The sequence below is a fragment of the Sorex fumeus genome, unplaced genomic scaffold, assembly GCF_029834395.1.
Source record: "Sorex fumeus unplaced genomic scaffold, SorFum_2.1 ptg000032l, whole genome shotgun sequence".
Classification (NCBI taxonomy): Eukaryota; Metazoa; Chordata; class Mammalia; order Eulipotyphla; family Soricidae; genus Sorex; species Sorex fumeus.
Window position 1 is genome coordinate 5,074,117 of NW_026606089.1, and position 576,716 is coordinate 5,650,832.

The window sequence follows — 576,716 nt, forward strand, 5'->3', positions numbered from 1 at the left end:
TAAAACAGTATTTGCCTGCATTAAACTTTTTAATTAAATGTTTTATTAGAAATGATTTTTAATCATTAAGAATGTTTTTTTTTACTCTAAGTTTAGTTTAGATTACTGAAAACTAGGTCTAAAGTGAAGTTTATTTGGATTGGTAGAAATAGAGTACGGAGGACTACAGATGGAATTAGAGATTATAGGTTACCACATTCAATTCCTAATAAAACAAGTAAAGGACAGTGTCTCTGAAAGACTTTTGAAAAGATATCTCTATTTAACCTGTAAATTCAGCATTTTCTATATTAAATTAAAAGTGAATTAATTTTCCTATATTTGGTCTTTTAAAGACATTCCAGTTTGGTTAAGGAAACAAACACTGCTTATGAAATCATAACAACTCAATCATAAAAACCTGATTATTACTTCCATTTCCAAGAATGTCAATGCTAGGAATTATTTCCCTTGGTATCACTAGTGTACATGATAGTCATATGAATACATCTGTGAGGATATATCATTGTTATCTAATTCAGAGATTAGATATGTAGAGATTAGATCACATAGCTGAGTGTGATCTCAACTTTCCTAGACACTCCCCTGCCCCAAATACCCAAAGACTTGTACTGATCTTTAAGGATCCATGACTTTTTCCCATCCCATCTCCCAGAATCTTTTAAAATTTCTTTTCAAATACTAATGTAACGACTTTAGAAAATATTGAGTTAACCTTAATTGTTGTACTTTAGCTTTTATATATAGAACCAAGAAAATTTTTTAAAGGGTATTTTTTAAATTCTTTGCAAAATTGTAATAAAACATTATCATTGAGTCCCTCAATATACTTTATATAAAGCTGATTATACCTATTAAAATTAATATAACTTTAAATAATGTTTAGAAATGAAGTTGATGAATTTTAAGTCTATAGAAAGATATTGACAATATATCAAGGATATTTGAGGAGCAAGAACACATGGCTGTTATCGTTTCTTAAGGTTATTTTTGTTGCTTTTATAGAATATGTTTTCCCTGAGTTTTTGTTAATAGCTTCAGTTTCTTAGAAAACATTGTAATAAATTATATTATTTTAAAAAAATTATAAAAAGTGTGTTTGTAAGTGGATTCTGTATGTATGGAACCTGGAAACCTACATTAAACATGATGTTTATAACAGAAATACCATCTGCACTTCTATGTTTATTGTAGTACTATTCACAATAGCCAGAAGAAACTATGATATAACTGCACAATGGAATACTATGCAGTTGTTAGTAAACTGAAGTCAGGAAATTTGCTTATAAATGGATGTACAAGGAAGAATATCATGCTGAATGAAATCAGACATAAGGAAAGGGATATACTGATTGGACTACCCCTTTTATGGGGTTATAAAAAACCAGAGTATGAGACTAATACCCAAGAATAACAGAAACACAGGCCAGGAGAATTGGTCAATGGTTGGACACTTGCCACAAGTGCTGAAGGCAGGCATTTGGAATAAAGAAAGGACCGCTATGACAATGATATTTGCAAGTGATTAATCTGGATGAGAACTGAGACCTGAAAGTAGGTAAAGGAACAAAGGTGATAATCTCTCAGTATCTGAATTACAATCCATAATGCCCAAAAGTTGAGAGAGAGAGAGAGAGAGAGAGGGAGAGAGAGAGAGAGAGAGGTGCCTGTCATAGTGTAGAGACAGCAGGCTGTCAGGTGGGGTTTGGGGTTGGGAGAGGGAGTGGTGGGAGAGAAACTGGGGACAGTAGCAATGAAACTGTATACTAGAGGAGGTTGGGTGTTAAAATATCCTATGATTGAAACTGAATCCTGAAAAGGTTTGTAATTTGTGTCTCGTGCTGATTCAATACAAAAAACATGATATTTAGGTTCTACTACCATGCTTAACCTATGAATTAGCTGAAATTTCTTTTTATCACCTTGGCTGGGCACATTACATGGGTTTCTGTGTGGTAAAACTTTTTTTGTTTTATGGGAACTTAAAAGACAAAACTAATAGGGTTGGGACTTCTGGTGGAAGGAGAAAAGAGCACAAAATCCCCTAGTGACCACAGCTCAGTAGGGTCAGCTAACTTGCGTTATGACTGACCTCCTTCCCTGATTTTCTCTTTTGTAATGTGGAAAAGTAAAATGACTTTGCAGGCTGCCAGGGAATTGTCCCCTACAGTTCACACTATTTTCTTTTCGATCAAAATTGTTTAAAGATTATTTAAAAAATTTGGAGCTTAACATGCAAAAAATGGGCTTAGAACTCTGCCTAACACCATGTACAAAAGTAAGATCAAAATGGATTAAAGACCTCAACATCAGACCATTCAGCATAAGGTGCATTGAAGACAAAGTTGGCAAAACCCTCCATGACATTGAGGCTAATGGTATTTTCAAAGATGCCACACCACTGGCCTAGCAAGTGAAAACAGAGATAGATAAATCCCATAACAATAATGAAAGTGAAAACAGAGATAGACAAAATCCCATAACAATAATCTCTCTCAATGTCAATGGGCTAAACGCACCAATTAAAAGACATAGAGTGGCAGGATGGATTAGAAAATTGAACCCAACATTCTGCTGCCTGCAAGAAACGCATCTCAATAGTCAAAGCAAACACAGACTCAGAGTCAAAGGCTGGAAAACAATCCTACAGGCAAACAGATCCCATAAAAAAGCTGGGGTAGCCATCCTTATATCAGACCACATCGATTTCAGAGTGAGGAAGGTCATAAGAGACAGTGAAGGCCATTTCTTATTGATCAGAGGATCTGTACAACAGGAAGAACTTACAATAATAAATGTATATGCACCTAATGAGAGACCAGCAAAGTACTTAAAACAACTACTCATAGATTTGGAAAAAGACATCAATAGCAACACAATACTAGTGGGAGACTTCAACACTGCTTTGTCACCTCTTGATAGATCAACCAGACTCAAGCTTAGCAAGGACATACTTCATTTGAGGGAAACAATGGAAGAAAGGGACTTAGTAGATATATACAGGACACTTCATCCACAAAAAGCTGAATACACATTCTTCTCAAGCGTACATGTAACATTCTGCAAGATAGACCACATGCTGAGCCACAAAACATGCCTCCATAAAATTAAGAAGGTAGAGATTGTATCAACAATCTTCTCAGACCATAATGCGCTGAAATTAGAAGTAAATCACACACAAAAACAGAAAACTAAATCAAACACCTGGAAATTAAACAGTGCACTATTGAACAACGAGTGGATTAGACAGGAAATCAAAGAGGAAATCAAAAGATTCCTAGAAACGAATGAAAATGAGAACACGAGTTACCAAAACTTATGATACACAGCAAAGGCTGTGTTAAGAGGAAAGTTTATAGCTCTACAAGCATTCCTCAGGAAGGAGGAGCGAGCACACATAAGTAACCTAACGTCACAGCTTAAGAGCTTGGAGAAGGACCAAAAAAAGGAGCACAAACCGAACAGGAGAAAGGAAATAATAAATCTCAGAGCAGAGATTAACGAGATGGAAACCCAAAAAACAATCCGAAAGATCAATGAAACCAAAAGCTGGTTCTTCGAGAAAATTAACAAGATCGATTAGCCTCTAGCAAAACTCACAAAGAAAGGGAGAGAGAAAATCCTAATAAACCGAATCAGAAATGAAAAGGGGGTCATTACAACAGAAACCACAGAAATTCAGAGGATCCTCAGGGAGTACTTTGAGAAGCTTTATGCCACGGAACATCAAAACCTCGAGGAAATGGATAAATTCCTAGACTCCTACGGACTCCCAAGGCTGAACCAAGAAGACCTGGAATACCTGAACAGACCTATCACCATCAAGGAAATTGAAATGGTAATAAAAAGTCTCCCCAAGCACAAAAGTCCTGGCCCGGATGGATTCACTAGTGAATTCTTCCAAATCTTTAAAGAGGACTTACTCCCGATGCTCTTTAAGCTTTTCCACGAAATTGAAATATCAAAAACACTTCCGAACAGTTTCTACGAAGCAAATATCACACTGATACCAAAAGCAGAGAGAGATACCACAAAGAAAGAGAATTACAGGCCGATATCCCTGATGAACACAGATGCAAAGATCCTCAACAAACTACTAGCAAATAGAATCCAACTACTCATCAAAAAGATCATACACCATGACCAAGTAGGATTCATCCCAGGGATGCAAGGATGGTTTAACATTCGGAAATCAATCAACATAATCCACCATATCAACAAAAGAAAAGATAAAAAGCATATTATCATATCAATAGATGCAGAGAAAGCATTTGATAAGATCCAGCACCCCTTTATGATGAAAACCCTAGCCAAAATGGGTATAGAGGGGACCTTCCTCAACATAATTAAAGCCATCTACCACAAGCCTACAGCAAGCATCATCCTCAATGGGGAAAAACTGAGAGCCTTCCCTCTAAGATCAGGGACGAGACAGGGATGCCCACTCTCTCCAATGCTTTTCAATATAGTACTGGAAGTACTTGCAATAGCGATTAGGCAGGAAAAAGATATTAAGGGCATTCAGGGAGGAAAGGAAGAAATCAAGCTCTCACTATTCGCAGATGATATGATACTCTACTTAGAGAACCCAATAACTTCCACCAAAAAACTCCTAGAAACAATAGACTCGTATAGAAAAGTTGCAGGTTATAAAATCAATACCCAAAAGCCCATGGCTTTCCTATACGCAAACAGTGAGAGAGAAGAAAGAAACATGAAAAAAACAATCCCATTCACAATTGTGCCCCAGAAAATCAAGTACCTAGGAATCAGCTTAACTAAGGAAATAAAGAACCTGTACAAAGAAAACTACAAAACGCTACTTCAGGAAATAAAAGAGGACATGAGGAAATGGAAAGATATCCCCTGCTCATGGATCGGGAGACTTAACTTTGTCAAAATGGCAATACTACCGAAAGCATTGTATAAATTCAATGCAATCCCTATAAGGATACCCATGACATTCTTCAAAGAAATGGAGCAAACACTCTTGAAATTTATATGGAACAATAAGCCCCCACGAATAGCTAAAGCAATTCTTGGGAAAAAGAAAATGGGAGGAATCAACCTCCCGAACTTCAAACTGTACTACAAAGCAGTAATAATTAAAACAGCATGGTACTGGAACAAAGGCAGAACTGCAGACCAATGGAACAGGGTTGAATACACTGACATCTCTCCTCAATCATATGCTCATCTAATCTTTGATAAAGGTGCAATTAATGTGAAGTGGAGTAAGGAAAGCCTCTTTAATAAATTGTGTTGGCATCACTGGAAGGCTCCATGCAAAAAAATAGGCTCATAACTCTGCCTAACACCATGTACAAAAGTAAGATCAAAATGGATTAAAGACCTCAACATCAGACCAGAAACCATAAGGTACATTGAAGATAAAGTTGGCAAAACCCTCCATGACATTGAAGCTAATGGTATCTTCAAAGATGCCACGCCACTGCCCGAGCAAGTGAAAACAGACATAGATAAATGGGACTATCTTAAACTAAGAAGCTTCTGCACCTCCAAAGAAACAGTGACCAAAATACAAAGACAGTCTACAGAATGGGAAAGGATATTCACCGAATACACATCTGACAAGGGGTTGATATCCAGGATATACAAAATACTGGTTAAACTCCACAAGAAGAAAACATCCAACCCCATCCAAAAATGGGGCAATGAAATGAACAGAAACTTTCTCAAAGAAGAAATCCGAATGGCAAAAAAGCACATGAGAAAATGCTCTACATCATTAATCATCAGGGAGATGCAGATCAAAACCACAATGAGATACCATCTCACACCTCAGACATTGGCCCACATTCAAAAGAACAAAAGCAACCAATGCTGGCGTGGATGTGGCGAGAAAGGGACACTCCTTCACTGTTGGTGGGAATGTCCACTGGTTCAGCCCTTCTGGAAAACAGTATGGACGATTCTCAAAAAATTAGAAATTGAGCTCCCATTTGACCCAGCAATACCACTCCTGGGAATATATCCCAGAGAGGCAAAAATGTATAGTCGAAGTGACATCTGCACTTGTTTGTTCATTGCAGCACTCTTTACAATAGCCAGAAACTGGAAGAAACCTGAATGCCCAAGAACAGATGACTGGTTAAAGAAACTTTGGTACATCTACACAATGGAGTACTATGTAGCTCTTAGAAAAGGTGAAGTCATGAAATTTACATACAAGTGGTACAATATGGAAAGTATCATGCTAAGCGAAATGAGTCAGAAAGAGAGGGATAGACATAGAAAGATTGCATCCAGCTGGGGGATATAAAGTAACAAAGTATGAGATTAATACCCAAGAATAGCTGAGATCAGCACCAGGAGGATTACTCCATAACTTAGAGGCCAGCCGGGTATCCTAGAGGAAAGGGCAGTTCAGATAGAGAAGGGAGCACCAAATAAAGGATGTTTGGAGGATCCTCCATGACGGGAGATGCATGTCGAATGTAGACTATGGACTGAACATGTTTGCCACTCAATGCCTCTTTTGCAAACCACAACACCCAAAAGGAGAGAGAGAACACAGGGGATTGCCCTGCCACAGAGACAGGGGGGATGGGGGGATGGGGGTGGGGGGATATTATCCATGGTGGTGGAAAATGGGCACTGGTGGAGGGATGGGCATCTGATCATTGTATAATTGAAACCAAAGCACAAAAAATTGTAAATCTACAACTTTAAAAAAAATAAAATAAAATAAAGGGAAAAAGAAAACAAAACAAAATTTAAAAAAAAGATACTGAATCCTGAAAAGGTTTGTAATTTGTGTCTCGTGCTGATTCAATACAAAAAACATGATATTTAGGTTCTACTACCATGCTTAACCTATGTATTAGCTGAAATTTCTTTTTATCACCTTGGCTGGGCACATTACATGGGTTTCTGTGTGGTAAAACTTTTTTTGTTTTATGGGAACTTAAAAGACAAAACTAATAGGGTTGGGACTTCTGGTGGAAGGAGAAAAGAGCACAAAATCCCCTAGTGACCACAGCTCAGTAGGGTCAGCTAACTTGCGTTATGACTGACCTCCTTCCCTGATTTCCTCTTTTGTAATGTGGAAAAGTAAAATGACTTTGCAGGCTGCCAGGGAATTGTCCCCTACAGTTCACACTATTTTCTTTTCGATCAAAATTGTTTAAAGATTATTTAAAAAATTTGGAGCTTAACATGCAAAAAATGGGCTTAGAACTCTGCCTAACACCATGTACAAAAGTAAGATCAAAATGGATTAAAGACCTCAACATCAGACCATTCAGCATAAGGTGCATTGAAGACAAAGTTGGCAAAACCCTCCATGACATTGAGGCTAATGGTATTTTCAAAGATGCCACACCACTGGCCGAGCAAGTGAAAACAGAGATAGATAAATGGGACTATCTTAAACTAAGAAGCTTCTGCACCTCCAAAGAAACCGTGACCCAAATACAAAAACAGTCTATAGAATGGGAAAGGATATTCGCTGAACACACATGTGACAAGGTGTTGATATCAAGGATATACAAATTACTGGTTGAACTCCACAAGAAGAAAACATCCAACCACATCAAAAAAATGGGGCAATAAAATGAACAGAAACTTTCTCAAAGAAGAAATCCGAATGGCAAAAAAGCACATGAGAAAATGCGCTACATAATCATCAGGGAGATACATATCAAAATGAGATACCACAATGAGATACCATCTCACACCTCAGAGACTGGCCCACATTCAAAAGAACAAAAGCAACCAATGCTGGCGCAGATGTGGCAAGAAAGGGACACTCCTTCACTGTTGGAGGGAATGCCGACTGATTCAGTCCTTCTGGAAAACAGTATGTACAATTCTCAAAAAATTAGAACTTGAACTCCCATTTGACCCAGCAATACCACTCCTGGGAATATATCCCAGAGAGGCAAAAATGTATAGTCGAAGTGACATCTGCACTTGTTTGTTCATTACAGCACTCTTTACAATAGCCAGAAACTGGAAGAAACCTGAATGCCCAAGAACAGATGACTGGTTAAAGAAACTTTGGTACATCTATACAATGGAGTATTATGTAGCTGTTAGAAAAGATGAAGTCATAAAATTTACATACAAGTGGTACAATATGGAAAGTATAATGCTAAGCGATATGAGTTAGAAAGAGAGGGATAGACATAGAAATATTGCATTCATCTGGGGGATGTAAAGTAACAAAATACGAGATTAATACCCAAGATTAGCTGAGATCAGCACCAGGAGCATTACTCCATAGCTTAGAGGCCAGCCGGGCATTCTAGGGGAAAGGGCAGCTCAGATAGAGAAGGAGCACCAAATAAAGTGTGTTTGAAGGATCCACCAAGGAGGGGAGATGCATGTTGAAAGTAGACTATGGACTAAACATGTTTGCCACTCAATGTCTCTTTTGCAGAACACAACACCCAAAAGGAGAGAGAGAACAAAAGGGAATGCCCTGCCACAGAGGCAGGGTGGGATGGGGTGGGGGTGCAGGTGGGAGGGATATTATCCACGGTTGCAGAAAATGGGCACTGGTGGAGGGATGGGTATTTGATCATTGTATAATAGAAACCCAAGCACAAAATTTGTAAATCTACAACTGTACTTCATGGTGTTTCACTAATAAAAAGAAAAAAAAAAGGAAAAAAATGGAGCTTAATGATTTGTTCTCATATATTTTCCCTACATGGTGTAATTTGGCATTGATCTAGGAAGGCCAGCATGAAAAAGTTGAGGTGTATATCTTAACCACCAATGCCAAAACCACTGTAAGTATGGAACCCAAAGTCAATAGTTAACCTTCAAAATGTGTTCGTCAAGGAAATCGGTGGGAATGCAGGGCGAAATGGGTCGTTTGTTGGTTGAGGGATGAAGACACTGGTGGTGTGATTAGAATTGGAATATTGTATGACAAAACTCCATTATAAATGACTTTGTAAATCAAAACTGCCTAAATGTTAAAAAAAGAGAAGTCAACTCATATCTATATTTCAAGAAAGCTTGTCTTAGCAAATTTTGGCATGGAGAGCATAGTTGGTAGAGAGATGGAGAAAGAAAGGGAGAGTTGAAGGTTGGGAAGAGAATCCTGGATATCATGGAAGAGATGAAAGTTGATCTTAGAAGATTTGGAGCCATCAGAGTTTAGAGAGTTAAATGGTGAGACCATAGCAGTTTAGGTAGTTAAATAGTGAGATTGGTTTAAGTCATCAGCAGTGTATACATAGAGTTCAAAGACCTCACAGATATTCGGGCTATATCAACTAACAAGGGGACCGTTTTTTTTCCTGAAGCTCTATTTAAGTATAATATATTGCCAGAAAGAATGATAAGAAGCTGGTTCTCTTTTTCACAGATTAGTACAATAGAGATGAAAACTTTTATACAAAGGAATCTATCACCTTGTCCTGTTGCTCTGCTTTCTTTTCATCATTTCATTCTCCTCCATGTCCCTACCTAATCAGGGCTCTCCACATTTCTCAGCAGCGTCACCACATAGACTCAGAGCATGTATTAACTGCCAGTAGCTCACAGTTCTCTTGTTTTACCCACACCCAGGCCAGAGCTATCCTTCTGCAAATGAAGATGTCTGCTAAAGTCCCATTCTTCCTTGAAGTGGCAGTCATGGTGTACCTCTTATTAATCATTGTGTTTACAAATTTCGATGAATGTCACTATACTAGTGACAGGGATTTTCCAAACTAAGGGAAGAATAAACATTTTCCATTACCCCAAGAATTTTGGGCAGTTATTTTCTATCCACTGCAAATAATATATGATAATTAGTCAAAGGAACTGAAATAAAAACAGGGACATTTGTCAATTTGGTGCCATGACTAGTCAGTCTTAGTATAAATATATATTTCTAGAAAAAAAAGCAGAAGAAAACGAGTTGGTTGCTAGCAAAGAATGCCAAATCTCTGCCAAGAAATCCCTTGAAAATAAAAATTGTGACTATGTACAGAACATGATTGCCACTCAATGCCTCTTTTGCAGACCAAAACACCCAAAAGGAGAGAGAGAACAAAAGGGAATGCCCTGCCATAGAGGCATGGTGGGATGGGTGGATGTGTGTGGGAGGGATACTGGAATCCATGGTGGTGGAAAATGGGCAATGAGGGAGGGATGGGCATTTGATCATTGTATAATCGAAACCCAAGGAAAAAAATTGGTAAATCTACAACTGTACCTCATGGTGTTTCACTAATAAAAATTAAAAAAAAATAAAATAAAAATTGTTTTGTCTGCCAGAGATCAATAGATGGGAACCTGAGTGAAGGCAAAAGATTAAGTTGGTTGACTTTTATTTTTCCTTGAGTATATAAATTTGATTTTGGAATCAATTTATTTGACAGTTTATCAAGACAGAGAAATTTTCATCACTTCTCTTATTTAAAAGTATATTGATACACAAAATAAGTGGGGAACCTTTATTGCAGATGCTTGTTTAAATTGTTTGGCATGGAACCAGAGACACCAGCTTTCATTCAAAAAGTGGCCAGTGAGATTAATACCAGGAGTTTTGCTCCATGGTTTGGAATCCAGCCACACATTCTAGGGGGAAAGGGAGCTCATATAGAGTAAGGAGCACCAAATAAAGGGTGTTTGGAGGATCCTCCCAGGATTGGTGAAGCATTCTGAAAGTAGAGTATAGACCAACATGATTGCCAGTCAATGCCTCTTTTGCAAACCACAACACCCAAAAGGAGAGAGAGAACAAAAGGGAATGCCCTGCCACAAAGGCATGGTGGGATGGGGGGATAAGGGGTGGGAGGGACACTGGGACCCGTGGTGGTGGAAAATGGGCACTGGTGGAGGGATGGGTATTTGATCATTGTACAATTGAAACCCAAGCACAGAAATTTGTAAATCTATAACTGTACCTCAAGGTGTTTCACTAACAAAAATTAAAAAAAATGTAAATGACAGAGAATGGGCACTGATTGAGGGATGGGTACTGGATCATTGTATAACTGAAACCCAAGCACAAAAATTTGTAAGTCTACAACTGTACCTCATGGTGTTTCAGTAATAAGCATTAAAAGAATAAAAAGTGAGGCAATGCATAAAAAAAAGTGGTCAGGTACCATCAATGCTGCTGCCCACACCCACACCGGGAGTGACAATGCTATGAGCAAGGGTTTCCATACTTGGATTCTCAAGATAGTGCCCCAGGAAATACTGACACGCAGCAGCATTTTGGACCCAACCTATTATAAAACTTGTTAGAGGTTGATACCAAACAAGAAAATTCAGGACTCTTGTGTAGCTTCTTTGATAATTTATTTTTCTCTAGTAGCTTGTAGATATTAGGGGTGGCAGTGGTATATTCTATAATAAACAGTATTGCGTTTTTAAAATGTTGAAGGCCTAAGGTACATAAAAGAGGCAAAATAAAATGAGTAAATCTGTACACACATGAACACTTTTGTTGTTTCTTTAGCAATGGCTTGGATGAAAACTGTAGATGGGTAGAATGTATTTAAGTAGCTAGAGATAGGGATCAGGGGTGGTGCGGACTGCAGGGGAGGGTGGAAAGATGGGAAGAGATTATAAGTGTGTGTGTTTATGAGTGCTATTGTGTGAGAATGTTGAGTTTATAAGAATTCATGCATGAATGTGTGAGTAAGAGAGAGAGAGAGAGAGAGAGAGAGAGAGAGAATGAGTGTGTGTGCATGTATCCGTGTGTGTGTGTTTTCTTAGAAAAATCCTATATTTCACCTGAACTACTGTACCAAGTGATGCTGTCATTCATTTTGAGAATGTAATAAATAATTTTTATTAAATTCAGGTGGTGAAATATGTTGGCCTTTAAGCCCTTCCCCTCCTCCAATTCATCAAATTCTTCCTATAATTTTCATTTACTCGCTGACCTCTTCAGGACTCAATTGGATTCAATGTGCCACATCCAAATTTATCTCTTTTAGAAAAAGTAATTAGATTAAAATATAAATCACACTATTGTTAACATTCAAGTGGGTTCTAATGATAATAAATAATTTCTATTCATAGAAGTACTTATTCAGGCCACACAATAAGGAAAAATTCAGAATATTGGACAGAAGTCAATTATTTCTCAAGCAGAACTAGCTATATTATAGCCATTCTAAAGATGTTAGAAATTTGCAGTCCAAACATTAGAGGTTCATGCTATAAGTAAAAGATTTCTTGTTTTCTCACCTGGATCCTATTCTCCATAATAATAATTGAATATATGAATAAGTGACAGAAATAATTGAATGTTGTTTTCTTCACTTGAAGGTTTTATTCACAGATCTTGTCTCATAAAAATTATTCAGAAAACATTATATTAAACAAACATTCCATGGTGATTAATCAGAATTCTTATGTTTGAAAGTGACAAACTCATACCACACTCATTTTAAACTAAGAATATACTTGATTCATGTGCCTATAAAGCTGGAGTGCCCTCTAGGTATGGTTGGGCCCAAAGAGTTGATTTTTATTTATTTACTTATTGATTGATTGAGTGATTGACTGAATCACCATAAGTGGTTGACTGAATCACCATTGAGTGATTGACTGAATCACTAGGACATAAAGAGATACAAAGCTGTTCATGAGTAGGTTTCAGTCATACAGTGTTCCAAGACCCATTGCTCCACCAGTGAACATTTCCCACCTACAGTGTCCCCAGTTTTCCCCCGGAAATCCTTTATCTCCCTCTCTCTCTCCTCACCCCCGCCCCCTGTCTCTCCCTTTCTTCTACCTATCTACCTATCTACCGATCTCTCCCTTTTGAGGCATCATGGTTTACAACACAGGAACTCATAGGTTTCCATGTTTTTTCCTTTACCTATTTTCACTTCACCGTTCTTTTCCAGCATGATCATTTCCAACTATCTTTGTCATAGTGGTCTCTTCTCGATCCCAACTGCCATCTCCCCCAGCCCATAAGGTAGGCTTCTAAGAGTGGACCAATCATCCTGGCCCTTATTTCTACTATCCTAAGGTATTAATCTAAAGTTATGTTTTTTCATATCCCACAAATGAATGTAATCCTATATCTGTCTGTCTCCTTCTGACTAATCACACTCAGCATGATACTCTTCATGTACATCCATTTATAAGCATACTTGATAACTTCATTTTCACTAACAGCTGCATAGTACTCCATTGTTTAGATATACCATAGTTTCTCTAACTAATCATTGAGAATTCTTGGGCATACAAGTTGTTTCCAGATTCTCACTATTGTGAATAGTGCTGCAATGAACATAGAAGTGCAGATAGCATTACTGCTGTGTGTTTTGGGGCCTGGGAGTATATTGACAAAAGTGGTATTGCTGGATTCATGGAAGCTCAATTTGTAACTTTCTGAGAAATGCCCATTTTGTTTTCCGAAAAGGCTGAACCAATCGGCATCCCCACCAACAGTGAAGAAGAGACCCTTTCTCCCCACTTCCATGCTGACATTGGTTGCTCTTGTTCTTTTTGATGTGTGTCAATCTCTGTGGTGTGAGATATTTCATTGCTGTTTTGATTTGAATCTCCCTGATGATTCATGATGTAGAACATTTTACCTCTGTTTTTTGGTCATTTGTATTTATTCTTTGAGGAAGTTTCTGTTCATTTCTTCTCCTCATGTTTTGGTGGGGTTGGATGTCTTTTTCTCATAAAGTTCTAACAGTGCCATATATATCTTGGGTTATATACAATAAGGGGTTAATTATATGGGTATTGCATAAATAATTTTCCCCCATTATGAGGGCTGTCTTTTTATCATGGTCACCATTTTTTCTGAGTTGCAGAAACTTCTTGGTTTAATGTAGTCTCATTTGGTTTTCTTCACTTCCTCTTCCTTGGTCAGTGGTGCATCATTCTAGAAGTTTCCATTAGCTTTAATGTCATGGAAGGATCTTCCCACATTTTTCTCCATACATCTTAAGAATTCAGGTATGATATTGAGGTCTTTAATTCATTTGATCTGACTTTGTGCCTGGCACTATAAAGAGGTCTGAGTTAAACTTTTTTTGCATGTTGCTGACCAGTTTTCCCAGCAGCACTTGTTGAAGAGACTTCCTTGCTCAACTTCATATTTATTGAACCTTTATGATACATTAGGTAATAATAATCTGAGGGCCAGCGTCAGGATATTTCACATATTCCATTGATCTGAGGCCTGTCTTTATCTGAATATCATGCTAATTTGATTACTACGACTTTGTAGTAGGGTTTGAAGTTGGGGAAGCTGTTCCCTTCTTCTTTTTACCAAAGATTGCTTTAGCTCATCATGGGAGTTTATTGTTGTGTATGAGTTTCAAGAGGGTTTAATCTATTTCTTTGAAAAATGTTATGGGTATCCTTATAGAAAGTGCATTAAATCTTTATAGCGCTGTGGGGTGTATTGCCATTTTGACAGTGATAATCCTCTCAATCAATGAGCATGGGATGTGATTCCATTTCCTCATATCCTCTTTTATTTCATGAAGTAGTGTTTTGTAGAGTGTTTTTGGTATAAATAATTTTCCCCCATTATGAGGGCTGTCTTTTTATCATGGTCACCATTTTTTCTGAGTTGCAGAAACTTCTTGGTTTAATGTAGTCTCATTTGGTTTTCTTCACTTCCTCTTCCTTGGTCAGTGGTGCATCATTCTAGAAGTTTCCCTTACCTTTAATGTCATGGAGGGATCTTCCCACATTTTTCTCCATATATCTTAAGAATTCAGGTATGATATTGAGGTCTCTAATTCATTTGATCTGACTTTGTGCCTGGCACTATAAAGAGGTCTGAGTTAAACTTTTTTTTTTTTTTTTTTTTTTTTTGCTTTTTGGGTCACACCCGGCGATGCTCAGGGGCTACTCCTGGCTCCTGCACTCAGGAATTGCTCCTGGCGGTGCTCGGGGGACCATATGGGATGCTGGGAATCGAACCTGTGTCGGCCATGTTGGCTGCGTGCAAGGCAAACGCCCTACCCGCTGTGCTATTCCTCCAGCCCTGAGTTAAACTTTTTTTGCATGTTGCTGACCAATTTTCCCAGCAGCACTTGTTGAAGAGACTTCCTTGCTCAACTTCATATTTATTGAGCCTTTATGATACATTAGGTAATAATAATCTGAGGGCCAGCGTCAGGATATTTGACTATATTCCATTGACCTGAGGACTCTCTTTATCTGAATATCATGCTAATTTGATTACTACGACTTTGTAGTAGGGTTTGAAGTTGGGGAAGGTGTTCCCTTCTTCTTTTTACCAAAGATTGCTTTAGCTCATCATGGGAGTTTATTGTTGTGTATGAGTTTCAAGAGGGTTTAATCTATTTCTTTGAAAAATGTTATGGGTATCCTTATAGAAAGTGCATTAAATCTTTATAGCGCTTTGGGGTGTATTGCCATTTTGACAGTGTTAATCCTCTCAATCAATGAGCATGGGATGTGATTCCATTTCCTCATATCCTCTTTTATTTCATGAAGTAGTGTTTTGTAGAGTGTTTTTGGTATAGGTCCTTAACCTTTTTAGTTGATTCTAGTATACTTGATTTTCTGAGGTTATTGTGAATGGGTTTGTTTTTTGCCTATCTCTTTTTTCTCTTTCATTAATAGTATTTGGGAAAGCCATGGACTATTGGATATTGATTTTGTAATATGCTACTTTAGTAAACAAACCTATTCTTCCCAGGAGCTTTTTGGTAGATTTTTTGGGATTTTCTAAGAATACTATCATGTCATCTCCAAATAGTAAAAGCTTGAGTTCTTCCTTTTTTTATCTGGATGCCCTTGATATCTTTTTCTTACCAAAATCATATGGCAAATACTTCAAGTACTATGTTGAATAGGAGTGGTGAGAGTGGGTAACTTGTTTTGTGCCTGATTGTATTTTGGGAATCTAGCTCATTGATTTTTCTCCAAGCCTTTAGTTTTTCCCCATTGAGAATAATGCTTGGTGTGGGTTTGTAGTAGTTTGCTTTGACTAGATGGAGGAAAGTACTTTCGACTCCCATTTTGTTGAGAGTTTTTCATCATGAATGGGTGCTGGATCTCATCAAATGCTTTATCTACATCTATTGATATTATCCTATGATTTTTATCTTTATTTTATTGAGATGGTGTATTCTGTTGATTGACTTGAGAATGTTAAGCCATCCTTGCATCCCCAAGATAAACCTACTTGGTCATAGAGTGTGACCTTTTGTTGAGTTTCTGATTTCTATTTGCTGGTATAATCTTGAGGATCTTTGCATCTGTATTTATCAAAGAAATAGGTCTGTAATTTTCTTTTTTGTGGTTTCTCTGTCTGATTTGAATATCAGGGTGATCTTTGTCTCATAGAAATTGTTTGGGAGTATTTCTGTTTCTTCAATTTCCTGGAAAATCTTAAAAAATGTTGGCAGTAGGTCCTCTTGAAAGGTTTGAAATACTTCATTAGTTAATCCATTTGGGCCTGGGCTCCTGTTTTGGGGGATACTTTTGATTATCATTTCAATTTCCTTGTAGTGATGGGTTCGAGTTTTCAAAATATTCTTGGTTCAGCCTTGGGAGGTAATTGGAATCCAGTAATTTATCAATTTATTCAAGATTCTCTCATTTCCTGCTTTAAAGATTCTCAAAATAATCTCTGATGATCCTATGGATTTTGTAGTTTCTATTATGATGTCCCCCTTTGCATTTCTGATTCGGTTTATTAGGATTCTTTCTCTTTTCTTCTTTGTGAGTCTTGCTAGTAGTTTATTAATCTTATTTATTTTCTCAAAGAACCATGTCTTGCTTTTGTTGGTCTTCTGAATTGTATTTTGGGATTATATCTCATTGATTTCTTCTCCAGGTTTTATTATTTCTTTCCTCCTGGCTAGTTTGGACTCATTTTCTTGGTCATTTTCCAAAATCTTGAGCTGTAAGTTATTTTTGTAGGCCCTTTCTTTCTTCCAGTTGAATTCTGGCGGAGCTATAAACTTTCCTCTTAGAACTGCTTTTGCTCTGTCCCACAAGTTCTGGTAGTTCCTCGTTGTCATTTTTTCTGGAATCTTTTTATTTCCTCTTTGATTTCTTCTCTAAGCCAATGGTTGTTCATTACTTCCCTCAAATAAAATATTTTCTTGCCGAGTTTTTGTCTGTTTGATCTATTGAGAAGTGAGAAAGTACTGTTGAAATCTCCATCTAGTATTGTGTTGCTATCAATGTTTTTCTTTAAGTCTATTAGAAGTTGTTTTTACGTATTTTGCTGGTCTGTCATTAGGAGCATCTACATTGAGGAGGGTGATTTCTTTCTGATGTACATATCCCATGATCATTAAGAAATGACCTTCACTGTCTCTTATAACCTTTAGCCTGAAGTTTATGTGGTCCGATACTAGTATTGCCACTGCAGCTTTTTGGAGGTGTTCTTTTCTTGAAGAATTGTTTTCCAGCCTTTTACTTTTAGCCCATGGATGCTTTGATTGCTCAGATGTATTTCTTGCAGGCAGCAGAATGTTGGGTTCAGTTTTCTATTTCATCCTGCCGTCCTGTGCCTCTGAATTGGTGTATTTAGTCCACTGACATTGAGAGAGATCATTGTGATAGGGATTTTTGCTATCTTTATGTTCAAATTTGGAGTACTTTTGGGGCTTGTCTTAGCTTAAAGTAGCCCTGTTAATTCTTAATGCAACAAAAATATGGAACACTTTACAAGTTGGCCTGTCATCTCTGTGTAAGGATCATGCTAATCTCTTTATCATTTCAATTTTAGTATATGTGTTGCCAAACTGAGTATAAGAGTTGATTTTTTTCCCTATTTTTCTCTTCTGATTTCTTTGAGTGTTGCCTTACTCACTCCTATGGCAGACAGTGATTCCCAATCTAGGAAGGTATTTCAAAGCAGCTTGAAGTGATAAATTTAGAACATTAATGTCCCAGAAGGAAAAGTATGGTTTTTACAATATTATCTTTTACCATACCCAGGGCATCAGTTTTGCAAAATAATTCTTTTGGAAGATGGAGAATCAGTGTTGTTTAATGCTCTTCCCTGAAATCTTCATTAAGAAAATTAAACTGGAGCCTTTTGCTATTCTCACCTCGGTCCCGTGTACATCTCCAGAAAACGGTGGATGGCGTTGTCCGCACTTTGACCACCTTGAAAGTAAGTAGGATTTTTCTCCTGAAGGAAGAGGTGAGAAGCATATTGATGATTTCATTCCACTTTATTACAAGTTCAACTTGAAGGGAATGTGAGAGTCATGAGGCTCCTGTAAAGGACAGAAAAAGGGTCTCAATGTAATTTAATGGCCCAGACACATTAACAACACAGATGACTCAAAGTAACCTGTGTGCATCTTTGTGTGTATAGTGAGTTTTATATCTACTCATAGTGATTCTCAGTCATTCAACATGGGCAAAACAGACCTGTAATTAAAAATCTAGTTCTCTGAGCAGAATGGGCTTTCTTAGGTGATTGAACATGTGTGTAATATTTTATTACTAAGCACATACAACTGTTTGAATGATGTGTACTTTTCGATCAAAATTTAAGTCCAAATATCTCTGAAATGGCAGTCTCCTGATGCCGCACCTGGCTTTCCTCACTGGGGCCCCTTGGAGGGGGTGGGTTGAGTTTCCCTCACCACCCCGAGCAGAGACCTGGCAGCTGAAGACCTCTGCAACCAGCCATAGTTATGCTTAAGACCACTCTCACCACACTTGAAGGAGCCTCATGCATGAAGGAACTGGCAGAGGAACCCAGGTGTGCGGGACCCAGGGCTGAGATATTCAAGACTGCTCGGACCATAAATGGGCCTCCTCCATCCAGATCCCCCATCTTCCAGTAGCTAAGTGGTACACCCACGGACTGCCTCTGGAGCCATGTAATCCCGTCAATGGCCAAGATCCAGATACTGGATCTTGTTGATAAGATAACAACTCATATTGTCCAGTTCTCTTTCTCGGAGAACATGGCAGGTTACCAAGCGTATCTTGCCTACATGGCAGAGACTGGCAAGTTACCTGTGGTGTGTTCTATATGCCAAAACCCAGTAACAATGAAGTATCTCATTTCCCTGACCGTGAAAAAACCTCCAATGTGGCACTTGCTAAAATCTCAGGGCTAGGACGAATGGAGATGTAACTGGTGCATGATACCAGTATTCCTCCCACCATGCCCCCAAACATGCCTTTGTGGCAGGGCATTCTCTTTTGTTCTCTGGGGCCATGGCATGCCAGAGAGCCACTCGTGGTGGGCAACTCATGGTCTTGGCTGGCAGGACGAATGGGCTGGTTTTACCCCTCACCCCCAATCCCACGAGGCTTTAGTTGCCCTGTCACCCTAGCTCATACCTGGCTGTCCAATAATCTCTGAGGTGGTGGGCATCGTGCCGCCAGTGGGGAGAAAGGCAGAAGCGACAAATACCCTTTCCCACCTGAGGGAGAATGGTGCCGTAGCTTAATGCATAGTTTAGTCACTTTTCTGCCAAAAGCCTCTGGGTTCCGAATTGGATCCATGTGCCTCTGGGGTTGTGGTCGTGCTGGATAGCCTCTTGTGGGGGTCAAATCGTGATCTTGGTGGGGCAGAAAGAATGGCTCTATGGCCTACTTTTGGCATGCATCTCCCACCCAGAGCGGGTCCTCCAAATACCCTTTAGTTGGTGTTCTGGCCTCTATCTGAGCTGCCTTTCCCCCCAGCATGTGATGTCTGCTTCCAAGGCCTGGAGCAAACCTCCTAGTCCTTATCACTCTATTCTTGGGTATTAGTCTCTTATTCTGTTACTTTATATTCCACAGATGAGTACAATCTTTCGATGTCTGTCCATATCTTTCTGACTCATTTCACTTTCTATGTTGATCCACTTTATGCAAATTTCATGACTTCTTATTTTCTAACAGCTGCATAGAATTCCACTGTGTAGATGAAACAAAGTGTCATTAACAAATCATCTGTTCTTGGGCACTAGGGTTTTTTTTTTCCCCAGATTTTGGCTATTGTGAACAGTGCAGCAATGAACATACAAGTGCATATGTCATTTCGGCTGTACTTTTTTGCCTCTCCAGGCTATATTCCCAGGAGTGATATTGCTGGGTCAAATGGGAGCTCAATTTCTAGTATTCGGAGAACCGTTCATACTGTTTTCCAAAACGGCTGAACCTGTCCGCATTTCCACCAGCAGTGAAGGAGAGTCCCTTTTTCCCCACATCCACGGCAACACTTTTGTTCTTTTGGATGTGGGTCAGTTTCAGTGATGTGACGTGATATCACTTTGTTGGTTGTACCTGCATTTCCCTGATGATTAGTGATGAAGAGCATTTTTCATGTGCCTTTTGGCCATTTGGTATCTTCTTTGAGAAAGTTACTGTTCATTTCATCATCCCATTTTCTGATGGGGTTGCATGATTTCTTCTTGTAGAGTTCAACCAGAGCCTTGTATATTGTTGATATCAACCCCTTATTACATAGGCATTGGGTGAATATCCTTTCCCATTCTGTAGATTGTCTTTGTATTCTGGTCACTGTTTCCTTTGAGGTGCAGAAGCTACTTAATTTAAGATAGTCCCCTTTGTTCATCTCTGTTTTCACTTTTTTGGCCAGTGGCATGTTATCTTTGAAGATACCTTTAGCTTCAATGTCGTGGAGGGTTTTGCCCACCTTGTCTTCAATGTACCTGATGAATTCTGTTCTGATGTTGAGGTCTTTGACCCATTTTCATCTGACTTTTGTGCTTGCTGTTAGGTAGAGGTTTGAGCCCATTTTATTGCATGTCGCTGTCCAGTTTTTCCAGCACCGTTTGTTAAAGAAGTCTTTCTTGCTCCACTTCACATTTCTTGCTCCCTTATCAAAGATTAGATGAACATATATTTGAAGGTGTGTGTCAGTATATTCAATGATGTTCCATTGGTCGGTGGCTCTGCCTTTGTTCCAGTACCATGCTGTTTTAATTATTATTGCTTTGTAGTAGAGTTTGAGGTTGGGGAAGGTGAGGCCTCCCATCGTCTTTGTCCCAAGAATTGCTTTAGCTATTCGTGGGCGTTTGTTGTTCCATATGAATTTCAGGAGTGATTGATGAACTTCTTTGAAGAATATTATGGGTATCTTTATAGGGATCACATTGAATTTGTACAATGCTTTGGGGAGTATTGTCATTTTGACAATGTTAATTCTCTCAATACATAAGCAGGAGATATGTTTCCATTTCTTCGTGTCCTCTTATTTTCTGTTGTATAGGTCCTTCACTTCCTTAGTTAAGGTGATTCTGAGATACTTGATTTTCTGAGGCATGATTGTGAATGGGTTGCTTTCTTCATGTCACTTTCTTCTCTCTCATTATTTGCATACAGAAAACCATAGACTTTTGGGTATTCATTTTATAGCCTGCAACTTTACCATATAAATCTATTGTTTCTAGGAGTTTTTTGGTAGAGGTTGTAGAATTCTCTAAATATAGTATCACATATTCTGTGAATAGTGAGAGCCTGATTTCTACTTTTCCTACATGACTGCCCTTAATATCTTTTTTTATATAACTCCTATTGCAAGTACTTCCAGTACTATATTCAACAGAAGTGCCAAAATGAATTTTTTTCTTTTTGGGTCACACCCTGTGATGCTCAGGAGTTATTCCTTGTTCATGCACTCAGAAATTATTCCTGGCAGTACTCGAGGTACCGTATGGGATGCTGGGAATCGAACTTAGTTTGGTTGCATGCAAGGCAAACGTCCTACCCCTGTGCTATTGCTCCAGCCCCCAAAATGAAATTTTACTAAACACTTTCTATCTGTAAATTTCTATGCTAAGAACAGTGGTATAAACGGTGATATCTGAGTAATTTACAAGTAGATTATGAAGACAGATAATATAAAGTATTTCTTTGTATGAATTTCCAAAATGTGTAGCTTTTATTAAATATGTTAAGAATGAACCGGAGGTCTTGATTATACCATGAAAATGATTTCCCTGTTAGAAGTTACCCTTCTAAAATGCAATAAAGTGACACATTTTGAAAATGTTGATTATTCGTTCATTAATTCAATGAATATTTGTTAGTCTGGGGGTGCAGTGCCTCCAGGAAGTCAACCTGCACCCTCGAGGTGAGTGCATCTACAGTCTAATAGTGCCATCATGCTGCCTGATAACCCCAGATTTCCACTGTGCCTCTGGCTGGATCCCAACACCTCAGGACTAAGTTTCCCAAGAAATTAAACTCCCAAAAAGGTATGTGGGAGTCATGTTCACAAACCACCCCTGGCTCAGCTATACAAGCTAATGTATTGGTCTTGCTTAAGTGACCCATAAATAAATCTTGAAAGAGATCAAAAGTCACAGTTAACCTTGGACCTTCACACGGCAGAACATACTAAGGTAAATCGGAGGGAGGCAGGTTAGTTTGTTGCCCACGCAACCAGAACTCAGGGCAGCCACTTGCTCCCACAAACCAAAATCTCCACCATGCCCTAGTCTCATTACATCGTCTCAGGATGGATTTCACTGAAATACAACAGCTGAAATTTCGGATATGCGGGTTTTGTGACTGAAATCTCTAGGCTTTCTCTGAGTCAGGATGGGCAGCCCACCCTCACTGCCCTGTACTTATGGAAGCCGCAGCAGTCATGTCCATACCTCAAAGCAACTCCAGCCTTACCTTCCTGATAAAAATACTAAATTCCGGGGCTGAAGCGATAGCACAGTGGGTAGGATGTTTGCCTTACATGCGGCCGACCCGGGTTCGAATATCAGCATCCCATATGGTTCCCTGAGCTCCGCCAGGAGTAATTCCTGAGAGCAGAGCCAGGAATAACTCCTGAGCATCGCCGGATGTGACTCCCCCAATAAAAATACTAAGTTCCTTGAACAAACATGATGACCTCTTAGTACCTGTATGAGAACAATAATGCACAAAATTAAAAGGAGAGAGAAAGAATTTAAAGAGCCTGCCATAGAGACAGGCTGGGGGTGGGGTAGGGTGTTGGGGGATGTTGTAGGGAACCAGGGACATTGGTGGTGGGAAATTTACACTAGTGGAGAGAAGCATGTTGGATCGTTGTATGACTGGAAGCAAATTATGAATAGTTTGTAATGGTCTATCTCACAGATATTCAATAAAAATTTAAAATATATATCCTTAATTGGTAGCTCAGACTACTGATAGAACTTTGAAAATCAGCATATCTATTTTTGTGTTCTCAGTAGGAAAAAAAAATATTACTCACCTGTGTGCCAATAGCTTGAAGAATGCTAAACCGAAAGATACATCAATGCTTGTCTCTGGCATGAATACTGTAATTGCAGGTATGTTATGTTTTAGAATCAGTTCATGGACAAGAAGGCAAGAGAAGCAGTGGCAAAGAGCAACAATATTGAATGGATAATGTTTGAGGAGCTTGCAAGGGAGAGTAAAGATTTGGCATGAGAAGAGGGAAAAAACCGAAGAGTTAAGTATTAATAAGTATCATGACAAAAATGCAAGGGAGGACATTTTTTGGCAATCGTCACACTCTGTTGAGCTTTTGGTGAGGATAAGTATTAGAAAGTATCTTTCCCATTTAGTGGTAAAAAGGTAACTTTGATGGGTGCATTTAAAAAAATTACTTTAATAATTAGAATCACCGAGAGATACACAGTTACAAGGTTGCTCATAATTGAGTTTCAGTCATATAATGTTCTAGCACCCTTCCAGTAAAATGGGGGTGTTTTTGAAGGAATATCCCTGGTGCGAAGACTAGGGCATCTGAATCTTAACACATTTCACCAAATATATGATCTGTACTCACATGATTTACACTGTCTCCAGTGATCTTTGATTTACGTTTTCACGCAATATTTCCTTGTGAAACTCAACAAAAGCGAGGGTACCTATTTAAGACAAGTACATGTTTCTCTGACATTATATATTTTTTGGTTGCTGAGAGAGTCTCTAAAGCAATGCTCAGGAGGTGTGGGGGCCCCACCGGCAATTCTCAGAAAACGTGTCCATGGTGCTAGGGGTCCTCTGAGGCTATACAGTCTTTGATACTCTGGCAATCAGGTGGTGCTGGGAGTCAAATTGAGAGCATGTGAGACAATTTCCATAAGCACTACATTATTTCCTGAGGCCCTGGGTATTAAATTGATGTCAGCATTCTGAGGTCCTCCCTTTTGTCAGAAAGCAGAGACTTGTGCAGGAGAAATTGGAAGAGACCTTAGGGTTTAGCTAGGTTGACTGAGTAGACGGTGATACCATTAAGATTGGAACATAAAGTAAAAATAAAACAAGAGAAAGATCTAACAATTATAAACAGGGCTATAGTACTCAGCAGAAGTACTGGTAGATGCGGCAGAAGCCGGGAAAAGTATTCGTAACGTCCGCCTGTCCTTTGCCAACTATAAGACCAAGATGACTGCCCTCCGACGTCCTGATGGATCCATCACATCCTCCAGAATGGCAATGGAGAAGATTATCCATGACTTCTACTCAAATCTCTTCGATAGCCATGTCCACTTGCCGACATACCAAATTCCACAGGATGGGTATGTCGTTCCTAACGTTCTCCCTTCCGAAATCCGACACGCCATTTCGTTGGTAAAGAAGCAAACAGCACCCGGCCCAGACAAGGTCAGACCTGAACACCTGAAGAACCTGCGTCAGTACTCATCAATACACTGGCTCGACTCTTCACTCGCTACCTGTCTGAATGCAAGGTTCCGTCCCAATGGAAAACCAGCAGGACCGTACTACTGTTCAAGAAGGGAGACATCCATGACATTGGCAACTATTGCCCGATCTGCCTATTGTCTGTCATCTACAAGCTGTTCACTCGAGTCATCCTGAATAGGATTGGCAGAACACTAGATGAAGGACAACCATGCGAGCAAGCAGGGTTCCGCAAAGGATTCAGCACCATCGACCATATCCACACGGTAACCAAGCTCATTGAGGTTTCTCGGGAGTTCAAGATGCCCCTCTGCTTAACTTTCATTGATTTAAAGAAGGCCTTTGATTCTGTTGAGACGGAAGCGGTCATTGAAGCCCTAGCCAATCAGGGCATTCAAGCCCAATACATCAGGATCCTCCGTGAGCTGTATTGCGGATTCACTACCAGGATCTCACCATTCTACAAAGAAGTGATCGTTGATGTCAAGAGAGGGGTGCGGCAGGGTGATACCATTTCACCGAAACTCTTCAGTGCCACCCTCGAGAACATCATGCGACGACTGGAATGGGAAGGAATGGGAGTGAAGATAGATAGTCGGCAACTACACCACCTCCGCTTTGCGGATGACATTGTTTTAATAACACCAAACATCAGCCAAGCGGCACAAATGCTGGCCGACTTCGACCGTGAGTGTGGAAAGGTAGGACTACAGCTGAATCTTACGAAGACAATGTTTATGAGAAACAGCCTTGTTCCTGACGCCCCATTCGCTCTCAATGGAACGACCATCTCCGAATGCAACAGCTATGTGTACCTAGGTCGAGAGGTCAACATGAGAAATGACCTGGCACCCGAGCTGCGCAGGAGGAAGAGAGCGGCTTGGAATGCCTTCAAGAACGTCGAAGAAATAGCTAAGAGGACGAAGAACCTCCGGCTCCGGGCACATCTCTTTGATTCCACTGTTCTTCCTGCATTAACATATGCCTCAGAGACCTGGGCCCTACGCAAACAAGATGAGAACGCCATTCAGGTCTCCCAAAGAAGAATAGAAAGAGCTATGCTTGGAATATCACGTTTCACTCAAATGAGAGAACGAATCCGGAGTTCTGACATCCGTTGACGATCAAGGATCAGGGATGCTGTCTCATATGCCAAGGTGTCGAAAATCAGATGGGCTGGTCACGTAATGAGATTTAAAGACGACCGTTGGACTAGAGCTGTTACTGATTGGATTCCACGGGATGTCAAGAGACCGCGTGGCCGCCCACCTACCAGATGGTCAGACTTCTTTGTCAAGATCATGAACGATCGGTTTGAGGCCCTCCATGTTCCCGGAGCGAAGAGATGCCATTGGGCTACACTAGCACGCAACAGGGACAAATGGAGACGTTACTGGCGCCCGCTCGAGCAAATCGACGACTAACGGGAAGTTAAGTGATTATCACTTAAGTGAAGTGATAGTACTCAAAAAGTTTAGAAACAGGCACATTGGCAAGTAGTTTTAAAAAGCATCCAGGAGAGAATATAGTATTGTGAGTGAACGAATCTACTCTATGGATTCATCTCATCCTTGAAATGGAAAAGGACAATGTGTTACAGTTACAAATTTACAAATAAGATATATACCATCATATATTTCATCATATATTTCTGCTGTGTTCCTATGCTTTACCAAGTATTATTCTAATTTTTAAATTTACTTTAATCATTAAAAGAGTATTTCTCTACATTAATCTTTTTAATGAAATATTTCATTAAAAATGTTTTTTAAAAAATTTATTTAAAATGTTTTATTAACATGTTATTTAAAAAGAAACATATGGGCCACATAGTTAGTGCAATTTGTAGAGGGTTTGTATGCAGCGAATCTGAGTTCAATCCCCAGAATCCTGAGCCTTCCAGAAGTGATCTCTGCATACAGAGTCAAAAGTGAGCCCGGAGCACATCTGGGTGTGCTCCCTTCGCCACAAAAAAGGAAGAAAAGAAAAACATTTAACTGATACTTGAGTAACATAGAGGTTAAGGGTGCTAATTCCTGTATAATTTTTGAAAGCCCCCAAAATTATTAGATAGTTTGCTATTGACCAAGAAGATGGTTTTTTAATAGTATTTACTTACATTGTCTAAGTAGTGATATGTGTGGTATAGAAATCTGTACATTGTGATACATTTTAAAAAATTATAATGCATTTTATAATGGACTTTATAATACATTTGTATTTTATAGTAATAAGTGATAAATTATATTTCTGTTTTTGTGGGGTATTTGGGCCATAGTATGTGGTGCTTGGGACTTCTGACTCTGTGCTCAAGGGTCATTCTTGGTGGAGCCAGCCAATAATTTGTGTTGACTGTGTGCATGGTAAATGCTTTAATCCCTATACTAAGTCTGGGGTCCAATCAAATAAATTATCTGCATATATTTTATACATTCATGGCATACTTTTTCTTAGATTCTTTGATATATCTAGGATATATTGATCATCTTTAGGAAAAGATATTACCTGATTTTTAAATATTTGTAATTTGGGGGGACATTTTAATTTCTCATTTTAATTTGTGCTCTTTGTCTACTAGTGAGCTTGAAAATTGCTCTTGTGTGGTACTACATGGAAAATAGTATGCTAAGCGAAATGAGTCAGAAAGAGAGGGACAGACATAGAAAGGTTGCATTCATCTGGGTAACATAAAGTATCAAAATAAGAGACTAACAACCAAGAACTGCTGTGATAAATATCAGGTTGTTCACTCCATGGCTTAGAGGCCAACTTCATTCTCTAGGGGTAAAGGCAGCGCAGATAGAGAAGGGAGCACCCAATAAAGGGTGCTGGGAAGATCTGCCCAGGAAGGGAGATGCCTGCTGAAAGTAGTCTAAGGACCGAACAGGATTGCTACCCAATGTCTCTTCTGCAGACCACAGCACCCAAAGGTAGAGACAGAACAAAAGGGAGTGCCCTACCAAAGAGGCAGGGTGGGATGGGGATGGGGGTTGGGAGGGATACTGGGATGGGCACTGGTGCTGGGATGGGTACCCGATCATTGTATTACTGAAACCCAAGCACAACAACTTGTAAGTCTACAGCTGTACCTCATGGTGTTTCACTAATGAAACAAAAAAAAATTAAAAAAAGGAAATTGCTCTTGTGTTTACTAGTCATCTAGTCATTTACACTTCTTCCAATAGAGATTATATGATCATGGTTTATGCTTATTTTTTCTATACAAGTTTACTAGCTAAATACTGATTTATTTCACAGCACTAATTTATTAAAAACTTTCATACTTTGCCTATCATAATAATTGCCAGAATTTGTTGGTTTTACTTGTTTTTTGATCACGTAATTTGAATTTTAAATTTTTCTTTCAAATTCTAAAATTTTGACACAAATGAGCATATGTTTTTCTTTATCTTCTACAGTTTTAAACTGAGAACAACTGTTTGTTTTGTACAAATAAGATACCTGTGCATTTACAAGCGGTAGGGCGTTCGCCTTAAAAGCGGCCAACATGGCCGACCCGAGTTCGATTCCTCCGCCCCTCTCGGAGAGCCTGGCAAGCTACTTAGAGTATTCGAAATGCCAAACACAGTAACAACAAAGTCTCCAATGGAGACGTTACTGGGCCCGCTCGAGCAAATCGACGATCAACGGGAGGGACTTTACCTTTACCTTTACCTTTATATTTACATTTTTTCCCCTTTATTTTATTTTATTTTTTTTACAGTTGTAGTTTTACAATTTTTTGTGCTTTGGTTTCAATTATACAATGACTGGATACCCATCCCTCCACCAGTGCCCATTTTCTACTACCATGGATAATATCCCTCCCACCCCCATCCCCCCATCCCCCCTGTCTCTGTGGCAGGGCAATCCCCTGTGTTCTCTCTCTCCTTTTGGGTGTTGTGGTCTGCAAAAGAGACATTGAGTGGCAAACATGTTCAGTCCATAGTCTACTTTCGACATGCATCTCCCCTCCTGGGAGGATCCTCCAAACATCCTTTATTTAGTGCTCCCTTCTCTATCTGAACTGCCCTTTCCTCTAGGATACCCGGCTGGCCTCTAAGTTATGGAGTAATCCTCCTGGTGCTGATCTCAGCTATTCTTGGGTATTAATCTCATACTTTGTTACTTTATATCCCCCAGAATAATGCAATCTTTCTATGTCTATCCTTCTCTTTCCGACTCATTTCGCTCAGCATGATACTTTCCATATTGTACCACTTGTATGTAAATTTCGTGACTTCATCTTTTCTAACAACTACATAGTACTCCATTGTGTAGATGTACCAAAGTTTCTTTAACCAGTCATCTGTTCTTGGGCATTCAGGTTTCTTCCAGTTTCTGGCTATTGTAAAGAGTGCTGCAATGAACAAACAAGTGCAGATGTCACTTCGACTATACATTTTTGCCTCTCTGGGATATATTCCCAGGAGTGGTATTGCTGGGTCAAATGGGAGCTCAATTTCTAATTTTTTGAGAATCCTCCATACTGTTTTCTAGAAGGGCTGAACCAGTGGACATTCCCACCAACAGTGAAGGAGTGTCCCTTTCTCGCCACATCCGCGCCAGCATTGGTTGCTTTTGTTCTTAGAATGTGAGCCAGTCTCTGAGGTGTGAGACGGTATCTCATTGTGGTTTTGATCTGCATCTCCCTGATGATTAATGATGTAGAGCCTTTTCTCATGTGCTTTTTTGCCATTCGGATATCTTCTTTGAGAAAGTTTCTGTTCATTTCATTGCCCAATTTTTTGATGGGGTTGGATGTTTTCTTCTTGTGGAGTTTAACCAGTATTTTGTATATCCTGGATATCAACCCCTTGTCAGATGTGTATTTGGTGAATATCCTTTCCCATTCTGTAGACTGTCTTTGTATTTAGGTCACTGTTTCTTTGGAGGTGCAGAAGCTTCTTAGTTTAAGATAGTCCCATTTATCTATCTCTGTTTTCACTTGCTCGGCCAGTGGCGTGGCATCTTTGAAGATACCATTAGCTTCAATGTCATGGAGGGTTTTGCCAACTTTATCTTCAATGTACCTTATGGTTTCTGGTCTGATGTTGAGGTCTTTAATCCATTTTGATCTTACTTTTGTACATGTTGTTAGGCAGAGTTCTGAGCCTATTTTTTGAATGTAGCCGTCCCGTGATGCCAACACAATTTATTAAAGAGGATTTCCTTACTCCACTTCACATTACTTGCACCTTTATCAAAGATTAGATGAGCATATGATTGAGGGGATATGTCAGTGTATTCAATCCTGTTCCATTGGTCTGCATTTCTGCCTTTTTTCCAGTACCATGCAGTTTTAATTATTGCTGCTTTGTAGTACAGTTTGAAGTTAGGGAGGTTGATTCCTCCCATTTTCTTTTTCCCAAGAATTGCTTTAGCTATTCGTGGGGCCTTATTGTTCCATATAAATTTCAGGAGTGTTTGCTCCATTTCTTTGAAGAATGTCGTGTGTATCCTTATAGGGATTGCATTGAATTTATACAATGCTTTCGGTAGTATTGCAATTTTGACAATGTTAAGTCTCCCGACCCATGAGCAGGGGATATCTTTCCATTTCCTCATGTCCTCTTTTGTTTCCTGAAGTAGCGTTTTGTAGTTTTCTTTGTACAGGTCCTTTACTTCCTTAGTTAAGCTGATTCCTAGGTACTTGATTTTCTGGGGCACAATTGTGAACGGGATTGTTTTTTTCATGTTGCTTTCTTCTCTCTCACTGTGCGTATAGTAAAGCCGTGGACTTTTGGGTATTGATTTTATAACCTGCAACTTTACTATACGAGTCTATTGTTTCAAGGAGTTTTTTGGTGGAGGTTATTGGGTTCTCTAAGTAGAGTATCATATCATCTGCGAATAGTGAGAGCTTGATTTCTTCCTTTCCTACCTGAATGCCCTTAACATATTTTTCCTGCCTAATCGCTATTGCAAGTACTTCCAGTACTATATTGAACAGCACTGGAGCGAGTGGGCATCCCTGTCTCATCCCTGATCTTAGAGGGAAGGCTCTCAGTTTTTCCCCATTGAGGATGATGCGTGCTGTAGGCTTGTGGTAGATGGCTTTAATTATATTGAGGAAGGTCCCCTCTATACCCATTTTGGCTAGGGTTTTCATCATAAAGGGGTGCTGGATCTTATCAAATGCTTTCTCTGCATCTATTGATATGATCATATGCTTTTTATCTTTTCTTTTGTTGATATGGTGGATTATGTTGATTGATTTCCGAATGTTAAACCATCCTTGCATCCCTGGGATGAATCTTACTTGGTCATGGTGTATGATCTTTTTGATGAGTAGTTGGATTCTATTTGCTAGTAGTTTGTTGAGGATCTTTGCATCTGTGTTCATCAGGGATATCGGTCTGTAATTCTCTCTCTTTGTGGTATCTCTGTCTTCTTTTGGTATCACTGTGATATTTGCTTCGTAGAAACTGTTCGGAAGTGTTTTTGATATTTCAATTCGTGGAAAAGATTAAAGAGCATTGGGAGTAAGTCCTCTTTAAAGATTTGGAAGAATTCACTAGTGAATCCATCCGGACCAGGACTTTTATTAGTGTTTTCTCTCTCCCTTTCTTTGTGAGTTTTGCTAGAGGCTTATCGATCTTGTTAATTTTCTCAAAGAACCAGCTTTTGGTTTCATTGATCTTTCGGATTGTTTTTTGGGTTTCCATCTCGTTAATCTCTGCTCTGAGATTTATTATTTCCTTTCTCCTGTTCGGTTTGTGCTCCTTTTTTTGGTCCTTCTCCAAGCTCTTAAGCTGTGACGTTAGGTTACTTATGTGTGCTCGCTCCTCCTTCCTGAGGAATGCTTGTAGAGTTATAAACTTTCCTCTTAACACAGCCTTTGCTGTGTCCCATAAGTTTTGGTAACTCGTGTTCTCATTTTCATTCGTTTCTAGGAATCTTTTGATTTCTTCTTTGATTTCCTGTCTAATCCACTCGTTGTTCAATAGTGCACTGTTTAATTTCCAGGTGTTTGATTTAGTTTTCTGTTTTTTTCTGTGAATTACTTCTAATTTCAGCGCATTATGGTCTGAGAAGATTGTTGATACAATCTCTACCTTCTTAATTTTATGGAGGCATGTTTTGTGGCTCAGCATGTGGTCTATCTTGCAGAATGTTACATGTAAGCTAGAGAAGAATGTGTATTCAGCTTTTTGTGGATGAAGTGCCCTGTATATATCTACTAAGTCCCTTTCTTCCATTGTTTCCCTCAAATGAAGTATGTCCTTGCTAAGCTTGAGTCTGGTTGATCTATCAAGAGGTGACAAAGCAGTGTTGAAATCTCCCACTAGTATTGTGTTGCTATTGATATCTTTTTCCAAATCTATGAGTAGTTGTTTTAAGTACTTTGCTGGTCTCTCATTAGGTGCATATACATTTGTTATTGTAAGTTCTTCCTGTTGTACAGATGCTTTGATCAATAAGAAATGGCCTTCACTGTCTCTTATGACCTTCCTCACTCTGAAATCGATGTGCTCTGATATAAGGATGGTTACCCCAGCTTTTTTATGGGAGCTGTTTGCCTGTAGGATTGTTTTCCAGCCTTTGACTCTGAGTCTCTGTTTGCTTTGACTGTTGAGACGCGTTTCTTGCAGGCAGCAGAATGTTGGGTTCAATTTTCTAATCCATCCTGCCACTCTATGTCTTTTAATTGGTGCGTTTAGCCCATTGACATTGAGAGAGATTATTGTTATGGGATTTTGTCCCACTGTTCTGTTAAAATTTGGTGTATTTGAGGGGCCTTTCGTGCATTAAAGTAGCCCATTTAGTTGTACTTGTAACCATGTTTTTGAGTCTATGAAGTTCCTGAGCTGTTGTTTGTCTGTGAAACTGTGTGTTGTTCCTTCTATTATGAATGAGAGTCTTGCTGGGAAAAGTATTTTGGGGGAGGCATTTATTTCATTGAGTTTTTTTACTATGTCCCACCACTGTTTTCGGGCCATGAGGGTTTCATCAGAAAAATCAGCTGTGAATTTTAAGGATGCTCCTTTGTAAAAGATTTGTTTCTTCGATCTTGCTGCTTTCAGAATTTTGTCTCTGTCTAAGGTTTTGGTCATTTTGATCAGAATGTGTCTTGGGGTATTTTTATTCGGATTTCTTTTAGCTGGTACCCTTTGGGCCTCCTGAATGTGGTCACAAGTTTTCTTCATACCTGGAAATGTTGTAGCAATGATTTATTTGACAGTTTCTTCTTCATCGAGGTTTTCTTCCTGTACCTCTGGGACTCCAATAATTCTTATGTTACCCCTCTTGGCTTCATCACGATCTTCTCTTGCCATCTGTTCCCGAATTGTGAGTCTCTTTTCCATTTTCTGCTCTTTTCTGGAGAGTCTCTGAACTTCATCTTCGAGCTCACTGATTCTGTTCTCAGCCACTCTTACTCTGCTGCTGAGGCCTTCCACTGAGCTTTTCAATTCGCCTACGAGATTTTTCAGGTCTGACATTTCTGATTGCATTTTCCTCATTTCTGCCTTCAGATCCTCTTGTCTTCTATTGGCATTGCTTTCCATTGTTTCTTTTAATTCCCTAAGCATCCTAAGTAGCTCCCTTCTGAATTCCTTGTCAGAGAGGTTGTCTAACACTACAATACTGTTGGTGTAATCTGGGCTAGACTTTTCAATATGAAAGTTTGGTGGGCTTTTTCGTTGCTTTACCATTGTGAGAGGTGTGGTTTAGTCCTTCACGTTCACTGTTACTATTCTGCTTGATATGCAGTGTGAGTTGAGATAGGCTTATGAGTTATTGGCTACTGTGTTTCTAGTGGCTGAGCTAAAATAGAGAAGTTTCCATCTAAGAAGTTAGCTTATGGTTCCTATGGCATACGTAGTGGGAAAATATTTTGCGGCGGTGACAGCGGCCGCGGCTCCTGAAAGAGTCCCTGGCACTGGCGAGGAGTTGGGAACGTCTCCTGTTTGGAATAGTAATACCAAATGTTGTTTCTTTAACAGTGCAATAAAAACGATTATAAAGTAATTTTCTTGATTAATGAAATAGCTAAGCAATTGAGTATAATGGGAGTATTTTTCTAACAGAAGAGTCTGACGAAGGTGAAACTGTTATAACTGTCTTGTAGGATTCCATCTCCCTAGCCTGCTTCATTTTACCTCTCTCTCTATCCAATCCGGTCTTCTTCTTGGGAATCTGACCTCCTGATTGGCTAGCCTCTACCTTTCAACTGCCTACTTTATGACATCATTCTCCCACCCATCCAACTACCAACTTGTAGAATCTGGGGTCCCCATGCAATTGTTTGTAAACAAATTTGAATCATCATGGCAAGTGACCAGTGACCAATGACCAATCACCAGTGACCAGTCATCTGTACTGGACACTTGTGGTCTTAAGCCGCTTCAGTGTTCAGACATACTCTCGTACCGTCTCCTCTTCTCGTATACCTTTCATCGGTATTTCCTCTTCTCTGACCATGGCAGGTAAAGAATAATACATTTCAACGCTTTTTATTAGATATATCATCCCTAAACTTAGCAGTCAAGTAAAAACAACATGTAGTAATGAAAGAAAGTATTCAAGTAGAATTTTATAAGCCTCATTTTAGCTTGACTTGGACATTTGCTGTGTGATTTTTGACATTGGCTTTCGTTCTCTCATATACAAAGTGCTTTTCCTCATTGATTCCATTATATTTTAGAAATGTTTACAAGCTCAAATACACATATATATGTATGAGTGTTGATTCTCTGTGTTTCTTTTTGTTTTTAATAGAGAATTTTACATGATATCCATTGAATAAATATAAATCAGAGACAGTATTTTGACAGAAACAGAAAATGTAGATGCTGTGGAAAACTGTTAATATATACTAGCAAGTTTTCTCTGTAATGGTCTCTCCACTTGTATTTATACTTCAGTATTTTAAATATAGTGCTATTACACAGTAATAATCATTTATCTTTGAGTTTTCTATTTAAACCAGGTAATAAGAAAATATGGGGCATGGGGAAAGTGTGGAGTGCTGAGTGGTAGAGAGGCAAGCCCTCAAAGTTAAGAAAGTTTGGGATCACTTTCTTCAAACATTGACCAATAAAACCAAGACGATATGAGGGAGAATAAAATAGGAAAGAAAAAAAGAAAGAACATGGACGGCGATTATCAAGGAAGGGGAAAACGTTTGGACAGAATGTTGAAGAGAACCAAAGATTTAAAATCAAAAAAGAAAGAATATATATTAAATATGCTGAGATAAATACACTAAGAACAAGTCAAAGCAATTTACTTCAAAAAATGCCAGGACTAGAAAGTATACTATGCCTTGATTAGGGTACCAGTAGGAAAACCAGTTTATCAGAAAGCCATCCTTGCTGGCTTTTTTCCTTATTATCTCTTACAACACAGTACTTGGTACTTGACAATTTGCAATATAAACACGCTTTAGAGATGATGCTTCCCATATATAGCTAATAGTGGTTATCGAGGGGGGTTGAAGACAATAAATCTTCAATGTTTTAATTACGTTCTGGTTTTTAAGTACACGTACAGGCAGCCTGTTAAAATTTTTAAAAAATGGTTTATTCTAACTTGAATCAGGAGAATTGATTCATTTGTGTCGTAAGTAGGTTCCAGGTTAAAGCTGCTTGTCATCTTTACAAATGTTATTTCATGTGATTTTTTCTTCCAAATATGAGAGTATTTTGATAATAGTCAACATCTGTTTTTAGATCCTAAGAAGACATAGAAAAATCAAGTCTCACAGGTCTAATTACATATTTTTGTCATATTTGTGAATTCTGAGTTTTCCTACATTAAAGATATTTTATTGGATTTTGGTGCTCATTTATTAAACATTGAGAAGAACGTTTTCCTGTTTGATAAATATAATTCTAATCTAGGTGTTGAAATTAAATTTGTAATATTTTATGATCACTTTTTAAATGGTCTTTTGTGTGTCTTGTGTGATAAAGTGAAATCCTATGCTATTTTAACAGGTGTTGTTTGCTGGTTAATATTCAAAGGTATTGATGAGAATAATTTTTTTGTACTTACGAAGTTTTTTCTGTATTTTACTCATTTAAAACATTTCTTGACTATGAAATACAATCACGTTTATTCCTATTTTCTTTTTGTTATGTAGTTACTGGTAAATCTTTTCTGTTTGATGGACTAGTACAGTGTGCACTCAAAAATCACCTTCTATTCCATTTTTTGGCTAGCATAGTTTTCTAAAATAGAATATACTTTTCATATTGTATATGTGGAACAAATTATTAATAACCTTATTGGACTGTTTCATTTGGTTTTGTTTGAGACCACATCCACTGTTATTCAGGGCTTACTCTTGGGTCTGCTCTCAATAATTTACTGTACTATGCTGCTTGCTACAGAGCCCAGATTTCATTGATATCTATATACTTCTTTTTCAGTTCTGTGATACATATTTTTCATTATGTTTTCTTTATACTTCCTCCTATGTAAACCGTATGAAATGTAAAAATTATATTCATGTATGCATTATTATTCTTAGAGTTATTAGTAACTACATTTTAGATAAACAACTTAAGTCACAGAGTTTCAATAAAGTTTTCCTTCCAAAAACATTTCTTGGGAAAAACTCAAGTAGCCATTTTTGAAGTGGATCAAAACTCAGGGTAACCTTCTATGCATCAACAAGCTTAAGTCATAAGTGAACCGTAAGTAACAGATATTCATTGCAGAAGTCAAATGGAAACCTGATGATTACAATGGTAATAGTTGTAAAGACACCAAATGCCTATATTAAAGTAAGGTATCTTCCTAACCGTTTCTGCAATGTAGAGGTCATGCAGAGTCCTGGAAAAAAGTCCACATGCTTAGGTTCCGTAACTTGGTAATTCATAAGGGACAGAGAGATAGTACTGGAGAGGGGATGAGGCACTTGCCTTGTACACAGCCAATCTAGTTGAATCTCTGTCACTGCATACACTCTTCTGAATGTTATAAGGGGTCACTCGAGAGTGTAGACCCAGAAAGAGCCCAAGATCACTGTCAGTTATTGGTCCAAAATCTACTCCTTACCGCGCCCAATAAAAATGATTGGAAGACATGAAGTCGCTTTGTCATTTCTGGCCCTCAGGTTTCTTCTTGTCCAGAGAATGTTACCCATTCTCTTAGACTTCCTAGTTTGGAAAAGCTTCCCTTATAGTAAATAACATATGGGTCAATAGGAGAGCAAGCTTCAGCCATTGCTAGGGTAAGGAGAAATTATCTGTAAGCAAGAAATCCATTTACAGACAAGATCACCTGGTTCTTCTACAGTTCTGTGTTTATTTGGGAGCACGATATCAAATATACAAAGTGCCAAAAGGTTCCAGGCTTTGAATCACACCAAATTGTTGGAATTTTGGAAACTCAATTGACTGTTGGTACTAGAAGCATCTCGATGGCTTAAATTTTAAGTTCATATTGTTCCTCTCAGCATTGAAGGAGATTCTTAGTCTCACAGATTTTTTTCATCACCTTATTGTTCCTTACAGAAAATTTTCAAAATCCATCTGTATTGGGAACTTCACATACTCGGCAGCATTCCCTTCCCGTGGTGAACGATGCAGCTTCCCTAACAGGAAGTGTCTGCAACTACTCCATAGAATCTGCTCCAGCTGGTAGTTCTGCTTGGCTCCTGCCCTCAGCCTCTGGCACCTCTTTCCAACCACTGATGGGTAGTGTCTAACTTTACCAAAATTTCAGCACGACAATGCTCTCTGGAGTGTTTAAAAAAGAGTCATATATCCACCTCAGCTTCTTCCTATACTAGTGTTTTGGAATGGGATAATTCAGGAAATGCTGAAGAGAAGTCTTCTATGGGAGACTTTTCTGTGACTGTCCTTGACCAAGACACCGCTGTCTCTTCCATGTCTAAGGCATCTCGCTATGAGAGAACCCTAGATACCCTCAACACGGTGTCTGTGTACCCATCACTTTCTGCCAGTCTTGTTGAGAGAACACCGTCTCGGTATCCATATCAGAGTCAAAGTCTGTCACTTCCCTCCAGGACCGAAGCCAGGCGTATTACAATCATCAATGAGATTGTGAGAAAAAGTGAGAAAAAGAATGAGTGAGAAAAAGAATGCCACCAGAAAAGCAAACTGGATGACCAGGGTTCATAAAAGCCAGGTGAAATGTGTTCACATGTATCCCAAGTGCAAAGATATGTTAACAGGAACATATATTTAACTAATTCTGCTTGGTACCAGTAACTACTTTGTTGAAAATGGGGGGGAAATGAAAGCAGTTTCTGACTGACCTGAGACTAACCAGTTCATAGATTTTCCCAGGAAATGGTAGTTGACTGGCTGGGAACAGAAAAACGTGAAAAGTGTTTTGCTACCTTAATGTATGGGTGGAGGGAATTGATCCCAGTAATCTCTTAAACTAACAAGCTTCAACTCTCTTAAAGGAATGCTGTATTCACTGAGGAAAAAATGTTGGGAGAAAAGTCTGAAATGTTGGGAAAAGAGACAATAAGTGTAAAAGGAGGGCTGGAAATTTGGGTTCCTCTGAAAACAAAGTTTGAAACAACAAGATCTGGTGGTAATATGATATACTGGGAATGGGAACTGAGCAGGAAAAGAGTGATATCAGGGATGTGAACAAGGGAAATCCAAGTTAAGGAAGACTTAGCTAGCTAACTATACCATGGGCAACATGGTTCCAAGACTACCAGAAATTAACAAGGAATTTACTTTAATTTTCTTTCTTTTATATGGTCAATTACAACATGTATTCTGTGCCTTCTTCAAACAGAATTTGGAGTATTCATTTCTTTCTCAATATTCTGTTCATTGGTGTAAGCATCTAAATAACTGCTGGATAACAGAATTATTTGATCAGACTTATTTTTTACTTTAATGTTTAGTTGAGATTACTGAAACCTTGGTCTAAAGTGAAGTGTGTCTTGATTGGTACAAATAGAGAAGGGAGGTCTAGGGATGGAATTAGAGATTATAGTGTACCACATTCAGTTCCTAATAAAACAAATAAAGGACGGTGTCCCAAATAGAATATTGAAAAAGATATTCATCTCCATTTAACCTGTAAATTCAGCATTTTCTATATTTAATTAAAAATGAAAGAATGATCCTATATTTGGTCTTTTAAAGACATTCCAGGTTGGTTAAGGAAACAAACACTGCCTGTGAAATCATAACAACTTAATCATAAAAACCAGATTAGTACATAAATTTCCAACAATGTCAGTGCTAAGAATTATTTCCCTGGATCTCACTAGTGTACATGATAGTCATATGAATACACCTGTGTGGATACATCGCTGGTATCTAATTTAGAGAATAGATATATAGAGATTAGATCATATAACTGAGTGTGATCTCAACTTTTCTAGTCACTGCCCTGCCCCCCCACACCCAAAGACTTGTACTAATCCTTATAGATCCATGACTTTTTCTCCTCCCCTCTCCCAGAGTCTTTTAAAATTTCTTTTCCAGTACTAATGTAATGCACTTTAGAAAATCTTGAGTTAACCTTAATTGTTGTCATTTATCTTTTATATAGAGAACCAAGAAAATCTTATTAAAAGTGTATTTTTGTATTCTTTGAAAATGGTAATAAGAACATTATCATTGAGTCCCTCAATATACATTATGTAAAGAATTTTCTGAGAAATTCCCTGTACAAATCAATACTCGAAGAAATAAATGACTTCTCTGAATGAGAATGAACTGGGACATTTCAAAGTATCAATCAGTGAATCAAAGATGAATCATAGCATCCTATAACTAAAAATTATCTTGATGTAATCTAGTCAACACCATTACATTTTTTCCTATACCAGCCGATAGCATTTTTAATTTTTTATATTATTATCGATTTATTTTTATTAGTGAAACACCATGAGGTACAGTTGCAGACTTACATACCTTTGTGCTTGGGTTTCAGTTATACAAGTATCAAGTACCCATCCCTCCACCAGTGTCCATTCTCCACCATCAAGGAACCCAGTGACCCTCCCATCCCCCATCTCCCCCACTCCGCCCTACCTCAGGGCATTCCCTTTTGCTTTTTCTTTGCTTTAGGGTGCTGTGGTTTGCAATGGAGGTCAATACCATTACATATTCAGAGAAGAACATAGGCCCCTATATGTTCAAGACACTACTACTGCCCTGCGGTTCTTTCCAGAATGTACCCTGCTCCAAGGCAGCCCTTTGGAAATATGCTGGGAAGGACAACTGGATGTTCCTTTCCTCACACTGACCTGGAAGACTCTGGCTGATTCTCATCCACATCAACTATTTCATTTGTTGCCTGATATCACCTCCTGTCCTTTATTTTTTAAAAAAAATATTTGATTTCTTTCTGGATTATAAAGAAAAAAAACTAAATGCACTAATAAAACAAAAGCAAAATCAAACCTTTACACTCTGACATCAAAATCGTCCTAATAGGAGGGGAAGTAAATGACTGAAATGCGTAGGGGAGGGTTGTTAGTTGGTTGTGGACAGTAGCTGGATATTTGACAGTGCATAGAGTATGAATACACAGATCCAGAGATGAGGAACTCTGTACTTGAAGCGAATACAGTTTGTAAACTAGTCATCACAATTATATGTCCATATGAAATTTATCTATATATTCTTTGTGCCTCCCTTGCATTTATGTGTTATGCATGCCTTTATCCTGGCCTCAGAAATGCATCTGAGGGCACTCGGAAAGTTAGTTGCGCGCGAAGTAGGGGGAGAGAAGTAGTAAATAATTGGAGGAGGAAGAAATATGAGTTGGAACTCACGAGATGTGTAAGAAGAACATATAGATATGTATGTGTGTGTAAATACACATATATATGTATAAATCTATATATGGGCTGGAGCGATAGCACAGTGGGTAAGACGTTTGCCTTGCACGTGGCCAACCTGGGCTCGATTCCTCTGCTCCTCTCGGAGAGCCCAGCATGCTACTGAGAGAAACCCTCCCGCATGGCAAAGCCTAGCAAGCTACATGTGACGTATTCGACATTCTAAGAACATTAACAACAATTCTCACCATAGAGATGTTTCTGGTGCCCGCTCAAGGAAATCAGTGAACTATGGGAGGACAGTGTTACAGTGCTATGGTTAATTCAAACATTGTTTATGCAAAATATGAAAGAAACAAATAAACATTCTATAAAGCTGATTACACCTATTAAATTAATATAACTTTAAATAGTGTTCAGAAATGAACTTGAAGAATTTTAAGGCTAGAGAAAGATATTGACAATATATCAAGAAACACATGGATCTTGGAGGAGCAAGAACACGTAGCTGTTTTCCTTCCTTAAGATTATTATTTTTTACTTTTATAGAATATGCTTACCCTGAGTTTTTTTTAATAGCTTCAGTTTTTTAGAAAGCATCATAATAAATTATATTATTTAAAAAATAAAAAAGTTGGGTTTGTAAGTGGATTCTCTATGTTTGGAACCTGGGAAGTATTTTCCTATGTAAGCTACATTAAACATGATATTTATAACAGAAATACCATCTGCAGTAGTATTCACAATAGCCAGAAGAAACTATGTTATACCTACACAATACAATACTACGCAGTTAGCAGGAAAATCACATCATGAAATTTGCTTATAAATGGATGTACAGGGAAGAATATCATGCTCAATGAAATCAGTCAGAAGGAAAGGTGTATACTGATTGGACTACACCTTTTTTTGGATATAAAAAAACAGAATATGAGACTAATACCCAAGGATAGCAGAAACACAGGCCAGGAGAATTGGTCAATGGTTGGATGCTTGCCACAAGTGCTGAAGGCGGGCATTTGGAATAAAGAAGGGACCGCTATGACAATGAGAGTTGGAAGTGATTACTCTGGGTGAGAACTGAGTGCTGAAAGTAGGTAAAGGAATAAACGTGATAACCTCTCAGTATCTGTATTACAATCCATAATGCCCAAAGGATGAGAGAGAGAGAGATAAAGAGAGAGAAAGAGGTGCCTGCCATAGTGTAGAGACAGCAGGCTGTCAGGTGGGGTTTGAGGTTGGGAGAGGGAGTGGTGGGAGAGAAACTGGGAACATTAGCAATGGAACTGTATAGTCATGGAGGTTGAAAGTTGAAATATCCTATGAATGAAACTGAATCATAAAAAGGTTTGTAATTTGTGTCTCCTGCAGATTCAATACAAAAACATGATATTTAGTTTCTACCACCATGAGTAACCTATGAGTTTTCTGAAATTTATTTTTATCACCTTGGCTGGTCTCATTGCATGGGTGCCTGTGTGGTAAAATTTTTTTATTTTATGCGGACTCAAGAGAAAAAACTAATGGGGTTGGGACTTATGGTGGAAGGGGAGAAGAGCACAAAACACTCTGTTGACCACAGCTCAGCAGGGTCAACTAACTTGCGTGATGCCAGACCTCCTTCACTGATTTCCTCTTTTTAATGTGGAAAAATGAAAAGACTTTTCAGGCTGCCAAGGGGTTGTCCCCTCCAGTTTACACTATTTTTTTTCGATCAGAATTGTTTAAAGATATTTGAAAAATTTGGAGCTTAATGATTTGTTCTCATATATTTCCCCTACATGGTGTCAGTGGGCATTGATCCAGGAAGGCCAGCAAGAAAAAGTTGAGGTGTATGTCTTAACCACCAATGCCAACACTACTGTAAGTATGGAACCCAAAGTACAATAGTTAAACTTCAAAATGTGTTTGTCAAGGAAATCGGTGGGAATGCAGGGAGAAATGGGTCATTGGTTGGTGGAGGGATGCAGACACTGGTGGTGTGATTGGAATTCAAATATTGAATGAAAAATCTCCATTATAAATGACTTTGAAAATCAAAATTGCCTAAATTAAAAAAAAGAGAAGTCAACTTAAGTCTATATTTCAAGAAATCTTGTCTTAGCAAATTTTGGCAGGGAGACCATAGTTGGTAGAGAGAGGGAGAAAGAAAGGGAGAGTTGACAGTTGGGAGGAGAAACCTGGATATCATGGAAGAGATGAAAGCTGATCTTAGAAGATTTGGAGCCATCAGAGTTTCGAGAGTTAAATGGTGAGACCATTGCAGTTTAAATAGTTAAATAGAGAGATTGGTTTCAGTCATCAGCAGTGTATACATAGAGAGAGTTCAAAGACCTCACAGATATTCACGCTATATTAACTAACAAGGGGAGCGATTTTTCCCTGAAGCACTGTGTAAGGATAATATATTGCCAGGAAGAATGATAAGAAGTTGGTTCTCTTTTTCACAGATTAATACATTAGAGATGAAAACTTTTGTACAAAGGAATCTATTATCTTGTCCTGTTGCTCTGTTTTCTTGTCATCATTCCTTTCTCCCCCATGATCCGACCTAATCAGGGCTCTCCACATTTTTCAGCATTGTCACCACATAGCCTCAGAGCATGTGTTAACTGCCAGTAGCTCACAGCTCTCATGTTTGCCCCCCATGCAAGCCAGAGCCATCCTTCTGAAAGCTAGGATATTTCTGAAAACCCGTTCTTCCTTGAAGTGGCAGTCATGGTTTACCTCTTCTTAATCATTGCGTTTACAAATTTAGATGAATATCCCTATACTAGTGACAGGGATTTTCCAAACTAAGAAAAGCATAAACATTTCCCTTTCCCCCAAGAAATTTGGGCTAGTTATTTTCTATCCACTGCTAATAATATGTGGTAATAAGGAAATAGAACTGAAGTAAAAACAAGTACATTTGTCAATTTGGTGCCATGACTAGTCAGTCTGAGTATAAGTATATATTTCTAGAAAAAAAAAAGCAGAAGAAAAGGAGTTGGTTGCTAGCAAAGAATAGCAAATCTCTGCCAAGAAATCCTTTGAAAATAAAAATTGTGAATGTGGACTGAACATAATTGCCACTCAATGCCTCTTTTGTAGACCACAACACCCAAAAGGATAGAGAGAACAAAAGGGAATGCCTTGCCACAGAGGGAGGGTGGGATGAGGGTATAGGTGTGGAAGGGATACTGGAATCTATGGTGGTGGAAAATGGGCACAGGGGGAGGGATGGGCATTTGATCATTGTATAATCAAAACCCAAGAACAAAAATTTGTAAATGTACAACTGTACCTCATGGTGTTTCAGTAATAAAAATTTAAAAAAATAATATAAAAATTGTTTTGTCTGCCAGAGATCAGCCGATGGGAACCTCTGTGAAGGCAAAAGATTAAATTGGTTGACCTTTATTTTTCCTTGAGTATATTAATTTGATTTTGGAGTCAATTTATATGACAGTTCATCAAGACACAGAAATTTTCAGCACTTCTCTTGTTTAAAAGTATAGTGATACACAGTATCTCTATCTCACATTATTTTTATTTCTGATAGTTTGACACAAAATATACGTCAAAATCATATATAAATGTAAGTTATTTAAATACTGTTTTGATTATTTAAAATTACATTATAGAATTACTAGAATTTCATAAATTTTAGGATTATGCAGAATCAACGTTCATGTATTATATTACACTCACTACTGAAAGGCCTACTCTGTCATTCACCATTGTTCAGTTTTTCCAATTTGATTACACCTTTCCATCTGGTAATTAAATAGTCTCATGGTTCTAAAGTTTGTTTTTATTGCTTTGAAAAGATCAAAACTATGCAATTTTCAACATTGGATGAAACTAGAGGATATCATGCATGTAAAAGTAGCCTTAAGGAAAGTAACAGATACAGAGAGATTTTTATCATATGTGGGATGTAAAGACACACAGCAAGGTAGCAACAAAGGTTCAAGGCCAATGTAAGGGGAAAACTGATCCACACAATTGAGTCAGGGGATTGGGAAGGAGGGATTCTGGGGGTTTGGGGGAGAGGGAGGGGTTATTTTTTGAGAGAATGAGGAGTGTCATGTTGGAATTATGTGTATGAGAAACCATTATTAATTGAATTATAAATTATAGAATATAAATATTGTTATAGACGTTTGTCTGTCTCATTTTATCCTTTTAATTTGTTTTCTCCATATACCACATATGCATGAACTTGTATGATGCCTATCTTTCTCTGCCTGGTTTATGTCACTAAATATAATATCCTCATGTGATCCAATTTTATACAGATAGTAAGATTTCACTTCATACAACTGAGTAGTATTCCATTGATTTACCCCCTTTCATTTTCAAAATTTGTGGTTTAAAAGATACAAATATTGGTTTAAACAATGCTCTGGTGGTTTAAAATTTTTAGTTTAGTGAAGCAAAATAGATTTTACTGAAAAACACTTAGAAACTTGTTAAACCGGTGTAGGGTGGAATGGAATATATGTTCAAGAGAGAACACTCGTTTAACAAAGCAAGCAAAGAGAGACATAGAGAAAGGAAGCACGGTATTTCTTCAAGGGAGAACACAAGCTTGAGGACCAAGCCGACTCTGGTAGTTTAGGAATAAAAACTTTGAGTGGTATGAAATTAACTTGTGCACTTTAGGGGATAACCTGAGTGAAACTATTAGAAGTATGTTCAGGAGCATGATAAACTGGAGTCTGCACTTGGAGTGAGGAGGGTAGAGAGATCTTTGGGGAGATCCGGACTATTGAGAACAGTAATATTATAACATTAATGATAGTATCTTACGGTGGGATTCCAAAAAAATCTTTCACAGTGGCGTCAGAAATGATAACATTCTTAGGTATTTGGATTTCCTGTGGAAACAACGGGAAAGCTGAGTTTATGCTCTGGATGCCTCCAACTGAAACAAGGTCAACAAGTCATGAATGAAAAATTACAAGTTAGATGGATCATGGATTCTGATCCCAGTGGAAGGCTAGCTTTCGGGTGAACAATTTCTACTGATGGCCTGATGTAGATTCTGATCCTGGGATACGTAACAGAAAGGAGGTAGTGACAGGTATTCTCAGAAGTGAAGCCTCTGAGACAGAATTCGTTCATGCCAACTTATAGGTTATCAATGTTTGCTCATGGCTTCTACCATTATAACATGCCACTCAAAGGTTTTATGGTTTCAATTTACTGTGTCAATGTAAAGATGAAGTTTCTAAATGGAAAGTAAAAATCTGAGGCCCTCAAGATGATGAATTATGGGGATGCGGGGGGGGGGAGCTTGATCTATAGTACAGTAGGTAGAGCATTTGCCTTGCACACGGCCTACCCAGGTTAGATTGCCAGCATCCTGTATGGTCCCCCCAAGCACCGTGAGGAGTAATTCCTGAGTGCAGAGCCAGGAATAACCCCTTTGCATCAGCAGGTGTGACCCAAAAACGCAAAAAAAAAAAAAAAAAAAAAAAAAGATGATGACTTACCTTTAGATATTTTGAAGTCAAGTAGAAACAGCCAGAAAGTTCCCCAGAAAAGAGTTCACCTGGGTCGAAAACATCATCTCCTCTAGCATGAGAGCATACAGAAAATAAGGTTTCCATTTTATGCCAAGTTAAAGCAAGCCAGACATGATCTTGGAAACTTTTTCCAAGGAAAACATGGCTATAGGAAGGATAAGGTGACAACTGAGTCTTAGAGGTCAAATATAGAAGAGAAACGAGGGTCAAAATGTAGGAGGTACATTGGCGACCAGGAATATTTAGAAAAGCATTTTTTAAAAAAGAAAATGCAATGAGACATCAATTAAGAACTTTTTAAATGTTTAAGAACAGGGATATAACTCAGTGAAAGAGCATTTGCCTTCCATTGTATGATGATCTGGGATTGATCCTTAGCATTGCAAACTGCATTATTTTTTAATTTTTAATTTCTTTCTTTCTTGCTTGCTTACTTGCTTGCTTTTTTGTTTTTTGGGTCGCACCTGGCTATGTATAGGGGTATTTTTAATTTGTAGAAAAACTCATAAATTTACCTTTTTACCTGTAGTTTAAAAGGAAATCTAAAATATTTTAGAGTAAATATATGTGAAGAAGAATAAAATTCACAGGAACTATTTAGCGTTCTTAATGATACAGCAGTCAGAATTTTGAGGTTAATTGTATGGGTATTGCATAAATAATTTTTCCCCATTATTTGGGCTCTCTTTTTATCATGGTCACCATTTTTTCTGAGTTGCAGAAACTTCTTAGTTTAATGTAGTCTCATTTGTTTATCTTCGCTTCCTCTTCCTTGGTCAGTGGTGTTTCATTCTAGAAGTTTCCCTTAGCTTTAATGTCATGCAGGAATCTTCCCACATTTTTCTCCATATATCTTAAGAATTCAGGTATGATATTGAGGTCTTTAATACATTTGATCTGACTTTGTGCCTGGCACTATAAAGAGGTCTGAGTTCATATTTTTTTTGCATGTTGCTGTCCAGTTTTCCCAGCACCAGTTGCTGAAGAGACTTCCTAGCTCAATTTCATATTTCTTGAGCCTTTATGAAGGTAAGGTAAAGGTAAAGGCCCTCCCATTGTTCGTCGATTTGCTCGAGCGGGCCCAGGAACGTCTCCATTGGAGACTTTGTTGTTACTGTATTTGGCATATGGAATACATCATGGGAGCTTGCCAGACTGTGCCATGCGGGTGAGATACTCTCGGTAGCTAGCCAGGCTCTCCGAGAGGGGCAGAGGAATCGAACTCGGGTCGGCCATGTTGGCTGCAATTTGCTTGAGCGGGCCCAGTAAAGTCTCTATCATGAGACTTGTTGTTACTGTGTTTGGTATATCGAATACATCTAATGGGCTGGAGCTATAGCATAGCGAGTAGGTTGTTTGCCTTGCACGCAGCCAACATGTCCGATGCGAGTTCGATTTCTCTGCCCCTCTTGGAGAGCCCGGCAAGCTTAGAGAGTATCTAGCCCTCACGGCAGAGCCTGGCAAGCTACATGTGATGTATTTGAGCTCTTTATGAAAGATTAGGTAATAATAATCTGAGGGCCAGCGTCAGGATATTTGACTATATTCCATTGATCTGAGGCCTGTCTTTATCTGAATATCATGGTATTTTGATTACTACAACTTTGTAGTTGGGTTTGAAGTTGGGGAAGGTGTTCCCTTCTTTTTACCAAAGATTGCTTTAGCTCTTCATGGGAGTTTATTGTTGTGTATGACTTTCAAGAGTGTTTAATCTATTTATTTGAAAAATGTTATGGGTATCCTTATAGAAAGTGCATTAAATCTTTATAGAGCTTTGGGGTGTATTGCCATTTTGACAGTGTTAAACCTCTCAATCCATGAGCATGGGATGTGATTGCATTTCCTCATATACTCTCTTATTTCGTAAAGTAGAGCTTTGTAAGTTTTTTTTTTTTTGGTATACATCCTTAACATTTTTAGGTGATTCTAATATACTCGATTTTCTGAGGTATTATTGTGAATGGGATTGTTTTTTCTCTATCTCTTTTTTCTCTTTCATTATTAATATATGGGAAAGCCATGGAGTACCAGATATTGATTTTGTAATATGCTACTTTACTAAACAAATCTATTGTTCCCAGGAGCTTTTTTTTTAGATTCTTTGGGATTTTCTAAGTATAGTATCATGTCATCTCCAAATAGTAAAAGCTTGAGTTCTTCCTTTTTTTATCTGTATGCCTTTGATATCTTTTTTTTTTACCGAAATCATATGGCAAATACTTCAAGTACTATGTTGAATAGGAGTGGTGAGAGTGGGTAACTTGTTTTGTGCCTGATTGTATTTTGGAATTCTAGTTCATTGATTTCTGCTCCAAGCCTTCAGTTTTTCCCCATTGAGAATACTGCTTGCTTTAGGTTTGTGGTAATTTGCTTTGACTATATTGAGGAAAGTACTTTCAACTCCCATTTTGTTGAGAGTTTTTCATCATGAATGGGTTCTGGATCTCATCAAATGCTTTATCTACATCAATTGATATGATTATATGACTTTTATCTTTATTTTATTGAGATGTTGTATTCTGTTGATTAACTAGAGAATGTTAAGCCATCCTTGCATCCCCAAGATAAACCTACTTGGTCATAGTGTGTGATCTTTTGTTGAGTTTCTGGATTCTCTTTGCTGGTATTTTCTTGAGAATCTGTGTATCTGTATTCATCAAGGAAATAAGTCTGTAATTTTCTTTTTTTGTGGTGTCTCTGTCTGATTTGAGTATTAGGGTGATCTTTGCTTCATAGAAACTATTTGGGAGTATTTATGATTCTTCAATTTCCTGGAAAATCTTGATAAATGTTGGCAGCATTTCCTCTTTAAAGGTTTGAAATATTTCACTATTGAATCCATCTGGGCCAGGGATTCTGTTTGGGGGGATACTTTTGACCATCCTTTCAATTTCCTTGGTAGTGATAGGTTCAAGTATTCCAAATCTTCTTGGTTCAGCCTTGGGAGGTAATTGGAATCCAAAAATTTATCAATTTATTCAAGATTCTCTCATTTCCTGCTGTAAAGATTCTCAATATAATCTCTGATGATCCTATGGATTTCTGTATTTTCTATTAGGATATGCCCCTTTGCATTTCTGATTCCATTTGTTAGAATTCTTTCTCTTTGTTTCTTTGAGAGGCTTCTTGTGGTTTATTGATCTTATTTATTTTCTCAAAGAACCAGCTTTTGCTCTTATTGGTCTTTTGGATTGTATTTTGGGATTCTAGCTCATTGATATCTGGTAAAAGTTTTATTATTTCCTTCCTCCAGCCTAGTTTGGACTACTTTTGTTGGTCATTTTCCAAAATCTTGAGCTCTAATTTATTCATGTAGGCCCTTTCTTTCTTCCTGATGAATTCTGGCAGAGCTATACTCTTTCCTCTTAACACTGCTTTTGCTGTGTCCAACAAGTTCTGGTAGCTCGTGTCCTCGTTCTCATTTGTTTCCTGAAACATTTTATTTCCCATTTGATGTCTTCTCTAAGCCAAAGGTTGTTCATTACTTCCCTTAAAAAATATTTCCTTGCTGAGCTTTAGTCTGTTTGATCTATTGAGAAGTGACAAAGTAGTGTTGAAATCTCCAACTAGTATTGTGTTGCTCTCAATGTTTTTCTTTAAGTCTTTTAGAAGTTATTTTTAAGAATTTTGCTGGTCTGTCATTAGGAGCACCTACAGTGAGGAGGGGGAGTTCTTTCTGATGTACAGATCCCATGATCATGAAGAAATGACCTTCACTCTCTCTTATAACCTATAGCCTGAAGTCCATATGGTCTGATACTAGTATGTCCACTCCAGCTTTGTGGAGGTGTTCTTTTCTTTCTTGAAGAATTGTTTTCCAGCCTTTGACTTTGAGCCCATGGTTGCTTTGATTGTTCAGAAGTGTTTCTTCAGGCAATTGAATGTTGGGTTCAGTTTTCTAATTCATCTTCCCATTCTGTGCCTCTGAATTGGCACATTTAGTCCAGTGACATTGAGGAGATTGTTGTGATGGGGATTTGTGCTATCTTTATGTAGAATTTTTGTACTTGTGTGGATTGTCTTAGCTTAAAGTCGCCCTTTTAATTCTTCTTGCAACAAAAATATGGATCACTTTACAAGTTTGCATGTCATCTCTGTGCAAGGACCATGCTAATCTCTGTATCATTTCAATTTTAGTATATATGTTACCAAACATTTTATGAGTTAATTTTTCCATATTTTTCTCTTCTTATTACTTTGAGTGTTGTCCTTACTCACTCCTGTGGCAGACAGTGATTCCAAATCAAGGAATGTGTCTCAAAGCAGCTTCAATAGATAGATTTAGAACTTTAATGTCCTAGAAAGAAAAATATGGTTTTTACCATATTATCTTTTACCATACCCAAGGCATCAGTTTTACAAAATAATTCTTTTGGAAGATGGTATATGAGTCTTCTTTAATGCCCTTCCCTGAAACCTTCATTAAGACCATTAAACTAGAGCCTTTTGCTGTTCTCACCTCAGTCCCGTGTACATCACCAGGAAAAGGTGGATGGTGTTCTCTGCAATTTGACCACCTTGAATGTAAGTAGGATTTTTCTCCTGAAGGAAGAGGTGAGGAGAATATTGATGATTTCATTCCACCTTATTACAAGTACAACTTGAATGGAAGGTGAGACTCATGAGGCTCCTGTAAAGGACAGAAAAAGGGGTCTCAGTGAAGTTTAATGGCTAACACACATTAACAACCCAGATGACTCCAAGTAGCCTGTGTGTATCTTTGTGTATAGTGAGTTTCATATCTACTGAGAGTGATTCTCAGTCATGACACACAGGCAAAACAGCCCTGTATTTAAAAATCTAGTTCTCTAAGCAGAGTGGGGTCTCTGAAGTGATTGAACAAGTGTATAGTAATTTATTACTAAGCACATAAGTACTTTTCGATCTAAAATTAATTCCAAATATGTCTAAAACGACAGTCCCCTGACCCCGCACCTGTCTTTCCTCACCAGGGCCCCTTGGACGGGGATGGGTGAATTTCCCTCACTGCCCTGAGTAGAGTCCCGGCAGCTGAGGACATCTGCAACCAGCCATAGGTACGCTTAAGACCACGCTGCCCAAGCTTGAAGGAGACTCATGCATGAAGGAAGTGGAAGCAGAACCTGTGTAAACACACAAAAAATAAAAGGCTGGCGGTCAGGCCATTTCACCACTCCACAGAGGTCGATGGCGATGGTCAGGAGATGGAAGGAAACGGGGGTCAGGCTGGTTGGTCGTGGAGCAGCAGGTTATTACATGGAAGAGATGTATGTCATAGAGGCCTCAGGAATTCTAAAGCAGGTGCGGGCACTGAGATCCAGGAAGATTCCCTTATATAGATCATAGAACCTCTAAGTAATAAGTAACCTTATTAATTTGAGTGTTGTCCTTACTCACTCCTATGGCAGACAGTGATTCCAAATCAAGGAATGTATTTCAAAGCAGCTTCAATAGATAGATTTAGAACTTTAATGTCCTAGAAAGAAAAATATGGTTTTTACCATATTATCTTTTACCATACCCAAGGCATCAGTTTGTCATTAAAAGGGGCATTAACAGTGATGTCATCAAAAGGAGTTACAGAAAGAACATTGAGGCAGCAAACCATATATTGATTCTTTACATCCACATTGTTTCCTTACATCAGCAGGCCAGTAGTAATACTGGCCTCAGGGAAGAAGATACAAAGCCAAACTGAAACCTTCCACAAGCACTTTCACAAGCTGCAACCACCTTGATTTGCATCCCAAAGATCAGCCTGGCTAGAGCTGGGAATCTACACCCCAATGATCAGTCCTGGCTAGCACCTGATATCTGCAGATCTAAGACCAGCTAGGTTTCTGAAAGAAAAGGAAAACTGTCTCAGTATACTGAAATCATTTACTGAAGGCAGTTTGAAGGGGAGAAAGCAGTTTCATCCAAGCTAGTCAGGACACACAGGAAAACAGCTTATAGGAGATCTTTCTCCTCTCCTTGTCCAACCAACATATTAGCATATATAATATTAATCATTTTGTATGGACACAGTAAGAAATACTTTGAGCTTGTAGAATTGCTCTCCTAGGGCCATCTCGATCTCAGACTGCAGTGCTCAGGCAAGATATCTTTCCTATTCCTAGCAGCAGGGCCCTAGTGTTGTCGTTACTTTTGGATCATGACATCATATGCCTATGATCAACCTCTTAACTTATAGTTAAGAATCGTGGCACCTTGGCCGGGCCCATCGTGATGCCAGGTTAGCACATAACTTACTGGCTTGTCCTGGTTCCATCCAGTCCCACGTTGGAACCCTGCCCTTGGGGTGCTAGGAAGTGAGGGCAACTGAGGCTTAAGTTGAGAAGGCAGAAGCCCAGGAGTGAATAATATTCAAAGCCAATCAATTCCTAAGTTACAAAGCATATTAATTAATTGTCTTCCTGTATCTATACAAAAGGACATTGCATTAAGGTAAACTGCTCAAAAGACATAAGAAGAGGAGGAAGGCAATAACTTACAGTATAGCTTCAGTGTCTAAGAAGGATGAGACCTTACAAATGGGTTGGGGCAGAGAGCATAGAAGTGGTTACAGACAGACAAAGTAATGGAAGTGACTCGGGAGCACTGTGATGGGTGCAATTGGATAAACCTAAGCCCCGTGTACTTCAACAGAACCCAGGTGTGTGGGACAGGGGGATGTGATCTCCAAGTCTGCTCAGATCAAGACTGGACCCCCGCCATCCAGATCCCCCATCTTCTAGTAGCTAAGTGTTACAACCACGAACAGCCCCTGGAGCCATGTAACGATGAACAGCCCCTGGAGCCAAGATCCAGAGACTGGATATTGTTGATAAGATAACAACTCTTATTGTCCAGCTCTCACTCTCAGAGAACCTGGTAGGCTTCTTCGAGTATCTTGCCCACATGGCAGAGTCTGTGCTTCTGGTCACTGTTTCTTTTGAAGTATAGAAGCTACTTAATTTAAGATAGTCCCCTTTGTTTATCTCTGTTTCCAGTTGCTTTGCAAGTGGAGTGTTATCTTTGAAGATACCTTTAACTTCAATGTCGTGGAGGGATTTGCCGACCTTGTCTTCAATGTACCTGATGGATTCTGGTCTGATTTTGAGGTCTTTGACCCATTTTTATCTGACTTTTGTGCATGGTGTTAGGTAAAGGTCTGAGCCATTTTTTTTTTACATGTAGCTGTCCAGTTTTTTTTGCACCGTTTGTTAAAGAGGACTTTCTTGCTCCACTTCACATTTCTTGCTACCTTATCAAAGATTAGATGATTATATATTTGTGGTTGTGTGTCAGTATATTCAATCCATTTCCAATGGTTTGCGGCTCTACCTTTGTTCCAGTACCATGCTGTTCTCATTATTATCACTTCATAGTAGAGTTTGAGGTTGGGGAAGGTGATGCATCCATCGTTTTTTCCCCAAGAATTGCTTTAGCTCTTAGTGGCTGTTTGTTGTTCCATTCGAATTTCAGGAGTGTTTGATCAAGTTCTTTGAAGAATGTCATGGGTATCTTTATAGGGATCACATTGAATTTGTACAATGCTTTGGGGAGCATTGCCATTTTGACAATGTTAATTCTCCCATTCCATAAGCAGGAGATATGTTTCCATTTCCTCGTGTCCTTTGTTATTTCCTGTTGTGTAGGTCCTTTACCTCCTTAGTTAAGCAGATTCCAAGGTTCTTGATTTTTCTGAGGCACGATTGTGAATAGAATTGCTTTTTCATTTCACTTTCTTCTCTCTCATAAGTTGCATATAAAAAAGCCATACACTTTTGGGTATTGGTTTTATAACCTCAATTTTACTATGAAAGTCTGTTGTATCTAGAAGCTTTTTTGGTAGAGGTTCTAGTATTCTTTAAATAGAGTATGATATCTGCTGTGAATAGTGAGAGCTTATTGCTACCTTTTATACATAAAAACCCTTAATATCTTTTTCTTACCTTATTTCTATTGCAAGTACTTCCAGTACCACCTTGAACAGAAGTGCCAAAATGAACTTTTACGTAGCACTTTCTGCGTGTAAATTTCTATGCTAAGAACAGTGGAATATACAGTGATATCTTAGTAATTTACAAGTAAATTATGAAGACAGATACTATAAAAAATTTCTTTGTATAAATTTCCAAAATGTGTAGCTTTTATTAAATATATTAAGAATAAATCGTATATCTTGATTATACCCTGAAGATTATTTCCTTGTTAGGAGTTACCCTTCTAAAATGCAATAAAGAGACAGATTTTAAAAATATTGATTATTTGCTCATTAATTCAATGAATCTTTGTTAGTCTGGTGGTGCAATGCCTCCAGGAAGTCAACCTGTACCCTCAGGTGAGTGCATCAACACTGTGATGGTGTCTTCATGCTTCCTGATAACCTCAAATTGCCACTGTGCCTCTGGCTGGATCCCAACACCTCAGGACTAAGTTTCCCGAGAAATTAAACTCCCTAAAGATATGTGGGAGCCATGTTCACAAACCACCCCTGGCTCAGCTATACAAGCTAATGGATTGGTCTTGTTTCAGAGACCCATAAACAAGTCTTGAAAGAGATCAAAAGCCACAGTTAACCTTGGACCTGCAAAAGGATGAACACACTAGGGTAAATCGAGGGAGGCAGGTTAGTTGGGTGTCCACCCAACCAGAACCCAGTGCAGCCACTTGCTCCCACAATCGAAAATCGTCTGGTTTCCAACTTCTCAGGATGGTTCTCACTGAAATATAACAGCTGAAAATTCGGATATGCGGGTTTTGTGACTGAAATCTCCAGGCATTCTCTGGGTCACAATGGGCATCCCATCCCCACTGCCCTGTACTTATGGAAGCCTCAGCAGTCATTTCCATACCTTAAAGCTACTCCAGCCTTAGCTTCCTGTAAAAAATACTAAAATCCTTGAACAAACATGATGACCTCTTAGTACATGTACGAGACCCATGATGCACAAAATAAATAGGAGACAGAGAGAAAGAATCAAAGATCCTGCCATAGAGACAGGCTGGTGATGGGGGTAGGGTGTTGGGGGATGGCTTTAGGGAACCAGGAACATTGGTGGTGGGAAATGTACACTAGTGGAGGGATGGATGTTGGATCGTTGTATGACTGGAAGCAAATTATGAATAGATTTGCAATGGTCTATCTCACAAATATTGGATAAAACATTAAAAATATATATCCTAAAATATATATCCTTCATTTGTATCTCAGAATACTGATGGAACTTTAAAAACCAGCATATGTATTTTTGTGTTCTCTGTAGGAAAAAAAAATGTTTCTCACCTGTGTGCCAATAGCTTGTAGAAAGCTAAACCCAAAGATATATCAATGACTGTCTTTGGCATGAATACTGTAATTGCAGCTATGTTATGTTTTAGAATCAGTTCATGCACAAGACCTCAAGAGGAGCAGTGGTTACGTGCAACAATGTTGAATGGATAATGTTTCAGGAGCTTTCAAGGGAGATGGGAAGATTTGGCATGAGTAAAGGGAAGAAACAGAAGAGTGAAGTACTAATAAGTATCATGAGAAAAATGCAAGGGCGGACATTTCCTGGCAAGTGTCACACTCTGTTGAGCTTCTGGTGAGGATAAGTATTAGAAAGTATCTTTCACATTTAGTGGTAAAAAGGTAAATTTGATGGGTGTATTTAAAATTTACTTTAACGATTAGAATTACCAAGAGATACAAAGTTACAAAGTGGCTCATAATTGAGTTTCAGTCATCTAATGTTCTAGAACCTTTACAGTATATTGGGACATTTTTGAAGGAATATCCCTGGTGCGAAGACTAGGGCATCTGAATCTTAACACATTTCACCAAATATATAATCTGTACTCATATGATTTACACTGTTTCCCCTGCTCTTTGATTTATGTTTTCATGCAATATTTCCTTGTGAACCTCACCTCAAGTGAGGCTCCCTATTTAAGACAAGTACATGTTTCTGGGGCACTACATATTTTTTGGTTGCTGGGAGAGTCTGTAAAGCAATGCTCAGGAGGTGTGGGGGCCCCACAGACAATTTTCAGAAAACGTGGCCATGGTGCTTGGGGTCCTCCTATGTTATACAGCCTTTGATACTCTGGCAATCAGGTGGTGCTGGGAGTCAAATTGAGTGCCTGTGAGACAAGTTCCATAAGCACTACATTATCTCCTATGGCCCTGGGTATTAGATTGATGTCAGCATTCAAGGTCCTCCCTTTTGTCAGAAAGCAGAAACTTGTGCAGGAGAAAGTGGAAGAGACCTTAGGGTTTAGCTAGGTTGACTGAGTAGATGGTGGTAGCATTAAGATTAGAACATAAAGTAAAAATAAAACCAGAGAAAGATCTTACAATAGTAAAGAGGGCTTTAGACGTTACTGGGCCTGCTCGAGCAAATCGATGATCAACGGGAGGGCCTTTACCTTTACCAATCTCCAAAAAAGTTTCAAAATATAATTATTGACAAAAAATCATACAGGAGTCCAAATTTTTATTGTTCATGGGATAACTATATTAAAAAGAGAAAAGAACCACAATAAACATACAAGTAAAATGAAGGTACATTTCTTTGGAGTCTTTCAATTATGTATTTATATTAGTATATATACAAGCATAATCTTTAAAAAATAAATTTCAGTTACTATAACATTTTATTGAGTTTTTTATAATTGTAATGTTTTACTGCTAAGATGATATTGTTGTGAACATTTATATCTATTTGTCTACTTTTCTGATTGTTTACTTAAGATCTGATATAAAAAGCTACCTTACTAGGGCTGGAACGATAGCACAGCTGGTAGGATGTTTACCTTGCAATTGGCCGACCTGGGTTCAATTCCCAGCATCCCATATGTTCGCCTGAGCATTACAAGGGGTAATTCCTGAGTGCAGAGCCAGGAGTAACCCCTGTGCATCGCCAGATGTGAACCAAAAAGAAAGAAAAGAGCTTACTTACTTATGACTGGGTATGTAGCTCAGGGCTAAAGCACTTGGCTTGCAAGTATGAAATTTTGGGTTCTATTCCTCACACTATAGAAACAAAACCAAAATATCTCACTGTGGTTGAAAATATATCTCAGTGGTAAAATATTTGCCTCACATTTGTGAGGTTATGGGTTTGATCCCTGAATTTCCATATACGCACACAAAAGCTAATTTACTTAAAGAATATTAAACTGCTTAAAGCTAAGTATATATTGCCATACTATTATACAGATTTAATTCTCAATAAAATAACTTGAAAAGGTCTATTTTTATCATCTTTGCTAGGAAAAGATGTTACCTGATTTTTAAATGTTTGTAATTTGGGACACATTTTAATTTGTCATTTTAATTTGTGCTCTTTGTCTACTACTGAGCTTGAAAATTGCTCCTGTGTTTACAAGTTATTTACACTTCTTTGAATATAGATTATATGATCATAATTTATGCTTATTTTTATATACAAGTTTAATAGCTAAATACTGATTTATTTCACAGCACTAATTTATTAAAAACATTCATCTTTTGCCTATCATATTAATTGACATTAGTTGTATGTTTTTATTGTTTTTTGATCACTTAATTTACTTTTTATCTTTTCTTTCAGATTGTAAGATTTTCACAGAAATGAGCATATGTTTTTCTTTATCTTCTACAGTTTTAAACTGAGAACAACTGTTTGTTTTGTACAAATAAGATACCTGTGCCTTTACTATTTCTTCTCATTTTATTTACATTATAAGACATCTCGATTCATCTACAATTTGTCCTAGTAAGTGTGGTCATACTGAAAGAAACGACCAATTTTTTCAATCATAGCACTGTAGCACTGTCCTCCCACGGTTCATCCATTTGCTCGAGCGGGAACCAGTAACATCTTACAACAAATTGTGAGACTTGTTGTCACTGGCTTTGGCCTATCGAATACGTCATGGGTATCTTGCCAGGCTCTTGCTATGTGGACGAGATACTCTGGGTAGCTTGCCGGGCAGAGGAATTGGAATCAGGGTTGGCCTCCTGCAAGGCAAATGCCCTACCCGCTGTGCTGTAAACGTTATCTAAAATATACTAGTAATACCAAATGTTGTTTCTTTAACAGTGCAATATAAACGATTATTTCGTAATTTTCTTGATGTGTTAATGAAATAGCTAATCTCTTGAATATCATGGGAGTATTTTTCTAACACAAGAGTCTGACGAAGGTGAAACTGTTATAACCGTCTTGTAGGATTCCATCGCTCTAGCCTGATTCATTCTACTCTGCTCTCTATCCAATCCGGTCTTCTTCTTGGGATTCTGACCTCCTGATTGGCTAGCCTCTACCTTTCAACTGCCTACTTTATGACATCATTCTCCCACCAAACCAACCACCAACTGGTAGAATCTTGGGGGTCCCATGTAGTTGTTTGTAAACAAACGTGAATCATCATGGCAAGTGACGAGTGACCAATGACCAATCACCAGTGAGCAGTCGTCTGTACTGGACACTTGTGGTCTTTATCCGCTTCAGTATTCAGACGTACTCTCCTACCGTCTCCTTTTCTCGTCTACCTTTCATCGGTATTTCCTCTTCTCTGACCATGTCAGGTAAGGTATAATACTTTTCAAAGCTTTTCATTAGATTTATCATCACTAAACTTAAAAGAAGTCTAGTAAAACCAGCACGTAGTAATGAAAGAAAGTGTTCAAGTAGAATTTTATAAGTCTCATTTTAGCTTGACTTTGATATTTCCTGTGTGATTTTAGACATAGGCTTTCTTTGTCTCACATACAAACTGTTTTTCCTCATTGATTACTTTATATTTTAGACGTATTTACGAGCTCAAATACAAACATATATATATATATATGTTGATTCTCTGTGTTTCTTTTTCCTTTTAATCGTGTATTTTATAAAATATCCATTGACAAAAGTAAATCAGATACAGTATTTTTACAGAAACAAAAAATGTAGATGCTGTGGAAACCTGTTAATATATACCCGCATGGTTTCTCTCTAATGGTCTCTCCTCTTGTATTTATACTTCAGTATTTTAAATATAGTTGTATTACACAGTAATAATCATTGATCTTTGAGTTTTCTATTTAAACCAGGTAATAAGAAAATTTGGGGCATGGGGAAGGTGTGGAGTGCTGAGCGATAGGGAGGCAAGCCGTCTGAGGTAAGAAAGTTTGGGATCACTTTCATCAAACATTGAAAAATCGAAACCAAGACTATATGAGGGAGAATAAAATAGGTAAGAAAGAAAGAAAGAATATGAATGGCAATTATCAAGGAAGGGGAAACCATCTGGATTGAATGTTGAGAAAACCAAGGATTTAAAATCAAAAAAGAAAGAATATATGTTAAATATGCTGAGGTAAATACACTGAGAACAAGTCAAAGCAATTTACTACAATAAATGCCAGGACTAGAAAGTATACAATTCCTTGAGTAGGGTACCAGTAGGAAAACCAGTATATCAGAAAGCCATCCTTGGTGACATTTTTCCTTATTAACTTTTAGAACACAATACTTGGTACATGACAATTTGGAATATGAACATGCTTCAGAAATGATGCATCCCATTAATAGCTAATAGTGGCTATCTAGGTGGGTGGAAAAAATAGAATCTTCAATGTTTTTTATGACGTTCTATTTTTTAAGTACATGTACGCGTTGCCTGTTGAAATTTTAAAAAATGGTATCTTCTAACTTGATTCAGGAGATTTGATTCATTTGTGTGGTAAGTAGGTTCCAGGTTAAAGCTGCTTGTCATCTTTACAAATATTATTTCATGTGATTTTTTCTTCCTAACATGAGAGTATTTTGATAATAGTCAATTTCCGTTTTTAGATCCTAAGAGGAAATAGGAAAATCAAGTCACACATGTCGAATTACACATTTTTGTCATATTTCTTAATTTTGATTGTTCCTACATTAAGAATATTTAATGGAATTTTGGTGCTCATTTATAAACATTGAGAAGAACGTTTTCCAGGTTAATAAAGATAATTCAACACTAGGTTTTGAAAGTAGTTTTCAATATTTTGTGATCATTTTATATGGTCTTTTCTATTTGTGTGATAAACTGAAATCATATGCTAAGTTTAACACGTGTTGTTTGCTGTTTAATATTCAGAGGTATTGATGAGAATAATTTTTTGTAATTACGAAGTTTCTCTATTTTACTCATTTGAAATATTTCTTACCTATGAAATACAATCAAGTTTATTCCTATTTTCTTTTTTTTATGTAGTTACTGGTAAATCTTTTCTGTTTAATGGACTGGTAAAGTGTGCTCTCAAAAATCACCTTCTATTCCATTTCTTGGCTAGCAGTTTTTTCTAAAACAGAATACACTATTCATATTGTATAAGTAAAAGGCCCTCCCGTAGATCATCGATTTGCTCGAGCGGGCCCAGTAACGTCTCCATTGGAGACTTTGTTGTTACTGTGTCTGGCATATCGAATACTCTCGGTAGCTTGCCGGGCTCTCCGACAGGGGCGGAGGAATCGATGTGGAACAATTTTTTAATAAACTTATTGGACTGTTTTATTTGGTTTTGTTTGAGACCCCATCCACAGTTATTAAGGGTTTACACTTGGGTCTGCTCTCCATAACTTACGTACTATACAGCTTGCTACATAGCCCAGATTTCACTGATATCTATATACTTCTTTTTCAGTTCTGTGATACATATTTTTCATGACGTTTTCTTTATACTTCCTCCTATGAAAACACATGAAGTGGAAAAATTATATTTGTGTATGCATTATTATTCTTAGATTTATTTATAAACAACTTAAGACACAGAATTTAAATAAATTTTTCCTTTCAAAAACATTTCTTGGGAAAAACTCAAGTAGTCATTTTTGAAGTGGATCAAAAATCAGGGTAACTTTCAATGCATCAACAAGATTAAGTCGTAAGTGAACCGTACTAGCACATATTCATTGCACAAGTCAAATGGAAACCTGATGATTACAATGGTAATAGTTGTAAAGACCCCAAATGCCTATATTAATGTAAGGTATATTCCTAACCATTTCTTCATTGTAGTGATCATGCAGAGTCCTGGAAAAAATCCACATGCTTAGGTTCCGTAACTTGGAAATTCATAAGGGACAGAGAGAGAGTACTGGAGGAGATAAGGCACTTGCCTTCTACACAGCCAATCTGGTTGGACCTCTGTCACTTCATACACTCTTCTGAATGTTACAAGGGGTCACTCAGAGTGCAGAGCCAGAAAGAGCCCAAGAACACTGTAAGTTATTGGTCCAAACTATACTTCTTAACATGACCAATAAAAATTATTGGAAAACATGAAGTCTCTTTGTCATTTCTGGCCCTCAGGTTTCTTCTTGTCCAAAGAATGTTACCCATTCTCTTAGACTTCCTAGTTTGGAAAAGCTTCCCTTATAGGAAATAACATATGAATCAATAGGAGAGCAAGCTACAGGCATTGCTAGGGTAAGGAAAAACTATCTGTAACCAAGAAATCCAGGTACAGAGAAGATCACCTGGTGGCTCTACAGTTCTGTGTTCATTTGGGAGCACGATACCAAATACACAAAGTGCCAAAAGGTTCCAGACTTTGAATCACCCCAAATTGTTTGAATTTTGGAAACTCAATTGACTGTTGGTACTAGAAGCATCTTAATGGCTTAAATTTTAAGTTCATATTGTTCCTCTCAGCGTTGAAGGAGATTATTAGTCTCACAGATTTTTTTCATCACCCTCTTGTTCCTTACAGAAAATTTTCAAAATCCATCTGTATTGGGAACTGCACATACTCTGCAGCATTCCCTTCCCGTGGTGAATGATGCAGCTTCCCTAACAGGAAGTGTCTGCAAGTACTCCAGAGTATCTACTCCAGCTGGTAGTTCTGCTTGGCTCCTGGCCTCAACTTCTGGCACCTCTTTCCAACCACTGATGTGTAGTCCCTATCTTTACCAACATTTCAGCACAACAATGCTATCTGGAGTGTTTAACCAGAGTCATATATCCACCTCAGCTTCTTCCTGTACTAGTGTTTTGGAATGGGATAATTCAGAAAGTACTGAAGAGAAGTCTTCTATGGGAGACTTTTCTGTGACTGTCCTTGACCAAGTCACCGCTGTCTCTTCCATGTCTATGGCAGCTTGCTATGAGAGAACCCTAGATACCAACAACACGGTGTCTGTGTACCCATCACTTTCTGCCAGTCTTGTTGAGAGAACACCGTCTCGGTATCCATATCAGAGTCAAAGTCTGTCACTTCCCTACCAGGACCGAAGCCAGGTGTATTACAATCATCAAGGAGGTCTGGGAACTCGCCTTTCTGGCCTGCAGTCCTATGACTCCATTTCATACACAGGACAAAATGGCTCTGCTCCCCAAGCTTACAGGAACTCACCTAGAGAAATGGTTATTGTGCTGAAGGAGGTCCTGCCCCCAAATAACCAACCTCCAGCCACCTCCTCTGGAATCCACTTCTCTGTGTCTGCTCAACCCATCACAGAATCGAGTTATCAAGGTGAGTAAAACGGAGAGAAGGGAAAGAAAACTCAAAAATTGGGGTTAAAGAAGAGGAAAACTTTCCATAGACAGGTGGTATTTAAATACACTGAAATTTTTAAGTTTATGAAATGAAGTTAACTAAACTCAGTTCATGTTTACTCCCCTCACATATTTTATAGCATATTATTTTCACACTCAGCATAAGAGCTCCTAATGCACATTGGAAGGTATGATAGTATAATGGACAACTAGTTTTCTTATAATGAACTTCAGGAGCACACAAAAGAATGCCACATTTTTTCCCAAGTTATTTCATTTATTTTTTAATTTTTATTAGTTAAACATCATGAGGGACACTTGTAGACTTACAAATTATTGTGCTTGCATTTCATTTATACAATGATGGAGAACCTATCCCTCCACCAGTGCCCATTCTCCACCACCACGGTTACTAGTATTCCTGCCACCACCCATACCCTCCATCCCACTCAGCTTCTGTGGCAGAGAATGCCACATTTTTCACTGTTCTAGTTCAGCAGTCCTCCAGAATTACCACACTAAAAGTAAAATACATGTCTTAAACTAGTATTTTGTTAGTTTCGTAAGAAGTTTCAGAACTCTTATTGTAATGGTACCACGTTAACTTTTCCTTCCATTAATGAGCAGCAAGGTTCTGAATACACTTGTGGTTTAGAGATTCTGTCTCAAATCATGAAACCTAGAATCTGTACTTCAGCACAAATATCATGCTGAAGTAGTGCTTCATTCATACTATTATTCTATGATATTCATTCATTCATCATCCTGTTAATCGTCGATTGCCTCGAGCAGGCCCCAGTAACGTCTCTTTATTCCTAGCCCTGAGATTATATTCAAGGCTTTTTAGGAGAATGAGACCCATCATTGTTACTGGTATTTGGCATATTTGGTGCGCCACGGGGATTTTGCCAGACTCTGCCCTGTGGGCAGACTATATTCGATAGCCTGCAAGTTTGTCCAGAGTAGGAATGAGATAATGAGATATCATAAAAAGATGTTTTGATAAGATGTCGCGCGGCCGCGAATCCGGCCCCGCGGTTCCGGGAGCTGCATTTTGTAGTCTCTGAGTCTTGGCCGCTGATGGGATTACACGGCGCCAGGGGACCAGGTGGTGGGTGTGACCCCCGCCTACTGGAATTTGGAGGATCTGGGTGGAGGATGCTCGACTCCAATTCGAGTAGGCTTGGAGATCTCGGCCCCGGAACCTGCGTGGCTTTGTCCCTCTGCCAGTACCTTCATGTGTGCGGAGAGTGGTCTCAGCATTCTATGATATTAACGTCCTTTTATTTTTCTATGAAAGTGAATAAATTGAGAGTAAAATACATTACAATGCTAAGCTCTGTATGGCACTTATTAGTTTGAAAATCTCTATTTTTTTTTAAAAAAAGCTTTTTTTGGAGGATGTAGAATCTGTGTCATAGCCCGAAGTGCTCAGGATTTACTCCTGGGTCTGTGCTAGGGATCACTGCTGAAGATGCTTAGGAGATAATACATGATACAAAAGATCAAACTGAGGTCAGCTGTGCGTAGGGCCAGTGCCTTACCAAATGTACTATCCCTCTGTCCAAGTCTCTTATTTTTTAAGTTAGTTTACACAGAAACTCTTTCAAATACAAAGAAAACCAAAAATCAACAGCATCACATGACAAACAGTAAGAACTATAACAGTTACCTCCAATCTTCTAGCACAGGGCCTTGTCCATCATCCGTAGAATACTCAGTAACAATGCTTTCCCTATGGCTGGTTGGTGCACAGTTGTTGCAGCACTAGGCTTGTGGAGGGAATATCTCATTTTGCAGGGACTGAATTCTTCCTTGGTTCCTTTTTTGAGATGAATTTCCTGGGGATGGAGACTTCCCTGCCATCGCAACCTTCAGGTCAGACATTTGGTCTGACACAAATTTCCGAATTGCCCACATTTGCAGTAGCAGGATTCAAAGACCTGAGAGTAATCCACCACCTGAGATTGGGAAAGTTCCCATAATATCTCCAGCCCAAAGTAACCTGGTGCTGACCCCTACTCCAACTCAGGAACAAAAAGGTATAAATTTTGATCAGATGAACCATGGGCTTTCAAAAGCTCTGGAGACCTACCAGATCCCAGTAGACCTAGAACAATGAAAAGACCTGCAGGTAATGAACACCACTGACACCATCACTCTGAAGCAGGTGCAAGAAAATTCAAGTGGCACCAAGGGGACCTCCCATGCAAAACGGAAGAACAAAAAAGAGGCTTCTGAGCCTCTTGAGGGAGAACCCAGCCAAAATCCAGCCAAAAGTCCAAGATTGCTTGCTAGGGGGAGTGGGGATTGTTCATAATGCTGCAGTCAGTGATAGGTGTCCTGTGACTATTGCCAAAACTAACAGCAAACCTCACAAAGCTGCATGCAGCAGGATCAGCAAGACAAAGAGCCATGGCCAGGAGAAGATAAAAAACACCAGAGAAAAATCTAAGAAAGCTAACGAGTGTAAGCAGCCAGGGAACAAGGTCAAGGTAGAAGAAAAGCCCAACATTGGCAAGATGAAACACAAGAAAAGTCAACCTAATGCTTGCCAAGATGCTGTTAAAAAGCCCCGCCGCTACCTAGGCATACACATGCTGGATTCTGTCAAAGTTTTTCATGCTCTGGGAAGAAGAGTGATCCAAAACCTGGAATCTCTTCCTCAGAGGTCCTGAGTAGCTCAAAGAAGCCTACAGATATCAAGCCACCCACAGCTGTCAAGCCATTGCTAGGTGCTGCACAGGATGGAAAAGTCCTTGAGAAATCTCAGGTCAAAGCACAGAAACCAAATAGCAGTGCTGACAAACGTTCATCTCCAACCCAGTCTGAGCTGCCACCTCCTTGGATAGGTCAAATTGGTACCTTTGCCTTTTCTTAACATGGAGAGACTGCAAGCTCGACCTGTTCCTCGGAGGCGACAATCTGTGGCCTCACATCATCCGGCTGCAGCTGACCCTGCCAAGTCTGGCTCTACCAATGCAGCTCAGTCAACTGCTGCCAATTCTTCCCGTTCAACCACTGAATATTTGTCTGGTTCTGCCAAACCTGCTCAGTCCATTTCAACCAAACCATCTCGACCAGGTTTGCATAACCCCAGTAGCCAGCCTATTCGTCATCCTGCAGCTTCAATACCTGCTCCCTACAAGACAGCAGCTGGCACATTTCTGCAGTGGGAGGGTCCTCCTGTCTCTGTGAACAAGCGGCAGTCGCCACCCAAACGTCAGAGTCACTTTCTCCTCCATGACTTCCGTTTCCAACCGATTCCATGGAGAAAGCCCAATGTTCCCGAGCCAGTCATGTCAAAGCCCATCACCAAAGAGCAGAGAACAGAGCCTGAGGCTATGAAAAGGAAGGTTCAGCAGGAGCGTGAGAACGCTGCCAAGCACACCTCGTTGGGGGAAAGTGCAGTTCTTTATTGAGAGGGAAAAAGAGATGAACATCTCCCTCTACTATGGCTACGTAATGAGAGAGCTGGAATGGTAGGTTCCAAATTATGTACCAGATGGTTGCCCTAGGCAAACACTGAAATGCCATACACCTTTTATTTATTCTAATATATTTTTCAAATTAAATAGATGTAACATAGTTAATTGGTTCTTAATAAAAGTTCTGAATTTTGAGATGCAGTCCTCTCTGGTTGATTTGGGAGTGGCTGAGGATGGAAGGATTTGATGGGAAAGAATGGGAAGTTAGAGAGAGGAAAAAGGGGGAATAGGCAAGACTCCAAGAAATACAAACTTTGTCCAGGGTTATAAAGCCCATAAGAGGAGAAATTGCATGGACCTGAGGAAGAGTGGGGTAGTGTCAGAGGAAGAATATAGCTGACAGGGCATTTGCTTTGCAAGTAAGAAGGACTCAGTTCATTTCTTGCAATCTTTTATGGTCCCCAGAGACCCACCAGATGTGAAACTTTAGCACTGAGCCAGGAGTAAGGCCAGAGCACAGTCAAGTATGCCCCATCCCTGGTGTCCTCCAAAAAAAAAATGGGAGAAATGGCACGGTCTGCGGTTTTTGGTTAAAAAAATAAATTTGGAATAGGCTGAGGTAGGCAGATGAGTCTAATATGACCAGTAGAAAAGTTAAAATTCTTCCATGGAGGCTGTGTTTACGCCTCATGGCCACCGTTGGAAGATAACCAAATTTGAGACACATCACTAAAATGTTTGGGTGGTCTATCCATAAATGTTGGCTGGGGGATGCGAACACTTACACTGGGTAATCAACCTACCAGATGAGTGACCAACGCCCTCAGAGTCATTCAATGATGACTCTGAACAGTGACAAAGCCAAGAGAACAGTTGCAGCATGAAGCCTGAAGATCAGTTCCTGGGAGATACAAAGATAAATTACCATGTCCTCGGGCCCTCTGTTCAGCACCCATAGCTCCATCATTTCACTTATTCCCAACAATATTCATAGTTTCTATCACGGTGACACTTTACTAGCTAGTTTCAACAATGAGATCCAGTGCCGATTTAAGTCTTTGGATTTGTAAACTCCCCAAGGTAGCCAAGCCAGCTTTCAGGAAATTTCTGGTAGCGGGAGCTCAAATTATATTAGCTTCAGCGGGCTGGTCTTTGGTCTTCCATGGTCCCTGGTGCCTGTAGGTTTCTCTAAACATCGCTTTAAACTGTAGCTCACACAAGATCCAGCTTTATAAATGGCGTTGTGACTGTGTTGCGGTAGGTACCATACTAAAACATGTGTCCTAGGTCACCACTCCCAAAGCAGTTGGTACCGGTTGACCTTGAGCCTGGAAGGTGATGGTGGAAAGAGATCATCCTAGGAGAGTTAATGGGGTGATGGATGGATGGAAAGGAAACCAGGAAGGGTAGGGAAGTGGAAATCTGGTGATCATCATGGGATAGTTGGTGGATGTTTTTCAAATACGTTAAAATATTTTTTGTAAATGAGATTCAAGACAAAATACGAAAGTAAGATAGGTTCCAAAGAACAGGTTACATATAAGACCGAGAGAGCAGAAAGGGCTGGCATTCCTTCTGGGCTTTCAATCATACCATTTACTAAATATGTTATTTTCACATCACTTTAGCTGTGGAGAGGAATAGTGAGAAACAAAATGCCACCAGAAAAGCAAACGGGATGACCACCTTCAATAAAAGCCAGATGGAAGGCATTCCCATGGATCCCAAGTACAAATATATGTTAACAGGAACATATATTTAACTAACTCTGCTTGGTAGCAGTAACTACTTTGTTGAAAATGGGGGGAAATGAACACAGTTTCTGACTGACCAGATTCTATCCAGTTAATAGATATTCCCAGGAAATGATAGTTGACTGGCTGGGAACAAAAAAACGTGAAACGTGTTTTGCTACCTTAATGTATGGCTGGAGGGAATTGATCCCAGTAATCTCTCAAAACTAACAAGCTTCAACTCTCTTGAAGTAATTTTGTATTCACTAAGGAAAAAATGTTGGGAGAAAAGTCTGAAATAATGGGAAAAGGGACAATAAGTGCAAAAGGAAGGGCTTGAAATTGGGATTCCTCTGAAAACAAAGCTTGAAACAAGATCTGGTGGGAACATGGTTTACTGGAAATGGGATCTGAGGAGGAAAAGAGTGATATCAGGGATGTGAACAAGGAAAATCCAAGTTAAGGAAGACTTATCTAGCTGAATACCCCATGGGCAACATGGTTCCAAGACTACCAGAACTTACCAAGTAATTTACTTTAATTTTCATTCTTATATATGGTCAATTACAACATGTATTCTTAGCCTTCTTCAAACACAATTTGGAGTATTCATTTCTTTCTCAATATTCTGTTCATTTGTGTAAGCATTTTAAATAACTGCTCGATAACAGAATTATTTGATTAGACTTATTTTTTACTTTAATGTTTAGTTGAGATTACTGAAATCTAGGTCTAAAGTGAAGTTTGTCTTGATTGGTACAAGTAGAAATGGGAGGACTAGGAATGGAATTAGACATTATAGGGTACCACATTCAGTTCCTAATAATACTAGTAAAGGACATTGTCCCAAATAAACTATTGAAAAAGATATTCTTCACAATATAAACTGTAAATTCAGCATTTTCCATATTAAATTAAAAATGAATTAATATTCCTGTATTTGGTCTTTTAAAGACATTCCAGGTTGGTTAAGGAAACTAACACTGGCTATGAAATCATAACAACTTAATCATAAAAACCTGATTACTATTTAAGTTTCCATGAATGTCAGTTCTAAGAATTATTTCCCTGGATCTCACTAGTGTACATGATAGTCATATGAATACACCTGTGTGGATACATCGCTGGTATCTAATTTAGAGAATAGATATATAGAGATTAGATCACATAGCGGAGTGTGATCGGAACTTTTCTAGACATTCCCTGCACCACACACCCAAAGACTTGTACTGATCCTTATGGGTCCATAACTTTTCGTCCTCCCCACTCCCAGAGTCTTTTAAAATTTGGGGTTTGGGGTTGGGAGAGAGAGTGGTGGGAGAGAAACTCGGGACAGTAGCAATGGAACTGTATACTAGTGGAGGTTGGGTGTTAAAATATCCTATGATTAAATCTGAATCATGAAAAGGTTTGTAATATGTGTCTCTTGCAGATTTAATACAAAAACATCATATTTAGTATCTACCACCGTGACTCACATATGAGTTTGCTGAAATTTATTTTTATCACCTTGGCTCGGCTCATTACATAGTTGCCTGTGTGGTAAAACATTTTTCATTTTATGCAGACTTAAGAGGCAAAACTAAAAGGGTTGGGACTTCTGGTGGAAGGGGAGAAGAGCACAAAACACCCTGTTGACCACAGCTCAGCAGGGTCAACTAACATGCTTTATGACTGACCTCCTTCACTGATTTCCTCTTTTTAATGTGGAAAAATGAAAAGACTTTTCAGGCTGCCAGAGGGTTGTCCCGTCCAGTTCACACTATTTTCTTTTCGATCAGAATTGTTTAAAGATTATTTGATAAATTTGGAGCTAAATGATTTGTTCTCATATATTTCCCCTACATGGTGTCAGTGGGCATTGATCCAGGAAGGCCAGCATGAAAAAGATGAGGTGTATGTCTTAACCACCAATGCCAACACTACTGTAAGTATGGAACCCAAATTACAATAGTTAAACATCAAAATGGGTTTGTCAAGGAGATCGGTGGGAATGCAGGGAGAAATGGGTCATTTGTTGGTGGAGGGATGCAGACACTGGTGGTGTGATTAGAATTGGAATATTGTATGACAAAACTCCATTATAAATGACTTTGAAAATCAAAATTGCCTAAATTTAAAAAAAAAGAAGTCAATTTACGTCTATATTTCAGGAAATCTTGTCTTAGCAAATTTTGGCAGGGAGACCATAGTTGGTAGGTAGAGGGAGAAAGAAAGGGAGAGTTGACAGTTGGGAAGAGAAGCCTGGATATCATGGAAGAGATGAAATTTGATCTTAGAAGATTTGGAGCCATCAGCGTTTAAAGAGTTAAATGGTGAGAACATTGCAGTTTAGATAGTTAAATAGAAAGATTCGTTTAAGACATCAGCAGTGTATACATAGAGAGAGTTCAAAGACCTCACTGATATTCAGGCTATATTAACTAACAAGGGAAGCGTTTTTTTTTTCCTGATGCACTATGTAAGTATGATATATTGCCAGGAAGAATGATAAGAAGTTGGTTCTCTTTTTCACAGATTAATAAATTAGACATGAAAACGTTTGTACAAAGGAATCTATCATCTTGTCCTGTTGCTCTGTTTTCTTGTCATCATTCCATTCTCCCCCATGACCCTACCTAACCAGGGCTCTCTGTATTTCTCAGCAGTGTCACACCACCACCGAGGTATCTCGGGAGTTCAAGATGCCACTCTGTCTAACGTTCATTGATTTAAAGAAGGCCTTTGATTCTGTTGAAACGGAAGCGGTCATAGAAGCCCTAGCCAATCAGGGCGTACAAACTCAATACATCAGGATCCTTCGTGAGCTCTATTGCGGATTCACTACCAAGATCTCACCATTCTACAAAGAAGTAATCATCCATATCAAGAGAGGGGTTCGGCAGGGTGATACCATTTCACCAAAACTCTTCAGTGCCACCCTCGAGAACATCATGCGACGGCTGGAATGGGAAAACATGGGAGTGAAGATAGATGGTCGGCAACTACACCACCTCCGCTTTGCTGATGACATCGTTCTAATAACACCAAACATCAACCAAGCGGCACAAATGCTGAACGACTTTGACGGTGATTGTAGAAAGGTCGGACTACAGCTGAATCTTGCGAAGACAATGTTTATGAGAAACAGCCTTGTTCCTGACGCTCCATTCGCTCTCAACGGAACCACCATCTCCGAATGCAACAGTTATATATACCTTGGTCGAGAAATCAACATGATGAATGACCTGGCACCTGAGTTGCGCAGGAGGAAGAGAGTGGCTTGGAATGCCTTCAAGAGCATTGAAGAAATAACTAAAAGGACAAAGAACCTCCAGCTACGAGCACATCTCTTTGATTCCACTATTCTTCCTGCATTAACATATGCCTCAGAGACCTGGACCCTACGAAAACAGGATGAGAACACTATTTGGGTCTCTCAAAGAGGAATCAAAAGAACTATGCTTGGAATATCACGATTCACTCAAATGAGAGATAGAATCCGGAGTTCTGATCTTCGTCAACGCTCAAGAATCAGGGACGCTGTCTCATTTGCCAAGACATCAAAAATCAGATGGGCTGGACACGTAATGAGGTTTACAGACAACCGCTGGACTAGAGCCATTACTGATTGGATTCCACGAGACATCAAAAGATCACGTGGACGCCCACCTATAAGATGGTCAGACTTCTTCGTCAAGACCCTAAATGATCGGTTTGAGGCTCTACATGTTCCTAAAACGAACAGATACCATTGGGCTACGCTAGCACACAACCGGGATGAATGGAGACGTTACTGGCACCCGCTCGAATAAATCGATGAATAACGGGGATTAAGTGATTAATCACTTATCACTTAAGTGATAAGTGATTAAGTCACCACATAGCCTCAGAGCTGTGTTAACTGCCAGCAGCTCACAGCTCTCATGTTTTACCCACACCCAGGCCAGAGCCATCCTTCTGAAACCAAGGATATTTGCTGAAGGCCTGTTCTTCCTTGAATTGGCAGTCATGGTTTACCTCTTCTTAATCATTGCGTTTACAAATTTAGATGAAAGTCACTATACTAGTGACAGGGATTTTCCAAACTAAGGAAAGCATAAACATTTCCCTTTGCCCCAAGAATTTGGGGCTAGTTCTTATCTATCCACTGCTAATCGTATGTGATAATTAGGAAACAGAACTGAAGTCAAAACAGGGACATTTGTCAATTTGGTGCCATGACTAATCAGTCTTAGTATAAGTATATATTTCTAGGGAAAAAAAGCAGAAGAAAAGGAGTTGTTGCTATCAAAGAATGCCAAATCTCTGCCAAGAAATCCTTTTAAAATAAAAATTGTGACTATGGACTGTACATTATTGCCACTCAATGCCTTTTTTGCAGACCACAACACCCAAAAGGAGAGAGAGAACAAAAGGGAATCCCCTGCCACAGAGGCAGGGTGGGATGGGGGGGATAGGTGTGAGAGGGATACTGGAATCCATGGTGGTGGGAAATGGGCACTGGCAGAGGGATGGGCAATTTATCATTGTATAATCAAAACCCAAGAACAAAAATTTGTAAATGTACAACTGTACCTCATGGTATTTCACTAATAAAAGTTTTAAAAAATAAAATAAAATAAAATTTGTTTTGTCTGCCAGGGATCAGCAGATGGGAACCTGAGTGAAGGCAAAAGATTAAATTGGTTGAGTTTTATTTATCCTTGAGTATGTTAATTTGATTTTGGAGCCAATTTTATATGACAGATTATCAAGACACAGAAATTGTCAGCACTTCCCTTGTTTAAAAGTATAGTGGTACACCATATCTCTATCTCACATTCTTTTTATTTCTGATAGTTTGACACAAAAGATACGTCGAAGTCATAGATAAATGTAAATTATTTAAATACTTTTTTGATTATTTAAAATTACATTATAGAATTACATTACAAAGTTTCATAAATTTTAGGATTATGCAGAATCAATGTTCATGTATCATATTACAATCACTACTGAAAGGCCTACTCTGTCATTCACCACTGTTCATTTTTTCCACTTTGATTACACCTTTCCATCTGGTAACTAAATAGTCTTTTTTTTATAATTTATTGATTTATTGAATCACTGTGGGAAAAGTTACAGAGCTTTCGGGTTTAGGTCTCAGTCATGTAAATATCAAACACATTTCCCTTTACCAATACTCATTTTTAACCCCGAACCCCAACAGACCCACACCTCCCACCCCTCCCAATTCTTGTGAGGCAGATGAGTTCTAGTTAATACTCTATCTACTTTGACTAGATAGATTGTTTCGATAGAAGATGCACAATTATTGTTTAGAGTTTACGACCCACCCCCCACAATCAGACATGCTGAAACAGCATTGTGAAATGATTTGCTTTCTACAACTTGGTTTAAGAATAAAATGAATTTCTGCTATTTTACTTATTTTTTTTATTTTATTTTTTTTAAAGTTGTAGATTTACAATTTTTTGTGCTTTGGTTTCAATTATACAATGGTCAGATACCCATCCCTCCACCAGTGCCCATTTTCCACCACTATGGATAATATCCCTCCCACCCCCATCCCCCCATCCCCGCTGTCTCTGTGGCAGGGCAATCCCCTGTGTTCTCTCTCTCCTTTTGGGTGTTGTGGTCTGCAAAAGAGGCATTGAGTGGCAAACATGTTCAGTCCATAGTCTACTTTCGACATGCATCTCCCCTCCTGGGAGGATCCTCCAAACATCCTTTATTTGGTGCTCCCTTCTCTATCTGAACTGCCCTTTCCTCTAGGATACCCGGCTGGCCTCTAAGTTATGGAGTAATCCTCCTGGTGCTGATCTCAGCTATTCTTGGGTATTAATCTCATACTTTGTTACTTTATATCCCCCAGATGAATGCAATATTTATATGTCTATCCCTCTCTTTCTGACTCATTTCTCTTAGCATGATACTTTCCATATTGTACCACTTGTATGTAAATTTCATGACTTCATCTTTTCTAAGAGCTACATAGTACTCCATTGTGTAGATGTACCAAAGTTTCTTTAACCAGTCATCTGTTCTTGGGCATTCAGGTTTCTTCCAGTTTCTGGCTATTGTAAAGAGTGCTGCAATGAACAAACAAGTGCAGATGTCCCTTCGACTATACATTTTTGCCTCTCTGGGATATATTCCCAGGAGTGGTATTGCTGGGTCAAATGGGAGCTCAATTTCTAATTTTTTGAGAATCGTCCATACTGTTTTCCAGAAGGGCTGAACCAGTGGACATTCCCACCAACAGTGAAGGAGTGTCCCTTTCTCGCCACATCCACGCCACCATCGGTTGCTTTTGTTCTTTTGAATGTGGGCCAGTCTCTGAGGTGTGAGATGGTATCGCATTGTGGTTTTGATCTGCATCTCCCTGATGATTAATGATGTAGAGCATTTTCTCATGTGCTTTTTTGCCATTCGGATTTCTTCTTTGAGAAAGTTTCTGTTCATTTCATTGCCCCATTTTTGGATGGGGTTGGATGTTTTCTTCTTGTGGATTTTAACCAGTAATTTAACCAGTAATATCCTGGATATCAACCCCTTGTCAGATGTGTATTCGGTGAATATCCTTTCCCATTCTGTAGACTGTCTTTGTATTTTGGTCACTGTTTCTTTGGAGGTGCAGAAGCTTCTTAGTTTAAGATAGTCCCATTTATCTATCTCTGTTTTCACTTGCTCGGCCAGTGGCGTGGCATCTTTGAAGATACCATTAGCTTCAATGTCATGGAGGGTTTTTCCAACTTTATCTTCAATGTACCTTATTGTTTCTGGTCTGATGTTGAGGTCTTTAATCCATTTTGATCTTACTTTTGTACATGGTGTTAGGCAGAGTTCTGAGCCTATTTTTTTGCATGTAGCCGTCCAGTGATGCCAACACAATTTATTAAAGAGGCTTTCCTTACTCCACTTCACATTACTTGCACCTTTGTCAAAGATTAGATGAGCATATGATTGAGGGGAGATGTCAGTGTATTCAACCCTGTTCCATTGGTCTGCAGTTCTGCCTTTGTTCCAGTACCATGCTGTTTTAATTATTACTGCTCTGATATTTTACTTATTGACCCTAGAAGAATTTCTATTAAAAGTTAGATAGTTAAGAGATTGGTTTCTGTGCCTCCGGGGCCGTGGCCGTGCCGGAGAGCCGCTCGTGGGGGGCAGCTGGCGACCTCGGTGGGGCGTGGGGGACGGCCCACAAAGCCCCCCTTCCCATGAGGTCCCTGCCGCTCCCGCCAACCCTGGCTCAAACCTGCTGTCCACAAGGCTCCCTTGCGGCCGCCATCTTTCTTTTCCTAAATAGTCTTATAGTTCTAAAGTTTGTTTTTATTGCTTTGAAAAGATCAAAATTATGCAATTTTCAACATTGCATGAAACTGGAGGATATCATGCATGAAATGTTAGCCTTAAGGAAAGGAAAAGATACAGAGAGATTTTTCTCATATATGGGATGTAAAGAAACACAGCAAGGTAGCAACAAAGGTTCAAGGGCAATGTAAGGGGAGAACTGATCCACACAATTGAGTCAGGAGATTGGGAGTGAGGGATTCTGGGGGTTTGGGTGATAGGGAGGGTTTAGTTTTTGAAAGAATGAGGAGTGTCATGTTGGAATTATGTGTATGAGAAACCATTATTAATTGAATTATAAATCATAGAATATAAATAATGTTTTAGACGTTTGTCTGTCTCATTTTATTCTTTTAATTTGCTTTCTACATATGCTACTTATAAATGTACTTGTACGATGCCTATCTTTCTCTGCTTGGTTTATGTCACTAAACATAATATCCTCATGTTATCCATTTTTATACAAATAATAAGAAGATTTTACTTCATACAACTGATTAGTATTCCATTGCTTTACCACCTTTCATTTTCAAAATTTGTGGTTTAAAAGATATAAATATTGGTTTTAACAAGGCTCTGGTGTCTTAACAGATGTGATAAATACCAGGTTGTTCACTCTATGGCTTAGAGGCCAGCTGCACTCTCTAGGGGTAAAGGCAGAGCAGAGAGAGAAGGGAGCACCAAATAAATGGTGCTGGGAAGATCTGACCAGGATGGGAGATGCCTGCTGAAAGTAGTTTATGGACCGAACATGATTGCCACCCAATGTCTCTTCTGCAGACCACATCTCCCAAAAGGATAGATAGAACTAAAGGGAGTGCCCTACCAAAGAGGCAGGCTGGGATGGGGGATGGGGGCTGGGAGGAACACAGGGATTGGTGGGAGTGGAGATTGGGCACTGGAGGTGGGAGGGGTACTCGATCATTGTATAACTGAAACCCATGCACAACAACTTGTAAGTCTACAACTGTACCTCATGGTGTTTCACTAATAAAACAAAACAAGACAAAAAATTAAAAAAAAAAAGAGAATTGCTCTTGGGTTTACTAGTCACTTTACTAGTCATATACTAGTCATTACTAGTCATGGACATCTCTCTCTATTATGACTACCTAATGTGAGTAGCTGGAATGGTAGTTTTCACTTTAGGTACCAGAGGGTTGCCTTAGACAAACACTGAAATGCTATACACATTTTATTTATTCTAATATATTTTTCACAAATTGAGGAGATGCATCGTAGTTAATTGGTTGATAATAAATGTTATGAAGTTTGAGATGCTGTCAAATGTGGTTGTTTTGGGGAGGGGCTGGGGGTTGAAGGATGGCATGGGAAAGAGTGGGAAGTTATAGAGAGGACAAAGGGGGAATAGATAAGACTCTGAGAAAGAGAAACTTGGTCCAGGGTTATAAAGGCCATAAGAGGAGTAATTGCAAGGGCCTGGTGAAGAGTGGGGTAGGATCAGAGGAAGAGTATAGCTGATAGGGCATTTGCTCTGCAAGCAAGAAGGACCCAGTTCAATTCTTGCAATCTTTTATAGTCCCCAGAGACCCACCAAATGTGAAACTTGTGCGCAGAGCCAGGAGTAAGTCTAGAGCACAGTCAAGTATGCCCCATCCCTGGTGTCCTTCAAAAAAAAATGGGAGAAATGGCACGGTGGGGGGGTTTGGATTAAAAGAACAAGGTTTACACCTATGGGTATTATTTTTACACTTGATCACTTGACATCCCCTTACTCATTGATTTGCACGGGCAGGCACCAGTAACATCTCCATTTGTTCCTGTTGGTTGCTAGTGTAGCACAATGGCGTCTGCTCACTCCAGAAACACAAAGAGCCTCAAACCATTGTTCAGGGTCTTGATAAAAAAGTCTGACCATATCATATATTGGCGACCACATGATCTTTTGACTTCCCATGCAATCCAGTTGGTAATAACTCTAGTTCAGTGGTCATCTCCAAATCGCATTACATGTCCAGCCCATATGATTTTCAAAGCCTTAGCAAACGGGACAGTCTCCCTGATTCTCGATCACCGACCAACGACTGAACTTTGGATTCCTTCCCTCACTTGAGTGAAGCCTGATAGTCCAAGCATAGCTCTTTTGGTTCCTCTTTCCTTTTTCTTTTTTTTCTTTTGCTTTTGGGTCACACCCGGCGATGCACAGGGGCTTGCTCCTGGATCAGGCACTCAGGAATTACTCCTAGCTGTGCTCAGGGAATCATATGGGATGCTGGGAATCGAACCCAGGTTGGCTGCGTGCAAGGCAAATTCCCCCTGTGCTATTGCTCCAGCCCCTCAATACCTCTTTGGGAGACCCAAATACCGTTCTCACCCTGTTTCCATAGGGACCACGTGTCTAATGTATGTTAAGGCAGAAAGAATAGTGGAGTCAAAGAGATGCGCCCGGAGCTGGCGGTTCTTCATGCTCTTAGCTATTTCTTTGACACTCTTGATGGCATTCCAAGCTGTTCTCTTTCTCTTGCACAACTCAGGTGCCAGGTCGTTTGTCATGTTGAGTTCCCGACCTAGGTACATATAACTGCTACATTCAGAGATGTTCTTTTATTTGAGAGTGAATGGAATGTCAGGAACGAGTTCCTTTCTCATGAACATTGTCTTCGTGGGATTCAGCTGCAGTCTGACATTCCACACTTACGGACGAAGTCGGCCAGAATTTCTACCACTTGGCTAATATTTGGTATTATGAGAACGATGTCATCAGCGAAGTGGAGGTGGTGTAGTTGCCAAACTTCTTTCTTCACTCCTGTTCCTTCCCATTCTAGTCATCTCATGATGTATGTGAGTTTGAACGACCTGTTTTGCTAGGGCTTCTATGACTGCTTCCATCTCAACAGAATCAAAGGCCTTCTTCAAATCAGTAAATGTTAGACAGAGAGGCATCTTGAACTCCCGAGAAACCTCAAGGAGATCAGTTACTGTGTTGGTATGGTCGATCATGCTTATTCCTTTTCAGACTCCAGTTTGTCTCATGGTTGTCTTTCATCTATTGTTCTGCCAATCCTCTTCTGGATAACTCGAGTGAACAGCTTGTAGAGGATGGACTATAGGCAGATTGGGCAATAGTTGCCAAAGTCGTGGATGTCTCCCGTCTTGTACAGTAGAACAGTCCTGCTGGTTTTCCATTGGGTCAGAAACTTGCATTCAGACAAGTAGCGTGTGAAGAGCCGAGCCAGAGTATGGATGAGTACTGATGGCAGATTCTTCAGGTGTTTTGATCTTAGCTTGTGTGGTATGGGTCCTGTTTGCTTCTTTACTAACAAAATGTCCTGTCAGATTTCAGAAGGGAGAACATTGGAACCACATATCCTTCCTGTGGAATTTGGTATGTGGGCAGGTGGACATGGGTATTGAAGAGATCTGAGTAGAAGTCATGGATAATATTCTCCATTACCCTCACGGAAGATGTGATAGATCCATCAGGACTTCGGGGGGCAGTCATCTTGGTCTTGTAGTTGGCGAAGGACAGGCGGGTGTTATGACTACTTTTCTCGGCTTCTGCTGCATCAGCCAGCACTGCTGCTCTTCTCTCTTTGGGGTCTTCCTTTATTGCTTCTCTGCACTGCTTTGCGATCTTGAACATTAGCTTAGGGTTGCCTGAGGCTCCTGCCAAGCCACATTGGCAAATGGGTGCGCTCCCTTCCCGAAAAAAAGGAAGAAAAGAAAAACATATAACTGATTCTTGAGTAACATAGAGCTTAAGGGTGCTAATTCCTATATAATTTTTGAAAGCCCCAAATTTAATATATAGTCTGCCATTGACCAAGCCCCGCATCTTTTCCCGCTGAACTCGACACCCTCCACCTTCCCCAGACACCTAGAGCAGCTCCATCGGACTGTCCATCACCTAATCAGCCCCTCCCCTCCAGGTGGGTAGGGGGAGCATAAGCCAGCTTCACTGCTCCTCATCCTCAGCCCCGCGCATTTTCCTGCAGAACTGGACACCCGAAATCAGGGGACACCTGCAGCAGCTCCATGGGATTTTTCCATAGGTCCTCCAACATTCCAGGATCCTGGGTGGGAGTGACCCTGCGATGGGCCAGGGGCGTGGCCACCATGTACGGGGCGTGGCCTCTCAGAAGTGGGCGTGGCCACCTCCTGGATGGGCAGCCACAGTTATATTTCCCAATCTGGGCACTCAGGACTTTCATCACTCACTTTGTCGCCTAATACGACTAAGAATGTCTGACCACCTCTACTAGACTACAACAACATCCCACTCGCCTACTCCATTTCTAATAAAAGACCAGTATGAAATGTGCTGTACAAGCACAAATGTAAAAAGTACCTCCTCCAAAGCTTCACTCAATGTCGGTTTTAAAACAAAGAATAAGGCCTGATTGAGAAGAAGGTCGGAATATAGAAAGGGAGAATGTTGGCTACCATCGACAAACCTTATCCAAAATCCTTTCCCATGATAAGAGGGAACAGTACCTGTGATTTCAGGGGTCTACCTCTAGGTTACCATAACAACATGAAGAAAGAGAGCAAATCTCCACCACAAGGAGAATATGAAGAAAAGAATCCCGAATCCTCAAACGAGGTTGTCCACAATTGCGCTCTCTTTGATAAGGAATTCCAAGATAAAATGCAGAGGGTGTTCAAGGATCTACTCAAAGAATCAATGGAAGAGATATCCTAAGACTAAAAGAAGAAAGGAAAGAAACAGTAGAACAGATAGTCAAGAAAATACAGGAAGAAAAGAGAACAGAATTTAAAAAAAGCTACAAAAAGGAGAGTCACAAAGAAAGGATTCAGTGGATGAAATTAAAAAGTCAGTAAGTGCCCTAAACAATAGGATAAGTGCAGATGAAGAGAGGATCAGCGAGCTTGAAGATGAGGAAGAGAAATCCCATCGGGAACAACAAGCAATAGGAAAAGACCTGAAAATGACTCTAAGGAGAATCAAAGACCTAGCGGATGACGACAAGAGGAACAACATTAGAATCATTGCAGTACCAGAAGGACAGGGAGACAACCCCAATGAAAAAAGCTAGAATCAAAGAAACCATTGCTGAAAAGTTCCCAGAGTTAAGGAAAGCAGACATCCAGATCGAAGGAGCCAGAAGGGTACCAGCTTAAGGAGACCCCAGAAAAAACACTCCAAGGCATATCATAGTCAGAACGATGGATGCTGTGGACAGAGGCACAATATTACAAGCAGCAAGGTCAAAGAAGGAAATTACACACAAAGGAGCACCCCTTAGATTCACAGCTGACCTATCAGTGGAAACACTCCAAGCCCGAAGGCAATGGTGGGATATAGTGAAAAAATTCAATGAAATGAACGCCTCACCGAGAATACTCTATCCAGCTAAACTCTAACTCAAATTCGATGGAACAATACACCACTTTTTAGATAAACACAAGCTCAGGAACTTCATACACTCCAAACCAAATCTAAAAGTAGGACTAAAGGGGCTCCTGTAAGATAAGAAGGAAAACCCGTGTAAATCAACTCCTACAGAAAGATGGCACAAAACCCCATGACAATAATCTCCCTTAATGTCAATGGTCTAAATGCACCTACCAAGAGACACAGAGTGGCAAAATGGATCCAGAAACAGAAACCAACATTCTGCTGTCTACAAGAAACTCATCTGAACAATCAGAGCAAACACAGACTCAAAGTGAAAGGATGGAAAACAATCCTGCAAGCAAACAGCTCCCTCACAAAAGCTGGGGTGGCCACACTAGTATCCGACAACATTAATTTCAGGCTGAAAAAGATTAGAAGGGACAGCGAAGGCCACTTTCTCTTCATCAAGGGATACATACAACAGGAAGAAATCATACTCTTAAATGTATACGTACCTAATGAAGGAGCAGCTAGATACTTAAAACAACTGCTAACAGAATGTAAAGAGGACAGTGGTAGCAACACAATAGTAGATGAGACTTCAACAACGCCTTATCACCTCTGGATAGATCAACAAGAACAAAACTCAGCAAGGAAACATTGACTTAGAATGAAAAAATAGAAGAGAAAGGGCTTATAGACCTATACAGGGCTTTACACCCCACAAAAAAGAATACACATTCTTCTCCAGTGCCCATGGAACATTTTCCAAAACAGACTATGTGCTAGGCCACAAAACATACCTCAATAGAATCAGGAAGATAGAAAGAGTATCAACAATCTTTTCAGACCATGATGCACTGAGGATAGATGTGAATCACACACAGACACGGACACCTGAAAACTAAACAAGTCACTGCTGAACAATGAGTGGGTCAGGAAGCACGTCTAGGAAGAAATCAAAAGATAACTAGAAACAAATAAGAACGAAGACACGAACTACCAGAACTTATGGGGTGCAGCTAAATCCCTATTAAGGGATAATTTATAGCTCTTTAAGCATATCTAAGGACGAAAGAAAGGATGCACATAAGCAACTTGACTTCATAGCTCAAGATCTTAGAAAAGGATCAACAGAAGGAGCCTAAATCGGGCAGAAGGAAAGAGATCATAAAACTTAGAGGAGAAATCAACGACATGGAAACCTAAGAAACAATCCGAAAGATCAATGAAACGAAGAGCTGGCTCTTCGAGAAAATAAACAAGATAGATCAACCACTAGCAACACTCACAAAAAAAGAGAGAGAACACTAATAAACCGAACCAGAAATAAAAATGGAGATATCACAACAGAAACCAAAGAAAATCAAAAGATCATCAGAGACTACTTTGAAAGTCTGTATGCCAAGAAAAAAGAGAAATTAGAAGAAATGGATAAATTCCTGGATTCCTATAATCTCCCAAATCTGAGTCAAGAAGATATAGAATACCTGAATACACCTAGTCACATCAAGGAAATAGAAACTGTAATTAAAATTCTTCCCCAAAACAAAACCCCAGGTCCAGATGGATTCACTACCAAATTTTTCCAAACATCTTAAGAGGATCTACTGCCAGTCCTTCTCAAACTTTTCCAGGAAATTGAAAAAACAGAAACTCTTCCAAACAGTTTCTATGTAGCCCATATCTCTCTAATACCAAATGGAAACAAAGACACCACGAGAGAAGAAAACTACAGGCCGATATCACTGTTGAACACGGATGAGAAGATTCTGAACAAAATACTAGCAAATAGAATTGAACAACTCATCGAAAAGATCATACACTATGACCAAGTGGGATTCATCCCGGGGATGCAAGGATGGTTTAACAATCGGAAATCAATCAACATAATCCATCATATCAAGAAAACAAAAGATAAAAATCATATGATCATATCAATAGATGCAGAGAAAGCAATTGACAAGATCCAGCATTCGTTTATGATGAAATCCCTCGCCAAATTGGGGATAGAGGGAACTTTCCCAAATATAGTTTAAGCCAGCTACCACAAGCATACGGCAAGCATCATCCTCAATGGGGAAAAACTGAGAGCGTTCCCCCTAATATCAGGAACGAGATAAGGATTCCCACTCTCTCAAGTGCTGTTCAATATAGTACTGGAAATACTAGCAATAGCAAGTAGGCAAGAAAAAGAGATTAAGTCCATCCAAATAGGAAAGGAAGGAATCAAGTTCTCACTATTCGCAAATAATATGATACTATACTTAGAGTACCCTAAAAACTGTACCAAGAAACTTCTAGAAATGATACACTCGATAGTAAATTACAGGTATAAAATAAATACCCAAAAGTCCATGGCTTTACTATATACAAATAGTGAGAGAGAACAAAATGACAAGATGAAAACAATCCCATTACAATTGTATGCCAGAAAATCAACTACTTAGGCATTAGTTTAACTAAGGAAGTAAAGGAACTGTATAAAGAAAACTACAAAACGCTGCTTCTTTAAAATAAAAGAGGACGCGAGGAAAAGGAAATATATCCCCTAATAATGGATCGGGAGAATTAATATTGTCAAAATGACAATACATCCCCAAGCACTGTACAAATTCAATGTGATCCGTATTAGGATACCCATGACATACTTCAAAGAATTGGAGCAAACACTCCTGAAATTTATATGGAACAATAAGCCCCCACGAATAGCTAAAGCAATTCTTGGGAAAAAGAAAATGGGAGGAATTAACCTCCCGAACCTCAAGCTCTACTACAAGTAGTAATAATTAAAACAGCATGATCCTGGAACAAAGGTAGAGCTGCAGACCTATGGAACAGGGTTGAATATACTGACATCTCCCCTCAAACATATGATCATTTAATCTTTGAGAAAGGGGCAAGAAATGTGAAGTGGAGTACGGAAAGTCTTTTTAACAAATGGTGCTTGCAAAACTGGATGACTACATGCAAACTACTGGACTTCGATCTCTGCCTAACACAATGTACAAAAGTAAGATCAAAATGGATCAAAGACCTAAACATCAGACCGGAACCCATAAGGTACATTGAAGACAAAGTTGGCAAAACCCTCCATGACATTGAAGCTAATGGCATTTTCAAGGATGTCCCGTCACTGGCCAAGCAAGTGAAAACAGAGATAGACGAATGGGAATATCTTAAACTAACAAGCTTCTGCACCTCAAAAGAAACAATCACTAAAATACAGAGAGAGTCTACAGAATGAGGAAGGATATTCTCCAAATACACATCTGACAAGGGGGTGATATCAAGTATATACAAAGCACTGATTGAACTCCACAAGAAGAAAACATCCAACCCCATCAAAAAGTGGGGCAACGAAATGAACAGAGACTTTCTCAAACAAGAAATCCGAATGGATAAAAGGCACATGAGAAAATGCTCTACATCATTAATCATCAGGGAGATGCGGATCAAAACAACAATGAGATATCATTTCACACCACAGACACTGGCCCACATTTAAAAAAACAAAAGCAACCTGTGTTGGCATGATGTGGTGACAAAGGGACACTCCTTCACTGCTGGTGGTAATTCCGACTGGCTCAACTATTTCGGAAAACAGTATGGATGATTCTCAAAAAATTAGAAATTGAGCTCCCATCTGACCCAGCAATACAATCCTGGGAATATACCTCGGAGAAGCAAAAAATTAGAGTGAAGTGACACCTGCACTTATTTGTTCATTGGCGTACTATTTACAACAGGTAGAATATGGAAACAAAAACGATTGCCTGAGAACAGATGACTAGTTACAGAAAATTTGGTACATCTACACAATGGAGTACTATGTAGCAGTTCGAAAAAAATGAAGTCATGAAATTTACTTACAAGGGCTACTGCGTGGAAAATATTATGCTAAGCGAAATGAGTCAGAAAGAGAGGGACAGACATAGAAAGACTGCATTCAAATGGGTAACAAAAAGTAGCTAACTAAGAGAATAACAACAAGAACAGCTGTGATAAATATCAGGTTGTTCACTCCATGGCTTAGAGGCCATCGGCACACTCTAGGGGTAAAGGCAGCTCAGATAGGGAAGGGAGCACCAAATAAAGGGTTCTGAGAAGATCCACCCAGAATGAGAGACACATGCTGACAGCAGTTTATAGACAGAACATCATTGCCACCCAAAGTCTCTACTGCATATCACAGCACTGAAAAGGAGAGATAGAAGAAAAGGGACTGCGCTGACACAAAGGCAGGGCAGGATGGGGGATGGGGGGTTGTGAGGGATACTGGGAGTGGTAGGGGTGGAGAATGGACACTGGTGTTCGGGTGGGTACTCGATCATTGTATAACTGTAACGCAAGCACTCAACTTGTAAGTCCACAACTGTAACTCATGGTGTTTAACTACTAAAACAAAACAAAACAAAACAAAACAAAAAAATAAAACAAGAGAAATATCTAACAATAGCAAAGAGGACTGTAGTACTCAAAAAGTTTAGAAACAGGAACATTGGCAAGTATTTTTAAATAAGCATCCAGGAGAGAATATAGCATTGTGAGTGAACAAATCTAATCTATGGATTCATCTCATCCTCGAAATGGAAAATGACAATCTGTTACAGTTACAAATTTCGAAATAAGATATATACTATCCACTTTTTTGTTGTGTATCTATGCTTTGACAAGTATTATTTTAATTTTTAAATTTACTTTAATTATTAAAACAGTATTTCCCTGCATTAAACTATTTAATTAAATGTTTTATTAAAAACGTTTTTTTGAGCAATTATTTTTTTTATTAGTGAAACACCATGAGGTACAGTTGTAGATTTACAATTTTTTGTGCTTGGGTTTGATTATACAATGATCAGATACCCATCCCTCCATCAGTGCCCATTTTCCACCACCATGGATAATATCCCTCCCACCCCCATCCCCCCATTCCCCCTGTCTCTGTGGCAGGGCAATCCCCTGTGTTCTCTCTCTCCTTTTGGGTGTTGTGGTCTGCAAAAGAGGCATTGAGTGGCAAACATGTTCAGTCCATAGTCCACTTTCGACATGCATCTCCCCTCCTGGGAGGGTCCTCCAAACACCCTTTATTTGGTGCTCCCTTCTCTGTCTGAGCTGCCCTTTCCTCTAGAATGCCCGACTGGCCACTAAGCTATGGAGTAATCCTCCTGGTGCTGATCTCAGCTATTCTTGGGTATTAATCTCATATTTTGTTACTTTATATCCCCCAGATGAAAGCAATCTTTCTATGTCTATCACTCTCTTTCTGACTCATTTCGCTTAGCATGATACTTTCCATGTTGTACCACTTGTATGTAAATTTCATGACTTCATCTTTTCTAAGAGCTACATAGTACTCCATTATGTAGATGTACCAAAGTTTCTTTAACCAGTCATCTGTTCTTGGGCATTCAGGTTTCTTCCAGTTTCTGGCTATTGTAAAGAGTGCTGCAATGAACAAACAAGTGCAGATGTCCCTTCGACTATACATTTTTGCCTCTCTGGGATATATTCCCAGGAGTGGTATTGCTGGGTCAAATGGGAGCTCAATTTCTAATTTTTTGAGAATCGCCCATACTGTTTTCCAAAAGGGCTGAACAAGTCGACATTCCCACCAACAGTGAAGGAGTGTCCCTTTCTCACCACATCCACGCCAGCCATCTGTTGCTTTTGTTCTTTTGAATGTGGGCCAGTCTCTGAGGTGTGAGATGGTATCTCATTGTGGTCTAATAATTTATCCATTTACTCGAGATTTTGATGTTCCGTGGCATAAAGCTTCTCAAAGTACTCCCTGAGGATCCTTCGAATTTCTGTAGTTTCTGTTGTAATCACCCGCTTTTCATTTCTGATTCGGTTTATTAGGGTTTTCTCTCTCCCTTTCTTTGTGAGTTTTGCTAAAGGCTTATCAATCTTGTTAATTTTCTCCAAGAACCAGCTCTTGGTTTCATTGATCTTTCAGATTGCTTTTTGGGTTTCCATCTCGTTAATCTCTGCTCTGAGTTATATTATTTCCTTTCTCCTGTTCGGGTTGTGTTCCTTTTTTTGGTCCTTCTCCAAGCTCTTAAGCTGTGAGGTTAGGTTACTTATGTGTGCTCGCTCCTCCTTCCTGAGGAATGCTTGTAGAGCTATCAACTTTCCTCTTAACACAGCTTTTGCTGTGTCCCATAAGTTTTGGTACCTCGTATTCTCATTTTCATTCGTTTCTAGGAATCTTTTGATTTCCTTTATGATTTCCTGTCTAAGCCACTCGTTGTTCAATAGAGCACTGTTTAATTTCCAGGTATTTGATTTAGTTTTCTGTTTTTGTGTGTGATTTACTTCTAATTTCAACGCATTATGGTCTCAGAAGATTGTTGACACAATCTCTCTCTTCTTAATTTTATGGATGCATGTTTTGTGGCTCAGCATGTGGTCTATCTTGGAGAATTTTCCTTCAGCTTTTTGTGGATGAAGTGTCCTGTATATATCTAGTAAGTCCCTTTCTTCCATTGTTTCCCTCAGATGAAGTATGTCCTTGCTAAGCTTGAGTCTGGTTGATCTAGCAAGAGGTGACAAAGCGGTGTTGAAGTTTCCCACTACTATTGTGTTGCTATTGATGTCTTTTTCCAAATCTATGAGAAGGTGTTTTAAGTACTTTGCTGGTCTCTCATTTGGTGCATATACATTTATTATTGTAAATTCTTCCTGTTGTACAGATCCTTTGATCAATAAGAAATGACCTTCACTGTCTCTTCTGGCATTTTTCACTCTGAAATCGATGTGGTCTGATATTAGGATGGCTACCCCAGCTTTTCTACGGGAGCTATTTGCCTGAAGGATTGTTTTCCAGCCTTTGACTCTGAGTCTGTGTTTGCTTTGACTATTGAGATGTGTTTCTTGCAGGCAGCAGAATGTTGGTTTCAATTTTCTAATCCATCCTGCCACTCTATGTCTTTTAATTGGTGCGTTTAGCCCATTGACATTGAGAGAGATTATTGTTATGGGATTTTGTCCCTTTGTTCTGTTGAAATTTGGTGTATTTGAAGGGCCTGTCTTGCCTTAAAGTAGCCCATTTAGTTGTTCTTGTAACCATGGTTTTAGTTGTTCTTGTTAACCATGGTTGTTTTGTAACCATGATGTTCCTGAGCAGTTGTTTGTCTGTGAAACTGTGTGTTGTTCCTTCTATTATGAATGAGAGTATCGCTGGGTAAAGTATTTTTGGGGAGGCATTTATTTCACTGAGTTTTTTCACTATGTCCCACCACTACTTGCGGGCCATGAGAGTTTCATCAGAAAAATCAGCTGTGAATTTTAATGATGCTCCTTTGTAAGACATTTCTTTCTTCGATCTTGCTGCATTCAGAATTTTGTCTCTGTCTAAGGTTTTGGTCATTTTGATCAGAATGTGTCTTGGGGTATTTTTATTCGGATTTCTTCTAGCTGGTACCCTTCTGGCCTCCTGAATGTGGTCACAAGTTTTCTTCAGTTCTGGAAACTTTGGAGCAATGATGTCTTTGACAGTTTCTTCTTCATCAAGGTTTTAAATTCTTTTTTTAAAAGAAATATTGAGGCCAAAGAGCTAGTGCAGTGTGTAGAGGGTGTTTACCTTGTAGCAGCTAACCTGAGTTCAGTCCCCAGAACCCTGAGCCTGCCAGTTGTGATCTTTGGATACAGATTAAGAAGTGACCCCAGAGCACATCTAGGTGCACTACCTCCCCACATAAAAGAAAAAAAAGAAAAGAAAACATATAACTGATTCTTGAGTAACATAGAGATTAAGGGTGCTAACTCCTATATAACTTTTGAAAACCCCCAAATTTAATAGTCTGCTATTGACCAAGAAGATGGTTTATTATTTGTATTTACTTACATTGTCTGCAAGTGGTGCTATGTGTGGTCTGTAAATCTGTAAATTTGATACATTTAAAAAAATTAGAATGGATTTTATAATAGACTTTATAATACATTTGTATTTTATGTTTAATAAGTGATAAATTATATCTCTACTTTGTGGGTTATTTGGGCCATAGTATGTGGTGCTTGGGACTTCAGACTCTGTGCTCAAGGGTCATTCCTGGTGCTGCCAGCCATTAATTTGAGTTGACTGTGTGCAAGGTACGTGCTTTAACCCCTATACTAAATCTGGGGTCCAATCACATAAATTATTTGCATATATTTTATTCATGCATGGCATAACTTTTCTTAGATTTTTGATTTTTCTAGGATATATTGATCATCTTTAATTATTCCACATCAATACCAATGTCCAAAAATGTTTCAAAATATAATTATTGAAAAAAAATCATATAGACGTTCAAATTTGTGTTGTTCGTGGGATAACTATATTAAGAAGAAATAGAACCACAAGAAACATACAAGTAAAATGAAGGTACATTTCTTTGGAGTCTTTCAATTATGTATTTATACTAGCATATATACAAGTAAAATTCTTAAAATATAAATTTCAGTGACTATAAAATTTTTGAGTTTTTTATAATTGTAATGTTGTACTGCTAAGTCTATATTTATGTGAACATTTATATCTATTTGTCTAATTTTCTGATTGTTTACTTAAGATCAGTATTTAAAGCTAACTTACTGATGACTGGGTGTGTGGCTCAGGGCTAAAAAACTTGGCTTGCATGTATGAAACTTTGGGTTGGCCTCCTGCAAGGCAAATGCCCTACCCACTGTGCTGTAAACGTTATATAAAATATACTAATAATATGACCTAATGATGTTGGTGAACAGTGCAATATAAATGATTATTTAGTAATTTTCTTGATTTATTAATGAAATATGTGAGCTCTTGAGTATAATGGGAGTATTTTTCTAACATAAGAGTCTGACGAAGGTGAAACTGTTATAACTGTCTTGTAGGATTCCATGTCCCTATTCTGCTTCATTCTACCTCTCTCTCTATCCAATCCAGTCTTCTTGGGAATCTGACCTCCTGATTTGCTATTCTCTACCTTTCAACTGCCTACTTTATGACATCATTCTCCCACCCAACCAACCAACAACTGGTAGAATCTTGGGGTCCCCATGCATTTGTTTGTAAACAAAGTTGAATCATCATGACAAGTGACCAGTGACCAATAGCTGGAATGGTAGGTTCCAGATTATGTACAAGATGGTTACCTCAGAAAAACACTGAAATGCCATACACATTTTATTTATTCTAATATATTTTTAACAAATTGAAGAGATGCATCGTAGTTCATTGGTTGTTAAAAAAAGTTCTAAAAGGGAATGCACCGCCACAGAGGCAGGGTGGGAGGGGGTGGATGGCGGGGGATATTATCCATGGTGGTGGAAAATTGGCAATGGTGGAGGGATGGTATTTGATCATTGTATGACCGAAACCCAAGCGCAAAGATTTTTAAATCTACAACTATACCCCATGGTTCTTCACTAATAAAAATAATGATTAAAAAAAAGTTCTGAAGTTTGAGATGATGTGGTTGTTTTTCGGAGAGGCTGGTGGTTGAAGGATGTCATGGGAAAGAATGAGAAGTTATAAAGAGGACAAAGGAGAATAGACAAGACTCTAAGAAAGATAAACATGGTCCAGGGTTACAAAGCCCATCAGAGGAGAAATTGCATGGGCCTGATGAAGATTGCGGTAGAGTCAGAGGAAGAGTATAGCTGACAGGGCATTTGTTCTGCAAGCAAGAAGGACCCAGTTCAATTCTTGCAATCCTTTAGGGTCCCCAGAGACCCAGCAGACGTGAAACTTGAGCACAGAGCCAGGAGTAAGACCAGAGCACAGTCAAGTATGCCCCATCCCTGATGTCCTCCAAAAAAAAAAATGGGAGAAATGGCATGATCTGGGGGTTTGGATTAAAAGAATGAATTTGAAATAGTCTAAAGAAGGCAGATGAGTCTAAGGTGACCAGAAGAAAGTCAAAATTCTTTCATGGAGGCTGTGTTTATGCCTCATGGCCACCTTTGGAAAATAACGAAATTTGAGACACATCTCTAAAAGGTTTGGGTGGTCTATCCATAAATGATGGCTGGGGGATGCAAACAAATAAACTGGGGAATGAACCTTCCAGAGGAGTGGTCAACGCCATCAGAGTCATTCAAGGATGACTCTTAACAGGGTCCAAGCCAAGAGAACAGTTGCAGCATGAATCCCCAAGATAAGCGCCTGGGAAATGTAAAGATAAGACACTATGTCCTCGGGCCCTCTGTTCAGCACCCCTAGCTGCACCATTTCACTTATTCCCAACAATATTCAGAGTCGATTTCACGGTGACAATTTACTAGCTAGTTTCAACAATGAGGTCCATTGCCTCTGTAAGTCTTTGGATTTGTAAACTCCCCACGGTGGCCAACCCTGCTTTCAGGTAACGACATCTGGACATTTCTGGCGGGGCGAGCTCAAGTTATATTACCTTGAGGGGCTTCTCTGTGGTGTTCCTTGGTCTCTGGTGCCTGTAGCCTTCTCTAAACATCGCTATTAACTGTAGCTCACACAAGAACCAACGTTATCAATGGCTTTGGGGCTGTATTGCAGGATGTACTGGACTAAGACATGCGCATTAGGGCACCACTCCCAAAGCGGTTGGTACTGCTTGACCTTGAGCCTAGATGGTGGTGGTGGAAAGCGATGGTTTTAGGAGAGTTCATGGGCTGATGGATGGATGGATGGATGGAAAGGAAATCGTGAATGGTAGGGAACTGGACAGCTGGTGATCATTATAGGAGAGTTGGTAGATGTGTTTTAATTACATTAACATGTTCTTTGGAAATGATAAGCAAAACAAAAATATGAAAATAAGATAGGTTCCAAAGAACAGGTTACATATAAGACCGAGAGAGCTGAAAGGGCTGGCATTCCTTCTGGAACTTTCAATCATACCATTTACTAAAGATGGTATTTTCACATCACTTACCTGTGGAGAGAAATAGTGAGAAAGAGAATGCCACCGGAAAAGCAAACTGGATAACCACGGTTCATAAAAGCCAGGTGGAAGGTGTTCACATGGATCCCAAGTGCAAGTGGGTTAACAGGAACATATATTTCACTAAGTCTGCTTGGTACCAGTAACTACTTTGGTGGAAATGGAGGAACACGAATGCAGTTTCTGACAGACCTGAGACTAAACTGCTAACAAATTTTCCTCGGATAGGGTAGTTCACTGGCAGGGAAGAGAAAAACTTGAAAAGTGTTTTGCTACCTTTCATGTATGGCTAGAGGAAAATGCTCCCAATAAACTCTCAAAACTAACAAGCTTCAACTCCCCTGAAGGAAAGTTGTATTCACTGAGGAAAAAATGCTGGGAGAAAAGTCTGAAATGATGGGAAAAGAGACAATAAGTGCAAAAGGAGGGACTTGAAATTTAGCAAAAACAAAGCTTGAAACAACAAGATCTAGTGAGCACATGATTTACTGGGAATGGGATCTGAGGAGGAAAAGACCGATATCAGGGATGTGAACAAGGAACGTCCACGTGAAGGAAGACTTTTAGCTAGCTGATTACCCCATGGGCAACATGGTTCCAAGACTACCAGAACTTACCAAGGAGTTTACTTTAATTTTCTTTCTTTTATATTGTCTATTACAACATGTATTCTTTGCTTTCTTCAACGACAATTTGGAGTGTTCATTTCTTTCTCAATATTCTGTTCACTTGTGTAAGCATCTTAAACAACTGCTGGATAACAGAATCATTTGATCAGATGTATTATTTACTATAATATTTAGTTGAGATTACTGAAAACTAGGTCTAAAGTGAAGTTTGTTTTGATTGGTAGAAGTAGAGTAGCGAGGACTAGGGATGGAATTAGAGATTTTGGGGTACCACATTTAGTTCCTAATAAAACAAGTAAAGGACAGTGTCCCAAATAGTCTATTGAAAAAGACATCCATCTCTATTTAACATGGAAATTCAGCTTATTTTATATTAAATTACAAATGAATTTATATTCCTGTATTTGGTCTTTAAAAGACATTAAAGGTTGGTTCAGGAAACAAACACTGCCTATGAAATCATAACAACTTAATCATAAAAACCTGATAACTACTTCAGTTTCCAAGAATGTCAGTGCTAAGAATTATTTCCCTTGATATTACTAGAGCATATTATAGGCATATGAATACATCTGTGTTAATAAATAATTGGTATCTAATTTAGAGTCTCACCATACATGGTTGTGGGTATTGTGACATAGTTATATATATTTTCATAATTTTGCAATAAGACCTCTGGGTGTGAATCCTTGAATCATAAATACCTTTTAGTATATTCCAGCACCAACTCCTCCCACCTTAGCTAGCAGAAAAGGCAGCTCGGATAGAGAATGGAGCACCAAATAAAGGGGGTTGGGAGGATCCTCCCAGGATGGGAGAGCATGCTGAACATAGACTATAGACCAAACATGATTGTCACTCAATGCCTCTTTTGCAAACCACAACACCTAAAAGGAGAGAGAGAACAAAGGCGAATGCCCTGCCACAGAGTCAGGGTGGGATGAGGGGATGGGGAGTGGGAGGGATACTGGGATCCGTGATGGTGGGAAATGGGCACTGGTGGAGGGATGGGTATTTGATCATTGTATAATTGAAACCCAAGCAGAAAAATTTCAAAGTCTACAACTATACCTCATGGTGACTCGCTAATATAAATTTAAAAATTAAAAATAAAAAAAATTGGAACCTAATGTAAAAATAAAACAAGAGAAAGATCTAACAATAGCAAAAAGGACTATAGTATTCAAAACGTTGAGAAACAGGCACTTTGGCAAGTATTTTTAAATAAGCATCCAGGAGACAATATAGCATTTTGAGTGAACAAATCTACTCTATGAATTCCTCTCATCCTTGAAATGGCAAAGGACAATGTGTTACAGTTACCAATTTGCAAATAAGATATATACCACCTATTGCATGCTAGGTTTCTATGCTTTATCAAGTTTTATTCTAATTTTAAATTTACTTTAATAATTAAAACAGTATTTGCCTGCATGGAACTTTTTAATTAAACTTTTTATTAGAAATGATTTTTAATTATTAAAAATGCTTTATTCACATGTAATTTTCTAAAAGAAACATATAGGCCAAAGAGCTAGTGCAGCATGTAGAGGGTGTTTACCTTGTATGAAGCTAACCTGAGTTCAATTCCCAGAACCCTGAGCCCACCAGGGGTGATCTCTGGATACAGAGTCAGAAGTGAGCCCAGAGCTCATCTGGGTGCGCTCCCCTCCCCACATAAAAGTAAGAATAGAAAAGAAATACATATAACTGATTCTTGAGTAACACAGATCTTAAGGGTGCTAACTCCTCTATAACGTTTGAAAACCCCCAAATTTAATAGATAGTCTGCTATTGACCAAGAAGATGGTTTTCTAATAGTATTTAATTCCAGTGTCTGCAAGTAGTGATATGTGTGGCCTGTCAATCTGTGAATTTTGATAAATTTAAAAACTTATAATGAATTTTATAATAGACTTTATAATAAATTTGTATTTTATGGTAGTAAGTGATAATTTATAATTCTACTTTTGTGGGGTATTTGGGCCATAGTATGTGGTGCTTGGGACTTCAGACTCTGTGCTCAAGGGTCATTCCTGGTGGTGCCAGCCATAAATTTTGGTTGACTGTGTGCATGGTAAGTGCTTTAACTCCTATACTAAGTCTGGGGTCCAATCAAATAAACTATCTGCATATATTTTATATATGCATGGCATACTTTTTCTTAGATTTTTTTATAATTTTAGGATATATTGATCATCTTTAATTATTTCACATCCATACCAATGTATAAAAATTTTCAAAATATAATTATTGAAAAAAAACCTCACATAAGTCCAAATTTGTATTGTTCATGGGATAACTATATTAAGAAGAAAATAGAACCACAATAAACATATAAGTAAAATGGAGGTACATTTTTTGGAATCTTTCAATTATGTATTTATATTAGTCTATATATAAGTATGATTTTTAAATAAGCAATTTCAGTTACTATAAAATGTTTATTGAGATTTTATAATTGTAATGTTTTAATGCGAAGATAACACTGATGTGAACTCTATATCTATTTGTCTACTTTTGTAATTGTTTACTTAAGATCAATTCTTAAAAGCTAACTTACTTGTGACGTGATATGTAGCTCAGGACAAAAGAACTTGGCTTGCATGTATGAAACTTTGGTTTCTATTCTTCGCACTACAGAAACAACAGCAAAATCATTAACTGTGATTGGAAATATGCCTCGGTGGTAAAATTTTGCCTCACATTTCTGAGGTTATGGGTTTGATCCCTGAATTTCCATCTACACACACAAAAGCTAACTTACAACAAAGTCTCACACTGGAGACATTACTGGGCCCGCTCTAGAAAATCGATAAACAACGGGAGGACAGTGACAGTGACAGTGACTTAAAGAACTTTAAACTGCTTTAAACTATATAGTAAAAGTAAAAGTAAAGGCCCTCCCGTTGATCGTCGATTTGCTCGAGCGGGCCCAGTAACGTCGCCATTGGAGACTTTGTTGTTACTGTGTCTGGCATATCCAATACTCTCGGTAGCTTGCCGGGCTCTCTGAGAGGGGCGGAGGAATCGAAATCGGGTCGGCCATGTTGGCCACTTGTAAGGCGAATGCCCTACCCGCTGTGCTATAGCTCGCCGTGATCGTATAGTGGTTTAAACTATATATTGCCTAACTATTATACAGATTTAATTCTCAATAAAATAACTTTAAAAGGCCTATTTTCTAGCATCTTTGCTAGGGAAATATAGCACCTGATTTTTCAATATTTGTAATTTGGGGGGAAATTTTAATTTCTCATTTTAATTTGTTCTCTTTGTCTACTAGTGAGCTTGAAAATTGCTCTTGTGTGGTACTACATGGAAAATAGTATGCTATGGGAAATGAGTCTTAAAGAGAGGGACAGACTTAGAAAGATTGCATTCATCTGGGTAACATAAAGGAACAAAATAAGAGTCTAACACCCAAGAACAGCTGTGATAAATAACAGGTTATTCACTCCATAGCTTAGAGGCAAGCTGCAATGTCTAGGGGTAAAGGCAGCGCAGATAGAGAAGGGAGCACCCAATAAAGGGTGCTCGGAAGATCTGCCCAGGATGGGAGATGCCTGCTGAAAGTAGTCTAAGGACCGAACAGGATTGCCACCCAATGTCTCTTCTGCAGACCACAGCACCCGAAGGGAGAGATAGAACAAAAGGGAGTGCCCTACCAAAGAGGCAGGCTGGGATGGGGGATGGGGGGTGGGTGGGATACTGGGATTGGTGGGACTGGAGATTGGGCACTAGTGGTGTTGATGGGTACTTGATCACTGTATAACTGAAACACAAGCACAACAACTTGTAAGTCTATTACCGTACCTCATTGTTTTTCACTAATAGAACAAAACAAAACAAAAATTAAAAAAAAAGAAAATTGCTCTTGTGTTTACTAGTCATTTACACTTCTTTCAATAGAGATTATATGATCATGGTTTATGTTTATTTTTTCTATTCAAGTTTAATAGCTAAATACTGATTTATTTCACAGCACTAATTTATTAAAATCATTCATCCTTGGCCTACCATATTAATTGCCAGTATTTGTTGGTTTTGCTTGTGTTTTGATCACTTAATTTGGTTTTTGTCGTTTTCTTTCAGATTGTAAAATTTTGGGACAAATGAGCATATGTTTTTCTTTATCTTCGACAGTTTTAAACTGAGAACAACTGTTTGTTTTGAACAAATAAGATACCTGTGCATTTGCTATTTCTTCTCATTTTATTTACGTTTTAACACATCTGGATTCATCTACAACTTATCCTAGTAAGTGTTGTCATATTGAAAGAAACCACCATTTTTTTCAATCATAGCACTGTAGCACTGTCCTCCCGCGGTTCATCCATTTGCTCAAGCGGGAACCAGTAACATCTTACAACAAATTGTGAGACTTGTTGTCACTGGTTTTCGCCTATCGAATAGGTCATGGGTAGCTTGCCAGGCTTTTGCTATGTGGACAAGATACTCTGGGTAGCTTGCCGGACAGAGGAATCGGAATCAGGGTTGGCCTCTTGCAAGGCAAATGCCCTGCCCTCTGTGCTGTGAATGTTATCTAAAATATACTAGTAATACCAAATGGTGTTTCTTTAACAGTGAAATATAAACGATTATTTTGTAATTTTCTTGATTTGTTAATGAGATATGTAAGCTCTTGAGTATAATCGGAGTATTTTTCTAACACAAGAGTCTGAGGAAGGTGAAACTGTTATAACTCTCTTGTAGGATTCCATCTCCCTAGCATGCTTCATTCTACCCCGTTCTCTATCCAATCCGGTGGTCTTCTTGGGATTCTGAACTCCTGATTGGCTAGCCTCTGCCTTTCAACTGCCTACTTTATGACATTATTCTTTCACCAAACCAACCACCAACTGGTAGAATCTTGGGGGTCCCATGCAGTTGTTTGTAAACAAATGTGAATCATCATGGCAAGTGACGAGTGACCAATGACCTATCACCAGTGAGCAGTCGTCTGTACTGAACACTTGTGGTCTTAAGCCGCTTCAGTGTTCAGACGTACTCTCGTACCGTCTCCTCTTCTCGTCTACCTTTTATCGGTATTTCCTCTTCTCTGACCATGTCAGGTAAGGATTTATTATCCTTAAACTTAGCAGTCAAGTAAAAACAGCACGTAGTAATGAAAGAAAGTATTCAAGTAGAATTTTATAAGCCTCATTTGAGCTTGACTTTGACATTTGCTGTATGATTTTAAACATTGGCTTACTTTCTCTCACATACAAAGTGTTTTTCCTCATTGATTACATTATATTTTAGACATACTTAGGAGTTTAAATACACACATTCACACACACACACACATATATCTGAGTGTTGATTCTCTGTGTTTCTTTTTCCTTTTCATAGTGAATTTTACATGATATCCATTGAAAACAAGTAAATCAGAGACAATATTTTTACAGAAACAGAAAATATAGATGCTGTGGAAAACATATATACTCAATATATGTCAATATATACTCGCACGAGTTCTCTGTAATGGTCTCTCCACTTGTATTTATACTTCAGTATTTTAAATATAGTGTTATTACAAAGTAATAATCATTAACCTTTGAGTTTTCTATTTAAACCAGGTAATAAGAAAATATGGGGCATGGGGAAGGTGTGGAGTGCTGAGCGGTAGGGAGGCAAGCCCTCAAAGGTAAGAAAATTTGGGATTACTTTCATCAAACATTGACCTATCGAAACCAAGACGATATGAGGGACAATAAAATTGGAATGAAAGAAAGAAAGAAAGAAAGAAAGAAAGAAAGAAAGAAAGAAAGAAAGAAAGAAAGAAAGAATAGGGTCGTCAAGTATCAAGGAAGGGGAAAACGTTTGAAAAGAATGTTGAAGAGAACCAAAGATTTAAAATCAAAAAAGAAAGAATATATATTAAATATGCTGAGATAAATACACTGAGAGCAAGTCCAAGCAATTTACTTCAATAAATGCCCGGACTAGAAAGGATACTATGCCTTGAATAGGGTACCAGTAGGAAAAGCAGTTTCTCAGAAAGCCATCCTTGCTGGCTTTTTTCCTTATTATGTCTTAGAACACAGTACTTGGTACTTGACAATTTGAGTATAAAAATGCTTCAGAAATGATGCTTCCCATGAACAGATAATAGTGCTGATCTAGGGCGGTGGAAGACACAGAATCTTCAATGTTATTATTACGTTCTGGTTTTTAAGTACATGTACGTGCTGTCTGTTAAAATAAAAAAAATGGTATATTCTAACTTGAATCAGGAGATTTGATTCATTTGTGTGGTAAGTAGGTTCCAGGTTAAAGCTGCTTGTCATCTTTACAAATATTATTTCATGTGATTTTTTCTTCCTAACATCAGAGTATTTTGATAATAGTCAACATCTGTTTTTAGATCCTAAGAGGAAATAGAAAAATCAAGCCTCACATGTCTAATTACACATTTTTGTCATATTTGTGAATTTTGACTTTTCCTACATTAAAGATAATTTATTGGATTTTAGTGTTCATTTATTAAACATTGAGAAGAACGTTTTCCTGGTTGATAAATATAATTCTAATGTAAGGGTTGAAAGTAAATTTGCAATATTTTGTGATCACTTTTTAAATGGACTTTTCTGTTTCTTGTGTGATCAAGTGAAATCCTATGCTATGTTTAACACGTGTTGTTTTCTGGTTAATATTCAAATGTACTGATGAGAATAATTTTTTGTACTTTCGAAGTTTCTTTCTGTATTTTACTCATTTAAAACTATTCTTGTCTATGAAATACAATCTCGTTTACTCCAATTTTCTTTTTGTTATGTAGTTACTGGTAAATCCTTTCTCTTTAATCGAGTGGTAAAGTGTGCACTTAAAAATCACCTTCTATTCCATTTTTTGGTTAGCAGTTTTTTCTAAAATAGAATACTCTCTTCATATTGTATATGTGGAACAATTTATTAATAACCTTATTGTACTGTTTTATTTGGTTTTGTTTGGAATCACATGGACTGTTTGTTCAGGGCTTACTCTTGGGTCTTCCTAACATAACTTATTGTACTATGCTGCTTGCTACAGAGACCAGATTTCATTAATGTCTATATACTTATTTTTCAGTTCTGTGATACATATTTTTCATGATGTTTTCTTTACACTTCCTCCTATATAAATCACCTGATATAGAAAAATTATATTCATGTATGCATTATTATTCTCAGAATTATTAGTAACTACATTGTAGATAAACAACGTAAGGCACAGAGTTTAAATAAAGTTTTCCATCCAAAAACATTTCTTGGGAAATACTCAAGTAGTCATTTTTGAAGTGGATCAAAAATGAGGGTAACCTTCAGTGCATCAACAAGATTAAGTCGTATATGAACTGAAAGTAACAGGTACTCATGGCACAAGTCAAATGGAAACCTGATGATTACAATGGTAATAGTTGTAAAGACCCCAAATGCTGATATTAATGTAAGGTATCTTTCTTCTGGTTTCTGGCCTTGTAGTGATCATGCAGGGTTCTGGCCAAAAGAACACATGCTTTAGTTTGTGTAACCTGGAAATTCTTAAGGGACAGACAGAGATAGTACGGGAGGGGATAAGGCACTTGCCTTGTACACAACCAATCCAATTGATTCTCTTTCACGGCATGCACACTCCAGAATGTTCTAAGGGGTCACTCCAGAGTGCAGAGCCAGGACGAACCCAAGATCACTGTCAGTTATTGGTCCAAACTCTACACCACCCCACGCCCCGCCCAATAAAAATTATTGGAATATAGGAAATCTCTTTGCCATCTCTGGGCCTCAGGTTTCTTGTTGTCCAGAGAATGTTTCCCATTCTCTTAGACGTCCTAGTTTGAAAAAGCTTCCATTCTCGGAAATAGCATAGGAGTCAATAGGAGGCAAGCTACAGGCAATTCTAGGGTAAGGAGAAACTATGTGTAAGCAAGAAATCCAGGTACAGACACCATCACCTGGTTCTTCTACAGTTCTGTGTTCACTGTGGGAGCACGATACCAAATACACAAAGTGCCAAAAGGTTCCCATCTTTGAATCACCCCAAATTCTTGGAATTTTGGAAATTCAGTTGACTGTTGGTACTAGAAGCATCTCGATGGCTTGAAATTTAAGTTCATATTGTTCCTCTCAGCGTTGAAGGAGATTATTAGTCTCACAGATTTTTTTCATCACCCTGTTGTTCCTTACAGAAAATTTTCAAAATTCATCTGTATTGGGAACTGCACATACTCTGCAGCTTTCCCTTCCCATGGTGAATGTTGCAGCTTCCGTACTAGGAAGTGTCTGCAAATACTCCAGTGTATCTGCTCCAGCTGGTTGTTCTACTTGGCTCTTGCCCTCAGCCTCTGGCACCTCTTTCCAACCACTGATTGGTAGTGCCTATCTTTACCAACATTTCAACACAAAAATGCTATCTGGTGTGTTTCACCAGAGTCATATATCCACCTCAGCTACTTCCGACCAGAGTGTTTTGGAATGGGATATTGCAGGAAGTGCTGAAGAGAAGTCTTCGATGGGAGACTTTTCTGTGACTGTCCTTGACCAAGACACCGCTGTCTCTTCCATGTCTATTGCAGCTCGCTATGAGAAAATCCTAGATACCAACAACACGGTGCCTGTGTACCCATCACTTTCTGCCAGTCTTGTTGAGAGAACACCACCTCTGGTTCCACATCAGAGACGAAGCCTGTCACTTCCCTTCCAGGAACGAAGTCAGGTGTATTACAATCATCAAGGCACTCTGGTAACTCTCCTTTCTGGCCTACAGTCTTATGACACCATGTCATACATAGGTCAAAATGGCTCTGCCCCCCAAGCTTACAGCAACTCATCTAGAGAAATATTTATGGTACTGAAGGAAGTCCAGCCGCCAAATAACCAAATACCCGCCTCGTCCCCTGGAATCGACTTCTCTCTGTCTGCTCAACCCATCACAGAATCGAGTTATCAAGGTGAGTAGAACTGAGAGAAGGGAAAGAAAATTCAAAAATTGGGGTCAAAAAAGAGGAAAACTGTCCGTAGATAGGTGGTATTCATATACACTGAGATTTTTAAGTTTATAAAAAGAACATAAATAAACTCAGTTTATGTTTACTCCCCTCACTCATTTTACAGCATGTTATTTTCACACTCAACATAAGAGCTCCTAATGGAGATTGGAAGGTATGATAGTAAATGGACATCTAGGTTATATATAATGAAACTTCAGGAGCACACAAAAGAATGCCACATTTTTCCCTAGTTATTTCATTTATTTTTAAATTTTTATTAGTTAAACATCATGAGGGACAGTTGTAGACTTAAAATTATTGTGCTTGGTTTCATTTATACAATGATGGAGTACCTATCCCTCCACCAGTGCCCATTCTCCAGCACCACGGTTCCCAGTATTCCTCCCACCACCATAACCCCCATCCCACTCTGCCTCTGTGGCAGGGAATGCCACATTTTTCACTGTTCTATGTCAGCAGTCCTCAATAATTACCACAATAAAAGTAAAATACATGTCTTAAACTAGTATTTTGTTATTTTCTTAAGAAGTTTCAGAACTCTTATTGTAATGGTACCACTTTAACTTTCCCTTCCATTAAGAACAGCAAGGTTCTGAATACACTTGTGGTTCAGAGATTCTGACTCAAATCATGAAACCTAGAATCTGTACCTCAGCACAAATATCATGCTGAAGTAGTGCTTCATTCATACTCTTATTCTATCATATTAACGTCCTTTTATTTTTCCATGAAAGTGAATAAATTGAGAGTACAACACATTAAAATGCTACGCTCTGTATGGCATTTATTAGTTTGAAAATCTATAATTTTTTTTTTAAAAAACATTTTGTTTGGAGGACGTTGATTCTGTCTCATAGACCGAAGTGCTCAGGGATTACTCCTGGATCTGTGCTGGGGATCACTGCTGAAGATACTTAAGAGATCATAGGTGATACGAAAGATCAAACTGAGGTCAGCTGTGCACAGGGCCATTGCCTTACCAAATGTACTATCCCTCTGTCCCAAGTCTCTTATTTTTCAATTCAATTTACACAGAAACTCTCTCAAATACAAAGAAAACCAAAAATCAAGAGCACCACATGACAAACAGTAAGAACTACAACATTTACCTCCAATCTTCGAGCACAGGGCCTTGTCCATTTTCCTTAGAATAGCCAGTAACAATGCCTTGCCTATTGCGGGTAGGAGCACTGTTGTTGCACAACCAGTTTTGCGGAAAATGGGCACTGGTGGAGGGATGGGTATCTGATCATTGTATAATTGAAACCAAAGCACAAAAAATTATAAATTTACAACTGTAAAAAAAATAAAATAAAATAAAGGGAAAAAAAAGAAGAAAATAGAACCACAATAAACATACAATTAAAATGGACATACATTTCTTTGGAGTCTTTCAATTATGCATTTATATTAGTCTATATACAAGTATGATTTTTAAATAAACAATTTATGTTACTATAAAATGTTTATTGAGATTTTATAATTGTAATGTTTTCCAGCTAAGATGACATTGATGTGAACATTTATATCTATTTGTCTACTTTTCTAATTGTTTCCTTAATATCAATTCTTAAATGCTAACTTACTTATGACCCTATATGTAGCTCAGGACAAAAGAACTTGGCTTGCATGTATGAAATTTTGGTTTCTATTCTTCGCACTATAGAAGCAAAAGCAAAATCATTAACTGTGGTTGGAAATATGCCTCGGTGGTAAAATATTTGCCTCACATTTCTGAGGTTTGGGGTTTGATCCCTGAATTTCCATATACACACACAAAAGCTAACTTACAACAAAGTCTCACACTCGATACCTAACTGGACCCGCTCCAGAAATTCGATGAACAACGGGAGGACAGTGACAGTGACAGTGACTTAATGAACATAAAACTGCTTTAAGCTATATATTCCCTAAATATTATACAGATTTAATACTCAATAAAATAACTTGAAAAGATCTATTTTCTAGCATCTTTGCTAGGGAAAGATAGCACCTGATTTTTCAATATTTGTAATTTGGGGGAAATTTTAATTTCTCATTTTAATTTGTGCTCTTTGTCTACTAGTGAGCTTGAAAATTGCTCTTGTGTGGTACTACATGGAAAATATTATGCTCTGGGAAATGAGTCAGAAAGAGAGGGACAGACATAGAAAGGTTGCATTCATCTGGGTAACATAAAGGAACAAAATAAGAAACTAACACACAAGAACAGCTGTGATAAATACCAGGTTGTTCACTCCATGGCTTAGAGGTCAGCTGCACTGTCTAGGGGTAAAGGCAGCGCAGATAGAGAAGGGAGCACCCAATAAAGGGTGCTGGGAAGATCTGCCCAGGATGGGAGATGCCTGCTGGAAGTAGTCTAAGGACCGAACAGGATTGCCACCCAATGTCCCTTCTGCAGACCATAGCACCCAAAAGGAGAGAGAGAACAAAAGGTAGTGCCCTACTAAAGAGGCAGGTGAAATGGGGGATGGGGAGTAGGAGGGATAATTGGATTGGTGGGAGTGGAGATTGGTCACTGGTGGTGGAATGGGTACTCGATCACTGTATAACTCAAACTCAAGTGCAACAACTTGTAAGTCTAAAACTGTACCTCATGGTGTTTCACTAATAAAACTAAACAAAACAAAACAAAAATTCAAAAAAAAAGAAAATTGCTCTTGTGTTTACTAGTCATTTACACTTCTTTCAATAGAGATTATATGATCATGTTTGATGCTTATTTTTTCTATTCAAGTTTAATAGCAAAATACTGATTTATTTCACAGCACTAATTTTTTAAAACCTTTCATCCTTGGCCTATCATATTAATTGCCCCTATTTGTTGGTGTTGCTTGTTTTTTGATCACTTAATTTGGTTTTTGTCCTTTTCTTTCAGATTGTAAAATTTTGGACAAATGAGCATATGTTTTTCGTTATCTTCTACAGTTTTACACTGAGAACAACTGTTAGTTTTGTACAAATAAGATACCTGTGCATTTACTATTTCTTCTCATTTTATTTATTTTAACACATCTGGATTCATCTACAACTTATCCTAGTAAGTGTTGTCATATTGAAAGAAACCACAATTTTTTTCAATCATAGCACTGTAGCACTGTCCTCCCGCGGTTCATCCATTTGCTCGAGCGGGAACCAGTAACATCTTACAACAAATTGTGAGACTTCTTGTCACTGGTTTTGGCCTATTGAATAGGTCATGGGGAGCTTGCCAGGCTTTTGCTATGTGGATGAGATACACTGGGTAGTTTGCCAGGCAGAGGAATCAGAATCAGGGTTGGCCTCCTCCAAGGCAAATGCCCTACCTGCTGTGCTGTAAACGTTATCTAAAATATACTAGTAATACCAAATGTGGTTTCTTTAACAGTGTAATATAAACGATTATTTAGTGATTGTTTTGATTTGTTAATGAAATATGTAAGCTCTTGAGTATAATGAGAATATTTTTCTAACACAAGAGTCTGACGAAGGTGAAACGGTTATAACCGTCTTGTAGGATTCCATCTCCCTAGCCTGATTCACTCTACCATGCTCTCTATCCAATCCGGTGGTCTTCTTGGGATTCTGACTTCCTGAATGGCTAGCCTCTACCTTTCAACTGCCTACTTTATGACATCATTCTCCCACCAAAACAACCTCCAACTGGTAGAATCTTGGGGGTCCCATGTAGTAGTTTGTAAACAAATTTGAACCATCATGGCAAGTGACGAGTGACCAATGACCAATCACGTGGGAGCACTCATTTGTACTGAACACTTGTGGTCTTAAGCCGCTTCAGTGTTCAGACGTTCTCTCGTACCATCTCCTCTTCTCGTCTACCTTTCATCGGTATTTCCTCTTCTCTGACCATGTCAGGTAAGGAATAATACTTTTCAAAGCTTTTCATTAGATTTATCATCCATAAACTTAGCAGTCAAGTAAAAACAGCACGTAGTAATGAAAGAAAGTATTCAAGTAGAATTTTATAAGCCTCATTTGAGCTTGACTTTGATATTTGCTGTGTGATTTTAGACATTGGCTTACTTTCTCTCACATACAAAGTGTTTTTCCTCATTGATTACATTATATTTTAGACATACTTAGGAGTTCAAATACACACACATACTTAAATACATATATATATATATGAGTGTTGATTCTCTGTGTTTCTTTTTCCTTTTAATAGTGAATTTTTCATGATTTCCATTGAAAATAAGTAAATCAGAGACAGTATTTTTACAGAAACAGAAAATATGGATGCTGTGGAAAACTGTTAATATATACTAGCATGTTTTATCTGTAATGGTCTCTCCACTTGTATATATACTTCAGTATTTTAAATATAGTGATATTACAAAGTAATAATCATTGATCTTGAGATTTGATTTTAGCCAGGTAATAAAAAAATATGGGGCATGAGTAAGGTGTGGAGTGCTGAGGGTAGGGAGGCAAGCACTCAAAGTTAAGAAAGTTTAGGATCACTTTCATCAAACATTCACCAATCGAAACCTAAACGATATGAGGGAGAAATAAATAGAAAAGAAAGAACGAAAGAAAGAAAGAAAGAAAGAAAGAAAGAAAGAAAGCATAGAGACGTCAATTATCAAGGAAGGGGAAAACGTTTGTACAGAATGTTGAAGAGAACCAAAGATTTAAAATCAAAAAAGAAAGGTACCAGTAGGAAAAGCAGTTTATCAGAAAGCCATCCTAGCTGGATTTTTTCCTTATTATCTCTTAGAACATAGTACTTGGTACTTGACAATTTGAGTATAAACACACTTCAGAAATGATGCTCCCCATAAATAGCTAATAGTGCTGATCTAGGGCGGTGGAAGACACAGAATCTTCATGTTTTTATTACGTTCTGGTTTTTAAGTACATGTACGCGCTGCCTGTTAAATAAAAAAAATGGTATATTCTAACTTGAATCAGGAGATTTGATTCATTTGTGTGGTAAGTAGGTTCCAGGTTAAAGCTGCTTGTCATCTTTACAAATATTATTTCATATGATTTTTTCTTCCTAACATGAGAGTATTTAGATAATAGTCAACTTCTGTTTTAAATCCTAAGAGGAAATAGAAAAATCAAGTCTCACAGGTCTAATTACACATTTTCGTCATATTTGTGAATTATGATTTTTCCTACATAAAAGATATTTTATTGGATTTTAGTGCTCATTTATTAAACATTGAGAAGAATGTTTTCCAGGTTGATAAATATAATTCTAATGTAGGGGTTGAAAGTAAGTTTGCAATATTTTATGAGCACTTTTTAATGGTCTTTTCTGTTTCTTGTGTGATCAAGTGAAATCCACTGCTATGTTTAACACGTGTTGTTTGCTGGTTAATATTCAAAGGTACTGATGAGAATAATTTTTTGTACTTTCGAAATTTCTTTCTGTATTTTACTCATTTAAAACATTTCTTGTCTATGAAATAGAATCACGTTTACTTCTATTTTCTTTTTGTTATGTAGTTACTGGTAAATCCTTTCTCTTTAATGGAGTGGTAAAGTGTGCACTCAAAAATCTCATTCTATTCCATTTTTTGGCTAGCAGTTTTTTTCTAAATAGAATACTGTCTTCATATTGTATACGTGGAACAATTTATTAATAAACTTATTGGACTGTTTTATTTGGTTTTGCTTGGGCTCACATCCACTGTTACTCAAGGCCTACTCTTGCATCTGCTCTCCATAACTTACTGTACTATACTGCTTGCTACAGAGCCCAGATTTCATTAATATCTGTATTCTTCTTTTTCAGTTCTGTGATAAATATTTTTCATGATGTTTTCTTTACACTTCTTCCTATGAAAATCACATGAAATAGAAAAATATGGATTGTTTTTCTTAGAATTATTAGTAACTACATTGTAGATAAACAACTTAAGACATAGACTTTAAATAAAGTTTTCCTTCCAAAAACATTTCTTGGAAAAAAACCCAGTAGTCCTTTTTGAAGTGGATCAAAAATGAGGGTAAACTTCAATGCATCCACAAGATTAAGTCGTATGTGAACCATAAGTAACAGGTACTCAACTCACAAGTCAAATGGAAACCTGATGATTACAATGGTAATAGTTGTGAAGAACCCAAATGCCTAAATTAATGTAAGGTATCTTCCTTCTTGTTTCTGGCCTTGTAGTGATCATGCAGGATCCTGGCCAAAAAATCACATGCTTTAGTTTGTGTAACCTGGAAATTCTTAAGGGACAGATAGAGATAGTACTGGAGGGGATAAGGCACTTGCCTTGTACACAGCCAATCCAGTTGAATCTCTGTCACAGCATACACTCTCCCGAATGTTCTAAGGGGTCACTCCAGAGTGTAGAGCCAGGAAGAACCCAAGATCACTGTCAGTTGTTGGTCCAAACTCTACACCACCCCAAGCCCCACCCAATAAAAATTATTGGAATATAGGAAATCTCTTTGCCATCTCTGGGCCTCAGGTTTCTTCTTGTCCATTGAATGTTTCCCTTTCTCTTAGACTTCCTAGTTTGAAAAAGCTTCCATTCTACGAAATAGCATAGGACTCAATAGGAGGCAAGCTACAGGCATTTCTAGGGTAAGGAGAAATATCTGTAAGCAAGAAATCCAGGTACAGACACCATCACCTGGCTCTTCTACAGTTCTGTGTTCACTTTGGGAGCACGATACCAAATGCACTAAGTGCCAAAAAGTTCCAGGCTTTGAATCACCCCAAATTGTTGGAATTTTGGAAACTCAATTGACTGTTGGTACTAGAAGCATCTCGATGGCTTAAATTTTAAGTTCATATTGTTCCTCTCAGCGTTGAAGGAGATTATTAGTCTCACAGATTTTTTTCATCACCCTGTTGTTCCTTACAGAAAATTTTCAAAATCCATCTGTATTGGGAACTGCACATACTCTGCAGCTTTCCCTTCCCGTGGTGAACGATGCAGCTTCCCTAACAGGAAGTTTCTGCAACTACTCTAGAGAATCTGCTCCAGCTGGTAGTTCTGCTTGACTCCTGCCCTCAGCCTCTGGCACATCTTTCCAACCACTGATGGGTAGTGCCTATATTTACAACATTTCAGCACAACAATGCTATCTGGAGTGTCACCAGAGTCATATATCTACCTCAGCTGCTTCCTACACAAGTGTTTTCGAATGAGATATTGAAGGAAGTGCTGAAGTGATGTCTTCCATGGGAGACTTTTTTATGACTATTCTTGACCAAGACACCGCTGTCTCTTCCATGTCTATGGCAGTTCGCTATGAGAAAACACTAGTTACCAACAACACGGTGTCTGTGTACCCATCACTTTCTGCCAGTCTTGTTGAGAGAAGACCATCTCAGGTTCCATATCAGAGTCAAAGCCTGTCACTTCCCTACCAGGAACGAAGCCAGGTGTATTACTATCATCAAGGCACTCTGGGAACTCTCCTTTCCGGCCTGCAGTCCTATGACTCCATGTCATACACAGGGCTAAATGGCTCTGCCCCCCAAGCTTACAGCAACTCATCGCGAGAAATGGTTAAGGTTCTCAAGGAGGTCCAGCCCCCAAATAACCAAATACCAGCCTCCCAGTCTGGAATCGACTTCTCTCTGTCTGCTCAACCCATCACAGAATCGAGTTATCAAGGTGAGTAAAACGGAGAGAAGGGAAAGAAAATTAAAAAATTGGGGTCAAAAAAGAGGAAAACTGTTCGTCGACAGGTAGTATTCATATACACTGAGATTTTTAAATTAAAAAAAACTCAGTTCATGTTTTCTCCCCTCACTCATTTTACAGCATGTTATTTTCACACTCAGTATAAGACCTCCTAATGGAGATTGGAAGTTATGATAGTATAATGGACATCTATTTTTTTTTCCCTCCCGTTGATCGTCGATTTGCTCGAGCGGGCCCAGTAACGTCTCCATGGGAGACTTTATTGTTATTGTGTCTGGCATATGAAATACTCTCGGTAGCTTGCTGGGCTCTCTGAGAGGGGCAGAGGAATTGAACTTGGGTCGGCCATGTTGGCCGCTTGTAAGGCGAACGCCCTACCCGCTGTGCTATCGCTCCAGCCCTAAGTCTCTTATAATGAAACGTCAGGAACAGAGAAAAAAATAGCACATTTTTTCCCTGATTATTTCATTTTTTTAATTTTTATTATTTAAACGTCATGAGGGACAGTAGTAGACTTACAAATTGTTGTGATTCGATTTCATTTATACAATGATGGAGTACTTATCCCTCCACCAGTGCCCATTCTCCAGCACCACGGTTCCCAGTATTTCTCCCACGACCCATACACCCAATCCCACTAAGCCTCTGTGGCAGGGAATGCCACATTTTTCACTTTTCTATTTCAGCAGTCCTCCAGAATTACCACACTAAAAGTAAAATACATGTCTTAAAGTAGTATTTTGTTATTTTCTTATGAAGTTTCAGAACTCTAATTGTAATGGTACCACTTTAACTTTCCCTTCCAAAAATGAACAGCAAGGTTCTGAATACACTTGTGGTTCAGAGATTCTGACTCAAATCATGAAACCTAGAATCTGTACCTCAGCACAAATATCATAATGAAGTAGTGCTTCATTCATACTCTTATTCTATCATATTAACGCCCTTTTATTTTTCCATGAAAGTGAATAAATTAACAGTACAATACATTACAAAGCTAAGCTCTATATGCCACTTATTAGTTTGAAGATCTATAATTACTTTTTAAAAAAAACCTTTTGTTTGGAGGACATTGAATCTGTGTCATAGACCGAAGTGCTCAGGGATTACTCCTGGATCTGTGCTGGGGATCACTGCTGAAGATGCTTAGGAGATAATAAGTGATACTAAAGATCAAATTGAGGTCAGGTGTGCGCAGGGCCATTCCCTTAACAAATGTAATATTGCTCTTCCCAAGTCTCTTATTTTTCAAGTTAGTTTACACAGAAATTCTTTCAAATACAAAGAAAACCAAAAAACAAGAGCAACACATGACAAACAGTAAGAACTACAACATTTACCTCCAATCTTTGAGCACAGGACTTGTCCATTATCCGAAGAATACCCAGTAATAATCCATTGCCTATTTCTGGTAGGTGCACAGTTGTTGCACCACTAGTTTTGAGGACCGAATATCTCATTTTGCAGGCACTGATTTCTTCCTTGGTTCCTTTTTAGTGATGAATTTCCTGGGGATGGAGACTTTCCAGGAATCGCAACCTTCAGGGAAGACATTTGGTCTGACAGAAATTTCTGAATTGCCCACATCTTGCAGTAGCAGGATTCAAAGACCTGAGAGTAATCCACCACCTGAGCTTCGGGAAAGTTCCCATAATATCTCCAGCCCAAAGTAACCTGGCGCTGAACCCAACTCCAACTCAGGAACAAAAAGTTAAGAATTTTGATCAGATGAAAACTGGGCTTTCAAAACCTCTGGAGACCTACCAGATCCCAGTAGACTTAGATCAATGCAAAGATCTGCAGGTAATGAACACCACTGACACCATCACTCTGAAGCAGGTGCAAGAAAATTCAAGTGTCACCAAGGGGACCTCCGATGCAGAATGGAAGAACAAAAAGGAGGCTTCTGAAACTCTTTACGGAGAACCCAAGGCCAAAATCCAGCCAAACGTCCGAGAATGCTTGCTAGGGGGAGCGGGGATTGTTCGTAATGCTGCAGTCAGTGATAGGTGTCCTGTGACCACGGCCAAAACTAACAGCAAACTTCACAAAGCTGCCTCCAGCAGGATCAGCAAGAAAAAGAGGCATGGGCAGCAGAAGACAAAAACACCAGAGAAAACTCTAAGAAAGCTAACGAGTGTAAGCAGCCAGGGAAGAAGGTCAAGACAGAAGAAAAGCCAATCATTGTCAAGATGAAATGCAAGAAAAGTCAATCTGAGTTTTTCCAAGAGACCGTTAAAAAGCCCCGCCACTACCTAGGCATACACATGCTGGATTCTTTCCAAGTGTTTCATGCTCTGGGGAATAAGAGTGATCCAAAACCTGGAATCTCTTCACCCCAGGTCCTGAGTAGCTCAAAGAAGCCTAAAAATGTCAAGCCATCCTCAGCTGTCAAGCCATGGCTACGTGCTACAGGGGATGGAAAAGGCCTTGAGAAAACTCAGGTCAAAGCACACAAACCAAGTAGCAGTGCTGAAAAAAGCTCATGTCCATCCCAGTCTGAGCAGCCACCTCCTGGGAAGGTCAAATTTGTACCTTTGTCTTTTCTTAACATGGGGAGTCCCCAAGCTCGTCCTGTTCCTCAGAGATGACAATCTGTGGTCTCACATCGTCCTGCTGCAGCTTACCATGCCAAGCCTGGCTCTACCAATGCAGCTCAGCCAACTGCTGCCAATTCTTCCTGGTCTACCACTCCATTTTTGTCGATTCTCCCAAACTTGCTCAGTCCATTTCAACCAACCCATTTCGACCAGGTTTGCAGAACCCTACTAGCCGGCCTATTCGTCACCCCCCAGCTTCTAGACATCCTCCCTACAACAGCAGCTGGCACTTCCCTCCAACTGGAACCTCCTCCTCTCTTTGTGGACAAGCGGCAGTCGCCAACCAAACGTCAGAGTCAGTTTCTCCTCCAAGACCTCCGTTTCCAACTGATTCCATGGAGAAAGTCCAATGTTCCGGAGCCAGTCATGTCAAAGCCCAACACCAATGAGCAGAGACCAGAGCGTGAGACTAGGAAAAGGAAGGCTCAGCAGGAGATTGAGAACGCTGCCAAACACACCTCTTTTTATGAAAGTGCAGAACTTTATTGAGAGGGAAAAAGAGATGGACATCTCTTTCTACTATGGCTACGTAATGGGAGTAGCTGGAATGGTAGGTTGCACTCGAGGTACCAGATGGTTTTCCTAGGCAAACACTGACATGCCATACACCTTTTATTTATTCTAATATATTTTTTCAAATTAAAGAGAAGCATCATAGTTAATTGGTTGTTAATAAAAGTTATGAATTTTGAGATGCTGTCAACTGTGGTTGTTTTTGGGAGTGGCTGGGTGTTGAAGGATGGGATGGGAAAGAATGGGAAGTTAGAGATAGGAAAAAGGGTGAATAGACAAGACTCTACGAATTAAAAACTTGGTCCAGGGTTATAAAACCCATCAGATGAGAAATTGCATGGGCCTGATGAAGAGTGTGGTAGGGTCAGAGGAAGATTATAGCCTACAGGGCATTTGCTCTGCAACCAAGATGGACTCAGTTCATTTCTTGCAGTCTTTTATGGTCCCCAGAGACCCACCAGATCTGAAACATAAGCACAGAGTCAGGAGTAAGACCAGAGCACAATCAAGTATGCCCCATACCTGATTTCCTCCACAAGAAATTGGGAGAAATGGCACGGTCTGCAGTTTTTGGTTAAAAGAATAATTCTGGAATAGGCTGAGGAAGGCAGATGAGTCGAAGATGACCAGAAGAAAAGTAAAAATTCTTCCATGGAGGCTGTGTTTACGCCTCATGGCCACTTTTCAAAAATAACCAAATTTGAGACACATCACTAAAAGTTTTTTGTGGTCTATCCATAAATGATGCCTGGGGGATCCGAATGCATACACTGGGGAATAAACCTACAAGATGAGTGATCAATGCCCTCAGAGACATTCAAGGATGACTCTTAACAGGGACAAAACCAAGAGAACAATTGAAGCATGAAGCCAGAAGATCAGCTCCTGGGAGATGCAAGGATAAGTCCCCATGTCCTCGGGCCCTCTGTTCAGCACCCCTAGCTGCAACATTTCACTTATTCCCAGCAATATTCAGAGTTGCTGTTACGTTGACACTTCACTAGCGTGTTTTCACAATGCGGTCCATTGCCTCTGTTAGTCTTTGGATTTGTAAACTCACCAAGGTAGCGAAGTCAGTTATCAGGAAATTTCTGGTGGGGGGAGCTCAAATTATATTAGCTTGAGGGGCTTGTCCTTGGTCTTCCATGGTCCCTGGTTCCTGTAGCCTGCTCTAAACATCGCTGTTAACTGCAGCTCACACAAGAACCAACGTTATAAATGGCTTTGGGGCTGCGTTGCCGGAGGTACCGAACTAAGACATGCGCACTAGGTCACCACTTCCAAAGCAGTAGGTACCGGTTCTCCTTCAGCCTGGAAGGTGGTGGTGCAAAGAGATGGCCCTACGAGACTCAATGGGGTGATGGATGAATGGGAAGGAAACCGGGACGGGTAGAGAACTGGACAGCTGGTGATCATCATGGGATAGTTGGTGGATGTTTTTCAAATGAGTTAAAATATTATTTGTAAATAAGATTCAAAAGAAAAATACGAAAATAAGATAGGTTCCAAAGAACAAGTTACATATAAGACCGAGAGAGCTGAAAGGGCTGACATTCGTTCTGGAGCTTTGAATCATTCCATTTACTATATATGTTACTTTCACATCACTTAGCTGTGGAGAGGAATAGTGAGAAACAGAATTCCACCAGAAAAGCAAACTGGATGACCACCTTCAAAAAAATCCAGGTGGAAGGTGTTCACATGGATCCCAAGTGCAAATATATGTTAACAGGAACATATTTTTAACTAACTCTGTTTGGTACCAGTAACTACTTTGTTGAAAATGGGGGGAAATGAACGCTGTTCTGACTGACCTGACGCAAACCAGTCAATAGATTTTCCCAGGAAAGGGTAGTTGACTGGCTGGGAAAAGAAAAACGTGAAAAGTGTTTTGCTACCTTTAATGTATGGCTAGAGGAAAATGATCCCAATCAACTCTCAAAACTAACAAGCTTCAACTCCCTTGAAAGAAAGTTGTATTAACTGAGGAAAAAAATGCTGGGAGAAAAGTCTGAAATGATGGGAAAAGAGACAATAAGTGCAAAAGGAAGGACTTGAAATTTGGCGAAAACAAAGCTTGAAACAACAAGATCTGGTGGGAACATGATTTCCTGGGAATGGGATCTAGGAGGAGAAGAGTAATATCAGGGATGTGAACAAGGAAAATCCAAGTTAAGGAAGACTTAGCTAGCTGACTACTCCATGGGCAACATGGTTCCAAGAATACCAGAACTTACCAAGGAATTTACTTTAATTTTCTTTCTTTTATATGGTCAATTACAACATGTATTCTTTGCCTTCTTAAAACACAATTTGGAGTGTTCATTTCTTTCTCAATATTCTGTTCATTTGTGTAAGCATCTTAAACAACTGATGGATAACAGAATTATTTTCTCACACCTATTTTTTACTTTAATGTTTAGTTGAGATTACTGAAACCTAGGTCTAAAGTGAACTTTGTCTTGATTGGTACAAGTAGAGAAGAGAGGACTAGGGATGGAATTAGAGATTATAGGGTACCACATTTAGTTCCTAATAAAACAAATAAAGCACAGTGTCCCAAATAGACTATTGAAAAAAAATTCATGTCAATTTAACCTGTGAATTCAGCATTTTCTATATTAAATTAAAAATGAAAGAATGTTCCTATATTTGGTCTTTTAAAGGCATTCCAGGTTGGTTAAGGAAACAAACACTGCCTATGAAATCATAGCAACATAACCATAAAAACCTGATTACTACTTAAATTTCCAAGAATGTCAGTGCTAAGAATTATTTCCCTGGATTTCCTTAGTGTACATGATAGTCATATGAATACACCTGTGTGAATATATCGCTGGTATCTAATTTAGAGAATAGATATATAGAGATTAGATCACATAGTTGAGTGTGATCTCAACTTTTCTACACACTCCCATGCCCCACACACCCAAAGACTTGTACTAATCCTTATAGATCCATGACTTTTCCTCCTCCCCTCTCCCAGAGTCTTTTAAAATTTCTTTTCAAGTACTAATGTGATGCGCTTTAGAAAATGTTGAGTTAAATTTAATTGTTGTCATTTAGCTTTTAGATAGAGAACCAAGAAAATCTTATTAAAAGTGTATTTTTGTATTCTTTGAAAATGGTAATAAGAACATTATCCTTGAGTCACTCAATAGACATTATATAAAGAATTTTGTGAGGAATTCCCTGTACAAATCAATACTCGAAGAAATAAATGACTTCTCTGAATGAGGATGAACTGGGACATTTCAAAGTATCAATCAGTGAATCAACCTGAATCATAGCATCCTATAGCTAAAAATGATCTTGATTTAATCTAGTCAACACCATTACATTTTTTTCTTATACCAGCTGATAGCACTTTTAATTTTTTAGTTTTTGTTTATTTATTTTTATTAGTGAAACACCATGAGGTGCAGTTGTAGACTTACATACCTTTGTACTTGGGTTTCAGTTTTACAAGAATCAAGTACCCATCTCTCCACCAGTGCCCATTCTCCACCACCAAGGAACCCAGTGTCCCTCCCACCCCCCATCTCCCCCACTTTGCCCCAACTCAGGGCATTCACTTTTGCTTTTTCTTTGTTTTAGGGTGTTGTGGTTTGCAATGGAGGTCAATACCATTACATTTCCAAAGAAGAACATAGGCCCCTATATGTTCAAGACACTACTACTGTCCTGCGGTTCTTCCCACCATGTACCCTGCTCCAAGACAGCCCCTTGGAAATATGCTGGGAAGGACAACTGGATGTTCCTTTCCTCACACTGACCTGGAAGACTCTTGCTGATTCTCATCCACATCAACTATTTCATTTGTTGCCTGATATCACCTCCTGTCCTTTACTTTTTTAAAAAAATATTTGATTTGTTTCTGGAATATAAGAAAAAAATTAAATGGACTATTAAACAAAAGCAAAATCAAACCTTTACACTCTGACATCAAAATCGTCCTTATAGGAGGGGAAGTAAATGACTGAAATGGGTAGGGAAGTGTTGTTAGTTAGTTGTGGACAGTAGCTGGATATTTGGCAGTGCATGGAGTATGAATATACAGTTCCAGAGATCAGGAACTCTGTACTTGAAGCGAATACAGTTTTTAAACTAGTCATCACAATTATATGTCCATATGAAATTTATCTACGTATGCTTTGTGCCTTCCTTGCATGTATGTGTTATGCATTCCTTTATCATGGCCTCAGAAATGCATCTGAGGGGACTCGGAAAATTAGTTAAGCCCCAAGTATGGGGAGAGAAGTAGTAAATAATTGGAGGAGGAAGAATTATGAGTTGGAGCTTAAGAGCTGTGTAAGAGGAATATATAGATATGTATGTGTGTGTAAATACACATATATATGTATAAATATATATATGGGCTGGAGCCATAGCACAGTGGGTAAGACGTTTGCCTTACACGTGGCCAACCTGGGTTCGATTGCTCTCCTCCTCTCAGAGAGCCCGGCAAGCTACTGAGAGTAACCCTCCCTCATGGCAAAGCCTGGCAAGCTACCTGTGAAGTATTCGACATGCCAAGAACAGTAACAACAAGTCTCACCATAGGGACGTTTCTGGTGCCTGCTCGAGCAAATCAGTGAACATTGGGAGGACAGTGCTACAGTGCTATGGTTAATTCAAACGTTGTTTATGTAAAATATGAAAGAATCAAATAAATATTCTATAAAGCTGATTACAACTATTAAATTAATATAACTTTAAATAGTGTTTAGAAATGAAGTTGAAGAATTTTAAGGCTATAGAAAGATATTGACAATATATCAAGAAACACATGGATTTTTGAGGAGCAAGAACACGTACCTGTTGTCCTTTCTTAAGGTTATTATTTTTGGCATTTATAGAATATGCTTTCACTGAGTTTTTATTAATAGCTTCCGTTTTTTAGAAAGCATCATAATAAATCATATTTTTTAAAAAAATTTAAAAAAGTTCTGTTAGTGAGTGGATTCTGTATGTTTGGAACCTGGGAAGTATTTTCCTATAAAATTTACATTAAATATGATATTTATAACAGAAATACCATCTGCAGTACTATTCACAATAGCCAGAAGAAACTATGGTATACCTACACAATTGAATACTATGCAGTTGGCAAGAAACTGACATCATGAAATTTGCTTATAAATGGATGTACAGGGAAGAATATCATGCTCAATGAAATCAGTCAGAAGGAAAGGCGTATACTGATTGGACTACCCCATTTTTTGGTATAAAAAACCAGAATGTGAGACTAATACCCAAGGATAGCAGAAACACAGGCCATGATAATTGGTCAATGGTTGGACGCTTGCCACAAGTGCTGAAGGCGAGCATTTGGAATAAAGAAGGGACCGCTATGACAATGATAGTTGGAAGTGATTACTCTGGGTGAGAACTGAGTCCTGAAAGTAGGTAAAGGAATAAACGTGAGAACCTCTCCCTATCTGTATTACAATCCATAATGCCCAAAGGATGTGTGTGTGTGTGAGTGGGAGAGAGAGAGAGAGAGAGAGAGAGAGAGAGAGAGAGAGAGAGAGAGAGAGAGGTGCCTGCCATAGTGTAGAGACAGTAGGCTGTCAGGTGGGGTTTGGGGTTGGGAGAGGGAGTGGTGGGAGAGAAACTGGGGACATTAACAATGGAACTGTATACTAGTGGAGGTTAGGTGTTAAAATATCCTATGATTGAAAATGAATCATAAAAAGGTTTGTAATATGTGTCTCCTGCAGATTCAATACAAAAACATGATATTTAGATTCTACCACCTTAACTAACCTATGAATTTGCTGAAATTTATTTTTATCACCTTGGCTGGGCTCATTGCATGGATGTCTGTGTGGTAAAACTTTTTCATTTTATTCGGACTGAAGAGACAAAAATCATAGGGTTGGGACTTCTGGTGGAAGGAGAGAAGAGCACAAAACACCCTGTTGACCACACCTCAGCAGGGTCACCTAACTTGCATGATGACAGACCTCCTTCACTGATTCCTTCTTTTGTAATGTGAAAAAATGAAAAGACTTTGCAGGCTGACAAGGGATTGTCTCCTCCAGTTCTCACTATTTTCTTTTCGATCAGAATTGTTTAAAGATTATTTGAAAAATTTGGAGCTTAATGATTTGTTCTCATATATTTCCCCTACATGGTATCAGTGGGCATTGATCCAGGAAGGCCCGCATGAAAAAGTTGAGATGTATGTCTTAACCACCAATGCCAACACTACTATAAGTACGGAACCCAAAGTACAATAGTAAAACTTCAAAATGTGTTTGTCAAGGAAATCGGTGGGAATGCAGGGAGAAATGGGTAATTTGTTGGTGGAGGGATGCAGACACTGGTTGTGTGATTAGAATTGGAATATTGTATGACAAATCTCCAATATAAATGATTTTAAAAATCAAAATTGCCTAAATTTAAAAAAAAGGAGAAGTCGACTTATGTCTATATTTCAAGAAGGCTTGTCTTGGCAAATTTTGGCAGGGAGATCATAGTTGGTAGAGAGAGGGAGAAAGAAAGGGAGAGTTGACAGTTGGGAAGAGAAGCCTGAATATCATGGAAGACATGAAAGCTGATCTTAGAAATTTGGAGCCATCAGAGTTTAGAGAGTTAAATGGTGAGAACATTGCAGTTTAGATACTTAAATAGTGAGATTGGTTTCAGTCATCAGCACTGTATACATAGAAAGAGTTCAAAGACCTCACAGATATTCAGGCTATAATAACTAACAAGGGAAGCGTATTTTTCCTGAAGCACTATGTAAGGATAATATATTGCCAGGAAGAATGATAAGAAGTTGGTTCTCTTTTTCACAGATTAATACATTAGAGATGAAAACTTTTATACAAAGGAATCTATGATCTTGTCCTGTTGCTCTGTTTTCTTTCATCATTCCATTCTCCCCCATGACCCTACCTAATCAGAGCTCTCCACATTTCTCAGCAGTGTCACCACATAGCCTCAGAGCATGTGTTAACTGCAGGTAGCTCACAGCTCTCATGTTTGCCCCCCTTCCAAGCCAGAGCCATCCTTCTGAAATCAAGGATATTTGCTGAAGGCCCGTTCTTCCTTGAAGTGGCAGTCATGGTTTACCTCTTCTTAATCATTTTGTTTACAAATTTAGATGTATGTCACTATACTTGTGACAGGGATTTTCCAAACTATGGAAAGCATAAACATTTCCATTTCCCCCATGAATTTTGGGCTAGTTATATTCTATCCACTGCTAATAATTTGTGATAATTAGAAAACAGAACTGAAGTAAAAACAAGGACATTTGTCAATTTGGTCCCATGACTAATCAGTCTTAGTAAAAGTATGTATTTCTAGAAAAAAATGCAGAAGAAAATGAGTTGGTTGCTAGCAAAGAATGCCAAACCTCTGCCAAGAAATCCTTTGAAAATAAAAATTCTGACTAAGGACTGAACATGATTGCAATTTAATGTGTCTTTTTCAGACCACAACACCCAAAAGGAGAGAGAGAACAAAAGGGAATGCCCTGCCACAGAGGCAGGGTGGGATGGGGGGGATTGGTGTGGGAGGGATACTGGAATACATGGTGGTGGAAAATGGGCACTGGTGGAAGAATGGGCATTTGATCATTGTATAATCAAAACCCAAGCACAAAAATTTGTAAATGTACAAATGTACATCATGGTGTTTCACTAATAAAAATTTAAAAAAAGTAAAATAAAATAAAAATTGTTTCGTCTGCCAGAGATCAGCAGATGGGAACCTGAGTGAAGGCAAAAGATTAAATTGGTTGACTTTTATTTTTCCTTGAGTATATTAATTTGATTTTGGAGTCAATTTATATGAGAGTTCATAAAGACACAGAAATTTTTAGCGCTTCTCTTGTTTAAAAGTATAGTGATACACCATATCTCTATCTCACATTCTTTTTATTTCTGATAGCTTGACACAAATGATACGTCATAATCATAGATAAATGTAAATTATTTAAATACTTTTTTGATTATGTAAAATTACCTTATAGAATTACATTATAGAATTTCATAAATTTTAGGATTATGCAGAATCAACGTGCATGTATCATATTACACTCACTACTGAAAGGCCTACTCTGTCATTCACCATTGTTCAGTTTTTCCACTTTGATTACACCTTTCCATCTGGTAAGTAAATAGTCTCATAGTTCTAAAGTTTGTTTTTATTGCTTTGAAAAGATCAAAATTATGTAATTTTCAACATTGGATGAAACTAGAGGATATCATGCATGTAAAGTTAGCCTTAAGGAAAGGAACAGATACAGAGAGATTTTTCTCATATGTGGGATGTAAAGACACACAGCAAGGTAGCAATGTAAGGGGAGAACTGATCCACACAATTGGGTCAGGGGATTAGGAGGGAGGGATTCTGGGGGATTGGGAGAGAGGAAGGGTTTGTTCTTTGAGAGAATGTTGGAATTATGTGTATGAGAAACCATTGTTAATTGAATTATAAATCATAGAATATAAATAATGTTTTAGATGTTTGTCTGTCTCATTTTATTCTTTTAATTTGTTTTCTCCATATTCCACATATGCCTGAATTTGTAGGATGCCTATCTTTCTCTGCCTGGTTTTTGTCACTAAACATAATTTCCTCATGTTATACATTTTATATACAAATAATAAGAAGATTTCACTATATAAAACTAAGTAGTATTCCATTGTTTTACCACCTTTCATTTTCAAAATTTGTGGTTTAAAAGATACAAATATTTGTTTTAACAATGCTCTGGGGTTTTAAAATTTTTAGTTTAGTGAAACAAAATATATTTTATTGAAAAACCCTTAGAAACTTGTGAAACAGTTGTAGGGTGGAATGGAATATATGTTCACGCGAGAACAGTCATTTAACAAAACAAGCAAAGAGAGACATAGAGAAAGGAAGCACGGTATTTCTTCAAGGGAGAACACAAGCTTGAGGAACAAGCCCACTCTGGTAGTTTAGGAATAAGAACTTGGATTGGTATGAACTTAACTTGTGCACTTTAGGGGAGAACCTGAGTGAAACTATTATAAGTACGTTCAGGATCATGATACACTGGAGTCTGCACTTGGAGTGAGGAGGGTAGAGAGTTCTTTGGGGAGACCGGACTATAGAGAACAGTAATATTATAACACGAATCATAGTATCTTACCGTGGGATTCCAAAAAAATCTTTAAGAGTGGCGTCAGAAATGATAACATTCTTAGGTATTTGGGTTTCCTGTGGAAACAACGGGAAAGCTGAGTTTATGCTCTGGATGCCTCCGCCTGAAACAAGGTCAACAAGTCATGAATGAAAAATTTCAAGTTAGATAGATCAAGGATTCTGATCCCAGTGGAAGGCTAGTTTTCGGGTGGACAATTTCTACTGATGGCCTGATGTAGGTTCTCATCCTGGGATACGTAACAGAAAGGAGGTAGTGACAGGTATCCTCAGAAGTGAAGCCTCTGAGACAGAATTAATTCATGTCAACTTATGGGTTATCAATGTTTGCTCATGGCTGCTACCATTATAACATGCCATTCAATGGTTCTGTGGTTTCAATTTACTGTGTCAATGTAAAGATGAAGTTTCTAAATGGAAGGTAAAAATCTGAGGCCCTCAAGATGATGAATTATGGGGAGGGGGGGAGCTGGAGCTATAGTACAGCAGGTAGGGCATTTGCCTTGCACACGGCATACCCAGGTTAGATTCCCAGCATCCTGTATGGTTCCCCCAAGCACCGTGAGGAGTAATTCCTGAGTGCAGAGCCAGGAGTAACCACTGTGCATCGCCACTTGTGACCCAAAAACGCAAAGAATGATGATCTGGGGTTGATCCTTAGCATTGCAAACGGCATTATTTTTTAATTTTTAATTTTTCCTTGCTTGCTTGCTTGCTTGCTTTTTTATTTTTTGGGTCGCACCTGACTATGTATAGGGTTATTTTTTATTTTTAAAAAAACTTATAATTTTAACTTTTTACCTGTGGTTGAAAAGTAAATCTACCAATGGAACAGGGTTGAATACACTGACATCTCCCCTCAATCATATGCTCATCTAATCTTTGATAAAGTTGCAAGTAATGTGAAGTGGAGTAAGGAAAGCCTCTTTTTTTTTTTCCCCCTTTATTTTATTTTTATTTTTTTAAAGTTGTAGATTTACAATTTTTTGTGCTTTGGTTTCAATTATACAATGATCAGATACCCATCCCTCCACCAGTGCCCATTTTCCACCACCATGGATAATATCCCTCCCACCCCCATCCCCCCATCCCCCCTGTCTCTGTGGCAGGGCAATCCCCTGTGTTCTCTCTCTCCTTTTGGGTGTTGTGGTCTGCAAAAGAGGCATTGAGTGGCAAACATGTTCAGTCCATAGTCTACTTTCTACATGCATCTCCCCTCCTGGGAGGATCCTCCAAACATCCTTTATTTGGTGCTCCCTTCTCTATCTGAACAGCCCTTTCCTCTAGGATACCCGGCTGGCCTCTAAGTTATGGAGTAATCCTCCTGATGCTGATCTCAGCTATTCTTGGGTATTAATCTCATACTTTGTTACTTTATATCCCCCAGATGAATGCAATCTTTCTATGTCAATCCCTCTCTTTCTGACTCATTTCGCTTAGCATGATACTTTCCATATTGTACCACTTGTATGTAAATTTCATGACTTCATCTTTTCTAAGAGCTACATAGTACTCCATTGTGTAGATGTACCAAAGTTTCTTTAACCAGTCATCTGTTCTTGGGCATTCAGGTTTCTTCCAGTTTCTGGCTATTGTAAAGAGTGCTGCAATGAACAAACAAGTGCAGATGTCACTTCGACTATACATTTTTGCCTCTCTGGGATATATTCCCAGGAGTGGTATTGCTGGGTCAAATGGGAGCTCAATTTCTAATTTTTTGAGAATCGTCCATACTGTTTTCCAGAAGGGCTGAACCAGTGGACATTCCCACCAACAGTGAAGGAGTGTCCCTTTCTCGCCACATCCACGCCACCATCGGTTGCTTTTGTTCTTTTGAATGTGGGCCAGTCTCTGAGGTGTGAGATGGTATCTCATTGTGGTTTTGATCTGCATCTCCCTGATGATTAATGATGTAGAGCATTTTCTCATGTGCTTTTTTGCCATTCGGATTTCTTCTTTGAGAAAGTTTCTGTTCATTTCATTGCCCCATTTTTGGATGGGGTTGGATGTTTTCTTCTTGTGGAGTTTAACCAGTATTTTGTATATCCTGGATATCAACCCCTTGTCAGATGTGTATTCGGTGAATATCCTTTCCCATTCTGTAGACTGTCTTTGTATTTTGGTCACTGTTTCTTTGGAGGTGCAGAAGCTTCTTAGTTTAAGATAGTCCCATTTATCTATCTCTGTTTTCACTTGCTTGGCCAGTGGCATGGCATCTTTGAAGATACCATTAGCTTCAATGTCATGGAGGGTTTTGCCAACTTTATCTTCAATGTACCTTATGGTTTCTGGTCTGATGTTGAGGTCTTTAATCCATTTTGATCTTACTTTTGTACATGGTGTTAGGCAGAGTTCTGAGCCTATTTTTTTGCATGTAGCCGTCCAGTGATGCCAACACAATTTATTAAAGAGGCTTTCCTTACTCCACTTCACATTACTTGCACCTTTATCAAAGATTAGATGAGCATATGATTGAGGAGAGATGTCAGTGTATTCAACCCTGTTCCATTGGTCTGCAGTTCTGCCTTTGTTCCAGTACCATGCTGTTTTAATTATCACTGCTTTGTAGTACAGTTTGAAGTTCGGGAGGTTGATTCCTCCCATTTTCTTTTTCCCAAGAATTACTTTAGCTATTCGTGGGGGCTTATTGTTCCATATAAATTTCAAGAGTGTTTGCTCCATTTCTTTGAAGAATGTTATGGGTATCCTAATAGGCATTGCATTGAATTTATACAATGAAGGAAAGCCTCTTTAACAACTTGTGCTGGCCAGTATAACTCCACACTAAAATCATACTAAACTCACACTAAAATCATAAGTGAAGGTTCAGTACTCTGGAAGCATTTAAACAGCCTTGAGTTTGGTAGATTCTACATCTGCATATCTGCCTTTAGCTTTTTCCCTCTGGAATAGTACATTCATCATTTTCCACCCATTTCTTCTTTACAACTGGTCTATTTAAACTTTCTATCTCCACTAGAATTAAGTTTATTAGATCAATTTCAGTTTTCTATGAAATTATGTGTTTAATCCCAATAAAATTTGAAATCTGTTATTATTTGATTTGATTTCCTGCTTCAGTTGTTAGTCCCACTTCAATATTTCTAATTTTGATGTCTTTCAAAGTCAGAAGTTGATATTCTTTTCTTCTAATGCGTTATTTTCAATTTTGGCTAGCACAGAGGGTAGGGCGTTCGCCATACAAGTGGCCAACATGGCCGACCAGAGTTGGATTCCTCCGCCCCTCTCGGAGAGCCCGGCAAGCTACTGAGAGTATTCGATATGCCAGACACAGTAACAACAAAGTCTCCAATGGAGACGTTACTGTGCCCGCTCGAGCAAATCGACGTCTATTTCTAGTGTTAGCTTTAATATTCTTATAGCTTTGAAGCTGGATATTTATTTTATTTTCAATCTTTAGCTTTGCCAATAATTCTTTTTATATTTTTTCTGGAGTGGGCCATACCTGGCAATGCTCAGGGCTTCCTCCTGGCTCTACAGTCAGGGATCACTTACGGCGGGTGTCAAGAAACCATATGGGATGCCAGGGATGGAACACAGGTCAGGGGCCTACAAGGCAAGCACCCAACCTCTGTACTGTTGCTTCATCCCCTTGTCAATAAATTTTTATAGGGGCCATGCCCAGCAATTGTTAGGATAAGGGACCGCTCCTAGTAATACTTATAAGCTGCAGGCTGAAGTGTGACGCTTGAGTCCATCAGTATTTGGGGGCAACCTGGGCTACACCCAGTGGGGCTCAGTGAGGAGATCAGGCAGTACCTAGACAGAGCAGGGATCCTCACAAATAATAGACATGTGCTGTTGACCTCTTTTGGAAGATATTCCTACCTCCTGAAATAGCTCCCTCATAAGCTTCTCCAGGGACCTCATGAGATTCTCCAGGGGCCGTCAGGGGTCATGCAGAGCTTCCCACCGTGGATTGTTGGAGCACTAGCCTGCCTCTCGGCCCCCTCGGGGCGCTGGTCCTGGGAGAAGGCCCGGCTCACAGCGGGGGAGGCTGGCAGCTGCACCCCCGGGAGTCTCAGGGGGGGTGTTCCCAGATGGAAGGAGGGAATGGACGGGCAGTCTTGTCCCTGAGGTGGGCTCTGGCCTGCGGGAGGCTGGGCAGGGCAGACGGAGAGAAAGAACAGGACCAGCATATACAGGGCCGGGGCCGGGGGCCTGGCCGATGGCGTTGCCGGTGAACGGCCAGTGTATGCATGGACTACAAGTGCAGCCCTGTCGTGTTCTGGGTTTGGTGACTCCTTCCCATGCAGAGAGGGCAGAGCCTCGGGGAGCTGCTTCCACCCCCAAAGGACCACGATCTGGAGAGTTGCTGGGCGTATGACCCCCAACACGCCTACCCCCCGGAGGAGCAGCACCCTGACTCGGGTCGGGGCGTGGAGGCCACGGTCTGCACGGCGGTGTGGGGCCCATGGGCACAAGGGCACGCCGTGAGGCCTTGCAGGACACAGGGTCCCCAGGCTGATCTGGGCCGGGCTCTGCCTCATGCCCCCGACTCTTCGGCCGGCTCCTGCGAGGTGAGCCGGCAGCATAGAAACCTTAGGCACCGGAGGGCACCCTGCGCACCTGTTGCCCAAAAAGGAGCCAGGGTGGAGCAGTGTGTGCAGACCCTCCCACTGTGTCCGAGGTGGGCTCCGGTCTGTGGGAGGCTGGACGAGGGCCAGGGGTCTGGCAGATGTTGTTGAAGGTGTGGCTAGAGGCCGGGAATGGCCAGGAAGAAAAAAGCCACACGTGTCCCAGCAGACTCCCCGAAGTGCAGCCCAGGAGGAGAGAGTAGAGGCCCCTGCTGACATGGGTGGGAGAATCCCGGCACCCCCACAGCCTGAGCCCCTCCGCGTCCTCAGGTCCATGAGGTCACAGTAGCCTCTGCCCTCTCCCAGGGCCCCTCCCCCCCCGCCAATTTCTTGGCTCACTGCACTTTCCCCATGTGAGCACTCGGTCCTGAGGTTTCTGGGGAGGCTGGGGATAGTCACCTGGTCAGCTCAGGGCTCTCCCGCGGTGAAGATGGGCTCCTGCCAGGGAGGAGGGGCCGTCAGGGGTCATGCACAGCTTCCCAGCCAGCCCTGTCCGAGCCCCAAGACCTGCCCAGCCCGTGCCCGAGGCTCCCTGAGGCACCTGCTTCCGGGGAAAGGCCGGACGCACCAGCTCCGGGAACCCAGAGCCCAGTGTCCCTCAGGGACCTGCCGTCCACTCTCCTGGGAACCTTGGTCTGTCCTGTGTCCCCCGCCCACCTGGAGGGCAGTTCCACTGCTTCCCACCCTGGTGTGGTTCACTGGGACCCCCAAGGCCTCAGGCTCTGCCTGTCTCCCTCCCGACTCTCCTCCAGTGCAGTCACGGGGCCGCTTTCCACAGGGACATCTTCAACTTGTGGCCTGGCCCGGATCCAGGACAGGGAGTGTCCCCTAGCAGAGCCCAGGCGGGAAAGCCAACCCCCTCACCTCGGTGTGTGCAGTGCCTCTACTCCTCCAGGCAGCCTTCCAGTGCTGAGAAGAAAGGGGGAGTGAGGGCCTGGGCCTCTCAGAAACTCAAGGAGCCTCTCCGGGCCTGGACTCCTGCAGGGAACTGCAGGCTGGGCTCTGGCCTGATTCAGTCCCAGGGACGCTGAGCCCATTCTCAGTCCCTGTCAGGCCAGCACCCTGGTGCCAGCAGCACCCTGACCAGTCTGTGCACTGTGCTGCCTCACAGAGGCCCTGGGCCCCCTCTGAGTGTCTCTCAGGTCAACACTGTCCTGTTGGCCCCCGGGGAGGCCCCTGTGTGAGTGACCCCTGCCCCCGCAGGTCAGGGGGGAAGCGTGTACTCTCCCCGGAGCTGGGATCCCACAGGGACAGCTATTTCTCCCACAGTGCGGGAGTGGGTCTCCTACACAGACTCTGGCCCTGAGGTAACTGGATCCCCCGGAATACCTCGCCCTGTGACTCAAGTCTGCGCGAGCGAGGACTGATGCTCTCTCCTGGCCACACGCCCCGTCTGCTTCTTACAAACACACCTGCCGTCAGTCCCCCAGGACGTCTCCAGACTCTACCTGGTGCTGTTCCTTGAGCGCAAATGGGCAACACATTTTTTCAGCAAAATCCACAATAGAATCCCATTAAACCGCGAAAGGTAGGGATCCTCAATCCAGAGAACCAGCCATTCGGGTAGGTGTTCAGGAATAATAGGAGAATAAGTGTGAGAATCCATCTAGAAGATATCAGACAAGTATTCGCTTGCCTGTGGCAACTGAGCCAGAGAGCAGCAGGCCCGTTTATATACACTGCTGACATCACGGAACCCTGCGGAGTCACAAAGGGTCCCGGGCCGCGGAGGGGACCCCATGCATGGCTGCCACCAGCCCTGCCCCACTCAGGCCTGAGTGGTCTCTCTACCCGCCTAGGCCTTAGGTTGCCCTGCCCTCCCTTCCCGCCCCTTCCAAGCCCCGAGCCCTGCCTCCTGGGCCTGGCCTTGTTCTCTCAGGAACCCAATCACCCCCTGCGTATGCGCTTGCCGTCTGTCTGCCTCACCGAGCCTCTGACCCTGGCACGTTCCTCTCGGCAGTGTCCTTGTTTCACATCCTCTTTCCTCCAGACTCACCCAGCAAAGTTCCCACATGAACCTGGGCCCTGAGCATATAGCCCTCTCCCACTTCGTTGGAGCCTCAAAATCCCCCACATCAGTTTGGTCTTTGCTCAGCCTTTACCAAACATCTTTATTTTTTAAATAAAAACTCTTTCTTTGAAACAAACAAATGAAACAATTATTTTACTATTGTGTACATACACTTGACTCTCAAAGTGTAATTATTTGGCAATTGTTTTTTTTTTTTCTGTGGGGCCACACCTGGTGATGCCCAGGGCTTCTCTTGGCTCTGCATTCAGGAATTACTCCTTGTGGTACTTGAGGACCCATTGAAGATGCCAGGGATCGGAACCAGCTTCTCCACGGTACTATCTCTTAAGCTTTCGGCGTTTTTAAGGAATATAATCTGAATATCAATTTTTTAAAGATTTTTACACGTTTTATATTCCTAAAGTAGTTCACAGGACTTCATTACAAGTAACATTCAAACACCCATCCAGCCAGTGAGCATCTTCCCACCACAACAAGAGGGAAGTGTGTGAAGGTTGTTGAAATTCATTCTGGGGCTAAATGTCAATTTGTAAGACTTTTCTCTTTGGGAAAAGTCCAGATAGCGATCTACTTTCAATATATAGAACGTTCCTTGTTCCTTTCCTGTTTAAATTTTATTTCTTTTCTACTTCCATCATAGTTTTATCAGAACTTAATATATTATCATAATTTTTGCTTTAAAGGCTGTTATTGATTACCCCTCATACATTCCACCATAAATATGTGTAAGTAGAAGCTAATATCAAATTTTCTTTGTAGATTAACTCCTAATTACAAATCTCAGTAAAATGTACTTGATCAATATTTCCTGTTTTGAGTAATATTTTTAAATATTATTTAACAGGTTCACTATCCATTGTAGCACTCTCCTCCCATTTTTCATCAATCTGCTCGAGCGGGCACCAGTATTGTCTTCATTGTGAGACTTGTTGTTACTGTTTTTGACATATCAAATACACCACGAGGACCTTCCCAGGCTCTGCCGTGTGGACAGAAAACTCTTGGTAGCTTGCCGGGCTCTCCAAGAGGGATGGAGGAATCAGAACCGGGTCAGCTGCGTGCAAGGTAAACGCCCTACCCACTGTGCTATTGCCTCATGTACCCTTCATTAATTCATGTCTTTATGGAATATTACTGCAACATGTCTTTTTTTTTCTTTTTGGGTTACACCTTGCAATGCACAGGGGCTACCCCTGGCTCTGCATTCAGGAATTACTCCTGGCGGTGCTCGGGAGACCATCTAGGATGCTGGGAATTGAAACCGGGTCAGCCGCATGCAGTGCAAACGTCCTACCCGCTGTGCTATCTCTCGCACAGCGGGTAGGGCGTTTGCCTTACATGCAGCCGAGCCAGCCAACCCGAGTTTGATTCCTCGGCCCCTCTCAGAGAGCCCAGCAAGCTACCAGAGTATCTTGCCCGCACGGACAAGCTTGGCAAGCTACCCACGACGTATTCGCTATGCCAAACACAGTAACAACAAGTCACGATGGGGACGTTATTGGGCCCACTAGAGCGAATCGGGGAACAACGGAAGGACAGTGCTACAGTGCTACTGCTACATGAGACAGATTGTCTTAATTGAAAGCAGTATCCAAAACTGTGTTTTGAAATGTAAGTTGCTGTGTCTTTGTTCTTACTCTTTTGGTGGAGCGACACTAAAAGCAGAAAATGAACAAGAGTCATGTCTTTGTTTTGTGAAATGAGAGGGAAAAGAATTCACGTGAAGTATAGAACTCAAGAACACTCTCAGAAAGATCACTTTTAGAAAAGTGAAAGCTGAAGTTCTGCAAATTATGAGTGCTACTAGTGAATTTGAAAACCCTGAGTCTTATTTGTACAAGAGCAAATAAGTTTCTTTGAGGAAGTAGGAGAATGACTTTAGATGTTGGGGAACAGTTTTCTTCAAAGTACCCAGAGACGTTGCGCACCAGCTCCAGGCAGACGTGGGCCCAAGGATGACGGGCACTCAGAGAAACACCCTCCGGGAGCAGCTGATGGCTGTTCACTTTCTTGCCAAATACACACATATTTTATAGAAGGTCTCAGCTTACAAGAACGTGCAATCACATGAAGTTCAGCTTGATTGGCCTATCATCTTTTCTTCTCTGCTTTGCTCCAGTAGAATCCCAATTATGGCTAGGATGACCTGCTAAGCGTAGGTGGCAGTTTCTGTGTCTTTGGCGCATGTGACTAGGAGGTTGAGTGGGGCTCAAGGCTCAACAGCCCGTGCTGACACCCTGTTCTTGCCAAGTTTGCCGAATACTTGCTCTTGTGATGCTTCGCTTCTGGGCCGCTTTGCAAGGTAAGGTCTTATCTACTCCAGTGCCCGTCGCCATGACCCACATCTAGATAGTTCCACACTGTACAAAGTTCCCTCTTAACACTGCTTTTCGCTGTCCCCTATGGTCTGATAAATCCTATCTTTATTCTCCTTTATTTTCAGGAATCTTCTGATTTCTTCTCATTGACCAATAGTTCTATGCTGTTTTTGTCTTCCTGTTCTTTGGGGATTCTGGTGATTCTTATATTGTTCCTCTTCAACTCATCCTGTAGTTCTCTGGTGTGTTGTCTATCGCTTTTGGGATTTTCTTCCACCTTCTGTTGGTTTCTAGAAGATTCCTGCATCCCGTCTTGGAGCTCACCAATGATTTCCCCAGATATTGTTACTCCATTGAAATTTCTGCTTCACTTCCACACTCTTTGCTTCAATCGTTTCTGTTTGTACTTGTCTCAGTTCCACCTCATACGTTGCTGTGCTTTGCTGACTGATTGAGCCAGTGTTTCTCTGAGCTCAGTAAACATCACAGTGTCCCTAAAGTCTATATGTGAGAGTTTGCAGAGCTAGTTGATACCGATAGAACCTTCTCGGCTATTGTCTTCACTCCCTGGGCTCAGTGGGCTTTTGTGCTGCTTCTTGTTATCTCTGCGGGACGTACTGATGGCCCTCAGACAGGAGGTCTCCAAGGAGGTGCTGGCCATCAGCATGGAAGGGATGCTTCCACAGGGCATGCCAGGCAGGCCTGGTGCTGCTGAGAGTGCCGTGGTGGACTGAGCTGGGTGCCGTACCGGGCCAGCGGAGACGGTGCTGAACAAGGTCATGCAGCGCCAGTAGGCCGATTTGCCAGTAGGTCTGGAAAGCGTCCTGGAGTGTGGCGACGGCTGGGTAGTGGAGGTAGTGTCACTAAAATTTTCTCACTAAAATTGTTTAATATGTGGAGGAAGTGCTACCATTTTGATTTAATGTTTCACAAACTATTTTGGTAGTCTAATCTGATTGCCATCTGCTTAAGTACTTCCATTTTGAGGGAAGCTGGGAGGCTGTGCCTAGCTACGTCCCTGTAGACCATCTTCACCCTCTAAGACCCATATGGGGACATGCCCCAGGGACAGCTGGCCACTGTGTGGGACACTCACAGCAGCATGCGTAGGTGAAGCTGGAAGAAGGGGAGCTGTGGGGTGCATGAGGGAGACAAAGGCAGAGGCCAGGTGTCCTCGGTATTCATTTCTTGTGGCTCCCATCCCAACCTTCGCTCTCTCCCCTTGCATTGGGAGCCCCTGGGGTGCAGTGTCCCTGGCTCACCGTGACTCCCCAACACTGCTGCTCTAGACTGTGGATCTAAAGACAGTCCTGGGGAATGGGTCACCTCTCAGGGTGCGTTTCCAGGGCAACGCACAGTGTCCCATTGGAAAGGGGCCTTTGTGCATCCCATCCACGACCAGACGTTGACGCACACCCCGTGTCCACCTCTGCCCCTGTCTTCACATGCGGCTTCCGGGAGCATCTGCGCCTGGTTCTCCCCCGCACAGGCTCCAGGACACGGCGGGGGTGGGCTGGGACAGGGGGCTCTATGCTGTCGTGAGGGCAGCAGTGACCCAACCTTTTCAGGGGGAGGGTGGCACCGGATTTGTTTCCCAGGAGCTCCAGCTCCAGGAGACTGCTGGGGGTGGGGTGAAGGTCCCCCATCCCCCGCCCAACCCACACACAAGTTCGCCAGGGCCGCGCAGTCATGAGTTACTATTTTCTTGAACATTTATATTTATTTTATTTTATCTTTAATTTTGAAAAGTAAGACTCCAGGAGGTAGTGTTTCACGTGCTCTCCTGCAATCCCCAGCAGCAAAAGAGCCTCTGCAGCCTGCTCTGGCAGCTGTCATGCCGGGGCGGCTGTGCTGCACTGGAGGGGGTAGATGGACCCCTTGGACTCCGTCCCCGCCTGTGTCCAGCCCGAAATGGCCACCACCTTCTCCTCCTGTGTCCACGAGGCCCGTCCCGGCCACCGTGGATTGTTGGAGCACTAGCCTGCCTCTCGGCCCCCTCGGGGCGCAGGTCCTGGGGGAAGGCCCGGCTCACAGCGGGGTAGGCTGGCAGCTGCACCCCCGGGAGACTCATGGGGGGGGTGTTCCCACATGGAAGGAGGGAATTGACGGGCAGTCTTGTCCCTGAGGTGGGATTCAGCCTGCGGGAGGCTTGGCAGGGCAGACAGAGAGAAAGAACAGAACTGGCATATACAGGGCAGGGGCCGGGGGCCTGGCCGATGGCGTTGAACGGCCAGTGTCCGCATGAACTACAAGTGCAGCCCTGTCGTGTTCTTACAAACACACTTGCCCTCAGTCCCCCAGGACGTCTCCAGACTCTACCTGGTGCTGTTCCTTGACCGCAAACCGGCAACACATTTTTTCAGCAAAATCCAAAATAGAATCCCATTAAACCCCGAAAGGTAGGGGTCCTCAATCCAGAGAACCAGCCATTCGGGTAGATGTTCAGGAATAATAGGAGAATAAGTGTGAGAATCCATCTAGAAGAGATCAGACAAGTATTCGCTTGCCTGTGGCAACTGAGCCAGAGAGCAGCAGGCCCGTTTATATACACTCTGCTGACATCACGGAACCCTGCGGAGTCACAAAGGGTCCCGGGCCGCGGAGGGGACCCCATGCATGGCTGCCACCAGCCCTGCCCCACTCAGGCCTGAATGGTCTCTCTACCCGCCTAGGCCTTAGGTTGCCCTGCCCTCCCTTCCCGCCCCTTCCAAGCCCCGAGCCCTGCCTCCTGGGCCTGGCCTTGTTCTCTCAGGAACCCAGTCAGCCCCTGCGTATGCGCTTGCCATCTGTCTGCCTCACCGAGCCTCTGACCCTGGCACTTTCCTCTGGGCAGTGTCCATATTTCCCATCCTCTTTCCTCCAGACTCTCCCAGCAAAGTTCCCACATGAACCTGGGCCTTGAGCATCCAGCCCTCTCCCACTCCGTTGGAGCCTCAAAATCCCCCACATCAGTTTGGTCTTTGCTCAGCCTTTACCAAACATCTTTATTTTTTAAATAAGAACTCTTTCTTTGAAACAAACAAATGACACAATTATTTTACTATTGTGTACATACACTAGACTCTCAAAGTGTAATTATTTGGCATTTTTTTTTGTTTCTGGGGGGCCACACTTGGTGATGCCCAGGGCTTCTCTTGGCTCTGCATTCAGGAATTACTCCTTGTGGTACTTCAGGACCCATTGAGGATGCCCGGGATCGAAGCAGGCTTCTCCACGGTACTATCTCTTAAGCTTTCGGCGTTTTTAAGGAATATAATCTGAATATCAATTTTTTAATGATTTTTACACGTTTTATATTCATAAAGTAGTTCACTGGATTTCATTACAGGTAACATTCAAACACCCATCCAGCCAGTGAGCATCTTCCCACCACAACAAGAGGGAAGTGTGTGAAGGTTGTTGAAATTCATTCTGGGGCTAAATATCAATTTTTAAGAATTTTCTCTTTGGGAGAAGTCCAGATAGCGCTCTACTTTCAATATATAGAATTTTCCTTGTTCCTTTCCTCTTTAAATTTTATTTCTTTTCTACTTCCATCATAGTTTTATCAGAACTTAATATATTATCATAATTTTTGCTTTAAAGGCTGTTATTGATTACCCCTCATACATTCCACCATAAATATGTGTAAGTAGAAGCTAATATCAAATTTTCTTTGTAGATTAACTCCTAATTACAACTCTCAGTAAAATGTACTTGATCAATATTTCCTGTTTAGAGTAATATTTTTAAATATTATTTAACAGGTTCACTATCCATTGTAGCACTCTCCTCCCATTTTTCATCAATCCGCTCGAGCGGGCACCAGTAATGTCTTCATTGTGAGACTTGTTGTTATTGTTTTTGACATATCAAATACACCACGAGGACCTTGCCAGGCTCTGCCGTGTGGACAGGATACTCTCGGTAGCTTGCCGGGTTCTCCAAGAGGGATGGAGGAATCAGACCCGGGTCAGCTGCGTGCAAGGTAAACGCCCTACCCACTGTGCTACCGCCTCATGTCCCCTTCCTTAATTCATGTCTTTATAGAATATTACTGCTACATTTCTTTTTTTTTTCTTTTTGGGTTACACAGGAGAATGACTTACATCGCTACTTCTGTCAGTCCTACTGATAGAAGTGCCTTCCATCAGAGGCTGTTCCTGCAGGTTCAGAAGGATTACTAGCTCTTTCATCCCTGCTCTGACTGCAAACACAGTATGTAATTGCACCATTCTCAAACCTCTTTCACGCTCTTGAAAAATAATGTCCGCTAGAGAGATTGTATAAGGTAAGTCACATGTCTCACATGCTGCTGACCTGGGTTCGAGCTCCAAAAATGTATAGTTCTTCTGAGCACCACCAGGCATGATCCTTGAGTACAGAGCAGGATTAATATTGAGCACTGCTGAATATGCCTGCCACCCAATAAAAGATAAAGTTTTTGGTGCCCAACCAGCTCACAAAGGTGAGGAAGCAGAAGCAGGACCCCACTTTCAACTAAGTGGGTGAGTCTGAGTGGTCTGGAAAGGGCCAAACCGACACTCTGGGGCCAGCAAGCTCCGGCAGTACAAGAAACAGTCCTCCCCTTCTCACATACCTCAGACCTAGCTAACCTTTAGATGTAAACATCCTCCCCTGTTTATCACAGACCCTGGTCTGGCGAAGTCCCGCCCTACAGGATCCCAGTCCTTGACCTCCGGCCCGGAAATTGTAACAGACCATGTTTTCCTTCCTGTTTCTGACCATGTTTTCCTTCCTGTTTCTGGCCATGTTTTCCTTCCTAGAGACTGTAACTCTTTGCCTGGTAACCGGGGCCAAACAATGTATCCTTTAACGCTTGCTCTCCTGTGCCTCGGTTTTCTTGTTTTGATTCTTTCTGCTCAGTGGAATTTCCTGGAGGGGTTTACAAGAGGAGAGCGAATGAAGAGAGGCTGTGAAGGCTGCTGGGGCCACTGAGCCTGCCGGGGGCTTGGCCCGCCCTGCTTCTGCGTTCCTCTGCGCCTCTGACCGCTGGACTGTCTCTGTGCACTTTGGTACAACGAAAAGTAAGGCACCCTTGCAATTGAATAGCACTGCCTCTTGTTGACTTCCCATCTTTGACTTCACATCTTCTCAGCTTTCAGACAAGACAATTAAGAAAAATTTAAAATTTCTGAGATTTTTGTGTTACATAACTGATTACACCCACATCATTTGCCACCCCTTTAGGCTATTCCTTACATTTTTCTCCAGAGCTTTCCTTTCCTTCCAATTTTCAATGTTTATATTTTTAGGGTAGTCTTTGGGGCTGTCACTTTCCTTTTTTTTATGTAGGAGTACTACTATTTATGCAGCCACTGATTAGCTGATTGAATTGAGCATGAACTTCACCTTTTTTTTCATTATTTATTTTTTCTTTTATTTATTGAATCACTGTGGGAAAACTTACTAAGCTTTTGGGTTTAAGTCTTGGTCATACAATGATCAAACACCTTTCCCTTCACCAGTACTCATTTTTCACCACCAAGAATCCAAATATACCACCCTCCCAACCCTCCCAATGCCTGTGAAGCAGATGATTTCTACTTAACTCTGTTCTACATTGATTACATTCATTATTTCGACAAAAGATGCACCATTATTTAGAATCCCCCCCCAACAAACAGAATTACTGAAAATGCATTGTGAAATACTCTTTCCTAGAGTTGGTTATGAGAATCATATAACGTTGCGCAGCTGCAATAGTGGCTGCGTGATTTTGGATTTCTGCAAAGAGCCAGATAATTACGAGATTGTTTTCTGTGCGTCTGGTGTTATGGCTCTGCTGGAGAGCTGCTCCCGGGGGGCAACTCGTGACCTCGGTATGGCATGAAAGACGAGCCGGTTCCACCCCCCTTCCCATGCGACTGTATTTGCCCTGTCACCGCGGACTCATACTTGGCTTTCCTATAAGCGCTGAGGCAGCGGACACCCTGCTGCTGGGAGGGGGGGAGTTGGGGGGGAGAAGGCGAATGGGAGCAACACACTTTTGCTCCCGGGCAGGCGTGGTGCTGCATTTTAACGCATGGTCCATTCACTTTTCTGCTGCAAGCTCCCGGGCTCTGGACTAAGTCCTTTTGCCTCTGGAGCCATGGACATGCCAGAGAGCCGCTCCTGGGGGGTAACTCCTGACCTCGGTAGGGCGTGAAGGATGAGCTGGTCTCCCTTCTCATGAGACTGCAGTTGCCCCGTCATGGCCAGCTCATATCTGGATTCCAATAAGCTCTGAGGCAGCAGCCACCTTGCTGCTGGGAGTGGGGGGCGGGGGGGGGCAAGGCGGAAGGGATCAACACCCTTTCCTTCCCAGAGAGGCATGGTGCTGTAGTTTAATGCTTGGTCCATTCACTTTTCTGCTGCAAGCTGCCATACTCTGGATTAAGCCCTTTTTCCTCTAGAGCCATGGCCGTGCCATTGAGCCGCTCGTAGGGGGCAACTCGTGACCTAGGTGGGGCGTGAAGGAAGAGCCAGTACCGCCCCCTTCCCATGTGATTTCAGTTGTGGGGCTCTCACTTTCTTCTACACACTTTGGTTCATCTTCTCCAATCCTATGACCTTCATATGAGAAAGGATTCATCTGAAAAATCAGCATCACCTGCTTATATATCCGGACTGTATGTATACCCAGTAGCGTCTGACATACAGGAGGCATGCAAAGCCACCAGGGGTGTTACAGGAATAGAGTACTATATGTGTTTGATTTTGTTTCTCTCCTTATCTAAAAAATGAGAAAGATCCTATGCTTACAAATGTTTCCTGTAAGAGTCGTCAAAAGTGTTCTCAGTTTCTTTCTACTTGTGTTTCTGGATCACATTAAATGTTGTTAGGGTGCGGTGTCAGATCTCCTTGCAGCAACAAGGACCACGCAGAGAATGCAACCCGCAAACAGGTAGTTTATTGTTTCTGGCTCATCAGGGTCAAGCCGGTTACACAGACACACAGGTCCCTTAGGTCCAGGCCAGACCCCGACCCAGGGTAAGGGAGTAACTTATATGGGCCCTCACTGACCATTACAGCAAAGACCACCATTAGCATAACCAATAGATTTATAAGAATCCATTCTTAACCCATCCTATTTCTACTACTGAAAGTACATTGTTCCTTAGCCTAGGAGCTTGAAGGGTAACATTTGGAGAAGTGGTTACATTGGATGAGCAAGTGAGCATAGCTTGCAAGGAGTATGCAGTTACATTTAATGAAAAAGCAGGCTCAGAGCATATCCTGCAGGCACACTTAGTTACCGCTGTTACCTTGCAACCCACTTCCCTTGTCACCTGCCCCCATTTGCACATACCCTGGGGCACCTGTATCCAGGCAGCAGCCCCCGGGAAAATAGCAACTTGCCGGGCTCTCCAAGAGGGGCGAAGGAATCAAACCTGGCTCGTCCGGCTGGCTGCTGCGTACAAGGCAAACACCCTACCACCCTACCGCTGTGCTATCGCTCCTGGGATTTGTAATTGGAGGACACAATTTTTTGTACTTCTAGATGGTGTGGGAAGGAAGGCCTGAGCAACATTTAGCAGTGCTCAAAGCTGACTTCTAGCTCTGTGCTCAGGGGTCACTCCTGGTGGTGCTCTGGGACATGTGTGTTGCTGGAGATCAAACTTGGGTCAGCCACATACAAGACAAGCATCTTAACCCCTAAATCTCGGCCCCTAAAGAGAAAGTGTTTTTTAATTAGAAGACACGATTTCCAGTGATTGGCTTTGTAAGAGATATATTTTAAAAAGGTTAATCATAATTACCACCAAGTTCAAGATATTTCAAAATAATGAGAAAAGACTTTTTTGAAACAACTCTAGGAAATGAGAACTATGAAAACTGATATTGAGAACTAGTTCCATACTTAATAATATTTTATGGCCAAATGACCGTGATCATGTCAACATTTCCAGACTTCCATACTTACAAGCACCCTTTCAATTTGTATGTCTCAACACACAAACCAGCAGCAGCATTCCAGCTCTCCTCCTCCTAAAATGATGCCTCTCCTCACTATCTCCCAGCGTCTGTCTCTTTACTTCAGTCACCACCTTCTGTTTTCACAGTCAGAATTAATTTTGATTCGGCTGTGTTTATGACTTAGGTAACTCTCTCTTCTGGGGCCAGAGTGATAGCACGTCAGATAGGGCACTCACCCAACCCGGGTTTAATCCGTGGCATCCCCTGTGGTCCTCCAAGCACTGCCAGGAATGAATCCTGAGCACAGAGCCAGAAGGTGTTATGTCCTGGGAAGGTAATTTCGCTCACACATTGACCAGACCAGATGCCAATGCAAGGCCCCTTGATTGTTAGCTCGAGCTAGGGTCCAAGTCTCATACAACGCAGTGGAGACTTGATAAGGACCCCCAACTCCGAATTCTAAGCCATTGATATAGGATTGGGTTACATAGCAGCAGTTTTTGTAGGAACTGGCGATGTGGTTCCAATTTGGATCCCTGTCCAGTCCCGTGACTCCACTGCCTAGGCCCTCTCCACTTGGCTGGGGCCCACTGCCCATGGCCCCTCCTGATAGGCTGTTGCCACAGGGTGGTTTATCTGCCCAGGGTGGTATTTTTTTTTGGCAGTGGGACTTTGTGATGGGGAAAAGCGAGACTTAGGCCTGCTGAGTTTTGGTCTTAAAGTGGAGTCTGTCATGGCTCCACTTCGGCCTCACAAAGGAAATCCTTCTGAGCACTCCCTGGTGTGACCCCTACCCACCAACTAAAAGACTCTTCTAAATAACTTTCTAGGAAACTAATTTTTTTAGAATTATTAAAAATTATAGTCCGCGTATACTTTGTAGTTGACACTGAAAATAGGTATTTTTAGTTAGTACAGCCAATTAAGAATTTCTTTCCTTTTCAAGTATATCTTTCCACGAAAAATCATTAGGACATTAAAATAAATGGAAATCTCACATGCAGATTTTGAATCACTCTTTCACTCTATTAAAACAGAATTTCAAAATTTGACAAAATATTAACTAATAACATTTCTCACTTAATCACTTAATCACTTAACTTCCTGTTAGTCGACGAGTTGCTCAAGCAGGCGCCAGTAACGTCTCCATTTGTCCCACTCGCGTGCTAGTGGGCGGTCACGCGGTCTTTTGACATCCCGTGGAATCTAGTCAGTAACAGCTCTAGTCCAGCGGTCGTCTTTGAATCTCATTACGTAACCAGCCCATCTGATTTTTGACACCTTGGCAAATGAGACAGCGTCCCTGATTCTTGATCGTCGACAGATGTCAGAACTCCGGATTCTGTCTCTCATTTGAGTGAAACGTGATATTCCAAACATAGCTCTTTCTATTCTTCTTTGGGAGACCTGAATAGCTTTCTCATCCTGTTTGCGTAGGGCCCAGGTCTCTGAGGCATAGGTCAATGCAGGAAGAACAGTGGAATCAAAGAGATGTGCCCGGAGCCGGAGGTTCTTCGTCCTCTTAGCTATTTCTTCGACGTTCCTGAAGGCGTTCCAAGCTGCTCTCTTCCTCATGCACAGCTCGGGTGCCAGGTCATTTGTCATGTTGACTTCTCAACCTAGGTACACATAGCTGTTGCATTCGGAGATGGTCGTTCCGTTGAGAGTGAATGGGGCATCAGGAACGAGGCTGTTTCCCATAAACATTGTCTTCGTAAGATTCAGCTGTAGTCCTACCTTTCCACACTCACGGTCAAAGTCGGCCAGCATTTGTGCCGCTTGGCTGATGTTTGGTGTTATTAAAACAATGTCATCAGGAAAGAGGAGGTGGTGTAGTTGCCGACCATCTATCTTCACTCCCATTCCTTCCCATTCTAGTCCTCGCATGATTTTCTCGAGGGTGGCACTGAAGAGTTTCGGTGAAATGGTATCACCCTGCCAAACCCCTCTCTTGACATCAACGATCACTTCTTTGTAGAATGGTGAGATCCTGGTAGTGAATCCATAAAACAGCTCACGGAGGATCTTGATGTATTGGGCTTGAATGCCCTGATTGGCTAGGGCTTTAACGACCGCTTCCGTCTGAACAGAATCAAAGGCCTTCTTTAAATCAGTGAACGTTAAACAGAGTGGCATCTTGAACCCCCTAGAAATCTCCATGAGTTTGGTTATCGTGTGGATATGGTCGATGGTGCTGAATCCTTCGCAGAACCCAGCTTGCTCACATGGTTGTCCTTCATCTAGTGTTCTGCTAATCCTATTAAGGATGACTCGAGTGAACAACTTGTAGATGACAGAAAGTAGGCAGATCGGGCGATAGTTTCCAATGTCATGGATGTCTCCCTTCTTGAACAGTAGTACGGTCCTGCTGGTTTTCCATTGGGACGGAACCTTGCATTCAGACAGGTAGCGAGTGAAGAGCCGAGCCAGTGTATTGATGAGTACTGATGGCAGGTTCTTCAGGTGTTCAGGTATAATCTTGTCTGGGCCGGGTGCTGTTTGTTTCTTTACCAACGAAACGGCGTGTCAGATTTCGGGAGGGAGAACGTTGGGAATGACATATCCATCCTGTGGAATTTGGTATGTTGGCAAGTGGACATGGCTATCGAAAAGATTTGAGTAGAAGTCATGGATAATCTTCTCCATTGCCATTCTGGAGGATGTGGAGGATCCATCAGGACGTCGGAGGGCAGTCATCTTGGTCTTGTAGTTGGCGAAGGACAGGCGAGCGTAACGAATACCTTTCCCAGCTTCTGCCGCATCTACCAGTACTTCTGCTCTTCTCTCTTTGAGGTCTTCCTTGATCGCATCTCTGCACTGCTTTGCGAGCTCGACGTTACTTGCGGTTGCCTGGGGCATGCGCCAAACCACGCTGACGATTTTAGCTCAAGAGTTTTTGAAGACAGGCGTTTTTTTTTGTGGCTATCTCTCTCTTGGTGTTCCTCGCACAGTCATGGAGGTGCTGAACCAGTCGATCGTATTCCTCAGCAATGTTGTCAACAATGATATCTTCCCATGTTGCCGCAATAGTGCCAAAGAGTTCCCAGTTGGTGGTGGTTCTGGGAGTTCTCTTCTTGAACTTTGCAGCCCTTTCTCCCCGCTCTGTGAAGTAGAATTTTGCACGAAGGAGACGGTGGTCCGATCCCGTTTGGAATTTTGGGACAACAGCGACATCGGTCAGGCAAAACCCTCAATTGAATATGATGTGGTCTATTTCGTTGTGGAGTCGTCCACCGGGAGACTCCCATGTCCAACGTTTAGATTCTGCCTTCTGGAACTGTGAGTTACCATGGATGGTCTTGGTCGACATGATGAACTCAGACAGTCTCTCACCCTGTTCGTTCCATTCTAGGCCATGGGTCCCGATGTGAAGTTCTTCAGCTGATCTTCTCGGTCCTATCTTGGCATTAATATCACCCACAATGATCTTGTAGAAGGTGGGGTCTTCTTTGTAGAACTTCTCCAGCTCCATGTAGAATTTCTCGATTTCTCTTTCATCATAATGAGATGTTGGTGCGTAGACAACGAAGATAGAAACTGCAGGCAGTAAGCCACATCTATTCAAATGTAAACGTCCAATTCATGTTGTTAGGCATTCAGTGAATCAATACTCTTGGCCAAGTTTGTGTTGAAAAGGACACTGATGCCTCGGACACCTCTTTTATCGCATATTCCGAGGAAAAATTCTTCTCCAGTGTCAAAAACTGCATGGTGAGATTCGTGCCTTCTTGTCTCGGTCAGACCAATGATGGCATACTTGATCATTCATGCTTCTAACATCAGGTCCTCGATGGATGTATCTGATGCTAGCGTATTGCATTGAAAGTACAGATGATCATTTTTGTCTTCCTTCGTTGTGTTAGCCTAGTTTGGCCTTGAGATTTTGTCGGCCTCTCCTTTCTCATCCTTCTCAGTGCTGCCATGTCGGTGAAGGCTTCAGGGTCAGGTGAATGAGACCAGTGTTAGTTACTGGTTTTGGTATATCGAATACACAACGGATAGCTTGCCAGGCTCTTCCGTGCGGGAGGAATACCCTCGGTAGCTTGCCAGTCTTTCCGAGAGGGATAGAGGCTTTTGGAGCGACCTCTAATCACCCTTGTAGGTGTTACATATTTGAACCCTACAAATATGGTACGACAATTCCGAAAGATGGGTATTTAGTGTCTTATGATGTGTTGCGCGGCCCGAAGCGGCTGCACAGGTCAGGAAAGCGTCCTGGAGTGTGGCGAACGCTGGGTAGTGGAGGTAGTGTCACTAAAATTTTCTCACTAAAATTGTTTAATATTTGGAGGAAGTCATACAATTTTGATGTAATGTTTCAAAAACTATTTTTTGTAGTATAATCTGATTGCCATTTGCTTAAGTACTTCCATTTTGGGGGAATCTGGTGAGGCTGCGCCTAGCTACGTCCCTGTAGACCATTAATTCATGTCTTTATAGAATATTACTGTTACATTTCTTTTTTTTTCCTTTTTGGGTTACATCTGGTGATGCACAGGGGCTACCCCTGGCTCTGCATTCAGGAATTACTACTGTTGGTTTCTAGAAGTGTCCTGCATCCCGTCTGGGAGGTCACCAATGATTTCCCCAGATGTTGTTACTCCATTGAAATTTCTGCTTCAGCTGCCACACTCTTTGCTTCAATCGTTTCTGTTTGTACTTGTCTCAGTTCCACCTCATACTTTGCTGTGCTTTGCTGACTGATTGAGCCAGTGTTTCTCTGAGCTCAGTAGACATCACATCATCAGAAACTCAGTAGACATCACATCATCAGAAAGTCAAGGAGCCTCCCCAGGCCTGGGCTCCTGCAGGGAACTGCAGGCTGGGCTCTAGCCTGGTTCAGTCCCAGGGACGCTGACCCCATTCTCAGTCCCTGTCAGGTCTGCACCCAGGTGCCAGCAGCACCCTGAACAGTCTGTGCACTGTGCTGCCTCACAGAGGCGCTGGGCCCCCTCTGAGGGTCTCTCAGGTCACCACTGTCCTGGTGGCCCCCGTGGAGGCCCCTGTGTGAGTGACCCCTGCACCGTGGGGTCAGTGACCTCAGGTCAGTGGGGAAGCATGTACTCTCCCCGGACATGGGATGCCACAGGGACAGCCATTTCTCTCACAGTGTTGGAGGGGTTCTCCCTCACAGATTCTGGCCCTGAGGTAAACTGGGTCCCCCAGAACATCTCGCCCTGTCCCTCATGTCTGCGAGAGTGAGGACCGATGCTCTCTCCTGGTCAGACGCCCCGTCTGGTTCTTACAAACACACCTGCCCTCTCTCCCCCAGGAAGTCTCCAGACTCTACCTGGTGCTGTTCCTTGACTGCAAACGGGCAACAAATGTCTTGAGCAAAAGCCAAAAGAGGATTATTAAAACACTTGAAAAGTAGGGGTCCTCAAGGCAGAGAACCAGCCATTCAGGCAGATATTGAAGGATTATGGGAGAATAAGACTGAGACTCCATCTTCATGGGATCAGAGAACTAATGACTTGCCTGTGGCAACTGAGCCAGAGAGCAGTAGGCCCGTTTATATACACTCTGCTGACATCACGGAAGCCTGAGGAGTCACAGAGGGTCCCGGGCGGGGGAGGGGACCCCATGCATGGCTTCCATCGCCCTTGCCTCACCCAGGTCTGGGTGGTCTCTCCGCCCGCCTTGGTCTCCGGTTTCTCTGCCCTCCCTGTGTGGCCCTTTCCAGCCCGAGCCCTGCCCCCTGGCCCTGGCTTTGTTCTCTCAGCGACCCAGACACCCTGTGTCTGAGCTTTCCGTCTGTTTGCCTCACCGAAACTCTGACCTGACCACTTTCCTATCAGCAGCGTCCTTGTTTCACGTCCTCTTTCCTGCAGACCCTCCCAGCAAAGTTCCTGTGTGATTCTGGAGCTTGAGCTCCTGGCGCTGTCCCTCCTTGTTGGGTCTCGAAATCTTCCACATCAGGTTGGGCATGGTTCAGCCTTTACCAACTCTCCTCAGTGATGCTGGGTCCAATTGCATCTCTGACACCCACTGCACTCAAGGACCGATAAATAGGGCGTTCGCCTTACAAGCGGCCAACATGGCCCACCCGAGTTCGATTCCTCCGCCCCTCTCGGAGAGCCCGGCAAGCTACCGAGAGTATTCGATATGCCAGACACAGTAACAACAAAGTCTCCATTGGAGACGTTACTGGGCCCGCTCGAGCAAATCGACGATCAACGGGAGGGCCTTTACCTTTACCTTTACCTTTACCATCCAACCTCAGGCCATGGGGAGGGGCGTTGATGCCTCATTCTCTGTTGATGCTGAAGGTCATTGACACCATGATTAGGCGTTAATATGATCCTTTGACAAGCCAGGAAGTCGTTTTCATTGCAGATGTAAACAATCCCCATTTTTATGTTTCTTTGTGGCTGCTTTTTGGTGTCAGCCAGCTATGCTCAGGGCTTCCTCCTGCTCTGCATTCAGAAATCAGCCTTGTTTACAAGAAATTTTGAACTATTTTATTAATATGTTTTTTTTTATTTAACCACTGTGAGATGCGGGTGTGAGATAGTTCCAAAGTTTTTCATGCTTGATTTTCAGCCCTACAATGTTCCCATACCTGTGACCACCAGTGTACATTTACTAACACCAATATTTCCAGTTTCCCTCCACTGCCCCCCCAAAAGTCTTCTTTTATGAAGGTAATTCCTCCCACACACACACACCTTCTCTCTGTTTCTCTATTTGTCTCTTTCTGTTTCTGTGTCTTTCCCTGTATTTCTCTCTGTCTCCTCACTCTTCTTTCTTTCCTTTTTGGACATTATGGTTTGAAATACAGATCTCTCTCTCTCTCTTTGTATTTATATTTATATATACACACAGACACATACAGATAGATCATGTATTTGATAGTCAGTATCAGGATATTCATATCTGTTCCATTGGTCTGTGGGTCTCTCTTGGTTCCAATACCATGTTCTTTTAATTACTACCACTTCCTAGTAATTTGAAGGTGAGGACGGTGTTGTCTCCCATCTTCTAATCCCCAAGGATTGCTTTTAGCTATCTGTGGAGGTTTATTTTCCATATAATTTGCAGAATGTTTAATCTATTTGTTTGAAAAAAATCATGGGTATCATTACAGGGTATAGGATAACATTGGTTTCTCCTTTCTCCCTGGGTGCAGGGAGCTTAGGTTTATTGGGTTATACCTATCACACTGCTCCGGAGACACTCCCATTCCCTTGATTGTTGGAATATATCTCTAAAGAGTTTTCGGCTTAAAATTGGATGGTCCTTTCTCCCTGGACACAGGGAGTTTAGGTTTACTGCGTCATAATTATCACAGTTCTCCCAAGGTGCTCCCATTCCTCTTTGTTTATCTATAACCTCTTTCTTTGTGCTCTGCTTCCCCAATAGGTCAATCACCTGTATCCCCTAATCAGACTCTGTTAACTTGTAAGGTCAGATCCTTCTAAGGACACTGACAGGACTTGTGTTGGTAAGTAAAACATTGCCTTTCTCTTTTCTTTATGTCCTTTTCATAGTGACTTCAGAGCAATGTCCTTTTTGTACAGACACAGGAAGACAGTGAATGGTATGCTTTTGAAACTTGAGGGTTAACTGACTCCAGATATTTGCTCCTATTTCCTTGACTGAAGCCTTAGTTGTCCTTAGTTCCTAGCACCCCAGAAGGAAAGTCCCAACCAGAGACTGGACCGACCCAGGGCAGACACTGTGCTCCCCGGCATCAAAATGGTCCAGGCGAAGTGCCATTAATACTTCACTATAAGTCAAGAGCATGGTCATGGGCAAATTCTGTCTTGATTCAAAGAGTAACAACTGGATTAGGACCCTGCTGTGGTTAGGAAATGCATTTTTAGGAGCTTTTTTTGGTAGAGTAATTAGGATTTTCTCAGTATAGTATCATATCATCTGCAAATAGTGAGCACTTGACTTCTTGCTTTCCTATATAGATGCTTTTGCTATCTTTTTCTTGCCTAAGTACTATGGCAAACATTTCCCGTACTATATTGAACAGGAGTGGTGAGAATGGGCCACCTTGTCTTGTGCCTGATCTTAGAGGGAATGCTTTTAATTTTTCCCCATTAAGATTAATTATTGCTATGGGTTTTTCTATATTGAGGAATGTTCTTTCTAATCTCACTTTGTTGAGAGTTTTTGTCATGCTCTATCTTGTCGAATTCTTTCTCTGAATCTATCGGCATGCTTTTTCTTTTTTTGAGGGAGGTGTTGTTGTTTGTTTGGTTTTTTGCGTGTGTCTAACCAGTTTTCCCAGCAGCATTTGTTGGAACAGGCTCTCCTTACTCCATTTCATATACCTAGCCTGTGTTATGAATTAACTGCCCTTACATTAGAGGGTTTACCTCTGAGGTCTTAACTCTGTTCAGGTGATCTGCTTGTTCTAGTATCATGTGCTTTTGATCACTAAAGTTTTGGGAAAAGACAAGTTTGAGAGCAATCACTCCCATCATTTTCTCAACAATGCTTGGCTTTTCTGATAACTCTTTCCTTCTCCTTTTCTGTTTGTTTCTTGGGAGAGTGGTGTCTGTTGCACACTGGGCTGTCCACATGACTTATTTCTAGATCTTTGATAAGGGATGCCCCCTGAGATTTCCTGAAGGAGTTAAAAGATATAAGCAGTGCAGAGGATTGACTAGGTACTGACCCATGTGCCTGACAGGCCAGTGCCTTAACCCCTACACTGTCTTTCTGACCTCTGGTAGTTTTTTGGTTTTATAAGAATTTTAAAAGTATTTTGTATATGTCCAGAGAGATTGCCATAGACATTTAATTTGCGAATGCATTGTGTCTGTAGGTTGGTCATCTTAACGATGTTGATATTTCCAAGGTATGAACATGGAATATGTTACCATCTCCATGTTGTGTTCAATTTCTTTTATAAGTGAAATAAAAGTTTTATCAGATATTTCTTTGATTTGCTTCGTTTAACTGGTTCTGAGATACTTGGGTTTTTAAAGACACAATCATAAATGGGTTAAATTTTTTTTTATCTATATCATTACGTGTTTACATAGGAAGCAACTGTTTTAAGTTATTGTTGTTGTTTTGTTTTTTTCGACATGGACTGTGTAACCTGGTATTATACTGTATAGGCTTGTAGTTTCTTGGGGTTTTTATCTTTAGGTTTTTACACGTACAATATCATGTCATATGTCCACTGCAGCACTGTCCTCGCGATGTCCATTGATTTGCTCCAGCAGGCACCAGTAACGTCTCCATTGTGAGACTTGTTGTTACTGGTTGTTTTGCATATCGAATATGCCACAGAGAGCCTGCCGGGCTCTGCCACGCGGGCAGTATACTTTTGGTAACTTGGTGGACTCTCTGAGAGGGACACAGGACTCTAATCCGGGATGGCCATAGAAGCAAGGCAAAGCCCCACCACTGTGCTATTACTCCAGCAAGTCATATGTTATTAGTAAATTTTGAGTTTTTTTAAAATTTATATTAGTGAAACACCAATAGGAACAGTTGTAGACTTACAAATGTCTTCCTTATGTCTTTGAGTCTTCTTATTAGGTTCTCGTTCAGCTGGCATCCTTTGGGCTTCTTGGATCTGGATGCCTGCATTCTCAGCTCTGGGAACTTTTCATTTTGTCTTTTAAACAATTTTCGTAATGAATTAGTGTGAGGTACAGTTAAACTTACAAACTTTCATGCTTATGTTTTAGTCATACATTGATCGAGTACTCATCCCACCTCCAGTACTCATTCTCCACCACCAGTGTTCCATGTATCCCTCGCACCACCCCCACCCCATCCCCATCTCCCCTCTGTGACAGGCGCATTCCAATTTACTCTCTATTTCTCTCCTTGAGGGTGTTGTGTTTGCAATGCAGATATTAAGTGGCCATCATGCGCGCTCTATGGTCTACTTTCAGCACACATCTCCCATCCCTAGCGGGCCCTCCAAGCACCCTTTACTTGATGGTCCCTTCTCTACGTGAACTGCCTTTTCCCCCAGTATGCGGGGACTGCTTCCAAGACGTGGAACAATCCTCCTTGTCCTTATCTCTACTCTCCTTGGCTGTTAGTCTCCCATTGTGTTATTTTATATTTCACAAATGAGTGCAGTCTTTCTAGGTCTGTCCCAGTCTTTCTGACTCTTTTCACATACCATGAGACTTTCCATGTTGATCCACTTCGATGCAAGTTTCATGACTCCATTTTTTCTAACAGCTGTGTAGTATTACTTGTGAAGGTGTGCCCCCGTTTCTTTAACCAGTCATCTGTTCTCGGGCACTTGGGTTTTTTCTAGATCCTGGCTATTGTCAACGGTGCTGCAAAGAACTTACTGTTGCAGATGTCATTTCGACTATACTTTTTCTGCATCTCTGGGATATACTCCCAGAAGTGGTATTGCTGAGTTAAATGGGAGCTCAATTTCTCATTTTTTTTTTGAGAAATATTCATACTAGGGGTATGGTGCCGCCAGCAGGTCAAACTGTGCCTGTGAGTCGAGTGCATCAGCCACCTGATGGCGCCTTCAGATTTTCAGATACCCCACAATTGCTGCATGCCTTTGGCCAGACCTCAAAAACTTAGGGCAAAGTTTGCCAAGAAAGTTAATGGCTGAAAGTTAGGTGTGTGGGAGACACACCCACAAACTACCTCGGGCTCACCTATATAATTAGAGGATTGGCCTCTCTGGTTTCTGATCAAACTGCTTAACTGCTATGATCCCAGAGACTCAGAAACAAATCTCAAACACCAATGGCTTTTGGCTGAAGTGCGTCCAATCCCTGCTGTAGGTCACAGGCACTGGGCCACCAGGTGGAAATAGGTTTCGTGCTTTGGCCTGTTCCCCTGGCAGCCCAGTGGGCGCCATCCTTCAGATGTCCTGTGAAATAAATAAGAACAGTTATTATTAAATTTTAAAATATTTACATAATAAAAGATTGACAACAAATGAAGCTGCCTGTTCCTGTGTCTCAATGGGAACAAATTGCTGGGCTCTTACGGGACCTGTGAGTCAGATTCCCAGACCATCCTAGCCACTGCCGTCAAGGGCATTCTGGCCTTGGCAGAAGGTCTTGCAGCCTCAGCTCTCGCTGAAGGAGTGCTTATCCTAGCTGAGCCCCTGCAGGAGATAAGCTTCATGTTGAACTCGGTCCCTTTGCTACTCAATGGGCCTGTTTGCACCCTCCATCCTCCCATTTTTCCTGTTTCTTTCACAAGTGAATTTCCTGTATGCTAATAGCCGTCAGCCCACAGTAAGTTGCTATCCATCCAACACCACGTATGTTCCTTGGTTCAGGGTCTTTGCTGGTAAGGAAACACAGGGCAGCGAAATATGACTCAGTCTGTAATTTAAAGAAACATCATCTTCCTTCTTTTTTCTCTCCTTGGGTCTCTTGATCTTTTCAGGCGCACCTGACTTCCCTCTCTGGATGACAGAGCCCTAGTGAGGAAACACTGTCTAGACTGTTGAGAACAGGAAGGGGAAGGGGAAGGGGAAGGGGAAGGGGAAGGAGAAGGGGAAGGGAAAGGGAAGGGAAGGGAAGGGAAGGGAAGGGAAGGGAAGGGAAGGGAAGGGAAGGGAAGGGAAGGGAACGGACTGGAATCTGCCTCCCCGCCCAGAAGCAAGGTGGCCACTGCTTCAGAGATTATTGGAAAGCCAAGTATGAGCCAACGGTGATAGGGCACCTGCAGTCTCATGGGAAGGGGGACGGTACAGGTTCATCCTTCACACCCTCGGGGTCACGAGATGCCCCCACGAGCGCCTCTCCGGCACAGCCATAACACCAGATGCACAGAAACCAATCTCATAATTATCTGGCTCTTTGCAAAATCCAAAATCGCGCAGCCACTATAGCGGCCGCACAACATTATATGATTCTCGTAACTAGCTATAGAAAACAAAGGATTTCACGATGCCTTTTCAGCAATTCTGATTGTTGGTGGGAGGGAATTCTAAACAATAATGGTGCATCTTTTGTCAAAGTAATGAATGTAATCAATGTAGTGAAGAGGTAAGTAGAAATCATGTGCCTCACAGGCATTGTGTGGGGTGGGGGGTATATTGGGATTCTTGGTGTTGAAAAATGAGTTCTGGTGAAGGGAATGGTGTTTGATCATTGTATGACCAAGATTTAAACCTGAAAGCTTTGTAACTTTTCCCACAGCGATTCAATAAATAAATATAAGAAGAAAAAATAAGTAAAATTATGAAAAAAGTAAGGTGGAGTTCATATCCAATTCAATCCGTTAATAGGTGGCTTGATAAATAGCAGTGCTGCTAGATTAAAAAAGGAACAGAAGGGAAGGGAAAAGGAAAAGGAGAAAAGAAAAGAAAAGAAAAGAAAAGAAAAGAAAAGAATAGTTGGTGTTGGTATAAGGAGTCCTGTTATATTAGTAATGCTAATAGGGCAGAGCTGGGATCCTTGGAGACGCTCTATGGTTCAGAGGGCAGTAGGGCTGAGGTGAGTGAAGACATGACATCGCACTCTCACCAGGAGCCGTCTTGGCAGTCAATTCCTTGTGCATATGGTGACACTGTGACATTTCCTGTAACTCTTGTTGGCTTTCCAAGATCATAGGATCTGATCTGCTGCTCTAACCAAACAGCAGCATCTAGTCAGAGCACTGGCGGCTCAACTGAGAACGGGATGAGACTGAGTGTGAAAAGCAAGTGGTATCTGCAGTGGAACTGGGAATGGGAGGAGCAGTCTTCGGACCTTAAGATGTGCTGCCTGGGCTGTATGGTCAGGTTTCTAGTGAGTTCTTGCTTCTGCAGATAATCCCTCATGCTGGGAGAGACTGAACTGCATGAAAATTTGGGATGTTGAGAGTCCCAGAGCTTCATGACACCAATGTCAGTTTAGAAATGAGGTGCAGGGTGACAGACAACAGAAAAGACTGCTGAATCCCAAAATGTCACACAGAGGTATTATCTCTTTTATTATCCTCCGTTATTGATTCTCCACACAGTCAAAGGTAGAGGTTTTCAAGGCCTTGAATGCAGCCGTGAATCAAAGGTACTTGTTTGTGCTCACTCAAAGGGTTCTCCATTGCCACCATAGTAGCCCATAGCGCCCCCTGAGGAACCTCTTGAGAATTAGGCTTATCCGCTTCCAATATATCCCAGAATAACCAATAGGAGGTTTGAGACAGTTTACAAATGTGTGCACACTCAATATAAGAGCTCTGGGAAGAATGTGTTAAAACAAGGACCACGCTTATCTGACACCAAGAGATTTAACAGCAAGAAGGGAGCAGTGGGCAGTGGTAGGGCCCAGAACTGCCCCATCTGTGACCTGGGCTCTTCTGTTAGAGCGTATGGCAGTTGGGTACCTTTCTTAACTGAACCCAAGCACTTCTATTAAGTTCCTAATAGGACTACGGAAGCTCTGTTCTCACTCTAGGTGGCAGAGCTCATGTCTTCTCAAGTTCAGAGGCTATCTTCATGTTCTCTCTCAAAAGGAACCACCAAAGAAAGTAAAGAGGTACAGCACACGGCCCAGTAGGTGCTCTATGAATTCTCTATTATTAAATTTCAGAACTGTGAAACGTGAGTTAAAACAAGAAAGGTATGAAAATTAAAGTTGGATAGGTTATATGACCTATTCTAGATTAGAGTAAGGGTAAAGTCAATGCCAGTTTAAACCTAGCTATGTGTTTCAGCATCAGAAAGGGGGTCTCTTAGAGTATATTTCCAAGGACTCTGAATGATCTAGAAATGGTAATCTAGTCGAATAGCAATTTATTTATTAAAATCATGCACAGCATAGTAAAAAAAACCCAATCTCAGAAAATAAATATCATGTTAAAATAACTGGAAGACCCCGGGTCAGGTAGAAATTCATCTTAAAGTGCATTTGGGAAAGAACCCAAAAAACACTATCCTTTGTATAATAATAACGCTCTTGCTTGTTTATAACAATGCCTGTTGCAAGCCGGGTAGCCCTGTCATCTCTTCTGGTTCTGCAATGGAGGCATTTATGGGACTCTCCTTTTTTAAGCCATGTTACTCACTTGTGTCTACAATCTCTCATTTCTTACAACAGTGACCAAATGACAAACCCTTGTTTTCTAAGCTGTCTGAAGAACACATAGTGACTGACCCTCAGCCTTCCCTTTGTCTTGGTCATTTTGGCTAGTTGTTGGAAGATGGTGGTTGTGGTAAAAGAACACATTTCTTTTTCTCTTTTTTCTTCTTCAAAGACATAACCTGATTCTGGTAACTATACCTAAAGCATAGAATCTGAAACAAGTACAAACCAGGTAAAAATTGCTCTACTTAATGTCAACTCATATAAAAAATAAAAGTGCACTGAGTCTAGGGGGCGGAGAGATGTACAGAGCAGAAGGTAAATATCTTGCACACAACCAACCCAGATTCAACACCCTAGAATCGCGAGATGCAGCCGGTCGTAGCCCTGGACATCACCATGAGCACTGACCGGTGTTGCCCTGGAGGCTCCCTGTCAGGGCCCTGCACATCCCCGGAGGCCCTTAGTACTTAGTAATACCAGCATGGCTCCTGTGATTCCAAGCACCTGAGATTCTGAACTCTGGCATTGAATCATCATCTTGATTGACAAAGTGTCTGAGGTTCTGTCACTGAGAATGCCCCGGCTGGACTCCTGAATGTCACTGGGAGTAAATAAATAACAACATAGAAAACATTATTTCAGAGTTTCAAAACAATTGCCTGTTTCAGGAATTATGCCTCTTGTGATTACTGATGGTAAATTTCTGACAGCTTCATTGCTTCACCTTCATTGATCATATTAATGCAAGTAAAATACCAACTAACATTCCGACTGAAACTACATTTACTGATTGATAAAGAAATTCTTTACTGAATCAAATATAGATAGGCATGTATTGACATTTAAATTGCTAAATTGTAATTCACTGAGACCATATACTGAACATGAGTAAACTTGTTTCAAACAATATCATAGGAAAACCAAGTATTTACATAGGATTGGTAATAAGTATTTTGTATTTTATAGCTTCCCATTACTTACTACTCTAAACTATAGTGTTAATAAGTTTGTGGTAATTGTATATAGTTCCCCAAACGAGTGATTTGTTGACTTTTGCCTTCACACTACTGGTCATGAGTCATATGTCACTTGCTTGTCTTTCCACGCTCCATCTTCCACCCTCCCCCTGCTTTTCCTTTCCCTACTTATTTATTTAAAAGTATTACCAACCAGTGAATATAGTAAAGAAATATCATGGCAGCTAGGAACAAAATACTCCAACTGCCTTGAAAATCAGTGCCTAGATTGCAGATGGTTCCTGTTCGGGTTTGCTGCATGTCTTTGAATCTCTGAGCCAGGTGGCATATGTGGTCATCTTCTCCTCCTCTGACTGATTCTAGGCAAGCAGGTTTCTCTGATTTAGAGATGCATAGTATTCTTTTCACAGTATAAATCCATCAGTCTTGCATTTCTAAATAGATGATAGTAGAAATAGGTTCTTTCAGTCTGAGGTTTTAATATTGTGAGTTTCATTATTCTTAGAGCCTCAGTTTTGTAGTCATTACAGCAGTAATAGCCGTTTCCAAAGTCTTGTTCAGATGACATTTAAAATTGGATCTCGGAATCCAGAATATTTGATCTAAAAAAGAAAATGTAAATTAGAAACAACAAAAAATGCTGCTTTGAGTTCCAGTGTGTTTCTGTCATTAAGGTGATGAATTTACAGCGAATTCTAAACTATTTTCTTTATCATCTAACTTTATGAATAAGACTTTTGAATTTAAGATAGATGTTTTGTATATTCTGGTTCAGGTATTTGTAAATGTTCAAGAATTTGTGCGATTTAAAAATGCACTAATTTGGCACCTAAATTTCAGTGGTTGTGTATGAGTGATGATACAGATGCTAAAAGAAGCACGAGATGGAAAGAATAAAGTTAAAAATTCTATAACTTAGTTTCATTTTTCTGAATTTTTTCGTGTATTTAGAGGTCTAGAAAATATACAAATAAAGCAGGTGCTACAATAATAAAACTGTGATAGAGAAAAATATGGAAACTATTGTCTCTGTTTATGGAGAAGGAGGAAGATCAGTGAATATATTTAATTTTGTTATTTTTACCTTTGGGTTACACCAAGCAGTTCTTAGGGTTTACTCCTGACTGTGCTGTATTCAGGGTGCTACACTCAGATGTCACCCAGGTCCTCTGCATGCCAGGGAAGCTCCCTGCCCGCTGATATTAATTCTTGTTTGTTTTTTGCCACATTTGCCCAGCAATGCTCAGGGTCACTGCTGTCTCTGTGCCCAGGAATCACTTCTCTTGGTGCACGGTTACCATATCGGGATGGACCTACACCCTGCGCATGCAAGGCATGTGACCTCCCTACCTTAGTACCGGCTGTCCTGTCTCCCGGGCCCTCCATGTCCCATTACTCGGCCCCTCCCCATGTCCCATCTCATGGCCCCCCTGTAGATTGCAGACTACTAGCCATAAGCGTAGATCAGGGAGCCCAGGGGGAAAGACTGAACATGCTATTTTGCCAGAAGGTGCTGAGTGATCTGCAGGAGGGTGCAGTGCACTGAGAGAGGGGTGCAGTGCTCTGAAGGAGGGGTGCAGTGCAGATCCCGGGGTGCATGATCTGAGCTCAGGTGCTCTGTCAGCCAGCTTCCCTGTGCGTTGCGGGGTTGCAGTGTTCTCAGGCGCCCACCAAGGACTTGGGCTTAAGGCTCCTGACCAGGCTCGAGGGTAGCCCAGGAGAAGGCAGGAAACGTTGGCCCCTCCCATCACCCTGGCCCTTGGCGGGGAAAACATGTGGGGAGAAGGCACCAGAGCCTGGTCCCCCAGGCCGTCCCTGCCAAGTACCAGATCCTCACCACTCACTGCAGCCTCGCCGAGAGGAGGGTGTGTTTTCTCCTCGGGTTGGCTCCTTGGCGATCCCCTGGGTTAGGCAGTGCCTGTCGTCCCAAGGAGCAGTTCCTGAATAGGCCCCGCCTGTTGGGTTCACAGGGACTGGGGGAGGTTCATAGGCAGGCCCTGTGCCGCAGAGCAAGTCCCAGCGAGGTGTGCGGAGAGATGCCCCTGCCCAGGCGCGTTGGGTGTCCCCCACGCCAGGACAGGGGAGGGCGCAGCACCCAGGGTTAGCCGCAGTGCATGCAGATGTGGCTCCGATGCAGAAGATTTCCTTTTTCTCCTATGTTCTCTTCTTTTCTTCTGTGCTAGTGGATAAATGGCGAGCAGAAAGCGAGAAATCAAGCTACAGGGAAAGCAGGAGTTCAATCTGCATTCGCGCTCTTGGCAGACTGGCACACGGAGACAGAATTCAGCATCAATCCCAAGCCCAGTGCGATGAGATGCTGCTGCAGAACAAGGGGCACACAGGTATTGGGCCTCCCCTGCAGGAGCATTTTGGTTCCCCTCACGGCTGAGCCGCTTTGCTCTTGCCGCTGCCTCTCTTTAAACTAAGCTGATACGGTTCATGGGCTGGAGCGATAGCACAGCGATAGGGCGTTTGCCTTGCACGCAGTCAACTGGCCCACTGGAGTTCGGCTCCTCCGCCTGCTCGGAGAGCCCCGCCAGCTACGGAGAGTATCTCGCCCGCAGGGCAGAACCTGGCAAGCCACCCATGACGTAATCAATATGCCAAACACAGTAACAACAAGTCTCAGGATGGAGAGGTACTGGGACCCCTCCAGCAAATCGATGAACAGCGGGAGGACTGTGACTGTGACCTGTGATATGGTCCATCTGACTCGATCTCTCGTTAAATAGTGCTGTCTTCTAGTGATCAATGTTTACCAAGCCTGGAGTGGACCTTGCAAAGCAAAGCAAACTTTATTCCGAAATCTGAAAAATGAGCTGAATAAGATTACTGCATTTTGTTGTAGTAAGAATTTCCTTTCCGTTAAACTGTCATTGTCTTGTGATGTTGTGTGTTTAAAGTAAGGACCATCTTGATTTTAGACTGTCAGCGATTTAAAAGAGCTGTTGGCTTGGCAGTTTTCCTGTACAATCTGGCTACCGGATCTGAGGCAAAAAAGATTTTGATGTCCTCTTATTTCGATAATTGACCATAGTAAAATTGGATAGAAAAGGAGAAAATTAGCACCTCTTTTTCTTTATAGCTGACCACTTTTTCGGTTTTTATTCCTTAGACCAAGGGTTACAAACATGTCTTTTCTATATTATGTAACACTCTAGGCATTTTGACAGCTCGCAGTTTTCCAGGGTGCTTGATTGATTTTCCCCTGTCCGGATTGTCATGTAGATGTGTGGACTCTGTGGGACCAACTCCAGGCAATGTGTGTGGAGGATGAGAAGGGTGAGAAAGGAGAATCTTACTACGATTTGTTAGGCAACAGCGTCAGCTCAGCGGAGGGCTGCTTGAGGATTGGGGTCATGAACAAATGTGTTGATTTTTAAAACTGCATCAGAGGTGACAGGGTTAGAACAGTGCTTATGTACACACATGTCCTGTAGAAAATCACTGCCCCTCCTCCAAACCCCCAGAATGCCCAAGGCTTCCACCCTTGCCTCATGACCCCTCTATTGACTCTCATCCTTCTTCCCTCTCTTCCTCTTAAAATCATTTCTGTATTCCAAATCCAGAATATTGTTGTCACTAGATACTTTTCATCCCTTGCTTTTTGTGGGGCCAGGGGTGCCTCCCCAGTGGTGCTCAGGAGGCCTTGGTGATCCCTGGGTGATCTGAGGAGCTGAGCCAGTGCTTCTGCGCCAGGGTCCAAGCATGTGATCCAGGCAGGCCCACGTTCTCATGTCCACCCAGGTCATTTCAGCAGCCCTTCAGAGCTGCCTTGGCAGGCTCTGGGAAAACTAGCATATCTCACCAAACATCCCCCTTCAAAGTAGTGGAGGCGCGCCCTCTGGCGGATATTTTACTTTCCACAGTTAGCGTCAGAAAAGGACCTTCCTAGTCTTAAAAACAAGTGGAAACAAAGATAAATGTGACTGCACTAAAGGCAGAAGCTCTGAACTTCAACGAAATGATGACCAGAACATAAGTATAGCACACGAACGGGAGAAATATTTACCCAACATTTTTCTGAGAGCGGTTAATATCCCCTGTGAAGAATTTTGGATATAGCCATTACTATAACATATTGCCACAGTGGTACGCAAATCTTAGTGGTACCTGAGTATAATAAAAAGTTATTAGTTAGATAGAAAAAACGTTCAGAAATGTTTATCAGATGTTACTGAGTAATGAATTCGCTTGTGGTGTTCTAGTCCTAGTTTTTGAAGCACTATTAGGTTTCGTATTTGCATTTGGGAATAAGCAGCAATTCATCATTATTATTTTCTCTGTATATTGCTATTATTGTCATTTAATTAGTGATTCACTTTAAGAAATTACAAAAGAAGAATTGCAAAATTAAAAGTGAATTATTTCATTTAGGTAAAATTCACATCATGTTAAATGCCCGGGCCCCAAAGGAACCACAGCTGCTGGTAGTGCAAGACTGGAGGGCTGCAGTCAGGCGCGAAGGGCCCTGCTGCCAAGCAGTGGCCTCAGGGCCGAGTTCTCTGTCACTTGTTCTGTCTCTTGTGTTCTATCCCCAGCTGCAACTCCCCACTTCCAAATAACTTCACAATATCCTGTTTCTCAGTAATATAGCATATATACGATCAGCATAATTAAAAAGATGTGCTCATTTTATCTTATGGGTCTACACATCGGAAAATATCCCCATTGTATTTATAATATATAAAAGATATCTTATAACATGTATATATGTGTATGAATAACCTGATAACTTGTGTATAAAGAATATGGAGAGTATTTTTATTCTCCTAGTGTCATTCTGTCTATATGACAGGATACTCTATATGTAATATACATACTCAACGTTTGGTTTTGGTCCATAGTCTACTAACTTTTGATATGTTGCCAAGGAAAAGGTTGAGGTATCATTTTTGTTCCTTTGTAGATTTGGATGCACATCAGGACACTTGAAGAATATGTTTATGAGAGGGATAGCTTGGCTGTGTGTGCATGTCTACTATATTATTAAATCTGGAGAGCAACAGCATAACTTGATATGTAAAGATAAAGAGTATTGATTGTCTTCATGTTTAATAAGAAAACTTTTAAATTTTATATGAGAATGAAATACATTATGTTGTCATGATAACACATTTTGAAGTATGTGTAACAAATGCCTAGCAGTTTACAACATGTTGTTTTTATACAGATGATGTTTTCAATATCCTGCCAAGAAGAAGGTTTTAAAATATTGATGAAAGACGAGTACTTTTATCAGAAGATGAAGCACAGAAACTGTGCAAGCAATATGACCATGAAGCTTATTTTGAAGACCTTATAGATAACATGATCAGGTGAAGTGATTTCAGGTTTAGAAAGTGTGATATGTTTCTGAATCATTTAAATATTTTCCTAACCCTGTATTCTGTTCCTATGGACAAACCTATATAGTCTATAAATATGTGCAGGAGCCTTTTATTTAATTATTTATTTATTTATTTATTTGCTACTATCCTACCCACCTCAAATCACAGCCCAAATTCTATCTACGCTAGTCCCTCTGGTGTGTCATGGAGTAATGGAAAGTCCCAGGTAAAGTTGCTGGAGCTCAGTTGAACCAAATCTAGAAATTCACGGTGTGCCACTTCAAGCAGAGAACTTTCTGATTTTCAAGGAATTTGATAATCATAAAGATTACTGGTCCTAGAAGCAAAATGGAATAACAGAAGTAAGATATCAGAAAACGAAGTCAAATCAAAGGTGGACTCTACAGCCAGCAGGGCACATGCATATCCCAGCCAGAGTAGGACAGTAATCTAGGAAGCACCCCTGCAGACCTATGGCCCTTCCCTTGCTTTCCCTACTTCCGTCCTCTTGTAAACATTACTCGTATTCCAAGTGAAGGTTGACTTCTGAATCTTGATAAAGGATTACTCTGACACTTTTGATCCGAGTATCACTGAGTCATTGGGTCAGGCTCTGACCTGCCTGCCTGGTTGGCTGAGAACCACCAGAAATGGCCCGTGAGGTCTCTTGAGCATTGAGGGGCAGGGCTGCAAAAGAAAGTAAACAAATAAATGCATGTGTATTGCTTGTAACTACTTATCTAAGGGGGTCATAATTTCAATAATTTTTTTTTCTAACAGTGCTTCATCTTTAGTCCTTGCTTTGTCAAGAAACAATGGTTTCCGGTACTAGAAAGCAATAATGGGACCAAGTTTTGTTGATGAAGCCAGACAATATTTTCCAGGGAGGTTTCATGTTAGAGGTATGAAACATTTTAAATGGGAGGCATTTTAGTATTTTTAATATAAAGTAATGCCTGTTTTTTTTTCTTTTTGGGTCACACCTGGCGATGCTCAGGGGTTACTCCTGGTTTTGCACTCAGGAATTACTCCTGGCGGTGCTCAGAGGACCATATGGGATGCTGGGAATCGAACCTGGGTTGGCCGCGTGCAAGACAAATAAATGCCCTACCCGCTGTGCTATCGCTCCCGATAGCACAACGGTAGGGCGTTTGCCTTACAAACGGCCAACATGGCCGACCCGAGTTTGATTCCTCCGCCCCTCTCGGAGAGCCCGGCAGGCTACCGAGAGGATCTCGCCTGCACGGCAAAGCCTGGCAAGCTCCCCGTGACGTATTTGATATGCCAAACACAGTAACAACAAGTCTCATGACGGAGACATTACTGGGCCCGCTCGAGCAAATCGATGAACAACGGGAGGACCGTGAATGTCTGTTTATTTATCAAATAAACTAAACATATTCCAAACTTACATCTCTTTCAAGACTGAAATTATTTTTTAGGATTTCTTTCAGATAGTATCAGCATCAAATTTATTTATGAAGGGTCTACAAATATTTTGTTGGTGTTACATTTTAGAAAGGCTAATAAAGCCATATGTTTCAAATATACGATCTGACAGACCCCCAAATTATCCTCAAAAATTGGTTTTATTGTCAGATTTATACTTGAGATAACTATAATACAGGAAACTGAACTGCCATTGTGTGATTAGCAAACAAATGTCGACAAAATTGTAATTTGAGCTTGAGCCCTGCTTGGGAGCATCCATGCCTTCTCTATTCTTTACCTCTAAGTGTCAATTACCATGTGGTTATCTTTAAAATTTTAAATTAATCACATCTTTCGTGCCTCCTACGAATCTGTCTACATCAGGGGTGATCTAATGTTGCTTGGTAAACTGTAGGTAATCTATAAACAATGTTCCATTGCCTTATGTTGTATTTTGTGATATTGTGCTTTAACAGTTTTAACTTCTTTATCTCAAAGTTTATGTGATCAATTTGCAATGTAAAGTTTCCCTATCAACCAACTGAATGGGAGCATTTCATTAGAAGTTGCTGAAAGGGAATACGGTATTTCTTCCCCGCTGAATATACACAGCGGGTAGGGAATTTGCCTTGCATGCAGACGAACTGGCCAACCCAGGTTCGACTCCTCCACCCCTCTAGGAGAGCCCGGCAAGCTACCAAGAATATCTCTTCCACATGGCAAAGTCTGGCACGCTACCCATGACATAATCGATATGCCAAACACAGTTTCACAATGGAGATGTTATTGGCCCCGCCCGAGCAAATCAATGAACAACCGAAGGACAGTGACAATGACAGTAACAGAATATACTTTAGCAATGATTAAACCTGACGTACCACTTGAAGAAAGAGGGAAGCCTTTTTAAATGTGTATATTATTCCCCAAACTTTGTTAATTTTCATCTATAGAAGTGTTGAGAAAATACTTTGATGAGCATTCATACACTTTTTAAAAAATCTTTTATTGGTGAAACACCATGCGGTACAGTTGTACACATACAAATTTTTGTACTTGGGTTTCCATTATACAGTGATCGAGTACCCATCCCCCCACCAGTGCCCATTTTTCACCACCACTGATCCCAGTATCTCTGCCACCCCCATCCCTTCCATCCCACCCTGCTTCTGTTGCAGGGCATTCCTTTTTGTTCTCTTTTGCCTTTTGGGTGCTGTGGTTTGCAAAAGAGGCATTGAGTGGCAATTATGTTTGGTTTATAGTCTACTTTCAACATGCATCTCCCATCATGGGAGGATCCTCCCAACACCCTTTATTTGGTGCTCCCTTCTTTATCTGAGCTGCCTTTTCCCCCAGCATGTGTGACTGGCCTCCAAGCTATGGAGGAGTGAAACTCCTGGTACTTATCTTGGCTATTCTTGGGTGTTAGTCTCCTATTTTGTTACTTTATGTTCCCCAGATGAAGAGCATTCATACATTTGTGTTTAGATTCAACAGATAATTTTTATCTATTATAAATTTTAATTTTCTTTTTTCTTCCCTCTTTTCTATGCTTCAGTTTTAATTTAAATTTTACTGAATTATGTTAAATTCCCTTACAAAATTGAGAGAGATGGTATTTTTACTTTCATAAATATATTAGTATGGAAAATTGTTGAAAGTTTCTTAATGGTGTTTCTATTACTGGTACATCCTTCCATTACTGCATAAATTCCACATAGCCATAACATATTTTGATTTTTTATTTCAATTTTTACATTTCACTGGGGATTTCTTACATTAGTATACTGAAATTTAAGATATCATATGCCTCTCGTTTCTGTACAAAGTTTTAATCAGTAGAGTAATATTTTATTTAAAAATGCATGTGTTGCATCAGGCCAAAATCCATGATACATTGAAGACAAGGTCGGCGAATCCTCCATGATATTGAGACTAATGGTATCTTCAAAGAGGACACTCCACTCACCAAGTGGAAACAGAGACAAACAAATGGGGCTATCTTAAATTAAGAAGCTTCTGCACCTGAAAAGATACCATGACCAGAATACAAAGACAATCTTCCGAATGGGAAAAGTTATTAACCCGATACCTATCTGATAAAGGGTTGATATCAAGGATATACAAAGCACTGGTTGAACTCTACAAGAAGAAAACACCTAACCCCATCAAAAAATGGGGTGATGAAATGAACAGAAACTTTCCCAAAGAAGAAATCTGAATGGCTAAGAGGCACATGAGGAAATGCTCCACGTCAGTAATCATCAGGGAGATTCAGATCAAAACAACAATGAGATATTATCTCTCACCACAGAGACGGGTCCACATCCAAAAAAACAAAAGCAACAGGTGTTGGCATGGATGTGGCCGAGAAAGGGACTCTGTTTCACTGCTGTTGGGAATGTCGACTGGTTCAGCCCTTTTGGAAAACAGTTTAGAAGATTCTCAAAAAATTAGAAATTGAGCTCCCATTTGACCCAGCAATACCTCTCCTGGGAATATATCCCAGAGAGGCAAAAAAGTACAGTTGAAATAACATCTGCACTTGTATGTTCATTGCTGCACTATTCACAATAGCCAAAATCCGGAAAACACCTGAGTGCTCAAAAACAGATGACTGGTTCAAGAAACTTTGTTACATCTACACGATGGATTACTATGCAGCTGTTAGAAAAGATGAAGTGTTGAAATTTATATACAAGTGGTACTACATGGAAAGTATCATGCTAAGTGAAATGAGTCAGAAAGAGAGGGACATACAGAGAAAGATTGCTTTCATCTGGGGAATATAAAGTAACAAAATGTGAGATTATCAGTTACGAATAGCCAAGATAAGTACCAGGAGGTTAACTCCATGGCTTGGAGGCCAGCCACACATGCACGGAAGAAGACAACTCAGATGCAGAGAGGAGCACCAAGTAAAGGGTGTTGGCAGGATCCTCCCAGGATGGGAGAAGCATGCTGAAAGTAGACTATAGACTAAACACGGTTGCCACTCAATGCCTCTTTTGCAAACCACAACACCGAAAAGGAGAGAGAGGGAACAAAAGGGAATGCCCTGCCACAGGGGTGGGGTGGGATGGGGAGGTGGGGTGTGGGAGGGAGGCTGGGAGCACTGGGGGTGGGGAATGGGCACTGGTGGAATGATGGGCACTCAGTCATTGTATAACTGAAACCCAAGCACAAAAATGTGTAAGTCTACAACTGTACCTCATGGTGTTTCACTAATAAAAAATTTAAATAAATATATAAATAAATAAAAATGCATGTGTGAGGTGGGGCCAGAGAATCAGTCCAATAGTACCAGCTAGAGGGAGGGTGCTTGACTTGAACTCAGGCAACTTGGGTTCAGTCCACTGCATCCTATATGGTCTCTAGAAACCCACCTGGTATGATTCCTGAGCACAGAGTCGGGAGTAAGCCCTGAGCACAACTCGGAGGAAGAAAGGAAGGAAGGGAGGGAGGGATGAATGGAGGGAGGCAAGAAGTAAGAGAGGAAAGGAGGGGAGGAAGGTAGAGAAATAAGAAAAGATGTGTGGCTGTGTAAAAAACTCTTTAGTGGTGGCCAGGGGGTGGCCTCCACAGCTCTTCTCCTGCCTCTCAGGTTCTGGGTGACCCGGGGCCGCGCCCGCAGCTGGGGCAGCCCGGACCATGGGGCATATGGTGGAGGAGAAGGGTCAAGACGGTTGATTGATCAGATGCCATTTATTCCATTCTCCCCACACGTCAGGCTCCCATTCGAATCTGCTCTGCTCCCCATTCACGTCACCCCCTGTCTCTCCGCTCATCTCTGCACTCTCTTTCGCAGCCTGGGCTCTCTCTCTCTCTCCATGTGCCTGCTCCAGTATTCTTCCACATTCTTCTCTCTCTGTCCCCCTTGTTATTCTCTCTGTGGTCCATCTTGCCGACCTGCTCTCTCTCTCTCTCATTCTCCAACTCTCTTGCCTCTCCAACTCCCCCACACTCTGGGCTGACACTGAACCCAGTCAGGGAGTAAAATCAACATCAGATAGCACTTCCTGAGAGCCCACCAAATTCAAAGAAAACACCACCTAAAAGGTATTTCAAAGTCCTTTCTGACTGCCCCAGGCAAAATACCTCCTAAGGTCTTTTTGTCCTTTCCTCAGTCCAATATCTATCAACATCTTAATACTAGTTTTTTTTTGTATGGACACAGTAAGAGATACCATTGAGGCTTGTAGGGCAGCTCTCAGGGGAACAGCTTGCCACAGACTCAGACTACAGAGCTCAGGCCATATTAATCATTCCTAACCCTAGCAGGGTCCGAATCTAGTTATTACATTTTGGATGATGTCAGAATTTCTCCATGCCCAAATCCTTAACTTATAGTTAAGCATTATGGCACTTTGGCCAGGCCCATCTCGACGCTAGGGTACTATATAGCTTACCTTTTGCCCTGGCTCCATCCAGTCCCTCATAGGGACCCTGCTTTTGGGGGTGCTAGGAAGTCAGAGCAGCTGAGGCTTAGGTGAGACAACAGATGCCCAGGAGGAAAATAACACTGAGAGTCATATTACAAAGGCATAGCATACACTGTCTTCTTGTATCCATACAAAAAGGACATTGCTCGGAATTAACTATGCAAAGGACTTAGGGAGAAGAGAAACACAATATTTACTAGTCAACAGAGCACTAAGAAAGAAGTTACAAATAAACACAGAGGAATGGGAGTACTGTGATGGGAGCAACCCAATAAATCTAATTCACCTGAGGCTCTGCAGGAAGGACAAAACAGTGTTATCCTACAGGGTTGGACAGGCAGCTCAGTTGCCTGAGTGCATGGAGACCTAGGTTTCATCCCAGACTCTGTCTGGTCTTCTGAGTCCCTCCAGGAGCAACCCCTGGGCAATGCTCTGGGAGTAGCTCTGAGCACTGCCAGTATAACTCCACACTAAAATCATACTAAACTCACACTAAAATCATAAGTGATGGTTCAGTACTCTGGAAGCATTTAAACAGCCTTGAGTTTGGTAGATTCTACATCTGCATATCTGCCTTTAGCTTTTTCCCTCTGGGATAGTACATTCATCATTTTCCACCCATTTCTTCTTTACAACTGGTCTATTTAAACTTTCTATCTCCACTAGAATTAAGTTTATTAGATCAATTTCAGTTTTCTATGAAATTATGTGTTGAATCCCAATAAAATTTGAAATCTGTTATTATTTGATTTGATTTCCTGCTTCAGTTGTTAGTCCCACTTGAATATTTCTAATTTTGATGTATTTCAAAGTCAGAAGTTGATATTCTTTTCTTCTAATGCGTTATTTTCAATTTTGGCTAGCACAGCGGGTAGGGCGTTTGCCATACAAGTGGCCAACATGGCCGACCCGAGTTGGATTCCTCCGCCCCTCTCAGAGAGCCCGGCAAGCTACCGAGAGTATTCGATATGCCAGACACAATAACAACCAAGTCTCCAATGGAGACGTTACTGTGCCCGCTCGAGCAAATCGACGACTATTTCTAGTGTTAGCTTTAATGTTCTTATAGCTTTGAAGCTGGATATTTAATTTATTTTCAATCTTTAGCTTTGCCAATAATTCTTTTTATATATTTTCTGGAGTGGGCCACACCTGGCAATGCTCAGGGCTTCCTCCTGGCTCTACACTCAGGGATCACTTACAGCAGGGGTCAAGAAACCATATGGGATGCCAGGGATGGAACACAGGTCAGGTGCCTGCAAGGCAAGCACCTAACCTCTGTACTATTGCTTCAACTCCTTGTCAATAAATTTTTATAGGGGCCATGCCCAGCAATTGTTAGGATAAGGGACCACTCCTAGTAATACTTCTAAGCTGCAGGCTGAAGTGTGATACTTGAGTCCATCAGTATTTGGGGGCAACCTGGTCTACACCCAGTGGGGCTCAGTGAGGAGATCTGGGGGAGGGGGGCACCGGATTTGTTTCCCAGGACCTCCAGCTCCAGGAGACTGCTGGGGGGGGGGTGACAGTCCCCCATCCGCCGCCCACCCCACACACAAGTTCGCCAGCGCCGCGCAGTCATGAGTTACTATTTTCTTGAACATTTATTTTTATTTTATTTTATCTTTAATTTTGATAAGTGAGACTCCAGGAGGTAGTGTTTCACGTGCTCTCCTGCGATCCCCAGCAGCAAAAGAGCCGCTGCAGCCTGCTCCGGAAGCTGTCATGCCGGGGCGGCTGTGCTGCACTGGAGAGGGTAGAAGGACCCCTTGGGCTCCGTCCCCGCCTGTGTCCAGGCCAAAATGGCCACTATCTTCTCCTCCTGTGTCCAAGAGGCCCGTCCCGGTCACAGTGGATTGTTGGAGCACTAGCCTGCCTCTCGGCCCCCTCGGGGCGCTGGTCCTGGGGGAAGGCCCGGCTCACATCGGGGGAGGCTGGCAGCTGCACCCCCGGGAGTCTCAGGGGGGGTGTTCCCAGATGGAAGGAGGGAACGGACGGGCAGTCTTGTCCCTGAGGTGGGCTCTGGCCAGCAGGAGGCTGGGCAGGGCAGACGGAGAGAAAGAACAGGACCGGCATATACAGGGCCGGGGCCGGGGGCCTGGCCGATGGCGTTGCCGGTGAACGGCCAGTGTCCGCATGGACGACAAGTGCAGCCCTTTCGTGTTCTGGGTTTGGTGACTCCTTCCCATGCAGAGAGGGCAGAGCCTCGGGGAGCTGTTGCCACCCCCAAAGGACCACGATCTGGAGAGTTGCTGGGCGTCTGACCCCGCACACGCCTGCCCCCCGGAGGAGCAGCACCCTGACTCGGGTCGGGGCGTGGAGGCCACGATCTGCACGGCGGTCTGGGGCCCATGGGCACAAGGGCACGCCGTGAGGCTTGGCAGGACACAGGGTCCCCATGGTGATCTGGGCCGGGCTCTGCCTCATGCCCCCGACTCTTCGGCCGGCTCCTGCGAGGTGAGCCGGCAGCATAGAGATCTTAGGAACCTGAGGGTGGCCTGCGCACCTGTTGCCCAAAAAGGAGCCAGGGTGGAGCAGTGTGTGCAGAACCCTCAATGTGTCCGAGGTGGGCTCCGGTCTGTGGGAAGCTGGACGAGGGCCAGGGGCCTGGCAGATGTTGTTCAAGGTGTGGCTAGAGGCTGGGAATGGCCAGGAAGAAAAAAGCCGCAGGAGTCCCAACAGACTCCCCGAAGTGCAGCCCAGTCGTGTCCTGGTTGTGGCAACTCCTCGCCATGGAGAGCAGGCAGAGCCTCGGGGAGCTGCTGCCACCCCCATAGGACCACGATCTGGAGAGCTGCTGGGCGTCTGACCCCCCACACACCTGACCCCCAGAGGAGCAGCACCCTGACTCGAGTCGGGGCGTGGAGGCCACGGTCTGCACAGCGGTCTGGGGCCCATGGGCACAAGGACACGCTGTGGGTCCTGGCAGGACACAGGGTCCCCTGGGTGCTCTGGGCCAGGCTCTGCCTCGTACCTCTGACTCTTAGGCCGACTCGGGAAAGCTGAGCCGGCAGTAGAGACCCGTCAGGCGTCAGAGGGTGGCCTAAGCGGCTGTTTCCCAGAAGGAACCTGGAGCCAGGGTGGAGCAGTCCGTACAGAGATGCCCTCTGTGTCCCAGGGGCGGGTAGAGAGGTGGATCTACTGAAGTACAGCTGATCGGCGCCCGGGGCAGCAGGGGACATGAAGAGGCAAGGATGCCCTGCGGCTCGTCCCCAGCGTGCAGAAAACGGGGGGACGTGGTACAGAGGCATACGCTAGCGGCGGGGGTCCTGTGGCTGGAGCCATTGTCTGCAGAGGACACAGGGCACAAGGTTGGAGCCAAGAGGAGAGAGTAGAGGCCCCTGCTGACATGGGTGGGAGACCCCCGGCACCGCCACAGCCTGAGCCCCTCCGCGTCCTCAGGTCCATGAGGTCACAGTAGCCTCTGCCCTCTCCCTGCCCCCCCCCCCCCGCCCATTTCTTGGCTCACTGCACTGTCCCGATGGGAGCACTCGGTCCTGAGGTGTCTGGGGAGGCGGGGGATAGTCACCTGGTCAGCTCAGGGCTCTCCCGCGGTGAAGATGGGCTCCTGCCAGGGAGGAGGGGCCGTCAGGGGTCATGCACAGCTTCCCAGCCAGTCCTGTCCGAGCCTCAAGACCTGCCCAGCCCGTGCCCGAGGCTCCCTGAGGCACCTGCTTCCGGGGAAAGGCCGGACACACCAGCTCCGGGAACCCAGAACCCAGTGTCCCTCAGGGACCTGTCGTCCACTCTCCTGGGAACCTTGGTCTGTACTGTGTCCCCCGCCCACCTGGAGGGCAGTTCCCCTGCTTCCCACCCTGGTGTGGTTCACTGGGATCCCCAAGGCCTCGGGCTCTGCCTGTCTCCCTCCCGACTCTCCTCCAGTGCCCTCACGGGGCCGCTGTCCACAGGGACATCTTCAACTTGTGGCCTGGCCCGGATGGCCAGGACAGGGAGTGTCCCCTAGCAGAGCCCAGGCGGGAAAGCCAACCCCCTCACCTCGGTGTGTGCAGAGCCTCTCCTCCTCCAGGCAGCCTTCCAGTGCTGAGAAGAAAGGGGGAGTGAGGGCCTGGGCCTCTCAGAAACTGAAGAAGCCTCCCCAGGCCTGGGCTCCTGCAGGGAACTGCAGGCTGGGCTTTCGATTGATTCAGTCCCAGGGACGCTGAGCTCATTCTCAGTCCCTGTCAGGCCAGCACCCTGGTGCCAGCAGCACCCTGACCAGTCTGTGCACTGTGCTGCCTCACAGAGGCCCTGGGCCCCCTCTGAGGGTCTCTCAGGTCACCACTGTCCTGTGTGTCCCCGTGGAGGCCCCTGTGTGAGTGACCCCTGCCCCCGCAGGTCAGGGGGGAAACGTGTACTCTCCCCGGAGCTGGGATCCCACAGGGACAGCTATTTCACCCACAGTGCGGGAGGGGGTCTCCCACACAGACTCTGGCCCTGAGGTAACTGGGTCCCCGGGAATACCTCGCCCTGTGCCTCACGTCTGCGAGAGAGAGGACTGATCCTCTCACCTGGCCACACGCCCCGTCTGCTTCTTTCAAACACACCTGCCCTCAGTCCCCCAGGACGTCTCCAGACTCTACCTGGTGCTGTTCCTTGACCGCAAACGGAAAACACATTTTTTCTGCAAAATCCAAAATAGAATTCCACTAAACCCCGAAAGGTAGGGGTCCTCAATCCAGAGAACCAGCCATTCGGGTCGATGTTCAGGAATAATAGGAGAATAAGTGTGAGAATCCATCTAGAAGAGATCAGACAAGTATTCGCTTGCCTGTGGCAACTGAGCCAGAGAGCAGCAGGCCCATTTATATACACTCTGCTGACATCACGGAACCCTGCGGAGTCACAAAGGGTCCCAGGCCGGGGAGGGGACCCCATGCATGGCTGCCACCAGCCCTGCCCCACTCAGACCTGAGTGGTCTCTCTACCCGCCTAGGCCTTAGGTTGCCCTGCCCTCCCTTCCTGCCCCTTCCAAGCCCCGAGCCCTGCCTCCTAGGCCTGGCCTTGTTCTCTCAGGAACCCAGTCACCCCCTGCGTCTGCACTTGCCGTCTGTCTGCCTCACCAAGCCTCTGACCCTGGCACTTTCCTCTCGGCAGTGTCCTTGTTTCACATCCTCTTTCCTCCAGACTCTCCCAGCAATGTTCCCACATGAACCTGGGCCTCGAGCATCCAGCCCTCTCCCACTGCGTTGGAGCCTCAAAATCCCCCACATCAGTTTGGTCTTTGCTCAGCCTTTACCAAACATCTTTATTTTTTAAATTAAAACTCTTTCTTTGAAACAAACAAATGAAACAATTATTTTACTATTGTGTACATACACTAGACTCTCAAAGTGTAATTGTTTGGCAATTAGTTTTTTGTTTCTGGGGGGCCACACCTGGTGATGCCCAGGGCTTCTCTTGGCTCTGCATTCAGGAATTACTCCTTGTGGTACTTCAGGACCCATTGAGGATGCAGGGATCGAAGCCAACTTCTCCACGGTACTATCTCTTAAGCTTTCGGCGTTTTTAAGGAATATAATCTGAATATCAATTTTTTAATGATTTTTACACGTTTTATATTCATAAAGCAGTTCACAGGAGTTCATTACAGGTAACATTCAAACACCCATCCAGCCAGTGAGCATCTTCCCACCACAACAAGAGGGAAGTGTGTGAAGGTTGTTGAAATTCATTCTGGGGCTAAATGTCAATTTGTAAGACTTTTCTCTTTGGGAAAAGTCCAGGTAGCGCTCTACTTTCAATATATAGAACTTTCCTTGTTCCTTTCCTGTTTAAATTTTATTTCTTTTCTACTTCCATCATAGCTTTATCAGAACTTAATGTATTATCATAATCTTTCCTTTAAAGGCTGTTATTGATTACCCCTCATACATTCCACCATAAATATGTGTAAGTAGAAGCTAATATCAAATTTTCTTTGTAGATTAACTCCTAATTACAACTCTCATTAAAATGTACCTGATCAATATTTCCTGTTTTGAGTAATATTTTTTAATATTATTTAACAGGTTCACTATCCATTGTAGCACTCTCCTCCCATTTTTTCATCAATCTGCTCGAGCGGGCACCAGTAATGTCTTCATTGTGAGTCTTGTTGTTACTGTTTTTGACATATCAAATACACCATGGACCTTGCCAGGCTCTGCCGTGTGGACAGGATACTCTCGGTAACTTGCCGGGCTCTCCAAGAGGGATGGAGGAATCAGACCCGGGTCAGCTGCGTGCAAGGTAAACGCCCTACCCACTGTGCTACCGCCTCATGTCCCCTTCCTTAATTCATGTCTTTATAGAATATTACTGCTACATTTCTTTTTTTTTTCTTTTTGGGTTACACAGGAGAATGACTTACATTGCTTCTTCTGTCAGTCCTACTGATAGAAGTGCCTTCCATCAGAGGCTGTTCCTGCAGGTTCAGAAAGATTACTAGCTCTTTCATCTCTGCTCTGACTGCAAACACAGTGTGTAATTGCACCATTCTCAAACCTCTTTCACGCTCTTGAAAAATAATGTCCGCTAGAGAGATTGTATAAGGTAAGTCACATGTCTCACATGCTGCTGACCTGGGTTCGAGCCCCAAAAATGTATAGTTCTTCTGAGCACCACCAGGCATGATCCTTGAGTACAGAGCAGGATTAATATTGAGCACTGCTGAATATGCCTGCCACCCAATAAAAGATAAATTTTTTGGTGCCCAACCAGCTCACAAAGGTGAGGAAGCAGAAGCAGGACCCCACTTTCAACTAAGTGGGTGAGTCTGAGTGGTCTGGAAAGGGCCAAACCGACACTCTGGGGCCAGCAAGCTCCGGCAGTACAAGAAACAGTCCTCCCCTTCTCACATACCTCAGACCTAGCTAACCTTTAGATGTAAACATCCTCCCCTGTTTATCACAGACCCTGGTCTGGCGAAGTCCCGCCCTACAGGATCCCAGTTCTTGACCTCCGGCCCGGAAATTGTAACTGACCATGTTTTCCTTCCTGTTTCTGACCATGTTTTCCTTCCTGTTTCTGGCCATGTTTTCCTTCCTAGAGACTGTAACTCTTTGCCTGGTAACCGGGGCCAAACAATGTATCCTTTAAGGCTTGCTCTCCTGTGCCTGGGTTTTCTTGTTTTGATTCTTCCTGCTCAGTGGAATTTCCTGGAGGGGTTTACAAGAGGAGAGCGAATGAAGAGAGGCTGTGAAGGCTGCTGGGGCCACTGAGCCTGCCGGGGGCTTGGCCCGCCCTGCTTCTGCGTTCCTCTGTGCCTCTGACCGCTGGACTGTCTCCGTGCACTTTGGTACAACGAAAAGTAAGGCACCCTTGCAATTGAATAGCACTGCCTCTTGTTGACTTCCCATCTTTGACTTCACATCTTCTCAGCTTTCAGACAAGACAATTAAGAAAAATTTAAAATTTCTGAGATTTTTGTGTTACATAACTGATTACACCCACATCATTTGCCACCCCTTTAGGCTATTCCTTACATTTTTCTCCAGAGCTTTCCTTTCCTTCCAATTTTAAATGTTTATATTCTTAGGGTAGTCTTTGGGGCTGTCACTTTCCTTTTTTTTTTTTTTATGTAGGAGTACTGCTATTTATGCAGCCACTGCTTCGCTGATTGAATTGAGCATGAACTCCACATTTTTTTCATACTTTATTTTTTCTTTTATTTATTGAATCACTGTGGGAAAAGTTCCTAAGCTTTTGGGTTTAAGTCTTGGTCATACAATGATCAAACATCTTTCCCTTCACCAGTACTCATTTTTCACCACCAAGAATCCAAATATACCCCCCTCCCAACCCTCCCAATGACTGTGAAGCAGATGATTTCTACTTAACTCTTTTCTACATTGATTACATTCATTATTTCGACCAAAGATGCACCATTATTTAGAATCCCCCCCCCCCCCCCAACAACCAGAATTACTGAAAAGGCATTGTGAAATACTCTTTCCTAGAGCTGGTTAAGAGAATCATACAACGTTGCGCAGCTGCAATAGTGGCTGCGTGGTTTTGGATTTCTGCAAATAGCCAGATAATTACGAGATTGTTTTCTGTGCGTCTGGTGTTATGGCTGTGCTGGAGAGCTGCTACTGGGGGGCAACTCGTGACCTCGGTAGGGCATGAAAGACGAGCCGGTTCCACCCCCCTTCCCATGCGACTGTAGTTGCCCTGTCACCGCGGACTCATACTTGGCTTTCCTATAAGCGCTGAGGCAGCAGCCACCCTGCTGCTGGGGGGGGTGGTTGGGGGGGGAGAAGGCAGAAGGGAGCAACACCCTTTTGCTCCCGGGGAGGCATGGTGCTGTGTTTTAACGTATGGTCCATTCACTTTTCTGCTGCAAGCTGCCGGGCTCTGGACTAAGTCCTTTTGCCTCTGGAGCCATGGCCATGCCAGAGAGCCGCTCCTGGGGGGTAACTCGTGACCTCGGTAGGGCGTGAAGAATGAGCTGGTCTCCCTTCTCATGAGACTGCAGTTGCCCCGTCATGGCCAGCTCATATCTGGATTCCAATAAGCTCTGAGGCAGCAGCCACCTTGCTGCTGGGAGGGGGGGGGCAAGGCGGAAGGGATCAACACCCTTTCCTTCCCAGAGAGGCATGGCGCTGTAGTTTAATGCTTGGTCCATTCACTTTTCTGCTGCAAGCTGCCATGCTCTGGATTAAGCGCTTTTTCCTCTAGAGCCATGGCCGTGCCGGTGAGCCGCTCGTAGGGGGCAACTCGTGACCTAGTAGGGCGTGAAGGAAGAGCCAGTACCGCCCCCTTCCCATGTGATTGCAGTTGTGGGGCTCTCACTTTCTTCCACACGCTTTGGTTCATCTTCTCCAATCCTATGACCTTCATATGAGAAAGGATTCATCTGAAAAATCAGCATCATCTGCTTATATATCCTGACTGTATGTATACCCAGTAGCGTTTGACATACAGGAGGCATGCAAAGCCACCAGGGGTGTTACAGGAATAGAGTACTATATGTGTTTGATTTTGTTTCTCTCCTTATCTAAAAAATGAGAAAGATCCTATGCTTACAAATGTTTCCTGTAAGAGTCGTCAAAAGTGTTCTCAGTTTCTTTCTACTTGTGTTTCTGGATCACATAAAATGTTGTTAGGGTACAGTGTCAGATCTCCTTGCAGCAACAAGGACTACGTAGAGAATGCAACCCGCAAACAGGTAGTTTATTGTTTCTGGCTCATCAGGGTCAAGCCGGTTACACAGACACACAGGTCCCTTAGGTCCAGGCCAGACCCCGACCCAGGGTAAGGGAGTAACTTATATGGGCCCTCACTGACCATTACAGCAAAGACCACCATTATCATAACCAATAGATTTATAAGAATCCATTCTTAACCCATCCTATTTCTACTACTGAAAGTACATTGTTCCTTAGCCTAGGAGCTTGAAGGGTAACATTTGGAGAAGTGGTTACATTGGATGAGCAATTGAGCATATCTTGCAAGGAGTATGCAGTTGCATTTAATGAAAAAGCAGGCTCAGAGCATATCCTGCAGGCACACTTAGTTACCGCTGTTACCTTGCAACCCACTTCCCTTGTCACCTGCCCCCATTTGCACATACCCTGGGGCACCTGTATCCAGGCAGCAGCCCCCAGGAAAATAGCAACTTGCCTGGCTCTCCAAGAGGGGCGAAGGAATCAAACCTGGCTTGGCCGGGCTGGCTGCTGCGTAAAAGGCAAACACCCTACCATCCTACCGCTGTGCTATCGCTCCTGGCATTTGTAATTGGAGGACACAATTTTTTGTACTTCTAGATGGTGTGGGAAGCAAGGCCTGAACAACATTTAGCAGTGCTCAAAGCTCACTTCTAGCTCTGTGCTCAGGGGTCACTGCTGGTGGTACTCTGGGACATGTGTGTTGCTGGAGATCAAACTTGGGTCAGCCACATACAAGACAAGCATCTTAACCCCTAAATCTCGGCCCCTAAAGAGAAAGTGTTTTTAATTAGAAGACACGATTTCCTGTGTTTGGCTTTGTAAGAGATATATTTTAAAAAGGTTAATCATAATTACCACCAAGTTTAAGATATTTTAAAATAGTGAGAAAAGACTTTTTTGAAACAACTCTAGGAAATGAGAACTATGAAAACTGATATTGAGAACTAGTTCCATAATTAATAGTATTTTATGGCCAAATGACCGTGATCAAGTAAACATTTCCAGACTTCCATACTTACAAGCACCCTTTCAATTTGTATGTCTCACCACACGAACCAGCAGCAGCATTCCAGCTCTCCTCCTCCTAAAATGGTGCCTCTCCTCACTATCTCCCAGCCTCTGTCTCTTTACTTCAGTCACCACCTTCTGTTTTCACAGTCAGAATTAATTTTGATTCGGCTGTGTTTATGACTTAGGTAACTCTCTCTTCTGGGGCCAGAGTGATAGCACATCAGATAGGGCACTCACCCAACCCAGGTTTAATCCGTGGCATCCCCTGTGGTCCTCCAAGCACTGCCAGGAATGAATCCTGAGCACAGAGCCAGAAGGTGTTATGTCCTGGGAAGGTAATTTCGCTCGCACATTGACCAGACCAGATGCCAATGCAAGGCCCCTTGATTGTTAGCTCGAGCTAGGGTCCAAGTCTCATACAACGCAGTGGAGACTTGATAAGGACCCCAACTCCGAATTCTAAGCCATTGATATAGGATTGGGTTACAAAGCAGCAGTTTTTGTAGGAACTGGCGATGTGGTTCCAATTTGGATCCCTGTCCAGTCCCGTGACTCCACTGCCTAGGCCCTCTCCACTTGGCTGGGGCCCACTGCCCATGGCCCCTCCTGATAGGCTGTTGGCATAGGGTGGTTTATCTGCCCAGGGTGGTATTTTTTTTTGGCAGTGGGACTTTGTGATGGGGAAAAGCGAGACTTAGGCCTGCTGAGTTTTGTTCTTAAAGTGGAGTCTGTCATGGCTCCACTTCGGCCTCACAAAGGAATTCCTTCTGAGCACTCCCTGGTGTGACCCCTACCCACCAACTAAAAGACTCTTCTAAATATCTTTCTAGGAATCTAATTTTTTTAGAATTATTAAAAATTATAGTCCGCGTATACTTTGTAGTTGACACTGAAAATAGGTATTTTTAGTTAGTACAGCCAATTAAGAATTTCTTTCCTTTTCAAGTGTATCTTTCCATGAAAAATCATTAGGACATTAAAATAAATGGAAATCTCACATGCAGATTTTGAATCACTCTTTCACTCTATTAAAACAGAATTTCAAAATTTGACAAAATATTAACTAATAACATTTCTCACTTAATCACTTAATCATTTAACTTCCCGTTAGTCGACGAGTTGCTCAAGCAGGCGCCAGTAATGTCTCCATTTGTCCCTGTCGCGTGCTAGTGGGCGGTCACGCGTTCTTTTGACAGCCCGTGGAATCTAGTCAGTAACAGCTCTAGTCCAGCGGTTGTCTTTAAATCTCATTACGTGACCAGCCCATCTGATTTTTGACACCTTGGCAAATGAGACAGCGTCCCTGATTCTTGATCGTCGACAGATGTCAGAACTCTGGATTCTTTCTCTCATTTGAGTGAAACGTGATATTCCAAGCATAGCTCTTTCTATTCTTCTTTGGGAGACCTGAATAGCTTTCTCATCCTGTTTGCGTAGGGCCCAGGTCTCTGAGGCATATGTCAATGCAGGAAGAACAGTGGAATCAAAGAGATGTGCCTGGAGCCGGAGGTTCTTCGTCCTCTTAGCTATTTCTTCGACGTTCCTGAAGGCATTCCAAGCTGCTCTCTTCCTCATGCACAGCTCGGGTGCCAGGTCATTTGTCATGTTGACTTCTCAACCTAGGTACACATAGCTGTTGCATTCGGAGATGGTCGTTCCGTTGAGAGTGAATGGGGCATCAGGAACAAGGCTGTTTCTCGTAAACATTGTCTTCGTAAGATTCAGCTGTAGTCCTACCTTTCCACACTCACGGTCAAAGTCGGTCAGCATTTGTGCCGCTTGGCTGATGTTTGGTGTTATTAAAACAATGTCATCAGCAAAGCGGAGGTGGTGTAGTTGCCGACCATCTATCTTCACTCCCATTCCTTCCCATTCTAGTCCTCGTATGATTTTCTAGAGGGTGGCACTGAAGAGTTTCGGTGAAATGGTATCACCCTGCCAAACCCCTCTCTTGACATCAACGATCACTTCTTTGTAGAATGGTGAGATCCTGGTAGTGAATCCATAAAACAGCTCATGGAGGATCTTGATGTATTGGACTTGAATGCCCTGATTGGCTAGGGCTTTAACGACCGCTTCCGTCTGAACAGAATCAAAGGCCTTCTTTAAATCAGTGAACGTTAAACAGAGTGGCATCATGAACTCCCTAGAAACCTCCATGGGTTTGGTTATCGTGTGGATATGGTCGATGGTGCTGAATCCTTCGCAGAACCCAGCTTGCTCGCATGGTTGTCCTTCATCTAGTGTTCTGCTAATCCTATTAACGATGGCTCGAGTGAACAACTTGTAGATGACAGAAAGTAGGCAGAATGGGCGATAGTTGCCAATGTCATGGATGTCTCCCTTCTTGAACAGTAGTACGGTCCTGCTGGTTTTCCATTGGGACGGAACCTTGAATTCAGACAGGTAGCGAGTGAAGAGCCGAGCCAGTGTATTGATGAGTACTGATGGCAGGTTCTTCAGGTGTGCAGGTCTAACCTTGTCTGGGCCGGGTGCTGTTTGTTTCTTTACCGATGAAATGGCGTGTCAGATTTCGGGAGGGAGAACGTTGGGAACGACATATCCATCCTTGTGGAATTTGGTATGTTGGCAAGTGGACATGGCTATCGAAAAGATTTGAGTAGAAGTCATGGATAATCTTCTCCATTGCCATTCTGGAGGAGGTGAAGGATCCATCAGTACATCGGAGGGCAGCCATCTTGGTCTTGTAGTTGGCGAAGGACAGGCGGGCGTAACGAATACCTTTCCCAGCTTCTGCCACATCTACCAGTACTTCTGCTCTTCTCTCTTTGAGGTCTTCCTTGATCGCATCTCTGCACTGCTTTGCGAGCTCGACGTTAGCTTGCGGTTGCCTGGGGCATGCGCCAAACCACGCTGACGATTTTAGCTCAAGAGTTTTTGAAGACAGGCGTTTTTTTTGTGGCTATCTCTATCTTGGCGTTCCTCGCACAGTCATGGAGGTGCTGAACCAGTCGATCGTATTCCTCACCAATGTTGTCAACAATCGCATCTTTCCATGTTGCCGCAATAGTGCCAAAGAGTTCCCAGTTCGTGGTCGTTCTGGGAGTTCTCTTCTTGAACTTTGCAGCCCTTTCTCACCGCTCTGTGAAGTAGAATTTTGAAACGAAGGAGACAGTGGTCCGATCCCGTTTGGAATTTTGGGACAACAGCGACATCGGTCAGGCAAAACCCTCAATTGAATATGATGTGGTCTATTTCGTTGTGAAATCATCCACCGGGAGACTCCCATGTCCAACGTTTAGATTCTGCCTTCTGGAACTGTGAGTTACCATGGATGGTCTTGGTCGACATGATGAAGTCAGACAGTCTCTCACCCTGTGCGTTCCACTCTAGGCCATGGGTCCCGATGTGAAGTTCTTCAGCTGATCTTCTCGGTCCTATCTTGGCATTAAAATCACCCACAATGATCTTGTAGAAGGTGTGGTCTTCTTTATAGAACTTCTCCAGCTCCATGTAGAACTTCTCGATTTCTCTGTCATCATAATGAGATGTTGGTGCGTAGACAACGAGGACAGAAACTGCAGGCAGTAAGACACATCTATTCAAATGTAAACGTCCAATTCGCGTTGTTAGGCATTCAGTGAATCAATACTCTTGGCCAAGTTTGTGTTGAAAAGGATACTAATGCCTCCGACACCTCTTTTATTGCATATTCCGAGGAAAAATTCTTCTCCAGTGTCAAAAACTGCATGGTGAGATTCGTGCCTTCTTGTCTCGGTCAGACCAATGATGGCATACTTGATCATTCGCGCTTCTAACATCAGGTCCTCGATGGATTTATCTGATGCTGGTGTACGTGCATTGAAAGTACAGATGATCATTTTTGTCTTCCTTCGTTGTGGCAGCCTAGTATGGCCTTGAGATTTTGTCGGCCTCTCCTTTCTCATCCTTCTCAGTGCTGCCATGTCGGTGAAGCCTTCAGGGTCAGGCGAATGAGACCAGTGTTAGTTACTGCTTTTGGCATATTGAATACACAACGGATAGCTTGCCAGGCACTTCCGTGTGGGTGGAATACTCTCGGTAGCTTGCCAGACTTTCCGAGAGGGATAGAGGCTTTTGGAGCGACCTCTAAACACCCTTGTAGGTGTTACATATTTGAACCCTACAAATATGGTACGACAATTCCGGAAGATGGGTATTTAGTGTCTTATGATGTGTTGCGCGGCCCGAAGTGGCTGCACAGGTCCGGAAAGCATCCTGGAGTGTGGTGAACGCTGGGTTGTGGAGGTAGTGTCACTAAAATTTTCTCACTAAAATTGTTTAATATTTGGAGGAAGTCATACAATTTTGATTTAATGTTTCAAAAACTATTTTCGTAGTGTCATCTGATTGCCATCTGCTTAAGTACTTCCATTTTGAGGGAAGCTGGGGAGGCTGTGCCTAGCTACGTCCCTGTAGACCATCTTCACCCTCTAAGACCCATATGGGGACACGCCCCAGGGACAGCTGGCCACTGTGTGGGACACTCACAGCAGCATGCGTAGGTGAAGCTGGAAGAAGGGGAGCTGTGGGGTGCATGAGGGAGACAAAGGCAGAGGCCAGGTGTCCTCGGGATTCATTTCCTGTGGCTCCCATCCCAACCTTCGCTCTCTCCCCTTGCCCTGGGAGCCCCTGGGGTGCAGTGTCCCTGGCTCACCATGACTCCCCAACACTGATGCTCTAGACTGTGGATCTAAAGACAGTCCTGGGGAAGGGGTCATTTCTCAGGGTGCGTTTCCAGGGCAACACACAGTGTCCCATTGGAAAGGGGCCTTTCTGCACCCCCTCCACGCCCAGACGTTGATGAACACCCCGTGTCCACCTCTGCCCCCGTCTTCACATGCGGCTTCCGGGAGCATCTGCGGCTGGTTCTCGCCCGCACAGGCTCCAGGACATGGCGGGGGTGGGCTGGGACAGGGGGCTCTACGCTGTCGTGAGGGCAGCAGTGACCCACCTTTTCGGGGGGAGGGTGTCACCGGATTTGTTTCCCAGGAGCTCCAGCTCCAGGAGACTGCTGCGGGGGGAGTGACGGTCCCCCATCCCCCGCCCACCACACACACAAGTTCGCCAGCGCCGCGCAGTCATGAGTTACTATTTTCTTGAAAATTTATTTTTATTTTATTTTATCTTTAATTTTGATAAGTGAGACTCCAGGAGGTAGTGTTTCACGAGCTCTCCTGCGATCCCCAGCAGCAAAAGAGCCGCTGCAGCCTGCTCCGGAAGCTGTCATGCCGGGGCGGCTGTGCTGCACTGGAGAGGGTAGAGGGACCCCTTGGGCTCCGTCCCCGCCTGTGTCCAGGCCAAAATGGCCACCACCTTCTCCTCCTGTGTCCACGAGGCCCGTCCCGGTCACCGTGGATTGTTGGAGCACTAGCCTGCCTCTCGGCCCCCTCGGGGCGCTGGTCCTGGGGGAAGGCCAGGCTCACAGCGGGGGAGGCTGGCAGCTGCACCCCCGGGAGTCTCAGGGGGGGTGTTCCCAGATGGAAGGAGGGAACGGACGGGCAGTCTTGTCCCTGAGGTGGGCTCTGGCCAGCGGGAGGCTGGGCAGGGCAGACAGGGAGAAAGAACAGGACGGGCATATACAGGGCCGGGGCCGGGGGCCTGGCCGATGGCGTTGCCGGTGAACGGCCAGTGTCCGCATGGACTACAAGTGCAGCCCTGTCGTATTCTGGGTTTGGTGACTCCTCGCCACGCAGGGAGTGCAGAGCCTCGGGGAGCTGCTGCCACCCCCAAAGGACCACGATCTGGAGAGCTGCTGGGCGTCTGACCCCCCACACGCCTGACCCCCGGAGGAGCAGCACCCTGCCTCGGGTCGGGGCGTGGAGGCCACGGTCTGCATGGCGGTCTGGGGCCCATGGGCACAAGGACACGCTGTGGGGCCTGGCAGGACACAGTGTCCCCTGGGTGCTCTGGGCCAGGCTCTGCCTCGTACCGCTGACTCTTAGGCCGACTCGGGAAAGCTGAGCCGTCAGCAGAGACCCCTCAGGCGTCAGAGGGTGGCCTAAGCGGCTGTTTCCCAGAAGGAATCTGGAGCAAGGGTGGAGCAGTCCATACAGAGATGCCCTCTGTGTCCCAGGGGCGGGTAGAGAGGTGGATCTACTGAAGTACAGCTGATCGGCGCCCGGGGCAGCAGGGGACATGAGGAGGCAAGGATGCCCTGCGGCTCGTCCCCAGCGTGCAGAAAACGGGGGGATGTGGTACAGAGGCATACGCTGGCGGCGGGGGTCCTGTGGCTGGAGCCATTGTCTGCAGAGGACACAGGGCACAAGGTTGGAGCCAGGAGGAGAGAGTAGAGACCCCTGCTGACATGGGTGGGAGACCCCCGTAACCGCCACAGCCTGAGCCCCTCCGCGTCCTCAGGTCCATGAGGTCACAGTAGCCTCTGCCCTCTCCCAGGGCCCCCCCCCCGCCCATTTCTTGGCTCACTGCACTGTCCCCATGGGAGCACTCGGTCCTGAGGTGTCTGGGGAGGCGGGGGATAGTCACCTGGTCAGCTCAGGGCTCTCCCGCGGTGAAAATGGGCTCCTGCCAGGGAGGAGGGGCCGTCAGGGGTCATGCACAGCTTCCCAGCCAGCCCTGTCCGAGCCCCAAGACCTGCCCAGCCCGTGCCCGAGGCTCCCTGAGGCACCTGATTCCGGGGAAATGCCGGACACACCAGCTCCGGGAACCCAGAGCCCAGTATCCCTCAGGGACCTGCCGTCCATTCTCCTGGGAACCTTGGTCTGTCCTGTGTCCCCCGCCCACCTGGAGGGCAGTTCCACTGCTTCCCACCCTGGTGTGGTTCACTGGGACCCCCAAGACCTCAGGCTCTGCGTGTCTCCCTCCCGACTCACCTTCAGTGCCCTCACGGGGCCGCTGTCCACAGGGACATCTTCAACTTGTGGCCTGGCCCGGATGTCCAGGACAGGGAGTGTCCCCTGGCAGAGCCCAGGCGGGAAAGCCAACCCCCTCACCTCGGTGTGTGCAGAGCCTCTCCTCCTCCAGGCAGCCTTCCAGTGCTGAGAAGAAAGGGGGAGTGAGGGCCTGGGCCTCTCCGAAACTCAAGAAGCCTCCCCAGGCCTGGGCTCCTGCAGGGAACTGCAGGCTGGGCTCTCGATTGATTCAGTCCCAGGGACGCTGAGCCCATTCTCAGTCCCTGTCAGGCCAGCACCCTGGTGCCAGCAGCACCCTGACCAGTCTGTGCACTGTGCTGCCTCACAGAATCCCTGGGCCCCCTCTGAGGGTATCTCAGGTCACCACTGTCCTGTGTGCCCCCGTGGAGGCCCCTGTGTGAGTGACCCCTGCCCCTGCAGGTCAGGGGGGAAGCGTGTACTCTCCCTGGAGCTGGGATCCCACAGGGACAGCTATTTCACCCACAGTGCGGGAGGGGGTCTCCCACACAGACTCTGGCCCTGAGGTAACTGGGTCCCCCGGAATACCTCGCCCTGTGCCTCACGTCTGCGAGAGAGAGGACTGATGCTCTCACCTGGCCACACGTCCCGTCTGCTTCTTTCAAACACACCTGCCCTCAGTCCCCCAGGACGTCTCCAGACTCTACCTGGTGCTGTTCCTTGACCGCAAACGGAAAACACATTTTTTCAGCAAAATCCAAAATAGAATTCCACTAAACCCCGAAAGGTAGGGGTCCTCAATCCAGAGAACCAGCCATTCGGGTAGATGTTCAGGAATAATAGGAGAATAAATGTGAGAATCCATCTAGAAGAGATCAGACAAGTATTCGCTTGCCTGTGGCAACTGAGCCAGAGAGCAGCAGGCCCGTTTATATACACTCTGCTGACATCACGGAACCCTGCGGAGTCACAAAGGGTCCCAGGCCGGGGAGGGGACCCCATGCATGGCTGCCACCAGCCCTGCCCCACTCAGGCCTGAGTGGTCTCTCTACCCGCCTAGGCCTTAGGTAGCCCTGCCCTCCCTTGCTGCCCCTTCCAAGCCCCGAGACCTGCCTCCTAGGCCTGGCCTTGTTCTCTCAGGAACACAGTCACCCCCTGCGTCTGCGCTTGCCATCTGTCTGCCTCACCGAGCCTCTGACCCTGGCACTTTCCTCTCGGCAGTGTCCTTGTTTCACATCCTCTTTCCTCCAGACTCTCCCAGCAATGTTCCCACATGAACCTGGGCCTCGAGCATCCAGCCCTCTCCCACTGCGTTGGAGCCTCAAAATCCCCCACATCAGTTTGGTCTTTGCTCAGCCTTTACCAAACATCTTTATTTTTTAAATTAAAACTCTTTCTATGAAACAAACAAATGAAACAATTATTTTACTATTGTGTACATACATTAGACTCTCAAAGTGTAATTATTTGGCATTTTTTTTTTGTTTCTGGGGGGCCACACCTGGTGATGCCCAGGGCTTCTCTTGACTCTGCATTCAGGAATTACTCCTTGTGGTACTTGAGGACCCATTGAGGATGCCAGGGAACGAAGCCAACTTCTCCACGGTACTATCTCTTAAGCTTTCGGCGTTTTTAAGGAATATAATCTGAATATCAATTTTTAATGATTTTTACACGTTTTATATTCATAAAGTAGTTCACAGGAGTTCATTACAGGTAACATTCAAACACCCATCCAGCCAGTGAGCATCTTCCCACCACAACAAGAGGGAAGTGTGTGAAGGTTGTTGAAATTCATTCTGGGGCTAAATGTCAATTTGTAAGACTTTTCTCTTTGGGAAAAGTCCAGGTAGCGCTCTACTTTCAATATATAGAACTTTCCTTGTTCCTTTCCTCTTTAAATTTTATTTCTTTTCTACTTCCATCATAGTTTTATCAGAACTTAATGTATGATCATAATTTTTGCTTTAAAGGCTGTTATTGATTACCCCTCATACATTCCACCATAAATATGTGTAAGTAGAAGCTAATATCAAATTTTCTTTGTAGATTAACTCCTAATTACAACTCTCAGTAAAATGTACTTGATCAATATTTCCTGTTTTGAGTAATATTTTTAAATATTATTTAACAGGTTCACTATCCATTGTAGCACTCTCCTCCCATTTTTCATCAATCTGCTCGAGCGGGCACCAGTAATGTCTTCATTGTGAGACTTGTTGTTACTGTTTTTGACATATCAAATACACCATGGACCTTGCCAGGCTCTGCCGTGTGGACAGGATACTCTCGGTAACTTGCCGGGCTCTTCAAGAGGGATGGAGGAATCAGACCCGGGTCAGGTGCGTGCAAGGTAAACGCCCTACCCACTGTGCTACCGCCTCATGTCCTCTTCCTTAATTCATGTCTTTATAGAATATTACTGCTACATTTCTTTTTTTTTCTTTTTGGGTTACACAGGAGAATGACTTACATCGCTTCTTCTGTCAGTCCTACTGATAGAAGTGCCTTCCATCAGAGGCTGTTCCTGCAGGTTCAGAAGGATTACTAGCTCTTTCTTCTCTGCTCTGACTGCAAACACAGTATGTAATTGCACCATTCTCAAACCTCTTTCACGCTCTTGAAAAATAATGTCCGCTAGAGAGATTGTATAAGGTAAGTCACATGTCTCACATGCTGCTGACCTGGGTTCGAGCTCCAAAAATGTATAGTTCTTCTTAGCACCACCAAGCATGATCCTTGAGTACAGAGCAGGATTAATATTGAGCACTGCTGAATATGCCTGCCACCCAATAAAAGATAAAGTTTTTGGTGCCCAACCAGCTCACAAAGGTGAGGAAGCAGAAGCAGGACCCCACTTTCAACTAAGTGGGTGAGTCTGAGTGGTCTGGAAAGGGCCAAACCGACACTCTGGGGCCAGCAAGCTCCGGCAGTACAAGAAACAGTCCTCCCCTTCTCACATACCTCAGACCTAGCTAACCTTTAGATGTAAACATCCTCCCCTGTTTATCACAGACCCTGGTCTGGCGAAGTCCCGCCCTACAGGATCCCAGTCCTTGACCTCCGGCCGGGAAATTGTAACTGACCATGTTTTCCTTCCTGTTTCTGACCATGTTTTTCTTCCTAGAGACTGTAACTCTTTGCCTGGTAACCGGGGCCAAACAATGTATCCTTTAATGCTTACTCTCCTGTGCCTGGGATTTCTTGTTCTGATTCTTTCTGCTCAGTGGAATTTCCTGGAGGGGTTTACAAGAGGAGAGCGAATGAAGAGAGGCTGTGAAGGCCGCTGGGGCCACTGAGCCTGCCGGGGGCTTGGCCCGCCCTTCTTCTGCGTTCCTCTGTGCCTCTGACCGCTGGACTGTCTCCGTGCACTTTGGTACAACGAAAAGTAAGGCACCCTTGCAATTGAACAGCACTGCCTATTGTTGACTTCCCATCTTTGACTTCACATCTTCTCAGCTTTCAGACAAGACAGTTAAGAAAAATTAAAAATTTCTGAGATTTTTGTGTTACATAACTGATTACACCCACATCATTTGCCACCCCTTTAGGCTATTCCTTACATTTTTCTCCAGAGCTTTCCTTTCCTTCCAATTTTCAATGTTTATATTCTTAGGGTAGTCTTTGGGGCTGTCACTTGCCTTTTTTTATCTAGGAGTACTGCTATTTATGCAGCCACTGATTAGCTGATTGAATTGAGCATGAACTCCACCTTTTCTTTCATAATTTATTTTTTCTTTTATTTATTGAATCACTGTGGGAAAAGTTACTAAGCTTTTGGGTTTAAGTCTTGGTCATACAATGATCAAACACCTTTCCCTTCACCAGTACTCATTTTTCACCACCAAGAATCCAAATATACCCCCCTCCCAACCCTCCCAATGCCTGTGAAGCAGATGATTTCTACTTAACTCTTTTCTACATTGATTACATTCATTATTTCGACCAAAGATGCACCATTATTTAGAATCCCCCTCCCCAACAACCAGAATTACTGAAAAGGCATTGTGAAATACTCTTTCCTAGAGCTGGTTATGAGAATCATATAACGTTGCGCAGCTGCAATAGTGGCTGCGTGATTTTGGATTTCTGCAAAGAGCCAGATAATTACGAGATTGTTTTCTGTGCGTCTGGTGTTATGGCTGTGCTGGAGAGCTGCTCCTGGGGGGCAACTCGTGACCACGGTAGGGCCTGAACGACGAGCCGGTTCCACCCCCCTTCCCATGCGACTGTAGTTGCCCTGTCACCGCGGACTCATACTAGGCTTTCCTAAAAGCGCTGAGGCAGCAGCCACTCTGCTGCTGCGGGGGGGGGGGGGGGGGGGGGTTGGTTTAGAGAAGGCGAAGGGAGCAACAGCCTTTTGCTCCCTGGGAGCATGGTGCTGTATTTTAACATATGGTCCATTCACTTTACTGCTGCAAGCTGCCGGGCTCTGGACTAAGTCCTTTTGCCTCTGGAACCATGGCCATGCCAGAGAGCCGCTCCTGGGGGGTAACTCGTGACCTCAGTAGGGCGTGAAGGATGAGCTGGTCTCCCTTCTCATGAGACTGCAGTTGCCCCGTCATGGCCAGCTCATATCTGGATTCCAATAAGCTCTGAGGCGGCAGCCACCTTGCTGCTGGGGGGGTGGGTTGCCAAGGCGGAAGGGATCAACACCCTTTCCTTCCCAGAGAGGCATGGCGCTGTAGTTTATTGCTTGGTCCATTCACTTTTCTGCTGCAAGCTGCCATGCTCTGGATTAAGCCCTTTTTCCTCTAGAGCCATGGCCGTGCCAGTGAGCCGCTCGTAGGGGGCAACTCGTGACCTAGGTAGGGCGTGAAGGAAGAGCCAGTACCGCCCCCTTCCCATGTGATTGCAGTTGTGGGGCTCTCACTTTCTTCCACACACTTTGGTTCATCTTCTCCAATCCTATGACCTTCCTATGAGAAAGGATTCATCTGAAAAATCAGCATCATCTGCTTATATATCCTGACTGTATGTATACCCAGTAGCGTCTGACATACAGGAGGCATGCAAAGCCACCAGGGGTGTTACAGGAATAGAGTACTTTATGTGTTTGATTTTGTTTCTTTCCTTATCTAAAAAATGAGAAAGATCCTATGCTTACAAATGTTTCTTGTAAGAGTCGTCAAAAGTGTTCTCAGTTTCTTTCTACTTGTGTTTCTGGATCACATAAAGTGTTGTTAGGGTGCGGTGTCAGATCTCCTTGCAGCAACAAGGACCACACAGAGAATGCAACCCGCAAACAGGTAGTTTATTGTTTCTGGCTCATCAGGGTCAAGCCGGTTACACAGACACACAGGTCCCATAGGTCCAGGCCAGACCCCGACCCAGGGTATGGGAGTAACTTATATGGGCCCTCACTGACCATTACAGCAAAGACCACCATTATCATAACCAATAGATTTATAAGAATCCATTCTTAACCCATCCTATTTCTACTACTGAAAATACATTGTTCCTTAGCCTAGGAGCTTGAAGGGTAACATTTGGAGAAGTGGTTACATTGGATGAGCAAGTGAGCATATCTTGCAAGGAGTATGCAGTTACATTTAATGAAAAAGCAGGCTCAGAGCATATCCTGCAGGCACACTTAGTTACCGCTGTTACCTTGCAACCCACTTCCCTTGTCACCTGCCCCCATTTCCACATACCCTGGGGCACCTGTATCCAGGCAGCAGCCCCCAGGAAAATAGCAACTTGCCGGGCTCTCCAAGAGGGGCGTAGGAATCAAACCTGGCTCGGCTAGGCTGGCTGCTTCGTACAAGGCAAACACCCTACCACCCTACTGCTGTGCTATCGCTCCTGGGATTTGTAATTGGAGGACACAGTTTTTTGTACTTCTAGGTGGTGTTGGAAGAAAGGCCTGAGCAACATTTAGCAGTGCTCAAAGCTGACTTCTAGCTCTGTGCTCAGGGGTCACTGCTGGTGGTGCTCTGGGCCATGTGTGTTGCTGGAGATCAAACTTGGGTCAGCCACATACAAGACAAGCATCTTAACCCCTAAATCTCGGCCCCTAAAGAGAAAGTGCTTTCAATTAGAAGACACGATTTCCAGTGTTTGGCTTAGTAAGAGATATATTTTAAAAAGGTTAATCATAATTACCACCAAGTTTAAGATATTTTAAAATAGTGAGAAAAGACTTTTTTGAAACAACTCTAGGAAATGAGAACTATGAAAACTGATATGAGAATTAGTTCCATAATTAATAGTATTTTATGGCCAAATGACCGTGATCATGTAAACATTTCCAGACTTCCATACTTACAAGCACCCTTTCAATTTGTATGTCTCACCACACGAACCAGCAGCAGCATTCCAGCTCTCCTCCTCCTAAAATGGTGCCTCTCCTCACTATCTCCCAGCCTCTGTCTCTTTACTTCAGTCACCACCTTCTGTTTTCACAGTCAGAATTAATTTTGATTCGGCTGTGTTTATGACTTAGGTAACTCTCTCTTCTGGGGCCAGAGTGATAGCACATCAGATAGGGCACTCACCCAACCCGGGTTTAATCCGTGGCATCCCCTGTGGTCCTCCAAGCACTGCCAGGAATGAATCCTGAGCACAGAGCCAGAAGGTGTTATGTCCTGGGAAGGTAATTTCGCTCGCACATTGACCAGACCAGATGCCAATGCAAGGCCCCTTGATTGTTAGCTCGAGCTAGGGTCCAAGTCTCATACAACGCAGTGGAGACTTGATAAGGACCCCAACTCCGAATTCTAAGCCATTGATATAGGATTGGGTTACATAGCAGCAGTTTTTGTAGGAACTGGCGATGTGGTTCCAATTTGGATCCCTGTCCAGTCCCGTGACTCCACTGCCTAGGCCCTCTCCACTTGGCTGGGGCCCACTGCCCATGGCCCCTCCTGATAGGCTGTTGGCACAGGGTGGTTTATCTGCCCAGGGTGGTATTTTTTTTTGGCAGTGGGACTTTGTGATGGGGAAAAGCGAGACTTAGGCCTGCTGAGTTTTGTTCTTAAAGTGGAGTCTGTCATGGCTCCACTTCGGCCTCACAAAGGAAGTCCTGCTGAGCACTCCCTGGTGTGACCCCTACCCACCAACTAAAAGACTCTTCTAAATAACTTTCTAGGAAACTAATTTTTTAGAATTATTAAAATTTATAGTCCGCGTATACTTTGTAGTTGACACTGAAAATAGGTATTTTTAGTTAGCACAGCCAATTAAGAATTTCTTTCCTTTTCAAGTATATCTTTCCATGAAAAATCATTAGGACATTAAAATAAATGGAAATCTCACATGCAGATTTTGAATCACTCTTTCACTCTATTAAAACAGAATTTCAAAATTTGACACAATATTAACTAATAACATTTCTCACTTAATTACTTAATCACTTAACTTCCCGTTAGTCGACGAGTTGCTCAAGCAGGTGCCAGTAATATCTCCATTTGTCCCTGTCGCGTGCTAGTGGGCGGTCACGAGTTCTTTTGACAGTTCGTGGAATCTGGTCAGTAACAGCTTTAGTCCAGCGGTCGTCTTTAAATCTCATTACGTGACCAGCCCATCTGATTTTTGACACCTTGGCAAATGAGACAGCGTCCCTGATTCTTGATCGTCGACAGATGTCAGAACTCCGGATTCTTTCTCTCATTTGAGTGAAACGTGATATTCCAAGCATAGCTCTTTCTATTCTTCTTTGGGAGACCTGAATAGCTTTCTCATCCTGTTTGCGTAGGGCCCAGGTCTCTGAGGCATATGCCAATGCAGGAAGAACAGTGGAATCAAAGAGATGTGCCCGGAGCCGGAGGTTCTTCGTCCTCTTAGCTATTTCTTCGACGTTCCTGAAGGCGTTCCAAGCTGCTCTCTTCCTCATGCTCAGCTCGGGTGCCAGGTCATTTGTCATGTTGACTTCTCAACCTAGGTACACATAGCTGTTGCATTCGGAGATGGTCGTTCCGTTGAGAGTGAATGGGGCATCAGGAACGAGGCTGTTTCTCGTAAACATTGTCTTCGTAAGATTCAGCTGTAGTCCTACCTTTCCACACTCACGGTCAAAGTCGGCCAGCATTTGTGCCGCTTGGCTGATGTTTGGTGTTATTAAAACAATGTCATCAGCAAAGCGGAGGTGGTGTAGTTGCCGACCATCATCTTCACTCCCATTCCTTCCCATTCTAGTCCTCGCATGATTTTCTAGAGGGTGGCACTGAAGAGTTTCGGTGAAATGGTATCAGCCTGCCGCACCCCTCTCTTGACATCAACGATCACTTCTTTGTAGAATGGTGAGATCCTGGTAGTGAATCCATAAAACAGCTCATAGAGGATCTTGATGTATTGGGCTTGAATGCCCTGATTGGCTAGGGCTTTAATGACCGCTTCCGTCTGAACAGAATCAAAGGCCTTCTTTAAATCAGTGAACGTTAAACAGAATGGCATCTTGAACTCCCTAGAAACCTCCATGAGTTTGGTTATCGTGTGGATATGGTCGATGGTGCTGAATCCTTCGCAGAACTCAGCTTGCTCGCATGGTTGTCCTTCATCTAGTGTTCTGCTAATCCTATTAAGGATGACTTGAGTGAACAACTTGTAGATGACAGAAAGTAGGCAGATCGGGCGATAGTTGCCAATGTCATGGATGTCTCCCTTCTTGAACAGTAGTACGGTCCTGCTGGTTTTCCATTGGGACGGAACCTTGCATTCAGACAGGTAGCGAGTGAAGAGCCGAGCCAGTGTATTGATGAGTACTGACGGCAGGTTCTTCAGGTGTTCAGGTCTAACCTTGTCTGGGCCGGGTGCTGTTTGTTTCTTTACCGACGAAATGGCGTGTCAGATTTCGGGTGGGAGAACATTGGGAACGACATATCCATCCTGTGGAATTTGGTATGTTGGCAAGAGGACATGGCTATCGAGAAGATTTGAGTAGAAGTCATGGATAATCTTCTCCATTGCCATTCTGGAGGATGTGAAGGATCCATCAGGACGTCGGAGGGCAGTCATCTTGGTCTTGTAGTTGGCGAAGGACAGGCAGGCGTAACGAATACCTTTCCCAGCTTCTGCCGCATCTACCAGTACTTCTGCTCTTCTCTCTTTGAGGTCTTCCTTGATCGAGTCTCTGCACTGCTTTGCGAGCTCCACATTAGCTTGCGGTTGCCTGGGGCATGCGCCAAACCACGCTGACGATTTTAGCTCAAGAGTTTTTGAAGACAGGCGTTTTTTTGTGGCTATCTCTCTCTTGGCGTTCCTCGCACATTCATGGAGGTGCTGAACCAGTTGATCGTATGCCTCATCAATGTTGTCAACAATGGCATCTTCCCATGTTGCCACTATAGGGCCAAAGTGTTCCCAGTTGGTGGTGGTTCTGGGAGTTCTCTTCTTGAACTTTGCAGCCCTTTCTCCCCGCTCTGTGAAGTAGAATTTTGAATCGATGGAGACGGTGGTCCGATCCCGTTTGGAATTTTGGGACAACAGCGACATCGGTCAGGCAAAACCCTCAATTGAATATGATGTGGTTTATTTCGTTGTGGAATCGTCCACCGGGAGACTCCCATGTCCAACGTTTAGATTCTGCCTTCTGGAACTGTGAGTTACCATGGATGGTCTTGGTCGACATGATGAACTCAGACAGTCTCTCACCCTGTTCGTCCCACTCTAGGCCATGGGTCCCGATGTGAAGTTCTTCAGCTGATCTTCTCGGTCCTATCTTGGCATTAAAATCACCCACAATGATCTTGTAGAAGGTGTGGTCTTCTTTATAGAACTTCTCCAGCTCCATGTAGAACTTCTCGATTTCTCTGTCATCATAATGAGATGTTGGTGCGTAGACAACGAAGATAGAAACTGCAGGCAGTAAGCCACATCTATTCAAATGTAAACGTCCAATTCGCGTTGTTAGGCATTCAGTGAATCAATACTCTTGGCCAAGTTTGTGTTGAAAAGGGCACTGATGCCTCCGACACCTCTTTTATCGCATATTCCGAGGAAAAATTCTTCTCCAGTGTCAAAAACTGCATGGTGAGATTCGTGCCTTCTTGTCTCGGTCAGAACAATGATGGCATACTTGATCATTCGCGCTTCTAACATCAGGTCCTCGATGGATGTATCTGATGCTAGTGTACGTGCATTGAAAGTACAGATGATCATTTTTGTCTTCCTTCGTTGTGGCAGCCTAGTTTGGCCTTGAGATTTTGTCGGCCTCTCCTTTCTCATCCTTCTCAGTGCTGCCATGTCGGTGAAGCCTTCAGGGTCAGGTGAATGAGACCAGTGTTAGTTACTGGTTTTGGCATATCGAATACACAACGGATAGCTTGCCAGACTCTTCCGTGCGGGAGGAATACTCTCGGTAGCTTGCCAGTCTTTCCGAGAGGGATAGAGGCTTTTGGAGCGACCTCTAATCACCCTTGTAGGTATTAAATATTGGAACCCTACAAATATGGTACGACAATTCCGGAAGATGGGTATTTAGTGTCATTTGATGTGTTGCGTTGCCCGAAGTGGCTGCACAGGTCCGGAAAGCGGCCTGGAGTGTGCCGAACGCTGGGTAGTGGAGGTAGTGTCACTAAAATTTTCTCACTAAAATTGTTTAATATTTGGAGGAAGTCATACAATTTTGATTTAATGTTTCAAAAACTATTTTTGTAGTCTAATCTGATTGCCATTTGCTTAAGTACTTCCATTTTGGGGGAATCTGGGGAGGCTGCGCCTAGCTACGTCCCTGTAGACCATTAATTCATGTCTTTATAGAATATTACTGCTACATTTCTTTTTTTTTCCTTTTTCTGTTACACCTGGTGATGTACAGGGGCTACCCCTGGCTCTGCATTCAGGAATTACTACTGTTGGTTTCTAGAAGTTTCCTGCATCCCGTCTTGGAGCTCACCAATGATTTCCCCAGATGTTGTTACTCCATTGAAATTTCTACTTCACCTGCCACACTCTTTGCTTCAATCCTTTCTGTTTCTACTTGTCTCAGTTCCACCTCATACGTTGCTGTGCTTTGCTGACTGATTGAGCCAGTGTTTCTCTGAGCTCAGTAGACATCACAGTGTCCCTAAAGTCTTTATGTGAGTGTTTGCAGAGCTAGTTGATACCGATAGAACCTTCTAGGCTATTGTCTTCACTCCCTGGGCTCGGTGGGCTTTTGTGCTGCTTCTTGTTATCTCTGCGGGACGTGCTGATGGCCCTCAGACAGGAGATCTCCAAGGAGGTGCTGGACATCAGCATGGAAGGGATGCTTCCACAGGGCATGCCAGGCAGGCCTGGTGCTGCTGAGAGTGCCGTGGTGGACTGAGCTGGGTGCCGTCCCGGGCCAGCGGAGACGGTGCTGACCAAGGTCATGCAGCGCCAGTAGGCGGACTTGCCAGTAGGTCCGGAAAGCATCCTGGAGTGTGGTGACGGCTGGGTAGTGGAGGTAGTGCACTAAAATTTTCTCACTAAAATTGTTTAATATGTGGAGGAAGTCCTACCATTTTGATTTAATGTTTCACAAACTATTTTGGTAGTCTAATCTGATTGCCATATGCTTAAGTACTTCCATTTTGAGGGAAGCTGGGAAGGCTGTGCCTAGCTACGTCCCTGTAGACCATCTTCACCCTCTAAGACCCATATAGGGACACGTCCCAGGGACAGCTGGCCACTGTGTGGGACACTCACAGCAGCATGCGTAGGTGAAGCTGGAAGAAGGGGAGCTGTGGGGTGCATGAGGGAGACAAAGGCAGAGGCCAGGTGTCGTCGGGATTCATTTCCTGTGGCTCCCATCCCAACCTTCGCTCTCTCCCCTTGCACTGGGAGCTCCTGGTGTGCAGTGTCCCTGGCTCACCATGACTCCCCAACACTGCTGCTCTAGACTGTGGATCTAAAGACAGTCCTGGGGAAGGGGTCACTTCTCAGGGTGCATTTCCAGGGCAAAGCACAGTATCCCATTGGAAAGGGGCCTTTGTGCACCCCCTCCACGCCGAGACGTTGACGCACACCCCGTGTCCACCTCTGCCCCCGTCTTCACATGCGGCTTCCGGGAGCATCTACGCCTGGTTCTCCCCCGCACAGGCTCAAGGACACGGCGGGGGTGGGCTGGGACAGGGGGCTCTACGCTGTCGTGAGGGCAGCAATGACCCACCCTTTTCGGGGGGAGGGTGGCACTGGATTTGTTTCCCAGGAGCTCCAGCTCCAGGAGACTGCTGGGGGGGGGTGGTGACGGTCCCCCATCCCCCGCCCACCCCACACACAAGTTCGCCAGGGCCGCGCAGTCATGAGTTACTATTTTCTTGAACATTTATTTTTATTTTATTTTATCTTTAATTTTGATAAGTGAGACTCCAGGAGGTAGTGTTTCACGTGCTCTCCTGCGATCCCCAGCAGCAAAAGAGCCGCTGCAGCCTGCTCCGGAAGCTGTCATGCCGGGGTGTTTGTGCTGCACTGGAGAGGGTAGAGGGACCCCTTGGGCTCCGTCCCCGCCTGTATCCAGCCCAAAATGGCCACCACCTTCTCCTCCTGTGTCCAAGAGGCCCGTCCCGGCCACTGTGGATTGTTGGAGCACTAGCCTGCCTCTCGGACCACTCGGGGCGCTGGTCCTGGGGGAAGGCCAGGCTCACAGCGGGGGAGGCTGGCAGCTGCACCCCCGGGAGTCTCAGAGGGGGTGTTCCCAGATGGAAGGAGGGAACGGACAGGCAGTCTTGTCCCTGAGGTGGGCTCTGGCCAGCGGGAGGCTGGGCAGGGCAGACGGAGAGAAAGAACAGGACCGGCATATACAGGGCCGGGGCCGGGGGCCTGGCCGATGGCGTTGCCGGTGAACAGCCAGTGTCCGCATGGACTACAAGTGCAGCCCTGTCGTGTTCTGGGTTTGGTGACTCCTCGCCATGCAGAGAGGGCAGAGCCTCGGGGAGCTGCTGCCACCCCTAAAGGACCACGATCTGGAGAGTTGCTGGGCGTCTGACCCCCCACATGCCTGCCCCCCGGAGGAGCATCACCCTGACTCGGGTCGGGACGTGGAGGCCACGGTCTGCACGGTGGTCTGGGTCCCATGGGCACAAGGGCAGGCCGTGAGGCCTGGCAGGACACAGGGTCCGCAGGGTGATTTGTGCCGGGCTCTGCCTCATGCCCCCGACTCCTCGGCCTTCTCCTGCGAGGTGAGCCGGCAGCATAGAGACCTTAGGCACCGGAGGGTGGCCTGCGCACATGTTGCCCAAAAAGGAGCCAGGGTGGAGAAGTGTGTGCAGACCGCCCACTTTGTCCGAGGTGGGCTCCGGTCTGTGGGAGGCTGGACGAGGGCCAGGGTCCTGGCAGATGTAGTTGAAGGTGTGGCTAGAGGCCGGGAATGGCCAGGAAGAAAAAAGCCGCAGGAGTCCCAACAGACTCCCCGAAGTGCAGCCCAGTCGTGTCCTGGTTGTGGCAACTCCTCGCCATGGAGAGCAGGCAGAGCCTCGCGGAGCTGCTGCCACCCCCAAAGGACCACGATCTGGAGAGCTGCTGGGCGTCTGACCCCCCACACACCTGACCCCCAGAGAGCAGCACCCTGACTCGGGTCGGGGCGTGGAGGCCACGGTCTGCATGGCGGTCTGGGGCCCATAGGCACAAGGACACGCTGTGGGGCCTGGCAGGACCCAGGGTCCCCTGGGTGCTCTGGGCCAGGCTCTGCCTCGTACCGCTGACTCTTAGGCCGACTCGGGAGAGCTGAGCCTGCAGTAGAGACCCCTCAGGCGTCAGAGGGTGTCCTAAGCGGCTGTTTCCCAGAAGGAACCTGGAGCCAGGGTGGAGCAGTCCGTACAGAGATGCCCTCTGTGTCCGAGGGGCGGGTAGAGAGGTGGATCTACTTCTGAAGTACAGCTGATCGGCGCCCGGGGCAGCAGGGGACATGAAGAGGCAAGGATGCCCTGCGGCTCGTCCCCAGCGTGCAGAAAACCGGGGGACGTGGTACAGAGGCAAACGCTGGCGGCGGGGGTCCTGTGGCTGGAGCCATTGTCTGCAGAGGACACAGGGCACAAGGTTGGAGCCAGGAGGAGAGAGTAGAGGCCCCTGCTGACATAGGTGGGAGACCCCCGGCACCTCCACAGCCTGAGCCCCTCCGCGTCCTCAGGTCCATGAGGTCACAGTAGCCTCTGCCCTCTCCCAGGGCCCCCCCCCCCCCGCCCATTTCTTGGCTCACTGCACTGTCCCCATGGGAGCACTCGGTCCTGAGGTGTCTGGGGAGGCGTGGGATAGTCACCTGGTCAGCTCAGGGCTCTCCCGCTGTGAAGATGGGCTCCTGCCAGGGAGGAGGGGCCGTCAGGGGTCATGCACAGCTTCTCAGCCGGCCCTGTCCGAGCCCCAAGACCTGCCCAGCCCGTGCCCTGAGGCTCCCTGAGGCACCTGCTTCTGGGGAAAGGCCGGACACACCAGCTCCGGGAACCCAGAGCCCAGTGTCCCTCAGGGAACTGCCGTCCACTCTCCTGGGAACCTTGGTCTGTCCTGTGTCCCCCGCCCACCTGGAGGGCAGTTCCACTGCTGCCCACCCTGGTGTGGTTCTCTGGGACCCCCAAGGCCTCAGGCTCTGCCTGTCTCCCTCCCGACTCTCCTCCAGTGCCCTTACGGTGCCGCTGTCCACAGGGACATCTTCAACTTGTGGCCTGGCCCGGATGGCCAGAACAGGGAGTGTCCCCTGGCAGAACTCAGGCGGGAAAGCCAACGCCCTCACCTCCGTGTGTGCAGAGCCTCTCCTCCTCCAGGCAGCCTTCCAGTGCTGAGAAGAAAGGGGGAGTGAGGGCCTGGGCCTCTCAGAAACTCAAGAAGCCTCCCCAGGCCTGGGCTCCTGCAGGGAACTGCAGGCTGGGCTCTCGCCTGATTCAGTCGCAGGGACGCTGAGCACATTCTCAGTACCTGTCAGGCCAGCACCCTGGTGCCAGCAGCACCCTGACCAGTCTGTGCACTGTGCTGCCTCACAGAGGCCCTGGGCCCCCTCTGAGGGTCTCTCAGGTCACCACTGTCCTGTTGGCCCCCGTGGAGGCCCCTGTGTGAGTGACCCCTGCCCCCGCAGGTCAGGGGGTAAGCGTGTACTCTCCTCAGAGCTGGGATCCCACAGGGACAGCTATTTCTCCCACAGTGCGGGAGGGGGTCTCCCACACAGACTCTGGCCCTGAGGTAAATGGGTCCCCCGGAATACCTCTCCCTGTGCCTCACGTCTGCGAGAGAGAGGACTGATGCACTCTCCTGGCCACACGCCCCGTCTGCTCCTTTCAAACACACCTGCCCTCAGTCCCCCAGGACGTCTCCAGACTCTACCTGGTGCTGTTCCTTGACTGCAAACGGAAAACACATTTTTTCAGCAAAATCCAAAATAGAATTCCACTAAACCCCAAAAGGTAGGGGTCCTCAATCCAGAGAACCAGCCATTCGGGTAGATGTTCAGGAATAATAGGAGAATAAGTGTGAGAACCCATCTAGAAGAGATCAGGCAAGTATTCGCTTGCCTGTAGCAACTGAGCCAGAGAGCAGCAGGCCCGTTTATATACACTCTGCTGACATCACGGAACCCTGCGGAGTCACAAAGTTTCCCAGGCCGGGGAGGGGACCCCATGCATGGCTGCCACCAGCCCTACCCCACTCAGGCCTGAGTGGTCTCTTTACCCGCCTAGGCCTTAGGTTGCCCTGCCCTCCCTTCCCGCCCCTTCCAAGCCCCTAGCCCTGCTTCCTGGGCATGGCCTTGTTCTCTCAGGAACTCAGTCACCCCCTGCGTTTGCGCTTGCCGTCTGTCTGCCTCACCGAGCCTCTGACCCTGGCACTTTCCTCTCGGCAGTATCCTTGTTTCACATCCTCTTTCCTCCAGACTCTCCCAGCAAAGTTACCACATGAACCTGGGCTTTGAGCATCCAGCCCTCTTCCACTGCGTTGGCGCCTCAAAATCCCCCTCATCATTTTGGTCTTTGCTCAGCCTTTACCAAACATCTTTATTTTTTAAATAAAAACACTTTCTTCTAAAGAAACAAATGAAACAATTATTTTACTATTGTGTACATACACTAGACTCTCAAAGTGTAATTTTTTGGCAATTTTTTTTTGTTTCTGGGGGGCCACACCTGGTGATGCCCAGGGCTTCTCTTGGCTCTGCATTCAGGAATTACTCCTTGTGGTACTTGAGGACCCATTAAGGATACCAGGGATCGAAGCCAGCTTCTCCACGGTACTATCTCTTAAGCTTTCGGCGTTTTTAAGGAATATAATCTGAATATCAATTTTTTAATGATTTTTACACGTTTTATATTCATAAAGTAGTTCACAGGAGTTCATTACAGGTAAAATTCAAACACCCATCCAGCCAGTGAGCATCTTCCCACCACAACAAGAGGGAAGAGTGTCAAGGTTGTTGAAATTCATTCTGGGGCTAAATGTCAATTTCTAAGACTTTTCTATTTGGGAAAAGACGAGGTAGCGCTCTACTTTCAATATATAGAACTTTCCTTGTTCCTTTCCTCTTTAAATTTTATTTTTTTTCTACTTCCATCATAGTTTTATCAGAACTTAATGTATTATCATAATTTTTGCTTTAAAGGCTGTTATTGATTACCCCTCATACATTCCACCATAAATATGTGTAAGTAGAAGCTAATATCAATTTTTCTTTTTTTTTAAATTTTTTCCCCTTTATTTTATTTTATTTTTTTTAAAGTTGTAGATTTACAATTTTTTGTGCTTTGGTTTCAATTATACAATGATCAGATACCCATCCCTCCACCAGTGCCCATTTTCCACCACCATGGATAATATCCCTCCCACCCCCATCCCCCCATCCCCCCTGTCTCTGTGGCAGGGCAATCCCCTGTGTTCTCTCTCTCCTTTTGGGTGTTGTGGTCTGCAAAAGAGGCATTGAGTGGCAAACATATTCAGTCCATAGTCTACTTTCGACATGCATCTCCCCTCCTGGGAGGATCCTCCAAACATCCTTTATTTGGTGCTCCCTTCTCTATCTGAACAGCCCTTCCACTGCTGTTCAATATAGTAATTGAAGTACTTGCAATAGCGATTAGGCAGGAAAAAGATATTAAGGGCATTCAGGTAGGAAAGGAAGAAATCAAGCTCTCACTATTCGCAGATGATATGATACTCTACTTAGAGAACCCAATAACTTCCACCAAAAAACTCCTAGAAACAATAGACTCGTATAGTAAAGTTGCAGGTTATAAAATCAATACCCAAAAGTCCATGGCTTTCCTATACGCAAACAGTGAGAGAGAAGAAAGCAACATGAAAATAACAATCCCATTCACAATTGTGCCCCAGAAAATCAAGTACCTAGGAATCAGCTTAACTAAGGAAGTAAAGGACCTGTACAAAGAAAACTACAAAACGCTACTTCAGGAAATAAAAGAGGACATGAGGAAATGGAAAGATATCCCCTGCTCATTGGTTGGGAGACTTAACATTGTCAAAATGGCAATACTACCGAAAGCATTGTATAAATTCAATGCAATCCCTATAAGGATACCCATGACATTCTTCAAAGAAATGGAGCAAACACTCTTGAAATTTATATGGAACAATAAGCCCCCACGAATAGCTAAAGCAATTTTTGGGAAAAAGAAAATGGGAGGAATCAACCTCCCGAACTTCAAACTGTACTACAAAGCAGTAATAATTAAAACAGCATGGTACTGGAACAAAGGCAGAACTGCAGACCAATGGAAAAGGGTTGAATACACTGACATCTCTCCTCAATCATATGCTCATCTAATCTTTGATAAAGGTGCAAGTAATGTGAAGTGGAGTAAGGAAAGCCTCTTTAATAAATTGTGTTGGCATCACTGGACGGCTACATGCAAAAAAATAATATCAATTTTTCTTTGTAGATTAATTCCTAATTACAACTCTCAGTAAAATGTACTTGATCAATATTTCCTGTTTTGAGTAATATTTTTAAATATTATTTAACAGGTTCACTATCCATTGTAGCACTCTCCTCCCATTTTTCATCAATCTGCTCGAGCGGGCACCAGTAATGTCTTCATTGTGAGACTTGTTGTTACTGTTTTTGACATATCAAATACACCACGAGGACCTTGCCAGGCTCTGCCGTGTGGACAGAATACTCTCGGTAGCTTGCCGGGCTCTCCAAGAGGGATGGAGGAATCAAACCCGGGTCAGATGCCTGCAAGGTAAACGCCCTACCCACTGTGCTATTGCCTCATGTACCCTTCATTAATTCATGTCTTTATGGAATATTACTGCAACATGTCTTTTTTTTTTCTTTTTGGGTTACACCTTGCAATGCACAGGGGCTACCCCTGGCTCTACATTCAGGAATTACTCCTGGCAGTGCTCGGGAGACCATCTAGGATGCTGGGAATTGAACCCGGGTCAGCCGCATGCAGTGCAAATGTCCTACCCGCTGTGCTATCTCTCGCACAAGGGGTAGGGCTTTTGCCTTACTTGCAGCCGAGCCAGCCAATCCGAGTTTGATTCCTCTGCCCCTCTCAGAGAGCCCAGCAAGCTACCAGAGTATCTCGCCCGCACGGACAAGCTAGGCAAGCTACCCACGATGTATTCGCTATGCCAAACACAGTAACAACAAGTCACGATGGGGACGTTATTGGGCCCACTAGAGCGAATCGGTGAACAACGGAAGGACAGTGCTACAGTGCTACTGCTACATGAGACAGATTGTCTTAATTGAAAGCATTACCCAAAACTGTGTTTTGAAATGTAAGTTGCTGTGTCTTTGTTCTTACTCTTTTGGAGGAGCGACACTAAAAGCAGAAAATGAACAAGAGTCATGTCTTTGTTTTGTGAAATGAGAGGGAAAAGAATTCATGTGAAGTATAGACCTCAAGAACACTCTCAGAAAGATCACTTTTAGAAAAATGAAAGCTGAAGTTCTGCAAATTATGAGTGCTACTAGTGAATTTGAAAAACCTGAGTCTTATTTGTACAAGAGCAAATAAGTTTCTTTGAGGAAGTAGGAGAATGACTTTAGATATTGGGGAACAGTTTTCTTCAAAGTACCCAGAGACGTTGCGCACCAGGTCCAGGCAGTCGTGGGACCAAGGATGACGGGCACTCAGAGAAACACCCTCCGGGAGCAGCTGATGGCTGTTCACTTTCTTGCCAAATACACACATATTTTATAGAAGGTCTCGGCTTACAAGAACGTGCAATCACATGAAGTTCAGCTTGATTGGCCTATCATCTTTTCTTCTCTGCTTTGCTCCAGTAGAATCCCAATTATGGCTAGGATGACCTGCTAAGGGTAGGTGGCAGTTTCTGTGTCTTTGGCGCATGTGACTAGCAGGTTGAGTGGGGCTCAAGGCTCAACAGCCCGTGCTGACACCCTGTTCTTGCCAAGTTTGCCAAATACTTGCTCTTGTGATGCTTCGCTTCTGGGCCGCTTTGCAAGGTCAGGTCTTATCTACTCCAGTGCCCCTCGCCATGATCCACATCTAGATAGTTCCACACTGTACAAAGTTCCCTCTTAACACTGCTTTTCGCTGTCCCATATGATCTGATAAATCCTATCTTTATTCTCCTTTATTTTCAGGAATCTTCTGATTTCTTCTCATTGACCAATAGTTCTTTGCTGCTTTTGTCTTCCTGTTCTTTGGGGATTCTGGTGATTCTTATATTGTTCCTCTTCAACTCATCCTGTAGTTCTCTGGTGTGCTGTCTATCGCTTTTGGGATTTTATTCCACCTTCTGTTGGTTTCTAGGGTTTCTAGAATTTTCCTGCATCCCATCTTGGAGCTCACCAATGATTTACCCAGACGTTGTTACTCCATTGAAATTTCTGCTTCACCTGCCACACTCTTTGCTTCAATCGTTTCTGTTTGTACTTGTCTCAGTTCCACCTCATACTTTGCTGTGCTTTGCTGACTGATTCAGCCAGTGTTTCTCCTAGCTCAGTAGACATCACATCATCAGAAACTCAATAGACATCACATCATCAGAAACTCAAGGATCCTCCCCAGGCCTGGGCTCCTGCAGGGAACTGCAGGATGGGCTCTCGCTTGATTCAGTCCCAGGGACGCTGACCCCATTCTCAGTCCCTGTCAGGTCAGCACCCTGGTGCCAGCAGCACCCTGACCAGTCTGTGCACTGTGCTGCCTCACAGAGGCCATGCCCCCCCTCTGAGGTTCTCTCAGGTCACCACTGTCCTGTTGGCCCCCCGTGAAGGCCCCTGTGTGAGTGACCCCTGCCCCGTTGGGTCAGTGACCGCAGGTCAGTGGGGAAGCATGTACTCTCCCCGGACCTGGGATCCCACAGGGACAGCCATTTCTCTCACAGTGCTGGAGAGGTTCTCCCTCACAGATTCTGGCCCTGAGGTAAACTGGGTCCCCCAGAACATCTCGCCCTGTCCCTCATGCCTGCGAGGGAGAGGACTGATGCTCTCTCCTGGTCAGACACCCCGTCTGGTTCTTAAAAACACACCTGCCCTCTCTACCCCTGGAAGTCTCCAGACTCTACCTGGTGCTGTTCCTTGACTGCAAACGGGCAACAAATGTCTTGAGCAAAAGCCAAAAGAGGATCATTGAAACACTTGAAAAGTAGGGGCCCTCAAGGCAGAGAACCAGCCATTCAGGCAGATGTTGAAGGATTATGGAAGAATAAGACTGAGACTCCATCTTCATGGGATCAGAGAGCTAATGACTTGCCTGTGGCAACTGAGCCAGAGAGCAGTAGGCCCATTTATATACACTCTGCTGACATCACGGAAGCCTGAGGAGTCACAGAGGGTCCCGGGCGGGGGAGGGGACCCCATGCATGGCTTCCATGGCTCTTGCCTCACCCAGGTCTGGGTGGTCTCTCCACCCTCCTTGGTCTCCGGTTTCTCTGCCCTCCCTGTGTGGCCCGTCCCAGCCTGAGCCCTGCCCCCTGGCCTTGGCTTTGTTCTCTCAGGGACCCAGACACCCTGTGTCTGAGCTTTCCGTCTGTTTGCCTCACTGAAACTCTGACCTGGCCACTTTCCTATCGGCAGCTTCCTTGTTTCACGTCCTCTTTCCTGCAGACCCTCCCAGCAAAGTTCCTGTGTGATTCTGGAATTTGAGCTCCTGGGGCTGTCCCTCCGTGTTGGGTCTCAAATCTTCCACATAAGGTTGGGCATGGTTCAGGCTTTACCACCTCTCCTCAGTGATGCTGGGTTCATTGCATCTCTGACACCCACTGCACTCAAGGACCAATAAAATAAATGGAATGCATCCAACCTCAGGCCATGGGGAGGGGCGTTGATGCCTCATTCTCTGTTGATGCTGAAGGTCATTGGCACCATGATTCGGCGTTTTTCTGATCCTTTGACAAGCCAGGAAGTCGTTTTCATTGCAGATGTAAACAATCCCCATTTTTATGTTTCTTTGAGGCTGCTTTTTGGTGTCAACCAGCTATGCTCAGGGCTTCCTCCTGCTCTGCATTCAGAAATCAGCTTTGTTTACAAGAAATTTTGAAGTATTTTATAAATGTATTTTTTTTTATTTAACCACTGTGAGATGCGGGTGTGAGATAGTTCCAAAGTTGTTCATGCTTGATTTTCAGCCCTACAATGTTCCCATACCTGTGACCACCAGTGTACATTTACTAACACCAATATTTCCAGTTTCCCTCCACTGCCCCCCCAAAAGTCTTCTTTTATGAAGGTAATTCCCCCCCCCACACACAACTTCTCTCTGTTTCTCTATTTGTCTCTTTCTGTTTCTGTGTCTTTCCCTGTATTTCTCTCTGTCTCCTCACTGTTCTTTCTTTCCTTTTTGGACATTATGGTTTGAAATACAGATCTCTCTCTCTCTCTTTGTATTTATATTTATATATACACACACACATACAGGTAGATCATGTATTTGATGGTCAGTATCAGGATATTCATATCTGTTCCATTGGTCTGTGGGTCTCTCTTGATTCCAATACCATGTTCTTTTAATTACTACCTCATCCTAGTAATTTGAAGGTGAGGAAGGTGTTGTCTCCCATCTTCTAATCCCCAAGGATTGCTTTTAGCTATCTGTGGAGGTTTATTTACCATATAATTTGCAGAATGTTTAATCTATTTGTTTGAAAAAAATCATAGGTATCATTACAGGGTATAGGATAACATTGGTTTCTCCTTTCTCCCTGGGTGCAGGGAGCTTAGGTTTATTGGGTTATACCTATCACACTGCTCCGGAGACACTCCCATTCCCTTGATTGTTGGAATATATCTCTAAAGAGTTTTCGGCTTAAAATTGGATGGTCCTTTCTCCCTGGACACAGGGAGTTTAAGTTTACTGAGTCATAATTATCACAGTTCTCCCAAGGTGCTCCCATTCCTCTTTGTTTATCTATAATCTCTTTCTTTGTGCTCTGCTTCCCCAATAGGTCAATCACCTGTATCCCCTAATCAGACTCCGTTAACTTGTAAGGTCAGATCCTTCTAAGGACACTGACAGGACTTGTGTTGGTAAGTAAAACATTGCCTTTCTCTTTTCTTTATGTCCTTTTCATAGTGACTTCAGAGCAATGTCCTTTTTGTACAGACACAGGAAGACAGTGAATGGTATGCTTTTGAAACTTGAGGGTTAACTGACTCCAGATATTTGCTCCTATTTCCTTGACTGAAGCCTTAGTTGTCCTTAGTTCCTAGCAAACCAGAAGGAAAGTCCCAACCAGAGACTGGACCGACCCAGGGCAAACACTGTGCTCCCCGGCATCAAAATGGTCCAAGCGAAGTGCCATTAATACTTCACTATAAGTCAAGAGCATGGTCATGGGCAAATTCTGTCTTGATTCAAGAGTAACAACTGGATTAGGACCCTGCTGTGGTTAGGAAATGCATTTTTAGGAGCTTTTTTGGTAGAGTAATTAGGATTTTCTCAGTATAGTATCATATCATCTGTAAATAGTGAACACTTGACTTCTTGCTTTCCTATATAGATGCTTTTGTTATCTTTTTCTTGCCTAAGTACTATGGCAACCATTTCCCGTACTATATTGAACAGGAGTGGTGAGAATGGGCCACCTTGTCTTGTGCCTGATCTTAGAGGGAATGCTTTTAATTTTTCCCCATTAAGATTAATTATTGCTATGGGTTTTTCTATATTGAGGAATGTTCCTTCTAATCTCATTTTGTTGAGAGTTTTTGTCATGCTCTATCTTGTCGAATTCTTTCTCTGAATCAATTGGCATGGGTTTTGGTTGGTTTTTTTTTTTTTTGAGGGAGATGTTGTTGTTTGTTTGGTTTTTCGCATGTGTCTAACCAGTTTTCCCAGCAGCATTTGTTGGAACAGGCTCTCCTTACTCCATTTCATATACGTAGCCAGTATTATGAATTAACTGCCCTTACGTTAGAGGGTTTACCTCTGAGGTCTTAACTCTGTTCAGGTGGTCTGCTTGTTCTAGTATCATGTGCTTTTGATCACTAAAGTTTTGGGAAAAGACAAGTTTGAGAGCAATCACTCCCATCATTTTCTCAGCAATGCTTGGCTTTTCTGATAAATCTTTCTTTCTCCTTTTCTGTTTGTTTCTTGGGAGAGTGGTGTCTGTTGCACACTGGGCTGTCCACATGACTTATTTCTAGATCTTTGATAAGGGATGCCCCCTGAGATTTCCTGAAGGAGTTAAAAGATATAAGCAGTGCAGAGGATTGACTAGGTACTGACCCATGTGCCTGACAGGCCAGTGCCTTAACCCCTACACTGTCTTTCTGACCTCTGGTAGTTTTTTGGTTTTATAAGAATTTTAAAAGTATTTTGTATATGTCCAGAGAGATTGCCATAGACATTTAATTTGCGAATGCATTGTGTCTGAAGGTTGGTCATCTTAACGATGTTGATATTTCCAAGGTATGAACATGGAATATGTTACCATCTCCATGTTGTGTTCAATTCCTTTTATAAGTGAAATAAAAGTTTCATCATATATTTCTTTGATTTGCTTCGATTAACTGGTTCTGAGATACTTGGGTTTTTAAAGACACAATCATAAATGGGATAAATTTTTTTTATCTATATCATTACGTGTTTACATAGGAAGCAACTGTTTTAAGTTATTGTTGTTGTTTTGTTTTTTTCGACATGGACTGTGTAACCTAGTATTATACTGTATAGGCTTGTAGTTTCTTGGGGTTTTTATCTCTAGGTTTTTACACGTACAATATCATGTCATATGTCCACTGCAGCACTGTCCTCGCGATGTCCATTGATTTGCTCCAGCAGGCACCAGTAACGTCTCCATTGTGAGACTTGTTGTTCCTGGTTGTTTTGCATATCGAATATGCCACAGAGAGCCTGCCAGGCTCTGCCACGCGGGCAGTATACTCTTGGTAACTTGGTGGGCTCTCTGAGAGGGACACAGGACTCTAATCCGGGATGGCCACATCAGCAAGGCAAAGCCCCACCACTGTGCTATTACTCCAGCAAGTCATATGTTATTAGTAAATTTTGAGTTTTTTTTTTAAATTTATGTTAGTGAAACACCATGAGGAACAGTTGTAGACTTACAAATGTCTTCCTTATGTCTTTGAGTCTTCTTATTAGGTTCTCTTTCAGCTGGCATCCTTTGGGCTTCTTGGATCTGGATGCCTGCATTCTCAGCTCTGGGAACTTTTCATTTTGTCTTTTAAACAATTTTCGTAATGAATTAGTGTGAGGTACAGTTAAACTTACAAACTTTCATGCTTATGTTTTAGTCATACATTGATCGAGTACTCATCCCACCACAAGTACACATTCTCCACCACCAGTGTTCCATGTATCCCTCCCACCACCCCCACCCCATCCCCATCTCCCCTCTGTGACAGGCGCATTCCCTTTTACTCTCTATTTCTCTCCTTGAGGGTGTTGTGTTTGCAATGCAGATATTAAGTGGCGATCATGCACGCTCTATGGTCTACTTTCAGCACACATCTCCCATCCCTAGCGGGCCCTCCAAGCACCCTTTACTTGATGGTCCCTTCTCTACGTGAACTGCCTTTTCCCCCAGTATGCGGGGACTGCTTCCAAGACGTGGAACAATCCTCCTTGTCCTTATCTCTAGTCTCCTTGGCTGTTAGTCTCCCATTGTGTTATTTTATATTTCACAAATGAGTGCAGTCTTTCTAGGTCTGTCCCAGTCTTTCTGACTCATTTCACTTACCATGAGACTTTCCATGTTGATCCACTTCGATGCAAATTTCATGACTCCATTTTTTTCTAACAGCTGTGTAGTATTACTTGTGAAGGTGTGCCCCAGTTTCTTTAACCAGTCATCTGTTCTCGGGCACTTGGGTTTTTTCTAGTTCCTGGCTATTGTCAACGGTGCTGCAAAGAATTTACTGTTGCAGATGTCATTTCGACTATACTTTTTCTGCATCTCTGGGATATACTCCCAGAAGTGGTATTGCTGAGTTAAATGGTAGCTCACTTTCTCATTTTTTTTGAGAAATATTCATACTAGGGGTATGGTGCCGCCAGCAGGTCAAACTGTGCCTGTGAGTCGAGTGCATCAGCCACCTGATGGCGCCTTCAGATTTTCAGATACCCCACAATTGCTGCATGCCTTTGGCCAGACCTCAAAAACTTAGGGCAAAGATTGCCAAGAAAGTTAATGGCTGAAAGTTAGGTGTGTGGGAGACACACCCACAAACTACCTGGGCTCACCTATATAATTAGAGGATTGGCCTCTCTGGTTTCTGATCGACCTGCTTAACTGCTATGATCCCAGAGACTCAGAAACAAATCTCAAACACCAATGGCTTTTGGCTGAAGTGCGTCCAATCCCTGCTGTAGGTCACAGTCACTGGGCCACCAGAGGTGGAAATAGGTTTCGTGCTTTGGCCTGTTCCCCTGGCAGCCCAGTGGGCGCCATCCTTCAGATTGTCCTATGAAATAAATAAAAACAGTTATTATTAAATTTTAAAATAATTACATAATAAAAGATTGACAACAAATGAAGCTGCCTGTTCCTGTGTCTCAATGAAAACAAATTGCTGGGCTCTTACTGGACCTGTGAGTCAGATTCCCAGACCATCCTAGCCACTGTCGTCAAGGGCATTCTGGCCTTGGCAGAAGGTCTTGCAGCCTCAGCTCTCGCTGTAGGAGTGCTTATCCTAGCTGAGCCCCTGCGGGAGATAAGCTTCATGTGGAACTCGGTCCCTTTGCTACTCAATGGGCTTGTTTGCACCCTCCATCCTCCCATTTTTCCTGTTTCTTTCACAAGTGAATTTCCTGTATGCTAATAGCCGTCAGCCCACTGTAAGTTGCTATCCATCCAACACCACGTATGTTCCTGATTCAGGGTCTTTGCTGGTAAGGAAACACAGGGCAGGGAAATATGACTCAGTCTGTAATTTAAAGAAATATCATCTTCCTTCTGTTTTCTCTCCTTGGGTCTCTTGATCTTTTCAGGCGCACCTGACTTCCCTCTCTGGATGACAGAGCCCTAGTGAGGAAACACTGTCTAGACTGTTGAGAACAGAAACAGGAAGGGGAAGGGGAAGGGGAAGGGAAAGGGAAGGGAAGGGAAGGGAAGTGAAGGGAAGGGAAGGGAAGGGAAGGGAAGGGAAGAATAAGGGAACGGACTGGAATCTGCCTCCCCGCCCAGAAGCAAGGTGGCCACTGCTTCAGAGATTATTGGAAAGCCAAGTATGAGTCAACGGTGATAGGACACCTGCAGTCTCATGGGAAGGGGGGCGGTACAGGTTCATCCTTCACACTGTCGGGGTCACGAGTTGCCCCCACGAGCGCCTCTCCGGCACAGCCATAACACCAGATGCACAGAAACCAATCTCATAATTATCTGGCTCTTTGCAAAATCCAAAATCGCGTAGCCACTATAGTGGCCGCACAACATTATATGATTCTCGTAACTAGCTATAGAAAACAAAGGATTTCACGATGCCTTTTCAGCAATTCTGATTGTTGGTGGGAGGGAATTCTAAACAATAATGGTGCATCTTTTGTCAAAGTAATGAATGTAATCAATGTAGTGAAGAGGTAAGTAGAAATCATGTGCCTCACAGGCATTGTGTGGGGTGGGGCGTATATTGGGATTCTTGGTGTTGAAAAATGATTTCTGGTGAAGGGAATGGTGTTTGATCATTGTATGACCGAGATTTAAACCTGAAAGCTTTGTAACTTTTCCCACAGCGATTCAATAAATAAATATAAGAAGAAAATATAAATAAAATTATGAACAAAAGTAAGGTGGAGTTCATGTCCAATTCAATCCGTTAATAGGTGGCTTGATAAATAGCAGTGCTGCTAGATTAAAAAAGGAACAGAAGGGAAGGGGAAAGAAAAGAAAAGAAAAGAAAAGAAAAGAAAAGAAAAGAAAAGAATAGTTGGTGTTGGTATAAGGAGTCCTGTTCTATTAGTAATGCTAATAGGGCAGAGCTGGGATCCTTGGAGACTCTCTATGGTTCAGAGGGCAGTAGGGCTGAGGCGAGTGAAGAAAGGACATCGCACTCTCAGCAGGAGCCGTCTTGGCAGTCAATTCCTTGTGCATATGGTGACACTGTGACATTTCCTATAAATCTTGTTGGCTTTTCAAGATCATAGGATCTGATCTGCTGCTCTAACCAAAGCAGCAGCATCTAGTCAGAGCATTGGCGGCTCTGCTGAGAACGGGATGAGACTGAGTGTGAAAAGCAAGTGGTATCTGCAGTGGAACTGGGAATGGGAGGAGCCGTCTGTGGACCTTAAGATGTGCTGCCTGGGCTGTATTGTCAGGTTTCTAGTGAGTTCTTGCTTCTGCAGATAATCCCTCATGCTGGGAGAGACTGAACTGCATGAAAATTTGGGATGTTGAGAGTCCCAGAGCTTCATGACACCAATGTCAGTTTAGAAATGAGGTGCAGGGTGACAGACAACAGAAAAGACTGCTGAATCCCAAAATGTCACACAGAGGTATTATCTCTTTCATTATCCTCCGTTATTGAGTCTCCACAAAGGCAAAGGTAGAGGTTTTCAAGGCCTTGAATGCAGCCGTGAATCAAAGGTACTTGTTTGTGCTCACTCAAAGGGTTCTCCATTGCCACCATAGTGGCCCATAGCGCCCCCTGACGAACCTCTTGAGAATTAGGCTTATCCGCTTCCAATATATCCCAGAATAACCAATAGGAGGTTTGAGACAGTTTACAAATGTGTGCACACTCAATATAAGAGCTCTGGGAAGAATGTGTTAAAACAAGGACCACGCTTATCTGACACCAAGAGATTTAACAGCAAGAAGGGAGCAGTGGGCAGTGGTAGGGCCCAGAACTGCCCCATCTGTGACCTGGGCTCCTCTGTTGGAGCGTATGGCAGTTGGGTACGTTTCTTCACTGAACCCAAGCACTTCTATTAAGTTGCTAATAGGACTACAGAAGCTCGGTTCTCACTCTAGGTGGCAGAGCTCATGTCTTCTCAAGTTCAGAGGCTATCTTCATGTTCTCTCTCAAAAGGAACCACCGAAGAAAGTAAAGAGGTATAGCACACGGCCCAGTATGTGCTCTATGAATTCTCTATTATTAAATTTCAGAACCGTGAAACGTGAGTTAAAACAAGAAAGGTATGAAAATTAAAGTTGGATAGGTTATATGACCTATTCTAGATTAGAGTAAGGGTAAAGTCAATGCCAGTTTAAACCTAGCTATGTGTTTCAGCATCAGAAAGGGGGTCTCTTAGAGTATATTTCCAAGGACTCTGAATGATCTAGAAATGGTAATCTAGTCGAATAGCAATTTGTTTATTAAAATCATGCATAGCATAGTAAAAAAAACCCAATCTCAGAAAATAAATATCATGTTAAAATAACTGGAAGACCCCGGGTCAGGTAGAAATTCATCTTAAAGTGCATTTGGGAAAGAACCCAAAAAACACTTTCCTTTGTATAATAAGAACGCTCTTGCTTGTTTATAACAATGCCTGTTGCAAGCCGGGTAGCCCTGTCACCTCTTCTGTTTCTGCAATGGAGGCATTTATGGGACTTTCCTTTTTTAAGCCATGTTACTCACTTGTGTCTACAATCTCTCATTTCTTACAACAGTGACCAAATGACAAACCCTTGTTTTCTAAGCTGTCTGAAGAACACATAGTGACTGACCCTCAGCCTTCCCTTTGTCTTGGTCATTTTGGCTAGTTGTTGGAAGATGGTGGTTGTGGTAAAAGAACACATTTCTTTTTCTCTTTTTTCTTCTTCAAAGACATAACCTGATTCTGGTAACTATACCTAAAGCATAGAATCTGAAACAGGTACAAACCAGGTAAAAATTGCTCTATTTAATGTCAACTCATATAAAAAATAAAAGTGCACTGAGTCTAGGGGGCGGAGAGATGTACAGAGCAGAAGGTAAATATCTTGCACACAACCAACCCAGATTCAACACCCTAGAATTGCGAGATGCAGCCGGTCGTAGCCCTGGACATCACCATGAGCACTGACCGGTGTTGCCCTGGAGGCTCCCTGTCAGGGCCCTGCACATCCCCGGAGGCCCTTAGTACTTAGTAATACCAGCATGGCTCCTGTGATTCCAAGCACCTGAGATTCTGAACTCTGGCATTGAATCATCATCTTGATTGAGAAAAGTGTCTGAGGTTCTGTCACTGAGAATGCCCCGGCTGGACTCCTGAATGTCACTGGGAGTAAATAAATAACAACATAGAAACCATTATTTCAGAGTTTCAAAACAATTGCCTGTTTCAGGAATTATGCCTCTTGTGATTACTGATGGTAAATTTCTGACACCTTCATTGCTTCACCTTCATTGATCATATTAATGCAAGTAAAATACCAACTTTTCATCATAATGAGATGTTGGTGCGTAGACAACGAAGATAGAAACTGCAGGCAGTGAGCCACATCTATTCAAATGTAAATGTCCGATTCGGGTTGTTAGACATTCGAATGAATCAATGCTCTTGGCCAAGTTTGTGTTGACAAGGACACCGATGCCTCCAACACCTCTTTTATCGCATGTTTCGAGGAACAATTCTTCTCCAGTGTCGAAAACGGCGTGGTGAGATTCGTGCCTTCTTGTCTCGGTCAGACCAATGATGTCGTACTTGATCATTCGCGCTTGTACCATCAGGTCCTCGATGGATGCATCTGATGCTAGCGTACGTGCATTGAAAGTACAGACGATCATTTTTGTCTTCCTTCGTTGTGGCAGCCTAGATCGGCCTTGAGATTTTGTCGGCCTCTCCTTTCTCATCCTTCTCAGTGCTGCCATGTCGGTGAAGCCTTCAGGGTCAGGTGAATTTGACCAGTTGTAGTTACTGGTTTTGGCATATCGAATACACAACGGATAGCTTGCCAGGCACTTCCGTGCGGGCAGAATACTCTCGGTAGCTTGCCAGTCTTTCCGAGACGGATAGAGGCTTTTGGGGTGACCTCTAATCACCCTTGTAGGTGTTACCATATTTGAACCCTATCAAATATGGTACGACAATTCCAGAAGATGGGTATTTAGTGTTTTATGATGTGTCAGCGGCCGCGCGGGTCCAGAAAGCGTCCTGGAGTGTGGCGACGGCTGGGTAGTGGAAGTCGTGTTGAGAGTGGAAGTCTGCCAGTGGGGTATTTATCTGGGTAGGGTGGGTCTCCTCTGCACAATTCGATCCCTGGGTGGTTGATGGAAGCAGACAGGGCAGGGTAGGGTGGGGCTCCTGATTAGAATCCCTTTGTCACCTGTGGTGGTGGGAGCAAGCAGAGAAGCTCTGTCCCTGGGTCCGCCGAGCCTGGAGTCCAAGGTCTCAGAGAGTTCTGCTTATCTTGTTCTGTGGGTCTTCAGTTGTGCGTGGGTCTCGGCCGGAGCTGCCACGCGGGTCCGGAAAGCGTCCTGGAGTGTGGCGACGGCTGAGTAGTGGAAGTCGTGAAAAAGAAATCGAGAAGTTCTACATGGAGCTAGAGAAGTTCTATAAAGAAGACCACACCTTCTACAAGATCATTGTGGGTGATTTTAATGCCAAGATAGGACCGAGAAGATCAGCTGAAGAACTTCACATCGGGACCCATGGCCTAGAATGGAACGAACAGGGTGAGAGACTGTCAGAGTTCATCATGTCGACCAAGACCATCCATGGTAACTCACAGTTCCAGAAGGCAGAATCTAAACGATGGACATGGGAGTCTCCCGGCGGACGATTCCACAACGAAATAGATCACATCATATTCAATCGACGGTTTTGCCTGACTGATGTCGCTGTTGTCCCAAAATTTCGAACGGGATCGGACCACCGTCTCCTTCATGCAAAATTCTACTTCACAGAGCGGGGAGAAAGGGCTGCAAAGTTCAAAAAGAGAACTCCCAGAATGACCACCAACTGGGAACTCTTTGATACTATTGCGGCAACATGGGAAGTTGCCATTGTTGACAACATTGACGAGGAATACGATCGACTGGTTCAGCACCTCCATGAATGTGCGAGGAACGCCAAGAGAGAGATAGCCAAGAAAAGTCACCTATCTTCGAAAATTCTTGAGCTAATTCGCCAGCGTGGTTTGGCGCATGCCTCAGGCAACTGCAAGCTAACGTCCGAGCTTGCAAAGCAGTGCAGAGATGCGATCAAGGAAGACCTCAAAGAGAGAAGAGCAGAAGTACTGGTAGATGCGGCAGAAGCCGGGAAAAGTATTCATAAGGCCCGCCTGTCCTTCGCCAACTATAAGACCAAGATGACTGCCCTCTGACGTCCTGATGGATCCATCTCATCCTCCAGAACGGCAATGGAGAAGATTATCCATGACTTCTACTCAAATCTCTTCGATAGCCATGTCCACTTGCCAACATACCAAATTCCACAGGATGGGTATGTTGTTCCCAATGTTCTCCCCTCCGAAATCCGACACGCCATTTCATCGGTAAAGAAACAAACAGCACCCGGCCCAGACAAGGTCAGACCTGAACACCTGAAGAACCTGCCGTCAGTACTCATCAATACACTGGCTCGGCTCTTCACTCGCTACCTGTCTGAATGCAAGGTTCCGTCCCAATGGAAAACCAGCAGGACCGTACTACTGTTCAAGAAGGGAGACATCCATGACATTGGCAACTATCGCCCGATCTGCCTATTGTCTGTCATCTACAAGTTGTTCACTCGAGTCATCCTGAATAGGATTGGCAGAACACTAGATGAAGGACAACCATGCGAGCAAGCAGGTTTCCGCAAAGGATTCAGCACCATCGACCATATCCACACAATAACCAAGCTCATTGAGGTTTCTCGGGAGTTCAAGATGCCGCTCTGCTTAACGTTCATTGATTTAAAGAAGGCCTTTGATTCTGTTGAGAGGAAGCGGTCATTGAAGCCCTAGCCAATCAGTGAATTCAAGCCCAATACATCAGGATCCTCCGTGAACTGTATTGCGGATTCACTACCAGGATCTCACCATTCTACAAAGAAGTGATCGTTGATGTCAAGAGAGGGGTGCGGCAGGGTGATACCATTTCACCGAAACTCTTCAGTGCTACCCTCGAGAACATCATGCGACGACTGGAATGGGAAGGAATGGGAGTGAAGATAGATGGTCGGCAATTACACCACCTCCGCTTTGCTGATGACATTGTTTTAATAACACCAAACATCAGCCAAGCGGCACAAATGCTGGCCGACTTTGACCGTGAGTGTGGAAAGATAGGACTACAGCTGAATCTTACGAAGACAATGTTTATGAGAAACAGCCTTGTTCCTGACGCCCCATTCGCTCTCAATGGAACGACCATCTCCGAATGCAACAGCTATGTCTACCTAGGTCGAGAGGTCAACATGACAAATGACCTGGCACCCGAGCTGCGCAGGAGGAAGAGAGCGGCTTGGAAAGCCTGCAAGAACGTCGAAGAAATAGCTAAGAGGACGAAGAACCTCCGGGTCCGGGCACATCTCTTTGATTCCACTGTTCTTCCTGCATTAACATATGCCTCAGAGACCTGGGCCCTACGCAAACAAGATGAGAACGCCATTCAGGTCTCCCAAAGAAGAATAGAAAGAGCTATGCTTGGAATATCACGTTTCACTTAAATGAGAGAAAGAATCCTGAGTTCTGACATCCGTCGACGATCAAGAATCAGGGACGCTGTCTCATTTGCCAAGGTGTCGAAAATCAGATGGGCTGGTCACATAATGAGATTTAAAGATGACCGTTGGACTAGAGCTGTTACTGATTAGATTCCACGGGATGTCAAGAGACCGCGTGGCCGCCCACCTACCAGATGGTCAGACTTCTTCGTCAAGATCATGAACGATCGGTTTGAGGCCCTTCATGTTCCCGGAGCGAACAGATGCCATTGGGCTACACTAGCACGCGACAGGGACAAATGGAGACGTTACTGGCGCCCGCTCTAGCAAATCGACGACTAACGGGAAGTTAAGTGATTAAGTGAAAATACCAACTAACATTCCGACTGAAACTACATTTACTAATTGATAAAGTAATTCTTTACTGAATCAAATATAGATAGGCATGTATTGACATTTAAATTGTTAAATTGTAATTCACTGAGACCATATACTGAACATGTGTAAACTTGTTTCAAACAATATCATAGGAAAACCAAGTATTTACATAGGATTGGTAATAAGTATTTTGTATTTTATAGCTTCACATTACTTACTACTCTAAACTATAGTGTTAATAAGTTTGTGGTAATTGTATATAGTTCCCCAAACGAGTGATTTGTTGACTTTTGCCTTCACACTACTGGTCATGAGTCATATGTCACTTGCTTGTCTTTCCACCCTCTATCTTCCACCCTCCCCCTGCTTTTCCTTTCCCTACTTATTTATTTAAAAGTATTACCAACCAGTGAATATAGTAAAGAAATACCATGGCAGCTAGGAACAAAATACTCCAACTGCCTTGAAAATCAGTGCCTAGATTGCAGATGGTTCCTGTTCGGGTTTGCTGCATGTCTTTGAATCTCTGAGCCAGGTGGCATATGTGGTCATCTTCTCCTTCTCTGACTGATTCTAGGCAAGCAGGTTTCTCTGATTTAGAGATGCATAGTATTCTTTTCACAGTATAAATCCATCAGTCTTGCATTTCTAAATAGATGATAGTAGAAATAGGTTCTTTCAGTCTGAGGTTTTAATATTGTGAGTTTCATTATTCTTAGAGCCTCAGTTTTGTAGTCATTACAGCAGTAATAGCCGTTTCCATAGTCTTGTTCAGATGACATTTAAAATTGGATCTCGGAATCCAGAATATTTGATCTAAAAAAGAAAATGTAAATTAGAAACAACAAAAAATGCTGCTTTGAGTTCCAGTGTGTTTCTGTCATTAAGGTGATGAATTTACAGCGAATTCTAAACTATTTTCTTTATCATCTAACTTTATGAATAAGACTTTTGAATTTAAGATGGATGTTTTGTATTCTGGTTCAGGTATTTGTAAATGTTCAAGAATTTGTGCGATTTAAAAATGCACTAATTTGGCATCTAAATTTCAGTGGTTGTGTATGAGTGATGATACAGATGCTAAAAGAAGCATGAGATGGAAAGAATAAAGTTAAAAATTCTATAACTTAGCTTCAATTTTCTGAATTTTTTCGTGTATTTAGAGGTCTAGAAAATATACAAATAAAGCAGGTGCTACAATAATAAAACTGTGATAGAGAAAAATATGGACAGTATTGTCTCTGTTTATGGAGAAGGAGGAAGATCAGTGAATATATTTAATTTTGTTATTTTTACCTTTGGGTTACACCAAGCAGTTCTTAGGGTTTACTCCTGACTGTGCTGTATTCAGGGTGCTTCACTCAGATGTCACCCAGGTCCTCTGCATGCCAGGGAAGCTCCCTGCCCGCTGTTATTAATTCTTGTTGGTTTTTTGCCACATTTGCCCAGCAATGCTCAGGGTCACTGCTGTCTCTGTGCCCAGGAATCACTTCTGGTGGTGCACGGTTACCATATCGGGATGGACCTACACCCTGCGCATGCAAGGCATGTGGCCTCCCTACCTTAGTACCGGCTGTCCTGTCTCCCGGGCCCTCCATGTCCCATCACTCGGCCCCTCCCCCTGTCCCATCTCATGGCCCCCCTGTAGATTGCAGACTACTAGCCATAAGCGTAGATCAGGGAGCCCAGGGAAAAAGACTGAACATGCTCTTTGCCAGAAGATGCTGAGTGATCTGCAGGAGGGTGCAGTGCACTGAGGGAGGGGTGCAGTGCTCTGAAGGAGGGGTGCAGTGCAGATCCCGGGGTGCATGATCTGAGCTCAGGTGCTCTGTCAGCCAGCTTCCCTGTGCGCTGCGGGGTTGCAGTGTTCTCAGGCGCCCACCAAGGGCTTGGGCTTAAGGCTCGTGACCAGGCTCGAGGGTAGCCCAGGAGAAGGCAGGAAACGTTGGCCCCTCCCATCACCCTGGCCCTTGGCGGGGAAGACATGTGGGGAGAAGGCACCAGAGCCTGGTCCCCCAGGCCATCCCTGCCAAGTACCAGATCCTCACCACTCACTGCAGCCTCGCCGAGAGGAGGGTGTGTTTTCTCCTCAGGTTGGCTCCTTGGCGATCCCCTGGGTTAGGCAGTGCCTGTCGTCCCAAGGAGCAGTTCCTGAATAGGCCCCGCCTGTTGGGTCCACAGGGACTGGGGGAGGTTCATAGGCAGGCCCTGTGCCGCAGAGCAAGTCCCAGCGAGGTGTGCGGAGAGATGCCCCTGCCCAGGCGCGATGGGGGTCCCCCACGCCAGGACGGGGGAGGGCGCAGCACCCAGGATTAGCCGCAGTGCATGAAGATGTGGCTCCGATGCAGAAGATTTCCTTTTTCTCCTATGTTCTCTTCTTTTCTTCTGTGCTAGTGGATAAATGTCGAGCAGAAAGCGAGAAATCAAGCTACAGGGAAAGCAGGAGTTCAATCTGCATTCGCGCTCTTGGCAAACTGGCACACGGAGACAGAATTCAGCATCGATCCCAAGCCCAGGGCGATGAGATGCTGCTGCAGAACAAGGGGCTGACAGGTATTGGGCCTCCCCTGCAGGAGCATCTTGGTTCCCCTCACGGCTGAGCCGCTTTGCTCTTGCCGCTGCCTCTCTTTAAACTAAGCTGATACGGTTCAGGGGCTGGAGCGATAGCACAGCGATAGGGCGTTTGCCTTGCACGCAGTCAACTGGCCCACTGGAGTTGGGCTCCTCCGCCTGCTCGGAGAGCCCCGCCAGCTATGGAGAGTATCTCGCCCGCAGGGCAGAACCTGGCAAGCCACCCATGACGTACTCAATATGCCAAACACAGTAACAACAAGTCTCAGGATGGAGAGGTACTGGGACCCCTGCAGCAAATCGATGAACAACGGGAGGACTGTGACTGTGACCTGTGATATGGTCCATCTGACTCGATCTCTCGTTAAATAGTGCTGTCTTCTAGTGATCGATGTTTACCAAGCCTGGAGTGGACCTTGCAAAGCAAAGCAAACTTTATTCCGAAATCTGAAAAATGAGCTGAATAAGATTACTGCATTTTGTTGTAGTAAGAATTTCCTTTCCATTAAACTGTCATTGTCTTGTGATGTTGTGTGTTTAAAGTAAGGACCATCTTGATTTTAGACTGTCAGCGATTTAAAAGAGCTGTTGGCTTGGCAGTTTTACCGTACAGTCTGGCTACCGGATCTGAGGCAAAAAAGACTTTGATGTCCTCTTATTTCGATAATTGACCATAGTAAAATTGGATAGAAAAGGAGAAAATTAGCACCTCTTTTTCTTTATAGCTGACCACTTTTTCGGTTTTTATTCCTTAGATCAAGGGTTACAAACATGGCTTTTCTATATTGTGTAACACCCTAGGCATTTTGACAGCTCGCAGTTTTCCAGGGTGCTTGATTGATTTTCCCCTGTCCGGATTGTCATGTAGATGTGTGGACTCTCTGTGGGACCAACTCCAGGCAATGTGTGTGGAGGATGAGAAGGGTGAGAAAGGAGAATCTTACTATGATTTGTCAGGCAACAGCGTCAGCTCAGCGGAGGGCTGCTTGAGGATTGGGGTCATGAACAAATGTGTTGATTTTTAAAACTGCATCAGAGGTGACAGGGTTAGAACAGTGCTTATGTACACACATGTCCTGTAGAAAATCACTGCCCCTCCTCCAAACCCCCAGAATGCCCAAGGCTTCCACCCTTGCCTCATGACCCCTCTAGTGACCCTCATCCTTCTTCCCTCTCTTCCTCTTAAAATCATTTCTGTATTCCAAATCCAAAATATTGTTGTCACTAGATACTTTTCATCCCTTGCTTTTTGTGGGGCCAGGGGTGCCTCCCCAGTGGTGCTCAGGAGGCCTTGGTGATCCCTGGGTGATCTGAGGAGCTGAGCCAGTGCTTCTGTGCCAGGGTCCAAGCATGTGATCCAGGCAGGCCCACGTTCTCATGTCCACCCAGGTCATTTCAGCAGCCCTTCAGAGCTGCCTTGGCAGGCTCTGGGAAAACTAGCATATCTCACCAAACATCCCCCTTCAAAGTAGTGGAGGCGCGCCCTCTGGCGGATATTTTACTTTCCACAGTTAGCGTCAGAAAAGGACCTTCCTAGTCTTAAAAACAAGTGGAAACAAAGATAAATGTGACTGCACTAAAGGCAGAAGCTCTGAACTTCAACGAAATGATGACCAGAACATAAGTATAGCACACGAACGGGAGAAATATTTACCCAACATTTTTCTGAGAGCGGTTAATATCCCCTGTGAAGAATTTTGGATATAGCCATTACTATAACATATTGCCACAGTGGTACGCAAATCTTAGTGGTACCTGAGTATAATAAAAAGTTATTGTTAGATAGAAAAAACGTTCAGAAATGTTTATCAGATGTTACTGAGTAATGAATTCGCTTGTGGTGTTCTAGTCCTAGTTTTTGAAGCACTATTAGGTTTCGTATTTGCATTTGGGAATAAGCAGCAATTCATCATTATTATTTTCTCTGTATATTGCTACTATTGTCATTTAATTAGTGATTCACTTTAAGAAATTACAAAAGAAGAATTGCAAAATTAAAAGTGAATTATTTCATTTAGGTAAAATTCACATCATGTTAAATGCCCGGGCCCCAAAGGAACCACAGCTGCTGGTAGTGCAAGACTGGAGGGCTGCAGTCAGGCGCGAAGGGCCCTGCTGCCAAGCAGTGGCCTCAGGGCCGAGTTCTCTGTCACTTGTTCTGTCTCTTGTGTTCTATCCCCAGCTGCAACTCCCCACTTCCAAATAACTTCACAATATCCTGTTTCTCAGTAATATAGCATATATACGATCAGCATAATTAAAAAGATGTGCTCATTTTATCTTATGGGTCTACACATCGGAAAATATCCCCATTGTATTTATAATATATAAAAGATATCTTATAACATGTATATATGTGTATGAATAACCTGATAACTTGTGTATAAAGAATATGGAGAGTATTTTTATTCTCCTAGTGTTATTCTGTCTATATGACAGGATACTCTATATGTAATATACATACTCAACGTTTGGTTTTGGTCCATAGTCTACTAACTTTTGATATGTTGCCAAGGAAAAGTCTGAGGTATCATTTTTGTTCCTTTGTAGATTTGGATGCACATCAGGACACTTGAAGAATATGTTTATGAGAGGGATAGCTTGGCTGTGTGTGCATGTCTACTATATTATTAAATCTGGAGAGCAACAGCATAACTTGATATGTAAAGATAAAGAGTATTGATTGTCTTCATGTTTAATAAGAAAAATTTTAAATTTTATTGCTCGAGAGAGAGATTGCTCGAAGGCCCTCCCGTTGATCATCGATTTGCTCGAGCGGGCCCAGTAACGTCTCCATTGGAGACTTTGTTGTTACTGTGTCTGGCTTATCAAATACTCTCGGAAGCTTGCCAGGCTCTCCGAGAGTGGCGGAGGAATCGAACTCGGGTCGGCCATGTTGGCTGCGTGCAAGGCAGACGCCCTACCCGCTGTGGTATCTCTCCAACCCTTTAAATTTTATATGAGAATGAAATACATTATGTTGTCATGATAACACATTTTGAAGTATGTGTAACAAATGCCTAGCAGTTTACAACATGTTGTTTTTATACAGATGATGTTTTCAATATCCTGCCAAGAAGAAGGTTTTAAAATATTGATGCAAAGACGAGTACTTTTATCAGAAGATGAAGCACAGAAACTGTGCAAGGAATATGACCATGAAGGTTATTTTGAAGACCTTATAGAAAACATGATCAGGTGAAGTGATTTCAGGTTTAGAAAGTATGATATGTTTCTGAATCCTTTAAATATTTTCCTAACCATGTATTCTGTTCCCATGGACAAACCTATATAGTCTATAAATATGTGCAGGAGCCTTTTATTTATTTATTTATTTATTTATTTATTTGCTACTATCCTACCCACCTCAAATCACAGCCCAAATTCTATCTACGCTAGTCCCTCTGGTGTGTCATGGAGTAATGGAAAATCCCAGGTAAAGTTGCTGGAGCTCAGTTGAACCAAATCTAGAAATTCACGGTGTGCCACTTCAAGCAGAGAACTTTCTGATTTTCAAGGAATTTGATAATCATAAAGATTACTGGTCCTAGAAGCAAAATGGAATAACAGAAGTAAGATATCAGAAAACGAAGTCAAATCAAAGGTGGACTCTACAGCCAGCAGGGCACATGCATATCCCAGCCAGAGTAGAACAGTAATCTAGGAAGCACCCCTGCAGACCTATGGCCCTTCCATTGCTTTACCTACTTCCGTCCTCTTGTAAACATTACTCGTATTCCAAGTGAAGGTTGACTTCTGAATCTTGATAAAGGATTACTCTGAAACTTTTGATCCGAGTATCACTGAGTCATTGGGTCAGGCTCTGACCTGCCTGCCTGGTTGGCTGAGAACCACCAGAAATGGCCCGTGAGGTCTCTTGAGCATTGAGGGGCAGGGCTGCAAAAGAAAGTAAACAAATAAATGCATGTGTATTGCTTGTAACTAGTTATCTAAGGGGGTCATAAATTCAATATTTTTTTTTCTAACACTGCTTCATCTTTAGTCCTTGCTTTGTCAAGAAAAAATGGTTTCCGGTACTGGAAAGCGATAATGGGACCAAGTTTTGTTGATGAAGCCAGACAATATTTTCCAGGGAGGTTTCATGTTAGAGGTATGAAACATTTTAAATGGGAGGCATTTTAGTATTTTTAATATAAAGTAATGCCTGTTTTTTTTTTTCTTTTTGGGTCACACCTGGCGATGCTCAGGGGTTATTCCTGGTTTTGCACTCAGGAATTACTCCTGGCGGTGCTCAGAGGACCATATGGGATGCTGGGAATCGAACCTGGGTTGGCCGCGTGCAAGACAAATAAATGCCCTACCCGCTGTGCTATCGCTCCCGATAGCACAACGGTAGGGCGTTTGCCTTACAAACGGCCAACATGGCCGACCCGAGTTTGATTCCTCCGCCCCTCTCGGAGAGCCCGGCAGGCTACCGAGAGGATCTCGCCTGCATGGCAAAGCCTGGCAAGCTCCCCGTGACGTATTTGATATGCCAAACACAGTAACAACAAGTCTCATGACGGAGACGTTACTGGGCCCGCTCGAGCAAATCGATGAACAACGGGAGGATCGTGAATGTCTGTTTATTTATCAAATAAACTAAACATATTCCAAACTTACATCTCTTTCAAGACTGAAATTATTTTTTATGGATTCCTTTCAGATAGTATCAGCATCAAATTTATTTATGAAGGGTCTACAAATATTTTGTTGGTGTTACATTTTAGAAAGGCTAATAAAGCCATATGTTTCAAATATACCATCTGACATACCCCCAAATTATCCTCAAAAATTGGTTTTATTGTCAGATTTATACTTGAGATAACTATAATACAGGAAACTGAACTGCCATTGTGTGATTAGCAAACAAATGTCGACAAAATTGTAATTTGTGCTTGAGCCCTGCTTGGGAGCATCCATGCCTTCTCTCTTCTTTACCTCTAAGTGTCAATTACCATGTGGTTATCTTTAAAATTTTAAATTAATCACATCTTTCGTGCCTCGTACGAATCTGTCTACATCAGGGGTGATCTAATGTTGCTTGGTTAACTGTAGGTAATCTATAAATAATGTTCCATTGTCTTATGTTGTATTTTGTGATATTGTGCTTTAACAGTTTTAAATTCTTTATCTCAAAGTTTATGTGATCAATTTGCAATGTAAAGTTTCCCTATCAACCAACTGAATGGGAGCATTTCATTAGAAGTTGCTGAAAGGGAATACAGTATTTCTTCCCCGCTGAATATACACAGCAGGTAGGGAATTTGCCTTGCATGCAGACGAACTGGCCAACCCAGGTTCGACTCCTCCACCCCTCTAGGAGAGCCCGGCAAGCTACCAAGAATATCTCTTCCACATGGCAAAGTCTGGCAAGCTACCCATGACATAATCGATATGCCAAACACAGTTTCACAATGGAGATGTTATTGGCCCCGCCCGAGCAAATCAATGAACAACCGAAGGACAGTGACAATGACAGTAACAGAATATACTTTAGCAATGATTAAACCTGACGTACCACTTGAAGAAAGAGGGAAGCCTTTTTAAATGTGTATATTATTCCCCAAACTTTGTTAATTTTCATCTATAGAAGTGTTGAGAAAATACTTTGATGAGCATTCATACACTTTTTAAAAAATCTTTTATTGGTGAAACACCATGCGGTACAGTTGTACACATACAAATTTTTGTACTTGGGTTTCCATTATACAGTGATCGAGTACCCATCCCCCCACCAGTGCCCATTTTTCACCACCACTGATCCCAGTATCTCTGCCACCCCCATCCCTTCCATCCCACCCTGCTTCTGTTGCAGGGCATTCCTTTGTGTTCTCTTTTGCCTTTTGGGTGCTGTGGTTTGCAAAAGAGCCATTGAGTGGCAATTATGTTTGGTTTATAGTCTACTTTCAACATGCATCTCCCATCATGGGAGGATCCTCCCAAGACCCTTTATTTGGTGCTCCCTTCTTTATCTGAGCTGCCTTTTCCCCCAGCATGTGTGACTGGCCTCCAAGCTATGGAGGAGTGAAACTCCTGGTACTTATCTTGGCTATTCTTGGGTGTTAGTCTCCTGTTTTGTTACTTTATGTTCTCCAGATGAAGAGCATTCATACATTTGTGTTTAGATTCAACAGATAATTTTTGTCTATTATAAATTTTAATTTTCTTTTTTCTTCCCTCTTTTCTATGCTTCAGTTATAATTTAAATATTACTGAATTATGTTAAATTCCCTTACAAAGTTGAGAGAGTTGGTATTTTTACTTTCATAAATATATTAGTATGGAAAATTGTTGAAAGTTTCTTAATGGTGTTTCTATTACTGGTACATCCTTCCATTACTGCATAAATTCCATATATCCATAACATATTTTGATTTTTTAATTCAAATTTTACATTTCACTGGGGATTTCTTACATTAGTATACTGAAATTTAAGATATTATATGCCTCTCGTTTTTGTACAAAGTTTTAAACAGTAGAGTAATATTTTATTTAAAAATGCATGTGTTGCATCAGGCCAAAATCCATGATACATTGAAGACAAGGTCGGCGAATCCTCCATGATATTGAGACTAATGGTATCTTCAAAGAGGACACTCCACTGACCAAGTGGAAACAGAGACAAACAAATGGGGCTATCTTAAATTAAGAAGCTTCTGCACCTGAAAAGATACCATGACCAGAATACAAAGACAATCTTCCGAATGGGAAAAGTTATTAACCCGATACCTATCTGATAAAGGGTTGATATCAAGGATATACAAAGCACTGGTTGAACTCTACAAGAAGAAAACACCTAACCCCACAAAAAATGGGGTGATGAAATGAACAGAAACTTTCCCAAAGAAGAAATCTGAATGGCTAAGAGGCACATGAGGAAATGCTCCACGTCAGTAATCATCAGGGAGATTCAGATCAAAACAACAATGAGATATTATCTCTCACCACAGAGTCGGGTCCACATCCAAAAAAACAAAAGCAACAGGTGTTGGCATGGATGTGGCGAGAAAGGGACTCTGTTTCACTTTTGGTGGGAACGTCGACTGGTTCAGCCCTTTTGGAAAACAGTATAGAAGATTCTCAAAAAATTAGAAATTGAGCTCCCATTTGACCCAGCAATACCACTCCTGGGAATATATCCCAGAGAGGCAAAAAAGTACAGTTGAAATAACACCTGCACTTGTATGTTCATTGCTGCACTATTCACAATAGCCAAAATCCGGAAAACACCTGAGTGCTCAAGAACAGATGACTGGTTCAAGAAAGTTTGTTACATCTACACGATGGATTACTATGCAGCTGTTAGAAAAGATGAAGTCTTGAAATTTATATACAAGTGGTACTACATGGAAAGTATCATGCTAAGTGAAATGAGTCAGAAAGAGAGGGACATACAGAGAAAGATTGCTTTAATCTGGGGAATATAAAGTAACAAAATGTGAGATTATCACTTAAGAATAGCCAAGATAAGTACCAGGAGGTTAACTCCATGGCTTGGAGGCCAGCCACACATGCACGGAAGAAGACAACTCAGATGCAGAGAGGAGCACCAAGTAAAGGGTGTTGGCAGGATCCTCCCAGGATGGGAGAAGCACGCTGAAAGTAGACTATAGACTAAACACGGTTGCCAATCAATGCCTCTTTTGCAAACCACAACACCTAAAAGGAGAGAGAGGGAACAAAAGGGAATGCCCTGCCACAGGGGTGGGGTGGGATGGGGAGGTGGGGTGTGGGAGGGAGGCTGGGAGCACTGGGGATGGGGAATGGGCACTGGTGGAATGATGGGCACTCAGTCATTGTATAACTGAAACCCAAGCACAAAAATGTGTAAGTCTACAACTGTACCTCATGTTGTTTCGTAATAAAAAATTAAATAAATATATAAATATATAAAAATGCATGTGTGAGGTGGGGCCAGAGAATCAGTCCAATAGTACCAGCTAGAGGGAGGGTGCTTGACTTGAACTCAGGCAACTTGGGTTCACTCCACTGCATCCCATATGGTCTCTAGAACCCCACCTGGTATGATTCCTGAGCACAGAGTCAGGAGTAAGCCCTGAGCACAACTCGGAGGAAGAAAGGAAGGAAGGGAGGGAGGGATGAATGGAGGGAGGCAAGAAGTAAGAGAGGAAAGGAGGGGAGGAAGGTAGAGAAATAAGAAAAGATGTGTGCTGTGTAAAAAACTCTTTAGTGGTGGCCAGGGGGTGGCCTCGACAGCTCTTCTCCTGCCTCTCAGGTTCTGGGTGACCCGGGGCCGCACCCGCAGCTGGGGCAGCCCGGACCATGGGGCATATGGTGGTGGAGAAGGGTCAAGACGGTTGATTGATCAGATGCCATTTATTCCATTCTCCCCACACGTCAGGCTCCCATTCGATTCTGCTCTGCTCCCCATTCACGTCACCCCCTGTCTCTCAGCTCATCTCTGCACTCTCTTTCGCAGCCTGGGCTCTCTCTCTCTCTCCATGTGCCTGCTCCAGTATTCTTCCACATTCTTCTCTCTCTGTCTCCCTTGCTATTCTCTCTGTGGTCCATCTTGCCGACCTGCTCTTTCTCTCTCATTCTCCAACTCTCTTGCCTCTCCAACTCCCTCACACTCTGGGCTGACACTGAACCCAGTCAGGGAGCAAAATCAACATCAGATAGCACTTCCTGAGAGCCCACCAAATTCAAAGGAAACACCACCTAAAAGGTATTTCAAAGTCCTTTCTGACTGCCCCAGGCACAATACCTCCTAAGGTCTTTTTGTCCTTTCCTCAGTCCAATATCTATCAACATCTTAATACTAGTTTTTTTTGTATGGACACAGTAAGAGATACCATTGAGGCTTGTAGGGCAGCTCTCAGGGGAACAGCTTGCCGCAGACTCAGACTACAGAGCTCAGGCCATATTAATCATTCCTAACCCTAGCAGGGTCCGAATCTAGTTATTACATTTTGGATCATGTCAGAATTTCTCCATGCCCAGATCCTTAACTTATAGTTAAGCATTATGGAACTTTGGCCAGGCCCATCTCCACGCTAGGGTACTATATAGCTTACCTTTTGCCCTGGCTCCATCCAGTCCCTCATAGGGACCCTGCTTTTGGGGGTGCTAGGAAGTCAGAGCAGCTGAGGCTTAGGTGAGACAACAGATGCCCAGGAGGAAAATAACACTGAGAGTCATATTACAAAGGCATAGCATACACTGTCTTCTTGTATCCATACAAAAAGGACATTGCTCTGAATTAACTATGCAAAGGACTTAGGGAGAAGAGAAAAACAATATTTACTAGTCAACAGAGAAAGAAGTTACAAATAAACACAGAGGAATGGGAGTACTGTGATGGGAGCAACCCAATAAATCTAATTTACCTGAGGCTCTGCAGGAAGGACAAAACAGTGTTATCCTACAGGGTTGGACAGGCAGCTCAGTTGCCTGAGTGCATGGAGACCTAGGTTTCATCCCAGACTCTGTCTGGTCTTCTGAGTCCCTCCAGGAGCAACCCCTGAGCAATGCTCTGGGAGTAGCTCTGAGCACTGCCAGTATAACTCCACACTAAAATCATACTAAAATCACACTAAAATCATAAGTGAAGTTTCAGTACTCTGGAAGGATTTAAACAGCCTTGAGTTTGGTAGATTCTACATCTGCATATCTGCCTTTAGCTTTTTCCCTCTGCGATAGTACATTCATCATTTTCCACCCATTTCTTCTTTACAACTGGTCTATTTAAACTTTCTATCTCCACTAGAATTAAGTTTATTAGATCAATTTCAGTTTTCTATGAAATTATGTGTTTAATCCCAATAAAATTTGAAATCTGTTATTATTTGATTTGATTTCCTGCTTCAGTTGTTAGTCCCACTTGAATATTTCTAATTTTGATGTCTTTCACAGTCAGAAGTTGATATTCTTTTCTTCTAATGCGTTATTTTCAATTTTGGCTAGCACAGCGGCTAGGGCGTTCGCCTTACAACGCCTTAGGGCGTTGGCCAACATGGCCGACCCGAGTTCGATTCTTCCACCCCTCTAGGAGAGCCCGGCAAGCTACCGAGAGTCTTCGATATGCCAGACACAGTAACAACAAAGTCTCCAATGGAGACGTTACTGTGCCCGCTCGAGCAAATTGACGACTATTTCTAGTGTTAGCTTTAATGTTCTTATAGATTTGAAGCTGGATATTTAATTTATTTTCAATCTTTAGCTTTGCCAATAATTCTTTTTATATTTTTTCTGGAGTGGGCCACACCTGGCAATGCTCAGGTCTTCCTCCTGGCTCTACACTCAGGGATCACTTACGGCGGGGGTCAAGAAACCATATGGGATGCCAGGGATGGAACACAGGTCAGGTGCCTGCAAGGCAAGCACCCAACCTCTGTACTATTGCTTCATTCCCTTGTCAATAAATTTTTATAGGGGCCATGCCCAGCAATTGTTAGGATAAGGGTCCACTCCTAGTAATACTTATAAGCTGCAGGCTGAAGTGTGACGCTTGAGTCCATCAGTATTTGGGGGCAACCTGGGCTACACCCAGTGGGGCTCAGTGAGGAGATCAGGTAGTACCTAGATAGAGCAGGGATCCTCACAAATAATAGACATATGCTATTGGCATCTTTTGGAAGATATTCCTACCTCCTGAAATAGCTCCCTCATGAGCTTCTCCAGGGGCCTCATGAGATTCTCCAGGGGCCGTCAGGGGTCATGCAGAGCTTCCCACCGTGGATTGTTGGAGCACTAGCCTGCCTCTCGGCCCCCTCGGGGCACTGGTCCTGGGGGAAGGCCCGGCTCACAGCGGGGGAGGCTGGCAGCTGCACCCCCGGGAGTCTCAGGGGGGGGGTTTCCCAGATGGAAGGAGGGAACGGACGGGCAGTCTTGTCCCTGAGGTGGGCTCTGGCCTGCGGGAGGCTGGGCAGGGCAGACGGAGAGAAAGAACAGGACCGGCATATACAGGGTCGGGGCCGGGGGCCTGGCCGATGGCGTTTCCGGTGAACGGCCAGTGTATGCATGGACTACAAGTGCAGCCCTGTCGTGTTCTGGGTTTGGTGACTCTTCACCATGCAGAGAGGGAAGAGCCTCGTGGAGCTGCTGCCACCCCCTAAGGACCACGATCTGGAGAGTTGCTGGGCGTCTGACCCCTACAAGCCTGCCCCCCGGAGGAGCAGCACCCTGACTCGGGTCGGGGCGTGGAGGCCACGGTCTGCACGGCGGTCTGGGGTCCATGGGCACAAGGGCACGCCGTGAGGCCTGGCAGGACACAGGGTCCCCAGGCTGATCTGGGCCGGGCTCTGCCTCATGCCCCCGACTCTTCGGCCGGCTCCTGCGAGGTGAGCCGGCAGCATAGAGACCTTAGGCACCGGAGGGTGGCCTGCGCACCTGTTGCCCAAAAAGGAGCCAGGGTGGAGCAGTGTGTGCAGACCCCCCCACTGTGTCCGAGGTGGGCTCCGGAGTGTGGGAGGCTGGACGAGGGCCAGGGGCCTGGCAGATGTTGTTGAAGGTGTGGCTAGAGGCCGGGAATGGCCAGGAAGAAAAAAGCCGCACGTGTCCCAACAGACTCCCCGAATTGCAGCCCAGGAGGAGAGAGTAGAGGCCCCTGCTGACATGGGTGGGAGACCCCCGGCACCCCCACAGCCTGAGCCCCTCCGCCTCCTCAGGTCCATGAGGTCACAGTAGCCTCTGCCCTCTCCCAGGGACCCTCCCCCCCCCCGCCCATTTCTTGGCTCACTGCACTGTTCCCATGGGAGCACTCGGTCCTGAGGTTTCTGGGGAGGCGTTGGATAGTCACCTGGTCAGCTCAGGGCTCTCCCGCGGTGAAGATGGGCTCCTGTCAGGGAGGAGGGGCCGTCAGGGGTCATGAACAGCTTCCCAGCCAGCCCTGTCTGAGCCCCAAGACCTGCCCATTCCGTGCCCGAGGCTCCCTGAGGCACCTCCTTCCGGGGAAAGGCCAGACACACCAGCTCCGGGAACCCAGAGCCCAGTGTCCCTCAGGGACCTGCCGTCCACCCTCCTGGGAACCTTGGTCTGTCCTGTGTCCCCGCCCACCTGGAGGGCAGTTCCACTGCTGCCCACCCTGGTGTGGTTCACTGGGACCCCCAAGGCCTCAGGCTCTGCCTGTCTCCCTCCCGACTCTCCTCCAGTGCGGTCACGGGGCCGCTTTCCACAGGGACATCTTCAACTTGTGGCCTGGCCTGGATGGCCAGGACAGGAAGTGTCCCCTAGCAGAGCCCAGGCAGGAAAGCCAACCCCCTCACCTCGGTGTGTGCAGTGCCTCTCCTCCTCCAGGCAGCCTTCCAGTGCTGAGAAGAAAGGGGGAGTGAGGGCCTGGGCCTCTCAGAAACTCAAGGAGCCTCTCCGGGCCTGGACTCCTGCAGGGAACTGCAGGCTGGGCTCTCGCCTGATTCAGTCCCAGGGACGCTGAGCCCATTCTCAGTCCCTGTCAGGTCAGCACCCTGGTGCCAGCAGCACCCTGGCCAGTCTGTGCACTGTGCTGCCTCACAGAGGCCCTGGGCCCCCTCTGAGGCTCTGTCAGGACACCACTGTCCTGTTTGCCCCCATGGAGGCCCTTGTGTGAGTGACCCCTGCCCCCGCAGGTCAGGGGGGAAGCGTGTACAATCCCCGGAGCTGGGATCCCACAGGGACAGCTATTTCTCCCACAGTGCGGGAGTGGGTCTCCTACACAGACTCTGGCCCTGAGGTAACTGGATCCCCGGAATACCTCGCCCTGTGCCTCAAGTCTCCGCGAGAGAGGACTGATGCTCTCTCCTGGCCACACGCCCCGTCTGCTTCTTACAATCACACCTGCCCTCAGTCCCCCAGGACGTCTCCAGACTCTACCTGGTGCTGTTCCTTGAGCGCAAACGGGCAACACTTTTTTCAGCAAAATCCAAAATAGAATTCCATTAAACCCGAAAGGTGGGGGTCCTCAATCCAGAGAAACAGCCATTCGGGTAGATGTTCAGGAATAATAGGAGAATAAGGGTGAGAATCCATCTAGAAGAGATCAGACAAGTATTCGCTTGCCTGTGGCAACTGAGCCAGAGAGCAGCAGGCCCGTTTATATACTCTCTGCTGACATCACGGAACCCTACGGAGTCACAAAGGGTTCCGGGCCGCGGAGGGGACCCCATGCATGGCTGCCACCAGCCCTGCCCCTCTCAGGCCTGCGTGGTCTCTCTACACGCCTAGGCCTTAGGTTGCCCTGCCCTCCCTTCCCGCCCCTTCCAAGCCCCGAGCCCTGCCTCCTGGGCCTGGCCTTGTTCTCTCAGGAACCCAGTCACCCCCTGCGTCTGCGCTTGCCGTCTGTCTGCCTCACCGAGCCTCTGACCCTGGCACTTTCCTCTCGGCAGTGTCCTTGTTTCACATCCTCATTCCTCCAGACTCTCTCAGCAAAGTTCCCACATGAACCTGGGCCCTGAGCATCCAGCCCTCTCCCACTGCGTTGGAGCCTCAAAATCCCCCACATCAGTTTGGTCTTTGCTCAGCCTTTACCAAACATCTTTATTTTTTAAATAAAAACTCTTTCTTTGAAACAAACAAATGAAACAATTATTTTACTATTGTGTACATACACTTGACTCTCAACGTGTAATTATTTGGCAATTTTTTTTTGTTTCTGTGGGGCCACACCTGGTGATGCCCAGGGCTTCTCTTTACTCTACATTCAGGAATTACTCCTTGTGGTACTTGAGGACCCATTGAAGATGCCAGGGATCGGAACCAGCTTCTCCACGGTACTATCTCTTAAGCTTTCGGCGTTTTTAAGGAATATAATCTGAATATCAATTTTTTAATGATTTTTACACGTTTTATATTCATAAAGTAGTACACAGGAGTTCATTACAGGTAACATTCAAACACCCATCCAGCCAGTGAGCATCTTCCCACCACAACAAGTGGGAAGTGTGTGAAGGTTGTTGAAATTCATTCTGGGGCTAAATGTCAATTTGTAAGACTTTTCTCTTTGGGAAAAGTCCAGGTAGCGCTCTACTTTCAATATATAGAACTTTCCTTGTTCCTTTCCTCTTTAAATTTTATTTCTTTTCTACTTCCATCATAGTTTTATCAGAACTTAATGTATTATTATAATTTTTGCTTTAAAGGCTGTTATTGATTACCCCTCATACATTCCACCATAAATATGTGTAAGTAGAAGCTAATATCAATTTTTCTTTGTAGATTAACTCCTAATTACAACTCTCAGTAAAATGTACTTGATCAATATTTCCTGTTTTGAGTAATAATTTTAAATATTATTTAACAGGTTCACTATCCATTATAGCACTCTCCTCCCATTTTTCATCAATCTGCTCGAGCGGGCACCAGTAATGTCTTCATTGTGAGACTTGTTGTTACTGTTTTTGACATATCAAATACACCACGAGGACCTTGCCAGGCTCTGCCGTGTGGACAGAATACTCTCGGTAGCTTGCCGGGCTCTCCAAGAGGGATGGAGGAATCAGACTCGGGTCAGCTGCCTGCAAGGTAAACTCCCAACCCACTGTGCAATTGCCTCATGTACCCTTCATTAATTCATGTCTTTATGGAATATTACTGCAACATGTCTTTTTTTTTCTTTTTGGGTTACACCTTGCAATGCACAGGGGCTAGCCCTGGCTCTGCATTCAGGAATTACTCCTGGCGGTGCTCGGGAGACCATCTAGGATGCTGGGAATTGAACCCGGGTGAGCCGCATGCAGTGCAAACGTCCTACCCGCTGTGCTATCTCTCGCACAAGGGGTAGGGCGTTTGCCTTACATGCAGCCGAGCCAGCCAACCCGAGTTTGATTCCTCGGCCTCTCTCAGAGAGCCCAGCAAGCTTCCAGAGTATCTCGCCCGCACGGACAAGCTTGGCAAGCTACCCACGACGTATTCGCTATGCCAAACACAGTAACAACAAGTCACGATGGGGACGTTATTGGGCCCACTAGAGCGAATCGGTGAACAACGGAAGGACAGTGCTACAGTGCTACTGCTACATGAGACAGATTGTCTTAATTGAAAGCAGTACCCAAAACTGTGTTTTGAAATGTAAGTTGCTGTGTCTTTGTTCTTACTCTTTTGGTGGAGCGACACTAAAAGCAGAAAATGAACAAGAGTCATGTCTTTATTTTGTGATATGAGAGGGAAAAGAATTCACGTCAAGTAGAGACCTCAAGAACAGTCTCAGAAAGATCACTTTTAGAAAAGTGAAAGCTGACGTTCTGCAAATTATGAGTGCTACTAGTAAATTTGAAAACCCTGAGTCTTATTTGTACAAGAGCAAATAAGTTTCTTTGAGGAAGTAGGAGAATGACTTTAGATGTTGGGGACAGTTTTTTTCAAAGTACCCAGAGACGTTGCGCACCAGCTCCAGGCAGACGTGGGAACAAGGATGACGTGCACTCAGAGAAACACCCTCCGGGAGCAGCTGATGGCTGTTCACTTTCTTGCCAAATACACACATATTTTATAGAAGGTCTCGGCTTACAAGAACGTGCAATCACATGAAGTTCAGCTTGATTGGCCTATCATCTTTTCTTCTCTGCTTTGCTCCAATAGAATCCCAATTATGGCTAGGAAGACCTGCTAAGCGTAGGTGGCAGTTTCTGTGTCTTTGGCGCATATGACTAGCAGGTTGAGTGGGGCTCAAGGCTCAACAGCCCGTGGTGACACTCTGTTCTTGCCAAGTTTGCCAAATACTTGCTCTTGTGATGCTTCGCTTCTGGGCCGCTTTATAAGGTCAAGTGTTATCTACTCCAGTGCCGTCTCCATGATCCATATCTAGATAGTTCCACACTGTACAAAGTTCCCTCTTAACACTGCTTTTCGCTGTCCCCTATGGTCTGATAAATCCTATCTTTATTATCCTTTATTTTCAGGAATCTTCTGATTTCTTCTCATTGACCAATAGTTCTTTGCTGCTTTTGTCTTCCTGTTCTTTGCGGATTCTGGTGATTCTTATATTGTTCCTCTTCAACTCATCCTGTCGTTCTCTGGTGTGCTGTCTATCGCTTTTGGGATTTTCTTCCACCTTCTGTTGGTTTCTAGAAGTTTCCTGCATCCCGTCTTGGAGCTCACCAATGATTTCCCCAGTGTTGTTACTCCATTGAAATTTCTGCTTCACCTGCCACACTCTTTTCTTCAATCGTTTCTGTTTGTACTTGTCTCAGTTCCACCTCATACGTTGCTGTGCTTTGCTGACTGATTGAGCCAGTGTTTCTCTGAGCTCAGTAGACATCACAGTGTCCCTAAAGTCTTTATGTGAGAGTTTGCTAGTTGATACCGATAGAACCTTCTAGGCTATTGTCTTCACTCCCTGGGCTCGGTGGGCTTTTGTGCTGCTTCTTGTTATCTCTGCGGGACGTACTGATGGCCCTCAGACAGGAGGTCTCCAAGGAGGTGCTGGCCATCAGCATGGAAGGGATGCCAGGCAGGCCTGGTGCTGCTGAGAGTGCCGTGGTGGACTGAGCTGGGTGCCGTCCCGGGCCAGCGGAGACGGTGCTGAGCAAGGTCATGCAGCGCCAGTAGGCCGATTTGCCAGTAGGTCCGGAAAGCGTCCTGGAGTGTGGCGACGGCTGGGTAGTGGAGGTAGTGTCACTAAAATTTTCTCACTAAAATTGTTTAATATGTGGAGGAAGTCCTACCATTTTGATTTAATGTTTCACAAACTATTTTGGTAGTCTAATCTGATTGCCATCTGCTTAAGTACTTCCATTTTGAGGGAAGCTGGGGAGGCTGTGCCTAGCTACGTCCCTGTAGACCATCTTCACCCTCTAAGACCCATATGGGGACACACCCCAGGGACAGCTGGCCACTGTGTGGGACACTCACAGCAGCATGCGTAGGTGAAGCTGGAAGAAGGGGAGCTGTGGGGTGCATGAGGGAGACAAAGGCAGAGGCCAGGTGTCCTCGGGATTCATTTCCTGTGGCTCCCATCCCAACCTTCGCTCTCTCCCCTTGCATTGGGAGCCCCTGGGGTGCAGTGTCCCTGGCTCACCGTGCCTCACCAACACTGCTGCTCTAGACTGTGGATCTAAAGACAGTCCTGGGGAATGGGTCACCTCTCAGGGTGCGTTTCCAGGGCAACGCACAGTGTCCCATTGGAAAGGGGCCTTTGTGCATCCCCTCCACGACCAGACGTTGACGCACAAACCGTGTCCACCTCTGCCCCCGTCTTCACATGCGGCTTCCGGGAGCATCTGCACCTGGTTCTCCCCCGCACAGGCTCCAGGACACGGCAGGGGTGGGCTTGGACAGGGGTCTCTATGCTGTCGTGAGGGCAGCAGTGACCCACCCTTTTCCGGGGGAGGGTGGCACCGGATTTGTTTCCCAGGAGCTCCAGCTCCAGGAGACTGGTGGGGGTGGGGTGACGGTCCCCCATACCCCGCCTACCCCACACACAATTTCGCCAGGGCCGCGCAGTCATGAGTTACTATTTTCTTGAACATTTATATTTATTTTATTTTATCTTTAATTTTGAAAAGTAAGACTCCAGGAGGTAGTGTTTCACGTGCTGTCCTGCGATCCTCAGCAGCAAAACAGCCGCTGCAGCCTGCTCTGGCAGCTGTCATGCCGGGGCGGCTGTGCTGCACTGGAGAGGGTAGAGGGACCCCTTGGGCTCCGTCCCCGCCTGTGTCCAGCCCGAAATGGCCACCACCTTTTCCTCCTGTGTCCACGAGGCCCGTCCCGGTCACCGTGGATTGTTGGAGCACTAGCCTGCCTCTCGGCCCCCTCAGGGCGCTGGTCCTGGGGGAAGGCCCGGCTCACAGCGGGGGAGGCTGGCAGCTGCACCCCCGGGAGTCTCAGGGGGGGTGTTCCCACATGGAAGGAGGGAATGGACGGGCAGTCTTGTCCCTGAGGTGGGATTCGGCCTGCGGAAGGCTTGGCAGGGCAGACGGAGAGAAAGAACAGAACTGGCATATACAGGGCCGGAGCCGGGGGCCTGGCCGATGGCGTTGCCGGTGAACGGCCAGTGTCCGCATGAACTACAAGTGCAGCCCTGTCGTGTTCTTACAAACACACCTGCCGTCAGTCCCCCAGGACGTCTCCAGACTCTACCTGGTGCTGTTCCTTGACCACACACGGGCAACACATTTTTTCAGCAAAATCCAAAATAGATTCCCATTAAACCCCGAAAGGTAGGGGTCCTCAATCCAGAGAACCAGCCATTCGGGTAGATGTTCAGGAATAATAGGAGAATAAGTGTGAGAATCCATCAAGAAGAGATCATACAAGTATTCGCTTGCCTGTGGCAACTGAGCCAGAGAGCAGCAGGCCCGTTTATATACACTCTGCTGACATCACGGAACCCTGCGGAGTCACAAAGAGTCCTGGGCCGGGGAGGGGACCCCATGCATGGCTGCCACCAGCCCTGCCCCACTCATGCCTGAGTGGTCTCTCTACCCGCCTAGGCCTTAGGTTGCCTTGCCCTCCCTTCCCGCCCCTTCCAAGCCCCGAGCCCTGCCTCCTGGGCCTGGCCTTGTTCTCTCAGGAACCCAGTCACCCCCTGCGTCTGCACTTGCCATATGTCTTTTAAAAATCATTTTTTAATGATTTTTACACATTTTATATTCATAAAGTAGTTCACTGTATTTCATTACAGGTAACATTCAAACAACCATCCAGCCAGTGAGCATCTTCCCACCACAACAAGAGGGAAGTGTGTGAAGGTTGTTGAAATTCATTCTGGGGCTAAATATCAATTTTTAAGAATTTTCTCTTTGGGAAAAGTCCAGGTAGCGCTCTACTTTCAATATATAGAATTTTCCTTGTTCCTTTCCTCTTTAAATTTCATTTCTTTTCTACTTCCATCATAGTTTTATCAGAACTTAATATATTATCATAATATTTGCTTTAAAGGCTGTTATTTATTACCCCTCATACATTCCACCATAAATATTTGTAAGTAGAAGCGAATATCAAATTTTCTTTGTAGATTAACTCCTAATTACAACTCTCAGTAAAATGTACTTGATCAATACTTCCTGTTTTGAGTAATATTTTTAAATATTATTTAACAGGTTCACTATCCATTGTAGCACTCTCCTCCCATTTTTCATCAATCTGCTCGAGCGGGCACCAGTAATGTCTTCATTGTGAGACTTGTTGTTATTGTTTTTGACATATCAAATACATCACGAGGACCTTGCCAGGCTCTGCCGTGTGGACAGGATACTCTCGGTAGCTTGCCGGGCTATCAAAGAGGGATGGAGGAATCAGACCCGGGTCAGCTGCGTGCAAGGTAAACGCCCTACCCACTGTGCTACCGCCTCATGTCCCCTTCATTAATTCATGTCTTTATAGAATATTACTGCTACATTTCTTTTTTTTTCTTTTTGGGTTACACAGGAGAATGACTTACATCGCTTCTTCTTTCAGTCCTACTGATAGAAGTGCCTTCCATCAGAGGCTGTTCCTGCAGGTTCAGAAGGATTACTAGCTCTTTCATCTCTGCTCTGACTGCAAACACAGTATGTAATTGCACCATTCTCAAACCTCTTTCACGCTCTTGAAAAATAATGTCCGCTAGAGAGATTGTATAAGGTAAGTCACTTGTATCACATGCTGCTGACCTGGGTTCGAGCTCCAAAAATGAATAGTTCTTCTGAGCACCACCAGGCATGATCCTTGAGTACAGAGCAGGATTAATATTGAGCACTGCTGAATATGCCTGCCACCCAATAAAAGATAAAGTTTTTGGTGCCCAACCAGCTCACAAAGGTGAGGAAGCAGAAGCAGGACCCCACTTTCAACTAACTGGGCGAGTCTGAGTGGTCTGGAAAGGGCCAAACCGACACTCTGGGGCCAGCAAGCTCCGGCAGTACAAGAAACAGTCCTCCCCTTCTCACATACCTCAGACCTAGCTAACCTTTAGATGTAAACATCCTCCCCTGTTTATCACAGATCCTGGTCTGGCAAAGTCCCGCCCTACAGGATCCCAGTCCATGACCTCCGGCCCGGAAATTATAACTGACCATGATTTCCTTCCTGTTTCTGACCATGTTTACCTTCCTGTTTCTGACCATGTTTTTCTTCCTAGAGACTGTAACTCTTTGCCTGGTAACCGGGGCCAAACAATGTATCCTTTAATGCTTACTCTCCTGTGCCTGGGATTTCTTGTTCTGATTCTTTCTGCTCAGTGGAATTTCCTGGAGGGGTTTACAAGAGGAGAGCGAATGAAGAGAGGCTGTGAAGGCTGCTGGGGCCACTGAGCCTGCCGGGGGCTTGGCCCGCCCTGCTTCTGCGTTCCTCTGCGCCTCTGACCGCTGGACTGTCTCCGTGCACTTTGGTACAACGAAAAGTAAGGCACCCTTGCAATTGAACAGCACTGCCTATTGTTTACTTCCCATCTTTGACTTCACATCTTCTCAGCTTTCAGACAAGACAATTAAGAAAAATTAAAAATTTCTGAGATTTTTGTGTTACATAACTGATTACACCCACATCATTTGCCACCCCTTTAGGCTATTCCTTACATTTTTCTCCAGAGCTTTCCTTTCCTTCCAATTTTCAATGTTTATATTCTGAGGGTAGTCTTTGGGGCTGTCACTTTCCTTTTTTTATGTAGGAGTACTACTATTTATGCAGCCACTGATTAGCTGATTGAATTGAGCATGAACTCCACCTTTTTTTTCATAATTTATTTTTTCTTTTATTTATTGAATCACTGTGGGAAAAGTTACTAAGCTTTTGGGTTTAAGTCTTGGTCATACAATAATCAAACACCTTTCCCTTCACCTGTACTCATTTTTCACCACCAAGAATCCAAATATACCCCCCTCCCAACCCTCCCAATGCCTGTGAAGCAGATGATTTCTACTTAACTCTTTTCTACATTGATTACATTCATTATTTCGACAAAAGATGCACCATTATTTAGAATCCCCCCCCAACAACCAGAATTACTCAAAATGCATTGTGAAATACTCTTTCCTATAGCTGGTTATGAGAATCATATAATGTTGCGGAGCTGCAATAGTGGCTGCGTGATTTTGGATTTCTGCAAAGAGCCAGATAATTACGAGATTGTTTTCTGTGCATCTGGTGTTATGGCTGTGCTGGAGAGGTGCTCCTGGGGGGCAACTCGTGACCTCGGTAGGGCATGAAAGACGAGCCGGTTCCACCCCCCTTCCCATGCGACTGTAGTTCATGCGACTGTAGTTGCCCTGTCACCGCGGACTCATACTTGGCTTTCCTATAAGCGCTGAGGCAGCAGCCACCGAGCTGCTGGGGGGGGGGGGGGTTGGGGGGGAGAAGGCGGATGGGAGCAACACCCTTTTGCTCGCGGGGAGGCATGGTGCTGTATTTTAACGTATGGTCCATTCACTTTTCTGCTGCAAGCTGCCGGGCTCTGGACTAAGTCCTTTTGTCTCTGGAGCCATGGCCATGCCAGAGAGCCGCTCCTGGGGGGTAACTCGTGACCCCGGTAGGGCGTGAAGAATGAGCTGGTCTCCCTTCTCATGAGACTGCAGTTGCCCCGTCATAGCCAGCTCATATCTGGATTCCAATAAGCTCTGAGGCAGCAGCCACCTTGCTGCTGGGAGTGGGTGGGGGGGGCAAGGCGGAAGGGATCAACACCCTTTCCTTCCCAGAGAGGCATGGCGCTGTAGTTTAATGCTTGGTCCATTCACTTTTCTGTTGCAAGCTGCCATGCTCTGGATTAAGCCCTTTTTCCTCTAGAGCCATGGCCGTGCCGGTGAGCCGCTCGTAGGGCGCAACACGTGACCTAGGTAGGGCGTGAAGGAAGAGCCAGGACCGCCCCCTTCCCATGTGATTGCAGTTGTGGGGCTCTCACTTTCTTCCACACACTTTGGTTCATCTTCTCCAATCCTATGACCTTCATATGAGAAAGGATTCATCTGAAAAATCATCATCATCTGCTTATATATCCTGACTATATGTATACCCAGTAGCGTCTGACATACAGGAGGCATGCAAAGCCACCAAGGGTGTTACAGGAATAGAGTACTATATGTGTTTGATTTTGTTTCTTTCCTTATCTAAAAAATGAGAAAGATCCTAGGCTTACAAATGTTTCCTGTAAGATACATCAAAAGTGTTCTCAGTTTCTTTCTACTTGTGTTTCTGGATCACATAAAATGTTGTTAGGGTGCGGTGTCAGATCTCCTCGCAGCAACAAGGACCACGTAGAGAATGCAACCCGCAAACAGGTAGTTTATTGTTTCTGGCTCATCAGGGTCAAGCTGGTTACACAGACATACAGGTCCCGTAGGTCCAGGCCAGACCCCGACCCAGGGTAAGGGAGTAACTTATATGGGCCCTCACTGACCATTACAGCAAAGACCACCATTATCATAACCAATAGATTTATAAGAATCCATTCTTAACCCATCCTATTTCTACTACTGAAAGTACATTGTTCCTGATCCTAGGAGCTTGAAGGGTAACATTTGGAGAAGTGGTTACATTGGATGAGCAAGTGAGCATATCTTGCAAGGAGTATGCAGTTACGTTTAATGAAAAAGCAGGCTCAGAGCATATCCTGCAGGCACACTTAGTTATCGCTCTTACTTGCAACCCACTTCCCTTGTCACCTGCCCCCATTTGCACATACCCTGGGGCACCTGTATCCAGGCAGCAGCCCCCAGGAAAATAGCAACTTGCCGGGCTCTCCAAGAGGGGCGAAGGAATCAAACCTGGCTCGGCCGTGCTGGCTGCTGTGTACAAGGCAAACACCCTACCAACCTACCGCTGTGCTATCGCTCCTGGGATTTGTAATTGGAAGACACAATTTTTTGTACTTCTAGATGGTGTGGGAAGGAAGGCCTGAGCAACATTTAGCAGTGCTCAAAGCTGACTTCTAGCTCTGTGCTCAGGGGTCACTGCTGGTGTTGCTCTGGGACATGTGTGTTGCTGGAGATCAAACTTGGGTCAGCCACATACAAGACAAGCATCTTAACCCCTAAATCTCCGGCCCCTAAAGAGAAAGTGTTTTTAATTAGAAGACACGATTTCCAGTGTTTGACTTTGTAAGAGATATATTTTAAAAAGGTTAATCATAATTACCACCAAGTTTAAGATATTTTAAAATAGTGAGAAAAGACTTTTTTGAAACAACTCTAGGAAATGAGAACTATGAAAACTGATATTGAGAACTAGTTCCATAATTAATAGTATTTTATGGCCAAATGACCGTGATCATGTAAACATTTCCAGACTTCCATACTTACAAGCACCCTTTCAATTTGAATGTCTCACCACACGAACCAGCAGCAGCATTCCAGCTCTCCTCCTCCTAAAATGGTGCCTCTCCTCACTATCTCCCAGCCTCTGTCTCTTTACTTCACTCACCACCTTCTGTTTTCACAGTCACAATTAATTTTGATTCGGCTGTGTTTATGACTTAGGTAACTCTCTCTTCTGGGGCCAGAGTGATAGCACATCAGAGAGGGCACTCACCCAACCCGGGTTTAATCCGTGGCATCCCCTGTGGTCCTCCAAGCACTGCCAGGAATAAATCCTGAGCACAGAGCCAGAAGGTGTTATGTCCTGGGAAGGTAATTTCGCTCGCACATTGACCAGACCAGATGCCAATGCAAGGCCCCTTGATTGTTAGCTCGAGCTAGGGTCCAAGACTCATACAACGCAGTGGAGACTTGATAAGGACCCCAATTCCGAATTCTAAGCCATTGATAAAGGATTGGGTTACATAGCAGCAGTTTTTGTAGGAACTGGCGATGTGGTTCCAATTTGGATCCCTGTCTAGTCCCGTGACTCCACTGCCTAGGCCCTCTCCACTTGGCTAGGGCCCACTGCCCATGGCCCCTCCTGATAGGCTGTTGCTACAGGGTGGTTTATGTGCCCAGGGCGGTATTTTTTTTGGCAGTGGGACTTTGTGATGGGGAAAAGCGAGATTTAGGCCTGCTGAGTTTTGGTCTGAAAGTGGAGTCTGTCATGGCTCCACTTCGGTCTCACAAAGGAAGTCCTGCTGAGCACTCCCTGGTGTGACCCCTACCCACCAACTAAAAGACTCTTCTAAATAACTTTCTAGGAAACTAATTGTTTTAGAATTATTAAAAATTATAGTCCGCGTATACTTTGTAGTTGACACTGAAAATAGGTATTTTTAGTTAGTACAGCCAATTAAGAATTTCTTTCCTTTTCAAGTATATCTTTCCATGAAAAATCATTAGGACATTAAAATAAATGGAAATCTTAGATGCAGATTTGGAATCACTCTTTCACTCTTTTAAAACAGAATTTCAAAATTTGACAAAATATTAACTAATAACATTTCTCACTTAATCACTTAATAACTTAACTTCCCGTTAGTCGACGCGTTGCTCAAGCAGGCGCCAGTAACGTCTCCATTCGTCCCTGTCACGTGCTAGTGGGCGGTCACGCGGTCTTTTGACATCCCGTGGAATCTAGTCAGTAACAGCTCTAGTCCAGCGGTCGTCTTTAAATCTCATTACGTGACCAGCCCATCTGATTTTTGACACCTTGGCAAATGAGACAACATCCCTGATTCTTGATCGTCGACAGATGTCAGAACTCCAGATTTTTTCTATCATTTGAGTGAAACGTGATATTCCAAGCATAGCTCTTTCTATTCTTCTTGGGGAGACCTGAATAGCTTTCTCATCCTGTTTGCGTAGGGCCCAGTTCTCTGAGGCATATATCAATGCAGGAAGAACAGTGGAATCAAAGAGATGTGCCCGGAGCCGGAGGTTCTTCGTCCTCTTAACTATTTCTTCGACGTTCCTGAAGGTGTTCCAAGCTGCTCTCTTCCTTATGCACAGCTCAGGTGCCAGGTCATTTGTCATGTTGACTTCTCAACCTAGGTACACAAAGCTGTTGCATTCAGAGATGGTCATTCCGTTGAGAGTGAATGGGGCATCAGGAACGAGGCTGTTTCTCATAAACATTGTCTTCGTAAGATTCAGCTGTAGTCCTACCTTTCCACACTCACGGTCAAAGTCGGCCAGAATTTGTGCCGCTTGGCTGATGTTTGGTGTTATTAAAACAATGTCATTCAGCAAAGCGGAGGTGGTGTAGTTGCCGACCATCTAACTTCACTCCCATTCCTTCCCATTCTAGTCCTCGCATGATTTTCTCGAGGGTGGCACTGAAGAGTTTCGGTGAAATGGTATCACCCTGCCAAACCCCTCTCTTGACATCAACGATCACTTCTTTGTAGAATGGTGAGATCCTGGTAGTGAATCCATAAAACAGCTCACGGAGGATCTTGATGTATTGGGCTTGAATGCCCTGATTGGCTAGGGCTTTAACGACCGCTTCCGTCTGAACAGAATCAAAGGCCTTCTTTAAATCAGTGAACGTTAAACAGAGTGGCATCTTGAACTCCCTAGAAACCTCCATGAGTTTGGTTATCGTGTGGATATGGTCGATGGTGCTGAATCCTTCGCAGAACCCAGCTTGCTCGCATGGTTGTCCTTCATCTAGTGTTCTGCTAATCCTATTAAGGATGACTCGAGTGAACAACTTGTAGATGACAGAAAGTAGGCAGATCGGGCGATAGTTGCCAATGTCATGGATGTCTCTCTTCTTGAACAGTAGTACGGTCCTGCTGGTTTTCCATTGGGATGGAACCTTGCATTCAGACAGGTAGCGAGTGAAGAGCCGAGCCAGTGTATTGATGAGTACTGATGGCAGGTTCTTCAGGTGTTCAGGTCTAACCTTGTCTGGGCCGGGTGCTGTTTGTTTCTTTACCGACGAAATGGCGTGTCAGATTTCGGGAGGGAGAACGTTGGGAACGACATATCCATCCTGTGGAATTTGGTATGTTGGCAAGTGGACATGGCTATCGAAAAGATTTGAGTAGAAGTCATGGATAATCTTCTCCATTGCCATTCTGGAGGATGTGAAGGATCCATCAGGACGTCGGAGGGCAGTCATCTTGGTCTTGTAGTTGGCGAAGGACAGGCGGGCGTAACGAATACCTTTCCCAGCTTCTGCCGCATCTACCAGTACTTCTGCTCTTCTCTCTTTGAGGTCTTTCTTGATCGCATCTCTGCAGTGCTTTGCGAGCTCGACGTTAGCTTGCGGTTGCCTGGGGCATGCGCCAAACCACGCTGACGATTTTAGCTCAAAAGTTTTTGAAGACAGGCGTTTTTTTTTTTGTGGCTATCTCTCTCTTGGCGTTCCTCGCACATTCATGGAGGTGCTGAACCAGTCGATCGTATTCCTCACCAATGTTGTCAACAATGGCATCTTCCCATGTTGCCGCAATAGTGCCAAAGAGTTCCCAGTTGGTGGTCGTTCTGGGAGTTCTTTTCTTGAACTTTGCAGCCCTTTCTCCCCGCTCTGTGAAGTAGAATTTTGCACGAAGGAGACGGTGGTCCGATCCCGTTTGGAATTTTGGGACAACAGCGACATCGGTCAGGCAAAACCCTCAATTGAATATGATGTGGTCTATTACGTTGTGGAATCGTCCCCCGGGAGACTCCCATGTCCAACGTTTAGATTCTGCCTTCTGGAACTGTGAGTTACCATGGATGGTCTTGGTCGACATGATGAACTCAGACAGTCTCTCACCCTGTTCATTCCATTCTAGGCCATGGGTCCCGATGTGAAGTTCTTCAGCTGATCTTCTCGGTCCTATCTTGGCATTAAAATCACCCACAATGATCTTGTAGAAGGTGTGGTCTTCTTTATAGAACTTCTCCAGCTCCATGTAGAACTTCTCGATTTCTCTGTCATCATAATGAGATGTTGGTGCGTAGACAACGAAGATAGAAACTGCAGGCAGTAAGCCACATCTATTCAAATATAAACGTCCAATTCGCGTTGTTAGGCATTCAGTGAATCAATACTCTTGGCCAAGTTTGTGTTGAAAAGGATACTGATGCCTCCGACACCTCTTTTATCGCATATTCCGAGGAAAAATTCTTCTCCAGTGTCAAAAACTGCATGGTGAGATTCGTGCCTTCTTGTCTCGGTCAGACCAATGATGGCATACTTGATCATTCGCGCTTCTAACATCAGGTCCTCGATGGATGTATCTGATGTTAGCGTACGTGCATTGAAAGTACAGATGATCATTTTTGTCTTCCTTCATTGTGGCAGCCTAGGTCGGCCTTGAGATTTTGTCGGCCTCTCCTTTCTCATCCTTCTCAGTGCTGCCATGTCGGTGAAGCCTTCAGTGTCAGGTGAATGAGACCAGTGTTAGTTACTGGTTTTGGCATATCGAATACACAACGGATAGCTTGCCAGGTTCTTCCGTGCGGGAGGAATACTCTCGGTAGCTTACCAGTTTTTCCGAGAGGGATAGAGGCTTTTGGAGCGACCTCTAATCACCCTTGTAGGTGTTACATATTTGAACCCTACAAATATGGTACGACAATTCCGGAAGATGGGTATTTAGTGTCTTATGATATGTTGCGCGGCCCGAAGTGGCTGCATCGGTCCGGAAAGCATCCTGGAGTGTGGTGAACGCTGGGTAGTGGAGGTAGTGTCACTAAAATTTTCTCACTAAAATTGTTTAATATTTGGAGGAAGTCATATAATTTTGATTTAATGTTTCAAAAACTATTTTGGTAGTCTAATCTGATTGCCATTTGCTTAAGTACTTCCATTTTGGGGGAATCTGGGGAGGCTGCGCCTAGCTACGTCCCTGTAGACCATTAATTCATGTCTTTATAGAATATTACTGCTACATTTCTTTTTTTTTCCTTTTTGGGTTACACCTGGTGATGCACAGGGGCTACCCCTGGCTCTGTTGGTTTCTAGAAGTTTCCTGTATCCCGTCTTGGAGCTCACCATTGATTTCCCCAGATGTTGTTACTCCATGGAAATTTCTGCTTCACCTGCCACACTCTTTGCTTCAATCGTTTCTGTTTGTACTTGTCTCAGTTCCACCTCATACGTTGCTGTGCTTTGCTGACTGATTGAGCCAGTGTTTCTCTGAGCTCAGTAGACATCACAGTTTCCCTAAATTCTGTATGTGAGAGTTTGCAGGTCTATTTGATACCGATAGGACCTTCTAGGCTATTGTCTTCACTCCCTGGGCTCGGTGGGCTTTTGTGCTGCTTCTTGTTATCTCTGCGGGACGTGCTGATGGCCCTCAGACAGGAGATCTCCAAGGAGGATGGAAGGGATGATTCCACAGGGCATGCCAGGCAGGCCTGGTGCTGCTGAGAATGCCGTGGTGGACTGAGCTGGGTGCCGTCCCGGGCCAGCGGAGACGGTACTGACCAAGGTCATGCAGCGCCAGTAGGCTGACTTGCCAGTAGGTCCGGAAAGCGTCCTGGAGTGTGGCGACGGCTGGGTATTGGGGTAGTGTCACTAAAATTTTCTCACTAAAATTGTTTAATATGTGGAGGAAGTCCTACCATTTTGATTTAATGTTTCAAAAACTATTTTGGTAGTCTAATCTGATTGCCATCTGCTTAAGTACTTCTATTTTGAGGGAAGCAGGGGAGGCTGTGCCTAGCTACGTCCCTGTAGACCATCTTCACCCTCTAAGACCCATATGGGGACACACCCCAGAGACAGCTGGCCACTGTGTGGGACACTCACAGCAGCATGCGTAGGTGAAGCTGGAAGAAGGGGAGCTGTGGGGTGCATGAGGGAGATAAAGGCAGAGGCCAGGTGTCCTCGGGATTCATTTCCTGTGGCTCCCATCCCAACCTTCGCTCTCTCCCCTTGCATTGGGAGCCCCTGGGGTGCAGTGTCCCTGGCTCACCATGACTCCCCAACACTGCTGCTCTAGACTGTGGATCTAAAGACAGTCCTGGGGAAGGGGTCACTTCTCAGGGTGCGTTTCCAGGGCAATGCACAGTGTCCCATTGGAAAGGGGCCTTTGTGCACCCCCTCCAAGCCCAGACGTTAACGAACACCCCGTATCCACCTCTGCCCCCGTCTTCACATGCGGCTTCCGGGAGCATCTGCACCTGGTTCTCCCCCGCACATGCTCCAGGACATGGAGGGGGTGTGCTGGGAAAGGGGGCTCTACGCTGTCGTGAGGGCAGCAGTGACTCACCCTTTTGGGGGGGAGGGTGGCACCGGATTTGTCTCCTAAGAGCTCCAGCTCCAGGAGACTGCTGGGAGGAGTGACGGTCCCCATCCCCCGCCCACCCCACACACAAGTTCGCCAGGGCCGCGGAGTCATGAGTTACTATTTTCTTGAACATTTATATTTATTTTATTTTATCTTTAATTTTGATAAGTGAGACTTCAGGAGGTAGTGTCTCACGTGCTCTCCTGCGATCCCCAGCAGCAAAAGAGCCGCTGCAGCCTGCTCTGGCAGCTGTCATGCCGGGGCGGCTGTGCTGCACTGGAGAGGGTAGAGGGACCCCTTGGGCTCCGTCCCCGCCTGTCTCCAGCCCGAAATGGCCACCACCTTCTCCTACTGTGACCACGAGGTCCGTCCCGGCCACCGTGGATTGTTGGAGCACTAGCCTGCCTCTCGGCCCCCTCGGGACGCTTGTCCTGGGGGAAGGACCGGCTCACAGCGGGGGAGGCTGGCAGCTGCACCCCCGGGAGTCTCAGGGGGGGTGTTCCCAGATGGAAGGAGGGAACAGACGGGCAGTCTTGTCCCTGAGGTGGGCTCTGGCCTGCGGGAGGCTGGGCAGGGCAGACGGAGAGAAAGAACAGGACCGGCATATACAGGCCCGGGGCCGGGGGCCTGGGCGATGGCGTTGCCGGTGAACGGCCAGTGTCCGCATGGACTACAAGTGCAGCCCTGTCGTGTTCTGGGTTTGGTGACTCCTGGCCATGCAGAGAGGGCAGAGCCTCGGGGAGCTGCTGCCACCCCCAAAGGACCACGATCTGGAGAGTTGATGGGCGTCTGATCCCGTACACGCCTGCCCCCCTGAGGAGAAGCACACTGACTCGGGTCGGGGCGTGGAGGCACGGTCTGCACGGCGGTCTGGGGCCCATGGGCACAAGGACACGCTGTGGGGCCTGGCAGCACACAGGGTCCCCTGGGTGCTCTGGCCCAGGCTCTGCCTCGTACGGCTGACACTTAGGCCGACTCAGGAAAGCTGAGCCGGCAGCAGAGACCCCTCAGGCCTAAGAGGGTGGCCTAAGCGTCTGTTTCCCAGATGGAACCTGGAGCCAGGGTGGAACAGTCCGTACAGAGATGCCATCTGTGTCCGAGGGGCGGGTAGAGAGGTGGATCTACTGAAATACAGCTGATCACCGCCCGAGGAAGCAGGGGACATGAAGAGGAAAGGATGCCCTGCGGCTCGTCCCCAGCGTGCAAAAAATGGGGGGACGTGGTACAGAGGCATACGCTGGCAGCGGGGGTCCTGTGGCTGGAACCATTGTCTGCAGAGGACACAGGGCACAAGGTTGGAGCCAGGAGGAGAGAGAAGAGGCCCCTGCTGACATGGGTGGGAGACCTCCGGCACCCCCACAGCCTGAGCCCCTCCCCTCCTCAGGTCCATGAGGTCACAGTAGCCTCTGCCCTCTCCCAGGGCCCTCCCCCCGCCCATTTCTTGGCTCACTGCACTGTACCCATAGGAGCACTCGGTCCTGAGGTGTCTGGGGAGGCGGGGGATAGTCACCTGGTCAGCTCAGGGCTCTCCCGCGGTGAAGATGGGCTCCTGCCAGGGAGGAGGGGCCGTCAGGGGTCATGCACAGCTTCCCAGCCAGCCCTGTCTGAGCCCCAAGACCTGCCCAGCCCATGCCCGAGGCTCCCTGAGGCACCTGCTTCCGGGGAAAGGGCAGACACACCAGCTCCGGGTACCCAGAGCCCAGTGTCCCTGAGGGACCTGCCGTCCACTCTCCTGGGAACCTTGTTCTGTCCTGTGTCCCCCGCCCACCTGGAGGGCAGTTCCACTGCTTCCTACCCTGGTGTGGTTCACTGGGACCCCCAAGGACTCAGGCTCTGCCTGTCTCCCTCCCGACTCTCCTCCAGTGCCCTCACGGGGCCGCTGTCCACAGGAACATCTTCAACTTGTGGCCTGGCCCGAATGCCCAGGACAGGGAGTGTCCCCTGGCAGAGCCCAGGCGGGAAAGCCAACACCCTCACTTCGGTGTGTGCAGAGCCTCTCCTCCTCCAGGCAGCCTTCCAGTGCTGAGAAGAAAGGGGGAGTGAGGGCCTGTGCCTCTCATAAACTCAAGGAGCCTCCCCAGGCCTGGGCTCCTACAGGGAACTGCAGGCTGGGCTCGCGCCTGATTCAGTCCCAGGGACGCTGAGCCCATTCTCAGTCCCTGTCAGGCCAGCACCCTGGTGCCAGCAGCACCCTGACCAGTCTGTGCACTGTGCTGCCTCACAGAGTCCTTGGGCCCCCTCTGAGGGTCTCTCAGGTCAATACTGTCCTGTTGGCCCCCGAGGAGGCCCCTGTTTGAGTGACCCCTGCCCCCGCAGGTCAGGGGGGAAGCGTGTACTCTCCCCGGAGCTGGGATCCCACAGGGACAGCTATTTCTCCCACAGTGCGGGAGGGGGTCTCCCACACACACTCTGGCCCTGAGGTAACTGGGTCCCCCAGAATACGTCGCCCTGTGCCTCACGTCTGCGAGAGAGAGGCTGATGCTCTCTCCTGGCCACACGCCCCGTCTGCTTCTTACAAACTCACCTGCCCTCAGTCCCCCAGGACATCTCCAGACTCTACCTGGTGCTGTTCCTTGACCGCAAACGGGCAACACATTTTTTCAGCAAAATCCAAAATAGAATTCCATGAAACCACGAAAGTTAGGGGTACTCAATCCAGAGAAACAGCCATTCGGGTAGATATTCTGCAATAATAGGAGAATAAGTGTGAGAATCCATCTAGAAGAGATCAGACAAGTATTCGCTTGCCTGTGACAACTGAGCCAGAGAGCAGCAGGCCCGTTTATATACACTCTGCTGACCTCACGGAACCCTGCGGAGTCACAAAGGGTCCCGGGCCGGGGAGGGGACCCCATGCATGGCTGCCACCAGCCCTGCCCCACTCAGGCCTGAGTGGTCTCTCTACCCGCCTAGGCCTTAGGTTGCCCTGCCCTCCCTTCCAGCCCCTACCAAGCCCCGAGCCCTGCCTCCTGAGCCTGGCCTTGTTCTCTCAGGAACACAGTCACCCCCTGCGTCTGCGCTTTCCGTCTGTCTACCTCACCGAGCCTCTGACCCTGGCACTTTCCTCTCGGCAGTGTCGTTGTTTCACATCCTCTTTCCTCCAGACTCTTCCAGCAAAGTTCCCACATGAACCTGGGCCTCGAGCATCCAGCCCTCTCCCACTGCGTTGGAGCCTCAAAATCCCCCACATCAGTTTGGTCTTTGCTCTGCCATTATCAAATATATTTATTTTTTAAATAAAAACTCTTTCTTTGAAACAAACAAATGAAACAATTATTTTACTATTGTGTACATACACTAGACTCTCAAAGTTTAATTATTGGCAGTTTTTTTTTGTTTCTGGGGGGCCACACCTGGTGATGCCCAGGGCTTCTCTTACCTCTGGATTCAGGAATTACTCCTTGTGGTACTTGAGGGCCCATTGAGGATGCCAGGGATCGGAGCCAGCTTCTCCACGGTACTATCTCTTAAGCTTTCGGCGTTTTTAAGGAATATAATCTGAATATCAATTTTTTAATGATTTTTACACTTTTTATATTCCTAAAGTAGTTCACAGGAGTTCATTACAGGTAACATTCAAACACCCATCCAGCCAGTGAGCATCTTCCCACCACAACAAGAGGGAAGTGTGTGAAGGTTGTTGAAATTCATTCTGGGGCTAAATGTCAATTTGTAAGACTTTTCTCTTTGGGAAAAGTCCAGGTAGCGCTCTACTTTCAATATATAGAACTTTCCTTGTTCCTTTCCTCTTTAAATTTTATTTCTTTTCTACTTCCATCATAGTTTTATCAGAACTTAATGTATTATCATAATTTTTGCTTTAAAGGCTGTTATTGATTACCCCTCATACATTCCACCATAAATATGTGTAAGTAGAAGCTAATATCAAATTTTCTTTGTAGATTAACTCTTAATTACAACTCTCAGTAAAATGTACTTGATCAATATTTCCTGTTTTGAGTAATATTTTTAAATATCATTGAACAGGTTCACTATCCATTGTAGCACTCTCCTCCCATTTTTCATCAGTCTCCTCGAGCGGGCACCAGTAATGTCTTCATTGTGAGACTTGTTGTTACTGTTTTTGACATATCAAATACACCACGAGGACCTTGCCAGGCACTGCCGTGTGGACAGAATACTCTAGGTAGCTTGCCGGGCTCTCCAAGAGGGATGGAGGAATCAGACTCGGGTCAGCTGCCTGCAAGGTAAATGCCCTACCCACTGTGCTAAAGCCTCATGTCCCCTTCATTAATTCATGTCTTTATAGAATATTACTGCAACATTTTTTTTCTTTTTGGGTTGCACCTGGCAATGCACAGGGGCTACCCCTGGCTCTGCATTCAGGAATTACTCCTGGCGGTGCTCGGGAGACTATCTAGGATGATGGGAATTGAACCCGTGTCAGCCGCATGCAGTGCAAATGTCCTACCCGCTGTGCTATCTCTCGCACAGCGGGTAGGGCGTTTGCCTTACATGCAGCCGAGCCAGCCAACCCGAGTTTGATTCCTCAGCCCCTCTGAGACAGCCCAGCAAGCTACCAGAGTATCTCGCCCGCACGGACAAGCTTGGCAAGCTACCCACAACGTATTCGCTATGCCAAACACAGTAACAACAAGACACGATGGGGACGTTATTGGGCCCACTAGTGCGAATCGGTGAAAAATGGAAGGACAGTGCTACAGTGCTACTGCAACATGAGACAGATTGTCTTAATTGAAAGCATTACCCTAAACTGTGTTTTGAAATGTAAGTTGCTGTGTCTTTGTTCTTACTCTTTTGAAGGAGCGACACTAAAAGCAGAAAATGAACTAGAGTCATGTCTTTGTTTTGTGAAATGAGAGGGAAAACTGTTCACGTGAAGTATAGACCTCAAGAACACTCTCAGAAAGATCACTTTTAGAAAAATGAAAGCTGACGTTCTGCAAATTATGAGTGCTACTAGTGAATTTGAAAACCCTGAGTCTTATTTGTACAAGAGCAAATAAGTTTCTTTGAGGAAGTAGGAGAATGACTTTAGATGTTGGGGAACAGTTTTCTTCAAAGTACCCAGAGACGTTGCGCACCAGCTCCAGGCAGACGTGGGCTCAAGGATGACGGACACTCAGAGAAACACCCTCCGGGAGCAGCTGATGGCTGTTCACTTTCTTGCCAAATACACACATATTTTATAGAAAGTCTCGGCTTACAAGAACGTGCAATCACATGAAGTTCAGCTTGATTGGCCTATCATCTTTTCTTCTCTGCTTTGCTCCAGTAGAATCCCAATTATGGCTAGGAAGACCTGCTAAGCGTAGGTGGCAGTTTCTGTGTCTTTGGCGCATATGACTAGCAGGTTGAGTGGGGCTCAAGGCTCAACAGCCCGTGCTGACACCCTGTTCTTGCCACGTTTGCGGAATACTTGCTCTTGTGATGCTTCGCTTCTGGGCCGCTTTGCAAGGTCAGGTCTTATCTACTCCAGTGCCCGTCGCCATGATCCACATCTAGATAGTTCCACACTGTACAAAGTTCCCTCTTAACACTGCTTTTCGCTGTCCCATATGGTCTGATAAATCCTATCTTTATTCTCCTTTATTTTCAGGAATCTTCTGATTTCTTCTCATTGACCTATAGTTCTATGCTGTTTTTGTCTTCCTGTTCTTTGGGGATTCTGGTGATTCTTATATTGTTCCTCTTCAACTCACCCTGTAGTTCTCTGGTGTGTTGTCTATCGCTTTTGGGATTTCCTTCCACCTTCTGTTGGTTTCTAGAATTTTCCTGCATCCCGTCTTGGAGCTCACCAATGATTTCCCCAGACTTTGTTACTCCATTGAAATTTCTGCTTCACCTTCCACACTCTTTTCTTCAATCGTTTCTGTTTGTACTTGTCTCAGTTCCAACTCATACTTTGCTGTGCTTTGCTGACTAATTGAGCCAGTGTTTCTCCTAGCTCAGTAGACATCACATCATCAGAAACTCAGTAGACATCACATCATCAGAAAGTCAAGGAGCCTCCCCAGGCCTGGGCTCCTGCAGGGAACTGCAGGCTGGGCTCTCGCCTGATTCAGTCCCAGGGACGCTGACCCCATTCTCAGTCCCTATCAGGTCAGCACCCTGGTGCCAGCAGCACCCTGAGCAGTCTGTGCACTGTGCTGCCTCACAGAGGCCCTGGGCCCCCTCTGAGGTTCTCTCAGGTCACCACTGTCCTGGTGGCCCCCGTGGAGGCCCCTGTGTGAGTGACCACTGCCCCGTGGGGTCAGTAACCGCAGGTCAGTGGGAAGCATGTACTCTCCCCGGACCTGGGATCCCACAGGGACAGCCATTTCTCTCACAGTACTGGAGGGGTTCTCCCTCACAGATTCTGGCCCTGAGTTAAACTGGGTCCCCCAGAACATCTCGCCCTGTCCCTCATGTCTGCGAGACAGAGGACTGATGCTCTCTCCTGGTCAGACACCCCGTCTGGTTCTTACAAACACACCTGCCCTCTCTCCCCCAGGAAGTCTCCAGACTCTACCTGGTGCTGTTCCTTGACTGCAAACGGGCAACAAATGTCTTGAGCAAAAGCCAAAAGAGGATTATTAAAACACTTGAAAAGTAGGGGCCCTCAAGGCAGAGAACCAGCCATTCAGGCAGATATTGAAGGATTATGGGAGAATAAGACTGAGACTCCATCTTCATGGGATCAGAGAACTAATGACTTGCCTGTGGCAACTGAGCCAGAGAGCAGTAGGCCCGTTTATATACACTCTGCTGACATCACAGAAGCCTGAGGAGTCACAGAGGGTCCCGGGCGGGGGAGGGGACTCCATGCATGGCTTCCATCGCTCTTGCCTCACCCAGGTCTGGGTGGTCTCTCCGCCCGCCTTGGTCTCCGGTTTCTCTGCCCTCCCTGTGTGGCCCTTCCCAGCCCGAGCCCTGCCCCCTGGCCTTGGCTTTGTTCTCTCAGGGACCCAGACACCCTGTGTCTGCGCTTTCCGTCTGTTTGCCTCACTGAAACTCTGACCTGGCCACTTTCCTATCGGCAGCGTCCTTGTTTCACGTCCTCTTTCCTGCAGACCCTCCCAGCAAAGTTCCTGTGTGATTCTGGAACTTGAGCTCCCGGCGCTGTCCCTCCGTGTTGGGTCTCGAAATCTTCCACATCAGGTTGGGCATGGTTCAGCCTTTACCATCTCTCCTCAGTGATGCTGGGTCCATTGCATCTCTGACACTCACTGCACTCAAGGACCGATAAAATAAATGGAATCCATCCAACCTCAGGCCATGGGGAGGGGCGTTGATGCCTCATTCTCTGTTGATGCTGAAGATCATTGACACCATGATTCGGCGTTATTGTGATCCTTTGACAAGCCAGGAAGTCGTTTTCATTGCAGATGTAAACAATCCCCATTTTTATGTTTCTTTGCGCCTGCTTTTTGGTGTCAGCCAGCTATGCTCAGGGCTTCCTCCTGCTCTGCATTCAGAAATCAGCTTTGTTTACAAGAAATTTTGAACTATTTTATTAATATGTTTTTTTTTATTTAACCACTGTGAGATGCGGGTGTGAGATAGTTCCAAAGTTGTTCATGCTTGATTTTCAGCCCTACAATGTTCCCACACCTGTGACCACCAGTGTACATTTACTAACACCAATATTTCCAGTTTCCCTCCACTGCCCCCCCAAAAGTCTTCTTTTATGAAGGTAATTCCCCCCACACACACACCTTCTCTGTTTCTCTATTTGTCTCTTTCTGTTTCTGTGTCTTTCCCTGAATTTCTCTCTGTCTCCTCACACTTCTTTCTTTACTTTTTGGACATTATGGTTTGAAATACAGATCTCTCTCTCTCTCTCTCTCTCTCTCTCTCTCTCTTTATAATTATATTTATATATACACAGACACACATACAGATAGATCATGTATTTGATGGTCAGTATCAGGATATTCATATCTGTTCTATTGGTCTGTGGGTCTCTCTTGATACCAATAACATGTTCTTTTAATTACTACCACTTCCTAGTAATTTGAAGGTGAGGAAGGTGTTGTCTCCCATCTTCTAATCCCCAAGGATTGCTTTTAGCTATCTGTGGAGGTTTATTTTCCATATAATTTGCAGAATGTTTAATCTATTTGTTTGAAAAAAATCATGGGTATCATTACAGCGTATAGGATAACATTGGTTTCTCCTTTCTCCCTGGGTGCAGGGAGCTTAGGTTTATTGGGTTATACCTATCACACTGCTCTGGAGACACTCCCATTCCCTTGATTGTTGGAATATATCTCTAAACAGTTTTCGGCTTGAATTTGGATGGTCCTTTCTCCCTGGCCACAGGGAGTTTAGGTTTACTGAGTCATAATAATCACAGTTCTCCCAAGGTGCTCCCATTCCTCTTTGTTTATCTATAACCTCTTTCTTTGTGCTCTGCTTCCCCAATAGGTCAATCACCTGTATCCCCTAATCAGACTCCGTTAACTTGTAAGGTCAGATCCTTCTAAGGACACTGACAGGACTTGTGTTGGTAAGTAAAACATTGCCTTTCTCTTTTCTTTATGTACTTTTCATAGTGACTTCAGAGCAATGTCCTTTTTGTACAGACACAGGAAGACAGTGAATGGTATGCTTTTGAAACTTGAGGGTTAACTGACTCCAGATATTTGCTCCTATTTACTTGAATTAAGCCTTAGTTGTCCTTAGTTCCTAGCACCCCAGAAGGAAAGTTCCAACCAGAGACTTGACCGACCCAGGGCAGACACTGTGCTCCCCGGCATGAAAATGGTCCAAGCGAAGTGCCATTAATATTTCACTATAAGTCAAGAGCATGGTCATGGGCAAATTCTGTCTTGATTCAAAGAATAACAACTGGATTAGGACCCTGCTGTGGTTAGGAAATGCATTTTTAGGAGCTTTTTTGGTAGAGTAATTAGGATTTTCTCAGTATATTATCATATCATCTGCAAATAGTGAACACTTGACTTCTTGCTTTCCTATATAGATGCTTTTGCTATCTTTTTCTTGCCTAAGTACTATGGCAACCATTTCCCGTACTATATTGAACAGGAGTGGTGAGAATGGGCCAACTTGTCTTGTGCCTGATCTTAGAGGGAATGCTTTTAATATTTCCCCATTAATTATTGTAATGGGTTTTTCTATATTGAGGAATGTTCCTTCTAATCTCATTTTGTTGAGAGTTTTTGTCATGCTCTATCTTGTCGAATTCTTTCTCTGAATCTGTCTGCATGGGTTTTGGTTGTTTTTTTTTTTTTTTGGAGGGAGGTGTTGTTGTTTGTTTGGTTTTTTGCATGTGTCTAACCAGTTTTCCCAGCAGCATTTGTTGGAACAGGCTCTCCTTACTCCATTTCATATACCTAGCCTGTATTATGAATTAACTGCCCTTACATTAGAGGGTTTACCTCTGAGGTCTTAACTCTGTTCTGGTGGTCTGCTTGTTCTAGTATCATGTGCTTTTGATCACTAAAGTTTTGGGAAAAGACAAGTTTGAGAGCAATCACTCCCATCATTTTCTCAGCAATGCTTGGCTTTTCTGATAACTCTTTCCTTCTCCTTTTCTGTTTGTTTCTTGGGAGTGTGGTGTCTGTTGCACACTGGGGTGTCCACATGACTTATTTCTAGATCTTTGATAAGGGATGCCCCCTGAGATTTCCTGAAGGAGTTAAAAGATATAAGCAGTGCAGAGGATTGACTAGGTACTGACCCATGGGCCTGACAGGCAAGTGCCTTAACCCCTACACTGTCTTTCTGACCTCTGCTAGTTTTTTGGTTTTATAAGAATTTTAAAAGTATTTTGTATATGTCCAGAGAGATTGCCATAGATATTTAATTTGCGAATGCATTGTGTCTGTAGGTTGGTCACCTTAACGATGTTGATATTTCCAAGGTATTAACATGGAATATGTTACCATCTCCATGTTGTGTTCAATTTCTTTTATAAGTGAAATAAAAATTTCATCAGATATTTCTTTGATTTGCTTCGTTTAACTGGTTCTGAGATACATGGGTTTTTAAAGACACAATCATAAATGGGGTAATTTTTTTTATCTATATCTTTAAGTGTTGACATAGGAAGCAACTGTTTTTTTTTTTTCCTCTTGGTGATTCTAATTTTTTTTTCATTTTTATTTATTTATTTTTTTACAGTTGTAGATTTACAATTTCTTTTCTGCTTGGGTTTCAATTATACAATGATCAGATACCCATCCCTCCACCAGTGCCCATTTTTCACCATCCTGGATAATATCCCTCCCACCCCCATCCCCCCATCCCCCCCTGCCTCTGTGGCAGGGCAATCCCCTGTGTTCTCTCTCTCCGTTTGGGTGTTGTGGTCTGCAAAAGAGGCATTGAGTGGCAAACATGTTCAGTCCATAGTCTACTTTCGACATGCATCTCCCCTCCTGGGAGGATCCTCCAAACATCCTTTATTTGGTGCTCCCTTCTCTATCTGAACTGCCCTTTCCTCTAGGATACCCGGCTGGCCTCTAAGTTATGGGGTAATCCTCCTGGTGCTGATCTCAGCTATTCTTGGGTATTAATCTCATACTTTGTTACTTTATATCCCCCAGATGAATGCAATCTTTCTATGTCTATCCCTCTCTTTCTGACTCATTTCGCTTAGCATGATACTTTCCATATTGTACCACTTGTATGTAAATTTCATGACTTCATCTTTTCTAACAGCTACATAGTACTCCATTGTGTAGATGTACCAAAGTTTCTTTAACCAGTCATCTGTTCTTGGGCATTCAGGTTTCTTCCAGTTTCTGGCTATTGTAAAGAGTGCTGCAATGAACAAACAAGTGCAGATGTCCGTTCGACTATACATTTTTGCCTCTCTGGGATATATTCCCAGTAGTGGTATTGCTGGGTCAAATGGGAGCTCAATTTCTAATTTTTTGAGAATCGTCCATACTGTTGTCCAGAAGGGCTGAACCAGTGGACATTCCCACTAACAGTGAAGGAGTGTCCCTTTCTCGCCACATCCACGCCAGCATTGGTTGCTTTTGTTCTTTTGAATGTGGGCCAGTCTCTGAGGTGTGAGATGGTATCTCATTGTGGTTTTGATCTGCATCTCTCTGATGATTAATGATGTAGAGCATTTTCTCCTGAAATTTATATGGAACAATAAGCCCCCACGAATAGCTAAGGCAATTCTTGGGAAAAAGAAAATGGGAGGAATCAACCTCCCTAACTTCAAACTGTACTACAAAGCAGTAATAATTAAAACAGCATGGTACTGGAACAAAGGCAGAACTGCAGACCAATGGAACAGGGTTGAATACACTGACATCTCCCCTCAATCATATGATCATCTAATCTTTGATAAAGGTGCAAGAAATGTGAAGTGGAGTAAGGAATGCCTCTTTAATAAATTATGTTGGCATCAACATACAAAAAAATGTTCTACATGCAAAAAAATAGGCTCAGAACTCTGCCTAACACCATGTACAAAAGTAAGATCAAAATGGATTAAAGACCTCAACATCAGACCAGAAACCATAAGGTACATTGAAGATAAAGTTGGCAAAACCCTCCATGATATTGAATCTAATGGTATCTTCAAAGATGCCACGCCACAGGCTGAGCAATTGAAAACAGAGATAGATAAATGGGACTATCTTAAACTAAGAAGCTTCTGCACCTCCAAAGAAACAGTGACCAAAATACAAAGACAGTCTACAGAATGGGAAAGGATATTCGCCGAATACACATCTGACAAGGGGTTGATATCCAGGATATACAAAATACTGGTTAAACTGCACAAGAAGAAAACATCAAACCCCATCCAAAAATGGGGCAATGAAATGAACAGAAACTTTCTCAAAGAAGAAATCCGAATGGCAAGGAAGCAACTGTTTTAAGTTATTGTTGTTGTTTTGTTTTTTTCGACATGAACTGTGTAACCTGGTATTATACTGTATAGGCTTGTAGTTTCTTGGGGTTTTTATCTTTAGGTTTTTACACGTACAATATCATGTCATATGTCCACTGCACCACTGTCCTCGCGATGTCCATTGATTTGCTCCAGCAGGCACCAGTAACGTCTCCATTGTGAGACTTGTTGTTACTGGTTGTTTTGCATATTGAATATGCCACAGAGAGCCTGCCAGGCTCTGCCACGCGTGCAGTATACTCTTGGTAACTTGCTGGGCTCTCTGAGAGGGACACAGGACTCTAATCCGGGATGGCCACATCAGCAAGGCAAAGCCCCACCACTGTGCTATTACTCCAGCAAGTCATATGTTATTAGTAAATTTTGAGTTTTTTTTTTTTAAATTTATATTAGTGAAACACCAATAGGAACAGTTGTAGACTTACAAATGTCTTCCTTATGTCTTTGAGTCTTCTTATTAGGTTCTCTTTCAGCTGGCATCCTTTGGGCTTCTTGGATCTGGATGCCTGCATTCTCAGCTCTGGGAACTTTTTTTTTGTCTTTTAAACAATTTTCTTAATGAATTAGTGTGAGATACAGTTAAACTTACAAACTTTCATGCTTATGTTTTAGTCCTACATTGATCGAGTACTCATCCCACCACCAGTACAGTGAAGGGAATGGTGTTTGATCATTGTATGACCGAGATTTAAACCTGAAAGCTTTGTAACTTTTCCCACAGCGATTCAATAAATAAATATAAGAAGAAAAAATAAATAAAATTATGAAAAAAAGTAAGGTGGAGTTCATGTCCAATTCAATCCGTTAATAGGTGGCTTGATAAATAGCAGTGCTGCTAGATTAAAAAAGGAACAAAAGGGAAGGGAAAAGGAAAAGGAGAAAAGAAAAGAAAAGAAAAGAAAAGAAAAGAAAAGAAAAGAAAAGAAAAGAAAAGAAAAGAATAGTTGGTGTTGGTATAAGGAGTCCTGTTCTATTAGTAATGCTAATAGGGCAGAGCTGGGATCCTTGGAGGCGCTCTATGGTTCAGAGGGCAGTAGGGCTGAGGTGAGTGAAGAAAGGACATCGCACTCTCACCAGGAGCCGTCTTGGCAGTCAATTCCTTGTGCATATGGTGACACTGTGACATTTCCTGTAACTCTTGTTGGCTTTCCAAGATCATAGGATCTGATCTGCTGCTCTAACCAAAGCAGCAACATCTAGTCAGAGCATTGGCGGCTCTGCTGAGAACGGGATGAGACTGAGTGTGAAAAGCAAGTGGTATCTGCAGTGGAACTGGGAATGGGAGGAGCAGTCTGTGGACCTTAAGATGTGCTGCCTGGGCTGTATTGTCAGGTTTCTAGTGAGTTCTTGCTTCTGCAGATAATCCCTCATGCTGGGAGAGACTGAACTGCATGAAAATTTGGGATGTTGAGAGTCCCAGAGCTTCATGACACCAATGTCAGTTTAGAAATGAGGTGCAGGGTGACAGACAAGAGAAAAGACTGCTGAATCCCAAAATGTCACACAGAGGTATTATCTCTTTCATTATCCTCCGTTATTGATTCTCCACAAACGCAAAGGTAGAGGTTTTCAAGGCCTTGAATGCAGCCGTGCATCCAATGTACTTGTTTGTGCTCACTCAAAGGGTTCTCCATTGCCAACATAGTGGCCCATAGCGCCCCCTGAGGAACCTCTTGAGAATTAGGCTTATCTGCTTCCAATATATCCCAGAATAACCAATAGGAGGTTTGAGACAGTTTACAAATGTGTGCACACTCAATATAAGTGCTCTGGGAAGAATGTGTTAAAACAATGACCACGCTTATCTGACACCAAGAGACTTAACAGCAAGAAGGGAGCAGTGGGCAGTGGTAGGGCCCAGAACTGCCCCATCTGTGACCTGGGCTCCCCTGTTGGAGCGTATGGCAGTTGGGTACCTTTCTTAACTGAACCCAAGCACTTCTATTAAGTTCCTAATAGGACTACGGAAGCTCGGTTCTCACTCTAGGTGGCAGAGCTCATGTCTTCTCAAGTTCAGAGGCTATCTTCATGTTCTCTCTCAAAAGGAACCACCAAAGAAAGTAAAGAGGTACAGCACACGGCCCAGTAGGTGCTCTATGAGTTCTCTATTATTAAATCTCAGAACCGTGAAACGTGAGTTTAAACAAGAAAGGTATGAAAATTAAAGTTGGAAAGGTTATATGACCTATTCTAGATTAGAGTAAGGGTAAAGTCAATGCCAGTTTAAACCTAGCTATGTGTTTCAGCATCAGAAAGGGGGTCTCTTAGAGTATATTTCCAAGGACTCTGAATGATCTAGAAATGGTAATCTAGTCGAATAGCAATTTATTTATTAAAATCATGCATAGCATAGTAAAAAAAAAACCCAATCTCAGAAAATAAATATCATGTTAATATAACTGGAAGACCCCAGCTCAGGTAGAAATTCATCTTAAAGTGCATTTGGGAAAGAACCCAAAAAACACTTTCCTTTGTATAATAATAACAACGCTCTTGCTTGTTTATAACAATGCCTGTTGCAAGCCGTGTAGCCCTGTCAGCTCTTCTGGTTCTGCAATGGAGGCATTTATGGGACTTTCCTTTTTTAAGCCATGTTACTCACTTGTGTCTACAATCTCTCATTTCTTACAACAGTGACCAAATGACAAACCCTTGTTTTCTAAGCTGTCTGAAGAACACATAGTGACTGACCCTCAGCCTTCCCTTTGTCTTGGTCATTTTGGCTAGTTGTTGGAAGATGGTGGTTGTGGTAAAAGAACACATTTCTTTTTCTCTTTTTTCTTCTTCAAAGACATAACCTGATTCTGGTAACTATACCTAAAGCATAGAATCTGAAACAGGTACAAACCAGGTAAAAATTGCTCTATTTAATGTCAACTCATATAAAAAATAAAAGTGCACTGAGTCTAGGGGGCGGAGAGATGTACAGAGCAGAAGGTAAATATCTTGCACACAACCAACCCAGATTCAACACCCTAGAATTGCGAGATGCAGCCGGTCGTAGCCCTGGACATCACCATGAGCACTGACCGGTGTTGCCCTGGAGGCTCCCTGTCAGGGCCCTGCACATCCCCGGAGGCCCTTAGTACTTAGTAATAACAGCATGGCTCCTGTGATTCCAAGCACCTGAGATTCTGAACTCTGGCATTGAATCATCATCTTGATTGAGAAAAGTGTCTGAGGTTCTGTCACTGAGAATGCCCCGGCTGGACTCCTGAATGTCACTGGGAGTAAATAAATAACAACATAGAAAACATTATTTCAGAGTTTCAAAACAATTGCCTGTTTCAGGAATTATGCCTCTTGTGATTATTGATGGTAAATTTCTGACAGCTTCATTGCTTCACCTTCATTGATCATATTAATGCAAGTAAAATACCAACTAACATTCCGACTGAAACTACATTTACTGATTGATAAAGTAATTCTTTACTGAATCAAATATAGATAGGCATGTATTGACATTTAAATTGTTAAATTGTAATTTACTGAGACCATATACTGAACATGAGTAAACTTGTTTCAAACAATATCATAGGAAAACCAAGTATTTACATAGGACTGGTAATAAGTATTTTGTATTTTATAGCTTCCCATTACTTACTACTCTAAACTATAGTGTTAATAAGTTTGTGGTAATTGTATATAGTTCCCCAAACGAGTGATTTGTTGACTTTTGCCTTCACACTACTGGTCATGAGTCATATGTCACTTGCTTGTCTTTCCACCCTCTATCTTCCACCCTCCCCCTGCTTTTCCTTTCCCAACTTATTTATTTAAAAGTATTACCAACCAGTGAATATAGTAAAGAAATACCATGGCAGCTAGGAACAAAATACTCCAACTGCCTTGAAAATCAGTGCCTAGATTGCAGATGGTTCCTGTTCGTGTTTGCTGCATGTCTTTGAATCTCTGGGCCAGGTGGCATATGTGGTCATCTTCTCCTCCTCTGACTGATTCTAGGCAAGCAGGTTTCTCTGATTTAGAGATGCATAGTATTCTTTTCACAGTATAAATCCATCAGTCTTGCATTTCTAAATAGATGATAGTAGAAATAGGTTCTTTCAGTCTGAGGTTTTAATATTGTGAGTTTCATTATTCTTAGAGCCTCAGTTTTGTAGTCATTACAGCAGTAATAGCCGTTTCCATAGTCTTGTTCAGATGACATTTAAAATTGGATCTCGGAATCCAGAATATTTGATCTAAAAAAGAAAATGTAAATTAGAAACAACAAAAAATGCTGCTTTGAGTTCCAGTGTGTTTCTGTCATTAAGGTGATGAATTTACAGCGAATTCTAAATTATTTTCTTTATCATCTAACTTTATGAATAAGACTTTTGAATTTAAGATAGATGTTTTGTATATTCTGGTTCAGGTATTTGTAAATGTTCAAGAATTTGTGGGATTTAAAAATGCACTAATTTGACATCTAAATTTCAGTGGTTGTGTATGAGCGATGATACAGATGCTAAAAGAAGCACGAGATGGAAAGAATAAAGTTAAAAATTCTATAACTTAGTTTCATATTTCTGAATTTTTTCGTGTATTTAGAGGTCTAGAAAATATACAAATAAAGCAGGTGCTACAATAATAAAACTGTAATAGAGAAAAATATGGGCACTATTGTCTCTGTTTATGGAGAAGGAGGAAGATCCGTGAATATATTTAATTTTGTTATTTTTACCTTTGGGTTACACCAAGCAGTTCTTAGGGTTTACTCCTGACTGTGCTGTATTCAGGGTGCTTCACTCAGATGTCACCCAGGTCCTCTGCATGCCAGGGAGGCTCCCTGCCCGCTGTTATTAATTCTTGTTTGTTTTTTGCCACATTTGCCCAGCAATGCTCAGGGTCACTGCTGTCTCTGTGCCCAGGAATCACTTCTGGTGGTGCACGGTTACCATATCGGGATGGACCTACACCCTGCGCATGCAAGGCATGTGGCCTCCCTACCTTAGTACCGGCTGTCCTGTCTCCCGGGCCCTCCATGTCCCATAACTCGGCCCCTCCCCCTGTCCCATCTCATGGCCCCCCTGTAGATTGCAGTCTTCTAGCCATATGCGTAGATCAGGGAGCCCAGGGGGAAAGACTGAACATGCTCTTTGCCAGAAGGTGCTGAGTGATCTGCAGGAGGGTGCAGTGCACTGAGGGAGGGGTGGAGTGCTCTGAAGGAGGGGTGCAGTGCAGATCCCGGGGTGCATGATCTGAGCTCAGGTGCTCTGTCAGCCAGCTTCCCTGTGCGCTGCGGGGTTGCAGTGTTCTCAGGCGCCCAGCAAGGGCTTGGGCTTAAGGCTTGTGACCAGGCTCGAGGGTAGCCCAGGAGAAGGCAGGAAACGTTGGCCCCTCCCATCACCCTGGCCCTTGGCGGGGAAAACATGTGGGGAGAAGGCACCAGAGCCTTGTCCCCCAGGCCGTCCCTGCCAAGTACCAGATCCTCACCACTCACTGCAGCCTCGCCGAGAGGAGGGTGTGTTTTCTCCTCGGATTGGCTCCTTGGCGATCCCCTGGGTTAGGCAGTGTCTGTCGTCCCAAGGAGCAGTTCCTGAATAGGCCCCGCCTGTTGGGTCCACATGGACTGGGGGAGGTTCATAGGCAGGCCCTGTGCCGCAGAGCAAGTCCCAGCGAGGTGTGCGGAGAGATGCCCCTGCCCAGGCGCGTTGGGGTTCCCCCACGCCAGGACGGGGGAGGGCGCAGCACCCAGGGTTAGCCGCAGTGCATGAAGATGTGGCTCCGACGCAGAAGATTTCCTTTTTCTCCTATGTTCTCTTCTTTTCTTCTGTGCTAGTGGATAAATGGCGAGCAGAAAGCGAGAAATCAAGCTACAGGGAAAGCAGGAGTTCAATCTGCATTCGCGCTCTTGGCAGACTGGCACACGGAGACAGAATTCAGCATCGATCCCAAGCCCAGTGCGATGAGATGCTGCTGCAGAACAAGGGGCACACAGGTATTGGGCCTCCCCTGCAGGAGCATCTTGGTTCCCCTCACGGCTGAGCCGCTTTGCTCTTGCCGCTGCCTCTCTTTAAACTAAGCTGATACGGTTCATGGGCTAGAGCGATAGCACAGCAATAGGGCGTTTGCCTTGCACGCAGTCAACTGGCCCACTGGAGTTCGGCTCCTCCGCCCGCTGGGAGAGCCCCGCCAGCCACGCAGAGTATCTCGCCCGCAGGGCAGAACCTGGCAAGCCACCCATGACGTAATCAATATGCCAAACACAGTAACAACAAGTCTCAGGATGGAGAGGTACTGGGACCCCTCCAGCCAATCGATGAACAACGGGAGGACTGTGACTGTGACCTGTGATATGGTCCATCTGACTCGATCTCTCGTTAAATAGTGCTGTCTTCTAGTGATCGATGTTTACCAAGCCTGGAGTGGACCTTGCAAAGCAAAGCAAACTTTATTCCGAAATCTGAAAAATGAGCTGAATAAGATTACTGCATTTTGTTGTAGTAAGAATTTCCTTTCCATTAAACTGTCATTGTCTTGTGATGTTGTGTGTTTAAAGTAAGGACCATCTTGATTTTAGACTGTCAGCGATTTAAAAGAGCTGTTGGCTTGGCAGTTTTACCGTACAGTCTGGCTACCGGATCTGAGGCAAAAAAGACTTTGATGTCCTCTTATTTCGATAATTGACCATAGTAAAATTGGATAGAAAAGGAGAAAATTAGCACCTCTTTTTCTTTATAGCTGACCACTTTTTCGGTTTTTATTCCTTAGATCAAGGGTTACAAACATGGCTTTTCTATATTATGTAACACCCTAGGCATTTTGACAGCTCGCAGTTTTCCAGGGTGCTTGATTGATTTTCCCCTGTCCGGATTGTCATGTAGATGTGTGGACTCTCTGTGGGACCAACTCCAGGCAATGTGTGTGGAGGATGAGAAGGGTGAGAAAGGAGAATCTTACTATGATTTGTCAGGCAACAGCGTCAGCTCAGCGGAGGGCTGCTTGAGGATTGGGGTCATGAACAAATGTGTTGATTTTTAAAACTGCATCAGAGGTGACAGGGTTAGAACAGTGCTTATGTACACACATGTCCTGTAGAAAATCACTGCCCCTCCTCCAAACCCCCAGAATGCCCAAGGCTTCCACCCTTGCCTCAGGACCCCTCTAGTGACCCTCATCCTTCTTCCCTCTCTTCCTCTTAAAATCATTTCTGTATTCCAAATCCAGAATATTGTTGTCACTAGATACTTTTCATCCCTTGCTTTTTGTGGGGCCAGGGGTGCCTCCCCAGTGGTGCTCAGGAGGCCTTGGTGATCCCTGGGTGATCTGAGGAGCTGAGCCAGTGCTTCTGTGCCAGGGTCCAAGCATGTGATCCAGGCAGGCCCACGTTCTCATGTCCACCCAGGTCATTTCAGCAGCCCTTCAGACCTGCCTTGGCATGCTCTGGGAAAACTAGCATATCTCACCAAACATCCCCCTTCAAAGTAGTGGAGGCGAGCCCTCTGGCGGATATTTTACTTTCCACAGTGAGCGTCAGAAAAGGACCTTCCTAGTCTTAAAAACAAGTGGAAACAAAGATAAATGTGACTGCACTAAAGGCAGAAGCTCTGAACTTCAACGAAATGATGACCAGAACATAAGTATAGCACACGAATGGGAGAAATATTTACCCAACATTTTTCTGAGAGCGGTTAATATCCCCTGTGAAGAATTTTGGATATAGCCATTACTATAACATATTGCCACAGTGGTACGCAAATCTTAGTGGTACCTGAGTATAATAAAAAGTTATTAGTTAGATAGAAAAAACGTTCAGAAATGTTTATCAGATGTTACTGAGTAATGAATTCGCTTGTGCAGTTCTAGTCCTAGTTTTTGAAGCACTATTAGGTTTCGTATTTGCATTTGGGAATAAGCAGCAATTCATCATTATTATTTTCTCTGTATATTGCTATTATTGTCATTTAATTAGTGATTCACTTTAAGAAATTACAAAAGAAGAATTGCAAAATTAAAAGTGAATTATTTCATTTAGGTAAAATTCACATCATGTTAAATGCCCGGGCCCCAAAGGAACCACAGCTGCTGGTAGTGCAAGACTGGAGGGCTGCAGTCAGGCGCGAAGGGCCCTGCTGCCAAGCAGTGGCCTCAGGGCCGAGTTCTCTGTCACTTGTTCTGTCTCTTGTGTTCTATCCCCAGCTGCAACTCCCCACTTCCAAATAACTTCACAATATCCTGTTTCTCAGTAATATAGCATATATACGATCAGCATAATTAAAAAGATGTGCTCATTTTATCTTATGGGTCTACACATCGGAAAATATCCCCATTGTATTTATAATATATAAAAGATATCTTATAACATGTATATATGTGTATGAATAACCTGATAACTTGTGTATAAAGAATATGAAGAGTATTTTTATTCTCCTAGTGTTATTCTGTCTATATGACAGGATACTCTATATGTAATATACATACTCAACGTTTGGTTTTGGTCCATAGTCTACTAACTTTTGATATGTTGCCAAGGAAAAGTCTGAGGTATCATTTTTGTTCCTTTGTAGATTTGGATGCACATCAGGACACTTGAAGAATATGTTTATGAGAGGGATAGCTTGGCTGTGTGTGCATGTCTACTATATTATTAAATCTGGAGAGCAACAGCATAAATTGATATGTAAAGATAAAGAGTATTGATTGTCTTCATGTTTAATAAGAAAACTTTTAAATTTTATATGAGAATGAAATACATTATGTTGTCATGATAACACATTTTGAAGTATGTGTAACAAATGCCTAGGAGTTTACAACATGTTGTTTTTATACAGATGATGTTTTCAATATCCTGCCAAGAAGAAGGTTTTAAAATATTGATGCAAAGACAAGTACTTTTATCAGAAGATGAAGCACAGAAACTGTGCAAGGAATATGACCATGAAGCTTATTTTGAAGACCTTATAGAAAACATGATCAGGTGAAGTGATTGCAGGTTTAGAAAGTATGATATGTTTCTGAATCCTTTAAATATATTCCTAACCATGTATTCTGTTCCCATGGACAAACCTATATAGTCTATAAATATGTGCAGGAGCCTTTTATTTATTTATTTATTTATTTATTTGCTACTATCCTACCCACCTCAAATCACAGCCCAAATTCTATCTACGCTAGTCCCTCTGGTGTGTCATGGAGTAATGGAAAGTCCCAGGTAAAGTTGCTGGAGCTCAGTTGAACCAAATCTAGAAATTCACGGTGTGCCACTTCAAGCAGAGAACTTTCTGATTTTCAAGGAATTTGATAATCATAAAGATTACTCGTCCTAGAAGCAAAATGGAATAACAGAAGTAAGATATCAGAAAACGAAGTCAAATCAAAGGTGGACTATACAGCCAGCAGGGCACATGCATATCCCAGCCAGAGTAGAACAGTATTCTAGGAAGCACCCCTGCAGACCTATGGCCCTTCCCTTGCTTTACCTACTTCCGTCCTCTTGTAAACATTACTCGTATTCCAAGTGAAGGTTGACTTCTGAATCTTGATAAAGGATTACTATGACAGTTTTGATCCGAGTATCACTGAGTCATTGGGTCAGGCTCTGACCTGCCTGCCTGGTTGGCTGAGAACCACCAGAAATGGCCCGTGAGGTCTCTTGAGCATTGAGGGGCAGGGCTGCAAAAGAAAGTAAACAAATAAATGCATGTGTATTGCTTGTAACTAGTTATCTAAGGGGGTCATAGATTCAATATTTTTTTTCTAACAGTGCTTCATCTTTAGTCCTTGCTTTGTCAAGAAACAATGGTTTCCGGTACTGGAAAGCGATAATGGGACCAAGTTTTGTTGATGAAGCCAGACAATATTTTCCAGGGAGGTTTCATGTTAGAGGTATGAAACATTTTAAATGGGAGGCATTTTAGTATTTTTAATATAAAGTAATGCCTGTTTTTTTTCTTTTGGGGTCACACCTGGCGATGCTCAGGGGTTACTCCTGGTTTTGCACTCAGGAATTACTCCTGGCGGTGCTCAGAGGACCATATGGGATGCTGGGAATCGAACCTGGGTTGGCCGCATGCAAGACAAATGCCCTACCCGCTGTGCTATCGCTCCCGATAGCACAACGGTAGGGCGTTTGCCTTACAAACGGCCAACATGGCCGACCCGAGTTTGATTCCTCCACACCTCTCAGAGAGCCTGGCAAGCTACCGAGAGGATCTCGCCTGCACGGCAAAGCCTGGCAAGCTCCCCGTGCCGTATTTGATATGCCAAACACAGTAACAACAAGTCTCATGACGGAGACGTTACTGGGCCTGCTCGAGCAAATCGATGAACAACGGGAGGACCGTGAATGCCTGTTTATTTATCAAATAAACTAAACATATTCCAAACTTACATCTATTTCAAGACTGAAATTATTTTTTATGGATTCCTTTCAGATAGTATCAGCATCAAATTTATTTATGAAGGGTCTACAAATATTTTGTTCGTGTTACATTTTAGAAAGGCTAATAAAGCCATATGTTTCAAATATACCATCTGACATACTCCCAAATTATCCTCAAAAATTGGTTTTATTGTCAGATTTATACTTGAGATAACTATAATACAGGAAACTGAACTGCCATTGTGTGATTAGCAAACAAATGTCGACAAAATTGTAATTTGTGCTTGAGCCCTGCTTGGGAGCATCCATGCCTTCTCTCTTCTTTACCTCTAAGTGTCAATTACCATGTGGTTATCTTTAAAATTTTAAATTAATCACATCTTTCGTGCCTCCTACGAATCTGTCTACATCAGGGGTGATCTAATGTTGCTTGGTAAACTGTAGGTAATCTATAAACAATGTTCCATTGTCTTATGTTGTATTTTGTGATATTGTGCTTTAACAGTTTTAAAATCTTTGTCTCAAAGGTTATGTGATCAATTTGCAATGTAAAGTTTCCCTATCAACCAACTGAATTGGAGAATTTCATTAGAAGTTGCTGAAAGGGAATACAATATTTCTTCCCCGCTGAATATACACAGCGGGTAGGGAATTTGCCTTGCATGCAGACGAACTGGCCAACCCAGGTTCGACTCCTACACCCCTCTAGGAGAGCCGGCAAGCTACCAAGAATATCTCTTCCACATGGCAGTCTGGCAAGCTACCCATGACATAATCGATATGTCAAACACAGTTTCACAATGGAGATGTTATTGGCCCCGCCCGAGCAAATCAATGAACAACCGAAGGACAGTGACAATGACAGTAACAGAATATACTTTAGCAATGATTAAACCTGACGTACCACTTGAAGAAAGAGGGAAGCCTTTTTAAATGTGTATATTATTCCCCAAACTTTGTTAATTTTAATCTATAAAAGTGTTGAGAAAATACTTTGATGAGCATTCATACACTTTTTAAAAAAACTTTTATTGGTGAAACACCATGCGGTAGAGTTGTACACATACAAATTTTTGTGCTTGGGTTTCCATTATACAGTGATCGAGTACCCATCCCCCCACCAGTGCCCATTTTTCACCACCACTGATCCCAGTATCTCTGCCACCCCCCATCCCTTCCATCCCACCCTGCTTCTGTTGCAGGGCATTCCTTTGTGTTCTCTTTTGCCTTTTGGGTGCTGTGGTTTGCAAAAGAGGCATTGAGTGGCAATTATGTTTGGTTTATAGTCGACTTTCAACATGCATCTTCCATCATGGGAGGATCCTCCCAACACCCTTTATTTGGTGCTCCCTTCTTTCTCTGAGCTGCCTTTTCCCCCAGCATGTGTGACTGGCCTCCAAGCTATGGAGGAGTGAAACTCCTGGTACTTATCTTGGCTATTCTTGGGTGTTAGTCTCCTATTTTGTTACTTTATGTTCCCCAGATGAAGAGCATTCATACATTAGTGTTTAGATTCAACAGATAATTTTTGTCTATTATAAATTTTAATTTTCTGTTTTCTTCCCTCTTTTCTATGCTTCAGTTATATTTTAAATATTACTGAATTATGTTAAATTCCCTTACAAAGTTGAGAGAGATGGTATTTTTACTTTCATAAATATATTAGTATGGAAAATTGTTGGAAGTTTCTTAATGGTGTTTCTATTACTGGTACATCCTTCCATTACTGCATAAATTCGATATAGCCATAACATATTTTGATTTTTTAATTCAATTTTTACATTTCACTGGGGATTTCTTACATTAGTATACTGAAATTTAAGATATTATATGCCTCTCGTTTTTGTACAAAGTTTTAAACAGTAGAGTAATATTTTATTTAAAAATGCATGTGTTGCATCAGGCCAAAATCCATGATACATTGAAGACAAGGTCGGCGAATCCTCCATGATATTGAGACTAATGGTATCTTCAAAGAGGACACTCCACTGACCAAGTGGAAACAGAGACAAACAAATGGGGCTATCTTAAATTAAGAAGCTTCTGCACCTGAAAAGATACCATGACCAGAATACAAAGACAATCTTCCGAATGGGAAAAGTTATTAACCCGATACCTATCTGATAAAGGGTTGATATCAAGGATATACAAAGCACTGGTTGAACTCTACAAGAAGAAAACACCTAACCCCATCAAAAAATGGGGTGATGAAATGAACAGAAACTTTCCCAAAGAAGAAATCTGAATGGCTAAGAGGCACATGAGGAAATGCTCCACGTCAGTAATCATCAGGGAGATTCAGATCAAAACAACAATGAGATATTATCTCTCACCACAGAGACGGGTCCACATCCAAAAAAACAAAAGCAACAGGTGTTGGCATGGATGTGGCGAGAAAGGGACTCTGTTTCACTGCTGGTGGGAATGTCGACTGGTTCAGCCCTTTTGGAAAACAGTATAGAAGATTCTCAAAAAATTAGAAATTGAGCTCCCATTTGACCCAGCAATACCACTCCTGGGAATATATCCCAGAGAGGCAAAAAAGTACAGTTGAAATAACATCTGCACTTGTATGTTCATTGCTGCACTATTCACAATAGCCAAAATCCGGAAAACACCTGAGTGCTCAAGAACAGATGACTGGTTCAAGAAACTTTGTTACATCAAACGATGGATTACTATGCAGCTGTTAGAAAAGATGAAGTCTTGAAATTTATATACAAGTGGTACTACATGGAAAGTATCATGCTAAGTGAAATGAGTCAGAAAGAGAGGGACATACAGAGAAAGATTGCTTTCATCTGGGGAATATAAAGTAACAAAATGTGAGATTATCACATAAGAATAGCCGAGATAAGGACCAGGAGGTTAACTCCATGGCTTGGAGGCCAGCCACACATGCACGGAAGAAGACAACTCAGATGCAGAGAGGAGCACCAAGTAAAGGGTGTTGGCAGGATCCTCCCAGGATGGGAGAAGCATGCTGAAAGTAGACTATAGACTAAACACGGTTGCCACTCAATGCCTCTTTTGCAAACCGCAACACCTAAAAGGAGAGAGAGGGAACAAAAGGGAATGCCCTGCCACAGGGGTGGGGTGGGATGGGGAGGTGGGGTGTGGGAGGGAGGCTGGGAGCACTGGGGATGGGGAATGGGCACTGGTGGAATGATGGGCACTCAGTCATTTTATAACTGAATCCCAAGCACAAAAATATGTAAGTCTACAACTGTACCTCACGGTGTTTCACTAATAAAAATTTAAATAAATATATAAATAAATAAAAATGCATGTGTGAGGTGGGGCCAGAGAATCAGTCCAATAGTACCAGCTAGAGGGAGGGTGCTTGACTTGAACTCAGGCAACTTGGGTTCAGTCCACTGCATCCCATATGGTCTCTAGAACCCCACCTGGTATGATTCCTGAGCACAGAGTCAGGAGTAAGCCCTGAGCACAACTCGGAGGAAGAAAGGAAGGAAGGGAGGGAGGGATGAATGGAGGGAGGCAAGAAGTAAGAGAGGAAAGAAGGGGAGGAAGGTAGAGAAATAAGAAAAGATGTGTGGCTGTGTAAAAAACTCTTTAGTGGTGGCCAGGGGGTGGCCTCGACAGCTCTTCTCCTGCCTCTCAGGTTCTGGGTGACTCGGGGCCGCGCCCGCAGCTGGGGCAGCCCGGACCATGGGGCATATGGTGGAGGAGAAGGGTCAAGACGGTTGATTGATCAGATGCCATTTATTCCATTCTCCCCACACGTCAGGCTCCCATTCGAATCTGCTCTGCTCCTCATTCACGTCACCCCCTGTCTCTCCGCTCATCTCTGCACTCTCTTTCGCAGCCTGGGCTCTCTCTCTCTCTCCATGTGCCTGCTCCAGTATTCTTCCACATTCTTCTCTCTCTGTCCCCCTTGCTATTCTCTCTGTGGTCCATCTTGCCGACCTGCTCTCTCTCTCTCATTCTCCAACTCTCTTGCCTCTCCAACTCCCCCACACTCTGGGCTGACACTGAACCCAGTCAGGGAGCAAAATCAACATCAGATAGCACTTCCTGAGAGCCCACCAAATTCAAAGGAAACACCACCTAAAAGGTATTTCAAAGACCTTTCTGACTGCCCCAGGCAAAATACCTCCTAAGGTCTTTTTGTCCTTTCCTCAGTCCAATATCTATCAACATCTTAATAATAGTTTTCTTTGTATGGACACAGTAAGAGATACCATTGAGACTTGAAGGGCAGCTCTCAGGGGAACAGCTTGCCACAGACTCAGACTACAGAGCTCAGGCCATATTAATCATTCCTAACCCTAGCAGGGTCCGAATCTAGTTATTACATTTTGGATGATGTCAGAATTTCTCCATGCCCAAATCCTTAACTTAGAGTTAAGCATTATGGCACTTTGGCCAGGCCCATCTCGACGCTAGGGTACTATATAGCTTACCTTTTGCCCTGGCTCCATCCAGTCCCTCATAGGGACCCTGCTTTTGGGGGTGCTAGGAAGTCAGAGGAGCTGAGGCTTAGGTGAGACAACAGATGCCCAGGAGGAAAATAACACTGAGAGTCATATTACAAAGGCATAGCATACACTGTCTTCTTGTATCCATACAAAAAGGACATTGCTCTGAATTAACTATGCAAAGGACTTAAGGAGAAGAGAAAAACAATATTTACTAGTCAACAGAGAAAGAAGTTACAAATAAACACAGAGGAATGGGAGTACTGTGATGGGAGCAACCCAATAAATCTAATTTACCTGAGGCTCTGCAGGAAGGACAAAACAGTGTTATCCTACAGGGTTGGACAGGCAGCTCAGTTGCCTGAGTGCATGGAGACCTAGGTTTCATCCCAGACTCTGTCTGGTCTTCTGAGTCCCTCCAGGAGCAACCCCTGGGCAATGCTCTGGGAGTAGCTCTGAGCACTGCCAGTATAACTCCATGCCAGTATAACTCTAAAATCATACTAAAATCACACTAAAATCATAAGTGAAGGTTCAGTACTCTGGAAGCATTTAAACAGCCTTGAGTTTGGTAGATTCTACATCTGCATATCTGCCTTTAGCTTTTTCCCTCTGGAATAGTACATTCATCATTTTCCACCCATTTCTTCTTTACAACTGGTCTATTTAAACTTTCTATCTCCACTAGAATTAAGTTTATTAGATCAATTTCAGTTTTCTATGAAATTATGTGTTCAATCCCAATAAAATTTGAAATCTGTTATTATTTGATTTGATTTCCTTCTTCAGTTGTTAGTCCCACTTCAATATTTCTAATTTTGATGTCTTTCAAAGTCAGAAGTTGATATTCTTTTCTTCTAATGCGTTATTTTCAATTTTGGCTAGCACAGAGGGTAGGGCGTTCGCCATACAAGTGGCCAACATGGCCGACCCGAGTTGGATTCCTCCGCCCCTCTCGGAGAGCCCGGCAAGCTATCGAGAGTATTCGATATGCCAGACACAGTAACAACAAAGTCTCCAATGGAGTCTTTACTGTGCCCGCTCGAGCAAACCGACGTCTATTTCTAGTGTTAGCTTTAATGTTCTTGTAGCTTTGAAGCTGGATATTTAATTTATTTTCAATCTTTAGCTTTGCCAATAATTCTTTTTATATTTTTTCTGGAGTGGGCCATACCTGGCAATGCTCAGGGTTTCCTCCTGGCTCTACACTCAGGGATCACTTACGGCGGGTGTCAAGAAACCATATGGGATGCCAGGGATGGAACACAGGTCAGGGGCCTGCAAGGCAAGCACCCAACCTCTGTACTGTTGCTTCATCTCCTTGTCAATAAATTTTTATAGGGGCCATGCCCAGCAATTGTTAGGATAAGGGACCGCTCCTAGTAATACTTATAAGCTGCAGGCTGAAGTGTGACGCTTGAGTCCATCAGTATTTGGGGGCAACCTGGGCTACACCCAGTGGGGCTCAGTGAGGAGATCAGGTAGTACCTAGATAGAGCAGGGATCCTCACAAATAATAGACATGTGCTATTGGCCTCTTTTGGAAGATATTCCTACCTCCTGAAATAGCTCCCTCATGACCTTCTCCAGGGACCTCATGAGATTCTCCAGGGGCCGTCAGGGGTCATGCAGAGCTTCCCGTCGTGGATTGTTGGAGCACTAGCCTGCCTCTCGGCCCCCTCAGGGCGCTGGTCCTGGGAGAAGGCCCGGCTCACAGCGGGGGAGGCTGGCAGCTGCACCCCCGGGAGTCTCGGGGGGGTGTTCCCAGATGGAAGGAGGGAATGGACGGGCAGTCTTGTCCCTGAGGTGGGCTCTGGCCTGCGGGAGGCTGGGCAGGGCAGACGGAGAGAAAGAACAGGACCGGCATATACAGGGCCGGGGCCGGGGGCCTGGCCGATGGCGTTGCCGGTGAACGGCCAGTGTATGCATGGACTACAAGTGCAGCCCTGTCGTATTCTGGGTTTGGTGACTCCTCGCCATGCAGAGAGGGCAGAGCCTCGGGGAGCTGCTGCCACCCCCAAAGGACCACGATCTGGAGAGTTGCTGGGCGTATGACCCCCAACACGCCTACCCCCCGGAGGAGCAGCACCCTGACTCGGGTCGGGGCGTGGAGGCCACGGTCTGCACGGCGGTGTGGGGCCCATGGGCACAAGGGCACGCCGTGAGGCCTTGCAGGACACAGGGTCCCCAGGCTGATCTGGGCCGGGCTCTGCCTCATGCCCCCGACTCTTCGGCCGGCTCCTGCGAGGTGAGCCGGCAGCATAGAAACCTTAGGCACCGGAGGGCGCCCTGCGCACCTGTTGCCCAAAAAGGAGCCAGGGTGGAGCAGTGTGTGCAGACCCTCCCACTGTGTCCGAGGTGGGCTCCGGTCTGTGGGAGGCTGGACGAGGGCCAGGGGCCTGGCAGATGTTGTTGAAGGTGTGGCTAGAGGCCGGGAATGGCCAAGAAGAAAAAAGCCACACGTGTCCCAGCAGACTCCCCGAAGTGCAGCCCAGGAGGAGAGAGTAGAGGCCCCTGCTGACATGGGTGGGAGAATTCCGGCACCCCCACAGCCTGAGCCCCTCCGCCTCCTCAGGTCCATGAGGTCACAGTAGCCTCTGCCCTCTCCCAGGGCCCCTCCCCCCCCGCCAATTTCTTGCCTCACTGCACTTTCCCCATGTGAGCACTCGGTCCTGAGGTTTCTGGGGAGGCTGGGGATAGTCACCTGGTCAGCTCAGGGCTCTCCCGCGGTGAAGATGGGCTCCTGCCAGGGAGGAGGGGCCGTCAGGGGTCATGCACAGCTTCCCAGCCAGCCCTGTCTGAGCCCCAAGACCTGCCCAGCCCGTGCCCGAGGCTCCCTGAGGCACCTGCTTCCGGGGAAAGGCCGGACACACCAGCTCCAGGAACCCAGAGCCCAGTGTCCCTCAGGGAACTGCCGTCCACTCTCCTGGGAACCTTGGTCTGTCCTGTGTCCCCCGCCCACCTGGAGGGCAGTTCCACTGCTTCCCACCCTGGTGTGGTTCACTGGGACCCCCAAGGCCTCAGGCTCTGCCTGTCTCCCTCCCGACTCTCCTCCAGTGCGGTCACGGGGCCGCTTTCCACAGGGACATCTTCAACTTGTGGCCTGGCCCGGATCCAGGACAGGGAGTGTCCCCTAGCAGAGCCCAGGCGGGAAAGCCAACCCCCTCACCTCGGTGTGTGCAGTGCCTCTACTCCTCCAGGCAGACTTCCAGTGCTGAGAAGAAAGGGGGAGTGAGGGCCTGGGCCTCTCAGAAACTCAAGGAGCCTCTCCGGGCCTGGACTCCTGCAGGGAACTGCAGGCTGGGCTCTCGCCTGATTCAGTCCCAGGGACGCTGAGCCCGTTCTCAGTCCCTGTCAGGTCAGCAACCTGGTGCCAGCAGAACCCTGACCAGTCTGTGCACTGTGCTGCATCACAGAGGCCCTGGGCCCCCTCTGAGGCTCTCTCAGGACACCACTGTCCTGTTGGCCCCCCGAGGAGGCCCTGGTGTGAGTGACCCCTGCCCCCGCAGGTCAGGGGGTAAGCGTGTACTCTCCCCGGAGCTGGGATCCCACAGGGACAGCTATTTCTCCCACAGTGCGGGAGTGGGTCTCCCACACAGACTCTGGCCCTGAGGTAACTGGATCCCCGGAATACCTCGCCCTGTGCCTCAAGTCTGCGCGAGAGAGGACTGATGCTCTCTCCTGGCCACACGCCCCGTCTGCTTCTTACAAACACACCTGCCCTCAGTCCCCCAGGACGTCTCCAGACTCTACCTGGTGCTGTTCCTTGAGCGCAAACGGGCAACACATTTTTTCAGCAAAATCCAAAATAGAATCCCATTAAACCGCGAACGGTAGGGATCCTCAATCCAGAGAACCAGCCATTCGGGTAGATGTTCAGGAATAATAGGAGAATAAGTGTGAGAATCCATCTAGAAGAGATCAGACAAGTATTCGCTTGCCTGTGGCAACTGAGCCAGAGAGCAGCAGGCCCGTTTATATACACTCTGCTGACATCACGGAACCCTGCGGAGTCACAAAGGATCCCGGGCCGCGGAGGGGACCCCATGCATGGCTGCCACCAGCCCTGCCCCACTCAGGCCTGCGTGGTCTCTCTACCCGCCTAGGCCTTAGGTTGCCCTGCCCTCCCTTCCCGCCCCTTCCAAGCCCCGAGCCCTGCCTCCTGGGCCTGGCCTTATTCTCTCAGGAACCCAGTCACCACCTGCGTCTGCGCTTGCCATCTGTCTGCCTCACCGAGCCTCTGACCCTGGCACTTTCCTCTCGGCAGTGTCCTTGTTTCACATCCTCTTTCCTCCAGACTCACCCAGCAAAGTTCCCACATGAACATGGGCCCTGAGCATACAGCCCTCTCCCACTTCGTTGGAGCCTCAAAATCCCCCACATCAGTTTGGTCTTTGCTCAGCCTTTACCAAACATCTTTATTTTTTAAATAAAAACTCTTTCTTTGAAACAAACAAATGAAACAATTATTTTACTATTGTGTACATACACTTGACTCTCAAAGTGTAATTATTTGGCAATTTTTTTTTTTGTTTCTGTGGGGCCACACCTGGTGATGCCCAGGGCTTCTCTTGGCTCTGCATTCAGGAATTACTCCTTGTGGTACTTGAGGACCCATTGAAGATGCCAGGGATCGGAACCAGCTTCTCCACGGTACTATCTCTTAAGCTTTCGGCGTTTTTAAGGAATATAATCTGAATATCAATTTTTTAAAGATTTTTACACGTTTTATATTCCTAAAGTAGTTCACAGGACTTCATTACAGGTAACATTCAAACATCCATCCAGCCAGTGAGCATCTTCCCACCACAACAAGAGGGAAGTGTGTGAAGGTTGTTGAAATTCATTCTGGGGCTAAATGTCAATTTGTAAGACTTTTCTCTTTGGGAAAAGTCCAGGTAGCGCTCTACTTTCAATATATAGAACTTTCCTTGTTCCTTTCCTGTTTAAATTTTATTTCTTTTCTACTTCCATCATAGTTTTATCAGAACTTAATGTATTATCATAATTTTTGCTTTAAAGGCTGTTATTGATTACCCCTCATACATTCCACCATAAATATGTGTAAGTAGAAGCTAATATCAAATTTTCTTTGTAGATTAACTCCTAATTACAACTCTCAGTAAAATGTACTTGATCAATATTTCCTGTTTTGAGTAATATTTTTAAATATTATTTAACAGGTTCACTATCCATTGTAGCACTCTCCTCCCATTTTTCATCAATCTGCTCGAGCGGGCACCAGTAATGTCTTCATTGTGAGACTTGTTGTTACTGTTTTTGACATATCAAATACACCATGGACCTTGCCAGGGTCTGCCGTGTGGACAGGATACTCTCGGTAGCTTGCCGGGCTCTCCAAGAGGGATGGAGGAATCAGAACCGGGTCAGCTGCGTGCAAGGTAAACGCCCGACCCACTGTGCAATTGCCTCATGTACCCTTCATTAATTCATGTCTTTATGGAATATTACTGCAACATGTCTTTTTTTTTCTTTTTGGGTTACACATTGCAATGCACAGGGGCTAGCCCTGGCTCTGCATTCAGGAATTACTCCTGGCGGTGCTCGGGAGACCATCTAGGATGCTGGGAATTGAACCCGGGTGAGCCGCATGCAGTGCAAACGTCCTACCTGCTGTGCTATCTCTCGCACAAGGGGTAGGGCGTTTGCCTTACATGCAGCCGAGCCAGCCAACCCGAGTTTGATTCCTCGGCCCCTCTCAGAGAGCCCAGCAAGCTACCAGAGTATCTTGCCCGCGCGGACAAGCTTGGCAAGCTACCCACGACGTATTCGCTATGCCAAACACAGTAACAACAAGTCACGATGGGGACGTTATTGGGCCCACTAGAGCGAATCGGGGAACAACGGAAGGACAGTGCTACAGTGCTACTGCTACATGAGACATATCAAATACACCACGAGGACCTTGCCAGGCTCTGCCGTGTGGACAGGATACTCTCGGTAGCTTGCCGGGCTCTCCAAGAGGGATGGAGGAATCAGACCCGGGTCAGCTGCGTGCAAGGTAAACGCCCTACCACTGTGCTACCGCCTCATGTCCCCTTCCTTAATTCATGTCTTTATAGAATATTACTGCTACATTTATTTTTTTTTTCTTATTGGGTTACACAGGAGAATGACTTACATCGCTTCTTCTGTCAGTCCTACTGATAGAAGTGCCTTCCATCAGAGGCTGTTCCTGCAGGTTCAGAAGGATTACTAGCTCTTTCATCTCTGCTCTGACTGCAAACACAGTATGTAATTGCACCATTCTCAAACCTCTTTCACGCTCTTGAAAAATAATGTCCGCTAGAGAGATTGTATAAGGTAAGTCACATGTCTCACATGCTGCTGACCTGGGTTCGAGCTCCAAAAATGTATAGTTCTTCTGAGCACCACCAGGCATGATCCTTGAGTACAGAGCAGGATTAATATTGAGCACTGCTGAATATGCCTGCCACCCAATAATAGATAAAGTTTTTGGTGCCCAACCAGCTCACAAAGGTGAGGAAGCAGAAGCAGGACCCCACTTTCAACTAAGTGGGTGAGTCTGAGTGGTCTGGAAAGGGCCAAACCGACACTCTGGGGCCAGCAAGCTCCGGCAGTACAAGAAACAGTCCTCCCCTTCTCACATACCTCAGACCTAGCTAACCTTTAGATGTAAACATCCTCCCCTGTTTATCACAGACCCTGGTCTGGCGAAGTCCCGCCCTACAGGATCCCAGTCCTTGACCTCCAGCCCGGAAATTGTAACTGACCATGTTTTCCTTCCTGTTTCTGACCATGTTTTCCTTCCTGTTTCTGACCATGTTTTCCTTCCTAGAGACAGTAACTCTTTGCCTGGTAACCGGGGCCAAACAATGTATCCTTTAAGGCTTGCTCTCCTGTGCCTCGGTTTTCTTGTTTTGATTCTTTCTGCTCAGTGGAATTTCCTGGAGGGGTTTACAAGAGGAGAGCGAATGAAGAGAGGCTGTATAGGCTGCTGGGGCCACTGAGGCTGCCGGGGGCTTGGCCCGCCCTGCTTCTGCGTTCCTCTGCGCCTCTGACCGCTGGACTGTCTCCGTGCACTTTGGTACAACGAAAAGTAAGGCACCCTTGCAATTGAACAGCACTGCCTATTGTTGACTTCCCATCTTTTTTTTTTTTTTCCCTTTATTTTATTTTATTTTTTTTTAAAGTTGTAGATTTACAATTTTTTGTGCTTTGGTTTCAATTATACATTGATCAGATACCCATCCCTCCACCAGTGCCCATTTTCCACCACCATGGATAATATCCCTCACACCCCCATCCCCCCATCCCCCCGTCTCTGTGGCAGGGCAATCCCCTGTGTTCTCTCTCTCCTTTTGGGTGTTGTGGTCTGCAAAAGAGGCATTGAGTGGCAAACATGTTCAGTCCATAGTCTACTTTCGACATGCATCTCCCCTCCTGGGAGGATCCTCCAAACATCCTTTATTTGGTGCTCCCTTCTCTATCTGAATAGCCCTTTCCTCTAGGATACCCGGCTGGCCTCTAAGTTATGGAGTAATCCTCCTGGTGCTGATCTCAGCTATTCTTGGGTATTAATCTCATACTTTGTTACTTTATATCCCCCAGATGAATGCAATCTTTCTATGTCTATCCCTCTCTTTCTGACTCATTTCGCTTAGCATGATACTTTCCATATTGTACCACTTGTATGTAAATTTCATGACTTCATCTTTTCTAAGAGCTACATAGTACTCCATTGTGTAGATGTACCAAAGTTTCTTTAACCAGTCATCTGTTCTTGGGCATTCAGGTTTCTTCCAGTTTCTGGCTATTGTAAAGAGGGCTGCAATGAACAAACAAGTGCAGATGTCACTTCGACTATACATTTTTGCCTCTCTGGGATATATTCCCAGGAGTGGTATTGCTGGGTCAAATGGGAGCTCAATTTCTAATTTTTTGAGAATCGTCCATACTGTTTTCCAGAAGGGCTGAACCAGTCGGCATTCCCACCAACAGTGAAGGAGTGTCCCTTTCTCGCCACAACCACGCCAGCATCGGTTGCTTTTGTTCTTTTGAATGTGGGCCAGTCTCTGAGGTGTGAGATGGTATCTCATTGTGGTTTTGATCTGCATCTCCTTGATGATTAATGATGTAGAGCATTTTCTCATGTGCTTTTTTGCCATTCGGATTTCTTCTTTGAGAAAGTTTCTGTTCATTTCATTGCCCCATTTTTGGATGGGGTTGGATGTTTTCTTCTTGTGGAGTTTAACCAGTATTTTGTATATCCTGGATATCAACCCCTTGTCAGATGTGTATTCGGTGAATATCCTTTCCCATTCTGTAGACTGTCTTTGTATTTTGGTCACTGTTTCTTTGGAGGTGCAGAAGCTTCTTAGTTTAAGATAGTCCCATTTGTCTATCTCTGTTTTCACTTGCTTGGCCAGTGGCGTGGCATCTTTGAAGATACCATTAGCTTCAATGTCATGGAGGGTTTTGCCAACTTTATCTTCAATGTACCTTATGGTTTCTGGTCTGATGTTGAGGTCTTTAATCCATTTTGATCTTACTTTTGTACATGGTGTTAGGCAGAGTTCTGAGCCTATTTTTTTGCATGTAGCCGTCCAGTGATGCCAACACAATTTATTAAAGAGGCTTTCCTTACTCCACTTCACATTACTTGCACCTTTATCAAAGATTAGATGAGCATATGATTGAGGAGAGATGTCAGTGTATTCAACCCTGTTCCATTGGTCTGCAGTTCTGCCTTTGTTCCAGTACCATGCTGTTTTAATTATTACTGCTTTGAAGTACAGTTTGAAGTTCGGGAGGTTGATTCCTCCCATTTTCTTTTTCCCAAGAATTGCTTTAGCTATTCGTGGGGGCTTATTGTTCCATATAAATTTCAAGAGTGTTTGCTCCATTTCTTTGAAGAATGTCATGGGTATCCTTATAGGGATTGCATTGAATTTATACAATGCTTTCGGTAGTATTGCCATTTTGACAATGTTAAGTCTCCCGACCCATGAGCAGGGGATATCTTTCCATTTCCTCATGTCCTCTTTTATTTCCTGAAGTAGCGTTTTGTAGTTTTCTTTGTACAGGTCCTTTACTTCCTTAGTTAAGCTGATTCCTAGGTACTTGATTTTCTGGGGCACAATTGTGAATGGGATTGTTTTTTTCATGTTGCTTTCTTCTCTCTCACTGTTTGCGTATAGGAAAGCCATGGACTTTTGGGTATTGATTTTATAACCTGCAACTTTACTATACGAGTCTATTGTTTCTAAGAGTTTTTTGGTGGAAGTTATTGGGTTCTCTAAGTAGAGTATCATATCATCTGCGAATAGTGAGAGCTTGATTTCTTCCTTTCCTACCTGAATGCCCTTAATATCTTTTTCCTGCCTAATCGCTATTGCAAGTACTTCCAGTACTATATTGAACAGCAGTGGAGAGAGTGGGCATCCCTGTCTCGTCCCTGATCTTAGAGGGAAGGCTCTCAGTTTTTCCCCATTGAGGATGATGCTTGCTGTAGGCTTGTGGTAGATGGCTTTAATTATGTTGAGGAAGGTCCCCTCTATACCCATTTTGGCTAGGGTTTTCATCATAAAGGGGTGCTGGATCTTATCAAATGCTTTCTCTGCATCTATTGATATGATCATATGCTTTTTATCTTTTCTTTTGTTGATATGGTGGATTATGTTGATTGATTTCCGAATGTTGAACCATCCTTGCATCCCTGGGATGAATCCTACTTGGTCATGGTGTATGATCTTTTTGATGAGTAGTTGGATTCTATTTGCTAGTAGTTTGTTGAGGATCTTTGCATCTGTGTTCATCAGGGATATCGGCCTGTAATTCTCTTTCTTTGTGGTATCTCTGTCTGCTTTTGGTATCAGTGTGATATTTGCTTCGTAGAAACTGTTTGGAAGTGTTTTTGATATTTCAATTTCGTGGAAAAGCTTAAAGAGTATTGGGAGTAAGTCCTCTTTAAAGATTTGGAAGAATTCACTAGTGAATCCATCCGGGCCAGGACTTTTGTGCTTGGGGAGACTTTTTATTACCATTTCAATTTCCTTGATGGTGATAGGTCTGTTCAGGTATTCCAGGTCTTCTTGGTTCAGCCTTGGGAGTCTATAGGAGTTTAGGAATTTATCCATTTCCTCGATGTTTTGATGTTCCGTGGCATAAAGCTTCTCAAAGTACTCCCTGAGGATCCTCTGAATTTCTGTGGTTTCTGTTGTAATGACCCCCTTTTCATTTCTGATTCGGTTTATTAGGGTTTTCTCTCTCCCTTTCTTTGTGAGTTTTGCTAGAGGCTTATCGATCTTGTTAATTTTCTCAAAGAACCAGCTCTTGGTTTCATTGATCTTTTGGATTGTTTTTTGGGTTTCCATCTCGTAAATCTCTGCTCTGAGTTTTATTATTTTATTATTACTGAGCCTGCCGGGGGCTTGGCCCGCCCTGCTTCTGCGTTCCTCTGCGCCTCTGACCGCTGTCTCCGTGCACTTTGGTACAACGAAAAGTAAGGCACCCTTGCAATTGAACAGCACTGCCTATTGTTGACTTCCCATCTTTGACTTCACATCTTCTCAGCTTTCAGACAAGACAGTTAAGAAAAATTAAAAATTTCTGAGATTTTTGTGTTACATAACTGATTACACCCACATCATTTGCCACCCCTTTAGGCTATTCCTTACATTTTTCTCCAGAGCTTTCCTTTCCTTCCAATTTTCAATGTTTATATTTTTAGGGTAGTCTTTGGGGCTGTCACTTTCCTTTTTTTTTATGTAGGAGTACTGCTATTTATGCAGCCACTGATTAGCTGATTGAATTGAGCATGAACTCCACCTTTTTTTTCATTATTTATTTTTTTCTTTTATTTATTGAATCACTGTGGGAAAAGTTACTAAGCTTTTGGGTTTAAGTCTTGGTCATACAATGATCAAACACCTTTCCCTTCACCAGTACTCATTTTTCACCACCAAGAATCCAAATATACCCCCCTCCCAACCCTCCCAATGCCTGTGAAGCAGATGATTTCTACTTAACTCTTTTCTACATTGATTACATTCATTATTTCGACAAAAGATGCACCATTATTTAGAATCCCCCCCCAACAACCAGAATTACTGAAAATGCATTGTGAAATACTCTTTCCTAGAGTTGGTTATGAGAATCATATAACGTTGCGCAGCTGCAATAGTGGCAGCGTAATTTTGGATTTCTGCAAAGAGCCAGATAATTACGAGATTGTTTTCTGTGCATCTGGTGTTATGGCTGTGCTGGAGAGCTGCTCCTGTGGGGCAACTCGTGACCTCGGTAGGGCATGAAAGACGAGCCGGTTCCACCCCCCTTCCCATGCGACTGTAGTTGCCCTGTCACCGCAGACTCATACTTGGCTTTCCTATAAGCGCTGAGGCAGCGGACACCCTGCTGCTGGGAGGGGGGGAGTTGGGGGGAGAAGGCGAATGGGAGCAACACCCTTTTGCTCCCGGGGAGGCGTGGTGCTGTATTTTAACGCATGGTCCATTCACTTTTCTGCTGCATGCTGCCGGGCTCTGGACTAAGTCCTTTTGCCTCTAGACCCATGGCCATGCCAGAGAGCCGCTCCTGGGGGGTAACTCGTGACCTCGGTAGGGCGTGAAGGATGAGCTGGTCTCCCTTCTCATGAGACTGCAGTTGCCCCGTCATGGCCAGCTCATATCTGGATTCCAATAAGCTCTGAGGCAGCAGCCACCTTGCTGCTGGGAGTGGGTGGGGGGGGCAAGGCGGAAGGGATCAACACCCTTTCCTTCCCAGAGAGGCATGGCGCTGTAGTTTAATGCTTGGTCCATTCACTTTTCTGCTGCAAGCTGCCATGGTCTGGATTAAGCCCTTTTTCCTCTAGAGCCATGGCCCTGCCGGTGAGCCGCTCGTAGAGGGCAACTCGTGACCTAGGTAGGGCGTGAAGGAAGAGCCAGTACCGCCCCCTTCCCATGTGATTCTTGTTGTGCGGCTCTCACTTTCTTCCACACACTTTGGTTCATCTTCTCCAATCCTATGACCTTCATATGAGAAAGGATTCATCTGAAAAATCAGCATCATCTGCTTATATATCCTGACTGTATGTATACCCAGTAGCGTCTGACATACAGGAGGCATGCAAAGCCACCAAGGGTGTTACAGGAATAGAGTACTATATGTGTTTGATTTTTTTTCTTTCCTTATCTAAAAAATGAGAAAGATCCTATGCTTACAAATATTTCCTGTAAGATTCATCAAAAGTGTTCTCAGTTTCTTTCTGCTTGTGTTTCTGGATCACATAAAATGTTGTTAGGGTGCGGTGTCAGATCTCCTTGCAGCAACAAGGACCACGTAAATAATGCAACCCGCAAACAGGTAGTTTATTGTTTCTGGCTCATCAGGGTCAAGCCGGTTACACAGACATACAGGTCCCGTAGTTCCAGGCCAGACCTCGACCCATGGTAAGGGAGTAACTTTTATGGGCCCTCACTGACCATTACAGCAAAGACCACCATTATCATAACCAATAGATTTATAAGAATCCATTCTTAACCCATCCTATTTCTACTACTGAAAGTACATTGTTCCTTAGCCTAGGAGCTTGAAGTGTAACATTTGGAGAAGTGGTTACATTGGATGAGCAAGTGAGCATATCTTGCAAGGAGTATGCAGTTACATTTAATGAAAAAGCAGGCTCAGAGCATATCCTGCAGGCACACTTAGTTATCACTGTTAACTTGCAACCCACTTCCCTTGTCACCTGCCCCCATTTCCACATACCCTGGGGCACCTGTATCCAGGCAGCAGCCCCCGGGAAAATAGCAACTTGCCGGGCTCTCCAAGAGGGGCGAAGGAATCAAACCTGGCTCGGCCGGGCTGGCTGCTGCATACAAGGCAAACACCCTACCACCCTACCGCTGTGCTATCGCTCCTGGGATTTGTAATTGGAGGACACAATTTTTTGTACTTCTAGATGGTGTGGGAAGGAAGGCCTGAGCAACATTTAGCAGTGCTCAAAGCTGACTTCTAGCTATGTGCTCAGGGGTCACTCCTGGTGGTGCTCCGGGACATGTGTGTTGCTGGAGATCAAACTTGGGTCAGCCACATACAAGACAAGCATCTTAACCCCTAAATCTCGGCCCCTAAAGAGAAAGTGTTTTTTAATTAGAAGACACGATTTCCAGTGTTTGGCTTTGTAAGAGATATATTTTAAAAAGGTTAATCATAATTACCACCAAGTTTAAGATATTTCAAAATAGTGAGAAAAGACTTTTTTGAAACAACTCTAGGAAATGAGAACTATGAAAACTGATATTGAGAACTAGTTCCATAATTAATAATATGTTATGGCCAAATGACCGTGATCATGTCAACATTTCCAGACTTCCATACTTACAAGCACCCTTTCAATTTGAATGTCTCACCACACGAACCAGCAGCAGCATTCCAGCTCTCCTCCTCCTAAAATGGTGCCTCTCCTCACTATCTCCCAGCCTCTGTCTCTTTACTTCAGTCACCACCTTCTGTTTTCACAGTCAGAATTAATTTTGATTCGGCTGTGTTTATGACTTAGGTAACTCTCTCTTCTGGGTCCAGAGTGATAGCACATCAGATAGGGCACTCACCCAACCCGGGTTTAATCCGTGGCATCCCCTGTGGTCCTCCAAGCACTGCCAGGAATGAATCCTGAGCACAGAGCCAGAAGGTGTTATGTCCTGGGAAGGTAATTTCGCTCGCACATTGACCAGACCAGATGCCAATGCAAGGCCCCTTGATTGTTAGCTCGAGCTAGGGTCCAAGTCTCATACAACGCAGTGGAGACTTGATAAGGACCCCAACTCCGAATTCTAAGCCATTGATATAGGATTGGGTTACATAGCAGCAGTTTTTGTAGGAACTGGCGATGTGGTTCCAATTTGGATCCCTGTCCAGTCCCGTGACTCCACTGCCTAGGCCCTCTCCACTTGGCTGGGGCCCACTGCCCATGGCCCCTCCTGATAGGCTGTTGCCACAGGGTGGTTTATCTGCCCAGGGTGGTATTTTTTTTTGGCAGTGGGACTTTGTGATGGGGAAAAGCGAGACTTAGGCCTGCTGAGTTTTGGTCTTAAAGTGGAGTCTGTCATGGGTCCAATTCCGCCTCACAAAGGAAGTCCTGCTGAGCACTCCCTGGTGTGACCCCTACCCACCAACTAAAAGACTCTTCTGAATAATTTTCTATTAAACTAATTTTTTTAGAATTATTAAAAATTATAGTCCGCGTATACTTTGTAGTTGACACTGAAAATAGGTATTTTTAGTTAGTACAGCCAATTAAGAATTTCTTTCCTTTTCAAGTATATCTTTCCACGAAAAATCATTAGGACATTAAAATAAATGGAAATCTCACATGCAGATTTTGAATCACTCTTTCACTCTATTAAAACAGAATTTCAAAATTTGACAAAATATTAACTAATACCATTTCTCACTTAATCACTTAATCACTTAACTTCCTGTTAGTCGACAATTTGCTCAAGCAGGCGCCAGTAACGTCTCCATTTGTCCCACTCGCGTGCTAGTGGGCGGTCACGCGGTCTTTTGATATCCCGTGGAATCTAGTCAGTAACAGCTCTAGTCCAGCGGTCGTCTTTGAATCTCATTACGTGACCAACCCATCTGATTTTTGACACCTTGGCAAATGAGACAGCGTCCCTGATTCTTGATCGTCGACAGATGTCAGAACTCCGGATTCTTTCTCTCATTTGAGTGAAACGTGATATTCCAAGCATAGCTCTTTCTATTCTTCTTTGGGAGACCTGAATAGCTTTCTCATCCTGTTTGCGTAGGGCCCAGGTCTCTGAGGCATATGTCAATGCAGGAAGAACAGTGGAATCAAAGAGATGTGCCCGGAGCCGGAGGTTCTTCGTCCTCTTAGCTATTTCTTCAACATTCCTAAAGGCGTTCCAAGCTGCTCTCTTCCTCATGCACAGCTCGGGTGCCAGGTCATTTGTCATGTTGACTTCTCAACCTAGGTACACATAGCTGTTGCACTCGGAGATGGTCGTTCCGTTGAGAGTGAATGGGGCATCAGGAATGAGGCTGTTTCTCATAAACATTGTCTTCGTAAGATTCAGCTGTAGTCCTACCTTTCCACACTCACGGTCAAAGTCGGCCAGCATTTGTGCCGCTTGGCTGATGTTTGGTGTTATTAAAACAATGTCATCAGCAAAGCGGAGGTGGTGTAGTTGCCGACCATCTATCTTCACTCCCATTCCTTCCCATTCTAGTCCTCGCATGATTTTCTCGAGGGTGGCACTGAAGAGTTTCGGTGAAATGGTATCACCCTGCCAAACCCCTCTCTTGACATCAACGATCACTTCTTTGTAGAATGGTGAGATCCTGGTAGTGAATCCAGAAAACAGCTCACGGAGGATCTTGATGTATTGGGCTTGAATGCCCTGATTGGCTAGGGCTTTAACGACCGCTTCTGTCTGAACAGAATCAAAGGCCTTCTTTAAATCAGTGAACGTTAAACAGAGTGGCATCTTGAACTCCCTAGAAACCTCCATGTGTTTGGTTATCGTGTGGATATGGTCGATGGTGCAGAATCCTTCGCAGAACCCAGCTTGCTCACATGGTTGTCCTTCATCTAGTGTTCTGCTAATCCTCTTAAGGATGACTCGAGTGAACAACTTGTAGATGACAGAAAGTAGGCAGATCAGGCGATAGTTGCCAATGTCATGGATGTCTCCCTTCTTGAACAGTAGTACGGTCCTGCTGGTTTTCCATTGGGACGGAACCTTGCATTCAGACAGGTAGCGAGTGAAGAGCCGAGCCAGTGTATTGATGAGTACTGATGGCAGGTTCTTCAGGTGTTCAGGTCTAATCTTGTCTAGGCCGGGTGCTGTTTGTTTCTTTACCGACGAAATGGCGTGTCAGATTTCGGGAGGGAGAACGTTGGGAATGACATAGCCATCCTGTGGTATTTGGTATGTTGGCAAGTGTACATGGCTATCGAAAAGATTTGAGTAGAAGTCATGGATAATCTTCTCCATTGCCATTCTGGAGGATGTGGAGAATCCATCAGGACGTCGGAGGGCAGTCATCTTGGTCTTGTAGTTGGCGAAGGACAGGCGAGCGTAACGAATACCTTTCCCAGCTTCTGCCGCATCTACCAGTACTTCTGCTCTTCTCTCTTTGAGGTCTTCCTTGATCGCATCTCTGCACTGCTTTCCGAGCTCGACTTAGCTTGCGGTTTCCTTGGGCATGCGCCAAACCACGCTGACGATTTTAGCTCAAGAGTTTTTGAAGACAGGCGTTTTTTTGTGTGGCTATCTCTCTCTTGGCGTTCCTCGCACAGTCATGGAGGTGCTGAACCAGTCGATCGTATTCCTCACCAATGTTGTCAACAATGATATCTTCCCATGTTGCCGCAATAGTGCCAAAGAGTTCCCAGTTGGTGGTCGTTCTGGGAGTTCTCTTCTTGAACTTTGCAGCCCTTTCTCACCGCTCTGTGAAGTAGAATTTTGCACGAAGGAGATGGTGGTCCGATCCCGTTTGGAATTTTGGGACCACAGCGACATCGGTCAGGCAAAACCCTCAAATGAATATGATGTGGTCTATTTCATTGTGGAATCGTCCACCGGGAGACTCCCATGTCCAACGTTTAGATTCTGCCTTCTGGAACTGTGAGTTACCATGGATGGTCTTGGTCGACATGATGAACTCAGACAGTCTCTCACCCTGTTCGTTCCATTCTAGGCCATGGGTCCCGATGTGAAGTTCTTCAGCTGATCTTCTCGGTCCTATTTTGGCATTAAAATCACCCACAATGATCTTGTAGAAGGTGGGGTCTTCTTTATAGAACTTCTCCAGCTCCATGTAGAACTTCTCGATTTCTCTTTCATCATAATGAGATGTTGGTGCGGAGACAACGAAGATAGAAACTGCAGGCAGTAATCCACATCTATTCAAATGTAAACGTCCAATTCATGTTGTTAGGCATTCAGTGAATCAATACTCTTGACCAAGTTTGTGTTGAAAAGGACACTGATGCCTCTGACACCTCTTTTATCGCATATTCCGAGGAAAAATTCTTCTCCAGTGTCAAAAACTGCATGGTGAGATTCGTGCCTTCTTGTCTCGGTCAGACCAATGATGGCATACTTGATCATTCACGCTTCTAACATCAGGTCCTCAATGGATGTATCTAATGCTAGCGTACTGCATTGAAAGTACAGATGATCATTTTTGTCTTCCTTTGTTGTGTTAGCATAGTTTGGCCTTGAGATTTTGTCGGCCTCTCCTTTCTCATCCTTCTCAGTGCTGCCATGTCGGTGAAGGCTTCAGGGTCAGGTGAATGAGACCGGTGTTAATTACTGGTTTTGGTATATCGAATACACAACGGATAGCTTGCCAGGCTCTTCCGTGCGGGAGGAATACCCTCGGTAGCTTGCCAGTCTTTCCGAGAGGGATAAAGGCTTTTGGAGCGACTCTAATCACCCTTGTAGGTGTTACATATTTGAACCCTACAAATATGGTACGACAATTCCGAAAGATGGGTATTTAGTGTCTTATGATGTGTTGCGCGGCCCGAAGCGGCTGCACAGGTCCGGAAAGCGTCCTGGAGTGTGGTGAACGCTGGGTAGTGGAGGTAGTGTTACTAAAATTTTCTCACTAAAATTGTTTAATATTTGGAGGAAGTCAAACAATTTTGATGTAATGTTTCAAAAACTATTTTTGTAGTCTAATCTGATTGCCATTTGCTTAAGTACTTCCATTTTGGGGGAATCTGGTGAGGCTGCGCCTAGCTACGTCCCTATAGACCATTAATTCATGTCTTTATAGAATATTACTGCTACATTTCTTTTTTTTTCCTTTTTGGGTTACATCTGGTGATGCACAGGGGCTACCCCTGGCTCTGCATTCAGGAATTACTACTGTTGGTTTCTAGAAGTTTCCTGCATCCCGTCTTGGAGCTCACCAATGATTTCCCCAGATGTTGTTACTCCATTGAAATTTCTGCTTCACCTGCCACACTCTTTGCTTCAATCGTTTCTGTTTGTACTTGTCTCAGTTCCACCTCATACTTTGCTGTGCTTTGCTGACTGATTGAGCCAGTGTTTCTCTGAGCGCAGTAGACATCACATCATCAGAAACTCAGTAGACATCACATCATCAGAAAGTCAAGGAGCCTCCCCAGGCCTGGGCTCCTGCAGGGAACTGCAGTCTGGGCTCTCGCCTGATTCAGTCCCAGGGACGCTGACCCCATTCTCAGTCCCTGTCAGGTCTGCACCCAGGTGCCAGCAGCACCCTGAACAGTCTGTGCACTGTGCTGCCTCACAGAGGCCCTGGGCCCCCTCTGAGGGTCTCTCAGGTCACCACTGTCCTGGTGGCCCCCGTGGAGGCCCCTGTGTGAGTGACCCCTGCACCGTGGGGTCAGTGACCGCAGGTCAGTGGGGAAGCATGTACTCTCCCCGGACATGGGATGCCACAGGGACAGCCATTCCTCTCACAGTGCTGGAGGGGTTCTCCCTCACAGATTCTGGCCCTGAGGTAAACTGGGTCCCCCAGAACATCTCGCCCTGTCCCTCATGTCTGCGAGAGTGAGGACCAATGCTCTCTCCTGGTCAGACGCCCCGTCTGGTTCTTACAAACACACCTGCCCTCTCTCCCCCAGGAAGTCTCCAGACTCTACCTGGTGCTGTTCGTTGACTGCAAACGGGCAACAAATGTCTTGAGCAAAAGCCAAAAGAGGATTATTAAAACACTTGAAAAGTAGGGGTCCTCAAGGCAGAGAACCAGCCATTCAGGCAGATATTGAAGGATTATGGGAGAATAAGACTGAGACTCCATCTTCATGGGATCAGAGAACTAATGACTTGCCTGTGGCAACTGAGCCAGAGAGCAGTAGGCCCGTTTATATACACTCTGCTGACATCACGGAAGCCTGAGGAGTCACAGAGGGTCCCGGGCGGGGGAGGGGACCCCATGCATGGCTTCCATCGCCCTTGCCTCACCCAGGTCTGGGTGGTGTCTCCGCCCGCCTTGGTCTCCGGTTTCTCTGCCCTCCCTGTGTGGCCCTTTCCAGCCCGAGCCCTGCCCCCTGGCCTTGGCTTTTTTCTCTCAGCGACCCAGACACCCTGTGTCTGAGCATTCCGTCTGTTTGCCTCACCGAAACTCTGACCTGACCACTTTCCTATCGGCAGCGTCCTTGTTTCACGTCCTCTTTCCTGCAGACCCTCCAAGCAAAGTTCCTGTGTGATTCTGGAGCTTGAGCTCCTGGCGCTGTCCTTCCTTGTTGGGTCTCGAAATCTTCCACATCAGGTTGGGCATGGTTCAGCCTTTACCACCTCTCCTCAGTGATGCTGGGTCCAATTGCATCTCTGACACCCACTGCACTCAAGGACCGATAAATAGGGCGTTCGCCTTACAAGCGGCCAACATGGCCGACCCGAGTTCGATTCCTCCGCCCCTCTCGGAGTGCCCGGCAAGCTACCGAGAGTATTCGATATGCCAGACACAGTAACAACAAAGTCTCCAATGGAGACGTTACTGGGGCCGCTCGAGCAAATCGACGATCAACGGGAGGGCCTTTACCTTTACCTTTACCTTTACCATCCAACCTCAGGCCATGGGGAGGGGCGTTGATGCCTCATTCTCTGTTGATGCTGAAGGTCATTGACACCATGATTCGGCATTAATATGATCCTTTGACAAGCCAGGAAGTCGTTTTCATTGCAGATGTAAACAATCCCCATTTTTATGTTTCTTTGTGGCTGCTTTTTGGTGTCAGCCAGCTATGCTCAGGGCTTCCTCCTGCTCTGCATTCAGAAATCAGCTTTGTTTACAAGAAATTTTGAACTATTTTATTAATATGTTTTTTTTATTTAACCACTGTGAGATGCGGGTGTGAGATAGTTCCAAAGTTTTTCATGCTTGATTTTCAGCCCTACAATGTTCCCATACCTGTGACCACCAGTGTACATTTACTAACACCAATATTTCCAGTTTCCCTCCACTGCCCCCCCAAAAGTCTTCTTTTATGAAGGTAATTCCCCCCACACACACACCTTCTCTCTGTTTCTCTATTTGTCTCTTTCGGTTTCTGTGTCTTTCCCTGTATTTCTCTCTGTCTCCTCACTCTTCTTTCTTTACTTTTTGGACATTATGGTTTGAAATACAGATCTATCTCTCTCTCTCTCTCTTTGTATTTATATTTATATATATATACACACACACATACAGATAGATCATGTATTTGATGGTCAGTATCAGGATATTCATATTTGTTCCATTGGTCTGTTGGTCTCTCTTGATTCCAATACCATGTTCTTTTAATTACTACCACTTCCTAGTAATTTGAAGGTGAGGAAGGTGTTGTCTCCCATCTTGTAATCCCCAAGGATTGCTTTTAGCTATCTGTGGAGTTTTATTTTCCATATAATTTGCAGAATGTTTAATCTATTTGTTTGAAAAAAATCATGGGTATCATTACAGGGTATAGGATAACATTGGTTTCTCCTTTCTCCCTGTGTGCAGGGAGCTTAGGTTTATTGGGTTATATATATCACACTGCTCCGGAGACACTCCCATTCCCTTGATTGTTGGAATATATCTCTAAACAGTTTTCGGCTTAAAATTGGATGGTCCTTTCTCCCTAGCCACAGGGAGTTTAGGTTTACTGAGTCATAATTATCACAGTTCTCCCAAGGTGCTCCCATTCCTCTTTGTTTATCTATAACCTCTTTCTTTGTGCTCTGCTTCCCCAATAGGTCAATCACCTGTATCCCCTAATCAGACTCCGTTAATTTGTGAGGTCAGATCCTTCTAAGGACACTGACAGGACTTGTGTTGGTAAGTAAAACATTGCCTTTCTCTTTTCTTTATGTCCTTTTCATAGTGACTTCAGAGCAATGTCCTTTTTGTACAGACACAGGAAGACAGTGAATGGTATGCTTTTGAAACTTGAGGGTTAACTGACTCCAGATATTTGCTCCTATTTCCTTGACTTAAGCCTTAGTTTTCCTTAGTTCCTAGCACCCCAGAAGGAAAGTCCCAACCAGAGACTGGACCGACCCAGGGCAGACACTGTGCTCCCCGGCATCAAAATGGTCCAGGCGAAGTGCCATTAATACTTCACTATAAGTCAAGAGCATGGTCATGGGCAAATTCTGTCTTGATTCAAAGAGTAACAACTGGATTAGGACCCTGCTGTGGTTAGGAAATGCATTTTTAGGAGCTTTTTTGGTAGAGTAATTATGATTTTCTCAGTATAGTATCATATCATCTGCAATTAGTGAGCACTTGACTTCTTGCTTTCCTATATAGATGCTTTTGCTATCTTTTTCTTGCCTAAGTACTATGGCAAACATTTCCCGTACTATATTGAACAGGAGTGGTGAGAATGGGCCACCTTGTCTTGTGCCTGATCTTAGAGGGAATGCTTTTAAATTTTCCCCATTAAGATTAATTATTGCTATGGGTTTTTCTATATTGAGGAATGTTCCTTCTAATCTCACTTTGTTGAGAGTTTTTGTCATGCTCTATCTTGTCGAATTCTTTCTCTGAATCTATTGGCATGGTTTTTTTTTTTTTTTTTGAGGGAGGTGTTGTTGTTTGTTTGGTTTTTTGCGTGTGTCTAACCAGTTTTCCCAGCAGCATTTGTTGGAACAGGCTCTCCTTACTCCATTTCATATACCTAGCCTGAGTTATGAATTAACTGCCCTTACATTAGAGGGTTTACCTCTGAGGTCTTAACTCTGTTCAGGTGGTCTGCTTGTTCTAGTATCATGTGCTTTTGATCACTAAAGTTTTGGGAAAAGACAAGTTTGAGAGCAATCACTCCCATCATTTTCTCAGCAATGCTTGGCTTTTCTGATAAATCTTTCCTTCTCCTTTTCTGTTTGTTTCTTGGGAGAGTGGTGTCTGTTGCACACTGGGCTGTCCACATGACTTATTTCTAGATCTTTGATAAGGGATGCCCCCTGAGATTTCCTGAAGGAGTTAAAAGATATAAGTAGTGCAGAGGATTGACTAGGTACTGACCCATGTGCCTGACAGGCCAGTGCCTTAACCCCTACACTGTCTTTCTGACCTCTGGTAGATTTTTGGTTTTATAAGAATTTTAAAAATATTTTGTATATGTCCAGAGAGATTGCCATAGACATTTAATTTGCGAATGCATTGTGTCTGTAGGTTGGTCATCTTAACGATGTTGATATTTCCAAGGTATGAACATGGAATATGTTACCATCTCCATGTTGTGTTCAATTTCTTTTATAAGTGAAATAAAAGTTTTATCAGATATTTCTTTGATTTGCTTCGTTTAACTGGTTCTGAGATACTTGGGTTTTTAAAGACACAATCATAAATGGGTTAAATTTTTTTTTATCTATATCATTACGTGTTTACATAGGAAGCAACTGTTTTAAGTTATTGTTGTTGTTTTGTTTTTTCGACATGGACTGTGTAACCTGGTATTATACTGTATAGGTTTGTAGTTTCTTGGGGTTTTTATCTTTAGGTTTTTACACGTACAATATCATGTTTTATGTCCACTGCAGCACTGTCCTCGCGATGTCCATTGATTTGCTCCAGCAGGCACCAGTAACGTCTCCATTGTGAGACTTGTTGTTACTGGTTGTTTTGCATATCGAATATGCCACAGAGAGCCTGCCAGGCTCTGCCACGCGGGCAGTATACTCTTGGTAACTTGGTGGGCTCTCTGAGAGGGACACAGGACTCTAATCCGGGATGGCCATATCAGCAAGGCAAAGCCCCACCACTGTGCTATTACTCCAGCAAGTCATATGTTATTAGTAAATTTTGAGTTTTTTTTTAAATTTATATTAGTGAAACACCAATAGGAACAGTTGTAGACTTACAAATGTCTTCCTTATGTCTTTGAGTCTTCTTATTAGGTTCTCTTTCAGCTGGCATCCTTTGGGCTTCTTGGATCTGGATGCCTGCATTCTCAACTCTGGGAACTTTTTATTTTGTCTTTTAAAGAATTTTCTTAATGAATTAATGTGAGGTACAGTTAAACTTACAAACTTTCATGCTTATGTTTTAGTCATACATTGATCAAGTACTCATCCCACCACCAGTACTCATTCTCCACCACCAGTGTTCCATGTATCCCTCCCACCACACCCACCCCATCCCCATCTCCCCTCTGTGACAGGCGCATTCCCTTTTACTCTCTATTTCTCTCCTTGAGGGTGTTGTATTTGCAATGCAGATATTAAGTGGCCATCATGCGCGCTCTATGGTCTACTTTCAGCACACATCTCCCATCCCTAGCGGGCCCTCCAAGCACCCTTTACTTGATGGTCCCTTCTCTACGTGAACTGCCTTTTCCCCCAGTATGCGGGGACTGCTTCCAAGACGTGGAACAATCCTCCTTGTCCTTATCTCTACTCTCCTTGGCTGTTAGTCTCCCACTGTGTTATTTTATATTTCACAAATGAGTGCAGTCTTTCTAGGTCTGTCCCAGTCTTTCTGACTCATTTCACTTACCATGAGACTTTCCATGTTGATCCATTTCGATGCAAGTTTCATGACTCCATTTTTTCTAACAGCTGTGTAGTATTACTTGTGAAGGTGTGCCCCAGTTTCTTTAACCAGTCATCTGTTCTCGGGCACTTGGGTTTTTTCTAGATCCTGACTATTGTCAACGGTGCTGCAAAGAATTTACTGTTGCAGATGTCATTTCGACTATACTTTTTCTGCATCTCTGGGATATACTCCCAGAAGTGGTATTGCTGAGTTAAATGGGAGCTCAATTTCTCATTTTTTTTGAGAAATATTCATACTAGGGGTATGGTGCCGCCAGCAGGTCAAACTGTGCCTGTGAGTCGAGTGCATCAGCCACCTGATGGCGCCTTCAGATTTTCAGATACCCCACAATTGCTGCATGCCTTTGGCCAGACCTCAAAAATTTAGGGCAAAGTTTGTCAAGAAAGTTAATGGCTGAAAGTTAGGTGTGTGGGAGACACACCCACAAACTACCTCGGGCTCACCTATATAATTAGAGGATTGGCCTCTCTGGTTTCTGATCGAACTGCTTAACTGCTATGATCCCAGAGACTCAGAAACAAATCTCAAACACCAATGGCTTTTGGCTGAAGTGCATCCAATCCCTGCTGTAGGTCACAGGCACTGGGCCACCAGAGGTGGAAATAGGTTTCGTGCTTTGGCCTGTTCCCCTGGCAGCCCAGTGGGCGCCATCCTTCACATTGTCCTATGAAATAAATAAAAACAGTTATTATTAAATTTTAAAATATTTACATAATAAAAGATTGACAAAAAATGAAGCTGCCTGTTCCTGTGTCTCAATGGGAACAAATTGCTGGGCTCTTACGGGACCTGTGAGTCAGATTCCCAGACCATCCTAGCCACTGCCGTCAAGGGCATTCTGGCCTTGGCAGAAGGCCTTGCAGCCTCAGCTCTCGCTGTAGGAGTGCTTATCCTAGCTGAGCCCCTGCGGGAGATAAGCTTCATGTGGAACTCGGTCCCTTTGCTACTCAATGGGCCTGTTTGCACCCTCCATCCTCCCATTTTTCCTGTTTCTTTCACAAGTGAATTTCCTGTATGCTAATAACCGTCAGCCCACAGTAAGTTGCTATCCATCCAACAACACGTATGTTCCTTGGTTCAGGGTCTTTGCTGGTAAGGAAACACAGGGCAGGGAAATATGACTCAGTCTGTAATTTAAAGAAACATCATCTTCCTTCTGTTTTCTCTCCTTAGGTCTCTTGATCTTTTCAGGCGCACCTGACTTTCCTCTCTGGATGACAGAGCCCTAGTGAGGAAACACTGTCTAGACTGTTGAGAACAGGAAGGGGAAGGGGAAGGGGAAGGGGAAGGGGAAGGGGAAGGGGAAGGAGAAGGGGAAGGGGAAGGGAAGGGAAGGGAAGGGAAGGGAAGGGAAGGGAAGGGAAGGGAAGGGAAGGGAAGGGAAGGGAACGGACTGGAATCTGCCTCCCCGCCCAGAAGCAAGGTGGCCACTGCTTCAGAGATTATTGGAAAGCCAAGTATGAACCAACGGTGATAGGGCACCTGCAGTCTCATGGGAAGGGGGACGGTACAGGTTCATCCTTCACACCCTCGGGGTCACGAGATGCCCCCACGAGCGCCTCTCCGGCACAGCCATAACACCAGATGCACAGAAACCAATCTCATAATTATCTGGCTCTTTGCAAAATCCAAAATCGCGCAGCCACTATAGCGGCCGCACAACATTATATGATTCTTGTAACTAGCTATAGAAAACAAAGGATTTCACGATGCCTTTTCAGCAATTCTGATTGTTGGTGGGAGGGAATTCTAAACAATAATGGTGCATCTTTTGTCAAAGTAATGAATGTAATCAATGTAGTGAAGGGGTAAGTAGAAATCATGTGCCTCACAGGCATTGTGTGGGGTGGGGGGTATATTGGGATTCTTGGTGTTGAAAAATGAGTTCTGGTGAAGGGAATGGTGTTTGATCATTGTATGACCGAGATTTAAACCTGAAAGCTTTGTAACTTTTCCCACAGCGATTCAATAAATAAATATAAGACGAAAAAATAAGTAAAATTATGAAAAAAGTAAGGTGGAGTCCATGTCCAATTCAATCCGTTAATAGGTGGCTTGATAAATAGCAGTGCTGCTAGATTAAAAAAGGAACAGAAGGGAAGGGAAAAGGAAAAGGAGAAAAGAAAAGAAAAGAAAAGAATAGTTGGTGTTGGTATAAGGAGTCCTGTTCTATTAGTAATGCTAATAGGGCAGAGCTGGGATCCTTGGAGACGCTCTTTGGTTCAGAGGGCAGTAGGGCTGAGGTGAGTGAAGACAGGACATCGCACTCTCACCAGGAGCCGTCTTGGCAGTCAATTCCTTGTGCATATGGTGACACTGTGACATTTCCTGTAACTCTTGTTGGCTTTCCAAGATCATAGGATCTGATCTGCTGCTCTAACCAAACAGCAGCATCTAGTCAGAGCACTGGCGGCTCTGCTGAGAACGGGATGAGACTGAGTGTGAAAAGCAAGTGGTATCTGCAGTGGAACTGGGAATGGGAGGAGCAGTCTTCGGACCTTAAGATGTGCTGCCTGGGCTGTATTGTCAGGTTTCTAGTGAGTTCTTGCTTCTGCAGATAATCCCTCATGCTGGGAGAGACTGAACTGCATGAAAATTTGGGATGTTGAGAGTCCCAGAGCTTCATGACACCAATGTCAGTTTAGAAATGAGGTGCAGGGTGACAGACAACAGAAAAGACTGCTGAATCCCAAAATGTCACACAGAGGTATTATCTCTTTTATTATCCTCCGTTATTGATTCTCCACACAGTCAAAGGTAGAGGTTTTCAAGGCCTTGAATGCAGCCGTGAATCAAAGGTACTTGTTTGTGCTCACTCAAAGGGTTCTCCATTGCCACCATAGTAGCCCATAGCGCCCCCTGAGGAACCTCTTGACAATTAGGCTTATCTGCTTCCAATATATCCCGGAATAACCAATAGGAGTTTTGAGACAGTTTACAAATGTGTGCACACTCAATATAAGAGCTCTGGGAAGAATGTGTTAAAACAAGGACCACGCTTATCTGACACCAAGAGATTTAACAGCAAGAAGGGAGCAGTGGGCAGTGGTAGGGCCCAGAACTGCCCCATCTGTGACCTGGGCTCCCCTGTTGGAGCATATGGCAGTTGGGTACCTTTCTTAACTGAACCCAAGCACTTCTATTAAGTTCCTAATAGGACTACGGAAGCTCGGTTCTCACTCTAGGTGGCAGAGCTCATGTCTTCTCAAGTTCAGAGGCTATCTTCATCTTCTCTCTCAAAAGGAACCACCGAAGAAAGTAAAGAGGTACAGCACACGGCCCAGTAGGTGCTCTATGAATTCTCTATTATTAAATTTCAGAACCGTGAAACGTGAGTTAAAACAAGAAAGGTATGAAAATTAAAGTTGGAAAGGTTATATGACCTATTCTAGATTAGAGTAAGGGTAAAGTCAATGCCAGTTTAAACCTAGCTATGTGTTTCAGCATCAGAAAGGGGGTCTCTTAGAGTATATTTCCAAGGACTCTGAATGATCTAGAAATGGTAATCTAGTCGAATAGCAATTTATTTATTAAAATCATGCATAGCATAGTAAAAAAATCCAATCTCAGAAAATAAATATCATGTTAAAATAACTGGAAGACCCCGGGTCAGGTAGAAATTCATCTTCAAGTGCATTTGGGAAAGAACCCAAAAAACACTTTCCTTTGTATAATAATAACGCTCTTGCTTGTTTATAACAATGCCTGTTGCAAGCCGGAGAGCCCTGTCACCTCTTCTTGTTCTGCAATGGAGGCATTTATGGGACTCTCCTTTTTTAAACCATGTTACTCACTTGTGTCTACAATCTCTCATTTCTTACAACAGTGACCAAATGACAAACCCTTGTTTTCTAAGCTGTCTGAAGAACACATAGTGACTGACCCTCAGCCTTCCCTTTGTCTTGGTCATTTTGGCTAGTTGTTGGAAGATGGTGGTTGTGGTAAAAGAACACATTTCTTTTTCTCTTTTTTCTTCTTCAAAGACATAACCTGATTCTGGTAACTATACCTAAAGCATAGAATCTGAAGCAGGTACAAACCAGGTAAAAATTGCTCTATTTAATGTCAACTCATATAAAAAATAAAAGTGCACTGAGTCTAGGGGGCGGAGAGATGTACAGAGCAGAAGGTAAATATCTTGCACACAACCAACCCAGATTCAATGCCCTAGAATCGCGAGATGCAGCCGGTCGTAGCCCTGGACATCACCATGAGCACTGACCGGTGTTGCCCTGGAGGCTCCCTGTCAGGGCCCTGCACATCCCCGGAGGCCCTTAGTACTTAGTAGTACCAGCATGGCTCCTGTGATTCCAAGCACCTGAGATTCTGAACTCTGGCATTGAATCATCATCTTGATTGACAGTGTCTGAGGTTCTGTCACTGAGAATGCCCCGGCTGGACTCCTGAATGTCACTGGGAGTAAATAAATAACAACATAGAAAACATTATTTCAGAGTTTCAAAACAATTGCCTGTTTCAGGAATTATGCGTCTTGTGATTACTGATGGTAAATTTCTGACAGCTTCATTGCTTCACCTTCATTGATCATATTAATGCAAGTAAAATACCAACTAACATTCCGACTGAAACTACATTTACTGATTGATAAAGAAATTCGTTACTGAATCAAATATAGATAGGCATGTATTGACATTTAAATTGCTAAATTGTAATTCACTGAGACCATATACTGAACATGAGTAAACTTGTTTCAAACAATATCATAGGAAAACCAAGTATTTACATAGGATTGGTAATAAGTATTTTGTATTTTATAGCTTCCCATTACTTACTACTCTAAACTATAGTGTTAATAAGTTTGTGGTAATTGTATATAGTTCCCCAAACGAGTGATTTGTTGACTTTTGCCTTCACACTACTGGTCATGAGTCATATGTCACTTGCTTGTCTTTCCACCCTCCATCTTCCACCCTCCCCCTGCTTTTCCTTTCCCTACTTATTTATTTAAAAGTATTACCAACCAGTGAATATAGTAAAGAAATACCATGGCAGCTAGGAACAAAATACTCCAACTGCCTTGAAAATCAGTGCCTAGATTGCAGATGGTTCCTGTTCGTGTTTGCTGCATGTCTTTGAATCTCTGAGCCAGGTGGCATATGTGGTCATCTTCTCCTCCTCTGACTGATTCTAGGCAAGCAGGTTTCTCTGATTTAGAGATGCATAGTATTCTTTTCACAGTATAAATCCATCAGTCTTGCACTTCTAAAAATATGATAGTAGAAATAGGTTCTTTCAGTCTGAGGTTTTAATATTGTGAGTTTCATTATTCTTAGAGCCTCAGTTTTGTAGTCATTACAGCAGTAATAGCCGTTTCCATAGTCTTGTTCAGATGACATTTAAAATTGGATCTCGGAATCCAGAATATTTGATCTAAAAAAGAAAATGTAAATTAGAAACAACAAAAAATGCTGCTTTGAGTTCCAGTGTGTTTCTGTCATTAAGGTGATGAATTTACAGCGAATTCTAAACTATTTTCTTTATCATCTAACTTTATGAATAAGACTTTTGAATTTAAGATAGATGTTTTGTATATTCTGGTTAAGGTATTTGTAAATGTTCAAGAATTTGTGCGATTTAAAAATGCACTAATTTGGCATCTAAATTTCAGTGGTTGTGTATCAGTGATGATACAGATGCTAAAAGAAGCACGAGATGGAAAGAATAAAGTTAAAAATTCTATAACTTAGTTTCATTTTTCTGAATTTTTTCGTGTATTTAGAGGTCTAGGAAACATACAAATTAAGCAGGTGCTACAATAATAAAACTGTGATAGAGAAAAATATGGACACTACTGTCTCTGTTTATGGAGAAGGAGGAAGATCAGTGAATATATTTAATTTTGTTATTTTTACCTTTGGGTTACACCAAGCAGTTCTTAGGGTTTACTCCTGACTGTGCTGTATTCAGGGTGCTTCACTCAGATGTCACCCAGTTCCTCTGCATGCCAGGGAAGCTCCCTGCCCGCTGTTATTAATTCTTGTTTGTTTTTTGCCACATTTGCCCAGCAATGCTCAGGGTCACTGCTGTCTCTGTGCCCAGGAATCACTTCTGGTGGTGCACGGTTACCATATCGGGATGGACCTACACCCTGCGCATGCAAGGCATGTGGCCTCCCTACCTTAGTACCGGCTGTCCTGTCTCCCGGGCCCTCCATGTCCCATCGCTCGGCCCTTCCCCCTGTCCCATCTCATGGCCCCCCTGTAGATTGCAGACTTCTAGCCATATGCGTAGATCAGGGAGCCCAGGGGGAAAGACTGAACATGCTCTTTGCCAGAAGGTGCTGAGTGATCTGCAGGAGGGTGCAGTGCACTGAGGGAGGGGTGGAGTGCTCTGAAGGAGGGGTGCAGTGCAGATCCCGGGGTGCATGATCTGAGCTCAGGTGCTCTGTCAGCCAGCTTCCCTGTGCGCTGCGGGGTTGCACTGTTCTCAGGCGCCCACCAAGGGCTTGGGCTTAAGGCTCGTGACCAGGCTCGAGGGTAGCCCAGGAGAAGGCAGGAAACGTTGGCCCCTCCCATCACCCTGACCCTTGGCGGGGAAAACATGTGGGGAGAAGGCACCAGAGCCTGGTCCCCCAGGCCATCCCTGCCAAGTACCAGATCCTCACCACTCACTGCAGCCTCCCCGAGAGGAGGTTGTGTTTTCTCCTCGGGTTGGCTCCTTGGCGATCCCCTGGGTTAGGCAGTGCCTGTCGTCCCAAGGAGCAGTTCCTGAATAGGCACCGCCTGTTGGGTCCACAGGGACTGGGGGAGGTTCATAGGCAGGCCCTGTGCCGCAGAGCAAGTCCCAGCGAGTTGTGCGGAGAGATGTCCCTGCCCAGGCGCGTTGGGGGTCCCCCACGCCAGGACGGGGGAGGGCGCAGCACCCAGGGTTAGCCGCAGTGCATGAAGATGTGGCTCCGATGCAGAAGATTTCCTTTTTCTCCTATGTTCTCTTCTTTTCTTCTGTGCTAGTGGATAAATGGCGAGCAGAAAGCGAGAAATCAAGCTACAGGGAAAGCAGGACTTAAATCTGCCTTCGCGCTCTTCGCAGACTGGCACACGGAGACAGAATTCAGCATCAATCCCAAGCCCAGTGCGATGAGATGCTGCTGCAGAACAAGGGGCTGACAGGTATTGGGCCTCCCCTGCAGGAGCATCTTGGTTCCCCTCACGGCTGAGCCGCTTTGCTCTTGCCGCTGCCTCTCTTTAAACTAAGCTGATACGGTTCATGGGCTGGAGCAAAGCACAGAGATAGGGCGTTTGCCTTGCACGCAGTCAACTGGCCCACTGGAGTTCGGCTCCTCCGCCTGCTCGGAGAGCCCCGCCAGCTATGGAGAGTATCTCGCCCGCAGGGCAGAACCTGGCAAGCCACCCATGACGTACTCAATATGCCAAACACAGTAACAACAAGTCTCAGGATGGAGAGGTACTGGGACCCCTGCAGCAAATCGATGAACAACGGGAGGACTGTGACTGTGACCTGTGATATAGTCCATCTGACTCGATCTCTCGTTAAATAGTGCTGTCTTCTAGTGATCGATGTTTACCAAGCCTGGAGTGGACCTTGCAAAGCAAAGCAAACTTTATTCCGAAATCTGAAAAATGAGCTGAATAAGATTACTGCATTTTGTTGTAGTAAGAATTTCCTTTCAATTAAACTGTCATTGTCTTGTGATGTTGTGTGTTTAAAGTAAGGACCATCTTGATTTTAGACTGTCAGCGATTTAAAATAGCTGTTGGCTTGGCAGTTTTACCGTACAGTCTGGCTACCGGATCTAAAAAAAAAAAAGATTTTGATGTCCTCTTATTTCGATAATTGACCATAGTAAAATTGGATAGAAAAGGAGAAAATTAGCACCTCTTTTTCTTTATAGCTGACCACTTTTTCGGTTTTTATTCCTTAGATCAAGGGTTACAAACATGGCTTTTCTATATTATGTAACACCCTAGGCATTTTGACAGCTCGCAGTTTTCCAGGGTGCTTGATTGATTTTCCCCTGTCCGGATTGTCATGTAGATGTGTGGACTCTCTGTGGGACCAACTCCAGGCAATGTGTGTGGAGGATGAGAAGGGTGAGAAAGGAGAATCTTACTATGATTTGTCAGGCAACAGCGTCAGCTCAGCGGAGGGCTGCTTGAGGATTGGGGTCATGAACAAATGTGTTGATTTTTAAAACTGCATCAGAGGTGACAGGGTTAGAACAGTGCTTATGTACACACATGTCCTGTAGAAAATCACTGCCCCTCCTCCAAACCCCCAGAATGCCCAAGGCTTCCACCCTTGCCTCATGACCCCTCTAGTGACCCTCATCCTTCTTCCCTCTCTTCCTCTTAAAATCATTTCTGTATTCCAAATCCAGAATATTGTTGTCACTAGATACTTTTCATCCCTTGCTTTTTGTGGGGCCAGGGGTGCCTCCCCAGTGGTGCTCAGGAGGCCTTGGTGATCCCTGGGTGATCTGAGGAGCTGAGCCAGTGCTTCTGTGCCAGGGTCCAAGCATGTGATCCAGGCAGGCCCACGTTCTCATGTCCACCCAGGTCATTTCAGCAGCCCTTCAGAGCTGCCTTGGCATGCTCTGGGAAAACTAGCATATCTCACCAAACATCCCCCTTCAAAGTAGTGGAGGCGCGCCCTCTGGCGGATATTTTACTTTCCACAGTGAGCGTCAGAAAAGGACCTTCCTAGTCTTAAAAACAAGTGGAAACAAAGATAAATGTGACTGCACTAAAGGCAGAAGCTCTGAACTTCAACGAAATGATGACCAGAACATAAGTATAGCACACGAACGGGAGAAATATTTACCCAACATTTTTCTGAGAGCGGTTAATATCCCCTGTGAAGAATTTTGGATATAGCCATTACTATAACATATTGCCACAGTGGTACGCAAATCTTAGTGGTACCTGAGTATAATAAAAAGTTATTAGTTAGATAGAAAAAACGTTCAGAAATGTTTATCAGATGTTACTGAGTAATGAATTCGCTTGTGGAGTTCTAGTCCTAGTTTTTGAAGCACTATTAGGTTTCATATTTGCATTTGGGAATAAGCAGCAATTCATCATTATTATTTTCTCTGTATATTGCTATTATTGTCATTTAATTAGTGATTCACTTTAAGAAATTACAAAAGAAGAATTGCAAAATTAAAAGTGAATTATTTCATTTAGGTAAAATTCACATCATGTTAAATGCCCGGGCCCCAAAGGAACCACAGCTGCTGGTAGTGCAAGACTGGAGGGCTGCAGTCAGGCGCGAAGGGCCCTGCTGCCAAGCAGTGACCTCAGGGCCGAGTTCTCTGTCACTTGTTCTGTCTCTTGTGTTCTATCCCCAGCTGCAACTCCCCACTTCCAAATAACTTCACAATATCCTGTTTCTCAGTAATATAGCATATATACGATCAGCATAATTAAAAAGATTTGCTCATTTTATCTTATGGGTCTACACATCGGAAAATATCCCCATTGTATTTATAATATATAAAAGATATCTTATAACATGTATATATGTGTATGAATAACCTGATAACTTGTGTATAAAGAATATGGAGAGTATTTTTATTCTCCTAGTGTTATTCTGTCTATATGACAGGATACTCTATATGTAATATACATACTCAACTTTTGGTTTTGGTCCATAGTCTACTAACTTTTGATATGTTGCCAAGGAAAAGTCTGAGGTATCATTTTTGTTCCTTTGTAGATTTGGATGCACATCAGGACACTTGAAGAATATGTTTATGAGAGGGATAGCTTGGCTGTGTGTGCATGTCTACTATATTGTTAAATCTGGAGAGCAACAGCATAACTTGATATGTAAAGATAAAGAGTATTGATTGTCTTCATGTTTAATAAGAAAACTTTTAAATTTTATATGAGAATGAAATACATTATGTTGTCATGATAACACATTTTGAAGTATGTGTAACAAATGCCTAGGAGTTTACAACATGTTGTTTTTATACAGATGATGTTTTCAATATCCTGCCAAGAAGAAGGTTTTAAAATATTGATGCAAAGACGAGTACTTTTATCAGAAGATGAAGCACAGAAACTGTGCAAGGAATATGACCATGAAGCTTATTTTGAAGACCTTATAGAAAACATGATCAGGTGAAGTGATTTCAGGTTTAGAAAGTATGATATGTTTCTGAATCATTTAAATATTTTCCTAACCCTGTATTCTGTTCCCATGGACAAACCTATATAGTCTATAAATATGTGCAGGAGCCTTTAATTTATTTATTTATTTATTTATTTATTTGCTACTATCCTACCCACCTCAAATCACAGCCCAAATTCTATCTACGCTAGTCCCTCTGGTGTGTCATGGAGTAATGGAAAGTCCCAGGTAAAGTTGCTGGAGCTCAGTTGAACCAAATCTAGAAATTCACGGTGTGCCACTTCAAGCAGAGAACTTTCTGATTTTCAAGGAATTTGATAATCATAAAGATTACTGGTCCTAGAAGCAAAATGGAATAACAGAAGTTAGATATCAGAAAACGAAATCAAATCAAAGGTGGACTATAAAGCCAGCAGGGCACATGCATATCCCAGCCAGAGTAGAACAGAAATCTAGGAAGCACCCCTGCAGACCTATGGCCCTTCCCTTGCTTTCCCTACTTCCGTCTCTTCTAAACATTACTCGTATTCCAAGTGAAGGTTGACTTCTGAATCTTGATAAAGGATTACTCTGACACTTTTGATCCGAGTATCACTGAGTCATTGGGTCAGGCTCTGACCTGCCTGCCTGGTTGGCTGAGAACCACCAGAAATGGCCCGTGAGGTCTCTTGAGCATTGAGGGGCAGGGCTGCAAAAGAAAGTAAACAAATAAATGCATGTGTATTGCTTGTAACTAGTTATCTAAGGGGGTCATAATTTCAATAATTTTTTTTTTCTAACAGTGCTTCATCGTTAGTCCTTGCTTTGTCAAGAAACAATGGTTTCCGGTACTGGAAAGCGATAATGGGACCAAGTTTTGTTGATGAAGCCAGACAATATTTTCCAGGGAGGTTTCATGTTAGAGGTATGAAACATTTTAAATGGGAGGCATTTTAGTATTTTTAATATAAAGTAATGCCTGTTTTTTTTTCTTTTTGGGTCACACCTGGCGATGCTCAGGGGTTACTCCTGGTTTTGCACTCAGGAATTACTCCTGGCGGTGCTCAGAGGACCATATGGGATGCTGGGAATCGAACCTGGGTTGGCCGCGTGCAAGACAAATAAATGCCCTACCCGCTGTGCTATCGCTCCCGATAGCACAACGGTAGGGCGTTTGCCTTACAAACGGCCAACATGGCCGACCCGAGTTTGATTCCTCCGCCCCTCTCGGAGAGCCCGGCAGGCTACCGAGAGGATCTCGCCTGCACGGCAAAGCCTGGCAAGCTCCCCGTGACGTATTTGATATGCCAAACACAGTAACAACAAGTCTCATGACGGAGACGTTACTGGGCCCGCTCGAGCAAATCAATGAACAACGGGAGGACCGTGAATGCCTGTTTATTTATCAAATAAACTAAACATATTCCAAACTTACATCTCTTTCAAGACTGAAATTATTTTTTATGGATTCCTTTCAGATAGTATCAGCATCAAATTTATTTATGAAGGGTCTACAAATATTTTGTTGGTGTTACATTTTAGAAAGGCTAATAAAGCCATATGTTTCAAATATACCATCTGACATACCCCCAAATTATCCTCAAAAATTGGTTTTATTGTCATATTTATACTTGAGATAACTATAATACAGGAAACTGAACTGCCATTGTGTGATTAGCAAACAAATGTCGACAAAATTGTAATTTGTGCTTGAGCCCTGCTTGGGAGCATCCATGCCTTCTCTCTTCTTTACCTCTAAGTGTCAATTACCATGTGGTTATCTTTAAAATTTTAAATTAATCACATCTTTCGTGCCTCCTACGAATCTGTCTACATCAGGGGTGATCTAATGTTGCTTGGTAAACTGTAGGTAATCTATAAACAATGTTCCATTGCCTTATGTTGTATTTTGTGATATTGTGCTTTAACAGTTTTAACTTCTTTATCTCAAAGTTTATGTGACCAATTTGCAATGTAAAGTTTCCCTATCAACCAACTGAATGGGAGCATTTCATTAGAAGTTGCTGAAAGGGAATACAGTATTTCTTCCCCACTGAGTATACACAGCGGGTAGGGAATTTGCCTTGCATGCAGACGAACTGGCCAACCCAGGTTCGACTCCTCCACCCCTCTAGGAGAGCCCGGCAAGCTACCAAGAATATCTCTTCCACATGGCAGTCTGGCAAGCTACCCATGACATAATCGATATGCCAAACACAGTTTCACAATGGAGATGTTATTGGCCCCGCCCGAGCAAATCAATGAACAACCGAAGGACAGTGACAATGACAGTAACAGAATATACTTTAGCAATGATTAAACCTGACGTACCACTTGAAGAAAGAGGGAAGCCTTTTTAAATGTGTATATTACTCCCCAAACTTTGTTAATTTTAATCTATAGAAGTGTTTAGAAAATACTTTGATGAGCATTCATACACTTTTTAAAAAAACTTTTATTGGTGAAACACCATGAGGTACAGTTGTACACATACAAATTTTTGTGCTTGGGTTTCCATTATACAGTGATCGAGTATCCATCCCCCCACCAGTGCCCATTTTTCACCACCACTGATCCCAGTATCTCTGCCACCCCCCATCCCTTCCATCCCACCCTGCTTCTGTTGCAGGGCATTCCTTTTTGTTCTCTTTTGCCTTTTGGGTGCTGTGGTTTGCAAAAGAGGCATTGAGTGGCAATTATGTTTGGTTTATAGTCTACTTTCAACATGCATCTCCCATCATGGGAGGATCCTCCCAAGACCCTTTATTTGGTGCTCCCTTCTTTATCTGAGCTGCCTTTTCCCCCAGCATGTGTGACTGGCCTCCAAGCTATGGAGGAGTGAAACTCCTGGTACTTATCTTGGCTATTCTTGGGTGTTAGTCTCCTATTTTGTTACTTTATGTTCCCCAGATGAAGAACATTCATACATTTGTGTTTAGATTCAACAGATAATTTTTGTCTATTACAAATTTTAATTTTCTTTTTTCTTCCCTCTTTTCTATGCTTCAGTTATATTTTAAATATTACTGAATTATGTTAAATTCCCTTACAAAGTTGAGAGAGATGGTATTTTTACTTTCATAAATATATTAGTATGGAAAATTGTTGGAAGTTTCTTAATGGTGTTTCTATTACTGGTACATCCTTCCATTACTGCATAAATTCGATATAGCCATAACATATTTTGATTTTTTAATTCAATTTTTACATTTCACTGGGGATTTCTTACATTAGTATACTGAAATTTAAGATATTATATGCCTCTCGTTTTTGTACAAAGTTCTAAACAGTAGAGTACTATTTTATTTAAAAATGCATGTGTTGCATCAGGCCAAAATCCATGATACATTGAAGACAAGGTCGGCGAATCCTCCATGATATTGAGACTAATGGTATCTACAAAGAGGACACTCCACTGACCAAGTGGAAACAGAGACAAACAAATGGGGCTATCTTAAATTAAGAAGCTTCTGCACCTGAAAAGATACCATGACCAGAATACAAAGACAATCTTCCGAATGGGAAAAGTTATTAACCCGATACCTATCTGATAAAGGGTTGATATCAAGGATATACAAAGCACTGGTTGAACTCTACAAGAAGAAAACACCTAACCCCATCAAAAAATGGGGTGATGAAATGAACAGAAACTTTCCCAAAGAAGAAATCTGAATGGCTAAGAGGCACATGAGGAAATGCTCCACGTCAGTCATCATCAGGGAGATTCAGATCAAAACAACAATGAGATATTATCTCTCACCACAGAGACGGGTCCACATCCAAAAAAACAAAAGCAACAGGTGTTGGCATGGATGTGGCGAGAAAGGGACTCTGTTTCACTGCTGGTGGGAATGTCGACTGGTTCAGCCCTTTTGGAAAACAGTGTAGAAGATTCTCAAAAAATTAGAAATTGAGCTCCCATTTGACCCAGCAATACCACTCCTGGGAATATATCCCAGAGAGGCAAAAAAGTACAGTTGAAATAACATCTGCACTTGTTCATTGCTGCACTATTCACAATAGCCAAAATCCTGAAAACACCTGAGTGCTCAAGAACAGATGACTGGTTCAAGAAACTTTGTTACATCAAACGATGGATTACTATGCAGCTGTTAGAAAGATGAAGTCTTGAAATTTATATACAAGTGGTACTACATGGAAAGTATCATGCTAAGTGAAATGAGTCAGAAAGAGAGGGACATACAGAGAAAGATTGCTTTCATCTGGGGAATATAAAGTAACAAAATGTGAGATTATCACTTAAGAATAGCCAAGATAAGTACCAGGAGGTTAACTCCATGGCTTGGAGGCCAGCCACACATGCACGGAAGAAGACAACTCAGATGCAGAGAGGAGCACCAAGTAAAGGGTGTTGGCAGGATCCTCCCAGGATGGGAGAAGCACGCTGAAAGTAGACTATAGACTAAACACGGTTGCCACTCAATGCCTCTTTTGCAAACCACAACACCGAAAAGGAGAGAGAGGGAACAAAAGGGAATGCCCTGCCACAGGGGTGGGGTGGGATGGGGAGGTGGGGTGTGGGAGGGAGGCTGGGAGCACTGGGGATGGGGAATGGGCACTGGTGGAATGATGGGCACTCAGTCATTGTATAACTGAAACCCAAGCACAAAAACGTGTAAGTCTACAACTGTACCTCATGGTGTTTCGTAATAAAAATTTAAATAAATATATAAATAAATAAAAATGCATGTGTGAGGTGGGGCCAGAGAATCAGTCCAATAGTACCAGCTAGAGGGAGGGTGCTTGACTTGAACTCAGGCAACTTGGGTTCAGTCCACTGCATCCGATATGGTCTCTAGAACTCCACCTGGTATGATTCCTGAGCACAGAGTCAGGAGTAAGCCCTGAGCACAACTCGGAGGAAGAAAGGAAGGAAGGGAGGGAGGTATGAATGGAGGGAGGCAAGAAGTAAGAGAGGAAAGGAGGGGAGGAAGTTAGAGAAATAAGAAAAGATGTGTGGCTGTGTAAAAAACTCTTCAGTGGTGGCCAGGGGGTGGCCTCGACAGCTCTTCTCCTGCCTCTCAGGTTCTGGGTGACTCGGGGCCGCGCCCGCAGCTGGGGCAGCCCGGACCATGGGGCATATGGTGGAGGAGAAGGGTCAAGACGGTTGATTGATCAGATGCCATTTATTCCATTCTCCCCACACGTCAGGCTCCCATTCGAATCTGCTCTGCTCCCCATTCACGTCACCCCCTGTCTCTCCGCTCATCTCTGCACTCTCTTTCGCAGCCTGGGCTCTCTCTCTCTCTCTATGTGCCTGCTCCAGTATTCTTCCACATTCTTCTCTCTCTGTCCCCCTTGCTATTCTCTCTGTGGTCCATCTTGCCGACTTGCTCTCTCTCTCTCATTCTCCAACTCTCTTGCCTCTCCAACTCCCCCACACTCTGGGCTGACACTGAACCCAGTCAGGGAGCAAAATCAACATCAGATAGCACTTCCTGAGAGCCCACCAAATTCAAAGAAAACACCACCTAAAAGGTATTTCAAAGTCCTTTCTGACTGCCCCAGGCAAAATACCTCCTAAGGTCTTTTTGTCCTTTCCTCAGTCCAATATCTATCAACATCTTAATACTAGTTTTTTTTTTTTTTGTATGGACACAGTAAGAGATACCATTGAGGCTTGTAGGGCAGCTCTCAGGGGAACAGCTTGCCACAGACTCAGACTACAGAGCTCAGGCCATATTAATCATTCCTAACCCTAGCAGGGTCCGAATCTAGTTATTACATTTTGGATGATGTCAGAATTTCTCCATGCCCAAATCCTTAACTTAGAGTTAAGCATTATGGCACTTTGGCCAGGCCCATCTCGACGCTAGGGTACTATATAGCTTACCTTTTGCCCTGGCTCCATCCAGTCCCTCATAGGGACCCTGCTTTTTGGGGTGCTAGGAAATCAGAGCAGCTGAGGCTTAGGTGAGACAAGAGATGCCCAGGAGAAAAATAACACTGAGAGTCATATTACAAAGGCATAGCATACACTGTCTTCTTGTATCCATACAAAAAGGACATTGCTCTGAATTAACTATGCAAAGGACTTAGGGAGAAGAAAAAAACCATATTTACTAGTCAACAAAGCACTAAGAAAGAATTTACAAATAAACACAGAGGAATGGGAGTACTGTGATGGGAGCAACCCAATAAATCTAATTCACCTGAGGCTCTGCAGGAAGGACAAAACAGTGTTATCCTACAGGGTTGGACACGCAGCTCAGTTGCCTGAGTGCATGGAGACCTAGGTTTCATCCCAGACTCTGTCTGGTCTTCTGAGTCCCTCCAGGAGCAACCCCTGGGCAATGCTCTGGGAGTAGCTCTGAGCACTGCCAGTATAACTCCACACTAAAATCATACTAAACTCACACTAAAATCATAAGTGAAGGTTCAGTACTCTGGAAGCATTTAAACAGCCTTGAGTTTGGTAGATTCTACATCTGCATATCTGCCTTTAGCTTTTTCCCTCTGGGATAGTACATTCATCATTTTCCACCCATTTCTTCTTTACAACTGGTCTATTTAAACTTTCTATCTCCACTACAATTAAGTTTATTAGATCAATTTCAGTTTTCTATGAAATTATGTGTTCAATCCCAATAAAATTTGAAATCTGTTATTATTTTATTTGATTTCCTGCTTCAGTTGTTAGTCCCACTTGAATATTTCTCATTTTGATGTCTTTCAAAGTCAGAAGTTGATATTCTTTTCTTCTAATGCGTTATTTTCAATTTTGGCTAGCACAGCGGGTAGGGCATTCGCCTTACAAGTGGCCAACATGCCCGACCCGAGTTGGATTCCTCCGCCCCTCTCGGAGAGCCCGGCAAGCTATCGAGAGTATTCGATATGCCAGACACAGTAACAACAAAGTCTCCTATGGAGACGTTACTGTGCCCGCTCGAGCAAATTGACGACTATTTCTAGTGTTAGCTTTAATGTTCTTATAGATTTGAAGCTGGATTTTTAATTTATTTTCAATCTTTAGCTTTGCCAATAATTCTTTTTATATTTTTTCTGGAGTGGGCCACACCTGGCAATGCTCAGGGCTTCCTCCTGGCTCTACACTCAGGGATCACTTACGGCGGGGGTCAAGAAACCATATGAGATGCCAGGGATGGAACACAGGTCAGGTGCCTGCAAGGCAAGCACCCAACCTCTGTACTATTGCTTCAACCCCTTGTCAATAAATTTTTATAGGGGCCATGCCCAGCAATTGTTAGGATAAGGGACCACTCCTAGTAATACTTCTAAGCTGCAGGCTGAAGTGTGACGCTTGAGTCCATCAGTATTTGGGGGCAACCTGAGCTACACCCAGTCGGGCTCAGTGAGGAGTTCTGGGGGAGGGGGGCATCGGATTTGTTTCCCAGGAACTCCAGCTCCAGGACACTGCTGGGGGGGGTGACGGTCCCCCATCCCCCGCCCACCACACACACAAGTTCGCCAGCGCCGCGCAGTCATGAGTTACTATTTTCTTGAACATTTATTTTTATTTTATTTTATCTTTAATTTTGATAAGTAAGACTCCAGGAGGTAGTGTTTCACGTGCTCTCCTGCGATCCCCAGCAACAAAAGAGCCGCTGCAGCCTGCTCCTGGGAGCTGTCATGCCGGGGCGGCTGTGCTGCACTGGAGAGGATAGAAGGACACCTTGGGCTCCGTCCCCGCCTGTGTCCAGGCCAAAATGGCCACCACCTTCTCCTCCTGTGTCCACGAGGCCCGTCCCGGTCACCGTGGATTGTTGGAGCACTAGCCTGCCTCTCGGCCCCCTCGGGGCGCTGGTCCTGGGGGAAGGCCCGGCTCACAGCGGGGGAGGCTGGCAGCTGCACCCCCGGGAGTCTCAGGGGGGGTGTTCCCAGATGGAAGGAGGGAACGGACGGGCAGTCTTGTCCCTGAGGTGGGCTCTGGCCAGCGGGAGGCAGGGCAGGGCAGACGGAGAGATAGAACAGGACCGGCATATACAGGGCCGGGGCCGGGGGCCTGGCCGATGGCGTTGCCGGTGAACGGCCAGTGTCCGCATGGACTACAAGTGCAGCCCTGTCGTGTTCTGGGTTTGGTGACTCCTTCCCATGCAGAGAGGGCAGAGCCTCGGGGAGCTGCTGCCACCCCCAAAGGACCACGATCTGGAGAGTTGCTGGGCGTCTGACCCCGCACACGCCTGCCCCCCGGAGGAGCAGCACCCTGACTCGGGTCGGGGCGTGGAGGCCACGATCTGCACGGCGGTCTGGGGCCCATGGGCACAAGGGCACGCCGTGAGGCTTGGCAGGACACAGGGTCCCCATGGTGATCTGGGCCGGGCTCTGCCTCATGCCCCCGACTCTTCGGCCGGCTCCTGCGAGGTGAGCCGGCAGCATAGAGACCTTAGGCACCGGAGGGTGGCCTGCGCACCTGTTGCCCCAAAAGTAGCCAGGGTGGAGCAGTGTGTGCAGACCCCCCCACTGTGTCCGAGGAGGGCTCCGGTCTGTGGGAGGCTGGACGAGGGCCAGGGGCCTGGCAGATGTTGTTGAAGGTGTGGCTAGAGGCCGGGAATGGCCAGGAAGAAAAAAGCCGCACGTGTCCCAACAGACTCCCCGAAGTGCAGCCCAGTCGTGTCCTGGTTGTGGCAACTCCTCGCCATGGAGAGCAGGCAGAGCCTCGGGGAGCTGCTGCCACCCCCAAAGGACCACGATCTGGAGAGCTGCTGGGCGTCTGAACCCCCACACACCTGCCCCCCAGAGGAGCAGCACCCTGACTCGGATCGGGGCGTGGAGGCCACGGTCTGCATGGCGGTCTGTGGCCCATGGGCACAAGGACACGCTGTGGGGCCTGGCAGGACACAGGGTCCACTGGGTGCTCTGGGCCAGGCTCTGCCTCGTACCGCTGACTCTTAGGCCGACTCGGGAAAGCTGAGCTGGCAGCAGAGACCCCTCAGGCGTCAGAGGGTGGCCTAAGCGGCTGTTTCCCAGATGGAACCTGGAGCCAGGGTGGAGCAGTCCGTACAGAGATTCCCTCTGTGTCCCAGGGGCGGGTAGAGAGGTGGATCTACTGAAGTACAGCTGATCGGCGCCCGGGGCAGCAGGGGACATGAAGAGGCAAGGATGCCCTGCGGTTTGTCCCCAGCGTGCAGAAAACCGGGGGACGTGGTACAGAGGCAAACGCTGGCGGCGGGGGTCCTGTGGCTGGAGCCATTGTCTGCAGAGGACACAGGGCACAAGGTTGGAGCCAGGAGGAGAGAGTAGAGGCCCCTGCTGACATGGGTGGGAGACCCCCTGCACCCCCCCAGCCTGAGCCCCTCCGCGTCCTCAAGTCCATGAGATCACAGTAGCCTCTGCCCTCTCCCAGGGCCCCCCGCCGCCCATTTCTTGGCTCACTGCACTGTCCCCATGGGAGCAATCGGTCCTGAGGTGTCTGGGGAGGCGGGGGATAGTCACCTGGTCAGCTCAGGGCTCTCCCACGGGGAAGATGGGCTCCTGCCAGGGAGGAGGGGACGTCAGGGGTCATGCACAGCTTCCGAGCCAGCCCTGTCCGAGCCCCAAGACCTGCCCAGCCCGTGCCCGAGGCTCCCTGAGGCACCTGCTTCCGGGGAAAGGCCGGACACAACAGCTCCGGGAACCCAGAGCCCAGTGTCCCTCAGGGACCTGTCGTCCACTCTCCTGGGAACCTTGGTCTGTCCTGTGTCCCCCGCCCACCTGGAGGGCAGCTCCACTGCTTCCCACCCTCGTGTGGTTCACTGGGACCCCCAAGGACTCAGAATCTACCTGTCTCCCTCCCGACTCTCCTCCAGTGCCCTCACGGGGCCGCTGTCCACAGGGACATCTTCAACTTGTGGCCTAGCCCAAATGGCCAGGACAGGGAGTGTCCCCTGGCAGATCCCAGGCGGGAAAGCCAACCCCCTCACCTCGGTGTGTGCAGAGCCTCTCCTCCTCCAGGCAGCCTTCCAGTGCTGAGAAGAAAGGGGGAGTGAGGGCCTGGGCCTCTCAGAAACTCAAGGAGCCTCTCAGGCCTGGGCTCCTGCAGGGAACTGCAGGCTGGGCTCTGGCCTGATTCAGTCCCAGGGACGCTGAGCCCATTCTCAGTCCCTGTCAGGCCAGCACCCTGGTGCCAGCAGCACCCTGACCAGTCTGTGCACTGTGCTGCCTCACAGAAGCCCTGGGCCCCCTCTGAGTGTCTCTCAGGTCACAACTGTCCTGTTGGCCCCCGTGGAGGCCCCTGTGTGAGTGACCCCTGCCCCCGCAGGTCAGGGGGGAAGCGTGTACTCTCCCCGGAGCTGGGATCCCACAGGGACAGCTATTTCTCCCACAGTGCGGGACGGGGTCTCCCACACAGACTATGGCCCTGAGGTAATTGGGTGCCCCGGAATACCTCGCCCTGTGCCACACATCTGAGAGAGAGAGGACTGATGCTCTCACCTGGTCACACGCCCCGTCTGCTTCTTTCAAACACACCTGCCCTCAGTCCCCCAGGAAGTCTCCAGACTTTACCTGGTGCTGTTCCTTGACCGCAAACGGGCAACACATTTTTTCAGCAAAATCCAAAATAAAATTCCACTAAACCCCGAAAGGTAGGGCTCCTCAATCCAGAGAACCAGCCATTCGTGTAGATGTTCAGGAATAATAGGAGTATAAGTGTGAGAATCCATCTAGAAGAGATCAGACAAGTATTCGCTTGCCTGTGGCTACTGAGTCAGAGAGCAGCAGGCCCATTTATATACACTCTGCTGACATCACGGAACCCTGCGGAGTCACAAAGGGTCCCGGGCCGGGGAGGGGACCCCATGCATGGCTGCCACCTGCCCTGCCCCACTCAGGCCTGAGTGGTCTCTCTACCCGCCTAGGCCTTAGGTTGCCCTGCCCTCCCTTCCTGCCCCTTCCAAGCCCCGAGCCCTGCCTCCTAGGCCTGGCCTTATTCTCTCAGGAACCCAGTCACCCCCTGCATCTGCGCTTGCCGTTTCTCTGCCTCACCGAGCCTCTGACCCTGGCACTTTCCTCTCGACAGTGTCCTTGTTTCACATCCTCTTTCCTCCAGACTCTCCCAGCAATGTTCCCACATGAACCTGGGCCTCGAGCATCCAGACCTCTCCCACTGCGTTGGAGCCTCAAAATCCCCCACATCAATTTGGTCTTTGCTCAGCCTTTACCAAACATCTTTATTTTTTAAATTAATACTCTTTCTTTGAAACAAACAAATGACACAATTATTTTACTATTGTGTACATACACTAGACTCTCAAAGTGTAATTATTTGGCAATTTGTTTTTTGTTTCTGGGGGGCCACACCTGGTGATGCCCAGGGCTTCTCTTGGCTCTGCATTCAGGAATTACTCCTTGTGGTACTTGAGGACCCATTCAGGATGCCAGGGATCGAAGCCAACTTCTCCACGGTACTATCTCTTAAGCTTTCGGCGTTTTTAAGGAACATAATCTGAATATCAATTTTTTAATGATTTTTACACGTTTTATATTCCTAAAGTAGTTCACAGGAGTTCATTACAGGTAACATTCAAACAGCCATCCAGCCAGTGAGCATCTTCCCACCACAACAAGAGGGAAGTGTGTGAAGGTTGTTGAAATTCATTCTGGGGCTAAATGTCAATTTGTAAGACTTTTCTCTTTGGGAAAAGTCCAGATAGCGCTCTACTTTCAATACATAGAACTTTCCTTGTTCCTTTCCTTTTTAAATTTTATTTCTTTTCTACTTCCATCATAGTTTTATCAGAACTTAATGTATTAGCATAATTTTTGCTTTAAAGGCTGTTATTGATTACCCCTCATACATTCCACCATAAATATGTGTAAGTAGAAGCTAATATCAAATTTTCTATGTAGATTAACTCCTAATTACAACTCTCATTTAAATGTACTTGATCAATATTTCCTGTTTTGAGTAATATTTTTAAATATTATTTAACAGGTTCACTATCCATTGTAGCACTCTCCTCCCATTTTTCATCAATCTGCTCGAGCGGGCACCAGTAATGTCTTCATTGTGAGACTTGTTGTTACTGTTTTTGACATATCAAATACACCATGGACCTTGCCAGGCTCTGCCGTGTGGACAGGATACTCTCGGTAACTTGCTGGGCTCTCCAAGAGGGATGGAGGAATCAGACCCGGGTCAGCTGTGTGCAAGTTAAACGCCCTACCCACTGTGCTACCGCCTCATGTCCCCTTCCTTAATTCATGTCTTTATAGAATATTACTGCTACATTTCTTTTTTTTTTCTTTTTGGGTTAAACAGGAGAATGACTTACATCGCTTCTTTTGTCAGTCCTACTGATAGAAGTGCCTTCCATCAGAGGCTGTTCCTGCAGGTTCAGAAGGATTACTAGCTCTTTCATCTCTGCTCTGACTGCAAACACAATTGTAATTGCACCATTCTCAAACCTCTTTCACGCTCTTGAAAAATAATGTCCGCTAGAGATATTGTATAAGGTAAGTCACATGTCTCACATGCTGCTGACCTGGGTTCGAGCTCCAAAAATGTATAGTTCTTCTGAGCACCACCAGGCATGATCCTTGAGTACAGAGCAGGATTAATATTGAGCACTGCTGAATATGCCTGCCACCCAATAAAAGATAAAGTTTTTGGTGCCCAACCAGCTCACAAAGGTGAGGAAGCAGAAGCAGGACCCCATTTTCAACTAAGTGGTTGAGTCTGAGTGGTCTGGAAAGGGCCAAACCGACACTCTGGGGCCAGCAAGCTCCAGCAGTACAAGAAACAGTCCTCCCCTTCTCACATACCTCAGACCTAGCTAACCTTTAGATGTAAACATCCTCCCCTGTTTATCACAGACCCTGGTCTGGCGAAATCCTGCCCTACAGGATCCCAGTCCTTGACCTCCGGCCAGGAAATTATAACTGACCATGTTTTCCTTCCTGTTTCTGACCATGTTTTCCTTCCTGTTTCTGGCCATGTTTTCCTTCCTAGAGACTGTAACTCTTTGCCTGGTAACCGGGGCCAAACAATGTAACCTTTAACGCTTGATCTCCTGTGCCTCAGTTTTCTTTTTTTGATTCTTTCTGCTCAGTGGAATTTCCTGGAGGGGTTTACAAGAGGAGAGGGAATGAAGAGAGGCTGTGAAGGCTGCTGGGGCCACTGAGCCTGCCTGGGGCTTGGCCCGCCCTGCTTCTGCGTTCCTCTGCGCCTCTGACCGCTGGACTGTCTCCGTGCACTTTGGTACAACGAAAAGTAAGGCACCCTTGCAATTGAACAGCACTGCCTATTGTTGACTTCCCATCTTTGACTTCACATCTTCTCAGCTTTCAGACAAGACAATTAAGAAAAATTAAAAATTTCTGAGTTTTTTGTGTTACATAACTGATTACACCCACATCATTTGCCACCCCTTTAGGCTATTCCTTACATTTTTCTCCAGAGCTTTCCTTTCCTTCCAATTTTAAATGTTTATATTATGAGGGTAGTCTTTGGGGCTGTCACTTTCCTTTTTTTTTTTTTATGTAGGAGTACTGCTATTTATGCAGCCACTGATTAGCTGATTGAATTGAGCATGAACTCCACCTTTTCTTTCATAATTTATTTTTTCTTTTATTTATTGAATCACTGTGGGAAAAGTTACTAAGCTTTTGGGTTTAAGTCTTGGTCATACAATGATCAAACACCTTTCCCTTCACCAGTACTCATTTTTCACCACCAAGAATCCAAATATACACCCCTCCCAACCCTCCCAATGCCTGTGAAGCAGATGATTTCTACTTAACTCTTTTCTACATTGATTACATTCATTATTTCGACAAAAGATGCACCATTATTTAGAATCCCCCCCCCCCCCCCCAACAACCAGAATTACTGAAAAGGCATTGTGAAATACTCTTTCCTAGAGCTGGTTATGAGAATCATATAATGTTGCGCAGCTGCAATAGTGGCTGCGTGATTTTGGATTTCTGCAAAGAGCCAGATAATTACGAGATTGTTTTCTGTGCGTCTGGTGTTATGACTGTGCTGGAGAGCTGCTCCTGGGGGGCAACTCCTGACCGCGGTAGGGCCTGAACGACGAGCCGGTTCCACCCCCCTTCCCATGCGACTGTAGTTGCCCTGTCACCGCGGAATCACACTTGGCTTTTCTATAAGCGCTGAGGCAGCAGCCACCCTGCTGCTGGGGGGGGGGGGGGGGTTGGGGGAGAGAAGGCGGAAGGGAGCAACACCCTTTTGTTCCCGGGGAGGCATGGTGCTGTATTTTAACGTATGGTCCATTCACTTTTCTCCTGCAAGCTGCCCGGCTCTGGACTAAGTCCTTTTGCCTCTGGAGCCATGGCCATGCCAGAGAGCCGCTCCTGGGGGGTAACTCGTGACCTCGGTAGGGCGTGAAGGATGACCTGGTCTCCCTTCTCATGAGACTGCAGTTGCCCCGTCATGGCCAGCTCATATCTGGATTCCAATAAACTCTGAGGCGGCAGCCACCTTGCTGCTGGGGGTGGGGGGGGGGGGCGGTGGCAAGGCGGAAGGGATCAACACCCTTTCCTTCCCAGAGAGGCATGACGCTGTAGTTTATTGCTTGGTCCATTCACTTTTCTGCTGCAAGCTGCCATGCTCTGTATTAAGCCCTTTTTCCTCTAGAGCAATGGCCGTGCCAGTGAGCCGCTCGTAGGGGCAACTCGTGACCTAGGTATGGCGTGAAAGAAGAGCCAGTACCGCCCCCTTCCCATGTGATTGCAGTTGTGGGGCTCTCACTTTCTTCCACACACTTTGGTTCATCTTCTCCAATCCTATGACCTTCATATGAGAAAGGATTCATCTGAAAAATCAGCATCATCTGCTTATATATCCTGACTGTATGTATACCCAGTAGCGTCTGACATACAGGAGGCATGCAAAGCCACCAGGGGTGTTACAGGAATAGAGTACTATATGTGTTTGATTTTGTTTCTTTCCTTATCTAAAAAATGAGAAAGATTCTATGCTTACAAATGTTTCCTGTAAGAGTCGTCAAAAGTGTTCTCAGTTTCTTTCTACTTGTGTTTCTGGATCACATAAAATGTTGTTAGGGTGCGGTGTCAGATCTCCTTGCAGCAAAAAGGACCACGCAGAGAATGCAACCCGCAAACAGGTAGTTTATTGTTTCTGGCTCATCAGGGTCAAGCCGGTTACACAGACACACAGGTCCCATAGGTCCAGGCCAGACCCCGACCCAGGGTACGGGAGCAACTTATATGGGCCCTCACTGACCATTACAGCAAAGACCACCATTATCATAACCAATAGATTTATAAGAATCCATTCATAACCCATCCTATTTCTACTACTGAAAATACATTGTTCCTTAGCCTAGGAGCTTGAAGGGTAACATTTGGAGAAGTGGTTACATTGGATCAACAAGTGAGCATATCTTGCAAGGAGTATGCAGTTACATTTAATGAAAAAGCAGGCTCAGAGCATATCCTGCAGGCACACTTAGTTACCGCTGTTACCTTGCAACCCACTTCCCTTGTCACCTGCCCCCATTTCCACATACCCTGGGGCACCTGTATCCAGGCAGCAGCCCCCAGGAAAATAGCAACTTGCCGGGCTCTCCAAGAGGGGCGAAGGAATCAAACCTGGCTCGGCCGGGCTGGCTGCTGCGTACAAGGCAAACACCCTACCACCCTACCGCTGTGCTATCGCTCCTGGGATTTGTAATTGGAGGACACAATTTTTTGTACTTCTAGGTGGTGTTGGAAGGAAGGCCTAAGCAACATTTAGCAGTGCTCAAAGCTCACTTCTAGCTCTGTGCTCAGGGGTCACTGCTGGTGGTGCTCTGGGACATGTGTGTTGCTGGAGATCAAACTTGGGTCAGCCACATACAAGACAAGCATCTTAACCCCTAAATCTGCGGCCCCTAAAGAGAAAGTGTTTTTAATTAGAAGACACGATTTCCAGTGTTTGGCTTTGTAAGAGATATATTTTAAAAAGGTTCATCATAATTACCACCAAGTTTAAGATATTTTAAAAAAGTGAGAAAAGACTTTTTTGAAACAACTCTAGGAAATGAGAACTATGAAAACTGATATTGAGAACTAGTTCCATAATTAATAGTATTTTATGGCCAAATGACCGTGATCATGTAAATATTTCCAGACTTCCATACTTACAAGCACCATTTCAATTTGAATGTCTCACCACACGAACCAGCAGCAGCATTCCAGCTCTCCTCCTCCTAAAATGGTGCCTCTCCTCACTATCTCCCAGCCTCTGTCTCTTTACTTCAGTCACCACCTTCTGTTTTCACAGTCAGAATTAATTTTGATTCGGCTGTGTTTATGACTTAGGTAACTCTCTCTTCAGGGGCCAGAGTGATAGCACATCAGATAGGGCACTCACCCAACCCGGGTTTAATCCGTGGCATCCCCTGTGGTCCTCCAAGCACTGCCAGGAATGAATCCTGAGCACAGAGCCAGAAGGTGTTATGTCCTGGGAAGGTAATTTCGCTCGCACATTGACCAGACCAGATGCCAATGCAAGGCCCCTTGATTGTTAGCTCGAGCTAGGGTCCAAGTCTCATACAACGCAGTGGAGACTTGATAAGGACCCCAACCCCGAATTCTAAGCCATTGATATAGGATTGGGTTACATAGCAGCAGTTTTTGAAGGAACTGGCGATGTGGTTCCAATTTGGATCCCTGTCCAGTCCCGTGACTCCACAGCCTAGGCCCTCTCCACTTGGCTGGGGCCCACTGCCCATGGCCCCTACTGATAGGCTGTTGCCACAGGGTGGTTTATCTGCCCAGGGTGGTATTTTTTTTTTGGCAGTGGGACTTTGTGATGGGGAAAAGCGAGACTTAGGCCTGCTGAGTTTTGGTCTTAAAGTGGAGTCTGTCATGGGTCCACTTCAGCCTCACAAAGGAAGTCCTTCTGAGCACTCCCTGGTGTGACCCCTACCCACCAACTAAAAGACTCTTCTAAATAACTTTCTAGGAAACTAATTTTTTAGAATTATTAAAATTTATATTCCGCGTATACTTTGTAGTTGACACTGAAAATACGTATTTTTAGTTAGTACAGCCAATTAAGAATTTCTTTCCTTTTCAAGTGTATCTTTCCATGAAAAATCATTAGGACATTAAAATAAATGGAAATCTCACATGAAGATTTGGAATCACTCTTTCACTCTATTAAAACAGAATTTCAAAATTTGACCAAATATTAACTAATAACATTTCTCACTTAATTACTTAATCACTTAACTACCCGTTAGTCGACGAGTTGCTCAAGCAGACGCCAGTAATGTCTCCATTTGTCCCTGTCGCGTGCTAGTGGGCAGTCAGGCTGTCTTTTGACAGCCCGTGGAATCTGGTCAGTAACAGCTCTAGTCCAGCGGTCGTCTTTAAATCTCATTACGTGACCAGCCCATCTGATTTTTGACACCTTGGCAAATGAGACAGCGTCCCTGATTCTTGATCGTCGACAGATGTCAGAACTCCGGATTCTTTCTCTCATTTGAGTGAAACGTGATATTCCAAGTATAGCTCTTTCTATTCTTCTTTGGGAGACCTGAATAGCTTTCTCATCCTGTTTGCGTAGGGCCCAGGTCTCTGAGGCATATGTCAATGCAGGAAGAACAGTGGAATCAAAGAGATGTGCCCGGAGCCGGAGGTTCTTCGTCCTCTTAGCTATTTCTTCGACGTTCCTGAAGGCGTTCCAAGCTGCTCTCTTCCTCACGCACAGCTCGGGTGCCAGGTCATTTGTCATGTTGACTTCTCAACCTAGGTACACATAGCTGTTGCATTCGGAGATGGTCGTTCCGTTGAGAGTGAATGGGGCATCAGGAACAAGGCTGTTTCTCATAAACATTGTCTTCGTAAGATTCAGCTGTAGTCCTACCTTTCCACACTCACGGTCAAAGTCGGCCAGCATTTGTGCCGCTTGGCTGATGTTTGGTGTTATTAAAACAATACCATCAGCAAAGCGGAGGTGGTGTAATTGCCGACCATCTATCTTCACTCCCATTCCTTCCCATTCTAGTCCTCGCATGATTTTCTCGAGGGTGGCACTGAAGAGTTTCGGTGAAATGGTATCACCCTGCCAAACCCCTCTCTTGACATCAACGATCACTTCTTTGACATATCAAATACACCACGAGGACCTTGCCAGGCTCTGCCGTGTGGACAGAATACTCTCGGTAGCTTGCCAGGCTCTCTAAGAGGGATGGAGGAATCAGACCCGGGTCAGCTGCGTGCAAGGTAAATGCCCTACCCACTGAGATAAAGCCTCATGTCCCCTTCATTAATTCATGTCTTTATAGAATATTACTGCCACATTTTTTTTCTTTTTGGGTTACACCTGGCAATGCACAGGGGCTACCCCTGGCTCTGCATTCAGGAATTACTCCTGGCGGTGCTCGGGAGACCATCTAGGATGCTGGGAATTGAACCCGGGTCAGCCGCATGCAGTGCAAATGTCCTACCCGCTGTGCTATCTCTCGCACAGAAGGTAAGGCGTTTGCCTTACATGCAGCCGAGCCAGCCAACCCGAGTTTGATTCCTCGGCCCCTCTGAGAGAGCCCAGCAAGCTGCCAGAGTATCTCGCCCGCACGGACAAGCTTGGCAAGCTACCCACGATGTATTCGCTATGCCAAACACAGTAACAACAAGTCACGATGGGGACGTTATTGGGCCCACTAGAGTGAGTCGGTGAACAACGGAAGGACAGTGCTACAGTGCTACTGCAACATGAGACAGATTGTCTTAATTGAAAGCATTACCCAAAACTGTGTTTTGAAATGTAAGTTGCTGTGTCTTTGTTCTTACCCTTTTGGAGGAGCGACACTAAAAGCAGAAAATGAACTAGAGTCATGTCTTTGTTTTGTGAAATGAGAGGGAAAACTGTTCACGTGAAGTATAGATCTCAAGAACACTCTCAGAAAGATCACTTTTAGAAAAGTGAAAGCTGAAGTTCTGCAAATTATGAGTGCTACTAGTGAATTTGAAAACCCTGAGTCTTATTTGTACAAGAGCAAATAAGTTTCTTTCAGGAAGTAGGAGAATGACTTTAGATGTTGGGGAACAGTTTTCTTCAAAGTACCCAGAGACGTTGCGCACAAGCTCCAGGCAGACTTGGGACCAAGGATGACGGGCACTCAGAGAAACACCCTCCGGGAGCAGCCGATGGCTGTTCACTTTCTTGCCAAATACACACATATTTTATAGAAGGTCTCGGCTTACAAGAACGTGCAATCACATGAAGTTCAGCTTGATTGGCCTATCATCTTTTCTTCTCTGCTTTGCTCCAGTAGAATCCCAATTATGGCTAGGATGACCTGCTAAGCGTAGGTGGCAGTTTCTGTGTCTTTGGCGCATGTGACTAGGAGGTTGAGTGGGGCTCAAGGCTCAACAGCCCGTGCTGACACCCTGTTCTTGCCACGTTTGCGGAATACTTGCTCTTGTGATGCTTCGCTTCTGGGCCGCTTTGCAAGGTCAGGTCTTATCTACTCCAGTGCCCGTCGCCATGATCCACATCTAGATAGTTCCACACTGTACAAAGTTCCCTCTTAACACTGCTTTTCGCTGTTCCATATGGTCTGATAAATCCTATCTTTATTCTCCTTTATTTTCAGGAATCTTCTGATTTCTTCTCATTGACCTATAGTTCTATGCTGTTTTTGTCTTCCTGTTCTTTGGGGATTCTGGTGATTCTTATATTGTTCCTCTTCAACTCACCCTGTACTTCTCTGGTGTGCTGTCTATCGCTTTTGGGATTTCCTTCCACCTTCTGTTGGTTTCTAGAATTTTCCTGCATCCCGTCTTGGAGCTCACCAATGATTTCCCCAGATGTTGTTACTCCATTGAAATTTCTGCTTCACCTGCCACACTCTTTTCTTCAATCGTTTCTGTTTGTACTTGTCTCAGTTCCACCTCATACTTTGCTGTGCTTTGCTGACTAATTGAGCCAGTGTTTCTCCTAGCTCAGTAGACATCACATCATCAGAAACTCAGTAGACATCACATCATCAGAAAGTCAAGGAGCCTCCCCAGGCCTGGGCTCCTGCAGGGAACTGCAGGCTGGGCTCTCGCCTGATTCAGTCCCAGGGACGCTGACCCCATTCTCAGTCCCTGTCAGGTCAGCACCCTGGTGCCAGCAGCACCCTGACCAGTCTGTGCACTGTGCTGCCTCACAGAGGCCCTGGGCCCCCTCTGAGGTTCTCTCAAGTCACCACTGTCCTGGTGGCCCCCGTGGAGCCCCCTGTGTGAGTGACCGCTGCCCCGTGGGGTCAGTAACCGCAGGTCAGTGGGAAGCATGTACTCTCCCCGGACCTGGGATCCCACAGGGACAGCCATTTCTCTCACAGTGCTGGAGGGCTTTTCCCTCACAGATTCTGGCCCTGAGGTAAACTGGGTCCCCCAGAACATCTCGCCCTGACCCTCATGTCTGCGAGACAGAGGACTGATGCTCTCTCCTGGTCAGACGCCCCGTCTGGTTCTTACAAACACACCTGCCCTCTCTCCCCCAGGAAGTCTCCAGACTCTACCTGGTGCTGTTCCTTGACTGCAAACGGGCAACAAATGTCTTGAGCAAAAGCCAAAAGAGGATTATTAAAACACTTGAAAAGTAGGGGCCCTCAAGGCAGAGAACCAGCCATTCAGGCAGATATTGAAGGATTATGGGAGAATAAGACTGAGACTCCATCTTCATGGGATCAGAGAACTAATGACTTGCCTGTGGCAACTGAGCCAGAGAGCAGTAGGCCCGTTTATATACACTCTGCTGACATCACAGAAGCCTGAGATGTCACAGAGGGTCCCGGGCGGGGGAGGGGACCCCATGCATGGCTTCCATCGCTCTTGCCTCACCCAGGTCTGGGTGGTCTCTCCGCCCGCCTTGATCTCCGGTTTCTCTGCCCTCCCTGTGTGGCCCTTCCCAGCCCAAGCCCTGCCCCCTGGCCTTGGCTTTGTTCTCTCAGGGACCCAGACACCCTGTGTCTGTGCTTTCCGTCTCTTTGCCTCACTGAAACTCTGACCTGGCCACTTTATTATCGGGAGCGTCCTTGTTTCACGTCCTCTTTCCTGCAGACCCTCCCAGCAAAGTTCCTGTTTGATTCTGGAACTTGAGCTCCCGGCGCTGTCCCTCCGTGTTGGGTCTCGAAATCTTCCACATCAGGTTGGGCATGGTTCAGCCTTTACCATCTCTCCTCAGTGATGCTGGGTCCATTGCATCTCTGACACTCACTGCACTCAAGGACCGATAAAATAAATGGAATCCATCCAACCTCAGGCCATGGGGAGGGGCGTTGATGCCTCATTCTCTGTTGATGCTGAAGATCATTGACACCATGATTCGGCGTTATTGTGATCCTTTGACAAGCCAGGAAGTCGTTTTCATTGCAGATGTAAACAATCCCCATTTTTATGTTTCTTTGCGCCTGCTTTTTGGTGTCAGCCAGCTATGCTCAGGGCTTCCTCCTGCTCTGCATTCAGAAATCAGCTTTTTTTACAAGAAATTTTGAACTATTTTATTAATGTATTTTTTTATTTAACCACTGTGAGATGCAGGTGTGAGATAGTTCCAAAGTTGTTCATGCTTGATTTTCAGCCCTACAATGTTCCCATACCTGTGACCACCAGTGTACATTTACTAACACCAATATTTCCAGTTTCCCTCCACTGTCCCCGCAAAAGTCTTCTTTTATGAAGGTAATTCCCCACACACACACACACCTTCTCTGTTTCTCTATTTGTCTCTTTCTGTTTCTGTGTCTTTCCCTGAATTTCTCTCTGTCTCCTCACACTTCTTTCTTTACTTTTTGGACATTATGGTTTGAAATACAGATCTCTCTCTCTCTCTCTCTCTCTCTCTCTCTCTCTCTCTCTCTTTTTGTATTTATATTTATATATACACAGACACACATAGAGATAGATCATGTATTTGATGGTCAGTATCAGGATATTCATATCTGTTCTATTGGTGTGTGGGTCTCTCTTGATACCAATACCGTGTTCTTTTAATTACTACCACTTCCTAGTAATTTGAAGGTGAGGAAGGTGTTGTCTCCCATCTTCTAATCCCCAAGGATTGCTTTTAGCTATCTGTGAAGGTTTATTTTCCATATAATTTGCAGAATGTTTAATCTATTTGTTTGAAAAAAATCATGGGTATCATTACAGTGTATAGGATAACATTGGTTTCTCCTTTCTCCCTGGGTGCAGGGAGCTTAGAATTATTGGGTTATACCTATCACACTGCTCCGGAGACACTCCCATTCCCTTGATTGTTGGAATATATCTCTAAACAGTTTTCGGCTTAAAATTGGATGGTCCTTTCTCCCTGGCCACAGGGAGTTTAGGTTTACTGAGTCATAATTATCACAGTTCTCCCATGGTGCTCCCATTCCTCTTTGTTTATCTATAACCTCTTTCTTTGTGCTCTGCTTCCCCAATAGGTCAATCACCTGTATCCCCTAATCAGACTCCGTTAACTTGTAAGGTCAGATCCTTCTAAGGACACTGACAGGACTTGTGTTGGTAAGTAAAACATTGCCTTTCTCTTTTCTTTATGTCCTTTTCATAGTGACTTCAGAGCAATGTCCTTTTTGTACAGACACAGGAAGACAGTGAATGGTATGCTTTTGAAACTTGAGGGTTAACTGACTCCAGATAGTTTCTCCTATTTCCTTGAATTAAGCCTTAGTTGTCCTTAGTTCCTAGCACCCCAGAAGGAAAGTCCCAACCAGAGACTTGACCGACCCAGGGCAGACACTGTGCTCCCCGGCATCAAAATGGTCCAAGCGAAGTGCCATTAATACTTCACTATAAGTCAAGAGCATGGTCATGGGCAAATTCTGTCTTGATTCAAAGAATAACAACTGGATTAGGACCCTGCTGTGGTTAGGAAATGCATATTTAGGAGCTTTTTTGGTAGAGTAATTAGGATTTTCTCAGTATATTATCATATCATCTGCAAATATTGAACACTTGACTTCTTGCTTTCCTATATAGATGCTTTTGCTATCTTTTTCTTGCCTAAGTACTATGGCAAACATTTCCCGTACTATATTGAACAGGAGTGGTGAGAATGGGCCACCTTTTCTTGTGCCTGATCTTAGAGGGAATGCTTTTAATTTTTCCCCATTAAGATTAATTATTGTTATGGGTTGTTCTATATTGAGGAATGTTCCTTCTAATCTCATTTTGTTGAGAGTTTTTGTCATGCTCTATCTTGTCGAATTCTTTCTCTGAATCAATTGGCATGGGTTTTGGTTGGTTTTTTTTTTTTTTTGGAGGGAGGTGTTGTTGTTTGTTTGGTTTATTGCATGTGTCTAACCAGTTTTCCCAGCAGCATTTGTTGGAACAGGCTCTCCTTACTCCATTTCATATACCTAGCCTCTATTATGAATTAACTGCCTTTACATTAGAGAGTTTACCTCTGAGGTCTTAACTCTGTTCAGGTGGTCTGCTTGTTCTAGTATCATGTGCTTTTGATCACTAAAGTTTTGGGAAAAGACAAGTTTGAGAGCAATCACTCCCATCATTTTCTCAGCAATGCTTGGCTTTTCTGATAACTCTTTCCTTCTCCTTTTCTGTTTGTTTCTTGGGAGAGTGGTGTCTGTTGCACACTGGGCTGTCCACATGACTTATTTCTAGATCTTTGATAAGGGATGCCCCGTGAGATTTCCTGAAGGAGTTAAAAGATATAAGCAGTGCAGAGGATTGACTAGGTACTGACCCATGTGCCTGACAGGCCAGTCCCTTAACCCCTACACTGTCTTTCTGACCTCTGGTAGTTTTTTGGTTTTATAAGAATTTTAAAAGTATTTTGTGTATGTCCAGAGAGATTGCCATAGACATTTAATTTGCGAATGCATTGTGTCTGTAGGTTGGTCACCTTAAAGATGTTGATATTTCCAAGGTATGAACATGGAATATGTTACCATCTCCATGTTGTGTTCAATTTCTTTTATAAGTGAAATAAAAGTTTCATCAGATATTTCTTTGATTTGCTTCGTTTAACTGGTTCTGAGATACTTGGGTTTTTAAAGACACAATCATAAATGGGGTAATTTTTTTTTATCTATATCATTACGTGTTTACATAGGAAGCAACTGTTTTTTTTTTTCCTCTTGGTGATTCTAATTTTTTTTCATTTTTATTTATTTATTTTTTTACAGTTGTAGATTTACAATTTCTTTTGTGCTTGGGTTTCAATTATACAATAATCAGATACCCATCCCTCCACCAGTGCCCATTTTTCACCATCCTGGATATTATCCCTCCCACCCCCATCCCCCCATCCCCCCTGCCTCTGTGGCAGGGCAATCCCCTGTGTTCTCTCTCTCCGTTTGGGTGTTGTGGTCTGCAAAAGAGGCATTGAGTGGCAAACATGTTCAGTCCATAGTCTACTTTCGACATGCATCTCCCGTCCTGGGAGGATCCTCCAAACATCCTTTATTTGGTGCTCCCTTCTCTATCTGAACTGCCCTTTCCTCTAGGATACCCGGCTGGCCTGTAAGTTATGGGGTAATCCTCTTGGTGCTGATCTCAGCTATTCTTGGGTATTAATCTCATACTTTGTTACTTTATATCCCCCAGATGAATGCAATCTTTCTATGTCTATCCCTCTCTTTCTGACTCATTTCGCTTAGCATGATACTTTCCATATTGTACCACTTGTATGTAAATTTCATGACTTCATCTTTTCTAACAGCTACATAGTACTCCATTGTGTAGATGTACCAAAGTTTCTTTAACCAGTCATCTGTTCTTGGGCATTCAGGTTTCTTCCAGTTTCTGGCTATTGTAAAGAGTGCTGCAATGAACAAACAAGTGCAGATGTCCCTTCGACTATACATTTTTGCCTCTCTGGGATATATTCTCAGGAGTGGTATTGCTGGGTCAAATGGGAGCTCAATTTCTAATTTTTTGAGAATCGTCCATACTGTTGTCCAGAAGGGCTGAACCAGTGGACATTCCCACCAACAGTGAAGGAGTGTCCCTTTCTCGCCACATCCACGCCAGCATTGGTTGCTTTTGTTCTTTTGAATGTGGGCCAGTCTCTGAGGTGTGAGATGGTGTCTCATTGTGGTTTTGATCTGCATCTCTCTGATGATTAATGATGTAGAGCATTTTCTCCTGAAATTTATATGGAACAATAAGCCCCCACAAATAGCTAAAGAAATTCTTGGGAAAAAGAAAATGGGAGGAATCAACCTCCCTAACTTCAAACTGTACTACAAAGCAGTAATAATTAAAACAGCACGGTACTGGAACAAAGGCAGAACTGCAGACCAATGGAACAGGGTTGAATACACTGACATCTCCCCTCAATCATATGATCATCTAATCTTTGATAAAGGTGCAAGTAATGTGAAGTTGAGTAAGGAAAGCCTCTTTAATAAATTATGTTGGCATCATTGGACGGCTACATGCAAAAAAATAGGCTCAGAACTCTGCCTAACACCATGTACAAAAGTAAGATCAAAATGGATTAAAGACCTCAACATCAGACCAGAAACCATAAGGTACATTGAAGATAAAGTTGGCAAAACCCTCCATGATATTGAAGCTAATGTTATCTTCAAAGATGCCACGCCACTGGCCGAGCAAGTTAAAACAGAGATAGATAAATGGGACTATCTTAAACTAAGAAGCTTCTGCACCTCCAAAGAAACAGTGACCAAAATACAAAGACAGTCTACAGAATGGGAAAGGATATTCGCCGAATACACATCTGACAAGGGGTTGATATCCAGGATATACAAAATACTGGTTAAACTCCACAAGAAGAAAACATCCAACCCCATCCAAAAATGGGGCAATGAAATGAACAGAAACTTTCTCAAAGAAGAAATCCGAATGGCAAGGAAGCAACTGTTTTAAGTTATTGTTGTTGTTTTGTTTTTTTCGACATGGACTGTGTAACCTGGTATTATACTGTATAGGCTTGTAGTTTCTTGGGTTTTTTATCTCTAGGTTTTTACACGTACAATATCATGTCATATGTCCACTGCAGCACTGTCCTCGCGATGTCCATTGATTTGCTCCAGCAGGCACCAGTAACGTCTCCATTGTGAGACTTGTTGTTACTGGTTGTTTTGCATATCGAATATGGCACAGAGAGCCTGCCAGGCTCTGCCACGCGGGCAGTATACTCTTGGTAACTTGCTGGGCTCTCTGAGAGGGACACAGGACTCTAATCCGGGATGGCCACATCAGCAAGGCAAAGCCCCACCACTGTGCTATTACTCCAGCAAGTCATATGTTATTAGTAAATTTTGAGGTTTTTTTTAAAATTTATATTAGTGAAACACCATGAGGAACAGTTGTAGACTTACAAATGTCTTCCTTATGTCTTTGAGTCTTCTTATTAGGTTCTCTTTCAGCTGGCATCCTTTGGGATTCTTGGATCTGGATGCCTGCATTCTCAGCTCTGGGATCTTTTTTTTTGTCTTTTAAACAATTTTCTTAATGAATTAGTGTGAGGTACAGTTAAACTTACAAACTTTCATGCTTATGTTTTAGTCATACATTGATCGAGTACTCATCCCACCACCAGTACTCATTCTCCACCACCAGTGTTCCATGTATCCCTCCCACCACCCCCACCCCATCCCCATCTCCCCTCTGTGACAGGCGCATTCCCTTTTACTCTCTATTTCTCTCCTTGAGGGTGTTGTGTTTGCAATGCAGATATTAAGTGGCGATCATGCACGCTCTATGGTCTACTGTCAGCACACATCTCCCATCCCTAGTGGGCCCTCCAAGCACCCTTTACTTGATGGTCCCTTCTCTACGTGAACTGCCTTTTCCCCCAGTATGCGGGGACTGCTTCCAAGACGTGGAAAAATCCTCCTTGTCCTTATCTCTAGTCTCCTTGGCTGTTAGTCTCCCATTGTGTTATTTTATATTTCACAAATGAGTGCAGTCTTTCTAGGTCTGTCCCAGTCTTTCTGACTCATTTCACTTACCATGAGACTTTCCATATTGATCCACTTTGATGCAAATTTCATGACTCCATTTTTTTCTAACAGCTGTGTAGTATTACTTGTGAAGGTGTGCCCCAGTTTCTTTAACCAGTCATCTGTTCTCGGGCACTTGGGTTTTTTCTAGATCCTGGCTATTGTCAACGGTGCTGCAAAGAACTTACTGTTGCAGATGTCATTTCGACTATACTTTTTCTGCATCTCTGGGATATACTCCCAGAAGTGGTATTGCTGAGTTAAATGGGAGCTCAATTTCTCATTTTTTTTGAGAAATATTCATACTAGGGGTATGGTGCCGCCAGCAGGTCAAACTGTGCCTGTGAGTCGAGTGCATCAGCCACCTGATGGCGCCTTCAGATTTTCAGATACCCCACAATTGCTGCATGCCTTTGGCCAGACCTCAAAAATTTAGGGCAAAGTTTGCCAAGAAAGTTAATGGCTGAAAGTTAGGTGTGTGGGAGACACACCCACAAACTACCTCGGGCTCACCTATATAATTAGAGGATTGGCCTCTCTGGTTTCTGATCGAACTGCTTAACTGCTATGATCCCAGAGACTCAGAAACAAATATCAAACACTAATGGCTTTTGGCTGAAGTGCGTCCAATCCCTGCTGTAGGTCACAGGCACTGGGCCACCAGAGGTGGAAATAGGTTTCGTGCTTTGGCCTGTTCCCCTGGCAGCCCAGTGGGCGCCATCCTTCAGATTGTCCTATGAAATAAATAAAAACAGTTATTATTAAATTTTAAAATATTTACATAATAAAAGATTGACAACAAATGAAGCTGCCTGTTCCTGTGTCTCAATGGGAACAAATTGCTGGGCTCTTACTGGACCTGTGAGTCAGATTCCCAGACCATCCTAGCCACTGCCGTCAAGGGCATTCTGGCCTTGGCAGAAGGTCTTGCAGCCTCAGCTCTCGCTGTAGGAGTGCTTATCCTAGCTGAGCCCCTGCGGGAGATACGCTTCATGTGGAACTCGGTCCCTTTGCTACTCAATGGGCCTGTTTGCACCCTCCATCCTCCCATTTTTCCTGTTTCTTTCACAAGTGAATTTCCTGAATGCTAATAGCTGTCAGCCCACTGTAAGTTGCTATCCATCCAACACCACGTATGTTCCTTGGTTCAGGGTCTTTGCTGGTAAGGAAACACAGGGCAGGGAAATATGACTCAGTCTGTAATTTAAAAAACATCATCTTCCTTCTGTTTTCTCTCCTTGGGTCTCTTGATCTTTTCAGGCGCACCTGACTTCCCTCTCTGGATGACAGAGCCCTAGTGAGGAAACACTGTCTAGACTGTTGAGAACAGAAACAGGAAGGGGAAGGGGAAGGGGAAGGGGAAGGGGAAGGGGAAGGGAAAGGGAAGGGAAGGGAAGGGAAGGGAAGGGAAGGGAAGGGAAGGGAAGGGAAGGGAAGAATAAGGGAACGGACTGGAATCTGCCTCCCGGCCCAGAAGCAAGGTGGCCACTGCTTCAGAGATTATTGGAAAGCCAAGTATGAGCCAACGGTGATAGGACACCTGCAGTCTCATGGGAAGGGGGGCGGTACAGGTTCATCCTTCACACCGTCGGTGTCACGAGTTGCCCCCACGAGCGTCTCTCCGGCACAGCCATAACACCAGATGCACAGAAACCAATCTCATAATTATCTGGCTCTTTGCAAAATCCAAAATCGCGCAGCCACTATAGCGGCCGCACAACATTATATGATTCTCGTAACTAGCTATAGAAAACAAAGAATTTCACGATGCCTTTTCAGCAATTCTGATTGTTGGTGGGAGGGAATTCTAAACAATAATGGTGCATCTTTTGTCAAAGTAATGAATGTAATCAATGTAGTGAAGAGGTAAGTAGAAATCATGTGCCTCACAGGCATTGTGTGGGGTGGGGGGTATATTGGGATTCTTGGTGTTGAAAAATGAGTTCTGGTGAAGGGAATGGTGTTTGTTCATTGTATGACCGAGATTTAAACCTGAAAGCTTTGTAACTTTTCCCACAGCGATTCAATAAATAAATATAAGAAGAAAAAATAAATAAAATTATGAAAAAAGTAAGGTGGAGTTCATGTCCAATTTAATCCGTTAATAGGTGGCTTGATAAATAGCAGTGCTGCTAGATTGAAAAAGGAACAAAAGGGAAGGGAAAAGGAAAAGGAGAAAAGAAAAGAAAAGAAAAGAAAAGAAAAGAAAAGAAAAGAATAGTTGGTGTTGGTATAAGGAGTCCTGTTCTATTAGTAATGCTAATAGGGCAGAGCTGGGATCCTTGGAGACGCTCTATGGTTCAGAGGGCAGTAGGGCTGAGGTGAGTGAAGAAAGGACATCGCACTCTCACAAGGAGCCGTCTTGGCAGTCAATTCCTCGTGCATATGGTAACACTGTGACATTTCCTGTAACTCTTGTTGGCTTTCCAAGATCATAGGATCTGATCTGCTGCTCTAACCAAAGCAGCAGCATCTAGTCAGAGCATTGGCAGCTCTGCTGAGAACGGGATGAGACTGAGTGTGAAAAGCAAGTGGTATCTGCAGTGGAACTGGGAATGGGAGGAGCAGTCTGTGGACCTTAAGATGTGCTGCCTGGGCTGTATTGTCAGGTTTCTAGTGAGTTCTTGCTTCTGCAGATAATCCCTCATGCTGGGAGAGACTGAACTGCATGAAAATTTGGGATGTTGAGAGTCCCAGAGCTTCATGACACCAATGTCAGTTTAGAAATGAGGTACAGGGTGACAGACAACAGAAAAGACTGCTGAATCCCAAAATGTCACACAGAGGTATTATCTCTTTCATTATCCTCCGTTATTGATTCTCCACAAAGGCAAAGGTAGAGGATTTCAAGGCCTTGAATGCAGCCATGAATCAAAGGTACTTGTTTGTGCTCACTCAAAGGGTTCTCCATTGCCACCATAGTGGCCCATAGCGCCCCCTGAGGAACCTCTTGAGAATTAGGCTTATCCGCTTCCAATATATCCCAGAATAACCAATAGGAGGTTTGAGATAGTTTACAAATGTGTGCACACTCAATATAAGAGCTCTGGGAAGAATGTGTTAAAACAATGACCACGCTTATCTGACACCAAGAGACTTAACAGCAAGAAGGGAGCAGTGGGCAGTCGTAGGGCCCAGAACTGCCCCATCTGTGACCTGGGCTCCTCTGTTAGAGCGTATGACAGTTGCGTACCATTCTTCACTGAACCCAAGCACTTCTATTAAGTTGCTAATAGGACTACAGAAGCTCGGTTCTCACTCTAGGTGGCAGAGCTCATGTCTTCTCAAGTTCAGAGGCTATCTTCATGTTCTCTCTCAAAAGGAACCACCAAAGAAAGTAAAGAGGTACAGCACACGGCCCAGTAGGTGCTCTATGAATTCTCTATTATTAAATTTCAGAACCGTGAAACGTGAGTTAAAACAAGAAAGGTATGAAAATTAAAGTTGGAAAGGTTATATGACCTATTCTAGATTAGAGTAAGGGTAAAGTCAATGCCAGTTTAAACCTAGCTATGTGTTTCAGCATCAGAAAGGGGGTCTCTTAGAGTATATTTCCAAGGACTCTGAATGATCTAGAAATGGTAATCTAGTCGAATAGCAATTTATTTATTAAAATCATGCATAGCATAGTAAAAAAAATCCAATCTCAGAAAATAAATATCATGTTAAAATAACTGGAAGACCCCGGGTCAGGTAGAATTTCATCTTAAAGTACATTTGGGAAAGAACCCAAAAAACACTTTCCTTTGTATAATAATAACGCTCTTGCTTGTTTATAACAATGCCTGTTGCAAGCCTGATAGCCCTGTCACCTCTTCTGGTTCTGCAATGGAGGCATTTATGGGACTCTCCTTTTTTAAGCCATGTTACTCAATTGTGTCTACAATCTCTCATTTTTTACAACAGTGACCAAATGACAAACCCTTGTTTTCTAAGCTGTCTGAAGAACACATAGTGACTAACCCTCATCCTTCCCTTTGTCTTGGTCATTTTGGCTAGTTGTTGGAAGATGGTGGTTGTGGAAAAAGAACACATTTATTTTTCTCTTTTTTCTTCTTCAAAGACATAACCTGATTCTGGTAACTATACCTAAAGCATAGAATCTGAAACAGGTGCAAACCAGGTAAAAATTGCTCTATTTAATGTCAACTCATATAAAAAATAAAAGTGCACTGAGTCTAGGGGGCGGAGAGATGTACAGAGCAGAAGGTAAATATCTTGCACACAACCAACCCAGATTCAACATCCTAGAATTGCGAGATGCAGCCGGTCGTAGCCCTGGACATCACCATGAGCACTGACCGGTGTTGCCCTGGAGGCTCCCTGTCAGGGCCCTGCACATCCCCGGAGGCCCTTAGTACTTAGTAATACCAGCATGGCTCCTGTGATTCCAAGCACCTGAGATTCTGGACTCTGGCATTGAATCATCATCTTGATTGACAGTGTCTGAGGTTCTGTCACTGAGAATGCCCCGGCTGGACTCCTGAATGTCACTGGGAGTAAATAAATAACAACATAGAAAACATTATTTCAGAGTTTCAAAACAATTGCCTGTTTCAGGAATTATGCCTCTTGTGATTACTGATGGTAAATTTCTGACAGCTTCATTGCTTCACCTTCATTGATCATATTAATGCAAGTAAAATACCAACTAACATTCCGACTGATAATACATTTACTGATTGATAAAGTAATTCTTTACTGTATCAAATATAGATAGGCATGTATTGACATTTAAATTGCTAAATTGTAATTCACTGAGACCATATACTGAACATGAGTAAACTTGTTTCAAACAATATCATAGGAAAACCAAGTATTTACATAGGATTGGTAATAAGTATTTTGTATTTTATAGCTTCCCATTACTTACTACTCTAAACTATAGTGTTAATAAGTTTGTGGTAATTGTATATAGTTCCCCAAAAGAGTGATTTGTTGACTTTTGCCTTCACACTACTGGTCATGAGTCATATGTCACTTGCTTGTCTTTCCACCCTCCATCTTCCACCCTCCCCCTGCTTTTCCTTTCCCTACTTATTTATTTAAAAGTATTACCAACCAGTGAATATAGTAAAGAAATACCATGGCAGCTAGGAACAAAATACTCCAACTGCCTTGAAAATCAGTGCCTAGATTGCAGATGGTTCCTGTGCGGGTTTGCTGCATGTCTTTGAATCTCTGAGCCAGGTGGCATATGTGGTCATCTTCTCCTCCTCTGACTGATTCTAGGCAAGCAGGTTTCTCTGATTTAGAAATGCATAGTATTCTTTTCACAGTATAAATCCATCAGTCTTGCATTTCTAAATAGATGATAGTAGAAATAGGTTCTTTCAGTCTGAGGTTTTAATATTGTGAGTTTCATTATTCTTAGAGCCTCAGTTTTGTAGTCATTACAGCAGTAATAGCCGTTTCCATAGTCTTGTTCAGATGACATTTAAAATTGGATCTCGGAATCCAGAATATTTGACCTAAAAAAGAAAATGTAAATTAGAAACAACAAAAAATGCTGCTTTGAGTTCCAGTGTATTTCTGTCATTAAGGTGATGAATTTACAGCGAATTCTAAACTATTTTCTTTATCATCTAACTTTATGAATAAGACTTTTGATTTTAAGATAGATGTTTTGTATATTCTAGTTAAGGTATTTGTAAATGTTCAAGAATTTGTGCGATTTAAACATGCACTAATTTGGCATCTAAATTTCAGTGGTTGTGTATGAGCGATGATACAGATGCTAAAAGAAGCACGAGATGGAAAGAATAAAGTTAAAAATTCTATAACTTAGTTTCATTTTTCTGATTTTTTTCGTGTATTTAGAGGTCTAGAAAATATACAAATAAAGCAGGTGCTACAATAATAAAACTGTGATAGAGAAAAATATGGAAACTATTGTCTCTGTTTATGGAGAAGGAGGAAGATCAGTGAATATATTTAATTTTGTTATTTTTACCTTTGGGTTACACCAAGCAGTTCTTAGGGTTTACTCCTGACTGTGCTGTATTCAGGGAGCTTCACTCAGATGTCACCCAGGTCCTCTGCATGCCAGGGAAGCTCCCTGCCCGCTGTTATTAATTCTTGTTTGTTTTTTGCCACATTTACCCAGCAATGCTCAGGGTCACTGCTGTCTCTGTGCCCAGGAATCACTTCTGGTGGTGCACGGTTACCATATCGGGATGGACCTATACCCTGCGCATTCAAGGCATGTGGCCTCCCTACCTTAGTACCGGCTGTCCTGTCTCCCGGGCCCTCCATGTCCCATCACTCGGCCCCTCCCCCTGTCCCATCTCATGGCCCCCCTGTAGATTGCAGACTACTAGCCATAAGCGTAGATCAGGGAGCCCAGGGGAAAAACTGAACATGCTCTTTGCCAGAAGGTGCTGAGTGATCTGCAGGAGGGTGCAGTGCACTGAGGGAGGGGTGCAGTGCTCTGAAGGAGGGGTGCAGTGCAGATCCCGGGGTGCATGATCTGAGCTCAGGTGCTCTGTCAGCCAGCTTCCCTGTGCGTTGCGGGGTTGCAGTGTTCTCAGGCGCCCACCAAGGGCTTGGGCTTAAGGCTCCTGACCAGGCTCGAGGGTAGCCCAGGAGAAGGCAGGAAACGTTGGCCCCTCCCATCACCCTGACCCTTGGCGGGGAAAACATGTGGGGAGAAGGCACCAGAGCCTGGTCCCCCAGGCCATCCCTGCCAAGTACCAGATCCTCACCACTCACTGCAGCCTCGCCGAGAGGAGGTTGTGTTTTCTCCTCGGGTTGGCTCCTTGGCGATCCCCTGGGTTAGGCAGTGCCTGTCGTCCCAAGGAGCAGTTCCTGAATAGGCACCGCCTGTTGGGTCCACAGGGACTGGGGGAGGTTCATAGGCAGGCCCTGTGCCGCAGAGCAAGTCCCAGCGAGTTGTGCGGAGAGATGTCCCTGCCCAGGCGCGTTGGGGGTCCCCCACGCCAGGACGGGGGAGGGCGCAGCACCCAGGGTTAGCCGCAGTGCATGAAGATGTGGCTCCGATGCAGAAGATTTCCTTTTTCTCCTATGTTCTCTTCTTTTCTTCTGTGCTAGTGGATAAATGGCGAGCAGAAAGCGAGAAATCAAGCTACAGGGAAAGCAGGAGTTCAATCTGCATTCGCGCTCTTGGCAGACTGGCACACGGAGACAGAATTCAGCATCAATCCCAAGCCCAGGGCGATGAGATGCTGCTGCAGAACAAGGGGCTGACAGGTATTGAGCCTCCCCTGCAGGAGCATCTTGGTTCCCCTCACGGCTGAGCCGCTTTGCTCTTGCCGCTGCCTCTCTTTAAACTAAGCTGATACGGTTCATGGGCTGGAGCAATAGCACAGCGATAGGGCGTTTGCCTTGCACGCAGTCAACTGGCCCACTGGAGTTCGGCTCCTCCGCCCGCTCAGAGAGCCCCGCCAGCTACAGAGAGTATCTCGCCCGCAGGGCAGAACCTGGCAAGCCACCCATGACGTAATCAATATGCCAAACACAGTAACAACAAGTCTCAGGATGGAGAGGTACTGGGACCCCTGCAGCAAATCGATGAACATCGGGAGGACTGTGACTGTGACCTGTGATATGGTCCATCTGACTCGATCTCTCGTTAAATAGTGCTGTCTTCTAGTGATCGATGTTTACCAAGCCTGGAGTGGACCTTGCAAAGCAAAGCAAACTTTATTGCGAAATCTGAAAAATGAGCTGAATAAGATTACTGCATTTTGTTGTAGTAAGAATTTCCTTTCCATTAAACTGTCATTGTCTTGTGATGTTGTGTGTTTAAAGTAAGGACCATCTTGATTTTAGACTGTCAGCGATTTAAAAGAGCTGTTGGCTTGGCAGTTTTACCGTACAGTCTGGCTAACGGATCTGAGGCAAAAAAGACTTTGATGTCCTCTTATTTCGATAATTGACCATAGTAAAATTGGATAGAAAAGGAGAAAATTAGCACCTCTTTTTCTTTATAGCTGACCACTTTTTCGGTTTTTATTCCTTAGACTAAGGGTTACAAACATGGCTTTTCTATATTATGTAACACCCTAGGCATTTTGACAGCTCGCAGTTTTCCAGGGTGCTTGATTGATTTTCCCCTGTCCGGATTGTCATGTAGATGTGTGGACTCTCTGTGGGACCAACTCCAGGCAATGTGTGTGGAGGATGAGAATGGTGAGAAAGGAGAATCTTACTATGATTTGTCAGCAACAGCGTTAGCTCAGCGGAGGGCTGCTTGAGGATTGGGGTCATGAACAAATGTGTTGATTTTTAAAACTTCATCAGAGGTGACAGGGTTAGAACTGTGCTTATGTACACACATGTCCTGTAGAAAATCACTGCCCCTCCTCCAAACCCCCAGAATGCCCAAGGCTTCCACCCTTGCCTCATGACCCCTCTAGTGACCCTCATCCTTCTTCCCTCTCTTCCTCTTAAAATCATTTCTGTATTCCAAATCCAGAATATTGTTGTCACTAGATACTTTTCATCCCTTGCTTTTTGTGGGGCCAGGGGTGCCTCCCCAGTGTTGCTCAGGAGGCCTTGGTGATCCCTGGGTGATCTGAGGAGCTGAGCCAGTGCTTCTGTGCCAGGGTCCAAGCATGTGATCCAGGCAGGCCCACGTTCTCATGCCCACCCAGGTCATTTCAGCAGCCCTTCAGACCTGCCTTGGCATGCTCTGGGAAAACTAGCATATCTCACCAAACATCCCCCTTCAAAGTAGTGGAGGCGCGGCCTCTGGCGGATATTTTACTTTCCACAGTGAGCGTCAGAAAAGGACCTTCCTAGTCTTAAAAACAAGTGGAATCAAAGATAAATGTGACTGCACTAAAGGCAGAAGCTCTGAACTTCAACGAAATGATGACCAGAACATAAGTATAGCACACGAACGGGAGAAATATTTACCCAACATTTTTCTGAGAGCGGTTAATATCCCCTGTGAAGAATTTTGGATATAGCCATTACTATAACATATTGCCACAGTGGTACGCAAATCTTAGTGGTACCTGAGTATAATAAAAAGTTATTAGTTAGATAGAAAAAACGTTCAGAAATGTTTATCAGATGTTACTGAGTAATGAATTCGCTTGTGGACTCTAGTCCTAGTTTTTGAAGCACTATTAGGTTTCGTATTTGCATTTGGGAATAAGCAGCAATTCATCATTATTATTTTCTCTGTATATTGCTATTATTGTCATTTAATTAGTGATTCACTTTAAGAAATTACAAAAGAAGAATTGCAAAATTAAAAGTGAATTATTTCATTTAGGTAAAATTCACATCATGTTAAATGCCCGGGCCCCAAAGGAACCACAGCTGCTGGTAGTGCAAGACTGGAGGGCTGCAGTCAGGCGCGAAGGGCCCTGCTGCCAAGCAGTGGCCTCAGGGCTGAGTTCTCTGTCACTTGTTCTGTCTCTTGTGTTCTATCCCCAGCTGCAACTCCCCACTTCCAAATAACTTCACAATATCCTGTTTCTCAGTAATATAGCATATATACGATCAGCATAATTAAAAAGATGTGCTCATTTTATCTTATGGGTCTACACATCAGAAAATATTCCCATTGTATTTATAATATATAAAAGCTATCTTATAACATGTATATATGTGTATGAATAACCTGATAACTTGTGTATAAAGAATATGGAGAGTATTTTTATTCTCCTAGTGTTATTCTGTCTATATGACAGGATACTCTATATGTAACATACATACTCAACTTTTGGTTTTGGTTCTCTTCATGTTTAATAAGAAAACTTTTAAATTTTATATGAGAATGAAATACATTATGTTGTCATGATAACACATTTTGAAGTATGTGTAACAAATGCCTAGCAGTTTACAACATGTTGTTTTTATACAGATGATGTTTTCAATATCCTGCCAAGAAGAAGGTTTTAAAATATTGATGCAAAGACGAGTACTTTTATCAGAAGATGAAGCACAGAAACTGTGCAAGGAATATGACCATGAAGCTTATTTTGAAGACCTTATAGAAAACATGATCAGGTGAAGTGATTTCAGGTTTAGAAAGTGTGATATGTTTCTGAATCATTTAAATATTTTCCTAACCCTGTATTCTGTTCCCATGGACAAACCTATATAGTCTATAAATATGTGCAGGAGCCTTTTATTTATTTATTTATTTATTTATTTGCTACTATCCTACCCACCTCAAATCACAGCCCAAATTCTATCTACGCTAGTCCCTCTGGTGTGTCATGGAGTAATGGAAAGTCCCAGGTAAAGTTGCTGGAGCTCAGTTGAACCAAATCTAGAAATTCACGGTGTGCCACTTCAAGCAGAGAACTTTCTGATTTTCAAGGAATTTGATAATCATAAAGATTACTGGTCCTAGAAGCAAAATGGAATAACAGAAGTAAGATATCAGAAAACGAAGTCAAATCAAAGGTGGACTCTACAGCCAGCAGGGCACATGCATATCCCAGCCAGAGTAGGACAGTAATCTAGGAAGCACCCCTGCAGACCTATGGCCCTTCCCTTGCTTTCCCTACTTCTGTCCTCTTGTAAACATTACTCGTATTCCAAGTGAAGGTTGACTTCTGAATCTTGATAAAGGATTACTCTGACACTTTTGATCCGAGTATCACTGAGTCATTGGGTCAGGCTCTGACCTGCCTGCCTGGTTGGCTGAGAACCACCAGAAATGGCCCGTGAGGTCTCTTGAGCATTGAGGGGCAGGGCTGCAAAAGAAAGTAAACAAATAAATGCATGTGTATTGCTTGTAACTAGTTATCTAAGGGGGTCATAATTTCAATAATTTTTTTTTTCTAACAGTGCTTCATCTTTAGTTCTTGATTTGTCAAGAAACAATGGTTTCCGGTACTGGAAAGCGATAATGGGACCAAGTTTTGTTGATGAAGCCAGACAATATTTTCCAGGGAGGTTTCATGTTAGAGGTATGAAACATTTTAAATGGGAGGCATTTTAGTATTTTTAATATAAAGTAATGCCTGTTTATTTTTTCTTTTTGGGTCACACCTGGCGATGCTCAGGGGTTACTCCTGGTTTTGCACTCAGGAATTACTCCTGGCGGTGCTCAGAGGACCATATGGGATGCTGGGAATCGAACCTGGGTTGGCCGCGTGCAAGACAAATGCCCTACCCACTGTGCTATCGCTCCCGATAGCACAACGGTAGGGCGTTTGCCTTACAAACGGCCAACATGACCGACCCGAGTTTGATTCCTCCGCCCCTCTCGGAGAGCCCGGCAGGCTACCGAGAGGATCTCGCCTGCACGGCAAAGCCTGGCAAGCTCCCCGTGACGTATTTGATATACCAAACACAGTAACAACAAGTCTCATGACGGAGACGTTACTGGGCCCGCTCGAGCAAATCGATGAACAACGGGAGGACCGTGAATGCCTGTTTATTTATCAAATAAACTAAACATATTCCAAACTTACATCTCTTTCAAGACTGAAATTATTTTTTATGGATTCCTTTCAGATAGTATCAGCATCAAATTTATTTATGAAGGGTCTACAAATATTTTGTTGGTGTTATATTTTAGAAAGGCTAATAAAGCCATATGTTTCAAATATACCATCTGACATACTCCCAAATTATCCTCAAAAATTGGTTTTATTGTCATATTTATACTTGAGACAACTATAATACAGGAAACTGAACTGCCATTGTGTGATTAGCAAACAAATGTCGACAAAATTGTAATTTGTGCTTTAGCCCTGCTTGGGAGCATCATTGCCTTCTCTCTTCTTTACCTCTATGTGTCAATTACCATGTGGTTATCTTTAAAATTTTAAATTAATCACATCTTTCGTGCCTCCTACGAATCTGTCTACATCAGGGGTGATCTAATGTTGCTTGGTAAACTGTAGGTAATCTATAAACAATGTTCCATTGTCTTATGTTGTATTTTGTGATATTGTGCTTTAACAGTTTTAACTTCTTTATCTCAAAGTTTTTGTGATCATTTTGCAATGTAAAGTTTCCCTATCAACCAACTGAATGGGAGCATTTCATTAGAAGTTGCTGAAAGGGAATACAGTATTTCTTCCCCGCTGAATATACACAGCGGGTAGGGAATTTGCCTTGCATGCAGACGAACTGGCCAACCCAGGTTCAACTCCTCCACCCCTCTAGGAGAGCCCGGCAAGCTACCAAGAATATCTCTTCCACATGGCAAAGTCTGGCAAGCTACCCATGACATAATCGATACGCCAAACACAGTTTCACAATGGAGATGTTATTGGCCCCGCCCGAGCAAATCAATGAACAACCGAAGGACAGTGACAATGACAGTAACAGAATATACTTTAGCAATGATTAAACCTGACGTACCACTTGAAGAAAGAGGGAAGCCTTTTTAAATGTGTATATTACTCCCCAAACTTTGTTAATTTTAATCTATAGAAGTGTTGAGAAAATACTTTGATGAGCATTCATACACTTTTTAAAAAAACTTTTATTGGTGAAACACCATGCGGTACAGTTGTACACATACAAATTTTTGTGCTTGGGTTTCCATTATACAGTGATCGAGTACCCATCCCCCCACCAGTGCCCATTTTTCACCACCACTGATCCCAGTATCTCTGCCACCCCCCATCCCTTCCATCCCACGCTGCTTCTGTTGCAGGGCATTCCTTTGTGTTCTCTTTTGCCTTTTGGGTGCTGTGGTTTGCAAAAGAGGCATTGAGTGGCAATGATGTTTGGTTTATAGTCTACTTTCAACATGCATCTCCCATCATAGGAGGATCCTCCGAACACCCTTTATTTGGTGCTCCCTTCTTTCTCTGAGCTGCCTTTTCCCCCAGTATGTGTGACTGGCCTCCAAGCTATGGAGGAGTGAAACTCCTGGTACTTATCTTGGCTATTCTTGGGTGTTAGTCTCCTATTTTGTTACTTTATGTTCCCCAGATGAAGAGCATTCATACATTTGTGTTTAGATTCAACAGATAATTTTTGTCTATTATAAATTTTAATTTTCTTTTTTCTTCCCTCTTTTCTATGCTTCAGTTTTAATTTAAATATTACTGAATTATGTTAAATTCCCTTACAAAGTTGAGAGAGATGGTATTTTTACTTTCATAAATATATTAGTATGGAAAATTGTTGAAAGTTTCTTAATGGTGTTTCTATTACTGGTACATCCTTCCATTACTGCATAAATTCCATATAGCCATAACATATTTTGATTTTTTAATTCAATTTTTACATTTCACTGGGGATTTCTTACATTAGTATACTGAAATTTAAGATATTATATGCCTCTCCTTTTTGTACAAAGTTTTAAACAGCAGAGTACAATTTTATTTAAAAATGCATGTGCTGCATCAGGCCAAAATCCATGATACATTGAAGATAAGGTCGGCGAATCCTCCATGATATTGAGACTAATGGTATCTTCAAAGAGGACACTCCACTGACCAAGTGGAAACAGAGACAAACAAATGGGGCTATCTTAAATTAAGAAGCTTCTGCACCTGAAAAGATACCATGACCAGAATACAAAGACAATCTTCCGAATGGGAAAAGTTATTAACCCGATACCTATCTGATAAAGGGTTGATATCAAGGATATACAAAGCACTGGTTGAACTCTACAAGAAGAAAACACCTAACCCCATCAAAAAATGGGGTGATGAAATGAACAGAACCTTTCCCAAAGAAGAAATCTGAATGGCTAAGAGGCACATGCGGAAATGCTCCACGTCAGTCATCATCAGGGAGATTCAGATCAAAACAACAATGAGATATTATCTCTCACCACAGAGACGGGTCCACATCCAAAAAAACAAAAGCAACAGGTGTTGGCATGGATGTGGCGAGAAAGGGACTCTGTTTCACTGCTGGTGGGAATGTCGACTGGTTCAGCCCTTTTGAAAAACAGTATAGAAGATTCTCAAAAAATTAGAAATTGAGCTCCCATTTGACCCAGCAATACCACTCCTGGGAATATATCCCAGAGAGGCAAAAAAGTACAGTTGAAATAACATCTGCACTTGTATGTTCATTGCTGCAGTATTCACAATAGCCAAAATCCGGAAAACACCTGAGTGCTCAAGAACAGATGACTGGTTCAAGAATCTTTGTTACATCTACACGATGGATTACTATGCAGCTGTTAGAAAAGATGAAGTCTTGAAATTTATATACAAGTGGTACTGCATGGAAAGTATCACGCTAAGTGAAATGAGTCAGAAAGAGAGGGACATACAGAGAAAGATTGCTTTTATCTGGGGAATATAAAGTAACAAAATGTGAGATTATCACTTAAGAATAGCCTAGATAAGTACCAGGAGGTTAACTCCATGGCTTGGAGGCCAGCCACACATGCACGGAAGAAGACAACTCAGATGCAGAGAGGAGCACCAAGTAAAGGGTGTTGGCAGGATCCTCCCAGGATGGGAGAAGCACGCTGAAAGTAGACTATAGACTAAACACGGTTGCCACTCAATGCCTCTTTTGCAAACCACAACACCTAAAAGGAGAGAGAGGGAACACAAGGGAATGCCCTGCCACAGGGGTGGGGTGGGATGGGGAGGTGGGGTGTGGGAGGGAGGCTGGGAGCACTGGGGGTGGGGAATGGGCACTGGTGGAATGATGGGCACTCAGTCATTGTATAACTGAAACCCAAGCACAAAAATGTGTAAGTCTACAACTGTACCTCATGGTGTTTCGTAATAAAAATTTAAATAAATATATAAATAAATAAAAATGCATGTGTGAGGTGGGGCCAGAGAATCAGTCCAATAGTACCAGCTAGAGGGAGGGTGCTTGACTTGAACTCAGGCAACTTGGGTTCAGTCCACTGCATCTGATATGGTCTCTAGAACCCAACCTGGTATGATTCCTGAGCACAGAGTCAGGAGTAAGCCCTGAGCACAACTCAGAGGAAGAAAGGAAGGAAGGGAGGGAGGGATGAATGGAGGGATGCAAGAAGTAAGAGAGGAAAGGAGGGGAGGAAGGTAGAGAAATAAGAAAAGATGTGTGGCTGTGTAAAAAACTCTTTAGTGGTGGCCAGGGGGTGGCCTCAACAGCTCTTCTCCTGCCTCTCAGGTTCTGGGTGACCCGGTGCCGCGCCCCCAGCTGGGGCAGCCCGGACCATGGGGCATATGGTGGAGGAGAAGGGTCAAGACGGTTGATTGATCAGATTGCATTTATTCCATTCTCCCCACACGTCAGGCTCCCATTCGAATCTGCTCTGCTCCCCATTCACGTCACCCCCTGTCTCTCCGCTCATCTCTGCACTCTCTTTCGCAGCCTGGGCTCTCTCTCTCTCTCCATGTGCCTGCTCCAGTATGCTTCCACATTCTTCTCTCTCTGTCCCCCTTGCTATTCTCTCTGTGGTCCATCTTGCCGACCTGCTCTCTCTCTGTCATACTCCAACTCTCTTGCCTCTCCAACTCCCCCACACTCTGGGCTGACACTGAACCCAGTCAGGGAGCAAAATCAACATCAGATAGCACTTCCTGAGAGCCCACCAAATTCAAAGAAAACACCACCTAAAAGGTTTTTCAAAGTCCTTTCTGACTGCCCCAGGCAAAATACCTCCTAAGGTCTTTTTGTCCTTTCCTCAGTCCAATATCTATCAACATCTTAATACTAGTTTTTTTTGTATGGACACAGTAAGAGATACCATTGAGGCTTGTAGGGTAGCTCTCAGGGGAACAGCTTGCCACAGACTCAGACTACAGAGCTCAGGCCATATTAATCATTCCTAACCCTAGCAGGGTCCGAATCTAGTTATTACATTTTGGATCATGTCAGAATTTCTCCATGCCCAAATCCTTAACTTAGAGTTAAGCATTATGGCACTTTGGCCAGGCCCATCTCGACGCTAGGGTACTATATAGCTTACCTTTTGCCCTGGCTCCATCCAGTCCCTCATAGGGACCCTGCTTTTGGGGGTGCTAGGAAGTCAGAGCAGCTGAGGCTTAGGTGAGACAACAGATGCCCAGGAGGAAAATAACACTGAGAGTCATATTACAAAGGCATAGCATACACTGTCTTCTTGTATCCATACAATAAGGACATTGCTCTGAATTTACTATGCAAAGGACTTAGGGAGAAGAGAAAAACAATATTTACTAGTCAACAGAGAAAGAAGTTACAAATAAACACAGAGGAATGGGAGTACTGTGATGGGAGCAACCCAATAAATCTAATTTACCTGAGGCTCTGCAGGAAGGACAAAACAGTGTTATCCTACAGGGTTGGACAGGCAGCTCAGTTGCCTGAGTGCATGGAGACCTAGGTTTCATCCCAGACTCTGTCTGGTCTTCTGAGTCCCTCCAGGAGCAACCCCTGGGCAATGCTCTGGGAGTAGCTCTGAGCACTGCCAGTATAACTCCACACTAAAATCATACTAAAATCACACTAAAATCATAAGTGAAGTTTCAGTACTCTGGAAGCATTTAAACAGCCTTGAGTTTGGTAGATTCTACATCTGCATATCTGCCTTTAGCTTTTTCCCTCTGGGATAGTACATTCATCATTTTCCACCCATTTCTTCTTTACAACTGGTCTATTTAAACTTTCTGTCTCCACTAGAATTAAGTTAATTAGATCAATTTCAGTTTTCTATGAAATTATGTGTTTAATCCCAATAAAATTTGAAATCTGTTATTATTTGATTTGATTTCCTGCTTCAGTTGTTAGTCCCACTTGAATATTTCTAATTTTGATGTCTTTCAAAGTCAGAAGTTGATATTCTTTTCTTCTAATGCGTTATTTTCAATTTTGGCTAGCACAGCGGGTAGGGCGTTCGCCTTACAAGTGGCCAACATGGCCGACCCGAGTTCGATTCTTCCACCCCTCTAGGAGAGCCCGGCAAGCTACCGAGAGTCTTCGATATGCCAGACACAGTAACAACAAAGTCTCCAATGGAAACATTACTGTGCCCGCTCGAGCAAATTGACGACTATTTCTAGTGTTAGCTTTAATGTTCTTATAGATTTGAAGCTGGATATTTAATTTATTTTCAATCTTTAGCTTTGCCAATAATTCTTTTTATATTTTTTCTGGAGTGGGCCACACCTGGCAATGCTCAGGGCTTCCTCCTGGCTCTACACTCAGGGATCACTTACGGCGGGGGTCAAGAAACCATATGGGATGCCAGGAATGGAACACAGGTCAGGTACCTGCAAGGCAAGCACCCAACCTCTGTACTATTGCTTCAACCCCTTGTCAATAAATTTTTATAGGGGCCATGCCCAGCAATTGTTAGGATAAGGGTCCACTCCTAGTAACACTTATAAGCTGCAGGCTGAAGTGTGACGCTTGAGTCCATCAGTATTTGGGGGCAACCTGGGCTACACCCAGTGGGGCTCAGTGAGGAGATCAGGTAGTACCTAGATAGAGCAGGGATCCTCACAAATAATAGACATGTGCTATTGGCCTCTTTTGGAAGATATTCCTTACTCCTGAAATAGCTCCCTCATGAGCTTCTCCAGGGGCCTCATGAGATTCTCCAAGGGCCGTCAGGGGTCATGCAGAGCTTCCCACCGTGGATTGTTGGAGCACTAGCCTGCCTCTCGGCCCCCTCAGGGCACTGGTCCTGGGGGAAGACCCGGCTCACAGCGGGGGAGGCTGGCAGCTGCACCCCCGGGAATCTCAGGGGGGGTGTTCCCAGATGGAAGGAGGGAACGGACGGGAAGTCTTGTCCCTGAGGTGGGCTCTGGCCTGCGGGAGGCTGGGCAGGGCAGACGGAGAGAAAGAACAGGACCGGCATATACAGGTCCGGGGCCGGGGGCCTGGCCGATCGCGTTGCCGGTGAACGGCCAGTGTATGCATGGACTACAAGTGCAGCCCTGTCGTGGTCGGGGTTTGGTGACTCTTCGCCATGCAGAGAGGGCAGAGCCTCGGGGAGCTGATGCCACCCCCAAAGGACCACGATCTGGAGAGTTGCTGGGCGTCTGACCCCCAACAGGCCTGCCCCCCGGAGGAGCAGCACCCTGACTCGGGTCGGGGCGTGGAGGCCACGGTCTGCACGGCGGTCTGGGGTCCATGGGCACAAGGGCACGCCGTGAGGCCTGGCAGGACACAGGGTCCCCAGGCTGATCTGGGCCGGGCTCTGCCTCATGCCCCCGACTCTTCGGCCGGCTCCTGCGAGGTGAGCCGGCAGCATAGAGACCTTAGGCACCGGAGGGTGGCCTGCGCACCTGTTGCCCAAAAAGGAGCCAGGGTGGAGCAGTGTGTGCAGACCCCCCCACTGTGTCCGAGGTGGGCTCCGGTCTGTGGGAGGCTGGACGACGGCCAGGGGCCTGGCAGATGTTGAAGGTGTGGCTAGAGGCCGGGAATGGCCAGGAAGAAAAAAGCCGCACGTGTCCCAACAGACTCCCCGAAGTGCAGCCCAGGAGGAGAGAGTAGAGACCCCTGCTGACATGGGTGGGAGACCCCCGTGACCCCCACAGCCTCCGCCTCCTCAGGTCCATGAGGTCACAGTAGCCTCTGCCCTCTCCCAGGGCCCCTCCCCCCCCGCCAATTTCTTGGCTCACTGCACTGTCCCCATGGGAGCACTCGGTCCTGAGGTTTCTGGGGAGGCGGGGGATAGTCACCTGGTCAGCTCAGGGCTCTCCTGCGGTGAAGATGGGCTCCTGCCAGGGAGGAGGGGCCATCAGGGGTCATGAACAGCTTCCCAGCCAGCCCTGTCCGAGCCCCAAGACCTGCCCAGCCCGTGCCCGAGGCTCCCTGAGGCACCTCCTTCCGGGGAAAGGCCAGACACACCAACTCCGGGAACCCAGAGCCCAGTGTCCCTCAGGGACCTGCCGTCCACTCTCCTGGGAACCTTGGTCTGTCCTGTGTCCCCCGCCCACCTGGAGGGCAGTTCCACTGCTTCCCACCCTGGTGTGGTTCACTGGGACCCCCAAGGCCTCAGGCTCTGCCTGTCTCCCTCCCGACTCTCCTCCAGTGCGGTCACGGGGTTGCTTTCCACAGGGACATCTTCAACTTGTGGCCTGGCCTGGATGGCCAGGACAGGGAGTGTCCCCTAGCAGAGCCTAGGTGGGAAAGCCAACCCCCTCACCTCGGTGTGTGCAGTGCCTCTACTCCTCCAGGCAGACTTCCAGTGCTGAGAAGAAAGGGGGAGTGAGGGCCTGGGCCTCTCAGAAACTCAAGGAGCCTCTCCGGGCCTGGACTCCTGCAGGGAACTGCAGGCTGGGCTCTCGCCTTATTCAGTCCCAGGGACGCTGAGCCCATTCTCAGTCCCTGTCAGGTCAGCACCCTGGTGGCAGCAGCACCCTGACCAGTCTGTGCACTGTGCTGCCTCACAGAGGCCCTGGGCCCCCTCTGAGGCTCTCTCAGGACACCACTGTCCTGTTGGCCCCCGTGGAGGCCCTTGTGTGAGTGACCCCTGCCCCCGCAGGTCAGTGGGGAAGCGTGTACAATCCCCGGAGCTGGGATCCCACAGGGACAGCTATTTCTCCCACAGTGCGGGAGGGGGTCTCCTACACAGACTCTGGCCCTGAGGTAACTGAATCCCCCGGAATACCTCGCCCTGTGCCTCAAGTCTGCGCGAGAGAGGACTGATGCTCTCTCCTGGCCACACGCCTCGTCTGCTTCTTACAAACACAACTGCCCTCAGTCCCCCAGGACGTCTCCAAACTCTACCTGGTGCTGTTCCTTGACCGCAAACGGGCAACACTTTTTTCAGCAAAATCCAAAATAGAATTCCATTAAACCCCGAAAGGTAGGGGTCCTCAATCCACAGAACCAGCCATTCGGGTAGATGTTCAGGAATAATAGGAGAATAAGTGTGAGAATCCATCTAGAAGAGATCAGACATGTATTCGCTTGCCTGTGGCAACTGAGCCAGAGAGCAGCAGGCCCGTTTATATACACTCTGCTGACATCACGGAACCCTGCGGAGTCACAAAGGGTCCCGGGCCGGGGAGGGGACCCCATGCATGGCTGCCACCAGCCCTGCCCCACTCAGGCCTGAGAGGTCTATCTACCCGCCTAGGCCTTAGGTTGCCCTGCCCTCCCTTCCCGCCCCTTCCAAGCCCCGAGCCCTGCCTCCTGGGCCTGGCCTTGTTCTCTCAGGAACCCAGTCACCCCCTGCGTCTGCGCTTTCCGTCTGTCTGCCTCACGAGACTCTGACCCTGGCACTTTCCTCTCTACAGTGTCCTTGTTTCACATCCTCTTTCCTCCAGACTCTCCCAGCAAAGTTCCCACATGAACCTGGGCCTCGAGCATCCAGCCCTTTCCCACTGCGTTGGAGCCTCAAAATCCCCCACATCAGTTTGGTCTTTGCTCAGCCTTTACCAAACATCTTTATTTTTTAAATAAAAAATCTTTCTTTGAAACAAACAAATGAAATAATTATTTTACTGTTGTGTACATACACTTGACTCTCAAAGTGTAGTTATTTGGCAATTTTTTTTTTGTTTCTGTGAGGCCACACCTGGTGATGCCCAGGGCTTCTCTTTACTCTGCATTCAGGAATTACTCCTTGTGGTACTTGAGGACCCATTGAAGATGCCAGGGATCGGAACCAGCTTCTCCACGGTACTCTTAAGCTTTCGGCGTTTTTAAGGAATATAATCTCAATATCAATTTTTTAATGATTTTTACACGTTTTATATTCCTAAAGTAGTTCACAGGAGTTCATTACAGGTAACATTCAAACAGCCATCCAGCCAGTGAGCATCTTCCCACCACAACAAGAGGGAAGTGTGTGAAGGTTGTTGAAATTCATTCTGGGGCTAAATGTCAACTTGAAAGACTTTTCTCTTTGGGAAAAGTCCAGGTAGCGCTCTACTTTCAATATATAGAACTTTCCTTGTTCCTTTCCTCTTTAAATTTTATTTCTTTTCTACTTCCATCATAGTTTTATCAGAACTTAATGTATTATCATAATTTTTGCTTTAAAGGCTGTTATTGTTTACCCCCATACATTCCACCATAAATATGTGTAAGTAGAAGCTAATATCAAATTTTCTTTGTAGATTAACTCCTAATTACAACTCTCAGTAAAATGTACTTGATCAATATTTCCTGTTTTGAGTAATATTTTTAAATATTATTTAACAGGTTCACTATCCATTGTAGCACTCTCCTCCCATTTTTCATCAATCTGCTCGAGCGGGTACCAGTAATGTCTTCATTGTGAGACTTGTTGTTACTGTTTTTGACATATCAAATACACCACGAGGACCTTGTCAGGCTCTGCCGTGTGGACAGAATACTCTCGGTAGCTTGCCGGGCTCTCCAAGAGGGATGGAGGAATCAGACCCGGGTCAGCTGCCTGCAAGTTAAACGCCCTACCCACTGTGCAATTGCCTCATGTACCCTTCATTAATTCATGTCTTTATGGAATATTACTGCAACATGTCTTTTTTTTTCTTTTTGGGTTACACCTTGCAATGCACAGGGGCTACCCCTGGCTCTGCATTCAGGAATTACTCCTGTCCGTGCTCAGGAGACCATCTAGGATGCTGGGAATTGAACCCGGGTCAGCCGCATGCAGTGCAAACGTCCTACCCGCTGTGCTATCTCTCGCACAGCGGGTAGGGCGTTTGCCTTACATGCAGCCGAGCCAGCCAACCCGAGTTTGATTCCTCGGCCCCTCTCAGAGAGCCCAGCAAGCTACCAGAGTATCTCGCCCGCACGGACAAGCTTGGCAAGCTACCCACGACGTATTCGCTATGCCAAACACAGTAACAACAATTCACGATGGGGACGTTATTGGGCCCACTAGAGCAAATCGGTGAACAACGGAAGGACAGTGCTACAGTACTACTGCTACATGAGACAGATTGTCTTAATTGAAAGCAGTACCCAAAACTGTGTTTTGAAATGGAAGTTGCTGTGTCTTTGTTCTTACTCATTTGGTGAGCGACACTAAAAGCAGAAAATGAACAAGAGTCATGTCTTTGTTTTGTGAAATGAGAGGGAAAAGAATTCACGTGAAATATAGACCTCAAGAACACTCTCAGAAAGATCACTTTTAGAAAAGTGAAAGCTGAAGTTCTGCAAATTATGAGTGCTACTAGTGAATTTGAAAACCCTGAGTCTTATTTGTACAAGAGCAAATAAGTTTCTTTGAGGAAGTAGGAGAATGACTTTAGATGTTGGGGAACAGTTTTCTTCAAAGTACCCAGAGACGTTGCGCACCAGCTCCAGGCAGACGTGGGACCAAGGATGACGGGCACTCAGAGAAACACCCTCCGGGAGCAGCTGATGGCTGTTCACTTTCTTGCCAAATACACACATATTTTATAGAAGGTCTCGGCTTACAAGAACGTGCAATCACATGAAGTTCAGCTTGATTGGCCTATCATCTTTTCTTCTCTGCTTTGCTCCAGTAGAATCCCAATTATGGCTAGGAAGACCTGCTAAGCGTAGGTGGCAGTTTCTGTGTCTTTGGCGCATGTGACTAGCAGGTTGAGTGGGGCTCAAGGCTCAACAGCCCGTACTGACACTCTGTTCTTGCCAAGTTTGCCAAATACTTGCTCTTGTGATGCTTCGCTTCTGGGCCGCTTTATAAGCTCAGGTCTTATCTACTCCAGTGCCGTCGCCATGATCCACATCTAGATAGTTCCACACTGTACAAAGTTCCCTCTTAACACTGCTTTTCGCTGTCCCATATGGTCTGATAAATCCTTTCTTTATTCTCCTTTATTTTCAGGAATCTTCTGATTTCTTCTCATTGACCAATAGTTCTTTGCTGCTTTTGTCTTCCTGTTCTTTGGGGATTCTGGTGATTCTTATATTGTTCCTCTTCAACTCATCCTGTCGTTCTCTGGTGTGCTGTCTATCGCTTTTGGGATTTTCTTCCACCTTCTGTTGGTTTCTAGAATTTTCCTGCATCCCATCTTGGAGCTCACCAATGATTTCCCCAGTGTTGTTACTCCATTGAAATTTCTGCTTCACCTGCCACACTCTTTGCTTCAATCGTTTCTGTTTGTACTTGTCTCAGTTCCAACTCCTACGTTGCTGTGCTTTGCTGACTGATTGAGCCAGTGTTTCTTTGAGCTCAGTAAACATCACAGTGTCCCTAAAGTCTTTATGTGAGAGTTTGCAGAGCTAGTTGATACCGATAGAACCTTCTAGGCTATTGTTTTCACTCCCTGGGCTCGGTGGGCTTTTGTCCTTCTTCTTGTTATCTCTGCGGGACGTACTGATGGCCCTCAGACAGGAGATCTCCAAGGACGTGCTGGCCATCAGCATGGAAGGGATGCTTCCACAGGGCATGCCAGGCAGGCCTGGTGCTGCTGAGAGTGCCGTGGTGGACTGAGCTGGGTGCCGTCCCGGGCCAGCGGAGACGGTTCTGAACAAGGTCATGCAGCGCCAGTAGTCCGATTTGCCAGTAGGTCCGGAAAGCGTCCTGGAGTGTGGCAACGGCTGGGTAGTGGAGGTAGTGTCACTAAAATTTTCTCACTAAAATTGTTTAATATGTGGAGGAAGTGCTACCATTTTGATTTAATGTTTCACAAACTATTTTGGTAGTCTAATCTGATTGCCATCTGCTTAAGTACTTCCATTTTGAGGAAAGCTGGGGAGGCTGTGCCTAGCTACGTCCCTATAGACCATCTTCATCCTCTAAGACTCATATGGGGACACGCCCCAGGGACAGCTGGCCACTGTGTGGGACACTCACAGCAGCATGCGTAGGTGAAGCTGGAAGAAGGGGAGCTGTGGGGTGCATGAGGGAGACAAAGGCAGAGGCCAGGTGTCCTCGGGATTCATTTCCTGTGGCTCCCATCCCAACCTTCGCTCTTTCCCCTTGCATTGGGAGCCCCTGGGGTGCAGTGTCCCTGGCTCACTGTGACTCCCTAACACTGCTGCTCTAGACTGTGGATCTAAAGACTGTCCTGGGGAATGGGTCACCTCTCAGGGTGCGTTTCCAGGGCAACGCACAGTGTCCCATTGGAAAGGGGCCTTTGTGCATCCCTTCCACGACCAGACGTTGACGCACACCCCGTGTCCACCTCTGCCCCCGTCTTCACATGCGGCTTCCGGGAGCATCTGCACCTGGTTCTCCCCCGCACAGGCTCCAGGACACTGCGGGGGTGGGCTGGGACAGGGGGCTCTACGCTGTCGTGAGGGCAGCAGTGACCCACCCTTTTCAGGGGGAGGGTGGCACTGAATTTGTTTCCCAGGAGCTCCAGCTCCAGGAGACTGCAGGGGGTGGGGTGACGGTCCCCCATACCCCGTCCACCCCACACACAAGTTCGCTAGGGCCGTGCAGTCATGAGTTACTATTTTCTTGAACATTTATATTTATTTTATTTTATCTTCAATTTTGAAAAGTAAGACTCCAGGAGGTAGTGTTTCACGTGATCTCCTGCGATCCCCAGCAGCAAAAGAGCCGCTGCAGCCTGCTCTGGCAGCTGTCATGCCGGGACGGCTGTGCTGCACTGGAGAGGGTAGAGGGACCCCTTGGGCTCCGTGCCCGCCTGTGTCCAGCTCGAAATGGCCACCACCTTCTCCTCCTGTGTCCACGAGGCCCGTCCCGGCCACCGTGGATTGTTGGAGCACTAGCCTGCCTCTCGGTCCCCTCGGGGCGCTGGTCCTGGGGGGAAGGCCCAGCTCACAGCGGGGTAGGCTGGCAGCTGCACCCCCGGGAGTCTCGGGGGGGTGTTCCCACATGGAAGGAGGGAATGGACGGGCAGTCTTGTCCCTGAGGTGGGATTCGGCCTGCGGGAGGCTTGGCAGGGCAGACGGAGAGAAAGAACAGAACTGGCATATACAGGGCCGGGGCCGGGGGCCTGGCCGATGGCGTTGCCGGTGAACGGCCAGTGTCCGCATGAACTACAAGTGCAGCCCTGTCGTGTTCTTACAAACACACCTGCCCTCAGTCCCCCAGGACGTCTCCAGACTCTACCTGGTGCTGTTCCTTGACCACAAACGGGCAACACACTTTTTCAGCAAAATCCAAAATAGATTCCCATTAAACCCTGAAAGGTAGGGGTCCTCAATCCACAGAACCAGCCATTTGGGTAGATGTTCAGGAATAATAGGAGAATAAGTGTGAGAATCCATCTAGAAGAGATCAGACAAGTATTCGCTTGCCTGTGGCAACTGAGCCAGAGAGCAGCAGGCCCGTTTATATACACTCTGCTGACATCACGAAACCCTGCGGAGTCACAAAGGGTCCCGGGCCAGGGAGGGGACCCCATGCATGGCTGCCACCAGCCCTGACCCTCTCAGGCCTGAGTGGTCTCTCTAACCGCCTAGGCCTTAGGTTGCCCTGCCCTCCCTTCCCGCCCCTTCCAAGCCCCGAGCCCTGCCTTCTGGTCCTGGCCTTGTTCTCTCAGGAACCCAGTCACCCCCTGCGTCTGCACTTGCCATATGTCTGCCTCACCAAGCCTCTGACCCTGGCACTTTCTTCTGGGCAGTGTCCATATTTCACATCCTCTTTCCTCCAGACTCTCCCAGCAAAGTTCCCACATGAACCTGGGCCTCGATCATCCAGCCCTCTCCCACTGCGTTGGAGCCTCAAAATCCCCCACATCAGTTTGGTCTTTGCCCCGCCTTTACCAAACATCTTTATTTTTTAAATAAGAACTCTTTCTTTGAAACATACAAATGACACAATTATTTTACTATTGTGTACATACACTAGACTCTCAAAGTGTAATTATTTGGCTTTTTTTTTTTTTGTTTCTGGGGGGCCACACCTGGTGATGCCCGGGGCTTCTCTTGGCTCTGCATTCAGGATTTACTCCTTGTGGTACTTGAGGACCCATTGAGGATGCCAGGGATCGAAGCCAGCTTCGCCACGGTACTATCTCTTAAGCTTTCGGCGTTTTTAAGGAATATAATCTCAATATCAATTTTTTAGTGATTTTTACACGTTTTATATTCATAAAGTAGTTTACTGGATTTCATTACAGGTAACATTCAAACAACCATCCAGCCAGTGAGCATCTTCCCACCACAACAAGAGGGAAGTGTGTGAAGATTGTTGAAATTCATTCTGGGACTAAATATCAATTTTAAAGAATTTTCTCTTTGGGAAAAGTCCAGATAGCGCTCTACTTTAAATATATAGAATTTTCCTTGTTCCTTTCCTCTTTAAATTTCATTTCTTTTCTACTTCCATCATAGTTTTATCAGAACTTAATATATTATCATAATTTTTGCTTTAAAGGCTGTTATTTATTACCCCTCATACATTCCACTAAAAATATTTGTAAGTAGAAGCGAATATCAAATTTTCTTTGTAGATAAACTCCTAATTACAACTCTCAGTAAAATGTAATTGATCAATATTTCCTGTTTTGAGTAATATTTTTAAATATTATTTAACAGGTTCACTATTCATTGTAGCACTCTCCTCCCATTTTTTATCAATCTGCTCGAGCGGGCACCAGTAATGTCTTCATTGTGAGACTTGTTGTTATTGTTTTTGACATATCAAATACACCACGAGGACCTTGCCAGGCTCTGCCGTGTGGACAGGATACTCTCGGTAGCTTGCCGGGCTCTCCAAGAGGGATGGAGGAATCAGACCCGGCTCAGCTGCGTGCAAGGTAAACGCCCTACCCACTGTGCTACCGCCTCATGTCCCCTTCATTAATTCATTTCTTTATAGAATATTACTGCTACATTTCCTTTTTTTCTTTTTGGGTTACACAGGAGAATGACTTACATCGCTTCTTCTGTCAGTCCTACTGATAGAAGTGCCTTCCATCAGAGGCTGTTCCTGCAGGTTCAGAAGGATTACTAGCTCTTTCATCTCTGCTCTGACTGCAAACACAGTATGTAATTGCACCATTCTCAAACCTCTTTCACGCTATTGAAAAATAATGTCCGCTAGAGAGATTGTATAAGGTAAGTCACTTGTCTCACATGCTGCTGACCTGGGTTCGAGCTCCAAAAATGTATAGTTCTTCTGAGCACCACCAGGCATGATCCTAGAGTACAGAGCAGGATTAATATTGAGCACTGCTTTATATGCCTGCCACCCAATAAAAGATAAAGTTTTCGGTGCCCAACCAGCTCACAAAAGTGAGGAAGCAGAAGCAGGACCCCACTTTCAACTAAGTGGGCGAGTCTGAGTGGTCTGGAAAGGGCCAAACCGACACTCTGGGGCCAGCAAGCTCCGGCAGTACAAGAAACAGTCCTCCCCTTCTCACATACCTCAGACCTAGCTAACCTTTAGATGTAAACATCCTCCCCTGTTTATCACAGACCCTGGTCTGGCGAAGTCCCGCCCTACAGGATCCCAGTCCATGACCTCCGGCCCGGAAATTATAACTGACCATATTTTCCTTCCTGTTTCTGACCATGTTTTCCTTCCTGTTTCTGGCCATGTTTTCCTTCCTAGAGACTGTAACTCTTTGCCTGGTAACCGGGGCCAAACAATGTATCCTTTAACGCTTGCTCTCCTGTGCCTGGGTTTTCTTGTTTTGATTCTTTCTGCTCAGTGGAATTTCCTGGAGGGGTTTACAAGAGGAGAGCGAATGAAGAGAGGCTGTGAAGGCTGCTGGGGCCACTGAGCCTGCCGGGGGCTTGGCCCGCCCTGCTTCTGCGTTCCTCTGCGCCTCTGACCGCTGGACTGTCTCCGTGCACTTTGGTACAACGAAAAGTAAGGCACCCTTGCAATTGAACAGCACTGCCTATTGTTGACTTCCCATCTTTGACTTCACATCTTCTCAGCTTTCAGACAAGACAATTAAGAAAAATTAAAAATTTCTGAGATTTTTGTGTTACATAACTGATTACACCCACATCATTTGCCACCCCTTTAGGCTATTCCTTACATTTTTCTCCAGAGCTTTCCTTTCCTTCCAATTTTCAATGTTTATATTCTGAGGGTAGTCTTTGGGGCTGTCACTTGCCTTTTTTTTATGTAGGAGTACTACTATTTATGCAGCCACTGATTATCTGATTGAATTGAGCATGAACTCCACCTTTTTTTTCATAATTTATTTTTTCTTTTATTTATTGAATCACTGCGGGAAAAGTTACTAAGCTTTTGGGTTTAAGTCTTGGTCATACAATGATCAAACACCTTTCCCTTCACCAGTACTCATATTTCACCAACAAGAATCCAAATATACCCCCCTCCCAACCCTCCCAATGCCTGTGAAGCAGATGATTTCTACTTAACTCTTTTCTACATTGATTACATTCATTATTTCGACAAAAGATGCACCATTATTTAGAATCCCACCCCCCCAACTACCAGAATTACTCAAAATGCATTGTGAAATACTATTTCCTATAGCTGGTTATGAGAATCATATAATGTTGCGCAGCTGCAATAGTGGCTGCAAGATTTTGGATTTCTGCAAAGAGCCAGATAATTACAAGATTGTTTTCTGTGCGTCTGGTGTTATGGCTGTGCTGGAGAGCTGCTCCTGGGGGGCAACTCGTGACCTCGGTAGGGCATGAAAGACGAGCCGGTTCCACCCCCCTTCCCATGCGACTGTAGTTGCCCTGTCACCGCGGACTCATACTTGGCTTTCCTATAAGCGCTGAGGCAGCAGCCACCCTGCTGCTGGGAGGGGGGGGGGGTTGGGGGGAGAAGGCGGAAGGGAGCAACACCCTTTTGCTCCCGGGGAGGCATGGTGCTGTATTTTAACGTATGGTCCATTCAATTTTCTGCTGCAAGCTGCTGGGCTCTGGACTAAGTCCTTTTGCCTCTGTAGCCATGGCCATGCAAGAGAGCCGCTCCTGGGGGGTAACTCGTGACCTCGGTAGGGCGTGAAGGATGAGCTGGTCTCCCTTCTCATGAGACTGCAGTTGCCCCGTCATAGCCAGCTCATATCTGGATTCCAATAAGCTCTGAGGCAGCAGCCACCTTGCTGCTGGGAGGGGGGGGGGGCAAGGCGGAAGGGATCAACACCCTTTCCTTCCCAGAGAGGCATGGCGCTGTAGTTTAATGCTTGGTCCATTCACTTTTCTGCTGCAAGCTGCCATGCTCTGGATTAAGCCCTTTTTCCTCTAGAGCCATGGCCGTGCCGGTGAGCCGCTCGTAGGGGGCAACACGTGACCTAGGTAGGGCGTGAAGGAAGAGCCAGTACCGCCCCCTTCCCATGTGATTGCAGTTGTGGGGCTCTCACTTTCTTCCACACACTTTGGTTCATCTTCTCCAATCCTATGACCTCCATATGAGAAAGGATTCATCTGAAAAATCAGCATCATCTGCTTATATATCCTGACTGTATGTATACCCAGTAGCGTCTGACATACAGGAGGCATGCAAAGCCACCAGGGGTGTTACAGGAATAGAGTACTATATGTGTTTGATTTTGTTTCTTTCCTTATCTAAAAAATGAGAAAGATCCTATGCTTACAAATGTTTCCTGCAAGAGTTGTCAAAAGTGTTCTCAGTTTCTTTCTACTTGTGTTTCTGGATCACATAAAATGTTGTTAGGGTGCGGTGTCAGATCTCCTTGCAGCAACAAGGACCACACAGAGAATGCAACCCGCAAACAGGTAGTTTATTGTTTCTGGCTCATCAGGGTCAAGCCGGTTACACAGACATACAGGTCCCGTAGGTCCAGGCCAGACCCCGACCCAGGGTAAGGGAGTAACTTATATGGGCCCTCACTGACCATTACAGCAAAGACCACCATTATCATAACCAATAGATTTATAAGAATCCATTCTTAACCCATCCTATTTCTACTACTGAAAGTACATTGTTCCTTAGCCTAGGAGCTTGAAGGGTAACATTTGGAGAAGTGGTTACATTGGATGAGCAAGTGAGCATAGCTTGCAAGGAGTATGCAGTTACATTTAATGAAAAAGCAGGCTCAGAGCCTGTCCTGCAGGCACACTTAGTTATCGCTGTTAACTTGCAACCCACTTCCCTTGTCACCTGCCCCCATTTGCACATACCCTGGGGCACCTGTATCCAGGCAGCAGCCCCCAGGAAAATAGCAACTTGCCGGGCTCTCCAAGAGGGGCGAAGGAATCAAACCTGGCTCGGCCGGGCTGGCTGCTGTGTACAAGGCAAACACCCTACCAACCTACCGCTGTGATATCGCTCCTGGGATTTGTAATTGGAAGACACAATTTTTTGTACTTCTAGATGGTGTGGGAAGGAAGGCCTGAGCAACATTTAGCAGTGCTCAAAGCTGACTTCTAGCTCTGTGCTCAGGGGTCACTGATGGTGGTGCTCTGGGACATGTGTGTTGCTGGAGATCAAACTTGGGTCAGCGACATACAAGACAAGCATCTTAACCCCTAAATCTTACTAAATATACACTGAGAGTCATATTACAAAATAACACTGAGAGTCATATTACAAAGGCATAGCATACACTGTCTTCTTGTATCCATACAAAAAGATCATTGCTCGGAATTAACTATGCAAAGGACTTAGGGAGAAGAGGAAAACAATATTTACTAGTCAACAGAGCACTAAGAAAGAAGTTACAAATAAACACAGAGGAATGGGAGTACTGTGATGGGAGCAACACAATAAATCTAATTCACCTGAGGCTCTGCAGGAAGGACAAAACAGTGTTATCCTACAGTGTTGGACAGGCAGCTCAGTTGCCTGAGTGCATGGAGACCTAGGTTTCATCCCAGACTCTGTCTGGTCTTCTGAGTCCCTCCAGGAGCAACCCCTGGGCAATGCTCTGGGAGTAGCTCTGAGCACTGCCAGTATAACTCCACACTAAAATCATACTAAAATCACACTAAAATCATAAGTGAAGTTTCTGTACTCTGGAAGCATTTAAACAGCCTTGAGTTTGGTAGATTCTACATCTGCATATCTGCCTTTAGCTTTTTCCCTATGGGATAGTACATTCATCATTTTCCACCCATTTCTTCTTTACAACTGGTCTATTTAAACTTTCTATCTCCACTAGAATTAAGTTTATTAGATCAATTTCAGTTTTCTATGAAATTATGTGTTCAATCCCAATAAAATTTGAAATCTGTTATTATTTTATTTGATTTCCTGCTTCAGTTGTTAGTCCCACTTGAATATTTCTCATTTTGATGTCTTTCAAAGTCAGAAGTTGATATTCTTTTCTTCTAATGCGTTATTTTCAATTTTGGCTAGCACAGCGGGTAGGGCATTCGCCTTACAAGTGGCCAACATGGCCGAACCGAGTTGGATTCCTCCGCCCCTCTCGGAGAGCCCGGCAAGCTACCGAGAGTATTCGATATGCCAGACACAGTAACAACAAAGTCTCCAATGGAGACGTTACTGTGCCCGCTCGAGCAAATCGACGACTATTTCTAGTGTTAGCTTTAATGTTCTTATAGCTTTGAAGCTGGATATTTAATTTATTTTCAATCTTTAGCTTTGCCAATAATTCTTTTTATATTTTTTCTGGAGTGGGCCACACCTGGCAATGCTCAGGGCTTCCTCCTGGCTCTACACTCAAGGATCACTTACGGCGGGGGTCAAGAAACCATATGGGATGCCAGGGATGGAACACAGGTCAGGTGCCTGCAAGGCAAGCACCCAAGCTCTGTACTGTTGCTTCAACCCCTTGTCAATAAATTTTTATAGGGGCCATGCCCAGCAATTGTTAGGATAAGGGGCCACTCCTAGTAATACTTTTAAGCTGCAGACTGAAGTGTGACGCTTGAGTCCATCAGTATTTGGGGGCAACCTGGGCTACACCCAGTGGGGCTCAGTGAGGAGATCTGGGGGAGGGGGGCACCGGATTTGTTTCCCAGGAGCTCCAGCTCCAGGAGACTGCTGGGGGGGTGACTGTCCCCCATCCCCCGCCCACCCCACACACAAGTTCGCCAGCACCGCGCAGTCATCCGTTACTATTTTCTTGAACATTTACTTTTATTTTTTTTTATCTTTAATTTTGATAAGTGAGACTCCAGGAGTTAGTGTTTCACGTGCTCTCCTGCGATCCCCAGCAACAAAAGAGCCGCTGCAGCCTGCTCCGGGAGCTGTCATGTCGGGGCGGCTGTGCTGCACTGGAGAGGGTAGAAGGACTCCTTGGGCTCTGTCCCCGCCTGTGTCCAGGCCAAAATGGCCACCACGTTCTCCTCCTGTGTCCACAAGGCCCGTCCCGGCCACCGTGGATTGTTGGAGCACTAGCCTGCCTCTCGGCCCCCTCGGGGCGCTGGTCCTGGGGGAAGGCCCGGCTCACAGCAGGGGAGGCTGGCAGCTGCAACCCCGGGAGTCTCAGGGGGGGTGTTCCCAGATGGAAGGAGGGAATGGACGGGCAGTCTTGTCCCTGAGGTGGGCTCCGGCCTGCGGGAGGCTGGGCAGGGCAGACGGAGAGAAAGAACAGGACCAGCATATACAGGGCCGGGGCCAGGGGCCTGGCCGATGGCGTTGCCGGTGAACGGCCAGTGTCCGCATGGACTACAAGTGCAGCCCTGTCGTGTTCTGGGATTGGTGACTCCTTCCCATGCAGAGAAGGCAGAGCCTCGGGGAGCTGCTGCCACCCCCAAAGGACCACGATCTGGAGAGTTGCTGGGCGTCTGACCCCCAACACGCCTGCCCCCCGGAGGAGCAGCACCCTGACTCGGGTCGGGGCGTGGAGGCCACGATCTGCAAGGCGGTCTGGGGCCCATGGGCACAAGGGCACGCCGTGAGGCTTGGCAGGACACAGGGTCCCCATGGTGATCTGGGCCGGGCTCTGCCTCATGCCCCCGAATCTTCGGCCGGCTCCTGCGAGGTGAGCCTGCAGCATAGAAACCTTAGGCACCGGAGATGGCCTGCGCACCTGTTGCCCAAAAAGGAGCCAGGGTGGAGCAGTGTGTGCAGACCTCCCCACTGTGTCCGAGGTGGGCTCCGGTCTGTGGGAGGCTGGACGAGGGCCAGGGGCCTGGCAGATGTTGTTGAAGGTGTGGCTAGAGGCCGGGAATGGCCAGGAAGAAAAAAGCCGCACGTGTCCCAACAGACTCCCCAAAGTGCAGCCCAGTCGTGTCCTGGTTGTGGCAACTCCTCGCCATGGAGAGCAGGCAGAGCCTCGGGGAGCTGCTGCCACCCCCAAAGGACCACGATCTGGAGAGCTGCTGGGCGTCTGAACCCCCACACACCTGCCCCCCAGAGGAGCAGCACCCTGACTCCGGTCGGGGCGTGGAGGCCACGGTCTGCATGGCGGTCTGGGGCCCATGGGCACAAGGATACGCTGTGGGGCCTGGCAGGACACAGGGTCCCCTGGGTGCTCTGGGCCAGGCTCTGCCTCGTACCGCTGACTCTTAGGCCGTCTCGGGAAAGCTGAGCCGGCAGCAGAGACACCTCAGGCGTCAGAGGGTGGCCTAAGGGGCTGTTTCCCCAGAAGGAACCTGGAGCCAGGGTGGAGCAGTCCGTACAGAGATGCCCTCTGTGTCCCAGGGGCGGGTAGAGAGGTGGATCTACTGAAGTACAGCTGATCGGCGCCCGGGGCAGCAGGGGACATGAAGAGGCAAGGATGCCCTGCGGCTCGTCCCCAGCGTGCAGAAAACGGGGGGACGTGGTACAGAGGCATACGCTGGCGGCGGGGGTCCTGTGGCTGGAGCCATTGTCTGCAGAGGACACAGGGCACAAGGTTGGAGCCAGGAGGAGAGAGTAGAGGCCCCTGCTGACATGGGTGGGAGACCCCCGGCACCGCCACAGCCTGAGCCCGTCCGCGTCCTCGGGTCCATGAGGTCACAGTAGCCTCTGCCCACTCCCAGGGCCCCCCCCCGCCCATTTCTGGGCTCACTGTACTGTCCCCATGGGAGCACTCGGCCCTGAGGTGTCTGGGGAGGCGGGGGATAGTCACCTGGTCAGCTCAGGGCTCTCCCGCGGTGAAGATGGGCTCCTGCCAGGGAGGAGGGGCCGTCAGGGGTCATGCACAGCTTCCCAGCCAGCCCTGTCCGAGCCCCAAGACATGCCCAGCCCGTGCCCGAGGCTCCCTGAGGCACCTGCTTCCGGGGAAAGGCCGGACAGACCAGCTCCGGGAACCCAGAGCCCAGTGTCCCTCAGGGACCTGTCGTCCACTCTCCTGGGAACCTTGGTCTGTCCTGTGTCCCCCGCCCACCCGGAGGGCAGCTCCACTGCTTCCCAGCCTGGTGTGGTTCACTTGGACCCCCAAGGCCTCAGGCTCTGCCTGTCTCCCTCCCGACTCTCCTCCAGTGCCCTCACGGGGCCGCTGTCCACAGGGACATCTTCAACTTGTGGCCTGGCCCGGATGGCCAGGACAGGGAGTGTCCCCTGGCAGAGCCCAGGCGAGAAAGCCAACCCCCTCACCTCGGTGTGTGCAGAGCCTCTCCTCCTCCAGGCAGCCTTCCAGTGCTGAGAAGAAAGAGGGAGTGAGGGCCTGGGCCTCTCAGAAACTCAAGTAGCCTCCCCAGGCCTGGGCTCCTGCAGGGACTGCAGGCTGGGCTCTGGCCTGATTCAGTCCCAGGGACGCTGAGCCCATTCTCAGTCCCTGTCAGGCCAGCACCCTGTTGCCAGCAGCACCCTGACCAGTCTGTGCACTGTGCTGCCTCACAGAGTCCCTGGGTCCCCTCTGAGTGTCTCTCAGGTCACCACTGTCCTGTTGGCCCCCGTGGACGACCCTGTGTGAGTGACCCCTGCCCCCGCAGGTCAGGGGGGAAGCGTGTACTCTCCCCGGATCTGGGATCCCACAGGGACAGCTATTTCTCCCACAGTGCGGGACGGGGTCTCCCACACAGACACTGGCCCTGAGGTAACTGGGTCCCCCGGAATACCTCGCCCTGTGCCTCACGTCTGCGAGAGAGAGGACTGATGCTCTCACCTGGCCACACGCCCCGTCTGCTTCTTTCAAACACACCTGCCCTCAGTCCCCTAGGACGTCTCCAGACTCTACCTGGTGCTGTTCCTTGACCGCAAACGGAAAAAACATTTTTTCAGCAAAATCCAAAATAGAATTCCACTAAACCCCGAAAGGTAGGGGTCCTCAATCCAGAGAACCAGCCATTCGGGTAGATGTTCAGGAATAATAGGAGATTAAGTGTGAGAATCCATCTAGGAGAGATCAGACAAGTATTCGCTTGCTTGTGGCAACTGAGCCAGAGAGCAGCAGGCCCGTTTATATACACTCTGCTGACATCACGGAACCCTGCGGAGTCACAAAGGGTCCCGGGCCGGGGAGGGGACCCCATGCATGGCTGCCACCTGCCCTGCCTCACTCAGGCCTGAGTGGTCTCTCTACCCTCCTAGGCCTTAGGTTGCCCTGCCCTCCCTTCCCGCCCCTTCCAAGCCCCGAGCCCTGCCTCCTAGGCCTGGCCTTATTCTCTCAGGAACCCAGTCACCCCCTGCGTCTGCGCTTGCCGTCTGTCTGCCTCACCGAGCCTCTGACCCTGGCACTTTCCTCTTGGCAGTGTCCTTGTTTCACATCCTCTTTCCTCCAGACTCACCCAGCAAAGTTCCCACATGAACCTGGGCCCTGAGCATACAGCCCTCTCCCACTTCGTTGGAGCCTCAAAATCCCCCACATCAGTTTGGTCTTTGCTCAGCCTTTACCAAATATCTTTATTTTTTAGATTAAAACTCTTTCATTGAAACAAACAAATGAAACAATTATTTTACTATTGTGTACATACACTAGACTCTCAAAGTGTAATTATTTGGCAATTTGTTTTTTTTTTCTGGGGGGCCACACCTGGTGATGCCCAGGGCTTCTCTTGGCTCTGCATTCAGGAATTACTCCTTGTGGTACTTGAGGACCCATTGAGGATGCCAGGGATCGAAGCCAACTTCTCCACGGTACTATCTCTTAAGCTTTCGGCGTTTTTAAGGAATATAATCTGAATATCAATTTTTTAATGATTTTTACACGTTTTATATTCATAAAGTAGTTCACAGGAGTTCATTACAGGTAACATTCAAACACCCATCCAGCCAGTGAGCATCTTCCAACCACAACAAGAGGGAAGTGTGTGAAGGTTGTTGAAATTCATTCTGGGGCTAAATGTCAATTTGTAAGACTTTTCTCTTTGGGAAAAGTCCAGGTAGCGCTCTACTTTCAATATATAGAACTTTCCTTGTTCCTTTCCTCTTTAAATTTTATTTCTTTTCTACTTCCATCATAGTTTTATCAGAACTTAATGTATTAGCATAATTTTTGCTTTAAAGCCTGTTATTGACTACCCCTCATTACATTCCACCATAAATATGTGTAAGTAGAAGCTAATATCAATTTTTCTTTGTGGATTAACTCCTAAATACAACTCTCAGTAAAATGTACTTGATCAATATTTCCTGTTTTGAGTAATATTTTTAAATATTATTCAACAGGTTCACTATCCATTGTAGCACTCTCCTCCCATTTTTCATCAATCTGCTCGAGCGGGCACCAGTAATGTCTTCATTGTGAGACTTGTTGTTACTGTTTTTGACATATCAAATACACCACGAGGATCTTGCCCGGCTCTGCCGTGTGGACAGGATACTCTCGGTAGCTTGCCGGGCTCTCCAAGAGGGATGGAGGAATCAGACCCGGGTCAGCTGCGTGCAAGGTAAACGCCCTACCCACTGTGCAACCGCCTCATGTCCCCTTCATTAATTCATGTCTTTATAGAATATTACTGCTACATTTATTTTTTTTTCTTTTTGGGTTACACAGGAGAATGACTTACATCGCTTCTTCTGTCAGTCCTACTGAAAGAAGTGCCTTCCATCAGAGGCTGTTCCTGCAGGTTCAGAAGGATTACTAGCTCTTTCATCTCTGCTCTGACTGCAAACACAGTATGTAATTGCACCATTCTCAAACCTCTTTCACGCTCTTGAAAAATAACGTCCGCTAGAGAGATTGTATAAGGTAAGTCACATGTCTCACATGCTGCTGACCTGGGTTCGAGCTCCAAAAATGTATAGTTCTTCTGAGCACCACCAGGCATGATCCTTGAGTACAGAGCAGGATTAATATTGAGCACTGCTGAATATGCCTGCCACCCAATAAAAGATAAAGTTTTTGGTGCCCAACCAGCTCACAAAGGTGAGGAAGCAGAAGCAGGACCCCACTTTCAACTAAGTGGGTGAGTCTGAGTGGTCTGGAAAGGGCCAAACCGACACTCTGGGGCCAGCAAGCTCCGGCAGTACAAGAAACAGTCCTCCCCTTCTCACATACCTCAGACCTAGCTAACCTTTAGATGTAAACATCCTCCCCTGTTTATCACAGACCCTGGTCTGGCGAAGTCCGGCCCTACAGGATCCCAGTCCTTGACCTCCAGCCCGGAAATTGTAACTGACCATGTTTTCCTTCCTGTTTCTGACCATGTTTTCCTTCCTGTTTCTGACCATGTTTTCCTTCCTGTTTCTGGCCATGTTTTCCTTCCTAGAGACTGTAACTCTTTGCCTGGTAACCGGGGCCAAACAATGTATCCTTTAACGCTTGCTCTCCTGTGCCTGGGTTTTCTTGTTTTGATTCTTTCTGCTCAGTGGAATTTCCTGGAGGGGTTTACAAGAGGAGAGCGAATGAAGAGAGGCTGTGAAGGCTGCTGGGGCCACTGAGCCTGCCGGGGGCTTGGCCCGCCCTGCTTCTGCGTTCCTCTGCGCCTCTGACCGCTGGACTGTCTCCGTGCACTTTGGTACAACGAAAAGTAAGGCACCCTTGCAATTGAACAGCACTGCCTATTGTTGACTTCCCATCTTTGACTTCACATCTTCTCAGCTTTCAGACAAGACAGTTAAGAAAAATTAAAAATTTCTGAGATTTTTGTGTTACATAACTGATTACACCCACATCATTTGCCACCCCTTTAGGCTATTCCTTACATTTTTCTCCAGAGCTTTCCTTTCCTTCCAATTTTCAATGTTTATATTCTGAGGGTAGTCTTTGGGGCTGTCACTTGCCTTTTTTTTATGTAGGAGTACTGCTATTTATGCAGCCACTGATTAGCTGATTGAATTGAGCATGAACTCCACCTTTTCTTTCATAATTTATTTTTTCTTTTATTTATTGAATCACTGTGGGAAAAGTTCCTAAGCTTTTGGGTTTAAGTCTTGGTCATACAATGATCAAACACCTTTCCCTTCACCAGTACTCATTTTTCACCACCAAGAATCCAAATATACCCCCCTCCCAACCCTTCCAATGCCTGTGAAGCAGATGATTTCTACTTAACTCTTTTCTACATTGATTACATTCATTATTTCGACAAAAGATGCACCATTATTTAGAATCCCCCTCCCCAACAACCAGAATTACTGAAAAGGCATTGTGAAATACTCTTTCCTAGAGCTGGTTATGAGAATCATATAACGTTGCGCAGCTGCAATAGTGGCTGCGTGATTCTGGATTTCTGCAAAGAGTCAGATAACTACGAGATTGTTTTCTGTGCGTCTGGTGTTATGGCTGTGCTGGAGAGCTGCTCCTGGGGGGCAACTCGTGACCGCGGTAGGGCCTGAACGACGAGCCGGTTCCACCCCCCTTCCCATGCGACTGTAGTTGCCCTGTCACCGAGGACTCATACTTGGCTTTCCTAAAAGCCCTGAGGCAGCAGCCACCCTGCTGCTGGGGGGGGGGGAGGTTGGTGGAGAGAAGGCGGAAGGGAGCAACACCCTTTTGCTCCCGGGGAGGCATGGTGCTGTATTTTAACGTATGGTCCATTCACTTTACTGCTGCAAGCTGCCGGGCTCTGGACTAAGTCCTTTTGCCTCTGGAGCCATGGCCATGCCAGAGAGCCGCTCCTGGGGGGTAACTCGTGACCTCGGTAGGGCGTGAAGGATGAGCTGGTCTCCCTTCTCATGAGACTGCAGTTGCCCCGTCATGGCCAGCTCATATCTGGATTCCAATAAGCTCTGAGGCAGCAGCCACCTTGCTGCTGGGGGGGGGTGTGGCAAGGCGGAAGGGATCAACACCCTTTCCTTCCCAGAGAGGCATGGCGCTGTAGTTTAATGCTTGGTCCATTCACTTTTCTGCTGCAAGCTGCCATGCTCTGGATTAAGCCCTTTTTCCTCTAGAGCCATGGCCTTGCCAGTGAGCCGCTCGTAGGGGGCAACTCGTGACCTAGGTAGGGCGTGAAGGAAGAGCCAGTACCGCCCCCTTCCCATGTGATTGCAGTTGTGGGGCTCTCACTTTCTTCCACACACTTTGGTTCATCTTCTCCAATCCTATGACCTCCATATGAGAAAGGATTCATCTGAAAAATCAGCATCATCTGCTTATATATCCTGACTGTATGTATACCCAGTAGCGTCTGACATACAGGAGGCATGCAAAGCCACCAGGGGTGTTACAGGAATAGAGTACTATATGTGTTTGATTTTGTTTCTTTCCTTATCTAAAAAATGAGAAAGATCCTATGCTTACAAATGTTTCCTGCAAGAGTTGTCAAAAGTGTTCTCAGTTTCTTTCTACTTGTGTTTCTGGATCACATAAAATGTTGTTAGGGTGCGGTGTCAGATCTCCTTGCAGCAACAAGGACCACACAGAGAATGCAACCCGCAAACAGGTAGTTTATTGTTTCTGGCTCATCAGGGTCAAGCCGGTTACACAGACATACAGGTCCCGTAGGTCCAGGCCAGACCCCGACCCAGGGTAAGGGAGTAACTTATATGGGCCCTCACTGACCATTACAGCAAAGACCACCATTATCATAACCAATAGATTTATAAGAATCCATTCTTAACCCATCCTATTTCTACTACTGAAAGTACATTGTTCCTTAGCCTAGGAGCTTGAAGGGTAACATTTGGAGAAGTGGTTACATTGGATGAGCAAGTGAGCATAGCTTGCAAGGAGTATGCAGTTACATTTAATGAAAAAGCAGGCTCAGAGCATATCCTGCAGGCACACTTAGTTATCGCTGTTAACTTGCAACCCACTTCCCTTGTCACCTGCCCCCATTTGCACATACCCTGGGGCACCTGTATCCAGGCAGCAGCCCCCAGGAAAATAGCAACTTGCCGGGCTCTCCAAGAGGGGCGAAGGAATCAAACCTGGCTCGGCCGGGCTGGCTGCTGTGTACAAGGCAAACACCCTACCAACCTACCGCTGTGATATCGCTCCTGGGATTTGTAATTGGAAGACACAATTTTTTGTACTTCTAGATGGTGTGGGAAGGAAGGCCTGAGCAACATTTAGCAGTGCTCAAAGCTGACTTCTAGCTCTGTGCTCAGGGGTCACTGATGGTGGTGCTCTGGGACATGTGTGTTGCTGGAGATCAAACTTGGGTCAGCGACATACAAGACAAGCATCTTAACCCCTAAATCTTACTAAATATACACTGAGAGTCATATTACAAAATAACACTGAGAGTCATATTACAAAGGCATAGCATACACTGTCTTCTTGTATCCATACAAAAAGATCATTGCTCGGAATTAACTATGCAAAGGACTTAGGGAGAAGAGGAAAACAATATTTACTAGTCAACAGAGCACTAAGAAAGAAGTTACAAATAAACACAGAGGAATGGGAGTACTGTGATGGGAGCAACACAATAAATCTAATTCACCTGAGGCTCTGCAGGAAGGACAAAACAGTGTTATCCTACAGTGTTGGACAGGCAGCTCAGTTGCCTGAGTGCATGGAGACCTAGGTTTCATCCCAGACTCTGTCTGGTCTTCTGAGTCCCTCCAGGAGCAACCCCTGGGCAATGCTCTGGGAGTAGCTCTGAGCACTGCCAGTATAACTCCACACTAAAATCATACTAAAATCACACTAAAATCATAAGTGAAGTTTCTGTACTCTGGAAGCATTTAAACAGCCTTGAGTTTGGTAGATTCTACATCTGCATATCTGCCTTTAGCTTTTTCCCTATGGGATAGTACATTCATCATTTTCCACCCATTTCTTCTTTACAACTGGTCTATTTAAACTTTCTATCTCCACTAGAATTAAGTTTATTAGATCAATTTCAGTTTTCTATGAAATTATGTGTTCAATCCCAATAAAATTTGAAATCTGTTATTATTTTATTTGATTTCCTGCTTCAGTTGTTAGTCCCACTTGAATATTTCTCATTTTGATGTCTTTCAAAGTCAGAAGTTGATATTCTTTTCTTCTAATGCGTTATTTTCAATTTTGGCTAGCACAGCGGGTAGGGCATTCGCCTTACAAGTGGCCAACATGGCCGAACCGAGTTGGATTCCTCCGCCCCTCTCGGAGAGCCCGGCAAGCTACCGAGAGTATTCGATATGCCAGACACAGTAACAACAAAGTCTCCAATGGAGACGTTACTGTGCCCGCTCGAGCAAATCGACGACTATTTCTAGTGTTAGCTTTAATGTTCTTATAGCTTTGAAGCTGGATATTTAATTTATTTTCAATCTTTAGCTTTGCCAATAATTCTTTTTATATTTTTTCTGGAGTGGGCCACACCTGGCAATGCTCAGGGCTTCCTCCTGGCTCTACACTCAAGGATCACTTACGGCGGGGGTCAAGAAACCATATGGGATGCCAGGGATGGAACACAGGTCAGGTGCCTGCAAGGCAAGCACCCAAGCTCTGTACTGTTGCTTCAACCCCTTGTCAATAAATTTTTATAGGGGCCATGCCCAGCAATTGTTAGGATAAGGGGCCACTCCTAGTAATACTTTTAAGCTGCAGACTGAAGTGTGACGCTTGAGTCCATCAGTATTTGGGGGCAACCTGGGCTACACCCAGTGGGGCTCAGTGAGGAGATCTGGGGGAGGGGGGCACCGGATTTGTTTCCCAGGAGCTCCAGCTCCAGGAGACTGCTGGGGGGGTGACTGTCCCCCATCCCCCGCCCACCCCACACACAAGTTCGCCAGCACCGCGCAGTCATCCGTTACTATTTTCTTGAACATTTACTTTTATTTTTTTTTATCTTTAATTTTGATAAGTGAGACTCCAGGAGTTAGTGTTTCACGTGCTCTCCTGCGATCCCCAGCAACAAAAGAGCCGCTGCAGCCTGCTCCGGGAGCTGTCATGTCGGGGCGGCTGTGCTGCACTGGAGAGGGTAGAAGGACTCCTTGGGCTCTGTCCCCGCCTGTGTCCAGGCCAAAATGGCCACCACGTTCTCCTCCTGTGTCCACAAGGCCCGTCCCGGCCACCGTGGATTGTTGGAGCACTAGCCTGCCTCTCGGCCCCCTCGGGGCGCTGGTCCTGGGGGAAGGCCCGGCTCACAGCAGGGGAGGCTGGCAGCTGCAACCCCGGGAGTCTCAGGGGGGGTGTTCCCAGATGGAAGGAGGGAATGGACGGGCAGTCTTGTCCCTGAGGTGGGCTCCGGCCTGCGGGAGGCTGGGCAGGGCAGACGGAGAGAAAGAACAGGACCAGCATATACAGGGCCGGGGCCAGGGGCCTGGCCGATGGCGTTGCCGGTGAACGGCCAGTGTCCGCATGGACTACAAGTGCAGCCCTGTCGTGTTCTGGGATTGGTGACTCCTTCCCATGCAGAGAAGGCAGAGCCTCGGGGAGCTGCTGCCACCCCCAAAGGACCACGATCTGGAGAGTTGCTGGGCGTCTGACCCCCAACACGCCTGCCCCCCGGAGGAGCAGCACCCTGACTCGGGTCGGGGCGTGGAGGCCACGATCTGCAAGGCGGTCTGGGGCCCATGGGCACAAGGGCACGCCGTGAGGCTTGGCAGGACACAGGGTCCCCATGGTGATCTGGGCCGGGCTCTGCCTCATGCCCCCGAATCTTCGGCCGGCTCCTGCGAGGTGAGCCTGCAGCATAGAAACCTTAGGCACCGGAGATGGCCTGCGCACCTGTTGCCCAAAAAGGAGCCAGGGTGGAGCAGTGTGTGCAGACCTCCCCACTGTGTCCGAGGTGGGCTCCGGTCTGTGGGAGGCTGGACGAGGGCCAGGGGCCTGGCAGATGTTGTTGAAGGTGTGGCTAGAGGCCGGGAATGGCCAGGAAGAAAAAAGCCGCACGTGTCCCAACAGACTCCCCAAAGTGCAGCCCAGTCGTGTCCTGGTTGTGGCAACTCCTCGCCATGGAGAGCAGGCAGAGCCTCGGGGAGCTGCTGCCACCCCCAAAGGACCACGATCTGGAGAGCTGCTGGGCGTCTGAACCCCCACACACCTGCCCCCCAGAGGAGCAGCACCCTGACTCCGGTCGGGGCGTGGAGGCCACGGTCTGCATGGCGGTCTGGGGCCCATGGGCACAAGGATACGCTGTGGGGCCTGGCAGGACACAGGGTCCCCTGGGTGCTCTGGGCCAGGCTCTGCCTCGTACCGCTGACTCTTAGGCCGTCTCGGGAAAGCTGAGCCGGCAGCAGAGACACCTCAGGCGTCAGAGGGTGGCCTAAGGGGCTGTTTCCCCAGAAGGAACCTGGAGCCAGGGTGGAGCAGTCCGTACAGAGATGCCCTCTGTGTCCCAGGGGCGGGTAGAGAGGTGGATCTACTGAAGTACAGCTGATCGGCGCCCGGGGCAGCAGGGGACATGAAGAGGCAAGGATGCCCTGCGGCTCGTCCCCAGCGTGCAGAAAACGGGGGGACGTGGTACAGAGGCATACGCTGGCGGCGGGGGTCCTGTGGCTGGAGCCATTGTCTGCAGAGGACACAGGGCACAAGGTTGGAGCCAGGAGGAGAGAGTAGAGGCCCCTGCTGACATGGGTGGGAGACCCCCGGCACCGCCACAGCCTGAGCCCGTCCGCGTCCTCGGGTCCATGAGGTCACAGTAGCCTCTGCCCACTCCCAGGGCCCCCCCCCCGCCCATTTCTGGGCTCACTGTACTGTCCCCATGGGAGCACTCGGCCCTGAGGTGTCTGGGGAGGCGGGGGATAGTCACCTGGTCAGCTCAGGGCTCTCCCGCGGTGAAGATGGGCTCCTGCCAGGGAGGAGGGGCCGTCAGGGGTCATGCACAGCTTCCCAGCCAGCCCTGTCCGAGCCCCAAGACATGCCCAGCCCGTGCCCGAGGCTCCCTGAGGCACCTGCTTCCGGGGAAAGGCCGGACAGACCAGCTCCGGGAACCCAGAGCCCAGTGTCCCTCAGGGACCTGTCGTCCACTCTCCTGGGAACCTTGGTCTGTCCTGTGTCCCCCGCCCACCCGGAGGGCAGCTCCACTGCTTCCCAGCCTGGTGTGGTTCACTTGGACCCCCAAGGCCTCAGGCTCTGCCTGTCTCCCTCCCGACTCTCCTCCAGTGCCCTCACGGGGCCGCTGTCCACAGGGACATCTTCAACTTGTGGCCTGGCCCGGATGGCCAGGACAGGGAGTGTCCCCTGGCAGAGCCCAGGCGAGAAAGCCAACCCCCTCACCTCGGTGTGTGCAGAGCCTCTCCTCCTCCAGGCAGCCTTCCAGTGCTGAGAAGAAAGAGGGAGTGAGGGCCTGGGCCTCTCAGAAACTCAAGTAGCCTCCCCAGGCCTGGGCTCCTGCAGGGACTGCAGGCTGGGCTCTGGCCTGATTCAGTCCCAGGGACGCTGAGCCCATTCTCAGTCCCTGTCAGGCCAGCACCCTGTTGCCAGCAGCACCCTGACCAGTCTGTGCACTGTGCTGCCTCACAGAGTCCCTGGGTCCCCTCTGAGTGTCTCTCAGGTCACCACTGTCCTGTTGGCCCCCGTGGACGACCCTGTGTGAGTGACCCCTGCCCCCGCAGGTCAGGGGGGAAGCGTGTACTCTCCCCGGATCTGGGATCCCACAGGGACAGCTATTTCTCCCACAGTGCGGGACGGGGTCTCCCACACAGACACTGGCCCTGAGGTAACTGGGTCCCCCGGAATACCTCGCCCTGTGCCTCACGTCTGCGAGAGAGAGGACTGATGCTCTCACCTGGCCACACGCCCCGTCTGCTTCTTTCAAACACACCTGCCCTCAGTCCCCTAGGACGTCTCCAGACTCTACCTGGTGCTGTTCCTTGACCGCAAACGGAAAAAACATTTTTTCAGCAAAATCCAAAATAGAATTCCACTAAACCCCGAAAGGTAGGGGTCCTCAATCCAGAGAACCAGCCATTCGGGTAGATGTTCAGGAATAATAGGAGATTAAGTGTGAGAATCCATCTAGGAGAGATCAGACAAGTATTCGCTTGCTTGTGGCAACTGAGCCAGAGAGCAGCAGGCCCGTTTATATACACTCTGCTGACATCACGGAACCCTGCGGAGTCACAAAGGGTCCCGGGCCGGGGAGGGGACCCCATGCATGGCTGCCACCTGCCCTGCCTCACTCAGGCCTGAGTGGTCTCTCTACCCTCCTAGGCCTTAGGTTGCCCTGCCCTCCCTTCCCGCCCCTTCCAAGCCCCGAGCCCTGCCTCCTAGGCCTGGCCTTATTCTCTCAGGAACCCAGTCACCCCCTGCGTCTGCGCTTGCCGTCTGTCTGCCTCACCGAGCCTCTGACCCTGGCACTTTCCTCTTGGCAGTGTCCTTGTTTCACATCCTCTTTCCTCCAGACTCACCCAGCAAAGTTCCCACATGAACCTGGGCCCTGAGCATACAGCCCTCTCCCACTTCGTTGGAGCCTCAAAATCCCCCACATCAGTTTGGTCTTTGCTCAGCCTTTACCAAATATCTTTATTTTTTAGATTAAAACTCTTTCATTGAAACAAACAAATGAAACAATTATTTTACTATTGTGTACATACACTAGACTCTCAAAGTGTAATTATTTGGCAATTTGTTTTTTTTTTCTGGGGGGCCACACCTGGTGATGCCCAGGGCTTCTCTTGGCTCTGCATTCAGGAATTACTCCTTGTGGTACTTGAGGACCCATTGAGGATGCCAGGGATCGAAGCCAACTTCTCCACGGTACTATCTCTTAAGCTTTCGGCGTTTTTAAGGAATATAATCTGAATATCAATTTTTTAATGATTTTTACACGTTTTATATTCATAAAGTAGTTCACAGGAGTTCATTACAGGTAACATTCAAACACCCATCCAGCCAGTGAGCATCTTCCAACCACAACAAGAGGGAAGTGTGTGAAGGTTGTTGAAATTCATTCTGGGGCTAAATGTCAATTTGTAAGACTTTTCTCTTTGGGAAAAGTCCAGGTAGCGCTCTACTTTCAATATATAGAACTTTCCTTGTTCCTTTCCTCTTTAAATTTTATTTCTTTTCTACTTCCATCATAGTTTTATCAGAACTTAATGTATTAGCATAATTTTTGCTTTAAAGCCTGTTATTGACTACCCCTCATTACATTCCACCATAAATATGTGTAAGTAGAAGCTAATATCAATTTTTCTTTGTGGATTAACTCCTAAATACAACTCTCAGTAAAATGTACTTGATCAATATTTCCTGTTTTGAGTAATATTTTTAAATATTATTCAACAGGTTCACTATCCATTGTAGCACTCTCCTCCCATTTTTCATCAATCTGCTCGAGCGGGCACCAGTAATGTCTTCATTGTGAGACTTGTTGTTACTGTTTTTGACATATCAAATACACCACGAGGATCTTGCCCGGCTCTGCCGTGTGGACAGGATACTCTCGGTAGCTTGCCGGGCTCTCCAAGAGGGATGGAGGAATCAGACCCGGGTCAGCTGCGTGCAAGGTAAACGCCCTACCCACTGTGCAACCGCCTCATGTCCCCTTCATTAATTCATGTCTTTATAGAATATTACTGCTACATTTATTTTTTTTTCTTTTTGGGTTACACAGGAGAATGACTTACATCGCTTCTTCTGTCAGTCCTACTGAAAGAAGTGCCTTCCATCAGAGGCTGTTCCTGCAGGTTCAGAAGGATTACTAGCTCTTTCATCTCTGCTCTGACTGCAAACACAGTATGTAATTGCACCATTCTCAAACCTCTTTCACGCTCTTGAAAAATAACGTCCGCTAGAGAGATTGTATAAGGTAAGTCACATGTCTCACATGCTGCTGACCTGGGTTCGAGCTCCAAAAATGTATAGTTCTTCTGAGCACCACCAGGCATGATCCTTGAGTACAGAGCAGGATTAATATTGAGCACTGCTGAATATGCCTGCCACCCAATAAAAGATAAAGTTTTTGGTGCCCAACCAGCTCACAAAGGTGAGGAAGCAGAAGCAGGACCCCACTTTCAACTAAGTGGGTGAGTCTGAGTGGTCTGGAAAGGGCCAAACCGACACTCTGGGGCCAGCAAGCTCCGGCAGTACAAGAAACAGTCCTCCCCTTCTCACATACCTCAGACCTAGCTAACCTTTAGATGTAAACATCCTCCCCTGTTTATCACAGACCCTGGTCTGGCGAAGTCCGGCCCTACAGGATCCCAGTCCTTGACCTCCAGCCCGGAAATTGTAACTGACCATGTTTTCCTTCCTGTTTCTGACCATGTTTTCCTTCCTGTTTCTGACCATGTTTTCCTTCCTGTTTCTGGCCATGTTTTCCTTCCTAGAGACTGTAACTCTTTGCCTGGTAACCGGGGCCAAACAATGTATCCTTTAACGCTTGCTCTCCTGTGCCTGGGTTTTCTTGTTTTGATTCTTTCTGCTCAGTGGAATTTCCTGGAGGGGTTTACAAGAGGAGAGCGAATGAAGAGAGGCTGTGAAGGCTGCTGGGGCCACTGAGCCTGCCGGGGGCTTGGCCCGCCCTGCTTCTGCGTTCCTCTGCGCCTCTGACCGCTGGACTGTCTCCGTGCACTTTGGTACAACGAAAAGTAAGGCACCCTTGCAATTGAACAGCACTGCCTATTGTTGACTTCCCATCTTTGACTTCACATCTTCTCAGCTTTCAGACAAGACAGTTAAGAAAAATTAAAAATTTCTGAGATTTTTGTGTTACATAACTGATTACACCCACATCATTTGCCACCCCTTTAGGCTATTCCTTACATTTTTCTCCAGAGCTTTCCTTTCCTTCCAATTTTCAATGTTTATATTCTGAGGGTAGTCTTTGGGGCTGTCACTTGCCTTTTTTTTATGTAGGAGTACTGCTATTTATGCAGCCACTGATTAGCTGATTGAATTGAGCATGAACTCCACCTTTTCTTTCATAATTTATTTTTTCTTTTATTTATTGAATCACTGTGGGAAAAGTTCCTAAGCTTTTGGGTTTAAGTCTTGGTCATACAATGATCAAACACCTTTCCCTTCACCAGTACTCATTTTTCACCACCAAGAATCCAAATATACCCCCCTCCCAACCCTTCCAATGCCTGTGAAGCAGATGATTTCTACTTAACTCTTTTCTACATTGATTACATTCATTATTTCGACAAAAGATGCACCATTATTTAGAATCCCCCTCCCCAACAACCAGAATTACTGAAAAGGCATTGTGAAATACTCTTTCCTAGAGCTGGTTATGAGAATCATATAACGTTGCGCAGCTGCAATAGTGGCTGCGTGATTCTGGATTTCTGCAAAGAGTCAGATAACTACGAGATTGTTTTCTGTGCGTCTGGTGTTATGGCTGTGCTGGAGAGCTGCTCCTGGGGGGCAACTCGTGACCGCGGTAGGGCCTGAACGACGAGCCGGTTCCACCCCCCTTCCCATGCGACTGTAGTTGCCCTGTCACCGAGGACTCATACTTGGCTTTCCTAAAAGCCCTGAGGCAGCAGCCACCCTGCTGCTGGGGGGGGGGGAGGTTGGTGGAGAGAAGGCGGAAGGGAGCAACACCCTTTTGCTCCCGGGGAGGCATGGTGCTGTATTTTAACGTATGGTCCATTCACTTTACTGCTGCAAGCTGCCGGGCTCTGGACTAAGTCCTTTTGCCTCTGGAGCCATGGCCATGCCAGAGAGCCGCTCCTGGGGGGTAACTCGTGACCTCGGTAGGGCGTGAAGGATGAGCTGGTCTCCCTTCTCATGAGACTGCAGTTGCCCCGTCATGGCCAGCTCATATCTGGATTCCAATAAGCTCTGAGGCAGCAGCCACCTTGCTGCTGGGGGGGGGTGTGGCAAGGCGGAAGGGATCAACACCCTTTCCTTCCCAGAGAGGCATGGCGCTGTAGTTTAATGCTTGGTCCATTCACTTTTCTGCTGCAAGCTGCCATGCTCTGGATTAAGCCCTTTTTCCTCTAGAGCCATGGCCTTGCCAGTGAGCCGCTCGTAGGGGGCAACTCGTGACCTAGGTAGGGCGTGAAGGAAGAGCCAGTACCGCCCCCTTCCCATGTGATTGCAGTTGTGGGGCTCTCACTTTCTTCCACACACTTTGGTTCATCTTCTCCAATCCTATGACCTCCATATGAGAAAGGATTCATCTGAAAAATCAGCATCATCTGCTTATATATCCTGACTGTATGTATACCCAGTAGCGTCTGACATACAGGAGGCATGCAAAGCCACCAGGGGTGTTACAGGAATAGAGTACTATATGTGTTTGATTTTGTTTCTTTCCTTATCTAAAAAATGAGAAAGATCCTATGCTTACAAATGTTTCCTGCAAGAGTTGTCAAAAGTGTTCTCAGTTTCTTTCTACTTGTGTTTCTGGATCACATAAAATGTTGTTAGGGTGCGGTGTCAGATCTCCTTGCAGCAACAAGGACCACACAGAGAATGCAACCCGCAAACAGGTAGTTTATTGTTTCTGGCTCATCAGGGTCAAGCCGGTTACACAGACATACAGGTCCCGTAGGTCCAGGCCAGACCCCGACCCAGGGTAAGGGAGTAACTTATATGGGCCCTCACTGACCATTACAGCAAAGACCACCATTATCATAACCAATAGATTTATAAGAATCCATTCTTAACCCATCCTATTTCTACTACTGAAAGTACATTGTTCCTTAGCCTAGGAGCTTGAAGGGTAACATTTGGAGAAGTGGTTACATTGGATGAGCAAGTGAGCATAGCTTGCAAGGAGTATGCAGTTACATTTAATGAAAAAGCAGGCTCAGAGCATATCCTGCAGGCACACTTAGTTATCGCTGTTAACTTGCAACCCACTTCCCTTGTCACCTGCCCCCATTTGCACATACCCTGGGGCACCTGTATCCAGGCAGCAGCCCCCAGGAAAATAGCAACTTGCCGGGCTCTCCAAGAGGGGCGAAGGAATCAAACCTGGCTCGGCCGGGCTGGCTGCTGTGTACAAGGCAAACACCCTACCAACCTACCGCTGTGATATCGCTCCTGGGATTTGTAATTGGAAGACACAATTTTTTGTACTTCTAGATGGTGTGGGAAGGAAGGCCTGAGCAACATTTAGCAGTGCTCAAAGCTGACTTCTAGCTCTGTGCTCAGGGGTCACTGATGGTGGTGCTCTGGGACATGTGTGTTGCTGGAGATCAAACTTGGGTCAGCGACATACAAGACAAGCATCTTAACCCCTAAATCTTACTAAATATACACTGAGAGTCATATTACAAAATAACACTGAGAGTCATATTACAAAGGCATAGCATACACTGTCTTCTTGTATCCATACAAAAAGATCATTGCTCGGAATTAACTATGCAAAGGACTTAGGGAGAAGAGGAAAACAATATTTACTAGTCAACAGAGCACTAAGAAAGAAGTTACAAATAAACACAGAGGAATGGGAGTACTGTGATGGGAGCAACACAATAAATCTAATTCACCTGAGGCTCTGCAGGAAGGACAAAACAGTGTTATCCTACAGTGTTGGACAGGCAGCTCAGTTGCCTGAGTGCATGGAGACCTAGGTTTCATCCCAGACTCTGTCTGGTCTTCTGAGTCCCTCCAGGAGCAACCCCTGGGCAATGCTCTGGGAGTAGCTCTGAGCACTGCCAGTATAACTCCACACTAAAATCATACTAAAATCACACTAAAATCATAAGTGAAGTTTCTGTACTCTGGAAGCATTTAAACAGCCTTGAGTTTGGTAGATTCTACATCTGCATATCTGCCTTTAGCTTTTTCCCTATGGGATAGTACATTCATCATTTTCCACCCATTTCTTCTTTACAACTGGTCTATTTAAACTTTCTATCTCCACTAGAATTAAGTTTATTAGATCAATTTCAGTTTTCTATGAAATTATGTGTTCAATCCCAATAAAATTTGAAATCTGTTATTATTTTATTTGATTTCCTGCTTCAGTTGTTAGTCCCACTTGAATATTTCTCATTTTGATGTCTTTCAAAGTCAGAAGTTGATATTCTTTTCTTCTAATGCGTTATTTTCAATTTTGGCTAGCACAGCGGGTAGGGCATTCGCCTTACAAGTGGCCAACATGGCCGAACCGAGTTGGATTCCTCCGCCCCTCTCGGAGAGCCCGGCAAGCTACCGAGAGTATTCGATATGCCAGACACAGTAACAACAAAGTCTCCAATGGAGACGTTACTGTGCCCGCTCGAGCAAATCGACGACTATTTCTAGTGTTAGCTTTAATGTTCTTATAGCTTTGAAGCTGGATATTTAATTTATTTTCAATCTTTAGCTTTGCCAATAATTCTTTTTATATTTTTTCTGGAGTGGGCCACACCTGGCAATGCTCAGGGCTTCCTCCTGGCTCTACACTCAAGGATCACTTACGGCGGGGGTCAAGAAACCATATGGGATGCCAGGGATGGAACACAGGTCAGGTGCCTGCAAGGCAAGCACCCAAGCTCTGTACTGTTGCTTCAACCCCTTGTCAATAAATTTTTATAGGGGCCATGCCCAGCAATTGTTAGGATAAGGGGCCACTCCTAGTAATACTTTTAAGCTGCAGACTGAAGTGTGACGCTTGAGTCCATCAGTATTTGGGGGCAACCTGGGCTACACCCAGTGGGGCTCAGTGAGGAGATCTGGGGGAGGGGGGCACCGGATTTGTTTCCCAGGAGCTCCAGCTCCAGGAGACTGCTGGGGGGGTGACTGTCCCCCATCCCCCGCCCACCCCACACACAAGTTCGCCAGCACCGCGCAGTCATCCGTTACTATTTTCTTGAACATTTACTTTTATTTTTTTTTATCTTTAATTTTGATAAGTGAGACTCCAGGAGTTAGTGTTTCACGTGCTCTCCTGCGATCCCCAGCAACAAAAGAGCCGCTGCAGCCTGCTCCGGGAGCTGTCATGTCGGGGCGGCTGTGCTGCACTGGAGAGGGTAGAAGGACTCCTTGGGCTCTGTCCCCGCCTGTGTCCAGGCCAAAATGGCCACCACGTTCTCCTCCTGTGTCCACAAGGCCCGTCCCGGCCACCGTGGATTGTTGGAGCACTAGCCTGCCTCTCGGCCCCCTCGGGGCGCTGGTCCTGGGGGAAGGCCCGGCTCACAGCAGGGGAGGCTGGCAGCTGCAACCCCGGGAGTCTCAGGGGGGGTGTTCCCAGATGGAAGGAGGGAACGGACGGGCAGTCTTGTCCCTGAGGTGGGCTCCGGCCTGCGGGAGGCTGGGCAGGGCAGACGGAGAGAAAGAACAGGACCAGCATATACAGGGCCGGGGCCAGGGGCCTGGCCGATGGCGTTGCCGGTGAACGGCCAGTGTCCGCATGGACTACAAGTGCAGCCCTGTCGTGTTCTGGGATTGGTGACTCCTTCCCATGCAGAGAAGGCAGAGCCTCGGGGAGCTGCTGCCACCCCCAAAGGACCACGATCTGGAGAGTTGCTGGGCGTCTGACCCCCAACACGCCTGCCCCCCGGAGGAGCAGCACCCTGACTCGGGTCGGGGCGTGGAGGCCACGATCTGCAAGGCGGTCTGGGGCCCATGGGCACAAGGGCACGCCGTGAGGCTTGGCAGGACACAGGGTCCCCATGGTGATCTGGGCCGGGCTCTGCCTCATGCCCCCGAATCTTCGGCCGGCTCCTGCGAGGTGAGCCTGCAGCATAGAAACCTTAGGCACCGGAGATGGCCTGCGCACCTGTTGCCCAAAAAGGAGCCAGGGTGGAGCAGTGTGTGCAGACCTCCCCACTGTGTCCGAGGTGGGCTCCGGTCTGTGGGAGGCTGGACGAGGGCCAGGGGCCTGGCAGATGTTGTTGAAGGTGTGGCTAGAGGCCGGGAATGGCCAGGAAGAAAAAAGCCGCACGTGTCCCAACAGACTCCCCAAAGTGCAGCCCAGTCGTGTCCTGGTTGTGGCAACTCCTCGCCATGGAGAGCAGGCAGAGCCTCGGGGAGCTGCTGCCACCCCCAAAGGACCACGATCTGGAGAGCTGCTGGGCGTCTGAACCCCCACACACCTGCCCCCCAGAGGAGCAGCACCCTGACTCCGGTCGGGGCGTGGAGGCCACGGTCTGCATGGCGGTCTGGGGCCCATGGGCACAAGGATACGCTGTGGGGCCTGGCAGGACACAGGGTCCCCTGGGTGCTCTGGGCCAGGCTCTGCCTCGTACCGCTGACTCTTAGGCCGTCTCGGGAAAGCTGAGCCGGCAGCAGAGACACCTCAGGCGTCAGAGGGTGGCCTAAGGGGCTGTTTCCCCAGAAGGAACCTGGAGCCAGGGTGGAGCAGTCCGTACAGAGATGCCCTCTGTGTCCCAGGGGCGGGTAGAGAGGTGGATCTACTGAAGTACAGCTGATCGGCGCCCGGGGCAGCAGGGGACATGAAGAGGCAAGGATGCCCTGCGGCTCGTCCCCAGCGTGCAGAAAACGGGGGGACGTGGTACAGAGGCATACGCTGGCGGCGGGGGTCCTGTGGCTGGAGCCATTGTCTGCAGAGGACACAGGGCACAAGGTTGGAGCCAGGAGGAGAGAGTAGAGGCCCCTGCTGACATGGGTGGGAGACCCCCGGCACCGCCACAGCCTGAGCCCGTCCGCGTCCTCGGGTCCATGAGGTCACAGTAGCCTCTGCCCACTCCCAGGGCCCCCCCCCGCCCATTTCTGGGCTCACTGTACTGTCCCCATGGGAGCACTCGGCCCTGAGGTGTCTGGGGAGGCGGGGGATAGTCACCTGGTCAGCTCAGGGCTCTCCCGCGGTGAAGATGGGCTCCTGCCAGGGAGGAGGGGCCGTCAGGGGTCATGCACAGCTTCCCAGCCAGCCCTGTCCGAGCCCCAAGACATGCCCAGCCCGTGCCCGAGGCTCCCTGAGGCACCTGCTTCCGGGGAAAGGCCGGACAGACCAGCTCCGGGAACCCAGAGCCCAGTGTCCCTCAGGGACCTGTCGTCCACTCTCCTGGGAACCTTGGTCTGTCCTGTGTCCCCCGCCCACCCGGAGGGCAGCTCCACTGCTTCCCAGCCTGGTGTGGTTCACTTGGACCCCCAAGGCCTCAGGCTCTGCCTGTCTCCCTCCCGACTCTCCTCCAGTGCCCTCACGGGGCCGCTGTCCACAGGGACATCTTCAACTTGTGGCCTGGCCCGGATGGCCAGGACAGGGAGTGTCCCCTGGCAGAGCCCAGGCGAGAAAGCCAACCCCCTCACCTCGGTGTGTGCAGAGCCTCTCCTCCTCCAGGCAGCCTTCCAGTGCTGAGAAGAAAGAGGGAGTGAGGGCCTGGGCCTCTCAGAAACTCAAGTAGCCTCCCCAGGCCTGGGCTCCTGCAGGGACTGCAGGCTGGGCTCTGGCCTGATTCAGTCCCAGGGACGCTGAGCCCATTCTCAGTCCCTGTCAGGCCAGCACCCTGTTGCCAGCAGCACCCTGACCAGTCTGTGCACTGTGCTGCCTCACAGAGTCCCTGGGTCCCCTCTGAGTGTCTCTCAGGTCACCACTGTCCTGTTGGCCCCCGTGGACGACCCTGTGTGAGTGACCCCTGCCCCCGCAGGTCAGGGGGGAAGCGTGTACTCTCCCCGGATCTGGGATCCCACAGGGACAGCTATTTCTCCCACAGTGCGGGACGGGGTCTCCCACACAGACACTGGCCCTGAGGTAACTGGGTCCCCCGGAATACCTCGCCCTGTGCCTCACGTCTGCGAGAGAGAGGACTGATGCTCTCACCTGGCCACACGCCCCGTCTGCTTCTTTCAAACACACCTGCCCTCAGTCCCCTAGGACGTCTCCAGACTCTACCTGGTGCTGTTCCTTGACCGCAAACGGAAAAAACATTTTTTCAGCAAAATCCAAAATAGAATTCCACTAAACCCCGAAAGGTAGGGGTCCTCAATCCAGAGAACCAGCCATTCGGGTAGATGTTCAGGAATAATAGGAGATTAAGTGTGAGAATCCATCTAGGAGAGATCAGACAAGTATTCGCTTGCTTGTGGCAACTGAGCCAGAGAGCAGCAGGCCCGTTTATATACACTCTGCTGACATCACGGAACCCTGCGGAGTCACAAAGGGTCCCGGGCCGGGGAGGGGACCCCATGCATGGCTGCCACCTGCCCTGCCTCACTCAGGCCTGAGTGGTCTCTCTACCCTCCTAGGCCTTAGGTTGCCCTGCCCTCCCTTCCCGCCCCTTCCAAGCCCCGAGCCCTGCCTCCTAGGCCTGGCCTTATTCTCTCAGGAACCCAGTCACCCCCTGCGTCTGCGCTTGCCGTCTGTCTGCCTCACCGAGCCTCTGACCCTGGCACTTTCCTCTTGGCAGTGTCCTTGTTTCACATCCTCTTTCCTCCAGACTCACCCAGCAAAGTTCCCACATGAACCTGGGCCCTGAGCATACAGCCCTCTCCCACTTCGTTGGAGCCTCAAAATCCCCCACATCAGTTTGGTCTTTGCTCAGCCTTTACCAAATATCTTTATTTTTTAGATTAAAACTCTTTCATTGAAACAAACAAATGAAACAATTATTTTACTATTGTGTACATACACTAGACTCTCAAAGTGTAATTATTTGGCAATTTGTTTTTTTTTTCTGGGGGGCCACACCTGGTGATGCCCAGGGCTTCTCTTGGCTCTGCATTCAGGAATTACTCCTTGTGGTACTTGAGGACCCATTGAGGATGCCAGGGATCGAAGCCAACTTCTCCACGGTACTATCTCTTAAGCTTTCGGCGTTTTTAAGGAATATAATCTGAATATCAATTTTTTAATGATTTTTACACGTTTTATATTCATAAAGTAGTTCACAGGAGTTCATTACAGGTAACATTCAAACACCCATCCAGCCAGTGAGCATCTTCCAACCACAACAAGAGGGAAGTGTGTGAAGGTTGTTGAAATTCATTCTGGGGCTAAATGTCAATTTGTAAGACTTTTCTCTTTGGGAAAAGTCCAGGTAGCGCTCTACTTTCAATATATAGAACTTTCCTTGTTCCTTTCCTCTTTAAATTTTATTTCTTTTCTACTTCCATCATAGTTTTATCAGAACTTAATGTATTAGCATAATTTTTGCTTTAAAGCCTGTTATTGACTACCCCTCATTACATTCCACCATAAATATGTGTAAGTAGAAGCTAATATCAATTTTTCTTTGTGGATTAACTCCTAAATACAACTCTCAGTAAAATGTACTTGATCAATATTTCCTGTTTTGAGTAATATTTTTAAATATTATTCAACAGGTTCACTATCCATTGTAGCACTCTCCTCCCATTTTTCATCAATCTGCTCGAGCGGGCACCAGTAATGTCTTCATTGTGAGACTTGTTGTTACTGTTTTTGACATATCAAATACACCACGAGGATCTTGCCCGGCTCTGCCGTGTGGACAGGATACTCTCGGTAGCTTGCCGGGCTCTCCAAGAGGGATGGAGGAATCAGACCCGGGTCAGCTGCGTGCAAGGTAAACGCCCTACCCACTGTGCAACCGCCTCATGTCCCCTTCATTAATTCATGTCTTTATAGAATATTACTGCTACATTTATTTTTTTTTCTTTTTGGGTTACACAGGAGAATGACTTACATCGCTTCTTCTGTCAGTCCTACTGAAAGAAGTGCCTTCCATCAGAGGCTGTTCCTGCAGGTTCAGAAGGATTACTAGCTCTTTCATCTCTGCTCTGACTGCAAACACAGTATGTAATTGCACCATTCTCAAACCTCTTTCACGCTCTTGAAAAATAACGTCCGCTAGAGAGATTGTATAAGGTAAGTCACATGTCTCACATGCTGCTGACCTGGGTTCGAGCTCCAAAAATGTATAGTTCTTCTGAGCACCACCAGGCATGATCCTTGAGTACAGAGCAGGATTAATATTGAGCACTGCTGAATATGCCTGCCACCCAATAAAAGATAAAGTTTTTGGTGCCCAACCAGCTCACAAAGGTGAGGAAGCAGAAGCAGGACCCCACTTTCAACTAAGTGGGTGAGTCTGAGTGGTCTGGAAAGGGCCAAACCGACACTCTGGGGCCAGCAAGCTCCGGCAGTACAAGAAACAGTCCTCCCCTTCTCACATACCTCAGACCTAGCTAACCTTTAGATGTAAACATCCTCCCCTGTTTATCACAGACCCTGGTCTGGCGAAGTCCGGCCCTACAGGATCCCAGTCCTTGACCTCCAGCCCGGAAATTGTAACTGACCATGTTTTCCTTCCTGTTTCTGACCATGTTTTCCTTCCTGTTTCTGACCATGTTTTCCTTCCTGTTTCTGGCCATGTTTTCCTTCCTAGAGACTGTAACTCTTTGCCTGGTAACCGGGGCCAAACAATGTATCCTTTAACGCTTGCTCTCCTGTGCCTGGGTTTTCTTGTTTTGATTCTTTCTGCTCAGTGGAATTTCCTGGAGGGGTTTACAAGAGGAGAGCGAATGAAGAGAGGCTGTGAAGGCTGCTGGGGCCACTGAGCCTGCCGGGGGCTTGGCCCGCCCTGCTTCTGCGTTCCTCTGCGCCTCTGACCGCTGGACTGTCTCCGTGCACTTTGGTACAACGAAAAGTAAGGCACCCTTGCAATTGAACAGCACTGCCTATTGTTGACTTCCCATCTTTGACTTCACATCTTCTCAGCTTTCAGACAAGACAGTTAAGAAAAATTAAAAATTTCTGAGATTTTTGTGTTACATAACTGATTACACCCACATCATTTGCCACCCCTTTAGGCTATTCCTTACATTTTTCTCCAGAGCTTTCCTTTCCTTCCAATTTTCAATGTTTATATTCTGAGGGTAGTCTTTGGGGCTGTCACTTGCCTTTTTTTTATGTAGGAGTACTGCTATTTATGCAGCCACTGATTAGCTGATTGAATTGAGCATGAACTCCACCTTTTCTTTCATAATTTATTTTTTCTTTTATTTATTGAATCACTGTGGGAAAAGTTCCTAAGCTTTTGGGTTTAAGTCTTGGTCATACAATGATCAAACACCTTTCCCTTCACCAGTACTCATTTTTCACCACCAAGAATCCAAATATACCCCCCTCCCAACCCTTCCAATGCCTGTGAAGCAGATGATTTCTACTTAACTCTTTTCTACATTGATTACATTCATTATTTCGACAAAAGATGCACCATTATTTAGAATCCCCCTCCCCAACAACCAGAATTACTGAAAAGGCATTGTGAAATACTCTTTCCTAGAGCTGGTTATGAGAATCATATAACGTTGCGCAGCTGCAATAGTGGCTGCGTGATTCTGGATTTCTGCAAAGAGTCAGATAACTACGAGATTGTTTTCTGTGCGTCTGGTGTTATGGCTGTGCTGGAGAGCTGCTCCTGGGGGGCAACTCGTGACCGCGGTAGGGCCTGAACGACGAGCCGGTTCCACCCCCCTTCCCATGCGACTGTAGTTGCCCTGTCACCGAGGACTCATACTTGGCTTTCCTAAAAGCCCTGAGGCAGCAGCCACCCTGCTGCTGGGGGGGGGGGAGGTTGGTGGAGAGAAGGCGGAAGGGAGCAACACCCTTTTGCTCCCGGGGAGGCATGGTGCTGTATTTTAACGTATGGTCCATTCACTTTACTGCTGCAAGCTGCCGGGCTCTGGACTAAGTCCTTTTGCCTCTGGAGCCATGGCCATGCCAGAGAGCCGCTCCTGGGGGGTAACTCGTGACCTCGGTAGGGCGTGAAGGATGAGCTGGTCTCCCTTCTCATGAGACTGCAGTTGCCCCGTCATGGCCAGCTCATATCTGGATTCCAATAAGCTCTGAGGCAGCAGCCACCTTGCTGCTGGGGGGGGGTGTGGCAAGGCGGAAGGGATCAACACCCTTTCCTTCCCAGAGAGGCATGGCGCTGTAGTTTAATGCTTGGTCCATTCACTTTTCTGCTGCAAGCTGCCATGCTCTGGATTAAGCCCTTTTTCCTCTAGAGCCATGGCCTTGCCAGTGAGCCGCTCGTAGGGGGCAACTCGTGACCTAGGTAGGGCGTGAAGGAAGAGCCAGTACCGCCCCCTTCCCATGTGATTGCAGTTGTGGGGCTCTCACTTTCTTCCACACACTTTGGTTCATCTTCTCCAATCCTATGACCTCCATATGAGAAAGGATTCATCTGAAAAATCAGCATCATCTGCTTATATATCCTGACTGTATGTATACCCAGTAGCGTCTGACATACAGGAGGCATGCAAAGCCACCAGGGGTGTTACAGGAATAGAGTACTATATGTGTTTGATTTTGTTTCTTTCCTTATCTAAAAAATGAGAAAGATCCTATGCTTACAAATGTTTCCTGCAAGAGTTGTCAAAAGTGTTCTCAGTTTCTTTCTACTTGTGTTTCTGGATCACATAAAATGTTGTTAGGGTGCGGTGTCAGATCTCCTTGCAGCAACAAGGACCACACAGAGAATGCAACCCGCAAACAGGTAGTTTATTGTTTCTGGCTCATCAGGGTCAAGCCGGTTACACAGACATACAGGTCCCGTAGGTCCAGGCCAGACCCCGACCCAGGGTAAGGGAGTAACTTATATGGGCCCTCACTGACCATTACAGCAAAGACCACCATTATCATAACCAATAGATTTATAAGAATCCATTCTTAACCCATCCTATTTCTACTACTGAAAGTACATTGTTCCTTAGCCTAGGAGCTTGAAGGGTAACATTTGGAGAAGTGGTTACATTGGATGAGCAAGTGAGCATAGCTTGCAAGGAGTATGCAGTTACATTTAATGAAAAAGCAGGCTCAGAGCATATCCTGCAGGCACACTTAGTTATCGCTGTTAACTTGCAACCCACTTCCCTTGTCACCTGCCCCCATTTGCACATACCCTGGGGCACCTGTATCCAGGCAGCAGCCCCCAGGAAAATAGCAACTTGCCGGGCTCTCCAAGAGGGGCGAAGGAATCAAACCTGGCTCGGCCGGGCTGGCTGCTGTGTACAAGGCAAACACCCTACCAACCTACCGCTGTGATATCGCTCCTGGGATTTGTAATTGGAAGACACAATTTTTTGTACTTCTAGATGGTGTGGGAAGGAAGGCCTGAGCAACATTTAGCAGTGCTCAAAGCTGACTTCTAGCTCTGTGCTCAGGGGTCACTGATGGTGGTGCTCTGGGACATGTGTGTTGCTGGAGATCAAACTTGGGTCAGCGACATACAAGACAAGCATCTTAACCCCTAAATCTTACTAAATATACACTGAGAGTCATATTACAAAATAACACTGAGAGTCATATTACAAAGGCATAGCATACACTGTCTTCTTGTATCCATACAAAAAGATCATTGCTCGGAATTAACTATGCAAAGGACTTAGGGAGAAGAGGAAAACAATATTTACTAGTCAACAGAGCACTAAGAAAGAAGTTACAAATAAACACAGAGGAATGGGAGTACTGTGATGGGAGCAACACAATAAATCTAATTCACCTGAGGCTCTGCAGGAAGGACAAAACAGTGTTATCCTACAGTGTTGGACAGGCAGCTCAGTTGCCTGAGTGCATGGAGACCTAGGTTTCATCCCAGACTCTGTCTGGTCTTCTGAGTCCCTCCAGGAGCAACCCCTGGGCAATGCTCTGGGAGTAGCTCTGAGCACTGCCAGTATAACTCCACACTAAAATCATACTAAAATCACACTAAAATCATAAGTGAAGTTTCTGTACTCTGGAAGCATTTAAACAGCCTTGAGTTTGGTAGATTCTACATCTGCATATCTGCCTTTAGCTTTTTCCCTATGGGATAGTACATTCATCATTTTCCACCCATTTCTTCTTTACAACTGGTCTATTTAAACTTTCTATCTCCACTAGAATTAAGTTTATTAGATCAATTTCAGTTTTCTATGAAATTATGTGTTCAATCCCAATAAAATTTGAAATCTGTTATTATTTTATTTGATTTCCTGCTTCAGTTGTTAGTCCCACTTGAATATTTCTCATTTTGATGTCTTTCAAAGTCAGAAGTTGATATTCTTTTCTTCTAATGCGTTATTTTCAATTTTGGCTAGCACAGCGGGTAGGGCATTCGCCTTACAAGTGGCCAACATGGCCGAACCGAGTTGGATTCCTCCGCCCCTCTCGGAGAGCCCGGCAAGCTACCGAGAGTATTCGATATGCCAGACACAGTAACAACAAAGTCTCCAATGGAGACGTTACTGTGCCCGCTCGAGCAAATCGACGACTATTTCTAGTGTTAGCTTTAATGTTCTTATAGCTTTGAAGCTGGATATTTAATTTATTTTCAATCTTTAGCTTTGCCAATAATTCTTTTTATATTTTTTCTGGAGTGGGCCACACCTGGCAATGCTCAGGGCTTCCTCCTGGCTCTACACTCAAGGATCACTTACGGCGGGGGTCAAGAAACCATATGGGATGCCAGGGATGGAACACAGGTCAGGTGCCTGCAAGGCAAGCACCCAAGCTCTGTACTGTTGCTTCAACCCCTTGTCAATAAATTTTTATAGGGGCCATGCCCAGCAATTGTTAGGATAAGGGGCCACTCCTAGTAATACTTTTAAGCTGCAGACTGAAGTGTGACGCTTGAGTCCATCAGTATTTGGGGGCAACCTGGGCTACACCCAGTGGGGCTCAGTGAGGAGATCTGGGGGAGGGGGGCACCGGATTTGTTTCCCAGGAGCTCCAGCTCCAGGAGACTGCTGGGGGGGTGACTGTCCCCCATCCCCCGCCCACCCCACACACAAGTTCGCCAGCACCGCGCAGTCATCCGTTACTATTTTCTTGAACATTTACTTTTATTTTTTTTTATCTTTAATTTTGATAAGTGAGACTCCAGGAGTTAGTGTTTCACGTGCTCTCCTGCGATCCCCAGCAACAAAAGAGCCGCTGCAGCCTGCTCCGGGAGCTGTCATGTCGGGGCGGCTGTGCTGCACTGGAGAGGGTAGAAGGACTCCTTGGGCTCTGTCCCCGCCTGTGTCCAGGCCAAAATGGCCACCACGTTCTCCTCCTGTGTCCACAAGGCCCGTCCCGGCCACCGTGGATTGTTGGAGCACTAGCCTGCCTCTCGGCCCCCTCGGGGCGCTGGTCCTGGGGGAAGGCCCGGCTCACAGCAGGGGAGGCTGGCAGCTGCAACCCCGGGAGTCTCAGGGGGGGTGTTCCCAGATGGAAGGAGGGAACGGACGGGCAGTCTTGTCCCTGAGGTGGGCTCCGGCCTGCGGGAGGCTGGGCAGGGCAGACGGAGAGAAAGAACAGGACCAGCATATACAGGGCCGGGGCCAGGGGCCTGGCCGATGGCGTTGCCGGTGAACGGCCAGTGTCCGCATGGACTACAAGTGCAGCCCTGTCGTGTTCTGGGATTGGTGACTCCTTCCCATGCAGAGAAGGCAGAGCCTCGGGGAGCTGCTGCCACCCCCAAAGGACCACGATCTGGAGAGTTGCTGGGCGTCTGACCCCCAACACGCCTGCCCCCCGGAGGAGCAGCACCCTGACTCGGGTCGGGGCGTGGAGGCCACGATCTGCAAGGCGGTCTGGGGCCCATGGGCACAAGGGCACGCCGTGAGGCTTGGCAGGACACAGGGTCCCCATGGTGATCTGGGCCGGGCTCTGCCTCATGCCCCCGAATCTTCGGCCGGCTCCTGCGAGGTGAGCCTGCAGCATAGAAACCTTAGGCACCGGAGATGGCCTGCGCACCTGTTGCCCAAAAAGGAGCCAGGGTGGAGCAGTGTGTGCAGACCCCCCCACTGTGTCCGAGGTGGGCTCCGGTCTGTGGGAGGCTGGACGAGGGCCAGGGGCCTGGCAGATGTTGTTGAAGGTGTGGCTAGAGGCCGGGAATGGCCAGGAAGAAAAAAGCCGCACGTGTCCCAACAGACTCCCCAAAGTGCAGCCCAGTCGTGTCCTGGTTGTGGCAACTCCTCGCCATGGAGAGCAGGCAGAGCCTCGGGGAGCTGCTGCCACCCCCAAAGGACCACGATCTGGAGAGCTGCTGGGCGTCTGAACCCCCACACACCTGCCCCCCAGAGGAGCAGCACCCTGACTCCGGTCGGGGCGTGGAGGCCACGGTCTGCATGGCGGTCTGGGGCCCATGGGCACAAGGATACGCTGTGGGGCCTGGCAGGACACAGGGTCCCCTGGGTGCTCTGGGCCAGGCTCTGCCTCGTACCGCTGACTCTTAGGCCGTCTCGGGAAAGCTGAGCCGGCAGCAGAGACACCTCAGGCGTCAGAGGGTGGCCTAAGGGGCTGTTTCCCCAGAAGGAACCTGGAGCCAGGGTGGAGCAGTCCGTACAGAGATGCCCTCTGTGTCCCAGGGGCGGGTAGAGAGGTGGATCTACTGAAGTACAGCTGATCGGCGCCCGGGGCAGCAGGGGACATGAAGAGGCAAGGATGCCCTGCGGCTCGTCCCCAGCGTGCAGAAAACGGGGGGACGTGGTACAGAGGCATACGCTGGCGGCGGGGGTCCTGTGGCTGGAGCCATTGTCTGCAGAGGACACAGGGCACAAGGTTGGAGCCAGGAGGAGAGAGTAGAGGCCCCTGCTGACATGGGTGGGAGACCCCCGGCACCGCCACAGCCTGAGCCCGTCCGCGTCCTCGGGTCCATGAGGTCACAGTAGCCTCTGCCCACTCCCAGGGCCCCCCCCCCGCCCATTTCTGGGCTCACTGTACTGTCCCCATGGGAGCACTCGGCCCTGAGGTGTCTGGGGAGGCGGGGGATAGTCACCTGGTCAGCTCAGGGCTCTCCCGCGGTGAAGATGGGCTCCTGCCAGGGAGGAGGGGCCGTCAGGGGTCATGCACAGCTTCCCAGCCAGCCCTGTCCGAGCCCCAAGACATGCCCAGCCCGTGCCCGAGGCTCCCTGAGGCACCTGCTTCCGGGGAAAGGCCGGACAGACCAGCTCCGGGAACCCAGAGCCCAGTGTCCCTCAGGGACCTGTCGTCCACTCTCCTGGGAACCTTGGTCTGTCCTGTGTCCCCCGCCCACCCGGAGGGCAGCTCCACTGCTTCCCAGCCTGGTGTGGTTCACTTGGACCCCCAAGGCCTCAGGCTCTGCCTGTCTCCCTCCCGACTCTCCTCCAGTGCCCTCACGGGGCCGCTGTCCACAGGGACATCTTCAACTTGTGGCCTGGCCCGGATGGCCAGGACAGGGAGTGTCCCCTGGCAGAGCCCAGGCGAGAAAGCCAACCCCCTCACCTCGGTGTGTGCAGAGCCTCTCCTCCTCCAGGCAGCCTTCCAGTGCTGAGAAGAAAGAGGGAGTGAGGGCCTGGGCCTCTCAGAAACTCAAGTAGCCTCCCCAGGCCTGGGCTCCTGCAGGGACTGCAGGCTGGGCTCTGGCCTGATTCAGTCCCAGGGACGCTGAGCCCATTCTCAGTCCCTGTCAGGCCAGCACCCTGTTGCCAGCAGCACCCTGACCAGTCTGTGCACTGTGCTGCCTCACAGAGTCCCTGGGTCCCCTCTGAGTGTCTCTCAGGTCACCACTGTCCTGTTGGCCCCCGTGGACGACCCTGTGTGAGTGACCCCTGCCCCCGCAGGTCAGGGGGGAAGCGTGTACTCTCCCCGGAGCTGGGATCCCACAGGGACAGCTATTTCTCCCACAGTGCGGGACGGGGTCTCCCACACAGACACTGGCCCTGAGGTAACTGGGTCCCCCGGAATACCTCGCCCTGTGCCTCACGTCTGCGAGAGAGAGGACTGATGCTCTCACCTGGCCACACGCCCCGTCTGCTTCTTTCAAACACACCTGCCCTCAGTCCCCTAGGACGTCTCCAGACTCTACCTGGTGCTGTTCCTTGACCGCAAACGGAAAAAACATTTTTTCAGCAAAATCCAAAATAGAATTCCACTAAACCCCGAAAGGTAGGGGTCCTCAATCCAGAGAACCAGCCATTCGGGTAGATGTTCAGGAATAATAGGAGATTAAGTGTGAGAATCCATCTAGGAGAGATCAGACAAGTATTCGCTTGCTTGTGGCAACTGAGCCAGAGAGCAGCAGGCCCGTTTATATACACTCTGCTGACATCACGGAACCCTGCGGAGTCACAAAGGGTCCCGGGCCGGGGAGGGGACCCCATGCATGGCTGCCACCTGCCCTGCCTCACTCAGGCCTGAGTGGTCTCTCTACCCTCCTAGGCCTTAGGTTGCCCTGCCCTCCCTTCCCGCCCCTTCCAAGCCCCGAGCCCTGCCTCCTAGGCCTGGCCTTATTCTCTCAGGAACCCAGTCACCCCCTGCGTCTGCGCTTGCCGTCTGTCTGCCTCACCGAGCCTCTGACCCTGGCACTTTCCTCTTGGCAGTGTCCTTGTTTCACATCCTCTTTCCTCCAGACTCACCCAGCAAAGTTCCCACATGAACCTGGGCCCTGAGCATACAGCCCTCTCCCACTTCGTTGGAGCCTCAAAATCCCCCACATCAGTTTGGTCTTTGCTCAGCCTTTACCAAATATCTTTATTTTTTAGATTAAAACTCTTTCATTGAAACAAACAAATGAAACAATTATTTTACTATTGTGTACATACACTAGACTCTCAAAGTGTAATTATTTGGCAATTTGTTTTTTTTTTTCTGGGGGGCCACACCTGGTGATGCCCAGGGCTTCTCTTGGCTCTGCATTCAGGAATTACTCCTTGTGGTACTTGAGGACCCATTGAGGATGCCAGGGATCGAAGCCAACTTCTCCACGGTACTATCTCTTAAGCTTTCGGCGTTTTTAAGGTATATAATCTGAATATCAATTTTTTAATGATTTTTACACGTTTTATATTCATAAAGTAGTTCACAGGAGTTCATTACAGGTAACATTCAAACACCCATCCAGCCAGTGAGCATCTTCCAACCACAACAAGAGGGAAGTGTGTGAAGGTTGTTGAAATTCATTCTGGGGCTAAATGTCAATTTGTAAGACTTTTCTCTTTGGGAAAAGTTCAGGTAGCGCTCTACTTTCAATATATAGAACTTTCCTTGTTCCTTTCCTCTTTAAATTTTATTTCTTTTCTACTTCCATCATAGTTTTATCAGAACTTAATGTATTAGCATAATTTTTGCTTTAAAGCCTGTTATTGACTACCCCTCATTACATTCCACCATAAATATGTGTAAGTAGAAGCTAATATCAATTTTTCTTTGTGGATTAACTCCTAAATACAACTCTCAGTAAAATGTACTTGATCAATATTTCCTGTTTTGAGTAATATTTTTAAATATTATTCAACAGGTTCACTATCCATTGTAGCACTCTCCTCCCATTTTTCATCAATCTGCTCGAGCGGGCACCAGTAATGTCTTCATTGTGAGACTTGTTGTTACTGTTTTTGACATATCAAATACACCACGAGGATCTTGCCCGGCTCTGCCGTGTGGACAGGATACTCTCGGTAGCTTGCCGGGCTCTCCAAGAGGGATGGAGGAATCAGACCCGGGTCAGCTGCGTGCAAGGTAAACGCCCTACCCACTGTGCAACCGCCTCATGTCCCCTTCATTAATTCATGTCTTTATAGAATATTACTGCTACATTTATTTTTTTTTCTTTTTGGGTTACACAGGAGAATGACTTACATCGCTTCTTCTGTCAGTCCTACTGAAAGAAGTGCCTTCCATCAGAGGCTGTTCCTGCAGGTTCAGAAGGATTACTAGCTCTTTCATCTCTGCTCTGACTGCAAACACAGTATGTAATTGCACCATTCTCAAACCTCTTTCACGCTCTTGAAAAATAACGTCCGCTAGAGAGATTGTATAAGGTAAGTCACATGTCTCACATGCTGCTGACCTGGGTTCGAGCTCCAAAAATGTATAGTTCTTCTGAGCACCACCAGGCATGATCCTTGAGTACAGAGCAGGATTAATATTGAGCACTGCTGAATATGCCTGCCACCCAATAAAAGATAAAGTTTTTGGTGCCCAACCAGCTCACAAAGGTGAGGAAGCAGAAGCAGGACCCCACTTTCAACTAAGTGGGTGAGTCTGAGTGGTCTGGAAAGGGCCAAACCGACACTCTGGGGCCAGCAAGCTCCGGCAGTACAAGAAACAGTCCTCCCCTTCTCACATACCTCAGACCTAGCTAACCTTTAGATGTAAACATCCTCCCCTGTTTATCACAGACCCTGGTCTGGCGAAGTCCGGCCCTACAGGATCCCAGTCCTTGACCTCCAGCCCGGAAATTGTAACTGACCATGTTTTCCTTCCTGTTTCTGACCATGTTTTCCTTCCTGTTTCTGACCATGTTTTCCTTCCTGTTTCTGGCCATGTTTTCCTTCCTAGAGACTGTAACTCTTTGCCTGGTAACCGGGGCCAAACAATGTATCCTTTAACGCTGGCTCTCCTGTGCCTCGGTTTTCTTGTTTTGATTCTTTCTGCTCAGTGGAATTTCCTGGAGGGGTTTACAAGAGGAGAGCGAATGAAGAGAGGCTGTGAAGGCTGCTGGGGCCACTGAGCCTGCCGGGGGCTTGGCCCGCCCTGCTTCTGCGTTCCTCTGCGCCTCTGACCGCTGGACTGTCTCCGTGCACTTTGGTACAACGAAAAGTAAGGCACCCTTGCAATTGAACAGCACTGCCTATTGTTGACTTCCCATCTTTGACTTCACATCTTCTCAGCTTTCAGACAAGACAATTAAGAAAAATTAAAAATTTCTGAGATTTTTGTGTTACATAACTGATTACACCCACATCATTTGCCACCCCTTTAGGCTAGTCCTTACATTTTTCTCCAGAGCTTTCCTTTCCTTCCAATTTTCAATGTTTATATTCTGAGGGTAGTCTTTGGGGCTGTCACTTGCCTTTTTTTTATGTAGGAGTACTGCTATTTATGCAGCCACTGATTAGCTGATTGAATTGAGCATGAACTCCACCTTTTCTTTCATAATTTATTTTTTCTTTTATTTATTGAATCACTGTGGGAAAAGTTCCTAAGCTTTTGGGTTTAAGTCTTGGTCATACAATGATCAAACACCTTTCCCTTCACCAGTACTCATTTTTCACCACCAAGAATCCAAATATACCCCCTTCCCAACCCTTCCAATGCCTGTGAAGCAGATGATTTCTACTTAACTCTTTTCTACATTGATTACATTCATTATTTCGACAAAAGATGCACCATTATTTAGAATCCCCCTCCCCAACAACCAGAATTACTGAAAAGGCATTGTGAAATACTCTTTCCTAGAGCTGGTTATGAGAATCATATAACGTTGCGCAGCTGCAATAGTGGCTGCGTGATTCTGGATTTCTGCAAAGAGTCAGATAACTACGAGATTGTTTTCTGTGCGTCTGGTGTTATGGCTGTGCTGGAGAGCTGCTCCTGGGGGGCAACTCGTGACCGCGGTAGGGCCTGAACGACGAGCCGGTTCCACCCCCCTTCCCATGCGACTGTAGTTGCCCTGTCACCGAGGACTCATACTTGGCTTTCCTAAAAGCCCTGAGGCAGCAGCCACCCTGCTGCTGGGGGGGGGGGAGGTTGGTGGAGAGAAGGCGGAAGGGAGCAACACCCTTTTGCTCCCGGGGAGGCATGGTGCTGTATTTTAACGTATGGTCCATTCACTTTACTGCTGCAAGCTGCCGGGCTCTGGACTAAGTCCTTTTGCCTCTGGAGCCATGGCCATGCCAGAGAGCCGCTCCTGGGGGGTAACTCGTGACCTCGGTAGGGCGTGAAGGATGAGCTGGTCTCCCTTCTCATGAGACTGCAGTTGCCCCGTCATGGCCAGCTCATATCTGGATTCCAATAAGCTCTGAGGCAGCAGCCACCTTGCTGCTGGGGGGGGTGTGGCAAGGCGGAAGGGATCAACACCCTTTCCTTCCCAGAGAGGCATGGCGCTGTAGTTTAATGCTTGGTCCATTCACTTTTCTGCTGCAAGCTGCCATGCTCTGGATTAAGCCCTTTTTCCTCCAGAGCCATGGCCTTGCCAGTGAGCCGCTCGTAGGGGGCAACTCGTGACCTAGGTAGGGCGTGAAGGAAGAGCCAGTACCGCCCCCTTCCCATGTGATTGCAGTTGTGGGGCTCTCACTTTCTTCCACTCACTTTGGTTCATCATCTCCAATCCTATGACCTTCCTATGAGAAAGGATTCATCTGAAAAATCAGCATCATCTGCTTATATATCCTGACTGTATGTATATCCAGTAGCGTCTGACATACAGGAGGCATGCAAAGCCACCAGGGGTGTTACAGGAATAGAGTACTATATGTGTTTGATTTTGTTTCTTTCCTTATCTAAAAAATGAGAAAGATCCTATGCTTACAAATGTTTCCTGTAAGAGTCGTCAAAAGTGTTCTCAGTTTCTTTCTACTTGTGTTTCTGGATCACATAAAATGTTGTTAGGGTGCGGTGTCAGATCTCCTTGCAGCAACAAGGACCACGCAGAGAATGCAACCCGCAAACAGGTATTTTATTGTTTCTGGCTCATCAGGGTCAAGCCGGTTACACAGACACACAGGTCCCATAGGTCCAGGCCAGACCCCGACCCAGGGTACGGGAGTAACTTATATGGGCCCTCACTGACCATTACAGCAAAGACCACCATTATCATAACCAATAGATTTATAAGAATCCATTCATAACCCATCCTATTTCTAATACTGAAAATACAATGTTCCTTAGCCTAGGAGCTTGAAGGGTAACATTTGGAGAAGTGGTTACATTGGATGAACAAGTGAGCATATCTTGCAAGGAGTATGCAGTTACATTCAATGAAAAAGCAGGCTCAGAGCATATCCTGCAGGCACACTTAGTTACCGCTGTTACCTTGCAACCCACTTCCCTTGTCACCTGCCCCCATTTGCACATACCCTGGGGCACCTGTATCCAGGCAGCAGCCCCCAGGAAAATAGCAACTTGCCGGGCTCTCCAAGAGGGGCGAAGGAATCAAACCTGGCTCGGCCGGGCTGGCTGCTGCGTACAAGGCAAACACCCTACCACCCTACCGCTGTGCTATCGCTCCTGGGATTTGTAATTGGAGGACACAATTTTTTGTACTTCTAGGTGGTGTTGGAAGGAAGGCCTGAGCAACATTTAGCAGTGCTCAAAGCTCACTTCTAGCTCTGTGCTCAGGGGTCACTGCTGGTGGTGCTCTGGGACATGTGTGTTGCTGGAGATCAAACTTGGGTCAGCCACATACAAGACAAGCATCTTAACCCGTAAATCTCGGCCCCTAAAGAGAAAGTGTTTTTAATTAGAAGACACGATTTCCAGTGTTTGGCTTTGTAGGAGATATATTTTAAAAAGGTTAATCATAATTACCACTAAGTTTAAGATATTTTAAAATAGTGAGAAAAGACTTTTTTGAAACAACTCTAGGAAATGAGAACTTTGAAAACTGATATTGAGAACTAGTTCCATAATTAATAGTATTTTATGGCCAAATGACCGTGATCATGTAAACATTTCCAGACTTCCATACTTACAAGCACCCTTTCAATTTGAAAGTCTCACCACACGAACCAGCAGCAGCATTCCAGCTCTCCTCCTCCTAAAATGGTGCCTCTCCTCACTATCTCCCAGCCTCTGTCTCTTTACTTCAGTCACCACCTTCTGTTTTGACAGTCAGAATTAATTTTGATTCGGCTGTGTTTATGACTTAGGTAACTCTCTCTTCAGGGGCCAGAGTGATAGCACATCAGATAGGGCACTCACCCAACCCGGGTTTAATCCGTGGCATCCCCTGTGGTCCTCCAAGCACTGCCAGGAATGAATCCTGAGCACAGAGCCAGAAGGTGTTATGTCCTGGGAAGGTAATTTCGCTCGCACATTGACCAGACCAGATGCCAATGCAAGGCCCCTTGATTGTTAGCTCGAGCTAGGGTCCAAGTCTCATACAACGCAGTGGAGACTTGATAAGGACCCCAACCCCGAATTCTAAGCCATTGATATAGGATTGGGTTACATAGCAGCAGTTTTTGAAGGAACTGGCGATGTGGTTCCAATTTGGATCCCTGTCCAGTCCCGTGACTCCACAGCCTAGGCCCTCTCCACTTGGCTGGGGCCCACTGCCCATGGCCCCTACTGATAGGCTGTTGCCACAGGGTGGTTTATCTGCCCAGGGTGGTATTTTTTTTTTGGCAGTGGGACTTTGTGATGGGGAAAAGCGAGACTTAGGCCTGCTGAGTTTTGGTCTTAAAGTGGAGTCTGTCATGGCTCCACTTCAGCCTCACAAAGGAAGTCCTTCTGAGCACTCCCTGGTGTGACCCCTACCCACCAACTAAAAGACTCTTCTAAATAACTTTCTAGGAAACTAATTTTTTAGAATTATTAAAATTTATATTCCGCGTATACTTTGTAGTTGACACTGAAAATACGTATTTTTAGTTAGTACAGCCAATTAAGAATTTCTTTCCTTTTCAAGTATATCTTTCCATGAAAAATCATTAGGACATTAAAATAAATGGAAATCTTACCTGCAGATTTTGAATCACTCTTTCACTCTATTAAAACAATTTCAAAATTTGACAAAATATTAACTAATACCATTTCTCACTTAATCACTTAATCACTTAACTTCCCGTTATTCGACGAGTTGCTCAAGCAGGCGCCAGTAATGTCTCCATTTGTCCCTGTTGCGTGCTAGTGGGCGGTCACGCGTTCTTTTGACATCCCGTGGAATCTAGTTAGTAACAGCTCTAGTCCAGCGGTCGTCTTTAAATCTCATTACGTGACCAGCCCATCTGATTTTGACACCTTGGCAAATGAGACAGCGTCCCTGATTCCTGATCGTCGACAGATGTCAGAACTCCAGATTCTTTCTCTCATTTGAGTGAAAAGTTATATTCCAAGCATAGCTCTTTCTATTCTTCTTTGGGAGACCTGAATAGCTTTCTCATCCTGTTTGCGTAGGGCCCAGGTTTCTGAGGCATATGTCAATGCAGGAAGAACAGTGGAATCAGAGATGTGCCCGTAGCCGGAGGTTCTTCGTCCTCTTAGCTATTTCTTCGACGTTCCTGAAGGCGTTCCAAGCTGCTCTCTTCCTCATGCACAGCTCGGGTGCCAGGTCATTTGTCATGTTGACTTCTCAACCTAGGTACACATAGCTGTTGCATTCGGAGATGGTCGTTCCGTTGAGAGTGAATGGGGCATCAGGAACGAGGCTGTTTCTCATAAACATTGTCTTCGTAAGATTCAGCTGTAGTCCTACCTTTCCACACTCACGGTCAAAGTCGGCCAGCATTTGTGCCGCTTGGCTGATGTTTGGTGTTATTAAAACAATGTCATCAGCAAAGCGGAGGTGGTGTAGTTGCCGACCATCTATCTTCACTCCCATTCCTTCCCATTCTAGTCCTCGCATGATTTTCTCGAGGGTGGCACTGAAGAGTTTCGGTGAAATGGTATCAACCTGCCAAACCCCTCTCTTGACATCAACGATTACTTCTTTGTAGAATGGTGAGATCCTGGTAGTGAATCCATAAAACAGCTCACGGAGGATCTTGATGTATTGGGCTTGAATGCCCTGATTGGCTAGGGCTTTAACGACCGCTTCCGTCTGAACAGAATCAAAGGTCTTCTTTAAATCAGTGAACGTTAAACAGAGTGGCATCTTGAACTCCCTAGAAACCTCCATGAGTTTGGTTATCGTGTGGATATGGACGATGGTGCTGAATCCTTCGCAGAACCCAGCTTGCTCGCATGGTTGTCCTTCATCTAGTGTTCTGCTAATCCTCTTAAGGATGACTCGAGTGAACAACTTGTAGATGACAGAAAGTAGGCAGATCGGGCGATAGTTGCCAATGTCATGGATGGCTCCCTTCTTGAACAGTAGTACGGTCCTGCTGGTTTTCCATTGGGACGGAACCTTGCATTCAGACAGGTAGCGAGTGAAGAGCCGAGCCAGTGTATTGATGAGTACTGATGGCAGGTTCTTCAGGTGTTCAGGTCTAACCTTGTCTGGGCCGGGTGCTGTTTGTTTCTTTACCGACGAAATGCTGTGTCAGATTTCGGGAGGGAGAACGTTGGGAACGACATATCCATCTTGTGGAATTTGGTATGTTGGCAAGTGGACATGGCTATCGAAAAGATTTGAGTAGAAGTCATGGATATTCTTCTCCATTGCCATTCTGGAGGATGTGAAGGATCCATCAGGACGTCGGAGGGCAGCCATCTTGGTCTTGTAGTTGGCGAAGGACAGGCGGGCGTAACGAATACCTTTCCCAGCTTCTGCCGCATCTACCAGTACTTCTGCTCTTCTCTCTTTGAGGTCTTCCTTGATCGCATCTCTGCACTGCTTTGCGAGCTCGACGTTAGCTTGTGGTTGCCTGGGGCATGCGCCCAACCACGCTGATGATTTTAGCTCAAGAGTTTTTGAAGACAGGCGTTTTTTTTGTGGCTATCTCTCTCTTGGCGTTCCTCGCACATTCATGGAGGTGCTGAACCAGTCGATCGTATTCCTCACCACTGTTGTCAACAATGGCATCTTCCCATGTTGCCGCAATAGGGCCAAAGAGTTCCCAGTTGGTGGTCGTTCTGGGAGTTCTTTTCTTGAACTTTGCAGCCCTTTCTCCCCGCTCTGTGAAGTAGAATTTTGCACGAAGGAGACGGTGGTCCGATCCCGTTTGGAATTTTGGGACAACAGCGACATCGGTCAGGCAAAACCCTCAATTGAATATGATGTGGTCTATTTCGTTGTGGAATCATCCACCGGGAGACTCCCATGTCCAACGTTTAGATTCTGCCTTCTGGAACTGTGAGTTACCATGGATGGTCTTGGTCGACATGATGAACTCAGACAGTCTCTCACCCTGTTCGTTCCATTCTAGGCCATGGGTCCCGATGTGAAGTTCTTCAGCTGATCTTCTTGGTCCTATCTTGGCATTAAAATCACCCACAATGATCTTGTAGAAGGTGTGGTCTAATTTATAGAACTTCTCCAGCTCCATGTAGAACTTCTCGATTTCTCTGTCATCATAATGAGATGTTGGTGCGTAGACCACGAAGATAGAAACTGCAGGCAGTAAGCCACATCTATTCAAATGTAAACGTCCAATTTGCGTTGTTAGGCATTCAGTGAATCAATACTCTTGGCCAAGTTTGTGTTGAAAGGATACTGATGCCTCCGACACCTCTTTTATCGCATATTCCGAGGAAAAATTCTTCTCCAGTGTCAAAAACTGCATGGTGAGATTCGTGCCTTCTTGTCTCGGTCAGAACAATGATGGCCTACTTGATCATTCGCGCTTCTAACATCAGGTCCTTGATGGATTTATCTGATGCTAGCGTACGTGCATTGAAAGTATAGATGATCATTTTTGTCTTCCTTCGTTGTGGCAGCCTAGTATGGCCTTGAGATTTTGTCGGCCTCTCCTTTCTCATCCTTCTCAGTGCTGCCATGTCGGTGAAGCCTTCAGGGTCAGGTGAATGAGACCAGTGTTAGTTACTGCTTTTGGCATATCGAATACACAACGGATAGCTTGCCAGGCTCTTCCGTGTGGGAGGAATACTCTCGGTAGCTTGCCAGTCTTTCCGAGAGGGATAGAGGCTTTTGGAGCGACCTCTAATCACCCTTGTAGGTGTTACATATTTGAACCCTACAAATATGGTACGACAATTCCGGAAGATGGGTATTTAGTGTCTTATGATGTGTTGTGCGGCCCGAAGTGGCTGCACAGGTCCGGAAAGCATCCTGGAGTGTGGTGAACGCTGGGTAGTGGAGGTAGTGTCACTAAAATTTTCTCACTAAAATTGTTTAATATTTGGAGGAAGTCATACAATTTTGATTTAATGTTTCTAAAACTATTTTGGTAGTCTCATCTGATTGCCATCTGCTTAAGTACTTCCATTTTGAGGGAAGCTGGGGAGGCTGTGCCTAGCTACGTCCCTGTAGACCATCTTCACCCTCTAAGACCCATATGGGGACACGCCCCAAGGACAGCTGGCCACTGTGTGGGACACTCAGAGCAGCATGCGTAGGTGAAGCTGGAAGAAGGGGAGCTGTGGGGTGCATGAGGGAGACAAAGGCAGAGGCCAGGTGTCCTCGGGATTCATTTCCTGTGGCTCCCATCCCAACCTTCGCTCTCACCCCTTGCCCTGGGAGCCCCTGGGGTGCAGTGTCCCTGGCTCACCATGACTCCCCAAGACTGCTGCTCTAGTCTGTGGATCTAAAGACAGTCCTGGGGAAGGGGTCATTTCTCAGGGTGCGTTTCCAGGGCAACACACAGTGTCCCATTGGAAAGGGGCCTTTGTGCACCCCCTCCACGTCCAGACGTTGACGAACACCCCGTGTCCACCTCTGCCCCCGTCTTCACATGCGGCTTCCGGGAGCATCTGTGCCTGGTTCTCCCCCGCACAGGCTCCAGGACATGGCGGGGTTGGGCTGGGACAGGGGGCTCTACGCTGTCGTGAGGGCAGCAGTGACCCACCTTTTCGGGGGGAGGGTGGCACAGGATTTGTTTCCCAGGAGCTCCAGCTCCAGCAGACTGCTGGGGGGGGGGTGACGGTCCCCCATCCCCCGCCCACCACACACAGAAGTTCGCCAGCGCCGCGCAGTCATGAGTTACTATTTTCTTGAACATTTATTTTTATTATATTTTATCTTTAATTTTGATAAGTGAGACTCCAGGAGGTAGTGTTTCACGTGCTCTCCTGCGATCCCCAGCAGCAAAAGAGCCGCTGCAGCCTGTTCCGGCAGCTGTCATGCTGGGGCAGCTGTGCTGCACTGGAGAGGGTAGAGGGAACCCTTGGGCTCCGTCCCCGCCTGTGTCCAGGCCAAAATGGCCACCACCTTCTCCTCCTGTGTCCACGAGGCCCGTCCCGGTCACCGTGGATTGTTGGAGCGCTAGCCTGCCTCTCGGCCCCCTCGGGGCGCTGGTCCTGGGGGAAGGCCAGGCTCACAGCGGGGGAGGCTGGCAGCTGCACCCCCGGGAGTCTCAGGGGGGGTGTTCCCAGATGGAAGGAGGGAACGGACGGGCAGTCTTGTCCCTGAGGTGGGCTCTGGCCAGCGGGAGGCTGGGTAGGGCAGACGGAGAGAAAGAACAGGACCGGCATATACAGGGCTGGGGCCGGGGGCCTGGCCGATGGCGTTGCCGGTGAACGGCCAGTGTCCGCATGGACTACAAGTGCAGCCCTGTCGTGTTCTGGGTTTGGTGACTCCTCGCCACGCAGAGAGGGCAGAGCCTCGGGGAGCTGCTGCCACCCCCAAAGGACCACGATCTGGAGAGCTGCTGGGCGTCTGACCCCCCACACGCCTGCCCACCAAAGGAGCAGCACCCTGCCTCGGGTCGGGGCGTGGAGGCCACGGTCTGCATGGCGGTCTGGGGCCCATGGGCACAAGGACACGCTGTGGGGCCTGGCAGGACACAGGGTCCCCTGGGTGCTCTGGGCCAGGCTCTGCCTCGTACTGCTGACTCTTAGGCCGACTCGGGAAAGCTGAGCCGGCACCAGAGACCCCTCAGCCGTCAGAGGGTGGCCTAAGCGGCTGTTTCCCAGAAGGAACCTGGAGCCAGCGTGGAGCAGTCCGTACAGAGATGCCCTCTGTGTCCCAGGGGCGGGTAGAGAGGTGGATCTACTGATGTACAGCTGATCGGCGCCCGGGGCAGCAGGGGACATGAAGAGGCAAGGATGCCCTGCGGCTCGTCCCCAGTGTGCAGAAAACGGGGGGACGTGGTACAGAGGCATACGCTGGCGGCGGGCGTCCTGTGGCTGGAGCCATTGTCTGCAGAGGACACAGGGCACAATGTTGGAGCCAGGAGGAGAGAGTAGAGGCCCCTGCTGACATGGGTGGGAGACCCCCGGCACCGCCACAGCCTGAGCCCGTCCGCGTCCTCAAGTCCATGAGGTCACAGTAGCCTCTGCAGTCTCCCAGGCCCCCCCGCCCATTTCTTGGCTCACTGTACTGTCCCCATGGGAGCACTCGGTCCTGAGGTGTCTGGGGAGGCGGGGGATAGTCACCTGGTCAGCTCAGGGCTCTCCCGCGGTGAAGATGGGCTCCTGCCAGGGAGGAGGGGCCGTCAGGGGTCATGCACAGCTTCCCAGCCAGCCCTGTCCGAGCCCCAAGACCTGCCCAGCCCGTGCCCGAGGCTCCCTGAGGCACCTGCTTCCGGGGAAAGGCCGGACACACCAGCTCCGGGAACCCAGAGCCCAGTGTCCCTCAGGGACCTGCCGTCCACTCTCCTGGGAACCTTGGTCTGTCCTGTATCCCCCGCCCACCTGGAGGGCAGTTCCACTGCTTCCCACCCTGGTGTGGTTCACTGGGACCCCCAAGGCCTCAGGCTCTGCCTGTCTCCCTCCCGACTCTCCTCCAGTGCCCTCACGGGGCCGCTGTCCACAGGGACATCTTCAACTTGTGGCCTGGCCCGGATGGCCAGGACAGGGAGTGTCCCCTGGCAGAGCCCTGGCGGGAAAGCCAACGCCCTCACCTCCGTGTGTGCAGAGCCTCTCCTCCTCCAGGCAGCCTTCCAGTGCTGAGAAGAAAGAGGGAGTGAGGGCCTGGGCCTCTCAGAAATTCAGGAAGCCTCCCCAGGCCTGGGCTCCTGCAGGGAACTGCTGGCTGTGCTCTCGCTTGATTCAGTCCAAGGGACGCTGAGCCCATTCTCAGTCCCTGTCAGGCCAGCACCCTGGTGCCAGCAGCACCCTGACCAGTCTGTGCACTGTGCTGCCTCACAGAGGCCCTGGGCCCCCTCTGAGGGTCTCTCAGGTCACCACTATCCTGTTGGCCCCCGTGGACGACCCTGTGTGAGTGACCCCTGCCCCCGCAGGTCAGGGGGGAAGCGTGTACTCTCTCCGGAGCTGGGATCCCACAGGGACAGCTATTTCTCCCACAGTGCGGGAGGGGGGCTCCCACACAGACTCTGGCCCTGAGGTAACTGGGTCCCCCGGAATACCTCGCCCTGTGCCTCACATCTGCGAGAAAGAGGACTGATGCTCTCTCTTGGCCACACGCCCCGTCTGCTTCTTTCAAACACACCTGCCCTCAGTCCCCCAGGACGTCTCCAGACTCTACCTGGTGCTGTTCCTTGACCGCAAACGGGCAACACATTTTTTCAGCAAAATCCAAAATAGAATTCCATTAAACCCCGAAAGGTAGGGGTCCTCAATCCAGAGAACCAGCCATTCGGGTAGATGTTCAGGAATAATAGGAGAATAAGTGTGAGAACCTATCTAGAAGAGATCAGACAAGTATTTGCTTGCCTGTGGCAACTGAGCCAGAGAGCAGCAGGCCCGTTTATATACACTCTGCTGACATCACGGAACCCTGCGGAGTCACAAAGTGTCCCGGGCCGGGGAGGGGACCCCATGCATGGCTGCCACCAGCCCTGCCCCACTCAGGCCTGAGTGGTCTCTCTACCCGCCTAGGCCTTAGGTTGCCCTGCCCTCCCTTCCTGCCCCTTCCAAGCCCCTGCCTCCTGCGCCTGGCCTTGTTCTCTCAGGAACCCACTCACCCCCTTGCGTCTGCGCTTTCCTTCTGTCTGCCTCACCGAGCCTCTGACCCTGGCGCTTTCCTCTCGGCAGTGTCCTTGTTTCACATCCTCTTTCCTCCAGACTCTCCCAGCAAAGTTCCCACTAGAACCTGGGCCTTGAGCATCCAGCCCTCTCCCACTGCGTTGGAGCCTCAAAATCCCCCTCATCATTTTGGTCTTTGCTCAGCCTTTACCAAACATCTTTATTTTTTAAATAAAAACACTTTCTTTGAAAGAAACAAATGAAACAATTATTTTACTATTGTGTACATACACTAGACTCTCAAAGTGTAATTATTTGGCAATTTTTTTTTGTTTCTGGGGGTCCACACCTGGTGATGCCCAGGGCTTCTCTTGGCTCTGCATTCAGGAATTACTCCTTGTGGTACTTGAGGACCCATTGAGGATGCCAGGGATCGAAGCCAACTTCTCCACGGTACTATCTCTTAAGCTTTCGGCGTTTTTAAGGAATATAATCTGAATAAAAACGTGATTTTTACACGTTTCATATTCATAAAGTAGTTCACAGGAGTTCATTACAGGTAACATTCAAACACCCATCCAGCCTGTGAGCATCTTCCCACCAAAACAAGAGGGAAGTGTGTGAAGGTTGTTGAAATTCATTCTGGGGCTAAATGTCAATTTGTAAGACTTTTCTCTTTGGGAAAAGTCCAGGTAGCGCTCTACTTTCAATATATAGAACTTTCCTTGTTCCTTTCCTCTTTAAATTTTATTTCTTTTCTACTTCCATCATAGTTTTATCAGAACTTAATGTATTATCATAATTTTTGCTTTAAAGGCTGTTATTGATTACCCCTCATACATTCCACCATAAATATGTGTAAGTAGAAGCTAATATCAAATTTTCTTTGTAGATTAACTCCTAATTACAACTCTCAGTAAAATGTACTTGATCAATATTTCCTGTTTTGAGTAATATTTTTAAATATTATTTAACAGGTTCACTATCCATTGTAGCACTCTCTTCCCATTTTTCATCAATCTGCTCGAGCGGGCACCAGTAATGTCTTCATTGTGAGACTTGTTGTTACTGCTTTTGACATATCAAATACACCACGAGGACCTTGCCAGGCTCTGTCGTGTGGACAGAATACTCTCGGTAGTTTGCCGGGCTCTCCAAGAGGGATGGAGGAATCAGACCCGGGTCAGCTGCGTGCAAGGTAAACGCCCTACCCACTGTGCTATTGCCTCATGTACCCTTCATTAATTCATGTCTTTATGGAATATTACTGCAACATGTCTTTTTTTTTCTTTTTGGGTTACACCTTGCAATGCACAGGCGCTACCCCTGGCTCTACATTCAGGAATTACTCCTGGCGGTGCTCGGGAGACCATCTAGGATGCTGGGAATTGAACCCGGGTCAGCCGCATGCAGTGCAAATGTCCTACCCGCTGTGCTATCTCTCGCACAGCGGGTAGGGCGTTTGCCTTACATGCAGCCGAGCCAGCCAATCCGAGTTTGATTCCTCCGCCCCTCTCAGAGAGCCCAGCAAGCTATCAGAGTATCTCGCCCGCACGGACAAGCTTGGCAAGCTACCCACGATGTATTCGCTATGCCAAACACAGTAACAACAAGTCACGATGGGGACGTTATTGGGCCCACTAGAGCGAATCGGTGAACAACGGAAGGACAGTGCTACAGTGCTACTGCTACATGAGACAGATTGTCTTAATTGAAAGCATTACCCAAAACTGTGTTTTGAAATGTAAGTTGCTGTGTCTTTGTTCTTACTCTTTTGGAGGAGCGACACTAAAAGCAGAAAATGAACAAGAGTCATGTCTTTGTTTTGTGAAATGAGAGGGAAAAGAATTCACGTGAAGTATAGACCTCAAGAACACTCTCAGAAAGATCACTTTTAGAAAAGTGAAAGCTGAAGTTCTGCAAATTATGAGTGCTACTCGTGAATTTGAAAACCCTGAGTCTTATTTGTACAAGAGCAAATAAGTTTCTTTGAGGAAGTAGGAGAATGACTTTAGATATTGGGGAACAGTTTTCTTCAAAGTACCCAGAGACGTTGCGCACAAGCTCCAGGCAGACTTGGGACCAAGGATGACGGGCACTCAGAGAAACACCCTCCGGGAGCAGCTGATGGCTGTTCACTTTCTTGCCAAATACACACATATTTTATAGAAGGTCTCGGCTTACAAGAACGTGCAATCACATGAAGTTCAGCTTGATTGGCCTATCATCTTTTCTTCTCTGCTTTGCTCCAGTAGAATCGCAATTATGGCTAGGATGACCTGCTAAGCGTAGGTGGCAGTTTCTGTGTCTTTGGCGCATGTGACTAGCAGGTTGAGTGGGGCTCAAGTCTCAACAGCCCGTGCTGACACCCTGTTCTTGCCAAGTTTGCGGAATACTTGCTCTTGTGATGCTTCGCTTCTGGGCCGCTTTGCAAGGTCAGGTCTTATCTACTCCAGTGCCCCTCGCCATGATCCACATCTAGATAGTTCCACACTGTACAAAGTTCCCTCTTAACACTGCTTTTCGCTGTCCCATATGATCTGATAAATCCTATCTTTATTCTCCTTTATTTTCAGGAATCTTCTGATTTCTTCTCATTGACCAATAGTTCTTTCCTGCTTTTGTCTTCCTGTTCTTTGGGGATTCTGGTGATTCTTATATTGTTCCTCTTCAACTCATCCTGTAGTTCTCTGGTGTGCTGTCTATCGCTTTTGGGATTTTCTTCCACCTTCTGTTGGTTTCTAGAATTTTCCTGCATCCCGTCTTGGAGCTCACCAATGATTTCCCCAGACGTTGTTACTCCATTGAAATTTCTGCTTCACCTGCCACACTCTTTGCTTCAATCGTTTCTGTTTGTACTTGTCTCAGTTCCACCTCATACTTTGCTGTGCTTTGCTGACTGATTGAGCCAGTGTTTCTCTGAGCTCAGTAGACATCACATCATCAGAAACTCAGTAGACATCACATCATCAGAAACTCAAGGATCCTCCCCAGGCCTGGGCTCCTGTAGGGAACTGCAGGCTGGGCTCTCGCCTGATTCAGTCCCAGGGACGCTGAGCCCATTCTCAGTCCCTGTCAGGTCAGCACCCTGGTGCCAGCAGCACCCTGACCAGTCTGTGCACTGTGCTGCCTCACAGAGGCCATGCCCCCCCTCTGAAGTTCTCTAAGGTCACCACTGTCCTGGTGGCCCCCGTGGAGGCCCCTGTGTGAGTGACCACTGCCCCGTGGGGTCAGTAACCGCAGGTGAGTGGGAAGCATGTACTCTCCCCGGACCTGGGATCCCACAGGGACAGCCATTTCTCTCACAGTGTTGGAGGGGTTCTCCCTCACAGATTCTGGCCCTGAGTTAAACTGGGTCCCCCAGAACATCTCGCCCTGTCCCTCATATCTGCGAGAGAGAGGACTGATGCTCTCTCCTGGTCAGACGCCCTGTCTGGTTCTTACAAACACACCTGCCCTCTCTCCCCCAGGAAGTCTCCAGACTCTACCTGGTGCTGTTCCTTGACTGCAAACGGGCAACAAATATCTTGAGCAAAAGCCAAAAGAGGATTATTAAAACACTTGAAAAGTAGGGGCCCTCAAGGCAGAGAACCAGCCATTCAGGCAGATATTGAAGGATTATGGGAGAATAAGACTGAGACTCCATCTTCATGGGATCAGAGAACTAATGACTTGCCTGTGGCAACTGAGCCAGAGAGCAGTAGGCCCGTTTATATACACTCTGCTGACATCACAGAAGCCTGAGGAGTCACAGAGGGTCCCGGGCGGGGGAGGGGACCCCATGCATGGCTTCCATCGCTCTTGCCTCACCCAGGTCTGGGTGGTCTCTCCACCCTCCTTGGTCTCCGGTTTCTCTGCCCTCCCTGTGTGGCCCTTCCCAGCCCGAGCCCTGCCCCCTGGCCTTGGCTTTGTTCTTTTAGGGACCCAGACACCCTGTGTCTGCGCTTTCCGTCTGTTTGCCTCACTGAAACACTGACCTGGCCACTTTCCTATCGGCAGCGTCCTTGTTTCACGTCCTCTTTCCTGCAGACCCTCCCAGCAAAGTTCCTGTGTGATTCTGGAACTTGAGCTCCCGGCGCTGTCCCTCCGTGTTGGGTCTCGAAATCTTCCACATCAGGTTGGGCATGGTTCAGCCTTTACCACCTCTCCTCAGTGATGCTGGGTCCAATTGCATCTCTGACACCCACTGCACTCAAGGACCGATAAAATACATGGAATCCATCCAACCTCAGGCCATGGGGAGGGGCGTTGATGCCTCATTCTCTGTTGATGCTGAAGGTCATTGACACCATGATTCGGCGTTAATGTGATCCTTGGACAAGCCAGGAAGTCCTTTTCATTGCAGATGTAAACAATCCCCATTTTTATATTTCTTTGCGCCTGCTTTTTGGTGTCAGCCAGCTATGCTCAGGGCTTCCTCCTGCTCTCCATTCAGAAATCAGCTTTGTTTACAAGAAATTTTGAACTATTTTATTAATATTTTTTTTTTTATTTAACCACTGTGAGATTTGCTCGAGCGGGCCCAGTAACGTCTCCATTGGAGACTTTGTTGTTAGTGTGTCTGGCATATCGAATACTCTCGGTAGCTTGCCGGGCTCTCCGAGCGGGTCGGAGATAGTTCCAAAGTTGTTCATGCTTGATTTTCAGCCCTACAATGTTCCCATACCTGTGATCACCAGTGTACATTTACTAACACCAATATTTCCAGTTTCCCTCCACTGCCCCCCCAAAAGTCTTCTTTTATGAAGGTAATTCCCCCCCCCCACACACACACCTTCTCTCTGTTTCTCTATTTGTCTCTTTCTGTTTCTGTGTCTTTCCCTGTATTTCTGTCTGTCTCCTCACTCCTCTTTCTTTACTTTTTGGACATTATGGTTTGAAATACAGATCTCTCTCTCTCTCTCTCTCTCTCTCTCTCTCTCTCTCTCTCTCTCTCTCTCTGTCTCTCTTTGTATTTATATTTATATATACACAGACACACATACAGATAGATCATGTATTTGATTGTCAGTATCAGGATATTCCTATCTGTTCTATTGGTCTGTGGGTCTCTCTTGATACCAATACCATGTTCTTTTAATTACTACCACTTCCTAGTAATTTGAAGGTGAGGAAGGTGTTGTCTCCCATCTTCTAATCCCCAAGGATTGCTTTTAGCTATCTGTGGAAGTTTATTTTCCATATAATTTGCAGAATGTTTAATCTATTTGTTTGAAAAAATCATGGGTATCATAACAGCGTATAGGATAACATTGGTTTCTCCTTTCTCCCTGGGTGCAGGGAGCTTAGGTTTATTGGGTTATACCTATCACACTGCTCCGGAGACACTCCCATTCACTTGATTGTTGGAATATATCTCTAAACAGTTTTCGGCTTAAAATTGGATGGTCCTTTCTCCCTGGCCACAGGGAGTTTAGGTTTACTGAGTCATAATTATCACAGTTCTCCCAAGGTGCTCCCATTCCTCTTTGGTTATCTATAACCTCTTTCTTTGTGCTCTGCTTCCCCAATAGGTCAATCACCTGTATCCCCTAATCAGACTCCGTTAACTTGTAAGGTCAGATCCTTCTAAGGACACTGACAGGACTTGTGTTGGTAAGTAAAACATTGCCTTTCTCTTTTCTTTATGTCCTTTTCATAGTGACTTCAGAGCAATGTCCTTTTTGTACAGACACAGGAAGACAGAGAATGGTATGCTTTTGAAACTTGAGGGTTAACTGACTCCAGACATTTGCTCCTATTTCCTTGAATTAAGCCTTTGTTATCCTTAGTTCCTAGCAACCCAGAAGGAAAGTCCCAACCAGAGACTTGACCGACCCAGGGCAGACACTGTGCTCCCCGGCATCAAAATGGTCCAAGCGAAGTGCCATTAATACTTCACTATAAGTCAAGAGCATGGTCATGGGCAAATTCTGTCTTGATTCAAAGAATAACAACTGGATTAGGACCCTGCTGTGGTTAGGAAATGCATTTTTAGGAGCTTTTTTGGTAGAGTAATTAGGATTTTCTCAGTATAGTATCATATCATCTGCAAATAGTGAACACTTGACTTTTTGCTTTCCTATATAGATGCTTTTGCTATCTTTTTCTTGCCTAAGTACTATGGCAACCATTTCCCGTACTATATTGAACAGGAGTGGTGAGAATGGGCCACCTTGTCTTGTGCCTGATCTTAGAGGGAATGCTTTTAATTTTTCCCCATTAAGATTAATTATTGTAATGGGTTTTTCAATATTGAGGAATGTTCCTTCTAATCTCATTTTGTTGAGAGTTTTTGTCATGCTCTATCTTGTCGAATTCTTTCTCTGAATCAATTGGCATGGGTTTTGGTTGGTTTTTTTTTTTTTTGGAGGGAGGTGTTGTTGTTTGTTTGGTTTATTGCATGTGTCTAACCAGTTTTCCCAGCAGCATTTGTTGGAACAGGCTCTCCTTACTCCATTTCATATACCTAGCCTGTATTATGAATTAACTGCCCTTATATTAGAGGGTTTACCTCTGAGGTCTTAACTCTGTTCAGGTGGTCTGCTTGTTCTAGTATCATGTGCTTTTGATCACTAAAGTTTTGGGAAAAGACAAGTTTGAGAGCAATCACTCCCATCATTTTCTCAGCAATGCTTGGCTTTTCTGATAAATCTTTCCTTCTCCTTTTCTGTTTGTATCTTGGGAGAGTGTTGTCTGTTGCACACTGGGCTGTCCACATGACTTATTTCTAGATCTTTGATAAGGGATGCCCCCTGAGATTTACTGAAGGAGTTAAAAGATATAAGCAGTGCAGAGGATTGACTAGGTACTGACCCATGTGCCTGACAGGCCAGTCCCTTAACCCCTACACTGTCTTTCTGACCTCTGCTAGTTTTTTGGTTTATAAGAAATTTAAAAGTATTTTGTATATGTCCAGAGAGATTGCCATAGACATTTAATTTGCGAATGCATTGTGTCTGTAGGTTGGTCACCTTAACGATGTTGATATTTCCAAGGTATGAACATGGAATATGTTACCATCTCCAAGTTGTGTTCAATTTCTTTTATAAGTGAAATAAAAGTTTCATCAGATATTTCTTTGATTTGCTTCGTTTAACTGGTTCTGAGATACTTGGGTTTTTAAAGACACAATCATAAATGGGGTAATTTTTTTTTATCTATATCATTATGTGTTTACATAGGAAGCAACTGGTTTTTTTTTCCTCTTGGTGATTCTAATTTTTTTTTCATTTTTATTTATTTATTTTTTTACAGTTGTAGATTTACAATTCCTTTTCTGCTTGGGTTTCAATTATACAATGATCAGATACCCATCCCTCCACCAGTGCCCATTTTTCACCATCCTGGATATTATCCCTCCCACCCCCATCCCCCCATCCCCCCCTGCCTCTGTGGCAGGGCAATCCCCTGTGTTCTCTCTCTCCGTTTGGGTGTTGTGGTCTGCAAAAGAGGCATTGAGTGGCAAACATGTTCAGTCCATAGTCTACTTTCGACATGCATCTCCCCTCCTGGGAGGATCCTCCAAACATCCTTTATTTGGTGCTCCTTTCTCTATCTGAACTGCCCTTTCCTCTAGGATACCCGGCTGGCCTCTAAGTTATGGGGTAATCCTCCTGGTGCTGATCTCAGCTATTCTTGGGTATTAATCTCATACTTTGTTACTTTATATCCCCCAGATGAATGCAATCTTTCTATGTCTATCCCTCTCTTTCTGACTCATTTCGCTTAGCATGATACTTTCCATATTGTACCACTTGTATGTAAAGTTCATGACTTCATCTTTTCTAACAGCTACATAGTACTCCATTGTGTAGATGTACCAAAGTTTCTTTAACCAGTCATCTGTTCTTGGGCATTCAGGTTTCTTCCAGTTTCTGGCTATTGTAAAGAGTGCTGCAATGAACAAACAAGTGCAGATGTCACTTCGACTATACATTTTTGCCTCTCTGGGATATATTCCCAGGAGTGGTATTGCTGGGTCAAATGGGAGCTCAATTTCTAATTTTTTGAGAATCGTCCATACTGTTTTCCAGAAGGGCTGAACCAGTGGATATTCCCACCAACAGTGAAGGAGTGTCCCTTTCTCGCCACATCCACGCCAGCATCGGTTGCTTTTGTTCTTTTGAATGTGGGCCAGTCTCTGAGGTGTGAGATGGTATCTCATTGTGGTTTTGATCTGCATCTCTCTGATGATTAATGATGTAGAGCATTTTCTCCTGATATTTATATGGAACAATAAGCCCCCACGAATAGCTAAAGCAATTCTTGGGAAAAAGAAAATGGGAGGAATCAACCTCCCTAACTTCAAACTGTACTACAAAGCAGTAATAATTAAAACAGCATGGTACTGGAACAAAGGCAGAACTGCAGACCAATGGAACAGGGTTGAATACACTGACATCTCCCCTCAATCATATGATCATCTAATCTTTGATAAAGGTGCAAGTAATGTGAAGTGGAGTAAGGAAAGCCTCTTTAATAAATTATGCTGGCATCATTGGATGGCTACATGCAAAAAAATAGGCTCAGAACTCTGCCTAACACCATGTACAAAAGTAAGATCAAAATGGATTAAAGACCTCAACATCAGACCAGAAACCATAAGGTACATTGAAGATAAAGTTGGCAAAACCCTCCATGATATTGAAGCTAATGGTATCTTCAAAGATGCCACGCCACTGGCCGAGCAAGTGAAAACAGAGATAGATAAATGGGACTATCTTAAACTAAGAAGCTTCTGCACCTCCAAAGAAACAGTGACCAAAATACAAAGACAGTCTACAGAATGGGAAAGGATATTCGCCGAATACACATCTGACAAGGGGTTGATATCCAGGATATACAAAATACTGGTTAAACTCCACAAGAAGAAAACATCCAACCCCTTCCAAAAATGGGACAATGAAATGAACAGGAACTTTCTCAAAGAAGAAATCCGAATGGCAAGGAAGCAACTGTTTTAAGTTATTGTTGTTGTTTTGTTTTTTTCGACATGGACTGTGTAACCTGGTATTATACTGTATAGGCTTGTAGTTTCTTGGGTTTTTTATCTTTAGGTTTTTACACGTACAATATCATGTCATATGTCCACTGCAGCACTGTCCTCGCGATGTCCATTGATTTGCTCCAGCAGGCACCAGTAACGTCTCCATTGTGAGACTTGTTGTTCCTGGTTGTTTTGCATATCGAATATGCCACAGAGAGCCTGCCAGGCTCTGCCACGCGGGCAGTATACTCTTGGTAACTTGCTGGGCTCTCTGAGAGGGACACAGGAGTCTAATCCGGGATGGCCACATCAGCAAGGCAAAGCCCCACCACTGTGCTATTACTCCAGCAAGTCATATGTTATTAGTAAATTTTGAGTTTTTTTTTTTATTTATATTAGTGAAACACCATGAGGAACAGTTGTAGACTTACAAATGTCTTCCTTATGTCTTTGAGTCTTCTTATTAGGTTCTCTTTCAGCTGGCATCCTTTGTGCTTCTTGGATCTGGATGCCTGCATTCTCAGCTCTGGGAACTTTTTTTTTGTCTTTTAAACAATTTTCGTAATGAATTAGTGTGAGGTACAGTTAAACTTACAAACTTTCATGCTTATGTTTTAGTCATACATTGATCGAGTACTCATCCCACCACCAGTACTCATTCTCCACCACCAGTGTTCCATGTATCCCTCGCACCACCCCCACCCCATCCCCATCTCCCCTCTGTGACAGGCACATTCCCTTTTACTCTCTATTTCTCTCCTTGAGGGTGTTGTGTTTGCAATGCACATATTAAGTGGCCATCATGCACGCTCTATGGTCTACTTTCAGCACACATCTCCCATCACTAGCGGGCCCTCCAAGCACCCTTTACTCGATGGTCCCTTCTCTACATGAACTGCCTTTTCCCCCAGTATGCGGGGACTGCTTCCAAGACGTGGAACAATCCTCCTTGTCCTTATCTCTACTGTCCTTGGCTGTTAGTCTCCCATTGTGTTATTTTATATTTCACAAATGAGTGCAGTCTTTCTAGGTCTGTCCCAGTCTTTCTGACTCATTTCACTTACCATGAGACATTCCATGTTGATCCACTTCGATGCAAATTTCATGACTCCATTTTTTCTAACAGCTGTGTAGTATTACTTGTGAAGGTGTGCCCCAGTTTCTTTAACCAGTCATCTGTTCTCGGGCACTTGGTTTTTTTCTAGATCCTGGCTATTGTCAACGGTGCTGCAAAGAACTTACTGTTGCAGATGTCATTTCGACTATACTTTTTCTGCATCTCTGGGATATACTCCCAGAAGTGGTATTGCTGAGTTAAATGGGAGCTCAATTTCTCATTTTTTTTTTCAGAAATATTCATACTTGGGGTATGGTGCCGCCAGCAGGTCAAACTGTGCCTGTGTGTCGAGTGCATCAGCCAACTGATGGCGCCTTCAGATTTTCAGATACCCCACAATTGCTGCATGCCTTTGGCCAGACCTCAAAAACTTAGGGCAAAGTTTGCCAAGAAAGTTAATGGCTGAAAGTTAGGTGTGTGGGAGACACACCCACAAACTACCTCGGGCTCACCTATATAATTAGAGGATTGGCCTCTCTGGTTTCTGATCAAACTGCTTAACTGCTATGATCCCAGAGACTCAGAAACAAATCTCAAACACCAATGGCTTTTGGCTGAAGTGCGTCCAATCCCTGCTGTAGGTCACAGGCACTGGGCCACCAGAGGTGGAAATAGGTTTCGTGCTTTGGCCTGTTCCCCTGGCAGCCCAGTGGGCGCCATCCTTCAGATTGTCCTATGAAATAAATAAAAACAGTTATTATTAAATTTTAAAATATTTACATAATAAAAGATTGACAACAAATGAAGCTGCCTGTTCCTGTGTCTCAATGGGAACAAATTGCTGGGCTCTTACTGGACCTGTGAGTCAGATTCCCAGACCATCCTAGCCACTGCCGTCAAGGGCATTCTGGCCTTGGCAGAAGGTCTTGCAGCCTCAGCTCTCGCTGTAGGAGTGCTTATCCTAGCTGAGCCCCTGCGGGAGATAAGCTTCATGTGGAACTCGGTCCCTTTGCTACTCAATGGGCCTGTTTGCACCCTCCATCCTCCCATTTTTCCTGTTTCTTTCACAAGTGAATTTCCTGTATGCTAATAGCCTTCAGCCCACAGTAAGTTTCTATCCATCCAACACCACGTATGTTCCTTGGTTCAGGGTCTTTTCTGGTAAGGAAACACAGGGCAGGGAAATATGACTCAGTCTGTAATTTAAAGAAACATCATCTTCCTTCTGTTTTCTCTCCTTGGGTCTCTTGATCTTTTCAGGCGCACCTGACTTCCCTCTCTGTATGAAAGAGCCCTAGTGAGGAAACACTCTCTAGACTGTTGAGAACAGGAAGGGGAAGGGGAAGGGGAAGGGAACGGGAAGGGAAGGGAAGGGAAGGGAAGGGAAGGGAAGGGAAGGGAAGGGAAGGGAAGGGAAGGGAAAAATAAGGGAACAGACTGGAATCTGCCTCCCCGCCCAGAAGTAAGGTGGCCACTGCTTCAGAGATTATTGGAAAGCCAAGTATGAGCCAACGGTGATAGGGCACCTGCAGTCTCATGGGAAGGGGGGCGGTACAGGTTCATCCTTCACACCCTCGGGGTCACGAGATGCCCCCACGAGCGCCTCTCCAGCACAGCCATAACACCAGATGCACAGAAACCAATCTCATAATTATCTGGCTCTTTGCAAAATCCAAAATCGCGCAGCCACTATAGCGGCCGCACAACATTATATGATTCTCGTAACTAGCTATAGAAAACAAAGGATTTCACGATGCCTTTTCAGCAATTCTGATTGTTGGTGGGAGGGAATTCTAAACAATAATGGTGCATCTTTTGTCAAAGTAATGAATGTAATCAATGTAGTGAAGAGGTAAGTAGAAATCATGTGCCTCACAGGCATTGTGTGGGGTGGGGGGTATATTGGGATTCTTGGTGTTGAAAAATGAGTTCTGGTGAAGGGAATGGTGTTTGATCATTATATGACCAAGATTTAAACCTGAAAGCTTTGTAACTTTTCCCACAGCGATTCATTAAATAAATATAAGAAGAAAAAATAAATAAAATTATGAACAAAAGTAAGGTAGAGTTCATGTCCAATTCAATCCGTTAATAGGTGGCTTGATAAATAGCAGTGCTGCTAGATTGAAAAAGGAACAAAAGGGAAGGGAAAAGGAAAAGGAGAAAAGAAAAGAAAAGAAAAGAAAAGAATAGTTGGTGTTGGTATAAGGAGTCCTGTTCTATTAGTAATGCTAATAGGGCAGACCTGGGATCCTTGGAGACGCTCTATGGTTCAGAGGGCAGTAGGGCTGAGGTGAGTGAAGAAAGGACATCGCACTCTCACCAGGAGCCGTTTCGGCAGTCAATTCCTTGTGCATATTGTGACACTGTGACATTTCCTGTAACTCTTGTTGGCTTTCCAAGATCATAGGATCTGATCTGCTGCTCTACCCAAAGCAGCAGCATCTAGTCAGAGCACTGGCGGCTCTGCTGAGAACGGGATGAGACTGAGTGTGAAAAGCAAGTGGTATCTGCAGTGGAACTGGGAATGGGAGGAGCAGTCTGTGGACCTTACGATGTGCTGCCTGGGCTGTATTGTCAGGTTTCTAGTGAGTTCTTGCTTCTGCAGATAATCCCTCATGCTGGGAGAGACTGAACTGCATGAAAATTTGGGATGTTGAGAGTCCCAGAGCTTCATGACACCAATGTCAGTTTAGAAATGAGGTGCAGGGTGACAGACAACAGAAAAGACTGCTGAATCCCAAAATGTCACACAGAGGTATTATCTCTTTCATTATCCTCCGTTATTGATTCTCCACAAAGGCAAAGGTAGAGGTTTTCAAGGCCTTGAATGCAGCCGTGAATCAAAGGTACTTGTTTGTGCTCACTCAAAGGGTTCTCCATTGCCACCATAGTGGCCCATAGCGCCCCCTGAGGAACCTCTTGAGAATTAGGCTTATCCGCTTCCAATATATCCCAGAATAACCAATAGGAGGTTTGAGACAGTTTACAAATGTGTGCACACTCAATATAAGAGCTCTGGGAAGAATGTGTTAAAACAAGGACCACGCTTATCTGACACCAAGAGATTTAACAGCAAGAAGGGAGCAGTGGGCAGTGGTAGGGCCCAGAACTGCCCCATCTGTGACCTGGGCTCCTCTGTTAGAGCGTATGGCAGTTGGGTACCTTTCTTAACTGAACCCAAGCACTTCTATTAAGTTCCTAATAGGACTACGGAAGCTCGGTTCTCACTCTAGGTGGCAGAGCTCATGTCTTCTCAAGTTCAGAGGCTATCTTCATCTTCTCTCTCAAAAGGAACCACCGAAGAAAGTAAAGAGGTACAGCACACGGCCCAGTAGGTGCTCTATGAATTCTCTATTATTAAATTTCAGAACCGTGAAACGTGAGTTAAAACAAGAAAGGTATGAAAATTAAAGTTGGAAAGGTTATATGACCTATTCTAGATTAGAGTAAGGGTAAAGTCAATGCCAGTTTAAACCTAGCTATGTGTTTCAGCATCAGAAAAGGGGTCTCTTAGAGTATATTTCCAAGGACTCTGAATGATCTAGAAATGGTAATCTAGTCGAATAGCAATTTATTTATTAAAATCATGCATAGCATAGTAAAAAAAAACCCAATCTCAGAAAATAAATATCATGTTAAAATAACTGGAAGACCCCGGGTCAGGTAGAAATTCATCTTAAAGTGCATTTGGGAAAGAACCCAAAAAACACTTTCCTTTGTATAATAATAACAACGCTCTTGCTTGTTTATAACAATGCCTGTTGCAAGCCGGGTAGCCCTGTCACCTCTTCTGGTTCTGCAATGGAGGCATTTATGGGACTTTCCTTTTTTAAGCCATGTTACTCACTTGTGTCTACAATCTCTCATTTCTTACAACAGTGACCAAATGACAAACCCTTGTTTTCTAAGCTGTCTGAAGAACACATAGTGACTGACCCTCAGCCTTCCCTTTGTCTTGGTCATTTTGGCTAGTTGTTGGAAGATGGTGGTTGTGGTAAAAGAACACATTTCTTTTTCTCTTTTTTCTTCTTCAAAGACATAACCTGATTCTGGTAACTATACCTAAAGCATAGAATCTGAAGCAGGTACAAACCAGGTAAAAATTGCTCTATTTAATGTCAACTCATATAAAAAATAAAAGTGCACTGAGTCTAGGGGGCGGAGAGATGTACAGAGCACAAGGTAAATATCTTGCACACAACCAACCCAGATTCAACGCCCTAGAATTGCGAGATGCAGCCGGTCGTAGCCCTGGACATCACCATGAGCACTGACCGGTGTTGTCCTGGAGGCTCCCTGTCAGGGCCCTGCACATCCCCGGAGGCCCTTAGTACTTAGTAATACCAGCATGGCTCCTGTGATTCCAAGCACCTGAGATTCTGAACTCTGGCATTGAATCATCATCTCGATTGAGAAAAGTGTCTGAGGTTCTGTCACTGAGAATGCCCCGGCTGGACTCCTGAATGTCACTGGGAGTAAATAAATAACAACATAGAAAACATTATTTCAGAGTTTCAAAACAATTGCCTGTTTCAGGAATTATGCCTCTTGTGATTACTGATGGTAAATTTCTGACAGCTTCATTGCTTCACCTTCCTTGATCATATTAATGCAAGTAAAATACCAAGTAACATTCGGACTGAAACTACATTTACTGATTGATAAAGAAATTCGTTACTGAATCAAATATAGATAGGCATGTATTGACATTTAAATTGCTAAATTGTAATTCACTGAGACCATATACTGAACATGAGTAAACTTGTTTCAAACAATATCATAGGAAAATCAAGTGTTTACATAGGATTGGTAATAAGTATTTTGTATTTTATAGCTTCCCATTACTTACTACTCTAAACTATAGTGTTAATAAGATTGTGGTAATTGTATATAGTTCCCCAAACGAGTGATTTGTTGACTTTTGCCTTCACACTACTGGTCATGAGTCATATGTCACTTGCTTGTCTTTCCACCCTCCATCTTCCACCCTCCCCCTGCTTTTCCTTTCCCTACTTATTTATTTAAAAGTATTACCAACCAGTGAATATAGTAAAGAAATATCATGGCAGCTAGGAACAAAATACTCCAACTGCCTTGAAAATCAGTGCCTAGATTGCAGATGGTTCCTGTTCGTGTTTGCTGCATGTCTTTGAATCTCTGAGCCAGGTGGCATATGTGGTCATCTTCTCCTCCTCTGACTGATTCTAGGCAAGCAGGTTTCTCTGATTTAGAGATGCATAGTGTTCTTTTCACAGTATAAATCCATCAGTCTTGCATTTCTAAATAGATGATAGTAGAAATAGGTTCTTTCATTCTGAGGTTTTAGTATTGTGAGTTTCATTATTCTTAGAGCCTCAGTTTTGTAGTCATTACAGCAGTAATTGCCGTTTCCAAAGTCTTGTTCAGATGACATTTAAAATTGGATCTCGGAATCCAGAATATTTGATCTAAAAAAGAAAATGTAAATTAGAAACAACAAAAAATGCTGCTTTGAGTTCCAGTGTGTTTCTGTCATTAAGGTGATGAATTTACAGCGATTTCTAAACTATATTCTTTATCATCTAACTTTATGAATAAGACTTTTGAATTTAAGATAGATGTTTTGTATATTCTGGTGCAGGTATTTGTAAATGTTCAAGAATTTGTGCGATTTAAAAATGCACTAATTTGGCATCTAAATTTCAGTGGTTGTGTATGAGTGATGATACAGATGCTAAAAGAAGCACGAGATGGAAAGAATAAAGTTAAAAATTCTATAACTTAGTTTCATTTTTCTGAATTTTTTCGTGTATTTAGAGGTCTAGAAAATATACAAATTAAGCAGGTGCTACAATAATAAAACTGTGATAGAGAAAAATATGGACAGTACTGTCTCTGTTTATGGAGAAGGAGGAAGATCAGTGAATATATTTAATTTTGTTAGTTTTACCTTTGGGTTACACCGAGCAGTTCTTAGGGTTTACTCCTTACTGTGCTGTATTCAGGGTGCTACACTCAGATGTCACCCAGGTCCTCTGCATGCCAGGGAAGCTCCCTGCCCGCTGATATTAATTCTTGTTTGTTTTTTGCCACATTTGCCCAGCAATGCTCAGGGTCCCTGCTGTCTCTGTGCTGAGGAATCACTTCTGGTGGTGCACGGTTACCATATCGGGATGGACCTACACCCTGCGCATGCAAGGCATGTGACCTCCCTACCTTAGTACCGGCTGTCCTGTCTCCCGGGCCCTCCATGTCCCATTACTCGCCCCCCCCCCCCCCGTCCCATCTCATGGCCCCCAGGTAGATTGCAGACTACTAGCCATAAGCGTAGATCAGGGAGCCCAGGGGGAAAGACTGAACATGCTCTTTGCCAGAAGGTGCTGAGTGATCTGCAGGAGGGTGCAGTGCACTGAGGGAGGGGTGCAGTGCTCTGAAGGAGGGGTGCAGTGCAGATCCCGGGGTGCATGATCTGAGCTCAGGTGCTCTGTCAGCCAGCTTCCCTGTGCGCTGCGGGGTTGCAGTGTTCTCAGGCGCCCAGCAAGGGCTTGGGCTTAAGGCTCGTGACCAGGCTCGAGGGTATCCCAGGAGAAGGCAGGAAACGTTGGCCCCTCCCATCACCCTGGCCCTTGGCGGGGAAAACATGTGGGGAGAAGGCACCAGAGCCTGGTCCCCCAGGCCGTCCCTGCCAAGTACCAGATCCTCACCACTCACTGCAGCCTCGCCGAGAGGAGGGTGTGTTTTCTCCTTGGGTTGGCTCCTTGGCGATCCCCTGGGTTAGGCAGTGCCTGTCGTCCCAAGGAGCAGTTCCTGAATAGGCCCCGCCTGTTGGGTCCACAGGGACTGGGGGAGGTTCATAGGCAGGCCCTGTGCCGCAGAGCAAGTCCCAGCGAGGTGTGCGGAGAGATGCCCCTGCCGAGGCGCGTTGGGGGTCCCCCACGCCAGGACGGGGGAGGGCGCAGCACCCAGGGTTAGCCGCAGTGCATGAAGATGTGGCTCCGATGCAGAAGATTTCCTTTTTCTCCTATGTTCTCTTCTTTTCTTCTGTGCTAGTGGATAAATGGCGAGCAGAAAGTGAGAAATCAAGCTACAGGGAAAGCAGGAGTTCAATCTGCATTCGCGCTCTTGGCAGACTGGCACACGGAGACAGAATTCAGCATCGATCCCAAGCCCAGTGCGATGAGATGCTGCTGCAGAACAAGGGGCACACAGGTATTGGGCCTCCCCTGCAGGAGCATCTTGGTTCCCCTCACGGCTGAGCCGCTTTGCTCTTGCCGCTGCCTCTCTTTAAACTAAGCTGATACGGTTCATGGGCTGGAGCGATAGCACAGCGATAGGGCGTTTGCCTTGCACGCAGTCAACTGGCCCACTGGAGTTCGGCTCCTCCGCCCGCTCAGAGAGCCCCGCCAGCTACAGAGAGTATCTCGCCCGCAGGGCAGAACCTGGCAAGCCACCCATGACGTACTCAATATGCCAAACACAGTAACAACAAGTCTCAGGATGGAGAGGTACTGGGACCCCTCCAGCAAATCGATGAACAACGGGAGGACTGTGACTGTGACCTGTGATATGGTCCATCTGACTCGATCTCTCGTTAAATAGTGCTGTCTTCTAGTGATCGATGTTTACCAAGCCTGGAGTGGACCTTGCAAAGCAAAGCAAACTTTATTCCGAAATCTGAAAAATGAGCTGAATAAGATTACTGCATTTTGTTGTAGTAAGAATTTCCTTTCCATTAAACTGTCATTGTCTTGTGATGTTGTGTGTTTAAAGTAAGGACCATCTTGATTTTAGACTGTCAGCGATTTAAAAAAGCTGTTGGCTTGGCAGGTTTCCTGTACAGTCTGGCTACCGGATCTGAGGCAAAAAAGACTTTGATGTCCTCTTATTTCGATAATTGACCAGAGTAAAATTGGATAGAAAAGGAGAAAATTAGCACCTCTTTTTCTTTATAGCTGACCACTTTTTCGGTTTTTATTCCTTAGACTAAGGGTTACAAACATGGCTTTTCTATATTATGTAACACCCTAGGCATTTTGACAGCTCGCAGTTTTCCAGGGTGCTTGATTGATTTTCCCCTGTCCGGATTGTCATGTCGATGTGTGGACTCTCTGTGGGACCAACTCCAGGCAATGTGTGTGGAGGATGAGAAGGGTGAGAAAGGAGAATCTTACTAGGATTTGTCAGGCGACAGCGTCAACTCAGCGGAGGGCTGCTTGAGGATTGGGGTCATGAACAAATGTGTTGATTTTTAAAACTGCATCAGAGGTGACAGGGTTAGAACAGTGCTTATGTACACACATGTCCTGTAGAAAATCACTGCCCCTCCTCCAAACCCCCAGAATGCCCAAGGCTTCCACCCTTGCCTCATGACCCCTCTAGTGACCCTCATCCTTCTTCCCTCTCTTTCTCTTGAAATCATTTCTGTATTCCAAATCCAGAATATTGTTGTCACTAGATACTTTTCATCCCTTGCTTTTTGTGGGGCCAGGGGTGCCTCCCCAGTGGTGCTCAGGAGGCCTTGGTGATCCCTGGGTGATCTGAGGAGCTGAGCCAGTGCTTCTGCGCCAGGGTCCAAGCATGTGATCCAGGCAGGCCCACGTTCTCATGTCCACCCAGGTCATTTCAGCAGCCCTTCAGAGCTGCCTTGGCATGCTCTGGGAAAACTAGCATATCTCACCAAACATCCCCCTTCAAAGTAGTGGAGGCGCGCCCTCTGGCGGATATTTTACTTTCCACAGTGAGCGTCAGAAAAGGACCTTCCTAGTCTTAAAAACAAGTGGAAACAAAGATAAATGTGACTGCACTAAAGGCAGAAGCTCTGAACTTCAACGAAATGATGACCAGAACATAAGTATAGCACACGAACGGGAGAAATATTTACCCAACATTTTTCTGAGAGCGGTTAATATCCCCTGTGAAGAATTTTGGATATAGCCATTACTATAACATATTGCCACAGTGGTACGCAAATCTTAGTGGTACCTGAGTATAATAAAAAGTTATTAGTTAGATAGAAAAAACGTTCAGAAATGTTTATCAGATGTTACTGAGTACTGAATTCGCTTGTGGAGTTCTAGTCCTAGTTTTTGAAGCACTATTAGTTTTCGTATTTGCATTTGGGAATAAGCAGCAATTCATCATTATTATTTTCTCTGTATATTGCTATTATTGTCATTTAATTAGTGATTCACTTTAAGAAATTACAAAAGAAGAATTGCAAAATTAAAAGTGAATTATTTCGTTTAGGTAAAATTCACATCATGTTAAATGCCCGGGCCCCAAAGGAACCACAGCTGCTGGTAGTGCAAGACTGGAGGGCTTCAGTCAGGCGCGAAGGGCCCTGCTGCCAAGCAGTGGCCTCAGGGCCGAGTTCTCTGTCACTTGTTCTGTCTCTTGTGTTCTATCCCCAGCTGCAACTCCCCACTTCCAAATAACTTCACAATATCCTGTTTCTCAGTAATATAGCATATATACGATCAGCATAATTAAAAAGATGTGCTCATTTTATCTTATGGGTCTACACATTGGAAAATATCCCCATTGTATTTATAATATATAAAAGATATCTTATAACATGTATATATGTGTATGAATAACCTGATAACTTGTGTATAAAGAATATGGAGAGTATTTTTATTTCCCTAGTGTTATTCTGTCTATATGACAGGATACTCTATATGTAATATATATACTCAACTTTTGGTTTTGGTCCATAGTCTACTAACTTTTGATATGTTGCCAAGGAAAAGTCTGAGGTATCATTTTTGTTCCTTTGTAGATTTGGATGCACATCAGGACACTTGAAGAATATGTTTATGAGAGGGATAGCTTGGCTGTGTGTGCATGTCTACTATATTATTAAATCTGGAGAGCAACAGCATAACTTGATATGTAAAGATAAAGAGTATTGATTGTCTTCATGTTTAATAAGAAAACTTTTAAATTTTATATGCGAAGGAAATACATTATGTTGTCATGATAACACATTTTGAAGTATGTGTAACACATGCCTAGCAGTTTACAACATGTTGTTTTTATACAGATGATGTTTTCAATATCCTGCCAAGAAGAAGGTTTTAAAATATTGATGCAAAGACGAGTACTTTTATCAGAAGATGACGCACAGAAACTGTGCAAGGAATATGACCGTGAAGCTTATTTTGAAGACGTCATAGAAAACATGATCAGGTGAAGTGATTTCAGGTTTAGAAAGTGTGATATTTTTCTGAATCATTTAAATATTTTCCTAACCCTGTATTCTGTTACCATGGACAAACCTATATAGTCTATAAATATGTGCAGGAGCCTTTTATTTTTTTATTTATTTATTTATTTGCTACTATCCTACCCACCTCAAATCACAGCCCAAATTCTATCTACGCTAGTCCCTCTGGTGTGTCATGGAGTAATGGAAAGTCCCAGGTAAAGTTGCTGGAGCTCAGTTGAACCAAATCTAGAAATTCACGGTGTGCCACTTCAAGCAGAGAACTTTCTGATTTTCAAGGAATTTGATAATCATAAAGATTACTGGTCCTAGAAGCAAAATGGAATAACAGAAGTAAGATATCAGAAAACGAAGTCAAATCAAAGGTGGACTATACAGCCAGCAGGGCACATGCATATCCCAGCCAGAGTAGAACAGTAATCTAGGAAGCACCCCTGCAGACCTATGGCCCTTCCCTTGCTTTCCCTACTTCCGTCCTCTTGTAAACATTACTCGTATTCCAAGTGAAGGTAGACTTCTGAATCTTGATAAAGGATTACTCTGACACTTTTGATCCGAGTATCACTGAGTCATTGGGTCAGGCTCTGACCTGCCTGCCTGGTTGGCTGAGAACCACCAGAAATGGCCCGTGAGGTCTCTTGAGCATTGAGGGGCAGGGCTGCAAAAGAAAGTAAACAAATAAATGCATGTGTATTGCTTGTAACTAGTTATCTAAGGGGGTCATAAATTCAATATTTTTTTTTCTAACAGTGCTTCATGTCCTTGCTTTGTCAAGAAACAATGGTTTCCGGTACTGGAAAGCGATAATGGGACCAAGTTTTGTTGATGAAGCCAGACAATATTTTCCAGGGAGGTTTCATGTTAGAGGTATGAAACATTTTAAATGGGAGGCATTTTAGTATTTTTAATATAAAGTAATGCCTGTTTTTTTTTCTTTTTGGGTCACACCTGGCAATGCTCAGGGGTTACTCCTGGTTTTGCACTCAGGAATTACTCCTGGCGGTGCTCAGAGGACCATATGGGATGCTGGGAATCGAACCTGGGTTGGCCGCATGCAAGACAAATGCCCTACCCGCTGTGCTATCGCTCCCGATAGCACAACGGTAGGGCTTTTGCCTTACAAACGGCCAACATGGCCGACCCGAGTTTGATTCCTCCGCCCCTCTCGGAGAGCCCGGCAAGCTACCGAGAGGATCTCGCCTGCACGGCAAAGCCTGGCAAGCTCCCCGTGACGTATTTGATATGCCAAACACAGTAACAACAAGTCTCATGACGGAGACGTTACTGGGCCCGCTCGAGCAAATCGATGAACAATGGGAGGACCGTGAATGCCTGTTTATTTATCAAATAAACTAAACATATTCCAAACTTACATCTCTTTCAAGACTGAAATTATTTTTTATGGATTCCTTTCAGATAGTATCAGCATCAAATTTATTTATGAAGGGTCTACAAATATGTTGTTGGTGTTACATTTTAGAAAGGCTAATAAAGCCATATGTTTCAAATATACCATCTGACATACCCCCAAATTATCCTCAAAAATTGGTTTTATTGTCATATTTATACTTGAGATAACTATAATACAGGAAACTGAACTGCCATTGTGTGATTAGCAAACAAATGTCGACAAAATTGTAATTTGTGCTTGAGCCCTGCTTGGGAGCATCCATGCCTTCTCTCTTCTTTACCTCTAAGTGTCAATTACCATGTGGTTATCTTTAAAATTTTAAATTAATCACATCTTTCGTGCCTCCTACGAATCTGTCTACATCAGGGGTGATCTAATGTTGCTTGGTAAACTGTAGGTAATCTATAAACAATGTTCCATTGTCTTATGTTGTATTCTGTGATATTGTGCTTTAACAGTTTTAACTTCTTTATCTCAAAGTTTATGTGATCAATTTGCAATGTAAAGTTTCCCTATCAACCAACTGAATGGGAGCATTTCATTAGAAGTTGCTGAAAGGGAATACAGTATTTCTTCCCCGCTGAATATACACAGCGGGTAGGGAATTTGCCTTGCATGCAGACGAACTGGCCAACCCAGGTTCGACTCCTACACCCCTCTAGGAGAGCCCGGCAAGCTACCAAGAATATCTCTTCCACATGGCAAAGTCTGGCAAGCTACCCATGACATAATCGATATGCCAAACACAGTTTCACAATGGAGATGTTATTGGCCCCGCCCGAGCAAATCAATGAACAACCTAAGGACAGTGACAATGACAGTAACAGAATATACTTTAGCAATGATTAAACCTGACTTACCACTTGAAGAAAGAGGGAAGCCTTTTTAAATGTGTATATTATTCCCCAAACTTTGTTAATTTTAATCTATAGAAGTGTTGAGAAAATACTTTGATGAGCATTCATACACTTTTTAAAAAAACTTTTATTGGTGAAACACCATGAGGTACAGTTGTACACATACAAATTTTCGTGCTTGGGTTTCCATTATACAGTGATCGAGTACCCATCCCCCCACCAGTGCCCATTTTTCACCACCACTGATCCCAGTATCTCTGCCACCCCCCATCCCTTCCATCCCACCCTGCTTCTGTTGCAGGGCATTCCTTTGTGTTCTCTTTTGCCTTTTGGGTGCTGTGGTTTGCAAAAGAGGCATTGAGTGGCAATTATATTTGGTTTATAGTCTACTTTCAACATGCATCTCCCATCATGGGAGGATCCTCCCAACACCCTTTATTTGGTGCTCCCTTCTTTATCTGAGCTGCCTTTTCCCCCAGCATGTGTGACTGGCCTCCAAGCTATGGAGGAGTGAAACTTCTGGTACTTATTTGGCTATTCTTGGGTGTTAGTCTCCTATTTTGTTACTTTATGTTCCCCAGATGAAGAGCATTCATACATTTGTGTTTAGATTCAACAGATAATTTTTGTCTATTATAAATTTTAATTTTCTTTTTTCTTCCCTCTTTTCTATGCTTCAGTTATAATTTAAATATTACTGAATTATGTTAAATTCCCTTACAAAGTTGAGAGAGATGGTATTTTTACTTTCATAAATATATTAGTATGGAAAATTGTTGAAAGTTTCTTAATGGTGTTTCTATTACTGGTACATCCTTCCATTACTGCATAAATTCCATATAGCCATAACATATTTTGATTTTTTATTTCAATTTTTACATTTCACTGGGGATTTCTTACATTAGTATACTGAAATTTAAGATATCATATGCCTCTCGGTTTTGTACAAAGTTTTAATCAGTAGAGTAATATTTTATTTAAAAATGCATGTGTTGCATCAGGCCAAAATCCATGATACATTGAAGACAAGGTCGGCGAATCGTCCATGATATTGAGACTAATGGTATCTTCAAAGAGGACACTCCACTCACCAAGTGGAAACAGAGACAAACAAATGGGGCTATCTTAAATTAAGAAGCTTCTGGACCTGAAAAGATACCATGACCAGAATACAAAGACAATCTTCCGAATGGGAAAAGTTATTTACCCGATACCTATCTGATAAAGGGTTGATATCAAGGATATACAAAGCACTGGTTGAACTCTACAAGAAGAAACCACCTAACCCCACCAAAAAATGGGGTGATGCAATGAACAGAAACTTTCCCAAAGAAGAATTCTGAATGGCTAAGAGGCAAATGAGGAAATGCTCCACGTCAGTAATCATCAGGGAGATTCAGATCAAAACAACAATGAGATATTATCTCTCACCACAGAGACGGGTCCACATCCAAAAAAACAAAAGCAACAGGTGTTGGCATGGATGTGGCCGAGAAAGGGACTCTGTTTCACTGCTGGTGGGAATGTCGACTGGTTCAGCCCTTTTGGAAAACAGTATAGAAGATTCTCAAAAAATTAGAAATTGAGCTCCCATTTGACCCAGCAATACCACTCCTGGGAATATATCCCAGAGAGGCAAAAAAGTACAGTTGAAATAACATCTGCATTTGTATGTTCATTGCTGCACTATTCACAATAGCCAAAATCCGGAAAACACCTGAGTGCTCAAGAACAGATGACTGGTTCAAGAAACTTTGTTACATCTACACGATGGATTACTATGCAGCTGTTAGAAAAGATGAAGTCATGAAATTTATATACAAGTGGTACTACATGGAAAGTATCATGCTAAGTGAAATGAGTCAGAAAGTGAGGGACATACAGAGAAAGATTGCTTTCATCTGGGGAATATAAAGTAACAAAATGTGAGATTATCACTTAAGAATAGCCAAGATAAGTACCAGGAGGTTAACTCCATGGCTTGGAGGCCAGCCACACATGCACGGAAGAAGACAACTCAGATGCAGAGAGGAGCACCAAGTAAAGGGTGTTGGCAGGATCCTCCCAGGATGGGAGAAGCATGCTGAAAGTAGACTATAGACTAAACACGGTTGCCACTCAATGCGTCTTTTGCAAGCCACAACACCTAAAAGGAGAGAGAGGGAACAAAAGGGAATGCCCTGCCACAGGGGTGGGGTGGGATGGGGAGGTGGGGTGTGCGAGGCATGCTGGGAGCACTGGAGGTGGGGAATGGGCACTGGTGGAATGATGGGCACTCAATCATTTTATAACTGAAACCCAAGCACAAAAATGTGTAAGTCTACAACTGTACCTCATGGTGTTTCACTAATAAAAATTTAAATAAATATATAAATAAATAAAAATGCATGTGTGAGGTGGGGCCAGAGAATCAGTCCAATAGTACCAGCTAGAGGGAGGGTGCTTGACTTGAACTCAGGCAACTTGGGTTCAATCCACTGCATCCGATATGGTCTCTAGAACCCCACCTGGTATGATTCCTGAGCACAGAGTCAGGAGTAAGCCCTGAGCACAACTCGGAGGAAGAAAGGAAGGAAGGGAGGGAGGGATGAATGGAGGGAGGCAAGAAGTAAGAGAGGAAAGGAGGGGAGGAAGGTAGAGAAATAAGAAAAGATGTGTGGCTGTGTAAAAAACTCTTTAGTGGTGGCCAGGGTGTGGCCTCAACAGCTCTTCTCCTGCCTCTCAGGTTCTGGGTGACCCGGGGCCGCGCCCGCAGCTGGGGCAGCCCGGACCATGGGGCATATGGTGGAGGAGAAGGGTCAAGACGGTTGATTGATCAGATGCCATTTATTCCATTCTCCCCACACGTCAGGCTCCCATTCGAATCTGCTCTGCTCCTCATTCACGTCACCCCCTGTCTCTCCGCTCATCTCTGCACTCTCTTTCGCAGCCTGGGCTCTCTCTCTCTCTCTCCATGTGCCTGCTCCAGTATTCTTCCACATTCTTCTCTCTCTGTCCCCCTTGCTATTCTCTCTGTGGTCCATCTTGCCGACCTGCTCTCTCTCTCTCATTCTCCAACTCTCTTGCCTCTCCAACTCCCCCACACTCTGGGCTGACACTGAATCCAGTCAGGGAGCAAAAACAACATCAGATAGCACTTCCTGAGAGCCCACCAAATTCAAAGAAAACACCACCTAAAAGGTATTTCAAAGTCCTTTCTGACTGCCCCAGGCAAAATACCTCCTAAGGTCTTTTTGTCCTTTCCTCAGTCCAATATCTATCAACATCTTAATACTAGTTTTTTTTTGTATGGACACAGTAAGAGATACCATTGAGGCTTGTAGGGCAGCTCTCAGGGGAACAGCTTGCCACAGACTCAGACTACAGAGCTCAGGCCATATTAATCATTCCTAACCCTAGCAGGGTCCGAATCTAGTTATTACATTTTGGATCATGTCAGAATTTCTCCATGCCCAAATCCTTAACTTAGAGTTAAGCATTATGGCACTTTGCCCAGGCCCATCTCGACGCTAGGGTACTATATAGCTTACCTTTTGCCCTGGCTCCATCCAGTCCCTCATAGGGATCCTGCTTTTGGGGGTGCTAGGAAGTCAGAGCAGCTGAGGCTTAGGTGAGACAACAGATGCCCAGGAGGAAAATAACACTGAGAGTCATATTACAAAGGCATAGCATGCACTGTCTTCTTGTATCCATACAAAAAGAACATTGCTCGGAATTAACTATGCAAAGGACTTAGGGAGAAGAGAAAAACAATATTTACTAGTCAACAGAGCACTAAGAAAAAAGTTACAAATAAACACAGAGGAATGGGAGTACTGTGATGGGAGCAACCCAATAAATCTAATTCACCTGAGGCTCTGCATGAAGGATAAAACAGTGTTATCCTACAGGGTTGGACAGGCAGCTCAGTTGCCTGAGTGCATGGAGACCTAGGTTTCATCCCAGACTCTGTCTGGTCTTCTGAGTCCCTCCAGGAGCAACCCCTGGGCAATGCTCTGGGAGTAGCTCTGAGCACTGCCAGTATAACTCCACACTAAAATCATACTAAACTCACACTAAAATCATAAGTGAAGGTTCAGTACTCTGGAAGCATTTAAACAGCCTTGAGTTTGGTAGATTCTACATCTGCATATCTGCCTTTAGATTTTTCCCTCTGGGATAGTACATTCATCATTTTCTACCCATTTCTTCTTTACAACTGGTCTATTTAAACTTTCTATCTCCACTAGAATTAAGTTTATTAGATCAATTTCAGTTTTCTATGAAATTATGTGTTCAATCCCAATAAAATTTGAAATCTGTTATTATTTTATTTGATTTCCTGCTTCAGTTGTTAGTCCCACTTGAATATTTCTAATTTTGATGTCTTTCAAAGTCAGAAGTTGATATTCTTTTCTTCTAATGCGTTATTTTCAATTTTGGCTAGCACAGCGGGTAGGGCATTCGCCTTACAAGTGGCCAACATGGCCGAACCGAGTTGGATTCCTCCGCCCCTCTCGGAGAGCCCGGCAAGCTACCGAGAGTATTCGATATGCCAGACACAGTAACAACCAAGTCTCCAATGGAGACGTTACTGTGCCCGCTCGAGCAAATCGACGACTATTTCTAGTGTTAGCTTTAAGGTTCTTATAGCTTTGAAGCTGGATATTTAATTTATTTTCGATCTTTAGCTTTGCCAATAATTCTTTTTATATTTTTTCTGGAGTGGGCCACACCTGGCAATGCTCAGGGCTTCCTCCTGGCTCTACACTCAAGGATCACTTACGGCGGGGGTCAAGAAACCATATGGGATGCCAGGGATGGAACACAGGTCAGGTGCCTGCAAGGCAAGCACCCAACTTCAACTCCTTGTCAATAAATTTTTATAGGGGCCATGCCCAGCAATTGTTAGGATAAGGGACCACTCCTAGTAATACTTCTAAGCTGCAGGCTGAAGTGTGATACTTGAGTCCATCAGTATTTGGGGGCAACCTGGTCTACACCCAGTGGGGCTCAGTGAGGAGATCTGGGGGAGGGGGCACCGAATTTGTTTCCCAGGAGCTCCAGCTCCAGGAGAATGCTGGGGGGGGTGACGGTCCCCCATCCCCCGCCCACCCCACACACAAGTTCGCCAGCGCCGCGCAGTCATGAGTTACTATTTTCTTGAACATTTATTTTTATTTTATTTTATCTTTAATTTTGATAAGTGAGACTCCAGGAGGTAGTGTTTCACGTGCTCTCCTGCGATCCCCAGCAGCAAAAGAGCCGCTGCAGCCTGCTCCGGAAGCTGTCATGCCAGGGCGGCTGTGCTGCACTGGAGAGGGTAGAAGGACCCCTTGGGCTCCGTCCCCGCCTGTGTCCAGGCCAAAATGGCCACCATCTTCTCCTCCTGCGTCCACGAGGCCCGTCCCGGTCACCGTGGATTGTTGGAGCACTAGCCTGCCTCTCGGCCCCCTCGGGGCGCTGGTCCTGGGGGAAGGCCCGGCTAACAGCGGGGAGGCTGGCAGCTGCACCCCCAGGAGTCTCAGGGGGGGTGTTCCCAGATGGAAGGAGGGAACGGACGGGCAGTCTTGTCCCTGAGGTGGGCTCTGGCCAGCGGGAGGCTGGGCAGGGCAGACGGAGAGAAAGAACTGGACCGGCATATACAGGGCCGGGGCCGGGGGCCTGGCCGATGGCGTTGCCGGTGAACGGCCAGTGTCCGCATGGACGACAAGTGCAGCCCTGTCGTGTTCTGGGTTTGGTGACTCCTTCCCATGCAGAGAGGGCAGAGCCTCGGGGAGCTGCTGCCACCCCCAAAGGACCACGATCTGGAGAGTTGCTGGGCATCTGACCCCGCACACGCCTGCCCCCCGGAGGAGCAGCACCCTGACTCGGGTCGGGGCGTGGAGGCCACGATCTGCACGGTGGTCAGGGGCCCCTGGGCACAAGGGCACGCCGTGAGGCTTGGCAGGACACAGGGTCCCCATGGTGATCTGGGCCGGGCTCTGCCTCATGCCCCCGACTCTTCGGCCGGCTCCTGCGAGGTGAGCCGTCAGCATAGAGACCTTAGGCACCTGAGGGTGGCCTGCGCACCTGTTGCCCAAAAAGGAGCCAGGGTGGAGCAGTGTGTGCAGACCCCCCCACTGTGTCCGAGGTGGGGTCCGGTCTGTGGGAGGCTGGACGAGGGCCAGGGGCCTGGCAGATGTTGTTGAAGGTGTGGCTAGAGGCCGGGAATGGCCAGGAAGAAAAATGCCGCAGGAGTCCCAACAGACTCCCCGAAGTGAAGCCCAGTCGTTTCCTGGTTGTGGCAAGGACCACGATCTGGAGAGTTGCTGGGCGTCTGACCCCGCACACGCCTGCCCCCCGGAGGAGCAGCACCCTGACTCGGGTCGGGGCGTGGAGGCCACGATCTGCACGGCGGTCTGGGGCCCATGGGCACAAGGACACGCTGTGGGGCCTGGCAGGACACAGGGTCCCCTGGGTGCTCTGGACCAGGCTCTGCCTCGTACCGCTGACTCTTAGGCCGACTCGGGAAAGCTGAGCCGGCAGCAGAGACCCCTCACGCGTCAGAGGGTGTCCTAAGCGGCTGTTTCCCAGAAGGAACCTGGAGCCAGGGTGGAGCAGTCGGTACAGAGATGCCCTCTGTGTCCCAGGGGCGGGTAGAGAGGTGGATCTACTGAAGTACAGCTGATCGGCGCCCGGGGCAACAGGGGACATGAAGAGGCAAGGATGCCCTGCGGCTCGTCCCCAGCGTGCAGAAAACGGGGGGACGTGGTATAGAGGCATACCCTGGCGGCTGGGGTCCTGTGGCTGGAGCCATTGTCTGCAGAGGACACAGGGCACAAGGTTGGAGCCAGGAGGAGAGAGTAGAGGCCCCTGCTGACATGGATGGGAGACCCCCGGCACCGCCACAGCCTGAGCCCCTCCGCGTCCTCAGGTCCATGAGGTCACAGTAGCCTCTGCCCTCTCCCAGGCCCCCCCCCCACCCATTTCTTGGCTCACTGCACTGTCCCCATGGGAGCACTCGGTCCTGAGGTGTCTGGGGAGGCGGGGGATAGTCACCTGGTCAGCTCAGGGCTCTCCCGCGGTGAAGATGGGCTCCTGCCAGGGAGGAGGGGCCGTCAGGGGTCATGCACAGCTTCCCAGCCAGTCCTGTACGAGCCCCAAGACCTGCCCAGCCCGTGCCCGAGGCTCCCTGAGGCACCTGCTTCCGGGGAAAGGCCGGACACACCAGCTCCGGGAACCCAGAGCCCAGTGTCCCTCAGGGACCTGTCGTCCACTCTCCTGGGAACTTTGGTCTGTCCTGTGTCCCCCGCCCACCTGGAGGGTAGTTCCACTGCTTCCCACCCTGGTGTGGTTCACTGGGACCCCCAAGACCTCAGGCTCTGCCTGTCTCCCTCCCGACTCTCCTCCAGTGCCCTCACGGGGCCGCTGTCCACAGGGACATCTTCAACTTGTGGCCTGGCCCGGATGGCCAGGACAGGGAGTGTCCCCTGGCAGAGCCCAGGCGGGAAAGCCAACCCCCTCACCTCGGTGTGTGCAGAGCCTCTCCTCCTCCAGGCAGCCTTCCAGTGCTGAGAAGAAAGAGGGAGTGAGGGCCTGGGCCTCTCAGAAACTCAAGGAGCCTCCCCAGGCCTGGGCTCCTGCAGGGAACTGCAGGCTGGGCTCTGGCCTGATTCAGTCCCAGGGATGCTGAGCCCATTCTCAGTCCCTGTCAGGCCAGCACCCTGGTGCCAGCAGCACCCTGACCAGTCTGTGCACTGTGCTGCCGCACAGAGGCCCTGGGCCCCCTCTGAGTGTCTCTCATGTCAACACTGTCCTGTTGGCCCCCGGGGAGGCCCCTGTGTGAGTGACCCCTGCCCCCGCAGGTCAGGGGGGAGGCGTGTACTCTGCCCGGAGCTGGGATCCCACAGGGACAGCTATTTCTCCCACAGTGCGGGACGGGGTCTCCCACACAGACTCTGGCCCTGAGGTAACTGGGTCCCCCGGAATACCTTGCCCTGTGCCTGAAGTCTGCGCGAGAGAGGAATGATGCTCTCACCTGGCAACATGCCCCGTCTGCTTCTTTCAAACACACCTGCCCTCAGTCCCCCAGGACGTCTCCAGACTCTACCTCGTGCTGTTCCTTGACCGCAAACTGAAAACACATTTTTTCAGCAAAATCCAAAATAGAATTCCACTAAACCCCGAAAGGTAGGGGTCCTCAATCCAGAGAACCAGCCATTCGGGTAGATGTTCAGGAATAATAGGAGAATAAGTGTGAGAATCCATCTAGAAGAGTTCAGACAAGTATTCGCTTGCCTGTGGCAACTGAGCCAGAGAGCAGCAGGCCCGTTTATATACACTCTGCTGACATCACGGAACCCTGCGGAGTCACAAAGGGTCCCGGGCCGGGGAGGGGACCCCATGCATGGCTGCCACCTGCCCTGCCCCACTCAGGCCTGAGTGGTCTCTCTACCCGCCTAGGCCTTAGGTTGCCCTGCCCACCCTTCCTGCCCCTTCCAAGCCCCGAGCCCTGCCTCCTAGGCCTGGCCTTATTCTCTCAGGAACCCAGTCACCCCCTGCGTCTACGCTTGCCGTCTGTCTGCCTCACCGAGCCTCTGACCCTGGCACTTTCCTCTCGGCAGTGTCCTTGTTTCACATCCTCTTTCCTCCAGACTCTCCCAGCAAAGTTCCCACATGAACCTGGGCCTCGAGCATCCAGCCCTCTCCCACTGCGTTGGAGCCTCAAAATCCCCCACATCAGTTTGGTCTTTGCTCAGCCTTTACCAAACATCTTTATTTTTTAAATTAAAACTCTTTCTTTGAAACAAACAAATGAAACAATTATTTTACTATTGTGTACATACACTAGACTCTCAAAGTGTAATTATTTGGCAATTTGTTTTTTGTTTCTGGGGGGCCACACCTGGTGATGACCAGGGCTTCTCTTGGCTCTGCATTCAGGAATTACTCCTTGTGGTACTTGAGGACCCATTGAGGATGCCAGAGATCGAAGCCAACTTCTCCACGGTACTATCTCTTAAGCTTTCGGCGTTTTTAAGGTATATAATCTGAATATCAATTTTTTAATGATTTTTACACGTTTTATATTCATAAAGTAGTTCACAGGAGTTCATTATAGGTAAATTTCAAACGCCCATCCAGCCAGTGAGCATCTTCCCACCACAACAAGAGGGAAGTGTGTGAAGGTTGTTGAAATTCATTCTGGGGCTAAATGTCAATTTGTAAGACTTTTCTCTTTGGGAAAAGTCCAGGTAGCGCTCTACTTTCAATATATAGAACTTTCCTTGTTCCTTTCCTCTTTAAATTTTATTTCTTTTCTACTTCCATCATAGCTTTATCAGAACTTAATGTATTATCATAATCTTTCCTTTAAAGGCTGTTATTGATTACCCCTCCTACATTCCACCATAAATATGTGTAAGTAGAAGCTAATATCAATTTTTTTTGTAGATTAACTCCTAATTACAACTCTCAGTAAAATGTACTTGATCAATATTTCCTGTTTTGAGTAATATTTTTAAATATTATTTAACAGGTTCACTATCCATTGTAGCACTCTCCTCCCATTTTTCATCAATCTGCTCGAGCAGGCACCAGTAATGTCTTCATTGTAAGACTTGTTACTGTTTTTGACATATCAAATACACCATGGACCTTGCCAGGCTCTGCCGTGTGGACAGGATACTCTCGGTAACTTGCCGGGCTCTCCAAGAGGGATGGAGGAATCAGACCCGGGTCAGCTGCGTGCAAGGTAAACGCCCTACCCACTGTGCTACCGCCTCATGTCCCCTTCCTTAATTCATGTCTTTATAGAATATTACTGCTACATTTCTTTTTTTTTTCTTTTTGGGTTACACAGGAGAATGACTTACATCGCTTCTTCTGTCAGTCCTACTGATAGAAGTGCCTTCCATCAGAGGCTGTTCCTGCAGGTTCAGAAGGATTACTAGCTCTTTCATCTCTGCTCTGACTGCAAACACAGTATGTAATTGTACCATTCTCAAACCTCTTTCACGCTCTTGAAAAATAATGTCCGCTAGAGAGATTGTATAAGGTAAGTCACATGTCTCACATGCTGCTGACCTGGGTTCGAGCTCCAAAAATGTATAGTTCTTCTGAGCACCACCAGGCATGATCCTTGAGTACAGAGCAGGATTAATATTGAGCACTGCTGAATATGCCTGCCACCCAATAAAAGATAAAGTTTTTGGTGCCCAACCAGCTCACAAAGGTGAGGAAGCAGAAGCAGGACCCCACTTTCAACTAAGTGGGTGAGTCTGAGTGGTCTGGAAAGGGCCAAACCGACACTCTGGGGCCAGCAACCTCCGGCAGTACAAGAAACAGTCCTCCCCTTCTCACATACCTCAGACCTAGCTAACCTTTAGATGTAAACATCCTCCCCTGTTTATCACAGACCCTGGTCTGGTGAAGTCCCGCCCTACAGGATCCCAGTCCTTGACCTCCGGCCCGGAAATTGTAACTGACCATGTTTTCCTTCCTGTTTCTGACCATGTTTTCCTTCCTGTTTCTGGCCATGTTTTCCTTCCTAGAGACTGTAACTTTTTGCCTGGTAACCGGGGCCAAACAATATATCCTTTAACGCTGGCTCTCCTGTGCCTCGGTTTTCTTGTTTTGATTCTTTCTGCTCAGTGGAATTTCCTGGAGGGGTTTACAAGAGGAGAGCGAATGAAGAGAGGCTGTGAAGGCTGCTGGGGCCACTGAGCCTGCCGGGGGCTTGGCCCGCCCTGCTTCTGCGTTCCTCTGCGCCTCTGACCGCTGGACTGTCTCCGTGCACTTTGGTACAACGAAAAGTAAGGCACCCTTGCAATTGAACAGCACTGCCTATTGTTGACTTCCCATCTTTGACTTCACATCTTCTCAGCTTTCAGACAAGACAATTAAGAAAAATTAAAAATTTCTGAGATTTTTGTGTTACATAACTGATTACACCCACATCATTTGCCACCCCTTTAGGCTAGTCCTTACATTTTTCTCCAGAGCTTTCCTTTCCTTCCAATTTTCAATGTTTATATTCTTAGGGTAGTCTTTGTGGCTGTCATTTTCCTTTTTTTTTAATGTAGGAGTACTGCTATTTATGCAGCCACTGATTAGCTGATTGAATTGAGCATGAACTCCATCTTTTTTTCATAATTTATTTTTTCTTTTATTTATTGAATCACTGTGGGAAAAGTTACTAAGCTTTTGGGTTTAAGTCTTGGTCATACAATGATCAAACACCTTTCCCTTCACCAGTACTCATTTTTCACCACCAAGAATCCAAATATACCCCCTTCCCAACCCTCCCAATGCCTGTGAAGCAGATGATTTCTACTTAACTCTTTTCTACATTGATTACATTCATTATTTCGACAAAAGATGCACCATTATTTAGAATCCCCCCCCCAACAACCAGAATTACTGAAAAGGCATTGTGAAATACTCTTTCCTATAGCTGGTTAAGAGAATCATATAACGTTGCGCAGCTGCAATAGTGGCTGCATGATTTTGGATTTCTGCAAAGAGCCAGATAATTACGAGATTGTTTTCTGTGCTTCTATTGTTATGGCTGTGCTGGAGAGCTGCTACTGGGGGGCAATTCGTGACCTGGGTAGGGCATGAAAGACGAGCCGGTTCCACCCCCTTCCCATGCGACTGCAGTTGCCCTGTCACCGTGGACTCATACTTGGCTTTCCTATAAGCACTGAGGCAGCAGCCACCCTGCTGCTGGGGGGGGGGGGGGGTTGGGGGGGAGAAGGCGGAAGGGAGCAACACCCTTTTGCTCCCGGGGAGGCATGGTGCTGTATTTTAACGTATGGTCCATTCACTTTTCTGCTGCAAGCTGCCGGGCACTGGACTAAGTCCTTTTGCCTCTGGAGCCATGGCCATGCCAGAGAGCCGCTCCTGGGGGGTAACTCGTGACCTCGGTAGGGCGTGAAGGATGAGCTGGTCTCCCTTCTCATGAGACTGCAGTTGCCCCGTCATGGCCAGCTCATATCTGGATTCCAATAAGCTCTGAGGCAGCAGCCACCTTGCTGCTGGGGGGGGGGGGGGGGGCGGGGCAAGGCGGAAGGGATCAACACCCTTTCCTTCCCAGAGAGGCATGGCGCTGTAGTTTATTGCTTGGTCCATTCACTTTTCTGCTGCAAGCTGCCATGCTCTGGATTAAGCCCTTTTTCCTCTAGAGCCATGGCCGTGCCGGTGAGCCGCTCGTAGGGGGCAACTCGTGACCTAGGTAGGGCGTGAAGGAAGAGCCAGTACCGCCCCCTTCCCATGTGATTGCAGTTGTGGGGCTCTCACTTTCTTCCACACACTTTGGTTCATCTTCTCCAATCCTATGACCTTCATATGAGAAAGGATTCATCTGAAAAATCAGCATCACCTGCTTATATATCCTGACTGTATGTATACCCAGTAGCGTCTGACATACAGGAGGCATGCAAAGCCACCAGGGTTGTTACAGGAATAGAGTACTATATGTGTTTGATTTTGTTTCTCTCCTTATCTAAAAAATGAGAAAGATCCTATGCTTACAAATGTTTCCTGTCAGAGTCGTCAAAAGTGTTCTCAGTTTCTTTCTACTTGTGTTTCTGGATCACATAAAATGTTTTTAGGGTGCGGTGTCAGATCTCCTTGCAGCAACAAGGACCACGTAGAGAATGCAACCCGCAAACAGGTAGTTTATTGTTTCTGGCTCATCAGGGTCAAGCCGGTTACACAGACACACAGGTCCCGTATGTCCAGGCCAGACCCCGACCCAGGGTAAGGGAGTAACTTATATGGGCCCTCACTGACCAATACAGCAAAGACCACCATTATCATAACCAATAGATTTATAAGAATCCATTCTTAACCCATCCTATTTCTACTACTGAAAGTACATTGTTCCTTAGCCTAGGAGCTTGAAGGGTAACATTTGGAGAATTGGTTACATTGGATGAGCAAGTGAGCATATCTTGCAAGGAGTATGCAGTTACATTTAATGAAAAAGCAGGCTCAGAGCATATCCTGCAGGCACACTTAGTTATCACTGTTAACTTGCAACCCACTTCCCTTGTCACCTGCCCCCATTTGCACATACCCTGGGGCACCTGTATCCAGGCAGCAGCCCCCGGGAAAATAGCAACTTGCCGGGCTCTCCAAGAGGGGTGAAGGAATCAAACCTGGCTCGGCCGGGCTGGCTGCTGCATACAAGGCAAACACCCTACCACCCTACCGCTGTGCTATCGCTCCTGGCATTTGTAATTGGAGGACACAATTTTTTGTACTTCCAGATGGTGTGGGAAGGAAGGTCTGAGCAACATTTAGCAGTGCTCAAACCTCACTTCTAGCTCTGTGCTCAGGGGTCACTGCTGGTGGTGCTCTGGGACATGTGTGTTGCTGGAGATCAAACTTGGGTCAGCCACATACAAGACAAGCATCTTAACCCGTAAATCTCGGCCCCTAAAGAGAAAGTGTTTTTAATTAGAAGACACGATTTCCAGTGTTTGGCTTTGTAAGAGATATATTTTAAAAAGGTTAATCATAATTACCACCAAGTTTAAGATATTTTAAAATAGTGAGAAAAGACTTTTTTGAAACAACTCTAGGAAATGAGAACTATGAAAACTGATATTGAGAACTAGTTCCATAATTAATAGTATTTTATGGCCAAATGACCGTGATCATGTCAACATTTCCAGACTTCCATACTTACAAGCACCCTTTCAATTTGTATGTCTCACCACACAAACCAGCAGCAGCATTCCAGCTCTCCTCCTCCTAAAATGGTGCCTCTCCTCACTATCTCCCAGCCTCTGTCTCTTTACTTCAGTCACCACCTTCTGTTTTCACAGTCAGAATTAATTTTGATTCGGCTGTGTTTATGACTTAGGTAACTCTCTCTTCTGGGTCCAGAGTGATAGCACATCAGATAGGGCACTCACCCAACCCGGGTTTAATCCGCGGCATCCCCTGTGGTCCTCCAAGCACTGCCAGGAATGAATCCTGAGCACAGAGCCAGAAGGTGTTATGTCCTGGGAAGGTAATTTCGCTCGGACATTGACCAGACCAGATGCCAATGCAAGGCCCCTTGATTGTTAGCTCGAGCTAGGGTCCAAGTCTCATACAACGCAGTGGAGACTTGATAAGGACCCCAACTCCGAATTCTAAGCCATTGATATAGGATTGGGTTACATAGCAGCAGTTTTTGTAGGAACTGGCGATGTGGTTCCAATTTGGATCCCTGTCCAGTCCCGTGACTCCACTGCCTAGGCCCTCTCCACTTGGCTGGGGCCCACTGCCCATGGCCCCTCCTGATAGGCTGTTGGCACAGGGTGGTTTATCTGCCCAGGGTGGTATTTTTTTTTTGGCAGTGGGACTTTGTGATGGGGAAAAGCGAGACTTAGGCCTGCTGAGTTTTGGTCTTAAAGTGGAGTCTGTCATGGCTCCACTTCGGCCTCACAAAGGAAGTCCTTCTGAGCACTCCCTGGTGTGACCCCTACCCACCAAATAAAGACTCTTCTAAATAACTTTCTAGGAAACTAATTTTTTTAGAATTATTAAAAATTATAGTCCGCGTATACTTTGTAGTTGACACTGAAAATAGGTATTTTTAGTTAGTACAGCCAATTAAGAATTTCTTTCCTTTTCAAGTATATCTTTCCATGAAAAATCATTAGGACATTAAAACAAATGGAAATCTTACATGCAGATTTTGAGTCACTCTTTCACTCTATTAAATCAGAATTTCAAAATTTGACAAAATATTAACTAATAACATTTCTCACTTAATCACTTTATCACTTAACTTCCCGTTAGTCGACGAGTTGCTCAAGCAGGCGCCAGTAATGTCTCCATTTGTCCCTGTCGCGTGCTAGTGGGCGGTCACGCGGTCTTTTGACAGCCCGTGGAATCTGGTCAGTAACAGCACTAGTCCAGCGGTCGTCTTTAAATCTCATTACGTGACCAGCCCATCTGATTTTTGACACCTTGGCAAATGAGACAGCGTCCCTGATTCTTGATCGCCGACAGATGTCAGAACTCCGGATTCTTTCTCTCACTTAATCACTTAATCACTTAACTTCCCGTTAGTCGTCGATTTGCTCGAGCGGGCACCAGTAACGTCTCCATTTGTCCCTGTCGCGTGCTAGTGTAGCCCAATGGCATCTCTTCGCTCCGGGAACATGGAGGGCCTCAAACCGATCGTTCATGACCTTGACAAAGAAGTCTGACCATCTGGTAGGTGGGCGGCCACGCGGTCTCTTGACATCCCGTGGAATCCAATCAGTAACAGCTCTAGTCCAACGGTCGTCTTTAAATCTCATTACGTGACCAGCCCATCTGATTTTCGACACCTTGGCAAATGAGACAGCGTCCCTGATCCTTGATCGGAACAATTCTTCTCCAGTGTCGAAAACGGCATGGTGAGATTCGTGTCTTCTTGTCTCGGTCAGACCAATGATGTCGTACTTGATCATTCGCGCTTGTACCATCAGGTCCTCGATGGATGCATCTGATGCTAGCGTACGTGCATTGAAAGTACAGACGATCATTTTTGTCTTCCATTCTTTCATTCTTCCATTCTTTCATTCTTTCTCTCATTTGAGTGAAACGTGATATTCCAATCATAGCTCTTTCTATTCTTCTTTGGGAGACCTGAATAGCTTTCTCATCCTGTTTGCATAGGGCCCAGGTCTCTGAGGCATATGTCAATGCAGGAAGAACAGTGGAATCAAAGAGATGTGCTCGGAGCCGGAGGTTCTTTGTCCTCTTAGCTATTTCTTCGACGTTCCTGAAGGCGTTCCAAGCTGCTCTCTTCCTCATGCACAGCTCGGGTGCCAGGTCATTTGTCATGTTGACTTCTCAACCTAGGTACACATAGCTGTTGCATTCGGAGATGGTCGTTCCGTTGAGAGTGAATGGGGCATCAGGAACGAGGCTGTTTCTCGTAAACATTGTCTTCGTAAGATTCAGCTGTAGTCCTACCTTTCCACACTCACGGTCAAAGTCGGCCAGCATTTGTGCCGCTTGGCTGATGTTTGGTGTTATTAAAACAATGTCATCAGCAAAGCGGAGGTGGTGTAGTTGCCGACCATCTATCTTCACTCCCATTCCTTCCCATTCTAGTCCTCGCATGATTTTCTCGAGGGTGGCACTGAAGAGTTTCGGTGAAATGGTATCACCCTGCCAAACCCCTCTCTTGACATCAACGATCACTTCTTTGTAGAATGGTGAGATCCTGGTAGTGAATCCATAAAACAGCTCACAGAAGATCTTGATGTATTGGGCTTGAATGCCCTGATTGGCTAGGGCTTTAACGACCGCTTCCGTCTGAACAGAATCAAAGGCCTTCTTTAAATCAGTGAACGTTAAACAGAGTGGCATCTTGAACTCCCTAGAAACCTCCATGAGTTTGGTTATCGTGTGGATATGGTCGATGGTGCTGAATCCTTCGCAGAACCCAGCTTGCTCGCATGGTTGTCCTTCATCTAGTGTTCTGCTAATCCTATTAAGGATGACTCGAGTGAACAACTTGTAGATGACAGAAAGTAGGCAGATCGGGCGATAGTTGCCAATGTCATGGATGTCTCCCTTCTTGAACAGTAGTACGGTCCTGCTGGTTTTCCATTGGGACGGAACCTTGCATTCAGACAGGTAGCGAGTGAAGAGCCGAGCCAGTGTATTGATGAGTACTGATGGCAGGTTCTTCAGGTGTTCAGGTCTAACCTTGTCTGGGCCATGTGCTGTTTGTTTCTTTACCGACGAAATGGCGTGTCAGATTTCGGGAGGGAGAACGTTGGGAACGACATATCCATCCTGTGGAATTTGGTATGTTGGCAAGTGGACATGGCTATCGAAAAGATTTGAGTAGAAGTCATGGATAATCTTCTCCATTGCCATTCTAGAGGATGTGAAGGATCCATCAGGACGTCAGAGGGCAGCCATCTTGGTCTTGTAGTTGGCGAAGGATAGGCGGGCGTAACGAATACCTTTCACAGCTTCTGCCGCATCTACCAGTACTTCTGCTCTTCTCTCTTTGAGGTCTTCCTTGATCGCATCTCTGCACTGCTTTGCGAGCTCGCCGTTAGCTTGTGGTTGCCTGGGGCATGCAACAAACCACGCTGAGGATTTTAGCTCAAGAGTTTTTGAATACAGGCGTTTTTTTTTGTGGCTATCTCTCTCTTGGCGTTCCTCGCACATTCATGGAGGTGCTGAACCAGTCGATCGTATTCCTCACCAATGTTGTCAACAATGGCATCTTCCCATGTTGCCGCAATAGTGCCAAAGAGTTCCCAGTTGGTGGTCGTTCTGGGAGTTCTCCTCTTGAACTTTGCAGCCCTTTCTCCCCGCTCTGTGAAGTAGAATTTTGAAACGAAGGAGACGGTGGTCCGATCCCGTTTGGAATTTTGGGACAACAGCGACATCGGTCAGGCAAAACCCTCAATTGAATATGATGTGGTCTATTTCGTTGTGGAATCGTCCACCGGGAGACTCCCATGTCCACCGTTTAGATTCTGCCTTCTGGAACTGTGAGTTACCATGGATGGTCTTGGTCGACATGATGAAGTCAGACAGTCTCTCACCCTGTTCGTTCTATTCTAGGCCATGGGTCCCGATGTGAAGTTCTTCAGCTGATCTTCTCGGTCCTATCTTGGCATTAAAATCACCCACAATGATCTTGTAGAAGGTGTGGTCTTCTTTATAGAACTTCTCCAGCTCCATGTAGAACTTCTCGATTTCTCTGTCATCATAATGAGATGTTGGTGCGTAGACAACGAAGATAGAAACTGCAGGCAGTAAGCCACATCTATTCAAATGTAAACGTCCAATTCGCGTTGTTAGTCATTCAGTGAATCAATACTCTTGGCCAAGTTTGTGTTGAAAAGGATACTGATGCCTCCGTCATCTCTTTTATCGCATATTCCGAGGAAAAATTCTTCTCCAGTGTCAAAAACTGCATGGTGAGATTCGTGCCTTCTTGTCTCGGTCAGACCAATGATGGCATACTTGATCATTCGCGCTTCTAACATCAGGTCCTCGATGGATTTATCTGATGCTAGCGTACGTGCATTGAAAGTACAGATGATCATTTTTGTCTTCCTTCGTTGTGGCAGCCTAGTATGGCCTTGAGATTTTGTCGGCCTCTCCTTTCTCATCCTTCTCAGTGCTGCCATGTCGGTGAAGCCTTCAGGGTCAGGTGAATGAGACCAGTGTTAGTTACTGGTTTTGGCATATCGAATACACAACGGATAGCTTGCCAGGTTCTTCCGTGTGGGAGGAATACTCTCGGTAGCTTGCCAGTCTTTCCGAGAGGGATAAAGGCTTTTGGAGCGACCTCTAATCACCCTTGTAGGTGTTACATATTTGAACCCTACAAATATGGTACGACAATTCCGGAAGATGGGTATTTAGTGTCTTATGATGTGTTGCGCGGCCCGAAGTGACTGCACAGGTCCGGAAAGCATCCTGGAGTGTGGTGAACGCTGGGTAGTGGAGGTAGTGTCACTAAAATTTTCTCACTAAAATTGTTTAATATTTGGAGGAAGTCATACAATTTTGATTTAATGTTTCAAAAACTATTTTGGTAGTCTAATCTGATTGCCATCTGCTTAAGTACTTCCATTTTGAGGGAAGCTGGGAAGGCTGTGCCTAGCTACGTCCCTGTAGACCATCTTCACCCTCTAAGACCCATATGGGGACACGCCCCAGGGACAGCTGGCCACTGTGTGGGACACACACAAAGCAGCATGCGTAGGTGAACCTGGAAGAAGGGGAGCTGTGGGGTGCATGAGGGAGACAAAGGCAGAGGCCAGGTGTCCTCGGAATTCATTTCCTGTGGCTCCCATCCCAACCTTCGCTCTCTCCCCTTGCACTGGGAGCCCCTGGGGTGCAGTGTCCCTGGCTCACCATGACTCCCCAACACTGCTGCTCTAGAGTGTGGATCTAAAGACAGTCCTGGGGAAGGGGTCATTTCTCAGGGTGCGTTTCCAGGGCAACGCACAGTGTCCCATTGGAAAGGGGCCTTTGTGCACCCCCTCCACTCCCAGACGTTGACGAACACCCCGTGTCCACCTCTGCCCCCGTCTTCACATGCGGCTTCCGGGAGCATCTGTGCCTGGTTCTCCCCCGCACAGGCGTACATGGCGGGGGTGGGCTGGGACAGGGGGGCTCTACGCTGTCGTGAGGGCAGCAGTGACCCACTTTTTCGGGGGGAGGGTGGCACCGGATTTGTTTCCCAGGAGCTCCAGCTCCAGGAGACTGCTGGGGGGGGCGGTCCCCCATCCCCCGCCCACCACACACACAAGTTCGCCAGCGCCGCGCAGTCATGAGTTACTATTTTCTTGAACATTTATTTTTATTTTATTTTATCTTTAATTTTGATAAGTGAGATTCCAGGAGGTAGTGTTTCACGTGCTCTCCTGTGATCCCCAGCAGCAAAAGAGCCGCTGCAGCCTGCTCCGGAAGCTGTCATGCCGGGGCGGCTGTGCTGCACTGGAGAGGGTAGAGGGACCCCTTGGGCTCCGTCCCCGCCTGTGTCCAGGCCAAAATGGCCACCACCTTCTCCTCCTGCGTCCACGAGGCCCGTCGCGGTCACCGTGGATTGTTAGAGCACTAGCCTGCCTCTTGGCCCCCTCGGGGCTCTGGTCCTGGGGGAAGGCCCGGCTCACAGCGGGGGAGGCTGGCAGCTGCACCCCCGGGAGTCTCAGGAGGGGTGTTCCCAGATGGAAGGAGGGAACGGACGGGCAGTCTTGTCCCTGAGGTGGGCTCTGGCCAGCGGGAGGCTGGGCAGGGCAGACGGAGAGAAAGAACAGGACCGGCATATACAGGGCCGGGGCCGGGCACCTGGCCGATGGCGTTGCCGGTGAACGGCCAGTGTCCGCATGGACAACAAGTGCAGCCCTGTCGTGTTCTCGGTTTGGTGACTCCTCGCCACGCAGAGAGGGCAGAGCCTCGGGGAGCTGCTGCCACCCCCAAAGGGCCACGATCTGGAGAGTTGCTGGGCGTCTGACCCCCAACACGCCTGCCCCCCGGAGGAGCAGCACCCTTACTCGGGTCGGGGCGTGGAGGCCACGGTGTGCACGGCGGTCTGGGGCCCATGTGCACAAGGGCACGCCGTGAGGCTTAGCAGGACACAGGGTCCCCAGGGTGATCTGGGCTGGTCTCTGCCTCATGCCCCCGACTCTTCGGCCGGCTCCTGCGAGGTGAGCCGGCAGCATAGAGACCTTAGGCACCGGAGGGTGGCCTGCGCACCTGTTGCCCAAAAAGGAGCCAGGGTGGAGCAGTGTGTGCAGAGCCCCCCACTGTGTCCGAGGTGGGCTCCGGTCTGTGGGAGGCTGGACGAGGGCCAGGGGCCTGGGAGATGTTGTTGAAGGTGTGGCTAGAGGCCGGGAATGGCCAGGAAGAAAAAAGCCGCACGTGTCCCAAGAGACTCCCGAAGTGCAGCCCAGTCGTGTCCTGGTTGTGGCAACTCCTCGCCATGGAGAGCAGGCAGAGCCTCGGGGAGCTGCTGCCACCCCCAAAGGACCACGATCTGGAGAGCTGCTGGGCGTCTGACCCCCCACACGCCTGCCCCGCAGAGGAGCAGCACCCTGACTCGGGTCGGGGCGTGGAGGCCACGGTCTGCATGGCGGTCTGGGGCCCATGGGCACAAGGACACACTGTGGGGCCTGGCAGGACACAGGGTCCCCTGGGTGCTCTGGGCCAGGCTCTGCCTCGTACCGCTGACTCTTAGGCCGACTCTGGAAAGCTGAGCCTGCAGCAGAGACCCCTCAGGCGTCAGAGGGTGGCCTAAGCGGCTGTTTCCATAAGGAACCTGGAGCCAGGGTGGAGCAGTCCGTACAGAGATGCCCTCTGTGTCCCAGGGGCGGGTAGAGAGGTGGATCTACTGAAGTACAGCTGATCGGCGCCCGGGGCAGCAGGGGACATGAAGAGGCAAGGATGCCCTGCGGCTCGTCCCCAACGTGCAGAAAACGGGGGGACGTGGTACAGAGGCATACGCTGGCGGCGGGGGTCCTGTGGCTGGAGCCATTGTCTGCAGAGGACACAGGGCTCAAGGGTGGAGCCAGGAGGAGAGAGTAGAGGCCCCTGCTGACGTGGGTGGGAGATCCCCGGCACCGCCACAGCCTGAGCCCCTCCGCGTCCTCAGGTCCATGAGGTCACAGTAGCCTCTGCCCTCTCCCAGGGCCCCCCCCCCCCCGCCCATTTCTTGGCTCACTGCACTGTCCCCATGGGAGCACTCGGTCCCGAGGTGTCAGGGGAGGCGGGGGATAGTCACCTGGTCAGCTCAGGGCTCTCCCGCGGTGAAGATGGGCTCCTGCCAGGGAGGAGGGGCCGTCAGGGGTCATGCACAGCTTCCCAGCCAGCCCTGTCCGAGACCCAAGACCTGCCCAGCCAGTGCCCGAGGCTCCCTGAGGCACCTGCTTCCGGGGAAAGGTCGGACACACCAGCTCCGGGAACCCAGAGCCCAGCGTCCCTCAGGGACCTGTCGTCCACTCTCCTGGGAACCTTGGTCTGTCCTGGGTCCCCCGCCCACCTGGAGGGCAGTTCCACTGCTTCCCACCCTGGTGTGGTTCACTGGGACCCCCAAGGCCTCAGGCTCTGCCTGTCTCCCTACTGACACTCCTCCAGTGCCACACGGGGCCGCTGTCCACAGGGACATCTTCAACTTGTGGCCTGGCCCGGATGGCCAGGACAGGGAGTGTCCCCTGGCAGAGCCCAGGCAGGAAAGCCAACCCCCTCACCTCAGTGCGTGCAGAGCCTCTCCTCCTCCAGTCAGCCTTCCAGTGTTGAGAAGAAAGGGGGAGTGAGGGCCTGGGCCTCTCAGAAACTCAAGGAGCCTCCCCAGGCCTGGGCTCCTGCAGGGAACTGCAGGCTGAGCTCTCGCCTGATTCAGTCCCAGGGACGCTGAGCCCATTCTCAGTCCCTGTCAGGACAGCACCCTGGTGCCAGCAGCACCCTGTCCAGTCTGTGCACTGTGCTGCCTCACAGAGGCCCTGGGCCCCCTCTGAGTGTCTCTCAGGTCACCACTGTCCTGTTGGCCCCCGTGGAGGCCCCGGTTTGAGTGACCCCTGCCCCCGCAGGTCAGTAGGGAAGCGTGTACTCTCCCCGGAGCTGGGATCCCACAGGGACAGCTATTTCTCCCACAGTGCGGGAGGGGGTCTGCCACACAGACTCTGGCCCTGAGGTAACTGGTTCCCCCAGAATACCTCGCCCTGTGCCTCACGTCTGCGAGAGAGAGGACTGATGCTCTCTCCTGGCCACACGCCCCGTCTGCTTCTTACAAGCACACCTGCCCTCAGTCCCCCAGAACGTCTCCAAACTCTACCTGGTGCTGTTCCTTGACCGCAAACGGAAAACACATTTTTTCTGCAAAATCCAAAATAGAATTCCATTAAACACGAAAGGTAGGGGTCCTCAATCCAGAGAACCAGCCATTCGGGTAGATGTTCAGGAATAATAGGAGAATAAATGTGAGAATCCATCTGAAAGAGATCAGACAAGTATTCGCTTGCCTGTGGCAACTGAGCCAGAGAGCAGGAGGCCCATTTATATACTCTCTGCTGACATCACGGAACCCTGCGGAGTCACAAAGGGTCCCGGGCCGGGGAGGGGACCCCATGCATGGCTGCCACCAGCCCTGCCCCACTCAGGCCTGAGTGGTCTCTCTACCCGCCGAGGCCTTAGGTTGCCCTGCCCTCCCTTCCCGCCCCTCCAAGCCCGAGCCCTGCCTCCTGGGCCTGGCCTTGTTCTCTCAGGAACCCAGTCACCCCCTGCGTCTGCGCTTGCCGTCTCTCTGCCTCACCGAGCCTCTGACCCTGGCACTTTCCTCTCGGCAGTGTCCTTGTTTCACATCCTCTTTCCTCCAGACTCTCCCAGCAAAGTTCCCACATGAACCTGGGCCTCGAGCATCCAGCCCTCTCCCACTGCGTTGGAGCCTCAAAATCCCCCACATCAGTTTGGTCTTTGCTCCGCCTTTACCAAACATCTTTATTTTTTAAATAAAAACTCTTTCTTTGAAACAAACAAATGACACAATTATTTTACTATTGTGTACATACACTAGACACTCAAAGTGTAATGATTTGGCAATTTTTTTTTGTTTCTGGGGGGCCAGACCTGGTGGTGCCCAGGGCTTCTCTTGGCTCTGCATTCAGGCATTACTCCTTGTGGTATGTGAGGACCCATTGAGGATGCCAGGGATCGGAGCCAGCTTCTCCACAGTACTATCTCTTAAGCTTTCGGCGTTTTTAAGGAATATAATCTGAATATCAATTTTTTAAGGATTTTTACACGTTTTATATTCATAAAGTAGTTCACAGGAGTTCATTACAGGTAACATTCAAACACCCATCCAGCCAGTGAGCATCTTCCTACCACAACAAGAGGGAAGTGTATGAAGGTTGTTGAAATTCATTCTGGGGCTAAATGTCAATTTGTAAGACTTTTCTCTTTGGGAAAAGTACAGGTAGTGCTCTACTTTCAATATATAGAACTTTCCTTGTTCCTTTCCTCTTTAAATTTTATTTCTTTTCTACTTCCGTCATAGTTTTATCAGAACTTAATGTATTATCATAATTTTTGCTTTAAAGGCTGTTATTGATTACCCCTCATACATTCCACCATAAATATGTGTAAGTAGAAGCTAATACCAATTTTTCTTTGTAGATTAACTCCTAATTACAACTCTCAGTAAGATGTACTTGATCAAAATTTCTGTTTTGAGTAATATTTTTAAATATCATTTAACAGGTTCACTATCCATTGTAGCACTCTCCTCCCATTTTTCATCAATCTGCTCGAGCGGGCACCAGTAATGTCTTCATTGTGAGACTTGTTGTTACTGTTTTTGACATATCAAATACACCATGGACCTTGCCAGGCTCTGCCGTGTGGACAGGATAATCTCGGTAGCTTGCCGGGCTCTCCAAGAGGGATGGAGGAATCAGACCCGGGTCAGCTGCCTGCAAGGTAAACGCCCTACCCACTGTGCTAACGCCTCATGTCCCCTTCATTAATTCATGTCTTTATAGAATATTACTGCTACATTTCTTTTCTTTTTGCGTTACACCTGGCAATGCACAGGTGCTACCCCTGGCTCTGCATTCAGGAATTACTCCTGGCGGTGCTCGGGAGACCATCTAGGATGCCTGGAATTGAACCCGGGTCAACCGCATGCAGTGCAAACTTCCTACCCGCTGTGCTATCTCTCGCACAGCGGGTAGGGCGTTTGCCTTACATGCAGCCGAACCAGCCAATCCGAGTTTGATTCCTCTGCCCCTCTCAGAGAGCCCAGCAAGCTACCAGAGTATCTTGCCCGCACGGACAAGCTTGGCAAGCTACCCACGACGTATTCGCTATGCCAAACACAGTAACAACAAGTCACGATGGGGACTTTATTGGGCCCACTAGAGCGAATCAGTGAACAACGGAAGGACAGTGCTACAGTGCTACTGCTACATGAGACAGATTGTCTTAATTGAAAGCATTACCCAAAACTGTGTTTTGAAATGTAAGTTGCTGTGTCTTTGTTCTTACTCTTTTGGAGGAGTGACACTAAAAGCAGAAAATGAACAAGAGTCATGTCTTTGTTTTGTGAAATGAGAGGGAATGACTTTAGATGTTGGGGAACAGTTTTCTTCAAAGTACCCAGAGACGTTGCGCACCAGGTCAAGGCAGACGTGGGATCAAGGATGATGGACACTGAGAGAAACACCCACTGGTAGCAGCTGATGGCTGTTCGCTTTATTGCCAAATACACACCATATTTTATAGAACTTCTCGGCTTACAAGAACGTCCAATCACACGAAGTTCAGCATGATTGTCCTATCATCTTTTCTTCTCTGCTTTGCTCCAGTAGAATCCCAATTAAGGCTAGGATGACCTGCTAAGCGTAGGTGACAGTTTCTGTGTCTTTGGCGCATGTGACTAGGAGATTGAGTGAGGCTCAAGGCTCATCAGCCCGTGCTGACATCCTTTCTTGCCAAGTTTGCCAAATACTTGCTCTTGTGATGCTTCGCTTGTGGGCCACTTTGCAAGGTCAGGTCTTATCTACTCCAGTGCCAGTCGCCATAGTCCACATCTAGATAGTTCCACACTGTACAAAGTTCCTTCGTAACACTGATTTTCGCTGTCCCATATGTTCTGATAAATCCTATCTTTATTCTCCTTTATTTTCAGGACTCTTCTGATTTCTTCTCATTGACCAATAGTTCTTTGCTGCTTTTGTCTTCCTGTTCTTTGGGGATTCTGGTGATTCTTATATTGTTCCTCTTCAACTCATCCTGTACTTCTCTTGTGTGCTGTCTATCGCTTTTGGGATTTCCTTCCACCTTCTGTTGGTTTCTAGAATTTTCCTGCATCCCGTCTTGGAGCTCACCATTGATTTCCCCAGATGTTGTTACTCCATTGAAATTTCTGCTTCACCTGCCACACACTTTTCTTCAATTGTTTCTGTTTGTACTTGTCTCAGTTCCACCTCATACTTTGCTGTGCTTTGCTGACTTGATTGAGCCAGTGTTTCTCTGAGCTCAGTAGACATCACATCATCAGAAACTCAGTAGACATCACATCATCAGAAAGTCAAGGATCCTCCCCAGGCCTGGGCTCCTGCAGGGAACTGCAGGCTGGGCTCTCGCTTGATTCAGTCCCAGGAACGCTGACCCCATTCTCAGTCCCTGTCAGGTCAGCACCCTGGTGCCAGCAGCACCCTGACCAGTCTGTGCACTGTGCTGCCTCACAGAGGCCCTGGGCCCCCTCTGAGGGTCTCTCAGGTCACCACTGTCCTGGTGACCCCCGTGGAGGCCCCTGTGTGAGTGACCCCTGCCCCGTGGAGTCAATGACCGCAGGTCAGTGGGGAAGCATGTACTCTCCCCGGACCTGGGATCCCACAGGGACAGCCATTTCTCTCACAGTGCTGGAGGGGTTCTCCCTCACAGATTCTGGCCCTGAGGTAAACTGGGTCCCCCAGAACATCTCGCCCTGTCCCTCATGTCTGAGAGAGAGAGGACTGATGCTCTCTCCTGGTCAGACGCCCCGTCTGGTTCTTACAAACACACCTGCCCTCTCTCCCCCAGGAAGTCTCCAGACTCTACCCGGTGCTGTTCCTTGACTGCAAACGGGCAACAAATGTCTTGAGCAAAAGCCAAAAGAGGATCATTAAAACACTTGAAAAGTAGGGGCCCTCAAGGCAGAGAGCCAGCCATTCAGGCATATATTGAAGAATTATGGGAGAATAAGACTGAGACTCCATCTTCATGGGATCAGAGAACTAATGACTTGCCTGTGGCAACTGAGCCAGAGAGCAGTAGGCCCGTTTATATACACTCTGCTGACATCATGGAAGCCTGAGGAGTCACAGTGGGTCCCGGGCCGGGGAGGGGACCCCGTTCATGGCTTCCATCGCTCTTGCCTCACCCAGGTCTGGGTGGTCTCTCCGCCCGACTTGGTCTCCGGTTTCTCTGCCCTCCCTGTGTGGACCTTCCCAGCCCGAGCCCTGCCCCCTGGCCTTGGCTTTGTTCTCTCAGGGACCCAGACACCCTGTGTCTGAGCTTTCCGTCTGTTTGCCTCACCGAAACTCTGACCTGGCCACTTTCCTATCGGCAGCGTCCTTGTTTCACGTCCTCTTTCCTGCAGACCCTCCCAGCAAAGTTCCTGTGTGATTCTGGAACTTGAGCTCCCGGCGCTGTCCCTCCGTGTTGGGTCTCGAAATCTTCCACATCAGGTTGGGCATGGTTCAGCCTTTACCATCTCTCCTCAGTGATGCTGGGTCCATTGCATCTCTGACACCCACTGCACTCAAGGACCGATAAAATAAATGGAATCCATCCAACCTCAGGCCATGGGGAGGGGCGTTGATGCCTCATTCTCTGTTGATGCTGAAGGTCATTGACACCATGATTCGGCGTTATTGTGATCCTTTGACAAGCCAGGAAGTCCTTTTCATTGCAGATGTAAACAATCCCCATTTTTATGTTTCTTTGAGGCTGCTTTTTGGTGTCAGCCAGCTATGCTCAGGGCTTCCTCCTGCTCTGCATTCAGAAATCAGCTTTGTTTACAAGAAATTTTGAACTATTTTATTAATGTATTTTTTTATTTAACCACTGTGAGATGCGGGTGTGAGATAGTTCCAAAGTTGTTCATGCTTGATTTTCAGCCCTACAATGTTCCCATACCTGTGACCACCAGTGTACATTTACTAACACCAATATTTCCAGTTTCCCTCCACTGCCCCCCCAAAAGTCTTCTTTTATGAAGGTAATTCCTCCCACACACACACACCTTCTCTCTGTTTCTCTATTTGTCTCTTTCTGTTTCTGTGTCTTTCCCTGTATTTCTCTCTGTCTCCTCACTCTTCTTTCTTTCCTTTTTGGACATTATGGTTTGAAATACAGATCTCTCTCTCTCTCTCTCTCTCTCTCTCTCTCTCTCTCTCTCTTTGTATTTATATTTATATATATACACACACACATACAGATAGATCATGTATTTGATGGTCAGTGTCAGGATATTCATATCTGTTCCATTGGTCTGTGTGTCTCTCTTGATTCCAATACCATGTTCTGTTAATTACTACCACTTCCTAGTAATTTGAAGGTGAGGAAGGTGTTGTCTCCCATCTTCTAATCCCCAAGGATTGCTTTTAGCTATCTGTGGAGGTTTATTTTCCATATAATTTGCAGAATGTTTAATCTATTTGTTTGAAAAAATCATGGGTATCATTACAGGGTATAGGAAAACATTGGTTTCTCCTTTCTCCCTGGGTGCAGGGAGCTTAGGTTTATTGGGTTATACCTATCACACTGCTCCGGAGACACTCCCATTCCCTTGAATGTTGGAATATATCTCTAAACAGTTTTCGGCTTGAATTTGGATGGTCCTTTCTCCCTGGCCACAGGGAGTTTAGGTTTACTGAGTCATAATAATCACAGTTCTCCCAAGGTGCTCCCATTCCTCTTTGTTTATCTATAACCTCTTTCTTTGTGCTCTGCTTCCCCAATAGGTCAATCACCTGTATCCCCTAATCAGACTCCGTTAACTTGTAAGGTCAGATCCTTCTAAGGACACTGATAGGACTTGTGTTGGTAAGTAAAACATTGCCTTTCTCTTTTCTTTATGTCCTTTTCATAGTGACTTCAGAGCAATGTCCTTTTTGTACAGACACAGGAAGACAGTGAATGGTATGCTTTTGAAACTTGAGGGTTAACTGACTCCAGATATTTGCTCCTATTTCCTTGACTTAAGCCTTAGTTGTCCTTAGTTCCTAGCACCCCAGAAGGAAAGTCCCAACCAGAGACTGGACCGACCCAGGGCAGACACTGTGCTCCCCGGCATCAAAATGGTCCAGGCGAAGTGCCAATAATACTTCACTATAAGTCAAGAGCATGGTCATGGGCAAATTCTGTCTTGATTCAAAGAATAACAAATGGATTAGGACCCTGCTGTGGTTAGGAAATGCATTTTTAGGAGATTTTTTGGTAGAGTAATTAGGATTTTCTCAGTATAGTATCATATCATCTGCAAATAGTGAACACTTGACTTTTTGCTTTCCTATATAGATGCTTTTGCTATCTTTTTCTTGCCTAAGTACTATGGCAACCATTTCCCGTACTATATTGAACAGGAGTGGTGAGAATGGGCCACCTTGTCTTGTGCCTGATCTTAGAGGGAATGCTTTTAATTTTTCCCCATTAAGATTAATTATTGTAATGGGTTTTTCAATATTGAGGAATGTTCCTTCTAATCTCATTTTGTTGAGAGTTTTTGTCATGCTCTATCTTGTCGAATTCTTTCTCTGAATCAATTGGCATGGGTTTTGGTTGGTTTTTTTTTTTTTTGGAGGGAGGTGTTGTTGTTTGTTTGGTTTATTGCATGTGTCTAACCAGTTTTCCCAGCAGCATTTGTTGGAACAGGCTCTCCTTACTCCATTTCATATACCTAGCCTGTATTATGAATTAACTGCCCTTACATTAGAGGGTTTACCTCTGAGGTCTTAACTCTGTTCAGGTGGTCTGCTTGTTCTAGTATCATGTGCTTTTGATCACTAAAGTTTTGGGAAAAGACAAGTTTGAGAGCAATCACTCCCATCATTTTCTCAGCAATGCTTGGCTTTTCTGATAACTCTTTCCTTCTCCTTTTCTGTTTGTATCTTGGGAGAGTGTTGTCTGTTGCACACTGGGCTGTCCACATGACTTATTTCTAGATCTTTGATAAGGGATGCCACCTGAGATTTACTGAAGGAGTTAAAAGATATAAGCAGTGCAGAGGATTGACTAGGTACTGACCCATGTGCCTGACAGGCCAGTCCCTTAACGCCTACACTGTCTTTCTGACCTCTGCTAGTTTTTTGGTTTATAAGAATTTTAAAAGTATTTTGTATATGTCCAGAGAGATTGCCATAGACATTTAATTTGCGAATGCATTGTGTCTGTAGGTTGGTCACCTTAACGATGTTGATATTTCCAAGGTATGAACATGGAATATGTTACCATCTCCAAGTTGTGTTCAATTTCTTTTATAAGTGAAATAAAAGTTTCATCAGATATTTCTTTGATTTGCTTCGTTTAACTGGTTCTGAGATACTTGGGTTTTTAAAGACACAATCATAAATGGGGTAATTTTTTTTATCTATATCATTATGTGTTTACATAGGAAGCAACTGGTTTTTTTTTTCCTCTTGGTGATTCTAATTTTTTTTTCATTTTTATTTATTTATTTTTTTACAGTTGTAGATTTACAATTTCTTTTCTGCTTTGGTTTCAATTATACAATGATCAGATACCCATCCCTCCACCAGTGCCCATTTTCCACCACCATGGATAATATCCCTCCCACCCCCATCCCCCCATCCACCCTGTCTCTGTGGCAGGGCAATCCCCTGTGTTCTCTCTCTCCTTTTGGGTGTTGTGGTCTGCAAAAGAGGCATTGAGTGGCAAACATGTTCAGTCCATAGTCTACTTTCGACATGCATCTCCCCTCCTGGGAGGATCCTCCAAACATCCTTTATTTGGTGCTCCCTTCTCTATCTGAACTGCCCTTTCCTCTAGGATACCCGGCTGGCCTCTAAGTTATGGGGTAATCCTCCTGGTGCTGATCTCAGCTATTCTTGGGTATTAATCTCATTCTTTATTACTTTATATCCCCCAGATGAATGCAATCTTTCTATGTCTATCCCTCTCTTTCTGACTCATTTCGCTTAGCATGATACTTTCCATATTGTACCACTTGTATGTAAATTTCATGACTTCATCTTTTCTAACAACTACATAGTACTCCATTGTGTAGATGTACCAAAGTTTCTTTAACCAGTCATCTGTTCTTGGGCATTCAGGTTTCTTCCAGTTTCTGGCTATTGTAAAGAGTGCTGCAATGAACAAACAAGTGCAGATGTCCCTTCGACTATACATTTTTGCCTCTCTGGGATATATTCCCAGGAGTAGTATTGCTGGGTCTAATGGGAGCTCAATTTCTAATTTTTTGAGAATCGTCCATACTGTTGTCCAGAAGGGCTGAACCAGTGGACATTCCCACCAACAGTGAAGGAGTGTCCCTTTCTCGCCACATCCACGCCAGCATTGGTTGCTTTTGTTCTTTTGAATGTGGGCCAGTCTCTGAGGTGTGAGATGGTATCTCATTGTGGTTTTGATCTGCATCTCTCTGATGATTAATGATGTAGAGCATTTTCTCCTGAAATTTATATGGAACAATAAGCCCCCACGAATAGCTAAAGCAATTCTTGGGAAAAAGAAAATGGGAGGAATCAACCTCCCTAACTTCAAACTGTACTACAAAGCAGTAATAATTAAAACAGCATGGTACTGGTACAAAGGCAGAACTGCAGACCAATGGAACAGGGTTGAATAAACTGATACCTCCCCTCAATCATATGATCATCTAATTTTTGATAAAGGTGCAAGTAATGTGAAGTGGAGTAAGGAAAGCCTCTTTAATAAATTATGTTGGCATCATTGGACAGCTACATGCAAAAAAATAGGCTCAGAACTCTGCCTAACACCATGTACAAAAGTAAGATCAAAATGGATTAAAGACCTCAACATCAGACCAGAAACCATAAGGTACATTGAAGATAAAGTTGGCAAAACCCTCCATGATATTGAAGCTAATGGTATCTTCAAAGATGCCACGCCACTGGCCGAGCAAGTGAAAACAGAGATAGATAAATGGGACTATCTTAAACTAAGAAGCTTCTGCACCTCCAAAGAAACAGTGACCAAAATACAAAGACAGTCTACAGAATGGGAAAGGATATTCGCCGAATACACATCTGACAAGGGGTTGACATCCAGGATATACAAAATACTGGTTAAACTCCACAAGAAGAAAACATCCAACCCCATCCAAAAATGGGGCAATGAAATGAACAGAAACTTTCTCAAAGAAGAAATCCGAATGGCAAGGAAGCAACTGTTTTAAGTTATTGTTGTTGTTTTGTTTTTTTCGACATGGACTGTGTAACCTGGTATTATACTGTATAGGCTTGTAGTTTCTTGGGGTTTTTATCTTTAGGTTTTTACACGTACAATATCATGTCATATGTCCACTGCACCACTGTCCTCGCGATGTCCATTGATTTGCTCCAGCAGGCACCAGTAACGTCTCCATTGTGAGACTTGTTGTTCCTGGTTGTTTTGCATATCGAATATGCCACAGAGAGCCTGCCAGGCTCTGCCACGCGGGCAGTATACTCTTGGTAACTTGCTGGGCTCTCTGAGAGGGACACAGGACTCTAATCCGGGATGGCCACATCAGCAAGGCAAAGCCCCACCACTGTGCTATTACTCCAGCAAGTCATATGTTATTAGTAAATTTTGAGTTTTTTTTTAAAATTTATATTAGTGAAACACCATGAGGAACAGTTGTAGACTTACAAATGTCTTCCTTATATCTTTGAGTCTTCTTATTAGGTTCTCTTTCAGCTGGCATCCTTTGGGCTTCTTGGATCTGGATGCCTGCATTCTCAGCTCTGGGAACTTTTCATTTTGTCTTTTAAACAATTTTCGTAATGAATTAGTGTGAGGTACAGTTAAACTTACAAACTTTCATGCTTATGTTTTAGTCATACATTGATCGAGTACTCATCCCACCACCAGTACTCATTCTCCACCACCAGTGTTCCATGTATCCCTCCCACCACACCCACCCCATGCCCATCTCCCCTCTGTGACAGGCGCATTCCCTTTTACTCTCTATTTCTCTCCTTGAGGGTGTTGTGTTTGCAATGCAGATATTAAGTGGCCATCATGTACGCTCTATGGTCTACTTTCAGCACACATCTCCCATCCCTAGCGGGCCCTCCAAGCACCCTTTACTTGATGGTCCCTTCTCTACGTGAACTGCCTTTTCCCCCAGTATGCGGGGACTGCTTCCAAGACGTGGAACAATCCTCCTTGTCCTTATCTCTACTCTCCTTGGCTGTTAGTCTCCCATTGTGTTATTTTATATTTCACAAATGAGTGCAGTCTTTCTAGGTCTGTCCCAGTCTTTCTGACTCATTTCACTTACCATGAGACTTTCCATGTTGATCCACTTCGATGCAAATTTCATGACTCCATTTTTTCTAACAGCTGTGTAGTATTACTTGTGAAGGTGTGCCCCAGGTTCTTTAACCAGTCATCTGTTCTCGGGCACTTGGGTTTTTTCTAGATCCTGGCTATTGTCAACGGTGCTGCAAAGAACTTACTGTTGCAGATGTCATTTCGACTATACTTTTTCTGCATCTCTGGGATATACTCCCAGAAGTGGTATTGCTGAGTTAAATGGGAGCTCAATTTCTCATTTTTTTTGAGAAATATTCATACTAGGGGTATGGTGCCGCCAGCAGGTCAAACTGTGCCTGTGAGTCGAGTGCATCAGCCACCTGATGGCGCCTTCAGATTTTCAGATACCCCACAATTGCTGCATGCCTTTGGCCAGACCTCAAAAACTTAGGGCAAAGTTTGCCAAGAAAGTTAATGGCTGAAAGTTAGGTGTGTGGGAGACACACCCACAAACTACCTCGGGCTCACCTATATAATTAGAGGATTGGCCTCTCTGGTTTCTGATCGAACTGCTTAACTGCTATGATCCCAGAGACTCAGAAACAAATCTCAAACACCAATGGCTTTTGGCTGAAGTGCGTCCAATCCGTGCTGTAGGTCACAGGCACTGGGCCACCAGAGGTGGAAATAGGTTTCGTGCTTTGGCCTGTTCCCCTGGCAGCCCAGTGGGCGCCATCCTTCAGATTGTCCTATGAAATAAAAAAAAACAGTTATTATTAAATAGGGCCTATAAAAAAAAAATAAAAAAATAAAAGATTGACAACAAATGAAGCTGCCTGTTCCTGTGTCTCAATTGGAACAAATTGCTGGGCTCTTAATGGACCTGTGAGTCAGATTCCCAGACCATCCTAGCCACTGTCGTCAAGTGCATTCTGGCCTTGGCAGAAGGTCTTGCAGCCTCAGCTCTCGCTGTAGGAGTGCTTATCCTAGCTGAGCCCCTGCGGGAGATAAGCTTCATGTGGAACTCGGTCCCTTTGCTACTCAATGGGCCTGTTTGCACCCTCCATCCTCCCATTTTTCCTGTTTCTTTCACAAGTGAATTTCCTGTATGCTAATAGCCGTCAGCCCACAGTAAGTTGCTATCCATCCAACACCACGTATGTTCCTTGGTTCAGGGTCTTTGCTGGTAAGGAAACACAGGGCAGGGAAATATGACTCAGTCTGTAATTTAAAAAAGCATCATCTTCCTTCTGTTTCTCTCCTTGGGTCTCTTGATCTTTTCAGGCGCACCTGACTTCCCTCTCTGGATGACAGAGCCCTAGTGAGGAAACACTGTCTAGACTGTTGAGAACAGAAACAGGAAGGGGAAGGGGAAGGGGAAGGGGAAGGGGAAGTGAAAGGGAAGGGAAGGGAAGGGAAGGGAAGGGAAGGGAAGGGAAGGGAAGGGAAGGGAAGAATAAGGGAACGGACTGGAATCTGCCTCCCCGTCCAGAAGCAAGGTGGCCACTGCTTCAGAGATTATTGGAAAGCCAAGTATGAGCCAACGGTGATAGGGCACCTGCAGTCTCATGGGAAGGGGGGCGGTACAGGTTCATCCTTCACACCCTCGGGGTCACGAGTTGCCCCCACGAGCGCCTCTCCGGCACAGCCATAACACCAGATGCACAGAAACCAATCTCATAATTATCTGGCTCTTTGCAAAATCCAAAATCGCGCAGCCACTATAGCGGCCGCACAACATTATATGATTCTCGTAACTAGCTATAGAAAACAAAGGATTTCACGATGCCTTTTCAGCAATTCTGATTGTTGGTGGGAGGGAATTCTAAACAATAATGGTGCATCTTTTGTCAAAGTAATGAATGTAATCAATGTAGTGAAGAGGTAAGTAGAAATCATGTGCCTCACAGGCATTGTGTGGGGTGGGGGGTATATTGGGATTCTTGGTGTTGAAAAATGAGTTCTGGTGAAGGGAATGGTGTTTGATCATTGTATGACCGAGATTGAAACCTGAAAGCTTTGTAACTTTTCCCACAGCGATTCAATAAATAAATATAAGAAGAAAAAATAAATAAAATTATGAACAAAAGTAAGGTGGAGTTCATGTCCAATTCAATCCGTTAATAGGTGGGTTGATAAATAGCAGTGCTGCTAGATTAAAAAAGGAACAAAAGGGAAGGGAAAAGGAAAAGGAGGAAAGAAAAGAAAAGAAAAGAAAAGAAAAGAAAAGAAAAGAAAAGAATAGTTGGTGTTGGTATAAGGAGTCCTGTTCTATTAGTAATGCTAATAGGGCAGAGCTGGGATCCTTGGAGACGCTCTATGGTTCAGAGGGCAGTAGGGCTGAGGTGAGTGAAGAAAGGACATCGCACTCTCACCAGGAGCCGTCTTGGCAGTCAATTCCTTGTGCATATGGTGACACTGTGACATTTCCTGTAACTCTTGTTGGCTTTCCAAGATCATAGGATCTGATCTGCTGCTCTAACCAAAGCAGCAGCATCTAGTCAGAGCACTGGCGGCTCTGCTGAGAACGGGATGAGACTGAGTGTGAAAAGCAAGTGGTATCTGCAGTGGAACTGGGAATGGGAGGAGCAGTCTGTGGACCTTACGATGTGCTGCCTGGGCTGTGTTGTCAGGTTTCTAGTGAGTTCTTGCTTCTGCAGATAATCCCTCATGCTGGGAGAGACTGAACTGCATGAAAATTTGGGATGTTGAGAGTCCCAGAGCTTCATGACACCAATGTCAGTTTAGAAATGAGGTGCAGGGTGACAGACAACAGAAAAGACTGCTGAATCCCAAAATGTCACACAGAGGTATTATCTCTTTCATTATCCTCCGTTATTGATTCTCCACAAAGGCAAAGGTAGAGGTTTTCAAGGCCTTGAATGCAGCCGTGAATCAAAGGTACTTGTTTGTGCTCACTCAAAGGGTTCTCCATTGCCACCATAGTGGCCCATAGCGCCCCCTGAGGAACCTCTTGAGAATTAGGCTTATCCGCTTCCAATATATCCCAGAATAACCAATAGGAGGTTTGAGACAGTTTACAAATGTGTGCACACTCAATATAAGAGCTCTGGGAAGAATGTGTTAAAACAAGGACCACGCTTATCTGACACCAAGAGATTTAGCAGCAAGAAGGGAGCAGTGGGCAGTGGAAGGGCCCAGAACTGCCCCATCTGTGACCTGGGCTCCTCTGTTAGAGCGTATGGCAGTTGGGTACCTTTCTTAACTGAACCCAAGCACTTCTATTAAGTTCCTAATAGGACTACGGAAGCTCGGTTCTCACTCTAGGTGGCAGAGCTCATGTCTTCTCAAGTTCAGAGGCTATCTTCATGTTCTCTCTCAAAAGGAACCACCAAAGAAAGTAAAGAGGTACAGCACACGGCCCAGTAGGTGCTCTATGAATTCTCTATTATTAAATTTCAGAACTGTGAAACGTGAGTTAAAACAAGAAAGGTATGAAAATTAAAGTTGGAATGGTTATATGACCTATTCTAGATTAGAGTAAGGGTAAAGTCAATGCCAGTTTAAACCTAGCTATGTGTTTCAGCATCAGAAAAGGGGTCTCTTAGAGTATATTTCCAAGGACTCTGAATGATCTAGAAATGGTAATCTAGTTCAATAGCAATTTATTTATTAAAATCATGCATAGCATAGTAAAAAAAAAACCCAATCTCAGAAAATAAATATCATGTTAAAATAACTGGAAGACCCCGGGTCAGGTAGAAATTCATCTTAAAGTGCATTTGGGAAAGAACCCAAAAAACACTTTCCTTTGTATAATAATAACAACGCTCTTGCTTGTTTATAACAATGCCTGTTGCAAGCCGGGTAGCCCTGTCACCACTTCTGGTTCTGCAATGGAGGCATTTATGGGACTTTCCTTTTTTAAGCCATGTTACTCACTTGTGTCTACAATCTCTCATTTCTTACAACAGTGGCCAAATGACAAACCCTTGTTTTCTAAGCTGTCTGAAGAACACATAGTGACTGACCCTCAGCCTTCCCTTTGTCTTGGTCATTTTGGCTAGTTGTTGGAAGATGGTGGTTGTGGTAAAAGAACACATTTCTTTTTCTCTTTTTTCTTCTTCAAAGACATAACCTGATTCTGGTAACTATACCTAAAGCATAGAATCTGAAACAGGTACAAACCAGGTAAAAATTGCTCTATTTAATGTCAACTCATATAAAAAATAAAAGTGCACTGAGTCTAGGGGGCGGAGAGATGTACAGAGCACAAGGTAAATATCTTGCACACAACCAACCCAGATTCAACGCCCTAGAATTGCGAGATGCAGCCGGTCGTAGCCCTGGACATCACCATGAGCACTGACCGGTGTTGTCCTGGAGGCTCCCTGTCAGGGCCCTGCACATCCCCGGAGGCCCTTAGTACTTAGTAATACCAGCATGGCTCCTGTGATTCCAAGCACCTGAGATTCTGAACTCTGGCATTGAATCATCATCTCGATTGAGAAAAGTGTCTGAGGTTCTGTCACTGAGAATGCCCCGGCTGGACTCCTGAATGTCACTGGGAGTAAATAAATAACAACATAGAAAACATTATTTCAGAGTTTCAAAACAATTGCCTGTTTCAGGAATTATGCCTCTTGTGATTACTGATGGTAAATTTCTGACAGCTTCATTGCTTCACCTTCCTTGATCATATTAATGCAAGTAAAATACCAACTAACATTCCGACTGAAACTACATTTACTGATTGATAAAGAAATTCGTTACTGAATCAAATATAGATAGGCATGTATTGACATTTAAATTGCTAAATTGTAATTCACTGAGACCATATACTGAACATGTGTAAACTTGTTTCAAACAATATCATAGGAAAACCAAGTGTTTACATAGGATTGGTAATAAGTATTTTGTATTTTATAGCTTCCCATTACTTACTACTCTAAACTATAGTGTTAATAAGTTTGTGGTAATTGTATATAGTTCCCCAAACGAGTGATTTGTTGACTTTTGCCTTCACACTACTGGTCATGAGTCATATGTCACTTGCTTGTCTTTCCACCCTCCATCTTCCACCCTCCCCCTGCTTTTCCTTTCCCTACTTATTTATTTAAAAGTATTACCAACCAGTAAATATAGTAAAGAAATATCATGGCAGCTAGGAACAAAATACTCCAACTGCCTTGAAAATCAGTGCCTAGATTGCAGATGGTTCCTGTTCGTGTTTGCTGCATGTCTTTGAATCTCTGAGCCAGGTGGCATATGTGGTCATCTTCTCCTCCTCTGACTGATTCTAGGCAAGCAGGTTTCTCTGATTTAGAGATGCATAGTGTTCTTTTCACAGTATAAATCCATCAGTCTTGCATTTCTAAATAGATGATAGTAGAAATAGGTTCTTTCAGTCTGAGGTTTTAATATTGTGAGTTTCATTATTCTTAGAGCCTCAGTTTTGTAGTCATTACAGCAGTAATAGCCGTTTCCAAAGTCTTGTTCAGATGACATTTAAAATTGGATCTCGGAATCCAGAATATTTGATCTAAAAATGAAAATGTAAATTAGAAACAACAAAAAATGCTGCTTTGAGTTCCAGTGTGTTTCTGTCATTAAGGTGATGAATTTACAGCGATTTCTAAACTATTTTCTTTATCATCTAACTTTATGAATAAGACTTTTGAATTTAAGATAGATGTTTTGTATATTCTGGTTCAGGTATTTGTAAATGTTCAAGAATTTTTGCGATTTAAAAATGCACTAATTTGGCATCTAAATTTCAGTGGTTGTGTATGAGTGATGATACAGATGCTAAAAGAAGCACGAGATGGAAAGAATAAAGTTAAAAATTCTATAAATTAGTTTCATATTTCTGAATTTTTTCGTGTATTTAGAGGTCTAGAAAATATACAAATTAAGCAGGTGCTACAATAATAAAACTGTGATAGAGAAAAATATGGACAGTATTGTCTCTGTTTATGGAGAAGGAGGAAGATCAGTGAATATATTTAATTTTGTTATTTTTACCTTTGGGTTACACCGAGCAGTTCTTAGGGTTTAATCCTTACTGTGCTGTATTCAGGGTGCTACACTCAGATGTCACCCAGGTCCTCTGCATGCCAGGGAAGCTCCCTGCCCGCTGATATTAATTCTTGTTTGTTTTTTGCCACATTTGCCCAGCAATGCTCAGGGTCCCTGCTGTCTCTGTGCTGAGGAATCACTTCTGGTGGTGCACGGTTACCATATCGGGATGGACCTACACCCTGCGCATGCAAGGCATGTGACCTCCCTACCTTAGTACCGGCTGTCCTGTCTCCCGGGCCCTCCATGTCCCATTACTCGCCCCCCCCTGTCCCATCTCATGGCCCCCAGGTAGATTGCAGACTACTAGCCATAAGCGTAGATCAGGGAGCCCAGGGGGAAAGACTGAACATGCTCTTTGCCAGAAGGTGCTGAGTGATCTGCAGGAGGGTGCAGTGCACTGAGGGAGGGGTGCAGTGCTCTGAAGGAGGGGTGCAGTGCAGATCCCGGGGTGCATGATCTGAGCTCAGGTGCTCTGTCAGCCAGCTTCCCTGTGCGTTGCGGGGTTGCAGTGTTCTCAGGCGCCCACCAAGGGCTTGGGCTTAAGGCTCCTGACCAGGCTCGAGGGTAGCCCAGGAGAAGGCAGGAAACGTTGGCCCCTCCCATCACCCTGGCCCTTGGCGGGGAAAACATATGGGGAGAAGGCACCAGAGCCTGGTCCCCCAGGCCGTCCCTGCCAAGTACCAGATCCTCACCACTCACTGCAGCCTCGCCGAGAGGAGGGTGTGTTTTCTCCTTGGGTTGGCTCCTTGGCGATCCCCTGGGTTAGGCAGTGCCTGTCGTCGCAAGGAGCAGTTCCTGAATAGGCCCCGCCTGTTGGGTCCACAGGGACTGGGGGAGGTTCATAGGCAGGCCCTGTGCCGCAGAGCAAGTCCCAGCGAGGTGTGCGGAGAGATGCCCCTGCCCAGGCGCGTTGGGGGTCCCCCACGCCAGGACGGGGGAGGGCGCAGCACCCAGGGTTAGCCGCAGTGCATGAAGATGTGGCTCCGATGCAGAAGATTTCCTTTTTCTCCTATGTTCTCTTCTTTTCTTCTGTGCTAGTGGATAAATGGCGAGCAGAAAGTGAGAAATCAAGCTACAGGGAAAGCAGGAGTTCAATCTGCATTCGCGCTCTTGGCAGACTGGCACACGGAGACAGAATTCAGCATCGATCCCAAGCCCAGTGCGATGAGATGCTGCTGCAGAACAAGGGGCACACAGGTATTGGGCCTCCCCTGCAGGAGCATTTTGGTTCCCCTCACGGCTGACCGCTTTGCTCTTGCCGCTGCCTCTCTTTAAACTAAGCTGATACGGTTCATGGGCTGGAGCGATAGCACAGCGATAGGGCGTTTGCCTTGCACGCAGTCAACTGGCCCACTGGAGTTGGGCTCCTCCGCCTGCTTGGAGAGCCCCGCCAGCTACAGAGAGTATCTCGCCCGCAGGGCAGAACCTGGCAAGCCACCCATGACGTACTCAATATGCCAAACACAGTAACAACAAGTCTCAGGATGGAGAGGTACTGGGACCCCTCCAGCCAATCGATGAACAACGGGAGGACTGTGACTGTGACCTGTGATATGGTCCATCTGACTCGATCTCTCGTTAAATACTGCTGTCTTCTAGTGATCGATGTTTACCAAGCCTGGAGTGGACCTTGCAAAGCAAAGCAAACTTTATTCCGAAATCTGAAAAATGAGCTGAATAAGATTACTGCATTTTGTTGTAGTAAGAATTTCCTTTCCGTTAAACTGTCATTGTCTTGTGATGTTGTGTGTTTAAAGTAAGGACCATCTTGATTTTAGACTGTCAGCGATTTAAAAGAGCTGTTGGCTTGGCAGTTTTCCTGTACAATCTGGCTACCGGATCTGAGGCAAAAAATTTTGATGTCCTCTTATTTCGATAATTGACCATAGTAAAATTGGATAGAAAAGGAGAAAATTAGCACCTCTTTTTCTTTATAGCTGACCACTTTTTCGGTTTTTATTCCTTAGACCAAGGGTTACAAACATGTCTTTTCTATATTATGTAACACTCTAGGCATTTTGACAGCTCGCAGTTTTCCAGGGTGCTTGATTGATTTTCCCCTGTCCGGATTGTCATGTAGATGTGTGGACTCTCTGTGGGACCAACTCCAGGCAATGTGTGTGGAGGATGAGAAGGGTGAGAAAGGAGAATCTTACTCTGATTTGTTAGGCAACAGCGTCAGCTCAGCGGAGGGCTGCTTGAGGATTGGGGTCATGAACAAATGTGTTGATTTTTAAAACTGCATCAGAGGTGACAGGATTAGAACAGTGCTTATGTACACACATGTCCTGTAGAAAATCACTGCCCCTCCTCCAAACCCCCAGAATGCAAAAGGCTTCCACCCTTGCCTCATGACCCCTCTAGTGACCCTCATCCTTCTTCCCTCTCTTCCTCTTGAAATCATTTCTGTATTCCAAATCCAGAATATTGTTGTCACTAGATCCAGGCAGGCCCACGTTCTCATGTCCACCCAGGTCATTTCAGCAGCCCTTCAGAGCTGCCTTGGCAGGCTCTGGGAAAACTAGCATATCTCACCAAACATCCCCCTTCAAAGTAGTGGAGGCGCGCCCTCTGGCGGATATTTTACTTTCCACAGTTAGCGTCAGAAAAGGACCTTCCTAGTCTTAAAAACAAGTGGAAACAAAGATAAATGTGACTGCACTAAAGGCAGAAGCTCTGAACTTCAACGAAATGATGACCAGAACATAAGTATAGCACACGAACGGGAGAAATATTTACCCAACATTTTTCTGAGAGCGGTTAATATCCCCTGTGAAGAATTTTGGATATAGCCATTACTATAACATATTGCCACAGTGGTACGCAAATCTTAGTGGTACCTGAGTATAATAAAAAGTTATTAGTTAGATAGAAAAAACGTTCAGAAATGTTTATCAGATGTTACTGAGTAATGAATTCGCTTGTGGAGTTCTAGTCCTAGTTTTTGAAGCACTATTAGGTTTCGTATTTGCATTTGGGAATAAGCAGCAATTCATCATTATTATTTTCTCTGTATATTGCTATTATTGTCATTTAATTAGTGATTCACTTTAAGAAATTACAAAAGAAGAATTGCAAAATTAAAAGTGAATTATTTCATTTAGGTAAAATTCACATCATGTTAAATGCCCGGGCCCCAAAGGAACCACAGCTGCTGGTAGTGCAAGACTGGAGGGCTGCAGTCAGGCGCGAAGGGCCCTGCTGCCAAGCAGTGGCCTCAGGGCTGAGTTCTCTGTCACTTGTTCTGTCTCTTGTGTTCTATCCCCAGCTGCAACTCCCCACTTCCAAATAACTTCACAATATCCTGTTTCTCAGTAATATAGCATATATACGATCAGCATAATTAAAAAGATGTGCTCATTTTATCTTATGGGTCTACACATCGGAAAATATCCCCATTGTATTTATAATATATAAATGATATCTTATAACATGTATATATGTGTATGAATAACCTGATAACTTGTGTATAAAGAATATGGAGAGTATTTTTATTCTCCTAGTGTCATTCTGTCTATATGACAGGATACTCTATATGTAATATACATACTCAACGTTTGGTTTTGGTCCATAGTCTACTAACTTTTGATATGTTGCCAAGGAAAAGGCTGAGGTATCATTTTTGTTCCTTTGTAGATTTGGATGCACATCAGGACACTTGAAGAATATGTTTATGAGAGGGATAGCTTGGCTGTGTGTGCATGTCTACTATATTATTAAATCTGGAGAGCAACAGCATAACTTGATATGTAAAGATAAAGAGTATTGATTGTCTTCATGTTTAATAAGAAAACTTTTAAATTTTATATGAGAATGAAATACATTATATTGTCATGATAACACATTTTGAAGTATGTGTAACAAATGCCTAGCAGTTTACAACATGTTGTTTTTATACAGATGATGTTTTCAATATCCTGCCAAGAAGAAGGTTTTAAAATATTGATGAAAGACGAGTACTTTTATCAGAAGATGAAGCACAGAAACTGTGCAAGCAATATGACCATGAAGCTTATTTTGAAGACCTTATAGAAAACATGATCAGGTGAAGTGATTTCAGGTTTAGAAAGTGTGATATGTTTCTGAATCATTTAAATATTTTCCTAACCCTGTATTCTGTTCCCATGGACAAACCTATATAGTCTATAAATATGTGCAGGAGCCTTTTATTTATTTATTTATTTATTTATTTATTTGCTACTATCCTACCCACCTCAAATCACAGCCCAAATTCTATCTACGCTAGTCCCTCTGGTGTGTCATGGAGTAATGGAAAGTCCCAGGTAAAGTTGCTGGAGCTCAGTTGAACCAAATCTAGAAATTCACGGTGTGCCACTTCAAGCAGAGAACTTTCTGATTTTCAAGGAATTTGATAATCATAAAGATTACTGGTCCTAGAAGCAAAATGGAATAACAGAAGTAAGATATCAGAAAACGAAGTCAAATCAAAGGTGGACTCTACAGCCAGCAGGGCACATGCATATCCCAGCCAGAGTAGGACAGTAATCTAGGAAGCACCCCTGCAGACCTATGGCCCTTCCCTTGCTTTCCCTACTTCCGTCCTCTTGTAAACATTACTCGTATTCCAAGTGAAGGTTGACTTCCGAATCTTGATAAAGGATTACTCTGACACTTTTGATCCGAGTATCACTGAGTCATTGGGTCAGGCTCTGACCTGCCTGCCTGGTTGGCTGAGAACCACCAGAAATGGCCCGTGAGGTCTCTTGAGCATTGAGGGGCAGGGCTGCAAAAGAAAGTAAACAAATAAATGCATGTGTATTGCTTGTAACTAGTTATCTAAGGGGGTCATAATTTCAATAATTTTTTTTTCTAACAGTGCTTCATCTTTAGTCCTTGCTTTGTCAAGAAACAATGGTTTCCGGTACTGGAAAGCGATAATGGGACCAAGTTTTGTTGATGAAGCCAGACAATATTTTCCAGGGAGGTTTCATGTTAGAGGTATGAAACATTTTAAATGGGAGGCATTTTAGTATTTTTAATATAAAGTAATGCCTGTTTTTTTTTCTTTTTGGGTCACACCTGGCGATGCTCAGGGGTTACTCCTGGTTTTGCACTCAGGAATTACTCCTGGCGGTGCTCAGAGGACCATATGGGATGCTGGGAATCGAACCTGGGTTGGCCGCGTGCAAGACAAATAAATGCCCTACCCGCTGTGCTATCGCTCCCGATAGCACAACGGTAGGGCGTTTGCCTTACAAACGGCCAACATGGCCGACCCGAGTTTGATTCCTCCGCCCCTCTCGGAGAGCCCGGCAGGCTACCGAGAGGATCTCGCCTGCACGGCAAAGCCTGGCAAGCTCCCCGTGACGTATTTGATATGCCAAACACAGTAACAACAAGTCTCATGACGGAGACATTACTGGGCCCGCTCGAGCAAATCGATGAACAACGGGAGGACCGTGAATGTCTGTTTATTTATCAAATAAACTAAACATATTCCAAACTTACATCTCTTTCAAGACTGAAATTATTTTTTAGGATTTCTTTCAGATAGTATCAGCATCAAATTTATTTATGAAGGGTCTACAAATATTTTGTTGGTGTTACATTTTAGAAAGGCTAATAAAGCCATATGTTTCAAATATACGATCTGACAGACCCCCAAATTATCCTCAAAAATTGGTTTTATTGTCAGATTTATACTTGAGATAACTATAATACAGGAAACTGAACTGCCATTGTGTGATTAGCAAACAAATGTCGACAAAATTGTAATTTGTGCTTGAGCCCTGCTTGGGAGCATCCATGCCTTCTCTATTCTTTACCTCTAAGTGTCAATTACCATGTGGTTATCTTTAAAATTTTAAATTAATCACATCTTTCGTGCCTCCTACGAATCTGTCTACATCAGGGGTGATCTAATGTTGCTTGGTAAACTGTAGGTAATCTATAAACAATGTTCCATTGCCTTATGTTGTATTTTGTGATATTGTGCTTTAACAGTTTTAACTTCTTTATCTCAAAGTTTATGTGATCAATTTGCAATGTAAAGTTTCCCTATCAACCAACTGAATGGGAGCATTTCATTAGAAGTTGCTGAAAGGGAATACAGTATTTCTTCCCCGCTGAATATACACAGCGGGTAGGGAATTTGCCTTGCATGCAGACGAACTGGCCAACCCAGGTTCGACTCCTCCACCCCTCTAGGAGAGCCCGGCAAGCTACCAAGAATATCTCTTCCACATGGCAAAGTCTGGCACGCTACCCATGACATAATCGATATGCCAAACACAGTTTCACAATGGAGATGTTATTGGCCCCGCCCGAGCAAATCAATGAACAACCGAAGGACAGTGACAATGACAGTAACAGAATATACTTTAGCAATGATTAAACCTGACTTACCACTTGAAGAAAGAGGGAAGCCTTTTTAAATGTGTATATTATTCCCCAAACTTTGTTAATTTTAATCTATAGAAGTGTTGAGAAAATACTTTGATGAGCATTCATACACTTTTTCAAAAAACTTTTATTGGTGAAACACCATGCGGTACAGTTGTACACATACAAATTTTTGTGCTTGGGTTTCCATTATACAGTGATCGAGTACCCATCCCCCCACCAGTGCCCATTTTTCACCACCACTGATCCCAGTATCTCTGCCACCCCCCATCCCTTCCATCCCACACTGCTTCTGTTGCAGGGCATTCCTTTTTGTTTTCTTTTGCCTTTTGGGTGCTGTGGTTTGCAAAAGAGGCATTGAGTGGCAATGATGTTTGGTTTATAGTCTACTTTCAACATGCATCTCCCATCATGGGAGGATCCTCCCAACACCCTTTATTTGGTGCTCCCTTCTTTATCTGAGCTGCCTTTTCCCCCAGCATGTGTGACTGGCCTCCAAGCTATGGAGGAGTGAAACTCCTGGTACTTATCTTGGCTATTCTTGGGTGTTAGTCTCCTATTTTGTTACTTTATGTTCCCCAGATGAAGAACATTCATACATTTGAGTTTAGATTCAACAGATAATTTTTGTCTATTATAAATTTTAATTTTCTTTTTTCTTCCCTCTTTTCTATGCTTCAGTTTTAATTTAAATATTACTGAATTATGTTAAATTCCCTTACAAAGTTGAGAGAGATGGTATTTTTACTTTCATAAATATATTAGTATGGAAAATTGTTGAAAGTTTCTTAATGGTGTTTCTATTACTGGTACATCCTTCCATTACTGCATAAATTCCATATAGCCATAACATATTTTGATTTTTTATTTCAATTTTTACATTTCACTGGGGATTTCTTACATTAGTATACTGAAATTTAAGATATCATATGCCTCTCGTTTTTGTACAAAGTTTTAAACAGTAGAGTAATATTTTATTTAAAAATGCATGTGTTGCATCAGGCCAAAATCCATGATACATTGAAGACAAGGTCGGCGAATCGTCCATGATATTGAGACTAATGGTATCTTCAAAGAGGACACTCCACTCACCAAGTGGAAACAGAGACAAACAAATGGGGCTATCTTAAATCAAGAAGCTTCTGCACCTGAAAAGATACCATGACCAGAATACAAAGACAATCTTCCTAATGGGAAAAGTTATTAACCCGATACCTATCTGATAAAGGGTTGATATCAAGGATATACAAAGCACTGGTTGAACTCTACAAGAAGAAAACACCTAACCCCATCAAAAAATGGGGTGATGAAATGAACAGAAACTTTCCCAAAGAAGAAATCTGAATGGCTAAGAGGCACATGAGGAAATGCTCCACGTCAGTCATCATCAGGGAGATTCAGATCAAAACAACAATGAGATATTATCTCTCACCACAGAGATGGGTCCACATCCAAAAAAACAAAAGCAACAGGTGTTGGCATGGATGTGGCAAGAAAGGGACTCTGTTTCACTGCTGGTGGGAATGTCGACTGGTTCAGCCCTTTTGGAAAACAGTATAGAAGATTCTCAAAAAATTAGAAATTGAGCTCCCATTTGACCCAGCAATACCACTCCTGGGAATATATCCCAGAGAGGCAAAAAAGTACAGTTGAAATAACATCTGCACTTGTATGTTCATTGCTGCACTATTCACAATAGCCAAAATCCGGAAAACACCTGAGTGCTCAAGAACAGATGACTGGTTCAAGAAACTTTGTTACATCTACACGATGGATTACTATGCAGCTGTTAGAAAAGATGAAGTCTTGAAATTTATATACAAGTGGTACTACATGGAAAGTATCATGCTAAGTGAAATGAGTCACAAAGTGAGGGACATACAGAGAAAGATTGCTTTCATCTGGGGAATATAAAGTAACAAAATGTGAGATTATCACTTAAGAATAGCCGAGATAAGGACCAGGAGGTTAACTCCATGGCTTGGAGGCCAGCCACACATGCACGGAAGAAGACAACTCAGATGCAGAGAGGAGCACCAAGTAAAGGGTGTTGGCAGGATCCTCCCAGGATGGGAGAAGCATGCTGAAAGTAGACTATAGACTAAACACGGTTGCCACTCAATGCCTGTTTTGCAAACCGCAACACCTAAAAGGAGAGAGAGGGAACAAAAGGGAATGCCCTGCCACAGGGGTGGGGTGGGATGGGGAGGTGGGGTGTGGGAGGGAGGCTGGGAGCACTGGGGGTGGGGAATGGGCACTGGTGGAATGATGGGCACTCAGTCATTGTATAACTGAAACCCAAGCACAAAAATGTGTAAGTCTACAACTGTACCTCATGGCGTTTCACTAATAAAAATTTAAATAAATATATAAAGAAATAAAAATGCATGTGTGAGGTGGGGCCAGAGAATCAGTCCAATAGTACCAGCTAGAGGGAGGGTTCTTGACTTGAACTCAGGCAACTTGGGTTCAGTCCACTGCATCCGATATGGTCTCTAGAACCCCACCTGGTATGATTCCTGAGCACAGAGTCAGGAGTAAGCCCTAAGCACAACTCGGAGGAAGAAAGGAAGGAAGGGAGGGAGGGATGAATGGAGGGAGGCAAGAAGTAAGAGAGGAAAGGAGGGGAGGAAGGTAGAGAAATAAGAAAAGATGTGTGGCTGTGTAAAAAACTCTTTAGTGGTGGCCAGGGGGTGGCCTCCACAGCTCTTCTCCTGCCTCTCAGGTTCTGGGTGACCCGGGGCCGCGCCCGCAGCTGGGGCAGCCCGGACCATGGGGCATATGGTGGAGGAGAAGGGTCAAGACGGTTGATTGATCAGATGCCATTTATTCCATTCTCCCCAAACGTCAGGCTCCCATTCGAATCTGCTCTGCTTCTCATTCACGTCACCCCCTGTCTCTCCGCTCATCTCTGCACTCTCTTTCGCAGCCTGGGCTCTCTCTCTCTCTCTCCATGTGCCTGCTCCAGTATTCTTCCACATTCTTCTCTCTCTGTCCCCCTTGCTATTCTCTCTGTGGTCCATCTTGCCGACCTGCTCTCTCTCTCTCATTCTCCAACTCTCTTGCCTCTCCAACTCCCCCACACTCTGGGCTGACACTGAACCCAGTCAGGGAGCAAAATCAACATCAGATAGCACTTCCTGAGAGCCCACCAAATTCAAAGAAAACACCACCTAAAAGGTATTTCAAAGTCCTTTCTGACTGCCCCAGGCAAAATACCTCCTAAGGTCTTTTTGTCCTTTCCTCAGTCCAATATCTATCAACATCTTAATACTAGTTTTTTTTGTATGGACACAGTAAGAGATACCATTGAGGCTTGTAGGGCAGCTCTCAGAGGAACAGCTTGCCACAGACTCAGACTACAGAGCTCAGGCCATATTAATCATTCCTAACCCTAGCAGGGTCCGAATCTAGTTATTACATTTTGATTCATGTCAGAATTTCTCCATGCCCAAATCCTTAACTTAGAGTTAAGCATTATGGCACTTTGGCCAGGCCCATCTCGACGCTAGGGTATTATATAGCTTACCTTTTGCCCTGGCTCCATCCAGTCCCTCATAGGGACCCTGCTTTTGGGGGTGCTAGGAAGTCAGAGCAGCTGAGACTTAGGTGAGACAACAGATGCCCAGGAGGAAAATAACACTGAGAGTCATATTACAAAGGCATAGCATGCACTGTCTTCTTGTATCCATACAAAAAGAACATTGCTCGGAATTAACTATGCAAAGGACTTAGGGAGAAGAGAAAAACAATATTTACTAGTCAACAGAGCACTAAGAAAGAAGTTACAAATAAACACAGAGGAATGGGAGTACTGTGTTGGGGAGCAACCCAATAAATATAATTTACCTGAGGCTCTGCAGGAAGGACAAAACAGTGTTATCCTACAGGGTTGGACAGGCAGCTCAGTTGCCTGAGTGCATGGACACCTAGGTTTCATCCCAGACTCTGTCTGTTCTTCTGAGTCCCTCCAGGAGCAACCCCTGGGCAATGCTCTGGGAGTAGCTCTGAGCACTGCCAGTATAACTCCACACTAAAATCATACTAAAATCACACTAAATTCATAAGTGAAGTTTCAGTACTCTGGAAGCATTTAAACAGCCTTGAGTTTGGTAGATTCTACATCTGCATATCTGCCTTTAGCTTTTTCCCTCTGGAATAGTACATTCATCATTTTCCACCCATTTCTTCTTTACAACTGGTCTATTTAAACTTTCTATCTCCACTAGAATTAAGTTTATTAGATCAATTTCAGTTTTCTATGAAATTATGTGTTTAATCCCAATAAAATTTGAAATCTGTTATTATTTGATTTGATTTCCTGCTTCAGTTGTTAGTCCCACTTCAATATTTCTAATTTTGATGTCTTTCAAAGTCAGAAGTTGATATTCTTTTCTTCTAATGCGTTATTTTCAATTTTGGCTAGCACAGAGGGTAGGGCGTTCGCCATACAAGTGGCCAACATGGCCGACCAGAGTTGGATTCCTCCGCCCCTCTCGGAGAGCCCGGCAAGCTACTGAGAGTATTCGATATGCCAGACACAGTAACAACAAAGTCTCCAATGGAGACGTTACTGTGCCCGCTCGAGCAAATCGACGTCTATTTCTAGTGTTAGCTTTAATATTCTTATAGCTTTGAAGCTGGATATTTATTTTATTTTCAATCTTTAGCTTTGCCAATAATTCTTTTTATATTTTTTCTGGAGTGGGCCATACCTGGCAATGCTCAGGGCTTCCTCCTGGCTCTACACTCAGGGATCACTTACGGCGGGTGTCAAGAAACCATATGGGATGCCAGGGATGGAACACAGGTCAGGGGCCTACAAGGCAAGCACCCTACCTCTGTACTGTTGCTTCATCCCCTTGTCAATAAATTTTTATAGGGGCCATGCCCAGCAATTGTTAGGATAAGGGACCGCTCCTAGTAATACTTATAAGCTGCAGGCTGAAGTGTGACGCTTGAGTCCATCAGTATTTGGGGGCAACCTGGGCTACACCCAGTGGGGCTCAGTGAGGAGATCAGGCAGTACCTAGATAGAGCAGGGATCCTCACAAATAATAGACATGTGCTGTTGACCTCTTTTGGAAGATATTCCTACCTCCTGAAATAGCTCCCTCATGAGCTTCTCCAGGGACCTCATGAGATTCTCCAGGGGCCGTCAGGGGTCATGCAGAGCTTCCCACCGTGGATTGTTGGAGCACTAGCCTGCCTCTCGGCCCCCTCGGGGCGCTGGTCCTGGGAGAAGGCCCGGCTCACAGCGGGGGAGGCTGGCAGCTGCACCCCCGGGAGTCTCAGGGGGGGTGTTCCCAGATGGAAGGAGGGAATGGACGGGCAGTCTTGTCCCTGAGGTGGGCTCTGGCCTGCGGGAGGCTGGGCAGGGCAGACGGAGAGAAAGAACAGGACCAGCATATACAGGGCCGGGGCCGGGGGCCTGGCCGATGGCGTTGCCGGTGAACGGCCAGTGTATGCATGGACTACAAGTGCAGCCCTGTCGTGTTCTGGGTTTGGTGACCCCTTCCCATGCAGAGAGGGCAGAGCCTCGGGGAGCTGCTTCCACCCCCAAAGGACCACGATCTGGAGAGTTGCTGGGCGTATGACCCCCAACACGCCTACCCCCCGGAGGAGCAGCACCCTGACTCGGGTCGGGGCGTGGAGGCCACGGTCTGCACGGCGGTGTGGGGCCCATGGGCACAAGGGCACGCCGTGAGGCCTTGCAGGACACAGGGTCCCCAGGCTGATCTGGGCCGGGCTCTGCCTCATGCCCCCGACTCTTCGGCCGGCTCCTGCGAGGTGAGCCGGCAGCATAGAAACCTTAGGCACCGGAGGGCACCCTGCGCACCTGTTGCCCAAAAAGGAGCCAGGGTGGAGCAGTGTGTGCAGACCCTCCCACTGTGTCCGAGGTGGGCTCCGGTCTGTGGGAGGCTGGACGAGGGCCAGGGGTCTGGCAGATGTTGTTGAAGGTGTGGCTAGAGGCCGGGAATGGCCAGGAAGAAAAAAGCCACACGTGTCCCAGCAGACTCCCCGAAGTGCAGCCCAGGAGGAGAGAGTAGAGGCCCCTGCTGACATGGGTGGGAGAATCCCGGCACCCCCACAGCCTGAGCCCCTCCGCCTCCTCAGGTCCATGAGCTCACAGTAGCCTCTGCCCTCTCCCAGGGCCCCTCCCCCCCCCGCCAATTTCTTGGCTCACTGCACTTTCCCCATGTGAGCACTCGGTCCTGAGGTTTCTGGGGAGGCTGGGGATAGTCACCTGGTCAGCTCAGGGCTCTCCCGCGGTGAAGATGGGCTCCTGCCAGGGAGGAGGGGCCGTCAGGGGTCATGCACAGCTTCCCAGGCAGCCCTGTCCGAGCCCCAAGACCTGCCCAGCCCGTGCCCGAGGCTCCCTGAGGCACCTGCTTCCGGGGAAAGGCCGGACGCACCAGCTCCGGGAACCCAGAGCCCAGTGTCCCTCAGGGACCTGCCGTCCACTCTCCTGGGAACCTTGGTCTGTCCTGTGTCCCCCGCCCACCTGGAGGGCAGTTCCACTGCTTCCCACCCTGGTGTGGTTCACTGGGACCCCCAAGGCCTCAGGCTCTGCCTGTCTCCCTCCCGACTCTCCTCCAGTGCAGTCACGGGGCCGCTTTCCACAGGGACATCTTCAACTTGTGGCCTGGCCCGGATCCAGGACAGGGCGTGTCCCCTAGCAGAGCCCAGGCGGGAAAGCCAACCCCCTCACCTCGGTGTGTGCAGTGCCTCTACTCCTCCAGGCAGCCTTCCAGTGCTGAGAAGAAAGGGGGAGTGAGGGCCTGGGCCTCTCAGAAACTCAAGGAGCCTCTCCGGGCCTGGACTCCTGCAGGGAACTGCAGGCTGGGCTCTCGCCTGATTCAGTCCCAGGGATGCTGAGCCCATTCTCAGTCCCTGTCAGGTCAGCACCCTGGTGCCAGCAGAACCCTGACCAGTCTGTGCACTGTGCTGCATCACAGAGGCCCTGGGCCCCCTCTGAGGCTCTCTCAGGACACCACTGTCCTGTTGGCCCCCCGAGGAGGCCCTGGTGTGAGTGACCCCTGCCCCCGCAGGTCAGGGGGGAAGCGTGTACTCTCCCCGGAGCTGGGATCCCACAGGGACAGCTATTTCTCCCACAGTGCGGGAGTGGGTCTCCTACACAGACTCTGGCCCTGAGGTAACTGGATCCCCCGGAATACCTCGCCCTGTGACTCAAGTCTGCGCGAGCGAGGACTGATGCTCTCTCCTGGCCACACGCCCCGTCTGCTTCTTACAAACACACCTGCCGTCAGTCCCCCAGGACGTCTCCAGACTCTACCTGGTGCTGTTCCTTGAGCGCAAATGGGCAACACATTTTTTCAGCAAAATCCACAATAGAATCCCATTAAACCGCGAAAGGTAGGGATCCTCAATCCAGAGAACTAGCCATTCGGGTAGATGTTCAGGAATAATAGGAGAATAAGTGTGAGAATCCATCTAGAAGATATCAGACAAGTATTCGCTTGCCTGTGGCAACTGAGCCAGAGAGCAGCAGGCCCGTTTATATACACTGCTGACATCACGGAACCCTGCGGAGTCACAAAGGGTCCCGGGCCGCGGAGGGGACCCCATGCATGGCTGCCACCAGCCCTGCCCCACTCAGGCCTGAGTGGTCTCTCTACCCGCCTAGGCCTTAGGTTGCCCTGCCCTCCCTTCCCGCCCCTTCCAAGCCCCGAGCCCTGCCTCCTGGGCCTGGCCTTGTTCTCTCAGGAACCCAATCACCCCCTGCGTCTGCGCTTGCCGTCTGTCTGCCTCACCGAGCCTCTGACCCTGGCACTTTCCTCTCGGCAGTGTCCTTGTTTCACATCCTCTTTCCTCCAGACTCACCCAGCAAAGTTCCCACATGAACCCTGGCCCTGAGCATATAGCCCTCTCCCACTTCGTTGGAGCCTCAAAATCCCCCACATCAGTTTGGTCTTTGCTCAGCCTTTACCAAACATCTTTATTTTTTAAATAAAAACTCTTTCTTTGAAACAAACAAATGAAACAATTATTTTACTATTGTGTACATACACTTGACTCTCAAAGTGTAATTATTTGGCAATTGTTTTTTTTTTCTGTGGGGCCACACCTGGTGATGCCCAGGGCTTCTCTTGGCTCTGCATTCAGGAATTACTCCTTGTGGTACTTGAGGACCCATTGAAGATGCCAGGGATCGGAACCAGCTTCTCCACGGTACTATCTCTTAAGCTTTCGGCGTTTTTAAGGAATATAATCTGAATATCAATTTTTTAAAGATTTTTACACGTTTTATATTCCTAAAGTAGTTCACAGGACTTCATTACAAGTAACATTCAAACACCCATCCAGCCAGTGAGCATCTTCCCACCACAACAAGAGGGAAGTGTGTGAAGGTTGTTGAAATTCATTCTGGGGCTAAATGTCAATTTGTAAGACTTTTCTCTTTGGGAAAAGTCCAGGTAGCGCTCTACTTTCAATATATAGAACGTTCCTTGTTCCTTTCCTGTTTAAATTTTATTTCTTTTCTACTTCCATCATAGTTTTATCAGAACTTAATATATTATCATAATTTTTGCTTTAAAGGCTGTTATTGATTACCCCTCATACATTCCACCATAAATATGTGTAAGTAGAAGCTAATATCAAATTTTCTTTGTAGATTAACTCCTAATTACAACTCTCAGTAAAATGTACTTGATCAATATTTCCTGTTTTGAGTAATATTTTTAAATATTATTTAACAGGTTCACTATCCATTGTAGCACTCTCCTCCCATTTTTCATCAATCTGCTCGAGCGGGCACCAGTATTGTCTTCATTGTGAGACTTGTTGTTACTGTTTTTGACATATCAAATACACCACGAGGACCTTCCCAGGCTCTGCCGTGTGGACAGAAAACTCTTGGTAGCTTGCCGGGCTCTCCAAGAGGGATGGAGGAATCAGAACCGGGTCAGCTGCGTGCAAGGTAAACGCCCTACCCACTGTGCTATTGCCTCATGTACCCTTCATTAATTCATGTCTTTATGGAATATTACTGCAACATGTCTTTTTTTTTCTTTTTGGGTTACACCTTGCAATGCACAGGGGCTACCCCTGGCTCTGCATTCAGGAATTACTCCTGGCGGTGCTCGGGAGACCATCTAGGATGCTGGGAATTGAAACCGGGTCAGCCGCATGCAGTGCAAACGTCCTACCCGCTGTGCTATCTCTCGCACAGCGGGTAGGGCGTTTGCCTTACATGCAGCCGAGCCAGCCAACCCGAGTTTGATTCCTCGGCCCCTCTCAGAGAGCCCAGCAAGCTACCAGAGTATCTTGCCCGCACGGACAAGCTTGGCAAGCTACCCACGACGTATTCGCTATGCCAAACACAGTAACAACAAGTCACGATGGGGACGTTATTGGGCCCACTAGAGCGAATCGGGGAACAACGGAAGGACAGTGCTACAGTGCTACTGCTACATGAGACAGATTGTCTTAATTGAAAGCAGTATCCAAAACTGTGTTTTGAAATGTAAGTTGCTGTGTCTTTGTTCTTACTCTTTTGGTGGAGCGACACTAAAAGCAGAAAATGAACAAGAGTCATGTCTTTGTTTTGTGAAATGAGAGGGAAAAGAATTCACGTGAAGTATAGACCTCAAGAACACTCTCAGAAAGATCACTTTTAGAAAAGTGAAAGCTGAAGTTCTGCAAATTATGAGTGCTACTAGTGAATTTGAAAACCCTGAGTCTTATTTGTACAAGAGCAAATAAGTTTCTTTGAGGAAGTAGGAGAATGACTTTAGATGTTGGGGAACAGTTTTCTTCAAAGTACCCAGAGACGTTGCGCACCAGCTCCAGGCAGACGTGGGACCAAGGATGACGGGCACTCAGAGAAACACCCTCCGGGAGCAGCTGATGGCTGTTCACTTTCTTGCCAAATACACACATATTTTATAGAAGGTCTCAGCTTACAAGAACGTGCAATCACATGAAGTTCAGCTTGATTGGCCTATCATCTTTTCTTCTCTGCTTTGCTCCAGTAGAATCCCAATTATGGCTAGGATGACCTGCTAAGCGTAGGTGGCAGTTTCTGTGTCTTTGGCGCATGTGACTAGGAGGTTGAGTGGGGCTCAAGGCTCAACAGCCCGTGCTGACACCCTGTTCTTGCCAAGTTTGCCGAATACTTGCTCTTGTGATGCTTCGCTTCTGGGCCGCTTTGCAAGGTCAGGTCTTATCTACTCCAGTGCCCGTCGCCATGATCCACATCTAGATAGTTCCACACTGTACAAAGTTCCCTCTTAACACTGCTTTTCGCTGTCCCCTATGGTCTGATAAATCCTATCTTTATTCTCCTTTATTTTCAGGAATCTTCTGATTTCTTCTCATTGACCAATAGTTCTATGCTGTTTTTGTCTTCCTGTTCTTTGGGGATTCTGGTGATTCTTATATTGTTCCTCTTCAACTCATCCTGTAGTTCTCTGGTGTGTTGTCTATCGCTTTTGGGATTTTCTTCCACCTTCTGTTGGTTTCTAGAAGATTCCTGCATCCCGTCTTGGAGCTCACCAATGATTTCCCCAGATATTGTTACTCCATTGAAATTTCTGCTTCACTTGCCACACTCTTTGCTTCAATCGTTTCTGTTTGTACTTGTCTCAGTTCCACCTCATACGTTGCTGTGCTTTGCTGACTGATTGAGCCAGTGTTTCTCTGAGCTCAGTAAACATCACAGTGTCCCTAAAGTCTATATGTGAGAGTTTGCAGAGCTAGTTGATACCGATAGAACCTTCTCGGCTATTGTCTTCACTCCCTGGGCTCAGTGGGCTTTTGTGCTGCTTCTTGTTATCTCTGCGGGACGTGCTGATGGCCCTCAGACAGGAGATCTCCAAGGAGGTGCTGGCCATCAGCATGGAAGGGATGCTTCCACAGGGCATGCCAGGCAGGCCTGGTGCTGCTGAGAGTGCCGTGGTGGACTGAGCTGGGTGCCGTACCGGGCCAGCGGAGACGGTGCTGAACAAGGTCATGCAGCGCCAGTAGGCCGATTTGCCAGTAGGTCTGGAAAGCGTCCTGGAGTGTGGCGACGGCTGGGTAGTGGAGGTAGTGTCACTAAAATTTTCTCACTAAAATTGTTTAATATGTGGAGGAAGTGCTACCATTTTGATTTAATGTTTCACAAACTATTTTGGTAGTCTAATCTGATTGCCATCTGCTTAAGTACTTCCATTTTGAGGGAAGCTGGGAGGCTGTGCCTAGCTACGTCCCTGTAGACCATCTTCACCCTCTAAGACCCATATGGGGACATGCCCCAGGGACAGCTGGCCACTGTGTGGGACACTTACAGCAGCATGCGTAGGTGAAGCTGGAAGAAGGGGAGCTGTGGGGTGCATGAGGGAGACAAAGGCAGAGGCCAGGTGTCCTCGGTATTCATTTCTTGTGGCTCCCATCCCAACCTTCGCTCTCTCCCCTTGCATTGGGAGCCCCAGGGGTGCAGTGTCCCTGGCTCACCGTGACTCCCCAACACTGCTGCTCTAGACTGTGGATCTAAAGACAGTCCTGGGGAATGGGTCACCTCTCAGGGTGCGTTTCCAGGGCAACGCACAGTGTCCCATTGGAAAGGGGCCTTTGTGCATCCCATCCACGACCAGACGTTGACGCACACCCCGTGTCGACCTCTGCCCCTGTCTTCACATGCGGCTTCCGGGAGCATCTGCGCCTGGTTCTCCCCCGCACAGGCTCCAGGACACGGCGGGGGTGGGCTGGGACAGGGGGCTCTATGCTGTAGTGAGGGCAGCAGTGACCCACCCTTTTCCGGGGGAGGGTGGCACCGGATTTGTTTCCCAGGAGCTCCTGCTCCAGGAGACTGCTGGGGGTGGGGTGAAGGTCCCCCATCCCCCGCCCAACCCACACACAAGTTCGCCAGGGCCGCGCAGTCATGAGTTACTATTTTCTTGAACATTTATATTTATTTTATTTTATCTTTAATTTTGAAAAGTAAGACTCCAGGAGGTAGTGTTTCACGTGCTCTCCTGCAATCCCCAGCAGCAAAAGAGCCTCTGCAGCCTGCTCTGGCAGCTGTCATGCCGGGGCGGCTGTGCTGCACTGGAGGGGGTAGATGGACCCCTTGGACTCCGTCCCCGCCTGTGTCCAGCCCGAAATGGCCACCACCTTCTCCTCCTGTGTCCACGAGGCCCGTCCCGGCCACCGTGGATTGTAGGAGCACTAGCCTGCCTCTCGGCCCCCTCGGGGCGCAGGTCCTGGGGGAAGGCCCGGCTCACAGCGGGGTAGGCTGGCAGCTGCACCCCCGGGAGACTCATGGGGGGGGGTGTTCCCACATGGAAGGAGGGAATTGACGGGCAGTTTTGTCCCTGAGGTGGGATTCAGCCTGCGGGAGGCTTGGCAGGGCAGACGGAGAGAAAGAACAGAACTGGCATATACAGGGCCGGGGCCGGGGGCCTGGCCGATGGCGTTGAACGGCCAGTGTCCGCATGAACTACAAGTGCAGCCCTGTCGTGTTCTTACAAACACACCTGCCCTCAGTCCCCCAGGACGTCTCCAGACTCTACCTGGTGCTGTTCCTTGACCGCAAACCGGCAAAACATTTTTTCAGCAAAATCCAAAATAGAATCCCATTAAACCCCGAAAGGTAGGGGTCCTCAATCCAGAGAACCAGCCATTCGGGTAGATGTTCAGGAATAATAGGAGAATAAGTGTGAGAATCCATCTAGAAGAGATCAGACAAGTATTCGCTTGCCTGTGGCAACTGAGCCAGAGAGCAGCAGGCCCGTTTATATACACTCTGCTGACATCACGGAACCCTGCGGAGTCACAAAGGGTCCCGGGCCGCGGAGGGGACCCCATGCATGGCTGCCACCAGCCCTGCCCCACTCAGGCCTGAGTGGTCTCTCTACCCGCCTAGGCCTTAGGTTGCCCTGCACTCCCTTCCCGCCCCTTCCAAGCCCCGAGCCCTGCCTCCTGGGCCTGTCCTTGTTCTCTCAGGAACCCAGTCAGCCCCTGCGTATGCGCTTGCCATCTGTCTGCCTCACCGAGCCTCTGACCCTGGCACTTTCCTCTGGGCAGTGTCCATATTTCCCATCCTCTTTCCTCCAGACTCTCCCAGCAAAGTTCCCACATGAACCTGGGCCTCGAGCATCCAGCCCTCTCCCACTGCGTTGGAGCCTCAAAATCCCCCACATCAGTTTGGTCTTTGCTCAGCCTTTACCAAACATCTTTATTTTTTAAATAAGAACTCTTTCTTTGAAACAAACAAATGACACAATTATTTTACTATTGTGTACATACACTAGACTCTCAAAGTGTAATTATTTGGCATTTTTTTTTGTTTCTGGGGGGCCACACTTGGTGATGCCCAGGGCTTCTCTTGGCTCTGCATTCAGGAATTACTCCTTGTGGTACTTCAGGACCCATTGAGGATGCCCGGGATCGAAGCAGGCTTCTCCACGGTACTATCTCTTAAGCTTTCGGCGTTTTTAAGGAATATAATCTGAATATCAATTTTTTAATGATTTTTACACGTTTTATATTCATAAAGTAGTTCACTGGATTTCATTACAGGTAACATTCAAACACCCATCCAGCCAGTGAGCATCTTCCCACCACAACAAGAGTGAAGTGTGTGAAGGTTGTTGAAATTCATTCTGGGGCTAAATATCAATTTTTAAGAATTTTCTCTTTGGGAAAAGTCCAGATAGCGCTCTACTTTCAATATATAGAATTTTCCTTGTTCCTTTCCTCTTTAAATTTTATTTCTTTTCTACTTCCATCATAGTTTTATCAGAACTTAATATATTATCATAATTTTTGCTTTAAAGGCTGTTATTGATTACCCCTCATACATTCCACCATAAATATGTGTAAGTAGAAGCTAATATCAAATTTTCTTTGTAGATTAACTCCTAATTACAACTCTCAGTAAAATGTACTTGATCAATATTTCCTGTTTTGAGTAATATTTTTAAATATTATTTAACAGGTTCACTATCCATTGTAGCACTCTCCTCCCATTTTTCATCAATCCGCTCGAGCGGGCACCAGTAATGTCTTCATTGTGAGACTTGTTGTTATTGTTTTTGACATATCAAATACACCACGAGGACCTTGCCAGGCTCTGCCGTGTGGACAGGATACTCTCGGTAGCTTGCCGGGCTCTCCAAGAGGGATGGAGGAATCAGACCCGGGTCAGCTGCGTGCAAGGTAAACGCCCTACCCACTGTGCTACCGCCTCATGTCCCCTTCCTTAATTCATGTCTTTATAGAATATTACTGCTGCATTTCTTTTTTTTTCTTTTTGGGTTACACAGGAGAATGACTTACATCGCTACTTCTGTCAGTCCTACTGATAGAAGTGCCTTCCATCAGAGGCTGTTCCTGCAGGTTCAGAAGGATTACTAGCTCTTTCATCCCTGCTCTGACTGCAAACACAGTATGTAATTGCACCATTCTCAAACCTCTTTCACGCTCTTGAAAAATAATGTCCGCTAGAGAGATTGTATAAGGTAAGTCACATGTCTCACATGCTGCTGACCTGGGTTCGAGCTCCAAAAATGTATAGTTCTTCTGAGCACCACCAGGCATGATCCTTGAGTACAGAGCAGGATTAATATTGAGCACTGCTGAATATGCCTGCCACCCAATAAAAGATAAATTTTTTGGTGCCCAACCAGCTCACAAAGGTGAGGAAGCAGAAGCAGGACCCCACTTTCAACTAAGTGGGTGAGTCTGAGTGGTCTGGAAAGGGCCAAACCGACACTCTGGGCCCAGCAACCTCCGGCAGTACAAGAAACAGTCCTCCCCTTCTCACATACCTCAGACCTAGCTAACCTTTAGATGTAAACATCCTCCCCTGTTTATCACAGACCCTGGTCTGGCGAAGTCCCGCCCTACAGGATCCCAGTCCTTGACCTCCGGCCCGGAAATTGTAACAGACCATGTTTTCCTTCCTGTTTCTGACCATGTTTTCCTTCCTGTTTCTGACCATGTTTTCCTTCCTGTTTCTGACCATGTTTTCCTTCCTGTTTCTGGCCATGTTTTCCTTCCTAGAGACTGTAACTCTTTGCCTGGTAACCGGGGCCAAACAATGTATCCTTTAACGCTTGCTCTCCTGTGCCTCGGTTTTCTTGTTTTTATTCTTTCTGCTCAGTGGAATTTCCTGGAGGGGTTTACAAGAGGAGAGCGAATGAAGAGAGGCTGTGAAGGCTGCTGGGGCCACTGAGCCTGCCGGGGGCTTGGCCCGCCCTGCTTCTGCGTTCCTCTGTGCCTCTGACCGCTGGACTGTCTCCGTGCACTTTGGTACAACGAAAAGTAAGGCACCCTTGCAATTGAATAGCACTGCCTCTTGTTGACTTCCCATCTTTGACTTCACATCTTCTCAGCTTTCAGACAAGACAATTAAGAAAAATTAAAAATGTCTGAGATTTTTGTGTTACATAACTGATTACACCCACATCATTTGCCACCCCTTTAGGCTATTCCTTACATTTTTCTCCAGAGCTTTCCTTTCCTTCCAATTTTCAATGTTTATATTTTTAGGGTAGTCTTTGGGGCTGTCACTTTCCTTTTTTTTATGTAGGAGTACTACTATTTATGCAGCCACTGATTAGCTGATTGAATTGAGCATGAACTTCACCTTTTTTTTCATTATTTATTTTTTCTTTTATTTATTGAATCACTGTGGGAAAACTTACTAAGCTTTTGGGTTTAAGTCTTGGTCATACAATGATCAAACACCTTTCCCTTCACCAGTACTCATTTTTCACCACCAAGAATCCAAATATACCACCCTCCCAACCCTCCCAATGCCTGTGAAGCAGATGATTTCTACTTAACTCTGTTCTACATTGATTACATTCATTATTTCGACAAAAGATGCACCATTATTTAGAATCCCCCCCCAACAAACAGAATTACTGAAAATGCATTGTGAAATACTCTTTCCTAGAGTTGGTTATGAGAATCATATAACGTTGCGCAGCTGCAATAGTGGCTGCGTGATTTTGGATTTCTGCAAAGAGCCAGATAATTACGAGATTGTTTTCTGTGCGTCTGGTGTTATGGCTCTGCTGGAGAGCTGCTCCTGGGGGGCAACTCGTGACCTCGGTATGGCATGAAAGACGAGCCGGTTCCACCCCCCCTTCCCATGCGACTGTATTTGCCCTGTCACCGCGGACTCATACTTGGCTTTCCTATAAGCGCTGAGGCAGCGGACACCCTGCTGCTGGGAGGGGGGGAGTTGGGGGGGAGAAGGCGAATGGGAGCAACACACTTTTGCTCCCGGGCAGGCGTGGTGCTGCATTTTAACGCATGGTCCATTCACTTTTCTGCTGCAAGCTCCCGGGCTCTGGACTAAGTCCTTTTGCCTCTGGAGCCATGGCCATGCCAGAGAGCCGCTCCTGGGGGGTAACTCCTGACCTCGGTAGGGCGTGAAGGATGAGCTGGTCTCCCTTCTCATGAGACTGCAGTTGCCCCGTCATGGCCAGCTCATATCTGGATTCCAATAAGCTCTGAGGCAGCAGCCACCTTGCTGCTGGGAGTGGGGGGGGGGGGGGGCAAGGCGGAAGGGATCAACACCCTTTCCTTCCCAGAGAGGCATGGTGCTGTAGTTTAATGCTTGGTCCATTCACTTTTCTGCTGCAAGCTGCCATGCTCTGGATTAAGCCCTTTTTCCTCTAGAGCCATGGCCGTGCCATTGAGCCGCTCGTAGGGGGCAACTCGTGACCTAGGAGGGGCGTGAAGGAAGAGCCAGTACCGCCCCCTTCCCATGTGATTTCAGTTGTGGGGCTCTCACTTTCTTCTACACACTTTGGTTCATCTTCTCCAATCCTATGACCTTCATATGAGAAAGAATTCATCTGAAAAATCAGCATCACCTGCTTATATATCCGGACTGTATGTATACCCAGTAGCGTCTGACATACAGGAGGCATGCAAAGCCACCAGGGGTGTTACAGGAATAGAGTACTATATGTGTTTGATTTTGTTTCTCTCCTTATCTAAAAAATGAGAAAGATCCTATGCTTACAAATGTTTCCTGTAAGAGTCGTCAAAAGTGTTCTCAGTTTCTTTCTACTTGTGTTTCTGGATCACATTAAATGTTGTTAGGGTGCGGTGTCAGATCTCCTTGCAGCAACAAGGACCACGCAGAGAATGCAACCCGCAAACAGGTAGTTTATTGTTTCTGGCTCATCAGGGTCAAGCCGGTTACACAGACACACAGGTCCCTTAGGTCCAGGCCAGACCCCGACCCAGGGTAAGGGAGTAACTTATATGGGCCCTCACTGACCATTACAGCAAAGACCACCATTAGCATAACCAATAGATTTATAAGAATCCATTCTTAACCCATCCTATTTCTACTACTGAAAGTACATTGTTCCTTAGCCTAGGAGCTTGAAGGGTAACATTTGGAGAAGTGGTTACATTGGATGAGCAAGTGAGCATAGCTTGCAAGGAGTATGCAGTTACATTTAATGAAAAAACAGGCTCAGAGCATATCCTGCAGGCACACTTAGTTATCGCTGTTAACTTGCAACCCACTTCCCTTGTCACCTGCCCCCATTTGCACATACCCTGGGGCACCTGTATCCAGGCAGCAGCCCCCGGGAAAATAGCAACTTGCCGGGCTCTCCAAGAGGGGTGAAGGAATCAAACCTGGCTCGGCCGGGCTGGCTGCTGCGTACAAGGCAAACACCCTACCACCCTACCGCTGTGCTATCGCTCCTGGGATTTGTAATTGGAGGACACAATTTTTTGTACTTCTAGATGGTGTGGGAAGGAAGGCCTGAGCAACATTTAGCAGTGCTCAAAGCTGACTTCTAGCTCTGTGCTCAGGGGTCACTCCTGGTGGTGCTCTGGGACATGTGTGTTGCTGGAGATCAAACTTGGGTCAGCCACATACAAGACAAGCATCTTAACCCCTAAATCTCGGCCCCTAAAGAGAAAGTGTTTTTTAATTAGAAGACACGATTTCCAGTGTTTGGCTTTGTAAGAGATATATTTTAAAAAGGTTAATCATAATTACCACCAAGTTCAAGATATTTCAAAATAATGAGAAAAGTCTTTTTTGAAACAACTCTAGGAAATGAGAACTATGAAAACTGATATTGAGAACTAGTTCCATAATTAATAATATTTTATGGCCAAATGACCGTGATCATGTCAACATTTCCAGACTTCCATACTTACAAGCACCCTTTCAATTTGTATGTCTCAACACACAAACCAGCAGCAGCATTCCAGCTCTCCTCCTCCTAAAATGGTGCCTCTCCTCACTATCTCCCAGCGTCTGTCTCTTTACTTCAGTCACCACCTTCTGTTTTCACAGTCAGAATTAATTTTGATTCGGCTGTGTTTATGACTTAGGTAACTCTCTCTTCTGGGGCCAGAGTGATAGCACGTCAGATAGGGCACTCACCCAACCCGGGTTTAATCCGTGGCATCCCCTGTGGTCCTCCAAGCACTGCCAGGAATGAATCCTGAGCACAGAGCCAGAAGGTGTTATGTCCTGGGAAGGTAATTTCGCTCACACATTGACCAGACCAGATGCCAATGCAAGGCCCCTTGATTGTTAGCTCGAGCTAGGGTCCAAGTCTCATACAACGCAGTGGAGACTTGATAAGGACCCCCAACTCCGAATTCTAAGCCATTGATATAGGATTGGGTTACATAGCAGCAGTTTTTGTAGGAACTGGCGATGTGGTTCCAATTTGGATCCCTGTCCAGTCCCGTGACTCCACTGCCTAGGCCCTCTCCACTTGGCTGGGGCCCACTGCCCATGGCCCCTCCTGATAGGCTGTTGGCACAGGGTGGTTTATCTGCCCAGGGTGGTATTTTTTTTTGGCAGTGGGACTTTGTGATGGGGAAAAGCGAGACTTAGGCCTGCTGAGTTTTGGTCTTAAAGTGGAGTCTGTCATGGGTCCAATTCCGCCTCACAAAGGAAGTCCTGCTGAGCACTCCCTGGTGTGACCCCTACCCACCAACTAAAAGACTCTTCTAAATAATTTTCTATTAAACAAATTTTTTAGAATTATTAAAAATTATAGTCCGCGTATACTTTGTAGTTGACACTGAAAATAGGTATTTTTAGTTAGTACAGCCAATTAAGAATTTCTTTCCTTTTCAAGTATATCTTTCCACGAAAAATCATTAGGACATTAAAATAATGGAAATCTCACATGCAGATTTTGAATCACTCTTTCACTCTATTAAAACAGAATTTCAAAATTTGACAAAATATTAACTAATAACATTTCTCACTTAATCACTTAATCACTTAACTTCCTGTTAGTCGACGAGTTGCTCAATCAGGCGCCAGTAACGTCTCCATTTGTCCCACTCGCGTGCTAGTGGGCGGTCACGCGGTCTTTTGACATCCCGTGGAATCTAGTCAGTAACTGCTCTAGTCCAGCGGTCGTCTTTGAATCTCATTACGTAACCAGCCCATCTGATTTTTGACACCTTGGCAAATGAGACAGCGTCCCTGATTCTTGATCGTCGACAGATGTCAGAACTCCGGATTCTTTCTCTCATTTGAGTGAAACGTGATATTCCAAACATAGCTCTTTCTATTCTTCTTTGGGAGACCTGAATAGCTTTCTCATCCTGTTTGCGTAGGGCCCAGGTCTCTGAGGCATAGGTCAATGCAGGAAGAACAGTGGAATCAAAGAGATGTGCCCGGAGCCGGAGGTTCTTCGTCCTCTTAGCTATTTCTTCGACGTTCCTGAAGGCGTTCCAAGCTGCTCTCTTCCTCATGCACAGCTCGGGTGCCAGGTCATTTGTCATGTTGACTTCTCAACCTAGGTACACATAGCTGTTGCATTCGGAGATGGTCGTTCCGTTGAGAGTGAATGGGGCATCAGGAACGAGGCTGTTTCCCATAAACATTGTCTTCGTAAGATTCAGCTGCAGTCCTACCTTTCCACACTCACGGTCAAAGTCGGCCAGCATTTGTGCCGCTTGGCTGATGTTTGGTGTTATTAAAACAATGTCATCAGCAAAGAGGAGGTGGTGTAGTTGCCGACCATCTATCTTCACTCCCATTCCTTCCCATTCTAGTCCTCGCATGATTTTCTCGAGGGTGGCACTGAAGAGTTTCGGTGAAATGGTATCACCCTGCCAAACCCCTCTCTTGACATCAACGATCACTTCTTTGTAGAATGGTGAGATCCTGGTAGTGAATCCATAAAACAGCTCACGGAGGATCTTGATGTATTGGGCTTGAATGCCCTGATTGGCTAGGGCTTTAACGACCGCTTCCGTCTGAACAGAATCAAAGGCCTTCTTTAAATCAGTGAACGTTAAACAGAGTGGCATCTTGAACCCCCTAGAAACCTCCATGAGTTTGGTTATCGTGTGGATATGGTCGATGGTGCTGAATCCTTCGCAGAACCCAGCTTGCTCACATGGTTGTCCTTCATCTAGTGTTCTGCTAATCCTATTAAGGATGACTCGAGTGAACAACTTGTAGATGACAGAAAGTAGGCAGATCGGGCGATAGTTTCCAATGTCATGGATGTCTCCCTTCTTGAACAGTAGTACGGTCCTGCTGGTTTTCCATTGGGACGGAACCTTGCATTCAGACAGGTAGCGAGTGAAGAGCCGAGCCAGTGTATTGATGAGTACTGATGGCAGGTTCTTCAGGTGTTCAGGTATAATCTTGTCTGGGCCGGGTGCTGTTTGTTTCTTTACCAACGAAACGGCGTGTCAGATTTCGGGAGGGAGAACGTTAGGAATGACATATCCATCCTGTGGAATTTGGTATGTTGGCAAGTGGACATGGCTATCGAAAAGATTTGAGTAGAAGTCATGGATAATCTTCTCCATTGCCATTCTGGAGGATGTGGAGGATCCATCAGGACGTCGGAGGGCAGTCATCTTGGTCTTGTAGTTGGCGAAGGACAGGCGAGCGTAACGAATACCTTTCCCAGCTTCTGCCGCATCTACCAGTACTTCTGCTCTTCTCTCTTTGAGGTCTTCCTTGATCGCATCTCTGCACTGCTTTGCGAGCTCGACGTTACTTGCGGTTGCCTGGGGCATGTGCCAAACCACGCTGACGATTTTAGCTCAAGAGTTTTTGAAGACAGGCGTTTTTTTTGTGGCTATCTCTCTTGGCGTTCCTCGTACAGTCATGGAGGTGCTGAACCAGTCGATCGTATTCCTCAGCAATGTTGTCAACAATGATATCTTCCCATGTTGCCGCAATAGTGCCAAAGAGTTCCCAGTTGGTGGTGGTTCTGGGAGTTCTCTTCTTGAACTTTGCAGCCCTTTCTCCCCGCTCTGTGAAGTAGAATTTTGCACGAAGGAGACGGTGGTCCGATCCCGTTTGGAATTTTGGGACAACAGCGACATCGGTCAGGCAAAACCCTCAATTGAATATGATGTGGTTTATTTCGTTGTGGAGTCGTCCACCGGGAGACTCCCATGTCCAACGTTTAGATTCTGCCTTCTGGAACTGTGAGTTACCATGGATGGTCTTGGTCGACATGATGAACTCAGACAGTCTCTCACCCTGTTCGTTCCATTCTAGGCCATGGGTCCCGATGTGAAGTTCTTCAGCTGATCTTCTCGGTCCTATCTTGGCATTAATATCACCCACAATGATCTTGTAGAAGGTGGGGTCTTCTTTGTAGAACTTCTCCAGCTCCATGTAGAATTTCTCGATTTCTCTTTCATCATAATGAGATGTTGGTGCGTAGACAACGAAGATAGAAACTGCAGGCAGTAAGCCACATCTATTCAAATGTAAACGTCCAATTCATGTTGTTAGGCATTCAGTGAATCAATACTCTTGGCCAAGTTTGTGTTGAAAAGGACACTGATGCCTCGGACACCTCTTTTATCGCATATTCCGAGGAAAAATTCTTCTCCAGTGTCAAAAACTGCATGGTGAGATTCGTGCCTTCTTGTCTCGGTCAGACCAATGATGGCATACTTGATCATTCATGCTTCTAACATCAGGTCCTCGATGGATGTATCTGATGCTAGCGTATTGCATTGAAAGTACAGATGATCATTTTTGTCTTCCTTCGTTGTGTTAGCCTAGTTTGGCCTTGAGATTTTGTCCGCCTCTCCTTTCTCATCCTTCTCAGTGCTGCCATGTCGGTGAAGGCTTCAGGGTCTGGTGAATGAGACCAGTGTTAGTTACTGGTTTTGGTATATCGAATACACAACGGATAGCTTGCCAGGCTCTTCCGTGCGGGAGGAATACCCTCGGTAGCTTGCCAGTCTTTCCGAGAGGGATAGAGGCTTTTAGAGCGACCTCTAATCACCCTTGTAGGTGTTACATATTTGAACCCTACAAATATGGTACGACAATTCCGAAAGATGGGTATTTAGTGTCTTATGATGTGTTGCGCGGCCCGAAGTGGCTGCACAGGTCAGGAAAGCGTCCTGGAGTGTGGCGAACGCTGGGTAGTGGAGGTAGTGTCACTAAAATTTTCTCACTAAAATTGTTTAATATTTGGAGGAAGTCATACAATTTTGATGTAATGTTTCAAAAACTATTTTTTTGTAGTATAATCTGATTGCCATTTGCTTAAGTACTTCCATTTTGGGGGAATCTGGGGAGGCTGCGCCTAGCTACGTCCCTGTAGACCATTAATTCATGTCTTTATAGAATATTACTGCTACATTTCTTTTTTTTTCCTTTTTCTGTTACACCTGGTGATGTACAGGGGCTACCCCTGGCTCTGCATTCAGGAATTACTACTGTTGGTTTCTAGAAGTGTCCTGCATCCCGTCTTGGAGGTCACCAATGATTTCCCCAGATGTTGTTACTCCATTGAAATTTCTGCTTCAGCTGCCACACTCTTTGCTTCAATCGTTTCTGTTTGTACTTGTCTCAGTTCCACCTCATACTTTGCTGTGCTTTGCTGACTGATTGAGCCAGTGTTTCTCTGAGCTCAGTAGACATCACATCATCAGAAACTCAGTAGACATCACATCATCAGAAAGTCAAGGAGCCTCCCCAGGCCTGGGCTCCTGCAGGGAACTGCAGGCTGGGCTCTCGCCTGGTTCAGTCCCAGGGACGCTGACCCCATTCTCAGTCCCTGTCAGGTCTGCACTCAGGTGCCAGCAGCACCCTGAACAGTCTGTGCACTGTGCTGCCTCACAGAGGCGCTGGGCCCCCTCTGAGGGTCTCTCAGGTCACCACTGTCCTGGTGGCCCCCGTGGAGGCCCCTGTGTGAGTGACCCCTGCACCGTGGGGTCAGTGACCTCAGGTCAGTGGGGAAGCATGTACTCTCCCCGGACATGGGATGCCACAGGGACAGCCATTTCTCTCACAGTGTTGGAGGGGTTCTCCCTCACAGATTCTGGCCCTGAGGTAAACTGGGTCCCCCAGAACATCTCGCCCTGTCCCTCATGTCTGCGAGAGTGAGGGCCGATGCTCTCTCCTGGTCAGACGCCCCGTCTGGTTCTTACAAACACACCTGCCCTCTCTCCCCCAGGAAGTCTCCAGACTCTACCTGGTGCTGTTCCTTGACTGCAAACGGGCAACAAATGTCTTGAGCAAAAGCCAAAAGAGGATTATTAAAACACTTGAAAAGTAGGGGTCCTCAAGTTAGAGAACCAGCCATTCAGGCAGATATTGAAGGATTATGGGAGAATAAGACTGAGACTCCATCTTCATGGGATCAGAGAACTAATGACTTGCCTGTGGCAACTGAGCCAGAGAGCAGTAGGCCCGTTTATATACACTCTGCTGACATCACGGAAGCCTGAGGAGTCACAGAGGGTCCCGGGCGGGGGAGGGGACCCCATGCATGGCTTCCATCGCCCTTGCCTCACCCAGGTCTGGGTTGTCTCTCCGCCCGCCTTGGTCTCCGGTTTCTCTGCCCTCCCTGTGTGGCCCTTTCCAGCCCGAGCCCTGCCCCCTGGCCCTGGCTTTGTTCTCTCAGCGACCCAGACACCCTGTGTCTGAGCTTTCCGTCTGTTTGCCTCACCGAAACTCTGACCTGACCACTTTCCTATCAGCAGCGTCCTTGTTTCACGTCCTCTTTCCTGCAGACCCTCCCAGCAAAGTTCCTGTGTGATTCTGGAGCTTGAGCTCCTGGCGCTGTCCCTCCTTGTTGGGTCTCGAAATCTTCCACATCAGGTTGGGCATGGTTCAGCCTTTACCAACTCTCCTCAGTGATGCTGGGTCCAATTGCATCTCTGACACCCACTGCACTCAAGGACCGATAAATAGGGCGTTCGCCTTACAAGCGGCCAACATGGCCCACCCGAGTTCGATTCCTCCGCCCCTCTCGGAGAGCCCGGCAAGCTACCGAGAGTATTCGATATGCCAGACACAGTAACAACAAAGTCTCCAATGGAGACGTTACTGGGCCCGCTCGAGCAAATCGACGATCAACGGGAGGGCCTTTACCTTTACCTTTACCTTTACTATCCAACCTCAGGCCATGGGGAGGGGCGTTGATGCCTCATTCTCTGTTGATGCTGAAGGTCATTGACACCATGATTCGGCGTTAATATGATCCTTTGACAAGCCAGGAAGTCGTTTTCATTGCAGATGTAAACAATCCCCATTTTTATGTTTCTTTGTGGCTGCTTTTTGGTGTCAGCCAGCTATGCTCAGGGCTTCCTCCTGCTCTGCATTCAGAAATCAGCTTTGTTTACAAGAAATTTTGAACTATTTTATTAATATGTTTTTTTTATTTAACCACTGTGAGATGCGGGTGTGAGATAGTTCCAAAGTTTTTCATGCTTGATTTTCAGCCCTACAATGTTCCCATACCTGTGACCACCAGTGTACATTTACTAACACCAATATTTCCAGTTTCCCTCCACTGCCCCCCCAAAAGTCTTCTTTTATGAAGGTAATTCCTCCCACACACACACACCTTCTCTCTGTTTCTCTATTTGTCTCTTTCTGTTTCTGTGTCTTTCCCTGTATTTCTCTCTGTCTCCTCACTCTTCTTTCTTTCCTTTTTGGACATTATGGTTTGAAATACAGATCTCTCTCTCTCTCTTTGTATTTATATTTATATATACACACAGACACATACAGATAGATCATGTATTTGATGGTCAGTATCAGGATATTCATATCTGTTCCATTGTTCTGTGGGTCTCTCTTGGTTCCAATACCATGTTCTTTTAATTACTACCACTTCCTAGTAATTTGAAGGTGAGGACGGTGTTGTCTCCCATCTTCTAATCCCCAAGGATTGCTTTTAGCTATCTGTGGAGGTTTATTTTCCATATAATTTGCAGAATGTTTAATCTATTTGTTTGAAAAAAATCATGGGTATCATTACAGGGTATAGGATAACATTGGTTTCTCCTTTCTCCCTGGGTGCAGGGAGCTTAGGTTTATTGGGTTATACCTATCACACTGCTCCGGAGACACTCCCATTCCCTTGATTGTTGGAATATATCTCTAAAGAGTTTTCGGCTTAAAATTGGATGGTTCTTTCTCCCTGGACACAGGGAGTTTAGGTTTACTGCGTCATAATTATCACAGTTCTCCCAAGGTGCTCCCATTCCTCTTTGTTTATCTATAACCTCTTTCTTTGTGCTCTGCTTCCCCAATAGGTCAATCACCTGTATCCCCTAATCAGACTCTGTTAACTTGTAAGGTCAGATCCTTCTAAGGACACTGACAGGACTTGTGTTGGTAAGTAAAACATTGCCTTTCTCTTTTCTTTATGTCCTTTTCATAGTGACTTCAGAGCAATGTCCTTTTTGTACAGACACAGGAAGACAGTGAATGGTATGCTTTTGAAACTTGAGGGTTAACTGACTCCAGATATTTGCTCCTATTTCCTTGACTGAAGCCTTAGTTGTCCTTAGTTCCTAGCACCCCAGAAGGAAAGTCCCAACCAGAGACTGGACCGACCCAGGGCAGACACTGTGCTCCCCGGCATCAAAATGGTCCAGGCGAAGTGCCATTAATACTTCACTATAAGTCAAGAGCATGGTCATGGGCAAATTCTGTCTTGATTCAAAGAGTAACAACTGGATTAGGACCCTGCTGTGGTTAGGAAATGCATTTTTAGGAGCTTTTTTTGGTAGAGTAATTAGGATTTTCTCAGTATAGTATCATATCATCTGCAAATAGTGAGCACTTGACTTCTTGCTTTCCTATATAGATGCTTTTGCTATCTTTTTCTTGCCTAAGTACTATGGCAAACATTTCCCGTACTATATTGAACAGGAGTGGTGAGAATGGGCCACCTTGTCTTGTGCCTGATCTTAGAGGGAATGCTTTTAATTTTTCCCCATTAAGATTAATTATTGCTATGGGTTTTTCTATATTGAGGAATGTTCCTTCTAATCTCACTTTGTTGAGAGTTTTTGTCATGCTCTATCTTGTCGAATTCTTTCTCTGAATCTATCGGCATGCTTTTTCTTTTTTTGAGGGAGGTGTTGTTTGTTTGGTTTTTTGCGTGTGTCTAACCAGTTTTCCCAGCAGCATTTGTTGGAACAGGCTCTCCTTACTCCATTTCATATACCTAGCCTGTGTTATGAATTAACTGCCCTTACATTAGAGGGTTTACCTCTGAGGTCTTAACTCTGTTCAGGTGATCTGCTTGTTCTAGTATCATGTGCTTTTGATCACTAAAGTTTTGGGAAAAGACAAGTTTGAGAGCAATCACTCCCATCATTTTCTCAGCAATGCTTGGCTTTTCTGATAACTCTTTCCTTCTCCTTTTCTGTTTGTTTCTTGGGAGAGTGGTGTCTGTTGCACACTGGGCTGTCCACATGACTTATTTCTAGATCTTTGATAAGGGATGCCCCCTGAGATTTCCTGAAGGAGTTAAAAGATATAAGCAGTGCAGAGGATTGACTAGGTACTGACCCATGTGCCTGACAGGCCAGTGCCTTAACCCCTACACTGTCTTTCTGACCTCTGGTAGTTTTTTGGTTTTATAAGAATTTTAAAAGTATTTTGTATATGTCCAGAGAGTTTGCCATAGACATTTAATTTGCGAATGCATTGTGTCTGTAGGTTGGTCATCTTAACGATGTTGATATTTCCAAGGTATGAACATGGAATATGTTACCATCTCCATGTTGTGTTCAATTTCTTTTATAAGTGAAATAAAAGTTTTATCAGATATTTCTTTGATTTGCTTCGTTTAACTGGTTCTGAGATACTTGGGTTTTTAAAGACACAATCATAAATGGGTTAAATTTTTTTTTATCTATATCATTACGTGTTTACATAGGAAGCAACTGTTTTAAGTTATTGTTGTTGTTTTGTTTTTTTCGACATGGACTGTGTAACCTGGTATTATACTGTATAGGCTTGTAGTTTCTTGGGGTTTTTATCTTTAGGTTTTTACACGTACAATATCATGTCATATGTCCACTGCAGCACTGTCCTCGCGATGTCCATTGATTTGCTCCAGCAGGCACCAGTAACGTCTCCATTGTGAGACTTGTTGTTACTGGTTGTTTTGCATATCGAATATGCCACAGAGAGCCTGCCAGGCTCTGCCACGCGGGCAGTATACTTTTGGTAACTTGGTGGACTCTCTGAGAGGGACACAGGACTCTAATCCGGGATGGCCATAGAAGCAAGGCAAAGCCCCACCACTGTGCTATTACTCCAGCAAGTCATATGTTATTAGTAAATTTTGAGTTTTTTTTTTAAATTTATATTAGTGAAACACCAATAGGAACAGTTGTAGACTTACAAATGTCTTCCTTATGTCTTTGAGTCTTCTTATTAGGTTCTCGTTCAGCTGGCATCCTTTGGGCTTCTTGGATCTGGATGCCTGCATTCTCAGCTCTGGGAACTTTTCATTTTGTCTTTTAAACAATTTTCGTAATGAATTAGTGTGAGGTACAGTTAAACTTACAAACTTTCATGCTTATGTTTTAGTCATACATTGATCGAGTACTCATCCCACCTCCAGTACTCATTCTCCACCACCAGTGTTCCATGTATCCCTCGCACCACCCCCACCCCATCCCCATCTCCCCTCTGTGACAGGCGCATTCCAATTTACTCTCTATTTCTCTCCTTGAGGGTGTTGTGTTTGCAATGCAGATATTAAGTGGCCATCATGCGCGCTCTATGGTCTACTTTCAGCACACATCTCCCATCCCTAGCGGGCCCTCCAAGCACCCTTTACTTGATGGTCCCTTCTCTACGTGAACTGCCTTTTCCCCCAGTATGCGGGGACTGCTTCCAAGACGTGGAACAATCCTCCTTTTCCTTATCTCTACTCTCCTTGGCTGTTAGTCTCCCATTGTGTTATTTTATATTTCACAAATGAGTGCAGTCTTTCTAGGTCTGTCCCAGTCTTTCTGACTCTTTTCACATACCATGAGACTTTCCATGTTGATCCACTTCGATGCAAGTTTCATGACTCCATTTTTTCTAACAGCTGTGTAGTATTACTTGTGAAGGTGTGGCCCCGTTTCTTTAACCAGTCATCTGTTCTCGGGCACTTGGGTTTTTTCTAGATCCTGGCTATTGTCAACGGTGCTGCAAAGAACTTACTGTTGCAGATGTCATTTCGACTATACTTTTTCTGCATCTCTGGGATATACTCCCAGAAGTGGTATTGCTGAGTTAAATGGGAGCTCAATTTCTCATTTTTTTTTGAGAAATATTCATACTAGGGGTATGGTGCCGCCAGCAGGTCAAACTGTGCCTGTGAGTCGAGTGCATCAGCCACCTGATGGCGCCTTCAGATTTTCAGATACCCCACAATTGCTGAATGCCTTTGGCCAGACCTCAAAAACTTAGGGCAAAGTTTGCCAAGAAAGTTAATGGCTGAAAGTTAGGTGTGTGGGAGACACACCCACAAACTACCTCGGGCTCACCTATATAATTAGAGGATTGGCCTCTCTGGTTTCTGATCGAACTGCTTAACTGCTATGATCCCAGAGACTCAGAAACAAATCTCAAACACCAATGGCTTTTGGCTGAAGTGCGTCCAATCCCTGCTGTAGGTCACAGGCACTGGGCCACCAGAGGTGGAAATAGGTTTCGTGCTTTGGCCTGTTCCCCTGGCAGCCCAGTGGGCGCCATCCTTCAGATGTCCTATGAAATAAATAAGAACAGTTATTATTAAATTTTAAAATATTTACATAATAAAAGATTGACAACAAATGAAGCTGCCTGTTCCTGTGTCTCAATGGGAACAAATTGCTGGGCTCTTACGGGACCTGTGAGTCAGATTCCCAGACCATCCTAGCCACTGCCGTCAAGGGCATTCTGGCCTTGGCAGAAGGTCTTGCAGCCTCAGCTCTCGCTGAAGGAGTGCTTATCCTAGCTGAGCCCCTGCAGGAGATAAGCTTCATGTTGAACTCGGTCCCTTTGCTACTCAATGGGCCTGTTTGCACCCTCCATCCTCCCATTTTTCCTGTTTCTTTCACAAGTGAATTTCCTGTATGCTAATAGCCGTCAGCCCACAGTAAGTTGCTATCCATCCAACACCACGTATGTTCCTTGGTTCAGGGTCTTTGCTGGTAAGGAAACACAGGGCAGCGAAATATGACTCAGTCTGTAATTTAAAGAAACATCATCTTCCTTCTTTTTTCTCTCCTTGGGTCTCTTGATCTTTTCAGGCGCACCTGACTTCCCTCTCTGGATGACAGAGCCCTAGTGAGGAAACACTGTCTAGACTGTTGAGAACAGGAAGGGGAAGGGGAAGGGGAAGGGGAAGGGGAAGGGGAAGGGGAAGGGGAAGGGGAAGGGGAAGGGAAAGGGAAAGGAAGGGAAGGGAAGGGAAGGGAAGGGAAGGGAAGGGAAGGAAAGGGAAGGGAAGGGAAGGGAAGGGAAGGGAAGGGAAGGGAAGGGAACGGACTGGAATCTGCCTCCCCGCCCAGAAGCAAGGTGGCCACTGCTTCAGAGATTATTGGAAAGCCAGGTATGAGCCAACGGTGATAGGGCACCTGCAGTCTCATGGGAAGGGGGACGGTACAGGTTCATCCTTCACACCCTCGGGGTCACGAGATGCCCCCACGAGCGCCTCTCCGGCACAGCCATAACACCAGATACACAGAAACCAATCTCATAATTATCTGGCTCTTTGCAAAATCCAAAATCGCGCAGCCACTATAGCGGCCGCACAACATTATATGATTCTCGTAACTAGCTATAGAAAACAAAGGATTTCACGATGCCTTTTCAGCAATTCTGATTGTTGGTGGGAGGGAATTCTAAACAATAATGGTGCATCTTTTGTCAAAGTAATGAATGTAATCAATGTAGTGAAGAGGTAAGTAGAAATCATGTGCCTCACAGGCATTGTGTGGGGTGGGGGGTATATTGGGATTCTTGGTGTTGAAAAATGAGTTCTGGTGAAGGGAATGGTGTTTGATCATTGTATGACCAAGATTTAAACCTGAAAGCTTTGTAACTTTTCCCACAGCGATTCAATAAATAAATATAAGAAGAAAAAATAAGTAAAATTATGAAAAAAGTAAGGTGGAGTTCATGTCCAATTCAATCCGTTAATAGGTGGCTTGATAAATAGCAGTGCTGCTAGATTAAAAAAGGAACAGAAGGGAAGGGAAAAGGAAAAGGAGAAAAGAAAAGAAAAGAAAAGAAAAGAAAAGAATAGTTGGTGTTGGTATAAGGAGTCCTGTTCTATTAGTAATGCTAATAGGGCAGAGCTGGGATCCTTGGAGACGCTCTATGGTTCAGAGGGCAGTAGGGCTGAGGTGAGTGAAGACAGGACATCGCACTCTCACCAGGAGCCGTCTTGGCAGTCAATTCCTTGTGCATATGGTGACACTGTGACATTTCCTGTAACTCTTGTTGGCTTTCCAAGATCATAGGATCTGATCTGCTGCTCTAACCAAACAGCAGCATCTAGTCAGAGCACTGGCGGCTCTGCTGAGAACGGGATGAGACTGAGTGTGAAAAGCAAGTGGTATCTGCAGTGGGACTGGGAATGGGAGGAGCAGTCTTCGGACCTTAAGATGTGCTGCCTGGGCTGTATTGTCAGGTTTCTAGTGAGTTCTTGCTTCTGCAGATAATCCCTCATGCTGGGAGAGACTGAACTGCATGAAAATTTGGGATGTTGAGAGTCCCAGAGCTTCATGACACCAATGTCAGTTTAGAAATGAGGTGCAGGGTGACAGACAACAGAAAAGACTGCTGAATCCCAAAATGTCACACAGAGGTATTATCTCTTTTATTATCCTCCGTTATTGATTCTCCACACAGTCAAAGGTAGAGGTTTTCAAGGCCTTGAATGCAGCCGTGAATCAAAGGTACTTGTTTGTGCTCACTCAAAGGGTTCTCCATTGCCACCATAGTAGCCCATAGCGCCCCCTGAGGAACCTCTTGAGAATTAGGCTTATCCGCTTCCAATATATCCCAGAATAACCAATAGGAGGTTTGAGACAGTTTACAAATGTGTGCACACTCAATATAAGAGCTCTGGGAAGAATGTGTTAAAACAAGGACCACGCTTATCTGACACCAAGAGATTTAACAGCAAGAAGGGAGCAGTGGGCAGTGGTAGGGCCCAGAACTGCCCCATCTGTGACCTGGGCTCTTCTGTTAGAGCGTATGGCAGTTGGGTACCTTTCTTAACTGAACCCAAGCACTTCTATTAAGTTCCTAATAGGACTACGGAAGCTCTGTTCTCACTCTAGGTGGCAGAGCTCATGTCTTCTCAAGTTCAGAGGCTATCTTCATGTTCTCTCTCAAAAGGAACCACCAAAGAAAGTAAAGAGGTACAGCACACGGCCCAGTAGGTGCTCTATGAATTCTCTATTATTAAATTTCAGAACTGTGAAACGTGAGTTAAAACAAGAAAGGTATGAAAATTAAAGTTGGATAGGTTATATGACCTATTCTAGATTAGAGTAAGGGTAAAGTCAATGCCAGTTTAAACCTAGCTATGTGTTTCAGCATCAGAAAGGGGGTCTCTTAGAGTATATTTCCAAGGACTCTGAATGATCTAGAAATGGTAATCTAGTCGAATAGCAATTTATTTATTAAAATCATGCATAGCATAGTAAAAAAAAAACCCAATCTCAGAAAATAAATATCATGTTAAAATAACTGGAAGACCCCGGGTCAGGTAGAAATTCATCTTAAAGTGCATTTGGGAAATAACCCAAAAAACACTATCCTTTGTATAATAATAACGCTCTTGCTTGTTTATAACAATGCCTGTTGCAAGCCGGGTAGCCCTGTCATCTCTTCTGGTTCTGCAATGGAGGCATTTATGGGACTCTCCTTTTTTAAGCCATGTTACTCACTTGTGTCTACAATCTCTCATTTCTTACAACAGTGACCAAATGACAAACCCTTGTTTTCTAAGCTGTCTGAAGAACACATAGTGACTGACCCTCAGCCTTCCCTTTGTCTTGGTCATTTTGGCTAGTTGTTGGAAGATGGTGGTTGTGGTAAAAGAACACATTTCTTTTTCTCTTTTTTCTTCTTCAAAGACATAACCTGATTCTGGTAACTATACCTAAAGCATAGAATCTGAAACAAGTACAAACCAGGTAAAAATTGCTCTACTTAATGTCAACTCATATAAAAAATAAAAGTGCACTGAGTCTAGGGGGCGGAGAGATGTACAGAGCAGAAGGTAAATATCTTGCACACAACCAACCCAGATTCAACGCCCTAGAATCGCGAGATGCAGCCGGTCGTAGCCCTGGACATCACCATGAGCACTGACCGGTGTTGCCCTGGAGGCTCCCTGTCAGGGCCCTGCACATCCCTGGAGGCCCTTAGTACTTAGTAATACCAGCATGGCTCCTGTGATTCCAAGCACCTGAGATTCTGAACTCTGGCGTTGAATCATCATCTTGATTGACAAAGTGTCTGAGGTTCTGTCACTGAGAATGCCCCGGCTGGACTCCTGAATGTCACTGGGAGTAAATAAATAACAACATAGAAACCATTATTTCAGAGTTTCAAAACAATTGCCTGTTTCAGGAATTATGCCTCTTGTGATTACTGATGGTAAATTTCTGACAGCTTCATTGCTTCACCTTCATTGATCATATTAATGCAAGTAAAATACCAACTAACATTCCGACTGAAACTACATTTACTGATTGATAAAGAAATTCTTTACTGAATCAAATATAGATAGGCATGTATTGACATTTAAATTGCTAAATTGTAATTCACTGAGACCATATACTGAACATGAGTAAACTTGTTTCAAACAATATCATAGGAAAACCAAGTATTTACATAGGATTGGTAATAAGTATTTTGTATTTTATAGCTTCCCATTACTTACTACTCTAAACTATAGTGTTAATAAGTTTGTGGTAATTGTATATAGTTCCCCAAACGAGTGATTTGTTGACTTTTGCCTTCACACTACTGGTCATGAGTCATATGTCACTTGCTTGTCTTTCCACGCTCCATCTTCCACCCTCCCCCTGCTTTTCCTTTCCCTACTTATTTATTTAAAAGTATTACCAACCAGTGAATATAGTAAAGAAATATCATGGCAGCTAGGAACAAAATACTCCAACTGCCTTGAAAATCAGTGCCTAGATTGCAGATGGTTCCTGTTCGGGTTTGCTGCATGTCTTTGAATCTCTGAGCCAGGTGGCATATGTGGTCATCTTCTCCTCCTCTGACTGATTCTAGGCAAGCAGGTTTCTCTGATTTAGAGATGCATAGTATTCTTTTCACAGTATAAATCCATCAGTCTTGCATTTCTAAATAGATGATAGTAGAAATAGGTTCTTTCAGTCTGAGGTTTTAATATTGTGAGTTTCATTATTCTTAGAGCCTCAGTTTTGTAGTCATTACAGCAGTAATAGCCGTTTCCAAAGTCTTGTTCAGATGACATTTAAAATTGGATCTCGGAATCCAGAATATTTGATCTAAAAAAGAAAATGTAAATTAGAAACAACAAAAAATGCTGCTTTGAGTTCCAGTGTGTTTCTGTCATTAAGGTGATGAATTTACAGCGAATTCTAAACTATTTTCTTTATCATCTAACTTTATGAATAAGACTTTTGAATTTAAGATAGATGTTTTGTATATTCTGGTTCAGGTATTTGTAAATGTTCAAGAATTTGTGCGATTTAAAAATGCACTAATTTGGCACCTACATTTCAGTGGTTGTGTATGAGTGATGATACAGATGCTAAAAGAAGCACGAGATGGAAAGAATAAAGTTAAAAATTCTATAACTTAGTTTCATTTTTCTGAATTTTTTCGTGTATTTAGAGGTCTAGAAAATATACAAATAAAGCAGGTGCTACAATAATAAAACTGTGATAGAGAAAAATATGGAAACTATTGTCTCTGTTTATGGAGAAGGAGGAAGATCAGTGAATATATTTAATTTTGTTATTTTTACCTTTGGGTTACACCAAGCAGTTCTTAGGGTTTACTCCTGACTGTGCTGTATTCAGGGTGCTACACTCAGATGTCACCCAGGTCCTCTGCATGCCAGGGAAGCTCCCTGCCCGCTGATATTAATTCTTGTTTGTTTTTTGCCACATTTGCCCAGCAATGCTCAGGGTCACTGCTGTCTCTGTGCCCAGGAATCACTTCTGGTGGTGCACGGTTACCATATCGGGATGGACCTACACCCTGCGCATGCAAGGCATGTGACCTCCCTACCTTAGTACCGGCTGTCCTGTCTCCCGGGCCCTCCATGTCCCATTACTCGGCCCCTCCCCATGTCCCATCTCATGGCCCCCCTGTAGATTGCAGACTACTAGCCATAAGCGTAGATCAGGGAGCCCAGGGGGAAAGACTGAACATGCTATTTTGCCAGAAGGTGCTGAGTGATCTGCAGGAGGGTGCAGTGCACTGAGAGAGGGGTGCAGTGCTCTGAAGGAGGGGTGCAGTGCAGATCCCGGGGTGCATGATCTGAGCTCAGGTGCTCTGTCAGCCAGCTTCCCTGTGCGTTGCGGGGTTGCAGTGTTCTCAGGCGCCCACCAAGGGCTTGGGCTTAAGGCTCCTGACCAGGCTCGAGGGTAGCCCAGGAGAAGGCAGGAAACGTTGGCCCCTCCCATCACCCTGGCCCTTGGCGGGGAAAACATGTGGGGAGAAGGCACCAGAGCCTGGTCCCCCAGGCCGTCCCTGCCAAGTACCAGATCCTCACCACTCACTGCAGCCTCGCCGAGAGGAGGGTGTGTTTTCTCCTCGGGTTGGCTCCTTGGCGATCCCCTGGGTTAGGCAGTGCCTGTCGTCCCAAGGAGCAGTTCCTGAATAGGCCCCGCCTGTTGGGTTCACAGGGACTGGGGGAGGTTCATAGGCAGGCCCTGTGCCGCAGAGCAAGTCCCAGCGAGGTGTGCGGAGAGATGCCCCTGCCCAGGCGCGTTGGGGGTCCCCCACGCCAGGACGGGGGAGGGCGCAGCACCCAGGGTTAGCCGCAGTGCATGCAGATGTGGCTCCGATGCAGAAGATTTCCTTTTTCTCCTATGTTCTCTTCTTTTCTTCTGTGCTAGTGGATAAATGGCGAGCAGAAAGCGAGAAATCAAGCTACAGGGAAAGCAGGAGTTCAATCTGCATTCGCGCTCTTGGCAGACTGGCACACGGAGACAGAATTCAGCATCGATCCCAAGCCCAGTGCGATGAGATGCTGCTGCAGAACAAGGGGCTGACAGGTATTGGGCCTCCCCTGCAGGAGCATCTTGGTTCCCCTCACAGCTGAGCCGCTTTGCTCTTGCCGCTGCCTCTCTTTAAACTAAGCTGATACGGTTCATGGGCTGGAGCGATAGCACAGCGATAGGGCGTTTGCCTTGCACGCAGTCAACTGGCCCACTGGAGTTCGGCTCCTCCGCCCGCTCAGAGAGCGCCGCCAGCTACGGAGAGTATCTCACCCACAGGGCAGAACCTGGCAAGCCACCCATGACGTAATCAATATGCCAAACACAGTAACAACAAGTCTCAGGATGGAGAGGTACTGGGACCCCTCCAGCAAATCGATGAACAGCGGGAGGACTGTGACTGTGACCTGTGATATGGTCCATCTGACTCGATCTCTCGTTAAATAGTGCTGTCTTCTAGTGATCGATGTTTACCAAGCCTGGAGTGGACCTTGCAAAGCAAAGCAAACTTTATTCCGAAATCTGAAAAATGAGCTGAATAAGATTACTGCATTTTGTTGTAGTAAGAATTTCCTTTCCATTAAACTGTCATTGTCTTGTGATGTTGTGTGTTTAAAGTAAGGACCATCTTGATTTTAGACTGTCAGCGATTTAAAATAGCTGTTGGCTTGGCAGTTTTACCGTACAGTCTGGCTACCGGATCTGAGGCAAAAAAGATTTTGATGTCCTCTTATTTCGATAATTGACCATAGTAAAATTGGATAGAAAAGGAGAAAATTAGCACCTCTTTTTCTTTATAGCTGACCACTTTTTCGGTTTTTATTCCTTAGACCAAGGGTTACAAACATGTCTTTTCTATATTATGTAACACTCTAGGCATTTTGACAGCTCGCAGTTTTCCAGGGTGCTTGATTGATTTTCCCCTGTCCGGATTGTCATGTAGATGTGTGGACTCTCTGTGGGACCAACTCCAGGCAATGTGTGTGGAGGATGAGAAGGGTGAGAAAGGAGAATCTTACTATGATTTGTTAGGCAACAGCGTCAGCTCAGCGGAGGGCTGCTTGAGGATTGGGGTCATGAACAAATGTGTTGATTTTTAAAACTGCATCAGAGGTGACAGGGTTAGAACAGTGCTTATGTACACACATGTCCTGTAGAAAATCACTGCCCCTCCTCCAAACCCCCAGAATGCCCAAGGCTTCCACCCTTGCCTCATGACCCCTCTGGTGACTCTCATCCTTCTTCCCTCTCTTCCTCTTAAAATCATTTCTGTATTCCAAATCCAGAATATTGTTGTCACTAGATACTTTTCATCCCTTGCTTTTTGTGGGGCCAGGGGTGCCTCCCCAGTGGTGCTCAGGAGGCCTTGGTGATCCCTGGGTGATCTGAGGAGCTGAGCCAGTGCTTCTGCGCCAGGGTCCAAGCATGTGATCCAGGCAGGCCCACGTTCTCATGTCCACCCAGGTCATTTCAGCAGCCCTTCAGAGCTGCCTTGGCAGGCTCTGGGAAAACTAGCATATCTCACCAAACATCCCCCTTCAAAGTAGTGGAGGCGCGCCCTCTGGCGGATATTTTACTTTCCACAGTGAGCGTCAGAAAAGGACCTTCCTAGTCTTAAAAACAAGTGGAAACAAAGATAAATGTGACTGCACTAAAGGCAGAAGCTCTGAACTTCAACGAAATGATGACCAGAACATAAGTATAGCACACGAACGGGAGAAATATTTACCCAACATTTTTCTGAGAGCGGTTAATATCCCCTGTGAAGAATTTTGGATATAGCCATTACTATAACATATTGCCACAGTGGTACGCAAATCTTAGTGGTACCTGAGTATAATAAAAAGTTATTAGTTAGATAGAAAAAACGTTCAGAAATGTTTATCAGATGTTACTGAGTAATGAATTCGCTTGTGGAGTTCTAGTCCTAGTTTTTGAAGCACTATTAGGTTTCGTATTTGCATTTGGGAATAAGCAGCAATTCATCATTATTATTTTCTCTGTATATTGCTATTATTGTCATTTAATTAGTGATTCACTTTAAGAAATTACAAAAGAAGAATTGCAAAATTAAAAGTGAATTATTTCATTTAGGTAAAATTCACATCATGTTAAATGCCCGGGCCCCAAAGGAACCACAGCTGCTGGTAGTGCAAGACTGGAGGGCTGCAGTCAGGCGCGAAGGGCCCTGCTGCCAAGCAGTGGCCTCAGGGCTGAGTTCTCTGTCACTTGTTCTGTCTCTTGTGTTCTATCCCCAGCTGCAACTCCCCACTTCCAAATAACTTCACAATATCCTGTTTCTCAGTAATATAGCATATATACGATCAGCATAATTAAAAAGATGTGCTCATTTTATCTTATGGGTCTACACATCGGAAAATATCCCCATTGTATTTATAATATATAAATGATATCTTATAACATGTATATATGTGTATGAATAACCTGATAACTTGTGTATAAAGAATATGGAGAGTATTTTTATTCTCCTAGTGTCATTCTGTCTATATGACAGGATACTCTATATGTAATATACATACTCAACGTTTGGTTTTGGTCCATAGTCTACTAACTTTTGATATGTTGCCAAGGAAAAGGCTGAGGTATCATTTTTGTTCCTTTGTAGATTTGGATGCACATCAGGACACTTGAAGAATATGTTTATGAGAGGGATAGCTTGGCTGTGTGTGCATGTCTACTATATTATTAAATCTGGAGAGCAACAGCATAACTTGATATGTAAAGATAAAGAGTATTGATTGTCTTCATGTTTAATAAGAAAACTTTTAAATTTTATATGAGAATGAAATACATTATATTGTCATGATAACACATTTTGAAGTATGTGTAACAAATGCCTAGCAGTTTACAACATGTTGTTTTTATACAGATGATGTTTTCAATATCCTGCCAAGAAGAAGGTTTTAAAATATTGATGAAAGACGAGTACTTTTATCAGAAGATGAAGCACAGAAACTGTGCAAGCAATATGACCATGAAGCTTATTTTGAAGACCTTATAGATAACATGATCAGGTGAAGTGATTTCAGGTTTAGAAAGTGTGATATGTTTCTGAATCATTTAAATATTTTCCTAACCCTGTATTCTGTTCCTATGGACAAACCTATATAGTCTATAAATATGTGCAGGAGCCTTTTATTTAATTATTTATTTATTTATTTATTTGCTACTATCCTACCCACCTCAAATCACAGCCCAAATTCTATCTACGCTAGTCCCTCTGGTGTGTCATGGAGTAATGGAAAGTCCCAGGTAAAGTTGCTGGAGCTCAGTTGAACCAAATCTAGAAATTCACGGTGTGCCACTTCAAGCAGAGAACTTTCTGATTTTCAAGGAATTTGATAATCATAAAGATTACTGGTCCTAGAAGCAAAATGGAATAACAGAAGTAAGATATCAGAAAACGAAGTCAAATCAAAGGTGGACTCTACAGCCAGCAGGGCACATGCATATCCCAGCCAGAGTAGGACAGTAATCTAGGAAGCACCCCTGCAGACCTATGGCCCTTCCCTTGCTTTCCCTACTTCCGTCCTCTTGTAAACATTACTCGTATTCCAAGTGAAGGTTGACTTCTGAATCTTGATAAAGGATTACTCTGAAACTTTTGATCCGAGTATCACTGAGTCATTGGGTCAGGCTCTGACCTGCCTGCCTGGTTGGCTGAGAACCACCAGAAATGGCCCGTGAGGTCTCTTGAGCATTGAGGGGCAGGGCTGCAAAAGAAAGTAAACAAATAAATGCATGTGTATTGCTTGTAACTACTTATCTAAGGGGGTCATAATTTCAATAATTTTTTTTTCTAACAGTGCTTCATCTTTAGTCCTTGCTTTGTCAAGAAACAATGGTTTCCGGTACTAGAAAGCGATAATGGGACCAAGTTTTGTTGATGAAGCCAGACAATATTTTCCAGGGAGGTTTCATGTTAGAGGTATGAAACATTTTAAATGGGAGGCATTTTAGTATTTTTAATATAAAGTAATGCCTGTTTTTTTTTCTTTTTGGGTCACACCTGGCGATGCTCAGGGGTTACTCCTGGTTTTGCACTCAGGAATTACTCCTGGCGGTGCTCAGAGGACCATATGGGATGCTGGGAATCGAACCTGGGTTGGCCGCGTGCAAGACAAATAAATGCCCTACCCGCTGTGCTATCGCTCCCGATAGCACAACGGTAGGGCGTTTGCCTTACAAACGGCCAACATGGCCGACCCGAGTTTGATTCCTCCGCCCCTCTCGGAGAGCCCGGCAGGCTACCGAGAGGATCTCGCCTGCACGGCAAAGCCTGGCAAGCTCCCCGTGACGTATTTGATATGCCAAACACAGTAACAACAAGTCTCATGACGGAGACATTACTGGGCCCGCTCGAGCAAATCGATGAACAACGGGAGGACCGTGAATGTCTGTTTATTTATCAAATAAACTAAACATATTCCAAACTTACATCTCTTTCAAGACTGAAATTATTTTTTAGGATTTCTTTCAGATAGTATCAGCATCAAATTTATTTATGAAGGGTCTACAAATATTTTGTTGGTGTTACATTTTAGAAAGGCTAATAAAGCCATATGTTTCAAATATACGATCTGACAGACCCCCAAATTATCCTCAAAAATTGGTTTTATTGTCAGATTTATACTTGAGATAACTATAATACAGGAAACTGAACTGCCATTGTGTGATTAGCAAACAAATGTCGACAAAATTGTAATTTGTGCTTGAGCCCTGCTTGGGAGCATCCATGCCTTCTCTATTCTTTACCTCTAAGTGTCAATTACCATGTGGTTATCTTTAAAATTTTAAATTAATCACATCTTTCGTGCCTCCTACGAATCTGTCTACATCAGGGGTGATCTAATGTTGCTTGGTAAACTGTAGGTAATCTATAAACAATGTTCCATTGCCTTATGTTGTATTTTGTGATATTGTGCTTTAACAGTTTTAACTTCTTTATCTCAAAGTTTATGTGATCAATTTGCAATGTAAAGTTTCCCTATCAACCAACTGAATGGGAGCATTTCATTAGAAGTTGCTGAAAGGGAATACAGTATTTCTTCCCCGCTGAATATACACAGCGGGTAGGGAATTTGCCTTGCATGCAGACGAACTGGCCAACCCAGGTTCGACTCCTCCACCCCTCTAGGAGAGCCCGGCAAGCTACCAAGAATATCTCTTCCACATGGCAAAGTCTGGCACGCTACCCATGACATAATCGATATGCCAAACACAGTTTCACAATGGAGATGTTATTGGCCCCGCCCGAGCAAATCAATGAACAACCGAAGGACAGTGACAATGACAGTAACAGAATATACTTTAGCAATGATTAAACCTGACTTACCACTTGAAGAAAGAGGGAAGCCTTTTTAAATGTGTATATTATTCCCCAAACTTTGTTAATTTTAATCTATAGAAGTGTTGAGAAAATACTTTGATGAGCATTCATACACTTTTTCAAAAAACTTTTATTGGTGAAACACCATGCGGTACAGTTGTACACATACAAATTTTTGTGCTTGGGTTTCCATTATACAGTGATCGAGTACCCATCCCCCCACCAGTGCCCATTTTTCACCACCACTGATCCCAGTATCTCTGCCACCCCCCATCCCTTCCATCCCACCCTGCTTCTGTTGCAGGGCATTCCTTTTTGTTCTCTTTTGCCTTTTGGGTGCTGTGGTTTGCAAAAGAGGCATTGAGTGGCAATGATGTTTGGTTTATAGTCTACTTTCAACATGCATCTCCCATCATGGGAGGATCCTCCCAACACCCTTTATTTGGTGCTCCCTTCTTTATCTGAGCTGCCTTTTCCCCCAGCATGTGTGACTGGCCTCCAAGCTATGGAGGAGTGAAACTCCTGGTACTTATCTTGGCTATTCTTGGGTGTTAGTCTCCTATTTTGTTACTTTATGTTCCCCAGATGAAGAGCATTCATACATTTGTGTTTAGATTCAACAGATAATTTTTATCTATTATAAATTTTAATTTTCTTTTTTCTTCCCTCTTTTATATGCTTCAGTTTTAATTTAAATTTTACTGAATTATGTTAAATTCCCTTACAAAGTTGAGAGAGATGGTATTTTTACTTTCATAAATATATTAGTATGGAAAATTGTTGAAAGTTTCTTAATGGTGTTTCTATTACTGGTACATCCTTCCATTACTGCATAAATTCCATATAGCCATAACATATTTTGATTTTTTATATCAATTTTTACATTTCACTGGGGATTTCTTACATTAGTATACTGAAATTTAAGATATCATATGCCTCTCGTTTTTGTACAAAGTTTTAAACAGTAGAGTAATATTTTATTTAAAAATGCATGTGTTGCATCAGGCCAAAATCCATGATACATTAAAGACAAGGTCGGCGATTCCTCCATGATATTGAGACTAATGGTATCTTCAAAGAGGACACTCCACTCACCAAGTGGAAACAGAGACAAACAAATGGGGCTATCTTAAATTAAGAAGCTTCTGCACCTGAAAAGATACCATGACCAGAATACAAAGACAATCTTCCTAATGGGAAAAGTTATTAACCCGATACCTATCTGATAAAGGGTTGATATCAAGGATATACAAAGCACTGGTTGAACTCTACAAGAAGAAAACACCTAACCCCATCAAAAAATGGGGTGATGAAATGAACAGAAACTTTCCCAAAGAAGAAATCTGAATGGCTAAGAGGCACATGAGGAAATGCTCCACGTCAGTAATCATCAGGGAGATTCAGATCAAAACAACAATGAGATATTATCTCTCACCACAGAGATGGGTCCACATCCAAAAAAACAAAAGCAACAGGTGTTGGCATGGATGTGGCCGAGAAAGGGACTCTGTTTCACTGCTGTTGGGAATGTCGACTGGTTCAGCCCTTTTGGAAAACAGTTTAGAAGATTCTCAAAAAATTAGAAATTGAGCTCCCATTTGACCCAGCAATACCTCTCCTGGGAATATATCCCAGAGAGGCAAAAAAGTACAGTTGAAATAACATCTGCACTTGTATGTTCATTGCTGCACTATTCACAATAGCCAAAATCCGGAAAACACCTGAGTGCTCAAAAACAGATGACTGGTTCAAGAAACTTTGTTACATCTACACGATGGATTACTATGCAGCTGTTAGAAAAGATGAAGTCATGAAATTTATATACAAGTGGTACTACATGGAAAGTATCATGCTAAGTGAAATGAGTCAGAAAGAGAGGGACATACAGAGAAAGATTGCTTTCATCTGGGGAATATAAAGTAACAAAATGTGAGATTATCAGTTACGAATAGCCAAGATAAGTACCAGGAGGTTAACTCCATGGCTTGGAGGCCAGCCACACATGCACGGAAGAAGACAACTCAGATGCAGAGAGGAGCACCAAGTAAAGGGTGTTGGCAGGATCCTCCCAGGATGGGAGAAGCATGCTGAAAGTAGACTATAGACTAAACACGGTTGCCACTCAATGCCTCTTTTGCAAACCACAACACCTAAAAGGAGAGAGAGGGAACAAAAGGGAATGCCCTGCCACAGGGGTGGGGTGGGATGGGGAGGTGGGGTGTGGGAGGGAGGCTGGGAGCACTGGGGGTGGGGAATGGGCACTGGTGGAATGATGGGCACTCAGTCATTGTATAACTGAAACCCAAGCACAAAAATGTGTAAGTCTACAACTGTACCTCATGGTGTTTCACTAATAAAAAATTTAAATAAATATATAAAGAAATAAAAATGCATGTGTGAGGTGGGGCCAGAGAATCAGTCCAATAGTACCAGCTAGAGGGAGGGTGCTTGACTTGAACTCAGGCAACTTGGGTTCAGTCCACTGCATCCTATATGGTCTCTAGAAACCCACCTGGTATGATTCCTGAGCACAGAGTCAGGAGTAAGCCCTGAGCACAACTCGGAGGAAGAAAGGAAGGAAGGGAGGGAGGGATGAATGGAGGGAGGCAAGAAGTAAGAGAGGAAAGGAGGGGAGGAAGGTAGAGAAATAAGAAAAGATGTGTGGCTGTGTAAAAAACTCTTTATTGGTGGCCAGGGGGTGGCCTCCACAGCTCTTCTCCTGCCTCTCAGGTTCTGGGTGACCCGGGGCCGCGCCCGCAGCTGGGGCAGCCCGGACCATGGGGCATATGGTGGAGGAGAAGGGTCAAGACGGTTGATTGATCAGATGCCATTTATTCCATTCTCCCCACACGTCAGGCTCCCATTCGAATCTGCTCTGCTCCCCATTCACGTCACCCCCTGTCTCTCCGCTCATCTCTGCACTCTCTTTCGCAGCCTGGGCTCTCTCTCTCTCTCCATGTGCCTGCTCCAGTATTCTTCCACATTCTTCTCTCTCTGTCCCCCTTGCTATTCTCTCTGTGGTCCATCTTGCCGACCTGCTCTCTCTCTCTCTCATTCTCCAACTCTCTTGCCTCTCCAACTCCCCCACACTCTGGGCTGACACTGAACCCAGTCAGGGAGTAAAATCAACATCAGATAGCACTTCCTGAGAGCCCACCAAATTCAAAGAAAACACCACCTAAAAGGTATTTCAAAGTCCTTTCTGACTGCCCCAGGCAAAATACCTCCTAAGGTCTTTTTGTCCTTTCCTCAGTCCAATATCTATCAACATCTTAATACTAGTTTTTTTTTTGTATGGACACAGTAAGAGATACCATTGAGGCTTGTAGGGCAGCTCTCAGGGGAACAGCTTGCCACAGACTCAGACTACAGAGCTCAGGCCATATTAATCATTCCTAACCCTAGCAGGGTCCGAATCTAGTTATTACATTTTGGATGATGTCAGAATTTCTCCATGCCCAAATCCTTAACTTAGAGTTAAGCATTATGGAACTTTGGCCAGGCCCATCTCCACGCTAGGGTACTATATAGCTTACCTTTTGCCCTGGCTCCATCCAGTCCCTCATAGGGACCCTGCTTTTGGGGGTGCTAGGAAGTCAGAGCAGCTGAGGCTTAGGTGAGACAACAGATGCCCAGGAGGAAAATAACACTGAGAGTCATATTACAAAGGCATAGCATACACTGTCTTCTTGTATCCATACAAAAAGGACATTGCTCTGAATTAACTATGCAAAGGACTTAGGGAGAAGAGAAAAACAATATTTACTAGTCAACAGAGAAAGAAGTTACAAATAAACACAGAGGAATGGGAGTACTGTGATGGGAGCAACCCAATAAATCTATTTTACCTGAGGCTCTGCAGGAAGGACAAAACAGTGTTATCCTACAGGGTTGGACAGGCAGCTCAGTTGCCTGAGTGCATGGAGACCTAGGTTTCATCCCAGACTCTGTCTGGTCTTCTGAGTCCCTCCAGGAGCAACCCCTGGGCAATGCTCTGGGAGTAGCTCTGAGCACTGCCAGTATAACTCCACACTAAAATCATACTAAACTCACACTAAAATCATAAGTGATGGTTCAGTACTCTGGAAGCATTTAAACAGCCTTGAGTTTGGTAGATTCTACATCTGCATATCTGCCTTTAGCTTTTTCCCTCTGGGATAGTACATTCATCATTTTCCACCCATTTCTTCTTTACAACTGGTCTATTTAAACTTTCTATCTCCACTAGAATTAAGTTTATTAGATCAATTTCAGTTTTCTATGAAATTATGTGTTGAATCCCAATAAAATTTGAAATCTGTTATTATTTGATTTGATTTTCTGCTTCAGTTGTTAGTCCCACTTGAATATTTCTAATTTTGATGTATTTCAAAGTCAGAAGTTGATATTCTTTTCTTCTAATGCGTTATTTTCAATTTTGGCTAGCACAGCGGGTAGGGCGTTCGCCATACAAGTGGCCAACATGGCCGACCCGAGTTGGATTCCTCCGCCCCTCTCAGAGAGCCCGGCAAGCAACCGAGAGTATTCGATATGCCAGACACAATAACAACCAAGTCTCCAATGGAGACGTTACTGTGCCCGCTCGAGCAAATCGACGACTATTTCTAGTGTTAGCTTTAATGTTCTTATAGCTTTGAAGCTGGATATTTAATTTATTTTCAATCTTTAGCTTTGCCAATAATTCTTTTTATATATTTTCTGGAGTGGGCCACACCTGGCAATGCTCAGGGCTTCCTCCTGGCTCTACACTCAGGGATCACTTACAGCGGGGGTCAAGAAACCATATGGGATGCCAGGGATGGAACACAGGTCAGGTGCCTGCAAGGCAAGCACCTAACCTCTGTACTATTGCTTCAACTCCTTGTCAATAAATTTTTATAGGGGCCATGCCTAGCAATTGTTAGGATAAGGGACCACTCCTAGTAATACTTCTAAGCTGCAGGCTGAAGTGTGATACTTGAGTCCATCAGTATTTGGGGGCAACCTGGTCTACACCCAGTGGGGCTCAGTGAGGAGATCTGGGGGAGGGGGGCACCGGATTTGTTTCCCAGGAGCTCCAGCTCCAGGAGACTGCTGGGGGGGGTGACAGTCCCCCATCCGCCGCCCACCCCACACACAAGTTCGCCAGCGCCGCGCAGTCATGAGTTACTATTTTCTTGAACATCTATTTTTATTTTATTTTATCTTTAATTTTGATAAGTGAGACTCCAGGAGGTAGTGTTTCACGTGCTCTCCTGCGATCCCCAGCAGCAAAAGAGCCGCTGCAGCCTGCTCCGGAAGCTGTCATGCCGGGGCGGCTGTGCTGCACTGGAGAGGGTAGAAGGACCCCTTGGGCTCCGTCCCCGCCTGTGTCCAGGCCAAAATGGCCACCATCTTCTCCTCCTGTGTCCAAGAGGCCCGTCCCGGTCACAGTGGATTGTTGGAGCACTAGCCTGCCTCTCGGCCCCCTCGGGGCGCTGGTCCTGGGGGAAGGCCCGGCTCACATCGGGGGAGGCTGGCAGCTGCACCCCCGGGAGTCTCATGGGGGGTGTTCCCAGATGGAAGGAGGGAACGGACGGGCAGTCTTGTCCCTGAGGTGGGCTCTGGCCAGCGGGAGGCTGGGCAGGGCAGACGGAGAGAAAGAACAGGACCGGCATATACAGGGCCGGGGCCGGGGGCCTGGCCTATGGCGTTGCCGGTGAACGGCCAGTGTCCGCATGGACGACAAGTGCAGCCCTTTCGTGTTCTGGGTTTGGTGACTCCTTCCCATACAGAGAGGGCAGAGCCTCGGGGAGCTGCTGCCACCCCCAAAGGACCACGATCTGGAGAGTTGCTGGGCGTCTGACCCCGCACACGCCTGCCCCCCGGAGGAGCAGCACCCTGACTCGGGTCGGGGCGTGGAGGCCACGATCTGCACGGCGGTCTGGGGCCCATGGGCACAAGGGCACGCCGTGAGGCTTGGCAGGACACAGGGTCCCCATGGTGATCTGGGCCGGGCTCTGCCTCATGCCCCCGACTCTTCGGCCGGCTCCTGCGAGGTGAGCCGGCAGCATAGAGATCTTAGGAACCTGAGGGTGGCCTGCGCACCTGTTGCCCAAAAAGGAGCCAGGGTGGAGCAGTGTGTGCAGACCCCCCCACTGTGTCCGAGGTGGGCTCCGGTCTGTGGGAAGCTGGACGAGGGCCAGGGGCCTGGCAGATGTTGTTCAAGGTGTGGCTAGAGGCTGGGAATGGCCAGGAAGAAAAAAGCCGCAGGAGTCCCAACAGACTCCCCGAAGTGCAGCCCAGTCGTGTCCTGGTTGTGGCAACTCCTCGCCATGGAGAGCAGGCAGAGCCTCGGGGAGCTGCTGCCACCCCCATAGGATCACGATCTGGAGAGCTGCTGGGCGTCTGACCCCCCACACACCTGCCCCCCAGAGGAGCAGCACCCTGACTCGGGTCGGGGCGTGGAGGCCACGGTCTGCATAGCGGTCTGGGGCCCATGGGCACAAGGACACGCTTTGGGTCCTGGCAGGACACAGGGTCCCCTGGGTGCTCTGGGCCAGGCTCTGCCTCGTACCTCTGACTCTTAGGCCGACTCGGGAAAGCTGAGCCGGCAGCAGAGACCCCTCACGCGTCAGAGGGTGGCCTAAGCGGCTGTTTCCCAGAAGGAACCTGGAGCCAGGGTGGAGCAGTCCGTACAGAGATGCCCTCTGTGTCCCAGGGGCGGGTAGAGAGGTGGATCTACTGAAGTACAGCTGATCGGCGCCCGGGGCAGCAGGGGACATGAAGAGGCAAGGATGCCCTGCGGCTCGTCCCCAGCGTGCAGAAAACGGGGGGACGTGGTACAGAGGCATACGCTAGCGGCGGGGGTCCTGTGGCTGGAGCCATTGTCTGCAGAGGACACAGGGCACAAGGTTGGAGCCAAGAGGAGAGAGTAGAGGCCCCTGCTGACATGGGTGGGAGACCCCCGGCACCGCCACAGCCTGAGCCCCTCCGCGTCCTCAGGTCCATGAGGTCACAGTAGCCTCTGCCCTCTCCCAGGCCCCCCCCCCCCCCGCCCATTTCTTGGCTCACTGCACTGTCCCGATGGGAGCACTCGGTCCTGAGGTGTCTGGGGAGGCGGGGGATAGTCACCTGGTCAGCTCAGGGCTCTCCCGCGGTGAAGATGGGCTCCTGCCAGGGAGGAGGGGCCGTCAGGGGTCATGCACAGCTTCCCAGCCAGTCCTGTCCGAGCCTCAAGACCTGCCCAGCCCGTGCCCGAGGCTCCCTGAGGCACCTGCTTCCGGGGAAAGGCCGGACACACCAGCTCCGGGAACCCAGAGCCCAGTGTCCCTCAGGGACCTGTCGTCCACTCTCCTGGGAACCTTGGTCTGTACTGTGTCCCCCGCCCACCTGGAGGGCAGTTCCCCTGCTTCCCACCCTGGTGTGGTTCACTGGGATCCCCAAGGCCTCGGGCTCTGCCTGTCTCCCTCCCGACTCTCCTCCAGTGCCCTCACGGGGCCGCTGTCCACAGGGACATCTTCAACTTGTGGCCTGGCCCGGATGGTCAGGACAGTGAGTGTCCCCTAGCAGAGCCCAGGCGGGAAAGCCAACCCCCTCACCTCGGTGTGTGCAGAGCCTCTCCTCCTCCAGGCAGCCTTCCAGTGCTGAGAAGAAAGGGGGAGTGAGGGCCTGGGCCTCTCAGAAACGGAAGAAGCCTCCCCAGGCCTGGGCTCCTGCAGGGAACTGCAGGCTGGGCTCTCGATTGATTCAGTCCCAGGGACGCTGAGCTCATTCTCAGTCCCTGTCAGGCCAGCACCCTGGTGCCAGCAGAACCCTGACCAGTCTGTGCACTGTGCTGCCTCACAGAGGCCCTGGGCCCCCTCTGAGGGTCTCTCAGGTCACCACTGTCCTGTGTGCCCCCGTGGAGGCCCCTGTGTGAGTGACCCCTGCCCCCGCAGGTCAGGGGGGAAACGTGTACTCTCCCCGGAGCTGGGATCCCACAGGGACAGCTATTTCACCCACAGTGCGGGAGGGGGTCTCCCACACAGACTTTGGCCCTGAGGTAACTGGGTCCCCGGGAATACCTCGCCCTGTGCCTCACGTCTGCGAGAGAGAGGACTGATCCTCTCACCTGGCCACACGCCCCGTCTGCTTCTTTCAAACACACCTGCCCTCAGTCCCCCAGGACGTCTCCAGACTCTACCTGGTGCTGTTCCTTGACCGCAAACGGAAAACACATTTTTTCAGCAAAATCCAAAATAGAATTCCACTAAACCCCGAAAGGTAGGGGTCCTCAATCCAGAGAACCAGCCATTCGGGTCAATGTTCAGGAATAATAGGAGAATAAGTGTGAGAATCCATCTAGAAGAGATCAGACAAGTATTCGCTTGCCTGTGGCAACTGAGCCAGAGAGCAGCAGGCCCGTTTATATACACTCTGCTGACATCACGGAACCCTGCGGAGTCACAAAGGGTCCCAGGCCGGGGAGGGAACCCCATGCATGGCTGCCACCAGCCCTGCCCCACTTAGACCTGAGTGGTCTCTCTACCCACCTAGGCCTTAGGTTGCCCTGCCCTCCCTTCCTGCCCCTTCCAAGCCCCGAGCCCTGCCTCCTAGGCCTGGCCTTGTTCTCTCAGGAACCCAGTCACCCCCTGCGTCTGCACTTGCCGTCTGTCTGCCTCACCGAGCCTCTGACCCTGGCACTTTCCTCTCAGCAGTGTCCTTGTTTCACATCCTCTTTCCTCCAGACTCTCCCAGCAATGTTCCCACATGAACCTGGGCCTCGAGCATCCAGCCCTCTCCCACTGCGTTGGAGCCTCAAAATCCCCCACATCAGTTTGGTCTTTGCTCAGCCTTTACCAAACATCTTTATTTTTTAAATTAAAACTCTTTCTTTGAAACAAACAAATGAAACAATTATTTTACTATTGTGTACATACACTAGACTCTCAAAGTGTAATTGTTTGGCAATTAGTTTTTTGTTTCTGGGGGGCCACACCTGGTGATGCCCAGGGCTTCTCTTGGCTCTGCATTCAGGAATTACTCCTTGTGGTACTTCAGGACCCATTGAGGATGCAGGGATCGAAGCCAACTTCTCCACGGTACTATCTCTTAAGCTTTCGGCGTTTTTAAGGAATATAATCTGAATATCAATTTTTTAATGATTTTTACACGTTTTATATTCATAAAGGAGGTCACAGGAGTTCATTACAGGTAACATTCAAAAACCCATCCAGCCAGTGAGCATCTTCCCACCACAACAAGAGGGAAGTGTGTGAAGGTTGTTGAAATTCATTCTGGGGCTAAATGTCAATTTGTAAGACTTTTCTCTTTGGGAAAAGTCCAGGTAGCGCTCTACTTTCAATATATAGAACTTTCCTTGTTCCTTTCCTGTTTAAATTTTATTTCTTTTCTACTTCCATCATAGCTTTATCAGAACTTAATGTATTATCATAATCTTTCCTTTAAAGGCTGTTATTGATTACCCCTCATACATTCCACCATAAATATGTGTAAGTAGAAGCTAATATCAAATTTTCTTTGTAGATTAACTCCTAATTACAACTCTCATTAAAATGTACTTGATCAATATTTCCTGTTTTGAGTAATATTTTTTAATATTATTTAACAGGTTCACTATCCATTGTAGCACTCTCCTCCCATTTTTTCATCAATCTGCTCGAGCGGGCACCAGTAATGTCTTCATTGTGAGTCTTGTTGTTACTGTTTTTGACATATCAAATACACCATGGACCTTGCCAGGCTCTGCCGTGTGGACAGGATACTCTCGGTAACTTGCCGGGCTCTCCAAGAGGGATGGAGGAATCAGACCCGGGTCAGCTGCGTGCAAGGTAAACGCCCTACCCACTGTGCTACCGCCTCATGTCCCCTTCCTTAATTCATGTCTTTATAGAATATTACTGCTACATTTCTTTTTTTTTCTTTTTGGGTTACACAGGAGAATGACTTACATTGCTTCTTCTGTCAGTCCTACTGATAGAAGTGCCTTCCATCAGAGGCTGTTCCTGCAGGTTCAGAAAGATTACTAGCTCTTTCATCTCTGCTCTGACTGCAAACACAGTATGTAATTGCACCATTCTCAAACCTCTTTCACGCTCTTGAAAAATAATGTCCGCTAGAGAGATTGTATAAGGTAAGTCACATGTCTCACATGCTGCTGACCAGGGTTCGAGCTCCAAAAATGTATAGTTCTTCTGAGCACCACCAGGCATGATCCTTGAGTACAGAGCAGGATTAATATTGAGCACTGCTGAATATGCCTGCCACCCAATAAAAGATAAAGTTTTTGGTGCCCAACCAGCTCACAAAGGTGAGGAAGCAGAAGCAGGACCCCACTTTCAACTAAGTGGGTGAGTCTGAGTGGTCTGGAAAGGGCCAAACCGACACTCTGGGGCCAGCAAGCTCCGGCAGTACAAGAAACAGTCCTCCCCTTCTCATATACCTCAGACCTAGCTAACCTTTAGATGTAAACATCCTCCCCTGTTTATCACAGACCCTGGTCTGGCGAAGTCCCGCCCTACAGGATCCCAGTCCTTGACCTCCGGCCCGGAAATTGTAACTGACCATGTTTTCCTTCCTGTTTCTGACCATGTTTTCCTTCCTGTTTCTGGCCATGTTTTCCTTCCTAGAGACTGTAACTCTTTGCCTGGTAACCGGGGCCAAACAATGTATCCTTTAACGCTTGCTCTCCTGTGCCTCGGTTTTCTTGTTTTGATTCTTTCTGCTCAGTGGAATTTCCTGGAGGGGTTTACAAGAGGAGAGCGAATGAAGAGAGGCTGTGAAGGCTGCTGGGGCCACTGAGCCTGCCGGGGGCTTGGCCCGCCTGCTTCTGCGTTCCTCTGCGCCTCTGACCAATGGACTGTCTCCGTGCACTTTGGTACAACGAAAAGTAAGGCACCCTTGCAATTGAACAGCACTGCCTATTGTTGACTTCCCATCTTTGACTTAACATCTTCTCAGCTTTCAGACAAGACAATTAAGAAAAATTTAAAATTTCTGAGATTTTTGTGTTACATAACTGATTACACCCACATCATTTGCCACCCCTTTAGGCTATTCCTTACATTTTTCTCCAGAGCTTTCCTTTCCTTCCAATTTTAAATGTGTATATTCTTAGGGTAGTCTTTGGGGCTGTCACTTTCCTTTTTTTTTTTTATGTAGGAATACTGCTATTTATGCAGCCACTGCTTCGCTGATTGAATTGAGCATGAACTCCACCTTTTTTTCATACTTTATTTTTTCTTTTATTTATTGAATCACTGTGGGAAAAGTTCCTAAGCTTTTGGGTTTAAGTCTTGGTCATACAATGATCAAACACCTTTCCCTTCACCAGTACTCATTTTTCACCACCAAGAATCCAAATATACCCCCCTCCCAACCCTCCCAATGCCTGTGAAGCAGATGATTTCTACTTAACTCTTTTCTACATTGATTACATTCATTATTTCGACAAAAGATGCACCATTATTTAGAATCCCCCCCCCCCCCCCCAACAACCAGAATTACTGAAAAGGCATTGTGAAATACTCTTTCCTAGAGCTGGTTAAGAGAATCATACAACGTTGCGCAGCTGCAATAGTGGCTGCATGGTTTTGGATTTCTGCAAATAGCCAGATAATTACGAGATTGTTTTCTGTGCGTCTGGTGTTATGGCTGTGCTGGAGAGCTGCTACTGGGGGGCAACTCGTGACCTCGGTAGGGCATGAAAGACGAGCCGGTTCCACCCCCCTTCCCATGCCACTGTAGTTGCCCTGTCACCGCGGACTCATACTTGGCTTTCCTATAAGCGCTGAGGCAGCAGCCACCCTGCTGCTGGGGGGGGGGGGGGGTTGGGGGGGAGAAGGCAGAAGGGAGCAACACCCTTTTGCTCCCGGGGAGGCATGGTGCTGTGTTTTAACGTATGGTCCATTCACTTTTCTGCTGCAAGCTGCCGGGCTCTGGACTAAGTCCTTTTGCCTCTGGAGCCATGGCCATGCCAGAGAGCCGCTCCTGGGGGGTAACTCGTGACCTCGGTAGGGCGTGAAGAATGAGCTGGTCTCCCTTCTCATGAGATTGCAGTTGCCCCGTCATGGCCAGCTCATATCTGGATTCCAATAAGCTCTGAGGCAGCAGCCACCTTGCTGCTGGGAGGGGGGGGGCAAGGCGGAAGGGATCAACACCCTTTCCTTCCCAGAGAGGCATGGCGCTGTAGTTTAATGCTTGGTCCATTCACTTTTCTGCTGCAAGCTGCCATGCTCTGGATTAAGCGCTTTTTCCTCTAGAGCCATGGCCGTGCCGGTGAGCCGCTCGTAGGGGGCAACTCGTGACCTAGTAGGGCGTGAAGGAAGAGCCAGTACCGCCCCCTTCCCATGTGATTGCAGTTGTGGGGCTCTCACTTTCTTCCACACGCTTTGGTTCATCTTCTCCAATCCTATGACCTTCATATGAGAAAGGATTCATCTGAAAAATCAGCATCATCTGCTTATATATCCTGACTGTATGTATACCCAGTAGCGTTTGACATACAGGAGGCATGCAAAGCCACCAGGGGTGTTACAGGAATAGAGTACTATATGTGTTTGATTTTGTTTCTCTCCTTATCTAAAAAATGAGAAAGATCCTATGCTTACAAATGTTTCCTGTAAGAGTCGTCAAAAGTGTTCTCAGTTTCTTTCTACTTGTGTTTCTGGATCACATAAAATGTTGTTAGGGTACAGTGTCAGATCTCCTTGCAGCAACAAGGACTACGTAGAGAATGCAACCCGCAAACAGGTAGTTTATTGTTTCTGGCTCATCAGGGTCAAGCCGGTTACACAGACACACAGGTCCCTTAGGTCCAGGCCAGACCCCGACCCAGGGTAAGGGAGTAACTTATATGGGCCCTCACTGACCATTACAGCAAAGACCACCATTATCATAACCAATAGATTTATAAGAATCCATTCTTAACCCATCCTATTTCTACTACTGAAAGTACATTGTTCCTTAGCCTAGGAGCTTGAAGGGTAACATTTGGAGAAGTGGTTACATTGGATGAGCAAGTGAGCATATCTTGCAAGGAGTATGCAGTTGCATTTAATGAAAAAGCAGGCTCAGAGCATATCCTGCAGGCACACTTAGTTACCGCTGTTACCTTGCAACCCACTTCCCTTGTCACCTGCCCCCATTTGCACATACCCTGGGGCACCTGTATCCAGGCAGCAGCCCCCAGGAAAATAGCAACTTGCCGGGCTCTCCAAGAGGGGCGTAGGAATCAAACCTGGCTCGGCTAGGCTGTCTGCTTCGTACAAGGCAAACACCCTACCACCCTACTGCTGTGCTATCGCTCCTGGGATTTGTAATTGGAGGACACAGTTTTTTGTACTTCTAGGTGGTGTTGGAAGGAAGGCCTGAGCAACATTTAGCAGTGCTCAAAGCTCACTTCTAGCTCTGTGCTCAGGGGTCACTGCTGGTGGTGCTCTGGGACATGTGTGTTGCTGGAGATCAAACTTGGGTCAGCCACATACAAGACAAGCATCTTAACCCCTAAATCTCGGCCCCTAAAGAGAAAGTGCTTTCAATTAGAAGATACGATTTCCAGTGTTTGGCTTAGTAAGAGATATATTTTAAAAAGGTTAATCATAATTACCACCAAGTTTAAGATATTTTAAAATAGTGAGAAAAGACTTTTTTGAAACAACTCTAGGAAAGGAGAACTATGAAAACTGATATTGAGAACTAGTTCCATAATTAATAGTATTTTATGGCCAAATGACCGTGATCATGTAAACATTTCCAGACTTCCATACTTACAAGCACCCTTTCAATTTGTATGTCTCACCACACGAACCAGCAGCAGCATTCCAGCTCTCCTCCTCCTAAAATGGTGCCTCTCCTCACTATCTCCCAGCCTCTGTCTCTTTACTTCAGTCACCACCTTCTGTTTTCACAGTCAGAATTAATTTTGATTCGGCTGTGTTTATGACTTAGGTAACTCTCTCTTCTGGGGCCAGAGTGATAGCACATCAGATAGGGCACTCACCCAACCCAGGTTTAATCCGTGGCATCCCCTGTGGTCCTCCAAGCACTGCCAGGAATGAATCCTGAGCACAGAGCCAGAAGGTGTTATGTCCTGGGAAGGTAATTTCGCTCGCACATTGACCAGACCAGATGCCAATGCAAGGCCCCTTGATTGTTAGCTCGAGCTAGGGTCCAAGTCTCATACAACGCAGTGGAGACTTGATAAGGACCCCAACTCCGAATTCTAAGCCATTGATATAGGATTGGGTTACATAGCAGCAGTTTTTGTAGGAACTGGCGATGTGGTTCCAATTTGGATCCCTGTCCAGTTCCGTGACTCCACTGCCTAGGCCCTCTCCACTTGGCTGGGGCCCACTGCCCATGGCCCCTCCTGATAGGCTGTTGGCACAGGGTGGTTTATCTGCCCAGGGTGGTATTTTTTTTTGGCAGTGGGACTTTGTGATGGGGAAAAGCGAGACTTAGGCCTGCTGAGTTTTGTTCTTAAAGTGGAGTCTGTCATGGCTCCACTTCGGCCTCACAAAGGAAGTCCTGCTGAGCACTCCCTGGTGTGACCCCTACCCACCAACTAAAAGACTCTTCTAAATAACTTTCTAGGAAACTAATTTTTTAGAATTATTAAAATTTATAGTCCGCGTATACTTTGTAGTTGACACTGAAAATAGGTATTTTTAGTTAGCACAGCCAATTAAGAATTTCTTTCCTTTTCAAGTATATCTTTCCATGAAAAATCATTAGGACATTAAAATAAATGGAAATCTTACATGCAGATTTTGAATCACTCTTTCACTCTATTAAAACAGAATTTCAAAATTTGACACAATATTAACTAATAACATTTCTCACTTAATTACTTAATCACTTAACTTCCCGTTAGTCGACGAGTTGCTCAAGCAGGTGCCAGTAATATCTCCATTTGTCCCTGTCGCGTGCTAGTGGGCGGTCACGAGTTCTTTTGACAGTTCGTGGAATCTGGTCAGTAACAGCTTTAGTCCAGCGGTCATCTTTAAATCTCATTACGTGACCAGCCCATCTGATTTTTGACACCTTGGCAAATGAGACAGCGTCCCTGATTCTTGATCGTCGACAGATGTCAGAACTCCGGATTCTTTCTCTCATTTGAGTGAAACGTGATATTCCAAGCATAGCTCTTTCTATTCTTCTTTGGGAGACCTGAATAGCTTTCTCATCCTGTTTGCGTAGGGCCCAGGTCTCTGAGGCATATGCCAATGCAGGAAGAACAGTGGAATCAAAGAGATGTGCCCGGAGCCGGAGGTTCTTCGTCCTCTTAGCTATTTCTTCGACGTTCCTGAAGGCGTTCCAAGCTGCTCTCTTCCTCATGCACAGCTCGGGTGCCAGGTCATTTGTCATGTTGACTTCTCAACCTAGGTACACATAGCTGTTGCATTCGGAGATGGTCGTTCCGTTGAGAGTGAATGGGGCATCAGGAACGAGGCTGTTTCTCGTAAACATTGTCTTCGTAAGATTCAGCTGTAGTCCTACCTTTCCACACTCACGGTCAAAGTCGGCCAGCATTTGTGCCGCTTGGCTGATGTTTGGTGTTATTAAAACAATGTCATCAGCAAAGCGGAGGTGGTGTAGTTGCCGACCATCATCTTCACTCCCATTCCTTCCCATTCTAGTCCTCGCATGATTTTCTAGAGGGTGGCACTGAAGAGTTTCGGTGAAATGGTATCAGCCTGCCGCACCCCTCTCTTGACATCAACGATCACTTCTTTGTAGAATGGTGAGATCCTGGTAGTGAATCCATAAAACAGCTCATAGAGGATCTTGATGTATTGGGCTTGAATGCCCTGATTGGCTAGGGCTTTAATGACCGCTTCCATCTGAACAGAATCAAAGGCCTTCTTTAAATCAGTGAACGTTAAACAGAGTGGCATCTTGAACTCCCTAGAAACCTCCATGAGTTTGGTTATCGTGTGGATATCGTCGATGGTGCTGAATCCTTCGCAGAACTCAGCTTGCTCGCATGGTTGTCCTTCATCTAGTGTTCTGCTAATCCTATTAAGGATGACTCGAGTGAACAACTTGTAAATGACAGAAAGTAGGCAGATCGGGCGATAGTTGCCAATGTCATGGATGTCTCCCTTCTTGAACAGTAGTACGGTCCTGCTGGTTTTCCATTGGGACGGAACCTTGCATTCAGACAGGTAGCGAGTGAAGAGCCGAGCCAGTGTATTGATGAGTACTGATGGCAGGTTCTTCAGGTGTTCAGGTCTAACCTTGTCTGGGCCGGGTGCTGTTTGTTTCTTTACCGACGAAATGGCGTGTCAGATTTCGGGTGGGAGAACATTGGGAACGACATATCCATCCTGTGGAATTTGGTATGTTGGCAAGAGGACATGGCTATCGAGAAGATTTGAGTAGAAGTCATGGATAATCTTCTCCATTGCCATTCTGGAGGATGTGAAGGATCCATCAGGATGTCGGAGGGCAGTCATCTTGGTCTTGTAGTTGGCGAAGGACAGGCAGGCGTAACGAATACCTTTCCCAGCTTCTGCCGCATCTACCAGTACTTCTGCTCTTCTCTCTTTGAGGTCTTCCTTGATCGCATCTCTGCACTGCTTTGCGAGCTCCACATTAGCTTGCGGTTGCCTGGGGCATGCGCCAAACCACGCTGACGATTTTAGCTCAAGAGTTTTTGAAGACAGGCGTTTTTTTGTGGCTATCTCTCTCTTGGCGTTCCTCGCACATTCATGGAGGTGCTGAACCAGTTGATCGTATGCCTCATCAATGTTGTCAACAATGGCATCTTCCCATGTTGCCACTATAGGGCCAAAGTGTTCCCAGATGGTGGTGGTTCTGGGAGTTCTCTTCTTGAACTTTGCAGCCCTTTCTCCCCGCTCTGTGAAGTAGAATTTTGAATCGATGGAGACGGTGGTCCGATCCCGTTTGGAATTTTGGGACAACAGCGACATCGGTCAGGCAAAACCCTCAATTGAATATGATGTGGTTTATTTCGTTGTGGAATCGTCCACCGGGAGACTCCCATGTCCAACGTTTAGATTCTGCCTTCTGGAACTGTGAGTTACCATGGATGGTCTTGGTCGACATGATGAACTCAGACAGTCGCTCACCCTGTTCGTCCCACTCTAGGCCATGGGTCCCGATGTGAAGTTCTTCAGCTGATCTTCTCGGTCCTATCTTGGCATTAAAATCACCCACAATGATCTTGTAGAAGGTGTGGTCTTCTTTATAGAACTTCTCCAGCTCCATGTAGAACTTCTCGATTTCTCTGTCATCATAATGAGATGTTGGTGCGTAGACAACGAAGATAGAAACTGCAGGCAGTAAGCCGCATCTATTCAAATGTAAACGTCCAATTCGCGTTGTTAGGCATTCAGTGAATCAATACTCTTGGCCAAGTTTGTGTTGAAAAGGGCACTGATGCCTCCGACACCTCTTTTATCGCATATTCCGAGGAAAAATTCTTCTCCAGTGTCAAAAACTGCATGGTGAGATTCGTGCCTTCTTGTCTCGGTCAGAACAATGATGGCATACTTGATCATTCGCGCTTCTAACATCAGGTCCTCGATGGATGTATCTGATGCTAGTGTACGTGCATTGAAAGTACAGATGATCATTTTTGTCTTCCTTCGTTGTGGCAGCCTAGTTTGGCCTTGAGATTTTGTCGGCCTCTCCTTTCTCATCCTTCTCAGTGCTGCCATGTCGGTGAAGCCTTCAGGGTCAGGTGAATGAGACCAGTGTTAGTTACTGGTTTTGGCATATCGAATACACAACGGATAGCTTGCCAGACTCTTCCGTGCGGGAGGAATACTCTCGGTAGCTTGCCAGTCTTTCCGAGAGGGATAGAGGCTTTTGGAGCGACCTCTAATCACCCTTGTAGGTGTTACATATTTGAACCCTACAAATATGGTACGACAATTCCGGAAGATGGGTATTTAGTGTCATTTGATGTGTTGCGTTGCCCGAAGTGGCTGCACAGGTCCGGAAAGCGTCCTGGAGTGTGCCGAACGCTGGGTAGTGGAGGTAGTGTCACTAAAATTTTCTCACTAAAATTGTTTAATATTTGGAGGAAGTCATACAATTTTGATTTAATGTTTCAAAAACTATTTTTGTAGTCTAATCTGATTGCCATTTGCTTAAGTACTTCCATTTTGGGGGAATCTGGGGAGGCTGCGCCTAGCTACGTCCCTGTAGACCATTAATTCATGTCTTTATAGAATATTACTGCTACATTTCTTTTTTTTTTCCTTTTTCTGTTACACCTGGTGATGTACAGGGGCTACCCCTGGCTCTGCATTCAGGAATTACTACTGTTGGTTTCTAGAAGTTTCCTGCATCCCGTCTTGGAGCTCACCAATGATTTCCCCAGATGTTGTTACTCCATTGAAATTTCTACTTCACCTGCCACACTCTTTGCTTCAATCCTTTCTGTTTCTACTTGTCTCAGTTCCACCTCATACGTTGCTGTGCTTTGCTGACTGATTGAGCCAGTGTTTCTCTGAGCTCAGTAGACATCACAGTGTCCCTAAAGTCTTTATGTGAGTGTTTGCAGAGCTAGTTGATACCGATAGAACCTTCTAGGCTATTGTCTTCACTCCCTGGGCTCGGTGGGCTTTTGTGCTGCTTCTTGCTATCTCTGCGGGACGTGCTGATGGCCCTCAGACAGGAGATCTCCAAGGAGGTGCTGGCCATCAGCATGGAAGGGATGCTTCCACAGGGCATGCCAGGCAAGCCTGGTGCTGCTGAGAGTGCCGTGGTGGACTGAGCTGGGTGCCGTCCCGGGCCAGCGGAGACGGTGCTGACCAAGGTCATGCAGCGCCAGTAGGCGGACTTGCCAGTAGGTCCGGAAAGCATCCTGGAGTGTGGTGACGGCTGGGTAGTGGAGGTAGTGCACTAAAATTTTCTCACTAAAATTGTTTAATATGTGGAGGAAGTCCTACCATTTTGATTTAATGTTTCACAAACTATTTTGGTAGTCTAATCTGATTGCCATCTGCTTAAGTACTTCCATTTTGAGGGAAGCTGGGAAGGCTGTGCCTAGCTACGTCCCTGTAGACCATCTTCACCCTCTAAGACCCATATGGGGACACGCCCCAGGGACAGCTGGCCACTGTGTGGGACACACACAGCAGCATGCGTAGGTGAAGCTGGAAGAAGGGGAGCTGTGGGGTGCATGAGGGAGACAAAGGCAGAGGCCAGGTGTCGTCGGGATTCATTTCCTGTGGCTCCCATCCCAACCTTCGCTCTCTCCCCTTGCACTGGGAGCTCCTGGTGTGCAGTGTCCCTGGCTCACCATGACTCCCCAACACTGCTGCTCTAGACTGTGTATCTAAAGACAGTCCTGGGGAAGGGGTCACTTCTCAGGGTGCATTTCCAGGGCAAAGCACAGTATCCCATTGGAAAGGGGCCTTTGTGCACCCCCTCCACGCCGAGAAGTTGACGCACACCCCGTGTCCACCTCTGCCCCCGTCTTCACATGCGGCTTCCGGGAGCATCTACGCCTGGTTCTCCCCCGCACAGGCTCCAGGACACGGCGGGGGTGGGCTGGGACAGGGGGCTCTACGCTGTCGTGAGGGCAGCAATGACCCACCCTTTTCGGGGGGAGGGTGGCACTGGATTTGTTTCCCAGGAGCTCCAGCTCCAGGAGACTGCTGGGCGGGGGTGGTGACGGTCCCCCATCCCCCGCCCACCCCACACACAAGTTCGCCAGGGCCGCGCAGTCATGAGTTACTATTTTCTTGAACATTTATATTTATTTTATTTTATCTTTAATTTTGATAAGTGAGACTCCAGGAGGTAGTGTTTCACGTGCTCTCCTGCGATCCCCAGCAGCAAAAGAGCCGCTGCAGCCTGCTCCGGAAGCTGTCATGCCGGGGCGTTTGTGCTGCACTGGAGAGGGTAGAGGGACCCCTTGGGCTCCGTCCCCGCCTGTGTCCAGCCCAAAATGGCCACCACCTTCTCCTCCTGTGTCCAAGAGGCCCGTCCCGGCCACTGTGGATTGTTGGAGCACTAGCCTGCCTCTCGGACCACTCGGGGCGCTGGTCCTGGGGGAAGGCCCGGCTCACAGCGGGGGAGGCTGGCAGCTGCACCCCCGGGAGTCTCAGAGGGGGTGTTCCCAGATGGAAGGAGGGAACGGACAGGCAGTCTTGTCCCTGAGGTGGGCTCTGGCCAGCGGGAGGCTGGGCAGGGCAGACGGAGAGAAAGAACAGGACCGGCATATACAGGGCCGGGGCCGGGGGCCTGGCCGATGGCGTTGCCGGTGAACGGCCAGTGTCCGCATGGACTACAAGTGCAGCCCTGTCGTGTTCTGGGTTTGGTGACTCCTCGCCATGCAGAGAGGGCAGAGCCTCGGGGAGCTGCTGCCACCCCGAAAGGACCACGATCTGGAGAGTTGCTGGGCGTCTGACCCCCCACATGCCTGCCCCCCGGAGGAGCATCACCCTGACTCGGGTCGGGACGTGGAGGCCACGGTCTGCACGGTGGTCTGGGTCCCATGGGCACAAGGGCAGGCCGTGAGGCCTGGCAGGACACAGGGTCCGCAGGGTGATTTGTGCCGGGCTCTGCCTCATGCCCCCGACTCCTCGGCCTTCTCCTGCGAGGTGAGCCGGCAGCATAGAGACCTTAGGCACCGGAGGGTGGCCTGCGCACATGTTGCCCAAAAAGGAGCCAGGGTGGAGAAGTGTGTGCAGACCGCCCACTTTGACCGAGGTGGGCTCCGGTCTGTGGGAGGCTGGACGAGGGCCAGGGTCCTGGCAGATGTAGTTGAAGGTGTGGCTAGAGGCCGGGAATGGCCAGGAAGAAAAAAGCCGCAGGAGTCCCAACAGACTCCCCGAAGTGCAGCCCAGTCGTGTCCTGGTTGTGGCAACTCCTCGCCATGGAGAGCAGGCAGAGCCTCGCGGAGCTGCTGCCACCCCCAAAGGACCACGATCTGGAGAGCTGCTGGGCGTCTGACCCCCCACACACCTGCCCCCCAGAGAGCAGAACCCTGACTCGGGTCGGGGCGTGGAGGCCACGGTCTGCATGGCGGTCTGGGGCCCATGGGCACAAGGACACGCTGTGGGGCCTGGCAGGACCCAGGGTCCCCTGGGTGCTCTGGGCCAGGCTCTGCCTCGTACCGCTGACTCTTAGGCCGACTCGGGAGAGCTGAGCCTGCAGTAGAGACCCCTCAGGCGTCAGAGGGTGTCCTAAGCGGCTGTTTCCCAGAAGGAACCTGGAGCCAGGGTGGAGCAGTCCGTACAGAGATGCCCTCTGTGTCCGAGGGGCGGGTAGAGAGGTGGATCTACTTCTGAAGTACAGCTGATCGGCGCCCGGGGCAGCAGGGGACATGAAGAGGCAAGGATGCCCTGCGGCTCGTCCCCAGCGTGCAGAAAACCGGGGGACGTGGTACAGAGGCAAACGCTGGCGGCGGGGGTCCTGTGGCTGGAGCCATTGTCTGCAGAGGACACAGGGCACAAGGTTGGAGCCAGGAGGAGAGAGTAGAGGCCCCTGCTGACATGGGTGGGAGACCCCCGGCACCTCCACAGCCTGAGCCCCTCCGCGTCCTCAGGTCCATGAGGTCACAGTAGCCTCTGCCCTCTCCCAGGGCCCCCCCCCCCCCCGCCCATTTCTTGGCTCACTGCACTGTCCCCATGGGAGCACTCGGTCCTGAGGTGTCTGGGGAGGCGTGGGATAGTCACCTGGTCAGCTCAGGGCTCTCCCGCTGTGAAGATGGGCTCCTGCCAGGGAGGAGGGGCCGTCAGGGGTCATGCACAGCTTCTCAGCCAGCCCTGTCCGAGCCCCAAGACCTGCCCAGCCCGTGCCCTGAGGCTCCCTGAGGCACCTGCTTCTGGGGAAAGGCCGGACACACCAGCTCCGGGAACCCAGAGCCCAGTGTCCCTCAGGGAACTGCCGTCCACTCTCCTGGGAACCTTGGTCTGTACTGTGTCCCCCGCCCACCTGGAGGGCAGTTCCACTGCTGCCCACCCTGGTGTGGTTCTCTGGGACCCCCAAGGCCTCAGGCGCTGCCTGTCTCCCTCCCGACTCTCCTCCAGTGCCCTTACGGGGCCGCTGTCCACAGGGACATCTTCAACTTGTGGCCTGGCCCGGATGGCCAGGACAGGGAATGTCCCCTGGCAGAGCTCAGGCGGGAAAGCCAACGCCCTCACCTCCGTGTGTGCAGAGCCTCTCCTCCTCCAGGCAGCCTTGCAGTGCTGAGAAGAAAGGGGGAGTGAGGGCCTGGGCCTCTCAGAAACTCAAGGAGCCTCCCCAGGCCTGGGCTCCTGCAGGGAACTGCAGGCTGGGCTCTCGCCTGATTCAGTCGCAGGGACGCTGAGCACATTCTCAGTACCTGTCAGGCCAGCACCCTGGTGCCAGCAGCACCCTGACCAGTCTGTGCACTGTGCTGCCTCACAGAGGCCCTGGGCCCCCTCTGAGGGTCTCTCAGGTCACCACTGTCCTGTTGGCCCCCATGGAGGCCCCTGTGTGAGTGACCCCTGCCCCCGCAGGTCAGGGGGTAAGCGTGTACTCTCCCCAGAGCTGGGATCCCACAGGGACAGCTATTTCTCCCACAGTGCGGGAGGGGGTCTCCCACACAGACTCTGGCCCTGAGGTAACTGGGTCCCCCGGAATACCTCGCCCTGTGCCTCACGTCTGCGAGAGAGAGGACTGATGCTCTCTCCTGGCCACACGCCCCGTCTGCTCCTTTCAAACACACCTGCCCTCAGTCCCCCAGGACGTCTCCAGACTCTACCTGGTGCTATTCCTTGACTGCAAACGGAAAACACATTTTTTCAGCAAAATCCAAAATAGAATTCCACTAAACCCCGAAAGGTAGGGGTCCTCAATCCAGAGAACCAGCCATTCGGGTAGATGTTCAGGAATAATAGGAGAATAAGTGTGAGAACCCATCTAGAAGAGATCAGGCAAGTATTCGCTTGCCTGTAGCAACTGAGCCAGAGAGCAGCAGGCCCGTTTAAATACACTCTGCTGACATCACGGAACCCTGCGGAGTCACAAAGTTTCCCAGGCCGGGGAGGGGACCCCATGCATGGCTGCCACCAGCCCTACCCCACTCAGGCCTGAGTGGTCTCTTTACCCGCCTAGGCCTTACGTTGCCCTGCCCTCCCTTTCCGCCCCTTCCAAGCCCCTAGCCCTGCTTCCTGGGCATGGCCTTGTTCTCTCAGGAACTCAGTCACCCCCTGCGTTTGCGCTTGCCGTCTGTCTGCCTCACCGAGCCTCTGACCCTGGCACTTTCCTCTCGGCAGTATCCTTGTTTCACATCCTCTTTCCTCCAGACTCTCCCAGCAAAGTTACCACATGAACCTGGGCTTTGAGCATCCAGCCCTCTTCCACTGCGTTGGCGCCTCAAAATCCCCCTCATCATTTTGGTCTTTGCTCAGCCTTTACCAAACATCTTTATTTTTTAAATAAAAACACTTTCTTTTAAAGAAACAAATGAAACAATTATTTTACTATTGTGTACATACACTAGACTCTCAAAGTGTAATTTTTTGGCAAATTTTTTTTGTTTCTGGGGGGCCACACCTGGTGATGCCCAGGGCTTCTCTTGGCTCTGCATTCAGGAATTACTCCTTGTGGTACTTGAGGACCCATTAAGGATACCAGGGATCGAAGCCAGCTTCTCCACGGTACTATCTCTTAAGCTTTCGGCGTTTTTAAGGAATATAATCTGAATATCAATTTTTTAATGATTTTTACACGTTTTATATTCATAAAGTAGTTCACAGGAGTTCATTACAGGTAAAATTCAAACACCCATCCAGCCAGTGAGCATCTTCCCACCACAACAAGAGGGAAGAGTGTCAAGGTTGTTGAAATTCATTCTGGGGCTAAATGTCAATTTCTAAGACTTTTCTATATGGGAAAAGACGAGGTAGCGCTCTACTTTCAATATATAGAACTTTCCTTGTTCCTTTCCTCTTTAAATTTTATTTTTTTTCTACTTCCATCATAGTTTTATCATAACTTAATGTATTATCATAATTTTTGCTTTAAAGGCTGTTATTGATTACCCCTCATACATTCCACCATAAATATGTGTAAGTAGAAGCTAATATCAATTTTTCTTTTTTTTTTTAATTTTTTCCCCTTTATTTTATTTTATTTTTTTTAAAGTTGTAGATTTACAATTTTTTGTGCTTTTGTTTCAATTATACAATGATCAGATACCCATCCCTCCACCAGTGCCCATTTTCCACCACCATGGATAATATCCCTCCCACCCCCATCCCCCCATCCCCCCTGTCTCTGTGGCAGGGCAATCCCCTGTGTTCTCTCTCTCCTTTTGGGTGTTGTGGTCTGCAAAAGAAGCATTGAGTGGCAAACATATTCAGTCCATAGTCTACTTTCGACATGCATCTCCCCTCCTGGGAGGATCCTCCAAACATCCTTTATTTGGTGCTCCCTTCTCTATCTGAACAGCCCTTCCACTGCTGTTCAATATAGTACTTGAAGTACTTGCAATAGCGATTAGGCAGGAAAAAGATATTAAGGGCATTCAGGTAGGAAAGGAAGAAATCAAGCTCTCACTATTCGCAGATGATATGATACTCTACTTAGAGAACCCAATAACTTCCACCAAAAAACTCCTAGAAACAATAGACTCGTATAGTAAAGTTGCAGGTTATAAAATCAATACCCAAAAGTCCATGGCTTTCCTATACGCAAACAGTGAGAGAGAAGAAAGCAACATGAAAATAACAATCCCATTCACAATTGTGCCCCAGAAAATCATGTACCTAGGAATCAGCTTAACTAAGGAAGTAAAGGACCTGTACAAAGAAAACTACAAAACGCTACTTCAGGAAATAAAAGAGGACATGAGGAAATGGAAAGATATCCCCTGCTCATGGGTTGGGAGACTTAACATTGTCAAAATGGCAATACTACCGAAAGCATTGTATAAATTCAATGCAATCCCTATAAGGATACCCATGACATTCTTCAAAGAAATGGAGCAAACACTCTTGAAATTTATATGGAACAATAAGCCCCCACGAATAGCTAAAGCAATTTTTGGGAAAAAGAAAATGGGAGGAATCAACCTCCCGAACTTCAAACTGTACTACAAAGCAGTAATAATTAAAACAGCATGGTACTGGAACAAAGGCAGAACTGCAGACCAATGGAAAAGGGTTGAATACACTGACATCTCTCCTCAATCATATGCTCATCTAATCTTTGATAAAGGTGCAAGTAATGTGAAGTGGAGTAAGGAAAGCCTCTTTAATAAATTGTGTTGGCATCACTGGACGGCTACATGCAAAAAAATAATATCAATTTTTCTTTGTAGATTAATTCCTAATTACAACTCTCAGTAAAATGTACTTGATCAATATTTCCTGTTTTGAGTAATATTTTTAAATATTATTTAACAGGTTCACTATCCATTGTAGCACTCTCCTCCCATTTTTCATCAATCTGCTCGAGCGGGCACCAGTAATGTCTTCATTGTGAGACTTGTTGTTACTGTTTTTGACATATCAAATACACCACGAGGACCTTGCCAGGCTCTGCCGTGTGGACAGAATACTCTCGGTAGCTTGCCGGGCTCTCCAAGAGGGATGGAGGAATCAAACCCGGGTCAGATGCCTGCAAGGTAAACGCCCTACCCACTGTGCTATTGCCTCATGTACCCTTCATTAATTCATGTCTTTATGGAATGTTACTGCAACATGTCTTTTTTTTTTCTTTTTGGGTTACACCTTGCAATGCACAGGGGCTACCCCTGGCTCTACATTCAGGAATTACTCCTGGCAGTGCTCGGGAGACCATCTAGGATGCTGGGAATTGAACCCGGGTCAGCCGCATGCAGTGCAAATGTCCTACCCGCTGTGCTATCTCTCGCACAAGGGGTAGGGCTTTTGCCTTACTTGCAGCCGAGCCAGCCAATCCGAGTTTGATTCCTCTGCCCCTCTCAGAGAGCCCAGCAAGCTACCAGAGTATCTCGCCCGCACGGACAAGCTTGGCAAGCTACCCACGATGTATTCGCTATGCCAAACACAGTAACAACAAGTCACGATGGGGACGTTATTGGGCCCACTAGAGCGAATCGGTGAACAACGGAAGGACAGTGCTACAGTGCTACTGCTACATGAGACAGATTGTCTTAATTGAAAGCATTACCCAAAACTGTGTTTTGAAATGTAAGTTGCTGTGTCTTTGTTCTTACTCTTTTGGAGGAGCGACACTAAAAGCAGAAAATGAACAAGAGTCATGTCTTTGTTTTGTGAAATGAGAGGGAAAAGAATTCACGTGAAGTATAGACCTCAAGAACACTCTCAGAAAGATCACTTTTAGAAAAATGAAAGCTGAAGTTCTGCAAATTATGAGTGCTACTAGTGAATTTGAAAAACCTGAGTCTTATTTGTACAAGAGCAAATAAGTTTCTTTGAGGAAGTAGGAGAATGACTTTAGATATTGGGGAACAGTTTTCTTCAAAGTACCCAGAGACGTTGCGCACCAGGTCCAGGCAGTCGTGGGACCAAGGATGACGGGCACTCAGAGAAACACCCTCCGGGAGCAGCTGATGGCTGTTCACTTTCTTGCCAAATACACACATATTTTATAGAAGGTCTCGGCTTACAAGAACGTGCAATCACATGAAGTTCAGCTTGATTGGCCTATCATCTTTTCTTCTCTGCTTTGCTCCAGTAGAATCCCAATTATGGCTAGGATGACCTGCTAAGCGTAGGTGGCAGTTTCTGTGTCTTTGGCGCATGTGACTAGCAGGTTGAGTGGGGCTCAAGGCTCAACAGCCCGTGCTGACACCCTGTTCTTGCCAAGTTTGCCAAATACTTGCTCTTGTGATGCTTTGCTTCTGGGCCGCTTTGCAAGGTCAGGTCTTATCTACTCCAGTGCCCCTCGCCATGATCCACATCTAGATAGTTCCACACTGTACAAAGTTCCCTCTTAACACTGCTTTTCGCTGTCCCATATGATCTGATAAATCCTATCTTTATTCTCCTTTATTTTCAGGAATCTTCTGATTTCTTCTCATTGACCAATAGTTCTTTGCTGCTTTTGTCTTCCTGTTCTTTGGGGATTCTGGTGATTCTTATATTGTTCCTCTTCAACTCATCCTGTAGTTCTCTGGTGTGCTGTCTATCGCTTTTGGGATTTTATTCCACCTTCTGTTGGTTTCTAGGGTTTCTAGAATTTTCCTGCATCCCGTCTTGGAGCTCACCAATGATTTACCCAGACGTTGTTACTCCATTGAAATTTCTGCTTCACCTGCCACACTCTTTGCTTCAATCGTTTCTGTTTGTACTTGTCTCAGTTCCACCTCATACTTTGCTGTGCTTTGCTGACTGATTGAGCCAGTGTTTCTCCTAGCTCAGTAGACATCACATCATCAGAAACTCAATAGACATCACATCATCAGAAACTCAAGGATCCTCCCCAGGCCTGGGCTCCTGCAGGGAACTGCAGGATGGGCTCTCGCTTGATTCAGTCCCAGGGACGCTGACCCCATTCTCAGTCCCTGTCAGGTCAGCACCCTGGTGCCAGCAGCACCCTGACCAGTCTGTGCACTGTGCTGCCTCACAGAGGCCATGCCCCCCCTCTGAGGTTCTCTCAGGTCACCACTGTCCTGTTGGCCCCCCGTGAAGGCCCCTGTGTGAGTGACCCCTGCCCCGTTGGGTCAGTGACCGCAGGTCAGTGGGGAAGCATGTACTCTCCCCGGACCTGGGATCCCACAGGGACAGCCATTTCTCTCACAGTGCTGGAGGGGTTCTCCCTCACAGATTCTGGCCCTGAGGTAAACTGGGTCCCCCAGAACATCTCGCCCTGTCCCTCATGCCTGCGAGGGAGAGGACTGATGCTCTCTCCTGGTCAGACACCCCGTCTGGTTCTTAAAAACACACCTGCCCTCTCTACCCCTGGAAGTCTCCAGACTCTACCTGGTGCTGTTCCTTGACTGCAAACGGGCAACAAATGTCTTGAGCAAAAGCCAAAAGAGGATCATTGAAACACTTGAAAAGTAGGGGCCCTCAAGGCAGAGAACCAGCCATTCAGGCAGATGTTGAAGGATTATGTGAGAATAAGACTGAGACTCCATCTTCATGGGATCAGAGAGCTAATGACTTGCCTGTGGCAACTGAGCCAGAGAGCAGTAGGCCCATTTATATACACTCTGCTGACATCACGGAAGCCTGAGGAGTCACAGAGGGTCCCGGGCGGGGGAGGGGACCCCATGCATGGCTTCCATGGCTCTTGCCTCACCCAGGTCTGGGTGGTCTCTCCACCCTCCTTGGTCTCCGGTTTCTCTGCCCTCCCTGTGTGGCCCGTCCCAGCCTGAGCCCTGCCCCCTGGCCTTGGCTTTGTTCTCTCAGGGACCCAGACACCCTGTGTCTGAGCTTTCCGTCTGTTTGCCTCACCGAAACTCTGACCTGGCCACTTTCCTATCGGCAGCGTACTTGTTTCACGTCCTCTTTCCTGCAGACCCTCCCAGCAAAGTTCCTGTGTGATTCTGGAATTTGAGCTCCTGGGGCTGTCCCTCCGTGTTGGATCTCAAATCTTCCACATAAGGTTGGGCATGGTTCAGGCTTTACCACCTCTCCTCAGTGATGCTGGGTTCATTGCATCTCTGACACCCACTGCACTCAAGGACCAATAAAATAAATGGAATGCATCCAACCTCAGGCCATGGGGAGGGGCGTTGATGCCTCATTCTCTGTTGATGCTGAAGGTCATTGGCACCATGATTCGGCGTTATTCTGATCCTTTGACAAGCCAGGAAGTCGTTTTCATTGCAGATGTAAACAATCCCCATTTTTATGTTTCTTTGAGGCTGCTTTTTGGTGTCAGCCAGCTATGCTCAGGGCTTCCTCCTGCTCTGCATTCAGAAATCAGCTTTGTTTACAAGAAATTTTGAAGTATTTTATAAATGTATTTTTTTTTATTTAACCACTGTGAGATGCGGGTGTGAGATAGTTCCAAAGTTGTTCATGCTTGATTTTCAGCCCTACAATGTTCCCATACCTGTGACCACCAGTGTACATTTACTAACACCAATATTTCCAGTTTCCCTCCACTGCCCCCCCCAAAAGTCTTCTTTTATGAAGGTAATTCCCCCCCCACACACACACACAACTTCTCTCTGTTTCTCTATTTGTCTCTTTCTGTTTCTGTGTCTTTCCCTGTATTTCGCTCTGTCTCCTCACTCTTCTTTCTTTCCTTTTTGGACATTATGGTTTGAAATACAGATCTCTCTCTCTCTCTCTTTGTATTTATATTTATATATACACACACACATACAGGTAGATCATGTATTTGATGGTCAGTATCAGGATATTCATATCTGTTCCATTGGTCTGTGGGTCTCTCTTGATTCCAATACCATGTTCTTTTAATTACTACCTCATCCTAGTAATTTGAAGGTGAGGAAGGTGTTGTCTCCCATCTTCTAATCCCCAAGGATTGCTTTTAGCTATCTGTGGAGGTTTATTTACCATATAATTTGCAGAATGTTTAATCTATTTGTTTGAAAAAAATCATAGGTATCATTACAGGGTATAGGATAACATTGGTTTCTCCTTTCTCCCTGGGTGCAGGGAGCTTAGGTTTATTGGGTTATACCTATCACACTGCTCCGGAGACACTCCCATTCCCTTGATTGTTGGAATATATCTCTAAAGAGTTTTCGGCTTAAAATTGGATGGTCCTTTCTCCCTGGACACAGGGAGTTTAAGTTTACTGAGTCATAATTATCACAGTTCTCCCAAGGTGCTCCCATTCCTCTTTGTTTATCTATAATCTCTTTCTTTGTGCTCTGCTTCCCCAATAGGTCAATCACCTGTATCCCCTAATCAGACTCCGTTAACTTGTAAGGTCAGATCCTTCTAAGGACACTGACAGGACTTGTGTTGGTAAGTAAAACATTGCCTTTCTCTTTTCTTTATGTCCTTTTCATAGTGACTTCAGAGCAATGTCCTTTTTGTACAGACACAGGAAGACAGTGAATGGTATGCTTTTGAAACTTGAGGGTTAACTGACTCCAGATATTTGCTCCTATTTCCTTGACTGAAGCCTTAGTTGTCCTTAGTTCCTAGCAAACCAGAAGGAAAGTCCCAACCAGAGACTGGACCGACCCAGGGCAAACACTGTGCTCCCCGGCATCAAAATGGTCCAAGCGAAGTGCCATTAATACTTCACTATAAGTCAAGAGCATGGTCATGGGCAAATTCTGTCTTGATTCAAGAGTAACAACTGGATTAGGACCCTGCTGTGGTTAGGAAATGCATTTTTAGGAGCTTTTTTGGTAGAGTAATTAGGATTTTCTCAGTATAGTATCATATCATCTGTAAATAGTGAACACTTGACTTCTTGCTTTCCTATATAGATGCTTTTGTTATCTTTTTCTTGCCTAAGTACTATGGCAACCATTTCCCGTACTATATTGAACAGGAGTGGTGAGAATGGGCCACCTTGTCTTGTGCCTGATCTTAGAGGGAATGCGTTTAATTTTTCCCCATTAAGATTAATTATTGCTATGGGTTTTTCTATATTGAGGAATGTTCCTTCTAATCTCATTTTGTTGAGAGTTTTTGTCATGCTCTATCTTGTCGAATTCTTTCTCTGAATCAATTGGCATGGGTTTTGGTTGGTTTTTTTTTTTTTTGAGGGAGATGTTGTTGTTTGTTTGGTTTTTCGCATGTGTCTAACCAGTTTTCCCAGCAGCATTTGTTGGAACAGGCTCTCCTTACTCCATTTCATATACGTAGCCAGTATTATGAATTAACTGCCCTTACGTTAGAGGGTTTACCTCTGAGGTCTTAACTCTGTTCAGGTGGTCTGCTTGTTCTAGTATCATGTGCTTTTGATCACTAAAGTTTTGGGAAAAGACAAGTTTGAGAGCAATCACTCCCATCATTTTCTCAGCAATGCTTGGCTTTTCTGATAAATCTTTCCTTCTCCTTTTCTGTTTGTTTCTTGGGAGAGTGGTGTCTGTTGCACACTGGGCTGTCCACATGACTTATTTCTAGATCTTTGATAAGGGATGCCCCCTGAGATTTCCTGAAGGAGTTAAAAGATATAAGCAGTGCAGAGGATTGACTAGGTACTGACCCATGTGCCTGACAGGCCAGTGCCTTAACCCCTACACTGTCTTTCTGACCTCTGGTAGTTTTTTGGTTTTATAAGAATTTTAAAAGTATTTTGTATATGTCCAGAGAGATTGCCATAGACATTTAATTTGCGAATGCATTGTGTCTGAAGGTTGGTCATCTTAACGATGTTGATATTTCCAAGGTATGAACATGGAATATGTTACCATCTCCATGTTGTGTTCAATTCCTTTTATAAGTGAAATAAAAGTTTCATCATATATTTCTTTGATTTGCTTCGATTAACTGGTTCTGAGATACTTGGGTTTTTAAAGACACAATCATAAATGGGGTAAATTTTTTTTATCTATATCATTACGTGTTTACATAGGAAGCAACTGTTTTAAGTTATTGTTGTTGTTTTGTTTTTTTCGACATGGACTGTGTAACCTAGTATTATACTGTATAGGCTTGTAGTTTCTTGGGGTTTTTATCTCTAGGTTTTTACACGTACAATATCATGTCATATGTCCACTGCAGCACTGTCCTCGCGATGTCCATTGATTTGCTCCAGCAGGCACCAGTAACGTCTCCATTGTGAGACTTGTTGTTCCTGGTTGTTTTGCATATCGAATATGCCACAGAGAGCCTGCCAGGCTCTGCCACGCGGGCAGTATACTCTTGGTAACTTGGTGGGCTCTCTGAGAGGGACACAGGACTCTAATCCGGGATGGCCACATCAGCAAGGCAAAGCCCCACCACTGTGCTATTACTCCAGCAAGTCATATGTTATTAGTAAATTTTGAGTTTTTTTTTTTAAATTTATGTTAGTGAAACACCATGAGGAACAGTTGTAGACTTACAAATGTCTTCCTTATGTCTTTGAGTCTTCTTATTAGGTTCTCTTTCAGCTGGCATCCTTTGGGCTTCTTGGATCTGGATGCCTGCATTCTCAGCTCTGGGAACTTTTCATTTTGTCTTTTAAACAATTTTCGTAATGAATTAGTGTGAGGTACAGTTAAACTTACAAACTTTCATGCTTATGTTTTAGTCATACATTGATCGAGTACTCATCCCACCACAAGTACACATTCTCCACCACCAGTGTTCCATGTATCCCTCCCATCACCCCCACCCCATCCCCATCTCCCCTCTGTGACAGGCGCATTCCCTTTTACTCTCTATTTCTCTCCTTGAGGGTGTTGTGTTTGCAATGCAGATATTAAGTGGCGATCATGCACGCTCTATGGTCTACTTTCAGCACACATCTCCCATCCCTAGCGGGCCCTCCAAGCACCCTTTACTTGATGGTCCCTTCTCTACGTGAACTGCCTTTTCCCCCAGTATGCGGGGACTGCTTCCAAGACGTGGAACAATCCTCCTTGTCCTTATCTCTAGTCTCCTTGGCTGTTAGTCTCCCATTGTGTTATTTTATATTTCACAAATGAGTGAAGTCTTTCTAGGTCTGTCCCAGTCTTTCTGACTCATTTCACTTACCATGAGACTTTCCATGTTGATCCACTTCGATGCAAATTTCATGACTCCATTTTTTTATAACAGCTGTGTAGTATTACTTGTGAAGGTGTGCCCCAGTTTCTTTAACCAGTCATCTGTTCTCGGGCACTTGGGTTTTTTCTAGTTCCTGGCTATTGTCAACGGTGCTGCAAAGAATTTACTGTTGCAGATGTCATTTCGACTATACTTTTTCTGCATCTCTGGGATATACTCCCAGAAGTGGTATTGCTGAGTTAAATGGTAGCTCAATTTCTCATTTTTTTTGAGAAATATTCATACTAGGGGTATGGTGCCGCCAGCAGGTCAAACTGTGCCTGTGAGTCGAGTGCATCAGCCACCTGATGGCGCCTTCAGATTTTCAGATACCCCACAATTGCTGCATGCCTTTGGCCAGACCTCAAAAACTTAGGGCAAAGATTGCCAAGAAAGTTAATGGCTGAAAGTTAGGTGTGTGGGAGACACACCCACAAACTACCTGGGCTCACCTATATAATTAGAGGATTGGCCTCTCTGGTTTCTGATCGACCTGCTTAACTGCTATGATCCCAGAGACTCAGAAACAAATCTCAAACACCAATGGCTTTTGGCTGAAGTGCGTCCAATCCCTGCTGTAGGTCACAGTCACTGGGCCACCAGAGGTGGAAATAGGTTTCGTGCTTTGGCCTGTTCCCCTGGCAGCCCAGTGGGCGCCATCCTTCAGATTGTCCTATGAAATAAATAAAAACAGTTATTATTAAATTTTAAAATATTTACATAATAAAAGATTGACAACAAATGAAGCTGCCTGTTCCTGTGTCTCAATGAAAACAAATTGCTGGGCTCTTACTGGACCTGTGAGTCAGATTCCCAGACCATCCTAGCCACTGTCGTCAAGGGCATTCTGGCCTTGGCAGAAGGTCTTGCAGCCTCAGCTCTCGCTGTAGGAGTGCTTATCCTAGCTGAGCCCCTGCGGGAGATAAGCTTCATGTGGAACTCGGTCCCTTTGCTACTCAATGGGCCTGTTTGCACCCTCCATCCTCCCATTTTTCCTGTTTCTTTCACAAGTGAATTTCCTGTATGCTAATAGCCGTCAGCCCACTGTAAGTTGCTATCCATCCAACACCACGTATGTTCCTGATTCAGGGTCTTTGCTGGTAAGGAAACACAGGGCAGGGAAATATGACTCAGTCTGTAATTTAAAGAAACATCATCTTCCTTCTGTTTTCTCTCCTTGGGTCTCTTGATCTTTTCAGGCGCACCTGACTTCCCTCTCTGGATGACAGAGCCCTAGTGAGGAAACACTGTCTAGACTGTTGAGAACAGAAACAGGAAGGGGAAGGGGAAGGGGAAGGGAAAGGGAAGGGAAGGGAAGGGAAGGGAAGGGAAGGGAAGGGAAGGGAAGAATAAGGGAACGGACTGGAATCTGCCTCCCCGCCCAGAAGCAAGGTGGCCACTGCTTCAGAGATTATTGGAAAGCCAAGTATGAGTCAACGGTGATAGGACACCTGCAGTCTCATGGGAAGGGGGGCGGTACAGGTTCATCCTTCACACTGTCGGGGTCACGAGTTGCCCCCACGAGCGCCTCTCCGGCACAGCCATAACACCAGATGCACAGAAACCAATCTCATAATTATCTGGCTCTTTGCAAAATCCAAAATCGCGTAGCCACTATAGTGGCCGCACAACATTATATGATTCTCGTAACTAGCTATAGAAAACAAAGGATTTCACGATGCCTTTTCAGCAATTCTGATTGTTGGTGGGAGGGAATTCTAAACAATAATGGTGCATCTTTTGTCAAAGTAATGAATGTAATCAATGTAGTGAAGAGGTAAGTAGAAATCATGTGCCTCACAGGCATTGTGTGGGGTGGGGCGTATATTGGGATTCTTGGTGTTGAAAAATGATTTCTGGTGAAGGGAATGGTGTTTGATCATTGTATGACCGAGATTTAAACCTGAAAGCTTTGTAACTTTTCCCACAGCGATTCAATAAATAAATATAAGAAGAAAATATAAATAAAATTATGAACAAAAGTAAGGTGGAGTTCATGTCCAATTCAATCCGTTAATAGGTGGCTTGATAAATAGCAGTGCTGCTAGATTAAAAAAGGAACAGAAGGGAAGGGGAAAGAAAAGAAAAGAAAAGAAAAGAAAAGAAAAGAAAAGAATAGTTGGTGTTGGTATAAGGAGTCCTGTTCTATTAGTAATGCTAATAGGGCAGAGCTGGGATCCTTGGAGACTCTCTATGGTTCAGAGGGCAGTAGGGCTGAGGCGAGTGAAGAAAGGACATCGCACTCTCACCAGGAGCCGTCTTGGCAGTCAATTCCTTGTGCATATGGTGACACTGTGACATTTCCTATAAATCTTGTTGGCTTTCCAAGATCATAGGATCTGATTTGCTGCTCTAACCAAAGCAGCAGCATCTAGTCAGAGCATTGGCGGCTCTGCTGAGAACGGGATGAGACTGAGTGTGAAAAGCAAGTGGTATCTGCAGTGGGACTGGGAATGGGAGGAGCAGTCTTCGGACCTTAAGATGTGCTGCCTGGGCTGTATTGTCAGGTTTCTAGTGAGTTCTTGCTTCTGCAGATAATCCCTCATGCTGGGAGAGACTGAACTGCATGAAAATTTGGGATGTTGAGAGTCCCAGAGCTTCATGACACCAATGTCAGTTTAGAAATGAGGTGCAGGGTGACAGACAAGAGAAAAGACTGCTGAATCCCAAAATGTCACACAGAGGTATTATCTCTTTCATTATCCTCCGTTATTGATTCTCCACAAAGGCAAATGTAGAGGTTTTCAAGGCCTTGAATGCAGCCGTGAATCAAAGGTACTTGTTTGTGCTCACTCAAAGGGTTCTCCATTGCCACCATAGTGGCCCATAGCGCCCCCTGAGGAACCTCTTGAGAATTAGGCTTATCCGCTTCCAATATATCCCAGAAGAACCAATAGGAGGTTTGAGACAGTTTACAAATGTGTGCACACTCAATATAAGAGCTCTGGGAAGAATGTGTTAAAATAAGGACCACGCTTATCTGACACCAAGAGATTTAACAGCAAGAAGGGAGCAGTGGGCAGTGGTAGGGCCCAGAACTGCCCCATCTGTGACCTGGGCTCCTCTGTTGGAGCATATGGCAGTTGGGTACGTTTCTTCACTGAACCCAAGCACTTCTATTAAGTTGCTAATAGGACTACAGAAGCTCGGTTCTCACTCTAGGTGGCAGAGCTCATGTCTTCTCAAGTTCAGAGGCTATCTTCATGTTCTCTCTCAAAAGGAACCACCGAAGAAAGTAAAGAGGTACAGCACACGGCCCAGTATGTGCTCTATGAATTCTTTATTATTAAATTTCAGAACCGTGAAACGTGAGTTAAAACAAGAAAGGTATGAAAATTAAAGTTGGATAGGTTATATGACCTATTCTAGATTAGAGTAAGGGTAAAGTCAATGCCAGTTTAAACCTAGCTATGTGTTTCAGCATCAGAAAGGGGGTCTCTTAGAGTATATTTCCAAGGACTCTGAATGATCTAGAAATGGTAATCTAGTCGAATAGCAATTTGTTTATTAAAATCATGCATAGCATAGTAAAAAAAACCCAATCTCAGAAAATAAATATCATGTTAAAATAACTGGAAGACCCCGGGTCAGGTAGAAATTCATCTTAAAGTGCATTTGGGAAAGAACCCAAAAAACACTTTCCTTTGTATAATAAGAACGCTCTTGCTTGTTTATAACAATGCCTGTTGCAAGCCGGGTAGCCCTGTCACCTCTTCTGTTTCTGCAATGGAGGCATTTATGGGACTTTCCTTTTTTAAGCCATGTTACTCACTTGTGTCTACAATCTCTCATTTCTTACAACAGTGACCAAATGACAAACCCTTGTTTTCTAAGCTGTCTGAAGAACACATAGTGACTGACCCTCAGCCTTCCCTTTGTCTTGGTCATTTTGGCTAGTTATTGGAAGATGTTGGTTGTGGTAAAAGAACACATTTCTTTTTCTCTTTTTTCTTCTTCAAAGACATAACCTGATTCTGGTAACTATACCTAAAGCATAGAATCTGAAACAGGTACAAACCAGGTAAAAATTGCTCTATTTAATGTCAACTCATATAAAAAATAAAAGTGCACTGAGTCTAGGGGGCGGAGAGATGTACAGAGCAGAAGGTAAATATCTTGCACACAACCAACCCAGATTCAACACCCTAGAATTGCGAGATGCAGCCGGTCGTAGCCCTGGACATCACCATGAGCACTGACCGGTGTTGCCCTGGAGGCTCCCTGTCAGGGCCCTGCACATCCCCGGAGGCCCTTAGTACTTAGTAATACCAGCATGGCTCCTGTGATTCCAAGCACCTGAGATTCTGAACTCTGGCATTGAATCATCATCTTGATTGAGAAAAGTGTCTGAGGTTCTGTCACTGAGAATGCCCCGGCTGGACTCCTGAATGTCACTGGGAGTAAATAAATAACAACATAGAAACCATTATTTCAGAGTTTCAAAACAATTGCCTGTTTCAGGAATTATGCCTCTTGTGATTACTGATGGTAAATTTCTGACACCTTCATTGCTTCACCTTCATTGATCATATTAATGCAAGTAAAATACCAACTTTTCATCATAATGAGATGTTGGTGCGTAGACAACGAAGATAGAAACTGCAGGCAGTGAGCCACATCTATTCAAATGTAAATGTCCGATTCGGGTTGTTAGACATTCGAATGAATCAATGCTCTTGGCCAAGTTTGTGTTGACAAGGACACCGATGCCTCCAACACCTCTTTTATCGCATGTTTCGAGGAACAATTCTTCTCCAGTGTCGAAAACGGCGTGGTGAGATTCGTGCCTTCTTGTCTCGGTCAGACCAATGATGTCGTACTTGATCATTCGCGCTTGTACCATCAGGTCCTCGATGGATGCATCTGATGCTAGCGTACGTGCATTGAAAGTACAGACGATCATTTTTGTCTTCCTTCGTTGTGGCAGCCTAGATCGGCCTTGAGATTTTGTCGGCCTCTCCTTTCTCATCCTTCTCAGTGCTGCCATGTCGGTGAAGCCTTCAGGGTCAGGTGAATTTGACCAGTTGTAGTTACTGGTTTTGGCATATCGAATACACAGCGGATAGCTTGCCAGGCTCTTCCGTGTGGGCAGAATACTCTCGGTAGCTTGCCAGTCTTTCCGAGAGGGATAGAGGCTTTTGGGGTGACCTCTAATCACCCTTGTAGGTGTTACCATATTTGAACCCTATCAATATGGTACGACAATTCCAGAAGATGGGTATTTAGTGTTTATGATGTGTCAGCGGCCGCGCGGGTCCAGAAAGCGTCCTGGAGTGTGGCGACGGCTGGGTAGTGGAAGTCGTGTTGAGAGTGAAAGTCTGCCAGTGGGGTATTTATCTGGGTAGGGTGGGTCTCCTCTGCACAATTCGATCCCTGGGTGGTTGATGGAAGCAGACAGGGCAGGGTAGGGTGGGGCTCCTGATTAGAATCCCTTTGTCACCTGTGGTGGTGGGAGCAAGCAGAGAAGCTCTGTCCCTGGGTCCGCCGAGCCTGGAGTCCAAGGTCTCAGAGAGTTCTGCTTATCTTGTTCTGTGGGTCTTCAGTTGTGCGTGGGTCTCGGCCGGAGCTGCCACGCGGGTCCGGAAAGCGTCCTGGAGTGTGGCGACGGCTGAGTAGTGGAAGTCGTGAAAAAGAAATCGAGAAGTTCTACATGGAGCTAGAGAAGTTCTATAAAGAAGACCACACCTTCTACAAGATCATTGTGGGTGATTTTAATGCCAAGATAGGACCGAGAAGATCAGCTGAAGAACTTCACATCGGGACCCATGGCCTAGAATGGAACGAACAGGGTGAGAGACTGTCAGAGTTCATCATGTCGACCAAGACCATCCATGGTAACTCACAGTTCCAGAAGGCAGAATCTAAACGATGGACATGGGAGTCTCCCGGCGGACGATTCCACAACGAAATAGATCACATCATATTCATTCGACGGTTTTGCCTGACTGATGTCGCTGTTGTCCCAAAATTTCGAACGGGATCGGACCACCGTCTCCTTCATGCAAAATTCTACTTCACAGAGCGGGGAGAAAGGGCTGCAAAGTTCAAAAGAGAACTCCCAGAATGACCACCAACTGGGAACTCTTTGATACTATTGCGGCAACATGGGAAGATGCCATTGTTGACAACATTGACGAGGAATACGATCGACTGGTTCAGCACCTCCATGAATGTGCGAGGAACGCCAAGAGAGAGATAGCCAAGAAAAGTCACCTATCTTCGAAAATTCTTGAGCTAATTCGCCAGCGTGGTTTGGCGCATGCCTCAGGCAACTGCAAGCTAACGTCCGAGCTTGCAAAGCAGTGCAGAGATGCGATCAAGGAAGACCTCAAAGAGAGAAGAGCAGAAGTACTGGTAGATGCGGCAGAAGCCGGGAAAAGTATTCATAAGGCCTGCCTGTCCTTCGCCAACTATAAGACCAAGATGACTGCCCTCTGACGTCCTGATGGATCCATCTCATCCTCCAGAACGGCAATGGAGAAGATTATCCATGACTTCTACTCAAATCTCTTCGATAGCCATGTCCACTTGCCAACATACCAAATTCCACAGGATGGGTATGTTGTTCCCAACGTTCTCCCCTCCGAAATCCGACACGCCATTTCGTCGGTAAAGAAACAAACAGCACCCGGCCCAGACAAGGTCAGACCTGAACACCTGAAGAACCTGCCGTCAGTACTCATCAATACACTGGCTCGGCTCTTCACTCGCTACCTGTCTGAATGCAAGGTTCCGTCCCAATGGAAAACCAGCAGGACCGTACTACTGTTCAAGAAGGGAGACATCCATGACATTGGCAACTATCGCCCGATCTGCCTATTGTCTGTCATCTACAAGTTGTTCACTCGAGTCATCCTGAATAGGATTGGCAGAACACTAGATGAAGGACAACCATGCGAGCAAGCAGGTTTCCGCAAAGGATTCAGCACCATCGACCATATCCACACAATAACCAAGCTCATTGAGGTTTCTCGGGAGTTCAAGATGCCGCTCTGCTTAACGTTCATTGATTTAAAGAAGGCCTTTGATTCTGTTGAGAGGAAGTGGTCATTGAAGCCCTAGCCAATCAGGGAATTCAAGCCCAATACATCAGGATCCTCCGTGAACTGTATTGCGGATTCACTACCAGGATCTCACCATTCTACAAAGAAGTGATCGTTGATGTCAAGAGAGGGGTGCGGCAGGGTGATACCATTTCACCGAAACTCTTCAGTGCTACCCTCGAGAACATCATGCGACGACTGGAATGGGAAGGAATGGGAGTGAAGATAGATGGTCGGCAATTACACCACCTCCGCTTTGCTGATGACATTGTTTTAATAACACCAAACATCAGCCAAGCGGCACAAATGCTGGCCGACTTTGACCGTGAGTGTGGAAAGATAGGACTACAGCTGAATCTTACGAAGACAATGTTTATGAGAAACAGCCTTGTTCCTGACGCCCCATTCGCTCTCAATGGAACGACCATCTCCGAATGCAACAGCTATGTCTACCTAGGTCGAGAGGTCAACATGACAAATGACCTGGCACCCGAGCTGCGCAGGAGGAAGAGAGCGGCTTGGAAAGCCTGCAAGAACGTCGAAGAAATAGCTAAGAGGACGAAGAACCTCCGGGTCCGGGCACATCTCTTTGATTCCACTGTTCTTCCTGCATTAACATATGCCTCAGAGACCTGGGCCCTACGCAAACAAGATGAGAACGCCATTCAGGTCTCCCAAAGAAGAATAGAAAGAGCTATGCTTGGAATATCACGTTTCACTTAAATGAGAGAAAGAATCCTGAGTTCTGACATCCGTCGACGATCAAGAATCAGGGACGCTGTCTCATTTGCCAAGGTGTCGAAAATCAGATGGGCTGGTCACGTAATGAGATTTAAAGATGACCGTTGGACTAGAGCTGTTACTGATTAGATTCCACGGGATGTCAAGAGACCGCGTGGCCGCCCACCTACCAGATGGTCAGACTTCTTCCTGAAGATCATGAACGATCGGTTTGAGGCCCTTCATGTTCCCGGAGCGAACAGATGCCATTGGGCTACACTAGCACGCGACAGGGAGAAATGGAGACGTTACTGGCGCCCGCTCGAGCAAATCGACGACTAACAGGAAGTTAAGTGATTAAGTGAAAATACCAACTAACATTCCGACTGAAACTACATTTACTAATTGATAAAGTAATTCTTTACTGAATCAAATATAGATAGGCATGTATTGACATTTAAATTGTTAAATTGTAATTCACTGAGACCATATACTGAACATGTGTAAACTTGTTTCAAACAATATCATAGGAAAACCAAGTATTTACATAGGATTGGTAATAAGTATTTTGTATTTTATAGCTTCCCATTACTTACTACTCTAAACTATAGTGTTAATAAGTTTGTGGTAATTGTATATAGTTCCCCAAACGAGTGATTTGTTGACTTTTGCCTTCACACTACTGGTCATGAGTCATATGTCACTTGCTTGTCTTTCCACCCTCTATCTTACACCCTCCCCCTGCTTTTCCTTTCCCTACTTATTTATTTAAAAGTATTACCAACCAGTGAATATAGTAAAGAAATACCATGGCAGCTAGGAACAAAATACTCCAACTGCCTTGAAAATCAGTGCCTAGATTGCAGATGGTTCCTGTTCGGGTTTGCTGCATGTCTTTGAATCTCTGAGCCAGGTGGCATATGTGGTCATCTTCTCCTTCTCTGACTGATTCTAGGCAAGCAGGTTTCTCTGATTTAGAGATGCATAGTATTCTTTTCACAGTATAAATCCATCAGTCTTGCATTTCTAAATAGATGATAGTAGAAATAGGTTCTTTCAGTCTGAGGTTTTAATATTGTGAGTTTCATTATTCTTAGAGCCTCAGTTTTGTAGTCATTACAGCAGTAATAGCCGTTTCCATAGTCTTGTTCAGATGACATTTAAAATTGGATCTCGGAATCCAGAATATTTGATCTAAAAAAGAAAATGTAAATTAGAAACAACAAAAAATGCTGCTTTGAGTTCCAGTGTGTTTCTGTCATTAAGGTGATGAATTTACAGCGAATTCTAAACTATTTTATTTATCATCTAACTTTATGAATAAGACTTTTGAATTTAAGATGGATATTTTGTATTCTGGTTCAGGTATTTGTAAATGTTCAAGAATTTGTGCGATTTAAAAATGCACTAATTTGGCATCTAAATTTCAGTGGTTGTGTATGAGTGATGATACAGATGCTAAAAGAAGCACGAGATGGAAAGAATAAAGTTAAAAATTCTATAACTTAGCTTCAATTTTCTGAATTTTTTCGTGTATTTAGAGGTCTAGAAAATATACAAATAAAGCAGGTGCTACAATAATAAAACTGTGATAGAGAAAAATATGGACAGTATTGTCTCTGTTTATGGAGAAGGAGGAAGATCAGTGAATATATTTAATTTTGTTATTTTTACCTTTGGGTTACACCAAGCAGTTCTTAGGGTTTACTCCTGACTGTGCTGTATTCAGGGTGCTTCACTCAGATGTCACCCAGGTCCTCTGCATGCCAGGGAAGCTCCCTGCCCGCTGTTATTAATTCTTGTTTGTTTTTTGCCACATTTGCCCAGCAATGCTCAGGGTCACTGCTGTCTCTGTGCCCAGGAATCACTTCTGGTGGTGCACGGTTACCATATCGGGATGGACCTATACCCTGCGCATGCAAGGCATGTGGCCTCCCTACCTTAGTACCGGCTGTCCTGTCTCCCGGGCCCTCCATGTCCCATCACTCGGCCCCTCCCCCTGTCCCATCTCATGGCCCCCCTGTAGATTGCAGACTACTAGCCATAAGCGTAGATCAGGGAGCCCAGGGAAAAAGACTGAACATGGTCTTTGCCAGAAGATGCTGAGTGATCTGCAGGAGGGTGCAGTGCACTGAGGGAGGGGTGCAGTGCTCTGAAGGAGGGGTGCAGTGCAGATCCCGGGGTGCATGATCTGAGCTCAGGTGCTCTGTCAGCCAGCTTCCCTGTGCGCTGCGGGGTTGCAGTGTTCTCAGGCGCCCACCAAGGGCTTGGGCTTAAGGCTCGTGACCAGGCTCGAAGGTAGCCCAGGAGAAGGCAGGAAACGTTGGCCCCTCCCATCACCCTGGCCCTTGGCGGGGAAGACATGTGGGGAGAAGGCACCAGAGCCTGGTCCCCCAGGCCGTCCCTGCCAAGTACCAGATCCTCACCACTCACTGCAGCCTCGCCGAGAGGAGGGTGTGTTTTCTCCTCAGGTTGGCTCCTTGGCGATCCCCTGGGTTAGGCAGTGCCTGTCGTCCCAAGGAGCAGTTCCTGAATAGGCCCCGCCTGTTGGGTCCACAGGGACTGGGGGAGGTTCATAGGCAGGCCCTGTGCCGCAGAGCAAGTCCCAGCGAGGTGTGCGGAGAGATGCCCCTGCCCAGGCGCGATGGGGGTCCCCCACGCCAGGACGGGGGAGGGCGCAGCACCCAGGATTAGCCGCAGTGCATGAAGATGTGGCTCCGATGCAGAAGATTTCCTTTTTCTCCTATGTTCTCTTCTTTTCTTCTGTGCTAGTGGATAAATGGCGAGCAGAAAGCGAGAAATCAAGCTACAGGGAAAGCAGGAGTTCAATCTGCATTCGCGCTCTTGGCAAACTGGCACACGGAGACAGAATTCAGCATCGATCCCAAGCCCAGGGCGATGAGATGCTGCTGCAGAACAAGGGGCTGACAGGTATTGGGCCTCCCCTGCAGGAGCATCTTGGTTCCCCTCACGGCTGAGCCGCTTTGCTCTTGCCGCTGCCTCTCTTTAAACTAAGCTGATACGGTTCAGGGGCTGGAGCGATAGCACAGCGATAGGGCGTTTGCCTTGCACGCAGTCAACTGGCCCACTGGAGTTGGGCTCCTCTGCCTGCTCGGAGAGCCCCGCCAGTATGGAGAGTATCTCGCCCGCAGGGCAGAACCTGGCAAGCCACCCATGACGTACTCAATATGCCAAACACAGTAACAACAAGTCTCAGGATGGAGAGGTACTGGGACCCCTCCAGCAAATCGATGAACAACGGGAGGACTGTGACTGTGACCTGTGATATGGTCCATCTGACTCGATCTCTCGTTAAACAGTGCTGTCTTCTAGTGATCGATGTTTACCAAGCCTGGAGTGGACCTTGCAAAGCAAAGCAAACTTTATTCCGAAATCTGAAAAATGAGCTGAATAAGATTACTGCATTTTGTTGTAGTAAGAATTTCCTTTCCATTAAACTGTCATTGTCTTGTGATGTTGTGTGTTTAAAGTAAGGACCATCTTGATTTTAGACTGTCAGCGATTTAAAAGAGCTGTTGGCTTGGCAGTTTTACCGTACAGTCTGGCTAACGGATCTGAGGCAAAAAAGACTTTGATGTCCTCTTATTTCGATAATTGACCATAGTAAAATTGGATAGAAAAGGAGAAAATTAGCACCTCTTTTTCTTTATAGCTGACCACTTTTTCGGTTTTTATTCCTTAGATCAAGGGTTACAAACATGGCTTTTCTATATTATGTAACACCCTAGGCATTTTGACAGCTCGCAGTTTTCCAGGGTGCTTGATTGATTTTCCCCTGTCCGGATTGTCATGTAGATGTGTGGACTCTCTGTGGGACCAACTCCAGGCAATGTGTCTGGAGGATGAGAAGGGTGAGAAAGGAGAATCTTACTATGATTTGTCAGGCAACAGCGTCAGCTCAGCGGAGGGCTGCTTGAGGATTGGGGTCATGAACAAATGTGTTGATTTTTAAAACTGCATCAGAGGTGACAGGGTTAGAACAGTGCTTATGTACACACATGTCCTGTAGAAAATCACTGCCCCTCCTCCAAACCCCCAGAATGCCCAAGGCTTCCACCCTTGCCTCATGACCCCTCTAGTGACCCTCATCCTTCTTCCCTCTCTTCCTCTTAAAATCATTTCTGTATTCCAAATCCAGAATATTGTTGTCACTAGATACTTTTCATCCCTTGCTTTTTGTGGGGCCAGGGGTGCCTCCCCAGTGGTGCTCAGGAGGCCTTGGTGATCCCTGGGTGATCTGAGGAGCTGAGCCAGTGCTTCTGTGCCAGGGTCCAAGCATGTGATCCAGGCAGGCCCACGTTCTCATGTCCACCCAGGTCATTTCAGCAGCCCTTCAGAGCTGCCTTGGCAGGCTCTGGGAAAACTAGCATATCTCACCAAACATCCCCCTTCAAAGTAGTGGAGGCGCGCCCTCTGGCGGATATTTTACTTTCCACAGTTAGCGTCAGAAAAGGACCTTCCTAGTCTTAAAAACAAGTGGAAACAAAGATAAATGTGACTGCACTAAAGGCAGAAGCTCTGAACTTCAACGAAATGATGACCAGAACATAAGTATAGCACACGAACGGGAGAAATATTTACCCAACATTTTTCTGAGAGCGGTTAATATCCCCTGTGAAGAATTTTGGATATAGCCATTACTATAACATATTGCCACAGTGGTACGCAAATCTTAGTGGTACCTGAGTATAATAAAAAGTTATTGTTAGATAGAAAAAACGTTCAGAAATGTTTATCAGATGTTACTGAGTAATGAATTCGCTTGTGGAGTTCTAGTCCTAGTTTTTGAAGCACTATTAGGTTTCGTATTTGCATTTGGGAATAAGCAGCAATTCATCATTATTATTTTCTCTGTATATTGCTATTATTGTCATTTAATTAGTGATTCACTTTAAGAAATTACAAAAGAAGAATTGCAAAATTAAAAGTGAATTATTTCATTTAGGTAAAATTCACATCATGTTAAATGCCCGGGCCCCAAAGGAACCACAGCTGCTGGTAGTGCAAGACTGGAGGGCTGCAGTCAGGCGCGAAGGGCCCTGCTGCCAAGCAGTGGCCTCAGGGCCGAGTTCTCTGTCACTTGTTCTGTCTCTTGTGTTCTATCCCCAGCTGCAACTCCCCACTTCCAAATAACTTCACAATATCCTGTTTCTCAGTAATATAGCATATATACGATCAGCATAATTAAAAAGATGTGCTCATTTTATCTTATGGGTCTACACATCGGAAAATATCCCCATTGTATTTATAATATATAAAAGATATCTTATAACATGTATATATGTGTATGAATAACCTGATAACTTGTGTATAAAGAATATGGAGAGTATTTTTATTCTCCTAGTGTTATTCTGTCTATATGACAGGATACTCTATATGTAATATACATACTCAACGTTTGGTTTTGGTCCATAGTCTACTAACTTTTGATATGTTGCCAAGGAAAAGTCTGAGGTATCATTTTTGTTCCTTTGTAGATTTGGATGCACATCAGGACACTTGAAGAATATGTTTATGAGAGGGATAGCTTGGCTGTGTGTGCATGTCTACTATATTATTAAATCTGGAGAGCAACAGCATAACTTGATATGTAAAGATAAAGAGTATTGATTGTCTTCATGTTTAATAAGAAAAATTTTAAATTTTATTGCTCGAGAGAGAGATTGCTCGAAGGCCCTCCCGTTGATCATCGATTTGCTCGAGCGGGCCCAGTAACGTCTCCATTGGAGACTTTGTTGTTACTGTGTCTGGCTTATCAAATACTCTCGGAAGCTTGCCAGGCTCTCCGAGAGTGGCGGAGGAATCGAACTCGGGTCGGCCATGTTGGCTGCGTGCAAGGCAGACGCCCTACCCGCTGTGCTATCTCTCCAGCCCTTTAAATTTTATATGAGAATGAAATACATTATGTTGTCATGATAACACATTTTGAAGTATGTGTAACAAATGCCTAGCAGTTTACAACATGTTGTTTTTATACAGATGATGTTTTCAATATCCTGCCAAGAAGAAGGTTTTAAAATATTGATGCAAAGACAAGTACTTTTATCAGAAGATGAAGCACAGAAACTGTCCAAGGAATATGACCATGAAGGTTATTTTGAAAACCTTATAGAAAACATGATCAGGTGAAGTGATTTCAGGTTTAGAAAGTATGATATGTTTCTGAATCCTTTAAATATTTTCCTAACCATGTATTCTGTTCCCATGGACAAACCTATATAGTCTATAAATATGTGCAGGAGCCTTTTATTTATTTATTTATTTATTTATTTATTTATTTATTTGCTACTATCCTACCCACCTCAAATCACAGCCCAAATTCTATCTACGCTAGTCCCTCTGGTGTGTCATGGAGTAATGGAAAATCCCAGGTAAAGTTGCTGGAGCTCAGTTGAACCAAATCTAGAAATTCACGGTGTGCCACTTCAAGCAGAGAACTTTCTGATTTTCAAGGAATTTGATAATCATAAAGATTACTGGTCCTAGAAGCAAAATGGAATAACAGAAGTAAGATATCAGAAAACGAAGTCAAATCAAAGGTGGACTCTACAGCCAGCAGGGCACATGCATATCCCAGCCAGAGTAGAACAGTAATCTAGGAAGCACCCCTGCAGACCTATGGCCCTTCCCTTGCTTTACCTACTTCCGTCCTCTTGTAAACATTACTCGTATTCCAAGTGAAGGTTGACTTCTGAATCTTGATAAAGGATTACTCTGACACTTTTGATCCGAGTATCACTGAGTCATTGGGTCAGGCTCTGACCTGCCTGCCTGGTTGGCTGAGAACCACCAGAAATGGCCCGTGAGGTCTCTTGAGCATTGAGGGGCAGGGCTGCAAAAGAAAGTAAACAAATAAATGCATGTGTATTGCTTGTAACTAGTTATCTAAGGGGGTCATAAATTCAATATTTTTTTTTCTAACACTGCTTCATCTTTAGTCCTTGCTTTGTCAAGAAACAATGGTTTCCGGTACTGGAAAGCGATAATGGGACCAAGTTTTGTTGATGAAGCCAGACAATATTTTCCAGGGAGGTTTCATGTTAGAGGTATGAAACATTTTAAATGGGAGGCATTTTAGTATTTTTAATATAAAGTAATGCCTGTTTTTTTTTTTTCTTTTTGGTTCACACCTGGCGATGCTCAGGGGTTATTCCTGGTTTTGCACTCAGGAATTACTCCTGGCGGTGCTCAGAGGACCATATGGGATGCTGGGAATCGAACCTGGGTTGGCCGCGTGCAAGACAAATGCCCTACCCGCTGTGCTATCGCTCCCGATAGCACAACGGTAGGGCGTTTGCCTTACAAACGGCCAACATGGCCGACCCGAGTTTGATTCCTCCGCCCCTCTCGGAGAGCCCGGCAGGCTACCGAGAGGATCTCGCCTGCACGGCAAAGCCTGGCAAGCTCCCCGTGACGTATTTGATATGCCAAACACAGTAACAACAAGTCTCATGACGGAGACGTTACTGGGCCCGCTCGAGCAAATCGATGAACAACGGGAGGACCGTGAATGTCTGTTTATTTATCAAATAAACTAAACATATTCCAAACTTACATCTCTTTCAAGACTGAAATTATTTTTTATGGATTCCTTTCAGATAGTATCAGCATCAAATTTATTTATGAAGGGTCTACAAATATGTTGTTGGTGTTACATTTTAGAAAGGCTAATAAAGCCATATGTTTCAAATATACCATCTGACATACCCCCAAATTATCCTCAAAAATTGGTTTTATTGTCAGATTTATACTTGAGATAACTATAATACAGGAAACTGAACTGCCATTGTGTGATTAGCAAACAAATGTCGACAAAATTGTAATTTGTGCTTGAGCCCTGCTTGGGAGCATCCATGCCTTCTCTCTTCTTTACCTCTAAGTGTCAATTACCATGTGGTTATCTTTAAAATTTTAAATTAATCACATCTTTCGTGCCTCCTACGAATCTGTCTACATCAGGGGTGATCTAATGTTGCTTGGTTAACTGTAGGTAATCTATAAATAATGTTCCATTGTCTTATGTTGTATTTTGTGATATTGTGCTTTAACAGTTTTAACTTCTTTATCTCAAAGTTTATGTGATCAATTTGCAATGTAAAGTTTCCCTATCAACCAACTGAATGGGAGCATTTCATTAGAAGTTGCTGAAAGGGAATACAGTATTTCTTCCCCGCTGAATATACACAGCAGGTAGGGAATTTGCCTTGCATGCAGACGAACTGGCCAACCCAGGTTCGACTCCTCCACCCCTCTAGGAGAGCCCGGCAAGCTACCAAGAATATCTCTTCCACATGGCAGAGTCTGGCAAGCTACCCATGACATAATCGATATGCCAAACACAGTTTCACAATGGAGATGTTATTGGCCCCGCCCGAGCAAATCAATGAACAACCGAAGGACAGTGACAATGACAGTAACAGAATATACTTTAGCAATGATTAAACCTGACGTACCACTTGAAGAAAGAGGGAAGCCTTTTTAAATGTGTATATTATTCCCCAAACTTTGTTAATTTTAATCTATAGAAGTGTTGAGAAAATACTTTGATGAGCATTCATACACTTTTTAAAAAATCTTTTATTGGTGAAACACCATGCGGTAGAGTTGTACACATACAAATTTTTGTGCTTGGGTTTCCATTATACAGTGATCGAGTACCCATCCCCCCACAAGTGCCCATTTTTCACCACCACTGATCCCAGTATCTCTGCCACCCCCATCCCTTCCATCCCACCCTGCTTCTGTTGCAGGGCATTCCTTTGTGTTCTCTTTTGCCTTTTGGGTGCTGTGGTTTGCAAAAGAGCCATTGAGTGGCAATTATGTTTGGTTTATAGTCTACTTTCAACATGCATCTCCCATCATGGGAGGATCCTCCCAACACCCTTTATTTGGTGCTCCCTTCTTTATCTGAGCTGCCTTTTCCCCCAGCATGTGTGACTGGCCTCCAATCTATGGAGGAGTGAAACTCCTGGTACTTATCTTGGCTATTCTTGGGTGTTAGTCTCCTGTTTTGTTACTTTATGTTCTCCAGATGAAGAGCATTCATACATTTGTGTTTAGATTCAACAGATAATTTTTGTCTATTATAAATTTTAATTTTCTGTTTTCTTCCCTCTTTTCTATGCTTCAGCCCTTTTGGAAAACAGTATAGAAGATTCTCAAAAAATTAGAAATTGAGCTCCCATTTGACCCAGCAATACCTCTCCTGGGAATATATCCCAGAGAGGCAAAAAAGTACAGTTGAAATAACATCTGCACTTGTATGTTCATTGCTGCACTATTCACAATAGCCAAAATCCGGAAAACACCTGAGTGCTCAAAAACAGATGACTGGTTCAAGAAAGTTTGTTACATCTACACGATGGATTACTATGCAGCTGTTAGAAAAGATGAAGTCTTGAAATTTATATACAAGTGGTACTACATGGAAAGTATCATGCTAAGTGAAATGAGTCAGAAAGAGAGGGACATACAGAGAAAGATTGCTTTCATCTGGGGAATATAAAGTAACAAAATGTGAGATTATCACTTAAGAATAGCCAAGATAAGTACCAGGAGGTTAACTCCATGGCTTGGAGGCCAGCCACACATGCACGGAAGAAGACAACTCAGATGCAGAGAGGAACACCAAGTAAAGGGTGTTGGCAGGATCCTCCCAGGATGGGAGAAGCACGCTGAAAGTAGACTATAGACTAAACACGGTTGCCACTCAATGCCTCTTTTGCAAACCACAACACCTAAAAGGAGAGAGAGGGAACAAAAGGGAATGCCCTGCCACAGGGGTGGGGTGGGATGGGGAGGTGGGGTGTGGGAGGGAGGCTGGGAGCACTGGGGATGGGGAGTGGGCACTGGTGGAATGATGGGCACTCAGTCATTGTATAACTGAAACCCAAGCACAAAAATGTGTAAGTCTACAACTGTACCTCATGGTGTTTCGTAATAAAAAATTAAATAAATATATAAATATATAAAAATGCATGTGTGAGGTGGGGCCAGAGAATCAGTCCAATAGTACCAGCTAGAGGGAGGGTGCTTGACTTGAACTCAGGCAACTTGGGTTCAGTCCACTGCATCCCATATGGTCTCTAGAACCCCACCTGGTATGATTCCTGAGCACAGAGTCAGGAGTAAGCCCTGAGCACAACTCGGAGGAAGAAAGGAAGGAAGGGAGGGAGGGATGAATGGAGGGAGGCAAGAAGTAAGAGAGGAAAGGAGGGGAGGAAGGTAGAGAAATAAGAAAAGATGTGTGCTGTGTAAAAATCTCTTTAGTGGTGGCCAGGGGTTGGCCTCGACAGCTCTTCTCCTGCCTCTCAGGTTCTGGGTGACCCGGGGCCGCGCCCGCAGCTGGGGCAGCCCGGACCATGGGGCATATGGTGGTGGAGAAGGGTCAAGACGGTTGATTGATCAGATGCCATTTATTCCATTCTCCCCACACGTCAGGCTCCCATTCGATTCTGCTATGCTTCTCATTCACGTCACCCCCTGTCTCTCCGCTCATCTCTGCACTCTCTTTCGCAGCCTGGGCTCTCTCTCTCTCTCCATGTGCCTCCTCCAGTATTCTTCCACATTCTTCTCTCTCTGTCCCCCTTGCTATTCTCTCTGTGGTCCATCTTGCCGACCTGCTCTTTCTCTCTCATTCTCCAACTCTCTTGCCTCTCCAACTCCCCCACACTCTGGGCTGACACTGAACCCAGTCAGGGAGCAAAATCAACATCAGATAGCACTTCCTGAGAGCCCACCAAATTCAAAGGAAACACCACCTAAAAGGTATTTCAAAGTCCTTTCTGACTGCCCCAGGCACAATACCTCCTAAGGTCTTTTTGTCCTTTCCTCAGTCCAATATCTATCAACATCTTAATACTAGTTTTTTTTGTATGGACACAGTAAGAGATACCATTGAGGCTTGTAGGGCAGCTCTCAGGGGAACAGCTTGCCGCAGACTCAGACTACAGAGCTCAGGCCATATTAATCATTCCTAACCCTAGCAGGGTCCGAATCTAGTTATTATATTTTGGATCATGTCAGAATTTCTCCATGCCCAAATCCTTAACTTATAGTTAAGCATTATGGAACTTTGGCCAGGCCCATCTCCACGCTAGGGTACTATATAGCTTACCTTTTGCCCTGGCTCCATCCAGTCCCTCATAGGGACCCTGCTTTTGGGGGTGCTAGGAAGTCAGAGCAGCTGAGGCTTAGGTGAGACAACAGATGCCCAGGAGGAAAATAACACTGAGAGTCATATTACAAAGGCATAGCATACACTGTCTTCTTGTATCCATACAAAAAGGACATTGCTCTGAATTAACTATGCAAAGGACTTAGGGAGAAGAGAAAAACAATATTTACTAGTCAACAGAGAAAGAAGTTACAAATAAACACAGAGGAATGGGAGTACTGTGATGGGAGCAACCCAATAAATCTAATTTACCTGAGGCTCTGCAGGAAGGACAAAACAGTGTTATCCTACAGGGTTGGACAGGCAGCTCAGTTGCCTGAGTGCATGGAGACCTAGGTTTCATCCCAGACTCTGTCTGGTCTTCTGAGTCCCTCCAGGAGCAACCCCTGAGCAATGCTCTGGGAGTAGCTCTGAGCACTGCCAGTATAACTCCACACTAAAATCATACTAAAATCACACTAAAATCATAAGTGAAGTTTCAGTACTCTGGAAGGATTTAAACAGCCTTGAGTTTGGTAGATTCTACATCTGCATATCTGCCTTTAGCTTTTTCCCTCTGCGATAGTACATTCATCATTTTCCACCCATTTCTTCTTTACAACTGGTCTATTTAAACTTTCTATCTCCACTAGAATTAAGTTTATTAGATCAATTTCAGTTTTCTATGAAATTATGTGTTTAATCCCAATAAAATTTGAAATCTGTTATTATTTGATTTGATTTCCTGCTTCAGTTGTTAGTCCCACTTGAATATTTCTAATTTTGATGTCTTTCACAGTCAGAAGTTGATATTCTTTTCTTCTAATGCGTTATTTTCAATTTTGGCTAGCACAGCGGGTAGGGCGTTCGCCTTACAACGCCTTAGGGCGTTGGCCAACATGGCCGACCCGAGTTCGATTCTTCCACCCCTCTAGGAGAGCCCGGCAAGCTACCGAGAGTCTTCGATATGCCAGACACAGTAACAACAAAGTCTCCAATGGAGACGTTATTGTGCCCGCTCGAGCAAATTGACGACTATTTCTAGTGTTAGCTTTAATGTTCTTATAGATTTGAAGCTGGATATTTAATTTATTTTCAATCTTTAGCTTTGCCAATAATTCTTTTTATATTTTTTCTGGAGTGGGCCACACCTGGCAATGCTCAGGTCTTCCTCCTGGCTCTACACTCAGGGATCACTTACGGCGGGGGTCAAGAAACCATATGGGATGCCAGGAATGGAACACAGGTCAGGTGCCTGCAAGGCAAGCACCCAACCTCTGTACTATTGCTTCATTCCCTTGTCAATAAATTTTTATAGGGGCCATGCCCAGCAATTGTTAGGATAAGGGTCCACTCCTAGTAATACTTATAAGCTGCAGGCTGAAGTGTGACGCTTGAGTCCATCAGTATTTGGGGGCAACCTGGGCTACACCCAGTGGGGCTCAGTGAGGAGATCAGGTAGTACCTAGATAGAGCAGGGATCCTCACAAATAATAGACATATGCTATTGGCATCTTTTGGAAGATATTCCTACCTCCTGAAATAGCTCCCTCATGAGCTTCTCCAGGGGCCTCATGAGATTCTCCAGGGGCCGTCAGGGGTCATGCAGAGCTTCCCACCGTGGATTGTTGGAGCACTAGCCTGCCTCTCGGCCCCCTCGGGGCACTGGTCCTGGGGGAAGGCCCGGCTCACAGCGGGGGAGGCTGGCAGCTGCACCCCCGGGAGTCTCAGGGGGGGGGTTTTCCCAGATGGAAGGAGGGAACGGACGGGCAGTCTTGTCCCTGAGGTGGGCTCTGGCCTGCGGGAGGCTGGGCAGGGCAGACGGAGAGAAAGAACAGGACCGGCATATACAGGGTCGGGGCCGGGGGCCTGGCCGATGGCGTTTCCGGTGAGCGGCCAGTGTATGCATGGACTACAAGTGCAGCCCTGTCGTGTTCTGGGTTTGGTGACTCTTCACCATGCAGAGAGGGAAGAGCCTCGTGGAGCTGCTGCCACCCCCTAAGGACCACGATCTGGAGAGTTGCTGGGCGTCTGACCCCTACAAGCCTGCCCCCCGGAGGAGCAACACCCTGACTCGGGTCGGGGCGTGGAGGCCACGGTCTGCACGGCGGTCTGGAGTCCATGGGCACAAGGGCACGCCGTGAGGCCTGGCAGGACACAGGGTCCCCAGGCTGATCTGGGCCGGGCTCTGCCTCATGCCCCCGACTCTTCGGCCGGCTCCTGCGAGGTGAGCCGGCAGCATAGAGACCTTAGGCACCGGAGGGTGGCCTGCGCACCTGTTGCCCAAAAAGGAGCCAGGGTGGAGCAGTGTGTGCAGACCCCCCCACTGTGTCCGAGGTGGGCTCCGGAGTGTGGGAGGCTGGACGAGGGCCAGGGGCCTGGCAGATGTTGTTGAAGGTGTGGCTAGAGGCCGGGAATGGCCAGGAAGAAAAAAGCCGCACGTGTCCCAACAGACTCCCCGAAGTGCAGCCCAGGAGGAGAGAGTAGAGGCCCCTGCTGACATGGGTGGGAGACCCCCGGCACCCCCACAGCCTGAGCCCCTCCGCCTCCTCAGTTCCATGAGGTCACAGTAGCCTCTGCCCTCTCCCAGGGACCCTCCCCCCCCCGCCCATTTCTTGGCTCACTGCACTGTTCCCATGGGAGCACTCGGTCCTGAGGTTTCTGGGGAGGCGGGGGATAGTCACCTGGTCAGCTCAGGGCTCTCCCGCGGTGAAGATGGGCTCCTGTCAGGGAGGAGGGGCCGTCAGGGGTCATGAACAGCTTCCCAGCCAGCCCTGTCCGAGCCCCAAGACCTGCCCATTCCGTGCCCGAGGCTCCCTGAGGCACCTGCTTCCGGGGAAAGGCCAGACACACCAGCTCCGGGAACCCAGAGCCCAGTGTCCCTCAGGGACCTGCCGTCCACCCTCCTGGGAACCTTGGTCTGTCCTGTGTCCCCGCCCACCTGGAGGGCAGTTCCACTGCTGCCCACCCTGGTGTGGTTCACTGGGACCCCCAAGGCCTCAGGCTCTGCCTGTCTCCCTCCCGACTCTCCTCCAGTGCGGTCACGGGGCCGCTTTCCACAGGGACATCTTCAACTTGTGGCCTGGCCTGGATGGCCAGGACAGGGAGTGTCCCCTAGCAGAGCCCAGGCAGGAAAGCCAACCCCCTCACCTCGGTGTGTGCAGTGCCTCTACTCCTCCAGGCAGCCTTCCAGTGCTGAGAAGAAAGGGGGAGTGAGGGCCTGGGCCTCTCAGAAACTCAAGGAGCCTCTCCGGGCCTGGACTCCTGCAGGGAACTGCAGGCTGGGCTCTCGCCTGATTCAGTCCCAGGGACGCTGAGCCCATTCTCAGTCCCTGTCAGGTCAGCACCCTGGTACCAGCAGCACCCTGGCCAGTCTGTGCACTGTGCTGCCTCACAGAGGCCCTGGGCCCCCTCTGAGGCTCTGTCAGGACACCACTGTCCTGTTTGCCCCCGTGGAGGCCCTTGTGTGAGTGACCCCTGCCCCCGCAGGTCAGGGGGGAAGCGTGTACAATCCCCGGAGCTGGGATCCCACAGGGACAGCTATTTCTCCCACAGTGCGGGAGTGGGTCTCCTACACAGACTCTGGCCCTGAGGTAACTGGATCCCCGGAATACCTCGCCCTGTGCCTCAAGTCTCCGCGAGAGAGGACTGATGCTCTCTCCTGGCCACACGCCCCGTCTGCTTCTTACAATCACACCTGCCCTCAGTCCCCCAGGACGTCTCCAGACTCTACCTCGTGCTGTTCCTTGAGCGCAAACGGGCAACACTTTTTTCAGCAAAATCCAAAATAGAATTCCATTAAACCCGAAAGGTGGGGGTCCTCAATCCAGAGAAACAGCCATTCGGGTAGATGTTCAGGAATAATAGGAGAATAAGTGTGAGAATCCATCTAGAAGAGATCAGACAAGTATTCGCTTGCCTGTGGCAACTGAGCCAGAGAGCAGCAGGCCCGTTTATATACTCTCTGCTGACATCACGGAACCCTACGGAGTCACAAAGGGTTCCGGGCCGCGGAGGGGACCCCATGCATGGCTGCCACCAGCCCTGCCCCTCTCAGGCCTGCGTGGTCTCTCTACCCGCCTAGGCCTTAGGTTGCCCTGCCCTCCCTTCCCGCCCCTTCCAAGCCCAGAGCCCTGCCTCCTGGGTCTGGCCTTGTTCTCTCAGGAACCCAGTCACCCCCTGCGTCTGCGCTTGCCGTCTGTCTGCCTCACCGAGCCTCTGACCCTGGCACTTTCCTCTCGGCAGTGTCCTTGTTTCACATCCTCATTCCTCCAGACTCTCCCAGCAAAGTTCCCACATGAACCTGGGCCCTGAGCATCCAGCCCTCTCCCACTGCGTTGGAGCCTCAAAATCCCCCACATCAGTTTGGTCTTTGCTCAGCCTTTACCAAACATCTTTATTTTTTAAATAAAAACTCTTTCTTTGAAACAAACAAATGAAACAATTATTTTACTATTGTGTACATACACTTGACTCTCAACGTGTAATTATTTGGCAATTTTTTTTTGTTTCTGTGGGGCCACACCTGGTGATGCCCAGGGCTTCTCTTTACTCTACATTCAGGAATTACTCCTTGTGGTACTTGAGGACCCATTGAAGATGCCAGGGATCGGAACCAGCTTCTCCACGGTACTATCTCTTAAGCTTTCGGCGTTTTTAAGGAATATAATCTGAATATCAATTTTTTAATGATTTTTACACGTTTTATATTCATAAAGTAGTACACAGGAGTTCATTACAGGTAACATTCAAACACCCATCCAGCCAGTGAGCATCTTCCCACCACAACAAGTGGGATGTGTGTGAAGGTTGTTGAAATTCATTCTGGGGCTAAATGTCAATTTGTAAGACTTTTCTCTTTGGGAAAAGTCCAGGTAGCGCTCTACTTTCAATATATAGAACTTTCCTTGTTCCTTTCCTCTTTAAATTTTATTTCTTTTCTACTTCCATCATAGTTTTATCAGAACTTAATGTATTATTATAATTTTTGCTTTAAAGGCTGTTATTGATTACCCCTCATACATTCCACCATAAATATGTGTAAGTAGAAGCTAATATCAATTTTTCTTTGTAGATTAACTCCTAATTACAACTCTCATTAAAATGTACTTGATCAATATTTCCTGTTTTGAGTAATATTTTTAAATATTATTTAACAGGTTCACTATCCATTATAGCACTCTCCTCCCATTTTTCATCAATCTGCTCGAGCGGGCACCAGTAATGTCTTCATTGTGAGACTTGTTGTTACTGTTTTTGACATATCAAATACACCACGAGGACCTTGCCAGGCTCTGCCGTGTGGACAGAATACTCTCGGTAGCTTGCCGGGCTCTCCAAGAGGGATGGAGGAATCAGAACCGGGTCAGCTGCCTGCAAGGTAAACTCCCTACCCACTGTGCAATTGCCTCATGTACCCTTCATTAATTCATGTCTTTATGGAATATTACTGCAACATGTCTTTTTTTTTCTTTTTGGATTACACCTTGCAATGCACAGGGGCTAGCCCTGGCTCTGCATTCAGGAATTACTCCTGGCGGTGCTCGGGAGACCATCTAGGATGCTGGGAATTGAACCCGGGTGAGCCGCATGCAGTGCAAACGTCCTACCCGCTGTGCTATCTCTCGCACAAGGGGTAGGGCGTTTGCCTTACATGCAGCCGAGCCAGCCAACCCGAGTTTGATTCCTCGGCCTCTCTCAGAGAGCCCAGCAAGCTTCCAGAGTATCTCGCCCGCACGGACAAGCTTGGCAAGCTACCCACAACGTATTCGCTATGCCAAACACAGTAACAACAAGTCACGATGGGGACGTTATTGGGCCCACTAGAGCGAATCGGTGAACAACGGAAGGACAGTGCTACAGTGCTACTGCTACATGAGACAGATTGTCTTAATTGAAAGCAGTACCCAAAACTGTGTTTTGAAATGTAAGTTGCTGTGTCTTTGTTCTTACTCTTTTGGTGGAGCGACACTAAAAGCAGAAAATGAACAAGAGTGATGTCTTTATTTTGTGATATGAGAGGGAAAAGAATTCACGTCAAGTAGAGACCTCAAGAACAGTCTCAGAAAGATCACTTTTAGAAAAGTGAAAGCTGACGTTCTGCAAATTATGAGTGCTACTAGTGAATTTGAAAACCCTGAGTCTTATTTGTACAAGAGCAAATAAGTTTCTTTGAGGAAGTAGGAGAATGACTTTAGATGTTGGGGAACAGTTTTCTTCAAAGTACCCAGAGACGTTGCGCACCAGCTCCAGGCAGACGTGGGAACAAGGATGACGTGCACTCAGAGAAACACCCTCCGGGAGCAGCTGATGGCTGTTCACTTTCTTGCCAAATACACACATATTTTATAGAAGGTCTCGGCTTACAAGAACGTGCAATCACATGAAGTTCAGCTTGATTGGCCTATCATCTTTTCTTCTCTGCTTTGCTCCAATAGAATCCCAATTATGGCTAGGAAGACCTGCTAAGCGTAGGTGGCAGTTTCTGTGTCTTTGGCGCATATGACTAGCAGGTTGAGTGGGGCTCAAGGCTCAACAGCCCGTGCTGACACTCTGTTCTTGCCAAGTTTGCCAAATACTTGCTCTTGTGATGCTTCGCTTCTGGGCCGCTTTATAAGGTCAAGTGTTATCTACTCCAGTGCCGTCGCCATGATCCATATCTAGATAGTTCCACACTGTACAAAGTTCCCTCTTAACACTGCTTTTCGCTGTCCCCTATGGTCTGATAAATCCTATCTTTATTATCCTTTATTTTCAGGAATCTTCTGATTTCTTCTCATTGACCAATAGTTCTTTGCTGCTTTTGTCTTCCTGTTCTTTGCGGATTCTGGTGATTCTTATATTGTTCCTCTTCAACTCATCCTGTCGTTCTCTGGTGTGCTGTCTATCGCTTTTGGGATTTTCTTCCACCTTCTGTTGGTTTCTAGAAGTTTCCTGCATCCCGTCTTGGAGCTCACCAATGATTTCCCCAGTG

At 45.3% G+C, this 576,716-nt stretch overlaps 2 pseudogenes; both read right to left on the minus strand.

The window, feature by feature from the left end:
• Positions 1 to 17,594: 17,594 nt before the first annotated feature.
• Positions 17,595 to 17,691, minus strand: LOC130025842 (uncharacterized; annotated as a pseudogene).
• A 32,158-nt stretch (positions 17,692 to 49,849) lies between these two features.
• On the minus strand, positions 49,850 to 49,948 carry LOC130025872 (uncharacterized; annotated as a pseudogene).
• Positions 49,949 to 576,716: the final 526,768 nt, after the last annotated feature.